The sequence below is a fragment of the Lissotriton vulgaris genome, unplaced genomic scaffold (genome assembly GCF_964263255.1).
Source record: "Lissotriton vulgaris unplaced genomic scaffold, aLisVul1.2 SCAFFOLD_2284, whole genome shotgun sequence".
Classification (NCBI taxonomy): Eukaryota; Metazoa; Chordata; class Amphibia; order Caudata; family Salamandridae; genus Lissotriton; species Lissotriton vulgaris.
In genome coordinates, this window is record NW_028245868.1 from 1 (window position 1) to 406,034 (window position 406,034).

Genomic DNA, 406,034 nt, shown 5'->3' on the forward strand with positions numbered 1-406,034 from the left:
ATTGCCTCAGAGCTATCTCTATATTGATTGACCCCATCTGGTTAAAAAATTAGACCAGATTATTTCATGGTTTCTCTGGGCTGGTAAACGTCCTAGACGGGCTTTGAAATATATGACTTTGCTCAGAGAAAGGGGGGGGGGGCTGGTCAGTACCGAATTTTCAGATGTACTACTGGTCTATAACACTTCGACATATAGTATCGCTGTTGGATATTGGCTCTGTAGACCACTCAGATATCTCGATTTATCATTTAATTTTGGGGGAGGAGGCACAGGGCTTTTATTTAGGCATATTGATTTTGCTTATTTCAAAACTATCCTAGCAGAATTTAAAGTTTGGACGTCGGTCCGAAAAATATTCAATATTGGTAGATGTATATACACCGTTTTCTATGAACCCTCTTTTTCCTGGAATTTTCAAAGATGCTTATTTTAATGAATGGCTAGCTCAGAGGGTTATTGCTGTTAGGGACATAATGGTTGATGATGGGCTTTTGTCCTTCGAAGTGATGAAACACAAATATGGGCTAGGGAATAGACAGTTCTTTAAATATTTACTAGTCAGAGATTTTTTTTTCGAAAAAGACTATTTCTTGGGAACGTATCCCATTAGTAGAAGCTATTAAACGGAATCAATCAACTATATCTTCAACCTATAAACGTATGAATGCTAGGAGACCCGATGATTTGATTAAGCATTTTACCTATTGGCAGATAGGGGTCCAAGCCGGTCAAAGGGCCTGTGAAGATTCACTTTTGTTTAGTTTATGTTTATGTTTATGTTTTTGGCAATTTTTATAGCGCACAAATAGCCGGAGGTGTCTCAGCGCTTAAGGAAGCAGACAATAGCTAATGTAGGTTTTTAAAGTGGGAAAAGCCAGGTTTTTAGTTTCTTCCTGAAACTGATGAGCGTATGGGCCATTTTGATGGAAAGGGGGAGTGCATTCCAGAGTCTGGCTGTGGAGATGCCAAAGCATCTATCACCCCAGTTTGTCCTCTTAGTTCGATGAACTTTGAGCAGATGGGCTGAAGAGGAGCGAAGAGTTCTCGAATTTTCCAGTGGACAGAGGGCGTCTTTGAGGAACTGTGGGCCTAAGTTGTTGACAGCTTGATAAGCAATACATAAAGCTTTAAATTTTATACGGCTCCTGACGGGGAGCCAGTGAAGCTGTTGGATAAACGGAGAACAGGAGGTAGACTTAGGTATGCCCAGTAGATATCTGGCTGCGGCATTCTGTTCCAACTAGAGTCTGTTAAGAACTTTCTACTGGGCATTAAGCAGGAGGGCATTGCAGTAGTCTGTTTTTGCAAAAACCAGAGTGCTGATAAGGGTTTTGCCTGCTGAGGTGGGTAAGTAAGGAAAAAGTTTCTTAATTTTCTTCATAGTGAAAAAGAAAGTGGAAACTACGGAGTTGGCATGATGGTGAAAAGTCAGTTTGTTACCAAAGATAACTCCAAGGTTACGAACCTTGGTGACAGGTTCTGGTGGAGGTCCCATCTCAGTTGGCCACCAGCGAGGGGACCATGTAGGTTCCAGTTTCCCGAATGTCATCACCTCTGTCTTATCAGAGTTTAATTTAAGACAGTTTGATGACATCCAGGAACTAATAGCAAGCATTCCTTTTTGAAAATTTGCAACTATTGTGTCTCCGTCATTGTGTACAGATAGGACCAGTTGGGTATCATCTGCATAGGTCGTGAGAGCAATGCCGAAGGACTTGATCACCCTCGCCAAGTCCGAAACATATATGTTGAACAAGGTCGGACTTAGCGAGGAGCCCTGTGGTACTCCACAAGGAAGAGAAAAAGTGGGAGAGGAAAAAGGGCCCATCTTTACAGCCTGTGATCGGTTGGATAAGAAGGAGGCAAGAAGTTCTTTGGCCTTGTTCTGAATGCCCATTGCTGCGACACGGTCGATCAAGATGGCATGATCGACCGTGTCGAAGGTTGCGGAAAGATCCAGCAGTACTAGTACAGCTGCTCCCCCCCTATCCGATGTCATTCTGATTTCGTCTGCCGCTTTTATTAAAGCAGTTTCGGTCCCATGTCCCTGCCTAAATCCAAATTGGGTTTCATCCAGTAGTTTGTTATCCTCTATGAATTTCGAAAGTTGTGTATTCATGGCTTTTTCGAATACTTTTGCTGGGTAGGGGAGACATGCGATGGGTCTGTAGCTGGATGGGAGGGAAGGGTCGAGGGTGGGTTTCTTCAGAAGAGGCTTAATGATAGCCTTTTTCCAGACAGTGGGGAAAGAACCGGTAGTGAACATAGTGTTACATATGTTCGTTAAAGCAGGGGAAATGGTTTCTGGAATAAGATTGAGAATAGCTGGTGGGCAGGGGTCTTGGGGGGGAGCCCGATTTTGTGCTGCAAATTAGACGGAGGATTTGTTCCTCAGTGACAGCTTTGAACACAGAGAAGGATGGTGTGTTGGAGGAAGATGATTGAATGCTGGTAGTAGTGGATGGAGATTTTTGAATGAAAGCAGAGAAGATAGCGGTGACTTTATCTTTAAAAAAAATTGCAAGGGAATTGCAGAGCGTTTGAGATTGTTCAGAAGGGGGGGCCGGGGGGTTTGAGAGATGGTTAACCACTTGAAACAGTTTTTTTGCGGAGTTATTTGCCTGTTCAATTTGGGAGGTGTAATACTTGTTTTTTTCTGAGGTAATGAGGTCTTTGTAGTTTGAGAGGGCGCTTTTGTATACGGTTTTATCTGTAGGATTGTAATAACGGCGGCAGTGTCTTTCTAAATTTCTACGGTGTTGTCTCTGAAGACGGAGAGATTTCGGAAAACCAAGGGGCAGAAGGAGACTTTCTATTTCGTTGTGAGGTTTTCAGAGGTGCTAGTTTAGAACACGCTATGTCTAGGCTGTTGAGGTAATTACTGGAAGCGAATGATGGATTAGGTTTGGTGGTAATGAGGCTCTTGGTTAGCATAGAGGCGAGATGAGAGGTGTTGAAAGAAGTAGGGGAGGATAATCCGGTTAGAGATGGTGGAGAATTGATTTTTATGGAGAAGCAGACTGCTGAGTGATCAGTCCAGATAAGGGGGTTTACGTCTAGAATCATAATGTGAGGATTATTGGTGAATATACCATCTAAGGTATGGCCTGCGATGTGAGTGGGCTGGACGACAGTTTCCTGGAGTCCGGCTGCTGATAAATCATTGATTATTGCAATGGTATCAGTGTCGCATGGGGATTCAAGGTGGAAATTGAAATCGCCAAGTATGGTATATTGTGGAGCTCCAGCCGTGACCTCAATTAAGTTGTTGAGATTGTTGAGGAATTTGGATCTGGACCCGGGCGGACGATAGATTAGCATACCTACAAATGACTGATTGCTTGAGAGGTTAATGGAAAAGGAAGAGGCTTCGCATTCCTTGTAGTTAAGATCTGTAAATTTGAATTTAAAGTGGCTCCTATAAATGATGGCTAGTCCGCCACCTTTCCTTTTTGGTCTGTCTAGTCTATGTGCGCAGTAGTCTTCGGGGTTGGCAGCTTTGAAATCCGGGCCAGAGGATTCGTCACCCCAAGTCTCGGTTATGAACAGAAGGTTGAGGTTATGTAGTACAATGAACTCTAGAATTTCCGTTTTATGTTTAGGGAGGGAGTGTACATTCATAAGTGCTGCTAGGACCTGTGAAGGAGGATTCGGGGCGGAGGTATGATTACGGCAAGTGGGACATTTATGGGGGCCTACCAAGGGATCATTGTGTAGCAAGTGCAGTACGAAATGAGAAAGGTTAGCCGGAGGATTGAGTTTTCGGAGTTGAGAAGAAGTTTAAGAAATCAAGATAGGGGTTGCAGAAGTGTGTGGTGAGAATTGGCCAGGGGGGGAGGCCCGTGTCCCGGTCTCGTTTTTATTTTTATTTCTGCTAATCTTCAGGTCCATTGCTACAAGACTTGGTTTAACCACAACGCTGCTTGAGAGATTCCTCTGCTGTGCTGGACAGCAATAAAAACGGGTGTGGTCATGACGAGCTCAGCTCGTCATGAGCACAGGAGCACTGTACTGCATGACAAGCTGAGCTCGTCATGAGCATGGAAGGGGTTAATTTGTATATAACCCCGTTTCGAATTCATAAATGGGGAGGGACTGTGGGGATTAATTGCTCTCACTGTGGTGAATTAGCTGCCGATAGTATGCACATGTTTGCCTTCTGCTCATTTTTTGATTCAACTTCTGCATAAAATCGAACAGCGTTTAAGCCAAATTTTTTGTTTCACAGTTGAAATGTCACCTCAGCTAATTATGCTTGGTGTGTCTGGGCAAAATATGTCAGAACCGGAGCGCAAACTCTTATTTGCTGCAATGACTGCGTGGAGATTGTGCTTAGCAACAGTTTGGTTAGATCCTGTACCACCAACGATTCATACATGGTTTAGTAAATTCTTAAATATTTACAAATGGGAAAAGTCTGTATGTAAGAGGAGAGGACTTAGGGCCCGGAGAGATGGTGAGCGGATGTGGGAACCTTTAAGGAATTTGTTATATTTTGAGCAATGAGAATTCTTTTTTTTTTTTCTCTTTTCATTTTTCTCTCAGGCATATATTTATATTTAAGGACAACCCTGTTTCTTCATTTTTGTTGGTTCCTCGGTTCCCCTGTTCGGACCCTGTGTAGGGGCGTGGGGGTGGGGAGGAGGGCTAATTAAAAAAAAAATTCTGAAATGTGGATATTTGACTGTTTTACATGCCATGTTTCCCAATAAAAAGATTTTTTTTAAAAAGGAAAACAGGCTTTTAGTAGAGTTTTTTCTATCACGTGTGCCCAGAGACCGAGTTAAGCCTCTGGTATTTTGCTTTGCCGTAATAGTTTAAACTTGGGAGCATTCTCTCCCTAACACAGACAAGTAATGATCAACTAACCCACTGCAGCACTAATCTAGGATTCCCACTATGACATTAAAATATAAATGTAATGCTAACACAGCATGAAAGGTCTCAAATACTATGACATTAACATCATAATCACCTCACTGAAAAATACATAAACTTTGCATAATGAGGTGGGAACACAGAGAACACCATTTCCCCCACAGGAGATTGTGCAGCAAGAGTGTGAATGCAGGAGGAGGAGCTACGACACCAACCAAGATGGCCGCATAGTCTCCGGGCTCCGCTGACCTCCGTCTTCCGACCTATTATCCTGTCGCCCATCCTGGTTACCCGCACCGGATCCGTGTGTGCGATCTGACCTGCTTTCCAGTGGTGCAATCCCGGAGTTTCTCCGCCGTTGTGGAGCGGAGTTACATCGATGGTCGTTTGAGGCCTAACCCAGCAGAGGCGCCGGGGTCTCGAGTGAGGGCTCCGCCGGGTCCGAGTTGAATAACAACGGACTGCTGAAGGTGGTCGAGTCCGCTCTCCGGAACATTTGGACTTTTAATTGGTTTGCTACCACCAACTGCCTTGTGCCCTACAGTAGGTGAGGCGACGAGTGACGCACGGCGATGTGTCGCGGGGGTCCCTGACTGGGGGTTCGACATTCACGTTGTCGATCCCCCCGGGTCGGTACCTCGCTGTGTACTATTGCTTGCTAACCATCAGTCCCTCATGGCTTACTCCTGCTCCGTCTAATTTTGCCCCGGAGAAGGCGTCACTCCGTGGGGACCACCATGTTGGAGGAAGAAAGGCAGCTTGCGGAGCAGGCTCGAACTGGCCCGTCACTGAGAACGGTGCTGGAGGCACTCATGGCACTTAAGGGAACCATTGCAGTCCAGACTTGCAGTTTGTTGTCTGCGACGGATGGACTCACAGACCTGAAACCAGCCTGCATTTCAACATATGTCTCGGAGACTTGTTTTGACCCGGCGCTGGAAACAGGGTCTACTCCTACTGTACTGGATCTACCTGACGGTACTGTGCCCGATTACCCGATGGAGCCGTTGGAACTCCCGATTGCGTATTCCTTGGAACATTTACATGACATCCCCATTCTGGAACTTTCTACTTTTTATCCTTTGCTGTTTTGGACCTTGTCGATTCCCCTCCCCTGTCGGTCTTTCAAGATGGCGGATGGGTTAAAGCTTGGCTTCGGGGACAGGGAGGGGCATCACTGGCACCAACCATCCACATTGAGATCTGCCGCACTTTTCTCATCTGTGTACTCCTGTTCTGTAGACTCTTGCAGGGATTTGTGGAAAGGGCTTTCTTTAATTAGCGACTTTAGTGACTTTGATAGATGTGGCCAGGGCTGAGCTTGTTATCTGGGTCTCTAATTGTGCACTAGGTTTTCCGGGATTGTTTTCTTGATCTAACGGAGTCCGGGGCGGGGTTGGTTATGACGGGGAAAGGAGACCGGGAGTCCGTAGAAATATGCCCTCCTCCGATTTCCCTCACTGAGTGGGGTTCTTTGCCTTTTCTTTCTTTCTCTTCTTCTATATTTCGGGTTCTGATTACTGGGCGACAGGCACGCTGCGAGGGGGGTGGCCCGTAGTCATCAGCAGGGGTGCAGGGTGGGGGGGTGCGGGGATGGGTGTTCGTTTTTATTTTTGTTCTATGGCCTCTTTTCTTCCTTCTCTTCCCTTGTCTTCTTCTCTTTTCCTTTTCCGGGTTAGTGTAGTGGGTTCGGCTTTCTTACATCCTTGACTCTATATCTGTACCTTGATTTTCTGAGGTTTTGGTGCTCTGGGGCGGACAATACTAAGGGAGTAGACGAACAAAAATGCGCTAGTTTATCCTGATGACTTACGTCTTAACTCCGTTGACTTAGTTGATAGCGAGTTTCTTTTGGACACGTTGTTTCTTTGCTCGCCCCCCTTTGTGATCCGAGACACTGTGCGACACCTCACTCTTTCTACTTATTATTTTAAAATGAAAACCTCCTATCCTGTGTCTAAATTGAATTACCTTTGCAACCGATGCGTTTTGTGAATTGAGATCCTATGCTTAGCGGCCAGCCCTGGGGGTTGTAGGCCCTTGTCTGTATTTGCTTGCAAATGTTAAATAAAGGTTTTAAAAAAAATTTTTTTTAAATGTGAATGCATTTTAACAGGTACAAGGCGAGTGTGCTGCGTGCAAAATATACCAATGGTTGAGAACTGTTGTTATTGGTAAGTCATTTTCTTCAGCACTAGATCTTCCATAGATTCATATGATTGAATCAGAATGGCAAGCACTTAATCACAGTCAGAGATACACAAACAGTGGATGGTAAAAAATATCACCTTATCGAAAAACATGCTAAAAGACTCCCTGTCCTTTTCTGCCACTCTCTATACCACATCTAGACAGTAGTGTTGTGTAAAGGTGTCTAATTCATCTTTCTGAAAAGAATATGTGCGCTATCAGCACTTCTACAAATAGGGCTAAAGAATTTGCGATATTACTTGATGAGTCCGCCTTCAATGGGCTTTGGAGATTTGGCTTTCTTTTGAGTGGCAGACGGAACTAGCCGCCACTACATCAAGAAGGCCCCCTGCTTCAACAAGTGTTGGACTCTTTGCAGATGGCCATACACAACTAGTCTTGCCAATGTCCTTGCTTTCGGTAATGTGAAACACTTGCCTACATCTAAGGTGAGTGGTGCTCTTTCCATTTTACTGACTGAACATTGATGAAAGTCTTTATAACTCTGTTAGCTGAGATAAAAATCAGTGAGTACCTTAAGAATGAAGTGAGGGTCCATTCATATAAAGGGATATTTTGTCAAGGAAGGCTTGGATTTCACTGACTCTCCTTTGTGAAGTGAGCACCAGCAGCAGTGCAAGACATATTTTTTGCACACTTTGTGTATTGGCTTCAATAGATTTTTCATCAACCATGCCCACACTGTATTAAGTTGCCACTAGACTGGTGGTCATCTCCAAAAGGAAAAGCCCTAATGAGGCTTGATAAACTTTATTACTCAGTTGGCCCACAGGGAAGAACTTTTAGCACTATGTTCAAAGATTCAAAGCGACAATAGTTGCAAGACATGTTTCTATTGATGCATGCTTCAAACCTGACTGCATGCATTGATGCATGCTTCAAAAGTTGCAAGTACAGCAGGATTTGGTGATGCAAACTAGACAGTGATTTAAGGACTTGACCAAAGCATCGTTCACAGTATACACTGGACTCCCTAGGTTTTTCATGTTCACACTGACCTGGCTTGCGATAATATCAACCAGCAGTCTTCAGGACTGTCCAAGTCGAAATACTGTATTCAGATGGCAATCCGATAAATTCATGGATGCAGGCCTGGGATGTAAGACCTGGCTGCTGTAGCGAGATACAAGGTTAGGGTTGCAACTATGTGGTATTACAGAAAGCTAAATGAGTTTTCTGAAGCAATACTGCCTAGGCCACAAAGTCTGTGGCTATGAGCTGGAACTGTCTTTCTTCATCTTGCTATACACTCTCCGCAAGAGACGAATTGAAGAAAAAAACATGCATTATGGATCTGACAATGCAATTAATTACTCATTGGACCACGATTCCAAGAGCGCTTTTCTGCAGGCACAAAACTGACCTTTATTATTGTCAATACTGGTGAGGTCTTCTACTGTCAGTGAAACTTGATGCTGGATGGCCTAGTCACACAGCATCGGGACTTCTTATGATTGAACAAGGAAACCCTGCTCCTACCAGTTTATGTAAAACAAGAAGGGTGTGCAGTGTTAGCCCATATGAGTGGTAAAAGGTCTTCATGTTTGGGAGGAAAAGACTGCAATCTTTGTCTGACAGCTCTCAACAATGGCACTTTTATGATCAGATTTGGTCTGGTGGCTAGCATATTCAGTGGGTGACCCAGTCCCATTTGTAGACTTTCACTGACATAACAGCACACACTGACTCTTGCTGGACACCCAGGTCTTGAGTCTATCAAAATAGGGTGGTCTATATTAATGGAGTTGCTCTCACTAAGTTTTTACATGAACCTGTATTCGGAGCACATCGTTCATCAAGTTCCTACTGCATCAGTCTTATGGATAGGAGGCAGAACGTAATTGTAAAGGGACACCAAAACTTACCATATTCTTTGTAGTCACTTAGCCAGGTCATGCAGTTAAATGATTCACTCCAGAGGGAAGAGCCCATCTCCTGGCTGTTGTCCCAGTTTGATGCCATGAACTGAATATGTCTTTGAGGGATAAGTTCCTCCTTGATGAGAGAAAGACCCAATTTGTGGAACTGCTTGAGAGTAGCTCTGTTGGAAGTTTTAGGGAGTGAAAAGACACCGCTTTTATCAACCATTTGTCTGGTTATGGAAAACCTGATTTTGGTTTCTCTTGAGATAGGCCACTTCCTTGCGCCATACATTTTGTAAAGATCCTTGGACTCAATCTGAGAGCAAACAGAAGTATCTGAAGCTGAGATTGGCAACCAGTAACAGAGAGTCCGATATATTTTCGCTGCTTAGTATGGACAGAGATATCATGAACTCTTTTTCCATCAGAAGTTAAACGCTTTCTTAAAAAAGAGCATGCAAAACAACTTATCTGAGGTATTAATTCAACTGTCTGGGATTCACGATTGGTCTCTTATATTGCAACATCTTATTGATGAGAAGAAACATGAATAAAAACCCTTGTTTCGCTGGACTTCATAGCTATTTTCCTTATCATAGATAGGATTTTGACTTCTAGCACTGCAAGGATGTTGATTTTTTGTATTGAGCGGTGGAATGGGTGTTTCTTTTTTAATCACAAAGAAGTCTGGAGATTAGCTCCTGGGTCTGTTACAGTGGGGAGAAACTTAAGATTGCATTTTGGGGGGTTGCTGAGGTGGCAATGGTGGAGGATATTGTGGCACAAGTAGGTCATTTGTCTCATCTGGAAAACTCCAGTAGTAACCTGCCATCATCAGACGAAGATCTCAAATCACAGCTATAGACACCTGTACAAAGGGCTGACCGGGATACTCCTGCTCTTCATAGGAAGGATGATACTTGCAATGACATTTTTCTTCATCCAGATGCTATAATCAAGAGTGTGTCAACCTCAAATAATCTAGGGTGGGCCCACTGTATATGAGGAAAAGCCCTTTTTCTTAAAGGTGCTTTCACTCACTGAATATTATCCAGTGACATGCTTCATCATCAAGTTCTGCCAAACCTTCTGAGGGTTGGGGCATTCTACAACCTCTTTCCTTACAAGGGATCTCTTTTTAAGGATAAGGGGCATGGGATCTATATGAAGTTATCTTTAAAATTACCTAGGTGGTGCCCTAGTCAGTATTTATTCACAGGTACGCCTGGCAAGGTTAAAAACTGAGGTAAATGGGCTAGTTGGAATTACTATCACTCCTTGGCCCTTAAAGTGTGATTAGCTTGTTTCTGCCACCTACCTCCAATCCAGTGGCTTTTGTCAGGATCAGTATGTCCCTATTAATACCCTTTTGGGAAAGAGTGGATGGCTATTGTTTTAATCATTCATACCATGCCACACACATACAAGGTACACTTCTGTAATAACCTTTCTTGGAAGTGGGTACACCTGAGGATAGGAAACACCTTTAGACACAGCAGTGGACCAAGAGTATGTACCAAAATATGGTTCTAGTATGACTTGTGCACGGAGTTCATGATGGAGATTGTGGCTGGAGTTGTGAGAGGGACCCAATGGGTGAGCAAGTGTTCTGAGGTTTGTGATAATAGGTGTGAGCAGCTTGATGCTGTTAGCAGCGGTGGTTGAAGTTTTCATAGATGACTGAGATCTTATTGTGGAAGAAGTTTGCCAGGTTGTCCCAAAGTCCTTGAGAGGGTGTGATGTCGTTCTCGGCGGCTTCAGGGTTGGAGAACTCCTTCAAGATGGCAAAGAGCTCCTTGCTGCAGTTTGTCCTAGCTTCTATGCGTTCTGCTAGGGTGCTCTTCTTTGTTTCTTTGAGGAGGCTTGGCATTGGTTTAGTGCAAACTGGAAAGCGGTTTGGTCTCCTTACTCGCTCCTCACTCGACGCTTGCCAGCTGAGTGGTCGCTCCCTTTCACTGCGGTATCGTTGATTAACGCTTCGTGCTTAAAACTGTACAATTTCAATTGCCTGCTGTGCGCTTTGGCTGTGGAATCGTTGATTAACGCTTCGTGCTTAAAACTGTACAATTTCAATTGCCTGCTGTGCGCTTTGGCTGTGGAATCGTTGATTAACGCTTCGTGCTTAAAACTGTACAATTTCAATTGCCTGCGGTGCGCTTTGGCTGTGGTATAGTTAATTAGCGCTTATTGCTTAGAACTGTGTCATTTCAATTGCCTGCCGTGCGCTTTGTGCTCCGCTTTGATTGTTTCACTGCTCTGATTCCCAGCGCGACTTTCTGACCTGTAAATTGTATTCCCCCCCAGCGCCCTCCATCTTGTTGTTGTTGTGCTCCTACCTAGCCCGCCCCGCCTCCCAGCTGAGACGCCCTCCCACAAACTACTTCAGCGCTCCGTTACCTTGAAGCGCTGTGACTCACTCGACGCTTGCCAGCTGAGTGGTCGCTCCCTTTCACTGCGGTATCGTTGATTAACGCTTCGTGCTTAAAACTGTACAATTTCAATTGCCTGCTGTGCGCTTTGGCTGTGGAATCGTTGATTAACGCTTCGTGCTTTAAACTGTACAATTTCAATTGCCTGCTGTGCGCTTTGGCTGTGGAATCGTTGATTAACGCTTCGTGCTTAAAACTGTACAATTTCAATTGCCTGCGGTGCGCTTTGGCTGTGGTATAGTTAATTAGCGCTTATTGCTTAGAACTGTGTCATTTCAATTGCCTGCCGTGCGATTTGTGCTCCGCTTTGATTGTTTCACTGCTCTGATTCCCAGCGCGACTTTCTGACCTGTAAATTGTATTCCCCCCAAGCGCCCTCCATCTTGTTGTTGTTGTGCTCCTACCTAGCCCGCCCCGCCTCCCAGCTGAGACGCCCTCCCACAAACTACTTCAGCGCTCCGTTACCTTGAAGCGCTGTGACTCACTCGACGCTTGCCAGCTGAGTGGTCGCTCCCTTTCACTGCGGTATCGTTGATTAACGCTTCGTGCTTAAAACTGTACAATTTCAATTGCCTGCTGTGCGCTTTGGCTGTGGAATCGTTGATTAACGCTTCGTGCTTAAAACTGTACAATTTCAATTGCCTGCTGTGCGCTTTGGCTGTGGAATCGTTGATTAACGCTTCGTGCTTAAAACTGTACAATTTCAATTGCCTGCGGTGCGCTTTGGCTGTGGTATAGTTAATTAGCGCTTATTGCTTAGAACTGTGTCATTTCAATTGCCTGCCGTGCGCTTTGTGCTCCGCTTTGATTGTTTCACTGCTCTGATTCCCAGCGCGACTTTCTGACCTGTAAATTGTATTCCCCCCAAGCGCCCTCCATCTTGTTGTTGTTGTGCTCCTACCTAGCCCGCTCCGCCTCCCAGCTGAGACGCCCTCGCCCCTCCCCCTCCACTATCCATATATGACAGTAGCTCCCGCGCGCAGCGTTCACGCGCAGCGTCCGCGCCCAATTTGCGCCGAAGGTGCGCCAAAGGTAAGCCCGTCTACGCCCGTCCGCGCCAAGTCCGCGCCCAGCGCCAGCCCCCCTGCCCCTCGCGCCACCCAGCCCCCCCGCGTTACCTACGATGCCGCCACCCTCCTAGCCCTTAACCCCGGGCGCGCCCCCAACTGCGTCCAAGCCGCTCCCGGACACACCCATGGACCTTTCTCCTGCTACTCCTGCAAATTCATCGGCACCGACAACCTCTCCGCTACGACCACAATACAGACCCCTGACCCCAACCACCTACAATGCATCCTTCTCAACACCCGATCAGTCCACAGACACGCCATTGAACTATGGAATCTACTAGACACCATCTCTCCGGACGTCGCCTTCCTAACAGAAACTTGGATGAACGCCTCTTCTGCCCCAGACATCACCATTGCCATCCCAGAAGATTATAAGATCATACGCAAGGACCGTACCGGCACAGGAGGAGGAATCGCTATCGTCCATAAGAAGTCAATCCGCATCTCAACCAGCTCTGACGCCAATCTCACCAACTCTGAACACCTTCACTTCCAGATCCACATTGACCCCAAGACCACACTCAGAGGCACCCTCCTCTACAGACCTCCAGGACCCCGCGCAAAATTCAGCGAAGACATCACGGACTTCATCACTCCACACGCGCTCCCCTCCAAAGACTACATCCTTCTGGGAGACCTCAATTTTCACCTTGAAAAGATCAACGACCGCAACACCTCCACCCTCTTGGACAATCTCGCCAACCTCGGACTTAACCAACTGGTCACATCCCCCACCCACATCGCAGGTCACACACTCGACCCCATCTTCACCTCCAGCAATCATGTCTCCTTCAGCCACACCACGGAGCTCCTCTGGACCGACCACAGCTGCGTTCACTTCACCTACAACAAACCAAAACCCACCAACCACCTCCAACCAACTCTGCAAAGAAACTGGAACAAAATCACCACGGACCAGATCTCCGCATCGCTCCTTCTCAGCACCCCAGCCCACTCTTCTAACGCAAACGAAGCCGCCGCCAACCTCACCCTATGGTTATCTAACACCGCCGACACCTTAGCACCACTGAAGAAACGTCAAAACAAACCTGCCAACAAAAAGGCCTCATGGTTTAACGATGACCTTAAGAAGTCCAAGAAACTCTGCCGCTCCCTCGAAAAGGCCTGGAAAAAAGACCCAACTACTAGCACCAAGGACGCCTTCAAAAACGCCACCCGCACTCACCACCAACTAATCCGAAAGGCCAAGAAAACAGCATTCAAAGATCGACTCGACAACAACGCCCACAACAGCAAGGAACTTTTCAACATCGTCAAGGAATTTTCCAATCCCTCGGCCAACTCCAACGACATCACCCCCTCTCAAGCCCTCTGCGACTCCCTAGCCTCTTTCTTCCACAACAAGATTGCAGACATCCACAACAGCTTCGACAACCATCCCGGAGACCAACCCACCCAACCATCTGCTGAACATTCTCCCCCCGTGAACACCCTTAACGACTGGAACCCAATCTCCACTGAGGACACAATCCGCCTGATGAATTCCATCCACTCAGGATCCCCCACAGACCCATGTCCTCACCACATCTTCAACAAAGCAGACTCCATCATAGCACCGCACCTCCGAGACGTCATCAACAGCTCCCTCAACTCCGCCACCTTCCCGGAAGACTGGAAACACGCTGAACTCACCGCCCTCCTGAAAAAACCCACAGCGGACCCCACCGAACTCAAAAATTACCGCCCCATCTCGCTCCTTCCATTCCCGGCCAAAGTCATCGAGAAAGCTGTCAACAACCAGCTCGCCGCCTTCCTCGAAGCCAACAAATCCCTCGACTCCTCACAATCTGGCTTCCGAGCAAAACACAGCACTGAGACCGCCCTCATAGCAGCAACAGACGACATTCGAACTTTACTAGACAATGGAGACACAGTCGCCCTCATCCTCCTCGACCTCTCGGCAGCATTTGACACAGTCTGCCACAACACCCTGTTACAACGCCTCAATAACATCGGAATCCAAGGAAAAGCACTTGAATGGATCACCTCATTCCTCACAGGAAGAACTCAGAAAGTCCGCCTCCCACCATTCAAGTCCGAAGCCACCGAAGTCATCTGTGGAGTACCTCAAGGTTCCTCACTCAGCCCCACCCTCTTCAACGTATACATGAGCCCCCTCGCGACCATCGCACGCCAACACAACCTCAACATCATCTCTTACGCGGATGACACTCAACTTATCCTCTCTCTTACCAATGACCCCAGCACCGCCAAAACTAACCTACACGAAGGAATGAAAGAAGTTGCCGAATGGATGAAACAAAGCCGTCTGAAACTGAACTCAGACAAAACAGAAGTCCTCATCTTAGGTACTTCCCCCTCTGCATGGGACGACTCATGGTGGCCGGAAGCCCTCGGAAAGGCACCCATCCCGACAGACCACGCACGAAACCTGGGCATCATCCTGGACTCCTCACTCTCAATGAAAAAACAAGTCAGCGCCGTATCCTCTTCCTGCTTCAACATTCTTCGCATGCTTAGAAAAACATTTCACTGGATCCCCACCGAAACAAGGAAAACGGTCACCCATGCTCTGGTCACGAGCCGACTGGACTACGGAAACACACTCTACGCAGGCACTACCGCTAAACTCCAGAAGAAACTCCAACGAATCCAAAACGCCTCAGCCAGGATCATATTAGACATCCCACGCAACGAACACATCTCCGGTCACCTTAAAGACCTCCACTGGCTACCCGTCAATAAGAGGATCACTTTCCGACTGCTAACCCACGCACACAAATCACTTTACGACATCGGACCAGAATGCCTCAACTCACGACTGTCCTTCTACACCCCGTCCCGCCAACTACGTTCTTCCAGCCAAGCCCTCGCCACTGTACCTCGCATCAACAAGACCACCATGGGAGGCAGATCCTTCTCATACCTGGCCGCTAAAACTTGGAACTCACTCCCCGCTTACCTTCGCCTCACCCAGAACCACCTAGCATTCAGAAAACAACTTAAAACGTGGATATTTGACAAATAATCCTCCTCTCCTCTTTAAGCGCCTTGGGACCCTCTGGGTATGTAGTGCGCTATATAAATTCTCTGACTTGACTTGACTTGACTCTTTGCTGATGCTCCACCTCCTTTTTAGTTTCCGGCAAATGCATTTGGTGGATTTCAGCTCCACAGGGAATAAGCTGTTGCAATTGGCAGGTCCCTTGGATTTGGCTGGCTTGGCGGGGAAAATTGTATCTGTACATTCAATAATCCACTGAGAGAAGTTCTTCGCAGCCTGTTCTGGGTAGGATATTGTGACTGGGAGGTGAGAGACGAGAGTGTTGTTCCATTGGCCTTTTGATATATTTTTCCACTTTCCGTGTGTGGTGCTAGGGGCATGGTGCAGTATTGGTTGATCCGGAGATGCTGAAGTGGATACCGCAGTGGTCGGTCCAGAAGAGCTATGAAACGTGGTTGTACTTGAGTCTGTCGCTGGATGTGAAAATGGGGTAGAGCCTGTGACAGGGTTCAGTCAGGTCTATGTGTGGAAGATGACGTCCAGGGTGAGGGATGAGATTGTGTCCGAGATCCCCATAGCATGTTTGCCGAATGATCATGTGATGAGCAGATTGCGCTGAAATTGTGCCGTGGCAGTCTTTGTCAGCGTGGTGGACACAGTCGTGTTTGCTTTTTCTCGGTCGATTGTTGGTTTTGCAGGTGAAGCAGCAGTACTGGCAGGAGAACTATCCTCTGGTAATGCATGAGATGTGCGGCAGCAGGGTTATTCTTGATCCTTCTGCGATCCAGAGCTTGGAGTTAGGCGGCAGTGTAGCTGTAAGGCATAGAAGAACCCGGGTTCCTGGCACCAAGCGCGGTCCAGGTACAGACAGGCAAAGACAGGCTTGCCTTTGACGTGCCAGATATGCTCCCGCTGTGCGTGGCCGCACATCAACCTTCATTAAGTAGGTCCTGGGAAGGGTGAAAGGGGCTGGGAGGCAGTGGACAGGGCTTGCGGCGGAGAGCAGTGGCAAAAAAATTGTGTGAAACAACAAGCAAAGAGAGACACAAGTGGGCAAACAGAAAATACGGCACAGATGGAAGAATAAGAGGGACAGCGGGAGGTCAATAAAAACAATAAAAGAACGAGTTACTCACCTTTGCTAACTATATATCTGTAAGAAACATAGGCTAGTTATAGATTCCTTACCTTAGAATTACCCCCCGGCATCAGACTGGATCTGGAAAGTTTTTTGTCAGCAGTACTCCAGCTATTAGAAAGTGGGCATCGGTCAGCTCCGCGTCCGCCATTGGTGTCGTGGTCGCAGTGATGACATTGTGGTAGCTACGTAGACGCCGCCCTCGCATGCTGATGTCAGTTCTGTACACAACTTTCCACGCCAGAAGCGCATATCCATGCAAGACACTGACCACTGGTGCACATAACTAGTAAGGAAGGAAGGAACGAACGAAAGAAGGAAGTACGAGTTCGAGGGACAATCATGTCCGGAAGGTCAGAAAAAGAGGTTCCGAAGAAAATGTTTGGAGCTCACTCACCCTGCGGGCAGAGTTGATGGCCACCAGAAAGACAGTTTTTAAGGTCAGAAGCCTGAGAGGACAGTTATGTAGCAGCTTAAAGGGAGCACACATAAGATATGTAAGACCCAAGTTCAAGTTCCACGGGGGCATTATGAAAGGAACAGGAAGAAAAAGATGAGAAATGCCCCTAAGTAAGCGATTTACAACAGGGGACTTGAAAAGAGTAGGCTGATCAGGAAGCCTAAGAAAGGATGAAATGGCAGAGAGGTAGCCCTTTAGAGTGCTCAGAGCAGAGCCCTGCTGGGCCAAAGAAAGGCGAAACAAAAGGACCTCAGAAAAAGGGCCAGAAAGGGGATGCACAACCTTTGCTGTGCACCATGTCACAAATTTGTTCCATCCGCAGGTGTATACCGTCTTAGTGGAGGGACGCTTGGCTTCCAAAATAACATCACATACTTTGGGAGGCAGGTCAAACGACGTCAACTGCCACCGCTCAATCTCCACGAAAGGAGGTGGAGGTTGGACAGGTTTGGGTTGAGGACCATCCCCAACTGCTACAACAGAAGATCCACCAGAAGTGGCAATCTGATCGGAGGATCGATGGCCAAGTGTAGCAGGTCAGGATACCAGACTCTTCGTGCCCAACCCGGAGCCACAACAATGACTTGGGCCAGGTCGCAATTGATCTTCTTAAGCACTCTGGGCAGAGTGGTATAGGCGGAAAGGCATTTAGAAGACCGCAACTCCACTTGCGACGAAACGAGTCGCCTAGCAAGTGCCGCCTTGATAATTCCAACGTACAGAATTGCTGACATTGTGCATTAGTGGCCGTTCTTTTAAAGTTTTGGCGGATAAACTCTGAAACTCCCTTCCGACTGCTAATAGAGGGCTCCAAGATCACCTAGCTTTTCGGAAAGCCATAAAGACCTTGCTTTTCCTGGCGTAACTTTCTCTCCTTTTCCCGGGCTGTCACTACTTACGGGCATTTTTGGTAGCGCTGGGACGACCCATCGCTGGGGCAGCTATGCTCTGTACAAATCCGCTAATAATAATAATTCTCTTCGGTGGCAAATAGATCTAACCAAGGCTCTCCCCACTGTTGAAAGAGAACTTGCACCACCTCCAAGTGAAGACACCATTCGTGATCCATCATGCCCACCCTGGCATTCAGCGAACGTGCCAGATGTTGAACCACCAGGAATATGCCCTGATGTTCCAGCCACGTCCAGAGGCAGAGGGCCTCTTAACATAGGGTCTATGACCTCACCTGCCTTGTTTGTTGCAGTACCACATGGCGGTGGTGTTGTCCATGAACACCTGCACTACTCTTCCTCGGACAGAGGGAAGGAAAGCTTTGAGTGCAAGGCGAATCACCCGAAGGTCCAGAAGGTTGATGTGGAGCCGGACTCCGCCGGAGACCAGAGGCCTCTGATCTCCGCCTACCCCATGTGCCCAACCCATTCCAGAAGTGATGCATCAGTCACCACTGTGAACTCTTATTGGAGCAGGGAGAGGGACCTGCCGTTGACCCAATCCTGGTTCGTTAGCCACCACTGCAATTGGTGTGCAGTGCCCTCTGAGATCTGGACTCAAGCGGACAGGTTTCCCTGATGTTGTGCCCACTGGAACTTCAGGTCCCACTGCAGAGCCGGCATATGCCATCTGGAATTGTCCACCAGCAGGATGGAGGCGGCCATCAGGCCCAGTAGCCTGAGGGTCATCCTGAACGAAACCCGGGATAGAGGCTAAAAGATCGGAATCATAGCCAGAATATCCCAGAGTAGCTGTTCGGGAAGATAGACCCGAAACTGTGTCGTGTCCAGAACTGCTCCGATGAAGAGGAGTTTCTGAGAGGGAGTCAGGTGTGTCTTTGGAACGCTGATGGAGAACCTTAGCGAATGCAGGAGGTCGGCCGTAGTCTGGAGGTGGGATACGACAGCCTGGGGCGATCCCACCTTCAACAGCCAGTCGTTGAGGTAGGGGGAAGACTGGAACCCCTGATCTAGACAGACCACCACCATCACTTTCATGAACACCCGGGGGCGCTGCTAAGGCCAAAGAGGAGAACGGTAAACTGAAGTTGCTAGTGGCCTACCGTGAATCGCAGGTAACACAGGTTTGGCCGGCCGGCCGGCCAGACGGGGATGTGAAAATAAGCGTCCTGCAATTCCAACGCTACCATCCAGTCTCGAGAGCAGACAGGCCCTGCGCTAACGTCAACATTTTGAACTTCTCCTTCCGGAAGAAGTGGTTGAAGGTCTCGAGATCCAAGATAGAACGCAGGCCTTTGTCCTTCTGGGCACCAGAAAGTAGTCGGAATAGCAACCAAGGCCTACTTCTGGGACAAGGACGCACTCAATGGCACCCTTGGCCAAGAGTGCCGAAACTTCCTGTTGGAGAAGGGCCAGATGATTCTCTGACATGAGATGGTACTGAGGTGGCTTGGATGGAGGGGTAGTCTTGAAGAGGTGGGAGTAGCCCCTTCAGACTATTTGCAAAACCCACCTGTCTGACGTGATAGTGTGCCTGTGGGGGAGGTGATGGCGAATCCTGCGGCCCACTGGCGTTTGGTGGCCCTGAAAGGTCAGACTAGGAGGGGTTGGAGGCTGCTGCAGAGGGGGCTGTGGTGGACTGGCCGCCCGCTGGCCCCAAGAACCACAGTGCTGGTTCCAACGTCCACGGCCGTGAAGGGGCTGAAAAGCTTGCGTTGGCCTATGGCTCTGGGCGGGGCACCCCTTCCGTAGCCACGAAAGGGGGGAAAGGCAGACTTCGCAGGGCGGGTGGTGGAGAGACCCAAGGACTTGTCCGTAACCCGAGAGTCTTTAAAGCGCTCCAGCGAGTTGTCTGCCTTGTCGCCAAATAGGCGACGGCCATCAAAGGGCATGCCTTTAAACAAGTGGAGGGAGAAAGAAGGGATTGTAATCAATTCAGCTTCCTTGCAGTAATACGAAATATCATGAGGGAATGGATCACTTGACCTGAGTAACCAGGATTTTCAATGTGTTGGTTGTCTTACTATCAAAAACCCTCATTCACGTACACAAGCCGTGTGGCGGCTTGTGTACGTGAATGAGGTTTTTTTTATAGTAAGACAACCAACACGTTGTAAACCCTCGTTACTCAGGTCAAATGATCCATTCCCTCTTAATATTTCGCATCAAAGGGCATGTCCATGGGGGCGTGGCTTGGCCGGCTGCAAGATGGCTGCACTCTGAGTGGGCTCTGCCGGCCAAGCTTTCAAATCAGCCATAATCCTGCTGCATCCTTACTCCTCTCCGCAACAAAACAAGATCTTCGGACACCCTGAGGCGCAGGTAGCCACTCGCCCCAACTCCCGCTCTCCTACCTGCCCTCCCTGCCGAGTTGAGGATCTCTTGGCCGGCGCTGAGTTTCTGCCTCGGCCTCTGGAGGGCCATTCCCGCTGCCTCCGGTGCTACGTGGGCCCCGGTTGCCTTGCTGATCTGCTGCTTCGCCCGTCGTTGGAGCTGCTGGTGTCCGGGCCGTCTGCTGTGCGATCGGGTCCAGGAGGCGCCGCAGCCTAACTCCACTCTCGTCTTCCTCCTGCATCCTGTGCGAGTGCCGTGGCGCCTGGGCCTGGTAGGGTAAGTGGCGGACCCCTCCCACCGAGTCCCCCTATCAGCTTTCTTCTCCCTGGGGCGCCCTCCTTCTCCGTCCCGTCTTGCTCCTGCCCAGCGAAGGCCTGCTTTCCGCCCGCCTTTGCGGCCTTGGGGACACGTGACTTACTGTGCCCGCCCTGCATTGAGGCCGGCCTGGGCGTCCCTGTATCTGATTCGGCAGCCTGCTGCTGGGAGTGCGGCGGGGTCGGCCTTACCTGATCACCGGTCTGCTGCTGCCCGGCCGCCGCGGACACCTCCGGTGGGCATTGCTGGGCCCTGGTGCGTGTCCCTGGAGCTGTGGGGGCCCCCCTCCTTGAGCCCACTGCTTTTGTCACGTTAGCTGGCCCTGTAGCGTCTTGGTGGCTTCCGGGCCTTGTGTGTTGAAGCCTGCTCTCCCAGAACCCATCTGCACCTCTGCCAAGTTTCTTCTGCAGTAATTTTATCTTGCTGATTCTCCCCAGGCCTCCTGTTGGGACATTTCTGCGCCAGCCTGGTGCTTCACACCTGATTTGCCCTGCTGCTTCTCTGCCACTGGGGTGGTCCCCTTCATCTTCCTCAGCTCCCCGGTCAGTTGTGCCGCCCAAGTGCCCAGCAGCCCTCCGTGACTCACCCCTGCTGCTATCCCTTCATTATTTTCACGCGGTTTGCACCCGGAACTTAGCACACGGTTTCGTTTGTCATCTGCGGGAAGCGGCTGGGGTAGACTCTGTGCCAGCTCCTACTCCACATTTCTGGCCGCTGCCCGTCCCCTGCTCTTCTCGTGGGGGGCGCAAATCCTGACTTGCTGTGCCCGCTCAGCCTCTGTATCCTGGCCTGGATCTCCTCCAGGCTCTACCGCACTTTTTGCTGGCTTTTAGTGGTCTCCACTCCTGGTCTGCTCCTCTCCTCCTTCACGCGGTCCGTGCTCGTCTGGCGTGTCCATCGTGATGGGGAAATCCGATCCTAAACAACACAAGATCGCCTTCGAACTCAGAAGATCCTCACACCAGGACAGTGCGGGTTCAGGCGGCGCAGATTCCGCTGGCACGATGGAACCCCCCCCCCCCCCCCCCCCCCCCCCGAGCCGGGACGACGAGCTCAAGGCGATTATGCTGGAAGTAAAGTCGACCGTCACCGGCATAGCGTCTCAGCTCGATCAACTGTCTGCGCATCTCGGTGAAGGCCTGTGTGGACTCTCACGACAACAGACTGCTCCATGTCGAATCCAGGGTGTCTGATGCGGAGGATGTGGCCACCCAAGACCGGCAAAAGTTGCTTCAGATGGATAAGATCCTGGCTGTAATCAGGGAGAAATATGAGGACTTAGAAGCCCGCTCCCGTCGGAGCAATCTTCGTATCACGGGCATTCCAGAGTCAACCAACATTGCTAAAATGGAGGACTTCATTGAGCAACTCATCCGGGAACTTTGGGGGGACGTCTTATCCCAGTTCTTCATCGTAGAACAAGCTCTCTGCTCTCTGGGCTCGCGTCCTGGCCCTGGTCTGCCACCCTGGCCCATCGTGGCGAAGATCCTAAATTTCCGCGACCGGGATGCCATCCTCCGAGCTGCACGTGATAAGGGCACTATTACGCACCAGGGCAATACTCTCTCCTTCTATCCAGACTACATCCTTACTGTTCAGGTTGCCAGGAGGGAGTTCCTGCCGGCCAAATGCATCCTCCATAAACATGATGTCATGTACTCCCTGGCCTACCCGGCGAAGTTGAGAGTCCGGCAGGGCTCCAAGACAATTGTATTTCCTGACCCGAGGGAGGCACTGGCCTTCGCCAAGAGGCTGGAGAAGGAAGCCCGTTCCTCCCCCTCCATGTCTCCCCTTGAGAATACTGGCTGGTTGAGCGACAACGATTGACTATGCGGACAATAGTTCTATGTTTAATACGTTGTCTGGTTTTGATGCTGCCTACCAACTCAAGCTTGGTCACCCTGCTTTTTTGCAGGGGTGTTCGCCGAGCCTCGACGTGCCCCCACCGGGATGATTTCCTCTGTTCTTGCTGTGTTATCCTTTCCAAGTTGTGGGTTCCTGGGGCGGGGTGGGTGGGCCTCTCAGCCTAATTGCGGGTTGGAGTGGGTGCAGGGTTAGTGGGGTTTTCTGTCTTTGGGTCAGGGGGACAGCTCTGGGTTTTTGGGTGGTTTGGGTGATGGGCTCGTCTTTTGCCTGTGGGTCTGTTTTTGCTGGCTTTTGCTGTTATGCTGTTTGGTACTGTTTTTTCATGTCAAGCTCCTGACAAGCACTGCGTTTGGCCTTTTCTGCTTACTGTAGCCTCCAGGACACAATACATTTTGTTAACGATGTTTCCCTAGCCTTGCGACTGGTACGCTCGCTGCCTCTATGGGATGCAGTTGAGTGGGGCACTTGGTCTACCTCCCTATGTGCCTTGTCCTCTAGCCCCAACTCCACTGTGTTGAGGGTTACTCAATCTTCTTCAGTGGTCTCCTTGATTGCCTTCTCACTCGTGCAGGCACCTAAACATTTCGGCGCTCCTTCCCTGCGCTGGGCCTTGCCACACTTACTGTTCTCTCATGTCTGATACGACTTGCTGGACCTGGAATGTCCGTGGCCTAAACGACCACCGCAAGGCACGGCTTATACACTCACACCTACAGAGGCATCAGGTTGACATTTGCATGGTACAGGAGACGCACCTTCTGCCCTCCTCCCTCTCCCGTCTCCAGGTGCGCTATTGGGGAGATACTCAATCTTCCATCTACTCTTCCTACGCTAGGTGAGTCTCCATTCTAATACGTCGTGGTCTTCCCCGGCATACCTCTCACACACACACCGACGCCGAGGGCAGGTATGTCATAATGCACGGTACTCTGCTGGCCCAACCTATTACACTTGCTGCTGTATATGGTCCCAACACTGATGACCCGATTTTTTTTCATCACGTCTGGCACCTCATCTCCTCCTGCGGTCCTGTTGCGGTTGTATGGGGCGGGGATTTTAATGTTGCTCTTTCTGCCGCGCTAGATAGGTCTGGTCTCCAGGCGTTCCACCTTCGTGCTACTTCGGCCCTCTCCTCCATTATCCTTCAGAACTCCCTCTATGACGCATGGCGCCTCCTCCGGCCCGATCGTGCATCGATTTTTGGCTTACCTCTCCGGACGTCCTGCTCTGGCTCACTGATGCTACACATATGGTGCGCACTTTTTCCGACCACTCACTGGTCCAGATCCGTCTTTGCCTTCCCCAATCTCCTAAGAGTGCCTTCTCTTGGCGTCCTCCACCAAATGCCTTACGAGACGCTGTATTTTGCAAAGAAATACAAACTGCTATAGTTAATTACTTCGAACTTAACTTGGGCTCCGTAGATTCTGCGTCCGTCCTTTGGGAGGGTTTTAAAACGGTAATATGGGCGAGTGTATGTCCAAACAATCTGGTGTGCTCCGATCTCTTTGCTCCACTCTTGCCGAGCTTGAAAAGGAGATCCGGGACCAGGACCCCAACCCAGCCTGCATCCCCCAGTCCTGTCAACCTGGCTCATATACGCCAAAAATACATAGAGTTTGTTGAGGCGGCGTATCGTGAGCTCTCCTTTTTAAGTCGTGAGAGCCAGGCGCGTCGTTTCGGTGAGGGGTGATCGTCCGGGCTGTACTCTTGCCAATCTTCTTCGCCCACCTCGCGCGTCCTCCTATGTAACAGCCCTGGAAGATGGGGGCTCTTCTAGAACCACTGCCCCGGAGGAGATCAGTTCCCACTTCTTGGAATTTTACACGCAGCTATACTCAGCAGGCGTTCCCCCATCGAGCGAGGCCTTTGATCAATACTTTGACTCCATCGCGCTGGTCTGGCTGGAGGACTACCACCAGGAATTCTTTGACACACCCTTCACTAGGGAGGAAATCCTTGCGGCCATTAGCAGCTTACCCGGGGACAAAGTCCTGGGGCTTGATGGTCTACCGGCATCCTCCTATAAAATGTATGCTGAGCTCCTGGAGCTACATTTGGCGGCCATGTCCAACAAGTCTTTCAACACTGGTCTCTTTCCGCAGTCACTCCGGGAAGCTTTGATCACCTTGCTCCTTAAACCGGACAAACACGCTGATCGTCGTGATTCCTATTGCCCCCTCTCCCTTATTAATACGGATAATAAAATCTTCACCAAACTCATTGCTTCTCGCCTTCTGCTTCTTATGCCAGTCATCGCTCTCCCGGATCAATCCGGCTTTATTCGCGGGAGGGCAACTTCACATAACCTCCGCACCATTTTTTCCATCCTCCACCAAACCAATCCTAACCTCCCCGCCATGGCTGCTCTGCTAGACGCAACGAAAGCGTTTGATACCCTCGAGGTGCACATTTTTTTATCTTTTACCCCGTATGGGCATCGGCAAAACTTTTATACGCAAAATCAGGCTCCTTTACACTGCCCCTTCGGCCCGTTTACGTGCCAACGGCCAAATCACCGACCCCATTAGCATCAGCCGTGGCACCCGGCAGGGGTGTCCTTTATCACCAATGCTTTTTGCGATCGCGATGGAGCCCCTTGCCGCCCGGCTCAGAAAGCATCATATGCATAGGGGAATTGGCTTCTCTTCTCGCTCCCTCCTTGTCTCCATGTATGCGGACAATGTGACTCTGTATGTCCCCCACACTCAGGACAACCTCAGCCCCTTGGTTACGGAGGTCATACGATTCAGCAGTCTCTCTGGCGAACAAAGAAATTGAAGTAAGTCGGTCCTGTTTCCTCTGACGGATGCCACTGCCTCTTTCACGCCTGATTTCCCATTTGTGTGGGTGGCTGGCCGAACGAGCTATTTGGTTGAGCAGAGACCTTGACGAATTGTGGAGGTCAAACTTTGGTTGCGCGGTGGATTGGCTGAAATACTGTTTGAACTCGCTACTGGGAAGAGGAAGAGAGTAGGTCAAGTTGATAGAGGGCGAGAGTCGACCGCGAAAGCATATGCGACCTTGCACCAGCCCACACGATCCTTATTGATGGTAGGTTTAAGAACAACCTTTATAAAAAGCTATCCTAGTGGTAGATGTGGAGAGCAGCCTTCAGGCTAAGTCTTGAAGGAATGCAAACCAGCTTGTTTTACCAGTCTATAATCTCATGAATGACCAAATGAAAGGAGAACCACACCAGGTCTATATAAAATATATATGTATTAATTCTAAACACATCCCTCTAGTCTCTTTATGAGGCTAGAGGCAAAAGTACAATACAGTAACTTAATTAGCACAGTATACATTTTGCCCTAGGGGCCTCACAAACCATATACTCAGAAAGTGGTATAAGAACCATGAGTGACATAGAAACAAGGCCTAGGGCCTGTAGAACCGCTGGGGCAACCAGGAACCACCCAAGGTAGGGACGCAGAAGACCCACGAGGGGCGGGTGCAGTGTCTAAACACATCCGCGAATCACCATTGACTTCTATGGAGAAAGTTGCGGTTAGAATTTTAAAGATTAGGGATATTTAGGAGTGGACTAGAAACAAACCCCTTCAGTACTGGACAGTTAGAGAGTCAATACCCACGGGAGCACCAAAGTACTCGTGTTACCTCACCCAGGGAAGCCAGGTGCATAGGTGTCTTTTTGTGTCGGGTTTCGTCGTCGTTTCCTATGGAGAGCTGCAAAGAAGTGCTGAAGGCGACCAGATGAAAAGTGTCTGGATGGATCCAAGGGTGGAACGAAGATCTGAAGAACCTGAAAGCAGAGGGGACAGAGTATGGGTCACTTGCCAGTGACCAGGGACGCAACAAGAAGATGCCAGCCGATGTCGGGTGATTTCAGGTGCAGGAGGTGAAGCTTAACTCTTCAGCCACGAGGACCAGGAGACGTCGACGACAACCAGGAGTTGGATTCGAGCTGTCCCACGTCAGATGTCGAGTGCTGCAAGGTCGGTATCCGGATTGGACCCAACAAGCCTTGGCAACAGCAACCCACGTAGAATGCAAAGATTGGCTTCGGAGCGGACCAGCAAGGTCTGAGGGACACACCCTTTGGAGGGGAGTCAGGGCACGTCTGGAGCAACCAGGGAATCCCAAGAAACAAAAGAGTTACCTTTGTGGAGACCCACCAGTTGACGGACCAGGGATCGCAAAGGGGCCTCGAGCAGAAATGCTAGAAGCGGGCCCTCAGAACACTCGTGGAGTGTAGGCCCAATAGCTTCGGTGCAAAAGGTGCTCAGGGCTTGGACTATAAGTAGCCCAATGCACAACTTCGGGAATGCTCGGGAAGTAGGTGCACTTGCAAAAATACCCGGTGTCCAGGAGTTCCGGCCCCACATCTCTCGTGACGGCTTTGGATCTCAGCTTTGTGGTGATCTCGTGTCCGCCTCAGAGATGTTTGGGAGTCCATGTCCTGTGTCCCAAATCCTTCGGGATCTGACGGGAGCCTCGAAATTGCAGACCGGCAAGATGCTTCTTTGGTGCCTGTTTGAACAGGGGAGTCACTCCTTGCCCCCAAAGGAGATTTCTTCCGTCTTCTAGTCGAAATAGAATGTCGAAGGTCCAAGATATATGTTGCAGAGTTTCATCCAGGGTAATCTGAAGTCCTAGGGACTGGGTTCCTATACTTATACTAAATTTAGGGGTTGGACTAACTCTAAGGTCCCACCTATGGGAGGACCTGGGGAGGGGTGGTTACACCCCTTCCCCTTTGTCCAGTTTTGCGCCAGAGCTGGGACTGAGTGCCCCAGCAACCGGTTTGAACTGGGGTAAGCACAGGGACACCTTTTGTGTCCCAGGCACTTTCTGAAAAGCATTCACTGAATGCACCCACCCAGCCCCAATACACTAAAGCCTGCCTGGGGAGGTGGTTACACCTCCCTGGACAGGAAACCTATTGTCAAGGCCTCCCCTGCCAGAGTTTCATCCAGCAGCAGGAGGTCAGACTCGTGACTATGGCAGCAGCATCCATTTTGTGATGCTGGGGTTCCTTTAAACTATTACCGGTCAGGTAAGTGTGTACATGTCTTCTCCCTCTAGAAGGGTAAAAATCTACTCCCGCCGCCAGAACTGGGGGAGGGGAGGGGGTAGGATTCCAAAGTGCTTGACACCAAACACGACATGTTTTGATGCAGCCACTCCAAAGTTAGCATTTACTGCGCGGTTATAATGCACTTAAGAGTATATGGTATGGCTGTATCACAGAAAAGCTACAATGAAGGGATTCCGAAAGCTGTAGAGGGGCTTATCTCATGCTTGTGCACCCTCTCACAGAAAACCAAGCACTCTGCCTTCAGGATTGTCAAGGCCTGCCATAGGAGTGACTTATAGGTTTATATGTGTCTGTATTTAAAGGTAGATATACACATGCTATATTTAAGTAAGGGGTACAAGTACCACCGTACCTAGGGCGCAGTAGCAGACGTGTGGTGCCATTTTGGAAGGCTTCCCAGGAGTGGCATAATACATGCTTCAGCCCCTGGTATGCCTCTGGGGTACCTATGCCCTTGGTACCGAAGGTACCATATACAAGGGACTCACAAGGGTAACCGAGTAAACAATCTGGAATGTATCTAATGTACATGCAATCAATTTAGAAAGGAAGCAGCTAGGCTGGCGTCCTGGTTAGCAGGGACCCAGCCAGAATAAAGACGATAAATCAGTGAAACACAGCAAAAAGTGGGGGTAACAAATAGTAAGTAAGCAGATCCTACTCTCTTACATAAATAAGTGAAAGAAATCATATAATGAATGAGTAATTACCTGTAGATGTACAATGAGGTCGGATCAAAAAAAATAAAGTCTAATTTCTTTAGTTTTTTGATAAGTGAAAGGAGGGTGCCTGGACACCCACTATCACACCTACGTCAGTATGTCATACACCAGAATGGCACTGCACAGATTCTAGGCAGTCCTAATCTGTAAACGCAGACAGTTGCAGCAATGAGTCCGCTATAGACGAGTCGATCATTCCATATTATCTGACTAGATATAAGGTAATAAAGTTCTGACGAACAAGTTACTTACCTTCGGTAACGATATATCTGTAAGAAACATTAGTTAGTGTTAGATTCCTTACCTTAGAATATCCCCAGGCGTCAGTCTGGATCCGGAAACTTTTGCGTAGCAGTACCCCTGCGCGTCGGTAGGCGTCGTCTGCAGGCGTCCCCTGCGGCTCCGCGTCCGTCGTCGGCGTCGTGCGCCGTGATGACGTCGCTGGAGTATATAGACGCCGCCTCCGCGCGCTGACGTCAGTTCTTTGCACACAGCTTTTCCGCGCCAGGAGACGCAGAGCCATGAGAGAACCAACACTGGTGCCATGTAAAACTAGGGCCCTGAAAGGGATGTCCTTAACCCTAGGTATCAGTTCGCAGAACGGGGAGGATGGGTGGGTTCGGTAAGGAATCTAACACTAACTAATGTTTCTTACAGATATATCGTTACCGAAGGTAAGTAACTTGTTCATCTGAAAGAAACACGTTAGTGTTAGATTCCTTACCTTAGAATACATACCCCAGCAATACCAACCCCGGTGGTGGGTCTGCGAACCAATACAAAACTACACCAGAAAGTCCTGGAGGACAGAACGGCCAAAGAAGCCATCCCTCCGGACTTGACTGTCCAGGCAGTAGTGCCTCGCAAAGGTGTGCAGCGAGGCCCACGTAGCCGCTTGGCAAATGTCCTGCAAGGGGACTCCCCGGCCCAGGGCAGTAGTAGCCGCCGTGGCCCGAGTGGAATGGGCCCTCAGCCCAACAGGAGGCTCCTTCCGAGCCAAAGAGTAGCACGCTTTGATGCAGAGAACGACCCATCGAGAGATGGTTCGTTTACAGACCGCCCGTCCCTTCTTCGCACCCACGTAGTTAACAAACAGCTGGTCATCCACCCGGAACTGGCGTGTGCGATCCATGTAAAATAAAAGCGCACGTTTTGGGTCCAGACGATGGAGCCGCTCCTCATCCATTAAAGGATGCGGAGGCGGGAAGAAGGAAGGGAGGGTGATGGACTGCCCGATGTGAAAGGCCGAAACAACCTTGGGCAGGAAAGAAGGTCTAGTCCTCAGAACCACCTTGTCAGGATGAATGGACAGGAAAGGGGGTTGGACAGAAAGAGCCTGGAGCTCACTCACTCTCCTGGCAGAGGTGATGGCAACCAGGAAAGCCGTCTTTAAAGTCAGGAGACGGAGAGGACAAGAATGAAGGGGCTCAAAGGGAGCACACATCAGAAAGGTTAGAACCAGGTTCAAATCCCACTGGGGCATCACAAACGGAACAGGTGGAAACATGTGAGTGATGCCCTTCAAGAATCGAGTGACAATCGGGGATTTGAACAAAGAAGGCTGATTAGGAAGCCTCAAGAAGGCTGAAAGGGCAGAAAGGTAGCCTTTGATAGTGCCCAGAGCAGAGCCCTGCTGGGCAAGAGAAAGAAGAAACAGAAGAACCTCCGAAAGAGGGGCAGAAAGAGGGTCCACAGCCTTTGCTGTGCACCATGCCACAAATCTGTTCCACCGACAGGCGTATACCGACTTAGTGGAGGGACGCCTGGCTGCCAGAATTACATCACAGACTTCAGGAGGCAAGTCAAATGGCCTCAACTGCCGCCGCTCAATCTCCAAGCACGGAGGTGGAGACTGGACAGGTTCGGGTGTAGGACCGTCCCCTGCTGCTGCGACAGAAGGTCCTCCTGAAGGGGCAGGCGGATCGGGGGACCGACTGACATGCTGAGTAGCTCGGGATACCAGTACCTTCGAGCCCAGTCCGGAGCCACAAGGATAACTTGGGCCCGGTCGCGCCTGATCTTCTTCAGCACTCTGGGCAGAAGTGGTATAGGCGGAAAGGCGTATAACAGACCGCAACTCCACTCGCGCCGAAAGGCGTCGCCTTGCGAGTGCCGTCTTGGAAACTCCAACGCGCAGAACTGATGACATTGCGCGTTCTCTTCTGTGGCGAATAGATCTAACCAAGGCTCTCCCCATTGCAGAAAGATGCCTTGCGCCACGTCCGAGTTCAGACGCCATTCGTGATCCATCGAGCACCGACGGCTGAGTTTGTCCGCCCTGGCGTTCAGGGAACCTGCCAGGTGTTGAACCGTCAGAGTCACGCCCTGACGTTCCAGCCATTGCCAGAGGCGCAGAGACTCCTGGCAAAGGGTCCACGACCCCACTCCGCCCTGTTTGTTGCAGTACCACATGGCGGTGGTGTTGTCGGTGAACACCTGCACTACACTCCCGTTGACAAAGGGGAGGAATGCCTTCAGTGCCAGACGAATCGCCCGCAGCTCCAACAGGTTGATATGGAGCCGGGACTCCGCCGGAGACCAGATGCCTCTGATCTCTGCCTCTCCCAAGTGGCCACCCCAGCCCTGGAGTGACACGTCCGTCACGACAACGTGCTCCGGTTGGGGAAGGGAGAGGGATCTGCCTCTGACCCAATCGCGGTCCGTAAGCCACCACTGCAGTTGTCTCGCAGCGCCCTCCGAGATCAAGACGTGGTCGGACAAGTTGCCCTGATGCTGGGCCCACTGAAACTTCAGGTCCCACTGCAGAGCCCGCATCCGCCACCGGGCGTGATGCACCAGAAGGATGCAGGAAGCCATCAGTCCCAGCAGCCGCAGCGTCAACCTGACCGAAACCCGGGATAGCGGCTGAAAGATGGGAATCAAAGCCTGAATATCCCGGACCCGCCGTTCCGGAGGATAAACCAGAAACTGCGCCGAGTCCAGAACCGCTCCGATGAAAAGGAGCTTTTGAGAGGGACACAGGTGTGATTTCGGCACATTGATGGAGAACCCCAGGTCGTGCAAGAGGTCTGCCGTCATCTGAAGGTGGTGGACGACTGTCTGGGGCGAGCCCGCCTTCAACAACCAGTCGTCTAGGTAGGGGAAGACTGAAACCCCCAACCTGCGCAGATGGGCTGCGACCACCGCCATCACCTTTGTGAACACCCGTGGGGCGCTGGTAAGGCCGAAGGGAAGCACGATAAACTGAAAGTGCTCCTGGCCTACCGTGAACCGCAGGTAACGCCGGTGGGCCGGCAGGACAGGGATGTGAAAATAGGCATCCTGCAAGTCCAACGCTACCATCCAGTCTTGTGGGTCTAGAGCAGCCAAGACCTGAGCTAACGTCAACATCTTGAACTTCTCCTTCCGGAGGAAGCCGTTGACGTTCCTTAGATCCAAGATAGGACGTAGGCCCCCCTTGTCCTTCTTGGGTACCAGAAAGTAGTGGGAATAGCAACCACGCCCTACTTCTGGCCCAGGAACGCGCTCGATGGCCCCCTTGGCCAAGAGGGCCGTAACTTCCTCCTGCAGAAGTGTCATGTGGTCCCCCGACACACGGTGGTTCTGCGGTGGCATGGGTGGAAGAGTGGTCTCGAAGGGGAGGGAGTAGCCCCTTCGGACGATTTGCAGCACCCACCTGTCCGAAGTGATCGTGCGCCAGTGAGCGTGGTGATGGCGAACCCTGCCACCCACTGGCGTCACATGGGGCCGAAAGCACGGACTAGGAGGATTTTGAGGCAGATGCTGCGGGGGGAGGTGTGGTCTGACCCCGCCGTTGTCCCCGACCGCCGCCACGGCGGTTTCCACGGCCGCCACCGCGTTGAAAGGATTGTTGCGGCGCGTGGCTGGCAGCACGTGTGGGGGCGCCCCTTCCTTGGCCACGAAAGGGACGAAACGAACCCGTTTGCTGACGCTGGGTCGAGAGACCCAAGGACTTGGCCGTGACCCTGGAGTCCTTGAAGCGTTCCAGCGCGTGGTCCGCCTTGTCACCGAACAGGTGACAGCCATCGAACGGCATGTCCATCAATGTATTCTGGACATCAGCCGAAAAGTTGGCGGATCTCAGCCAGGCGTGGCGACGAATCGCCACTGTCGTTGACATAGCTCTGCCCAGCGAGTCGGTCGTATCAAGACCACACCGTATCGAATATTTCGCTGCATCTCGGCCCTCAGCCACAGCCTGACCGAGTTTTGCCCGCACCTCCATGGGGCATTCTGGCAGCAGTTCCGCGACCGTATCCCACACAGAGTGGGTGTAGCGGCCCAAGAGGCAAGCGGTGTTGCAAGACCGCAGGCCCAAACTAATGAACGAGAAGACCTTCTTGCCAAACTGGTCATACCTCTTGGATTCCCGGTCGGGCGGGGCCGACGGGAATGCGGACTGGGAGGTCGAGGCCTGGATCACCAGACTCTCAGGAGTGGGGTGGGTAGACAGGAACTTGGGGTCGTCCGGACAAGGACGGTGGCGCCTGGCCACGTTCCGATCAACAGGCGCACCTGAAGCGGGCCTGGACCACGTGCCCAACAGAACGTCTGATAAGGCTTCATTAAACGGCAGCAGTGGCTCCTGTGGGCATGACTGCGGTTTGAAGACCTCAGTGAGGATGTTAGGCCTCACGGCCGCGACGGGGAGCTCAAGGTGTAAGGCCTTGGCAGCCCTCATCAGCACCACTGAATATGCAGCTCCCTCCACCGATGCCACGGTTGGAGGAGAGATCAAACCAGGGTTAGGAGAGTCGTCCAAACCACTGGCATCCCCCAAGTCACCTGTCCAGTCCGGGTCATACTGGCACTCGCGTGACAGAGGGTCCTCGGACCCCTCCCAACCTTCACCGAACTCCTCATCCTCTCCGTATTCGGAGTCAACGATGTAGACCGGCTCCTCGGGGTTCATGGGCCCCATCGGCGCCGGTACAGGCGTCGAGCGACGCCGGTCCGGCTCCGCGTCCGGCGTCGGGGAAGGTAGGGGAACGGCGCCGCCCGGAGCCGGCGTCGGAGCCCCGTTGCCGGCTGGCACCGGAGAACCGGCGCCGCGCGGGGGTGGCGTCGGGGGTAACCCCGATGGTAACGGCGCCGAGGAGGCCGGAAGACCAGCCGGCGCCGATCCCGAAGGCCCTTGCGGCGCCGGGGTCGGAGCCGTCGGCGGCGCCGGGGCCGGAGCACCCGACGGCGCCGAGGCAGGGACACCCGAACCGCCAGGGCCCCCAGACGGTAGCACTGGGCCCGAAGGCGCCGTAGGCCCCGTCGGAGAAGCGAGCGCCCTCATGGCCATGAGGAACGCCTCGATCTCCTCAGGCGTCGCGCCGTGCCCAGGGACCGGAGGGTATGAGGCAGGCCGCGCCGGCGACTCTCGCGGAGCCGCGGGGTTGAGGTCACCCGAGCCCCCGGCCGCATCGCGCGAGCGTCGGGGGGAGTCGGGGGTACGATGACGACGCCCCGACTTCTTGTGCTTCTTACCTGAGGAGCCTGACGAGTGGTGTCGACTTCCGGAACGCTCGGCGCGGCTCCGCGACCGCTCCCTCGAACGCTCTCTCGACCTCCGGCCGGACCGGGACCGCTCCCGGTCCCGACGTGGGGCCGACACCCGGAGCTCCAGTAGCTTGCGGGACCGCTCCCGCCTAGCCTTGTTGGTGAGGGCCCGGCAGTCGACACAGGAGTCCACGTCGTGGTCGGGGCCCAGACACCGGAGACAGAGGCGGTGATGGTCTGTGACCGACATCGTGCGCTCACAGTCATCACAGTGCTTGAACCCAGGCATCCTTTCAGGCACAAAGAGAGAAATAACTATCGAAAAACTTGGTCAAAAGACCGGAGTACTGCTCTTCAGATCTGCGTCCACTGGCACGGAAAAAAGAAGAACTGACGTCAGTGTGCGGAGGCGGCGTCTATATACTCCAGCGACGTCATCACGGCGCACGACGCCGACGACGGACGCGGAGCCGCAGGGGACGCCTGCAGACGACGCCTACCGACGCGCAGGGGTACTGCTACGCAAAAGTTTCCGGATCCAGACTGACGCCTGGGGATATTCTAAGGTAAGGAATCTAACACTAACGTGTTTCTTTCAGATTTATCTTTTGGAGGCGTTATATTAATTTCATATGATATTTTAAATGTCATTGAATTACTTATGTGTATAATCATGTATTTTGTTTTAGGTTTCTACAATGTGCACAATGATGCTCATATATTTTCCTACCTTATCCTTTGTCTCTTTGCAGAACAAACCACGGCTCACTCCTCCCCTCTCTCACATCAGATCTGGGATTTGATTTCACAGACCATTCCTAGATGTGTCGTACTGAAGTGGGTCTGTTTCAAGAGGCGCAAAGCTCCGAATTTGGACTGTTTTATCTATACTTCTTTATCTCCGACCCAGTACTACTAAAGCTAACTACTTTTCCTTCCTACCTCAAGACATCTGTTAATTAGTGAAAGTACTGTGCATGCACAAACAATTCTGGGTTTCCTTTGTTTAAACCTATGATTAAAATCACACCTTTTAGCCAGGTATGTCAGAGCTCAGCGAATCAAACACACTATATGGTGTTATGCTGATTGCTATTAAATATCCTATATCTATCTATTGGTGTCAATCTTTCATGTATGCAGCCGTCATAACTTTGTATACAGGCTAATAAGAATCTTTCTACTCAGAATGGGGTGTTCGCTGACCAGTCCCTTGAGTGCACCCTTTCTCAGAAGAGAAGAAAAGGCTCACCATTGTCCATTACAGTTCAGCCTACTGCAAAATATATCATCACAAACCACTACCTCACAGAACATACAAAAAAATCAAAATCCACATACGTCAACACTACACTGGATTTCATTGCAATATCATACACCACCAACCATAATCACACTATTAAAACTTTTCCGATGGCACATATGTAATGGATACCATTAATTCATAATGCAATTATCAGATTGTATAGCCTGCTGTTGAAAGAGCTATTTGTTATTCAAGGACAGCAGGATGTATCCTATAAAGTAGGACTAGGTGTGCTACAAGGTCAGAGTAATTTATGGCCTGGCCAATAAGGTCCATGGGGTCCAAGGAAAAATTACATCATGCACATCGGTACTGACAGAGCCGTATAGGACCAGTTGGGAAATAGGACTTGATCAGGTGGGAACAATGGAGGGAATTTCCAATGTCAGACTTGAGGAAACAAACACACATACACACTCAAATACCACAAAGACAGACATGAACTTCATTTAGCCGACAACAAAGCCGTGACACAACACACATCTTTGTCTCCAATTATTCCAATGAGTTGGAGAATGGTCACAAATTCTTCTGTGAAGATCTGCATGGTGGTAAGAAACTACCTTAAGTGAAAAGTGGGGGGCTAAGGAACACATAGAGAATGTACGTAAAACATGCGCTCATCAAAGTAGCCAAATTGAAACTAAGGATACAATCTGGTTAACAGAGAATGAGATCATCACATGGGCAACCTACATTTTGGTGCAATGCACAATCAAGTTCAAGCTCACCTTCATACACCCCCTACAGCACCAGATGACGTGCTATATAACAATTCAATATCATGACCTAAGAAAGTCATTGAAGGTGAGCGAAATACACCTGAATATACAAATTGGTCTCACCTCTTCATAGATCCGCTACAATTTTATTCACATTATTAAAATGCACATTGGCTTAACGAAATGTGCTTTTGTAACTAAACTGCAAACATAGAAGCAACTTACATTTCTCATTAATAGTCTCAGTTTATCAATGTCCTTTAACTGTTGCAAATCTTTCAAAGTCAGAACAACATCAACGCCAGCTTCATAAACCAGTGTCTCCAGAGTAACCAGGTCATCACTGAGAACTTGTAATCCAGGAATGGATCTTTCTTTTGCAAGACGGACAAGAGACAAGGCAACATCCACCTTTAAATTAAACATAAAATACAAATAGTAAAACTACTTTTCAAGGGGAACAACTACTGATAAAATGCTATACATATTTGCAAATCTGACGACATTGTTGTAACTTCCAAGGAAAATAAACATTACTTTACATTGTCAAAATTTAAGCTATCTTGAATAGAAGCACTATTTTCATTAATTTGAAAAAAAAAAAGTGTTAATTACAGCCTAATTTGGTCTAAAGTTTGCAGAAAAACTAAAATATATAAATTACAGATTCCCTATAATATGAATAGGCTACATGTGAGATATTATATGTCTCCTAAAAAATGCATAGGATGAAACAGCTAAGTGAATGAATGCATCAACTGCATAGGTCTGGCTGGCCGATAAGGTGATTGTTCTCTAGAGTCTCATGTTTTAATTGAGAATATTCTGGTACAAAAAATTACATAAAATAATTCAGACTTTACATATTTCCATACTAATATGTCCACAATAGCTAAGATATATCATGACTTCATATATTCATATAAAATAAGCATTCATTATAATGATAAAACTATTCTATAGTGCAATAGTTATACCTATGTACATACAGTAGTTAATATCAGCCCCGGGGATATACACCAAAATTAAAATTATAAAGTTAATTCAGCCATGTTTTTTAAACACCTATATTTTTTTTTATAAATTCAAATTCAAACCAATAGTTTTGTATTAAACCGTTTGATGGTTACCGGCTTGATGTCCCTACATTCCAATATCTGTCGAACCAGTGGATCTATATATAGCGCGAACAGTATGGGTGAACAGAGACACCCATGACGGGTCCCCCTTGTAATATATATCTTTTCCGAGCTTTCATCCATTAGCTGAACTCTAGCTGTTGGATCACAATACATGGCCTTGAGGGCATTCAGGATTTTTGGTTCAAAGCCCCTCCGGTCCATTACCCCTCACAAATACTTCCACCTTACACGGTCAAATGCCTTTTCCGCGTCGAGGAGGATCATGGCCATCCACCCCCCGTGGTAGCATGGGCATCTAAAAGAGTTATAGCACGTCTTCTATGATCAGTTGTCCCACGGCCTGGGATGAATCCATGGTCCCAAGGGGAGACAAGACTGCCAAGGGGAGACCAGACGGCCAATGACCCTCTCCAACCTCTTTGCTAGAATCTTGGCGTAAACATTGGTGTCTGCATTTATGAGGGATATTGGCCTGTATGACCTGGGGTTTTCTTTGGGTTTCCCTTTCTTGTGGAATACAACTATATTTGTCTCTTTCCATGTCTCAGGAATTCGGCCAGTACAAACTATTCCATTGAATAGATCTAGTAATATCGGGGCTAGTTCGTTTGACAAGCTCTTGTAAACTTCTAACGGAATACTATCTGGCCCTGCGGTCTTTACAGGTTGCTAGTTCTTGCTGTGCCTCAAGGACCTCGCTGATCCACAGGTCTTGATCTAAAGATTCCGGGTCGACATCGTCCAGCTTAGGGCCTTCCTTCCCAGATTTTCCGCTAATCGTTTCTGAGTCCCCCTCTTCCTGGTACAGTGCCTGATAAAAGTTTTTAAATACTTTCAGAATATCCGTCGGCTCCGCATTATCTTGGCTATTCTCCTGTATATTTACTATTACATTATTATTCGTTCTTGGTCTAGTCCGTAGCGCCAAAGCCCTTCCTGCCTGTTCTCCCGTTTCATATAGATTACACATATGGGCATGATATTCACTAGCGGCTTTCTTCACCATCTGTTTATTAATCTCTGCCTTAATAGAACAGATTTTCTGTAGACTCTCCTTCTCTTCCCTACCATGCAGAATATCCCGCCCATGTTGCTCTTCTGCCGCTACCAATAGACCTATCAACCTCTCATTTTCTGATGTTTCCTGTTTCCTAAGCCGAGTCGCGTAGCTTATTGTCTCGCCTCTCAAGGCCGCCTTAAAGGCACCCCATACATTATTTCTCGATGCACTAAAGCGATTAGCATCAAAAAATTCTAAGCTCCATATCCTTAAGTGTTTCAGGTATCCACTATCTACTAATAGCTTTCTATTGAAGGTCCATCTACCCTGTTTTGTCATAGCCGTGCCCCGGTCGTAACTCAGTATGAGCAGACTATGGTCCGAGATTATTTTGCGTAATTTCCTTATGCTGACTTTCCTCAGTTCTGGTAGAGAAATTAAAAAATAGTCTAGTTTTGTGTCTCTTTGATAAGGGCACGAGAAATAGGTAAACCCTGGGTTGTTAGGCACTTTGTTTCCCCAGACATCAACAAATCCATGTTAGCCGATCAAGGAACTCAGGGCTTGGAATACCCGGGGTTTCTGACCTACATAAGGGACTTTATTAGTAAGATATGCAGAGATATTTAGGTCCCCGCAAACGATGATAGGGGTAGGCCAGCTAGTTAATTCATTCTCTAGTAAGTCAAATACTTCAGGGTCGTCTTGATTAGAGCCATAGATTCCACAAATGGTAGCACCAACAGAAAGCTCAGCCAGTGCCCATCTTTCCAGTGTATTAGCCTTATTACCCTTTACACCTCCAAGTGAGGATTGCCTAAAATTGCTACCCCTCTAATTGTGGAGTCTGGGAAGAGCAGGCTAGAATATCAAAACATCTAAGATTCAACAGATGTTTCTTTTCCCACAGTAGGTGCGTATCCTGTAAACATAGGATAACTATACGCATTGATCTTACAAACTCGGACAAACTTTGCCTTTTTTTCCAATTATTTAAACCCCCGACGTTAAGAGAACGTATATTAAGTTGTGCCATATTTCTCTGCAGCATTTCCGAATCCCTTTCGATTTGACAACAAAAAGTATGCACATTTAGAAGACCCTACACTACATAGAATAAACAATAGATAGTACCAGGTATTCTCATTTTCTTCAAAGTTTTTCTTTTTCTTCCCCCCTTCCCCTGCCCACCTCCCTCTCCCACCCCTTCCCCTCCCCCTCCCCTCTAGCTCCCAACACCCTCAGCAAACGCTCAGACCTAGGTTTGTGCATGTGATGGGTGCAGCAGTACTAAACTGGGTCATAACACAATACACAAAAATTATTTCCTCCTTATCCCACATGTCTTATTGATTTAAAGAAACATAAATAGAGGTCAATGCTGATCCAGCATTCGTCTGTCCCTCCCGACACCTAGCACCCAAACTATCTAGAATCTAGTCAAAGCCTATAGCTGCTTATGTCAGAAAAGAGAAAAATATTTTTTTTTTGAATACATAGCATCCTCTTAAGCTTCTATAGTCCCCAAAAATTCATTGGCTTTTATCTCTGATGAAAAATATTGGGTCTGTCCATCATGTATCACTTTTAATTGTGCTGGGTTAATGAGATAGGCCTGAGCTTTTTTCTCCTAGAATGGCTTGATGAACTGCCTTAATCTCCAACGCCTCTCCACCGTTGCATGGCAAAAGTCGGGCGGACAAAAAATGTGACCCCCCGCACTTGACCTCTTGGACTCGGGTCTAGCCTTCTCTGCAATTACCTGTCTCAGTAGAAAATTGCCTAAAAACTCAGAATCGCCCAAGGTTTTCCATCTCCCCTTACAGCGTCTCGGATCTTGAACGGGGTACGATGTGCCCTTTGTAGCTAGACGATTCAGAAAAGGGGGTGGTGATGAACAGAGTGTCTGAATTAAGCAGACCACTCTTACCCTGTCCAAAGATCAGGGCTTGATCCATCACCGTTATTTATCTCACTGCACCATCCCAGCTCAGAACCTGGCTATATGCAAATCAGTCTGTCCCTGGCCCAGTGCATCATGGGAACAGGGCAGACTAAACTACCAAGCCAATTCTTCACCAGAAAGGAGACAAGCTACCGGGGACCGGTTTCTGGCATTTCAGCCGTCTTCGGCCCGGCTTGCTTGAATCCTGATGGTGCAGTGAGAAAGGGACTTATGTCTGAGTAGCTTGTTTCCTTCCCAGTGTAAGAATTGGCTTGGTAGTTTGGTTTGCCCTGTTCCCATCATGCACTGGGACAGGAACAGACTAATTTGCATATAGCCAGGTTCTGAGCTGGGATGATGCAGTGAGCTAAAAAACGGTGTTGGATCTAGCCCTGATCTCTTGACTGGGTGAGAGTATTCTGCTTAATTCAGAAACTCTGTCCATCACCACCCCTTGTTGTTAAATACTTTGTATCTAGACAGCCCAATTCCAATCAGATATCTCAGGGAAGGCAGATCTAAACAGTTCCGTGATAAACATTCTGATGTCTGATCCCTCTGCACCTCCTGGGATCCCCAGTACTCTGAGATTGTTCCTTCTCTGCCTGTTTTCAAAGTCTTCCAACTTCCACTGGATGTCTATGATTTGGGCACTTTGGGCCTCCGCTTGGATAGAAGCATTGGACGCCTCCGCCTCAGTTGAAACTATTCTTTCCTCCAAGTTGGTCACCCTTTCTCAGATATTAGTACAGGCCTTGGTTAGTTTCCTCACCACCCACTGCATCTTCCTCATTGCAGCCAGTGCCTTCCGGCTGTCCTGTCGTGTCTCCTGCCGATGTGAGTCCCTATGGGAGAGGATGGCCTGATGTATGACATCTAATGTAGTCGTGGGGGTAGTAGAATCTGATGGAGTTTAACCAGCTAGGGCTTGGTCGAGGAATAGTCCCATCTTAAATTCTTTCTGTTGCGGGTCTGTTGATTTGTAGGGTGGGTCAGATTTCTTGGTGGTATTGGGAGGGTCCGTGTCGCTCCCTTCTGGGTCTGAGTCCGATTCGCTGTTACCTGGAAATGAGCTCAGATCGTCGGACCATCCTGCCCCCTCCGAGACAGAGAGGAAACGATCACTGGGTTGATTTTCTTTATCCAGTCCTAAGCTTTCCATATCCCCGGGTGGAAGATCCAAGTCAACCAACAAATCAGAAGCCACTGCCTTGGCTAACATCTGAGGCACCCTCACCTCTGCGGATGCAGCTATATCAGGAATTTCTTCCCAACCAGTATTTTCCGTATTGCTTTCCCCTTTTTGAGTTTGCTGAGGGGGTGTCCATACCCCTGAAAATAGTATTTTGGGCCCCAGGCTCCACTACAATGACTTCCTCTGGGGGATTTCTTCTATCAGCGGGTTTAGCGCCTGTTAAGAGGGGGCCAGCTGCAGATACAGCAGATACAGCATCCAAAATCACAGAGACCATTTATTTTTTTTAACTAGCGGGGTTCTTGATCCAGCGCGGGGTTCAATTTTAAGACTTGATTTCCTTCTAGAACTTTTGCAGAGCTTTACACTGCCTCCTCACTCACAGTGGCTCTCATTGTGCCAGACTGCTGGTCTTTACCCCGCCTAAGCATGTCCACCACCGACTGGTCATTCACCCGACTTTTCCCGGTAGTGCCCCCCTTGCCTTTCCTCATCGGGTCTATAGCTGGTGTCCGCCGGGGTTCCACGGGCGTTTCCGCCAATCTCTGCTCCATAGTGGTCTCCCCCCGTAGTCTTCGCGCCTCTGCTGCTGTCACAACAGCCTTTGATCCAGCGCTCACTGCCGGCTTCTGAGCCATCCCGACTTCGATCAGGTGAGTCAACAGGCGAGATAGCCGATCTCCCCCGGAGTTTTTCCTTTTTTTACTCCAGTTTTCGGCACGCTTTAGTCTTAATCCATAAAAAAACGATGTGGGCCCTTTAGTCGCGAAAGCCCGACCCAGTTCCACTAGTGCTTTTCACGACCTCCGACATGGTCGCCATCTTGCTCCCCAATGCTCCAGATTCACCCCACCTGTTCTCTAGAGTCTCAAGTGAGCCAACAAACTGTTGAAGTATTTTGCTCCTCCAGCTCAAGCTTGCAGCTTTTCTACAACTGTCAAATATGTGGTTGTCTATGTACAAAGATCACAGAGCTCTTTCTGTACCTGTAGTGGTAGCATTATTGTGCATCTGGTAAGCAGGCCCTCTGGTCTTGAGGTGCTCAGCTTGGAGGTTGTGCAATGGTCCGAACAACCATTTGACATGGCATTAAAGGTTTTGTAACTCGTGGAGCATGAACCATGGCTGTGGTCCCAACAGACACGCAAAGCAAAATATTTCTTTCCTCTCTGAGCACTGGGAGCTTTTCTCCCAGAGGGGACACGAATATGCTGTATGGAAGCCTGCATTGACCAATCACAAGTGCTGTAAAAATGCTAAGTATTAGTACTGGACGTGGCAGACGTAGCTGAGCAGAAGCACAGAACCAGCTTTTAAGAATCTAAGAGACCTGCAGTGTGCTGTGACCCTTGACCAAGCCATGGGAATACTTAAGGCAAAGAAGTGCAGCAGGGCTGACACAGGAGCATGAGCGGAAGATTAGGGGCAACGTACAGCTGCACAACAGTGGGAAAAAAACGTAGGAGTTTAGAGGATGGAGAGCAACATCAGAGTAGTGCAGAGAGGAGAAATGAAAGAGAAACCATCAGTTCAGAGCATGGTGTCACCCTCTGACAGCTGCTGCATTGGATAAATTTCGGTAACTCCTGACTGATCACTAAGTTGAGGCATTTGAAGCAATTACAGGAAGCGAATACAACACAGTGAGATGCTAAGCTAACAAAAGACAGCAAAGATGTGCTGGAAAGATCAGTGACTTGTTTAGACCATCAAATGTGTGCAGAACAGGTGCAAGAAGAAAAATAAGATGATCTCCTTAATTGTAAATCAGATGCGATTAGCAAGATTCTCAGCAGGAGAGAAAAAAGAAAAGAAGGGTCCTGTGGTGTTAGCTGTTTGTAGGGAGTTGGAAGCAGGGCTTGGTTGGAAGACTAAAACCATGCCAGGTACAATCAAAGGTTGTGCGTGGCTTGGGGCTGTCTGCCTCTGGATGGCTGCTTGCGGGAAGTTAGACCCAGAGTCTGGTTGTAGGCCAGGCTCTGCAGCCAACCCCACGCTATGTGCAGTATGGGGTTGGGTGCCTGCAGCGGCGGGGGGTTGGGTGCCTGTAGGGGGTTGGCTGTCTCTGAGTGGGCTGGCTAAAGGCCAGGCCATGTTGCATACCCCCGCGGTGCCCTACCAACGGACATCTGTGGCAGGGGGTTAGCTTTATGTATGGTAAAAAAAATATATTACTTTATATTTTTTTTTAACTATAAATTCACTGAAAAGAAACAAAGGCTATTGAATCATTAGAGTAAGGTGCCATAAAAAGATCTGGTTTTGTTTAAAAAAATAATAACCTTAGAAATTCACTGAAAATACAAAGGTTAAAGTAATGTTATAAATAGATGAATATGTTAGTGATTACATCAATGTTTTGAACTAAAGAAATTAACCGGTTATAATTAGCAAGGCTAACTCTAACTTGTGGCTCCGTCATTCACTACTTTTGAGCTCATATGTAACGTCACTCAAGACATGATCTATGACATCATTTATGACATCACTTATGACATCATCCATGCTTCTTTTGCCCATATTGTTCTAAAAGCTACCATTGCATTAGAGGCTTTAAAGTAAGTACAAAATAGTTCAGAATAACTTGAAGAATCAGTAATGCTAACACAGTTACAACTCTCTTAGATGTGGCAAACATGCGTTATATACAACATTGACCCTATACCATACACTTCACGGGTAGCCTAGTTCAAATTAACAAATAACCACAGATAAATGGGAAACCCACATTACACACTGTTTTTCATCAGTATATAACTGTTCAGAGAAAGCCAAGTTCCTAAAGATTCTCAAAGTCTGTTCTAAAAGGAATGCCCAACTATGGACAGCTTTTGTCTGTATCAAATCCCTTACAGTCACCAAACCTACATTGAGAAATTAAATTGATGTTAGTAAAGAAGTGGGTACTGTAAACAGTGTTTACTCTATGGAGAAAGTTATTCTGTACCCCACTGTTTGCAGACAGTGAAACTCTCAAGAGAAATACACCACAGAGTGTGAAAAAGTATTTACTGAAGACCATGCACACTATGCAACACTTCTCAAAAAAGACATTATTCCCTTAAAATAACGAAGGTCTGAAAGTGCTAACGATCATACTACCTGCAGCCTTGATACTGTGGTGAAAACATTACAGATAGTCCAACTTCTGAAACAAAAGAAGCTAATGTACATAGGCTAGTACCTGCACACAGTCTTCTGTGTTATGTAGAAAATGTCATGCTGATACGATTCTGTCGCACAAGTTACTTACAGTAGTTAGTGTTGGATTCCTTACCTTAGAATATCCCCAGGCGTCAGACTGGATCCAGAAAGTTTTGCGTAGCAGTACCCCTGTGCGTAGGTAGGCATCGTCTGCAGCTCCGCGTCCGTCGTCTGTGCCGTGAACGCCGGGATGACGTCGTCAGAGTACTTAGACGCCACCCTCACACACTGACGTCAGTTCTTGTACATAGCTTTCCTCCTCAGGAACGAAGAGCCGTGCCAGAAACCGACACTGGTGCCATGAAACTAGGACCCTGAAAGGGATGTCCTTAACCCTAGATATCGGTTCACAGAATGGGAGGATGGGTGGGGTGGTAAGGAATATAATACTAACTACTGTTTCTTACAGATATATCGTTACCGAAGGTAAGTAACTTGTGCATCTGAAAGAAACAGGCTAGTGTTAGATTCCTTACCCTAGAATAGATACCCCAGCAATACCAGCCCCGGTGGTGGGTCTGCAAACCAAGGTCACACCAGAAAGTCCTGGAGAACGGAACGGTCGAAGAAGCCATCTCTCCGGACTTAGCTGTCCAGGCAGTAGTGTCTAGCGAACGTGTGCAGCGAGGCCCACGTAGCTGCCTGACAGATGTCCTGCAAGGGGACTCCTCGACCCAGGGCAGTAGCAGCCGCCGTGACCCGAGTGGAATGGCCCCTCAGCCCAACAGGGGGCTCCTTTCTAGCTAAGCAGTAACAGACCTTGATGCAAAACACGACCCACCGAGAGATGGTTTGTTTGTGCACCGCCCGTCCCTTCTTCACGCCCACGTAACCAACAAAGAGCTGATTGTCCACACGGAACTGGCGTGAGGTAGAAGGAGAGCGCATGTTTTGGGTCCAGATGGTGGAGCCTCTCTTCCTCCTTCGAAGGATGTGGAGGCGGAAAGAAGGTGGACAAGGTGATGGACTGCCCGATGTGAAAGGCCCTAACCACCTTGGGCAGGAAAGAAGGACGAGTTTTTAAAACAACTTTGTCCGGATGGACAGAAAGGAAAGGAGGCTTAGAAGATAGAGCCTGTATCTCACTCACTCTCCTGGCAGAGGTGATGGCAACCAGGAATGCAGTCTTGAGGGTCAGAAGACGAAGAGGGCAATTGTTCGCTCAGTCTCTGGATGGCATCGACCGGCAGGTGCGTGGGGAGCAGGCGCAGTCCAACAGTCTCGGACCCAGTCTTGACAGTACACTGCGGTCTCTCCCATCTGCACGGAAACCAACCCTGGAACAGGCCATGATGGAGTAGGACTTGGCGCTGAAAATATGGCCGCTGCCATGCTGGACCCTACACAGTTCTCTTCCTCTCCGAATCACTCAGAGGATGACGTGACGCCGTCGGACTCTGGCAGCAACGAACCTTTGTTCCCCACAATCACTCCCCAGATGGTCAAGGACCTGTTTGGCTGAGGTGGACGCCTGTCCTCTACGACACCTTCGTAACTATGACTTGGACTCAGCGAGATGTTGATATTACTTGTGTGGTGTGGAAACAGTTTTCCACGCAATTAACCTTTTTCCTCCCAGGTTCGGCATACCTCACAGTTCATCATCCTACACGGTCCCGGCGGGGAGGTGCTCTTAGGAGTGTTTATGCAGCAAGTGTTTGGTGCTGGGTCCGCCCGCCCTGCATCTGCATTCACTGCATGGTATAACCGTTTGAACTCAATGTTTGTTAATCAGATGCATGGCTGTTCTGGTTAAGTATAAAATACTGACATGGAATGTGCGGGGAATGGGATCTGTACATAAGCGACATTGCATCTATGCTCAACAGAACAGACGCAAGGCCCACATAGCCTTGCTCCTGGAAACGCACATGACTGACTCGGAGGTTGCTAAACTGCAGCCGAAATTGAAGGGGCAAATATATAATACATCCTATTCTGCCTATGCACGAGGGGCGCTTATTTGGGTGAGGAATGGGGTGCCATTTGAGCTGCTGGAACGGAGGGTGGACACTGCAGGGCGATACGTTCTCCTGCAGGGCAGGCTGGACGGAACCCCAATTGTTTTGGGCAGCCTGTAGGCACCGAACTATAAACAGACTGCTTATCTGACTGGCCTCAATGCGGTTTTAATGGACTGGGTACAGTGCCCCTGGGTTCTTGGGGGGGATTTTAATTCTGTTTTAGAGGTGCAATTAGACCGCTCTAACCCCCCGGTGCAGGGCGCGGTTCCTACTAGGGTAGCGGAGCTCCTACATGCCTGGGCGGTGGTTTGGGGGATCACTGACATATGGCGCACACAACACCCATCTGAGCGCGAATATTCGTTTTACCCCCCCCCCCCCCCCCTCCCCCCGGCACCAACTGCACACACGAATAAACAGGGTTTTCTGCTCCCTGCCCCTATCATCCCAGGTGCTTGAATCCACGTACCTCAGGAAAATGTTATCCGTCCACAATCCACTGGAGGTGCTGCTCGAATGGGGGAGGGCCCTCCCCCCGGTCCCGACTTGAAGACTATGGCCACTCACACTAGAAGATGGGGTGTTCAGGTACACTCTGGGTACCGCTATTGCCAATTAATTCACAGAAAATACAGGTTCGGCATCCTACTGTCTAGTTGAATGGGATGCGTTTAAGTCGGTTATTTGGGGGTTGGCCATAGGGACTACTGTTGGGGCCCGGCACGCGCTACATCAGAGGCTCGTCTCCGTCGAGGACTCCCTCAACACACTGGAAACTGAGGCTCTTGCTGACCCTACCCGGTAGGCGCCACTGCAGGACGCCAGGATTCAATATACAGAGCTCCTTGAACGACTCCGTCTGATAGATTACAGTACGTACACCCAATATAGTCATAAAGAGGCTGACAAGTCAGGGACTCTTCTGGCCTGTCTCATCCGCAATACCTCGCCCCCACACCCTGTATTGGAGGTATTCCTACCGGATGGCTCTGATATTAACAAGGCGTTCTGCACCTATTATAAGTCCCTCTAAGCTGTCCCGCCCGCTATGCCCCAGGATCTCTTGACTAATTTCCTGGACGATCTCACCTTCCCCGAACTGATGATAGATGCACAATCGGACTTGGAGGTCCCTATCACTAGAGCAGAAATAATGGGAGCCCTTAAGAACCTCCCTAAGAATAAGGGCTGGACGGACTCCCAGTGGCGTTTTATTTGACTTATGCTGAACAACTCACTCCACGCCTGTTGACTCTTTACAAGACAGCACTAGAAAAACGCACACTTCCTGTAACAACAATGCAAGCACTGTTTGTTTCCCTCCCCAAGCCCAACAGAGACCCTCGAGACATATTGGGATATCGCCCTCTCTCCATGTTAGCTCCAGAGTATAAAATACTCAGTAAAATACTAGCGCAGCGTCTGCTTCCTTATCTCCCGAAACGTATTCACATGGACCAGTGCGGTTTCATCCCGGGCCGTAGCACTTCCCTCAATATAAGGCGCCTCCACTACCTGATGCAACCCACTGCCACTCAAGCCGACACAGCCGGGTGCATCTCTCTAGATATGCAACAAACATTTGACACCCCGGACTGGACGTATATGTTGTCCTCACTTAAGAGATTTGGCATCCCAAGGGGGTATCAACGATGGGTCAAACTACTGTAATGTTCTCCCACGGCCCGGGCTCGGACAATAATGTCCACCTCGGCTGCTTACCCTGTAGCCAGGGGCACGCAACAGGACTGCCCCCTGTCACCAATATTATTTGTCCTGGCGATGGAACCCCTTCTTCTCAAGATCCGAAAGGAGGCCGTGGGATTGGGGATACCCGTGTGTAACACAACACATATTGTGTCTGCATATGCAGACGACATTATCCTCTATTTTAAAGACCTCACATCCAGTCTGGAACCCGTGCCAACTCTCCTTAAGAATTTTGGACTGATATCGGGTTTGACGATTAATGCCCAGAAATCCCATGCTTTCTTTATGCGACATGATCCGATACCCTTTTGCGATCTCCTGTTGACGACTGCCCCGGACACTTTCAAATACCTAGGTATTCATTTATCGAACTCCCCAGGATCTGACTGAGGGTAATCTACTAAAGACAATACGGTCTCTCCGGAGCCAGATCTCCTTCTGGACTTCATTGCTACCGTCTGTGATGGGCAGGATAGCCATCTCCAAAATGGTGATGCTCCCTCGCATTTTATATTTTTTTTACTAACATACCAGTTGTTATCCTGCCCAGCATATTTAAGACATTGGACTCCCTATTGTTAGACCTTATTTGGGGGAAGGGGCGCAGAAGAGTGGGACTGGCGAAGTTGCAGCTTAGACCTGCTGAGGGAGGCCTGGGAGCGCCAGACTTTCGGGCATACTGTATGGCCGGTGAACTACAGTGGTTGTCCTATTGGCTTGCGGGAAAGAACACTCATGAGATTGGATACACCGGTTACCTCCTTGCTCAGGGCACATTACATGCTTTACTTCTGCTGCGGGCTAAAATCACGCCAATGGCCCCCCCTTGCTTAGAACCGCGCTGGCGTACTGGAAAAAGTCCCTTAACTACACACGACGTACCCTCCCTTACTCTCCGAACATTCCCTTCCTTGGGATCCCTGGCACACATGGCTTAATAACGAAGCGGACTGTGTCCTCTTGGGAGCAGGAAGGGATATCCACAGTAGGAGCACTGTTTGTAGACGGCACTTTGGCGGACCACGACAATTTCACCCGTGCACAGGGGGTCCCTTCGACACTGTTCCTCCTTCACGCCACCATTACTCACTACATCAAGCTCCACTGGTCCCTGATGGAGTAGAACCCCCCAAAAATGAACTTGTGTACGCTACATACTTGATGGGTGCTGGTCGACATCTTACCCGATGGCTTTATAGGGGGATACGCGCTCACTCAGGGACGTCACTGGCCCCGCTCCGGGCGAAATGGGAGGCAGGACAGTGAAAAGAACTCACGGACAGGGACTGGGCGACTATATTGGGGTTCCCCGAGAAAGTCTCCTGGAACGCTAAATTTAAATATATACAACACATGATCTTACACAGGGCCTATCTGACCTCACACCGACTGAACTGTATCTACCCAGACGCCCAACTTTCCTGCCCTAGATGTCAAGAGGCGGATGCTGATCTCATCCACATGCTGTGGTCTTGTCCACGCTTGCAAATTTATTGGCAAACAATAGCTTACAGGGTCCAAGAGGTTACGGGCACGGCCGACAAGACGGCTGTGGATAGCTGTCTGCTAGGTCTGCATAAACGCCCCAAGACATTGAAAGTGCAATATAAATGTGAGGACCTAGCCATGCTGCTTGCGAAACGGGCCATCACCATGAGGTGGAAATCTACCCACCCCCCTACAGCAGCGGTTTGGCAGGTGGAGTTGATCAGGTGGGGGGGCCGAAGAAAGCGCTGTCATTAGACAGGAAGAATATCGAGGCCACCGCAAAACCCCCATTGCTATTGATTGGGACCAAATGCTAGAGGCGCATAAGGCCCTTGTTACACTCCCCCCACCCCTCCCCCCGATGTCGCTGCCTGAGCCCATAGCATCATCTGCACACCCCCTCCCCTGGGACTGAATCGCTTGACACGGCGTAGTAATTTATTATGATTTGTTGCGGATGCCCAGGATTGTATGTTATGGCCTGCTCCACCTGTTGGAACTTGATTCTCACTTTAAACTCCTTTTATAATTGGGACGGTGTACACATCCACCCCAGCTTTTCCTTTTCCTAAACCTTATTGTACTTTGTGGACTAATGGACCAGGGTGGGGAGTGGAGGTGTTTTTGTGTGGGATTTCTCTTTTTTGCCTCTATTATATTCTGTGGTTCACTTATGAAGAAAACCTGAGTTTCGGCTCTTGTTCTGATGGCCCTGTGCGGACAAAGACAGCCATATCTGTTTGCCAAGCTGTACCGAGATGTTACAATGCCATGTACTCGTTCACTTACTGAGTGTGTATGCATATTCACAAAATGGAACTCAATAAAAAATTGTGTTAAAAAAAAAAGGCAGTATTTAAGAGAGCCTGCGATCAGCGACACGGTGGGAGCAAGGCAGGAGGTACACAAGAACATAAAAATGGTTGAGGACACCATGGGAGTGCTTGAACAAGAAGCAGCAATAGACACTAACAAACAGACTGCATTACAGGAGGCACGCATACAACATGCGGAGCTCTTGGAAACCCTTAGAATATTCGATCACAGGGCATACACCCAGAAAAAAACACTCGAGGCAGACAAATCTGAGGCACTGTTGGCTAAGATTATCATGGATGATCCACCGGCCACTATCATCAGCCAGATTATCACGCCCTGGGGTGGGGTGGAGTACACGCAACATGATAATAATGAGGCCTTCAGCTCATACTATGAAACACTGTATAACAAGCCGCCGGTTCTGGACGAAGCCCTAATAAACATATTTCTTGAAAATCTAACTTACACATAAGCACCTGTGGACATGGAAGACACCTTGTCGGGCCCTGTCACCAGGGCCCAAATAAAGGCAGCTATTAATGGACTCCCGTGTAATAAAGCGCCGGGGCTGGATGGCTTGCTGTTGGAATTCTTCAACACTTACTCTGAGATTCTGCTGCCTCACACGGAGGAACTTTACAACAAGTCGCTGAAACCGGACCACCTCCCCTGTAGCACGGAGCAAGCCTTAGTAGTAACGCTAGGACACCAGTACGCACTACTAAGATACAAATTCTCCTTTAGTACATTCAGTTTATTTTTTATCAATATTTCAAATGATATGAACATCACACTTAATTTTTATATTCATACATGATTGCTTGCAACATCAGCAATTATTTCATCATTATAGCATTATGAATACAAACAAATTTACATTTCCCAAAACAAAATGATTAATCAAAACCCAATGCATTTCGGGGCTGTGGCCCCTTCGTCGGGGGTCTGTGTTGAGAAAAAAAGAACAAGGAAGTTTAATTACTCTTGATGCTTATGGAGGTTTTTTGTCTCTTCAAATTTATAAGTTCAGTTGAATCTTACCACAAATGTAGGGAAATAATACAGTCCAATGTTAAGTCGTTATAACCGATTGGCAGTGTTCTATCTGAAGAGAAATGTTACACGATTTAAAAAGGGGAAACCTATTTAAATTAGAACAAAACTATAAATTTGTTTCAGGAAGTGGGGTTACCTGAATATTTTTACGTAATTAAATCTCTGTCATAAAAGAAGGGAAGAACGTTGTTTAAGGTCATTTTTAAGAAGAGAAGAAAAAAAAAGCGGCATATTTTGCACGTATTTACGCTCATATTAAGAGCTCACCTGTGTTTTATGTGGGTCGCGTATACGTGGAGAAACCTGAATAGGACAAGAATTACAGTTGCCCATCAGAATTATATATTGTTTCATAATATCGGTGGATTGCCAAAAGTTTAAACAAAGACTTTTACCTGCGAGCCTCGAAAATTAAACTGCGGTCTCGCTGGAGTCTCAAATCACGGTATACTGCGGATACAGAAAAAAGTGTCCGTTAAGGAACTTGACGCCCAAAGCGAAGTCGGTTTATGACATACGAGCACATTTCCTCGAAAACAAGCTTACCGTTAACTTGAAATGCTGCCGTACGGAATAGCGTCCTGCTCCTAGTTTGCCGACTGGAAACTGGGTGACATACACGAGTCCTTTCTCTATTATTTCTACCTTGCTACCCAATGCGTAGCGATAAACGAAGGACTCAAAGTAGTTTCCATTGAACAGCGGTGAAGATTATTTCGTACCGCCCTATGCTAAAAGCTGTAGACTACGTTTATGTTATGGCGTGTATTAAAACCGCATGGAACATTCATTTTTTATTCAACGAAGGGGTTCCGCTCATAAACAAAATTTGTCCTGAACCGTAGGGGGTCTTTAATTTTTCTCTCATTATCGATGTTTGGTGCTGAAGGGGAAAGTTCATAATGGTTTTACATACTAGTTCGGTCGCCATTTCTAAATGGTGAAGAAGTTGGAATATGCATTACAGATGAAGTATTTTAAAGAATTTATATGTGTTCATTTGCCCCTTGTTGTATTTTGTTAATATACCTTAAAAAAAGGGGAAGTAATAAAAAAATCAACTAAATCAAACATAAGTCCATGACATATCAAACAAACATAACAATAAGCTATGCGAATTCCTGCCTATTTACATTATATTTAAATGGTAAATTACATTGTTATGAAAAAGCCCTGCCTATCGAGTTTACAACTCCGACTATCATGGTGTTGTGTGTGGTCGTGTGAACATAGATCTCACCGTGTGTTGGAGTCCCTAGAGGTTCAATTGTTTGTGACTCACCAAAAACATATCATCTCCATTTTGTCATAGAGACATGAGATTTTGGTGAAAGCTGACATGAATAAAATTCAGTACAAGAGAAAGCTTAACAACTTGACACGAGCAGAATATAGTGCCCTTCAAAGACTGGCAAGAAACAACACCATAATGATTCAGAAAGCAGACAAGGGTGGAGGATTAGTTATAATGGACTCTGACTTTTACAAACCAAAAGGTAATGAGCATGTCCAGGATACTAATACCTATGCTAAGCTTGAACACGATCCGACGACAAATATCTCTCAAAATTTGGACAACATTCTAAATAAAGCTGAAGAATTGAATTGGATTGACAACACCTTTAAGCGGTATCTGAAACAGATATATCCAAGAAGACCAAAAATTTACTTTTTACCAAAAGTGCACAAAAACCTTAACAATCCCCCATTCAGGCCTATAGTGTCTGGGTGCTCATCAATCTTTGAGAATCTTGGTGTCTTCATTGATGCTCACATGCAATCCTTCATTAAAAAATTGGCCAACATATCTAGAGGACACATCAGACTTTCTTAGAAGTCTTGCTACCATTACAACTGAAGGATGTACGGGTTGGACACTCTGTACTATTGATGTTTCTTCCTTGTATACGTCTATCCCTCATAAACAAGGACCAGAAGCCATGGAATGGGCTTTACTTAGATCAGACAAACCAGAAGAACTCAAATATCTGTTTCTACAGTTACTGGAATTTTGTCTTGAAAATAGTTATTTTCTTTGGCAAGATGAATACTATACCCAGCTTACAGGCACTGCAATGGGATTTCCGGGGGCATGTATCTATGCCAACATCTTTATGGCAAAATTTGAGCTTGATTACATACTTGAAGATCCCACTTGGAAACAGGGGACTGTATACTACAGGCGTTACATTGATGACATATTTATAATATGGAATCGCCCAACTTCAGAACTACTTCAAAATATTAACAGTTTGAATTTGGCTAATTCAAGAATACAGTTCACGCACAATGTAAGCATGACATCATGAATCAAAAATGGTTCTATCCAAACAAAACTATACAAGAAAACAACTGATAAAAATACAGCACTAGTATACAGAAGTTTTCACCCGGCAAACCTCATTAATAATCTTCCTGTATCTCAGTTCATGAGGATTAAAAGGATATCTTCAAATGAAGAACAATGTGAGAAAAGTCTGGATGAGCAGAAACAGAGATACCTCGATAGGGGCTACCCCAAAAAATTGCTGGAGGCGCATTTGGAAAAGATAAAAGCAATACCCAGGACAGAGCTATTGCAAAAGAAACCCAAGACGGCCAATAAAAGGATGGTTTTTGTATCCAAATATTCAACAGCTTCCAGGGATATAAAGAAAATAATTTTAAAAAGATGGGAGATTTTGTTAGCTGAGAAGGATTTTGGGACATTGTTTACTGACAGGCCATTATTTGCCTACAAAAGAGCCCAAAACTTGAAGGAGCTTTTAAGTAAACCAACAAAGGAGATTGCACAGCAGCCAGTGATCTATAAAGGCACAACTTGATGTTTCAACTGCAAAAATTGCAACAATGCTATACTAGGAAATGTTTTACTGCATCCACGCACTGGTGAAAAAATACAACTGAGGCACACAACTAACTGTAATTCTGAACATGTAGTTTACTCAATTAAATGTCCGTGCGGACTATTGTACATTGGGAAGAATGACAGGAAACTAAAGTTGAGACTCTCTGAACATAAAAGTCGGATTCGTAATAAAAATCATACTTCTCCGCTGGCTAAACATTGGACTGAAGCAGGTCACTCTATAGCTCAACTACGATTTTAAATCATTGAGCTGGTACCGCAGAGATTAGGAATGGACAATGCGAAAATCCTTCTTCAGAGAGAAGCTTTTTGGATCCGCAAATTACAAACGCTTATTCCAAACGGGCTAAATGACAAAATGGAGATGATATGTTTTTTGTGAGTCACAAACACTTGAACCTCTAGGGACTCCAACACACAGTGAGATCTATGTTCGCACGACCTCACACAACACCATGATAGTCGGAGTTGTAAACTCGATAGGCAGGGCTTTTTCATAACAATGTAATTTACCATTTAAATAGAATGTAAATAGGCAGGAATTCGCATAGCTTATTGTTATGTTTGTTTGATATGTCATGGACTTATGCTTGATTTAGTTGATTTTTTTATTACTTCCCCTTTTTTAAGGTATATTAACAAAATACAACAAGGGGCAAATGAACACATATAAACTCTTTAAAATACTTCATCTGTAATGCATATTCCAACTTCTTCACCATTTAGAAATGGCGACCGAACTAGTATGTAAAACCATAATGAACTTTCCCCTTCAGCACCAAACATTGATAATGAGAGAAAAATTAAAGACCCCCTATGGTTCAGGACAAATTTCGTTTATGAGCGGAACCCCTTCGTTGAATAAAAAATGAATGTTCCATGCCCTTTTAATACACGCCATAACATAAACGTAGTCTACAGCTTTTAGCATAGGGCGGTACGAAAAATTCTTCAACGCTGTTCAATGGAAACTACTTTGAGTCCTTCGTTTATCGCTACGCATTGGGTAGCAAGGTAGAAATAATAGAGAAAGGACTCGTGTATGTCACCCTGTTTCCAGTCGGCAAACTAGGAGCAGGACGCTATTCTGTACGGCAGCATTTCAAGTTAACGGTAGGCTTGTTTTCGAGAAAAAGTCCTCGTATGTCATAAACCGACTTCGCTTTGGGCGTCAAGTTCCTTAACGGACACTTTTTTCTGTATCCGCAGTATACCATGATTTGAGATTCCAGCGAGACCGCAGTTACATTTTCAAGGCTCGCAGGTAAAAGTTTTTGTTTAAACTTTTGGCAATCCACCGATATTATGAAACAATATATAATTCTGATGGGCAACTGTAATTCTTGTCCTATTCAGGTTTCTCCACGTATACGCGACCCACATAAAACACAGGTGAGCTCTTAATATGAGCGTAAATACGTGCAAAATATGCCGCTTTTTTTTTTCTCTTCTTAAAAATGACCGTAAACAACTTTCTTCCCTTCTTTTATTACAGAGATTTCATTACGTAAAAATATTCAGGTAACCCCACTTCCTGAAACAAATGTATAGTTTTGTTCTAATTTAAATAGGTTTCCTCTTTTTAAATCGTGTAACATTTCTCTTCAGATAGAACACTGCCAATCGGTCATAACTACTTAACATTGGACTGTATTATTTCCCTACATTTGTGGTAAGAATCAACTGAACTTATAAATTTGAAGAGACAAAAAACCTCCATAAGCATCAAGAGTAATTAAACTTCCTTGTTCTTTTTTTCTCAACACAGACCCCCGACGAAGGGGCCCCAGCCCCGAAATGCATTGGGTTTTGATTAATCATTTTGTTTTGGGAAATGTAAATTTGTTTGTATTTATAATGCTATAATGATGAAATAATTGCTGATGTTGCAAGCAATCATGTATGAATATAAAAATTAAGTGTGATGTTCATATCATTTGAAATATTGATAAAAAATAAACTGAATGTACTAAAGGAGAATTTGTATCTTAGTAGTGCGTACTGGAGTCCTGGTGACTCATAGCACCAGGCCACATACATTCTTGGTTTAGTGGGCAGGCACTAATCTAGTACAGCACACATATCGAACCAGCATTCCAAAACAGTTAAAGTTGAGTGCAGTACCCTTCTTCATTCATTTTAGTAGTAACGCTGCCAAAACCAGGGAGGGATATGCAAAACATGTCGGGTTACCGTCCATTATTGTTATTGGCAAACAAGTACAAAATATTGAGTAAAAGTTTGGTGAATAGATTACAAACTTACTTAAATAGGTTAATACATAATGAAGTGTGTGGTTTCTGCCAGCTCGCAGCACATCATTAACTATAAGAAGGTTACACCATATAGTGGCATCATACCTAGAGAGATTCCACCATGCTGGCTGTACTGCACTAGACCTGAGACAGGTGTTTGACACGCTATCATGGGATATGTTTAAGGCAATTGCAAAATTTGGGCTGCCCTCCGACTATATTAGATTGCTGCGCTTACTCTATGATACCCCAACAGCGAGGGTTAGGACTGGTAAGCACATTTCTCTGGAATATTCAATATACAGGGGCACGAGACAAGGATGCCCCCTGTCCCCACTCTAGTTCGTACTAGCGCTGGAGCCATTGGCTCTCCGTCTGTGGCGGGATGCCATACAATGTGGGATACCAAAAGGCACAACCACACATCTGATCTCCGCGTATGCGGATGATTTAATTATTTATGCGAGGGATCTTCTGGTGGGCCTAGACCCAAAACCGGGAATGTTTGCCGGCTTTGGATGGATCTCTGGCTTAGCCATAAATGAATCAAAATTGACCGTCTTCTTTTTTCAAGCCCATCCAGGCACTGACAGAGTTAATCTTGGGTTGCTCTCCCTACCCGTAACGCAGCACACGTTTAAATATCTGGGTATCAATGTATATCGCTCCCATGCGGACTAGCTGGAAGGAAATCTAAACAAGGCCATCAGGGGAATACGCTCACAGGTGGCTTTCTGGACCACGTTGCCTCTCTCAGCAATGGGTCGAGTAGCAGTGTCTAATGTGGTGGTGCTACCACGGCTCCTTTATTATTTTACTAATTTCCCAATTATTATACCCCCAATCATTATTAATACCTTCAACACCATACTAACAGACCTCATTTGGCGTACGAGTCGTCGCAGAGTGAGCCTTAGGAAATTACAAATAGACTCGAAAGGAAGGGGCCTGGGCAGTGGCTGTCCTACTGGACGACAGGGCGCAACTTGCATGAGATCGGCTTCACTAACAGAAACATTGAACAAGGACAGCTACACGCAATGTTATTGCCACAATGTAAAATCCCCATGACAGTACCGCCTTTATTACAGGCTGCACATGCATGCTGGAAGAAAGCTCTGAAATACACTTCTAGTTGCAGCCCTTACGCAGGTAACATCCCATTAGTGGGATTCCACTTTTGAGCGATAGACTCACAAAACACAAACTCCGAACGTGGCTAGATGCAGGGGTGAGTACAGTAGGAGCACTCTTTAGTGGGGAGTCCCTAATGGACCACAATAATTTTGTACAAGAAACGGGGGCACAAAAACATTGTATATGGTTCATGCTGCGCTACTGCAATATGTTAAGAAACACTGGACTCTACACTGCGAAGAACTCAAGACGCACAAATGAGTTACATCACTAATATGGGGCAGGGTAGCCACCTTATCAAATGGCTATATTTGAGCATCCGGGCACACGTTAAACTGCTCCTGGACGCCCTTGTGGCTCAATAGGTGGCGGATGCAGGCAGGGAACTCATGGATAAGGAATGGACGGGTATCCTGGAGCACCCACAGACGGTGTCCCATAATGGCAAGTTTAAGTTCATACAATATATGGTCTTGCACAGAGCTTTCTTAACACCACGCCACTTACAAAAGATGTACCCGGACACGACACATCACTGTCCCCGTTGAAAATTAAAGGAAGCGGACCGCATACATAGGCTATGGGCTTGACCGGGCCTTGAAGAGTTCTGGGGTAGGATTAAACGAATATTAGAAGAGACCACACACCTTTCAATAGAGGGCTCAATACTGGAGTGTTTTTTGGGCCTCCAGAAACATAAGAAATCGCAGAGTGTTCAGCTTTCCTTCCTGGATTTTTCATTAATAGTAGCCAAGATATTCATCACCATGCGCTGGAAATCAGCAAAACCTCCTGCAATACACTCCTGGTACAGCAAACTCACAAGATGAGGGGAAGCCGAAAGCATTACTCTGCGCCGGGAGGAGGACCGAGGGCTTAGGAAGAACCTGATTTCATTGGACTGAAACACACTGGTAAAAACCTTCAAAGGCACTAACCCGGACGACATCTCTGGCACCCAGAACATACAATAGGCAATGATAATGAGGAAGTGTACATAGTTCCTGTATAATAGGCAAGCAGAGGGTGGAAGTGAAAGTTTGTGCATAGCACTGGACGAACTACACGTATACAGGACGTAATAGTGGTCTATGATGCGGAAACGACTGCCAGGGCCTGGGAGGGAGGTAGTGGGATATGTAGAATGGGGTCACACGTTCAAAGTAAATGATCACTGTACATACTTGATGTTAATACTGCACACAAATATATTCGGATTAGATATCTGTTTTTTTGTTTTTTTTGTGGATCACGCAAAAGCTCATGAACGCAATGCCATGATGAAAATGCAATTGTACAACTGAACCAAGTTGATGGTATGTAAATGTATTAAATGAAAACCAATAAAGTAGGTTTAAAAAAAAACGTTAACCTTTGTTTTTTCAGTGAAAAAAAAAATATCTATAATTTCGGACTAAATATGTTTCTTTGGCTGCTTTTGATCTGTGGCTTACTGGAGCAGGGCACTGTACATTCAGAATGCCCAGTTATGTATTTATTCCAATAAAGAAAAAGTTATTAAAAAAACATAATGCAAAGCCAGCAAAAACTCCTTATCTAAGCAGCAATTTCAAAACACACATGTTGGTTCATCTTTGCAATGAAGTCAACAGCATGAACACATTTTTAAATAGATGTGTTAAAGCTGAAGATATCTATCATTGCAAGGAGTCAAACAACCAGGTGGGTTTTTCATGTAGTTGCAGATGTGCAAATGCTGCGAAGCGCTCGGATACCTCCTGGTCAAGTTTGTGCTATACAAAACTCAATATATCAATAAATAAATAAATAAAATGCTACTTAGATAAGGAGTTTTACGCAGAATTGCCAATGGTGATCGGCAGTATTCAAATATACATTATTTACTCTAAAACAAATGTCTCAAATGCTTTCAGGAGCTGCAGTCAGCATTATTTTGTACATACATTTATCATGTGCACACAACACATGTGAAGGTACCTATCTTTCTTACCTGCCTAGAGTAATGTTCAATCTCCTCCGCCCTGCTCCAGTACCAGCTGGACACCAGTTCTACTGACAGTGCAGGACTCCTGTATCGCAGCAGCTCAGGCTGTTCTTCATATAGGAATTCAGATTCGTCCTGCGGTCTGGGCTCCACATTGGTTCTAAGAAATAACAACAGGATATGAGCTAAAAAGAACAAGTTTAAAGTGCCTCAAAATCAATCGCTGCGCACATCCTTCCGTAGGTTTGGAAGCAGGGGCGACAGACTTACTAATGAATTTTCTCTTCAGATCCCTCTCCTAACTGGAACAGGAAGAAAGTGGTTTCTAAGGGCCACATATATTATAATAAAATTGTGCGATTTTTACCAAATGGCTATTTGGTCATTGCAAAATGCTAAGCATGTAAAGAATCTTCAAAGATTTTGCGATTCCTAAATATTACCTAAAAGAGATTCGGTAAATAGTGAATCCCTATTAGGTAATATTACTCTATTCATTCCAATGGGCCGAAAGACCCATAATTGCGAATGGTTTTGCATTAGAGAATTTGCGATCATCTAATTGGTAAACGCAAATTAGCAAATTAGCAAAATTAGTAAATTAGCCTAAGTCTCCCTCCTGCCCCGAAGCAACCCTAAAAATTAAAGTGTACATGTAAACGCACAAATTGTGCGCTACATGGCACTTTGAAAAATGCATTTTTGTGCATTTTTCCTAGCTTGCACATGGTTTCCATCGACTTAAAGCTGATGGTAATTGCATTTCTAAATGCACAGTTTCCATTCGGAAAATGCTTCATATATGTGCTTACAGAATCACAAATCGAGATTCCATATTTGTATTCGCAATTGTAGGTAATCTCAAAAACTTTTAATGAACTAAACTTGCGACTGCAAAGTCTTTCATACATCATGAAAGGCTATTTTGCATTCGGAAAAGGCAGAATTTTGAAATTCACACCGTTAGCAAATGCAAAATTGTTTCATACGTGTGGCCCAAAATCTTTATGAAATAATTAAATTTGAGAGACAGAGAATTGTCTCGCCAACGACTGAAAGACCCATTTGATTTTTCACCATTCTAGTAGAAAAGGAAGGTGTCTGTTACAAAGTGCTCACGTGCAAAAAGGAGGAAAGGGGCATACGTATATGGCCCCACAATTTCAATTGGAGCTCCCCGCTGCTGCTGAATGCTAAGGGTTGCCAAATACCAAGGATGCACATTTTAGATTACACCTCATGCTTCATTCGCAACCACCCTAGACATTTTTCCCTTTATGTCAGACCTGCAGGTTTTGATCCCTGCTTTCTGCCTCTGTTTTTAGGTCTCGCCTGCCAATGCGCTTGCGCATTCGAGCTGGCGAGAGATATGGGGCTTATCCAGAGTTTAACCAAACTGGCGATTTGATGCAGTGCACGTGAACACAAGTACGCGCATTCTCGCCACATGCCCTTTTGTAAAGTTCTTTCTTTGGCTCGTCACTTTAAGTCCTCCCACCCTCTCCCTCTCCATCTCGTGCCTCACGCTGATCACCCCCCCTTGCTCTCCAGCACGCTATCATGCATCCCACAGCGACCACACTCATTCCACAGCCTCTCTCTCATTGGCTCTTCACTTCACAGCCTCTCTCCCATTGGCTCTCCACTTAGTCCACGCTCTTTTCAGCTGACTCGCTCGCCTCGCGCTGATCACCCACCCTTGCTCTCCAGCACGCTGTCATGATCCTACAGCCACCACACTCATTCCACAGCCTCTCTCCCATTGGCTCTCCACTTAGTCCACGTTCTTTTCAGCTGTCTCGCGTGCCTCGCGCTGATCATCCCTCCTTGCTCTCCAGCACGCTATCATGCATTCTACAGCCACCACACTCATTCCACATCCTGTCTCCCATTGGCTCTCCACTTAGTCCACGCTCTTTTCAGCTGACTCTCGCGCCTCGCGCTGATCACCCCCCTTGCTCTCCAGCATGCTATCATGCATCCCTCAGCCACCCACACCCACTGCATCCATCCATTCATACAACAAACACACTACATCCATCTATCCTACTACATCCATCCATCCCACTGCATCCATTCATTCATCTAACCATCCATCAAACCATTCATCCCCCTACTCCATACATCCATCCACACACTCCAACCGTCCATCCAGCAACCCACTTAATCCATCCGTCACCCCACTCCAACCATACACCCATCCCCTCACTCCATCCATCCCCCCTCTCAATCATTTAATATATACATCCATCCATTAATCCCCCCACTCCATCCGTCCATCCCCCCACTCCATCCATCCATGTATACCCTGTCTCTCTATTGCCCTACCTCTATTTATCTTTCACACTCACTCACTCTATCTATCACCCTCACTATCCATTGCATCACCACAGCATCACTTATATCCACCACAACATTTCTATACGCTATATCGATCCTCTCAACTCATCCATCCATCGATCCTCTCACTACAACCATCCATCCATCTGCCTACAATATTCCATCCATCCAAACATCCATCCCACTGTATCCATACATCCATACATCAAATTTACAAAGAAATACATGCTTTATTGAGTCCCCTCACTCACCCAAGGTACCTACAATAATCCATCCATTCAAACATCCATCCCACTGTATCCATACATCCCTCCAGCACGCTATCATGCATCCCACAGCCACCCACCCCCACTGCATCCATCCATTCATCCATCCATACATTCTCAACCATCCATCCATCTACCTACAATATTCCATCCATCCAAACTTCCATCCCACTGTATCCATACATACATACATCAAATTTACAAATAAATAAATGCTTTATTGAGTAATGAGTAATGAGCACCACTACAAAAGTATGCACAACAAAATAATGCTAAGTTGTGCTGTTGTGCTGCTGTTCTGGGGCTAAATGATGCTGTAGTGATGTGCAGTGATGGTGTTGTGGTGCTAAGTGCAACACCACAAACAACACTCTGCACTAATACAACACCACTCAGTACCACTACAGCCCTACCACACCAACACTTATCGACACACCAGCATCACTCAACACAACTCCAGCATCACTAAGCACCACCACACACCACAACAACATTACTCTGCACCATCACATTATCAGTTAGCACAAACACATTCACATTATGCACCAACACAACAAAAAAATCAACTATCACAGTAACAAACAGCACAACAGCGTCAATCAGCACCACTACAAAAGTATGTGCAACAAAACAATGCTAAGTTGTGCTGTTGTGCTGCTGAGTGGTGCTGTTGTGGGCTAAATAATGCTGTAGTGATGTTCAATGATGGTGTTGTGGTGCTAAGTGTTCCTGTTGTGGTGCTGCATGATGCTGTGGTGATGCTAGCTGATCCTATGGTGTTAGTGAGTGATGCTAGTGTGTTGATGAGTGTTGCTCTGGTGGCGGTGAGTGATGCTAGATATGTTGCTGAGTTATGCTAGTGTTGCGCTGAGTGATGCTGGTGTTGCACTGTTGCTGTGGTGGGGCTAAGAACACCATCACATGGCTTGGCAGTTCGGGCTGGACTGTTCCCATGAGGCACAGGGTCAAGCCTGATTTGCATATGGTCATGTCTGAACTGGGGTGGTGTGGTGAGCATAAAAACAATGGATTTAGGCCCAGATCTCTATACTGGGGTGAACGTACGACATTGTTCTGCATTCTGTCCATCAACTGTTGTTTTTGCATCAGTGTCCGGAGGAGGCGTGGACAGTGGTGTTTCAGGCTATTGCTGAGGGGAGAGATGCTGCCAAGTTCACAATACGATGTGGCATTGACACCGCCGACTCACTGGGCATAGTGATTTCCACGACAGTGGCTCTCCGACGCCAGACCAGGCTGAAGACTACTGGTTTCTCGGGGGATGTCCAGAACACCCTGATGGACATGCCCTTTGATGGCATTCACCTTTTTGGCAACAAGGTAGATAGTGCATTGGAGCGTTTTAAGGACTCATGGGCTACGGCCAAGTCCTTGGGCCTTTTGGCCACTCGCCCCCCTCTGCCTTCTGCTTTTCGCTCATTTCGTGGCCACGGAAGGGGCGCCCCAGCACGTTCGCTGCAGACCCACATGCCACATCAGTCGCAGCGTGGACATGGGACCTGCAGAAGCAGGTCAGGGGGCCAGCAGGCTGGTCAGTCCACTTCCAACCCAGCCACCACTGCCCCAAAACCTTCCTAGTGCGGTCTTTCAGGCCCATCAAACGCCAGTGGGCAGCAGGATTCGCGTTCACCTCCCCCACTGGTGCACCATCACTTCGGACAGGTGGGTTTTACAAATAATCCGAAGGGGCTACTTCCTCCCCTTTGAGACTACCCCTTCAGCCAGGCCCCCCCAGTTCCACCGCTTGTCGGGGGATCATTTGGCACTTCTTCAAGAGGAAGTCACGGTCCTCTTGGCCAAGGGGGCCATTGAGAGCGTTCCTGCGACAGAAGTAGGACGTGGTTGTTATGCCAACTACTTTCTGGTTCCCAAGAAGGACAAGGGCCTGCGTCCTATCTTGGACCTCCGGGACGTCAATCGCTTCCTCCGGAAGGAGAAGTTCAAGATGTTAACTCTGGCTCATGTCTTGTCTGCTCGCGACCCTGGAGACTGGATGGTAGCGTTGGACTTGCAGGTTGCATATTTCCACATTCCTGTCCTGCCAGCCCACTGGCATTACCTGCTGTTTACTGTAGGCCATGAGCACTTTCAGTTTACTGTGCTCCCCTTTGGCCTTATCACTGCCCCTGTACGGTTCTTGATACGACCCAGTTTTGGGCCTATCCTCCCGAAAGGCGAGTCCAGGATATTCACGCTATCATTCTGATTTTTCGGCCTCTATCCTGAGTTTCGGTCAGGATTACCCTTAGGCTGTTAGGCTTCATGGCCTCCTGCATCCTCCTGGTTGCTAAAGCCGGATGGCATATGCGGGCTCTGCAGTGGGACCTGAAGTTCCAGTGGGCGCAGCATCAGGGGAACCTGTCCGATTACGTCCAGATCTTAAATGGGGCTGCAAAGCAGCTGCAGATGTGGCTCATGAACCAACATTGGCTCCTGGGCAAATCCCTCTCCCTTCTCCAACCGGAGCACACAGTGTTGACGGACACATCCCTCCTGGGATGGGAGGCCATGAGGAAAAGTATCCTTGTCGGCATTTATTTTGTGTCAGGACTCCATTATTGCTGCATTGCCATTTCGTGTCAAACACCTCTGATGAAACTCTAACTGTCACGACCACCCTGCCCTTCCTGCTCCTGGTGGTTGAGCCAATTACGAAGAAGGGAACAGAGAAATGGCCCCACCACCCTCAGACTGAACTCCTGCACACACCCACCCTGTTTCGCAAGACTTGGTCACACCACCGTCCCAGAACTTGTTTCTTTCACATATCCCGCTGTTCAAGATCTGTCTGTTCTCCCATGTACATGTCCTCTTTTGCAAGACCTGTCCGTAATCTTTTGTATCATCTGATGCAGCACCGTCCTGCCTGAACAAAGAATGGAGTAACTGCATTCTGACTCGGAGGCGCCAGGCCCCCATCCGAACTGGTTTCTTAAGGTGGGAAATGTGTATATAAGGCTTGTAAGCTGCGGAGTGAAACAGCAGCCTCCTCTGTCTTGTCTCCGACGAGCTTGGGACACTGTTCCATAGCTGGGCTATTTGAATAAAACTTGGTTCCTCCTTCAGACGAAGGCTCCTGTGTCTCCTTTTTCTATATAAAGAGGGTATGAAAGACTTGGGCGCTCCCCCACCACCAAGACCTAGTAAATGGGTACAAACCGTTCTTCAGCCACATGGGAGAGACAGAGTTCAGAGGCCTCTGGTCTTCGCCGGAGTCCAGGCTCCATATCAACCTTCTGGAGTTTCGGGCGACAGACTGGCACTGAAAGCATTCCTTCTCTCTGTCGTGGGGAGGGTAGTGCAGGTCTTCACAGACAACACCACCGCCATGTGGTACTGCAACAAACAGGGCTGGTGAGTCATGGACCCTATGTCAGGAGGCTCTGCGCCTCTGGACATGGCTGGAACAGCAGGGCATTTCCCTGGTGGTTCAACACCTGGCAGGTTCACTGAACGCCAGGGTGGACAAACTCGGAGCAGGTGCATGGTGGATCACGAATGGCGTCTTCACCTGGACGTGGCGCAAGGTCTCTTTCGACAGTGGGGAGAGCCTTGGTTAGATCTATTTGCCACTGAAGAGAACACGCAATGTCAGCGATTCTGCGCTTTTGAATTACCAATGCTGCACTCGCTAGGCGACGCTTTTCATCGCGAGTGGAGTTGCGGTCTGTTGTATGCCTGTCCGTTTCTACCACTTCTGCCCAGAGTGCAGAAGAAGATCAGGCACGACCGGCCCCAAGTCATTTCTTTGGGCACCGGACTGGGCTTGAAAAGTTTTGTATCCCGAGCTACTCAGTATGACGATCGATCCCCCCATCCGACTGCCTCTTTGGGAGGATCTTTGGTTGCAGCAGCAGGGGACAGTCCTCCTACCGAACCTGTCCAGCCTTCAACTACATGCATGGAGATTGAGCGACGACAGTTGACAACCTTCGATCTACCTCCCGCAGTCTGTGATGTCATTCTGGCAGCCAGGCGTCCCTCCACTAAAACAGTATACACCTGCAGGTGGAACAAGTGTGTGGCATGGTGCACAGCGAAGGCTGTGGATCCACTTTCTGCCCCTCTCTCAATCAATCAATCAATCACTGCATTTCTAAAGCGCGCTACATACCCGTGAGGGTCTCAAGGCGCTGGGGGGGGGAGGGGGGCTGCTACTGATCGAAGAGCCAGGTGAAGGCCAGCAGGTCCTGAGTCTGTCGTCAGCTGGTAGGGAGAGTGTTTCAGGTCTTGGCGGCGAGGTAGGAGAAGTATCTGCCGCCGGCGGTGGCTTTCCAGATACGAGGAACCGTGGCGAGGGCGAGGTTGGCTGAGTGGAGGCTTCGGGTGGGGGTGTGCAAGCTGAGTCAGTTGTTGAGGTATGTAGGTCCGGTGTTGTGTAGTGCTTTGTGTGCCTGGATGAGGAGTTTGAAGGTAATCCTCTTGTTGACGGGGAGCCAGTGCAGGCCTCTCAGGTGGTATGTGATGTGGCTGCGTAGGGGAACTTCGAGGATCAGTCGTGCCGAGGCGTTCTGGATTCGTTGTAGTCGTCTTAGGAGCTTGGTTGTTGTTTCTGAGTAGAGGGCGTTCCCGTAGTCGAGTCTACTGGTAATGAGGGCGTGGGTGATGGTTTTTCTCGTGTCAGGTCCATTTGAAGATCCTGCGGAGCTTTCGGAGGGTGTTGAAGCAGGACGCGGAGATGGCTTTGACTTGCCTGGTCATGGAGGGGGTGGAGTCGAGGATGACCCCCTGGCTGCGTGCGTGGTCTGTGGGTTCCGGGGCTGTTCCTAGCGATGTGGGCCACCAAGAGTCATCCCAGGCTGATGGGGTGGGTCCGAGAATGAGGACTTCCGTCTTGTCTGAGTTCAGTTTCAGTCTGCTGTCCTTCATCCAGTCGTCCACGGCCTTCATTCCTCTGTGGAGGTTGGCTTTGGTGGTGTGCGGGTCTTCAGTGAGGGATATGATCAGCTGGGTGTCGTCGGCGTAGGAGATGATGTTGAGGTTATGTTGTCGTGCGACGTGGGCGAGCGGTGCCATGTAGATATTAAACAGCGTCAGGCTGAGGGAGGATCCGTGTGAGACGCCGCAGATGATCTCGGTGGTTTTTGAGTGGAAGGGTGGGAGGCGGACGCTCTGGGTTCTGCCGGAGAGGAAGGATGTGGTCCAGGCCAGGTCCTTCTCATGAATTCCGGCGTCGTGGAGGCGTGGTGATAGGGTTCGGTGGCAGACTGTGTCAAAGGCTGCTGATAGGTCCAGGAGGATGAGGGCGGCTGTTTCTCCTTTGTCCATCAGGATCCTGATGTCATCAGTGGCGGCGATGAGGGTGGTCTCGGTGCTGTGGTTGCTGCGAAAACCCGATTGGGAAGGGTCCAGGATGTTGTTGTCTCCGAGGTAGCGGGTTAGCTGTTTGTTGACAACCTTCTCTGTCACTTTTGCCGGGAACGGGAGCAGGGAGATGGGCCGGAAGTTCTTGAGGTCATTGGGGTCCGCCTTGGGCTTCTTCAGAAGGGCGTTGATCTCGGCGTGCTTTCAGCTTTCTGGGAAGGTTGCTGTCTCGAAGGAGCTGTTGATTGTTTTCCGGAGGTGGGGTGCGATGGTTGTGCTGGCTTTGTGGAAGACGTGGTGAGGGCAGGGGTCGGATGGGGATCCGGAGTGGATGGAGTTCATGGTTTTGATGTTGTCTTTGTCGCTGACGTGGGACCCGGCGGTCAGGCGGCTGGTGCGGGTGGTGATCGCAGGGGTGGTGGACTCAGTGGTGGGTGCGGGGTGTCGGAGTTGAAGCTGTCGTGGATGTCGGCGATCTTGCGGTAAATAGAAAGTGGCCATGGAGTCTCACAAGTCTTGCGATGGTGGGATGTCGTTGGTGTTGGAGCTGGGGTTGGAGAGTTCTTTCACGATGCTGAAGAGCTCTTTGGTGTTGTGGACGTTGTTGTCTAAGCGGTCCTTGAAGGCGGTCCTCTTGGCGGTTCTGATGAGTTGGTGGTGTCTGCGGGTGGCGCTTTTGTGGGCTGTGTGCTGTGTGCTGTCTGGTTTTCGGTCGTGGAGCCATTTCTTCTCCAGCTTCCGACAGGTGCGCTTGGAGATCCGGAGGTCTTCGGTGAACCAGGCGGCTTTCTTGTTGGCGTGGTTGGTTGTGGAGGTCTTGAGGGGTGAGGGTGTTGGTGCAGTCGTTGATCCATTGTTTAAAGTTGGTCGCGGCAGCGTCTGGGTCGGCGGGTGGTCTCAGGGCGAGGGTGGTAGTCAGTTGGTCCTTAGTGACCTTGCCCCAGAAGTGGCGTGGTAGCTCTTGGGTGCGGTGGTGTGTGGTGGGTTTCCTGAAGGTGAAGTGGACGCATCTGTGGTCGGTCCAGTTGGGTTCGGTGGTGTGGTTGAAGGAGACGTGGGGGCTTGTGGGGAAGATGGGGTCCAGCGTGTGTCCAGCAGCGTGGGTGTGTGTCGTCACAAGCTGTTTGAGTCCGATGTTGTCGATCAGGGCGGTGGAGTTGGCGTTGTTCTCAAGGTGGAAATTCAGGTCCCAGAGGAGGATGTAGTCCGTGGAAGTGAGGGTGTGGGTGCTGACGAGGACGGCGATGGTGTCGCAGAACTGTGGTCGTGGTCCGGGGTGTCTGTAGACGAGTGTTCCTCTGAGGGTGGTGTTGGGGGTCGGTGTGAATGTGGAAGTGCATGTGCTCGGCGGTGGTGAGGGTGTCCTCGGTGTTGGTCGAGACTCTCAGGGTGTCCTTGTGGATGGTGGGGATTCCGCCTCCAACTTCGTTGGTGCGGTCTCTGCGGGAGATCTTACAGCCCTATGGGATGGCTATGGCGATGTCTGGTGCTGAGGTGGCGTTCAGCCAGGTCTCCGTCAGGAAGGCGACGTCGGGAGCGGTGGAGTCTAGGAGATCCCAGAGTTCGATGGCGTGCTTGCGAGCGGAGCGGGTGTTGAGGAGGATGCAGCGGAGGTGGTTGGGTTCTCTGGCTGGTAGTTTGGAGGGCTGGATGCTGGTGAATCTGCAGTTCGGACAGGCAAAGGGCCCTTGAGTGCGCTTTGGGGTGGCCCGGTAGCAGGGGTGGTCTCGTCCGGTGTTGAGTGCGTGGAGGGTGCTGGAGTCATAGTGCAGTCTGGCGTTGCGGGGGGCGCGGGATCCAGGGGTCCTGGCGCTGGGCGTGGTCCAGGCGCAGATGGGCTTGCCTTTGGCGCGCTAGCGGCATGCCCGCTGCGCACGTCCGCGCGGCAACCTCCATAAGAGGCGAAGTGGGAGGGAGGGGCAGCTGTGAGGAAGGAGCGGGCGGTCAATGGGCGAGGGGACGGATACAGAAGGCAAAAGGGGGCGGGCCGCAGGGGAGCAGCGGCGGGAAGCGGGGGTAGGGGGACACAGAGGGCGGTGGCGCAAAAAGGAGCGCCTAGGCTGGGAGACAAAATCTAAAAAGTAAAAACCAAACACAGGTGACAAAAGCCAAGTTACAAGATGCAAGTTACAGAAAGACAAGTATGGGAGGAAGAAAAAGAATTGCAGTACGCAGTACAAACAGTCACCAGGGGCAGCGAACCCTCAGCAGCAGCTGGGGGGAGACACGGGCACCCAGGAAAAGCTGTGCGGCGTCGGGAGCGACCCGAGGACAGGTCAACGAAGTCCTTCTGTTCCTTCTTTCTTTGGCCCAGCAGGGCTCTGCCCTGGGCACTATCAAAGGTTATCTTTCGGCTATCTCCACCTTTCTATGGCTTCCAGATCAGCCTTCTCGTTTTAAGTAGCCAGTTGTTAACTTTTTCCTGAAAGGCATTACGCACCTGTTTCCTCCCGTGCCGTTCATATTGCCTCAATGGGACTTAAACCTTGTCTTGCCGTATCTGATGTGCGCTCCCTTTGAGCCCCTTCATAACTGTCCTTTGCGTCTTCTCACTCTCAAGACGGCTTTCCTGGTAGCTATCACCTCTGCCAGAAGAGTGAGTGAGCTCCAGGCTCTGTCTTCTAAACCTCCTTTCCTTTCTGTTCATCCAGACAAGGTGGTTTTAAGGACCTGTCCTTCTTTCTTGCCAAAGGTTGTCACGCCCTTCCACATCAGGCAGACCATCACTTTGCACACCTTCTTTTGGCCTCCACATCCTTCGAAAGAGGAAGAGAGGCTCCACTGTCTGGCCCCAAAACGTGTGCTCTCGTTCAATCTGAAGCGCACACAGCAGTTCCGGGTGGATGACCAGCTCTTTATTGGCTATGTGGGCGCAAAATAAGGTCGAGCCTTGCACAAACGGACCATCTCTTGGTGGGTTGTTCTGTGCATCAAAGCATGTTACTCGTTGGCTAAGAAGCAGCCTCCTGTGGGGCTGCGTGCCCATGCTACCAGGGCGACAGCAGCCACTACTGCCTTGGGACGCGGCGTTCCCATGCAGGACATTTGTTAGGCAGCTACGTGGGCCTCTCTGCACATGTTTACCAAGCATTACTGCCTTGATAGTCAAGTCCAGAGAGACGGCTTCTTTGGCTGTTCTGTTCTCTGTGATTTTTTGTTGTAATCTTGTTCGCAGACCCACCACTGGGGTTGTTATTGCTGGGGTATCTATTCTACGGTAAGGAATCACTAACGTGTCTCTTTCAGATGCACAAGTTACTACTTGTGCAATGATATATCTGTAAGAGACATTAGTTAGTGATAGATTCCTTACCGCCACACCCATCCTCCCCGTTCTGTGAACTAATTTCTAGGTTACGGTCATCCCTTTCAGGGCCCTAGATTCATGGCACCAGTGGTCAGTTTCGTGGATGGCTCTGCATTCCTGGCGTGGAAAGTCATGTACAGAACTGACGTCAGCGGACATGGGTTGCCCCAAAGTAGTCTCTGTGACGTCATCTCAGCTTACGATGCCAGCGACAGACGCGGAACCAAATTACTCCACCTACCGACGTGCAAGGGTACTGCTGACGAAAAACTTTACAGATCCTGTGTGACGCCTGGGGATATTCTAGGGTAAGGAATCTATCACTAACTAATGTCTCTTACAGATATATTGTTACACAGGTAGTAACTTGTGCGTTTATGGCAAAAGAGGTGAGGGCAGGGTCGTTTTTTTTTTTAAAGTAGACTGTGATTGCCGTTTTAAGTCATCTCTGAGAAGTCTATCCCTGGTGAGAAAATTGGGAAAATACCATCTCCTATGTTTTGGGCACGGAGCTGGCCAGTTTAGTAATAACTCAAGGGAGGCATGATCTGAAAGGCAGATCGGGTGGAACCTTGCATCCGCTACTGTGCAGAGAAGGGATTGACTGAGGAAAATTTGATCTATTCTAGAGTGGGTTCTATGGGAATGGTAAAAAAAGGAGTAATCCCTTGACGTAGGATGGTCTTCCCTCCAGGCGTCCTTTAAGCCCAGGCGCTAAAGAGAGGTTTTGAGAGCCTTACTGAATGTCCCTCCCGCCCCTCTATGAGGGTGAGTCGTGTCCAGTGGGGGTCCCATATGAGGTTGAAGTCCCCATCAGTAAAATGTCTTCCGAGGCAAACCCTTCTAATGTAGTTAAAAAGGATTCCAGGTAGTCCAGTTGTCCTGTGTTAGGTCCATATATTGTGGCAAGGGTGCAAGCTCGCTCCCTGATCTCGCCCCATATTTCTAAAAAGCGCCCTGCCGCATAGGATTTACTAGATTGGTGATTAAAGGGGATCGAGGAATGGAAGAGAAGAGCCACTCCATTTGGTTTCGTAGGGACCGAGGAGGGAAAAATCTGGGGATATCGCTTGTGTTTCAGCCTGCCCTCATCGCATTTCTGTAGGTGGGTCTCTTGTATTGTGGCTACCAGGATCTGTGATCAGATAGGTACTTCTATAGGGCTTGCCTCTTGTTGGGGGCGTTAAGCCCCCTTACATTCCAGGAAAGGCAGTTTACTGCCATGTTTCATTGTAGGAACGCCCCCCACCCCCTTATTGGCCTAACCTATGGTACTGCACCTCCACCCCGCCCACCCTCTTCTCGACCCCGCCTGCCATATCAAAAGTTAAAAACACCATAATACACAACATATACAACAAATAAAAACTGTAACTGAGAGTTGTGGGGACTTCCATCCCAGAGGAAAGCCTCACTATGTCCAATTCTAGGAGCGAGCCCATTTCCGCTCAGAGAAACCCCTATTATCATTTTGTTAGGGTACTAACTCCTTTACCTCCGAAATTAGTTCGAACACCCTCTCACCTAGAATGTGTCATGCTCCAAGGATGCTAGATGTCTGGCTGACTGAGAGTCTCAGTTCCTGATATGTCTGTAGGGGCACGACATTCCTTCGTACCCCCTCTTTTATCCCCCGTTACCTTGATTTCTGTACCGGGCTATCTTTGGGTGAGCTGTCCGTGTGGGACTTAGCCAGAGATGCCAGGATTCCCCACCCTTAGTCCAGTGCTTTTTTGCTCCTGCGCCAAGTGACCACTATGGGCCCTTGCCTCTCCATTCCTTCAGCTTTTCTCCTTCACCGTTTTCCGAAGTGGACCCTCATGTTGGAGGGAGGGTCTGATTACCAGAAGAGCCGCTGCTCCTTCCATCTCTGTGAAGTAGAGCTGCTTGTAGTTCAATTGGAAGGCAGTACCATGGGATAAGTCCACCGGTACCTTATTTGTCGCTCACGCAGGACTTCTGTAATCGGTCGGAACCTGCTGCCGTTGCGCCAGGGTCGCCTGAGCCATGTCTTGGAACAGAGAACAAGTGGCATTTTGGAAGGTGATTTTACCAGTTCCATCGCTTTAAAGGAGCTAAATTTTGCTAGGACATCTCTTGGCCTCCTGTTGGTTCCGGGCAACTTAGGCCCCACTCTGAGTCCGCTCCAGTCTCACCTCTGGACCACCCTTCTCAATGACTGTGGAGAAGAGGCCCACCAGGAACGCCTTCAGATCAGGGCCCTTGCAGCCTTCTTCTAGGCCCCTGACCCTTATGTTTTCTCTACGGGAGCGATTCTCCAAATCTTCGCACTTGAGGGCGGATGCCCTTAGTTTGTCTCGAAGCTCCGTCGGGCACTCCTCCAATGGCCCCAGACGTTCTTCCAGATCCTGGCATTTTGCTTCCAAGTCCAGGATGCACGAGCCCACTGAATCTACGTCAGCTTGCAGGGCCACCATCTTCCCCTTTCTCTGCTCTGAAGGCTTCGAAGGAGGCATCCATGTCGGCCTTGATATCCTCCCTCAGCTCCTTCCTGAGGTCCCTGAGAGACACCAAAAGGACACCATGCGGCCCCTGGCTGTGTCTCTCCCTCCTTAGCAGGTCCTGTGCCAGGCTATGTTGGTGACTGCGTTTTTGGGTGGTATAAGGGTGTTGGAGGCTAATGGTCTGCACGTTGATCAAGTGGCTGCCATTTTCTAGCGCTTCGTCACCGGCCACTTGCTTTCCCGGTCTCCGATTGCAACTATCCGCTAGGGGAAGTCAAGCCAGGCCCCACCGATCGCTTCTGGGTGTTAGGCTCTTGCTTACTCCCTTTTGGAGTTGCTTTTACTGTTTTGTTATGGAGTTTAGTTAATGTTTCAAAATTATTACAACTATTTTGAACTTGTTGAATTAAAATGCGTATATATTTAAAGGTTGTTTTACTAGTTTTAAACTGTATTCCGTTTTTATTTTTCAATTTTTCTTGCACTTTAGTGTTTGACACTTATTATAGGATTATATAATTCGTTTGAATAGACTTGAAAAATGTTACGTTTATGTTGTATTATATATTAATAATTACGAAGATCTTTTAGATAAATAATATATTTAGTATATTATTTAAATGTATAATTTAAAAATGTAATTAATCATTTTACACTTATTTAATTTTTTTAGTTAAATTAATGTTATTATTTTTATGTAATAAGCTAATGAAATGCAGAGAATTACTTTGTCAATGTGTGCCAAAAATAGAACCATTGATTTTGGACATTCCTTTGTGTCCAGTACGGCTCAGCTCTGGCTAGGTAAAATAGTGCTGGTTTCTTTATAGAGTACCTGAGCATAGTTGCCCTTCAGAGCACTACATTTCCCACAAGCAAATAAAAGGAAATATTGGTTGTCTTGGCAAGTCAGGATATCAAAGGTGTGATGCTTGGGTGCAGTTGGGGCTATGGATAATTTCTGGCCTTTTTGGATACTGCTAAGCAAAATATTCTAGCTGATCTGTTGGTAAACGTTTACTTATTTTCTCGTAGGGGTACTCTTTTAAAACATTATTTTATGAGAACAACAAATTATTTGCATTCAAATCAAAGTAATTTCTAATGTGACTGCACTGATTCAAGACTCACTTGCATTCTGGCTTTTCACACCAATCCTGGTCCCTGTGGCTTTGCTCATTCCATGGAATAATCAGCAACTCACCAGATTCAGAGCTACAAGAAAGAAGAGAAGTAGCAAGTGTAAGAACAGCACCAAGAATCCATGGAAAAGATGAAGCACTTTGACGTTCAAAGAAATGCATGCAGAAAATTCTCATACAGAATGAAATTTATATAAATGAATGCGGAAATATTTCGCCAATGCAGACACTCAGTTCATAGGCTTGTTCACACTCGCAGTTACTTAACTTGAAAAAAAAAATCCTGTTGTCCTATTTACCTGACAGCCTAAAGGATGATGGGGCAAACCTTCCGGGTCTGGACCTAAACTATTGAGTTTCTGGGGGTGCAAAATGTTCGAAAGCACCTAGTACAAAGAGTCTAGAGTTTACAAAGCCAATTTTTCCGTATGGAAGCCATACTTATATTTTGGGGCTTTTGAAGGACTGATACTGGTGTCCTGAGGATGTGCAGTAACATTACTGGCTACTATATTTTTGAGCAAATCACTTCAGAAAAGTAGTGTCATAATGAAGAAACTGTGTAAAAACAAGTGTTCAATGGGTCCATTAATTTTCACAGGTGTCTGTACGATAGAGAACTAAGGGCCTTATTACGAGTTTGGCTGTCTCGCAGGGGGCTGCCACCCCAGCGTCCCGCTGCCAGACCACCAAACCCATAGTCAGACCGCCCACACGATTAAGAGTCTAATCCAGGTCCTGCTGTTGCAGTGCCTTTCTAAGGCTCAAAGGAGAGCCACAGAAAGGCAGGGCCGCAGCACTTTCCTGCACAGTGAGAAATGCACCTTATCATGCATTTCTTTCTGTGCAGGAAGTGGGGGTACGAACAAGCAGGTGGGGTGAACATGTTGTCCCTTGCATGCACAACTCTGCATAGAGGTGACAGGGGGCCCTGTAAGTGCCCCTTGAGTTGCCTCACCACCAGCCTTTCCATGGCAGGCTCACTGCAGTAGGTCGAGTCGATGTGAGGCTACTTCTAATATGCTTGGTAGTGCTACAATGGCATAGCCAGCATATTGCGGCCTCTGACCGCTGCGCCACTGCCATGGGATCCATGATCCCCAGCGGTTGTAGCGTCCTGTGGTGGTCCGTCCGCCAAACTCGAATTACGGCAGTCTCACCGCAGTGCAGCAGTGGCCGCACCACCACCATGGATCAGTGGGCCGATGGACCGCTGACTCGTAATAAAACTCCAACACAACTTAAATGCAACTGTGAACCGGGTCAAACTGGAGCATTGTAAGTTACCTAACATGGCTCCTAATCACCCAAAGATACAACACATTAAAGCTAAACTGTGATGAGGCCAGCAGATGTGGGGGGATTGTTGTCTTCTGCCTGGCTCCAATTGAGATTCACCAGCATCCACCTGTAACATCAAACATTGCTGTACCTTTACCCACCAGCTTGTCAGCCTGTAGAATGGGATGGCCTTGATTGCAGTCGTGAAACCTGATAATCTAAGCGGATGCCCAGATTTTTCGACGCTTGCTTGAGCACAAGCACCACCAGAATGGCTCATTCAATCTGGGTCCATCTCTTGAACCTGCACCTTGGTTACCTCAGCTTGGATACCCTCTTTAACACGGATCGACATCACGCATGTCTTGTTCTTGACAGGTAGTTTGTCCTTCGCCTGATCTCCAAAGGTCAGCTTATTGTCAAACATGTACGTATACTTGTACGTTCAATGTGTACGCTGCATCCCTTGCCAAGATGGTCAAAAATTGGGGATTCAAGATAAGCTCATATGTCGATGATACCCAACTGGTCATCTCAATAGCATGAAGAGATTTGAAAATAAAAACTTTCCAGCTAGCTGTCTCTCAGAGGTAGTTAGTTGGGTGATGGCTCACTGCTTAAAACTAAATGCTGAAAAAACTAAGATTCTACTATTCAGTGGCGCGCATCAGATTTGGGACTCATCATGGTGACCATTATCACTGGGACCTGAGCTAAAAAAGGTGGCAAAAAATATAGGAGTCTTCATTGATGAGTTTTTATCCAGGCAGGAGCAAGTCAACGACACTTGTGGTAAATGTTTTAGCCAGCTCAAACTCTTCAAGAAACTTTTTTGTTCGATTCCAGTCGACTGGTGAAGAACCGTAGTCCAATTACTAATTGGCAGTATATTGGACTAACAAAATGCCCTACAAATGGGGATCGCTGACTATCTTTTCACCTGCCTACAGGTCATAGAATATATGTCTGCAAAACTCATTTGCAATAAAGATAGATACAGCTCTGCCTGCCTAAAAACCCTTCTTTGGCTGCTCATCCAAAAGAGAGCAAAATGTAAGCTGGTCTCCAATTTTCACAAGGTTCTTAATGATTCCGGCTCTCTGATTCTTTGATCCAAGGTGGAGTTTCACAGGCCTGCTAGACCTCTGAGATTTGTAAATCTTCCCTTGATCAAAACCAAACGTGTCGAAAAAGTCAGAGCCAGAGGACGTTCTTTTACCCATCTTGCAGGGGCCCAGTGGAATCAACTACCCCATATCTCCATCTCACAAGTGACTAGGTCGGATTGAGAAAAACACTTAAAGTGTGGCTCTTCCCAAAGTAACTGACTCGATCTACTAAACTGCCCTTCCAAAGTATATTAGCAGATAGCCCGTATGGCAGTTTCAATGCTCTGATATCACTCTAGTGCTAAGTGTTTGTGCTTTACAAATACTGCATATAAAAAACAGTGTCGGGGAGTAGCATACTTTACATAGCATACAGTGGAGTGCAGTTAAGGGAATTGTTATAGAGTAGAGTGGCATAAAGTGGAGTGTGCAAAATAAAGGAAACATAGGGTTCAAGTGTATGGAAAAAAATTACATTTTATATCTGCAAAATGTATATTATATTTAGGGCTCCCAGTTTTATGGTATTTTTTATATTTTATTCCCATCAGTATTTATCAATATTTACTTTTTGCTATTTTTATCTGCAGAAAGCCACATTTATTTGGGGTTTTGTGAAAAAATGAAGCTAAAACGAGTGTATTTACCCATTTATTTAACAGATAAATATGCACTTATGCTTGAATGCTTGCCAGTATTCAATGATAGGAACATCCGCGGAAGATAAATCAATGCACTTACATGAAAATAAGTAAATTTCAAAATCAACCTTGTGCATATCTACTGCTGTTTAAGCCTCTTTGCTAGTATGTTTCGCATTTTTAACAACCTTAACCAACCAATTTACAGAGCTGTTGGCCTGGCAGTCTGTATTTAGAATCACTCAGAAAGCATCCCAATTTCGGTTTTTATCCACAATTAAAAATAAATACAGACAAGAAAAGAAATGGTTTTCTGTCTGTTTTTATCTGTAAAAATCAGTAAAAAAAGGAAAACAGGGAGCAGAGGGAGAGGATGGAACAAAGGAGACGAAGACTCACTTGAAGACAGTAACCGCATCTACCTCATATCAGACCAACCCTACCCTAGTGCTAACCGATTATCCACAGGACGGGGGAATTGAGAGACTAGAAACTCTGTATATCTGTATATCCTTTTGCTGATATGGGGGTAGACTTGGGAGGGGCAATTTGGGGGATCAAGGGTCAGGTGGATCGCAATATACAGTCGATGGAGAAGCAGAAATAGAAAGTGGGAGATACTAATATTATCAAGACTATCATACTAATATTATCAAGGATATCATAGTAACGTAAAAGCTCCCTGAGGGGCGGAATGGGGATCTTTTCGTCGCACGTCCAGTGTGTGAGGATTTGAGGCAGGGGTAGGAGGGAGGAGGGGGGTAGGGGGGATTCTCTTTTTTGTATATTTTGTCTGTCTTGTCTGTCTAGCGTCTACACTACAGCGCTATCTACTGTCCGTATCCCTATCTTAATCCATCTACCTACACACCGGCATACAAGTAGAAACTCTGATTCGAGATCTGGCTAGAGACAAAACGGAGTCAAGTGGGGGAAACCTAGGAGAGGTCCTAGGGGTCTCCCACAGATTAAATAAACAGTTAGAATCCACTCCTTGATATTAAGGGTGTCTCCTCCACAGTGGGGAACACCTTTATGTTTTTAGGTCCCCTCACACACCAACAGGCCCCTTGGTGTCATGCTTCATCATCGGGGTCATCGTACCCCTCTACGGGGTACGGCGTGCTGCGACCTACGGAGACGTGGGAGCACTTGTTAGACTATGTGTGGTGTTTGTGAGGGGGTATTTTGAATAAATGTGAGTGTATTGTGGTGTTTGGAAAATAGTGATAGTTAAAAAGAACCTGGCTCGTGGGGTGACTAAAAATTATTTAATAAGCCCCCGCGTTTGTGCTGTTAAAAATGAGGGTGGGAGGTCACTACGCTGACAATGTGCGTTACCTCCTTTTTGTGTGCGTCGACATGTTTCGGTGCCAGAAGCACCTTCTTCAGGATGGGGTGCACAAATCCCCACCTTACTCACGTTTCTCTAACTAATACCAGAATTTTCTAATAAAAGTGAGGAAAAATTACAGTGCAGGTAAAAGTAATGTACCTAGCAAAAAAAGACGTTGTCTATTGATCAACCTGTAAAGGAAAGAAGATAAAAAAAAAAATTCTGGTGGTCTCTCTCTCCATATCCATAGGTAAAATGTCCAGTGGTTACAGGTGACCTACTATAGCTGTATTCCAGTGCTTATAGTGGGATAAAAATATTTTACAAAAAACACACTAGACTCACTGACACACAACATAGAGCACACACACTTAATGAGGAAATTTTTGATCAGATGTTTTTAAATCATATCCTGGTCGTAACACTATTGCTGGTAAAGAGGGAAAGGACAAAGTTTGTGTTATATCCCTGTAAAGTGAGGAGGAAAAATGTCAATTTCATGCCATTACATATTTACAACATACTGTTTTGGAGTTGTAGATAAACCTCATGAGCCAAAACGTCAGGATCTGGTGCGCTAACTAGCACCTGTTTGAGAAAGAAAGGCATATTCAGGTCTTGGTTTAACTTACATTCATGTAGTGGTGGCAGTGCTCACAATCATCAGACCTTTCTACTCACGATTTCTACGAGGAAATACCTCCCGATCGATCCCTACGTGGCTCCGGTGATAATGCCAGAAGGAATTTTGAAACCGGGGTTTTATACCTTTTCCCGGGTTGGTGTTAATTAGTTAATTGCATGACTAAGGTTTCCTTATGGCCATATATGGTCATTGTCGGTTTTAGTTAGTAAATTGTATGACCACAATCATGCAAATAACTAACTAAAACCGACTACATGAATGTAAGTTAAACCAAGACCTGAATATGCCTTTCTTTCTCAAACAGAAACACTTGACTTGAGACATCTCAAACAGCGCCCCCTATATACCAGACCATGCTTCCTCAGTGAACTATCTTTGCCTCATTATTTAATCAGCCCTGTGCCCTTCAACTGCACATCATCCATTTATTTATTTATTTTCAAAGTTTTATATAGCGCTGGCTAGACCCAGAGGTATCAGAGCGCTTTACATGAGAATCAGCGAGTTACAGGATCCATACAGTTCTCCCCTGCTTTTCACTACCCAGTGCTTCAATTGGGGCCATCACCGCTGATCCAAGTATTGTTCACATCAGCACATTTAACTTTTCTCCTCAAGGAAAACAGTTTGCATTAATAAAAAAACCTCTTCCTTACACACCATGACAATATGGGGGTATTTGGTGTACTTTACTACCTTTTTTGCATATGTTCTAAAGCCTTTTTTCAGGACTCGATGTAGGTGCGCAAATATGTTGGGAAAGCCACTGTAGATGTTTGTGAATACCTAAAAAGTTACCTCTAACGCTCCCTTTTGGAACACCCATGTTTAAATCCTTTTCCCTGAATATATATCTGTGGAATATTCAACAGCCAGACAACATTTTAATCAGTGGGTAAAATCTATCTGCGAGAATAAATATTCACAGATCCTGATATTATAAATCTGGAAAGCTCATTTGCACTTGCCAATTTCACTTTCTAATACTTTAACTTAGCATTCCACTTGCTCGATGTAATTGACATTTATGTGCATAATCAGGGCGAGCAGTCTGGGCATTATTCCCCAAGCACCGCGCTCGTGCAGCAACATTTAGCTATACATTTTAACACAAGCCTGCACGGTTTACTAATGGACAGCAGGCTGCCACGGATGCCAGTAGATGCTGCGAGACACTGGATCTGCAGTGTGCTCTCCTAACTTGCAGGATATCTTTTTTTTTTTAAGTTAGAGAAAGGTCCCCATCCTATGTGGACCCCTTGAAGTCGTTGACCCGGGCCCCTTAAAAACGACTGGCAAACCTGTGCATAACGCAAAAGAAGAGCAGTTTCTAATCTTTTACCTTTTCCTTCAAGAACATTTTCCAACACTTTGAACAAAGCAGAGAGGCTAAAGGTGAGAGCACACATTCTTACCAGGCCTCGGGGAGCAGGCTTCTGTATTTATGAGGCGAGGTGGTCTCTGGGAAGTTGGAGAGAATTGCCAGGTGATGAGGCAGCAGCTCGGACCCGTGGTAGGTGAACAGAATCCCCAGCGCCTGCACATTGCTTTCCTGCAAATGTCAAAAAGTCAATGTAATGGCATGAATCCTCTTTTGGACAAGGATCACAAGTTGCATCAGGCTCCTCGCTGTTACTGTCATGCCCTTTTATTTAATAAGTGTCGCCAGGGAAACGTTAAATGTTTGTTATGTCAGGAAAAGGCAAGATCAAAGATTACAATATTCTACAGGGTGGTATAAAGCAATGAACTGTTTCTAACTCTGTTAAGAGCAACAACACGATTTACAGAGCGCGTCTCAATTGGGCTGCAGACCTTTAATTCACTATCCATTGCCCTTTTATAGTTTATTTAAACACAAACTAAATAATATCGGTAAAATGGCAGCCTAGCCATCCGTTCACAAAAGTAATGAGAAAGTAAGATTATTACTGCTCCCGCTGGCTGGGGTAATTTTCTGCAACAACACAACATGAATAACAATTTTTGCTGAATAAATTCTATCTGCTCTCTAAAAATAACCACCCAGTCTTTTCACTTTCTCTCTATAACTTTTTCAAATGATTTTTACATTTTCAGTTGAGACGCCAGGCATGGTATCTGTTATGTCATCAGGATATCTGAAAGGAGAGAACTTATGATACATAAATGGCATGATTTTGGAAAGGTAAGTCTTTCTGATCAGATACAGTGACATCACTGAAAAAAGATATGCTAAGAAACGACCAAACCATTATCCATGTAAATTTGCCGTGCGGGTGGATCTTGCGGTTTGTGCCCTTTATGTATTTCTCCCTGGCAAAACGGGGTCCAGCGAGGACCACAAGAGATACCTGAACTGTGCAAAAAGCTGTGGTTCACACTGGACCTCATTTCGCTGGTGAGAACCACACAAACTGCCGAAATAGGTTAGCGTGTGGGCCTTTTTAAGTCTTACAACACAGCTTTCACTATGTGGAGGTCATGGCATTAATTCTTCAGAAAGGTACAGAGAGAGACTATGCCTTAGATCAGCACTCTTCAGCCATTCGTTTTCATAGTTTGCCATGGCTTGGAAGGGCTATCACCATGCCCATGGCATTTCCTGGATGATAAATAACAATGTCTCATATGGGTTCCCATTAAGGATTGGCGACAGAAGCGTCAATCAAAACGTAGTACTTTTGTTAGACTGCAAGATGCAAACTCCCATGTAGCTTGTAACTGAGTCTCGGTGTGTTCTTTGGTGTATGCACTTTGTTTAACGACACAACATTTTAAATGTTGATTTTTGGCTTTTTTTAATTTAGGAAGTTTAAGTTTTTCAGATACAGTGCCATTTGCAAATGGCCTTCACATCTTCATTTGTTTTACTTTGCTGACATTATAACATGTTGAATGTAAAGCTTTATTGTACACAAAATAAAAACACAAATTTTCTTAAAGATACAAAGAAAAAAATACTGTTCCTTTATCAGAAAATAACTACTATGCATTATTTTCATGTGTATGCCTTTGAAGATCAACATTTACAATTAAACTTTTATCTTCTGACTCCTTTCACATAACAGTGTTCTGAAATGATACAACCTGTTATTTATGGGATTTAATTGACCACTCTGTCCCTCCATAGAAGTCTCTTGGCATTGGTGGCTTGACCTGAACAGTAAGGTGGCACAACTTAACTTGAAAATAACTATGTCTTGTGGAGTTTCCTGAAAATCAGGATTGATAATTGACATCGGATGTTAATTGGGACAGAGTTCCACAGTCTGGCTCCTTGGACCCTGCAAGCTCTCTCACCCCACTTCTTGTACTTGCATTGGAGAACAAGGAAGACACCATGTTTCTTTGATCTGAGATCACAAACAGGTGTATAGATATCAAAAACATCACGCAGGATGAAGCAGTTTCATGGAAAATATTGTGCATAATGCTGGCTGATTTGAAAAGGATTCTGTTTTTTGCAGGGACCCAGTTTAAATGTTCGCGGACAGATGAAACTGGCACAAAATTTTTCTTCGATTGAAGATGGTGTGAATTAGGGCGTTTTATATTTTCTGTAGGTCATTTATTGACACAGCAGGTAGGGAAAGACCGGCCAAGCTCCCATAATCTAGCCTTGTTGTACAGTGACATAGGCAATGGCAATGGTGATTTAATGTGGGAAAGCGGGCGGGGGAGCAAAATGCGTTGCAGTACATTTATTTGATGGAAGCAGACACTGGTGCGTTTACTGATTTGTGCCTCAGGCTGAAATCTGAGTCAAAAATGATACCAAGGTTTTTGATTTAATTCAGTAGTTTGAAGTAGCTGCCTAACTGGTTAAGCCAAAATACTGTATCTAAATGATTGCTCTTGTTGGTACTGGTTAAGAGGGATGACAAGATGGCCACCGAGGTAGGAGCTCTTACCTAGAGCTCCCGGTTTGGGGATCACCTTATTGGTATATATCCCTGCTATAACCATCCATCCATCCGCAGAATTCAACTATCTACCACATTCTACACTTGGAAAACTGAAACTGAGCTTTTGATGCCGCTTACCTACTGCTGAACTGAACTGGATCGTCAGAGGCCCGACTCCTTGGACCCAACGCTCTCAGCACGATTGTGCCCACTGGGATCGAAGACACTCGTCCCTTCTCCGGCCACTACAGAAGTGATCTCCCTCGATGGACGAGCCCTGATTACACGACCCGCGCCACCAATCTACACCCGATGCAGATCTGCCCTTACTCCACACATCCCGAGGCCACGGGTTGGGTCGATTACTGGGGAGGCAGATCCACAAGTTGAGATGGCACCAGCCTGCATGAAGCAGATTCGGCCCCCACGGCTGCTGCTGATCGTGTACAACTCTCGCCATCGAGAAGTCTGACTTTGCCAACCTGCCCTCCTGGGCATACCCCCCTTTGCTTTGCTGCTGAGGGCCTCCAACGACTCGAACCGGACACTCAAGCCTGCTGCCATCTTGGCCTTCTCCGTGATTCAGGGGACCGTCTTCTGGTGCTGGTCTGCCTGCCCACCCGCCTCACTAATCCATGCCAACCTACACCCGATGCTGTTGTGCCCTCTGCACATCCTTAGGCCACTGATGATACGACCTCGAGCTATTTGAGCTGCCTACCTGCCCTCCTGGTCATAACCCCTTCGCCTACCTGTTGTGGGCATCTGACGACTTGGATCTGACTCTCCGTGCTGAAGCCCTTAGCCCCTCTTGGCCCAAGCCGTGGATCAGGAGAACAGACGTCTGGTGCTGGTTTGCTTCCCCGCCACTCCTCACTAATCCACGCCAACCTGCACCCACAGCCGATGTGCCCTCCCCCAGCACATCCCTAGGCCAAGGGGTGAGTCGACACCAGTTGTAAAGGAAACCCAGGCTGTGAAGGCACCATCCGGCAAGGAGCCAATTCGCTCTCGATTCGGATGTGGGACCAAACGATTCGGCCATTACTCCAAGATGCAGTGACTATCCAGACGATTCGACCATTACTCCCCGAGGTGGAGGCTCGCTACCCGCTCTGCCCCACCGAGGATCGGGGGACCGGATGTCTGATGTCGGTCGGACCTCCTAACACTCATCACCAAGTCACTTTTTGTTACCATCTTGTATGTTCTCCTGTCGGTTCTCGCTCACTGGCTCCCTGCTTCTCTCTCCAGTCCCCGAGACTCCTCTCACTCACTATCTCCATGATGATCCAGGTAGTTCTGGAGACAGCCGCAGCCGACCAACTCCATACGAGTGGGGAGGCTTGCTTACTGGCACCCCACCTACACCGTGACTTCCACATTTGATTTCACCCGTCACTATTCCCCCTGGTTTTTAGCCATTTTGCCTCCCCCCCACCACGGGCTGGACCCACGAGGTCGACCTCATCGGACCGTTACTCTTCCTCCTGGTTCGTAGTCACTTAGCCTCCCCCCACCACGAGCCGAACCCGCGAGCTTGACCTCTTTTGAAATGGAACACTGATGTACACTATGGTGGTGCTAACCACCGGACGTACCTCCAGCTCTGTAACGTACTGTGACTATGTCACTGTGCTACGGTGGCTAACATAACTCTGTGTGCCTTTTGTTCTGCCAAGCCTTGTGTCATCTGAACCCATCACACCCCGGGCATGAACCGGCCTCCGCCGACTAGCCTCTGAAGCCCCCCCTAAACATTGCTCCCCCCACTCCCTCTGGCATCCAGCCCTGTCCAGGTCTTTATCCTCTGCCTAATACTCTCTCATTTAATCATCCCAATTTGTCTATCCCCCTCCTGAATCTATTTCTCTCTCACTGTCATCTTTCACTCACCCTTACACTCCCCGTCCTTTAACCGCTCCCTATCTTCTGCCTTGAGCACTCACCTCACCATCTTACGTCTATCCCATTACCCCTCAATCCTCGCTGTAGCCTAAATCCCTTTTATCACTCCACCCTCCCTTCTTTTCTCCTCCATCTCCCCCAACCAACTGTACCATTATGTCCCACCTCAATCCCGTTCTTACATCCCACCTCATACCCACCCTCACCTCCAAACACCCCTCCCTCACCAAACATGGCCCCAACTCTTCAATCATTTCTTAACCTCCCTATCTTTCTAAAAATTCCCCCAAAAAAGTAAGCATAAATTACTAATCCGGCATCCCGAAACCCTAATTGTTGACAACTACCACAGCCTCACGTCCCACTTAAAAACCAACTACATTTTCTACACCAAACGCCCCTCCAAATGGAAGAGCACCTTCTTGCGCCACCTCCCAGTATCTAAATCAAGCAATTTCTCTTATGGTTTCAAACTATCCACCACCATTTCCATTTTCAAAACAGGCAACATCCTGATACAAGCCTGCGAACACCACCTCACCATTTCATAGCACCATTTCAGCACCTTATCCCACCAGTTGTCCACACCTACTCCTCTCCCCTCACCTACGCAACCCCAAGACCCCCCTGGCTCTCCCACCGCCTCCCCGACCCTAACCCCTCTCCCTCCTGACATACCAAACCCCACTGGCACTCCCCTGTCTCTGACCTCTATTCTATCACCCTCTCTTGAACCCTTCCTTGAGTCAATTCCTACTCCTCTCCCCACACCTGCTCACCCCCAAAACCCTCCTGGCTCTCTCCGCCTCCCTGATGCTGCCCCCTCTCCCTCTAGACATACCAAACTTTTATGATATAACCCTTTCTTTGTCCACTATTCTATCTCCCTCTCTTGAATCCACCCCCACAACTCCTCTAATTCACACACCATACCCCAAACTACCATGCCCCCTATCTCCTACCTCTATAACTGTACCGTCCTGTGACACAGCCCTCCCTCCATCCCAATGGCGGATCAAACCTCCCGCCCTTCTCCTGACCTCCCCCACTCACACAGGCCCAGTACTAACCTCGTCCCCCCCCCCCCCCCCCCCCCCGGCCTCTCGCCCTCTCACTCTCTTAACCCAGACACTTCGCAACATAAATGCAATATCTCTACTTTGGTTACAGAAAAAAACAAGTTACTTACCTGTAACTTTTGGTTCCCCAGTATTGGTAACTTTCTTAGATTTGAAATAACAAAAGAGAGAGTAAGGGATTTACCACAATGTGGAGGGGAGTACTCCTGGTCCCCTAGACCTAAACATGTATCAACAAAAGGAGGAGTATCACCACTGGACCAGAAAGGTCCTAATGGGGTTGGGGAAATGGAGATGCTCAAAAGAAAATTGTTGTTTTGATAAAAGACCCCTCACTCACCAACCTGGCTGGTGACATGCTTCATCATCGGGGTCCCACCCGGACAGCCAATTGCCACCCGGGTGGGCTGCAACACCACTGTAATCAGGTGTCGCAGCACACTTGGATGGCACTCGGCTGTGCAACAGTAACCACATCTGCTGAAGGCTGAGCTTTCCCACGGGAGGAGGGTGGGCGCATGGGAATCTATGAAAGTTACCAATACTGGGGAACCAAAGTTACTGGTAAGCAACTTGTTTTCTTGCCCCAGTATTGGAACTTTCATAGATTTCCATAGCTTGCATCAGAGTAGCTAGCAGTAAGCAATAAAGCACATTTTGTGACTGAAATATTGAAATACCTTAGTATCCATACTTTCATAAGAAATAAATAAATATCTATTGAAACAGTAATCAGTATTATCATTAGATACAAAATGTGCAATCATAGGAAGGAGGGACAGTAGGGAAAGCTCACCGCTCAATGGAAGAGGTTCCTCTGGACTGCCTGGCCCACAGCCGTGTCCTCCTGTGCCAAGGATTCCAGGCAGTAATGCTTCGTGAAGGTGTGCGTGCTGCTCCAAGTCGCAGCTCTGCAAATGTCTTTGATCTGCAGTCCCACAAAGAGAGCAGTAGAGGAAGCCACAGATCTTGTGGAGTGTGTTCTAACTCTGCCTTCTAGAGGTTTGCCCACTGCAGAGTGACAGTACAGAATGGCACTGGAGATCCTGTTTTGACAGGGGAAGGCCCTTGCGAGGAGCACTAAATGCGATGAATAATTAAGAAGATTTACGAAATCTCTTGGTGCGGTCAATCGATCAATCAATCAAGGACATTTATAGAGCGCACTACTTACCCGTTGGGTCTCAAGGCGCTTACGGGGGGGGGGGGGGGGGGGGAGTGCCGTTACTGCTCGAACAGCCAGGTCTTGAGCTTCCAGATAAAATTTCAAACACCGCTGTATATCCTGTTAATGGAGTGACCTCTCCGCTGGCGTGGAAGGATGAGGAAAGAAAGACTTGAGAATCACTGGTTCATTGAGATGAAAGTCTGAAGGTACTTTTGGTATGAACCTTGGATTAGTCCTCAGAATCAGGTTCCTGTATTGTGAGAGCCTGCAATTCCCCAACGCGTCTTGCCGATGTGAGAGTAAGAAGAAGTGCCAGTTTCCACGAAAGAAATTTCATGTCTGCCCGATGAATCGGTTCAAAGGGATTCTTCATCAGCTGGTTGAGAACCAAATTCAAATGCCATGTGGGAGGCGGAGGCCTCACCGGAGGAAGGATAAGAAACAGGCCCTTGAGAAACTGCTTGACAATTCTGGCTGACCAGAGAGATGGACCAGATGCAGTGCGCCTGTAGCGAGAGATTGCTGCCAAGTGAACTTTTATGGATGAATGAGCCAATCCCGCCTTAGCCAAGGACAGGAGATAAGGAAGAACCTGATGAGGCTGAGAAGAGAAAGTGTCAACACTCTTCTTCTGGCACCAGACAAAATCTTTTCCATTTCAAACGGAAAGTCTTGTTAGTGGAAGGGGCTCTACCCTGAGACAGAACCTCTCTTATCTCATCCGAGAGGTGAAGGTTTATGAACTCACGCTGCTCAGGAGGCATGCTGTCAGGTGTAAGGAACGAGGATTCGGATGCCAAATCTGACTGTGGGACATTGTGAGAAGATCCGGAATTAACGGCAAAGGAAGTGGAGGAGCCAGAGAAAGGAGGTGCAGCTCCGTGAACCAGAACTTCCTCGGCCAAGCAGGAGCTATTAAGATCACTTGCACGGTTCCGCCTTGATCTTTTTGAGTAGCCTTGGTATCACTGGAATGAGGGGAAAGGAGTACACAAATGCTCTTGACCAAACTATCGGAAGCGCATTCCCCAGCGACCCAAGGCAGTGCACATGTCTACCTTCTCCGCTTCTTACTCCCCCCTATCCTGCGGAGTCCCACAGGGCTCCGCTCTTTCCCCTCTGTTATTTAATTTGTACATACCCCTAATAGCTTCCCTCCGCAAATCCACGGCTACAATTTTTAACTATGCGGATGACCTGCAGTTAATTTTCCCTATTGACACTTCCCTATCCTCCGGCACCAGCTTTCAAACTACCATGCTGGATATATCGGAATGGATGTATCACAGTCAGCTCAAATTAAATCCCACCAAGACCGAGCTTGTGCTGGTAGGCGGGTCAGCCAACCCATGGAATGACAGCTTTTGGCCTTCCTCACTAGGGCTTCCTCCTCGCCCCGTCAACTCTGTGAAGAGTCTTGGCGTAGTCACCTCGGGTGATCTATCCATGAGGCCCCAGATTAGTGCTGCCACGTCATCCTGCTTCTTCCATCTGCGCAGGATACGTAAAATCAGTAGATTCCTCACCAGAGACGCACTTATCCTTGTCATCATGGCCCTTGTCAGGTCCAGAATTGACTATGCCAACACTCTGTACGTAGGAATTCCTGCATACCATCTCCAAAGGCTGCAGCTGGTGCAAAATCAGGCAGCACGCTTAGTCTACCACCAGCCTAAGCACCAGCACGTTTCGCCGTTATTGCGGAGCCTGCACTGGCTTCCGGTGGCTAAGCGTTGCACCTTCAAACTTGGCTGTACGATATTCAAAGCTCTGTCTGATCAAGCTCCCGTCTTCATCTCTTCTAGTTTGAAGTGATATGTGCCCTCCAGAGATCTCCGCTCCCCCTCACACAACCTTTTAGTCATTCCTAAAATCAAACGCAAAAGACACGATGGTCTCTGTTTGTCTTTTTTGGCCCCCAAAACTTGGAATTCCCTTCCGTCTTCTTTCCGACACTCAACATTCGAGTAACCCCCGTCCCTGCCCCCTGCATTTGTTATGAGCGCCATGAAACCGTTCGGTGACCGTGCGCGGTACAAATAATTTTAACATAACATAACATGACCCTCGATGGTGTAACCTGCTTGCGTAAAACTGGCATTTTCTGTTGATCGGGGTGGCAAAGAGATCTATTGAGGGTTTGCCCCACCGATGAAAGATCCCCTCCAAGATCGTCTGGTTCAGTTCCCATTCGTGGCTTACTGGCGACAGCCTGCTGAGTCTGTCCGCTTTTTCGTTTAGCACTCCTGATAAGTGTTCTGCTTGTAGCGATATTCCGTGTAGGATTGCCCACTCCCAAATTTTTTGGGCTACCTGAGATAACGGAAGAGATCTGGTACCCCCTTCCTTGTTTATGTAGTGCATGGCCTCTGGTGTTGTCCATGCGGACGAGAACCGCCGACCCCTGCAGTCGTGGAAGAAACGCCTGCAGCGCCGGCCGGATTGCTCTGAGCTCCAGGAGGTTGATGTGAAAATGACGGTGCTGGAGCAACCAATGCCCGCTGACAGGAAGATCCTGAAGCACCACACCCTAGCCCTCCAGCGAGGCATCTGTCGTTACCACTTGAGTAGCTGTATTGCTTACGAAGTATAGACCTTGGGATAGGTTTTCTTCCTTCGTCCACCACAAGGCTGCCCTTCTCATTGTCGCAGTAATCACCACCTCGTCGTCGAATGAGCCGTGAACTTGTCGCCATTGCCTGTCTAGATGTTCCTGAAGAGATCGCATCCCTAATCTGAAGAGGGGTATCAGAGGAATGCATGAAGAAATCACTCCTAGAAGGGATTTGTAACGGCGTACTGAAGGACGCTTTCTTTTTCTCAAGAAATGCGCCATGGATTTCAGTTTTTCCTGCTTTTCGAGGGATGGAAAGGCTTTGCTGAGAGTCGTGTCCAATATGGCTCTCAGGAAACGTGCTGTCTTGGAAGGGAGGAGAGACAACTTCTCCCTGTTGAGTGTGAGACTCAGGTTTCTGAATAGGTTCGTACATGTCTTGACTGTTTCCTCCGCAGCCTCTCTGGACGGGGCCTTCAGCAACCAGTCGTCCAGGTATGGGAAGACCTGAAAATACTGTTTTCTTAGGAAATCTGCCACCGGTGCAGCACCTTGGTAAAGATCCTCGGGGCAGAGCGAAGCCCGAAGTGTAAAACCCTGAATTGGAAGTGGCTCTTGGCTACTGTGAATCGAAGAAACCTCCTGTGAGCTGGGTGAATGGGTATGTGAAAATAGGCATCTTCGAGATCGAGAGTGGCCATGAAATCTCCCGGATTGAGGAGATGTAAGATATCCTGGAGCGAAACCCTCCGAAAGGATTGGGAAAGGAGATAGGTGTTTAGCTCCCTGATATCTAAAAGGAGCACCACTTCTCCAGCGTCTTCTTTACCAGGAAGAACCTGGAATAGAAACCTTCCCCTCTTTGAGATAAGGGAACCAGCTCCATAGCTCCCTTGAGGAGCATCTGAGAAACTTCGAGCTACAAGAGACGCAGATGTTTGGAAGGAATGGCAGCAGGGGGCTTGGAAGGTGGTATTTGAGTAAACTCCACTGTATGGCCCTCTTGAATGATGTTGAGCACCCAACGGTCTGATGTTATCTGTTTCCAGTTGTGGAGGTATTGAGACACCCTGCCCCCCACAGATGTTGTTGGGGAGGTGGGTACAGCAGTCAGATCCAGAACGCCGCTATTGTCTCTTGGAAGAATCAAGTCCCTGGCGATTCTGCTTTCCTCTAGCATTGGACCTAGAGAAAGACTAGGTTTGGCCTTGTTTTTGCTGGTAAGGTTATCGATACGATTGAGACGTCGATCCATAAGAAGAGTACCGTTTTTGTTGGTACGACCTTCTGTATGAAGTAGTACTCCTTCCTCTACATCACCTGAAAGGAACCTTCCGATACTGAAGAGTACCGAGAGACCTAGGCGTCTCCGTATCCTTTTTTATCTCTTGGAGGGCATCATCGATGTGCTTGCCGAATAATGCCTCATTATCAAAAGGGAGGTCCAGGATCTTGTTTTGGACCTCAGGCCTGAACCATGTTGCCCCGAGTCATCCTTGGCGACGAAGAACTGCTGCGCCAGCCAGCGAACGGAAAGCCGTAGTGGCAATATCCATGGCACAGTCTATCACCTCTGCCGATGTCGCTTCCCCTTCCTGCAGTATCTTCTTGGCCTCCCCCTTGGACTCCTGAGGAAGTTGGTCCAAATATGGTGATAGATCACACCATATTTGGCGATCATACCTGCCAAGGATTGCCAATGCATTGGCCACTCGCACCAGAAGACTTGCCATAGAGGAGAATCTCTTCCCCGCATTATCAAGGAGCCTGCCCTCTTTATCAGGAGGAGTTGTCAGGGGTGCCGAAGGATTACGAGACTTCCTGTGTGCCGCTTGCGATATTACAGAGTTCGGTTTCGCTGACCAGTTAAAGACGCCGGACCATCCTCAGGGGCCTTGTACTTCTTATCCAGGCGTGGCAAAATTGCAATTACCGTAGCTGGGTTTTTCATTGCCTTTAGACCCTCCTCCCAGGCATGGCTAACAATGGGTATTGACCGGGTCACCTTCCAATAGGGTTCTTTAAAATCATAGAGGAAGCCCTCTGTTTGTACAGAAGGCATAGGTAGTTTGAACTACTAGATGCTCTCTCCATCAGTTTTTGAAAACCCCCAATATCCACTGGGGGAGAGTCCACTGGGTCCGGACTTGGAGACGCTGGGCCTGGCATCACATAACTATCCCATTCCAAACCTTGGTTAGGCCTGTTATCTTCATCCTGATCCCCATCCGAGGAATCACCAAGAACGTCCTGGATCACTGGAGGTATTACTTGGAACAGGTGTCTGTGGCTGAGAAAACACCTGGGATGGCATTTCCGGAGAAACCACTATTGAAGCCGTGGGAGCAAATATAGCCTGTACTGCCGGGACAGAGGGAACAGGAGGCGGAGCCTGATAAAACCTGGCCCTATAATCCTGTAACATGCCATGGAGATCTGCCAAGAGGGAAGAAGGAACTGATATCATCTCCTGGCCTGCGCTCTCTTGACGTCGATAAGACTGCTGGTAAGAGCATTCATGCAGATACTCGCCCTCAGAATCAGTCTCTTGGTACTTTAACAACAACTGAGAAGGACTATGTGCATAGCCAAAAGAGTCCTGATCATCCCCCTCATAATCCTCTTCTTCCTCAAGTAACAGTGCGGGAGGCAAAGGGGTAACCCTCCTTGAAGATGTCATGTCCAGTGTTATCCTTTTCAAGGAAATAGTAATCTTCTACGTCGACGAAGACATCGTCGACGGCACCATCGGGGATGATGTCAGAGAAAAACCCGCCGACTGAAGGTCCACTGTCGACGGTTGAATCGTCGACAACGAGCTGGGCGTCGTCGACACTACCGTAGACGAGACCGTCGACGCTCCTGCCGCCGTCGTCGTCATAGTCGTCAAAGCTCTCACCGTCGACATCCTCGTCGTCGTCCCTGTTGTCGTCGATACCTTCGTTGACATCCTCATTGACATCGCTGTAACTGTCGTCGACGCTCCCGTCGAAGGTGTAACTTTTCCCGCCTGCGATTTAGAAGCCTTCATCGACGGAGTCTTCTGCAGCGTCTTTGACGACTTGGAACCTTTCTCTGACTTCTCAGATGACAGAGAAGAGGGCTTCCTAAACGTCTTAACTACCTCCACCACTGCTGTAGCTGTAGATAGTCCTTCCCTCTCCTTTACACTGTGGTGAGATTTACTTTGACTCCGGCTCTCAGACTCACGGGGGTCTTTTTTGAGGCCTTAACTGGACGTTCTGGAGAAGGTGAAGGGGAAGCCCTACTCCTTTTGACTGACCTTCTAGATGAGGCTGCAGATGAAGAGTCCTCACTGTCACTTGACAGAGTTTCCTTCCTTGACTTTAATTTCCGGAGCCAATTGAGGAGGTGACCCTCGCGGTCCCGGGGGGTCTTCGAAGAGAAGGTGCGGCAGATCTTGAAGTCTGCAGCCTTATGATCTGGATACAGGAAATACATGCAGTCCTTATGCCTGTCTTCCACATACAGTTCAACAAGAATTGGTTCTGTTGGGTAAGTCAAGTTATTTGAACAATGCTCATAGATGCAAGTAAAAACAAATAAGCTCTCTGATACAGGGAATAGTGTTTAGTGAGAAAACAATTGGTCAAAACACGGAAGAACGAAGTTATATGTTCAAAGGTTTTGTATTGTACATATTAATACAAGTTTGATTCTTTACGGAACTGAATTACTTCATTCATAAATGAATTCATACATACATAGCAAGACCGTGATAACCAATTTTGTGACTTGTTGTGAATAAGTGCTCAGTGAACAGGATAATATATACAGTGCGGGAAATGAATCTATACAGATGTATATACAGGTATAATTAGGGTTTGGTCAGATGATGGTTTGGTCTCAACCAAGGATTCCTTTGGTTACTGTGGGAATCCTGGTGATTCTGAACCTATGGATTCGTCGACGTTTCGACCCTGGTGTGCCCCTGTAGGTGGTCATGGTGGGTCTGTGATAACAGGTGGAGGGTCTTCACTACAATTCCTTCTTGCCCTCAGAAATTCGCCATAGGGTATTGCATTGATTTGGTGTGAAGGATGTGAACTAGATGCATGCAGGATTGCATTGCATGCCGTCAACTTCCTGAAAAGCCTGCTATGTAGACAGTTAGAGGACACATAGAATTCTACGTCCAGGAATTCAATGTTAGTCCTACTCCAATTCATAGTGAATTGAATTTCCCATGTATTGTTATTCAGATGTTTGAAAAAATTATTCAGAAGTTCTTCTGAACCTGACCATATCAAGATGCAATCGTCAATATACCGACCCCAAAATATGATGGAGTCGATATATTGATTGCCTTTACTTCCCCAGATCAGGTCAGACTCTAGTGTACCCATAAACAGGTTCGCAAACGAGGGTGAAATTTTGGAGCCCATGGCAACCCCTCTCTTCTGGCGATACCAAGTTTTGTCAAACATAAAGAAGTTGTTCTTTAACACTAGTTCCATCATGGTGGACAGCATAAGTGTGTGTTGCCATAGTGATGCTGGTCTGTTGTGTAGGAATTTGTTTACCGCCTGCATGCCCAGGTCCATGTCCATGTTTATGCTAGTGTACAATGACACTACATCCATCGTAATAAGTAGTGAACCTGTTTGCCACTGGATGTCTGCCAGTGTGCTCAGAATGTGTTTTGTATCCTGTATGTAGGACGGTAAGTTCCTCACTAAGGGACCCAGAAAAAGATCAACATATTCAGCAATTCTTTCTGTCGGGCCCCCCCATGCCAGAAACTGTAGGTCTCCCTGGTGGGAAAGGGAGATTCTTGTGTACTTTAGGTAAAGTGTAGTTCGTAACAGGTGTTGTCTTGTAGTTGATCTAAGATCTCTTGTTGGTAGTCCACGCGGTCCATCACCACCACGTTGCCACCTTTGTCTGCCTCTCTAATAGTGATGGTTTCATTGTTCATAAGTGTGGTTAAAGCACGTCTTTCTCCATTTGTTAGATTATCCTTATATTTGAACATTCTGTCTTTCCGTAGACGATTCAGGTTGTCAAGATCTTAAATCACACGTTTGTGGAAATTATCTATAGCATTGCCACCAGGTAACGTAGGGATCCATCGGGATTTTGATTTGAGCCCACTGACAATGCTATAATCGGATTCAATGTCTAATTCTTCTAGTAGTCTGTCCATATCAAAAGGAGAGTCCTCCATATCAGTTAGAGACAAGAGAAGGTGAGTTGTTTGTATATCTTTTATTGAAAGTGAGTCAGTAGTACCCAGAGCAGGAATATTCTTAGCCCCTCTATCCCTTTTGTCCATCCCAAAGAAATGTTTTCTGAGTTTAAGATTTCTCACAAACTTAAAGAGATCTATCTTTAATTTGCAAATGTCTCCCGTTGCATAGGGATTGAAGTGAAGACCCTTGCTTAAGAGAGAGATCATATCTGTGGTGAGATGGAATGAAGAGAGGTTAATAACCTGAACTTCCCTGGCATTGGTGTTGCTTAGTTCTTGTTGGTCCCTGATCTCAGTTTTCTCCTGTAATCTTCTGAACTTGTTGCCCCTGCCCCTCCTGGTTTTGGATCTGATTGGTTTCTGTGAGGGATGTATCTGTTGCCCTTCCTGATACGTAATACCTCGCGAAAAAAAGCCGAGCTGCCTTGTTCGGCCCTATAGGGGTTATCAGAATCTCCACCATTCGTACTGACGGAGGTCAGTGAGGTGTTGCTATTGAATAAGTAATGACCACTTCAGTGCCAAATTCAAGGGCGAAAGACGGCCTGGTTATTGACTAGCAGCTTATTATTTTCAATAATAGTTTAAAGTTGTCTGGTGACCAAGCAGTTTGACGATATAAGGCAATAGAGATATAGGCCAGTACTTGATAGGATTATAGAGGCACAGCTTAGATTTTTTTTAAATGGGCTTTACTATGGCTCATTTTAGGATCGTAGGACCAATGCCCTGATCCAAAGAATACAAAAAAAGATAGATGGAATGCTTGAATTAATCTCAGCCAATGGTAATCACTCGAGGCCGCAGCCCAGTGCATAGTTATTTTGCACCCCATTCCACCTCAGTTTGGACCCAGCTATATGCAAATCAGGCTTGACACTGCTCCAACAGGTAAAGTCCAGCCTATACTGCCAAGACAAGTCCTCCCTGAATTGGAACACAAGCAATCCAGGACCATTTTTGCCCTCGTTATGGGCTCATTAGCCAGCTACAGCTTTGTTCCAGTGACACAGTGTGCATGGGACCCAGATCTGAGCATATCCGGCTCCACTGGGGCAACACACAAAAGTACACAAAAAATGGATGGATGGAATGCTTGAATTAATCTCAGCCACTGGTAATCACTTGGGACCGCATTCCAGTCCATCCTTATTTTGCACACCATGCCACCTCAGTCTGGCCCCAGCTATATACAAATCAGTCTTACACCTGGTCCAATAAGAACAGCTCATCTTGAACTGTCAAGGTAAGTCCTCCCTGAACTGGAACAAAGGCAACCCAGGACCGGTTTTGCTCTTGTTATGGGCTGATCAGCCGGGTATAGCTTGGTTCCAATGACAGTGAGCACGGGAATCACGTCTGGGCACAGCCATCCCACTTAGGGTGACACACAAATGTATACTATGTGGTATACACTCCTTGCTGATGAGATCATAATACCGACTGCCGGTACGCAACATGGCAGCCGAGAACTGTCAGTGGAGCTTTATCTTTGGATTAATCGGTTACAATTGTGACCATATAAAAATGTAACCCTTACCTTGCCCAAGAAATTTGGAGAAATGGGCACAAGGTCATTTGAAGTAATGTAAAAATTACCCATCTTCAGTAGTGTCCTCTTTAGCACACACAAACCCCACAATTTTTCCCTTAATTAAAAAAAAAGCTTCTTTTGTGTCAAATGAAAATACTCTTAAGATCTTGTAAGAGACCACTCTAGATGTCTAGGAAACCTCATGTCAAGAGTCATATAATATGAAATATATAACAAGTGTGGGATTTCATTCAGTACCCTTCAGCTCTTGGCATTCATGGGTTTGTTACTGCTTGACTGGTCTGTCCATCAACCTCATGGCATTTCGGGGAATATTACATTGCCTCATTACTGTTCATATTAGGTTTTGATAATGGGCTACAATTGGAAGCCTACACAACTAGTCTCTCACATTCCCAGTCTTCGCTCTTCATCGTGCCTTCCTGCCTCCCTCATTCCCTGCCCCCCTTCCAATCACTACCATCTCCTATTCAGCAGCTGCCTGTCCACCACCCTCACTCGGTGCCCCCCTTTGTTCACCGTAATTTCCCCGTCATCCACTCTGCTTATGGACGGCCCCATTGCTGTCAATTTCCACATCAGATTTTCTTTCCCTGCCCCATCCCCTGCCACTTGCGCCCTGGCCTCACTTGCTTCCTGGCACTACTCGCTGATGGCTGCTCTACTTGTGAATGACAGGCATGTAATGCACAAATACAGCTAAAGAACTGCTCTAGATATGAAGTACAGTGTTTATACATACATACGACTTCTAAAAACTATCTATATTAGGATGGCATCTTTGTGAACAAACATGACTTGCAGTCGGTGCATCGATAACAACTAAGGCCACTATAATCCAGCATTGGCATGTTTATTTAGGACATAGAAAACATGCAAAATGAATTGGCCCTGCGAATGTGAACATGCAAGTGGAAATGTTGAAGCCATGCACTCTCTATGATTTGGAATGCTCAAAACAAAAGCAGAGGTGAGTTTATGGACAGTTTCTTTCCACTTTCAGCAAAAGAAGACATTCAAGGGCATTTGCTGTATTCATAATTCTCTGGTAACCAGAGACTGAGAGGGCAGTGGGGGACCCCAGAAGTGCGTCTAGTGTTAGGCTAACATACCACAGTCTGCTCTGCTCACAGCAGGCACTTGCCTCTGACTGGAGGGACTCCCAGTATTGGCTTAAGGGCCTGATTATGACTTTGGTGGTGTGGCATTGGGCCGCCATAGCCGTCTGGCCGCCAGATTAGGAGTTTTCTCCTGTTCTTGCCGTCGCTGCTTTGGCGTTCCCAGGCGTTCAGCCTTAGAAAGGCGCCGCGATGGAAAAGCCAAAGCATGTTCCTGCATGAACCGAAATGCACAATGTTACGTATTTTGTTACATGCAGGAACATGGGGGTGCATATAGATGTGGGGCACACCATGTGCCCCCCTGCAAACATCCCTGTGCACAGAGGCACCAGGGGGCCCTTTTCATGGTGGACACACCACCATAAAAAGGAGAGCAGTGAGGAAACTCATAATATGCTGGCATATTGTAGCCTCTGACCACTGCCAACCCCCAAGGGATTACGGATACCGGCGGTAACAGCGGTGGTGTGACAGTCCCATCGACTTAGTCGTAATATGGTGGCTGGACCGCACCACAGGTTTGGAGGACTATGGACCACCAAAAGCATAATTAGGCCCTAAAGAACCTCTGGTAACTGTATAAGGTACTGCAGTCTGCATAAGGGAAGTGTTGACTGCAGAGCACAAAAACTGGTCACTAGTGCGGCTAAGAGTGCCCAAGAAGGACTGCCCAAGCAGGTAGGTCGTGCATGTTCAGGTACAAGCCGGGCATAGTAGCTTTGGTACTTTGTCTTGAACAATTTAGTATTTGGTGCATTCATTTGCTTCACAGAATATTGTTTCCCAGGGTGCTAGAGAATATCAAACATGACATTTAAACCCTCTCCCGCTTAACCTCTCTTCATTAGATCTTGACCTTTCCACGGTAAACCCCAAGATCAGAGCATCTCACAGCAATGTATAAACACAGAAAAAACTGCCTTCTTCTCGCAGACGTTTGATGGTTAAAGGTGTGCACTGAAAAGTTTTCGAACATTTCCAAACGCAAGAAAGTAAAATCAAGAAAAACAGATGTTTTCATACAGTACCCGAGCGTAGGTTCTTGCTGACAAGACGATATTCTGGCTTCGGAACGTCTTAAAGAACTCTGCGTTATATCTCTCTTCGGCGGCGTGAGGCCCTCCAAGGATTTCCTGACAGACAAATGAGGCATTTTTAGAACATTATTCAAACAGGCTGCTCATAGTGTCAGAACCGCGGTGACGACTAGATTAGGCACTGGGCAGGCTTAGGACAGAGAACACAGGGCTCCGCTTCAATGGGAAATTTAAGTAAGCACTGACGAATCCGGCCTACTGGCTTCGGAGCAGTGAGAGGGGTTCTCAAGCTTCAGTGAGATGCAGGGAACAGGGGCCACGTGGTCAGGGGAGGAGCTCTGTGTGCACATAACAGGCACAGCAGAGAAGCGGTGAGCTAACCCTCCAGCACTTGTGTTATTTACACATCAGGCAGTAGCTGTCTGTGTATGCATGGTGGAGATGTGGACGGATAGGTGGGGCTTGTTTGAGGGAATGAATGGGAGCATGTGAAAGGATAGTGGTGGGTGTGAGTATGTGTGTGTGGATATGTGTGTGTGTGTGTGAGCATGTGTGTGTGCAGATAAATGACCTGGGAGAGGGAGAGGTAGGGAGAGAGATAGTGAGAGAGAGTGTGTGTGTGGATGTATGTGTGTGTGTGTGAATGTATGTGTGTATGCGTGTGTGTGTGTGTGTGTGTGTGTGTGTGTGATTGTGGATGTATGTATGTATGTGTGTGTGTATATGTGTGTGTGTGTGTGTGTGTGTGTGTGTGTGTGTGTGTGTGTGTGTGTGTGTGTGTGATTGTGGATGAATAATGCGATGCAGGTGCATGGCTATAGATCAGATGAATGGTGATTGGTGTATGTGTGGCAGAGGTTAGGTGGAAGGGGATGTGAAGGTGTGTGAACGGTACTATGGGGCTATGATCAGGAAGATGTGTGCATGATACATTTTTTAATGTGTCTTTAAGTGTGAGGGAATGGATGGAATGGAATGTGTGGATGAGGGAGAGTGGGAGCCTGTAGGGATGGGAGGACAAGGATTTGGGCTGGGATGGAGAGGGCGTGCATGAGAAGGCTGTGGAGGATCTGTCTGCCTACCCAACCCAGATGTGTCTTATCCAATATCCGGCCACTTTTCCAGGCAGTGTGTGACTCAAAGACAATTGGGCAATGTCTGTGACAATCATTTCCGTGAACAGACGGGAAACAGCTACTACTTCAAGCCAGCACATGTACCACCCAGAAAAAATAAAATTAATATTTTAATTTAAAGTGGAAGATAAGGTTCTCAGTAACAATAGGTTTCATGCCATTAACATGAAACTGAATAAGGCTGTTCTTTATTCTCTGCATCTTTATCTCAAACTAGAGTCTGTGCATGGTTGGCAAGGATACCATGTCACTAGATTTGGGATCTAGCCAAGCACAGCACTGGGTTTACATGTCTTCAAGGCCCAGACTTTAGCCTTCAGTAGGTTGTTGTGTGTAGACAGGTGTCAAATGTGGGAAATGGGGAGACCAGTCAAACATTCCTCGAGGGCTTCTTAGAGTCCAGGGGTAGGGTTCATAGCGTGCTTTTGGAGTGCCAGAAAACCTTCAGCGACCAACTATGACACAGTGGAGAGGCCACCAGTGCCTGAAAACTCCAGTTTAAAGAGGGGCAGCTCTCAATTTTTCAGCACAGGGCGGGCCTTTGTTCTTTCAGAGGCTGGGTCTTAGAGTACATTAGCAGACAGTGATGCATGGTGCAGAAGGAGACCATGGCATACCAGGGCACCTCGGGCTCCGCCTGTCTTAAGGATCATTGGTCATACACTAGTCTGCACGGGAAGAAAAATAAGACTGGACAGCTCCAAAGTCACTTTTCTCACGGGAGCAGTAGCAGTCACAAATGCTAGTTGCATGTCACAGAGAGAACTTCACTTCTCTAAGTCTGGGGAATCTTTGGGTCAGGATTGGTCGTCTACTGCGGTCTCTGTTCTCCGCTGATTCACTCACCAAAGGTTCTCACAGTAGCATTTATACTCAGTGCTTGAAATAGAAAGATAGAAGTGCAGGTACTCTGCACCAGAGTACCTGCTTATTTCGAAGAAGTTCCGTACTCTCCAATTAAAGGTATTGCATTTCTCTCGAGAGGTGCCGGTACTCTACCTCTCAAAGTAAAAAAGTACCGGACAGTACCTCCCATTTAAAGCACTGTTTATACTGGACCACGAGCTCAAGGCTGAGTTAAGACAGCCTTCTTCCTCAGTTCCGAAATTGTAGTTCGTACCCCTCGAAGAATGAAGAGCAAGGATTCTGAATCTGGTCAATGTCTTCCTCTACATAACTACAAACCTTCTTCAAGTCAAATGTGAGCAGTGAATATGTTACAAGTAGCAGCTTGTATCCAGTACAGCGGCAGTGAGTACAAATCCAATCCAATTGCACAGTCAAATTCAAGGTTGGCCCCAGGTAATACTGGAAAGAGATTGCACAGGTCATGTCCGAGGTGGTGGATCAAGAGGTCATACTAGACAGGCTAGGTGGCATATACTGTGTTTGACTGAGGAAGGCCCATGGCCGAAATACTCAAGGATATGGCTAATGGTAGCAGAAATAGTGGCAAAAAAGAAATATTACAAAGGCATAGGGAGCAAACAAGCCTCTGAAGTGGGGTAAGGTATGGGGCCACTCGGTGGAATATAGAGGGTCCTGAAGACATTACAACAGTAGATGATATGATGGGAGGGGCTGTGCAACATGGAGGTTAAATTTATTACTACTATATTGCAATTAAATAATTGTACTGAATACTGGCGGCGACCCTAGAACCCTCATGGTGACTGTCCAGAAAATGTTCTACATATGAAGCATGCTCCTAATCTTTTGTTCAATAAAAATATTATTATTAAAAAAAAGATTAGCCCCAAATTATAAGAGAAAACTGATCCCAACAAAGTTAGAGCTAAAGCACATTTAAACTTGGTGGCGCTAAACCAGTATGCCAAAACCTAAAAAGAGTCAATGTATAATTCTTTCGAACAGTACATATATATATATTCCACATTGAAATATGCTATTTTTATACTTTTTTTTTATTCAGTTATGATTCTTAACCGACAGCAAAGGTCTACAACTGTTAATATTTGTTTTTTTCGATTTTGTTTAATCAATATAATTAAAACAGAGCACGCGTTGAGCATATTTTTTAGGTCTCGCTGAGTCATCGAGCATGTGCTGCTCTTGAGACATTTTGTAAGCAGGTTTTAAAAGTGCTGCTAGCAAAGCCTTGGCCACCAGCTAGCGATCACGCGCACAGCGCGTGCGCCTTGCTCTACCTCTCCTCGACCAGTTCCTGCCATCGGACAATTAAATGCTGCTTAGGGTAGCGTGCGCGTACACAGCTCCCTCTGCCTCTCTCTCTCTCTCCCGGTGCAGCCCCCACAACTCCCTCCGCCTCTCTCTCTCCCGCTGCAGCCCCCATCTGTGCATTACGCACAGCCAATGCTTGTTTTGTTAACATGCACTTTCCCATGCCTTATAAGAAAACAAGTATATTTAAGCGTCAAATAACCACATTTTCATAAGCACTAAACATTTCTGTCCAAACGGAGGATACCCTCCAGCGCCTAAAGCACTCGCATGTAAACACGGGCGCAGAAGTTATTCTAGTGTGATCAGGTTCTAGAAGTTCACGGCCATGAGTACATGTGCAACTGCAGATCCACTGATAAATGGTGCCCCCAACCTCTGCGGGTTTGCTTCGGATGGACAGCCAGGCAAGTTATTAGCTATCAACTGCTATCAGATCTGCTAGATGCAGCACAAGTGGGATTGTCGATGTGCCAAAATGAAAATAAATTTCATCCTCACCCCCACCACGGAGAGCTTTGACAAGAAATGGCCGCAAAAGAACAGACCATGGAAAAGAATCCTCCGAATCAAAGAGGTTACCAGCTCCGTGCAGGTCACAAACACCTGGCAGTTACCTAGACATGTCGAAAGCAATACAGCGCGGGCAAATGTTTTAGGACAGCGTACTCTTGCAGACTACCTTTTACAGGCTTCTGAACAGGAAGCACCGGAAATACATGCTTTATCTGCTGACAAAGAAAGTGACTGGAGCCCACGCAGGAGCGTATCATCTAGAAAGGCAAATAATTACACAGCCCAATCGGCAACAAAATAAGAAAATAACAACATAACCTGGCGATTGAGTAACTGCGTGAACGCATTGAAATAAGACCTTGGAATAGGTTAACTGTGAAGCTCCAGGCCAGTGCCTGCCACCGGCTATCTTTCTGCAATCATCTCAGTAGGAACAGAGCTCACATTGTATATTCCTAAGCTTCGACAACACGGCTAGATAAAACAGCAAAGGGAAAGAGGCTTGCTGTATACTTTCTCTTCAAATCAATGAAATAAAGGAAGTTATCAACACTATTCTATATCTTAGATTCATGAAGCGCGTGGGCCAGTCTCTTAACGTTGCCTATATCTCAAAACTTGGTGACCCTTTCTACCTATATGCCTACTATCAACTCTCTCTGCAAACCAGGGATGTACAGGTTAACGTATTAAATAATGAAAGTAAGTAATAAAGTCTCACATACATTTGACCAGCAGATCGCAGTGACCCAGAATTTCTTTCTGTGTACAAGGCATTGATGAGAAAGAACTGAATATGTGGTAACGGGGTGTATTTTCAGATGGAAAATAGCCCCCCAATGCATTACAATCCAAGCTCTCCATAGAAAGAAGAATAACACACCTAACAGCAGATACCGTGAGGCAGAAAGTAACACTATTTTAGGCGGAGCCAAGACCAACGCTATAGATATTTTAAAGAACTGGTAACAATAGGTCCTATAGAGAGCTGTACTGTCTAACCAAACCTAAAACCGAGGGGGAAAATGTGAGGAAGAAGCCAGTGATAAAGAAAAGGTGGTATTACAATTATTTGATTAACAACAAAAAATGGTGCCTTATTAAGGTTAAGGAAAAAACTAATTAAAAACGGAAACAAAAGCAAAAAACAAGGTGATTGAGGGAAAAGTTATGCCAAATACATGCAAAATATTGAACGTACACGTGGCAAAAAGAGTACATTATAACGTGCTCGCTTAGGCTCACCTCATATGTTGAGAGTCGATCTAAGTAATTCAATAGTTTTAGTCTGCAACGGCAAAGTTCCTTTTGTTCTAGAGTCAAACTAGGAAAAACAAGGAACACAGAAGAATATACACTATTATTCTTTGTTTAACGAGTGGTTAAATAGTATGTAAACAAGAGCGATACACATGACAGCATTAAAATGTTTTAAAAAGTGGAACAATTCTAATTTGACTTCTTTAAGTCGGCAGGCCGATGCATGTCTTATGACTTTGAAATCTAACAAAAAAGAATTACCTTTGTGTTGTGTCTGTCTGGGAAATAAAGAAAGCAAACTACAGAAACATGGCGGGAACAAGAACAAAGTAATTTATCAAGGATGGGCCAAACCTGGAGTCACAGCCTGTTTGCACCAGTTTTGTTTTCTTACCCATTCACTTCCATTCGAGTTATAGCCATGATTTATCAAAATAATGAGGCTCAGGCAACATGAACAACCTCAAAAAAATGTAACCACAAATTCTGAAGGCGTCTGACATAGGTAATTACAGACATAGGGCAGGGTCTGTAATCTCAATCAGGACATTACAGCCTCATTCCTTCCGAGGTTTTAGTCGTTACCTGCATCAATGAAATGTGCTTGCTTACCACAAATAAACTTTGCACCCCATTGATGGACTTGGCCCTTAAGGCAGGTTCACCCCTAATCTTTTTGCTTCAGATCTGTGATCTGTGTGGATGATTTTCTGGTCTGTGCGCACTTTTTCCCTGTGTCCCAGAGTAAAGTGCTTGCATGTAGTTAGGCTGGCCTGCTCTCCCATAGGAATGCATGGGGAATGTCTGTGTCCCTGGTAGTTCCTGATGCGTGGGGAGTGCATGCTCGAATTAGGTATGTGCGAGCTCGTGAGAATGAATGCTTCGCAATGGTGTATGTGGCATGTGTGTGTCATGTGTAGAAATGCCACTTCTAGGACTTGGCATATTAATGTAAAATATGCCTGCCGTGTGATTGGCTGGAGCTGGCTGGTGAGCCTGGCTCCAGGAAGGCTGGATGGGTCTGCCCGGTGGTGAGTGTGAGATTAGCATATTGATGGCCTGGGAGGAGTGCACCTGGTCCCTGATGGGCCTGGACTTTCCCCACACAATGCTGGCTCCACCCCCTGTAGTGCGACTGATGTCCCTAGCCCTGCCAGTGAATGAAATGGGTGGTTGAGCTATCAAGGGTACTTCAAAACCAGCTGCAACTGGTTTCTCCCCACCCTGCACCATGAGACAATGGGATTTTACAGTATAAGAAGGGGCTGTGTCCCCATACAATTTGGTTCTGTTCTCTTCCAGGATCCTTGCCAGAGGGGGCTGCTGCTGCTGCTGGGGCCAGGAGGACCGCCACTTGGCTTGTCTCCCTGCCTGGAGACCCAGTGAGCTGGCTCTGGCCCTGCCTTGCCCCCCCTGCCTGCTTCCAGTCTCTGCTGGAGCTTGACTTTTGCCAGAGCGCCTGGAAGCGCTTTCATTTGACTTATAGCGCTAGGAGCGCTTTATTTTCCTTATAGCGCTGGGGAGCGCTTTACTTTTGCTCTTGGCGCTTGAGAGCGCTTTACTTTGTCCCTGAGCGCTGGGGAGCTCTCTTTGTGCAGCCGGTGCCCATCCGGCATTTGCCCGCTTCAATTGCCGATTTTCGGCAGAGCGAGTGCCCACCTCGCTTTATATTTTATTTGGAAGCCGGTGCCCACCCGGCATTGCCTCGTGATCACCGCCGCAGCCCAGGAGCCTTGAAAACTGTTGCCGGGCCGCTGCCTAGTGCGACCCGGAAGTCCCGCCTCCCGGGACTGCCATTGGCGGCCCCAGCGGAAGTCAGGCGGAGTGCAGCGAGACAAGGCCAGGCGGGAGACGAAGGAAGCAGCCGGCCGTGTCCGAAGCTCCCTCGAGGACGAGGAGCCCCGCGCTGCCCAGAGAAGGTGAGCCAGCAGTGTTCCTGCCCTCGCAGCTCCAGCAAGGACCCGGTGAGTGCGAGGCTGATTCATTGTGTACAGAGCGGCCCCGGTTGGCAGCGGGCCGCTCCGCAGGAGAGAAGGGGCATTCCTTGGACATTGTAGCCACGAGGCTCCGTGGGGCATTATTTGAGTCTGAGTCCCCCGTGAGGGACTCCAACGTTTCGCCCCCAATTGCGAGGGAGCCCAGAGAGGCTTCAGGGGCACATCTGCGTCTTCGAGCCCACGAGGCTCCGAGCCCCCATTGTTCTTTGAGCCCGAGAGGCTCCAGCCCCAGTCCTTTTTACGAGCCTGCGAGGCTCGAGTGCCAGTACCTTGATTGAGAGCCCTGAGAGAGGCTCTGGGGGAATCTTCATTGTTTTAGAGCGCAGGAGCTCTAAAAGTGCCAGCAGATTTGTTTTGCGAGCCCTGAGAGGCTCTAGGGGGACACAGGCAGTTAGTTGGTCAGAGTCCCGTGGCTCCCACGCTGTGTTCCCTCACCATTGTTCTTGAGCCCACGTGGCTCCAACGTTGGCTATCTGTGATTTACAACTGTCCAGCACTTAGTGGACAGTTGCTACGTTTAGGTTAGATTCCTTGCTGCCTGCGCAGCCTTCCCTGACATTGAGACTCAGGGCATTTCAGCCCCTTGCGAGGCCAGTTGGCCTGAGGGACAAGTTCTAGTGTTGTGCTACATGCACCCTGCGCATTGTAAGTTACTTGCTAATGTGATTCTTGCACAAATGTTCTATCCTGCACCTCTGAATGTGTTTTAATGCCTCATGTGCAATGTGTTTATGTTATTACCTTTGCTAAAAGTGACCTGCTTAGGTATTTTATGTTTATCCCCTTTGCTAAATGTGACCTGCTTAGAGGATTGTTGATGTCCCATTACCTTTGCTAAAAGTGACCTGCTTAGGTATTTTATGTTTATCTCCTTTGCTAAATGTGACCTGCTTAGGTGATTGTTTAGGTTTCCTTCCCTTTGCTAAAAGTGACCTGCTTAGGTGATGGTTTTCCTTCCTTAGGTCCTGATGATAAGGTCCTAGTTCCCTGCGTGATTTTCCTACAGTGTTTAGGGTTACGTAGGAGGTATTTACTCTTTACCAGTGATTACTGGTTGTGTGCTGCATGTACAATTTTGGTGCTAGTCATTATATGTTTATGTGCTAAGTGTATACCTACAAGTATTATTTCTAACAAGTGCCTACCCCTGACAGTGGTCCATGTGGCCCTGTCCTGTACATAATCCCTTGTAAATTCTGCCCGTGCCTGTTGGCACATTGTAAAGTTTGTGCGTTATCTAATGTGTTTTTACTATAATACAAAGGCTATTTTTTATATAACCTTGTGTGGAGTTTCCTTTGTGGTGGGCCTTGGGTGTTGTTACTGGGGTGCGTGCGCAAATACTTAACTCATATCGCCTCCAAGTTTAGCATTGCTGCTCGCGCCACGTTACCTAGAGGGTGAGCAGGGGTTATCTTGGCGTGTAACTCCCTTGCCCTGACTTAGGAGTGGTGGTCTCTGACTGACTTAGGCGCAAGCCCTGGCCAGCCAGGGATCCCATTTCTAACACCCATGTCATTACACCTCTCCTTCTGCCCAGCTGGTTTTTCTGCATACACTCAATCTGTCTTTCTCTGCCCTGAAAAGACGCTTTACTGATCCTTGGTACTTTGATCAGGGTCATCTACAGTTGTTTTTTAGATGGTGCTGCCAAATGAAATTTTAAATGGAAAGGATCTTAAGTACAGAATTACTTTTAGTGGAATAAATGAGGTTATGACCTATCTATAGAATCCTTAAAGATTCAGTTACGCCCACAAAATGATGGTGTCTGACTGAATAGGAAAGGGTACTGTGGGTTACTCTGGTTAAGGGGGGCTTTTGAGGATATTTGGATCTGCATCGAGGAGTTCCGCACGCACACAAGGTTCTGAAGCAACCCGAAGAGGCGGTGTCGGGCCACACTGGGGCGTTTCTTCTTGAATTTCTTTGCTAAAGCTAGCGAGCAGGATAACTGTTGGGTTTCGGGGAACGGATGAGAGAGGGACGGGTGGAAAACTTGCTTCCCCTCTGTTACTACTATTTAATGCCCGAAATTTTAAACACATTTATTGAACCCTAATAGCTTTGACTTTTTGCTTCTGTTCTACTTTGTCCTCAGTTAACCAATAATGAGATGCTTTCTGACAAAAAGTGTACTGAGTGGGGAAACCAGGGCTGCTAAGTTTGATTGTAATCCTTCCTTTTCTGTAGCAAAATCCAACGGAATTTGCTGTGGAAAGCAGTGGTCTCTGCAACAAAGGGCTGAAAGCCACCTCACGCAGGATGCGTGAAAATAACCCACTGGAGAGTTGAGCAGGCAGCTGATAGCTTCAAGCTGACATGTATATGCAAAAGGTAACAAAATGTATATGTTTGTGTTCTGTCCATTACCCTTACTCCTCCATCAACACCTCCACTTTGCTCGGAGCAATCATGTACACATATGGGATAATTTATACACCCATGTAATTTGAATATAGTGTTTTTCTTCAAATATTGTAGGTCTGTAATGAGAATAATAATCTGCCTAGTCACATGCTACTCTGGGGAAACATATTTGCTAGGTAACTATTTTCACGCCTTCAAACTTTGTTTTAAGTCACTCGGCTCTTGGGGTCTTATACCATGAGATAGAGATTGTTGAAACATACAGTACTATAATATTTGCTCTGTAGATCTTGATCTACTACACCTGGTAGTGAGGGCGGGAAACAGAGCACGAAGCAAGTCCGAGCGTCACTTTGCACAGTATGATAAACAACCGACTGCTGTCGGACAGCATGTAAGCAAGACTAAATTCCCATTCAGCTTCAATAAACTGCCACAAGTTAACAATGGTACATCACTGAGTAACTGCACAATGAGGTGTCATGCACCAAAACAGACCACTCTCGTGGGGTTCTTAAAAGAAATTCTATGCCATTTCCTCATGATTTAACACAAATTACAATTCCCATGAGCCAAAGGGAATTTAGTTAAAAACAAAAACGGGCAACTCTGTATGCACAGTCCAGCCTCATCCAATCAGTGGTCAGCCCTTTTTAGGTCTCGTGACCTACAAAGCGCGCAAGCGCATTGAGGGAGCGAGAATTCAAGTCGGCAAAATCCTTGTAAAACCAAGGGCTTTCAATCGCGGTTTTCTTGAAGTTCACGTCAATCACGTGAGCAAACAAGCACGCGCATTCCCCTCCCCTAATTATTCATGGCCGGCCGCAGGCCGGCCGTACTTTCAATTTCACTGCCGCTCACAGCACATCAAAGGGCTTCGCCCAGCGTGCGCTCTGCGGCTTCTCCTCCCCTATGCCTGTTTATCGGCACTTCTCCTCCCTCTCCCCGCACACAGCCTTCCTTGGATTTCTCCTCCCCCTCCCCAGCCAGCCAGCTGCTGCTCTCGTGTGAGACAGTAAACACGGCACCTTTTCTACCGTGAGCTTAGAGCAGATGCACACATACAGAAAATAAGCACTGTTACGTCTGAAAACTTCCCGGTATGTGAAATGCGGGCTTCCGGGACTTCCTGTCACGTGACCCGGAGCCCTTCCTGCAACTTCCCTTCTTATTACCACACCATTAGCCTCTATGAATGAACGAGAAGCTACACCTAACCAGACCCAAAAATGTCACTCACACTCTGCCCCCGATGCCACAACGAACTAGAAAAACATAGCTGCATCCTCCAGCGTTTATCTGGCTGCTTTAGGAAGCAACAATCCGCGGTTATGTTCACTCCTACGAGCCTCCACCCGCAGCCAGCAATCACATGGACGGGGGCTGTGTGTGATTCAGAGACAACAATACTAAAATCAGATGAGCCACATTTATTACATCCAGCCACCAGAGAGAACGCGCCGGCTTCCCTTCACGCAAACCGTCGATCAACCAGTAGCATGCTAAGTACAGCTGTGAAGGCGAATCACTGCACAACCAGCTGACATCACCGGCGTTACCGTAAACCTCCTAGCACGGAGCTGGGGTTTTGAAATTCTGGGCCAGCCTCTGCATATTTGCAAATGCAGATGTGGTTGAGGAGAGGAGCCTGGTTGCGTTCGACACGGAAGGAAATATACCATCCGATAATACTAAAGAAAATACAGGCCATGCAGCGTGGTGATTGCAGCGTCGGAAAACACTCGGAGGCCGCATCACTCCGCCCGGATAGATTACACAGTGACCCGCTGCAGTCCGAGGCAGGAAGCCATCCGATCGCAGGAGCTGCAGCTAATGCCCGCACCTCTGTGCCTGCCGTAATAGGAGCACGTGCATCCACTGTGTAGACTGACAGACAGACATACACAGACGATGGTCACAGCATCTGGCCCACATTATATCCACAGACGGCCAGGCCACACTCGCACAGCTACAGTGGAATTTTCAGGCCACATTCACCAGCTCTCACGCAGGTGTACATGAACGTTCAGGGCACTTAATCCCGCGGACATGCAGCGAGATGTTCTGACCTCCTAATTTTCCGCATAGCTGGATGCTCACACCACCTCTTCCGACACACAGCTGGATGTCCAGCCTTCCCCATCCCACTCACAAAGCTACATCTGGATGCTCCTGCCACCACATCCTACGCACATACAGCTGGGTATTCAGGCTACTGCATTCCACTCACACAGCTGGATGGTCAGAACATACCTTGTTTGACACACATAGTTGGATGGTGAGAGCACCTCATTTCTCACACAAAAACACAGGCGTGCACGCACACACAGCACTATCAAAGACACACATTTGGTTAGTCAGCTTACCTCATTTCAATCAAAGCTAGCTGTTCAGGCCACATGGTTTCACTCTCACTTACAGCTGATGCACAGGCCACCTCATTCTCCTGACACACAAATGAATGATGTTTCAACTCCATTACACACACACCTGCATGCAAAGTCCTGTTCCACTAACACATAGTTGAATACTCAGGCCACAGCTCATTCTATACACACACAAAAGGATGTTCAGACCATCTAGTTTCATACAAACACAGCTGGATGTTCAGACCTCCTCATTCATCTCACAAACAGCTGAATGTTCAGGCCTCTTTGTTCCACCTAAGACAAAGATGATGCCAATACGACTTATTTTCCCACACAGATTGAAGTTCAGAGGACCTACAGGTGCCCACATGCAACTGGATTTTAAGACTACCTGGTTCTATTCACATGCAGCCAGATTTTCAGACCACTTCATATATCACACAGAAAAATGATGCGTGGCTCAAAGCGAAGTGCAGAGCACCATCTTCACACAGCACAGTACCAGAAAATATACACATGCATGGGGGATTCTCATGACACCTTTACTCACACATAGAAGGATCCCAAAGTACCCAAGTAGTGCATTTCTAATCGGCCACCTGCAAAATTCACCCACATAGGTGCATCCCTGATCTCACAAAGAGAGGGTTCACATCACCCCCACTCCCACAAAAGGAGTTGAGAATTCCCATAGAGGGTCTGCTCCCAAAACTTCCACTTACACACCAAGGATCTCAACTCACCGTCATTCTTTGCACAATGATGGAGGTGCCTAGCTCCTGAACTCATACATGGGGATACAAACCACCTTCAACCACATACAGTCAGGCCTCCAATCAACATGAGGAATCTCTAGAGTTAACATTTACAGACTGTCCCACCTCAGAGGTAACATCAGAAATACACGTTTCGAAAGAATGACACTCAACTCAACATTTACCTTTGCTGTAAAAAGTCTCATTTCGTTTGAAAGATCCTCAATAGAGAGAAGTAATTGTCAGCTCTGAGACACTCACCTACACACCTCTTAACTGTCAGCAGAACACAAACACCAAGGCTCAGCTCAACAAGCACTGGCGTTGCCAATAGGTCTCGCAGTAGGAAAGTTGGAGCTATTGGTTTTGTAAATGACAAAGCCATTTATGTTTTTAAAATGAAAACGAAAATAAAAGGCATTGTTATTTGCAATTGTAATAGCTCCAACTTTCCTACTACGAGACCTATTGGCAACGCCAGTGCTTGTTATCTAATTCCCTGTCTGCAATTTCTCAGCCTCTTTCTTGGCTGCTCGCAGTCAAAGATACATCTTTTTTTGTTGTTGCTTATAATGGCCTTTCTTTGTGGCTCATGTATATGTTTAACTTTATTTCAGTGTGCATATATTTGTGTGCTTGTCTGCTACCAGCGCTCCTTCCGCAGCGGTCACTCATCTTTTGAAAGATCACAAAAAGGGGATCAACTGTTCTTGGCGCTCGTGTCAGGATAAACAAGTTGACATTCTTGGCCCTCAGCTTGTTGTAAGCGGGTGGCATGAGTGGAAGAGTGTCCAAGAAGGGGCTAAAATAACCTCTTTGGACTTGGCTGGGGCAGCTGAGCGCTATACAAGCCCATATAACATTAACATTAACATCTGTAAAAACCACATGTTGGAGGTCACTGAGTTCCAGTGGCGCAGCGTTTGGCATGTCCTGCCCCCCACTGGATGCCCATGATAGTTTGAGGGCAAATTAAAGGGGGTTGAAGGCTGCTGAGGTAGTGGTGGTTAGCTCCGACCTCTGGCTCATGATGGCACATGGTCTCTGAGAATAGGGTCCTCTGCTACAAAAAGTCTGGGAAGCCTTTTGGTTTTGGGGATTGGATGGGAATAAACGTAGCTGGGAGCCCCTCGATAGCCACAAAACGGACTAGGGTTGGCGAGGGGCCATGGATACTCCAAGGACCTGCCGTAGGTCCGCTCTCCATAAAGTGCTGCATCGATGAGTCCGCCTTCTCACCAAAAAGGTGAGAGCCATCAAAGAGCATGTCCATAAGCGAAACTTGAACATCTCCTGAAAAACCAGCTGTTCTCAGCCAGGCATGGCGCCCAAGGACCATGGTCGATTAAAACATGCTGCGCAGTGAGCCAGTCGTATCCAGTTCACATATGATGGTGAACTTTGCTGTGTCCCTGCAATCTGCAATTGCCTGTGACAGTATGGCTTGGGCCTCCTCTGAGACCATTGGCAGCACTTGCACAACCGAATCCCAGGTTGTATGGGTAAATCAGGCACAAGAGGCATGCGGTATTCACCGACCACAGTTGTTGGCTGGCAGAAGAGAACACCTTCTTACCGAAGGTATCCAGTCTCGTGGATTTCCTATCCGGTGGAGAGGTAGAGAAGGCGCCACAATGGACTTGGGAAGTGGAGGCTTGGACCACCAAGCCCTCCAGAGTGGTGTGATGTGAGGAAACAGGGGTCACCAAGAGCAGGGCAAAGATGGCACACAATTGTCCCGTGCACAGGAGCCCCTGTGCAGGGCTTAGAGCTGGTCCCAAGTAGTACATCAGTAAGGGCTTTATTAAATGCGAGTAAGGATTTTGAGGGGAAAACTCCCAGCTGAAGCACTTATGTTAATACATTTGTCTTCATTGCCATCGAGGGCAACTGAAGGTCCAAGACCTGGGCTATCCTCTGCACCCCCACTGTGAATGAGGCACACCTCTGCAGTCATTGTATGGGGTGAGACCAGGCCAGTGTCCTACAGAATGTTTAACCCACTGGGGTCCGCCAGTTTCTCACACTAGTTGTCCTCTGTGTCCTCTAGAGAATAAGAATTCAGAAAAGGGGGTGGTGATGAACAGAGTGTCTGAATTAAGCAGACCACTCTTACCCAGTCCAAAGATCAGGGCTTGATCCATCACCGTTTTTTAGCTCACTGCACCATCCCAGCTTAGAACCTGGCTACATGCAAATTAGTCTGACCCTGGCCCAGTGCATCATGGGAACAGGGCAGACCAAACTACCAAGCCAATTCTTATACTGGGAAGGAAACAAGCTTCCGGGGACCGGTTTCTAGCATTTCAGCCGTCTTCGGCCCGGCTTGCTTGAATCCTGATGGTGCAATGAGCAAGGGACTCACATCTGAGTATACCCTTCCACGCTTATGGTTGAAAAAATCGATTCAGAAAAGGGGGTGGTGATGAACAGAGTGTCTGAATTAAGCAGACCACTCTTACCCAGTCCAAAGATCAGGGCTTGATCCATCACCGTTTTTTAGCTCACTGCACCATCCCAGCTTAGAACCTGGCTACATGCAAATTAGTCTGACCCTGGCCCAGTGCATCATGGGAACAGGGCAGACCAAAGTACCAAGCCAATTCTTATACTGGGAAGGAAACAAGCTTCCGGGGACCGGTTTCTGGCATTTCAGCCGTCTTCGGCCCGGCTTGCTTGAATCCTGATGGTGCAATGAGCAAGGGACTCGCATCTGAGTATACCCTTCCACGCTTATGGCCAGGTTCTGAGCTGGGATGGTGCAGTGAGCTAAATAACGGTGATGGATCAAGCTCTGATCTTTAGACTGGGTAAGAGTGGTTTGCTTAATTCAGACACTCTGTTCATCACCACCCCCTTTTCTGAATCGTTTTTGGCCACTATAGGTGTGGCAGGGTATACTCAGACATGAGTCCCTTGCTCACTGCACCATCAGGATTCAAGCAAGCCGGGCCGACGACGGCTGAAATGCCAGAAACCGGTCCCCGGAAGCTTGTCTCCTTTCTGGTGAAGAATTGGCTTGGTAGTTTGGTCTGCCCTGTTCCCATGATGCACTGGGCCAGGGACAGACTAATTTGCATATAGCCAGGTTCTGAGCTGGGATGGTGCAGTGAGCTAAATAACGGTGATGGATCAAGCTCTGATCTTTAGACTGGGTAAGAGTGGTCTGCTTAATTCAGACACTCTGTTCATCACCACCCATTTTTCTGAATCCTCTGGAGAATAAGGGTCATCAGTCCTCTTCTATTCGGCACACTCTCCAAGTATGTCAAATGAAAAAGCCACTGGCTCAAACTCGGATGACATGATCTCGGTCGTCGCGGAATCAGACGAAGGAGTTGTGTATGAAAAGGGGGCCTGCACCGCCATGGAGCGTCGGCGGCACAGTGAGCATTGGTACTGGAGCCAGCACCATGGGAGGTTGAGGTCTCTCAGGCACCGCTGCTCTAGATCCAGCACCGGATCCATGGTGGCGGGAATCCAGTGGACACACTTCCCGTAACTATGGGGTCCAAAGGCACTCCGGGGGTAGGGATGCCCAAATATGATGTGCATGGCCACATAAAATTCTTGGACTTGGGCAGGGTCGCTCCAGCAAATCAGGGAGGCGCGGAGCAGGCACGGGCTCTATGGAGGAACACGGCCTAGAGTGCCGATGCTCCCACACCTTGTCTGAGGACTTGGACGGGCATGGTGAAGTCGAAGACCTCTTCGACTTCTTCCTATGTGACTTATCTAACAACTTGGATTGAGAAAACGATAATCGGGAGTTGCTCTGCGAGTGGTCTTGGGACCTTCTGTGTGACCGGGAACGTAACCATTGCAAGTCTGTCTGACATCAGATAGCCAGGAGCTCCATCAGGTGCATGGCATGGCAGCCTTCATAGGTTCCCACTCCAAGCACCACAGGCAAACCAAGTATGGGTCTGTCACAGACATCTGCCTGTGACAGGCACTACATGGTTTGAAATCCATAGTTTTCTTAGAGGACATACCTAACACACCAAAAGGTTAAAAATCTGTAAAAGGTATTGACAAAGAGTTGAGAAAAGGTCAGTTCAAACTTGACTGGGTAGTTTTCTCAGATCTGCGCTGACTGGGAAGGAAAGAATAGAACTAACGTCAGCGCCCTAGGGTGGTGCCTATTTAGTCACTGCACACGTCACTTCCGGTGCAGATGCAAAGCAGAACAATGCAAACTGCCGGTGCAAAGGGGTACTGCTAGAAAGTGTCTGGATCCAGTGTGACCCCTGGGGATTATTCAAAGGTAAGGAATTTGAGACTAGAAGTCTCTATAAAATATAAGTTGCATAAGGGTCCACGCAGGCCAAAGGGATAGAACGGCGATCTGTTACTGAAAGTTCCCTTTTTTATGTACTCATTTGCTTTCTGTACTTTAGGTACGGTTTCTCTTTTGCCTGGATTCTAGGTGAACCGCACAATCACCCAATAAGGATGAACTGTATTCTATAAAACAAAATTATAAAGTGCATATGGGCTGCTTTAAATGTAAACTAATTAAAAAAAATATTTTGTGAACAGGCCCTTCTTTCTAGCATCATAGCACTGATGCTCACTTACTTAGTATATTCAAAAGAGTAGATATAAGTCTTGGAAAATTCTTACTAGCTTCATAACATGGCAGCTTACCTACTTAGTACCTTCAAAAAAGTAGATGGAAGTCTTGAAGCTAGACGTCTTCGGAAATGTCCCAAATTATATATTTTTCCATCTTAATTTTTTTTAATGACGAAGAAAACTGAAAATGTATGCTAGTAAAAAAAAAAAAACGTGATGCGTGGCCTACATAATATTTCGCTTATCTTCAAAATAGTACCCGAGACCTTGAAGCCATTGCTAATTTGTGCAGTGAATTATTTAAAACAATATTTCTGGATGATTTCCCATATGTAGAAATAATTTTAAGGTACAACGTCACAGATGGAGAAACGCGAAATGAGGAATGTTCACTGCTAACAAATGATCCGGGTACCATTTATCAAAAATGGGTCTCATAAAATTTATAGTAACTACAATCTTTTTTCTTGCTTACTTGGAAAAGTTAACATGCTTTAGCAAATCTTGCCGCTTCCTAGATTCTCGCTCTTCTCTATTGCTTGCTTCTTCAGCAGGTGACAAGATCTCTTCATAAGGGATATCTTCTATGTCTACTTCTCCAGGAAGGATGAATCTGTAAGACAAAGAAAGTTTATCTGATAGGTGAGCAGTTTCACAACAGTTACACCATAACTTCTAATGACGAAAATGCAATTTTATCTCAAACAATAATGCATAATTCCAATAATGCATAATTCTTATCCATAACTCTACAGCCATTTAAATCTTACTGAGTTGTGCATCTTTGAAAGGCATGCTGACATCGACAACTCCTCTATTGGTGAGTAACCAACCAGGAGGACATTATTAACGGCTGTACTATAAATTTAAAGAGTAAAAAAAACTATAGACGTGAGTACTTGGATCCTTTCACGTTTTGCCTCATTGGGGTTTGCATTGCAGTGCCATGAGGCAAATCTGTTGTGATTATTATCAAACTACCTCATTGCTATGCAGGCGGAAGACAGCTTCCACTTGGTTTACAAAAGGCTAAAAATGATGAATGACCCCGGGCTAGTCTAACCAGCAAAGGGGCAAGGGGGAGCACACCAAGGACATCCCACCTTCGCAAGACCTGTGCGACTCCCTCGCCACTGTCTTCCTTCGCAAGATCGCAGACACCCACGACAGCCTCACCGCCACGACCACGCCAACTACCACTGAGACCTTCGCCCCCACAACCAACATCCGCACCAACCGCCTGCTCTCCTGGACCAACGTCAACAAGGCCGACACCATCAAGATCATGAACATCATCCACTCCGGATCGCCGTCAGACCCATGCCCACAGCACATCTTCAACAAAGCCAGCACAGCCATCGAACCCCATCTCCAGAAAGTCATTAACATCTCCTTCGAGACAGCAACCTTCCTGGAGAGCTGAAAGCACGCAGAGATCAATGCCATACTCAAGAAACCCAAGGCGGACCCCACGGATCTCAAGAACATCCGGCCCATCTCCCTGCTCCCGTTCCCGGCGGAGATCATCGAGAAAACCGTCAACTAAGAACTGATCTGCTACCTTGAAGAGAAAGTAATCCTGGACCTCTCACAGTTCGGGTTCCGCAGCAACCACAGCACTGAAACGAACCTCATCGCCACCACCAATGACATCAGGACTCTGCTAGACAACAGAGAAACAGCGGCCCTCATCCTACTTGACCTGTCAGTCGCCGACGGCACGGTCTGCCACCGCACACTACGAACACGCCTCCACAACGCCGGGATCCAAGAGAAGGCCCTGGACTGGACCACCTCCTTCCTCTCCGGCAGAACAGAGCGCTCGCCTTTTCCCCTTCCGCTCCAAAGCCACCGAGATAATCTGCGGCGTACCCCAAGGCTCATCCCTCAGCCCAACGCTGTTCAACATCTACATGGCATTGCTCGCCCACGTCGCGCAACTGCATAACCTCAACATCATTTACTATGCAGACAACACCCAGCTGATCCTCTCCCTCACCAAGGACCCCCCACACCGCCAAAACCACCAAAACCAACCTCCACGAAGGAATGAAGGCCGTCGCCGAATGGATGAGGAACAGCCGACTGAAGCTGAAATTGGACAAGACAGCGGTCCTCATCCTTGGATCCACCCCTTCGGCCTGGGATGACTCCTGGTGGCTGACCGCACTGAGAGCAGCTCCAACACCCACCGACCACGCTCGCAACCTAGGGGTCATCCTCGACTCCACCTTCGCCATAACCAAGCAGGTCAACGCTGTCTCTTCCTCCTGCTTCAACACCCTCCGCATGCTCCGCAGGATCTACAAGTGGATCCCCACCGAAACAAGGAGAACAGTCACCCAGGCCCTAGTCAGCAGCAGGTTGGACGACGGAAACGCCTTCTACGGAGGAGCCTCAGCCAAACTCCTGAGCCGGCTTCAACGCATCCAGAACACCTCTGCACGCCTGATCCTCTACATACCTTGCCACGGCCACATCACATCCCACCTGAGAGAGCTGCACTGGCTCCCCATCAACAATACAATAACATTCAAACTCCTCACCCACGCACACAAGGCACTCCATGACATTGGACGAGCGTACCTCAACAGACGACTCAGCTTCCACACCCCCACCCGTCAGCTACGCTCCGCTGACATCACCCTCGCCACAGTCCCCTGCATCCGTTGAGTGACCTCAGGCGGTAGATCGTTATCCCACCTCGCCGTCAAGACCTGGAACACCCTCTCCATCCACCTACGGCAGACCCAAGACCTATTGACCTTCAGACGACTTCTCAAGACCTGGCTGTTCGAGCAGTAGCAGCATTCCCAAATCCCTCCCCCCAGTGCTTTGATACTATCACAGCTAAGTAGTGCACTTTACAAATGATATGACTGATTGATTAGTAACAAAGCTACTTGTAGAAAACATTCCATTCCAGCAGCTGCTCAAGCACACCTAATGGCCCTCATGCTTGCTACCATGACACTCTTCAACCATGAGCCCTGTCTTGCTTTCTCCTTCAACCTCATGCCACCCCGTTTTACTACCTCGTGAGTGCAGGAGGCAAAACCAAAAATTGAGATGTAACACCGAGGAGAAGATAAAAGATGCTTCTACTGTACGTTTGTGCCAGTGTGTCTTTCTGTATTTGTGCATGCATATTGGATGAGCTTATAAGTGTTGTGCCCAATGCCCACCCTAGTGCCACAGGCACAATGGGGGCACAATGGGATAATGCTTACAAGCTTGCGGGCATCTACTAAGTGATTAGCATTCCAACACTAGTAAAATGTTGGCCCTCGTGTATTGGTGGTAATTCTTGGCAACTTGTGGCCACACGCAGCACAGAACCAAAAAATGAACTCTCAAGAAAGAAATAACAACACTCGTCTACCATTATTTATGATTTACCAAGAAAGCCTACTTACTTGGATCCAGTTTTATTCTCAACTATCATTGGCCATAGTACCCAGGACGTATGTTACACTCATTCTATGTCTGCCTGTTTCCCTCCCTCCTCCGCCCTACCCACGCTCTTTCGCTTTCCCTTCCCTCAGGCTTTCTCTCTTAGATGTTTTCATTTATTTCTTCTTCTTAAAATGTGAATCAGACTTGAAAAATCCAAGTAGATAAATGGTATGCCCTACCAACATGTTTATAAAGAATATCAAGCACTTCCTTCCTTACGATGGAGTAAGGTTAACCAGAGTCTACCATGCTCGTAAGGCCTGGAAGTCAGCCTTCCTTTTTAATGATGAAGAAAAAATCCCTCAAGTGCATCTAGCACTTTTTGTAGCAAGTTCAAGACTTTATTTAGGAATCGGCTAAGTACAGTTTCAGAAATATATTGAAGACCTATTGACATACGTAGAATGGACTTTGGGTCATCCCCTTGCTCATGACTGAATCGCTTTGTTGTCTATCTCACTTCCCTACTTCTTATTCAATTGCTTTCTTTCCTATTCTTACGTTTGTTCTGCCCAGGAGCATTTCAGTCTTATGTCTTCAATGGTTGAGTTATCCTTCGCTGCTGTCAGACTCTGCATTGCAGAGCATACAAGGGACTATTTTGCCTCCTTCTTTCTCTCCATACAGCTCACTCCTGCTCTCTGTTTTTATGTCCCCCATAAGTCGCTAATTATTGGCCCTCTACCCTTTCTGGTCGTCTATGCAAAGTTCTCTTGATCCCTCAGCCTCCTTGCTCACGTTTGGTGACCCGCCGCACTTTTGGCAGATGGCCAGCTTCAATTTTTTTTTAACCATTTCAAGTTGGTCTTTCATGGTGGCATCCTTCAATATCTTTATTATTAGCAATCCTGTTCAAAGATGTTCACCACAGAGGCACGTGCATACATAGCTATCTTTTAACAGGATTTGTAAAGAATAAAATAAAATGGTTTCAAAGATGACTACAGGGGATGCGTTCACATCTGCAGAAGCAATCTTTGAACACAGGCACAATTGTGTCAATCATCTATCATAAAACAAAAAGCATTGTCTAAAACACTAGGTTTCACAGCCAATGATTGTTAAACATGCTACTTCAATAGTTGGGTATTAAGTCCACAACGGACCAGATGGCTAGCCTTCTACCTGTTCACAGTACATGGTTCATTTTAGTCTGTTAAGCGAGAAAACTTGTTGCTTATCAAAGCAAAAAAATAAATAATAATTAACAAATTATATTTAACCAAAGTTTTCATGTTTTACCTTTCTTATCAAAATTACCTTTTTTTCATCAAAAAAGTTAGGCATAGGGGCAGAAAAATGAAGAAAGTTTTCCTTTACAAATAGAAAGTAAAATAATCTCTGTTTCAGCAAAATTTAATAGGAGCCATCGTTCCTGGATTCAAGTGTCAGTGAAACTGAGGACCAATAATATGGCGTGGGACTGATCATTACACCCTTCTACACTTACATGATGTTGGACATCATCAATATAGTCCTGCAAAACGGTCTTTACTCAGTCTGATAAATCCTAAGAGGATGTTGATATTAAAATCGGCACATGGGAAGACACATGGGAATCCTTGAATTTCAGTGAGGAAAGACAGGAAAAGAAGACTTTTATTGTTCTGTGGAGATGAAAAGATTGAAACAATGTCATTGCCTTGAGCAAGACTCCTCTAGAATAGGGTACGTCAAAGTGTGAGAGGAGAAGAGAGATCAAGTTAAAAGGATGGACAAAGCATATTCTAAATCTTTGAACACGGTGACCCCTGGGCCAAGATACATGGTGATTAGATATCATATCTAAAATATAAGAATGTACTGGCCGAAACATGAATGAATAACTTTATAATTTACAGGATACTCATGCGCATTATGTCAGAGTGTTGTGAATGACAGGCACTGGTGACGTGCAGATTACAGGCAAAGCAAGAGGCCTTCAATACTGAAAAACCTTCTCTTTGCCATATTCCTTCTTTACAGAAAAATTAACTGGAACACCACATATTAGATGCATACTGCAACAACATTAGAGATAAAACTGCCTGAGAAGAAAAGCAGACGCGAAAGACAGCACAAGTCCAACAGGAGGAGAAGGAATACCAAAGCGCAAGACTGCATAGGTTATCTGTCAGTGCGAATAGAGCGGAGGAAGGCATACTTAAACATTTAATGTATATTATTTTTCAGGACATGGTACCAAAAAAATTGAGTATTCAACTTCTTTTAATAGTGGCCCTTTTAATATTAGGTAGGGAGAAATGGAGAAGACATGGGCAGACCTGAGAGAGCCATAAGACACTTACCACAAGTTACATTTGCCTTACAGGCTGGAGGAAATAAAGTGAGGATATTTTTGATCGCTTTTCTGAGGTAATACTTTTTGCATCCTGCCTACTGGAACAAAACACCAAATGGTGAAGTAACTGACCCCCCTCTCCCAATAAGAAGACAAAAACTTGAAAGTATTTAGGAGAGGAAAAGGCTGATTTAATTAATATTCAGGCTGTACATTTAATGGGCAAAGACACTGCCAGGTTTTTAAATAAGAAAACCAATTGATCTGTCAAGCAAGCAATGACACGAAACACAAAAGGACAGCAACCGCCATTCACAAAGATGCCTTCCTTTACTTTGGTAGCCTAGAACAAAAAGATAAGTGGCAGATTAGTAATGGTGAATGATAGTAGGAAGAATAACAGGGTTATTCTTGTATCATTCTACTACTCAAAGGGACAATTTCTTGAATTTATTTCTAGAGAACCTCATGGAGTTTGCTGAGAGTTGTACCATCCAACCACGCACTAAGAACTTCGTATAGGACAGTAGGGTTGAACAGCTCGGGACAGAATACAGCCCATGCAAAAGCAGCTTTTCAATCTATGGAATAATATTAACTAAGATGGCTTTACAAGATGTGTGCAAAAGGGCCAATTTGTGCCCATGCCATGCACTGCTTATGATCTCACATATTACATCGCTCATTACCAGTTAAATGACATCAATGAGGACATCGCTAACGACTTCATCAGTGATACTGTAACTAAAATTACTGCGTAATCCATTACATCATTAAAATAAAAAATTGGTAGTAAAGGGCCTGTAGTGATGAACAGATCAAAATTACAAAACGTGTGACTTGGAGACAAGTCTGGATTTGCATTTTAAAAGTTATAGGATACATGATTTACATATTAGTAAACATTCGAATGCAAGCAGTATCTGCTTCTTAAACAAGATAAAGGCTGAACACACCTGGTTTGGTTGCAAAGGCACGTTTCTAAGCAGGTTCCAGCTTAATAGCAAAGCTTGCTGCCAAAAGTCTGTGAGAAAAGCTAACGTTACTGTTCACAATAGATTATCCACCTGTGGAAGTCTGGGCCATTAACTAGGCTAAATATAGGTAACATAGTTCGGTCTACAAATAATATGTAAAGGGCAGGTTTATGAGCTGTGAATGTATGTTTCACTGCAGAATGTCTGTGAAAGTTTTGAGACATTGGCACATACTTGAAGAATGACAAATGTAGGGATGAACCACTTACAGATGTCTGAAGTCACAGTGTCATTGAAAGCATGGCTCCTAACGTTGTATGCCATTGTGCTCATCTAAGCAACTTGTGTAGTGTACTATACTAACCAACTGAGAGTTGTCTTCGGGGGCTAGCTGAAGGTGCCTTGACGGTGGCCAGTGGACACCGGTCAAACCTTTGTCTCAAAATTGTGGGTCCTTGTGAAATGGTTAAGAAGGTGACCACCATTAACCCGATTATAAAATGAAAACTTCTTTGGAGGATGTTTAAGTGGGCGACATCTCTAAAGCCTACTGAGGAGCTTTGCTTCTTAGACTAGTGAATAGCACTAAAAAGAGGGAGACATCCACCAACTGTGGGTAAAGTGACTTATATGAAACCTGGATGACAACATCAGTAATGTCATCAATTATGTAATTTAACATGTCATGAGTGATGTAATGTGAGGTCACAAGCAGTGCAGACGAGTATGAAAGTTATACTTAGTTCACCAAACTATGACTGGTGAATGCCAGTGTTTTTTCTTTTTTTAAGAGCAAGTTCTTAGCTCATTTCAACACCTAACTATACCGTCACTTTACCCTTCGTTTTTAGTGGCTAATTTCTATATCTTTTTTTTCAACAGACATCTAGATTGTTTTTTTTAATCATACCCAACTAGAGCGTCACTTTAACCTTTTCTGCACCACCTTGCCTTTCACTGCCACGAAGGGATAAAATTGATCCACTCCAGTCAGTGCAACAGTAGGGAAAGTGTTAGATAGCGGAGGGGTACAAATGACTATTGCCACCCCAGTCAGTGCACCAACAGGGAAAGTTCTGGATTGCGGAGGGGTAAAATGTACTATTATCACTCAAATTAAAAACTAACAAAATAAAAATATATATTTTTAAACTTAAATAAAAAATATATATAAATGTTAAAAATACATTTATTATTAAATATAAAAACATATTATAATGTTAAATACATATCACAAATACCTAGAAATACATTAAATAAAAATAAATTCAAACAAATATATATTATTTAGAAATGATTTATTAACTAAAACATTACATAAATGCAGTCTATTTACTTCCTACCCTATAACACCACACAACTCACATCGATGTTTTTTTTCTTCATAATTCACAAATTTAATTATCAATTAATTAATAAATTAAAAAGAAATTAAAACACATAAAATTGAATTAACTTCCCACCCTTTACACCTATAATCCCCACAACCAACACCTAACATTAAACTGTACAAAAAAATTAATTATACAATAAAAAAACAACTAAATAACTAATAGTACTTAACTAATTATAAATTGACATTAATTTGCTTCCCGCTCTTCACCCCTTTAAACCCGAAACCCGCACACAAATAATGAAGCAATTACCCTAATTATCAAGAAGAAGTGTGGCTCAATGATTAGAGCGGCAGACCCTGATGCAGAGGTCTAGCCCGGGACCAGGGTTCAATTCCCCGCCTTGGCGGGTCTTGGGCTCAAAATTCCACGGACCTGATAATTCTCGCCTTGGTGCCTATTTCAATCATGGAGTCCCACTCTGCAACTCTGGGCAATAGCTTGCTTAATCTCCACAACGGCCCCCACAACGCTAAGGATGCCTGGCCTCCACCTAGGGGGTGCCCAGGAGTGGACGCCTCACAGGGAAAGCCAGGATGGGTTCCACAGCGGTATTCGTACAAGCGCCTTGAGACCCTTGCGGGTGAGTAGTGCGCTATACAAGTATCAATTTACATTTACAATTAATGTATATTAATTATCAACTAATTATTCATTTAAAAAAATTACTTCTCACCCTTTATCCCTATAAACCCCACAACCCGCGCCTAAAATTAATCACACAATTACCACAATTAATTGTCAATTAATATTAACTAATTAATTAATTACAAATAAATTACTCCCCACTCTTTACCCCTATAAACCCCACAACCCACACCTAAACTTTACCCCAAAAAATAAAAAACACATAATTAAATAAATATTATTAAATAAAAAATATTCATTAATTTATTATAATTAAATTACTACCCACCCTATTCCTCTATAAACCCACAACGGAACTACAGAACACATTAAATTAAATTAAAATTAATAACCAGTAAAAATGTAATACTTATTAAAAAACATCAACAATACTTATACAAAAAAATACATCACATACATTTAAAATATATACCAAAATACATAACACTAATTATAAAATCGATATTTTAAACTATATTTTTGCCAACAATATTAATGACTTCCATATTTTTTAAATCGATATTTCTTACCTTAAAGTCGATATTCTTGACCACGATATTCTTGCTGTCGATATTTCTGCGTTACAATATTTAAAACTCGATATTAGTTTAAGACAACATTACCATCTCGATACTTTGACTGAATACTAACGGCCACACTTCCCAATAAAGTTTGAACCGATCCAGAGATTGGGTCCCCAGATCTTCCAAGTGACTCAGAAAGAGGGGGTGGGGATCACATCCCTCCTCTATTTTAAATAACATATATCGGCCCCGGGTTCTTCATGGCTTTAAGAAGGCTCTGCTGAGGCAGCTGCATGCCCCTCCCCTTATAAAATACATTGTGGCAAACCCTTGGCCCACCCTTTGCAAATCTGCAGTAATTCTTTTAAACAACATTGTTTCTGGCCCGTGGAGGACCTCCAGCAGTCCTAGGGGGGCTGGGTATCCCTTCTCTTGTCCCTTATATGTGTTTTTAACACCTATTTTCAGGACATGGGTTTGAGACCCTGAGACCTAAAGCAGCTGGCATCAGATCTTTGTTGATGTGGCAGCAGTCAATCAAATCTTATCACGAGATCTGTTGGCTCCGCGGATCCTCAGAGGCCTGAAATATCTATTTTTTTTACCTTCGTTTCTCAAAAACTACTTAAGGGAAGTACACCAAATCTCAAAAGAAAGGCTTTCTGGGTAAAGATATTGCTTTCAGCCAAATTTGTCAGCATATTTATTAATTCAGTGCACTCCATACTTACTCAATAGGTAAGGTTTTTAGGGTGCAAGACGGTATCACCCTCTGATCCAGGGTGTAAACTAATATCAATGATTGCACTTTGAGGTGGTTTTGACGCATCCTTGAAAATTGTTTCATATCTTGCATTGTAGAAATTATGTATGTTATCTTCGTGTGCGTTTTGAATGAGAAACATAAATGAATGTATAAGCTTTTGTATCATAATACATGTGAACAGGTAATCACAATGTGAAAGACAGATCAGTGGCATGGAGTTTTACTGATCATATGAATTTATTTAGAGGAAAATTTCATAACACATTTTTTACTTTTATTTTCGCCACTCATTTACACCGCATAATATTCAGCTTTGTGATACAAATCTCACCATTTTTAAACATGATTTAATTTAGTAGCATTTTTAGTCCCGTTTTGAGAGCTTAATTTAGATAGACTCACGTCATAATTGACCCATTATAAGATGGCGACAAGCAAGCTAACATGGAATACACTAACAAAGGACAGTCTTTCCTTTACGCTAATCACTCAACATTGTGCTTATAAGGAGTGGAAAAAGCATGACACGTATTGGGACTTCCGGGTACGTAACCCTTCACTATTTCCTTCCTAGTAGGTAAGCCCCGTACATTCTTTGGAACTGTGAGGTGTTGTTGCCTTTAAACAGGGTACTCAATGGTAGTTTGGAGTTTGTTTATATTTTTTTAAGTGCATGTAACAGTAGTCAGAGCAGGTCCATTAGCAGAAATTCCTCTGCATATTTTGGAAACCTAATTGGGCACAAAGTACACTCACACCACTGATTTGTCACAGATAAAGAAGCCCACACTTTCACTGTTATTTGTTTTTATACTGGCATAACAGGGTTTACAGCAGATGACGGCATGTTACGTGCCTCAAGTTCACCCCATTGGATTGTCACATGGCAGCATGCTATTGACTTAACTACCTAAAGTGGGGAAGATGTTCTTTTATAATAATACATAGTATCGTCTTGATAAAAGCTTTAACTTTGTGCACGATTGTAAGCACCAGTGGTGGGTGTACTTTTTAGAGAATGTAAATGCTTTAACATTTACTAATTGGTATAACCCATGTTTTTTGCAATATTTTAGGCACTTCTTGAAATGCATTTTCGCAGGTTCATTTCAGCGATTAACCACATTGAAGAGCTGAAACATTTATTTATGCTTCGGACATCTAGAGGAGTGAAGGCCCTGCTTTCAGTGATTTACCTCTAATTCAAGGACATGCGATAGAGGACCTCTCGTCTGATTAGACTTCAGTGCAATCCAGGCTTTCTATTATAGATACAAAGTTAAAAACTTTGGAATCCAAGCAGAGAATGCTGAAAATAGAGCTTGTCGTAATTAAATCAGAATCATTAGACTTCAGGAGCACATGGAGGGCACTGCCGCAAATATGACCAGTTTCCTTGAGGTTTAGATTAAAGAAAATGTGGCCCTGCTCTGCAATTTGCTTTGGACCGAGCTCATTGGGTTCCTTCCTGATCTCCTCTGCTCCGGTGTGGCTACCCGTCCAAACATGGCAAAGCTCTTTCAATATAGGGATTGTGATCATATCCTGGCACAGGTCGGCTTGGCGGTGACATTAAGGCTGAGAATCATAGAATTATGCTTTTCCCCAACATCACGCGTGGTGTACTGAAGCCCAAAAGCCCCTTCGTCTACCTGGTATCTCATACGTCATGTTATAACCTGCCAGGCTGTGGGTGAACAGTGATGAGGAGTTCCATATCATATTATCGGGGGGATTTTAACTTTGTTGCGGATACTGCACTGGATCGTTCACATTGGCATCGTTCACATAGGCCCTTGGGAGACTCCCAGGTGTCCTTGTCGGCTCGTATGCCTAGACGTGGGTTCCGTGCTCTCCACGCCACAAGAGTCAAGCTATCCTGGCTGATGAGGGCTGAAAGCCCAAAACCGGTCCTACGATGCTTGTCTCCAGTCCAGGGAGGACCTGGCCTAGCAGTTCGGGCAGGACGGTTCCCATTAGGCGCAGGATCAAGACTGATTTGCATATGGCTGGGTCCAAACTGAAATGGCATGGTGAGCAAAGAAAACGATGGATTTAGGCCCAGATCTCTGTACTGGGGTGAATATATGACATTGTTCTGCATTCTGTCCATCAATTGTTCTTTTCGTATTTGTCAACCCGAGTGGGACGGTTATGCCCAGACGTGGGTCCTGTGCTCTCCATGACACTGGAGTCAAGCTATTGTGGCTGATGAGGGCTGAAAGCCTGAAACCGGTCCTAGGATACTTGTTTCCAGTCCCGGGAGGACCTGGCCTAGCAGTTTGTGCTGGACTGTTCCCATTGGGTGCAGGGTGAAGACTGATTTGCATATGGCTGTGTCCAACCTGGAATGGCAGGGTGAGCAAACAAAACGATGGATTTAGGCCCAGGTCTCTGTACTGGGGTGAAGGTATAACATTGTTCTGCATTCTGTCCATCAATTATTCTTTTTGCAATCTGCTCGTATTTCCTCCACATGGCAGCAGCTGTGGGATCTGGAGAACTCTTGGAGGCAACTGCACCCTTTGGCATGCAACTTCTCAAGAGAGAGAGCATAGAGGAAGACGTAGAGTGACCGGCAGCCCAGGACTAGTCCTGTATCTTGTGTGGAGGAGCTGGAGAACTGCTGCTAACCATAAGCCTGCAGTAGGAAGAAGAAAACGACAACGCCAAGGCTAATAGCTCGAGGAGCAACGCCCACGAGTCTGGTACTCCGGCAAGTGAAGCAGAGGCCGTGACTCCCGTCCCCGCGGCCCAGGAGAGTAGTGGGTGCAGACAAGATCCAGGGTTCTTCTCCTTTAGGGGGTGGTGGGCGGGTGCACGGGCCACATGTTGAGGCACCACACTCCCCATCTCACCTAGGTCCATCGCGGGAGTAGCGTATGGGTGACGGTTGCACTTTCCCTATCCCTTATTACCACAAGGACAGTGGTTCTGACGTCTTGTTTTTCTTTGTTGTTTTCCTTTTTTGGTTTGCTCCTTCCGGCCCATACCCGAGGAGAAGCACAGAGTCTTCCCCGAAGAGGCAACTGGATCCTGGGACTAGGAGAAGCAGAGAACCCTTCTATCCCTACCCCTACTGAAGCCCTATTTTTTTTACTATACCTCATATTACCCTATGCTGCTGGAGGCCCAATTTGAGAGACTCCATTGTTTTGATTACAGGGAATATCTTGCTCTTGTGCATGGTGAGCCTGACAAGGCAGGTACCCTTTTAGCTTGGCTTATTAAACTGAATGTTAGGGACTCCATAGTCTTGGAGCTTGACTTGGATGCTGGTGAACCCTTATACATCCAAGCTACCATAAATGCAAGGCTTTGGGAGTACTACACTTCTCTCTATGCTCCTGCGTCCCAGTTACCTACTCAGGCCATTAAAGATTTCATGGCCCTTGACTGCCTGCGGGTGCTTTTGCCAGAAGATGCAGATTTGAGGGGTGATATCACTGTTCATGAAGTGAGAATTGCAATTAAAAGTATGGCACACAGGAAGGTTTCTGGAGCTGAAGGTCTTCCATTGGAGATTTTTGCAGATTATGGGGACAATTTGGACTCTAAGCTTGTAGAACTTTACTCTAGATGGGGTGGAAGATCTTTTTCACACCTAGCCCCCAAACTCTGGAATAGCCTGGACCTAGAACTAAGGCTAACCAAGAATAAACAGTGTTTCAGAAATAAACTCAAAACATGGCTGTTCCCCTAAGACCTCACATATTATTTGCTCCTCTTTGCAGCACTGGGATGCCTGCGGGTAGCCATGCGCTTTAAACTCCCTGAAACTTAAACTCTGTAGCACGGAAATTTGGTTGTCTGCCAGTGTCTACATGTGAGGCTCTGGTCATCCCTTTCCTAAAGCCTGGGCGCACTCCCACTGATGCAAATGCCTATCGGCCATTGTCCATGCTCAATGTAGACTATAAATATCTTAGTCAAATCCTTGTAAGCCAACTACAGCCTCACGTGCCCTTTCCGATTCATTCAGATCAAGCGTTTTTTATTCCTAGGTGGAATGCAGGGCAAAATATCCAGAGACTTGTCTTACTCCTAAATAATAGATTCATAGGTAAACGGATGGCAGCTGTTACGGTAATAGATATTGAGAAAGCCTTTGACAGTCTGAATTGGGACTTCCTGAATCAAGTAATGGCTCGAATGGGACTGGGTTCTGGGTTTATTCGATAGATCAAGCTTCTTTACAGGAGTCCCACGGCACGGGTTTGCTCTGGTAGAACAATAACAATATCTGAACCTTATAATGTGGGGTGTGGTACCAGGCAGGGTTGTCCGATTCCCCTTTTAATATTAGCCTTTGCAATGGACCTCCTGGCCTGCTGTGCTCGCACTGGAGAGGTTTTATCGTGGATTAGAGGTCTGCGGCCCAGCTGCAGTGGTTAAACCAGTGGATTTATAGTAGAATTAATTCAGGAGAGGGTCTAGTTGTCTCACCGCCTGTCGTATGGGAGTTACTGCAAGTCCTCTGTGTTCCCCGCCAGCAGCTGTTTGCGGCCTCTCAGGAGTCCCAGGTAATACAGCAGTACAGGCGGCACTGCCTTCAGTGGAACCCTGTGCCAGTGCCTCATTCTCCTGATCTCGCACTTAAATGGATGAAGACAGTGGATAGCGTAGGTGTATTCAGGGGCATAGAGGGGTGGGCTGCCTATGGGTTTAATCGTGTGGGTGATTTATACTGGGATGGAGTAGTGCTCCAGTTTGAAGAATATGCAAAAGTGTATGGTGTACCAATTGTTGTTGCACAGAGCAGGAGTTGCCATGATTAGAAGTAATTGAGGGATTGGAGGAACTGAGCCAATAACACATCTTGTGTGTCAGCTGCTCTGTACAGTGACGGGCTGTGTAAAAACATTTTCAGTCTACATCACGCTAGGCGTGCTAGTGTTCTTACTCCCCTCGCTGAAGTGAAAGTTAAACGGGAAGCAGACTTGTAACTCCATGTAGAAGAGTAGTATCTGCTCTTATGGTTACCCCCACTTTTTGCTGATGTTTCACTGTTTTTCGACTTTAGTCTGGCTGGGGCCCTGCTATCAAGGACCCCAGCCTAGCTGCTTCCTCTCTAAAGTGATTTCATGTACTTAGGTACACTCCAGTTTGGTCACTGGGGTACCCTTGTGAGTCCCTGGTATATGGTACACCAAGTACTAAGGGCATAGGTACCCCAGAGGTCCACCAGGGGTGGCAGCATGTATTATGCCACCCCTGGGAAGCCTTCCTGAATGACACCACAGGACTGCTACTGCAGCCTGGGTAAGGTGGTGCATGCACCCCTTACTTTGATATAGGCTACCTATATCTACCTTAAATCACTCCACATATAGCCCTATTGGTCATCCATTTGGCAGGTCTTATCAATCCTGAAGGCAGGGTGCATTGGTTTTGTGTGAGAGGGTGCTCATGCATGAGCAGACCCCTTTGCAGCCTTCGGAATCTATTCTTTGGGGCTGTTCTGTGATGCCACCAGACCATATACTCTTAAGTGCATTATAACCCTGTGGAAATGCTTACTTTGGAATGGCTGCAAGGAAACATGTCCTGTTTGGTGTCAAACACTTTAGAATCCTACCCCCCCCCCCCCACCCCCCAATTCTGGCTGCAGGTGTAGAATTCCACCCTTGTAAAGGGAGAGACATGTATACACCGGTATACCCGGTACCAGTTTAAAAGAGCCCTGGCATCACAAAATGGATGCTGCAGCCTCAGACACGAGTCTGGCCTCCTGCTGCTGGACGAAACTCCGGCAGGGGAGGCCTGGACAATAGGTTTACTGTCACAGGGAGGTGTAACACCTCTCAGACATGCCTTAGTGGATTGGGGCTGGGTGGGAGCACTCAGATTGCTTTGATGTTTGCACTGGGGGCACATTTGGTGTCCCTGTTCATAGCCCAGTTTGGACCGGTTGCAGGGACTACCAGCCCCTGTCCTGGCGCGAAACTGGACAAACAAAATGGGTGTAGCCACCCCTCTTTCCAAACCCCCCCCATAGGTGGGTCCCCAGAGTTAGTCCAACCCCTTAAGAAAGGAACCCCTGACTACAGAGCTTTAGATTACACCTGGGCGAAACTCTGCTTTAGAAATCCCGGAACTTCGAAGATCTACACGACTAGATGACTGAACAATCTTCCTTGCAGTAAAGAAGTTACTCCCCAGCTTGGCAGGCCCCAACAAAGCATTTACCGGTCTGCATCTCCGAAGCTCCCGCCGGACTCCGAAGTATTTGCAGCCCAGGAGGTGGATTTCCAGACTTCTCAGAGGCCGACCCAAGTCCCCAGCAATGTTGAGACTCGCAGCCCTCGAGAGTGACGTGGAACCAGAACTCCTGGACATCGTGCACATTTGCAAGTGCATCTGCTTCTCAACGTTCTTTGAGGCTGTGCTTTGGGTTCTTGTAGCCCAGGCCCGGAGCACCCTTTGTACCGAAGATTGCGGGCCTACACTCCACGAGTGCTCCGTGAGCCAGTTCTGTGTGTTTCCGCTCAAGGCCCCTTGCCGATAACTGGTCAGTCGCCTGGTGGGTCCCTGAGAAGGCTTCCCTGGTTGCTCCAGACGAGCCCTAACTCCCCACCGGGTGGTGAGTCCCTCGGACCTTGCTGGTCCACACCAAAGCATCTTTTGTCATCCTGCATGGGTTGCTGTTGCCAAGGCTTGTTGGGTCCAATCTGGGCACCGACACCGCAGCACTCGACATCCTTCATGGGACAGCTCGATTCCAGATCCTGTTCATCGTGGACGCCTCCTGGTCCTCGTGGCTGAAGAGTCAAGCGTCACCTACTCAACCTGAAATCACCCGACATCGGTGGGCATTCGCCTATTGTGCCTCTGGTCACTGTCTAGTGACCCAGACTCTGTCCATTCTGCTTTCAGGTTCTTCTCATCTTCGATCCAGCCTTGGATCACCCTGGACACTTTCCACTTCGACGGCAGCAGCACTTTCCAGCAGATCGTCATTGAAATAAACGACAATTTCGGACACCAAAAGACACATATGCACCCGGCTTCCCTGGGTGAGGTACCACGAGTACTCCTGTGCTCCTGTGGGTGTTGGCCCTAGAACCCCTCAAGTCTAAAGAGGTTAATCAAAGTCCTCTTCAAAGTGTCCTTTATCTTTAAATTTCCAACAGCAACTTTCTCCATTTAAGTTAACGGCAATTCGCGGATCCCTGTGTCACTACCTTGGGTGGTTCCTTGTGGCCCCAGCACTTCTACAGGCTCTAGGCCTTGTGTCTAGCTAAGTCGTGGTCCTTATACCACTTTATTGTTATATGGTCTGGTACGCCCCTAGGGCTCCATGTACATTGTGCTAATTTACTGTGTGATAAAAAGAGTAACAAGGCACCTCATTACCCGTGTCCCCGACCCCCCCCCCCCCGGTCCACCGCAGTAAGGAGCGGACTGTTTGTGTGGAGGGAGGTCACAGGGAAACTCTGCACGCATAATTACAACCCACTTCCGGGTTGTACCACACGCCGCCACCATCTCGAAGTGAATGAACGCTCTAGTTGTTGCGTTCCCTTCCCCATGGCGGGCCCTTCAAAGGGAGGCTGAGGGACTCGCGCTCTCGAAACCATCACAGAACAGCGTAGCGTAGTGAGCTTCCTATTGTTGCTGCCTTGATTTTTTATTTGATCTGTACTTTAAAAAAAATAACAACCAGAGTGAATGAATGTTGATTTTCAAATCTATTGTGAAGTTGCATCCTTAGTTCTAGCTCCTAGAACGTTTCTGCCAGTATTTGTTTAATTTTACCTTGCACTTTGCACCCGTGTGGTCGCGCCTTGATAACTGTTTACGTTGTAGGAGATCTCAATCTCCACCTAGAGGACTCCAACTGTACCATCAGCAACACTTTTATTTCCGACTTGGCGGCCATGAACATTTTACTCCATAATAGTGGACCTACTCATAAAGCAGGACACTTTCTTGACCCCATTTTTTCCAATCTACCCTCCTTACACTGCCCAGCAGCCATCCCGCTGTGCTGGACTGATCACTTCTTAGTGGGTTTCAGTTTTGAAGCCCCACGTCTCGCTCATGCGATGAGCAACTGTGCTGCCTAATCCTCCAGGAACTGGAAAAATCTTGACATTGTTAAGTTTAGTCTCTTCCTCTCCACTAACGCCCCTATTTTTCAAAACTATGTTGTCCTGGACCTCGTGGCTTTTCAAGACTGTATTCAGTCCGCTCTTGACACGAGCCTTCCTATTGCAGACAGGAAGTTTAATAGTCACCGCCCCCGCCCCTTGGTTCTCCGAAGAGTTAAAGAAGAAGAAAACCAAATGTAAAAATTCGGAGCGACTGTGGCGAAAGATTTATGCGCCCGAAGCTAAAACCGCCTACCTTACTATCAAACGGGCTTATCATTCCCATTGCTGGTCCGCACGCGCAAACTTTCGTCTCTACATGCATTACTCAGGCTAAAAACTGCCCTAAAACTCTATTCAACATGGTTAAAGATCTATCCGGCTCAGCTGCCATGCAGTCATCCCCCAACCTGAATGCAACACAATGCGAGGATGTTGCCCAATTTTTCTTAAATAAAGTGGAAACTATTTACTCTGCGTTGGTTAAAACCGTCCCCTCTCCCTCTCCCACTGTGACCTTTGACCATCCTGTTCCTGTGCACAGCGTCTCCTTTGGCCCAGATGCATATGAGTACACTTGACACCTGGCCACCTTTGGACATGGTGACATTTACACAACATCTTAGTCAAATTAAATCGGGATCCCCCTGTGACTTATTGCCCATTATGGTCCTACAGCAAATCGAACAACCCTCACGTCATTACAACCTCGAGCTTCTCAATGCATCCCTAACGGACTCCATTGTCCCTCCAGATTGGAAACTTACAATGGTTGTCCCATTATAAAGAAAAACTAACTCTGACCCCGGGCACCCCTAAAATTATCGTCCAATATAGCTGCTTTCTTCTCTCTCAAAAATCCTTGAGAGACACATTAATGGCCACCTATCTAAGTTCATTGAAACCAATGGGATGTTGCATCCTTCCCAGTCCGGTTTTAGGACTGGTTCTTATACTGAGTCCACACTCTTAGGTGTTACAGAATGCTGGCGAAAACATGGCCCTGGTATTGCTTGACCTGAGCGCGGCCTTTGATACGGTTTCACACACCATACTCATAAAGGCCCTCCAATCTTCTTGTATCACCGGGGCGGCCCTGAATTGGCTTATGTCTTTTCTTTCTGACCGCACCTTTCAGGTTTTCTCATCCACTGCCAAATCCAAGCCACATTTTTCACCTTATGGGGTCCCTCAGGGTCCAATTCTCAGCCCCCTGCTGTTTAACATTTATGTTAGACACCTGGCAGTTATGGTAGAGGAATCTGGGCTGTAGCTTTTTTAATAAGCTGACGATACCCAGATCCTCTTTTTTTTCTCAACGGGCAAAACCTCAGGGCCTTCTGCACTCAGATCAGGCCTCAGCAAAGTTTATGCTCCGTCCATCGCCACCCACTTTTGTATCAGCAAAGTTGTGGCCTGGATGAACAACTAATTTATAAAAACGTAATGGCGATAAAACGGAGGTCCTGGTCCTGAGAAAAGATAGAGGTCTCTGGGGCCCTCAACACTGGCCCCCGGAAATGGGTATGCTTCTACAACCCTCCACCCAGGTATGCAACCTTGGTTTTATCAGAGACGATTCCCTATCCATGCATCAACAAGTTACCAAGGTTACTGCTTCCTGCTTCACCATTTTGAAATGGTTGAGGAAGATTGTGTGGATGCTACCTGTTCTTACCCAGTGTACCGTAGTCCAGGCCCTTGTTACATCTAGGCTGGACTACGGGAACATCCTCTACCTAGGAGTCAACAAAGAGGTAACGCGTAAGCTGCAGTGAGTGCAAAACTCTGCTGCCAGATTACTTTCCGAGCGTCCAAAACTGCATCGACGTCCGGGCTGCTGGGGAACCTCTACTGGCTTCCAGTGGAGAAACGTGTCAAGTTCAAGGCCCTCACATATATGTTCCGTATCTCCCCGCTACTTGCATCATCTAGCCTGTCCTTATGTTCCCTCTCGCACTCTTTGGTCTTCCACACAAGAGAAATTCCATATCCTTAAGGTTAGACTTTCTTGAATGGGAAGGCGCTCTTTTGCATACTTGGGTCCTGTTTTATGGAACGCTCTGCCCCTGCCCCTCTTCATGCAATCTAATCTCCTGCTGTTCCGAAGATCTCTCAAGACTTGGCTTTTCAGCCAATAGGTCTCTCCATTCTCTCTGCTGTTCCTTCACGGTGCCGGGAAACCCTTTTTGGGTAGCTGTTGCGCTCACATATACATCTAATTAAATAAATAAATAAACAAACATATGTGCTTTGACCTCTAGCTTCATAAAGAGACTAGTAGGGTGTGTTTAGAATAAATGTATATATTTATATATATATATATATATATATAGCTGGTGTGGTTCTCCTTTCATTCGGTCATTCACGAGATTCAAGACTGGTAAAACAAGCTGCTTTACATTCCTTCAAGACTTAGCCTGAAGGCTGCTCTTCCTAGCTATCACTAGGATAGCTTTCAAATAAGGTTGTCTGTAACCTATCACCTCTAAGGGGCTGTTTGGACTGGTGAAAGGTGCCCACTATAACTAGTGGACAGCATATGCCAGGCCAACTTCTCACACTCCAGGTCGCATATATGACTGAAAGAGTATTTTAGTGCCTATACCCGCTGTCTCAAAACGCAAGGTTCAAATTAATTTTTTCATTCTTCATAGAACCTATATTACACCTGGGAGGATCAACAATTTCTATGAGACTGCATCTGCGAAATGTCCGAGATGTGGGGAGATGGAGGCAGAATTATTTCATATGATATGGTCCAGCCTGTCCTTAGCGGAGTTTTGGGAAGAAGTAATTGACTGTGTAAATGAAATAACTTTACAGGAGATCCCTTGTACACCCTTGGCCTGCCTCCTAGGGGAATTTCCTGTCCCCAAAAAGAGGAACATTACTTCTAGATTTACTGACTTAATATTGATTCCTGCAAAATGTGAAGTCACTATGCACTGGAACTCTGCGCATGGTACTCTGATGATTAACGGGTTAAAATAACTGGTTAAATTGGCAGGAGAATGATTGAAAGAGCGCATGCATGGGAACACTTTGTGGATTGCTTATTGACTCGGAATGCTGACTCTGATATGCCGAATGTCTCTCTGGTATCTCCGGAAGTTCTAGAGGACAGTAATAAGTGACCTTGCATGGATTGGTTAGTGTGGGATTTGGATCAACTGCGGTGGCTATTATGACATTCAATATTTGGTAGTTTGACAAGCGGTAACTACAGGAGGGGGAGTAATTGCGGTTTGCTTGTTGGAAGCAGTAAAAATCTAGTGGTTTATTGCAATGAGGTACTCAATTTCAATTTCAAAGACTTTATTCGGTTATATTACATAAAAAACCATAAAAGTACATATAATCACAGCAAATAAAAGCATTCATATTAGTAACACAAGTAAGAACAAAGTGCAAACAGTTGGGCATCATAGGCTCAGTTAGTTAAAAACTTAAATAACTATTGTTTTCTGTAGATAAAAGACATTATTTAAGAACGCCGAGACAGACGCTACCGTAAATATATAATCAAGCTTCTGAATTAATAAAAAGGCAGGTCGACACTGTCTTAGATTCATACACCCTAATATGGGAATAATCCATCTTTTCAGTGGTGATGAATAAAATTTGCAAAAGAATAAAATGTGTATGTCAGATTGAGTGGATATGTCATCACAGGGACATTTGGTAATACATTGTGACCAGTCATTAGTAGCAGGAAAGCTCAATAACCTAAATAAGATCCCAAATCTAAATCGAATCAGTAGGAACCTTGCATTGTCTCTCATTTGCAAAGTTAGGTAAGGTTGGATAACCTGAGGTGTTAATATCAGCTGATGTGAGGTCACTGATTTTTTGGTGAATTCAATTTTCTCTCTACAGTTCTCAAAATAAGTAAAGCATAGTTTTTTAAGAGCTTTTCTCGGGACCTCAGTCATTAATATGGGGTCATCATAGTAGTCAAGATGATCTATGTTAATAAGGAATGACTTAACGTTTCTCAACCTTACGTGAGGGAGCAGATAAGGGAAAGACAATGGCCCTCATCATGCTTGATCTCAGTGCCGCTTTTGACACTGTAGCACACTCCATCTTGCTACAGTGTCTAAATAAAGCGGGAGTTACCAACAAGGCACTGGGGTGGCTGAAATCTTTCTTGATTAACAGGACCTTCCAAGTTCAAAGAGGGACTTTCCTCTCTGACAGGGTGATGCTGGAACAGGGGGTTCCTCAGGGCTCTGCCCTGAGTCCCACCCTGTTCAATCTCTACATGGCCCCTCTGGCAGAAGTGGTGCAGTCGTTCGGCGTAGAGCTTGTCTCCTACGCCGACGACACGCAACTCCTCATATCTCTGACCCATGCCCCTTCTAAGGAAGCTGATAATTTCAACGCCTGTATGTCCAAACTGGCTATGTGGATGAATGAACACTGTTTGAAACTTAATGGGACAAAAACAGAGGTCCTCATTATGGGAGGCAATGAGGTCAAATGGACGACAGAGTGGTGGCCCAGTTGTCTGGGTCCTCTGCCCTCGCCTGCACGAGAGGCGAAGAACTTAGGTGTATGGGTGGACAATAAACTGTCCTTTGACAGCCACGTAAAGAAGACTGTTGGCAAATGTTTTGGGGTGATGAAAACCCTCAACCGCACCCTCGACCTGTTACCCATTAACTCCAGACGTACCATGACGCAGGCACTAATAACGTCCCGTATTGATTACGGCAACATGCTACTCATGGGGACATCAGTGAAAAACATAAAAAAGCTACAGGTTCTACAAAACTCTGCAGCTCGCCTGGTGCTAAGGCTTCCCCGCCGAGCTCCTTCACGTCCCTCTCTAGCAGCCCTCCACTGGCTACCGATCGGTAAGAGGATTGTTTTTAAAGCTATGCTCTGGTGCCATAAAATAATTCATCACAGAGCTCCGGCATATATGTCTGATTTGGTGTCTGTGTATGAACCTAACAGATCTCTTAGATCCAAAGGAATGGGTCTACTCAAAACTACCTGCCCCAAAAAAGCTAAAATGGGTGGCAGATCATTCCGCACCTTAGCTGCCAAGCAATGGAACCTCCTGCCTCTAGATATCAGGTTGGAGAGTAATGAAATCGTTTTCAGGAAGAAGCTGAAAACTTGCCTCTTTGCTGTGTGAACTGGTTCTTTCTTTTTTTTTTTCCTCTGCTGCTGCACTCTCTCTCCATAGCGCGGGGATACGCCGGGAGGTGTTACCAAGCGCTCTACAAAATCCTTTAAACTAAACTAAACCCGATTAACAGAGTCTAGTTTCAGAGCGTCCATTAGGATTAAACGGTTCAAGTGGCATTCATCCGTTGTCAATACCCTTTGCCACAAAAGAACCAACTGTACCTTAATGATGTCTTCCAAGTATGCCAAGCTGAGTTCAGTGTGGCAAATATGGGTGGATATACTATCTGGGATGGATAAAAGATATCTCAAAAAACCATTCTCCGTAAGCTGTAAGGTTGAGACATTAGCATCCCCCCAGATTCCCGCCCCGTTGGTTGCGACCGCAACACAACTTGCTTTATATATGCACAGAAGCTCCTTGACTGGTTTCTTCCCCATCTTTTTACTAAATAATTTGAGGGCCATTATTGATTTAACGAATAACAAATTTCTACTTTTCACTGCGCTACCCAACTGGCCTGTACTATCAAACAATATTCCCAAATATGGGAAGGTTGAAGTATAGTCCAATGATTTGGAACCAATAAACATAGATCTTCTTTTCAGATTAGCTCCTCTACCGCAGTTCATACAGAAAGTTTTGGCACTGTTAACCTTCAGGTCCAAGTTAGTCATAAAGGTGGCGAATGATAGAATCATTTTTTGCATGGCTAAGGGGGTCCTTGCCATCAGGACGGCATCATCCGCATAAATAGGTGCAGGAATATGACGATTTGATGCCGTAGGCATATCATGGCACTCCTGTAGCAAGGTTTTCTCTAAGTCATTAATATAGATGTTAAATAAGAAAGGGGCAAGGACACAGCCTTGCCTCACTCCCCTTGCAATGTTGAACATTCTGGTACATTCCCCTCCTTTGCCATATCTAATCGTGGCCCTGGCGCCATTATAAAGCTCTCCGAGAAATTGAATAATGTTATCCTCGACACCCAACCGGGCTAATATTAGCCACAATTTGCTATGAGTTACACAGTCAAAGGCGGATGTCAAGTCCACAAAAGTAAAAAACAACCTGCCTCCCTTGGCCTTAGTGTATTTCTCAAGGAGGTTAGAAATATTAAGACATTAGTCTATAGTCCCAACTCCCTCCCTGAAGCCATATTGTAGGTCGCTAATAACCTTGTATTCCTCTGCACATAGGTGCAATCTATTTCAGATTACCCTTCCAATAATTTTAATGGTTGAATCAAGCAAAGATAATGGGCGGGAGCACACACAACTAGCCCTGTTGCCCTTTTTAAAAATGGGTACTATAATCGACTCGTACCAAGAACTGACAAGTCCCACCGAGCTGGCAGCGTTAAAAATTCTAGTAAGCAGTGGCGCCCAAAAAGATATGTTATGTTTGAAAATATCCACCGGGACGCCATCCGGGCCAGCTGCCTTACCCCCTGGCTTAAGTTAATGGCCTTGATTACCTCTTCTATGGTGAAGTTCAACACCTCTTTGCTTCTAGGCACACTTGGCGTGTCCATCTCAATCGACTCATTTTGTAAATCCACAGAGACTATCGGAGTGCTATAAAGGGTTTCAAAATGGCACACCCAGTCAATAAAGGGTTTCAAAATGGCACACCCCAGGTACTCAGATTGTATCTAGTGTATCCTGCATATCTGAACCGCCGCCTCTCATTCCACGTACCCACAAGACACCTTCGCTCCACCTAACTGGTTTTGGCCACCTTCCCATGATCCACAAGACTAGAGCCCGAGGAAGATCCTACCTCGCTGCCAAGACCTAGAACATTCTGCCTCTCCACCTCAGGCAATTCCCATCGCTAACCCAATTCAGGAAGGATCTCAAAACCTGGCACTACGACAGACCCCGCCGCCCAGACAGATCTGCAGCCCCTCACACCCCCCTCAGTGACTTGAGACCCTCACGGGTGAGTAGCCATGCTACACAAACCACTGATTTATTGATGGTGTATGTTTCTTGCTTTCAAAACATTTAAAAACAATTCAATAGATGTTTTCAGTATCTATTGTACGTACCTGCTTGCAAAGCATTTTTAAACTATCTAATAAATGTTCTTGCTTGTCATATTTAACCTTTATGTTATATCTTTTTGCTGACTGGTCTATTAGCTGTATTTGCTTACTTGACATTTTCAACCTTTCTAATGTATGCATTTGCTGGCTTGTCATTTTTAATCTATTTAGTATGTGTGTTTGCTCGCTTGTCAATTGTACTCTATTTATTGTATGTTCTTGCTTCTTAGTCCTTTTTAATTACTTGCTTGACTTTGTAAAACATTTTATGTGCACTATTTATTCTCTGTATCAAATCCATGCAATGTTTTAATTTGAAATGAATACAATTTGTTAAAACATGTTTACAATAGCTGAGATACGTTCAGCTCCAGTGGCTGCTCCTCCGCTAAGGCGGAGGAGCGTTGTCCCACTGCGCAAAAAGGAAAGGAAACGTATTGTTATTATCATTTTATTTTTCCTACTGCATGCAGTCACTGACCTTTTTCAATGTGTGGCGGGGCTGGCTAGAGCAGGGGAGGAGTGGTTTCCACTCTCTAAGTGTGCATGAACTGTTTAGCCGGCCCTCTTGGGCAGACCTAACAGTTCATGTGGACTTTCCATGTTTCCCACTTGTTCACTTTGCTTGTTCCCCACCAGGCTGCATTACACAGCCTGGTGAGGAACATGCACAGGCTCCCTGATCCCATCTGCGCACTTTGCATGTTTCCCACCAGGCTGCATTACACAGCCGGGTGAGGAACATGCACATGCTCCCTGTTCCCGTCTGAGCACCGAACCACTGTGCTCAGACCAATCACAATGCTGCAGCGTTGTGATTGGCTCAGGGGAGCCTATGTGACGGGCGCTTCCTGCTGTCAGCTGGACTGAAAAAAGAAGACGCAGGGGAGTGTGAGGATCACCTGGGGTTTCCGCAGCGGCGAAACGGAAGGAAACAGATGCTAGATCCCAACTTACCTCACCCACCTCCTTCGCCCAACAAAGTCAAAGCAAAAGAGAGAAAAGGTGGGGAAGCGGAGAAAACAAAACAAGGAAAGGGAGAAGAAGTAGAATCCAATGGTTCGTCCGATGTGAAGTCACATGTGTTCCTAATGGGTAAAAATACGAAAGATAAGTATGCCCCTAGAACTACAAGAGTACTTATATTGAAAATGTGACCAATATGAGGAATACCTGTTGAATGTTCTGCTGATAGTACAGGGAAGATATAAATATCTAGAACTTGAAACCGATACAGTGTTATCTAAAAGGTAGAAGTATGCAATTTAGACATTAGGACTGCAGATTTTAAGCATTAAACAATGATAAGTGTGAAACATACCAACCTTAAAGGAGACCACCATCTGGATTTAATTGACCCAGAATAAAATGTAAACAATCCTGAGAACTAGAAAAAAAAACGTTTTTTCCTAGACAGGACAAAGAAGAGAAAAAATGTTGCACAAAAAGGTGCAGGGTCAGGGTATGATAACCAAGTAAATCCAAAAATAAGTAACTAATATCATTCTCTTATTTATTTGGCAGCATAAGAGAAGAGGCAGTAAATAAGTGAAGGTAGAGAACGAGCTTTACACTGCTGGAGAAGTAAAGAATCAGATAAGTATATGAGTTACAATCTAAGGCTTAGATATATATTTCATCCTACCATAGACTGATAATTAGGATTCTTTAAATACTTCTCTTTGTAGTTGTCTTTCTTTTGTAGGAGCAGAAAATACAGCATAAGGTAAACGATGCTCATGAGGAAAGGAGCAAGGCTGGTCAGCGAGGGAATGTCGACTCTGCAACATGACACTGAAGAGCAGCTGTGACCCGGAAGAAAAGAAAGCTGACGACGCCGGGAGAAGAACGCCAATAACGTTCCAGCTCACCGACGCAAACTCAATGATGCAGGTAAGTGCAGGGAGAATCAGGGAACATAGAGGCATGCCAGGTGGGTGTACGTGACGTAACGCAAACAGTGTTCCCGTCATAGACCACCCATTTTTAAAGACTCAAGTGCCGCCATCATAAGCTAACACGCGTCGGCATGCCGGCTCAGGCAGGGGGGGGGGGGGGGAGAGGGGTGGGGGGGGACAAGTGAGACTGCGGGAATGGGCACCCGCAGAAATTTTTCCAGGGGGGGTGGGCTAACCTGGTAAACGAAGGGGCAGGGATAATGTTGATCAATAGGGGCGGGGCTAAAATGGGAGACAATCAGGAATGGGTAATGCTCAGGCCAAGCGGAGAAAAAAAAAAGTGGTGAATTCTGCATTTGAAACTGGACAATTATTGCACACTTATGAACCCTAATATTACTCCCTGGCCCCTTAAAACTCATACATTCCCTGATCCCTAAAATAAGTCGCCTGGCACCCCAAAACCCATAACCCATACCCGCCCTGACCCTTAAAATTGTCCCCCTGGCACCCCAAAACCCGTACCCGCCCTGAACCCTAAAATGTCCCCCCTTGCAACCCAAAACCCATACCCACCCTGAATACTAAAATTACCCCTGGCACCCCAAAACTCATACCCACCTTGAACCCTAAAATTATCACTGCCACCCCAAAATCCATACCCACCCTGAACCCTAAAATTACCCCACTGGCATCCCAAAAGCTGAACGTTACGGGGCAGATTTACAAGCCAACTGACATGGGTGCAAATTCAGGACAGTGAGTGTAAAAATTCAGAACAAAGGGTCAAAATTCGGGACAAAAATTCAGGACAGCGGGTCAAAATTCAGGACGAAAGGTAAGTTTTACAGACATATACTATTGCACAACCTTCTCTGATGTAAGTAAGTAAATAAATAGACAACCACTAAAGTAGAATTGAAAATAAGTTTATATTAGGTTGAGACAATTGTGCACTTCATGGTTTGTCAGTATACGCACAGCTTTAAGCAAATGTGCAGGTCTTTTTGTGGTAACAAAACCGCCCCCACCTTTACAGCTTCCAGAGAAAACACCTGATGCCCGGTCCGGCCAGTCTGGCCTTGATACCACCCTCCAATGGTGCCTCTCATGTGTATTTAATTTCTTCTATAGTGCTACTCATCCCAAATAAGTGGGGCAGAGTTTTGGAGTGCGTTACAACACACGCAGATTATAAAGACACAATCACTCATATAAATGGGAAAGTCAATGTACAGGAAATGTTGCTTAAGATAATGGGGCTTACAATGTGTAATCATACTTTCATCCATCATTCAGTCTTTCGCCTTTCATTCTGTCCTTCCATCTGTGTGTCCAACAATGTCCATATTTATCCATTTACAAACCTATCCATCACGTTTCCTTCCATCCATCATTTCACTCATCCATCCCTCAATCCACCCTTTTGCTCATCCATCATCCATGCATCTACCCTTTCACCCTATCCATCCATACACCCATCCATCCACTAATTGATCCAGCCATTCACCTGTGCAGTCATACACTTAGCCATCCCCCTTCCTCTTTCAATTCCCCTTTCACCCAGCCATCCATAATTCCATCCACCCACCCACCCACCCATCCATCTACTCATCCACTCATGAATCCATCTATTGAACCTATCATTCATCCATCCTTTCACTCATCCATCCACCCTTTCACTCTTTCACTCATTGATCCATCCTTTTGCCCATCTACCCGCCCTTTCACTCGCTCATCCAGCCTTACATCCACCATTTCTCTCATCCGTCCACCCATTCACCCTTTCACTTATCAATTCATCAATTCACCCTTTCACTTATCAATTCATCGATCCATCAATCATTTCACTCATCCATCCACCCATTCACTCGCCAGTCATCCACCCTTTCACTCATCTATCCATCCATCCACTCATCTATCCAACCATCCATTCACCCATCCCTTCACTTACTTACTCACTCACCTTTTCACATTAATTATGAGACCTATCAAGAACTCCACCCTTGCTGTAGTTCCTAAAGCAAGGGGTGGGGTGGAGCAGGGTTCACTATGCCCCTGCACATAGGCAATCTGAAAAAGTGGAAGGCATGAGTCATGCAAGTATGGTTACACGGAACAAGTATCGTTACACCTACAACAAGCCAGAACTATTGGCTTTGTCTATGGTTGTTAGTTGCATAAAATAAAAAAGCAGCAACCATGGCTGCTATACTGTAACTATAATCCTTTCAACTTCTTGCACCGCCTTCCTTTGGCTAACTGGATTCTCACCTAGCAGCAGCATGGGCGTTTTTGCACTTCCATGTGACAGAATGCTCTGCCCTGGACTGAGGCTGTAGGAGGCCACCACATGGTGAGCCAGCCCAGACTGACCCATTGTCATTCTGTATGTTGCAATCAGCCCCACATAGAATGATAATGGGCGGGATGGGGCTGCTCTTGTGCAGAGGGGAGTGCGAGGCCTTTTGCAGGGAACAGCTCTGTTTCCTGCAATGCCTAAAATTAAGGCGGGCGGTTGGATGATCACCTGCCGGAGGATGAGCCCCGGCGTCAGGCCTCCCTCCGGGATGCATTTATGCACATGTGCGTGCGCAGGGGGGGCAAGGAGATGCACTCCGGGAGGGGGTTCGGGGGCAAGCGCCCCTACTTGCCCCCCCTGCGGACTCCCATGACTGCGGGCGGGCGGTGAGCGAGGCAGCGGCACGACAGGGAGGCAGCGGCCAGACGGTTATTCCAAAGTAATTGTTTTTCTTCTCTTAATTAACCCAAGCCCGCCATATGCCCGCCCCTCCACACCATCCAGTCCCAACCACGGCTATCACTCGACCAACAAAATCAATAAATTTGAAGGGGACGATAGTTCATTCAATATGGAATAGTTGGCATAGGTATATTTGCCCAACCTTGCAAGTCAAGTTCAGAAACTAACACATTAAATAAAGCCATTAAATAAATTATGAATGAAAGAGGGTGTCGAAGACGATTTGAAGCTGCACACTTCAGGCTAACACTTTTCTATAGATGTTGGCATGGCTATGGAAGGTAATGCCGCATGAGGTCAAAAGTTAAGTTTATCAGGACACAGTGCGAAACTTGAAAGCTGTCTGCGGAAAGTTTAGGAAGTGGCCACAAGATCACAGTCCAGTGTTTAACAGCATGGGTTTCCTTCTACACATCGGCCATGACATTTGCTTTCAATTAACTGGGAAGGATGAGTCTCCAAAAAGAACACTATGGTGCCCTTCTGCCAAACAAGACAGCTATCTAATAATATTGATCTTGCAAGCTCAAGCAAATTCAATAGACTGTCTAATAATGAACAGATGTACCAGACTTAAACCAGTGACAGAAGCACAGTCTCATTTATATATTTATTTATTTTTTTAAATTAACATTAGCACTTTATTTTGTTTAGGTAGTCAGCCCAGTGGAACAGACATAAAACAAACTGGCTGAGAAAGAGGGGTCCCAGTTAACACACACAAAATTATTTACAAAGCACAAAAATTAGTCAAATATGAAGACGGAACAGTCAATCTGCTAACATTGTTTTTAATTACAATGAAGCTGAGCCAACTATTACGGCAACCATTCTTGATACAACACTTAAAAATTTCATATAGTGCCCTGGAAAAGGGGGAAGGGGAATTGTGCAGTGAGTGTAGGAGAGGGTAAGTGACATAAAGACAAAGCCACAAGGCCACACAATAATGGATTGACACATACACTAATTTAGATATCACCGAGCATAGGTTCAAATATAACACTACAGAGTAACATGCTTCATGAGTATAATTAATAACACAATTATTGGAATGAAGCTGAAAATACACTGTGTTTTCAGCTTCATTCCAAAACACACTGTGTTTTCAGCTTCATTCCAATGATTGTGTTATTAATTATACTTATGAAGCACGTTACTCTGTAGTGTTATATTTGAACCTATGGTCGGTGATATCTAAATTTGTGTATGTGTCAATCCATTATTGTGTGGCCTTGTGGCTTTGTCTTTATGTCACTTACCCTCTCCTACACTCACTGCACAATTCCCTTTCCCCCTTTTCCAGGGCACTATATTAAATTTTTAAGTGTTGTATCAAGAATGGTTACTCTGTAGTGTTATATTTGAACCTATGGTCGGTGATATCTAAATTAGTGTATGTGTCAATCCATTATTGTGTGGCCTTGTGGCTTTGTCTTTATGTCACTTACCCTCTCCTACACTCACTGCACAATTCCCCTTCCCCTTTTCCAGGGCACTATATAAAATGTTTAAGTGTTGTATCAAGAACGGTTGCCCTAATAGTTGGCTCAGCTTCATTGTTATTAAAAACAATGTTAGCAGATTGACTGTTCCGTCTTCATATTTGACTAATTTTTGTGTTTTGTAAATAATTTTGTGTGTGTTAACTGGGACCCCTCTTTCTCAGCAATATACATACCCAGGTCCCAGTGACGATATTGGGTGAACCCTTTTGTTGTAACATAAAACAAACTGGCAGCAGATCGGCTGCTTAAGGCAGCCATTGCATGTTACGTGTGACCTTTGAATGACAAGTTCAAATAATGCAACCATTGCCTTTTATTATTTTTGTATTAAGTAAATTAGTAATATTTTTGGTTAAATAAGGATCTTGTTGAGTAAAGGTAGGTAATAGAGACCAACATTACACAGGAGCCATAAACATAAACTTTGCAAATAGTACATCAGCGTAATATCGTCAACTAAACAGACGGACAGTAAAGTCCATATGTAGCACAAGTTCTGAAGAAACATAATAAAGGCCAGACATACAGATATTCTAACTAAAAAACATAGCAGTGCCGACCAAGATTACAGAAGAGCACACCCACATATTGGTCCCAGTTCATCAAGAAACGCTGTGCCCATGACCCTCCCACTGTCGCTGGGTATTAGTAAACAAACATGACCATGTCCATCAGGAAACAAAGTGCAAAAGGTAAAACAATCGCAATGGGAAAAACTTCAATCCATGGATGCAAATACTGGGAAAGGAAATACATAAATACTCTCTACAGCGGCTGACCACAGGTTCAGCACATCAATCCTTATCTGTGCGATTTAGGAGTCCTGTGCAAAACGCTTCCAGAACCTGCGGCAGTTGGGCTCCACTGGAATCCAGAAAAGACCAATTTTTTTTAATGTGGAAAGTGTACCAGGAATGAAGTCTAGTTTTTTAATTTCTCTTTTTTTTTATTCACACCCAGAGTAAATATATTTACAAAAGTACAAATATAATACATGATTTCATAGTATAAGAATGCAAAAATACAAATATAATACACGATTTCATAGTATGAGAATTAACAAGAAAAGAAGGTATATATACAATCTAATACATTTGATACACAGAGTTTCAAAGGATTCGGAAATATAAACATCACTTACATGAAAATACAAAAAAATTATCTCCTAAAAAAAATGTCATTCGGGTGTATAGCATAGATGATAGAAGCAGACAGCTAAATACATAATTCATGTCAAGGACCCATTCTGCCCCTTATATACCCTTTGCCATTATTGACTCCCCTCCCCGCCCCCCCACCCAGCTTCCCCACTCCACTTTGCAATGCAAGCCCATATTTTTATCACCCAACTTCTAGCTTTCCTACCACTACATGCATAGTGGGCTGCTTCCTGTTTCCAGACTCCCAGAAGTCTGGCTAATCACATCTGAAAAGTGGGTGGTTCCCTGTCCTTCCATCGTGCTGCTAGCATTATTCGATACATAGCTGTGCCTAAAAACAGGCAGTATTATTGTTCCTTATTGCATCTCAGAGAGCTGTCATACCCAAAGACTGCCAGTGTAGCAGTTAGATCGTAATTGATACCAAATAAGGATTTCCAAAAGCCCAGGATCCCAGATTTTAGGAGGGTCAATTTGTCACAATCGAAAAACATATGTATCAGTGTGGAAGGGCCCACCCCACACCTAGGACACCTGTCATCCTTTCTTTTCCCCCATGTGAAAAGCTTCGTAGGTGTAAAATACAAATTAAATATGGTCTTGCATAGTTGTGCTTTTAGATTGGAAGCTAAAAAGATTTCCGCAGATAACTCCAGGCTCCTGTAAATGTCTATGTCCGGATTATTCAGTTTCACTGCCCATGATGTCTCGTTCTTTTCTAGATCATTCAGCATTGCTGCCAATAAGAGATTGTATAAGCCCCCAATTCTTTACCCTGGGTCTATATGCCATAAGGATACTCTGATTAGGGAGTATCCCAAACCCCTGTTGCAATTCCAAGAATTGCGGCTGCTGTTTTCCACCATAAAACTCTCCAATGGTGGTTATACCCTTATTCTCCCACTCCTGTCCCATAATATCGTAGGCATCCTTCGGAAAGAGTGACCCATGCCATAGGGGAGTATATTGTGTGACTCTAGGAATTTCCATGAATTTTGATATGTTTCCAAATACGCCTTGCACTCTTTATGTTTTTAAACCGAACGTTATTATAATAGCTGTGCTCCAATTGTTTTAAAAGAAACCTCAAGGCTTCTTTTCCAACTGCTAATTCAAATATTATAGAAATGTCCTCACTCAAACTCATTCCATCACTTCTATCTATCTTCAGTAAGAAGGCTATTTGATGTAACAAAGCGGCCCAGTGATATAATGTAATGTTTGGAATTGCCAACCCCCCTCGATCTTGTGGCAGAGTCAGCAATTTCATAGACTTCCTTACCTTACCGTACTGCCACATAAAATTCAAAAGCATAGATTTGATGTTTTTAAGTATAAGATCATCCAAAGCAAGTGGGATTGACCTGAACAGGTATAGAAATGTCGGTAGGATACTCATTTTCAGAAAATGTCCCGTCCCTATGATTGTCAAATGAAGCCCATTGACCCTATTTAATTCTATAGCTATGGTTTTAATTAGTGGGTCAAAGTTTGCTTTAATTATATTGTCCACTTTTGCTTTGACACGCACTTCTAGATAGACTGCTGACTCTGCTCGCCTTGCGTCTTCGAAATCCACGTTCTGTGTGCAAACAACAATAGTTTTCTCCCTATTCAGGCTATATCCATCATAGCATGCGAACCTCCCAGTTATAAAAGTAATCTCATCTAGGGCCTCCTAGGGATCTGATGTTATAATTGCCACGTCGTCGGCTTAGGCCAGTATTGTAGTCTGATACTACCTGGTGCATATAAGTTTAATTTTAACTGACTGCAACAGCTTCTCCGGGAGTGGGTTAATATATAGAGCGAAGAAAATGTGTGACCAGGGGCACCCCTGCCGGGTTCCCCTGGATATTGAGACCTCCGCTGAGTCTCTGCCCATTACTTGTATCCGAGCTTTTGGATCACAATACATTGCTCTAATCGCTCTTATAAATCCCTGGCCAAACCCCTTTAGCTCCAGGATCCCCCACAAAAATTCCCATGTTACGCGATCAAACACCTTCTCGGCGTCCAGAAGAATCATCACCATCTGGCCCCCGTTTCAGACACAATATCGAACAATGAAATTACTCTTCAGATATGGTTCGTTGTTTGTCTCCCTGGTATAAAACCATGTTGCCACAGGGAGACCAGGCGACCAATGACCCTTCCTAACCGAGCAGCCAAAATCTTAGAGTATATTTTGATATCGTAATAATTAGAGAAATTGGTCTTTAGGACCCTGGGTTGTCTGGAGGTTTCCCCTTATTTGGAAAGATGACAATACTGGTTTCTTTCCATGACTCCGGAGTGTTCCCATTATATTGAATTCCTTTAAACAGACCTGACAAGAGTGTTATTATTGTCATGCCCAGTACTTTGTATACCTCAAGGGGTATTTGATCAGGGCCTGTGGCCTTTCCTGAAGCCAGGCTCAGTACTGCTATTTGGGTCTCCTCTTGTGAGATCTCTAATTCCAATTCTTCCTTTAAATCTTCATTTAGAGCATCTCCCAGCTCCTCTATTGTCACCATTTGTCTAATATCATTTAATTTGATACTTTCCTTCCTATCGCCTTCTTCAGAATACAGCACTCGATAGTAGTCTTGGAAAGTTTTAACTAGGTCGTCCGGGTAAGAATATTCCGCTCCCCCCGTTTATAACTCAGATTTGATTCTGCACTGATTTTTGCCTAGTGCGAAGAGCTAGTCTCTTCCCAACTGACTCTCCGCTTTCATATAAGTTGTTCCACCGGGACTGAAACTCCTCTACTGACTAAAGTGCAAGCCACCCATTAATCTCTGCCTTAAGGGTTTGACTCTGACTTCCTGCGTATAGCTCGTGTTTTAGCCACATACCTAATAGTTTCTCCCCTCATACCTGCCTTAAACATGTCCCAAACTACTATTCTGGGAGTGCTGTACCTGGTGACATCAAAATAATCGATTGTGCATTTTCTAATATGCTCAATATATTCCCTGTTGACTAATAACTTTTTATCGAAGGTCCATTTTCCCCTTTTTTTAATACAGCCTGGAGCTTCCATACCCAGAGCTAACAGATTGTGATCCGATATGACCTTAGGTAAGAGTGTGTATTAGCTTTATTGAGGAGATCTAATGTGCCAAAAAATAATCAATGGTAACATATTTCCTATGTGGGAACAAATAATAGGTGCTACCCGTATTCTGAAGTGTGTTTTTGGCCTGCCACATATCCACTAATCATGACTCTTAATAAGTGATGTAACTGCCCTATATACCCTTGGTTTCCGCCCTTGATAGTTCCCTTGACTATTAGCACCAGGTTGTGGATCTAGGGCAACGTTCAAATCCCCACATAGCATGAGGGGTGTAGGCCACGTTGTCAATTCTACCTCCAGATCCTCGAAGATTTGGGGATCGTCATAATTTGAGCCATAGATTGCACACATAGTGAAACCCAGCCCTAGCTCAACTATAGCCCAGCTCCCAAGCTTGTCTGCAGCTTTACACTTGACTGGGCCCAATGAAGTTTTGGCCAGAATGGCTACCCCTCGGATATTCGATGTTTGAAGTGTGGCTACCAATAAATTATAACCCTGAATCGTCATCAGATGTCTTGTATCCCAACGGAGATGGGTCTCTTGAAAACAAATGATGTCAAATGAATTTAATTTTACCAGCTCCCCCAATTTGCCCCTTTTAGTTATATCATTAAGTCCTGCAACCGTTTATTGAGCAAATATTTATTCTCCCCATCTTAATTTAATTCTGACAGTTCCAGCAATTCCTAGCACTCGTAATAATCCTCTTTTCTCAATCATTTTCTGCAACATTTTCCCACTTAAACAACTGAATTTCTGAATCATATATATATCTTTTAATTCTCTACATTTTTCAACTTCTTCTCCGAGTGTGCTTTTTCCACCTTTGACCCCCACCTCCCCTGCTCCCCCCCCACCCCAAACCCCTCCGAGAGACAATCAGACATATGTCTGTGTGATGAGCGCATCACACTTACCCAATTGCCTTTGAACAAACCATATTTTTATTTAATATATGCTGTGCAACTACAGTAACCGGCCTTCCTTCGATACCTTGAATGTGCTACCTTCAGAAAAAAAGAAAGACAGAACAGAGGACGAGGAGGAAGAAAGAAAGCCCCCAAAAACAAAGGGATAAAGAAGGCATCCATTTTCTATTTTAAATCTTATCCAACCCTTCTCATGCTTTAACCCATTCGGTGCTCATGACGAGCTCAGCTCTGACACTGCCAACAGGCTGATCCGGGAGCGCTGAAGCAGAGGCCACCAAATGAAATGGGGACGCCAGGAATATCCTCCAAAGGTTCTGGGAGTACCTGAGCAGCGTCAGCCCGAAGCAAACCGCCACCAGCTGCACGTACCGCCCTTGCGGAGTCTGCGGAGTAAACACGCCACAGGTATGCTCTGGTTGCATGATTCCTTCCTTATACTGCCGTTGCCAGTCAAATTAGCATATTCACTAACAAATATCTCAGCATATGCCTAATCGCCATCAGGCTCTTGGTGCGGTGCGATCGACGGCCTCATTCGACCGCCATCTTGCCGTCTCATTTATTTCACTGTGTTACAACAAAGCTATCTCCATTGCTGTGATCTAGTCGACTCCCACAAGTTACAGACCAACAATTTCAGCGTGGAGTCAGCAATGAGTTAATATTAGAAACTACATTTCCTAAGGTAAAAATCTATAGTTTCATTTAGTTTCTGGTCCATCAGTTTTGTTTTCACCCGTTATTGGCCTGCTGACCTTGCTTAGCCGCCCCCACCAGCCAAATATACTTTGTTCACACAAAAGAACATCCGGCTGCAGCAAGGCTGCTCTGAAAAGCAGCAACAATACTAATCCGACAGTGGAACTGGAAGGTATATAACATGTAATGCCTTTCTTCCTATAAAGCGATAATTGTAAATGTACATATTTCATGATTTGAAAGTCCGAAATAAATCTCTTAGTTATTTTTTTAACAATAACTTTTGGCCTGATTTAGATATTGGCGGACAGGTTACTCCTCCACAGTGACGGATATCCCAGCCACCAAAATATAAATTTTATAGGATATAATAGAATTCATATTAAGGAGGACAGGATCTAAATTACAACTTTTATTTAATAAAATAGGACAAAATGCACATGGTTTAAAAGCACATCATATGTGTCTCAAACAGTAAAGCTCAGTAATCACAACTGTAATCAATAGGGGTAGCATTTTAGGATATAAAAGCTCAAAGTCTCAGATATAACCAATTTTCCTTTCTTAGTCTATTACCCTTTGCCAATATGAAATGCTTCTACGGTTCATTTGTAACCCTCCCCCTTACACACATTTCATTTCAAGCTTTCTCATATTTTAGTGCGGGCCCTACCCTCTTACACACATTTTTCACAAGTGTGAATCAATCCATGCTCATACACCACTTCCCCACTGTAGGACTTCAGGGCTTGCACCTTGCGATGTCTTGACGAGGCTTCAGTAGCCCCGGGCCACAGAGCATTTTGGCATTATCTTGCAGGTAGATCATTACTCCATAGTTCCCAAAACAGAAGGCTAGCACTTTAGTCTTTGTGATCTCCAATATTCAGGTCAGGCAGCTACACAACCTTTCCCAGAACCCCCTTAGCGTGGGAGAAAGCCCTACAGGTTTGAAGAAATCAAAGCTTCGAATCCAAGCTTCTAAGGCAGAGGTCATCACTCGCCTTTCCAATGTCTTTTAACATCCTTCTGGAATAATTTTTCCTATCTAAAAGCATCATCTGTAGAAATCTGAAGCCTGTCCTAACAGACAATTTATGTAGAAACAGCAAGGCCTCTTCCTAGTCTGTACCTCCCATCTCCACCACGGCTGCTCCCCAACGGGGTTTCAATCTATTTAAGGTGCCCGGAGTCTTGTTGATAAGGTGAACTTCTCATCTTGTTAAAATCTCTGAAAGCCCAAAATATGATTTTCGCTCCCTTAACGTAGTCTTATTTTGAGCAAACAATGCATAAAACAAATTTCAAATATCGGTTTTAATTGATGAATAAGTATTTAATATAATTTTTCTCCAGGGATGGATTCAATATATAATTAGCTGGAAGTAAATCAAAACATCATCTGCTAATTGGCCTTTTGGGAGGAGAGTCAACACATGGTGCATACAAGGTTCCATAGGGCAACGGACAGGCAAGGGAGCAGTTAGTGTATTATCGTGTCGCTCCCTCTTAGGCGTAAGTCACTCTACTGGCAGGTATTACTGATCTGCACAGTCATAAGGGCATGCCCACAACTAGATCAACTAAGCTACCACTTAGAAAAGCTGCAAATCTGCCTTTTCACCATCTTCAAGAACTTCACAGCACAGTCTGCGTATGAAGAAGGTCGCAAAGTATGCATGTAATTCCTCTGGGTGACAGTACATGTACATGTAAATGTACATGTATTTATATAGCGCAAATCGCCCACATCGCAGGCATCTATGCGCTTGCTTAGGGAACCCATCCTGGTAGTCCCCTGTGAGATACCCCGGCAGGGTATCCACAAGGTGAAAGCCAGGCGAGGGGCCGTTGTGGAGATTAAGCAAGCTATTGCCCAGAGTCGCAGAGTGTGAACCCGTGAGTCGAGTAGGCACCGGAGCGAGAATTATCGAGTCCGTGGAATTATTGAGCCCAACCCCCGTCGGGGCGGGGAATTGAACCCTGGTCCATGGCCGATCTCAGCTTCCGGGTCTGCCGCCTCTAACCCCCTGAGCCACACTTCTCCCTTCTTACTTTACAGTAAGTAAAGGTAAACAGCACAGGACTCTTCTCTATCTCGCAGACATTTTTAGGGTCGATGCTCCTTCATAAATTGAGGATGGCACTGCAATAATCCGCTTTCTGGACTAATCTGGGAATCCTTGGCCTATTATTGGCATTCAGGCTCGACAGATGTCCTCCTTTGCATACCTGTGACACATTAGGGATTAATATGATCATGGGAGAAGTTAGCCATTAATGTGATATTGTGGGCATTCTTATATTATGAGGCTCTTTGGGAGTACAACCAAAGTATCTCATGTTATATCAATTCCACTAATGCCATAGGGTGCTTCTTCAGTGTCATTATATGATCCTTCTTTTCCAGACACATACGCGGAGCGGGAGAAACATTTGGTAAGACTTCCTAGTGTCCTTGTACTCTCCAAATCTGATGCTCAATCTCATACAGATGTATAATGTTTTCTGGGAGCCTACGACAACTGGCCTCAGCCTCATCCACACATATCAAAAATGATATTGCCAAATCACCTACATACAAACGCACACATTCAAAGAATGCTTATGTAAGCGATTGCTTTGAGATTCAGATTGGTTTATTCATTGAGCCAGGTTGGATTACATGAAATCACTTTAAGCCTACACAAGTCAGGACCGGAGAACCGCTTTCAGGGGCCGTACCTGGGTTATGGGTCTGCGACCCTAGTCACTTTGAATGGTGCAGAGTTTTGTCACTGTTCTCACCAACCTGGGTGGCCATCACCTGTGGCCAAGATTCAAAAGGAGGGCATCTCCCTGTTAATGATTTATTTTAGTGGGCGGTGTGGTCTTGAACATAATGGCCGCAGAGAAAAAACGTAAACACAGTAATTCTATGAGACCTGGGTTGCCAACTTGGGTCCAATTTCCTCCCACAAGATCAGTTTCAACTTGGGCAGATCTCAACTTGGGCAGTAGAAGGCTATAAAGGGAAGGCACGCCCAGAATAAACTGCCAATTGTTGAACTTTCCGGTGGAAGCAGCAGTGCGTTGCAGCACGTGAGGATGCTTCAGTGTCAACTGCTGAGAAAGGAGTTAGCCTCCAGATTCTGGGAGGTAAGCTTCCTTTTTGGTACTTCCTATAAGATTTCAAGATTTTAGAGAGACATTGTGACTTTCGGAAAAAGGTTGCTTTGGAGAGAGATTTCTTTCATAAAAAGAATGCAATAGTAATCTGTCTTATGGATGTTCGACAAAAAGTAGAAAGCCAAACACCTTTGTTGTTGGGACTTTATTTTTGCAAGAAAAAGAGCAAAAGAGACAAACTGTGGAATCCCTTAAAGGGAAAAAGATACACGAATGCAAATGGCTATCACAAGTTTGAACTTCGAGAGTGAGGGACTACTGAAAGAACCCAAAAGGTAAATTCTGAGTAGTGCATTTAATAAGGATTTTGTAGGTGAGATCTGACAAAAGATCCCAGTGCTAACTTACTTAAACTCGTCTATGAACTTCTTGCACTGACACTGCTTTTTAGGTATCTACTGTGCGAATGCCATATGGTTTAAATCACTGGTAATTAAGATTGGGGCTTTTTGAGATAGTTGTTAGCGATAGTTGTTAGATTCACCTTCAAATTTGCATGAACACGCTGACATGGTGCTATTACATTTGGAACGAATTTGCTATATCTTGTCAAAATGTGTTTTACTGGCTTATGTTAATTAGGCCTCAATGTAGGCCTAGACACCGTCTTGTCAAAAATGGATGCCTCTTCTTGCATGTTGGTTGGTAATTACTTCTGCAGCAAGCAGTCACGCAGATCATTGTTTTTAATTTCAATTAATGTTGTTCTTGTGTTTCTAGAAGTAAACTTTCCAACACAGACACAGTAAGGTTGCATTTTACCAAGGATCTTCCGCTAGCTCGCTGTACTGTAATCATTCGCAATAGTCTGTTCTTCTTGTAACCAGTTTAGCCTGCCATCTCCAGGTGACATTAGCGTAGAGTAGGCAGAATCAAGATTAATGTTGCGGAATAGTGCTAAAATGGTAAGGCAATATGACATTTCATAGAACTGTGCTCTCATTTGCTGAGAGTATAATTCTTTTGCTCACAACATGATGATTTCGTAGAAATGTATTTCCGAGGCAAGAAAAATGTATAAAAACCCCAGATTTTGCAAGGGGAGCCAGAGCTTTCCCGCGATGCTACTTGGGATGAGGTCCGCCTTTTTATTGATTTTGCTGCTCACTTGAGACTTGGATGGTTTTGATTTGCACATTTTTCTGCACTGTCCTATTTACTGAAAGTCTTCCTTGGCATTAATTCTTTATGCATCTGCACCTAATCATTTCTGTGTGTATCATTTCTGTAATATGAATTTGTGGAATACATTTTTACATTTCCCATTCCTGCTCGAGAACTCAATTATTGAGCCTGTCCTTAACTAATTGACTGCATTTAGACAAGAGATAAGGTGTTTTATCTTGAGGACACATTGTGTCATGAAACTGAGGTTTAACACCATCTCTGATTCTTCCACCCATGGCCGGGTGCACAATGTTATCGGTTTCCCAGGCCCACATCGTACTTCTATGCTGTGTATATTAAAGAAGATAACCTTCATGCATCATTTCTCAGAGATTTGCAGGGGCAATTGCAAACATTGCAGTGCTCGTTGATTCCTTCTCATCATCCTACCGTCATGGAGGGAAAGTAGAGGGCTCAATCTCCGCTGCAGGCCAGTGGGCTCCCGAGCTACAGGTAGGAAGACTATTTGTTATTAAAAGATGTGAAAGAGAAATTCCTATTGTGGTGAGAAGACAGCTCACTAATCGGACCCCTGCCTTCAACACAATCTACTCCCCGGTGTCCCCTTCGTAACTCCTTCATCCACACTTTGAATCAGTACACAACTTGTTATCTACCCATTGCTGCTGTAACAAGGTGAGGGCACAGAGTGGCTGCATTCTACGCAACAAAGACTACTGCTAATCATCAAGGAGTGTAAACCATGCAGCTTGTCTTGTTTTTGGCCTGTTAAGATGCAAACAAACTAGAGAACTACCACGCTGGTTGCACGCTATGAACATATCAGATACCCACAGTCAGCCTACTAAACAAGAAGTGCCTCAACCTAGAAAAGTGACAATGCTGTAGGTGTAGACCCCTCCACATTCAGGACTCCATTCTCTGGAATTCCCTCCCAATACACAATATCATGGAAAAAAGCTTTACACTAAGGTTAAGGATTGCTTTCCCATGTAGCCCCTAACCATAGGAACAGACAGGTTGAGTTTCCTGCCCTGTCTAACAATGATTATGACTGTTAGGGTTCACTCGCCACTTGATACCTCCTATATGCTTTCCCACCCGTTCCACCTGCTGAAAGCATGTGAAGAGGTGTTAAGGCAGTAGAGGAAGAATAATAACATATTAATAAAGAAATGAGATGTGGCTTATGGGCTAATATATTAAGTGTGAAGTGCTTAAAACTACAGAACCTGATCATATTCAATGTATCTCCCACTGAATGCATGCTAACTTTCTCCTGCCTGGACAGGAACCTGTGACCAACTTGTTTCTAGGATCATAAACAATAGTAGTTTAACATTATTTCGAGTCAATACCATTACTCTCTTCTCTAAAGGAACCTGATGTCATGTATCAGCGACCAAGAGTTATCATTAAAGACAGAATTAGAAATGTTCTTTTCTAGACAAACCTGCCATCATCTTCTCGTTTTCCAATTGCAATCAGAGCCTCAATATCTGTGCCCTTCAGACCATACTGGAGCAATTCCTTTGCAGCGTCCACGTTCTCTGGAACCCTCTCGATGCACTCATGAAGAACCCAGGATCTCTTCTTTATTTTACTCTGCATAAAATAGTTAATAATAATTACAACAAAGTGCACAGACTTACAACAGCATGAAGCATGATCTTGACAAATAATCTGGAGATTACTGCAGAACTTTCACTCATGTGTACAGACAAAAGTATATCATATTATATATATATATACACAGCACATACGCTGCAATCCTCAACCTGACACGACTCAAAGCCAGCCTTCAAACTGGAAGCACTACAAGCAGCTGGCTAACAGGATCACTTACTGCGACAACGCAAAATGAACAAACTGCATTCTGGGAGTTGCAGTCTTCCCACTCTGAATCACCAAAGTGATTCCTGCTGAACGATGCTCAGGTTTGCAACATTCTACTTTAGATGAGCCAGCGTAAAATACACTCTGGATTCCAGCGTCAGTGGCATTTGGAAAGGTAGTGCATCTGATGAAGGCGAAAGCTGAAACGCGTTATGCCACATCCTTTCAATAAATGAAATTTTAAATCCCGCCGTGCCCCCTTGAAGTCAAAATAAGGAATATGCTACTTACCAGTATGCATCTGTTCTTGGCATGTAAGGCTGCTGACATTCATATCTGTGCATAGATTGCCGCCTAGTGTTGGGTCCAGATGATTGCACATTTTTGTCCTGGAAGAGTCTTCGAAGTATCACAAGATAGGTGGCTCCTCCCCCGGACTACAGTGCGCATGGGCATCCTCTCCATCCTCAGATTGTTTTTCGCCATTGTAGCAGAGATGGAGTATGACACAGTAAGTGATGTCCATGCTAGAGATAAATTCTGAGTGCTACAGCTGCGACAGGCACCGGGGAGGAGGGCGGGCGATATGAATGTCAGCAGCCCTACATGCCAAGAACAGATGCATACTGGTAAGTAGCATATTCCGTTCGAGGCATGTGGGCTGCTGAATTCATATCTGTGTATAGAATGTATAGCAGTCTCCCCCTTAGCAGTGGCTACCTGTGCCAGCTGCAGCAGTCTGAAATAGAGTCTTTAGAACAGCCTGTCCTACAGCAGCTTGCTGTTTGGAGTGTACATCTACACAGTAGTGTTTGGTAAATGTATGTATGGTTGTCCATGTGGCTGCTCTACATATGTCTTCTAGAGGAATGTTTCCTAGGAAAGCCATGGATGCCCCTAACTTGCGTGTTGAATGCGCTCGTGGGGGAACTGTTAACGTGTGTTTAGCTTTCTGATAACAAATCTGTATGCACTTAACAATCCATCTAGCAATACCTGATTTGGAAATGGGGTTGCCTTTGAGCTGTGGATGAAAAGGCAACAAACAGTTGCTTAGTTTTCCTGAAATGTTTTGTCCTGTCTATATAGTGCAGGAGAGCTATTTTAACGTCTAGTGTATGTAGAGCTCTTTCTGCCACTGAATCGGGATTTGGGAAGAACACTGGCAGTTCTATTGTTTGATTGATGTGAAACTGGGATACCACCTTTGGCATACATTTAGGGTTTGTACGTAGCACTACCCTATTTGCATGAATTTGGAAGTATGGCTCCTGAATAGTTAGGGCTTGCAGCTCACTAACTCTTCTAAGTGATGTAATCGCCACTAAAAAAGCCACTTTCCACGTTAGGAATTGTATTTCGCACGAGTGTAGTGGTTCAAAAGGTGGTCCCATCAGTCTGGTTAGAACCACGTTTAGGTTCCAGACAGGTGAAGGTGGGTGTCGCGGAGGAATCACTCGTTTGAGTCCCTCCATGAAAGCCTTAATAGCAGGCACTCTGAAGAGTGAAAGGTGTTGCCTGTTCTGAAGATAAGCTGCCACCGCAGCTAAATGAATACATATGGAACTGTAGGCTAGATTGCATCTGTGTAAATGTAACAGATAACATATGATGTTTTGAGTTGAGGCATCTAGTGGATTTATGTCATTATTGTTACAATAAATGACAAATCGTTTCCACTTTGCCGCATAGCATGCTCTGGTGGTAGGTCTTCTGGCCTCCTTGATAATATTCATACAGTCAGGAGGCAAGTTTAGGTAACCAATCTCTATGACTTCAGGAGCCAGATCGCAAGGTTCAACTGTTGCGGATCTGGGTGCTGAATGTCTCCATGGCTCTGCGTTAAAAGACTGGGTGTTAGTCGCAGCCTTTGATGAGGCACCACGGAAAGTTCTAGGAACGTGGTGTACCATGGTTGCCTCGCCCACGTTGGAGCAACTAGGATGAGTGTCATCGAGTGTTGTCACAGTTTGCGTGCCACTAGTGGTATGAGCGGGGCTGGGGGAAAAGTGTACGCAAACCTGCCTGACCAGTTCATCCATATCGCATTGCCCTGAGACAGCGGATGTGGAAACCTGGCGGCGAAGCTTTGGCATTTTGCGTTTTCCCTGGTGGCGAACAGGTCTATCTCTGGGTGACCCCACTGCTGGAAGTACGGTTGTAGCACTGAGGGATGTATCTCCCACTCGTGCATCTGGTGGCTGTGTCTGCTGAGCAGATCCGCCATCTGGTTGTCCCTGCCTGGGAGGTGTTCCGCCATGAGGAATATGTTTCTCTGAATGGCCCACTTCCACATGCTTTGCGCTAGATGTGACAACTGTGGAGAGTGTGTCCCTCCCTGCTTTTGTATGTAGTACATGGCAGTCATGTTGTCCATCCGGATCAACACGACTTTGTTGCACCAATGTACTTTGTACGCCTTCATTGCCATGAAGAGTGCCATCAGTTCCAGCAGGTTGATGTGCATCTTCTTTTGCAGTGTCGTCCATAGTCCCTGCACTGTGTAATGGAGGACACGCGCTCCCCATCCCAGGAGAGATGCGTCCGTCGTAAGCACTATTTGTGGTACAGGCTCTTGGAACGGTCGTCCCTTGCAAAGGTTTTGTGGGTTCCACCAATGCACAGAGTTGTATGCACCAACACTAGGTCTTTCAATTGTCCTGGAGCCTGGTTCCACTGCCGTGCTAAGCACTCCTGAAGCGGACGCATGTGTAGCCTTGCGTGAGGGACTATGAAGATGCAGGAGGCCATCATGCCTATCAACTGCATAAACACCCGTGCTGGGAGCGAGTGTTGAGGTCTGAATTTCTTAATCAGTAATTGAATGCTGTTGATTCTTGCTGAGTTTGGCTGTGCCTTTGCTGCCAGAGTGTCTATTGTCGCTCCCAGGTACTGTTGTACGTGGGAGGGTTGAAGATGAGACTTTGGGTAGTTTAATGAGAATCCGAGGCTGTGTAGGAGGTGAATAGTGCGGGACATGTGGCTGGCACATTGCTGGGCTGACTTTGCTTGGATAAGCTAGTCGTCCAGATATGGGTAGACGTGAATATGCTGTCTTCGTAGGTGTGCAGCTACTGTCGCAAGGCACTTGTAAAACACCCTGGGGGCTGTTGTCATCCCGAAAGGCAGGACCATGGACTGGTAGTGCTGATTCTGTATGGTAAACCGGAGATATTTCCTGTGTGCCGGATGTATCGGTATGTGGAAATAGGCGTCTTTTAGGTCTAGTGTTGCGAGGAAATCTCCCTGACTGAGTAATGGTAGAACCTGCTGTAATGTGAGCATGTGAAAATGTTCTGACAAGATGTATTGGTTTAGGGGCCTGAGGTCCAGTATTGGCGTGAGAGACCAGTCTTTTTTGGGAATTAAGAAGTACAGCGAGTATACCCCTGTTGTTCTACAGGTACGAGTTCTATGGCCCCTTTTTGCAGCATGCTGTTGACCTCTTGCTGCAATAAGTGCATGTGCTCTGCAGACATAGGACGGTGTCTTGGGGGTATGTTGGGTGGAGTGGAGGTTAGCTCTAGACAATAGCCGTACTGGATAAGTTGTCTCACCCACCTGTCTGTGGTAATGCTTTCCCAGAATGGCAGGAACTGCTGTAATCGTCCCCCGACCGCTGTTACATGGTCCGGGGGCAATGACAAGACGTCACTGTTTAGTATTGGCGGAGGATCTGGTGTTGGTATTCCCTCGTCCTCTGCCTTTGTTGCTGTTGCCACGGTATCCACCTCTATTGTTTTTATTATAGGTGGTTTGCGTGCTCCCTTTATTGTATGGAGTCTGCTGAGATGCCTGGCCTTGTGTAGCTCCTCTGTTACCGGAGCGACAAAAGGAGCCTCCTCTGAATTGTTGGGACTGCAAGGCACCCATAGACTTGGCTGTTTCCGTGTCCTTTTTAATCTTTTCTAATATTGTGTCCACATCAGGACCAAATAAATAATCAGGGTTCACGGGTTGATTTAATAATGTGGTTTGAATCTCAGGTTTGAACCCAGAGATGCGTAACCACACATGTCTCCTAAGCATGACACTTGTATTGATGGCCCTGGCTGCTGTGTCTGCTGCGTCTAACGCACATTTAATGGATGCGTTGGATATGAGTTTTCCCTCTTGTATCAGTGTTTCTGCTCCCTCCTTGTAGACATCAGGCAAGTGTTCTAGCAGTTGCTCTAGTGTGTCATAATGAGCCCTATCGTATCTGGCTAATAGGACTTGTGTATTAGAAATCCTCCATATATTAGCTGCTTGAGCAGCCACCCTTTTTCCAGAAGCTTCTAATATCTTAGACTCTTTGTCTGGAGGAGGAGCATCACCAGTGGTTTGTGAGTTGGCACGCTTACGAGCATTTGATACCACCAAAGAGTCTAATGGCAGCTGTCCCTTAATATATGTAGGGTCCACAGGTGCTGGTCTGTATTTTCTTTCGATTCTGGGGTTGACAACCCTTGCTCTTGTGGTTTCCTTAAAATGTCTCCTGCGTGTTTAAGGACACCCTTCAACATTGGCAATGTTTTGACTGATTTCTCGGAAGTGGAGAAAGTGTCAAATAGGAAGTCTTATTCAATTGGGTCAGCATGCATTTCCACATCATGATTGTGTGCTGCCCTTTCTATTAATGTGTTAAACGCAGCTGTATCCTCTGTTGGTGAAGTCTTGACAGGATAAGAAGGAGTGTCAGGAATAGTCTGTGACTCCCCCGGATCAACAGGGTCTGCCCAGGCTTGAGTCTGGTCATCCTGATCCGTGTCCACAGGGTAACTAAATTCTTCATTGTAGTCATACTCCATATCCTCATTAGTGCGTGTGGGTGAGTATGCAGAAGTGTCCTGGCCATGGTACCTTACAGTCTCAAAAAGGACAGGTGATGTGGAAGAATCCCTTTTCTTTTTGAGTGGAATTTTATATGTTTCAAGAGGATTTTCTGACCTGATCTTCCTCTGATAAATAGTAAGCCTGCCGGAGTCGATATGTAGCTTGGACTGCTCATCATAGGAGGGCTCTTGGTACATAATGTCCTCTTCTAGAGAATGACTCTTTTTCCCCATGGACACCTTCTTGGACGGTGCGATCCCAGTTTTCGGATCGAATGCCTTAGGCCGTGCAGTTGGGGGCAGTCCGAATTTTATCGGTGGCATAGGCTTTGTAGACAGACTGACCTTCTTCAGGGCCGGTGTCGTTACTGGTCCGACCGACTTTGTCTTTACGCCAATATGTTTTTGGCTCGACTTAGGCGCCTGTTGCGTTGGAGGCGCGCTCTTCTGCCTCGACTCGACGTGCACCTTCGAGCCACTCTTTTTTTTTGTAAATTTCTTTTTATTGTTGCATCATACGGATCATCAAGAAAAGCAGTGTGGCATTCCGGGGGGAGCGTCAACATTCCGCAACCCCCGTTTATAGGCAACTTTTGAACACAGTAGTATACGGTAGTTATCATGACAAGACCATTACGTGTTCCATCTTTTCACCCCAAACCCCTCCCTCCCAACTTCCACAAAGAACATCCCCGGGCAACTGAGAGACCTCTATCCGAGGTCCCCCTTCCCGCCCTCCACCTCCCCCCCCCTCCCCCCAAGCAGCTCGTCCCCCATACCTCACCCCACCCCCGGATCCCAGTGTCTTCCACACCCCACATGGCAGAAGCCGCAAACATTAGTTCGACTCATCCTCCAGGCCCTCCAGGTTCAACAGGTGCAAATCGTTCGTACATGAGACCACCTCCGTGGGCAATATCGTAACCCTCACTCCCCCCCCCCCCCCTCCACTGTTCACCCCCCTACTCGAGTCCGTGATAGTGCCGCCACTTGGCCCATATTTTTCGAAATTTCCTCGGGCACCCCCTCGCTTTATACGTAACCCTCTCAGCTGCCATGTACATGTCTAGGCCTCGCCTCCAGTCATCCAGATTGGGCCTTCCTGGCGCCCCCCACATTCTAGCTATATCTCTCTTGGCGACTACCAGCGCCAACAACAGAAAGATAAGTGAGTGCCGTGTGACATCCACCTCAGTTGACATGCCCAGGAGTGCCAGCCTAGGGTCCCTGGGAACGTCAACCTCCAGAACTGCTGATAATTCAGTGAAGACCTCATTCCAAAACCCCTGAATCACGGAACAACCCCAAATAATGTGGTAAAAAGCACCCTGAGGATGTTGGCACCGCAGGCAGGAGGCATTAGCGGCCCTCCCCATCCGGAAGAGTCGTGTCCTATCAAAGTAGGCCCTGTGGAGAACCTTGAACTGGATGAGGCGAAGCCGTGATTTGATGGCCACTTCCAGAGGGTGCATGAGGATGAGTTCCCAATCCAGGTTTTCAAACGTGCCCACATCACCCTCCCATCTCTCCCTCAAAGCCTGTAGGTCTCCCAGCGTATTGTTTGTCAGTGTTTTGTAGATCATGGATACCGCCCCTCTGTGTATCTGCTCCTGGAGAAGGCGTCCCTCAAGTGGTGCATATTGGGGAATGTCAGTAAGGGAGATGTTCTGTGCCCCCCACGCATGTCGTAATTGCAAGTATCGGAAGTATTGTGTGTTATGAAGACCAAAGTCCTGTTGCAGCGCCTGGAAGGTTTTTAGCTCCCCTCTCGCCACGACATCCCCGATCGTAGAGATGCCAATGTCATCCCACTTTTTGAATCCCCTCAGTTTGTGGAGTTCGGTCAGCCAGCTACAGGACCAGAGGGGGGTTTGCCGGGTGGGTCTATTTTGCCATCCCATTTTCATCGTAGCTCTACGCCACGCCGTTAGGGTGATTCTAGTTGCCGGGAGAAGCCTACGTCCTCCCTTACCTCCGTAGAGGAAGTGTAGCACCGTCTTTGCGCCCCATTTGGATTTTTCCAGCGCATAGGTCGGGTGATCTGCGGGGGCATGTATCCATTCGTTGACTGGGGCCAGGTGTTCAGCCCAGTAGTATGCCCCTAAGTTGGGTAGCGAGATGCCCCCGCTGTACTGGTGCCGCTGCAAAGTCGTTAGTGCCACTCGTGGTTGTTTCCCCAGCCACAGGAAGGAGCGGAGGTCAGCGTGTATTTTCGGTATAGTTGCAACTGGCAGCGGGTAATATTCGTTTTGGAGGGCGTATAAGAACTTCGGTAAAAGGATCATTTTATACAGGGCGGCCCTGCCCAGGATGGTGAGTGGGAGTTGTCGCCATCGATCCATTTCCGCCTTCGCGGCCACCAGTATCCTGTCAATGTTAGCAGTATAGGAACGACGGGTGTCTCGGGTGATGAAGACCCCCAGATATCGGAAGCCCTCTGTGGTGTGCAGGAGCTGTTCGGGCAGGCACTCCCCCCTAGGGGCCCCCTGCGGGTCGTATATGACCGATTTGTGCCAGTTAATGGTATGACCAGCCACTGCCCCGAAGTCTCCCAACTCCTTAAATAGGGCAGGGATAGTCCTAGTCGGATCCGTGATGTACAATAAAACGTCGTCGGCGTAGAGGGAGATTTTCTCCTGGTCCGCGTCCGACTCCCCCCAATGAAACCCCATCACGTCCCGGTTACGCCGAATGCGAATCGCCAGGATTTCAATCGTGAGGGTGAAAAGTAGTGGGGATAGCGGGCACCCCTGTCGTGTCCCCCGCTCTATCGCAAACTCTCTGGATAGCCTTCCATTGACCCTCACCTTCGCTCTGGGGTTCGAATATAGCAGCTTTACCCAGCCTAAAAACTTGGGCCCTATCCCAAAGCGTTCGAGCGTGCCCATCAAGAAGGGCCAATGCACCGCGTCAAACGCTTTCTCCGCGTCCAGGGAGAGGAACCAGTGGGGTTCATCCCTGTCACAGACCTCCTGGAGCCAATTGTGGGTACGCCGTAGGTTGAGTTTGGTGGCCCTATCCGGGAGAAACCCAGATTGGTCCGGGTGCACTAGATCTGGGATGACCTGTCGTAGGCGTCGCGCCAAAATAGTGGCCAACAGTTTGGTCTCGATATTAAGGAGAGAGATTGGGCGATAGGAGGAGCACTCCTCCCTGGCTTTATCCTCCTTATAGATTGGGACTATGGTGGCTAGGGTCAAATCTGGCGGGAGCCGCCCGGCGTCAAACGCCTCGACGAACAATCCCTGCAGGTGGCGCGAGAGGAGGTCTCCCGTCCGTTTGAAAAACTCCGCCGGAAAACCGTTGGGGCCCGGCACCTTCCCGGGCTTCAAAAGCGCCAATGCCTCCGTAATTTCGTCAAGTGATAAGTCTGCCTCCAGGGTCTCACAATCCTCGAGGGGGCAACTGTGGGACTTCCATATCTCCCAGAAAGGCCTGCACTACCTCCGCTCCCCCTAGGTCTCTAGCCCGATAAAAATTTTCAAAGTAGGCCGCGAAGGCCTCCGCCACGGAGTCATCTGTGGACGCCCGCGCGCCCCCATGGAGCCTGATCTCGTCCACCCACCTAGCAGCTCTCTCCCGCCTACTCAGCCAGGCCATAAGTTTCCCTGATTTGTCACCCACATCGTAAAGACGGTGTAGGGTGGCCAATGCCTGCGTGCGTGCCTCGTTCGTGGCCAATTCCCTGTGAAGCTTTTGGGCGTCTAGCAGTTTCCTAAGGTCTATCTCCCTCCCCGATCTATGGTATTCGGTCTCTAGAGTCAGTATGTTCGCCTCCCCAGTTGCAATTGCCTCATCACGCTTCCTCCGAGCCTCACCCACCCTAGACTGGAAGCGATCCCTCAGGACTGTTTTCATGGCCTCCCACAATGTAACCCTGGACTGTACTGAGCCCTCATTCTCCGCCACATACACTCGGATATCCGCCCTAATACCTCCCAGAATTTCAGGTGTCTGTATGTCCCATGCCGACATGTGCCAGTGGGCCCGTCTGCCACCCCCACCACGCCCTATGTGTGCAAACAGAGGGGAGTGATCTGAAATGCCCCTCGCCCTATACTCAGCCTGGTCCTCCAACGATAGCTCCTGCCTCGAGGTGAAGATGTAATCTAATCTTGAAAAGACTTTGTGTGCCCCGGAGAAGAAAGAGTATTCGGTCTGTGTGGGGTGGAGCCATCTCCAGACATCAGTGAGGCCAAGCGTGTTCATCTGACGTGCAAGTGCCGTGTCTGTTGTTACTGCATGGGTGTTGCCGGACCTATCTCGTGCCGTGCACATCACATCGTTGAAATCCCCCCCTATGATTTGCACCGTATCAGCCGTGTCCAGTAGTATGTTAGTGATCTCCTGCATTGTGCGCGCCTGAAGTTTGGGTGGGGCGTAAACCGACAGTAGCGTATACCTGCGCCTCCTCCAGGTCCCCTGCACCCCCGCAAACGTCCCCTGGGGATCTAACCATGTGCGCGTGGAGGTGAAAGGGGTCGTTTTCCTAATGAGTATGGCCGTGCCCCGTGAGTCTGTGGTGTACCCCGCATGTGCTAGCACTACGTATTGGCCCCGTGCCAGAAAAGCGCACCTGTTCCCTCTCAAATGCGTTTCCTGTAGGAAGATAATGTCTGGCGCTGCTCGTTTAATGTAGGCCGTGACCAGGCCTCTCTTGATTTTGGAGCCCAGGCCGTTCACGTTCCACGTGAGCGCCTTCACCCCGGGCCCGTCTCGGGACGGCTCAGTTAGTGTACCTGCCATTGTGTTGCTCGATGTGAGAAGTGTGGCCCTCCCAGACTCCGCTGCTTGGTGTAGAGCTGTCCCCCCCCCTTCAACAAACCAACACCCCAACATGAGGTAATAACAGACCCAACGTATCCCCCCCACCCCCACACCACCTCCCTCCCCTTCTAGCTGCGCCCCAACATGAGGCCATACTATCAATGGGAGCAGGTCAGTCGCCCTCCCGCACATCCCTCCCAAACTCAAACAACAACCAGAGCGAACTCTGGGGAAAGAAGAGTAAAGTACTTGAGGGGTTTCGTGTCAACTTGCGTGCTCCTAGTGCGCCGAGTTGCCGTCTCCATCGAGTCTCAAGAGTAACATTGTTCACGAGTGGGAGTCCTGCGTGTCCGTTGACGGGCCGTGGCCCGACAGTTCCAATTCCATGTGTCGGATCTCCTTGACCAGCGGATGTAGGGATTCTTGCAAAAGTTCCATGTCCTCAGCTCCGGATGAAAGGTCCTCTGACTTCTCCATGTCGTCCCCTTCCGATCTAGCGCCCCTCCGAGGTGCGCTGGCTCTCGCACCCGTTACCGGGTTGGGGGACTCCGATCCACCAGCCCTTCTGTTCTCCGCTCCTCTGGTTCTATACGGAGTCGCCGTGGTCATATTGTGGGTCCGCCGGGAGCGTATTCTCTGGGGCCTGGGTAGTTCCCACCGCGGCTTGCTGCGGGCGGTTTTGTCCATGGCCTCCCGGCTGGCCACCTCCCTACTGTTCAGGATGGGGCGCTCCTCCAGCCACTGCCATGCCTCCTCCGGAGTAGCGAAAAAGAATGCCTTGTCTTTGTAGATCACTTTCAGCTTGGCGGGGAATAGGAGCATGTACCTGATTTGGAGGGATCTCAACTTTGCCTTAACCGCATCGTACGAGCGGCGCTGCTTCGACACCTCTTGGCTATAGTCGGGGAAGATCATGATCGTGGCGTTCTCCAGGCGGATCTCCCCCAAGACTCTGGCTTCTCGCAGGATCAGGTCTCTATCAGCAAAGTTCAAAAAACGGGCAATGACTGGCCGGGGTCGGGCCCCCTCCGGGGGTTTAGCCAAGAGCGCCCTATGCGCCCGTTCGATAACAAAGCAGGAAGAAAATGGCGCCGCCGGGAGGGTGGTCTTGAGCCAATTCAGCAAGAAGGCCGCCATGTCCTTGCCCTCGATTCCTTCCCTAAACCCCACAAAACGGAGGTTGTTGCGCCTGGACCTATTTTCCGCATCGTCCACCTTCCATTGAAGGTTGCGGTGGGAAGCTTGGAGTTCCGCCATGTCTCTCCTAAGTGCTGTGATGGCCTCACCATCCTCCTTCAGCCTTTCCTCCGCAGTCGTCACCCTCTCGGACAGGTTTCGAAAGTCCTGGCGGAGCAGAGTCACCTCCGCGCCCACCTCGCCGATCTTGGTCTCCAGCGCAGAGCGCGACGCTTGTATATCCGTCCTGGACGCCTGGATGGTCTCCAGCAGCACCGTCATGTCGGGACGGGAGCCCGGTGGGTCGGCCACTGCCCTCGGGGCTGCAAAGTTGTCCATGGCCACCTGTTTCAGCGACCTGGAGGCCATGTCTTTCTTCCCCCTCATGGTCCCCACGTGGACAGAGGGGGGATAGATACTGCAAGAGCCGGATCCCGGGACCCGAGGGGGGCAGACGGGGAGCAAGTGATGGGTGGCTCGACCCGCGCTCAGCCCGCGCTCTCCGCTGGTGCGTCGCACCGGTGGGTGGAGGTCGGGGAGGTGTCCCGGTCAGGGCGGTCTGGGCGCGTCTGGATGTCCGGCCGCTCCCTCGACGTGCCTCTCCCTTCAGCTCTCAGCTCTCCACCGTGGCCCGGCTGGGCGGGATTCCGTCGTAGCACTCACCGCCCGCCACCATCTTGGTCCAACGGCTCCCTCGGCCAAATGTCCAGCGCGGGTCCGGAATGTCTCCCCGGGTCAGCGCTCCAGGCGTGGACCAGCCAGGGTGCGGCACAGCATGGTCTGTCTCTTGGTCTGACCCCCGTCAGTTGAGCTGTGGGTAGCGATCTCGCCGTTCTCCGCACCTCGCCGCCGCCATCTTGGCCGCCCTGTCCGCGGCGCAGTCACTCCACGCTCGAAAATCCGAAAGAAGCTCACACAACCACCCGGGTCACCAGTGCGATGTGAAACGGAGAGGTTTTCCCGCAGGGTGGTGTGATTTTCAGGCTCGATGGCAAGGATTAAAGTCGGATTCTGGGGCAACTCGGCCGGAGCTCCGGCGAGGCACGTCTAGTCAGCCATGCCGTTCACCTTCGAGCCACTCTTGGACTTCGGCTCGAGGCCTTTGATGAACTGTGGCCTGTCGACTCGTTGCTTCGGATAGAGAACCTTCCGAGACTCGAGTCCCTTATTTGTGTCGCTGTCAGTCGACGTCGACCTCGTCGGTTCGACGTGCTTGACTTTAGTCATGGACTTTAGCATACCGATCTTCGGTTCGACACCCCTTGTTTGTAACCCCGCAGGGTCGTCAACTCTTTTCTTCTTTGTTGAATCAGATGGATTCGAACCCTTCGATCCGAAGACTGTCTCCAGCAGTTTTGGTTTCGTTTTCGACTCCATGGCTTTCGGTTTCGATTTAAGCAGTGACTGGTAATGTTCAACCGATGGCTCGTGTGATATATATTATTAGCCGGGCCGAGACGCGGGGCTATAAAATGTTCGACATGATCTTGGCTAAGGCCTTCCGGCGATGCCTCGACCTGAGCTCTTGGAAGTCTTTCAGTGTCTGTTTCGGGCCCTGTACTCACAGTTGGGCCTGGTTCATCGCTCGAGTCGTCATCAACGGCTCCGATGGCTGCTGCGTCGTCCCTTACCTCTACGACGTTTTCATCCTCGAAGTTTTCTTCGTCGTCTTCATAATAGTTGGAGTTCCGAACCAGGATCCAACTGCTGTTCTGGATCCTCAGTCTCGACGACCTCATCGTCTTCTTCACCGAAGATATTCACCGGGTCGGGCGCTGGCTTCGTCATCATTTGCCTCGCGTCGAAGTCGAATCGTCTTCTTTAACCGGAATTGAGCACAAGCTAGACAGTTGGCCTCATTGTGCTCCGGAGATAGGCACTTGTTGCACACCGGGTGTACATCGATATGTGGGTACTTAGATTTGCAAAGGGGGCATCGTTTCAACGGGCTACGTTCCATTGATGATTGGGCCTTTGGTGTCGAAAAGGCCACGCGGCTCTCTTTGACGTCCTCCTGGAAAAGAACTGGAACAAAGTACTCGGCACCGATCGAAATAACAATACCGACGACCCCGAAGGCCTTTTGGCCCTTAGAAAAGTTTCCGAACTTGAGTAAGAAAAAGACATCCGAACCCAATGGCAGAAAAAAACAATCTGAGGATGGAGAGGATGCCCATGCGCACTGTAGTCCAGGGGAGGAGCCACCTATCTCGTGATACTTCGAAGACTCTTCCAGGACAACAATGTGCAATCATCCGGACCCAACACTAGGCGGCGATCTATGCACAGATATGAATTCAGCAGCCCACATGCCTCGAACATCTATTTACACCAATTCCAAATATGTGAGCTGCCCATTCAGTGATAACCATACTATATATGCCCTTACAGTTGGTTCTCCTACTTGAAGGTGTGCTGATGCTATCTAGTGGCGAAGCACTGTAGGAAAATATTCTTGCCTGTAATTGTACATTGAAATGAGAAATGTAATATTAGATAAGAACCACAAGACCTTTTTTGCCTACCCATTTCCTTCTTGTTATTGACTTATAACCTTAAATAAGTTGTTACGGGATGCTTATGATGAAGACATGGCATTTATCTTTCGTTCCACCACACTAGTCCAGGGGTAAGGGACGCAGATACTTAGAAGCCTGGTTTCAGCAGTAAGATCTGGGGCCGAAGAAGCATAGGCAAGATGCAAAGAACAGTAAAAGAGAACCTAAGAAAATCTAAGTGATAGACAAAATAAGCTAGCTCTGTCCAGATGGCCAAGAAATTGATCTGAATGTTCCTTTTTTGTCATTACAGACCCAGAAGTATGAAATATCTATTTTAAATGGAATGTAGTTGAGGGAACTGAAGGAACACAAAACAATACAGAGAGAAATTGAGAAGGGGTATAGAGGAGTACAGGAATACGATTTACCTACAGACGGAAAAAGAGGAAGATACTAGTGTTGTCATGAGGTTTGATTGGGACCGATTGCTAGATTGTAAGTATGTCAGAAACAGGGGTATCGTCTACACGCAAAAGGGAAAGTGCAAAAACGTAGTATCTAGTTGGTATGTTATAGGATGCATTATGAGGTGGGAACTGATGTTGGAGTCATTGAATAACACAACGTGCAACCATGCAAAGGCAAAAAAAATAATTCTAGCGCATGTTTAGCTATTGTTTAGACAGTACACTTTTTCTTTATAAATATAGATTTCGTGAATATGCATTTCATGCATGCCAACCAATACAAACACCTCAAATAAAACACCAAGAAATAAGAACTCACTGCCCCACACCTTTTGGAAAGCATTCAATGCTTTTGTATCCACCCAAGTCAATTCCATTCTTTATCTCTATTATCCCCAGAACCAAGCTGGGTTCCACACCTTTTAACCATATGGTCGCCATCTGTGAAAGATAACATCTCTAAAATAGTTAATCTTCTGTTACTTGTAGTCAGTATCATTGATAATGAACCCCTAAGAATCCCACACCATAAACCATATAGCCAAGGCATAACTTTAACACACACCGTTTTCTCTGTCCACAATGTATTTTTAACATAGAAGATCAATTCTACTGCAGCATGGCAGGCATATTGTGCCTCGCAATCACTACCTTGATGAAGGAGCAGCACCTTCACCAAGGAGAGAAGGTACAAATGAGAATAAATAAAAACATATACAGAAAATGGCCTATAGGACTGCTGCCCAAATCTGATATCAGTCTGATAATACTGAGCTAAAAGCCCTTAAGTTAGATCTTAGACGATCTGAGCGTCAGTGGAGACGTAAATATTGTCCTACTCTTCGGGCCAAATATAAACGCCTCTCACATGAATATAAAAGAGCGATTCTCTCGGCCAAAACTACATACTTTCCGAGAAAGTCGCCCTTCGGCTAACAAATCGAGGGAGATCTTTTCCCTAGTTCATAATTTAGCCTCTTCTGATCGCGCCAGCCCTAGCCCTATCCCTTCTCAGATCCTTTGTTCTTCACTTAACGACTATTTCATCGATAAGATCGTTAAGATCAAATCCAATATTCCCACTGTCTCTTTGCCTGGTCCGCCTTCCACTGTTCCTTTGCCCTCTTCTTTTCTAGACCAGTTCCCGCCTATATCTTTGGACTCATTCCATGCCCTACTCACCAAAGTCAAGTCCGGATCGCCGGTGGATTGTGCTCCTGCACGTACTCTTAGAACACTTTTTTCTAGCTGCCCAGCGCCCCCCCTCTCCCTTCTTAATGCTTCCCTCGCCCAGGGCTTAGTTCCTGCTTCCCTTAAATCTGCTATCGTCTTACCTATTCTTAAAAAACCCGACCTGGACCTATCACTCCCCTCTAACTTTCAGGCTATTTCTCTTCTTCCCTATTTGGGTAAGATCCTCGAAAGCCATGTAACATCTTGTCTGTCCACCTATATCGAGGCGAACCATCTTTTGGCCTCTCATCAGGTGGGCTTCCGCCCAGCCACTCTACGGAGTCAGTGGTCCTTGCTGTGTTTGATGAGTTGAAGGGGAAAGTCGACTCCAATCTCCCTCAGGCTCTGGTCCTCCTCGATCTGTCCGCTGCGTTTGACACGGTCGATCACTCCATCCTTCTCGGCCGTGTTGGCGCAGCGGGCATTCGGGGTTCTGCTTTTTCTTGGCTTGCGTCCTTTCTTATGGGACGGTCTCAAGCAGTTCACCTTTCTGGTTTCTCTGCCCCTCCTCGCCCGGTTTCTTGTGGGGTTCCCCAAGGCTCTTCTCTTTCCCCGCTACTCTTTAATCTCTATATCTACCCTCTTATCTTGTCCCTTCTCGATATGGGAGTCTCTGTGTATAACTACGCAGACGACCTCCAGCTCGTTTTCGATCTCTCTTCTTCCTCTGACTCCCTTCACAAATTTCGCTCTACTTTGGTTTTTATTTCTGAGTGGATGAGTTTCAATCATTTGAAACTCAACCCGGATAAGACGGAGCTGGTTTTGACGGGTGGCTTTTCTAACCCCTGGTCTTCCTCCTTTTGGCCCCTCACTTTTGGTCCTCCCCCAGAACCTGTTGCTTCTGTTCGCACCCTGGGGATTAGAGTCAGTCAGGATCTTTCTATGCATGCACAAATCAGTTCTGTTGTTTCTTCCTGCTTTATGTCACTTTGTCTTATTCGAAAAATTTCCCGTTTCTTTTCTTCTGATGCCCTTAAAAATATTATGGCTTTTATCACTTCCCGTCTTGATTATGGAAATGGCCTCTACGTGGGCATCCCTGCCTACGAAACTCGTTGCCTACAGGCAAATCAAAATCAGGCTGCCTGTCTCATTCTTCACCTTCCTAAAACCTCTCACATCACCCCGGCACTCAAGTCTCTCCACTGGCTCCCTGTCCTCCAGAGATCCCTTTTTAAACTGGGCTGCCTAGTTTTCCGAGCTCAGGTCCGCTCTGCTCCTTTGTTCATTAGTTCCCTCATTTCTTCTCACGCTCCCACCCGCACTCTCCGCTCCTCCACTCTTTCCCTTCTTCATCTCCCCCGCTTTCCCAAGTCCAGAACGGGTGGCACCAGGTTCTCTGTTTTGGCCCTCCGTTTCTGGAACGGCCTCCCCCTGTCCATACGTTCCATTCCCATCTATTCTCACTTCCGTAAAGCCTTAAAAACCTTTTTGTTTTCTCAAACGTTCTCCTGTTAAATTTTAGTGGCCTCTTCTGTGATTGGTGGCTCTAGTCCCCAGCGCCAGGAAGCCGCTTGGCCACAGTGCGCTTTATTAAATATTTTATTCATTCATTCATTCATTAATTCATTCATTCATAATCCGAACACACATGAGTTTGTGAGTTAAGACATGAACAGTTGAACGTGTATATCAGTAAGGGCAATAAGAACTAGTTATTTACCTTCTGTAAGGCCTTATCTGGTAGAGATTCTATCTAACTGGAGATTCTTTACCTTAGAATTATCCCCAGGCGTTAAACTGGATCCGGAACATTTTCGTGAGTAGTACTCCTGTGTGCCGTTAAGTGGCTTTGTGTGGCATCGCCCATGCGGAATGGGACATTCGCTGTGCTTATAGAGGTGCCACCCAGGCACACTGATGTAAGTTACTTTTTGCGACTTTCACACTAGAAGTGCAGAGTCACAAAGTACACTGAACACTGGTGTGGAAAACTAAGGCCCTGAATAGAGAAACATCCTGTGCCAAGAAATCCATTCACAGATCGTAAGAAATCTGCGGCTAGATAGCGTCTCTACCAGATAAAACATTACTGAAGGTTAGCAACTTGTACATCTGATAAAGACCTCTAACAGCAGATTTATTAGCTTAGAATAGATACCCAAGCAACCTCTCCCCAGAGGTGGGTCTGCTGACCAATTTCACACGAGGAAGTCCTGCAGGACCAAAACGGGACAATACCCATCCCTATGGACCTGACTGCCCAGGCAGTAGTGCTTGGTGGATGTGTGCAATGAGGCTCATGTTGCTGCCTGGCAGATGTCCAGAAATGGAACTCCATGTGCTAACTCAATGTTGTAGCTTTAGCTCTGGTGGAATGAGCACGCAAACTCTCAGGAGGTTAATTCTGAAAGAATGCTTAGCAGATTTTAATGCAAAGCACGCTCCATCTGCAGAAGGTCTGCCTTCCTTTCTTCACTACAACATACCCCACAAATAGTTGGTCATCCACCCTGAACTCTTATGTGTGGTCAAGGTAGAAAGACAACACACTTAATGGGTCCAGACAGTGGAGTCATTCCTCTTCTTTGGAGGGATGTGAAAGAGCGTACAATGTAGGCAAGTTGATGGATTGGCCTACATGAAATGGAGTGACCACTTTTGGAAGAAAGGAGACTCTTGTGCGAATCACCAGTTTGTCACGATAAATATTGAGATAGTGAGGCTTAGATGATAAGGCCTGAAGTTCACTGCCGGGAGGAAGGCTGTCTTGATGGTAAAGAGTCTGATAGGGCAATTATGAAGCTGCTCAAAGGGAGCGCAAATGAGAAAAATCAAGACAATATTTGGATCCCAATGAGCCATAATAAAGGGCGAAGGAAGAAACATGTGTTGAAGTCCTTTAAACAATCTAGGGCCACATGCATCAAACAATTTTGCATTTGTAAACAGTGCAAATCGGTAATTTAGCTTCTTTGCGAATGCAAAATAGCCTTTCAAAATGTATGAAAGGCTTTGTAGTTGCAATTTTAAGTAATTGCACAAATTGCGATTACCTAAAATTGTGACTACAAAAACAATGTGTGATACACTTAGCACATGTACCAAGCATTTTCTAAATGCAAACTGTGCATTTAGGAAATACTATTACCATTGATGTGCACATTTTGAAAAATGCACAAAAATGCATTTTTTAAAGTGCCATGTAGCGCATACATGCCCCTAGGGCATGTGCACACTTTACATATGAACTATAGATCTGAGGCACGTGCACTGATGTATGTTTCTTGAACAATTTTTAATCCATTAAAGGTGCTCCATAGCTGCGACCGGCATCCCTGGACGCCAAAACTTGTCAATGAACACGTGTCTCTAAGGAAGCATTAAAGGCATCCCTGTGGGCACACTGTTTTTCCTCAGTGTAAAATGAGGATTCCAAACACCATTTCCTTTGAAAATTATTTCTTTCTTTATTCCATATTTGTTTCCATTATTTCTTGTTTCTCACATATTACCATTTCATGGTTATGCATATGTTCATACAAGCGACAAAGTTATTTTTGAATCCAATGCATTTCGGGCGTAACTCAAACGCCCTTCATCAGGGAATAACACTACAAATAAAACAGGTACAAAAAATATCATGAGCAAATGTCATATGAGTGTATATTGCTACATACATTGAGCTAATGTGAGGTGTTTAAAATCAGATAGAAACGACGTGTTTGATATAATCTAGTGCGGTTTATCGAAATCACCTTAAAACCCCGTGAGAGTGTATTCAACAACAAACATGTCTGAACCACTTGCGTGTCGCGTTCTGTCAAATTAACATTGACTTCAGAAAACAAAACTGTTGGGGAAACATAGAAACGAACGTACTATTATTGCCAATTCCCGGTACCAGCTTTTAACTACAATGCCATCACGGAAAGTTAAACCAGTTCAAATAACACTAACCTGCTCTCGTGAGTTCCGGAGCAAGTTTCTTCTCTTAACGAGGCATTCCGCCGTGTACAAAACACCAGATACGCTGGTTGCCCTCCATTTTAAAAGCCTAAACGTCACGTGGTGTATAAAACGAAAAGTGTTACTACGTGCCTAACGAATTAAAAATATTGGGATTCGAACTCGTGTCAAAAAGTGTCCTAACCCGCGACGCTCTCGGGGTGCTATCTGCCTGTGAACATGATGTGACTATTGTGTGGTGCTGATGGTGTAGTTGTGTATTACATTATGTAATAATGCAAATCGGACATTCGCTCCTTTACTCTAATGTTAAGCAAAACAATAAATGAAACGTAAGATCCACTCCCCCGATCAAAATTTAGTAATCGCTATTAGGTAATCACTATTTTCTTACATACCGTTTTGTTTTGCTTAAATAGCGATTACTTAAAATGCGCTAATTTAGGAATGTAAAATGGATTTTTGATACAAGTGGATCCTATTTACAACATGGGATTTGAAAAGAGATGGCTGGTCAGGAAACTGCAAAATGGCAGCGATAGCAGAAAGGTAGCCCTTAAGAGTGCCGAGAGGCGAGCCCTGCTGAGTAAGTGAAATAATAAAAAGAAGAACTTGTGAAATGGGGGCAGAAAGGGGTTTAATGTGACTTAGTGAACACCATGCCGCAAATTGTTTCCAATGCAAGGTATATACCGTCTAGAGCGGTAGAGTGACGCCTGGCTGCCGAGATAACATCACACACTTCACGAGGAATGTCGAAAGCTGTCAACTGCCACCACTCAATCTCCACGCAAGAAAGTGAAGCATTGACAGGGTCTGGTGGTGAACCCTCCCCTCCTGTTGCAACCAAAGATCCTCTCAAAAGGGCAGCCTAATCGGAGAACCGATGGCCATGCTCAACAGCTCGGGATACCGGACTCTGCATGCCCAAGACGGAGCCACAAGGATGTCTTGGGCTTGCTCGTTTCTGATCGTTTTGAGAACACTGGGCAGGAGTGGTTATTGGCGGAAAGGCATGCAGGCGGCCTGAGCTCCACTCGAGACAAAAAGCATCTCTGAGCAGGAACCGCCTTGGAAACCCCAGCGAGCAGAACTCCTGACATTTTGCGTTCTCGTCGATGGAAAACACATCTAACCAAGGTTCTCCCCACTGATGAAGGAGACTTTGCACTACCTCTGGGTGAAAATGCCATCTGTGGTCCGCGAGGCATCTTTGGCTGGGTTAGTCCACTCTAGCATTCAGAGAAACTTCCAGATGTTGAACCACCAGAGATATGTCTTGCTGTTCCAACCACATCCAGAGACACTGGGCCTCTTGACAAAGGGTCCAAAACCCCACCCCGGAATTGTTGCAGTACCACATGGCGGTGTTGTCAGTGAACACCTGCACCAGCCTTCCCTTCTTGGAGGGTAGAAAGGCTTTCGATGCCAGCCGGATCACTCTGAGCTCCAGAAGGTTGAGGTGGAGACCAGATTCCGCCAAAGACCAGAGGCCTCATCTCCACCAATCCCAGATGGCCGCCCGTCACTACTGTCTGAACTGGTTGGGGAAGGAAAAGGTGTCCCACTCGTTAGCTACCCCTTAAAGTGGAGTGGTGTGGCTCACTGGTTAGAGGCGGCAGACCCGGAAGCAGAGAACAGCCCGGGACCAGGGTTCAATTCCCGACGCGGCAGGGTCGTGGACTAGGGTCAGCGGACTCGATAATTCTCGCCTCGGTGCCTACTCTAACCAGGGAACACACTCTGCAACTCTGGGCATTAGCTTGCCTCATCTCTACAAAGGACCCCACATTCGCCGGGGATGCCTGGTTTCACCTTGGAGATACCCAGTAGGGACCATCTCACAGTGATAGCCAGGACGGGTTCCCCAGCGGTCTACAGCGCCACGACGCCTCAGGGCAGCAGTGCGCTTTACAAGACACTTACAAGACACATACATTACATAGATCTTTTGCAGTTCCCTCTGAGATTTGAACCATGTCAGAAAGATTCCCCTGATGCTACGCCTATTAGAACTTTAGGTCCCACTTCATAGCCCGCATATGCCAGCGGGCCTGTGCCACCAGCAGGATGTAAGGGCCATGAGCTAGCTCGACCTGAGCAAGTAATTGAGAGGGAGTAAGTCTAGGATAGGACAAAGGCCTCTGTCCTTTTTCAGCACAAGAAGTATCAGGAATAGCAAACATGACTTACTTCTGGCATAGGAAATAATCCTACGTGTCAGGATCTACTGGTTCAATGTCCAGTTTTAATACTTTCTGGTAAGTGGGTTACAGGGACACAGATTTCGGGACACAAGATACTTGTCAGAGGAACAGCTGACTGTTCCTCGATCTGCACACAGCTGGTTTTACCAATTCCTCGATCAAGGGAGCAGTGAAGACTGGGCCGCTGGGAGCTCACAGGTTGAAACACTAGCACATACATTGTGTCTAGTATAGAGTAGTATTTTAAAGAAAATACATAGTCTGTATTGTCCGGAACAGTGGTCTGGGAAACTTTAATAGGAGTCAGTTCATCTCCCACATTAGAGGAGGAAAAGGGACAGTTCACTGGAGGTGATGACACTGGAGGAAAGACTGAGCAGACAGGAAGTATACAATGCACAGAACGACCCACTGACTAATTCCTGCATCAGAGAGAATTAGCATTAGACAAGTACAGGTTGGAGGATGCAGCCAGGACACAGTACAGAGCACAACAAAGGCAGTACGACATGGGGAATAAAGGAGGGAAACCTATTAATGGCTGGCAAAACAAAAAGAGGAGCAAAGGTTGATCAGGAGGGTAGAAACCATAGGATTGCTGGACAGTGTGCTGCAGATATAGCCTACACTTTTGCGACGCACCTGAATGAGCTGCATCAGTCTCGGGTAGTAACAGCCTGGGAGGAGCTGGAGAGCTTTGTCACCGATATACCCACACCCTCCCTAGGTGTGGACGACAGGGAGGTGCTGGATCGTGAACTTGGGGAGGAGAAGCTTGGGGAGGCGATTCAGCAACTCAAGAGAGGGAAGTCCCCAGGACCAAATGGGTTCCTCCAAAATACTTCAAATGTGATGTTGGGGTGAACTGGGGAGAGGAGTTAGCCTAACGGCTAGGGTTGTCGTCCTCGAATCTGGGGAACGGGGTTCGAGTCTCGGCAATGACGCTGAACATCCTGCGATTCTGGGCAAATCACTTAATCTCCCTGTGCATAATAAAAATGAATGTGTGTCCTCATGTAACGTAACTGGTGCTATGTAAAGCGCTCTGATACCCGATTCAGGTCAAGTTCGCTCTATATAAAACTCTGCAAAAAAAAAAACCAACTAGTTGGACCACTTTGACCCATTTTGTATGAGGCCACGGACGAGGATGTCTCCAGGGGATCTCAGATTGCCAACTTTGGTTCTCATACATAAGCAAAGCAAGCTCTACAAGGCATGTCTTAACCACGCATATGAAGACAGAAGCAGTAAGGCCTAGCAGGAAGCAGTGAGGTAAGTGGGGCTGGGTGTAGTTGTAGGTTGTTTTGTTGTAGTTTAGTAGGCTGGGGGGGGGGGGGGTCGGTAGTTTTATGAGCTGGGGTGAGTCGGGTTTGGTTTATTGGCTGGGGATGGGTCGGAGGTTGTTTTGTGGGCTGGGGGTGGGTCAGGGTTGTTTTGTTGGCTGGGGGGGATTGTTTTGTAGACTGGGGTGGGTCGTGTGTAGGTTTGTGTGCTGGGGTGGGTCGGGGTAGTTTTGTGGGCTGTGTGTGGGTCGCGTAGTTTTCTGGGCTGGGATGGGCTGGGCTGGGCTGGGCTGGGTCGCCGGGGTAGTTTTCTGGGCGAGGGGGTGGGCCAGGCTAGTCTTGTGGGCAGAGAATGGGTCAGGTTGCTTTGTGGGCTGGGGGTTAGTCGGGAATTGCTTTGTTGGCTGGGTGGGGGTTGTTTTGTAGACTGGGGTGGGTCGGTGTAGGTTTGTGGGCTGTGGGGGTGGGTCAGGGGTAGTTTTGTGGGCTGAGGGGTTGGGTCGGGTAGTTTTGTGGGGTGGGCCAGGGTTTGTTTTGTGGGTTGGGGGTGGGTCAGGGTAGATTTTAGCGCTGGGGGGGGGGGGGGGGGGGGGGGGGGTGGTCGGCAAATTTTTAGGGATGGGGTTCGGGACTAGTTTTCAGGGTTGGGGCTTTGGGTTGTTTTCAGGGTTGGGGGTTTGGGTTGTTTTCAGGGCTAGGGGGTCGGGTAGTTTTTAGGTCTGGGGGGACGGGTACTTTTTAGGGCTGGGTTAGGGGTGGGCCAGGTTAAGGGACAGAGTTCAGGGATAGGGTTTTCGGCCTCAGGGAGGAGAATGAGTAGTCGGGGTAGTTTTTAGGGCTTAGGGGAAGGTGGGGTAGTTTTTAGGGCTGGGTCAGAGCTGGGCTGGGTCATGTTAAGGGATAGGGTTAAGGGACAGGGTTTTAGGCTTCAGGGAGGGGAATGGGTAGTCGGGTAGTGCTTAGGAGAGGGTGGGGTAGTTTTTAGGACTAGGGGAGGGGTCAGGTAGTTTTTTAAAATAAGGGTTTGCCTCAGGGCAGTGGAAGGGACTGGGGTAGTTGTAGGGACAGCACAAGGGGATTGGAGGGGGCTATGGTAGTGTGTAAGGGTTAGGGACAGAAAGGGGGTTGGGAGGGGGTAGGGTATTTGGATCTCAGGGCGGGGAGAGGGTGTGGGGGGAGGGAGTTTGTAGCTTAGGACAGGGGAGGAGGGGTCGTAACCTTAGCCACGCACACCCCTTTACCATTCATGCATTTACTGCAAATGTACGTGGTAAAGGCATGTGTGGTAAAGAAATGTGTGGTTAAGACGCATTCATTGTTTAGGTTGCGTGGTAGAAACAAGCACAGTTTATCCCCTCGTGGTTCTATCATACAACCGCAAGGTAAGCCTGCGGAGCAGTGCTCTTCGCACAGACCTACCCCTTTGCTTAAGATGGAGGTCAACGTCTTGGCGGAAGTCCTCGCAAACTGCCTCTAACAAGTCATTTTGCCTCTGATCAATGTGGCTTCATGCCACTAAGGTCTACACATCATAACCTCAAACGACTATATGGCTGCTTAACTAAAATACAAGAGCCTGCAATCATGTTGTCCTTAGATGCCGAAAAGGCATTCCACCCCATGGATTGGCCACATTTCTTCACAATGCTGTTGGACATGGGGGTTGGCACAGAGTTCTTGTCATGGGTGCACCTACGGTATAGTAGTTCCATGGCCAGAGAACAGATTAAAGGTGCACTGTAGCGAGAGTTTAAGTCGGGAGGAGGACTAGGCCGGGTTGGCCGCTGACCTGCCTATTATTTGCCCTGGTGTTGGAGCCACTGGCATGGTGGGTGAGGATGGATACTCAGATCAGTGATCTGCTTTGGCACTCGAGAGATATGCTGCTCTAGCTGACTGACCCGCAGCAATTGATACCCCAAGTTAAGAACATCTTGGATATATTCAGAAAATACTGCAGAGTCCGAATGACCCTGCATAAATTGGTGGTATTGTTGGTCTTCCCATGGCAACTGCTGATGAGTTGGGAGATGCTATGATCTGGTCCCAGATGGGATTCGAGTATCTGGGCATTTAGATCACACTCCACCTGGTTTGATTTCACCAGCGGAACTTGGGGCAGATCCTGGAAGAATATAGGAGGGGCGTGGAGCACTGGCAGAGCCTCCCCCTTTCGCTGTTGGGCAGACCTGCTCTATAAAAATATGGGGATGCTGCTTAAGTTCCTTTAAGGGTTACAAAACAGAAGGGGGAGTGAAGGGGCCCGGTAAGGAGCACTAGTTACCAGGCGTGCTGCAGTATTCTGGACCACCTGAAGCCCTTGCAATGCTGATTCCTTAGCAGCGATCAGTAGAGCGTTGCTGAAGTCCAGGTGGCTGAATACCTTCCGAAGGAGGCTGAGTGCATAGAAGCATGCTCTTTTTGTTGTAGCTATGTTTTCATCCATGTTAAGATCTTTATCAATTAGAACCCCTAAGTTTTTAACAAGGATAAGTGGGAGAGAGATTTGGGGACCATAGAGAAGGGGGGTTGGGACAAAGCTTGCTACTATCCCCGAAAGGTGGCCATTAAGGGCAGGTTTCACCTGGTGGAATTTAAGATACTGCACCAAGCATATTATAACATGAATAAGGTGACCCACATGGCGAAGACTGATAATGACAAGTGCCTGAGAGGATGAGGGCAGATAGGTATACTGATTCACAACACATGGTCCAAGCCTGCGACCCTTCTAGGTGCAAGTTAGAAGTGGGATTTCACAGATGTCAGAAGAGTTTATCGATCTTACCCAGGCTCTGGTAATCCTGGGGATATTGGCGAGCAGACCTTGGCAAGATACACATTACTATTCTGCAAAGTATCACTAATTGTGTCAAAGAGAGATATTATTAGAGTGTGGAATAGTCCAGTGGTGCCGTGTAGGAACAAATGAGTCCAGAATATGGAATAAGGGCAGAGGAGACAGTATATGCAACTCACGGATGCCCACGTAAAGTCGATAAAGTCTAGGCACATTGAAAGGAGTAGTGTAGAATCGACTGAAGTCACAGGGGTTCGTGGCCAGATTACAATTTAATAGGCATATAAACTCAGTATAGAGGAAACAACGAGGCACCCAGGGGCCGGATGATCACAGTTCCCACTATCCAAACTGATTGATTATGTCAAATGCTACTGTCTGGGGCTGCTAGAACTGTGTCGGACCATAGGTACTCTTTTTATGCAAGGTTTTGCCATATGGTATGTTATGTTACCTTAATTTATTATGTACTCGAATCAACCCCGAAGGGTTATCTTGGCATGAGACAAGGGCAGAGGACAGGCTAGGGTTGACTTAAATAGGTGAGAAAATAGGTGAGTCTTAAGTGCCTTCCTAAAAAGAAAATGGTTTTCACAGAGACAAAGCTGTGCAGGAAGATTACTCCAAAGATGAGGGGCAAGGGACGAGTTAGATCTGTGGCCTGCCCTGGCCTTCATAAATGTAGGGACTTTAAGTAAAGCTTTGTCACTGGAGTGTAGGGCAGAATCTTAGCAGCTAGAAAGGAAGGGCCTTGGCCGTGAAAGTCACGGTGGGGGTTAGGCAACATCATTTAAAAAAAAGATTATTTTTATCACCGAAAGCCAATGTAGGGACTGTAGAAGAGGGGCTGAGGTCAAGCGCAGAGGGAGGTTCCAGACAAAGCGTGCCGCGGAGTTTTGGACCACCTGCAGTTTGGACAGTAGATTCTCGCTGATGGACGCCGGAAGTGAGCTGCCATAGTCAAGGTGGCTGATTAACAAGGCTTAAACTAAAGTTTTCCTTGAGGAAAAAGGTAACAGAGGGAAAACTCTTCTCAACAGGCGTAGAATATGGAAGCAGGACTCTGTGGTGGCAGTGATGTGTTCTTTCATAGAAAGATATTGATCTAAGTGGACACCAAGATTTTTTACTACCAATCTGGGTGAAAGGCTGGGGCCCCGTTCAGCTGGCCACCATTCTGGGGCCCAAAGAAGTTGGGCTTATTCGAATAGCATAATTTTAGTTTTTGTAGGATTAAGATCCAGTAGGTTATCCAGCATCCAGGTGTCTATGGCCTTCATCCCGGAGGAGAACAGGGCTTTAGATTTGGACAGATTAGAGTCAAAAGAGAAAAGTAACTGCATATTATCAGCGTATGAGATAATCTCAAATCCAAAACCTCTGGCTATCTTAGCAAGAGGGGCCATGTAATTATTAAAAAGCGTGGGGCTCAAAAAGAAACCCTGGGGAACTCCATAGGTCAGTGGCATTGTTCTGGACCTATAATTGCAGAGGATGATTGTTTGGGATCTTTGGGACAGCAAATCCGCTAACCATTTAAGGGCCATTCCTTGATTCTCTAGATCACGGTGTCTGTCTAGAAGTTGGGGGTGATACACCATATTGATGCAAACATTTCAATAAAAAAGATTTGGAAAAAAATAGATCATATCTGCATGAATGAAATTGAGGAGGTATACAAATTCAGTTTACCTAAGAACTATGCCAGTTGATTTGGGCCCAAAAAAAACAAAAATTCGACATGAACAGGCGAAGAAGAAGTTCCAAGTGAATAGAAGGATGTAGATAATTGTTGAATAAAATTGTTAATGAGGCTTTGGTAGTTTTAAACTAAACTGTGACTATGTAGGCAGGACACATATTTGGTCGGTGTGGAGCACAAATCTTCTGAAATGATTTTTTAGCACATGTTTGATGTAATGTTGTAGCCAAATGTAAGTATACAAATGCTTGAAAATAGTGTTATAATGTGGGTGACAGGAAAAAACGAAACTCATAAAATACCAAAGTCTGCCGAAACAATATCACAGCAGGTATGTATCCGTTAATTCCCCCAAACCTCGTGAACATACCACCGAAGGACACCACTGTTTCGTCTTTGTTGCTCGCGTCCCACAACATGTTACAAACTCACTTTTTATACCTGGTAGATACTACTGAGCTAATGTTACTGACTTCTAATAATAATCTTCCTGCTTTCCACTCAGCACTCTCCCAGTTGTTGCACTCCCTTGTGATATTCCTGCAGCTTTCAGTTGTCTTGCTGTAAGGTCACACTCAGACGCAGTATTGCTGTAGCTGCACTTTTCCGTTATTTTAATGAATTATTTTACGACTTGGTTATTAACATTGTTAAGAACACATTTTAATAAATAAAGGGGTAATACTGCATTAAAACCTACCAGATAGTCCTGAATGGATGCAATGTTTACTGCTGACTTTCTCCACTGCCTCTGATATACCAAATCAGAGTCAAGGCCATATGCTTGTGCCAAGGACAATGCTTCACCATATTCTTCATTATCGATCTAGAACCAGACAAGCAAAGACCTTTATAAAAACAACGTACTGTATCGCTGCATAGGATGTGGATATCTTGATTTAATAGGGGCTTCATTAAAAATACATCTTTTATTCAAAAATGCAACAGAAAGCCAACAAAAATACTTTGTGGTGGCTTTGTTTGTATCTTTTATGCAACCAGCGGAAATGTTATAAACTTTTGAGTACAATAAGGACGTCTAAATGGATGAGCTACACAGATTGGTCATATTAATAAATGTTGTGTTCAGAATTTAAAAAAAGGCTCAAAATGAATACAGAAAACTAAAATTGGGAAAAATACTAGCAGTTTGTGCTGAAACTGGGAATCGTACCTCTAGTACCCATTTCTAGAGCCAAAACTAATCCAGAAATCAAGTGTAGCAGTATTTTCCTGGGGAACACGTGGAACCAGTTTCCCTGGAAAACGCAAAGCTTTAGAGTTCATTTTTTTCTACTGTACCATATTAGGAAAGACTTTCATTTGTGCAACTACAAGCTTAGTTAAATTGGTACACTATTGATCCTACATGTATGCTATTTAAACAACACATGGCAATTTAAGCATACAGTTTCACAGTACATATCATAACATTTGATACCTTTATTTTCAGCCATTTTTTAAAACACAAACTAACCTTTCTCTGGTAAAGTTCCTCCGGAGTTGTGGATCTCAAGCTTACAAGGCGGTAGTTTTTTGTAATAGTTCGTGGACGTTTCCGAGGGGGTGAGAAGCGCTCCATTTCTGTCACAAAGTACAAGCCTTGCTTTATGTAACTGAAATATCTGGCCTTGGCAGAGGTTTCATCTTCAAAGTCTGAATCCTCCTCTCCCTCTTCATCCTCACCAGGCCTGCTCTCTAGACGAGACCTCTTTGGAGCCAACTTTATCTCACACTAAATGGGACACAAACATTAAGAACAACGTTTGTGTCATTCAATGTAGGTGCTGGAACACATTAAAACATTACCATGGTATTCAAGTTTATGTACATATCTTTACCTTTTATTAACATGGCTTGTAAGAGCTGTAACAATCTCAGAATATAGCACTCTCTATTACTCAATCCTTTGGAGCTATAAAGCCAAGGGGAACAATTTCAACCACACAGTAACAACAATGAAATGTCATTCTCTTTGGGAATAACTGGGCATACAACCTTGTAGCAAAGAATTTTTGAAAAGTTTAAACAGGGTATCTAAAGTTTGTAAAAAAAACAAAAAATAAGGGGTAGACTTAAAAACACTTAAGGCTATGTTAATCAATTGGCTAAAGATTTTTCTTGAACCACTTTCTCAGTTATCAAAATCATCTTTATACAGAGCTTAAAGGGGAGTTTCCGGAGATCACGTCCAGTGCTTACTCACGGGCAGATTTTTAAATGTCAGTATTTTTATTAATTACATATCCATTTTTATTCAGTGAAACAAGATCCTCAATCTTGCATTACATTTTTTAGGCTGAACAAAATACATGTTTTGCGGCAATAATGTGGCTACCTTGCAGCTGAATATTAGAGATATACAGTTTTCAGATATCTTTCATACATACATTCATTCATTACTTGTAGGCAAGTTAATAAACGCTATATCTTCAAGTTTCTGAAGCAATATTCCAATAATATAATTTCCTGTCAATGCTTATACACTGGTTTTATGTTCTACTTATTTGTGAAATGTAATCTTCTTCATTTCACTCCAAACTTGTAAAGTAATTTAAAATGTTCTAGAACCACCGCCTTGCTAACAGATATATATCTAATAAACTCTAGGTTCGCTGTCAAAGTTAACAATACTAGTTAGATCATATTAATATGTAATCGATAGGCAGAGTAGAGAAGTAGCTACATTTCACAGGCTTGTAGATCCTCTACATTGAACAAATGAAAAAACTTCTGCTAGTTGTATATTAACGGTCCATCCGAAAAAACTTAGTATAGACTAATTATTACATGTAAAATTAAACCAACACTAATTCGCAAAAAATGCGTTAGTGTTGCATCACTTCAGCATCCAATGGACGAGAGAGATTTAAATTTGATTTCTTCAGTGTAAAAGATCCTGTGAAATTTAGCTAAAACCGGGTGGACAAAGATGCTGTTTTAGTTAATCTAAATGCGTACCACGCGGTCGTGCTGCACACCGGATTTTCAAAACTCACTTTAAAAAAAGACAAGCACATGTGAGTGGTGTAGTGAGGGGTAGGAGCTTCTAATTACAATATTTAGAATAGAGTTCCTTCTGCTTTTATATTTTAAGTCCCAGCTTATTTTTTGTGATTACTACACAGTTGTGTTGAGAAGAGGAGGGAGGAGCATGTACTAATATGTAGCAGTGAAACAATGACTGTATTTTGATTATTTAAAGTCTTCAATAGATAAATATCACAATGTTACATAAGTAACATGATAATATTTACAACTTTGTTGATACAAGTGCAATGGTTGAACTGAATTAAAGAACTAAAACCAGATTAGTCATATCACTGCGGTTACTCAATAAAAAAGTACCTACACATTTGAAAAAACAATTATAAATATTCTCAATATGTTGACAACGACTTCTCGGTTTGGCATGCTCTTTGCTGCGGGTTTAATCTTTGAACATAAAGGCGCTTCTACGGCACATTTCAGCGCTCCTCGCTCATGATGCTGCCTGTTATACGTGACCCCTATAACCGTGTGATCTGGGGCAAATTGACAATTAAGATTTCCCCTTGCTGACGCCTACGGCCAGGGTTGGACTGGGGGCAAAAATCGGCCAGGGCACACCCAAAAAAAAGTGGCACACATTTGCATATGGCCTTTCCGCAAAACACTGCTTCGTTAGTTAAGAAGAAAGGGAGTGGGGGCATGCTTTATTTACTTCACTTAGATAAAAAAAATGCACAGATTAGTTCACACTGCTGAGCCACACATGAATGCAAGTGAGACCACTTCTGCTTAGGCCCCCTATCCCCGCTCAATCACCATACATTAATGGGCAGGCCCAGCAAGAGAAAGGGAGTGATACCTCTGTCCATCTGTCCCCAGAAAGGCCATTCAGGCACCCACTTGGCCGCTGGCAGCATCCTAAGAGCACAGACAGCCCCCAGGCTGCCCAAAAAAGCAGCCCACAGTGAGAACTTGGCTACCGGCCCTTCGGCCATTTCCTGAGTGCCTGCGTTACCAATTTGACACTGGCTACGGACGGTTGTGGGGTACAGTGAAGGCCCTGTTGTGTGACAGCAGACGCGGGTGAGCAGTGGTAGGGCTCGAGACTGTTGATCCCCTGTGATTAATGGCTTCCCTGGCACACCTTAATCCACGTGGTGGGTGATAACTAGGGAGACCAACCGTTGTAAATTTCACGGACCTTCTGTAATTTTGTTCTCACGTCCATTGTCCGTGACAATCCCTTTTACGGACCCCTTTTGTGTGTAATTTTGGGCATTGGTGAACATCAATGTTCCCCTGCCAGAAGTCCCAGCTCTCTGATGGGGCTACCTCGGACTCCTCTGAGCACAAGAGTAGCCCCATCCTGCCCATTGTCATTCTGTATGCTATCGGATTGCCCACATTTGCAAATGGCCTTTCCAAAAAAAAACACTGCTCAGCAAAGTTTTATGAAAATAAAGGGTGAGGTGTGCATGTTTTATTAACTTCACTTAGATAAAAGAAAATGCACAGATTAGTTCACACTGCTGAGCCACACATGAATACAAGTGAGACCACTTCTACTCAGGCCTCTTGCCCCCGCTCAATCAGCACACACTACTGGGCCGGCCTAGCGAGAGAAAGGGAGTGATACCTCCTCTAGATGGCAGCATCCTAACAGCACAGACAGCCCCTAGCCTGCCCAAAAAAGCAGCCCACAGCTAGAACTTGGCTACCGGCCCTTCGGCCATTTCCCGAGTGCCTGTGTTACCAATCTGACCCTGGCTACGGCCGGTTGTGCGGTACGGTGAAGGCCCTGTTGTGTGATGGCAGACGCGGATGTGCAGTGGCAGTGTTTGAGTCTGTTGATCCCTTGTGATTAATGGCTTCCCTGGCACACCTTAACCCACGCGGTGGGTGATAACTAGGGTGACCATAAATTTCACGGACCATTCGTAATTTGGATCTCATATCCATTGATCCCTTTTACGGACGCCTTTTGTCCGTAATTTTGGGCATTAAGGAACATCACTGTTCCCCTGGCAGAAGCCCCAGCTCACTGATAGGGCCACCTCGCACTGCTTTGAGCACAAGAGCAGCCCACCCTGCCCATTGTCATTATGTATGCCATCGGATTGCCATATACAGAATGACAATGGGCCAGCCTGTGCTCTTACTGCATGTGGTGGGTCTCCTCCTGCCACAGTGTAGGGCAGGACATTCAGTCAGGTGGAAGAAATGAACAAAAACGCCCATGCTGCTAGGTGAGAATCCAGATCATGAAAGGAAGCTGGTGAAAGAAGTTAAAACAAAAAAAAGGGTTATGGATCTTTTACTGTCTCATCATTTTAAAACTGACGCATTTTCAATGTTATATTCAACAAATCCACGGTTGCTGCTTTTTTTTATGCAACTAGCAACCATTGACAAAGCCAATAGTACTTGCTTGTAGATGTAAGACTACTTTTTGTGTTATATATCTGGATGCAATGACAGAAGCATCAAATTACCAGTCGGGCGGCACACTATGCGAAGCACAGATTTTTAAGTGTTTTAAGCCATGCCCTTAATTACATCGAAAACCCCCTTTGGAGAGATCCCCCAGTTTTTTCACCTCACTTAAAGCCCTGGAAACAACACTATGGCACAGTGGCACTATGCATCAAGCATGACTCATGACTTCCACATTTTCGGACTGCTGCCTATGTAAAGGAGCATAGTGAGCCCTCCCCTGCCCCACCCCTTGCTTTACGAACTACAGCTGGGGTGAAGTCCTTGATGGGCCTCTTTGTAAAGACCACAGGATAATGTAGAGGTAAGTTATGCAGTCTTTATTGAAGTGTATGCCCTGACACTGAAAGGCGTCTATTCCAAACAGCAGTCCACCTCCAACTGCCCACCAACCGCCACCCTCACCCAAGGTTCTATGATGGAACCAAAGGACGTCAAAGAACCATGGGCGAGGGCTCGCAACCAGGGCCAGCGTGAGGCCGGTAACGAGACCAGTGCATAGTGACAGTGCGCGTGCCAATAAACTAGTAGAATAAAAACACAACACTCTTCTGTCTGCAACTCAGCAGTTAAAGGTTCAACTCATAATTAATGTGAAAAGGAGTGTAAGTGAGGGGATGGATGGATTAGTGAAAGGGTGAATGAATGAAAGGGTGAATGGATGGATAATGAGAGAAAGGATGGACGGATGAGTGAGTGGAAGGATGGGTGAGAGAAAAGGTAAATAGATGGATGTATGGGTGGAAGGGTAGATGGACGGGTAAAATAATGTATGGCTGAGTGAAAGGGTGGATGACAGGTGAGTGAATGGGTGGATGGTTGAGTGAACTGATGGATGGGTTGATGAATTGATAGGTGAAAGGATGGATGGATGAGTGAAAGAGTGGATTTAAGGCTGGATGAGAGTGAAAGGGAGAGTGGGTGGACAGAAGGGTGGATGATGAGAGGATGAATGGATGAGTAAGGGAGTGAAAGGGTGGATGGATGAGTGAAAGGGTGGATATATGAGAGAAAGGATGAAAGTGATCGGGTCACAGGATGGATTCATGAATGCATGGATGAGTAGATGGAAGGGTGGATGGAAGGATGGATGGAAGGATGGATGGTTAAATGAAAGGGGGATCGAGAGAAAAACGGAGGATGGATGGATGACTGAAATGATGAATGGGTGGAAGGATGAGTGACTGGGTGGATGAATGAGTAAGTGAAAGGATGGGTGAACGAGTAGATGGCTGGATAGATGAGTGAATGGATGGAAGAGTGGATGGATGAGCGTAAGGATGGATAAGGTGAAAGGGTGAATGGAGGGATGGAGGGATGGATGAGTGAAAGGGTGGATGGATGAGTGGAACGATGGATGGATGGATAGACTTGCAAATGGTTGCATATTTATATGGATGGGCACACAGATGGAAGGACAGAATGAATGGGGAAAGACTGAATGATGGATGAAAGAATGATTACACCTTGTAAACCCCATTATCTTAAGTACATTTCCTATAGATTTACTTTCACATTTATAGGAGTCATTGTATCTATATAATAAGTGTGTGATGTAACGCATTCCGACACCCTGTCCTACTTACTTGGAATGAGCAGCACTATAAAAAGAAATTAAATACACATGAGAGAGGGTCTATGTGAAGAGGAGGGTCACCATTGGAGGGTGGTAGCAAGGCCGGACTGGACGGACCGGGCATTGGGCTTTCCCTGGTAAGCTGGAAAGGTCCGCCTCAGCAGCATTTAGATAGTGGTTTTGTTACCACAAAAAGGTCTTCACATTTGCGCAAACGTGTGCACATACTGAAGAACCAAGAAGTACACAATTGTCTCAACCCAATATAAACTTCTTTTTACTGGTACTTAAGTGCTTGTCTATTCACTTACTTATATACTATTGCTCGACCTCTTCTGATGCGCCTGTAAAACTTACCCTTTTGTCCTGAATTTTGACCTCCAATCCTGAATTTAGACCCTTTCTCTTGAATTTTTACACTCACCGTCCTGAATTTGCACCATTGCCAGTTGGTCACCCTAGTCATAACATAGGCGTTCAGTCACTGGGGGTTAATTGGTGAAGTCTGGGGTTATGCTGGCCTCTCTATCCCAGGGGTCACAAGGCGCTTTCCAGGGTTTCCCTGCCAGCAACCTGTGCTGACATTGCTGGTGTCTGGGGTGGAACTACGTCCCCCACACCCCACGGCAGCTAGGCGGAGCTGGACCTTCAACGCGCTGGATGCACCATACTTGGTTCTACGGTACTGTAACTCCCCAAGGTCCTGTTTATAAATACTCTTCTTATAACTGCGTCTTTGGCTTAACTCATAATGGTAAAGCCTTAGGAATCCGCAACTATTAAGGCCAGAACAAATTCCACAACATTAGATGGATATATTAAGAAGTCAGTGGGGACACTAAAGAAGAAACTAGAACATGCAGAAAGGCAGTTTTTACTGCTACTATTTCACAGACAACTGGGTTAATATCTGAAAAAGCACCTGAGGCATTACCTACAGATTGGGATGTTACCTATTACGAGATGATGTTGGACACACAAACAGGGTTTGCCCCATAAGCCCTGCACATAGTGCCCCTACAGCAACAATTTCTGATTGCTGTCTACAGAAAGGATAACAGCTTGCTGTCCGTGTATCCACACAAAAATGCCCTCCCCCCCGGGGCAAATGGAAGAAACGCCATGTACCAAACAAAAAAGAAAATGGCGCTATATGCCAATGTGACAAAGTGGTTAGCTGGGGATCACCACAAGAAATACTTTTGGTGGAATAAAAGGTCCATTGGACAAACTATTAACTCCAATTACCAAACGGCTTAGGGCGATTGAGGACTCCCTGAAGCATCATAGGAGTTTGTACCCTGCAGGATCTGGCACTAATCCACCTCAAACATGGACCACACACCCGGGCTATGTATCATCAATAAATAGCCATCATCTGCCCAAGAGTGGCGTAAAAGACCATGCTGTTTGTAGTAGCCAGGATAAGCAACTTCAACAACGCCCAACGCACCCCGACCTCAGACTATGTAACACAGAGGGTGATGCGATACAGGCCGACCAGCTACAGACACAATTTACCTTCCCGGAAAACGAGCTGCAGAAATCAGCTGATGCTGCTGTTCAATCATTCAAGACCAGAGTTGGTGGCACCAGGAAAGGGAGGTAAAAACAGCAATGAGGGGATGCCCGATATGACGATTATAGACTTACCCCCGACCTGAAGCCCTTACATTGCAGTTATGACTAACATACTGCCTTTGATGCCTGGCACAACCAAATCCCCTGTACAGCTAAAAAACAAAGTATTACACTGGCTCCATTCAAAGTTTATTTTCCCTATTGCAAAAGCAGACCAAATCCGGATTACATGAAGGACTGGTTGGATTGGCCCCATGAAAAAGGTGTTCAAGGGGTACTGTATTATTATCAATTTTTAACAACCAAAGTTCACGGCGGAGATCCTGGCAAAATCGGCGTCGCTCATTCAGACTGCTTAAAGCGTTTTCCTTTGGGCTATTTTTACCAACATCTACGACATGATTTGGAGACTCCCACTGCTTGACCATACGCTCAATATCCATCTGCTATCCCAAGTACCAATGCTTATACACCCTTCATGAGATCGGTTGACTCTGTGCTATTGATGACTTTGTTCCTATCGATCATGAGGATGAATGGGTGGACAAAGCTGACAACCAAATTGTAGGTCCACTAAACTAATCTTGGGGGTTTGACCAATGTGTGGTCCCTCCCTCCAACCATTGCCCATCATTAATTAGCCTGAAAACCACTATCCATTCTGCCTTACTAGTGGCATCCAACTGCTGGGGTATCAGGGAGAATTGGTGTTTTACTACCTGGAACATGTGCTGTCTCCGTAGTAAACTCAATTCCCCAGATTGGTGCCGTCTTACCTCAGATTCTGATGTAATCTATATACAGGAAAGCTGGTGTGTGGAACCTATATGTGTGGAAGCGTGTCCATCTTTCTTTTTGGGAGCCGCTCCATCCCCAGCAGGGAGGGCAAAGGGGGCTTGCAGATTCTGGTATCCAATCTGTTATTGGTTACCACCAGGAGGGTTGTGACAATTTTGTCCTTTGCCTAACTACTTTGGATATCACTTAGAGGGCTTGGTTCGGTGCAAGTCAAGGTTATGTTTCTTTAACACATTTTATTGAGCGATATATATGAAATCCAACAAGGCCCATAGGGTCCAGCAAGGCAGTGATCAAGTACAAAAAAACTATAATCCAATTAACATGTGAACTTTCCGAATGTCATCGTCCAGAAGCTGGTGACCTTGACGAACTGGCTCTTGTACAATTCCCCTATGGTCTGCCCAGTTCTTCCATATCTTGGGTAATTTTTGGGTGCATCCCCTAGCTTTGTATACTGCAATCTCCATTCCCATAAAGTGGTCCATAGCCTTTTTCCAGACCGACAGGGACGGAGGGGCTACTGATTTCCACTCTTTTGCAATGTTGCGTACCAGGAGAGAAACCGTATATCTATCCCGGGGTTAAATGGGATCTGCCAGGACAGGACTCGGCCCAGTCATGTGCGGACCCCCTGAGAGAATCACTCTAGTAGGGGACAGTTCCACACAGTATGAAGAAATGTACTCTCCTCAGATCCCCAGCGGAGGCAGACTGGGTGGCCATCTCCCCCATACGCCACAGCAGGTAATGTTTCAGATAGACCCTATCGAGGTATTAACATTGAAAAAGCCGGAGTCTCGCTGCAATAGCTGTTCCTCGGGGAGAACCCAGTTCTCCGGTCCAGTCCTTATTGTCCAATTCGCCTACATCAGCCTCCCACGCTGTGCGCAGAGCCCGAAAGGTGTCTGGCTGGTTAGATAGCCGGCTCTGGTAAATCTTGGTGATTTTATGGTCACCCAAATCTCCCATAAGCAATTTACTTTCTAGGGTGTTAAATTCCAGTGAGGTCTGATAAGGTCTTAATATAGGGACTCAGCATGTAGGAGCTGAAGGAACTTAGGAAATTGAGCAATGCAGCTGAAACTTGGTCTGGAGCATCTGATAGGACTTCAGTGTTCTGCCCTGCATGACGTCTTCCAATCTTGAGATCCCGATGAGGTCCCATTTCTGGAATCCCTCCAATGCCGACACCAGGGGGAGCACATGTCCATACCACAGTGACGTCTGATGCGTTAACCTGCCCCACCATTTAATTTGTCGAAGGGTCAATCACCGCAAGTCAAGGACAACTTTCATTGCTGGGGGGAGAGTGACGCCCAATCTTCCCTAATATATGTATGTCCAAAGCAGAATCGCACCCATCAGCCTCTTATCAAGAGCATTAGCAGGGCTCCCTTATGTATCCAACCACCACTCAATTATTATTTGGAGGTAGGCTGCCCGGTAATAAGACTCTGCATCTGCTGCCGCAATGCCCCCACAGTAAGTGGACTTGAAGCATTTGCCTAGGGCCATTCATGGAGTCCCCCTATCCCAAAGAACATATCGAGAATAGATTTCAGTTTTTGAAACCACGCCTGTGGAATGTAAAATAAGAAATTTTGAAGCTGATAAAGGAACCTGGGCAACAAGACCATTTTGTCTGGGACAGTGGAAGGCCAGTCTAAGTGTTTATGTCCTCTTTCAAACGAACAAGTGGCTCTACATTGAAACCCTATGCCACGGGGTAAACATAAACCCTCAGGGTCCCGGACACAGTCTGTGGCCAGTTGTACATCCGCCGCCCAGCCAAGGCTAGGTGGGCCTGACCAAGCCATGTAGAGTGTAGATTTGGAGGAGTTACATAGAGGCCCAAAGTCTCCCCAAATATCTGCATTATCTGCAACAGTCTAGGTCCTGTCACATCGGGCCTTGTGATTGAAAATAATGGCATCTGCGTACAAGGCAATTTCATCCGACTGTCTCCCCCTCCCCGAACTCAAATCTCCGAATCTGCACATCAATCCTCACCCCTACTGCCTGAAGCTCCAAGGGAATATCAAACACAAGAGGGTGACAGAGGACAACTGTGTCTTGTCCCCTGCCGTATGGGGAAAATGCACGACCCAGCTCCCCCCATCCATACTGACACTGTCAATGCCGTATATAATAGGTGGATGATGGAGATGAACAGTGGCCAAAAATTGAGCTGCTGTAAGAGAAGAAACAAGTACATCTAATTAACAGAGTCAAAGAACTTATCTATGTCAGGTAGAAGAAGCATTACTGGTTTTCTAAGCCTATCTGCCATTACCAATGCATTGCATGCTCGTCATCAATTTTGAAATGTAGCGCTGCAGGCTATGAACCCAGTCTGATCGTGGTGGACCAAATCAGGGATATAAGTGATCAGTCTATTTGCCACAGTCTTGAGCAGAATTTTAACCTCCAGCCGTAAGAGGGAGATCGGACAATACAATGCAGGATCGTCCTTCGGATGCCCCGGCTTTGGGAGGACCACAATCTCAGCATGGCGCCAATCCAGTGGTGTGGCTCCTGCCTCCACCACGGACAGTATGGCTTTGAGGAGGTGGGTTTGAAGTTTGAGCATGTATAGTTTAAATAATTCACTGGGGAAGCCATTAGGGCCAGGCGCCTTGCCAGAGTTCATATCTGACAATGCTGAGAAGAGTTCCTCCCCGGTAAGCGTAGAATCTAGCAGATGCCGGGGACAAGGATCAGAGTGGTAATGCCCACACAAATTTCTCCATTTGTGCCTCCTTCAGTACCTCCTGCTCGGCATAAACCCCCTTCAGGAGGGACGCAAAAACATTAGCGATGATATCAGGATCTGTACGTGGAGAACCTGCGTCACCACCCAGCAGAGGGAATGGGGAGCTTTAGGGGCCCCCTGGCACAATCTAATGGGCAGTTGACTCGATTTGTCCCTCCAATGGTATATCAGACTCTGTGAAGCCTAGGCTAGCTGTGCCCCACAGATCAAGGCCTGTTGGTATCGCTGCTGCGCCAAGCAGAGTTGTCAGCATGCGTGGCTGCCTCCTGGCTGGTGACACAGACCTACTAGCTCCAGGATCTCTGACTCCAGATTGACTATATCCTACGCTCTGTGCTTATGCTCCCCTGTGGAGTAACTAATTTCTGCTCCCCAAACGGCGGGTTTCATGGTCTCCCATAGGATCTGGGGAGATTGTACTGGACCCGCGTTTAGCACGAAATATCGATATATACTATTTTCCATGTATTTGCGATATTCTGGACTCTGCAGCTGCCATGTTAAGGGATTGATTACTTCATTTCATTGTCCCCCCAGCACCACAAATCCATCCGGCCACTCCCCACAAAGCCTCATCAGCAGTTCAACAAAGGAGGGCCCAAGTGTGGGAGGAGAATATACATTAAACAAAGTGATAGGTTTCCCATATGGCGTCCCAGTTACCACTACGTATCTGCCATGTATGTCCGCCCATGTCTTGGTAAGTTTGAAAGAGATGGTGCGGTTGATCAGGATCCCCATTCCCCTGAACCCCTGTATGAATCCTGAGTGATACATTTGTGTATATCCCCAATGGGCAAGGCATTGGACCTTGTTACTCATGAGGTGGGTTTCCTGTATAAACAAGACATTTGCCCCCATTCTCTTAGGCTGTTTCAGGACCACCCCGCTTCACCCCGTCTAGTAGGCCATTGATATCCCATGTCACCAGACAAAGTAAGCCTACTGTACCCCTCCCAGACTATGTAGACATGATTGTATCTTGTTACCATAACTACACTGTTGCCTAGGGGTGGAGCGAACATCTAATTGGTGCCAGTTACAATGAATAAGAAAAACATTCAAACATGTATTTAAAAGTTTTCTTTATTAAACTTTTCAGTAGAGTAATTGAAAAAACAATGGCTTCATACATACAGTTGAGCAATTTCTCAGTGGGTATTTGCAGGTAGTCCAAGATAAAACATTGAAACATTACCATAAAGGCAGCAGGTGCAAACAATTATCATCTTGATACAGACTTTGCTGCAGCAACCTCCCATAAGTTACTCCCCCACTCCACAATCCAAAACCCTTAAGTATCTATCACAGGGTATGTAAGCTGCGGACTTTAACGAAGGACCCGCCCTGGTCTACCCCAAAGGATCCCCTTCCCCAACATTGCCTAACTAGTGGAGGGCATAGATTCTTGAGTACCGCCTCAGATGCCCACTCTGGTGCCATATATAATGTAAATCCATAATGTTACTAACAATAAGGCACCACCTTGTATCACTTGGGAGATCGTGCCACTGATTTTTGGGAAGATGGAGAGCCCTCTCCGATGTCCCCACCTCTTTCCTGGTGGTGTATGTGGCTTGATATGAACCCGCTCACCCGTCCATTGAAATACTTCCTCTGCAGAATAGAAGAACTGTGCTTGGGGCTGATACATCAATTTAAGTTTGGCCGGGCATATATTTTATATTTAACTTACAGAGTTGTTGCTTCACTGCTTGGAATGACTGATGTTGTACACACCTTGTGTAGTTTGGAAATATCATAATGGCATTTAATTATCATACTGGCATTTGATTGGTACATCAGCTTTTCCTGCGAGGGAGCATGTCTTAGGATAGTGTCTCTGTCCATATAGTTTAAGAGTGTTGCGATCACCATGAGTGGCCGGGCACTGGGGGTGGGGGCTATAAACCAATTCTTTGAGGGCCATCTCAACCACAAAGCACAGGGAAAGGGCACCCTCAGGTGCCACTTGCCCAGGAAGTGTCCCATTGACATCTCCTCGCAACGCTCTGGAAATATGACAAAACTTAAAATATTGTGGCACGCTCTACCTTCAGCGCCCTCCAAGCGCGCCACCAGTTCCCTGGTCACAGAGCGAAGTATGATTACGGTGGCCTGCAAGGATACAACGGAATCCTCCACCCAAAGACGCTGTGTCTCCGTGATCCTCTCCACTGCATTTCAGAGGTTGTAACAACGCCATTCGGAGCAGACCACCCCAAATTTGGTATTCAGTGAGTCTTGTGATTGAGTGATGGCAGCCAGCAGGGCAGCGTCTTCTGGGATAGCACCCTGTGGAGTCCCAGGAGCCGTCTGCGCTACGGGCCACTGGGCTGGGTATATTAGTCAATGGTGCTTTGCTTTAGAACCAGTGGGCCCTTGTTCTTGGTCATAATAAACAGATCAAGTGAGGCCCAGTCACTGGTTGTTGACGTGAATGGTACTCGTCTGACCCTCGAGTCCACCAGTCCGACTCCCGGGAATAGCACGAGCAGTCAAGTTTCCTATGTACTGCAGCCGTAAGCTCCTATGATCGCCAGAGACCAACACCAGACGCACAAGTTACTTACCTTCGGTAACGATATATCTGTAAGAAACAGTAGTTAGTGTTAGATTCCTTACCTTAGAATATCCCCAGGCGTCAGACTGGATCCGGAAAGTTTTGCGTAGCAGTAACCCTGCCCGTCGGTAGGCGTCGCCTGGGGCTCCGCCCGCTGATGTCAGTTCTTGTACATAGCTTTCCGTGCCAGGAACGCAGAGCCATGCCAGAGACCGACACTGTTGCCATAAAAACTAGGGCCCTCTAAGGGAAAATACCTTAACCCTAGGTATTGGTTTGCAGAACGGGGAGGATGGGTGGGGCGGTAAGGAATCTAACACTAACTACTGTTTCTTACAGATATATTGTTACCGAAGGTAAGTAACTTGTGCATCTGAAAGATACAGGTTAGTGTTAGATTCCTTACCTTAGAATAGATACCCCAGCAGTACCAACCCCGGTGGTGGGTCTGCGAACCAAGATCACACCAGAAATTTTGTGGAGAACGGAACGGCGGAAAAAGCCATCTCTCCGGACTGGGCTGTCCAGGCAGTAGTGTCTAGCAAACGTGTGCAGCGATGCCCACGTAGCTGCCTGACAGATGTCCTGCAAGGGGACTCCCTGACCAAGGGCAGTAGTATCCGCTGTGGCCCGAGTGGAATGGGCCCTCAGCCCGACAAGAGGCTCCTTTCTAGCCAAGGAGTAACAGACCTTGATGCACAACAAGACCCACCAAGAGATGGTTCCTTTGTGCACAGCCCATCCCTACTTCGCGCCCATGTAACCAAGAAAGAGCTGGTCGTCCACCCAGAACTGGAGTGTGCGATCGAGGTAGAAGGAGAGCGCACGTTTTGGGTCCAGACGGTGGAGCCTCTCTTCCTCCTTCGAAGGATGCGGAGGCGGAAAGAAGGTGGGAAAGGTGATAAGACTGCCCAATGTGAAAGGCTGTAACCACCTTGGGCAGGAAAAAAGGACGAGTTTTTAAAACAACTTTGTCCAGATGGACAGAAAGGAAAGGAGGCTTAGAAGAGAGCCTGGAGCTCACTCACACTCCTGGCAGAGGTGATGGCAACCAGGAAAGCAGTCTTCAGGGTAAGAAGACGGAAAGGACAGTTGTGAAGTGGCAAAAAAGGAGCGCACATCAGATAGGTTAGAACAAGGTTCAAGTCCCACTGAGGCATCACGAAAGGAACAGGAGGAAACATGTGTGTGATGCTTTTCAAGAATCTATTTACAATAGGGGACTTGAAAAGAGAAGGCTGATCAGGAAGCCTCAAGAAGGCTGAAATGGCAGAGAGGTAGCCCTTAAGAGTGCCAAGAATAGAGCCCTGCTGGGCAAGAGAAAGGAGGAAGAAGAGAACCTCAGAAAGGGGGGGTAGAGAGCCGATCCACAGCCTTTGCTGTGCACCATGACACAAATTTGTTCCACCTGCAGGCGTATACCGATTTTGTGGAGGGACACCTGGCTGCCAGAATCACATCACAGACTTCAGGATGTAAGACAAATGGCCTCAACTGCCGCCGCTCAATCTCCATGCATGGAGGTGGAGGCTGGACAGGTTCGGGTGGAGGACCTGTCCCCTGCTTCTGCGAAAGAAGGTCCTCCTGAGGAGGCAGACAAATCGGGGGATCGACTGACAGGCTGAGTAGCTCGGGATACCAGTATCTTCGTGCCCAGTCCGGAGCCACAAGGATGACTTGGGCCCGGTCGCGCCTGATCTTCAGCACTCCGGGTAGAAGTGGTATAGCAGGAAAGGCGTACAACAGACCGCAGCGCCACTCGCGACAAAAAGCATCTCCGAGCGAGTGCCGCCTTGGAAATTCCAACGCATAGAATTGATGATATTGCACGTTCTCTTAGGTGGCGAATAGATCTAACCAGGGCTCTCCCCACTGCTGAAAGAGGCCTTGCGCCACGTCCGAGTTCAGACGCCATTCGTGATCCATCATACACCGGCGGCTGAGTTTATCCGCCCTGGCGTTCAGGGAACCTGCCAGGTGTTGAACCACCAGGGAAACGCCCTGGTGTTCGAGCCATTGCCAGAGGCGCAGAGCCTCCTGACAAAGGGTCCATGACCCCACCCCGCCCTGTTTGTTGCAGTACCACATGGAGGTGGTGTCCGTGAACACCTGCACTATACTTCCCCGGACAGAGGGTAGGAATGCCTTCAGTGCAAGCCTGATCGCCAAAATGTTGATGTGGACCTGGGACTCCACCGGAGACCAAAGTCCTCTGATCTCCCTCTCTCCCATGTGGCCCCCCATCCCAGGAGGGACACATCCGTCCCCACTACGTGCTCCGGTTGGGGTAGGAAGAGAAATCTGCCGCTGACCCAATCGCGGTTTGTGAGCCACCACTGCAACTGTTTTGCAGTGCCCTCCGAGATCTGGACGTGGTCCGACAGGTTGTCCTGATGCTGTGCCCACTGAAACTTCAGGTCCCACTGCAGAGCCCGCATCCGCCACCGGGAGTAATGCACCAGAAGGATGCAGAAGGCCATCAGCCCCAGGAGCCGCAGCGTCAACCTGACCGAGACTCAGGATAAAGGCTGAAAGACCGAAATCAGAGCCTGAATATCCCGAACCCGCTGTTCGGGGGGATAAACCCCAAACTGCGCTAGTCCAGAACTGCTGCGATGAAAAGGAGCTTCTGAGAGGGGCACAGGTGTGACTTTGGCACATTGATGGAGAACCCCAGCGAGTGCAGGAGGTCGGCCGTAGTCTGGAGGTGGGAGACGACCGTCTAGGGCCAGCCTGCCTTCAACAACCAATCGTCGAGATAGGGGAAGACTGAAACCCCTAATCTGCGCAGATGAGCTGCGACCACTGCCATCACTTTCGTGAACACACGTGGGGCGCTGGTAAGGCCGAAGGGGAGCACGGTGAACTGAAAGTGCTTGTGGCCTACCGTGAACTGCAGGTAACGCCGGTGGGCCGGCAGGACGGGGATGTGGAAATACGCGTCTTGCAAGTCTAACGCCACCATCCAGTCTTCTAGGCCCAGGGCAGCTAGGACCTGAGCCAAAGTCAGCATCTTGAACGTCTCTTTCCGGAGGAATCCCTTGACACTCCGTAGGTCCAAGATAGGGCGTAGGCCTCCTGTGCCCTTCTTGGATACCAGAAAGTAGTGGGAATAGCAACCACGTCCTACTTCTGGCCCAGGAACGCGCTTGACGGCCCCCTTGGCCAAGAGGGCCGTAACTTCCTCCTGCAGAAGTTGCAAGTGATCCCCCGACATGCGGTGGTACTGCGGTGGCATGGCTAGAGGAGTCGCCCGAAAGGGAGGGAGTAGCCCCTTCGGAGGATTTGCTGCACCCACCTGTCCGACGTGATGGAGCGCCAGTGGAGGAGGTGATGGCGAACCCTGCCCCCCAATGGCGTCGAATGGGCCTGAAAACTCTGAGGATTTTGAGGCAGATGCTGCGGGGGCGGTGTGGACTGGCCTTGCCGGTGTCCCCCGGCACCGCCACAGCGATTACCACTTAAGCGACTGCGTTGAAGTTGGTTCTGCGGCCTGTGGCTAGCTGGACGTGAGGGGGCGCCCCTTCCTTGGCCACGAAAGGGACGAAAGACGTAAGTTTGCTGGCATTGGCCGAGGCCCAAGGACTTGGCCGTAGCCTTGGAGTCCGTTTTGTCGCCAAAGAGGCGACGGCCATCAAAGGGCATGTCCATAAGGGAGGCTTGGACATCCCCCGAAAAATTGGTGGACCTCAGCCAGGCGTGGTGGCGAACCGCCTAGCGAGACCTTGGTATCCAGTCCACACCGAATGGAATAGAGTGCTGCATCCAGTCCCTCTGCTAGGGCTTGGGTAAGCTTTGCCTGGACCTCCGCCGGGCACTGCAGCAGCACTTCCGCAACCGTATCTCACAGAGAGTGGGAGTAAAGGCCCAAAAGGCAGGCGGTGTTGACAGACCGCAACCCCAAACTCAGTGAGGAGAACAGTTTCTTCTCTAACAGATCGTACCTTTTGGATTCGCGATCCGGAGGGGCGGTCGGGAATGTGGTCTGGGAGTTTGAGGCCTGGATCACCAGTCTCTCCGGGGTGGGGTGAACAGACAGGAAACTGGGGTCGCCCGGAGCATGGCAGTTGCGTCGAGCCACGTTCCGATCTACAAGGAGGCCTATAGAGGGCTTGGACCAGGTGCCCAACAGAACGTCAATGAAGGCTTCCTTGAACGGCAGGAGAGGCTCCGAGGAGCTTGCCTGCAGTTTGAGCACCTCAGTGAGGAGGTTAGTCCTCACGGCCGCGACTGGGAGCTCAAGAGCCAAGACCTTGGCTGCCCTAGTCAACACCACGCTGTAAGCAGCCCCCTCCTCCGTAGCCACAGTAGGAGGGGAGACAAATCCAGTGTCGGGCAAAGTGTCCAGATCACTGGCCTCCCCCAGTTCGTCTGCCCAGTCCTGGCTCAACTGGCACTGCAGTGCCAGAGGGTCCTCAGACCCCTCCCAATCCCCCTCGACATCCATCTCCTGAAAGTCAGGAATAAATTATGGAGCCGGGTCGTCGGTGAAGGGCTCACCAATCGGCGTCGAAGACGGCACCGGGCGGCACCGGTCCAACGCCAGATCCGGACCGGGGTGGGGGATCGGGGACGACACCCTTGATGACGGCGCAAGCGGAAGGGTCGTAAGGTCGACCGGCATTGTCACGGATCCAGGCCTGGATCCTGAGGAACCCTGCAGCGTCTGAACTGGAGTCGTCGACGGCGCTGAAGCACCCAACGGCGCCAGGGCCGGAGCCGCCGGCCGGCTTGGGTTCCCAGACGGACCCGCGGGGCCCGAATGCGCCTTGGCGGGTTCAGACGGAGGGAAGAGCAACCTCATGGCCTTGAGGAAGGCGCTGATATCCTCCGGCGTTGCGTGCAGCCCAGGGACCGGCGGGTGTGGAGCTGGACAAGGCGCTTGTGGCTCCGGCGGAGTCGCGTGGGCGGTGTCGCCCGAACCCCCGGCAGCGTCGCACGAGCGTCGGGGGAGTCAGAAGAGCAATGTGGCTTCTTTGACTTCCTGTGCCTCGACTTAACTGAGGACTTGGAGCCCGACGAGTGGTATCGACTCACCGAGCTGTGATGACTGTGGCTACGCGAACAGTCCCTCGACCGCCTTCTGGACCGGGACCTCGAGCCGTGCGGGCCGACTGCCGGAGCTCGAGGCGCTTACGGGACCGCTCCCGCCTAGCCTACGACGTCAAGGACCGGTAGTCGGTGCACAACTTGCATCATGGTCGGCCCGAGGCAGTAAAGGCACCGACGGTGAGGGTCGGTAACCGACATCATGTGGTTACAGTAGTCGCAGGGTTGAATCCAGGCATCCCTATCGGCACCGAGAGTCAAGATCGACTCGAGAAGATCCAAAAAAGATCGAAAAAGTTTAGTCAAAAAATGAAGAAGAACTGACGTCAGTGCGCGAGGGCGGCGTCTAAGTACTCTGATGACGTCATCCCGGCGATCACGACGCCGACGACGGACGCGGAGCCGCAGATGACGCCACCGATGCGCAGGGGTACTGCTACGCAAAACTTTCCGGATCCAGTCTAGGCGCCTGGGGATATTCTAAGGTAAGGAATCTAACACTAACCTGTTTCTTTCAGATCGGCCCTGCACTCCACATCAATAAGTGGGGCACACCACGTCACAAACCGCACCAGGTCCTAACCTGGCAGTCTCCGCAACACAGTGAGCTACCGCAATGCTGCTCCCTAATGGGGTCAAGTCACTGGAAGTTCTGTGGGCTGCACGCATTGTCACTACGGGCTGGGGGAGGGTCACGTCTGCCAACACAATAGTCAATCTGTCTGCTCCTGGCTTTTGTACGTACCCCCATGGATTGAGCCGCCCCCGGTGTTATCCAGACCATGGGCCTCAGCAATGGGGTTTATAGCAGTGTAGGTGGGGTATCTTCAAAGGCACCAAATCCCCAGTAAGGACTCTTCTGGGGCCGCGGAGGGGGCCTGTGCTTCCAGGCTGAACGTACAGCTGCCTCAGCTGACCCAAAGCTCCAGCCGGAGCTCAATGCACATGATATTGCTGCCCTGTGTTGTGCTCCTGAAATCCCTGCTCTCCTCACTGCATCCACCGGTGGCTGAAGCTCAAGACTGCCCTGCCGAGCCCTACCTCCACTCTGAAGGGCTGAAACACTGCTTCACCCAGTGGTCATGTCGCTGAGGCCCATGCGTCTCAGCTGCACCACTAAATCCAATGTTCCTCACAGGGCCTGAGTCGGAAAACCCCTACCAATCGGGACCACCAGGGTGCAAGCCCAAGGATTCCCCAGCCACACACACCTTGGCTCTTGTCGCAGTAGAATGCGACCTCTGTACCGCCTTATTCTCGTTCTGGACCGCGGCCAGCGGGCGGGTGGGCCCGGCACTATATGTCCTGGTGCCCAATCACCAAAACACACAATTTTGCCCAGCAAGGTAATGGGGGGCCTCATCCGGACCAGTGGCAGCAAGAATGAGGTTAGCTTTCCCTTATATTGTATTGAAATGTATTGTAATTGCATTTACATGGCGCTTACTACCCCTGACGAGGCGTCGAAGGGAATGAATCGGGATTGTGCAGGATTGCGGGTGGCCTTGAGGAGCTGAAAACCTGATTGTTCTCTCAAACTTAAAGTTTGAATCTCACGCTAGTTATTCATGTGTTACAGTCAGCGCCAAGACGCCATGGCAATCGTGCGCTTAATAATTAATATTTCAAATCAAATTAAACTGCGGTGTCATGTTCGGCGTCCAAGCCATGACCCTGTGATAGTTAACTTTTACAGCTCCTTATACAGGGCCTAATCCTAGCGAGATTAGACTACTGTAACGCCATCTACCTGGGAGCTCCTGAAGCCACCCTTAATGCGCTGCAGAAAGCCCAAAACGCTGCCGCCCGCCTTCTCACGGGCACACCTTCAAGATCCTCCGCGAAGCCAGCTCTCAGGTCTCTGCACTGGCTGCCAATCAGAGAAAGAGTCATCTTTAAGGCCCTCTGCCTGGCCCATAAGACCCTCAACAATAACGCCCCCCCCCTTCTCAAAGAAATCTTAATCCCCTACAAAGTGAAAAGAGACCTCCGGTCCAATGGAGAAAATCTTATTTCAGTTCCCAGAGTTAAAAAAGCCAAAACCGGTGGCCGCCGTTTTTCGGTCCACATGGCCAAACACTGGAACTGTTTACCACGAAGTCTGAGGACAGAATCAAACCATCTTCGGTTCAGGAAATCCTTAAAGACCCTCCTTTTCCCCCAAACATAACTTCAATCAGATGGCCGGAAGCCTCAGGAGAAACAGCTCAGCGCTGGGATGCTCATCGAGTTACTACGCGCTTTATAAAACCATTAAATAAATAAATAAAATAACTTTTATAATGATATCTTCGACTCATTCATAGTTCTGTTGTGCATGCACTAGGTGCAGGAATGGAGAATTTACTAAAAGCTATACATTCTAAGAGTGTCATTCTTTGGTTAGGTGACTATAACATTCAGAAATCTCCTCTTCCTGCAAGAAGGGTGTGTGGCATGCTTAATGTTGTGGGGGATGGAACCCCGCATTTCCTTCATAATGACTACGGCAAAGCCTTGAACACTCTGATCTTTAAGTATGATCTTATTCTCTTGGAAAGTAGTGGTACGGCCACCAGTAAACAGATCCACACTTTTACTGGCAGAGACACCCACACTATAATTAACCATGCCCTGATTTCGGCAGCTGCTAGAGATATGGTTTGCTCCATTAATACCATTCCAACAGCAGCAAGTGATCATAACCCAATATAAAAGTATATAAGTATGCAGGAGTCTAAACTCTTAAGGGAGGCCTTCCTCAGATCTCCTAAGGATCCTTCGGCAATTAAGCACCTACATTAAGAACTTTAAAGAGGCTTTAACAGCTAGAAAGAGGCTATTACAGGAGGAGGCCCGGTTAAACCTGGTCCAGGATGCAGAGATGAAGGAGTCAGCACTATTGTGGCGCAGTGTATGCCACTTTCTCATAGGAAGAGTCACGCCCTGAACTTACTTCCTTGGTTTCCTGCGATCAATGGGTCACCCATTTTATGAATATCTTTGATTTTTATATAGAGGGAACATCATCAGTAGGGGGTTTGGGTAGCTGTCAAGTTAAACTCTATATTTCCTTGGAGGAGGTCCCTTTGGCTATAAATCCGAGTGCTGGAGGGAAGGCGCCTGGTCTAGACAGGGTACCAGTGGATGCATTTAAAGCCACAGGTGAGCTATGGGGTCCTAACTTGACTAGAGTTCTTAACGCAGCTGTTAAGGGTTCAACTCCAACTTCATGGGTCATTTCGATTACAGTCCAGATTTTCATGAAGGTGAATAAGTCTGACCCAAAATGTTATCATCCTTTTTCCCTCCTAGATTACTCAGCCAAATTGATGGGCAAGGTCCTGTTGCAGAGATTGGAGGACTGGGCTGTGAATATCTCCATCATATAGGAGCACAATTTGGGTTTAGGAAAAACAAGGGACAATGGAGCAATGTTTAAACTTAGATCTGCTCATAGGAAACTCCAGCAAAGCCAAACTCGGATGCCTATATTTATGTTTTGCCTTTCTGAGTAGTGCCTTTGATTTGTTTGACCACTCATTACTTTAGTCTACCTTGTCCCCTCATGGGGCCCCTAGGTCTATGATTAGTTTCCTGGCAAGTCTATATGAAAGCATGTCAGCTTTGGTGGGGTACTGTCCTAATGGAGAATGTTCTCCTTTATTTAAGACCAAGAGAAGAATTAGACAGAGGTGTGTGCTCAAACCACACCTTTTTTCTCCATTTACTAATGGTGTAGGGTACATCCTCCAGACTCTGCAGACTGACGCACCTATCGTTCGTGGCCGCCCAGTTCCAATATTATTGTATCCTGACGATGCTTTCCTTTTATCAAGGACACCTGTTGCCCTACAAAAATTGATGGACACCTTGGGAATTTATGGCATCCCGCAAGATGAAGATTAATAAGGCAAAAATGTTCACAATGATATGCGGGGGAAAAGGGACAGCGAGTAGACCTTCTTTATTGAGGGATCGCCAATTGTAAATGCTACCACCTTTTGCTATTTAAGGATTTTGGATCTTGGGCACAACTGGGTCTAAACACACAGTTAAAATTGAGGTGAATGTGTGAAGGAGTATTTAGGTTCACCCAAAAAATTGGTAGCCGCCCAGTTATGGAAATGACCGAATATACAAAGCAAGAGGTAGATCATCTGCTACTTATTGGGGGGAGGGGGAGAAGGGGGGGGGGGGGGTTGATAGCTATGGGGCTATACGTCTAGAAAACCCATTAAAAAAGAGGAGATCTGCTTTTGAGAGCATTTGCTGTGTGTAACTAGATATGCTTCGTCTTGTATAGTGCATAAGGAAACTGAGGTGTACTTTCTGGAAGACACATTAGCGCTAAAACCCCTGCTTCCCTGACGGTCTAAACGGGCGAAAATGGAAAACATTTTTACTAAGTCCATTATCACAGACTGCCTAGACAATGTTTTTAAAAATCTGTGGCTGTCATATATTAACACATCTTTAAGCTTATTGTTTGACTTACCTCTCACGAGAGAACCAGAAGGTAGCCTTTCTATTGAGAAGAGCGTAATAAAGGCTTCTTTTATGAGTAACAGGCACAAGCATAGAATAGAGAAGAAACTAGAAAGCATACAGTTAACTCATATATATCAAATAACTTATTGGAGGGTTGCCAACCCTGGGTAAGCAATATACAGCATCAATTTGTACTAACCAGGTTGCGGCTCGGAACCATCCATTATTTAGTGGCCTTCCCCAACATGAAAAAATGTCCGACAGCTTCAACTCTAAGCTCCTATGAAGATGTATTGATTCAAACCATACAGCACTTTAATTTATTCTGTCGTTTTTTGAAGACTTGAGTTGTTATCTAAAACCCATTTTTCTCGCACGTAATATTAGAGATTATAAAGCAGCTATATGCAATATATATGTTCTTGAGAATACTTTTGTTTGTTTTAATACTGCACTGTATATGGGGAGCTTTACATTTGAGGAAAATGTTGTACTGTAGTGCTTTTAAATACATACGGACATCCTGACTGTTTTGAAATCCTTTAATGCTGCTGAATTTGTTGTACTCTGTAGTTATTGATGAAGTGTTTTTTAATGTACTTTAATGGCCATTGTAACTGTGCCGAAAAACATTTTGAATCGAATCGACTTCTCTGTGTATACAAATTGCATAAATTCTAAACTGTCAGAAATGTGAATATTAATGAATATTTCTCTTAACAGTCTGTCATCTTACTTCGCAAGTCATCAGCAAAGGTAATCAGGCCTCAGGCTCAGATAAATTGACAATTTACATTTGTGAAACAGGCAACCATCTCATTAACTGCTGCGATTGGCAGCTTTTGAAACAAGGTCTCAAACACCCTTAGCATCCAGAGAGTGAATCTTCACAGACACAGAAAGGCGCAGGGTGTCTTTCAACCCCGGGATTCAGGTACTTCAGCTCATTCTAACTTGTAGAATAAGACACAATGTAGGTCACAAGAGTCAAAATACCCATCAGTATGTTGTTCTAAGGGTTCTGAGAGGTACTTTCGGGCTGGTGATTTATTGCATGAGTAGTGTATTGTATTTTCTATGTGACGCAAACTGAAACCTTTCGTTTTTGTTTGAGGCCGGTCATATTTGTCCTTTAATCCCAATTCGAGAAATAGAAGAGGGCTTTGACTTTGACCACATGAGACACACACTGTCCAAACCGTTATTCAAAAATCAAAATTCAGAGTGAATCTCGGACATCTTTTTTGACAATTTCTTGCTAAATGAGCACATTTTGGAGGAACCCAAATTCTAGGCACAGCTGGGACAGTGGGTACGGCTGAGGTAATGAGAACACGGATTGTAAACATTGCCCAAGTGTCTGGTCTAACCAGCAGCCCTGCTCGTCATAAAACAATATAGCACCATGTAGTAAAGTCAGCCCAAATTTGGCTTTAAGACGACTCAGAGATAGCAAAATGGATATAGGTGCTGTACGTCTTGTTTTTTAAGGCAAACAACTGCTGATGCTTTAGATTTTAAACGGTGATTGTGCTTTTTGTGACATCTCCTTTTTCCCTACCCAGCCCAAAGGTAACTGTATGTTGTGATGTTTCTAGTCACTAACAGTGCCAATTTTCATTGGGAGGTAGTTATTTTCCGTCCAGACAACAATACCTTTACTTTTCTAAAATGTACCCTAAAATGTTTTTTCCTCGCATTTATCTCAGATGGTGGTGTCGTCCGCATTCTGAACCAGGGAAATAAATATTGTTGAACAGCATGTCAGTTTTTTCCCCCCACTAAGGAGTAGAGCGCAAAACCAAAAGACAAGTTTTTACTTGTGGAGAGGCAAAGAACGAGCAATTCCATGCTCTATATATACGAGTGCAGAATATTAAATACCCTGTCTTTCAATTCAAACCGCAGGTGTGCATTCATTTTGTTCACCCTGAAAGGGTGGAAGGCTGAGGTGCTACTGCATGGATTCACAAATGTGAATAAACTGCACTGAGTGAAGTGGCGTGGTGGGCAAAAAAAAGAATAGAAAACGATGGACTAGAATGTTGTTACAAGTGGTTAATTCATCACTTTTTATTATTCTCATGTGGTAATGCCAGCTGAGTAAATGACAACCATGAATACCTCAATGATGCTGAAAGTGGATGCAACTCGGTCAGCAACACAGACTGCTTTTTTTAAAGCAAAATGAAGTCTCCAAAACAGTGCTTTCTGGCTTACACACAAAAGACTCTGGACTCAGGCGGGGGGTTTGGGGAACAGATGGCGCCCTGGCAGATACATACAGTATTACAGCAAGCCTTCTTTCATTTGTTTAAAGGGCTTAGCAAGATGGGAATCCGCTATTCACGAGGCTTCCAATTCCACTTACATGCACTAAAAACAACCACAGAAATCAGATGGCGTCCAGCAGTGGTTCATGGACTGTTGTGAGATGCCGGCTTGTAAGTGAGTCACAGGTGGTTTATGCTACAGCCGTTCTGATTCGCTGGTACCAGACAGTGGCTGCTGCTAGGTATGGGATGGCGGGGGTTAAAAAAAAAAGAAAAAGAAAATAAGTGTTACCTACCGAACACCGTCTACCGCCTCTCCTTCGTACGCCCTCAGTTCCTGGCTCCCCGCAGCCCCAAGGCTCACAGACTCCCCTAGCCAATCACCAGCAGTGCCGTGATTGGTCTGAGTGCCGTGGTTCGGAGACTGGGAGACTATACACCTTCACAGCCAGGTGGAGAACATGCTAAGTGCGTATGACTGTTTCGCTGGCCGATGTTTGGCAGGCCCAAGATGACCTGCCAAACAGTCATGCTCACTTAAGAGCCCACCCCCCTGCTGGCTGTGATAACAGCCCCGGCCCACCCCATAAAACTGCCTCAGTACGGCAAATTAAATGATAATATTGAGTTATCTTTTTTTTCCCCCTTATTCTACTGCCAAAGAGCAGTAACGCGGTGCTCCTCCGCCTTACCGGCAGAGCCGCTGCTGGTATGTTCTAAGGAACGTAAATCAGATCGCTGCAGCATTCACAATGGTTCCCTTTCTTAGGGATGTTTTCATTAACTGATGTGGACTCAACGGAAGCAGGAGGAGTTGGGAGTGTGAGTATCGGGCAGGTGCCGCAGTCGGTGAACCAGTGAACCGGCGGCCTGCAGCCCCTGCACTCCCACCACCTCACCTCGCCTGTTGTCACGGAGTACAGAGGTCCCTTCCCGGTCCCGGAGACTAAGAGGCTCGGTCGGGTCGGTAGCAGACCGGAAACAGCAGAGGCAGCTTAACAGCGGGGGCAGCGGCTGCATTGTAAATGTAAATGTAAATGTATAGGCATTTATATAGCGCACTACTTACCCGGAGGGTCCCAAGACGCTTCGACCGCTGCGAAACCCTTCCTGGCTTCCCTGAGAGATGGTCCCTTAATGGGTATCTCCAGGGTGAGACCAGGCATCCCCGGCGGTCTGGTGGGGCCGTTAGTGAAGATGAGGCAAGCTAATGCCTAGAGTTGCCGAGTGTGAACGCTGATCAGAGTGGGCACCGAGGCGAGAGAATTATCGAGTCCGCTGACCCTGGTCCAGAAACCTGCCGCGCCGGGAATCGAACCCTGGTCCCGGGCCGTCCTCTGCTCTCGGGTCTGCCGCCTCTAACCAGTGAGCCACTAGAGGCCAGAGCCGCGGCTCCGCCCGATTGTGCGATTCAGAGCGACAGTTCTCACCCCGCTGCTCTGGATGCCTGCTCCTCCTTGTGTTGCTCAGCAGGGGCCAGCCAAGGGCCTCAAAGGCCTCAACATGTCGCTTTTCCCTGAGGCGGAGCCTGCTCGTGCTTGTGCCGTTGCTGTGCCCTTGGCTCTGGATTGGCGACCCGCCGCATCCCTCAGGCTCCCGGTTCACATCTGGTGGTGGTGAGGGGCGGTAGATTGCACGAGTTGTACAGCGCCACAGCAAGGAGTCCAGCACAAAGCAAAGAAAGCAAAAGCGAGGAGGCACGGAGTCACACAAGCTGATAGTGAGCAGGGCAGAAGGTTCGGGAGATAAATGGTGAGGAGTTGGTGCGGGGTTGGTTGTGAGGGGCTTTGACTCGGACCTGGTTGCGCCACCCCCCATCCCTGCTGCCCGCACTCTTTAGCTTGTCCTTAAAGGAAGGTCAGGCCAAATTACACTCATTACCTTTTTACACAGCCTGATTGACTCAACGTTTGAATTATTATTCGAAAACTGCAACCAAGATAAAAAAAAACAAAAAAAAACAAAGGCTAATCTTAATTTTATCTCTCAATCCTCATCCATCATATCTCAATTCACAGTTTCAATACTTCAGTTGCCCATTCAGGTAGGGCAATTGTTTGTAATGGAGGCTCCAATCAGCCGCCACCTGCGGAGATGGCCAAAGAGGGCGCACCTTGTGGTATACCTCCACGAATTGCCACAAGGTCGGCACCCAAACCTTTAATTCCAACTGTGGACCTAACTCCGGAGCTGGCTACAAATAGGAAGAGGGGAGGGGGCCCTCGAAGGCAGAAAATCGCAAAAATGCAAAAGACTAACAGGAATGGTGGGATCGTATCCCCATTGCCATCAGTGCCTCCGCCCGTAACCTCTACCTCTGTTGCTTCAAATGGAGATTTACTAGGTGCTCCCCCGTCTGATGCCTATGAGGTTTTGTTGGTTACAATGGGGGATCTTATCTCGTCATCCTTATCCCCAATCCTTGATAGACTGATATTGATAGAGGAAAGACTAACCAACTTTGAAATGCTTGTTGTATCTAATTTTAGCACTATTGAGGATACTTTGAGAAAAATCAGTTGGCCACCCGGAATTTTAAACGTTTTGTGTAATCCTGCAATCCCTAACAGACCAAATGTAATTACTAATCGTGTGGGTAGACATGTCTGACGCCAATAAATGGGGCCTCCTGTAGCTCTTCCAGACTACACAGGATACTCTCAGAATGTTGAGCCCCAATGTACACAAAAATAATGGTAGGACACAGACACAGACAGTGGCACAAGGTAGCCTCGAAAATACTGGTTGTTTAAGGCCACAAGGTGAATCACAGACATCTATTAGTTTGACAGCTCCTCGCCCACATATAATCCCATCTGTTCCTTTAATATGTCTGGAGGAAAAGTCAAATCCATCGTGCTCAGAAGCTAAAGTCTCTCAGCGCCAAGATGATAGTGGCAACACCAAGTCAAGATTAGATCTCCCTCCAGCTGCTTGTCCAAATGTTATAGTGCTGGCTAATATCCCAAAACTGAAACCAAATGTGACAGAAAACACAGAGCAGCTAATAAATAAATGCAAGCATTGGTTATCTAATTCCCTAGGGGAAAATGTTCATGCCCTCCATAACATCATTATGGCTAGGAGGGTCTCCTGGGTAGGAAAAGCTCCTAAAAGTATCAAAGGAGACTGTATTGTAGTAAACTATGATAACCATCATATAGTGGGTGAACTTTTATCTGTCTTACCTAATACGCCTTCATTTCATTCGCAAATCTTTGCTCTACCTCTGGGTTTATTCTATAAACCCCATTCTTCACAACAGCTGTCTACTGTTAGATCTAATGTTCTTTGGAGGCCTTCACACCTCCCGTTAAATCCGTAATTTCCCTCTTCACTCCCATCGTTTCCCTTAAGGAATAGATTTGCTGCCTTAGAAGGCATGTCCGCCTGTGATTGACTGGAATCTGAGGCTATATTACCTAGTGGAGATGGTGTCTTAGATCTACAAAAACTGTCTCTCTCGCACACTCTCTCTCCTATATATTCTAGTGTGACAGTAGCCCGTCATCAAGACAGTTTAAACCTGCCAAAGATCCCACTATCTCGAGAGAATCTTTCAGGATCTATAGCAACTATGTCATGGAACATTGCTGGTTACAAAAAAGGACTAATACTGACTGGTTGTCTCTGTTGACATCTATTGACAGTGTGCCTTCAGGAGACCTGGGAAATAGATCCAATATTCTTGAATGGGTATCGTTCCTTTTATACTCCAGCTATACCGTCACCTGCTGATCGGGCCAAAGGTGGTTTGTTGACACTGTTGTCTAATGCCTTTTCTTTTAAAGTGAAGTCATTTTTGAACAAGTCACCTTATTATCATATTATTTTAACTGATCATTGTGTGGATTACTGCTGTCTCTTTATCAACTTCTATAATAACAAATTTGGAAGTAATCAAGCAGATGTGCGGCTCCCTTTGGAAAAGGATATTAATGAGCTACAAGATAAGTGTACCCAACCTTGCAATATAATTTGGCTTGGGGATTTCAACACTCACCCATGTGATAAGATAAATGTGTTAGCTTGTGGAAATACAGGATGATGATGGGGGGAGCGTTTTTCACTTTTGTCACATGGAGTATGGTAATACGTTGAATAGATTATTAAGAATAAATAATCTTGTATTTTTAAATAAGTCTGAAAATGTAACTGGTCAGTTAGAATCTACTTTTTAAAAATAATTTTTCTACTTCTACCCTTGACTATGTATTAGTCTCTGACTCTATAAAAGGCCTTTTTTCTCGTTTTGAGATTGTGTTCTACCCATTTAGTGATCAAGCTGCAATAACCTTTTTCATGCAATCCGTAAAGAAAGCCGATTGTGCTTTTAAACTTCCTATAAACCCTGTAATTGCAAGAGAAACCGGGATTGTCCTAAAATGGGAAAAAATAGACACAGAGTTTCTTAACCAACCTAGTGTCCAACAGCCTTGCGGAGATAATGCTTTGCTTGGATTCAGTTTTACACAAGAGAATTATATTGGATTTTGAGCTAATTCTATCGGATGTTAAAAATAATTTAACTTGCGTTGTTTCGTAATGGCAGACGTAAAAAATATAGTTGGTTTGATGACGATCGTGATAAAACTCTGAAAAGTTTACATGTAGCTTTGAAGACCAAACCCAGAGGCACAATATTAGTTAAACGTCTACGTACAGCCTATATAAAAGCAAGAATTACCAGGCTTAAAACCTTAAAAGAAGAATGGTGGGAAAACCTGCAGAAGGCAGCAAAACTAAAAAGCTCCCAAGCATTTTGGTCTTTGATCAATACTCCGTTCTTAAAAGACGAACAGGCTATGACCACAGACACCAACGTAGATCAGGAAGAATGGGTGACCCACTTTGAAGGACTTTTCGGAGCGGGTGATATGCCAACTCTACAATCTGATTCCCAATCTATAGAAAGTAATGAGACTCCTGCTGTTTTTACACTTGCTGAAACTAAGCATGCCCTAAACCAATGTAAATGAGCAAAAGCACCAGGACCAGATGGAGCCCCTATTGATCTGTTTTTAGACAATCAAGACCTGTGGGGGCCCCACTTCTTACAAATGTTTTTAATAAAATTGCGCAAACATGTGCACCACCATCGTAGAAGACAACTGTAATTGTCCCAATATATAAAAAGGGGGACAGGTCAATTGCGAAAAACTATAGACCAATCTCTCTGATTGATTCTACTGCAAAGTTAATGGGCCATTTGATTTTAAATAGATTAGAGGATTGGACCCTGGAAAAAATATTATTATTCCTTGCCTGTTTGGCTTTAGAAAAGGGAAAGGCACTGTGGATCAGTGTCTGAACTTGAGCCTAATTATAGCAAAATACACTGCTGCAAAAAAAGGTAATCTCCACCTGGCCTTCAGGGATCTGTTCGCAGCCTTTGACTGTGTGGCACAGCCTAGGCTGTGGCAGATCATGTCGGCCATGGGAATCGACCTGAATATTATTAATATTATTCGTGACCTGTATTCAGGTGCCACAGCATGTATTCGCTATGGACGGGACGGTGAGTGTACTAGATCCTTCAAAATTACAAGAGGCATAAGGCAGGGGTGCGTCCTTCCCCCCCTTCTTATTTGCTATTTATACCAACGGTGTACAATCTGCTCTGACAGGTACCATCCCGGATGTCCCTTATATAAACTCAGCACAGGTGCCAATTTTATTGTATGCGGACAACGCAGTGCTTTTAGCTCGTACGGGCAACACATTGCGCCGTCTGGTTCTGGGGTATACCCAATTCATGAATAACCTAGATATGAAGGTCAATTATTCTACATCTTTTATTTTTGTGGCAGGTACTAAACAGCAAAGTTATTCACAAGTCATTACTGAAGGGGGCAAACTGGGAGTTGTTGACACTTAATTATTTAGGGATTACATTTGATGCCCAAACTAATTGGCAGAAGATCATTGCTAACAGAGGGTCCTAGATGGAGAAGAACATTGGGGCACTAACAACATTTATTTAAAGAAAACTGGCCGATGTATCAAGCAAAGACTGTGTCTGCTGCCACCTATGGGGCAGCTCTTTGGGGAACAAGGGATTGTGCAAAACTGCAGATAATTGAAGATAATTTCTTAAAAAGGGTTCGATCTTTACCAAACTCATGTGCCAACTTTAAGTGTCGCATGGAACTCAGAGAGCCTTACATTACTGACACCATTGCAGTGGCGCCGATTCTTATATGGCATTCAGTTTGGCGAAAAGAGACTCTTGCCTTAACAAGAGCCAGTATAAAGGATGTTCTGAAATTAGATGGGGTGGGTAACATCACTTGGTTAACCTATGTTGAATCCATATTGAAAGTGGTTGGGCTACATCGCCTTTTTTGGGACCCTACTACTTGTTGTTCAATCTAAAAAAATTACCTAAAAATGCAATTGCTTTCTTATCGGCAGATAAAAAGGGAGGCTAAAAATATTAATCTGTCGACAGTAAAGACATACTTGACTTCTCCTAGCACAATGCTAAAGGATATAAATACCATATATTTACCCTTCGTCACTAATCTACAGCATAGGAACATTCTGGTGAGATTTCGTCTGAATTATATATCTTTAATGCTGGGCTTTCCCCGTAATGTTTATGTAGCTTCTGACCTCCCATTCTGTCCATGTGATCAGCAATCTGCTCAGAATTACATACACGTTTTGTTGTTCTACAAAGTTTATTGTGATGAAAGGAAGCGATTTATTAGCCCCATTATGCATAAAATGAAGTTCAGACTGTGTCGTGTAGCCCTTTATTACCTCCAATCATTACCTGACCATTTTGTTTGTTGTTCTCTGGCGTCCTTTTTGCTATCTGCATTAAAAAAGAGACATACAATCTTCTGAAATTATACACCGAAGATTGAACTGATTTTATTGTATTGTGTAAATAATTATGAATCTGTATTTTTATATTACCATTTTTATATATTTTAACTATACTGTAATGTTGTGAAACACTGCAATTGTTTCTTTTTACTGTAGTATACTTTTTATGCCTACACTGTGTTGGCGAAATAAAGTGATTCTGACTGACTGACTGACGTTAACTGATAGCAGTCAATGAGAATACAGGTGGGAATCGAGGGAGCCAAAGGCAGTCTGTGCACAAGTGAGTTCTTGAGTCCGGGTGCAAAATCACAAAAAGCACTGATTTTGGCTGGAAGGATTTCACCAATATAACATTTTGGTGAAATATTTCCCCTCAGCCCATTTATTTATTCTGTTTAGAAAGAATAAGCATCTCTGCAAATGAGGTCGGAGACATGACGTTCATAAAGCTAACTCCTCTAATTTAAATCAGCTATATAATTTAAACAAAAATAAAGAATATGAGGAATGAAGTTACCGACTCCACATTTCCATAAAGCAATACAAAGCCGCTGTGTGCTGAGAGAGCAGTCAGGACGAGACCTGAATTAGCTGCTAACCTAAAAATAATATGTTTTGCTAATTCTGTCAAAAATAAAGGTCAAGCATCCACAGAAGAATTGATTTGCTTGTTTTGCTCTCCCTTTCCAGCTGAGCAGAGAAAATCACGTGTCAAAGGCTTGAGAAAAATAATCAAGTTCATTTTGCATTAAAAAACAGTTTCAATTGCACTTTCTCAAGGAAAAGATAAAAAAATAATTCGAAAAATAATTAATGTTATGCAAGGATGCTTGCCTCTATTTGGTACATAAAGGCTCTTGGGCTGCTGCACATCAATATATTATAACGCGTGCAAAATAACATTATTTCGTGATGTGTTACTCGTGCGCCAAACTAAGAGTTGTGAGCTTCTTCTTCAGTCTCTAAAATAGCAATTGAAAAAATAGAAAGTATATTTAATAGATAACAATCGTTCTTTAAATCGTTATGTTGATCTCCTCTGGAGGACAAGAAAAATTATTTTAATTTCAAGGTTATTTTTGCAGTCTTCCTTTTTATCTTCTATTTGGCTTCTGTAATTACAGGAACTATGTGGCTGCATGTAGTTAATGCAGAAAGAAAATAAAAATTACACTCGCCTGTAAAGTGGAGTCTCCAAAATGTTATTGTTACTGGTCACCACCATCTTGAATCTATTAAACTTCATTAGATCGTTACCCAGTTAAACATTCCAAAATAAGGCAGAATTGCGTTACCTTGTTGAATTCAAGCTCAGTACTTCGATTGAAATCGCTTTACTGCCTTCAGCTTTAAACTAAAGTGGGAAAATAAGTTCTCCCACAAGAGCAGTTAGAAATAGTCTGATGTTTTTCGACCTTCATCTATGTCCTACTTCTTCTACTAAATATATGTTCTCCATTACTCGTGCCTCTTTTTCCCATTTTCTCTTTCCTTGTGATATCTTCTAGCCTCGTCTCTCTACTCATTTGATTTTGTTGAACTGCCCACACATTTAGTTCTACATAAGCTCTTGGACTTAGAGAACCAACAAGAAAGTATCAAGCACATGAACAGGGAACTGATAACTTAAGTATCTTTTAGTCATATAGACAACAGCCACTGGCAGAGACCCCACAGATGAAGAATGGGACATAACCTGGTCTCAAGCTACAGAGCTACAATGACCTCTTTAAATTGATGAAATAAAAATAACTACTCGGCACTCACCAGAAACCAGATTAACCGCACAAAATGAGTGTATCAACACATGATTTGTGCCTTATGCTGCATTCTATGTAATCTGTTCCTGTCCAAAGATCCAACCATTCTTTTTTTTATTTTTTTTATTTCAAAATATTTTATTGAAAGTAAATTTTCCATATACAAAAGCAAAACATTCGTAATACTTGTACTGTTCTTGCAATGTTGCGGCCTGGTGGGGCCTAGAGAGAGAGAAGAAGATCCAACCATTCTTGACCCGGGTCACACCTACAGGAGATACCTTGAGGGGCGTATCAGGGACATGTAATCCAGGGGCCTCCCCCAACAACCAAGTCTTAGTCCCCTGGTCTTAATCCTACAGCTCTGGAAATCAAATTAATTATCAGAATTGTTAGACTTCACATTGCTACTAGTAGAAATCAAAATCTCCATCATGTGTAAGCTATCAAAGGCCTCACAGTATCTTGGAGGAGTGGCGAGTAGGCATCCACCGTATGTGCCACACTACTAGCTACTCTACTTAATACTCTTGGCAATGTAGGACCCTGAGATCAGACAATATTCTGGGCTCAATAAAGACCAATCAAATCAGGAGCTCAGTTGACAAACTTCGCTACATTATCTCCAGTGTTTGGTATGTCCAAGATAAAACTCTTTGCGGAAGATATTATTCTAGATCTAGAAACTGATCAAGCTAATATCCCAAAAACTCTTGACAGAATTAATGAGTTTGCACTAATCGGGGCTATAGGATCAACCACAACAAATCAGATACCTTGTCGTTCAATGCTTCTGCTGAAGATCTCCCTATTGTACTTAGAGCAGTGGGAACCTACTCTGCCTATTCGGTATCTGGGTGTCTTTGTTATCTCAAACATCCTTGATCTGTATGAATTAAATTATCACAGAATGTTGGCAAACTTAGGAGAATGTTGAAGGCTTTTGCCTTTGTCCTTGATAAACCGAGTTGCTTTAATTAAAATGTCGATCCAGCCTCTTCTGTTTTCTAATGTAACTATTAGACTTAGCAAGAAGTTTTTTAAGGAAGTGGATAGCTTATCAGGAGGTTTATATTGAGACAGCAGCGCCTACGTATTGATACTGAAATCAGCTGCAGCAGAAGTTTGCTACTCTAGCTGATTGGGGTTGCTCCTCTAGATCATTTCAGTATTAATGGCAGATGGAAGACCTGGCAGTAATTAGGTCAGCTAGCATACAAAAATCCATCCCTACGGTTCGGTTATACTCAAATTTCCAACTGTCTGGGGAATGTTAATCCTGATTTTGATCAATCTCTTATGAATTGCTTGAATTATTTCATAAGCATAAGAGGATTGGAGTTGGTTCAAATTGTTGTGTCTGCAATTTCAGCAGTCGTATATCCCAAAGCATCTCCAAAATGTTGCAACAGTCATTGGAGGTGTTATTTCTCAAAACCAGTGGAAGGACATTTCTATCTTTGGGCATACATTGTTTAGGGCAGCAAATTTTAAATGTATGAATGTTTTTGCTATATGGGCTCTTTTGTATACGTCCCAATTTTTAAATAAATGCCTCCAGTAACTGCTTCAAATGTATCACAATGGAATAAGGGAATTGGCCACATATATTTTTTTACTTCTTTTGCCCTGTATTTGTTTTGGCACCAGATATTCACTTTTCTATCTCAAAGAATACCTAAAAGGGTGGAGCCTGGTTTATTAGGAGCACTATATGGAGCATTGATAGATAATGAAGGTTTTATGCGATTTGAACTTAAGTTTATGTTTAAGGCAGCCTCGATTGCTAGATCACTTATTTTTTATAGGGCTGGAAACCATCTAAAAGTGAATTTTTAGATCAACGGCAAACCAAAATGAGTAGGATACAACACCTAGAATATATGTATGCCAAGAGGAATAACCAAACGGACACATTTGAGCAGTTGTCGGGTATTCATCACTAAGCACAGGAGGGGATAATAATATATAAGGCCATCCGGAAATATGTATTTGTTAGGACGGAGAGCTTCTCTTCTGCAGTTGGGTCAAGCTATTTCAGTCGTACTTTATAAGTATTTTTGCACATTCTATATTTCACAGAAAAGCTAATGTCTAGCATGAACACTCTGGGACTTGATCAGAAGATCATAGTCCCTACACACCAAGCTGGCCATACATGGGTGACTGAGTTCCCTGTTACCTGTTACATCAGAGCCAGACCATGGCAACGGCTGAGCGGCCTACATCTAGCCAACATACAGCTGGAGCAAGGGATTGGAGAGAGGGTTTTATTTAAATCTGTAAGCAATGATCACTCCTGCTGACCTTCCTTCTCTTATAAAGGGTCTGGCATGTAAGAAGGTAGAATGGGATAGGCAAGATTCCCCTCCATCCATTAGAGAAAAAGCTGTGGCTGCGAGGTGGAGGATAAATGCAGAGGAACTCAGAGAAATGATCATCTTATGCTTCTGCGAGCAGGATAGCTAGACCACTTACCTGAAAACAAAGGCAATTCCACATAGATAATGCCTTGTGTGCTTTAGAACAGTTCAAAGGCAGTGAAAGCTAGCTCAATGCCTATGTGCTAGCTTGCCTGATCTCTGGACGCAATCAGGCATATTTTCCCTTCCCCTCATCCATAACCTCCATCTCCCTTCACATATGAAATGGCATGAGACATGTAATTCGAAAAACAACTCTGTGCACACCTACAACCCCAAATGCCCACTTATTGCATAACTTAATAATACAAGATAAAGTAATGAATAGGATAAATATGCCAAACTTCCCACTTAAAAATAGAAGCAGCCCCAGCACTGAATTGCCCATAAATTAGATGCACAAATATTTGTAAATACATTTTAAAAACAAATTCCCATCATGTCCTTTGCACCAGTTGACCCGCCCTCTTGTTGTAACACCTAGATACCAGTCCCTCACTTCCAAGAGCATCTCAATGTTGTCCTTTCCTGATGTCAGAGTGTAGGCTCAGTGACCCACCAGCCAGGGGCTATACACCCAAATGCTAAAGTGAGGGTGAACACTACTGGTTGGCTCTGTTCCTCATCCCACCACCCACATATGTAAATGAGGCTTCTCAGGCATGGACCAGCCCAATCACAGATCCCACAAATTCCGACGACCCGCCCTCCAACTCAAATTCGTTGTGCTTCAAGAAACCGTTTAGTGAACATGGAAATGCAGGGACCACTAGAATACCCCTGAGTAATCTTTTGATAGAATGATAGAAATGCTTTCAGAGAAGAGCGAATTTAGGTTCTCATTACTAATAATTGGAAAAACATATCTTTCTTGGATGGATGCACGTTTTGTGAGATCAACACTTCTAACAAAATATTGAAAAGGTGGCACAACACTAGCGCAAGCTCTTAAATTTCACAAATCTATTTCCAAAAGTAACATTCATTCAATCCGTTTAAATTTTTAATCTGTGAAGTCACAGCCTGTGAGTGAAGGGTAAACAGAGCAAACTAAAGTTATATTAGGATATAAGATGTGGATAGTGTGAAAACACTCCCCAGGCTTTTCATTCACATTTCCCTGTTTCGGAGTTAAATCACACTTTTTAGATGAACTGAACATTAATTAAAATAAAAACTATATTGCTTCCACATTGCAACAAAAAGTGTCAATTTGACTGCATATCAACTATTTATTTGCTAAATGCAGTGGTAAAATGTGATTACCTCCAAGCTCAGAAATCCGCCATCGTGGGCAGCAGTAACCTGTGGGGCGGGCTCAAACCATTCACAGGACTTCCCCAGCAAGTTTTTCAGGGTTTTCACCGACGAGACGGTCAAAGCACCGGAGCAGCGCGCCAGGATTACAGCATTATCTGCCCACCAGTTCACATCAATGAGTGGGTACAAGGATTCCTTTTCTGTGGAGACACAGGTAGAATGTGTTAAGCTGAGCTTAAGAAATAAAATATATAGCATCCTTAAAGGAAATCTGGGAGCCGGGCACCGACCAGAATACTCCTGTTTTTGTGGCAATAACTACAATTTAAGGCCCGATGAGGGAGCCTTCCTGGTGGCACAAGAACCCTGCCCAATCGGTGTGTGCTGGTGTCCCGGTGGGAAGCACTGGAGACCTCCAGCAACTCACCTCCCAGCCTGATGGAAGATAGGGAGCAGGAGGGTAGTCGCACCTGGAGAAAAGCAAAAAAATTCTCCTTTCGCATGGGGGAGCTTCTCTGCTCCCTACACAGAAGCTGTTGTTACAGATAAGGGTGTCAGGGTTCTACGCCTTATTACTCTAGTATTGTCCTTACAATGCGAAAATGTAAATTGACCTTAGAGTACCTACCTTTCATTTTCTTTCTTTTTTCGATTGAGGTTCTCCAATTTGGGTTGATCTCATCAAATCTTGGCTATTGGAAGTGAGCAAAAATGATATATCAATTTTTGGTTATAGAAAGTGAAAAAAGTATACAATTTATTTAACAGTTGACATGGTGGACAATGATTACATCTGCATATAGCAGGGCTGTCCATCAAATCTGTAAACAATTCCCATTCGATTCAGTGACAAAGTATTTATTTCAATGTATATTCTGAAATCCTTTCCTCTGGCACTCGTGGCCATCATTTGGAAGCCCTCAGCATTCAGCCCACTCACTGCCTTAGCCAACAGTGCTTCCTCAGAGACAAATCTATATTAGCAGCCCAGATGTCTGGGCTGCTAATATAGATTTGCAAGATGTCCTTCCAATCTGCTAACTCTTTTCAACCTGTGACTGTGGCATAGAAAGAAAAGCGGTGTATAATGGCTCTTTCACCAGCACACAAGTTAAAACAGCCCAAGAGGGCCATAGAGCATGTTTAAAATAAAAGTCTGCCACAAAGACTCATAAATATTAACGCCAATGTTACCCATGGGACACTTTCAAAGCAGATCCCACATCACGCTCTTCACAGACCCTTTATGGAACAAGCTCAAGTCATACCTGAGCAATGATGACAGGAAAAGGGGCCATTTATTCGCAGTGTAATAAGCTTACCAACTAAAGTGTAAATAGGTTTCGTGTAACTATCAGGGCACAATAGGAAATTAACAGTGCCGTCTATCCTGATTACCAACTTACGAAATGTAAAATAACATTTTCTAAACAAACAGTGAAGGTTCAGTTGTTTTAAATTCCATTTGGAGACGTAGCAGCATTTCCTGGCAGACACCCTCTTCTCTGGAAGCATCTGGCCAGACAAAATACAACCAGGGGAAAAAAGGGGGCAGTTGTTGCCTACACACCAGCTACTCTGGTGAAGTCTCAAGTTTTTAACAGGTCAATCAACATACAAGTGTGGGGTTTTGTGCCTGGTTCCTTATTCCAACCGGCCTCAAAAAGATTTGACAGCAATGAGTAGCTATCAATTGTAGGGCGGGTGCAGTGGCACTATGGTCCGGGGCTGTGAGGTGCCCACGTCACCCCAATTATCAGCAGTTTTTTTTTAACTATCAAGCTTGGGGACTGGGTCCAATTTCCTTGGTTGCATTAGATCCCACGAGGGCCCTATCACACCACTGCTGACATCTACAGCAAAATGCTTAGCAGGAAAAAATACAGTTACTGTGAATTGCTTACTGGGATAACAAGACGCATTTAAATAGAATAGAGAAAAACTTGCTAGTTGAAGATTTCCAGCTCTTTGATGGCAATCTCAGACAACAAAGTATCAAAAGTGCTTTATGTTTGACTTTCATTCTGATAGGACAGAGAACTGAAGTGGTGTTTACATACTCATAAAAAACACACACAAATCAGTTTAGGAACCCTTAAGCCCCTGTGTAATTTATGGCTCTCAAGGCTCACTGGGAAAACAAGCATTGGCAAAGAAAATATGTCTAGCTTACATTTTAAGACTTGACAAAAATATTAAATGCATGAAACAGTGAAAAACATAAGAAATAAGATTCCTTTCTGCACCAAACAGCCAATAGCATGTGGTAAGACAGAATTACTGCTCTTGACAAGGGAAAGGTAGGGAGGGACAAAGCTCAGGTTATGTATATTGTAAATAACTAATAGCAATAGGACTGTGACATCTCCGCCTTCAAGTCAGAACTAAAAGGCTTTATCCACTACACCGAAGTCAGCTGGTGTTAGAGTGGGCGGGAATCGTAGATTCCCTGCGTTCCAGTGACCAGAAGGAGGAAGTTGAATAACAGATGCTTCTTTAAAGGTCACAAAAGACCTCAAGGTAGGTGAGGGGTAACTCTCCAGCGTTGCTACTCATCACCTCCATGGTCGTAAGTTGATGCAGATTTCTGGCAGGCAGGAATATACTCACTGCGGCGGCAGTAGCTCTTTCAGAGCCTAAGTTAGCATAGCACTTGCCTTAAACTCAACCTTAGCTCGTAAGGGAAGGAGAAGCCAAGAGCACTTGTTGCTGTTGAGGACTTGGAGTAAGGATATCCTTTCTGCGATGGCTATAGATTCTGTAGAATTAGGAGAGGAAGGGGAGAAGTATAAGTATTCTTGTTTGACCCCTTTTTGTACTCACTGTCCTTGTACTCACTGTCCTGGTGATGATGTTAAGATGAGGAGGACCTTTGGCATGGTGCTGGAGTCAAACGCCTTCGGAGTAAGTCCTAAAGAGGGGCTAGTTATTGAAGGAATAAAGGTTGTCCCTGGAAATAATCGTGGAGTTCGATATCTCCCTGTGTAGGACATAAAAGGTTTGGCTTGCTAACATACATACAACATGATGCACAGTGTGCGTTGTGGATGCTTGCACGTGGGTGGGGTATGACTGTACTATACTCCCTAGCCGTGCGACTTGCTACAATCCCATGTCACCCCCAGCGCTGGAGCAGGGAGTGGTTACCTCATTACACCGGTGTGTGGATGGGACATCCTTTTCCCTGGGGACAATTCATTAAATCAAATATAATACAGCTGGAAAAGCTCTCTTTTCCCCAGGGCATGATCACATATGGATGTCTTACACGCCCTGCTGAAGTAGGATGTCTGACTTTACAAAATGTGTGGAAACCTTGGAGATATCCCTGACCTTCCCTCTAAACGATTATGGAAATGTGACCATGCACAAGAGATCCCAAAAAACAAAAGCTTGTACTGTTGTGCGCAGGTTAACTTGATTTCTTCAAACTACAGTCAAGCTTTTACACTTCAGGGTCCTCAAGTGATCGTACTACACTCCTGAACTGGTGTGTAAATTTGACACAACTGCAAGTGTGCAGTGCCGAAGATGCCTAATCAAAACAGTGGACTTCCTTCTCTTGGCCTGGCAATGCCCTGTGGTATACAGCTTCTGCCTTAAAGTAGAAGTCAAATTGACAGATATCTTGTGTCACCCTATGCAATTAACCCTCTTAATAGTCCGGAACATAGGCTAGCGTCCCTGCTGCTCTTGTTGGCTAAACAGAGAATCACTACGGCTTGGTTAAGAGGTGCTTCCCACACAACTAAGGATTGGTTTCTTGATGCAGCCTTTGTATTGGCTTGGAAGACTGTTATGCCCAAATGTAGTCCGTCTGCACCCGACATACAAACATCTAGGGCCCACTATGACATTACTTTGAGAGTCAAATACTAGCTGATTGGTTGCTGCCTTTGTTAGAAGGTCTACATTTCTAATTGAATATTAAATAGGTGAGACTCGATTATCCTAAAACATGATTATTGTGGTAAACTCTGACGTGCAGTATGTGTAACAGAAATATGGAGTAATGTCTGAATGCAAATATTGGTCCTAAGCAGGGCTTTAAGTGGGCCGGGTCTCAAGGGGTCTGAGCACCGGCAGTTTTTTAAAGGGGGCCTCTAAACGGGTCTCTATCGGGCTCTGTTTTGAGCCCTGGCACAGGCGGTCTGTTTTTTTCTTTCCGGACTGCAGCGACAGCCGTTTGCTGTTACTGCAGTCCGGAAAAAAGTGCCAGGGCGATAGAGACCCATTTCGAGACAGCAAGCACATCGATGTGCACTACCCACACTGCTCACTACTCACTAGTGGAGGTTACGGCATGACGTAATGCCGTTTTGGGGGAAGGAAAATCCTTTAAAGAGTCATTTTCTTTCTGGATTTCCCTTCTCTTTCTGAAACAACAACATTGTGGTACGGTCACCAGGGCTTTAATGACAAAACCAATAGTCCTTACTTGAATTGAATTGAATTGAAAAGCAATTTGTATTGCGCGACTAAAACCCAAAGGTATCAAGGCGCCTACCAAAACAGATCAGAAAAGGCAAAGCACAACTACAAATATGTCCGCACAAAGAGATGGGTTTTCAGGGCATTTCTAAATAACTGAAGGGTGGGAAGGGACCTTAGTCGTTGTAGGTATGATGTTACTTGTTGTCTTACATATCTGGATGCAATGACTGAAACAGCAAAATACAAATCGGGCGGCACACTATGCTAAACACAGATTTTTAGTGTAAGTTTGTTAAAGCCACGCCCCTAATTGGACTGGCCACGCCCCTTTGAGAACCCCACCCCAGTTTTTTCATACAACTTAGAGCCCTGGTCCTAGGAGTATAACAAAATGATTAAGAAAAAAAAATCAAGAAAAAAAAATCAAGTTAAAAAAAGCCTTCCCCTCCACAGTCAATAGGCCACAAAAATGTTTTAGGTTTAAATGAGCAAAATGGCAGAGAAAAGTGATGTCTAATGGTGTCTACAGAACAAAAGAACAAGCACAAAAGTTAAAATCGATTGTATGAACATGCTTGGACATCTACAGACTTCTCATCACAAGATTTCCATTTGTTGCTGACGGAAAGATATAGCTGAAAATGGTGAGATCCAGTCACTACCCTGAGAAGAGCCATAATAAGAGCAATTAGTGGGAAGGAGTATCCCATAATGTTGTAGGGTCTCACAGTTGAGTTAAACTGCCCTGGTAATAAGCATTGTTGCTACTTCAAGCATGTATTGGTAACTGCTGTCTCTGCAATTATTTACTGATATCAGTTGTGTCAATCATATCTTCTAGTCCCTACTCCGACCATCTTGGTTTAACTAGTCCTCCATCCATTGTGGCTTTTTACTGTATATATACTTTCAATATCACACACATGTATACATGTTCAAAAATTCAACATATATACAGATATTTACATCAAATCAATAAACACGACTGTCAAAATCAGAGCACATACGTCAGCATTATAAGCAGGCTTGTGAAGCCGTTCTCATGAAGGCAAAATGAAGGAAGCAAGCACCTGACATACAGCGTAAGGTAAGGATCATAAAAAAAGAGAAACAAGTTCTTGAATGGAACGTAACAAAATACATAGAATGCAACTGGAAAAGTAGCATTCGGAAGATTTTACTGTTAGTAGGGACCAAAAAATAACGATATGTGGTTGGTGCCAATATGTCTCTACATACCTGATCAACTTGATCCCAACAAGCTTCAAGCTTTAGAGAGGGAACTCTCCAGACTGTTAGCTTTCCTGAAAAATGAATGACTGCCAAAAGAGAGCCATTCGGCGAAAGGCTCATCTTAAATACTCCATCCTAGATAAAAAAAACAGAATATTTGTGGTTAGAAGCAAAAAAAGCAAAATACAAGATAATTAAACAAACATTGGCAAAGCCAATAGGTTTCGCCTATTCAAGATCTATTAGCTTTCTCAGTGGTTAGGTCTCACCTAGCGAACGCAGCACAGCTGCATCGCCTTGGCGAGCCTCTATTGTTGTTGACTTGGGTTCGGAAGGGAGACAAACCATGTGCGCTCACGGACAGGCCATGTGCTCGCGCATGGTGTCTCCTCTGCCTCACACGCTCCCACGGCGCGCTTGTTAGGTCTCGCAGACTCTGCGTGCTTTCCTCCTGTTTTTGCATCGCGCTTTCACTTTAAAGCGCAGTGCAACTGCGAGATGTCTGGGGTTAAAGTTAAACTCACTTCCTAGAGAGAGCAGTGGCTCTGGGCTAAACAAAGAGAAGGGTTCAGGTAGAAAGGTCACGTTTGTGCTGCACTGAAGGTCAGACCCTGCCACAGCGTTGTGCTCGAGATACTGTAGATGTCTGTTGGGTCGACCCTCTCCCGTGAACAGGTTTGTGGTAGTGGTAGTGGTATTTAAACGTGTAAGTGGGGGAAGCTGATGTCGGTATTGCAATGTGTCAGCAATGAATTGGATAGTGCTTGATTTTACAACCATATTGCACATTGTACTGTCGTTTCTATTGTTCCAGTGGTGTTTCAATAAATACAATTTTATACAACACATTAACCTGCCACCCAGAGTTTTTACTGCGGGCAAAATACAAACCGCCTTACCACAGACCTCTTTACTCTTGATATATTATGTCAGAGGCGTATTTGTAAAGCAGTCATGCGTATAAGCTTCTAGGCGCTGTAGGACTAACACAGCCCAGTAACAGCACCTGGGGTGATTGAATTCTATTGATGAGACGTCCAGGTTTTCAAGTGTTTTCTGAAACTTGGAAGACGGATTTCAGATCCTAGGGACACAGATAGTGTATCCCAGATTCTTGCAGTAGCTGTCGCGAGCCATTGTTACCACAGGATGGCCTTTCAGATCGGGGAGCAGTGAGAAGAAATGTTTCAGCAATGCAAGTTTCTAGTGGGATTGCCCCAGGGAATTGTGGGTCTGTGCCATGATACAGTCAAAGCGAGTAACACAGAACTGCTCACGTCAGAGAGCTGCAGTAGTTTAATGGTACACACAAAATCACTTGTGAATCTGTACTGCCTCAGCATGCTCCAGAGGCTATTTGATGAATACCAGTAGAAAGAACATTTCCACTACTATTGTTGTGTGTTTGGTGCGTGAGGGGAGACAAACCATGTGCGCGCACGGACACGCCATGTGCACGTGCATGGTGTCTCCTCTGCCTCATACGCTCCCACCGCACGCTTGTTAGGTCTTGCAGACTCTGTGTGCTTTCCTCCTGTTTTTGCATCACGCTTTCACTTTAAAGCGCGATGCAACTGCAAGATGTCTCCAGATTAAACCAAGCATACTCGATGGCTGGAGAAGTTCAGCTTGACAGACGCTGTGGGCAGTAAGGAAGCTGCGTGGTAAGTTTCATGTGGCCAGGCGTGCCTGCAGACGCCTCGAGAAAAGGTGGAGGAACCAGAAGACCACTGAAGTCCACACTGCCCACAAGATCGCCATTAAGAACCACCAGCTGATAAGGGACACCAAAAGAACCTTCATCAGGGAAAAAATCAACACCAACTCATCCAACACAAGGGAAATTATCACCACCACCATGAAGAAACCTCACTCAGGAGCCCCTACGGAACCGTGCCCCCCGCACACATTCCACAGAGCCTCCACAGCCATCGCCCCGAGCTAGCCCGCACCATCAACTCCTCCCTGGCCTCCGGCACCTGCCCCATGGACTGGAAATGCGTGGAAGTGAAGCCCCTCCTCAAAAAACCATCAGCTGACCCAACTGACCTCAAGAACTACTGGCCCATCTCCCTCCTCCCCTTCGCTGCCATAGTCACAGAAAGGCTCGTGAACACCCAACTGACCACCTTCATCGAAGATAACTGCATCCTGGACCCCTCCCAATCCGGTTTTCGCAGCAACCACAGCACCGAGACAGCCCTGCTCGCCGCCACCGACGACATCCGCATGCTGCTCGACCAGGGCCACACCACAGCCCTCATCCTCCTGGACCTTTCCGCAGCCTTCGACACTGTCTCACACCGCACACTAACCACCAGGCTCCACTAAGCGGAAATTCAGGGGGACGCCCTCAACTGGATCTGATCCTTCCTCTCTGGCAGAACACAGAGGGTCATGCTCCCCCCCTTTCCTCTCCGAACCCACCGACATTATCTGCAGAGTTCCCCAGGGATCTTCTCTGAGCCGGACTCTAGTCAACATCTACATGGCCCCCATCGCCACGATTGTCAGGCAGCACGGGCTCAGCATCATATCCTACGCCGGCGAAACTCAGCTCATCCTCTCCCTCACCAAGAACCCGGAAGACACTAGACTCAGCATCCAGGAAGGAATGAGAAACGTAGCCGCCTGGATGAAGGACAGCTCCCTCAAACTCAGCCCCTTGAGACCCTCACAGGTGAGTAGTGCGCTTCACCAACTCCTGAATGATTGATTGGTTTATTCATGTGGTGTGTCAATGTTTTTGATTTTTTATTTCTTTGGAACTTTTCAAAACCCGGGGCGGCCGGCCCAGTTCTAGCAATAGTGTCTGTGGTTGGGATGTAGGCATACCCTGCGTCACCGGGCACCCTTACGCGACAGCAGGCTCTGTTATGTGTGGCAATGGGTTAAGTGGCAACTGCAGGCTGGGAGACTGGAAGAAGCCCCGATGCCTGTAAATCAGGCATGTCACAGGACAGGCGGCTCTGTAGCTGGGGTGTGCGGTTAAAAGTCCCAGCTGACGGTGAGGCTGGGTAGGTTAAATTACAGCAGGTCAGCTGCTGGGGGAATGTCAGCGTGTGGAGATGCCCCACATTCTGCAGGAGGGAAGAGGCTCCACGGGGATGGCAAAAAGTGAAGGGGCAGAGGGGGCAGGGCCTGCGGGTCTACCCCCAAAATGTGTACCTCCGACTTTGGAGACAATTGAGGAAATTGTCATTTTAAAGTGGACGAGATCTCACATGGGAGGGAAATAAAATTGCATTACTCGTGGTTTGCAAAAGAGGGTCTTGCACCGAAATAGGCAGTGCTGGCATTTATGTTCTGCAAAAAGTAGAAGTCAATGTGAGTTTATGCTGCTGCCTTTGTGTGCTAGCATTTTGGGCCAGGTGTGTTAATTGCGCTGGATAATTATTAAATAAATGTCGTGGTGTTCCTTGGTAACAAAAGCTACTTGTGTGACCCAGTTCCGATCTGAAAACCTTTTAAACCGTGCAAAAGCACAAACGAGCCGGCTCTGCTGTCTGGGAAACGCGGGCTCCTTTGATACTAGACACCATTTGTTTGGTTGAACAAGCTTGTTTTCACCTCCTGCCCTCGTGTCTAACTTGCTTCTGGCCAATCTGCTTGCGTAAAGCTACTTGATGACCTGCAACAGAAGCAGGCTTCCCGGCACTATGAAAAGCCATTTTTAGGTCTCGTCTATTCCATCCCGTAGTGATGGTAGGCGAGATTTATAGTAAGCGTTTCGAAAAGTCTACCCACTGCGGATCGCGTACAGTTCATGTGAGCCAATCGCGTGCATAGGAATTCGCTCCCCCTACCCCTCCCACAAAGCAAGACAAGAACATCAAAGCGGCCGCTCTGATTCCATTTGCCACCAGCCACTTCACGCGCTCCACAGGTCATAAACACGACCATCTGCTCGTGAATCGGAATGCTGGCATGGTTGCTCTCACTTGCTGTCCCTCTTCCCCACTGCCTCGCCCCAAATCCTGCATTCAATACCCTAATCACTTCTGTCCCTCATGCAGAATTCTCCGTTCTATCCAGCTCTGCTAACTTTATTTATTTAGTTTCAAAGTTTTATATAGCGCTGGCTAGACCCAGAGGTATCAGAGCGCTTTACATGAGGATCAGAGAGTTATAGGATACAAAGTTATATCAGTTGAATCAGCAAGTTACATTTTACATAGTTACATCAATTCGAATCAAAGAATCACAGGGGGAGGAGGGGGGAGGGAAGGAGACACGAACAGGGAGACGAGGAAAAACAATGTCAGATAACCGGCTGGGTAGGTGACGGCCAAGGGGCCAGACTTCTCTATAGCTGTATAGGACAGCTCCACCGGGCATTGGCCAAGGTTGCTCAGGCTCTGCGGTAGGTAAAAACAGTTTAGGGGTCCACCCAGGGGGCGTGGTCATAGTTCCATCAAAGGGGGAGGGAAAGAGACACAAAAAAGTGGAGACAAGGAAAAAACAATGGCAGATGACTGGCTGGGTAGGTGACGGCCAAGGGGCCAGACTCCTCTATTGCTGCATAGGACACCTCCACCGGGCATCGGCCAAGGTTGCTCAGGCTCCGTGGTAGGTAAAAACAGTTTTGTTATCTACATCAATTGAATCAGCGAGTTACCGGTTACATAGTAATATCAGTATGAATCAAAGAATCACAGAGGGAGAAGGAGGGCGAGAGCTGCTATGCTTCATTTTCTCTAACCACGCTTATGTCTGTTCAACCACACCATGTATCTCTTAGTCCTCGCCTATCTGCGCCCCCCATCACGGCATCCGCTCCCTCCCTTTCTTTCACTCTTTGGCCTCCTTCTCTCTCACCCCCTCTTCATGTCATATCTTCTGGCTTTGCGTTCTCTCTACCACCATGTCTTCTCTCCCTCTCGCCATCTCTCTCACACACTTTTCTGTCTCTCGCTCTGTCTCACACAGTCTCTTCTGTCTCTCGCTCTCTCTCACACACTCTCTTCCGTCTCTAGCTCTGTTTCGCACTCTCTTCTGTCTCTCACTCTCTCACACACTCTCTTCTGTCTCTCGCTCTCTCACACACTCTCTACTGTCTCTCGCTCTCTCTCACACACTTCCATTTTCTTGTTTCCGCTTTGCTTACATTCGTTCACTTGTTTTCATGCGTGAGTAGTGGGCAATTATTACCAGACAGTTTTTTACCCCTCGATTTTAACATAATTTCAGGGTAACACCACCTCAAAACAACCGACACACACACCAACTATTGCTTGGCGAGTACAAAACCTCAGAGTCAGTAGTTACGCTATGCACAGACACAAACAGAGCCAAGCTATTCCTCGGTGTGTACTTAACCTCTCAGTCACGCTCTGCACAGCACAGCACAGGCATTCAGAGGGAGCATGCCTTCTGGGCTCTGGGAGTTTAAAGGCTGGGCCCAGGAGGTGGGCGTGGATTAGTGGACCTGCTAGCTCTCATCAGTTTTAGAGTAATCCAGTGTTTTTTTACCTAAGGTTTCCATTTAGCCTATTTAATTTAATACACGCTCCAACTTGTATTAAATACATTTCTTTAAAACGCTTTTTTTTCGCTGCATGACCTTAAGTTGCTTTTATGTATGTGTACTTTTTTAAGCTATAATCTAACACACTGGATACTATGTTCATAACTCTGATACATGCAGCCAAGATTTACTCTGATAATGGGTAACTGGGGATTTCCACAAGCGACTAGAAACCCGGCCCCCTCCATTGGTCAGTCACATGAGCTAGTCAAGGAAGCAGGACAGCTTAAATGAACATGGCAGCAAGTAATCTGCCAGTAGAAAATACCCCAAATTTGGTTGAATAACACCCCTCCTGCTTCCCAACTCCATCTCCCCTGATATACTTACATTTGGTATCTTACTTGCTCGCATCACATCCTGGTCTTACAATTGTCATGCACATGTAGTTGCATTAGCAAACTAAAAGATATCTTTCAAGTGATTAACTGAAGGGTAATTTTGCAATTCAATATTAAACGTATAGTGAGCCCCTAGAAGGCATCCAATTCTGCATATTGTCTGAGGGAATGCAACACATCTTAATGAAGTGATATCAGAAGGATGGAAAAAAGGTGCAATATGGGAAAATAAATTACATAAAAACTATGGAAGCCTGGCAGAAGGGAATACCAAAAATAAAAGCAAGTACAGGGACGTATTTCAAAGGAAAGATTATCCCACTGCTGATGGAACCACTGTTGTAAGGTTTTTTTCCCCACTTATTTTTTTCTAAAACACTGTCTATTTTTCAGACATTCTGAGAACAGTTACTCAGACGAGGGCCTCAAATTCCAATTAAACCAGGACCCATGCATCTTTCAACTAGACCCTCACAGGCACACAGCACTCGACTGGGAAACTCCTTTTCCACAGTGAACCCTGATTCAACTTACACCTCAACAATGTCTCTTTAAACTCCCTGTCAGCCAAATAAGTTGGGGCGCTCTGGCTCCCCTTCATGTCTTCCTGGATGGTTAACACCACACTCTTCTTACCCTTCTGTACTCCACCAGTTTCCCACTTGAAAGATCACTGTTTTCTATTCTTGCACATGCTCACAAACACCAGGTTTGTCATATTTTATCCCCAGCTCAACAATTCTTGGCACTAGACACATGCCCTTGTGACCCTTGGCTAAACCTGCCCTTTCTGTTTAAACCCTCTGGTCTACCAAGGATTTCTCCCAGCTCTTGTTGTTGTTTTTTTTGTCCTCTGAGACATTCCTGCAGCTGTTACTTCTCCAATGAGACAAAGTCACTTCCTCCTTTTCTGTCCTCCCTGTTTCTTTCCCTGTGTCCACCCTCTGTTGTGCTCCCTTCCTCCGCCCTCTCCTTCTTACCCTCCCTCCCTAATCTAAACCCCCTCTTTTCCGTCACTTCATTCTCTCTTCCATTCTACTCTTCCCTCCAAAGTCTCTTTCCTCTATATACCAATTTATTTCATACGTAGCTGTGTTCTCTTTTCCCCTTCCCCTCTTCATTCCCTCCACTGGTCTCCCCTCTTTTCCACCTGTTATTCTTCCTTTAAATCATTTCTTTTCCAGATTCCTCACTCCCTCCCTCACACTTCTCATCTCCCTCTAAGACTGCCCTGATCTACACCGCATTCCCTTCCCTGCTTCTCTCCATCACAACACTCCATCCCCCCCTGCCCTCCCTCTCTCTCTCTCTCTCTCCTCTCACACTGCCAAACTCCTGGCCACCGGTGCACTAAGATGCTCCCAGCCGAGCACTGGACCCAGTGGAGCCAGCCACAGCCCATCCATCACTCTTATCAGTGGCCATGTGGCAGCTCGGTGGGCCCTGACACCAAGGGGAGGGGGACCTGCGGGGGGCGGGCGGGAGGGGGCTGGTGGAGAGTTATTAAGGTGATAAGCAGCCATTACAAACAACAACAACTGTCCGGACTGGTAACTTCAAAGAAATGTTGCATAATGTATGTAGGCCAGGAATGTAAACAGTCAACGATACAATGCAATGCTATGCAGTAATGCTTTATTGGCATTACCGAAGGTCCAAGGATTGCCAAAGCTATACATTAGAAAACTGCACCTAGCCGGGCGGTACGTGTGCGCGCGAGCGGCATCCATGTCACACGCCTTGTGTCTGTTATTAATGGCTTCGCGCAAGCATTGCTTGAGGGCTGGAAACCCAGCCTGGAGCTTTGCATCACTTCTCGAGGTCCTTATTTGGAGCACAGTCTCCTGTTCCAGGGGGCACCTCTATGGGGGAAGCGCTTTCAGTCTGGAGCAACACATACACAACCCCCCACACATACACACAACCCCACACACAGACAACCCCACACACACACACTGCCTACTCACTCTGCCCACTCACACACTGCCAACTCACACACTGCCCCCTCACATCCCCCCCACACACACAACCCCCCACACACAAACAGAAAACCCCACACACAACCCCATACACACAACCCCACACACACACACCAGGATAGCAAAACATAGCATAGAAAAATAAAACATAGCATAACAAAACATAGCATAGCACAACAAAACATAGCATAGCATAACAAAACATAACATAGCATAGCATAACAAAACAGAACAAAACATAGCATAGGCTTTCAATCGAGAAGTAATAGCGGATTGCCAAAAATTGGAGGGGGCAAAACATATAAAATGGATGTTTTTCGTTAAAAGGATGTGTCTTGAAATTGGCCGCCCGGAGTTTTTTACTGACCCATTGAGTTTGGAGCAAATATCGAGGAAAGCCTTGAGAAGGCTCTTAATGGATCATTTAGAAGCCAAAAGATGGTCTACCCAAAAGGACAATAAAACTGTTTTGGCTTTTCAAAGGATCACTATGGTTCAGGGTCTTCAACTATATCTGGCTACTGATATCACTTGCTTTTCGAGAATGCTCCTCTCCAGATTCCGATTGGGCTCCTTTTTTCGGCAAATTACTTTTCCCTCCTGCAGTGATTGGTCCCGAAACTTGCCCCCTTGCCCATGTAATGATATTGCATCCCAATCCAACATACATTCCATACTTTTCTGTAAATACTATCTAGTACCTAGAAAATCCCTACTGAAACCTCTACTGAAGACCTGGGGTTTGCGGTCTTGTAAAGACGCTTTTGCCCGCTTACAACAACTGGAGAATAGGGACGTGATATTTATTGTGGAAAAGTTCTTAAAATTGCTGCTAAGGTTCAGGAACTCGATATGTTGTGATATATGAATTTTTATAATTATTTATTGTCTTTTAAACTTTTTAATACTTCTTTTACTGATAATGTTAACTCCTCTGTTTACTGTGAAGCTACTTTTATTCTGGCACTTTATAGACTTATATGTGGTTTTTAATTGTAATTTGATTATTGTAATGTGTGCTTTTATGATATCCTTGTGATTATCGAATAAAGCTTAATTTGTTGTTGTTGTTTAGCATAGGGTCACAAAACATAGCATAACAAAACAAAGCAAAGCATAACAACACATAGCATAAGAAAGCATAGCATAACAAAACACAGCATAGTAAAACATAGCATAGCAAAACATAGCATAATAAAACACAACAAAACATAACATAGCATAGCAAAACAAAGCATAGCATACCAAACACAACAAAACATAGCATAACAAAACATAGCATAGCAAAACAAAGCATAGCATAGCAAAACAAAGCATAGCATAGCATAGCATAGCCAAACATAGCATAGCATAAAAAACATAGCATAGCACAACAAAACACAGCATAGCATAGCATAACAAATCAAAGCATAGGATAGCAAAACAAAACATATCATAGCATACAGCATCACTCAGCACCACGACAGCATCACTCATGGGCACAACAACATCACTATGCGCTACCACAGCATCACTTGTTCGCCACCAGACCATCACTCAGTGCCACCACAGCATCAATCTGTGAAACCATTCAACAACAACTGGTTCAAATATGTTCTCTCAATGTTTCAAGCTTTATTACTAATGTCACAAAAAGATATTAATATTTCACTTCTGTTCTTGGATTTTTGTCACAATAAAATACACTGAACATAATTTTCACAAAATGTATTTACAAAAGTTTAAGCTATTGCCATTATAAATTACAATAACTTAAGTATTAATTATTAACAAAAAATAAAAGCCATTGTTATTTGTAATATCAATACATCTAAGTCACGTAAATACAACACATATTGCATTACAAATGCTATAGGTGTCACATTTACTAAAGTTAAAACTATTGGCATTGTAAATGACAAAGCTATTAATTTAGCTATTTTCAAAACCAACACATAAATACAAAATTTGCCATTTACAATACCAATAGCTCAAACGTTCCTAATGCGAGACCTATTGCATTGCAAATGCTTGTTTTAGCAGCTAGGGTCATATAATTATCAGCCTGATTCATCAAGCTGAATTGCGCTCACAAAGGGCCAGATTCTGAGAATCTGGCCCTTTGCGAGTGCGATTTTTGCATTTGGGATTCATCATCCCAAATGCAAAAATCGGTAATAGCGATTTCGCTATTTTGCGAGGAATTACATTTAAGGAATCCCTATTTGAGATTCCTTAAATGCAATTCATCATCCAGTTTTAAATAGCGAATTCGCAATTTCGGCCCGCTATTTACCGCGAGGTCAAACCTCGTGGTAAATAGCGAAAACTTAGGAAAATGCTTTTAAAAGCATTTTTCTAAGTTGCATGTTGCACACACACATGTCCTTTGGACATGTGTGTGCGCAACACCTGTTTAAATGTGCATTTAAGGGGTGCTACAGGGTGTCCTTTGGACACCCCTGGCACCCTTTAAATCGCTATCTTATTTGCGATTAGCAAATTGCTAATCGCAAATACAGAATACTCGCCATTCATTCCCATGGGCCTTTTGGCATATAGAAATGAATGGGGAGTTATTCCTTATTTGCGATTAGCAATTTGCTAATCGCAAATAAGGAATATGTAGGAATCGCATTTTATTTTGCGATTCCTACATGAATCCCGTTTTGCGAGTCTGTGATAGCGATTCATTATGAATCACTATTATAGACTCGCAAAACCGGTCTTTGATGAATCAGGCTGTTAATCCTGGTTCCTGGGGGAGAAAAAAGGTGGGGACAGGAAGGTGAAAGGAGTACCACTGACTCGAGCAGCGGGTTTTTGACCCCAACCTCCCTGCCGTGGACTTTGGACATAAACCCCCCGGGTGGGGGGGTTGGCCTTATCTGGAGCACCGGTTCACGCCAGGCACAATATCCAACCCCAGTGTTTTGGGGTCCACAGTCGCCGCAGGATGGAGTGAAAAATCTTCGTGGTCTCTTTGACACTGTGTATTTTGGCTTTCGGCGGCACCAGTGACAGTGAAAGTGAGTATAAGATTGTTTACGTTTTTTACATTCATTTGACCACTTGTTTACTATTTTCTTTAATTGTTTCCTAGGAATTGAATGTATATATTTTTGCTCTATTGCTGGTTTTTTGTTGTTGTTGTAGAGAGGCCACAGGGCCAGGGCAAATACGCGTTTACAAACTATGGCTCACGTCGTTTCAGTTTAAAATCTGAAGAATTCAAGGGCTCAACCATAAACGCCCCCATCCCTAAAAAATAAAAACTTCCATTTGCAGCTGCAAGACGCCTTCACTCTAATCTCTGTGCCTCACTCGCACGCAGTTAATGAAGGAGTGGTTTTGATATGTTCTGCTCCAGTGCAGGAACATGTGGTTATATTTAGCAGTGAGCACTGACAATGCGGATCATAACAAGGGTTTACGCGGGGAGTGGGGATTTTTTTCATCTGGTGTGCGTTTTTTCTCTGTGCTTTCTCACATTCTGTGGCCTTCGGGTTTGGTTTAGCCAAGTGTTTTTTGTTTTTTGTGCCTTTTGTTGGACACATTTGAGTGCATCCTCCTTTGTGTTCTGCCCTCAGCCGCCTTGAATCCTATCGACCGCGTCTTGCACTTGCCAGATGTTAGTCATACAGTACTGCAGTTCCAGAATAACAGCCCCCATGACCACCCTGAAAAATTTGAGGTGCCATAAAAACGGACTGCGGGTTTATAACTCCGGTTTAAAAAGAACATGTTTTCGGTTAACTTCTGTGGGCACCTCGCAACCCATTTACAACATTTGTAGTACCCATGTGAAGGTATCATTTATGTCACGAAATATACCCCTGAATTCATAATGCGTTCGATAATCAGGCCCTCATTCTGTTCTTGTTTCCCTTCAAGTGGATGTTACAGTGAGGCTTTCACCAGCATCAGGAGGGGGGCAGGGGTAGGAGGGCGGGGGGGGGGGGGGGGCATAGCTCCCCTGGGATCATAGCGCGATCCAGGGTCGGATTGGGATCACAATTCGGCCCGGGCACGGACGAAAAAAGTGGCCCACATTCAAGAGGCGTGGCCCATATTTAAGGGGCGGGGCCCACATTCAAGGGGCGTGCCCTTTCATGAAACACTATTTGCACAGACAAGGAATGAAAGTGGGAGGATACTGTTCTTGCACAGGACACAGGGCAAAGGTGCCAATGGCCTACATGCTGAGCAACTAAAAAAAATAGCAAGGCCCCTTTCTGTCACAAAATTATTCCAGCCCTCCAGCACAGGAGCACCTGAAAAGCAGCAAAGCCCCTGCTATTACTAACCTACTTAGCCCTCCCCAGATCTTCAGCTCAGGAGCACATGAACAGAGGTAAGGCCCCTGCAATTAGTAAATTAATCAGCCCTCCAGGCCTCGGGAAAATGTCCTGGCAGGGGAGCACAAAACACAGCTTTCTGGGTCATCCAAGGTAGCCAGGTAGCCAGGGAGGAGGCTGAGGTGAAGCTGGTGCATGGGAAGTGCCTTCCCGGTGTGTTCTGGCAGTTTGAGTATTTACCATTTACTGTAGTATTACCCTTGTACCTGTGTATGGTACCCTTTTGTAACTTGCACACGTCACTTTTCTCTGGTATCACACTGTATGCTACCTCTCACTTTTGTTTGCTTTAGATACTTGCACAAGTGCCACCATTGCCTATGTAACGTTTGCTCTTGTGCTGGAGTGTCTGCCATTTATTGCAGTATTATACCTCTACATGTACTTCGTACGCTTTTGTAACCTGCACACATATCACTTTTTCCTCCTGTAATGTACCGATTGCTACCTCATGTATTTTGGTTGCTCACTATTGTCACTTTTGATTCATGTAACTTAACGTTTGCTTTTGTAATTTGTCCACTTGTAATTTTTCTTCCCATGTATCATTACTGTTCCTTGTGTGAAGCGCTCTGACACCTTCGGGTAAAGTCCGCGCTATATAAAATCGCATAAATAAATAAATAAAATAAAAAAATTCCAAACATCACCTGGCCCCCACAGCAAGACCCATTCTTCCTCGCCCACTATGCCCTGAATGTGAAGGGCTGTGGGCGAGGTGCTAAGACTAACACCGTTTCTGGGCTGCATGGCCCCAGGGGGGCCGAGGTGAAAATGGCTCAAAGGCCTGAGAAACACCTGGCCCCCAGGGAGGCTGATTCTTGAAACAATCACCCCTCCCCAGCCCAGCCTCAGCTTGATTACTTGGCAGGGCAGGGGTGAAGGAGGCCACAGCTGACAATCACTGTCCAGCCGAGGCTGCTTTCATTTTCTCTGTCTGTCTCGTGCCCTCCGTGGGCCGTTTTTTTTCTCTCCCCTTTCCTAGTCCACTCTCTCTGTGGACAGGTACAGGGGAGAAAAAAACGGCCCACAGAGGGCACTGAGGCACCGGCCCTTCGGCCCATTCCCGAATGCCCGCCTTGCCAATCCGCCCCTGGCGCGATCTCATCCCTTCAATAAGCGGGGGAATATTGTCTTCACAGGGTCGGGTGTGATCCACACAGGAACGGAGGCAAACTTTGCAATACTCCAAAAATGCCTTTTAATTTTTTAACGGCATTGCCATTTATAGTGCCTAAGCGCCAAAACTTGCAGTTGCGAGACCTATTGCATTGTAAATGCTTGTTTTTTAAATGTTGCACTGCGATAGAACGTGGCCAGATCGTGTCATAGCGCTTGTGTTTTTACTTAAAGCTATGCACGTACAAACAAGATAAAAATGTTATTTTCCATGTACTTAACATGCAGTTTATATTCTTGAACAAATGCTCATTGCAGTTACCAGTGTGTCAAAGTGTAGCTCACTGGAACACTGAGCATAGAGAGGATGTGGCGTTACAGTCAGAGCTTCTGACTTTGGAGTTGGGGAACCAGTTCGAGTCTCAGCTCAGCTCAGCTGTGATTGTAGGCAAATCACGGAGGGCCACTGTACGACCATTTTTGCATGTGCAAACTGGTTTGCAAACCTGTTTGCGCTTGCAAAAACAGCATGGGGAATAAACAAACTATTTTGAGTGTCGCAATTCTTTTCTACTCAAAATAGGGTTTCGCGACTCGCTTTTAGGACAGGGCTTTCCCTTCCTAATAGTGAGCGCAACCTTATGTAAGAAAGTTTTGCGTTCGCAATTGCGGGGGCAAAACACTCGCAAATTACCACCCTCTTAAAGAGGGTGGACATGCATTCGCAAAAGGCAAGGGGTCCCCAGGGAAACCCTAGCCCTTTCCAAATGCAGGGGGAAATGTGTAAAGGGCAGGCAGTGGTCCTAGGGACCACAGCCTGCCCTTAAAAAATTCAACGAAAACGTTAAAAAAAAATTTTTGTTCAATGAATCCCGTTTTCGCAGGCCACCATCCGTTATGTTATGTTGTGTTATTTGGGTTCTTCTATAGCGCAACGGCTACTCCAGTAGGAGTGTCCCGGCGCTTTGGCGAAGAAGTCCTTTAAGGAAAGGAAACATAACTGCAGAAAAAAGGAACAGCAAAATTAACTAGTAAAAAGCCAGGTTTTTAATGCCTTTCTGAAAGACATCAGACTGGGGGCCTGTCTAAGAGAAATAGGAAGTTCATTCCAAGCGCGCGGGGCCAGGTAATGAAAAGAACGCCCCCCTTGTCTGGTTCGCTTGATGGATGGAACAACCATTTTAGACAAGGAGGCAGATCGCAGAGCTCTGCTCGGCTTGTAGAGAGCAAGGCGCTTCCTAATATACCTAGGGCCTGAGTCATGAAGGGCCTTGTAGGTCAGCGTCAGGCTTTTGAAGAGAACCCTCTTGGCTATAGGAAGCCAGTGCAGTTCCTTCAACAAGTTAGAGGCACTAGCTCGTCTAGGGAGTCCATAAATAGCCCTGGCAGCTGAATTTTGGACTACCTGAAGTCTCCTCACGAGATATTTAGGGAGTCCTAGATAGAGGGCATTTGCCTGCCAGCCATTCCCAATGGGGTCGCAAATTGCGAGAGGCTCATTAATATTCATGAGCCTCTCAATTCGCGACCCTATTGGGAATCGCTAACAGTGTGAAATACACTGTTTACATTGGAAATAGCGCCTCACAAATTGCGAGTCGCAAAAAACTTGCAATTTGCAAGGCGCTATTTCCATCGTCTTACATCTGGCCCTTAATCTCCCACTGTCTGTAAACATTAACAAATCCAAGTGTAAAAGGCGCTCATTAAAGCGCTCCAAATCCTTCCAGTCCAATTTGCGCAATATAAAACTAGCTATGCAGGGTGATGAATGGGAATGCAGTGACGGAAAGGAGGTGGTGAGACGGACAGGCCAGGAGCAAACAGAAAAATGTCATGCTGGGAAGGGACATGTACCGATGGAAGTGAGGTGGTGGGTAGGGACGGACAAGAAATTGACAGAATGCACACATTGGAAAACAAGCATTTGCAATGCAATAGGTCTCGCATTACTCAATCAATCAATCAATCAATCAGAGCATTTATATAGCGCACTACTCACCCAGAGGGTCTCAAGGCGCTCGGGGAGGGGGAACCGCTACTGCTCGAACAGCCAGGTCTTGAGCTGCTTCCTGACGGCGAGGTGGTCTTGGGTCAGGCGGAGGTGGGTCGGGAGGGAGTTCCATGTCTTGGCGGCGAGGTAGGAGAAGGACCGCCCCCCTGTGGTGGCTCTTCGGATGCGGGGGACGGCGGCGAGGGCATGGCCGGTCGATCGAAGCTGGCGTTTGGGAGCGTAGAAGTTGAGGCGGCTGTTGAGGTATCCTGGTCCTTGGTTGTGTAGGGCTTTGTGAGCGTGGGTGAGGAGACGGAAGGTGATTCTCATGTTGACCGGGAGCCAGTGCAGGTCTCTCAGGTGTTCGGAGATGTGGCTGCGATGGGGGATGTCCAGAATGAGTCGTGCTGAGGCGTTCTGGATCCGTTGAAGTCTCTTCTGGAGTTTGGCGGTGGTTCCTGCATAGAGGGAGTTGCCGTAGTCAAGACGGCTGGTGACGAGGGCCTGGGTGACCGTCTTCCTGGTCTCGGTGGGGATCCACCGGAAGATCTTACGTAGCATGCGCAGGATGTTGAAGCACGACGAGGAGACGGCGTTGACTTGTCTGGTCATGGAGAGGGAGGAGTCCAGGATGAAGCCTAGGTTGCGTGCGTGGTCTGTTGGTTTGGGTGCGCTGCCTAGGGCGGGGGGCCACCAGGAGGAGTCCCAGGCGGAGGGTGAGGATCCCAGGATGAGGACTTCCGTCTTGTCAGAGTTCAGTTTCAGGCGATTGTTCTTCATCCATTCGGCTACCTCTTTCATCCCTTCGTGAAGGTTGGCTCTGGCGGTGGCGGGGTCGTTGGTGAGGGAGAGGATCAGCTGGGTGTCGTCGGCGTAGAAGATGATGTTGAGGTTGTGCTGGCGTGCGATGTCTGCGAGGGGGCTCATGTAGACGTTGAAGAGGGTTGGACTGAGCGAGGAGCCTTGAGGAACGTCGCAGATGACTTCGGTAGCTTCAGATCTGAACGGAGGGAGGCGAACTCTCTGTGTCCTTCCGGCAAGGAAGGAGATGATCCACTCCAGTGCCTTCTCCTGGATTCCGACGTTGCTGAGTCGCTGCACTAGTGTACGGTGGCAGACAGTGTCGAAGGCCGCAGAAAGGTCTAGGAGGATGAGGGCTGCTGTTTCTCCGTTGTCAAGCAGTGCTCGGATGTCATCGGTGGCTGCGATCAGGGCGGTCTCGGTGCTGTGGTTGGCTCGGAAGCCAGACTGCGAGGGGTCGAGGGATCCGTTCGTCTTGAGGAAGGCGGCCAGCTGGTTGTTGACGGTCTTCTCGATGACTTTTGCAGGGAACGGGAGCAGCGAGATGGGGCGGTAGTTCTTGAGGTCGGTGGGGTCGGCTGATGGCTTCTTTAGTAGAGCGCTAAGTTCGGCTTGCTTCCAGCTCTCCGGGAAGGTAGCAGTGTCGAAGGAGGTGTTGATGATGTCCCGCAGGTGGGGTGCGATGACAGCATCGGCCTTGTTGAAGACGTGGTGAGGGCAGGGGTCAGTCGGAGATCCGGAGTGGATGGAGTTCATCGTGCGGACGGTGTCTTCGGTGCTGATCGGGGTCCAGGCGGGGAGGGTGGTGGGGGGGGGCGGTGGTTCGGTCGTGGCGTGCGTCTGTTGAGTGCTGAAGCTGTTGTGTATGTCCGCGATCTTGTTGTGGAAGTAGGAGGCGAGGGAGTTGCAGAGGTCTTGAGAAAGGGGTGAGGTCATTGTTTCCGGCGTTGGGGTTGGAGAGCTCTTTAACGATGTTGAAGAGTTCCTTGCTGTTGTGTGCGTTGTTGTCCAGTCGTTCCTTGAATGCAGTTTTCTTGGTTGCGTGGATGAGTTGGTGGTGTTTTCGGGTGGCGAGCTTGAGGGCAGTCATGTTGTCCGGTGTTGGATCTCTGCGCCAGGTTCTCTCGAGGGCTCGGCAGTTCTTCTTGGAGCTCTTGAGTTTGTCGGTGAACCATGGGGCTTTCTTGCTGCCGGGTCTGCTAGGCGGGGTCCTCAGGGGGGCGAGGTCGTCAGCGCAGTCGCTGATCCACTTCGTGAGGTTGGTGGCCGCTTGGCTGGGGTTCGTTGCGCTGGTGGGTGGGTTCTTGCTCAGGGAAGTCGCGAGCTGGTCGGCTGTGATCTTGTTCCAGCTTCTGCGTGCAACTTGTTGGTGGTGGTGGTGGATCGTGGTCCTTCTGAAGCTGAAGTGGACGCAGCTGTGGTCCGTCCAGTGGAGTCCGGTGGCGTGGCTGAAGGCAATGTCCTTGCTGGATGAGAAGACGGGGTCGAGTGTGTGTCCGGCGTAGTGGGTGGGGGTGGTCACCAGCTGCTTGAGTCCGAGGTTAGCGAGGCTGTCCAGCAGGGTGGTGGTGTTGCGGTCGTTGTTGTTCTCCAGGTGGAAGTTGAGGTCCCCGAGGAGGATGTAGTCAGCGGAGAGGAGGGCGTGCGGGCTGATGAAGTCGGCGATGTCTTCGCTGAATTGTGTGCGTGGTCCTGGGGGTCTGTAGATGAGGGTGCCTCTGAGGGTGGTCTTGGGGTTGATGTGGACCTGGAAGTGAAGGTGTTCGGCGGTTGTCAGGGTGTCGTCGGTGTTGGTCGTGATGCGGATGGTGTTCCTGTGGATGATGGCGATGCCTCCTCCAGTCTGGTTGATGCGGTCCCTTCGGATGATCTTGTAGCCGTCTGGGATGGCGATGGCGGGCGCTGAAGAGGCGTTCATCCAGGTTTCCGTGAGGAAGGCGACGTCTGGCGAAGTAGTGTCGAGCAGGTTGCAGAGCTCGACGGCGTGTCTGTGGACGGAGCGGGTGTTGAGCAGGATGCACTTCAGGTGGCTGCTGCTGTTGCTCACCTTGGTCTTGGTGGGTGCGGATGTAGTGCAGGTCCGGATGCAGGTGAACTCGCAGGAGCGGCAGCTGAAGGGTCCGTGGGTGCGTCGCGGGGTGGCTTGGTAGCATCCCGGGAATCGGCCGGTGTTGAGTGCGTTGAGGGTGGCGGCGTCGTACGTCCGGCGGGTGGGCTGGGGTCTGCGGGGGCCAGGGGTCCTGGCGCTGGGCGCGGACGGGCACAGACGGGCTTACCTTTGGCGCGCCCGCTGCGCGTGACCGCTGCGCGTCATCCACTCTGCCATAAGTGGAGAGTGGGGGGGGGGGGCGGAGCGAGGGAGGGGCAGCTGGGAGGCGGGGGCGGGGAGGGCACAGAAAGGAAGAGGGCGTGGCCGCGAGAACGGCGGCGGGGCGGGGAGGGCACAGGGGGAACAAGCACGAGGGAAACGTGAGAAATAAACAAACAATAACAATAAACAATAATGCGTACAGCAGTCACAAATACTAACAATAGTGCTGAAAGAAAAACCGGGCAGCAGGGTGCTACCTGATCTGGCGGAGCCGAGATAGAGGGGGAGAGCGCTCACAGAGTGCGAGCGTTGCCTAGCAGCAGAGCACGCCGCAGGGGGAGGCGGGTCAGCTGGGCAGAGGTCTGATCGAGGCTGAGCAGCAGCGAGGGGATAGGGCACCGGCACAGCTGGTGGCCGTGCGGCGCTGGAGTGTCCTGCGAGCATTACTAAAGTTAGACCTATTGGCATTGTAAATGGCAATGCCTTTTATTTATGTTTTTGCTTTTAAAACATAAATAAAAGGCATTGTCATTTACAATGCGAATAGCTTAAACTTTCGCAAAAGTGAGACCTATTGCATTGCAACAGAATATAACATTAGGTGTAGTAAAGAGCACAGTAGATTTCAAGGGGTAGAGGGAAGTGAGTGGGACGGACAGGCGAGAACACGACTGGAGGGAGGGGAAGGTTTGCAGTCACAAATTAAACTCCAAAGAGATACTAAATGAGAGCAGGAATAATGACACGGGAAATATCAAAATAACTGAAGAAAGAGCTCATAGGGAGATACAGGAGAGAGGGGAATTTCTAGCGTGAGAGAGAAAGAAAGGAAAAGAGAAGGGAAAAGAGAACATGAGTAGAATAAGACACAAAGGAGAGGAAAACAAGTAGGGAGTGAGAGAGAGAAAGAACTAGACAGGAAAATTGAGAATGAGGGGTGTTTACAGCCAGAAAGAAAGGGTATAGAGATGGAGAAAGGAAGACAGAGATGGAAACAAAGAAAGGGAAGATGGTGTTATAGATGTATAGACAGAAATACAAAGAGCTAGAGAATAGGACAAATAGTTGCACTTGGTGATATGGGAGGTGAAATGAGGGACTAGAGAAAGGAGTGACAGAATGGAAATGAATTATATATGTTCCTGTTAGGGAAGGCAAGAGGACAGATAATATTTATGAGAAGAATTTAAAAGTTTAATAAGAGTGATTTAATGTAGCTTTTTCAGATTCAAATCATGTCTCTACCCACAATACAAAAGCATTGAAGTACCATTCTGTATGCAATCAAAGACATTGCTTGCAGATAAGCTCCTTGAGTGACAGCCGAAAGAGGAAGCCTTGTCCAATTCTGATGCGTCCAACCGTGGGTGCCTGCTACAACTTTCCAGGGAGTTTGCCAGTCACCTAAGGATGGGTGGCAGCTACACAGGATCCGAAGGTGAGCAAGAAAATCAGCAGATCAAGGCAAGGCAGGAACTTCAGGGACATGAAAGTGAAGAGAGGAGGCACTTCGGTGACTGGAGGATTAACAGTAGTTTCTGTTGCCTACTGTGAGCAGGGGCTTCAAGGACGTATGTCCAATGCTGAAGCCTCGGAGAGACTAAGTGGTCAAGAGCCTCAAGGAAACAAACGAGAGTAGGTACGTCACACACTTGAGGGTGACCAGAGGAACTGAGCAGAGGTCTGGGGACAAGCAGGACCATTAGGGACATGAGTGGCAAATAGTGTCAGGGAAATGAAAATTAACTGCAGCCTCAGGTATCTAAAGCAAGCAATACTCTTGAACTCCTGCTCACCCTACTATTCTCTGTGGGAACTAGGAAGGAATACAAGCCTCAGGCCCTTAGGGTGAGAAAATCAGCTGGTGATTATACCTCAGGGTAAATATAGGAAGAAGAGCATTTCAGGTGAACATGGTTCTCAGTAACCCGAGAGTGAACTAGAGTTTGAGTGAAAGTGAACAAGAGCTACAGTAGGGAAGGATTATTAGGGAAGTCATGTGTGAGCTGAATTCCACAGGTAGCCGAGAGTGAGAAGGAGCCCTCTTGTCCTCAGTGTGAGCAGGAGCATTCATTTTCCTGTTGGTGTGGCGGGAGCTTCAGAGCAAACTAGTGATGAGCAAATGTCTCAACCACTTAGAATAAGCAGGTATCCTTGAGCTTAAGGTTGAACAGAAGCCTCCAAACAGGAAAGGTGCGCATGGTTCTCTGACTCATGGCCTGATTACATACCGGACTTTGAGGGATCTGAGGGGGAGCACAGACTAAGGGGCCCAAGGTGGAGCAGCAATGTATATACTAGAGACAAAGTGAGCAGAACTGTGGGCGAGTTGCAGTGGAATAATGGAGTGACTACTGACCCTACAGGCCTAGAAAGCTTAATTTAATGAGAGATTTTTCACAAAATCACTCCCCTAATACTAACAAAGCAACGTTTCAAGAATGATCATTAGCGACAAATGTAGACCATTGTTTTCTTTGTGTGTCCTGGCCTAATTTTAGGCAATCCAACCCTGTTCACACCAATATGCAGCCCAGAGTACCTTCCACGTTTGCTATTCACATTGTGAAATATCAGTACCGTCACAGAAACTTTAGCTTGCCTCCGTGGAGTAGCTAGTAGTGTCGCGGTATTCGCTATTCACACTGCACTGCAAATATCAAGGCTAATCATGTTCGGTCTTTCACACTTTTCTGCACAGTGTGATTCAAGACTGCTCCCTCCGTGCCTGCATATAATAACATCAGATGCTCTGCCACTCAAGCTCTCCCACTGACACCCCAAAACTCTGCACCTCATACCTTCGTTCGGACAGAGTCCTACTGAGACACTGACCTGTATGTATCATTGACATTACTGCCTCCATATCATAAATGATAGTGAACTCGAAAATATGACTCTCACAGCAAGCAGTGACCCAACAGACCCTGTGAGTTACTCTGTATTGCATTGCAAGCCAAACACCGCTCTGCCACTTCATGCTCCTGGCCAGCATTATCGCCTCACTGCAGACAACAGTCCCCCTTATCCTGATTCTTTGGGCTGTCACACAAGACATGCACTCTTCGCCATAGATAATAATCTCACACACAGTTCATTTGATGTTTCTCCCTCCCATGCGCCCCAAATATTCCCCTCAGTACCCGTCACGCAGCCGTTGACGGCGGTCGGTTTCTGCGCGGTCACCACATAATTGTAGGACATGGCGGCGCCGTAGTGTCTTTGAGCTCCAGCAGGTCGTGCACTGTCCCGTTAACTCAGCCTGGAGGCCTCTCAAACTACAGCCCGCGCCAAAGACTCGCTGCTCCAGAGGCCAGAGAGACCGCGCGTGGACTGACGGAACACAAACAGGGATGCGGCGCATGCGCCTGGATGGGAGCTGCATTGAAAATGTCTGCGCACTGACAAGTCTGCGCACAAGAAGCTTGAAGCCGAGACACTGGTACAGTGAACAAGGATTGCCGGCGGGGGCGAAACCAGGAAGTCAGGCATCCTTGCCCTTGACCTGGGCGGGGCCTGTGACGCGGCCGGAAGAGGCCGGTGTTGCGCGTTGATGCAGGGCTCCCATCATGGAGGGAGAGCCCCGAGGTAGCGTGAAGATCCAGAGAAGTGCCCCACGTGTGGAGAAAAGGAGCTCAGCGAGGCGATTCAACAAAAGAGCACGGTGAGTGGAGGGGGGGATATGTGTGTCTGTTTGTGTGCGTGTGTGTGAGCCCCGTGAGTGGTGGGGGGGAGGGGGGTGCGTGCGTGCGTGTGTGTGCGCGTGTGAGTGCCTGCCTGTGTGTATGCCTGGGGGGGGAGGGGAGGGGGGGGAGTGTGTGCGCGAGGGAATGTGTGTGCGCATGCGTGACTGTGTGTGATTGAGAGAGAATGCGAGGCAGGGGATATGCACGGCGACGTGCGCGCCCTCGAGGAGGAATCTGAGACAGCGAGGCGCGTGGGCGATCGCTGTCTCACATTCCCCCAGACACTCCATCAAAAGATGTCTTCGCAGACAAAGCATGCTTCGCATGCTTTTTAGGTCTGCTCGACCTAAAAATGAAAATAAGTATGTTACAAGTGCGCGGCCAGTGGAAGGACACTGGCTGCCGGAAGCAATACTTGGTCCATTCCTACAGTGAGAGGGCTACACCAGGGTTCACCATGTTGGCTATACTGCCACATCCTGAGGCACGGTCATCCTACCGCACAAACAGCTCCCCCTGCTGGTCAAGAGGTCCCATTGTGATGCCATGGGCCACTTTGTCCTTGTGGAGGGTGATATGGGGCCATTTACTGAGTGATTGTTTCAGTCTACGCCCCTCCCACGATTATGTCCCCAACACTGCAGGCACTCACCCCCTTCCGGCTTCATGTCCTTCCAGGTCCCATCCTCCTGGGAGGAGACTTTAATTCTGTGCTGGACCCCCTGATGGACTCCAGCAACCCTTCTGCAAGTCGTACACTTGACATGGCGGCGGTCGCCTCCTCCCTGGGCCTGCCCGAGACGTGGCACGTATGCCACTCCCAGGCAAAGGAATACATTTTCTACTCCCACTCTCATAGCTCCTTTACTCTGCTTTATTAACTCTTTATAAGCTTCATAGATACGGCTGGGTTGATTGACTCCTAACATCCTCCCCCACAGACTGACGTACACACGCTCCAAACATCCTGGCTCTCAGGTCCTGCAGGCGTCAGTAAATACCCCATTGGCGCCTTGGTACATGTTGGCTAACAGATGCGGATTTTACAGAATTCCTCTGTGAACAAATCTCTGACTACCAATACACACTCTGTCGAGTCCCCTACCACACTGTGGGAGGCCCGGAAGGCAATTATCTGTAGCCATATAATATCTTATCAGACAGCTGTCCGGACTCGCAGATTCAAGGAGGTTGAGTACCTCAAACAGGAATTGTGCTCGGCAGAGGAGGTCCATGATGCAAATCTTACCACCCAGCTGAGACACGCGGTGGACCTGAGGAAGCTGGCGCTTTGCAGAAAATAGTGGACATGGCAACCTTAAAAAACCTTGACTCACAAGAAAGGCTCTAGGAGAAAGGGGGACAAGGATGGAAAACTCCTATACTGGCTGGCGAGCAGGGACTTAGCCCTCCGCCTGGTTCCTGTCCTAATGCTGGAGGTGGGCCGGGAGGTGTTGGACCCTCAACTGATTGCCCAGGAATTTGCATGCTACTTCACACACCTCTACACCAGCCGCCCGGTGTCCAAGGCCGAACACCTCAATCCCATTGTGGAGGACAGGGACTTGAGGAACTCATAACGACAACGGAAACTGCGGAGGCCATTGGGGCATTCTCCATGGGGAAGTCGCCGGGACCTAACGGCTTCCCCCTAGAAGTCTACAAAAAATATGCCTTCCTCTTAACCACCCCTTTGACCACATTGTACGAGGAATCACTAAAGGTCGGTGAGCACCATTACGGCCTCTGGGGGCCCATAATCTCTGTCCTTCTGAAACAACAGAAACCCACAGAAGAGTGCTGGTCGTACAGACCTATATCCATTTTAAACATAGAATCTAAAACTCTAGCCAAAGTTTTGGGAAACTGACTGGTGAAAGTCATCCCCTCACTAATTCACCCGTAAAAGTATAGATTCATGACAGAATGCACCAAGTAAGAATGCCTCCGAGGGTACATAATGTCACCCCAAGAGACCAGTGTGGACCATTGAGCACTCTTCCTTTTTTGGGGGGTCAACCCGAAGGTATCAGAGCACTTTACATGAACACCTCATTGACTCCAGAAGGCCTTCGACTCGGTTTGATGGCAGTTCATGTTCCGCTTTTTGGAACTCAAAAAGATTGACCCCTCTTCAGCCGCTCAGTCAGGGCGCTCTACTCCGGGCCCTTGGCTAAACTTCGCGTGAACGGGATAACCTTCCAGGTTCTCCCCGTGACATGAGGCACAATGCAGGGCTGCACCCTGTAGCCCCGCTTATTATGCTTGCCATTGAGCTTCTGGCGGAATTGATCCAGTAAGACGGTGAATTCTGTGGATTCCATAGGCCGATGGGTACGAAGATAGTGTCTTGCTGACGTGAAGATAGAGACTCCCTGTACGCGGACAACCTACATAAGCTAGCCAGAGACCTCCATCCCAGGCCTCTTAAACATACTACAGATTTATGCAGAGGCCTCACAGTGAACTGGCCTAAATCCACCTATATACCCCCTCCGAGGCTCACACAGGGACATCAAGGCCACGACCCCTCTCCAAAGGTCCTCTGGACACTTAAGATATTTAGGTGCAGGTCACCTTCTGTGACTCCTCTGGTTGTAGGGCCAGAAGGGATAGGGCCCAGTGGGCAACATTCCCGCTAAACGTGACAGGTAGGGTGATGCTGTTCAAAATCGTTGCGTTATCGCAGTTTTTCTAAAACTTACAGAACTACTCTTACCCCATCCCACCCACCTTCTTCCGCACACTACAATCCAACGTTTTGGACTTCATTCGGGCTGGGACCCAGCCATACATCTCCTTTTGTAAATGTGTGCTGAACCCATAGGACGGTGGACTGGGGTTCTCAGATCTCCAGCTATACTTCGGGCCAGGCATCTCCTACCTATCCCTGACTCTATTTTTTCAGACTGAGACGACTACTCCATAGAGGCGGAACTTGTAGGAGCGCTATGGCACACTCAGACTTTTCTATGGACGCAATGTCCCTGCAAATCTGCAGCCAGCTACCCAGTCAACTCTGCTTGGTTGGCACCAGGTGCTTTGATGGACTGGGTGGCACGGGGTGCCGACCGCTATGACTCAGCAATGGAACGGGTCCCGACTTAGCCAAACAGCCGCCTTGGAGCGCTTCCGGGCATGGGACTCTATAGGCATCTTAACGGGGGACATCTGGAAGGACACATCTATGTGCACCTTTCAACACCTTGTGGACACTTAAATTATGCACAAGACATAGTTTTACTGCTTTTCACAGTTGCGACATGACCTTGAAGCCTCCCTCGACTCCTCAGAATCCCTTCCCCCTTATAACCCCTCTGGAGGCACACTTGCTGGGATCATGACTAGTCATAAATGGCATCTCTTGTCTCTAGCGCTCATTAGTCTATAACACTCCGGACCCCATGACCACACAGAGGGAAAGATGAGAGGGGAATGTTGGCCGCTTGGATGAGGATGACTGAGTGGTGGCCAAAATTGCCCCAGGGACATTGTCAATTTCAATGAAACTTTGCTTCCTCCAGTTGAAATACTTACATTGTGTATACTACAGTCCCTCATAGCTACAAAGTATAAGGGGGGCCCTACCACCGCAATGCAGGCAGTGCCAACACCCAGCAGGAACCTTTTTCTACATGGCCTGGGAATGCTCGATTATTCAAGCATACTGGGAACGAATCTGACCTACCTTTTCCCAGACTGTAAGCAAAACAGTCCCTCTGGATCCGAAGTTTGTCTTCCCAGGACTGCTGGACGCATGGGAGGGGAATCATCATACCAGATGCTGGTTGGGCTGGACCTCATCATTGCAAAAAGGGTTAGACACTGGTGCTCAGGACTAGCCTTGCCATTTATTGAATGGGCCCAGGGGATGGATTTTGCTGCTGCAGCAGAGAGATTTGTGTATAAATCCAGGAGGTACCCAGAAAAGCACCATAAGATATGGTGATTGGTTGACATACTCAGAGGCATTCTGGGATTCAGGGTTGTTGCTGCAAAGTTATTAGTACGGTTGTCGTTGTTCTCTTAAAATGTAACTTGAAAACTAATTTAAAAAGTTTAAAAACAAATTGGAATGTCCTCTGCATCTAGACCTAAAGGACATTGCAGGTTCCTGCTTTCCAAATGCGCTCATCACACATGGAAATTGTCTCTGCTTCCATTCAATCTCTCCTTTGGCTCTTAGTCTTTCACAAAGCATCTCAAACTGATAGCAGATGCAGAGAGGGGTTGAGAGGTCCACATTATCAAAGATCTCCACAACATGATTTCCATGTTACAGATGAAAGAGACACTAAGGAAACATGCTCAAATGATAACAAACCTTCTGAAAGATAAGTTTAGTTTTTTTCAATGTTATGTTGGTATTCAGGTGATTTTTAATATTGGGGTTACTTTGAAAGAAACTGGGATACTGGTTGAGTGGAGTTAAACCCTACTTAAGCAGCAACCACAATTCTTTCACAGGGTGACGTTTGAAGCAAGCCCAAATTCACCTGTGACTAACCCTCTGGTAGTTTGGCAAAAAAATCTGTCAGGCTTAACTTACATGCATTGTGTAAAGCAGTTATGCAGTACTTCAAACAATAATAAATAGAAACATCTCAAGAAAAATCCCACACCAACTTTGAAAAATAGAGTAAGACTCAATAAATAATTTAAGACCAAACCCCAATCAGTAGAATAGAAGGTATGCAATTTCAAAAATGTAAGTGAAAATACTGCCAAAAGCACACAACCTCGACCCCTGGGTATCTAGATGCACAGAGCCGGGACAAGGTCATGAGGTCAGGCCGACTGTGATGGAACTCAGGCCTGCTGCAGGTACCCAGTTAGGACTGCTGATCAAGGGTACTTTAAATTCTCGTTGTGGAGCACTGCGGACTCCTGCTTTGAGTATGCATCATGCAGCAGTAATTCTGAGGAGCTGCAAAGCTGAGACACAAGGTCCTGCTTCATTGTCGAGGATGCCGTCGACGAGAGGCTTGCTATGGGAAGTGCTGCATCAAGAAGTGTCATGCAACAGATGTGTCCGAAGTAGCTGCGGAGCTTGCGGTGCGTATTTCTGCATCCTCGCGAGGATCCTGTTGGCAAGGGTCTTGCGATGTGAAGGCCTGTGCTAAGAATGCGTCACAAAGTGGCGGTTCCTGAAGGATGTGGGCGGTGATGCTAAGTCATGAGCTGAAGACGAACTACGCAGCAGTCCTGATGCAGAGTCTGGTGAGGCAATGTGTTGTGCAGTAGCTCTGATGTGGAGTTTCTGGTTGGAAATGCCTCTGGCTGCGGCTCCGAAATGTCAGTTCTGCTGGGACCAAATTTGGGCTTGCATGGCATCTTCAGGGCCACTTCCAAGGCTCCAGGGCTAGGGTGGCACCACTTGGGAGGGTAGGACTCACAGAAGACAGAACAGGTTCTGGGATCAAGGTGGTTGGAGCCTTCTGTCCCTAAGGCTCCGGTCTGGAGGAAAGCCAACTAGCCCTTGAAGTCACTCTTGTGGTCCCGAGTTGAAGAAGCAGGTCCAGGCCTTCACTTAGGCAGCAGGGCAGCAGAGTGCCAGTCCTCCTTGCAGAGCAGCACAGCAGTCCTTCTGAGTTTCCCCACATATCCAGATGTGTATTGAAGAGCTGGATCGAAGAGTCCAAACTTTATACCTGGTACCTACTTTGATGTAGAAGAAACGTCTAGAGGTTTCTACGCCCCCCCCTGCCCCCACACCCCCTTCCTCCCTACCTGGCCCCAGCTGGTTTGGGGGCCACAAAATACCCTGATGAAAGTGCTCAGGCAGATCCTCTGTGGTGTCTAAGTGTGGTAGGTGATGGCTCCTCCCCGTCATAAACCCAGACTGGGCCATCCTGCCAACTCATATCTTTCCTATGTTTCACTGTCTGGGAGCAATACACAAAGACCAACTGTCAGCTACACCTAGTCATGTGACCCAGGGTCAAGCTACAGGAACCAAATGGTAAGGGCAAGAAAATACTAACTTTCTGAAATTTGTATTTTCAGAATTGTAATTAAATATCCGTCATTACCATTAAAGAGGGCTTTTAATGACAGTTCTTGGCACAATCAGTGCTGCCACTAGTAGCATTTAACTTACAGGCCCTGTGTACATGCAGTGCCACTGTACTAGGGACTTAACAGCAAATTAAATGTGACAATTTTGTGTAAGCCAATTGCACCATGTTTAAAGGAGAGAGAATAAGCAGTTTAGCACTGGTGGAAGTGGTAATGTGCAAAGAGTCATAAAGCCAGCAAAACAATGAAGTCAGCAAAACAGGAGGATGAAAGGCAAAAACTTGGGGGGAAATCCTGCCAAGGATGTCAGGTCCACTACAGGGTAATTTTCTAAAAGAAATCAAACTCCAATTTGCTTGGCAAAAAATGATGATCCACCAATACTGATAAGAGACTGGCTTTGGAAAGCCAACAGATTCCATCACGGAAATAGAGTCAATTTTCCTTGGACTATTACGCTACAGACCACAGCAGAGATCAGAAATTTAACATCTGACGGAGTGGCAAAAACAAGCACAATACTGTTAAAAGCGGAAGCTTGGAAGTTACACCATTAGTGGTTGGAATACATGGACACTTTAAATGCAGGTTCCATGTTTGAGCTCACTTCTGTTCTCATTATACAGCCAGACGCTAGGCAGTCAGGTTGAGGTGCCAGGTGCAGCTAAGTATTAAAGGGATCAACTGGTCTTCCGATGAATTATGCATTGACCATATACTGGAGATTTTGTCAGGGTATTTTTCCATAAAATTCTTGGTCAAGGATAAGTCAGTGTTACATTTTACAAGGATGGACTACATATTGGCAGTTAAGCCCTTTGGCATCTCAAGTGAACTTTCAATTTTTTATTTCTTTTGCTTGAGGTCATTCCCAGCAACAGCCATGACGGATGATTTCATGACACCCTGCAGCAAAAGTTTAACTAAGCTTTCAGTGGCGTGGAATTCCTATAGACTTATGCCCAGGACAAACTGTTTATGATGACCGAAAACAAACCCTCTTGTCAATTTTTCCCACTGGACAAGTAAACTCTTGTCCCATAGCTCCCTGAAGCACAAAACTCTTCCCAGTTCACATTGCTGCAGTGCAGTGGAGTTAATGAAGAGTTCACTGCTGCAAAGGCCAGATCATTTCTACCTAAATGGACAAGGTGTCCACCTTCATATATATGTTAGTGCAAGTCCTCTAATGTGTAAAGTTCAATATGCAATTACTGACAGTGATTCCACGGTAGAAGTGTGTAGCACATTTGCTAAATGCAACACTTTGTGGTTTTATCAAACATCTCCGAGAATGTCCCTTGGTTGCCAGTGGCTACGTGCAGTCCTTCTGGAGATGCATCACTATCTCTCCTTCTACTTAAAAAAAACCTGAAGGTAGACAGAGCCAATATGGAGATTAAACATGTCAGCCAGTACTATGTCGTTAAAGAGATGACCACTGAGGCCTGTTTTCTGCTAGATGTTTAATTAGCACAGTGTTCTTAAAATGACTTGCTGCTGCTGCTGGACAGACATTGTCACAAAAGCCATCGGTTTCTTATGAATCGCTGTAGTAGTTTCTGAGTGCTGAGAGCAGCCAATAGACATTGCCTATCTAGCTAATCTGATGCTGGAGATCCCAAAGAGAACATCATATTCTCTGAAAACTTCACTTATTCAGTATGTAATGAAAACATCTCGACTAGAAGCAATATCAAAATGAATGTACATCGTAACAGTAATGATTTGCTTTTTTAAATAAAATGTATCCGACCAAGATTGTCAACTTGGGGAAAATGTACAAAGGTTGGAGACAGTTTTGCTGCCATTTATTAAAACTGTTGTAAATTGCATTACTCGGAGGCATCATCCAATAAAATGTGCATTTGATTACAAAAACGAAACATACTTCATCTACTTGCAATAAAATGTAAATGCTCAGGTTATTATGGAGTTCTCTGTAAATGCTCACATTTTAGCAAACAAGGGAAAAGAGGCACAGTGAGAGGAAGGGGTTTGCTGAAGATCACACCGTGAGTAAAGTGGAAGCGGCCACTCTTCATGATCGTGAGTATACTCTGAGTTTATTTACATTAACACGTTGTCAAATCAATTGAATGTTATAGAAAAATTGTAATCCCTCTGACAGAGCAGGTCAAAAAACCTTTCCTTAGCAAGTAAGGTAAAAAACAGAAAGCGATGCCATTTCTTGAACCCTGGCAAATGTGGAGTGCTGGCACATTCGGAGCCCCACAAATTAAGGTAAAAGTCGGGGTCTAAAAAGCGTTGTACACTTAATATAAGAAAACAGAACACACACACAATAATCCTAGAAGCACTAACCAAGGTTTGATGGATTCCATGTGTAGAAATCTTTGAGATCACCAAATGCAGCAAACCTCTGACTTTTCTTAAACAATTATGCAGACAGATGTTTATTTACTTTACACGATTTAAACATACCCGGTTAAATCAACTAAAGAATACAACTAACACAATGTGTGCTAAGTGTCAGATTCAAAATAAAGAATAACCCGCTTTCTCTGTGACTGTTCGACAGAAGTAAATCCCAGGAAGAGGTAAATCCAAGGTACCTGGACAACATAGAAGTGTTTCTGTATTTATAATGTGTTGATATTCATGACCGCAAATACATTTGAAGCAATAACAAGGGTTTGTGTTACTCAGAGGAGCTTAAATGTTAATTAAGATACACAAAATAAACCAGTAATTAAAAAACCCAAATGGCTTTTGTATATTGAGCATGAGCGGGTGAATGCGCGCCCATGTACACACAGAAGCACCAATGCGGACACAGGCAAGGGATAGAGCTACACCCATATTAGGCATTGTAGGTGTACATCAAATACTTACCTGAGGCAATGAAGACCATCATCAAGAAGTTTAAGTATAACCCTATTAAGCTGTATGGGCTTTAAAATCCCCTTAGGAGGCAGGAGAAGTAGGACCTTTGGATAGTATCGAAAATGAAGACCCATTTTTATACACTACACTTAAAACCCTATTAGGCAGTGGAGAAAATAGCAGTCTCTATTAATTAAGTTAGATATTGCTTCAAGGACATGGCAAAAAAGTATAAGAAATAATGACCACCATGAAAAAGTTTAGGGATGGACTAGCTACTACTGAGCACCATCTTTCCAAGTTACAACATCCTGTTCACAGGCATTTCACTAGAAAGGCGGTATCACATGACACCGCTGTAATACCGGTAGCTCCTTACACTCCGACTGTTGGAGCTGTACCTAGAGGCAGAAGCCTCAGGTACGTTCAGAACGGAACTGGACCTCGCCACCATAATAGCCCTGCATTAACTATTGAGTTACCCCAGAATGATGTGTCTCCTACAGGCCCATTTCTCTACTCAACATTGAACTTAAAATATCTGCAAAGTCTTTTGCCCGCAGACTCCTCTGAGTTATTTTACACCTGATCCAACCTAATCAGTGAGGCTTTATGCTGTGCCGCAGCAGAAGGCACTGTATTAGGTGTAGGAAGGTGGAATCTTACTGCATGGGTGCCCCCACTTCTTTCCTGGTGTTTTGATGTTTTTTGACTTAGTTTGGGTGGGATCCCTGCTAATTAATCAATCAATCAATCAGAGTACTTGTAAAGCACGCTACTTACCCGTGAGGGTCCCAAGGCGCTGAGGGGAGGGGTTGGGGGGGTGCTGCTACTGCTCGAAGAGCCAGGTCTAGCTGGCGGTTGGGGGTGTGGAAGTTGAGTCTGCTGTTCAGGTAGGCTGGTCCGGCGTTGTGGAGTGCTTTGTGTGCGTGGGTGAGGAGCTTGAAGGTGATCCTCTTGTCAACGGGGAGCCAGTGTAGGTCTCTCAGGTGGGGGGTGATGTGGCTGCGGCGGACGTTGACGATCAGTCGGGCGGAGGCGTTTTGGATGCGTTGTAGTCGTCGTAGGTGTTTGGCTGGGATTCCTGCGTAGAGTGCGTTGCCGTAGTCCAGTCTGCTGCTGACGAGGGCCTATGTCACCATTCTTCTTGTTTCGGTCGGGATCCACTTGTAGATCCTGCGGAGCATGCGGAGGGTGTTGTAGAAGGAGGACATGGAGAGGGAGGAGTTGAGGATGAATCCTAGATTGTGTGCATGGTCGGGGGGTGTTGGTGCTGTTCCCAGTGTGGCCGGCCACTAGGAGCCGTCCCAGGCTGAGGGGGTGGGTCCGAGGATGAGGACCTCCGTCTTGTCCGAGTTCAGCTTCAGACGGCTGCTCCTCATCCAATCGGCGACGGCCTTCATTGCCTCGTGGAGGTCGGTCTTGGCGGTGTGTGGGTCCTTGGTGAGGGAGAGGATGAGCTGGGTGTCGTCAGCGTAGGAGATGATGTTGAGGTCGTGATGGCGGGCCACTTGTGCGAGGGGGGCCATGTAGACGTTGAACAGCGTTGGGCTGACGGATGAGCCCTGGGGGACGCCACAGATGATGTCAGTGGCTTCGTATCGGAAGGGTGGGAGGCGGACGCTCTGGGTTCTGCCAGAGAGGAAGGAGGTGGTCCAGTCAAGAGCCTTCTCTTGGATTCCGGCTTCTAGGAGGCGTATCTTTAGAGTGCGATGGCAGACCGTGTCGAAGGCGGCTGACAGGTCCAGGAGAATGAGGGCTGATGTTTCGCCGTTGTCTAGTTGGCGCCTGATGTTGTCTGTGGTGGCGATGAGGGCTGTCTCGCTGCTGTGGTTTTGTCTGAATCGGGACTGAGATGGGGCCAAGATGTTGTTGTCTTCGAGGTGGCGGGCCAGTTGCATGTTGACGATTTACTCGATGACCTTTGCCGGGAACGGGAGCAGGGAGATGGGCCGGAAGTTCTTGAGGTCCTTGGGGTCCGCTTTGGGCTTCTTGAGGAGGGCGTTGATTTCGGCATGCTTCCAGCTTTCCAGGAATGTCGCTGTTTCGAAGGAGATGTTGATGACCTTCCGTAGTTGGGGTGCGATGGCTGCGTCTGCTTTGTTGAATACGTGGTGTGGGCACGGGTCAGACGGAGATCCCGAGTGAATGGAGTTCATGACCTTGCATGTCTCGTCGTTGTTGACGTTGGACCAGGAGGTCAGGCGATTGGCGCTGGTGGTGTTCACAGGGGAGGTGGAGTCTGGCGTAGTCAGGGCGGTCGTGGTGTTGAAGCTGTCGTGGATGTCAGCGATCTTGCCGTGGAAGAAGATGGCTAGTGAGTCGCAGAGTTCTTGTGATGGTGGGATGTCGTTGGCGTTGGCGCTGGGGTTGGAAAGTTCCTTTACGATGCTGAAGAGCTCTTTGCTGTTGTGTGCGTTGTTATCCAAGCGATCTTTGAAGGAGGATCACTTGGCTAATCTGATGAGGTGGTGGTGTCTGCGGGTGGCGTCCTTGTGGGTGCGTTCGTGGAGCCACGTCTTCTCCAGTTTCCGGCATGCCCGTTTAGAGGTCTGGAGCCAGTCGGTGAACAAGGTGGCTCTCTTGTTGGCGTGGCTGTTGGAGGGTTTCTTGAGCGGGGCGAGGGTGTTGACGCAGTCGTCGATCCACTGTCTGAGGTTTCAGCTGCTGCGTCTGGGTTGGTGGGGTCGGTGGGTGGGTTCTTGGCGAGGGAGGTGATCAGCTGGTCTTAGGTGACTTTGCTCCAGCAGCAGCGAGGCAGCTGTTGGGTGCGGTGGTGCGTGGTTGGTTTCTTGAAGGTGAAATGGATGCAGCGGTGGTCGGTCCAGTGGAGTTCGGTGGGGTGGTCGAAGGCGACGTGGGAACCTGTGGAGAAGACGGGATCCAGCGTGTGGACGGCGGCGTGGGTGGGTGCGGTGACGAGTTGTCTGAGGCCCAGGTTGGCGAGGTTGTCGATCAGGGTGGCAGAGTTGGCGTTGTTGTTGTTCTCGAAGTGGAAGTTCAGGTCCCTGAGGAGGATGTAGTCCATGGAGGCGAGTGCGTGGGTGCTGGCGAGGTCGGCGATGGAGTCGCTGAACTGAGCCTGGGGTCCGGGGGGTCTGTAGATGGCTGTTCCTCTGAGGGTGGTGTTGGGGTCGGTGTGGATCCGGAAGTGCAGGTGTTCAAAGTTTTCGAGGGGGTCATCTGCATGGGTGGCGACCTTGAGGGTGGACTTGTGGACGATGGCTATTCCTGCTCCGATTCCGTTGGCGCCATCCCTGCGGGTGATCTTGTTGCCGTCTGGGATGGCTATGGCGATGTCGGGTGCCGAGGAGTCATTCCACCAGGTCTCGGTCAGGAAGGCCACGTCTGGGGCGGAGGTGTCGAGCAGATCCCAGAGCTCGACGGCGTGTTTACGTGCGGAGTGGGTGTTGAGGAGTATGCAGCGGAGATGGTTGGGTCCAGACCTTGGAGGTTTGGTGGTTCTGTCGCAGGTGAAGCTGCAGGTGTGGCAGGAGAAGGGTCCGTGGGTCCGTTTTGGGGCGGCCTGGAAGTAGGTGTTGTTTCGGCCGGCGTTGAGTGCGTGGAGGGTGCTGGTGTCGTAGTGGATTCTGGTGTCGTGGCGTTCGCAGGGTCCAGGGGTTCTGCCGCTGGGCGTTGTCCAGGCGAGGATAGGCGCAGTGCGCCAGAGGCGCGTCCGCTGCGCGGCTGATTCTCGGCCTACATATGAGGTGGCTTGGGAGGGAGAAGCAGCTGGGAGACAGGAGCAGGGAGGTGAATGGGAGTGCAGGGGGGGCGGGGCCGCAGGGATGCAGGGGCGGGAAAGGGTCAGATCGGAAGCGGCGGGGGGCAGGGGGAACTGTGCACAGGGCAGAGGGGAGGGAAAAACCGAGGCAGCAAGGAGGCAGGAACCAGGCAGTCAGGTGACGAGCAGCGGCGTGGGGGCGACCTGCCTGCAAGCAGGTTCAAAGGTCACAAAAAAGCACAGAAAGGTCACAAAAAACGGGGGGAAACGAGTGGCACAGAGGCACAAAGGTCACAATGAAGGACAGAAAAGATCACAAAAAACGGGGGGAAACGAGTGGCACAGAGGCAGAAAGGTCACAAGAAAGGGCAGAAAGGTCACAAAAATGGGGGGAAACGAGTGGCACAGAGGCAGAAAGTTCACAAGAAAGGGCAGAAAAGGTCACAAAAAACGGGGGGAAACGAGTGGCATAGAGGCATAAAGGGAGTAGAGGCAAGAAAAACGAGTGCAATCAGGGAAGCAGAAGGCACGAAAAACGGGTACAATCAGGGGAGCAGAAGGCAAGAAAAACGAGTGCAATCAGTGGAGCAGAAGGCAAGAAAAACGAGTGCAATCAGGGGAGCAGAAGGCACGAAAAACGGGTACAATCAGGGGAGCAGAGGCAAGAAAAAAGAGTGCAATCAGGGGAGCAGAAGGCAAGAAAAACTAGTGCAATCATGGGAGCAGAAGGCAAGAAAACGAGCACAATCAGGGAACAGAAGGCAAGAGAATGGGCACAGATAAGAATGCAGGCACAGGGGGTAGACAGGCAACAGCGGTCACAGACACCAGAAGACAGTATGGGCAGCACAGGGAAGACAGACATACAGCAGCAGTTATACAAACCTAAGGCCTACCACTGGCCACCAGGGATGAGGCGCAGGTGGTAGCCTGCGGGTGGAGGAGGGCCTCAACTTCTACAGCAGCGGCAGCTGGGGCAGGGTCAGGACACACAGGCGGAGCTGTGTGGTGGGGGAGCGACCTACCAGCAAGGTCAAAGGTCAGGGCCCCTGCCTATCTGCTTTCCTCTTTAAATTGATTGCATGTACATTAGGTACACTCCAGATTGGTTACTGGGTTACCCTTGTGAGTCCCTAGTATATGGAACCTTAGGTACCCCAGAGGCCTACCATGGGCTGAAGCATGTAATATGCCACCCCTGGGAAGCCTTCCAAAATGGCACCACAGGTCTGCTACTGCAGCCTGGGTAAGGTGGTAAATGCGCCCCTTACTAAGATATAGGTTACCTATATCTACCTTTATCACCGACACATATAAACCTATAAGTCACTCCTATGGCAGGCCTTATCAATCCTGAAGGCTGAAGGTAGAGAGCTTGGTTTTGTGTGAGAGGGTGCCCATGCATGAGCAGGACCCCTCTGGCGCTTACGGAATCAATTCTCTGTAGCTGTTCTGTGATACTGCCAGACCATATACTCTTAAGTGCATTATAACCTTGCGGTAAATGCTAACTTTGGAATAGCTGCATGGAAACCGGTCGTGTTTGGTGTCAAACACTTTGGAATCCTACCCCCCCCCCCCGCCAATCCTGGCGGACGGGGTACAATTCCACCCTTCTAGAGGGAGAAGACATGCACATACTTACCTAACCAGTAATAGTTTAAAAGAGCCCCAGCATCACAAAATGGATGCTGCAGCCACATACACGAGTCTGACCTCCTAATGCTGGACGAAACTCCGGCAGGGGAGGCCTGGACAATAGGTTACCTGTCCCAGACAGGGTTTAGTGTATTGGGGTTGGGTGGGTGCATTCAGAGAATGCTTTTCAATCAGTGCTGGGGGCACACTTGGTGTCCCTGTGCATATCCCAGTTCAAATTGTCCAGTTTCACGCAGAGCAGGGGCTGAGTGCCCCTGCAACCAAAGGGAAAGGGGTGTAAACACCCCCCTCCCTGGATCCTCCCATAGGTGGGTCCCCAGAGTATGTCCAACCCCCTATCTTAGTATAAGTATAGGAACACAGTCCTTAGGACTTCAGATTACACTTGGACGAAACTCTGCAACATATATTCTGGAACTTCGATATTCTATTTCGACTAGAAGATGGAAGAATCTCCCTTGGGGTCAAGGAGTGACTCCCCTGTTCAAACAGGAACTAACGAAGCAATTGCCGGTCTGCATCTTCGCCGCTCCCGCCGGAAACCGAAGTACCTGCAGCCCAGGAAGAGGATTTCCAAACTTCTCTAAGGCCGAACCGAGTCCCCAGCAAAGCTGAGACCCGCAGCCCGAACAAGTGACATGGAACCGAACTCCAGATACTGTGCACATTTGCTAAGTGCATTGACTTCTCGATCTTTCCTGAGGTTGTGCTCTGGGTTACATGTAGCCCAAACCCAGAGCATCATGTGGGCCTACCCTCCATGAGTGTTCCGTGGCCCTGCTTCTTGCATTTCCGCTTGAGGCTCCTTTGCGATCCCTGGTGTTGACTGGTGGGTGTCCACGAAGGTAACTCTTCTGTTTCTTGGGCTTCCATGGTTGCTCCAGACGTGCCCTGGCTCCCCTCCAAAGGGTAAGTCCCTCAGACCTTGCTGGTCTGCACCGAAGCCAATCTCTGCTTTCTGCGTGGGTTGCTGTTGCCATCCGGAATCCGACACTGCAGCACTCGACATTCTTCGTGGGACAGCTCGAATCCAGCTCCTGGTTGTCGTCGACTCCTCCTGATCCTCGTGGCTGAAGAGTCAAGCTTCGCCTTCTTCACCTACAAGCACCCGACATCGGTGGGCATCTGCTCATCGCCTTCCTCGTCACTGACTAGTGACCCAGACTCGGTCCCTTCTGCTTTCAGGTTCTTCAGATCTTCGATCCACCCTTGGATGCCTCCGGACACTTTCGACTTGGTCGCCAGCCGCACTTTGCAGCAGATTGCCATTGAAAACGACAACGAAACCTGACACCAAAAGACACCTATGCACCCAGCTTCCATGGGTGAGGTAACTCGAGTACTCCGGTGCTCCCGTGGGTATTGACTCTAGAACTGCCTAGTTCTAAAGGGGTTTACTTCCAGTCCTCTTTTAAGTGTCCTTTATCTGTAATTTTCCAACCGCGACTTTCCCCATAGAAGTTAATGTTGATTCGCGGCTGTGTTTAGATACTGCACGCGTCCCCCGTGGGTCCTCTGTGTCACTACCTTGGGTGGTTCCTGGTGGCCCCAGCCGTTCTAAAGGCTCTAGGCCTTGTATCTATGCATGTCGTGGTTCTTATACCACTTTCTTAGTATATGGTTTGTGACGCCCCTAGCGCTATTCATATATTGTGCTAATTTACTGTGTGCTAAATAAGTTTACTGAATGTACTTTTGCCTCTAGCCTCATAAAGAGACTAGAGGGATGTGTTTAGAATAAATACAGATATTTTATACATATACCAGGTGTGGTTCTCCTTTCATTTGGTCATTCACGAGATTATAGACTGGTTAAACAAGCTGCTTTACATTCCTTCAAGACTTAGCCTGAAGGCTGCTCTCCACAGCTACCACTAGGATAGCTTTCTATATAGGTTGTCTTTAAACCTACCATCAATAAGGGTCGTTTGGACTGGTGCAAGGTGCCCACTAGAATAGTGGGCAACATATTCCAGGCCAACTTCTTACATTAGGTGCTTACACGTGGCACTGGTACGATGCGCCGAGATCCAGGAGCTGTTGCTTATCGACTTCAAGAAGGCCTGTGACTTCGTTGGCTGGGCATTTTTCAATCAGGTATTGATACGTATGGGTTTTGATCTGAGATTTACCAGTTACATAAAGTTATGTATTCTTCACGTATGGTTGCCACTACCGCCCTTGTCCTTTGTCCTAGTAACTGAGCTGCTAGCTTACTCGTTAGGTGTGATGCACAGGTGCAGGGCTGGCAATCGAAAGGAGGGGAGGAAGATAGAATTGAACTCTATGCCGATGATATTCTCCTTTACTTAAGGAACCCACATGAGTTGGGTCCTTGTGTGATGCGGATACTGTTCTTTTATGGAGAGGTATTGGGACTCTGCACTAACTGGGCCAAGTCTCTCCTGATCCTAGAGGCTCAGAAGCCACTAATTTGCAAACAAAGATCTCAATCGACCAACTCAGCCTTCTTTACCTAGGTGTACATGTCTCAATGGAACCTGCCCTGACCTGGTCCCTCAATATCCCCAGACGCCTGTCCAAAATGAAATAAGCCTTCAATTCCTGGGCAAACCTGCCATTTCAGATTATCAGCAGAGTGACCCTATTAAAAATGATCATCTTGCCGAGGTTTTTATCTATCCTTCAAAATTCCCCACTGCACATCCCTGCATCCTGGTTCAGAGACCCAACAGCCTTGATCTGACCCTTCTTCTGGGCTGGTCAGGTATTGGCTGGGACAAATGGTGCCAATCGATGTATGACGGAGGTATGGGTATGGCAGATATTCGCCTCCACTACAGGGCCTCCCAATTATTAGTTATCAACGATTGGCTGAGTGGAGAATGGGGTGGACTCGGGCCTACAGGATGGAGCTCTCTTTTGGGCCTTGACAATATCCTTCCCATGCTATATGGGGGCCTTTCTCCTCCGCCACAGACCACCAAAGTGTGGCACATTGCGCTAAAATGACTTGGTCGTAAGAAACTAATCACCTAACAGACCCCACTGTGCTTGACCAGGTATCATGCCTACAGGGATTTCATAGATGGAAAAAGATAGGAATTACCTAACTAGGAGATCTGTGGTAATGATCATCAATGGAATCCTCCTATGAATCGCAAATCCAGCTCACGCTTTCCACCACATAGTTTCACAAATACCTGCAACTGAGACACACACTCTTCTCCCACAGAAAGGATCTTACAGGCTTACCCAAATACAGCCCGCTTGAGGCACAACTGTTCAAGGAGATCTTGGGTAAAGGAGAGATTTCACAAATATATGAATTGTTAATAATTAATTCCCCCCAATAAATTTGTCCCTCGGAAACAGAAATGGGAAGCCTTGGTGGGCCCAATAGACGAGGCAGACTGGAGGGATGCACAAATAGCCCACAGGTGCTAGTTTGCGAACTATTCAACTTCACTACTGACAAGTCATATACCTCACCACCAAATGTTTGTGGAAAGAAGGCAGTTGGACCATGTCGGACTGTGATCGATGTGCCTTCCCAGATGAAGACTGGTCATGTGGTGTGTCCTGCCCAATTATAGCAAACTACTGGTCAGTAATTGGAAAGGTGTTGACGGCAGGGCTGGAACATCTAGTAGAGCTCTCAACTTGACTGGTACTACTAGGTATCTTAGAGGATCTGGAGGGAGCTTGGGGTGACCACACATTAGTGGAAAAGGGCATGTTACTTGTCAAATGGGACATAGTGTGCCATTGGAATGCCACACATCCTCCCAGGTTCTCATAATGCCATTCGGCAACAGACTGATGCTCCAAGCTGGAAGAGCCCATTTATCTGGCATGCGGCTGCCCACAAACACGCCAATATGTGGGGATGATAGTGTTCCGTCTTAGCAATGACTTTCACACTAACTGCCCATCCTCACCTGGGAAAACTGCATGGGGAATTTGGGCGGGGTGTTGTCAGTTTGTGAAGTTGTCATCTTAAAACAAATAAAATTTGATTATAAAATAATGTACTCCATTTTTCAAAATTGGTTTGGGACTTTTCTTGGGTTGTGTTTTCACTTTATTACTGGTTGAGAGCTGCACAAATACTTTACACATTGTCTTTAAGTTAAGCCTGGCTGCTTTTGTTACAAGCTACCAGAGGGTTAAGCAAAGGGTTTATTTCGTGATTTTTTTGATTCAGCCCGACAAGGACTGTGGTTATTGGCTGAGTGGGGTTTTCACCCTACTCAATCAATTACCAAATTTCTTACAAACCCCCATTGGGCTCTCAATTTGATTTGGGATAAATCTCCATAGCTCACACAAGTGAAGCCTAATAATCACACAATTTGCTAACAGATGAACACAATAATTTACAAATCATAACTACAAGTGAGCAATTACAACATACACACTTGAACTCCCTTAACATACGTAACTTGATTCATTAACATTTGGCAGTCCAGACCACACGCAATCTGATCGCAGCTGAACCCCCAGGACATACTCAGTGTGAATATTTAAATCTCTTGTCCTCCCGTATTTGTTTATTTTCACGCTACTCTATTTCACTATTAACTACTTGCTTTCTCTCATTCACTCTTCATCTGCACTCTTTACCAATACTTCTCTTTCGTGCTCTCTCCTATTTCTTGCATATTTTTGCTAATTGCCTTCTCATGCTTTTCTATATGCTTTTCTGCTGGTCTCCTTTGACTTGACTTAACTAGCTCTCATTTCATCAATATTGTCTCTTCTGAAATCTCTTGCAGTCTCTTCTTTGCTATTTCTTCTCTCAAGCTTTTGTATTCTTTATTATTTCCAAAGTCCTTCATTGCCTTCTTTTTTCTCTCCCCTTCCTTGCTTTAAGCAATCTTTCTGGTGTTAGCTTTTTTTGAGCGCTCGCCTTTATTTGTTCCTTGTTTGACTCTCAGTATACACTGTGTTGATTGCTTATATATGCTACTTATTTTCTGATTTCCAGTTCTTCCATTTGCTCCAGGGTCTCCCTTTTGTTCCCTACTTTTTGCTCCTTATGCTGTTAGCATTGCCACGACTCTTGCCCTCTCCCTTTCATCCTAATTTTATTTCCTAACTTCATCTCTAGCGCTCGCCCATTTAATCTATATTTTCTCTTCTTGTATCATAGATTTAGGTCTCTTATTTTCCGCTATAATATCTTATTACTCTTTCCCGCTCACTTAATGGCATCTATTTCCATTTGTACTTTGTTACTTTCTCCAATTTGCTCCACTGTCTTGTTCCTTCTCGTCTCTATGTCTCGCGGCCTTCTATTTGCTTGCTATTTCCTTCCTTGAACCCTTTTTTATTAAGCCTAATGCTCCATGTTGTTCTTTTTTATTTAGCTTCTCTTGTTCTTTTCTTCTGCTTCGGATGCTGTTGTTAATCAAGACAGAAATGACTAAGGTTGACACACATGAAAGAAAGACACCTGGAAACCAACCGTGCCACTCGTCATCAGTGACTAAACAGGAGTAAACTTGAGTGGGAGCCTTCCCAGTGAAGACCAAGGGATGCTCATGAACAGAAAATGACCCTGAGTGAACTGTACCAACTGAAGCATAACAAACTCCTGATAACTCTCACAGCCACGGTTAGTTTCACGAATCACAATGCACAGTAAACATAATGAGAATGTGTCTGGAAAAAGAAAAATGTGGCATTATGGGTATATCAGTGGGGATCAAGTCACCTGTATGTCCGTAGATCCTCAAGTAAAGAAAACATTAAATGTTCTTACTTACTGGAACCATTTCAAAACATTACAAAACCGGAAAAATGCTGCATTTTACTCATCACCAGGGGACAAAAAATAGATAGAGTAACACCAACTAGAGCCCTGTGGTGTATATCTCAAAGTGAAGAGTTATTAAACAAGGTGAAAAGGTCAGGCTACCTTTCCTGCTCGGCAGACAAAAAACAAGGTAAAAATTGAATTCAAAGTAACAAGAAAATAGGCTGAACAAAAATAAATAGATGTCAAACAGCAAAGAACAACACGGGAGGCCTTTCTGACCTCTATCGGCTAAACCAAGGTAACAATCTGCTTTGCTTTAATCGCTTTTATGAAGTGCAGAGCCCAAAATGCCGTCCTGTCACCGCGAGGACCAGATCTGAGGACGCACGGATTTCCACTCTGCCGGGTTTTCTACAGGATTTTTACTGCATTTCTAATAACATACTAACGCTGCAAAGCAAGTCTTGGCCACAAGAAAGCGCTCTACAAAATATGAAATGAGTCAATAAATTATCATAAATAATCAAAGAGAATGTTGGGAGCTAAGAAAAGCATCAAAAAGAGACAACTTTATGCCATGTGAAAGTACTGCCAGGAGTGTTTGGTGCTCATTTTTTACACTTGCCATTTTAGTTACCCTTGTCAAAGATCGTGTACACAGATGCACACCTTTTAGAAACACTGTAAATTGAGCAAACTCACAGCGGACAATAACCCATTTGGATCAAAACTTCAGAACCCTTAGAAAAGGAGAGACACCAATTTAAGAAGCATCGCTATGAGACAGAAAGTTAATCTGAAACGACCCAAGATCCCCCAAAAAGAATCCCAAACATAAGAGCAGGATAAGCTGAGTGGCAAAGCTAGAACAAAAATCAATGTCATAACTCTCAGGGGTGTCACCTCCCAAAATTCCATCATGGACCTATGTGACGTGGGGGACCCCGACGAGGGCCCCCCTGGTATGCCTAGTAATGTGTCTACTTTTTCTTCACAGAATACCGAGGCGTGGAATACCCCCGACGTCGTCCGGAGACATCCTGCAGCGGTGCACCTACAGGACTACACCTTTAAGGGGGCGGAGACGGATTGGCGCCACGCCCGTCCCGACGACGTAAAACCCATTCCGGAGTCCAGCCAGGTGTGCGAGACACCCGGAGGTGGAGTGGGAGGTTGGTGGAGCGAGTGGAGAGACAGCGGAGCAGAGTGGACGGAGGAGGAGGAAGAAGAGCAAGAGCGGAGGTCGGAGGAAGAGCAAGAGCGGAGGTCGGAGGAAGATCAAGAGCGGAGGTCGGAGGAAGATCAAGAGCGGAGGACGGAGGAAGATCAAGAGCGGAGGTCGGAGGAAGATCAAGATCGGAGGTCGGGGGACAAGGAAAGCGGAGAGAGAGCAGGAAGGTGGAGCCGGACGGAATCGGAGACGAGTCGGAGTTGCAGGTCGATTCCAAGGAGGAAGCCGGCGGCGGGACCAGACAGCAGACCTGAGGTGGATTACCGCGGGAAGCCAGGGGGCTCTGCGGGACGCGCATCGCGGAGCCACACTAACACGGAAGTGTGGCTCACCCAGGTACGGTCCGACAACATAGCGTGGGGAGGTGGTAGACGAGGGAAACCCGCCTAAAAGCAAGCACCCCTGCACACCCTTGGTGGTTTCTCAAGGGTTCACTTCCCACAGTCAGACTTGGAACTTGCACGTGTGATTCCCCTCACTCCCTTACCCGTGAGACGTTTATCCCAGCACTAGTACTGAGACGTACATTTTTCTTTCTTTCCTTCTTTTCTGGGACACCGGAGCCTAAAGACCAGCAGGACGGCCGGGAAAAGGCCTACGACGCCCAGAAGACCTTGGGACTGGCGAGGAACAGGAAGACGGGCCAGAACGGAGGAGGCAGACTCACCCCTACCCTTTTACAGAGTGCCTGTTCGCAAACGACGCTTGTACAAAGCAATAAAACCTGCACTACCCAGTACCCCAGTGTGTGCGAATCTTTTTGAGAACCCCGCAATAGCGTCACAACCCCGGTCCGAACTCCCACAAGTGGTGGAGAATGCAGGCATTGTAACCGGGAGTAACATCGAGGACACAACGATGGATGCGATCCTGCAAGCCCTCGTGAAGGGCCAAGAACAATTGGCATGGGCAGTGGAGCAACAGCTAGCCGCAGCCCAATTGGACCGGGATACATTCCGAAGTTCAGTGGTACAACAATTGGAAGGAATGAGAGTTACGGGAGACCCCGCCACAGTCACCGTACGTGAAACCAGGGCTAACCCCACGCCGGCAGGCATTTCCCTGCAAAAATATGTCCCGGGGGAGGACCCAGACGCTTTTCTAACAAACTTTGAAAGGGTGGCCCTTGCTTGTGGATGGACTGTGGACAAGTGGCCGTTTTTCCTGGCACCGTTGTTGAGCGGAGAGGCACAAGCAGCCTATCAGGTAGCAAACAACAACGGTACTACCCCGTACGCCCAAATCAAAACTGTGATTTTGGATCACCTAGGCTTAGATGCTGAAGCCTATAGGGTCCGATTCCGCAAGGAGAGGGGACAAGCTGGAGACAACCCCAAAACCTTATTTTTTAGATTAAAAACTGCGGCGGACAAGTGGCTCACCCCATCCACAAGCACCAAAGAGCAAATCATGGACAGAATCTACCTTGAACAGTATTTGGAAGCCCTTCCATATGGGACACAGCGCTGGCTACGCCAGCACTCTAATCTGAACACGGCTCAAGCCATGGAGATGGCAACCACCTACGCCTGGGCCCAACCACGTCTACATAGTGCGGAACCAGAGAAGCCAAGCAAAGGACCAACAAGACCCGAGCGACGACTGAGGGCACCCTCGGGACCCCTCACTCCTCCACCCCGACCCCCGGCTGGCGATCATCCCCCATTTCGGGGCCCACAGTGTTTCGATTGTGGCCAGTGGGGCCACATAGCCCGTTTGTGCCCCCTGAAAAGAGCGCACGAAGAACCAATGGACGTTAACTATCTTCCAAAGTCAGTGTTGTACTCGGCTGAACTAGGAGGCTCCTTCCATGTGAGTGTTACTGTTAATGGTGTGACGGTTAGGGCCCTCCTTGATTCTGGCTGTAAGCAATCGGTCATACAAGGGATATATGTGTCTCCAAAACAGGTAGTACCAGAAAACAGTGTGTACATTAAATGCGTACATGGGGACGTAAAGGAGTATCCAGTGGCTAACATTCCCCTAGGTCTAGAGGGTATGGAAAAGATGGTAGTGAAAGTGGGAGTCATGGATACCCTACCCGAACCGTTGATCCTGGGCACCGATAACCCGAACTTCCTGAACCTCTTCAAAGGCCAGTTGGGCCGAGACAAAGAACAGGGAGAGTCTCTAACCAACTTGCTGTCCACGGGTCCTTGGGAAGGAGATAGGTCCTTCCGATTTGCCCAGGCCAATGACGAGACACTCATCAATGCTTGGGAACAGGCCCATGTTAATTTAACTAGTCCTAGTCTCTCATACCCCCGCTTTTTGATAAAGGAAGATCTTTTGTACAGAGTACCCTCTAGGGAGGACCCGATGCAACTGCTGGTACCGGTCTGTTTTCGCGACCAAATAATGTACTATGCCCATACCCACCTACTGGCGGGACACATCGGGAGTGAGAAAACGACCCAGAATGTCCTCAGGAACTTCTACTGGCCTGGTATCTACAGCGACATAAAAAAACATTGTCAAACCTGTGACCTCTGTCAACGGAAGAATGCCCAACGTCCGGCGGCGGTGCCCTTACAACCTCTGCCAGTCATCGGGACCCCATTCGAGAGAGTGGGGATGGACCTGATAGGCCCCTTGACAACCACAAAAAAAGGGTTTAGATACGCCCTCGTTATCGTGGACTACGCCACTAGATTTCCTGAGGCGTTTCCTCTAAAATCCCCCACCTCCAGGAACATTGCTGACAAATTTCTCGAGTTGTTTTCTCGAGTGGGGTTCCCTAAAGAAATCCTCACGGACCAGGGGACCCCATTCATGTCCAAGGTTATGCAGGAGGTTTGCCAATTGTTGGGCTTACACCAGATCAAGACGTCCGTGTACCACCCTCAAACGGATGGGTTGGTTGAACGTTACAACAGGACCTTGAAAACGGTCCTGAAGAAAATGGTCGAGGTAAACCAGTCCGACTGGGACTCCTTGTTGCCCTTAGCCCTATATGTGATAAGGGGCCAGCGACAAAGCAGCCTGGGGTGTTCCTCTTTCGAGATGCTTTATGGGAGACAGCCGCGGAGCTTGCTGGATATGACGAAGGATATGTGGGAAAAGGAACAAGGCGGTGAAACCAGAAGTCTTCTCGAATACAGCTCGAATTTGAGGAACAAATTAGGAAAGATCAGGGAACTCGCGTTCACACACTTGGAGGACAGCCAGAAACACCAACAGACCCACTATAACAGGGGAAAAAAATGGAGGTCGCTAAAAGTAGGTGACTGGGCCCTGGTGTTGCTGCCATCAATGGCCAAAAAGTTCAGTAATGAGTGGCAAGGCCCCTATGAGGTCATTGAGACGATAGGTAAAACGACCTATCGTCTCCGACTTACCACCCGAAAGACCCAGATTTTTCACATAAATCTCTTAAAAAAATGGCTTGGAACCCCACCCGTGGCGGCTCATCTGGTCCTAAATCCCGCCAAGTCCCTCAACTCCACGATAGATGACTTGGTTGTCAGCGAGGAATTGTTTGAGGCTGAACAGAAGGGCCTCCGTCAGGTACTGAGGAAACACGCATCCATCTTCTCGGACCTTCCGGGAAAAACCACCTTGGCTGAGCACCGAATTGAGACGCCGCCTGGCACCGTGGTCAAGCAACGACCGTATAGAATCCCAGAGGCTAAACGGGAGGCCATAGCAAAAGAGGTGGCAGAAATGCTCAGGTTAGGGGTGATACGGCCTTCCCGGAGTGAGTGGTCGTCGCCTATAGTCATGGTGCCCAAACCCGACGGCAGCAGCCGTTTTTGTATGGACTTCCGGGCATTAAACGAAGTGTCGGCTTGTGATTCCTACCCCATACCCCGGATCGATGAGCTCATCGAGAAACTTGGGGAGGCAAAATATATCAGTACCTTGGACCTGACGAAGGGGTACTGGCAGGTGCCCCTGCGCGAAGAAGACAGGAGAAAGACAGCCTTTTCCACCTCGGAGGGGCTGTTCGAATTTACGGTTTTGCCCTTCGGTCTACATGGGGCTCCCGCCACATTCCAGAGACTCATGAACACGGTTCTGCGGGGGCATCATCAATATTGCTCCGCTTATCTTGATGACATCATCATATTTAGTCCCTCCTGGGAGACTCACTTGCAACATCTGGATGCCGTGTTCAGTTTGCTCGAATCGGCGGGTCTACATGTCAATTCCAAGAAGTCCAGGATCGGGTACCATAAAGTCAAATATTTAGGGTACCTTCTAGGTCATGGCCTCATTGAACCTCAGGTGGAAAAGGTACGGGCTATCGCAGAAACCCCGTTTCCGAAGTCTCTAAAGGACATGCGTGCCTTTTTGGGTTTGGTAGGGTACTACCGGCGTTTTATACCCTCCTTCTCTGAGGTCGCGGCACCCCTGACCGATACCCTCAGAGTCACTAAGGCCCGCCCGGACTTCCACAACCCGACGCCGGCCATGTGGGCTGCCTTCCAGACCCTTAAGAAAGCCATCACCACCAGGCCGGTTCTTACTTCACCCAACTTTAACAAAACTTTTGTATTACATACGGATGCCTCTGACTTTGGTATCGGGGCGGTGTTGTCCCAGGACTCCGGGGAGGGGGGTCTCCGCCCCATTCTCTTCATCAGTCGGAAGCTGTTCCCGAGGGAGGTTAGGTACCCGACTATTGAAAAGGAGTGCCTGGCCATCAGGTGGGCGGTGGACAAGCTACGCTACTACCTTGAAGGGCGGTCTTTCCTGCTGTACACGGACCATGCCCCTCTCATATGGATGGCACGGAACATTTCGAACAACCCTCGCGTCATGCGGTGGTTCCTGGCCTTGCAGCCCTTTCGGTTTCAGGTCCGGCACCAGAAGGGGGCCGAAAACGTCCAGGCGGACTTTCTGTCACGATACCCTCTCCCCGATCGGGAGATTCCTAGGGGGGGGATGTGTGACGTGGGGGACCCCGACGAGGGCCCCCCTGGTATGCCTAGTAATGTGTCTACTTTTTCTTCACAGAATACCGAGGCGTGGAATACCCCCGACGTCGTCCGGAGACATCCTGCAGCGGTGCACCTACAGGACTACACCTTTAAGGGGGCGGAGACGGATTGGCGCCACGCCCGTCCCGACGACGTAAAACCCATTCCGGAGTCCAGCCAGGTGTGCGAGACACCCGGAGGTGGAGTGGGAGGTTGGTGGAGCGAGTGGAGAGACAGCGGAGCAGAGTGGACGGAGGAGGAGGAAGAAGAGCAAGAGCGGAGGTCGGAGGAAGAGCAAGAGCGGAGGTCGGAGGAAGATCAAGAGCGGAGGTCGGAGGAAGATCAAGAGCGGAGGACGGAGGAAGATCAAGAGCGGAGGTCGGAGGAAGATCAAGATCGGAGGTCGGGGGACAAGGAAAGCGGAGAGAGAGCAGGAAGGTGGAGCCGGACGGAATCGGAGACGAGTCGGAGTTGCAGGTCGATTCCAAGGAGGAAGCCGGCGGCGGGACCAGACAGCAGACCTGAGGTGGATTACCGCGGGAAGCCAGGGGGCTCTGCGGGACGCGCATCGCCCAGCCACACTAACACGGAAGTGTGGCTCACCCAGGTACGGTCCGACAACATAGCGTGGGGAGGTGGTAGACGAGGGAAACCCGCCTAAAAGCAAGCACCCCTGCACACCCTTGGTGGTTTCTCAAGGGTTCACTTCCCACAGTCAGACTTGGAACTTGCACGTGTGATTCCCCTCACTCCCTTACCCGTGAGACGTTTATCCCAGCACTAGTACTGAGACGTACATTTTTCTTTCTTTCCTTCTTTTCTGGGACACCGGAGCCTAAAGACCAGCAGGACGGCCGGGAAAAGGCCTACGACGCCCAGAAGACCTTGGGACTGGCGAGGAACAGGAAGACGGGCCAGAACGGAGGAGGCAGACTCACCCCTACCCTTTTACAGAGTGCCTGTTCGCAAACGACGCTTGTACAAAGCAATAAAACCTGCACTACCCAGTACCCCAGTGTGTGCGAATCTTTTTGAGAACGCCGCAATAGCGTCACAACCCCGGTCCGAACTCCCACAACCTACTTCTAGTAGGCGACTCTGAGGTCTGGAACAAACAGCACAACCTGTCACCCCTAGCAACTTCACTTTGAGGCACCATCACAGACCAGCCCTCTTCACCCGTCAGCCTAGGGGTTAATGGCACACTCTCAACTACCCTTACCAAATCCTCCGAAGAAATCAAGCTGCAAGACTCAGTCTACACACGAGGGTTCTCCTCGCATCCAGCCTTAAAGATGTTCTCCACCACAGAGTTCCTAAAATCTCCAGACAAGGCCTCCTTTTCCATGCCTTGAAAACACTACAGCAAACCAGTATAAGAGTCCTCTGTTGTCGATGTCTATTCCAGTGTTCAGCTTCCATGAGCGGCTAGATGACCTCCATCGATTATGTTCTGGCCTCCGATTGAACAGTCATGTCAGCATGGAGAATATTAATTGACCTGAGAACCTCTTCTTACGCTCCCAGAGTGAGCCTTCCAAAGGACTTTATTCTTTAAGATCCCGCTTCTGCAACTTCCACACAAAGAGAGAGCGTATCTGGAAGAAATTTGCAGCATTTCCTCTCAATCTTCTCACATCCATGTCTTGGATTCAGTGTGAAGCAAAGCACTTGAGTTCCCATTAATAGGCGCCTCCCACAGTCTTTAGATCTCACCTGAGGTGGATTCGCAGCAGGGAGTCAGTGAGAGACTGCTGCAGGCCAGAGACAGGATGTCCATGGTTTTAGCTAAGTCCAGAGTTCACACTACCCAATTAGACGGGTGGGGGCAGGAGAGAGAGACATTCACTTTTCTCTAAGGGAGAAAAAAGACACCCGCACAGCTTCATTTCCAAAAAGCGGGAGTAGGCTGCCTATACGTCTTACAGGCCATAGAATGCTTACCCAACTCCATGACATGCACTCAGAAAAGCCAGACTCAAATCTGTGTCAACAATTTGAGTTTTCCCATTATCTAGTGCTGAAAGGAGAAGCCAGGTAATCGTGACACCAGGTTAAAGAAATGCTTTACTAAATGGTTACAATGATATATTTTTTAAGAAAATTTCATACAAATATAACTGTGAAAGCGGGAAACAAATAAACTTTCTCATCAGGCTTTGAAGGATCCAATCCCAGCTTGGAAGCAGTGATCCCAGTAGAGGTATGTAACAGAATTTGTATTACTATCTGTTCTTTTTATGGCAAAAGCATATTAAACATCTAATCATTCCCAGTGCTCTGTGGATACCAAACACCAAAAAGGTAATATGTGCTGAATAAATATGATCACCTTTTACCATTAAGAGAAACTCTAAGCAATCAAATAGCACGCAAGCAAGATATCACATAGATAAACTGAATATGATAATGTCTTCCATGTAAAAATACTAAACAAAACAACATTAATCCTCAAAGGAACACTAACCACTGTAGAGGACATGTAAAAATAGAGAACATAATGCCACCATTGCCTATGTAATGCAACTCTAAGTTATTTTCATCAATAAACAATTTACAGGCACAAATACACCATCTGCACTGCCCGGCAGCACTACTGTGGATTTCTCCATCACAAGCGTGGAGAAATTTGGAGTATTAAATCACACGTAAGGGGCAGAAAGTGGGAGTTACGAGGCGTGGCTAGGTTTTAATTTTGGGAACGCCCACAGCATTTTAACATTTGTGAGCATTCACAAAACGACATCCAACACCTGTCTCCCTGGAAATGGCTGGGAAGTTACTCCACCAAAGGGTAGCAGTAACTCCCGACCCAGGGTAGGAAAGGGACAGATTAGAAGAGAACGGCTTTTTCACCTGAAACCTTTCCTTTCACAGACAAAAAAACGTGTATTTTCACAGCAGGCTCCACAGTCCCCGTGCCCAGTACTGCACTATGTAGAACTAAGCACTGTGAGAAACCGGATCCTGGAACAACTTTCCAAGCATACCTTTGGGAATGTTTGTTAATTAAAAAATAAATTGGAAAAGTATGTCCAGGTAGAGATGCAAATCTCTGCCCAAACTGTTAAGTGTTTTTAATGAATAGGATCTTAAGAGTTCAATTGCTGTGCAAGTTGACCGCATTGCCACAGTGAGGGTGGCCAGTGAGGGGAGGGGGTAATCAGGGTTGATGACCTGGCGCCAGCCTTGGCCTCTGTGACACATGGCATAAATGGAATCTGATGGCTCTGGAGTACACCCACACTTTGTGGGCCCATGGAACGCGGTCACAGATTGATCTCCTCTTCCTACCGGTTGCGGATATACTTGCCACAATGGGACCTACAACCTTCCCAGGGGCACTTCAGACCATTTACCATTAGCAGTACAGGTGGGGTCTTAAAGTGAAGGATGTCCCCAGATTTGACCACTGAACGCATGGTGCCTCGCCGGCAGGAAGGTTACTCACTTCCTAGCAGAGAAACTGAAGGCATTCCTGGAACTGAATGAGAGGCCAGTGAAATCCCTAAGGGTGCTGTGGAAGGCAGGAAAAGCTTGAATGCGAGGGACCAGCTGATCCCACCTCAGGAAACAGGATAGACAGAAACAGCAGCAAATACATTGGAGACCTGTATTGTTTGCTTGCAGTGAGGGTCGCAATGGCCAAGGTCAAAAGTCATCAAGTGGAGGTTGATAGGGTGAAACTGCTGCCACTATGTATTGATGAGACTTGTCAGTACTGGTTGGCATCCACTAGCAGGGTTTACGGATGAGGGACAAGTTGAGCAAACTACTCTACTAGTTGGCGTTCTAGGGGCAGTCAAAAAGGTGATCCTGGGGATTGTGGGACCATCATTGTCTAGAGTTGCGGAGGCGATCGCAAATGCATTTGTGGAATATTACCAAGCCCTGCACACAAACCAGGAGAGACCCTCCCAGGAGGAGTCCAAGCCACTGATGGTGGACTTGTACTTGAGGACCATATCCACTCTGGAGTGCGAAGACCTGGAACGACCCATCGTACTAGAGGAGCTCGAACAAGCTCTCTGAAACATGAACACGGGTAAGACTACGGGACCGGGCGGTTTCTCGATTGAGTACTATAAAAAGTTCTGATCATCCCTCATGCCAACCAACACTGCTGCCGAGGTCTAGCGAGGTTATTGTGAAAAGCCGATTTCTGGGAGTGGGGTACAGATTTAGCCACCATTGTGGCTCTTCCTGAGGAGTGCGCTCTTCATATCGACCCATTTCCCTGAACTACATTGCGGTCAAACTTTATGCCAAAACATTGGCCAAAAAGCTTCTCAAAGTTCTGCCAGACCTGGCCCACTTGGATCAGTATGGCTTCATGCCTCAGCGTAGTACTAGACACTGTATAAGCAGATCACACATGGCTTTAACATGTCCACACTGTACGACTGTGCCCGATGCTCTTCCTATTAATGACTTTGAGAAGGCCTTCGATTCTCTTGAATGCTGCTTCCTTTGGACATGCTTCGGCAACTGGGTTTTGGACCCGATTTATATCATATGTGCGGGTGCTGTACACTCTCCTTAAGGCACAGGACCGCATGAATAGAGTGCTATCCCAGGTCTTTCCGATCCAGAGGGGCACCAGGCAGGGTTACCCGCTGTCACTCCTGCTCTTTGCTATAGCAATGGAGCCACTAACGATGTGAGTCAGGTGCTATGTGAAGGTGTGTGGAATTAGTTGGGGCAAGGGGTTAGAAGAACATATTGCCTTATATGTGGATGATGTTGTGCTTTTTCTATCTCGCATGGAGGTCACAGGCCCAAGGCTTTTCCAAATGCTAAAACTCTATGAACAGACATCAGGACTTTAATTAATTCGTCCAAGTACTTATTATTTCCCATCTATGGAGGCCTGGGGCAAGGATCCATAGTAATTAATTTGCTGGAGCTCTTTGCACATTTGAAGTCTAAATGGTATGCATGGTTGGGACCTCTGGTGGACAGCAGACTGGGAAAGGAATTAATGGTTTCACACGAGTTGGCCATATTCTTAAAACTCTGGCTGATTCAATTGAAATAGTTACAGATTACTCCACTGCGGTTGTGCAGGGCTTGCAAAAGCCCGTCCTCCATACGCACTATATGCGCCAAAGAGGGTGCAGATTTCTTTCATATGGTTTGGTGTTGTACCTTGATTGCAAGCTAATGGGTAGTCTTGCCCCCACTCTCTAGTGTGGATCTTGGAGAGGTCCTTTGATCTCTGCTCCTTATAGCGCTCTTGGGACATAGGAGAGAGAGCTGAGGAGAGAGATCACTTGTGGGATTAGGTACACCCATTGCTATAAGGGATGTTGCCTGTGCTTGGAACTGGGCTAACCCGCCATTGATAAAGACCTGGCACAAGGAGATGGACTTGAGCGCAAAACAGGGTTGCCCCCAGAAGTATAAGAACATTTGAGATTAATGGTGGGCACATTATAAACTGGAATAAATGGCGTGCTGTCAAGTAGAATTTGCCTGGTATTAAAGCTGTACCTGATCACTTACATTGTTTGGTGTCTTGATTTCTTAATAAGAAAAAAAAAAATCAACATTTTGGTTATGAAACAATGTTTAATTGCTGTGAAGAGGACAGGGCTCCTTGATAAGACATTGTTACCTAGCTTCAACATTCTCTTCAATCCGCCATGTCTACCACCGTCCGCTTTCAGTCCTACATAATCAAATTATCAATTTCTTCCTAACTACTAAACAACAGGCAAAGCTTAGCCCAACTTACTGCTCTCCCATTTAGTAATATTGAACTTCAACATAAGTCCTACCCTATTATTTCAGCACACTTTCTACACACACTTCCCCGTCATCAGACTCTTCCATTGACACTTAAAACTCCTCAACCTAAGAACCGAACAAAAATAACCTTATAAACCTCAAATGCAGCCACGTCTTCCTTACCACAATACTAGTCTACCTTTAAACTTTATACTTGTAAATGTCAGATCCGGAAACTATAATTAATCTGAAATTCACAACCTCATTGTTGAGCGCAACATATATATATATATTATTTTTTTTTAAGTCACTGAATTTTGACTAAATACTATTCACAAGGAATTCTTGGCAGTCACGTTCTTTGGCCATAGTTACATTTTATACATGCAGAGAAACAACTCAAACTGGGGAAGTCATAACCACATTTAAAGACATGGCCGGTGCTGCAACATGGTGGATGTGAACGCTTGAGCTCCGCACACATGGGACAAGTATCAATGGAGACGGTACATCTGCCAAGAGGAACTGGTTCTCCGTGAGATCTGAAAATATTGTTGTGGATCCAGGGCCAACAAAAAGGGGCAACAGGCAGACAAAAGAAGATAAACAGTGGCAGTGAGAATGCCACCAGCTCTACCAAGACGGCGCGGGCCACACAGAGGAAGAGTTTAGTGGAGGCCCACCTTCTGGTGCTGTTGGTGCCGCAGGGTCTGGGCAGGACATATCGATGGGCTGCCACGTTTGGAGCCTGGAGTCACAGTGCAAGGAGTCAGTCACACACCAGCAAAGAAGTGGATGCAGGCTGGTATGCAGCACAATAAATAGCACTCCTACCCCCAAAGACAGTTACACACTTTTAACCAGGACTGACAGAGGTACGGGGGCAGAGCAGAGAAACTGTGCCAGTACAGGCAGTGTTTAATAAAGATCCCAATGTTCAATACAGTAACTGTCAGTCAGGATGCAGGGCCAGAAAGTGAGACTGATTAATGAGGGAAGACACAGAAAGTGCCCCACATAGACTTCCAGGGGACAAGAGATCCTTGAGTGTGCTCCATGCAGGTGCTGTGTTGGGTGCTTGTGCGTTCTTCAAGTAGACAGATAATATGTGTTTGTGTGGTGGCTGGGTTGTATTTTTTCCTTTTCTTCCTATTTGGTACATTTTTGGGGATTTAACCTCACATGCCATCTTCATGACAAATAATAAAGCATTCAAAGGCAGATATATCAATTCGCAGGAGGAGCAGGTATAAGGTTTATGAGTTTCATGATGCGACTGTTGTCATTAATATGCACAAATGAATACAATGATGCCATAAATAAGCACAGAATGAATAGATAATCGGGCATGGCATGGAAGTAAGGAACCTGGCATGACCTGAACTCGTAACTGCGCAACAAAGCTCAGCACAAGCACGGAAAATCTTGACAACAAGGGCAATGGGGCAATAAAAGCTTCTGGAACAGATTTTTTAATGCATTTTTAAATTAGCACAAACGCGATCTCAAAGGCATTGGAGCACTTTACATGAGAACCAGTTACATTACACAAGGTCACAGGGAGATTACATGATTTGCCCAGAATCACAGGATGTTGTGCTGACACGAGACTTGAACCTGGTTCCTCAGCTCCTAAGTCAGCAGCTCTGGCTGTAATGCATCATTATCTCCTCAGATATCAAGGGAAATATGGCATGACATATTAGACATACTGGGCTAAGCAGTCGACCATGGCATCTAGAAAAGAAGCTATAGGTCTGACAAAAGACGACCTACAATAGTGTCTAAAAGAACTGAGCAAGGAATGGGGGGTGGACCTCCAAAAGGAGATAGACAAAGTTAAAACAAGCATAGACTAAGCTATCACTTCATTTCATCTAGATGTGGATCAAGTGGGCAAAAGAATAATGGACATGGAAAAATCTGTCCAGGAATCTGGAAAAATTACGAAAGATGCATCAAATAAGACAACTCACCTGGAAACACAAATAAATATCCTACAACTGAAATGTGAAGATTTGGAGAACAGGGCGAGGAGAAACAACGTCAGAATAAGGAATAAGAAGGAAGGTGCAGAAGGAGAATACATGGTTGCGTAAGTCCAACGAATATTTGGCCAGGAGAGCTGGTGGTAGTAGAGAGGTAACATAGGGTTGGGCCCAGGAAAGGAGGACACATGGATAGACCAAGAAACATTGTGATCAATCTCTCATCATTCCCTCAAAAGGTAGTGATACTAAGAGAAGCACAGAAGCAATTGCCAATATTTTTAGAAAAGAGCAGTCTGATCCCGCTACAAGATCACGCCCAACCTACACTTCAAAAACACAAGGCCATTAAAGCACTCAAAAACACTCTAAACAAGGAGTACGATTCACATGGACATTCGAATGTGGTGTGTTCTTTCAACTTGACTCTGAGATGCATTGTGTTCATATCACTCAGGGGGCTCTCAGAAAGCTAGGTCTCACCAAGGACCAAAAGGACAATGAAAATAAACATGGCTCCAATGGGCTCTGAATACTGGGGTGCGGTTATCAAGGCCTGAAGACAAAGAAAAATAAATGCTTAACATCAATTTGTATGGCTTGATTTACAGAGGTTTAAGGACACACAAACTACCAAACCAGAATCCGGGCCCTATCCATTAATATCAACCAGCTTGATTCATGGTCAAGAGAAAATAGGTACACACTTTCCTAGCAGCACAAGGAAATGACACAGTAGCGCTTCAGGAAACACACATAAAAATATAAGAATGTATTTGATTCTAATATCTAAATTAGACAAGTCTACCAGACTGCACACACCAAGACTTGCGTAGGTGCCCCCTATTTTCCGAGTCCTTCCAAATAGTCATGACGGAAACAGAGGCAGATAGAGAAGGCTGGTATGAAATGAAACTGTCTCCCATCGCACACTAGCCACCAGACCTCACAATGCCAACATCCGAGCAAAGGCCCTAGACTGGTTTCGCTCATTCCTCACAGGCAGGACACAGAGAATAAGACTACCGCCCTTCCTTTCAGAACCAACAGTGATCGGATGTGGAGTACCCCAAGGATCCTCCATCAACCCCACCCTCTTCAACATCTACATGGCTCCCCTCACAACCATCTTCAGAAACCATGGGCTCAACATCGTATCCTATGCCGATGACATCCAGCTCCTCCTCTCCCTCACCAAGGAACCTGACATCACTAGGCACAACTTCCAAGAAGAATGAAAGCCTTTTCAAACTGGATGAAGCACAGCTGCCTGAAACTCAACTCTGAGAAAACAGAAGTCCTCATCCTCGGCTCCAAACCCTCCGCATGGGACGACACCTGATGGCCCCCGCCCTCGGAAACCCACCCATCCCGACGGACCATGCATGTAACCATTGCATCATATTAGACTCTACGTTCCCCATGAATCGCCAGATCAACAAAGTCTCCTCCAACTGCTTCAACACCCTAGTGCAGGGTAATCAGGATAAATTTGCGGGAGGTTGCACACTGGCAAAGTAAGCTATCCCAGGAGGTCAAGGACTGGTTGCAGAAGTTGGGGCTTACAGATGTGTGGACAGCCACATGCCATGGTAGAAGGGATTATTCATTTGTTTTCTGATGGCATGCCTCACATACTCAAGGATCAACATGAGCTTTCACTCTAGACATAGCAAAAGCTGCTTTACATAGACAAATATAGGCACCATATCTGTCTCTGAAAATGCTCTGGTATGGATTATATTAAAAGGTTTAACAGAATTTCATAAACATTGAAGACTGGGTAAATATATATTATAGGGGATAATCTATAGAGAAAAGATCTCAAAAGCCATTGGTGAACACTGGGCAACTAATAACAAAAAGGATGTCCTGCCACCATGTGGGACACTTTTAAAGCCGTCATCGGGGATGGCTGATGTCTATGTTTGAAGCTATGAAAAGGGAGAGAAGCCTATTGACAAAATGCTCTGAGGCAGAGTTAGTAAATGCAGACGAAAACCACAAATGAGACACTAACCAGTACTAGGGGCACCTCAGTACTCTGCAAATCAACAAAGCTGAAAAGGCCTTTTTAACACGGAAGAGAACATTTTATGGAACAACGGATAAGACTCATCAACTTTTGACAGGTGTTCTCAAGCAAACAAGAAGAGTGCCATGGTTCTTAAGACCAAAAATCGCAACATAACCTACTATAATAAAGAGGAGGCAATTTTTTTTATTCATACGCAAAATACAATTGTGATGTATAGTCGTATCTAGAGGATCTAATGTTTTTTTATCTCTCGCAGGACTAAACAGAGGAGTTAAGGGACTCAACTGAAGAAGACGAGAACATGCTAGAGATCAAGAGCCTAAAGGTCAACCAGGCGTCAGGGCCAGATGGCTTCAGTGCTTAGTTATATATGATTTATGCTAATAAATTGCCGTCCCATATTAGCAAACTACTCTTCTGCTTCAGATACAAAGGTAGGGTTACCCTGACCATGGAAGAAGCCAACATTGTAGTGATTCCCAAAATGGATAAAGATCACACAGAATGATAAATATGCAAACCAATCATACTTCTTGACCTTGATGTTAAGATATATATGAAGGATTGTGCATTTCAACTGGTGCCTCTTCTCTCAGGCTCACGAGGACCAACCGGGTTTTATTTCAAGATGGGAGACTTTTGATAATGTCCGAAGAGTGGACCACATTGTCAAAAAGGTGAAAAGGAAAAAAATGAAAGCCATGATAATCGTTTTAGATGCAGAGAAAGCCTTCGACAAGGTGAACTGGGCATTCATGAAGGCAGTTAAAACAAATTCGGACTGGGAAAGCAGTGCATTAAAATGGCACTTGCAAGTTATCTAGCCTCTAAGGTAAGAGTGACAATAGATGCAGCAGGCTCGGGGTCCTAGAAAGGAAATAAAGATTAATATGATACAGAGACTGCAATAAATCTTCCAGGCACTTTGCTTCGGAAAGGGAGGGAGATGCTCATAGACATGCAAACCACCATAGCGAAATGTATGCTGCAGAAGAAACACCCTTGAGTTTCAGCCAAAATCTTGAGTGAAAAAGAAGAGTTTGGATCTCTCTGTGTACTTGCCTATTACTGAGCAGCTCACTTGTGGATACTGGAGGGAATAGTTATGGAAGGAAATAAAAAAGCTCTGGGACCATGTGGACGTAGCAGCGTGGGCGGGCGCTCTGGGACCTTTTATGGCTACCACAGAAATCTAGGCCACATAAAGTGTTTTGTAGCCACATTACATACATATGTGGGACACAATAACAGTCACTTACCATATCACATCCTTACCCTAGCCCCCACCCCGATTTGGCGCCAGGATAGGAACATAACAATTTCCTTAAATGGAGGGGAAATGAATGTTGGATGATTGCCGGAGAGTTTCACATGGGGCAAATCTATCCTTTGATGATTAAAAAAAAAAAGGCCTTTGGGAAACAGAAAGATGCATGTACCAACCAATTAGACACTGGGGGTTGCAGTGTGGCATCATGGAGGCTGCAACAAAAACGTTCCTCAGTGGGAGAAGACATCTCAAATCATGGGAAAAAGTGATGGGTATTTAACCTCTATAGATTTCTTAGCTCCCTTAGATTGGCAGGCTGTTGGAATTCCATGATGAAATGGGAAAGGGATCTTCGATCCGAAATATCAGGAGATAGGTGGGTAACACCATCGAGACATATATAAAAATAACTTATCCACACAAAAGAGGGAGCCAGCACTGAAAATCACTACATGACTCCAGAGAAAATAAACAAAATGTATCCAGGGACAACCAGTATGTATTGAAGGGATGAGACAATGTAGGTACATGTGGCGTCGAGCTGCCTGACAATGTCAACTTATTGAAAGGAAGTGCTAGCCACTAATAGAGAAATTGTGGGTTTCTCTATACCTGCTGACCCTGCAATCATGACTTTGGGCATTAGCCTGTGGGGCTGGAGGAGGTAGGAAGATGACAACGGAAACTGATTTGCCAACTCTTCCTAATTGCCCGCCTTATGTTATCTGGGCATTGGAAACAAACTGCTAGTTCGACATGGCATATATGAAGCTGGAGCATGCAGGAGGCGATGGAAAGATTGCCAGCATATAGCAATAATGTGAAAGAGACCGTCACATGGACATGGCAGCCAGTCCTGGATTACATGGGGAAGGAGCAGACAGAGATAACATGTCCTTCAAGGCTCAGACCGCCTGACTGAGGGGCTGCGGTACATGAAAGAGGGAGGGGGAGTCACATTTGAGGGCGGAAGCAGTGGTGGGTGTATGAGGGTTCTTCGACCAGACTGAACCTGTCTTCGTGTGGTGGCTGGGGGTATCTTGTTTTAATTTCTACGTGCTTAATTGATTGTACTTTGACCTCACATGCTATGTTCAATACAAATAATATGGCATTCAAAGGTCAATATATGAATTGTCAGAATGTGCCGGTAGAAGGTTGAGGATTTTTATAATGAGACTGCTACACCAATGCTAAGAAAAATGATTGTTTTCAAAAGGTATTTTAAGGTAAATAAACGTTCTCGCATCTTATGCTAGGATACATTTAAACGACTCAAAATCAGGATCCTGGTTTCCCAAACAAACACCACCCACCTACACGCCATTTATCATCCTAAGAGGTTCAAAGCAAATGTTACCGCCCACTTCACTGCATATGTGAGCTTTAACCTCATTTAGTCTCTGAAATATGTAGTTCTACTGATTTTAGCATCGATTAGGGCAGGTGATGCTGCTCCTCTATGGTTCTTCTTTCTTAGTGCCGTGACATGCCGTTAGGCGTAACCATGCGCTTTAAAAATGTGCTTATTATTAATATTACTATTACCGATTTTTGATTCTTGAGAACCTAACTCGATTGCACAAACTCACTCGGCACACTTCCCAGTCCACACACAAGAATGAAATAGTAGCTCCCACCTTCTCTGAGCGCAGTGACATCAAATGTAAATGACCACACAAATCAGTTCAAATCATTTTCTCTATTCACATTCTTATCCCCATCCATATTAAAAATTAAAAGGCCACAAACAATCCTCACCCTTAGTACATATGACAAGTGCACGAACAATGAAAGATGGATTTCATCACTGAACAAGCCATCTAATGTAAAACAACTAGATGACTACGCGGACATGAACCAGGTGGTGAATAGCTACATCATCATACAGTGGTAAACAAAAGGGCCCCTCTCAAATGGCAGAAATCTAAACTAGAGACAAATAAGCCCTGGTTGTATGACAATGTGTGCAATCTTAGCTGATGCTTCACAGTAAACTCTGGCACCAATCCAAGCAAACCTACTCTCAGGTGCCAATTTACTATTGGTCAAAAAGTGACCAACTGACCCTTTTCTCTGTGAGCGCCACTGGCTACCAGGAAACTCGAGGATCGCCTTCAAACTGTCTTAGATGTTTTCACTTGCAATACAAAATATAAAGCTGAGATGTGTGAAAAGTGCCTTTAGCTCACTCCTGGATGAAAATTCTCTAAGAACCTCATAATGCCGCCTTTCCCAAATACATCAGGGTGCTGCTGCGTTACATTAGAACGTTATTAACATAACTAAATATGATAAAGCAATTGATGAGGAAAAGACAAGGTAAAAACGTGGGTTCATGCAGGTACAGAGGTTTCACACTTCAGACGGTGACAAAAGACATGTATGCACTATATACTGAAACATAAGCAGCTCAGAAATACTTGTCTTTATTGTATGTGAACGTCCTAACATCTTTACATAGGACTCACTACAAAAAAAACGTTATATTGAATGGAAAGCAATATACCAGCATCTTTAGAAGTAAACCTTTCATGAAAACTTGAAATGTTTCTAGAGGATGCAGGCATCTTAAAAATCAATTAACACCTTCTTCAGATCGTGTGCAGTATTCACAGAAACGATCGGAAATGCGGGCAGGCTGCAGCAACAATAATCCATTACTTAAGGAAAGCGCCAATACCTGCTCTTTTCCACGTCCGCTGAATAAACGGAAGTCCATAATCCTCATTAATCCTCTTCTTTTCGCCGCCTGTTGAACAAAAGGATATCATGCATCGCAGTGTTAGCAAAAAAATTAAAATACATCACAATTCTTGATTCTTTTTCTACCTCGGGAGGGAGCGGACGTCAAAGAATCCAGAAAACATCGAAAGTCATTCAAGTGTCAATGATTAAACTTCAGGTTGTATGGAGCTCCCCCGGGGACAACATAAGCTTCATTACAAATATTTAAATGTATCAATGCTTACCAGAAAACGTTAAGCTGATGAATTAAACCATACACATTTTTTAAAGTTCAGCACAACATGTATCTACAGTATCATTTTCATGCATGTCACAAGAAACCTTTTGAATCACACTATATTTATCAGTGAGGAACCACTGCATTTCATTTTTAGGTCGAGCCTGGGCAGCGCGTGCGCTGCTCTGTGAGGCATGCTGTATACAGGTATGGACATAAACTCCGTCCACTCTCCGTCCATATTTTTCATTGGCATGTGTCATTGTCCTTTGTAAAATGTAGCTTTTCATTGGTTAATAAAAGACACTCAATTGATGGACAGAATGCAGAACAAATCAAAACATTCACCCCCAGTCAAGAGATCTGGGTTAAATCCATCATTCTTTAGCTCACTCTGCCACCCCAGTTCAGACATGGCCATATGCAAACCAGTCTTGACCCTGTGCCTCATGGGAACAGTCCACCCCGAACTGCCAAGCCAGGTCCTCCCTGGACCAGAAACAGCATCCTAGGACCAGTTTTCAGCCAAGATAGCTAGAATCCAGTGGCACAGTGAGCAAGGGACCCACGTCTGGCCATACCCAGCGCACTTAGGGCGAGGAAGCAAAAGACACACAATTGATGGACGGAATGCAGAATAAATCAAAACATTCACCCCAGTCAAGAGATCTGGGTTAAATCCATCATTATTTTGCTCACCATGCCACCCCAGTTTAGACTCGGCCATATGCAAATCAGTCTTGACCCTGTGCCTCATGGGAACAGTCCAGCCCGAACTGGAGACTATTGTACGCCCCAGTGGTTCATTCGGTCTCTTGTGGATTTTAGGCAGGAAGTATATAACTGGAACCCTTGGAAATTTCTTAGATAAAAATTCAAATTCCTTAGGTCCCAGCATTCCTTTATCTAGACCTCATTTCAAAAGTGACAGAACTTGTTCTTGTATTGCCTTAGTGGGATCTTCACTAATGACTATATAGCACTCTTTATTTTCCACTTGTGATGTTCCTTCTTTCAAGTACATTTCTCTAGGCCAAATGACAAGGGCTCCCCCCCTTATCTGCCTGATTGATCACCACAGTGCTATCATTTATCAAAGCAGAAATGGCCTTTTGTTGGTCTGAATAATAATTCTTTGGAAAAACTTCCCTCTCTTCTCTAGCTGTGTCAATAAAGACATTACTGCTTGTTCATACGCAATCACAGCCTTGGGGATGCCATGAGAAGGTGGAACAAACTTAGATTTGTTGGCTAGCCCTGTTGTCTCCAGGTTCCCTTTATACTCCTCATCTGAAAAAAATGCCTCTAATCGTATCTTTCTGCAAAACTCCAGAGTTTCCAGTTTTAATTTTGTATAGTCTGTAACCCTGTTCGGGACAAACTTTAATCCTAATTCTAGGAGTGATCTTTCACTATCACTTAAAACTTTTTGAGACAGATTCACTATGGGGCTTTTACTCACGATTTGTAATATTGCCTCTTTGTCCGCATCTCCCACGGCTGCTGTTTGATTCTGACTTTGTCTTTTGGTAGGCCTTTGTCTAAAAAAGGACCCTGTTTATTTTGTTGGCCAGATCTTGGGTCTGAGTCAGAAGATGATTCAGACGATGAAGTCTCGGAGAAAGTCGTGAAATCTGTTCCTTGACCGCCCCTGATAATTTACAAGAGCTTTACGTGATTCCCCTGTTGTATATTAATCCTCTTTAAGATAGGGGTAAGCCTGTTCCAAACTGAATGCTTTACTGTCTTTATCAAATTTCGCAGATTTATAATTAATCGTGTGGTCTTTAAAGGTCACTATTTCCTTTTCAATTTTTTTCAAGCAATGACTTCGCTTCAGCTTCCGAATGATTGTCTTTTAATTCCTGTGTGAGTTTATCTAATTCTTCTAATTCTTTTTTACGTAACCTCGCTGCGGTCTCAATGGTATGGACCATAAGGTCACGACTACATTTAGTGCTTATACCACTGAATCCTTTTTTGTACTCAGGATCGTCAATTAAACTAAACGGAGTATTTTTTATTTGCAGCCCCCACGGGATTGTTCCAGCCTTTAAGTGCTGCAGTAAAAAGTGCCCATGTAATTCGGTTCTGATGTGCTTTTTGCTCAACCTGGTTAGGCTGTCAACCTCACTTTGCTGTTTGGCTTGAGTGCTTAATGAAACTGCCGAGAAAGGAGAAGGTGCTGAAACTAAATGTTGAATGTGTTCCTCTGTAAAAGAGAGAGTATCCTTTTCTGACATATTTATGAAGGTCGTTGAAAACAAGACTTTCAACCAGACAGATGAGTACCTATTTATTGGCTCACTTTCTCTGTCATGATCACCCTCGCGAGTAAAAACTCACACAATAAATGGACTGAAAAAGAGGGTTCGGCCCAATCGACAGGACCCAGGAAGGGCCTTTTAACATTAAGTTTAACAAAAAAACCTGGAGTCCTATTCATTTATTTGAAAGAAACCACACTATATGCTTTTAGTGGTTTGGGTTATTTATTTTACCCTTCATTTACTAGTTAAACATTTTTTTTTCTAGAAATTCTATTTTTTCAGAGAAACACATATTTCAACAAAAGAAAAAAATCAACGTTCAACATTTATGACATTATTGTATTCAGAAGGCATACAACATTGATACTTTCACATAAACTCAAGGTCCACAACATGTAGAAAAAATTAAAGACAAATTAGACCCATATATATCACATATATATGTATATCAAAACTGCACATCAATCTTTCTTAGTGCATGAGCAAATATTTAATGTTAAAATATTCGTTAAATCCTGATCTATTTGTATTCCTTCAAAGGCATAAATTGATTATGTCTGCCGACGCGTTTCTAGCCTCGAGTTTAGGTCTCGCCTGTCAATGCGCATGCACATTGAGCTTGCGAGACTATAGGGGCTTAAACAGACTTTAACTAGACTGGCGATTTGATGCTGTGCCCGTGCGCTTTTAGGTCAATGCGCAAGCGCATTGAGCTAAAATGCGCGTGCACAGCATCAAATCGCCAGCCACCTGTTCCCCAGGTTGGCGCCTCCGCTCCTGCTCTCTCCTGGCTGCTCCTCCCCTAATTATTCACCGCCGGTCGGCCGTACTTTAACTTTCACGGCCGGCAGGCCGTGTCTCGTTTTATTTTCTCAATATTCTTGTCTCTCTGGCTGTTCACTGTGTTTTTTTGTTTTGAACTGCCACAGACACCGCGCTCCCCAGCCACCAGCACCTCCCCTCTCTCTCCCTGCAGAAAAAAATAATGGTACTTCATCTGATTTGTTCACTCTTACACATCTTTTCTCCCTTCTACTCCTTAACCATGTACTCCGCTACATTCCTTTCTCATTTTAAAATGTTCGTGTGCAATTCAACATTTTCTTTTCTGCCTCTATCCGTTGTACCATTACTTGTCCCCTTTCCTCCATTTCATAGCCCGGATCTGTGAACTAACCTCACCTCACACCATTCCTCCATATTGATTGTATTCTTAGTCTACCTCCATCCACTCCCATGTATCTCATCCTCATGCGTACTTCGTTCTCCCGTGTATCTCAAACTACATCCTCACCCTCCATCCTAATAACGTGTAGTTGCATGTCCTATCTCTCTCTCCCTCCCCCCAACCCCAATCCTGGGCCCACTTCAAGTCCCTGGCCACAATGGTTTGTCTTGTGTAATGCTTCCGGTCAGTGTTCTTGCGAACCCTGCTTTTAAATCTTCCTCCTCCCTGATGAAAACCAGCTCAGTAAGGCAGGCGGCTGCTTGGATGGTTGAAAAATTTACTCTGTGAGGGCAGAACGCGGACATAGACAAGCGGGATCCCCGTAGGACACTAAATGCCCATTCTAGGGCTGGGAACATCGAGCCCTCTAGGGGAGTGCCCTTCTTTGAAGTGAATCCCATCTCCATTGGAAAGTCAACCCCTTACACGCAAAAGTCCCACCCCTATGTAATTAGCATTTGTTCAAGGACCCTTTACCGTTTTGAAAAGAGGTTTGCCCATCCCAATTTAGAGAGCCCCCACCCTTTTGATGATTGCCCTGTCCTCAGAGACGTCTGCTTTGTTAAAATTCTTAAGAGAGAAGCCTTCCTCGTTTGGGTTAGTTCTGACTATTTGGCATGAGTTGTGTCTACTTCAATGTAGCCTGGCACTTTATAAGCTTAATAATTCCATACAGTCGCAGAGGTTTCCTTTGAATCCGTATTTTCTTTCAGAATGCCTTCCCTCCAGTGATTTAGCATCAGTCAGAAACGTTGTATACCCTAGACCAAATCAAGGCATTTCTGTCGGCTTGAGGACTGCCTGCAAAAGGAACATCGAATTGAAACCACAGTTACGAATTCGTCCAGTCTCTGAAACAATGTAAAAGGAATATGTTTGGGGAAAACTCTGCCTCCTCCCCCTCCCCAGCCAGCTTGGTGCCGCCAGCACCTCCCCTCTCTCTCCCCGCACACAGCCTTGCTCGCATTTCTCCTCCCCCTCCCCAGCTGCCAGCACCTCACCTCTCTCTCCCTGCAGTTTCACAGCTGCCAGGCCGTGTCTCCCTTTATTTTTTCAGCCTCCCCTTTTTGCAGCCCCTGTTGTGCCGCCCGACTTGTTTCTGTTTGTTTTCTTCCTGTTGTGCAGGATGTGGCCCCTCTCTCAGCCGTTTAGCTTCTGCCTTTGCCAGTGCTTGTTGAATTGTGTCGTAAGCACAGTCCATTGCAACCGCGGAGCCCGGCCATTTGAGGTGTTATTTTTTTTCATACAGGCATACAGCCAAAGGGACCTAGATGTTGCTTCACACAGTACCAAGGCCATTTCACCCCCTCACCCACTCATCCTCACACACCCTCACTCACCCTCACACCCTCAACGCCCCTCACAACCTTCTCACCCTCTCTCACCCTCATACCCCCTCACCCTGACACACCCTGTCACCCTCACCCCCCTCATCCCTCACCCCTCACTCACCCTCACACCCCCTCACTCACCCTCACACCCCTCACCCACCTTCACACCCCCTCACACACCCACTCACCCTCACACACCCTTACCCTCACCCCCTCACCCTTACACACCCTCAGTTACCCTCACACTCACACTTCCTCACCATCACACACCCTCACATCCTCTCACCCTCACAAACCCTCACCCTCACCCACCCTCACACCCCCTCACCCTCCCTCTCCCTCACACCCTCACTCATCCTCACCCCTTCATCCTCACACACCCTCACTCACCCTCACCCCCCTTCACAAACCCTCTCACCCTCACTCGGCCTCACACCCTCACCCTCACACACCCTCACCCTCACCCTCACACACTCACACACCCACTCACCCTCACCCTCACACCCCCTCACCCCCCCACCCTCACACCCCTCAGTGCAACAACACATATTGTGTTACAATAGGTGTCACATTTGCGAAAGATAAAACTTTTGGCATTGTAAATAACAAAGCTATTAATTTTGCTATTTTCAAAACAAGCACATAAATAAAAAATGTGTCCTTTACAATACCAATAGCTCAAACTTTCCTAATGCGAGACCTATTGCATTGCTGTTCCTCTCTCCCCTGCTGCACTCTCCTGCTCTCTAGAGATGTGGCCTAACCACCAGAGCTGCCATCTAAGTCTCGTAAATACAAAACATGTTGCATTCCCAATGCTATAGGTGTCCCATTCGCGAAAGTTATAACTATTGGCAATGTAAATGACAAAGCTATCAATTTAGCTATTTTAAAAACCAACAAATAAATAAAATATTAGTCATTTACAAGACCAATAGCTCCAACTTTTCTAATGTGAGACCTATTGGATTTCCCCTCTTCCGTTTTTTTCTTCATCGGCAAGGCTGCAGCCGCCAGCCTGGGTTCGGAGCTGCACCATCCTGCAGCCCACATCTGCGATAACACAGAAAGAGTTCTTTGTTAAGCTGTACCCGAGATCAACCACTATAATTACCGAGTTTGGAACGGCAGAGCAGCACTATCTTGCTGTCGGAATTTGACCTTTTAATTGAAGCCTACTTAATGCTTATGGCATTTTTTAACTCGTAAATACATCAAAATATCCGTATGAATTATAATTCAAATACCTGGAAATCGTCTACCTAAAGTGACGGATACTGTTTCTGACGCCACTATGAGGACCAACAATTGGAAATAATAACCTGCAGCTTTTGAGCTGCCAGCAAAATAGATATTAATCCCATCAAGTGGGTTTTGATTCATCTACCCTTTTATCAACGTTAATGAAGTTGTCATCGATTTTCCTCCACCATATGAAGTAATATATACAAAATAGCCTTACCAACGACTCCTGAAGAAGGCAGTTCCCCTACTGCCGAAACGCGCGTCGAGTCTCTTTTTGTACTAACTTCCAATTATTTGCACTATTATTATGATGCATTTCGTTTTTATTGAATATGTATGATTTTTGCTGTCAAGAAGTACTTGTTTGACTATTTTAATGTATCATATAGTTTTGACTATTGTTCTTGAGTCTCTATATGATTTTTAATTACCGTTAATTAAATATATATTTTTACATATACACTAGCTTCTTTGACAATTCCTTTTCTCCACTGGTCCCAGCCTTCCATAGTCACTTACCTTGTAGATGGCCTAGGATTTTTTTACTCAAACTAACCACCAGAGCTGCCATCTAAGTCTCGTAAATACAAAACATGTTGCATTCCCAATGCTATAGGTGTCCCATTCGCGAAAGTTATAACTATTGGCAATGTAAATGACAAAGCTATCAATTTAGCCATTTTAAAAACCAACAAATAAATAAAATATTAGTCATTTACAAGACCAATAGCTCCAACTTTTCTAATGTGAGACCTATTGCATTTCCAATGCTTGTTTCAGTTACGGGCTTTCATCAGGGCTTCTTACTGTGAATCATATTGGTCATATCTACAAGAACAAAAAAACAATAAATTGTCGCTTTATTTCCTCACGACTTTCTAATTAATTTAGGGCAATTCCATCTGGTAGTGGAACCTATCTATTGTCTTGGCTTTTATCTTCTCTCAACCCAACTGCTGCCAGCAAGGTGTTGATATGTACTCTCTCAAATAATTTTTCTGCCAGACCGTGGGCTTCTTTTAAATCTCTTTAATCCACGGCTCTACCTCTTATATGCAGCGCCGAACGCGGGCGCATGTTTTTTCTTTACTATATATTCATTTTTTGTTGTTGTTTACAAGCGCCCCATGGCTTTTGGGTGTGCTCTAGAACTATTTTATGAATGTTCTTCAGACTTAAAAGAGCGAAATCAGGAACAGATCACTGCACTCACCTGGAAGAGAAAGGAAAGGCCCTGTATTACATTTTGGGATGTTAAAAGATGCCACTCCAAAAAAGAGGGAGGTGGCAGGCAGTGAGGAATCTGTGGTTAGATAGAGTATCCACCAGAAAGAAAGTAAAGGAAGGCAAGTAACTTGTTCTTTAGATAGATAATCCTAACATAGATTTCTCAACTCAGAATAGACAACAAAGCAGTACCTCCCCAAAGTGGAGGGGACTGTGGAGGGAGATCAGATCAAAATGTTTTGCAAAACCAAGCAGGCGAAGTGTCCTTCATACCAGACCTGGTTGTCAAGGAAGTAGTGCTCCAACGATGGAACCAATGGCCATTAGACTCCGAGCCACCATGAAAGACTGGGGATTTAAGGTGGGTCCTACAATCAAATAGTTTATATATATAACACAAGGGAACCCAAAGGTGCAATGAGCTAGGGACCTTGGGTAGTTACGTATCAACAGAGACAATGGTCCCTAGACAAGAAACAATGAATCCAAATAAATATAGGATTGTGAGGTTTTTCCCACGGCTCACAAGGACCACCATTGAGGACCTGTGCCCAGAGATGATATGAACTGCCTGACATCTTGATACCGTAGCAGCGGTTCCCGGGAAGTCTATAGCTCCATAGTGCATTATTGTAACTACTGCATCATATTTGGCTTACCCGTGTGGGCACTAGTTAGAATTGTGTTCATTAGGCAATTTATTGTTGTCCTGAGGATGAACCTTGTATTTTAATTGGGTTCGAAACGTTGTCGACCTGAATACACTAAATGCATAACTACTTTGTGATTTACTACTTGCATATGTGTATAATTTGTATTGTCTGTGTATGATTAATGATATTCAGACGGTCACAACTAGCCTAAAAATCCCCCTGTTCGTTTTCCCTTGAGTATGTTAGTCGGGCACCGGCTGGTGTCCCACTTGTATCACACTGATTTTTATATGTATTCTATTCATTGGAAATTAAACTGTCCGGCTGGACATAATATATAGAACTATTTAGTCTATATTTATTTGGACTCATTGTTTCTTGTCTAGGGACCATTGTCTCTGTTGCTACAATCAAATAGTGTCAATGTTATCAGAGTACACTTTTCTATATTTATCCCACCCTGTGGCAGCACCAATCTTAATGACTGAGCTGCGTCGCTTTGGAAGTATGTCTGGACTGCAGCTCAACAAACACAAGTGTTCTATTCCTCCTGCTGGCATATGCCAGAGTGCCCAGAGAAGACATGCTGAATGTGGGCCTGCAGTGGGAAACGGGCAAGTTTTGATATGTGGGTATGTGCCTGAGTAGCAGTATGTCTACAAGTGCAGGGTACTCAAAGGCTTAGAGGCATCTGTTAAATTTTGGAACAAACTACCAATCTCAATCATGGGCAGGATGGCTTTGGCAAACATGGTTTTCCTCCATCGTGGTTTATATACTCTACAAAACTCGACAGACTATATCTCACCCTTGACCTTGAAGACGCTTGATACAATACACATTTCCCGAGTGGGCCAGTAGACACAGAATGGTGCCCCTCCAACATATAAGGAGACAGGCTGGAGGATGGCTTGGACATGCCAGACTTGGAATTATATTACTTGGTGTCACAGCTATGCAAGATTTAATTCAATGTTATTGTACTACTTTTTGTAACATGGGAAATAACACTGTGGAGGAATCTACTGTGGTGGCTCCAAATTACCCTAGGCTAACTTGTGGGGGCATACAGTGCCTGACATGAGGTTCCAAAGCTAAAATGAATAATGTATAGAAATAAAAAGTACTTACAGTGGCAACATCATCTTCAGAACTAGTGACCTGCTTATAGTAGGGGGCGCCTGACAGTACTCTCCAGGCTGATATTCCACACTGTGCAGCTTTCGACACGTCTTGACTCGTCTCACAACCACCTACAAGCAAAAGTCTATATGGAATACAAAATACATAACAGTTAAAATTGTTACTGGCTTTTAATCAAGCTCAACAAAAACACAAGTTTTTGTACTGCGTTAAATTATCAACATTATAAATATAATACCATTGTTTTAAATTGTACAAAACATATGTTGAGTCTTACTATAGGTTATAACACAACTGTTCGCTATGTGTACTTTCTCATTGCATAGTCTTCATTTGAATAACTGCTTCCAGATGACATTTTACAGAAGCATTTGAACGAAAGGTTCGGAAAAGAGGTCGCACAACATCTTGCATCGCACCAGTGGCATTAGCCAAACCCCAGCTTCTTCACTGAAAGAGGACAGTGTTGCTGTTTTATTTAACACAGGCATAAGTGGTGGCTCCTCTGCTAAGGCGGAGGAGCGTATCCCCACTGCTCTCCGAGCAGTGTAAACGGGGAAATAAATTGATAATAACAGAAGTTATTATCCTTTTATTTTTAGAATCCGCCAGGTTAGGGCGGGCGGGGCGGGGCTTGGCTTCTGTGACGTCGGGGAGGAGAAGTGGTTGCTGAACTCTAAAGAGCGCATGAATGTTTGACCGGCCGTCTTGGCCTGGCCAAACAGTCATACACATTTTGCAATTTTCTCCACCTAGGCTGCATTACAGCCTGGGTGGAGAACATGCCCAAGCTCCCATTTCCCATCTGAGCGCGGAACCACAAACCCTCAGACCAATCACAATGCTGCTTTGCAGCGATGTGATAGGGTTAGGGGAGCCTGGGTGCTTGCTGGTTGAAGAGCTGAGGAGAGAACACGTGGGTTAGACAGTTGCTCAGGTAATTTTTATATTTTCTTTATTATTTTTTCCCCTCCCCTTTCCCACCACCCCCGTACCGGCCGCCACTGACTGTCATGCTTAAGGATTAAAAAGTGTAATTAGATTTCTGAATAGTAATGGCTCCTTAGAATCTGGTGTAGGCAAATAATGACTTGCAAATGTGGATTCAGTTAACCCTCTATATTGGACTTCTGGGACAAAGTGTGCGATTCAAAGGTTTACCTCTAAGGGACAATGCGATCACTGCATTAGTGACAGATTGTTTTGCGCACTTATAAAGAAAAGGATATATTTGAATTTTGAACACAAACTGTCAATGACTACTACAGTTCAAGGTACAAAAGTTGTTCACCGAAGTCTACTGTCAATGTACTGTGGAACATTGATGATAAACTATGGTGAAATTATAGGTAAACCACAAAAACCAACTTCAACTAACTCTAGCAGTGCGAGATAATCTTGACAACGGTGTGATCAGAAGGATCAAATGAAGAGATGAAAGATACCAGGCTGAGACACTGCCATTATTTCTAAATTAAGGCTTCATGTCTACTTCTGCATGCACATAGGTTAGTCGGCCCAAGCCATGATGAGAAGGATTTCTGTTTGATGTAATATTAGTGAACAAGTGCCAGAGTCATGGTTTACATGGTTCAATGTTGATCCATATGGGTGTGCTGTTTGGCGTGCATCTACTTCCTTCTTTGTCTTCGCCCTAGCAAAACTGAAGGGCATGGCCCTTTGTGGCCGAGTGGATGAGGTACACAATCCGAAATCTTACTGGAATACTTTCCTGAAGAACTTTAGATCTTTCTTGAATCTCCGTTCGTCTGAATTGAACGTGTAGTCAAGTCTGTTCCAGGACAGTCCTTCAGTTCCTTTCAATTAAGTTCTCTCATGTTTTGTATTAGTGCCACTGTTACTTAACTCAAGGTGGGAAGGTTAAAAAAAAGGGGTACTAGCAAAGAAAATATGAGGTTACATTCTGAAGGTACTTGGGTTCAGACCTCAGGAAGGCCTGATTTGGATGTTGAAATTAATGCTGTTCTCTATACTGGGAACCAGTGCAGGGCTTTCAAAGCTGTTGTTATATGACCATGTCTTTCAAGTCCTGCTGAGATGACCACACAATGGTCCGACTAGAGAAGGAGTAGTATCTTCTTGAGCTTGTTTAACTGATGGAGTGAGCCTTTCAACATTGCACTGATTTGTGGACTGACGAAAGAGCGGAGATTTCAGAGGGTCCCTAGGTTTATGTATTCAACTTATAAGAAGGTGATGAACGTTTAGGAATAGAGGAATACTAGGCCATGAGGCGAAGTGGATGGAAGCCAGTTTGTTTCTAATATCCAAACAATAGGATCTCCAACTTGGAATCATTAAGGAATAGGAGGATCTCCCTAATCCAAAATTAACCATACCTCTGCGATTCTCTACTCCTCTTTCTAGTCACAGAGGTTGCCTAGTTGGTGATGTTGGGTGGTCTAAGCCAGGGATTTATCATTTTCCCACACTGACCAGAAAAGAGAAGAAATGATCCTTGAGGTGTGCCACATGTAATTTTAGAACTAGACTTGGCTGTAACTATGTGGACCTGTTGGATCTGTGAGTGAGAAAAACTCAGATCCTTTTATTAATGCATTTGAAGTTCCCACCAAATCTTGCAACCCTCTTAGCAATATTTAGAGATCCATCATTCAATAAGCGGCTAATATGTCATCTTGGGATTACAAGCCGATTCTCATCTAGGCCAGAAGGTAACCTTCTCTGACATCAGTGTGTCAGAGGCTACAGGCATGGTCTTCAGCACCTGAACATTCATTCTACTCTGGTGCATGTAATACTATTTAGATGTCAAGATGAGAACATCCGCGAGCTATGTTACTACAGTACAGTTTCTTCATCTTTTTGCCAGCATGATGGTATCCTCTCATATAAATTCTGTATTGACTTTTGTCATAGTCACATTTGGTCTTTCACCATTTTCGTTCAAGTTTTCTTTTGAGGATTGCTATTATATGCTTTAAATCAGGTTTCTTTACCTTCTATTATTCAGTGACTATGATATCGCGTGTTGCTGTGATGTTAGAATAGAGGGATGGAGGACTTGTATCCGGGTCTGTTCTTGTCAATAGCTATCAAGAGAGGATGAAGCAGAAACTTAAGCTATGTGGCTCATGGGAACGGAGCTTCAGCCTCCACTGTGCAGCCTTTTCTGGAGGTGCACTAGCACAGACTGAGTTCGAGATAAGCCTTTGCTCGGCCCATGAATAGTGTGTATCAGCTTCTTTCTATTCACCTTCTGGGTGTATAAAAGGTCCAGTATGTACCCTGCTTGGTGAGAAGCAAGTGCATTAACTGGTTGAAACCAAGGTGGGCATATTCCATAGGAAACATGTTACCTGTTTGCTATTTTCATCCTCTGCCCACATGTTGAAACTTCCTACCACTGTGATTCCCTTGGTTCTGGGTTGGTGTTATTGGACCAGGGTGAGAAATTCTTCAGAGAAAGAAGAGCTGCAGCCATTATTCAGTAATTATCGAACAGATTTACCAAATCTTTAACATTTATTAAGGAACAGAAGATGGAATGTTCAAATGGTGTGATGGGAGGTTTTATGTCATCAGTGCATGGAAATTGCTTGGGGATGTAATGTCCAAAACACTTCCTCTGCAGAGACATCTCTTCTTGGCTGAGATCTTCAAATTTATGGTACTAGCTTACCCATGATTGTAGAGAAATCTACATTGAAATGTAGTTATGTGGTAGCGTGAAGGTAGAACTTGTGCATTTCAGTTAAGTCTTACATTTCGAAAAAGTGTTTTACTGTGGGAAATGCATTTATCAGGCCATTTTAGTTGGTTGCTTAATTTTCAGCTGGCCATGTAAACATGTGCTTAAAAAACCTTTTTGGATTTTAGAAATAGAGCTCTGCTTCCATGTCACTCTGTTTCGCTCTGGTGTTGAGGTTCAGTTGTAGAAAACCAAGGGACAGTAGCCGGACTGGTTAAGTATGAGCATGTTGTGTGGTCTTTGAAGGAAATTTTGATTGGGGGAGATCTCTGGGTGTTTTAGATGTATCTGAATGGATGCCCATGTTGGCACAGTGAGATTTTCGGCTTGAATAAATATCTGTACCTGAGCCAGAGCTACGTGACATGGCCTTGGCATGCTCAGCCCAGTAAACATCCCAGCTAGGGTATAATACAGGGTCATGAATTCAGCCAACCAATAAAATTCCCTGTCGGATAGATTACAAAACAAACTTTTCAATACTATATAAAAATATCAACCTCAACATGGTTACCTCTAGTTTAACATCATCTTTACTTTTATGTTACTTCTGTTCTGTTAAGGCAAATACTGAAATCTATATAAAGTACTAGAGAATGTGTTGGAAAGTGGATAATTAGTAGTGGTAAATGTGCCTCTACTACTGGCAATAAGGCAACTAACACAGTCAAGGGCTCTGGATAGGTCTCAGAGAAATATTCCTATGCTCAACCTTTGGTAGCTTGTCTGCGAGCATGCAGGATGAACTTCAGAAAAATGTATGTAAAGCATTTAAAAACATCAATTCAGTAAATAATTAAGACTCAACACACAATATAAATACAACACCAATTTATAAAAGTAGGAAATATGTTTATCTTTAAAATGACACCAAAACAAAAAGAAAAACAATGTAGGAAACTGGCGGTATTAGTTTTTAAAGATGTAGTACTATATAGCACATAGAAACCTAGAGTGCCTATTCAGACATCTGGTCGCACTCAACAAGGACCAAGTCAAAGTTTGAGGTCGACCGAGATAGAGCCCTGCGCTGCTACCCCTTGCAATAGGCCTTAGTCAAAGTTTTTACCTCTGACATACATTTTTCTGAAGCTTTTTCTGCTGGGGTCCCTTGAAGCTCTCCACCAGTCCGGATTCGGTGAGGGCTTGCCTTGCGACTAGCTCCTGGTCAAACCTATTGAAGTCAGACCTCTGGAGCTTTCCAGCGGGATGAACCAGTGATCCAGACTATCTCGCAGTTGAAGGTGGGCGGCCTGACTCTCGCAGTTGGGGCTGGTCAAGTCTGTTACCTTCGACTTCGAAACTTTTATGGAGCTTTTTCTCCTGGGGTCCTTCAATGCTCTTCACCAGGCAGGATGTGGTGAGGGTTTGCTGGCTCGGGGTTCGACAAGCTCCCGGCCAAACTCTGGAAGTCGGACCTCCAGAGATTTCCAACAGGACGAACCTGAAGGGTAGGCCTGCCGGCGTTGTGCGTGCTTCACTGAGGGCCTGATCTTGGTTGTTAGGTACAGCGGGGTGCAAGGGTTTCTTGCTTTTTAGACAATACCACTGGTCATGAATGTGATGCAGGTAGAAAGTAGGGTTAATTTGAGTTCTCTAAAAGACTTTTATAACACTGTCAGCTCTGCAATTCCCTTAATAAAGGTGCCTTCAGGTGCTGACACACCTCACGCACCAAAAACCCTTCCAATTCCAATGGCTGTGGACCAAGCACTATATACTTCAACTTCACTTTCAACGAAAATGGTGGAATTCCTCTCCCAAACACAGCTAGACATTTTTTCCCTATCCTCGCCAGTATTTAAGAAGAGCAGATATTTTTTCCAGATTTTAAGAACAAACATCTACATTTTTAGGACAGATGTCAACTATTGGATGCAGAAACAATGAGAGGTCATCCTTCAACCATGTAGACATTTTTTAAATTATAGGCAGGTCACTCTCAAGTAATAGACTGAAAATACCAAGTCAAGATGTTAGCCAAATATTTCTATTAAAAAACCTAATGTCTGTAGAGCAAATTCACCCGCACCAGAAAGAGGTCCGATGATCTTGAGCAAATCAAAAACTTAAAGAATGTGTGAACGCTTATTAAACCCAATGTACGCTGGAAGCTTAGGCCAGTAAGGAGCAGCTATCTGGTGCTCGGCTAACAGTAGTACAACATAAGTAACTTCCCAAGGAACGATTCTTGGAACCTCACAATCTTCTCAAACACAATCTCCAAAAGCTTGGCAGCCCATGTTAAAGTAATGTGATCGTCTTGCAGTAAACTTATATAGAAGCTAATGGACTGCTTCAAAGAACAGTCTCTGATGTAGGCCCGAGTTGCGTTGCGAAACTGACTCAATACTTAATAAAACATACGAGAGACCGAATACAGACCTAACCAGTTTTCTAAACGACACAAAACTGCATTTTTAGCTTTTTGAACATATTTTTATTGGGATTTATCATATGCAACTGTTGGATAAGTACATTTATAACAGTTAGTACATCACTTTTCCAGTAGTTTCATAATCGACAAAGAAGACATCTCTTGCATTGATGTAAATTCAACAATATTTGACGATAAAGGGGTTATCCAGCAATGCAAACAATCTCATCACATTTATTATCCTTTAAGTCCAATTTTGCATAATTATAGTGATGGGCATATACAGTTACCGTACATCAACTGATTGCACTATTTCCGCATCATATAGCGACACCAGCCTCAGCAGTAAAGTATATCTGAGGGGGTAGCTATAACCTACTTCTCAACTATGTGAACCCAATAAAACCAGTGCAGGGAGCCCAATGTAATAATGATAAAGAAATGTGTGGATTAGGACCAGTTCGGAAAGGGGTAGGAGTTCCTAGAGTCTCTTCATCATTTAAATTACCTAATGCTCTTATCCCTACTTTACTGGGGCGGGGGCACACAAGGCTTATGGTGGGAGTCCACCCCACACTGCTTTCCAAAACGGCACTGTGTTCGTGAGGGGTGCATTTCGAGCCTAATCAAGATACATCGACCTGGTGTCGCCCTGGGGACCTCGTGTCCACCTACCCACCTGATTCTCCCCCATCCTACATGTTATCCGCCAGCTCCCTCCCCGGATGCTCCCAAGCATCACAGGCCTCCTTCCATAAACCCACAGGCTCCAGTGTTGGATGACCATACTCTTGCTATCTGTCTTTTCGCTAGTGCGAGGGCCAGGCCAATGAATTTGGTTCCAACTTTTCGTTTGTGTCGGCGTGGGTAAAGCCCCAACAGGCATATCTCCACTCTTGTGTCAAGGGTGCGTCCCAATGTATTCTTCAGGGTCGTCATGACCCCGTCCCAGTAGGGTCGTAGCACTGTGCATTCCCACGTCATATGTATAATATCAGCATCCAGGTGGTGGCACCTAGGGAAGCCGTGTAGGTGTCTGCTGTAAGCTATATGCAATCTATGGGGTGTTGTGTATGTCATGTGTAAATGATTAAGTTGTGTATATTTCAATCTCCTATTTTTTGCGACCTTCTTTGAATACGCCAGCATTTAATTCCAGTTTGAGTCTGCGATGTCCCTACCCAAAATCCCTCCCCACTTCAGACGCAGTTTATGATCCAAAACTGCATTTAGCTAAGTTTTGCAGTTAAAGTTCCATGTTACGGTCATGACCTACCTTGAAAACGTAAGAGCAGTGATTTGAGTCTACCATCCTGCAAAAATATAGCTCCACAGATATCAGCAGCAGGGGGTAGATGTTGTCATTCCATCCTTTTTTTAACCAGTTCGAGACTGGAAAAGGAATTTTCAACACAGGCATTAGGGATGGGCAAAAGAAAAAAAGGAACCAGCACTGAATGGAAGATGCCACAGAGAGCAGAGGAAAGTCTGTTCAAGCATTTAATATTGTGCCCATCATTACAATCCTGCTAGTTTATCAGGAGAGACATTACAAAATAGTGCAATCAGCAAGATATCCTCCCATTAAGTGCAGTACACCACTTTAAAAGCACATTTGAAAACCTTCAAATGTGACTCTACTTTGCGAGAATCCATCACTATCGCAGCATTCAGATCTGCTCGGCCACTTTTTCATGTGTGAAGCAAATTATATTTAAAATTGCAATGCTTTGGTGCTATCGCTCTTGATTTAATAGTAAGAAAGGATTTTCTGCTGCAGCCTGTCTCACCAGCATCATTCAGCCATGCTCATCAACCTATTTAACTAAAGCCCTTGCAAATTCTCTTAGAATGCAGGCAGTGCCTGGCCATAGTGGATGCAGTCAGACATGGCTTCCTCAACATTCCAGTACATGGCCCTGTCCTCTCTGGCTCACAAAGCAGGGAATTACTATTAACTTTACCTTCTCCCTCATGCCCAACAAGTAAAACCACCAATAACGATCCAAGACTTGAAATATTGCTAGGGCATATGATCTCACAAATGAAATGCACCAGGAACACAGAGTAAAGACAAGTAGGGGGAGCCGGCATGTGGTGCCCTGGAAGACACATCAATACACAATTGAGCACTTTGTATTTAGTATTGAGTAGGTACAGTCATTTACCATGTTAACTTAGTATTTGCCTTTGGAAGCTAGATCTTTACAAGCCACAAGCATATGTTTTAAAGGCTCGGGTATGGAAGCTATTTCATGTTTTAGCTTCCATGTGCATGTGTTAACAGGGTCTATTTTGGCGACATATGTTGCCTCTTTTGATGCATTTTTGATCGGAAGACGAAACCAAGCTGACCAACTACACACCCATCTCCCACTTACCAAACCCAGCCAGGGTTTTAGAGAAAATCATCAACAGATGCCTCACTGACCACCTTGTCAACCATCAGAACCTAGAAGAAAGACAGTCCAGATCTAGAAAAAAGCATAACTTGACGCAACAGACAACATCTGTGTGATCCTGGACAGATGAGAGAGAACAGCTTTCATCCATCTGGACCTCTTGGTGGCCTCCAACACAGTATTGCACCCCACCCCACCCACATCAGAAGCCTACACAAGATTAGCATTCAAGGATCTGCCGTATGCTAGAATTGCTTCATTTTCAACTGAAAGAACTCAAATGGTCAGCCTAACACTGTATACCTCAGAAGCCCATAAACTCATTTGCAGAGTGCGAAAGGTTTATCCCTCAGCCCTATGCTCTTCAACACATATATGACTCAAAAAGTCAACGTCATACACGCCCATGACACCAACATCCTCTCATACAACAACACACAACACATACGTTCCCTCTCAGATAAAACCTTGGATGCACCACTAACCCCACCTGACACGCCAGGAACCTCTGCATCATCGAAAACAAGCTGGACATGTGTGCACTTCAATGCTGGTACATCTTCCTGCTTCCACACCTTGAGGAGGCTGAGGAAGATCTTAAAATGGCTCCCGAGCAACCCCAGAAAAACCGTCACTGTGCCCTCCTTAATAGCAGACTGGACTACGGGAATGCCTTTTACGCCGGAATCACCAAGTAACTAACCAGAAGACTACAAACCATCCAGAATGCGGCAGCCAGACTAATCCTCTACCTTCCAAGCAAGACTCACATCACATCCCAACTCATGGGGTTCCACTGGCTGCCACTACACAAGCCCACTCACTTTAAACTCCTCACCCACACATTCAAATAACTACGCAACACAGGCCTAGACTACTTAAACAATCTTATCTGCTTCCATCAGCAACTAGAGCCACATTTCGGGAGGGGGGGTGGGGTGGGGGACTAACAAAAAATTTCGTGGGGGGCTGAAACTTTAAGCAATAGGCAGAGTGGAGCTGCAGGAGCTCTTAGAAGGGGTGAAACAACAACAAAGCATCATTAACATGCAAATGGTCTTTTAAAGACCTGTGAAGTGCTCGGGTGCGGCTGTGTGTGTGTGCCCAGGAATCTATCTCATCCCAGGCTGCCACACACGACTGGGGAGGGAGGAGAGGGGGTGGGGAGGGAGAAGGGGGTATGGCGGGGGGGAGGGAGGGGTTGCTGAAGCCCTTTGACTCCAATGGGTGTTGCGCGCCTGGCTTCCATTAACCAGCTGACACCTCAGCTCAGTTGGACTCCTACTAGCACGCATCCACGAAAACAGAGCCAGATGTCTGCCCTTCTCATAGGTCGCTTCTAAAGCGTGGAAAGACCTGCAACAAGGTGAAGAGCTGGCTGTTCGACTAACCCCTCCCCTCGAGACGACGCCATACCTGCCAACTCGCACGGTGCCACTATGTGACACACAATATCTGCTTCCATCACACAGTCTTCTGGTAAGGAGCCGATATCACATGGTGGCAAGCAAAACGAGCTGAAAACCAGTGTAAATAGTGGGTTTTCAACTCGTTTTTTTTCCGAAGCTTTAAACTGCCAACGTCTATTAAGAGGTGTGACAACACCCCAGTCCTCGACACCAGCCTCAGCAATTATTTTTTCTAGGTGGGAGGGGAGGTTTGGAGTTCAAAATTGCCTCATGGGTACTTCTCGGCACGAGGCCCCCTCCCCTCCTCACACGGTGAAATTGTTCTTCAAGTTGGCAAGTACGAAATACACATATTATCTGTCAGAAGCGACGTTTAGGTTTTGTCTAAATTTAAGTTTGTATTTTGCCCGTAGCGCACCTTGAAGTTTTACTTTTTTGAGGCAGTTTTCACTCTATATACAATAAACTAAACATCCAAATAAAAAGAGGTATGATTCTAGCATAAAACCAATCTCTGTCAAACCAACGTAAATGAAAATCCACCTCTGAATGACGGATAAACAACAGAGCATGTCGGTGTTATTCGTGTATTCGAAATTTAAAACGTATTAGTGCAAATGTTGCAGTTATAGCACTTCACATTTTGAAATCTCACATCATATGCAACGTTCTCTGCAAGATCTACTTGCACTTCACTTAGAAACCATTGTGTCATAGTCCTTAAATAAACTTTTTTCCCTAAAAAAAAAAAAAGTGGGCCGCCCATGATCTTTGAACGCCACCACGAACACCGAGAATAATGCTAGAGGCCTACTATAGGATGATAGGTCCACTCCAGGGCACAAGTCAGGGGTACACGCAGGTGGACAGCATCCACCCACTATTTTCACAGGGTGAACGCCGTCCACCCTGCCAAGTTGGGCCCCACTAAATAACGTGATGAACTCGTCCCGGTGTAATTTCCAAACACCGGAATCCTTTCAGCAGCGCCTGCACGTTGTCTGCTTTCCATCTACAACAAGCAACAACGTGCAGGCGGGGAGGGGGCTTTCTTAGTTCAGACTCCTGCTGCGCCCATAACAAAGGCTGAATTTGAGGGGTCATCAGGCCTCTTTTTAGGTCTCGGCCTGCCAATGCGCTTGCGCATTGCTGGCGGATATTATAGTAAGGGCAAAAGAACAGTCTTAATACCAAAGTGAACACCTACAGTCTCAAACATGTGTGTATAAGCGAAATATGCAAAATTGCACTGTCTCTCTCGAAAATTAACAACAAGTGATAATCACTGGGGAAGACATCCCTTAAGGATAAGAACCCTCACTCACCCGAAGATGACATGCTTCATCATATGGGTCCTCCTTACCAGTGTGGAAAACCTAGTCAACACTGGGAGCTGCTACTTCGGAATTTAAGGAAGGAGCTTAGAGATGTTTTGTTTGGTAAGGGGCAAGATGGTAATCCCATATGTGAGATGATGGATGTAGTGAGGTATGCAGCGCTGTGTGAAAGAATAGAATCGTGAAATTAAAACTACCTAGGTAGAATCAGTGATTAACTTTATTGGTATGTTCTACCTGACAGGATTAAAATGAAACAGCACAGTGGTATGGATATAGAACCACTGTCACTTAATGGTCAACATGTTTCAGCCTGTTGATCAATACCCATGTATCAGCGGCTTTCTTCAGGACCAGATTTAAACGTTCTATTGCTGCTGCAACTGTGTGAAAAAGTAATAAAGTTTTTATTCAACACCGGTATTCCTGCTTTTCTTTTGTTTGTCAGGTCATACCCAGGTATCTATGGATAAAACACAAGTAGCAGGAAAAAGGGGGGTGGTTGTAAGAGAGAGACAGAAACAACATGCTAAATTATCAATAACATGAACAATTGAGCATTTTGTGCATTGTCACTATATCACAAGTATACTTATGCTTGTGGCTAGGTAGTTTTAAGCATTTCTACTCGAGGGCGACGGATTATTTTAAGGAGGTCCGTTTTTCGTGCGATGTATACCACGAGTCTGGCTTTTCAACTAAGAATTCCAGAAGAATTATACAAATCCTTGTAGTACTAAACGAGTGTAGAAGTGATTACAGATCCTCCTGTTTTGAAATATATTCAAGTTGGCGATCAGCTTCACGTTCGCCCATTTCTTCCAAGGGGCTTTCTTTGTGAGAAACACTAGTCCTGATGATGGTCTTATAGATGCCAACAAACAAGACCGAAACGTCGACCAAAACATCATCTCCACAGCATTTCTGCACTGAAAGAAATCTTTATATATCTGTGAATTTGGTTTTCTTCGCTTACTAATGGAGTTGATTATATGTTGTGAATTGAACAGTTAATTTACATGTACAGCTATTCATGACTTTTACTTGAAGATTGCTTCTTTTTTAACCCCACGATTCAGATATTTTGATTTGCTCAAATACAAGATTTGTCAGATATAATTAGTTTGCTGTTTGCTTATTCTATTCTTCTCTCTTTGATTTTCATTGAATGTCGTTTGGAACAACTTAAGAATGTACAAGTTATCCTAGGGATACAAATCGATCTTATCTGGACATTTGTTGCCATGGTACACTTTAGTTTTCTAACTCTCACAATAGAAAATCTTTACAACTATAAATCACAATACAAAGTATTTACAAATATATCTATGGCTTTATCTATTACACAGGCTCTATGCCTTAAATTTAGTTATGGTATAGGTCTTATACCACTTTTAAAAAATAACTTCAATAGACCTCTAAAGGTTCATGTATATTATGCGATTTTGCAGTGTGCTAATAAGTGAAACTTATGTTATTTAACCTACAACCTCATTAAGAGACTAGTAGGGTACGTGTTATAAAAATAAATGTTTTTAATACATACATGGTGTGGTACTCTTTTAATTCGGTTATTAACAAAGTTATATACTGGTAAAACAAGTTACTTTAGATTCACTCAAAAGAATTCAGAAGGATCCTCTCCATAGCTATCAATAGGATAATTTACAAGAAAGGTTGTCTTTAAACTATCACCTAGATTGTTTACTCAATTGCACACACACAACCACACAACTACACACACAACCACACACACAACACACACAACCACACACACACACCCAACCACACACAACCACAAACACACACACAACCACACACACAGCCCCACACACAGCCACACATACAACCATACACACAACCACACACACACACAACCACAGCCACAACCACACACAACCATTGGTTATTAATAAAGCTATATACTGGTAAAACAAGTTACTTTAGATTCACTCAAAAGAATTCAGAAGGATCGTTTCCATAGCTATCAATAGGATAATTTACTAGAAAGGTTGTCTTTAAACTATCACCTAGATTGTTAACTTAACTGCACACACACAACCACACAATTACAGACACAACCACAACCACACACACAACCACAACCACACACACAGAACCACAACCACACACACACAACCACACACCCAACCACACACACAACCACAGCCACAACCACACGCAACCATTGGTTATTAATAAAGCTATATACTGGTAAAACAAGTTACTTTAGATTCACTTAAAAGAATTCAGAAGGATCGTTTCCATAGCTATCAATAGGATAATTTACTAGAAAGGTTGTCTTTAAACTATCACCTAGATTGTTAACTTAACTGCACACACACAACCACACACAACCACACACAACCACACAATTACAGACACAACCACAACCACACACACAACCACAACCACACACACAGAACCACAACCACCCACACACAACCACACACCCAACCACACACACACACACAACCACAAGCACACACACAACCACCCACACAACCAACCACACAACCACCCACACATAATCACCCACACATAATCACCCACACACACAACACAACCACACACATAACCACACACACAACCACAATCACACACACAACCACACACACAACCACAATCACACACACAACCACACACACACAAATACACACACACAACCACACCATCAGTACACACTTTCACCAGACACAGACACCATCAGTCGTCAGTGCACGCTTTCACCGGGCACAAACACCACCGTCAGTGCACGCTTTCACCGGGCACAAACACAACCAGCCGTTAGTGCACGCTTCCACCAGGCACACACCACCAGACGTCAGTGCACGCTTTCACCTGGCACACACACACAGACCACCAGCCATCAGTGCATGCTTTCACCAGGCACACACAGACCACTAGCCGCCAGTGCACGCTTTCACCAGGCACACACACACACCACCAGCCGTCAGTGCACGCTTTCACCAGGCACACACACCACCAGCGGTCAGTGCACACTTCCACCAGGCACACACACAACCAGCCGGCAGTGCAAACTTCCACCAGGCACACACACCACCAGCCGGCAGTGCACACTTCCACCAGGCACACACACCACTAGACATCAGTGCAAAATTTCTACAGGCACACACACCACCAGCCATCAGTGCACACATTAATTGTTAACGCATCCACAATTAACTATTGTAGCAATCGCAGCATGGCGCACTTTACTTTTAAACATATTCATCTAAAGCGCAGCATGCCACCATTGCGACAAAAATAAAAACACATTTTTTTGGCCTACAATTTATAGACTTTTGTTGCAATTGGTGTTGCAATATTTAGCAATGCCAATAGCTCAAACTTAATTAATGCGAGACCTATTGCATTGCAAATGCTTGTTGTTCCAGTCTCCTGGCTAGGAGAAGTCAGAAGCCTCACACCTAGAAGTAAATGCAGCAGAGGGGAAACAGAGGTTAGCACTTCACACATACTGAAAAGAGTCATCTTTTCACTTTGTTCAGGCTCGGTTTACTAGAGATGCATGCACTGTACGAAGGTCAGATGTGTTGGTTTCTCACAGTATTTACACAAAATAAATGTAATTTATATAGTGCTTACTACCCCATGAGGAGGCGTTGAAATAATTTAAGAACTATTATTTTTCTTGTGTAGCGCTACTCCTCCCAATGCAGTGTCAGAGCACATCACACGTACATATCAAAGTCGTGGCTTTTGATTCCACTTCCTATGCTGTCAATTCTTGTGATGCCACATGTAATGTCATGCGCAGTGATTTCATGTGCCGTGAGGTCACGCGTCGTGATGTCACGCGCAGTGATGTCACTTGCATACTGCCTAGTTTAGTGCCCCCATTTCTTTCTTTAGGACTTGTGCCGTGGTCCACTCTATATCCAATGTATATATTCACAGGCCTGCAGTTTTACACACAAATATCAAATTATGCATTCAATTACAGTTCTAATTGTACAAATCTAATAGCAGGTCACCCGCAACGAGTACGAATTTCTATTCAGTTGAACAAAAGCAGTTGGGAGAACCTGCCACCAAGTGGCCAAATCGAGTAATAAAAATGTCAACATAAATCGAGCAGTGCTCTTTTTAGGCTTACTCGAAGAGTGCTTTCAAATTAATTAATATACGGCTAGGGCTAGGCAAACATAATCAAAATCAGCAGCACACAAAAATATTTTTGAAAAACCACAGTGAAAGTCACTGAGCAGTTCGTTTTGTATCACTGCGCGCCTTGTTTTACGAGAAAATAGGGGCACAAACGAGCCACTGAAAGGTTGACTAAACTAAACTACTTCTATTTCCTCATCAGACTTCTAGTGCCGGCCACCCCGCTTTTGGACTCCTCTTTTACAAATCAAGCACTAAAGACAGGTGAATGTTTTCCATGTTAGAGTTTATACGGAAACCCCTTTAACATCAAGAAGTATTTTATTTTTAAAAAAATGCGTTGTTTTGAAGTCCCCACTTTGATGCGGGCTAAAAAGTGCTATAAATTGAGCAAATAAGTGAGTAGGGGCCCAAAAAGAAGCACAACTTAGTACTCTTTCTATATAGTATGAAGCATAGCAACGTGGCAACTGTCAGCAGCATCTCACTCTGGTGATGAGAGCTACCCAGCTGCTGCAGTCTGAGACATCAGTGGGGAGGGAGGGGGCACTGTCCGAACATTTCAGCCCCCATCTTTAGTAACATGCCGCGGTTGAAAAATACTTGATGGCCCCACACAGTAAAAGTAAGTTCCCTGCCACTCCATGACCTATTTTTTACAGGAAGGCGGCACTGGCAACACCAGCTCGTGAGGTGGGATTTATTGCGGCCTTTGTATCACACGCTGTGTATTTCTGCTTCTCCTCGTCCCTTTCCTTACACCATAGAGGGCATCATATGCACCAGACAGGTTTTATGGCCTGCTATTTTTGTTTTTTTTATTCCTGCAACAGTTCTCTCATGTAACGTAACTGGTTCTATTGTACAGCGCTCTGACACCTTCGGGTAAAGTCTGCGCTTTATAAAAATGCATTAAATAAATAAATTAATTAAAACTAGACCTGAGAGTAACTTTAATTATGCCGGAGTAATCAGGGTCATTTTGGCAACTCAGAGTTAGTCTTTGACACAGATTTACGAATAATAATAGGAATATGCCCGCTTGCAAAAATAAGAGAAATCGGGGGAAGGGGAATCCGACAGCACGTTTAGTCAGCGGTTGTTCATGCTGCTGTTTATTTCCTTTGCATTTAGCGTTATTTACTTAGCTCGAAATGCAGTCCCACTTTTATTTTGGACACAAGGGTGCATTTTGGACTAAAACTAGCAATAGATGCTGGGATTAAGTTTTAGGAAAATCTTATCCCTAGTGAACACTTGGTGAGTGCGAGCGGCCGCTCACGCTCCTATTCATATTCTGTTGCATTTAGTGCTATTTCTTAGACCAAAATGCATTGTCACATCCATTTTGGATACAAGGGGCACTTTTGCGCTAAGAAAATAGCATTAAATGCAGAATTACTCTTCTCACGTAATTATGTGGAATTTCGCTGAATTTTTCATCTTTCTCTTTTTTTCCTCGTTTTCTGTTTTTCCCTCGCTTGCTTCGGCCGGATGAGGAAAAACAAGTGCCAGTCACAAAACCATGAATGCCGGTAGGCTTCACCGGCTCAAATTAAGCACTAGAGCTGTGAATGAATCACTAAAGTGCTTTATGCCACCCAAGGGTTGCTTCCAGGATAAAGGAAGAAGAAAAGAAGGAGGTTATGGAAAATCAAAAGCAGGGATGAAACAGGGAAAATAATAAGAGAAGAGGTGTAGGGGAGATGGAGAAGAGAAGATGAAGTAGTCATGTTGATTAGCAGTTGACAACTCATACTGCTGTGAACGGCAAAACAAAGCGGCAATAGTAGATCAGACGCCCAGGTATGGAGCAAGCTTATCATGGACGAAGAGAAAGTGCAAGCAATCGGGGCACTTTTAGACACAGCTCAGTCCAAATTGGATTTGTTGACTCCTCTGTCAGGGGAAGTCACAGCGCTTTCTGTGACACAACCAAGGCCCTGAGCAATCTTTTCACTCTCCCACACAAGGCCTCACGAACTAGCAAGAGCAAAAAGTTGCTGAACCCGCCGGGTTGGTATACTCAAAAATGTAGGGGGAAGAAAAATGCCCTGATTAGTGCTGTTAAAAGCAAATCCCAGGCTGCAATTAGACTGGCTAGGAAAGAGTACTCTCGGACTACTTCGGCAGCTAAGAGAGAATGGGAGGATAGGTTCTGGGGTGATCTTATGGATGCAAGCACGGGCAGGGACGCTAGAAGCTTCTGGAACCTTATAAGATCTAGGGATAGGCCAGACAAACCCTGCCCAGAAATGGTTCGACCACTTCTCATCTCTCTATACCCCTACTGGGGTGGCGTCTAATACCACCTTCTCAACGGCCGACTGTACAGGGGGCAGTGAGGGTGTTTCTTTTACCGCCAGAGAGGTGGAAGATGTAATTAAATCATTGGTACCTCTTAAAGCAGCAGGGCCTGATGGCATACCAGGCGATTTGCTACGGGCTAGCCCTAAGGAGTGGGGGAAGTTGGTTTCCTCCTTGCTCAATGCCATTACCGGAGGTGCGCCTGTACCAGATTCCTGGAAGGGGGCCAAGGTTGTCCCGATATTCAAAAAGGGGTGTCAGGACAACCCAGCTAATTATAGGCCAATAAGTCTCATAGACTCCTCCCAAAAAGTGGCAGGGAAGGTGATTCTGAGAAGGGTGCTCCAGTGGGTGGACGACAACAGTATTCTGTCGGACCTTCAAGCCAGTTTTCGTTCTGGAACCAGGACTATTGAACAGGCCTTTAGACTGGCTCTCTTGTATTGGAAGGTGGTGGTGCTGGGCAAAGGCAGTCTGTATTTGGCCTTTATAGACCTTAAGACTGCCTTTGACCTGGTACCTAGAGAGGAGCTGTGGAAGGTCTTATCAGAACTGGGGCTGCCTTCGTATATTCTATCCCTCCTTGTGAGACTACACAATGGACATTTTGCACATTTGCAATGGGGCACGAACGGTGAAAAAATCGACAGGATTCCTGTGGGAAGGGGTGTCCGTCAGGGATGTGTGCTAGCTCCCACTCTGTTCTCTCTCTATGTGAATGGAGTGGTTGAGCATTTGTTAAGACATCCCTCTGATGCTCCTTCCCTGGCGGGTAAAAGGATTCCTACACTGCTTTTCGCAGATGACACTCTTCTTATTTCAAAGTCCCCCATGGGCCTTCAGAGCCTCCTGAATAGTTTTCAGGAGTTTTGTTAGCTGAGGGGCTTGGTAATTAACACCGACAAAACCAAGTATTTGATTATGAATCCCCTAAAAATCCTGGGCGTCTTCCAACTTTAAATTCTGCTCCATTGGAGAGGGTATCTGAGTTTGATTATTTGGGTATCTGCCTTAACGATTCTTTTAGTTGGAATCCACACATCAATAAAATGCTCCTTGGCCACAAAAGGGTGGGCGGAACATTACTCAAGGAACAACGCTCCTCCACAAGTAAACCTATAGCCCCAGTGGTGGAGATTTACAAAGCTAGAGGGGTTAGCGCTGCCCTTTACGGGGCTGAGCTGTGGGGTACCTGTAACTTGGATGTACTAGTAAAATCGGAGAGCAAATTTTTGAAAGATCTGAAGGCTCTCCCGCTGAGTACTACAACCCTCCCAGTCTCTCTAGACTTAGGCTGCAAATCGATCAAGGCTCACGCGCAACTTCGCCCTCTGCTTCTCTGGGCTCGGTTGTGGCGGGTGCCGGAACTAGCCTCCTACGCAGAAGCGCTATCAGAGGTAATGGCAATGGTAGGCTAGTCTAGGATTAAATGGCTGAGGGACGTAAAACGGCTGCTAGTGGAGATAGGGCTAGGCGAGGCTTGGGCATTGAGATCTTCCCCTCCTAAAGCTATGATTAAGAAATTGTACTGGGATTGGGTCTCTTCTAAACTACTCTCAGATCCAAGTCATTGCAACTCCACTGTAGCCTTTTTGGGGATCAAAGATGCAGTGGCCTATGAACCCTACTTAGACATGATCTCCATCTCTTTTGACCGTACCCTGTACTTTAAGTTCAGAGTGGGGTCATAACCAGTAGGTGAATTAGTTGCCCGTTGGAAATCCTCCTACCACTTCTCTCCCTATTGTGCGCGCTGTCCCACTCGTGTTGAGTCGGTAGCCCACATTCTTTTTGAATGCCCGGATTATTGTGCACCCAGGAGGCGATGGCTTAAACCCTTATGTAGACTTTTAGGCACCCGTTAACATAAAGTGGCGTTACGTATTTTAATTTCTGACACATCAACTTTGATTGTTTGTACTGTGTCAACATTTTTGAAGTGGTGTTGGTTGATTCGTGCAAGAAGGCTTTCATTATCAATTTACTTCTGTTTTAACTGTTTTTAACACTTTTTCTTCCTGTTCTCTCCCTTTGTGTAACTGGAAATTGATAGTTTTAAATACTGTGTCTTATATTTTTTGTACATGCTTTTATGATATTTTTGTATCGAAATAAAGCCTATCAATCAATCAGTAGATCAGACGCCCAGGTACTATAGCAAGCAGGCTCTTCACCAGGAGACAATGGATTACAGTCCCAAAATATTTGTGGTATTATAGGATGCAGAAAACTACTGAAATAAGTACAAAAACTGCGTATGACGAATTTGTTTTTACCTTGAATGCATTTAAGTCTTAACTTATTTTGGAACTCTGTTCTGTTAAATTAGCCTACGATCTTGACTGATACAAATTCCCGCTCCTGCAGGCCAAAAAGTGAATGGTTATTGAAAGAGAGCTCCACTTCCTCACTAAATATTAGACGCTCTGTCCTGCAACTGTAGTCTGACATTTCGCTCCACGGGGATTCAGATTTTTGCACCATTGTTTGGACAGTAATGTCCCCTGTATGGTGGGCTGCCGTGTCCTCTATCTAGCATCCTGATTTTTGCCTCCAGCATCACGCTTTTCTAGTGGATGCTCTACAACCTAGGTCTGGCTTTGACAGGAGTCTTATCCTTGAATTTCCTTGGGCCTGGAATGGCTCACCATGTGATCTCTCAATAGTTACAGAAGACTACTGACCCTGCCACGCCTGTAGCACGGTGCTGACGGCATACCATATTTTGTAGTGATGTTTGTGTTGCCATTCAGGTGTTTTTCCTGACTCACAGCGGTGGGTGCCTACTGGCCCGCTCATGTCAATTTCTGCTGCTAAGGATGGATCCAGAATCAAAGCAAAGTGACACTAAGCAAATGGCTGAGTGTGGTAAGTATGTTACCCACTGTATGAGCGAGCCAGAGTGGCACAGTCCTGCAAGCTCCATTTTGGACGCACTGACCTGTCCTTGCTCACAAGATTGAGACAAGGTTACTTTTTCAGACAGTAAACATGTATTGCTGACAATCATGAAACTTAAGGGAGGACACCTAGGCAGTCAATCGGGAAAAATCGACAAGATCTTTTGAAACAGAAGGGATACTGGTTAGACTGCCATTTGGTGGATGGTAGAAGTTGAGGGTGGGATCACAGTTCCCATTGCCAAGGAGAGAATTGTCTTTAGAAAAGGGACATCCTTTTGGGTTCCTTCCTGATCACTGTCAGGTGTGGCTCGGATAGTCAAGTGCAGACTACTTGCACCTCTTTATGCCTTTCTTCTGCATGCTGCAGCCCGAAGGTGGTTATGCTAAGAGCGTCACTCAAGACAAGGGCAGAGTCTGGAAGACAACCTAAGAAATACACATGAAAGGAGAAAAGATTCAAATTGGTTCTCAAAGTGCAGACGGGGAATGCACATCCCGTTTGCTGTACTTGCGTAAGAGTTGGAGCTGTTGACCCACTTGTAGCTCCAGTTTCAAATTCTTTCTAACCATGGAGTTGGTGCTCTGTAGAGTACCCAGAGGACTGCAGTGTAACCAGATTTAATATCTGCCTGACAGCAGCTTACCAGAGGTGAGGGAACATCAACTTGAGTCTGATTTGCAAGAAAAAATGACTTTCTTGACCTAGAATCCCTGTAGAGTTCTGCCTGATCAATGAAGGTGTGAGCCAAGCATGCAGGAGGAGTTGACTGCCGATGTGGACTGAATCTAGTAATGCTGGTGCTGAGGTTCACACACCAGACTCTAGATAAGAGTGTGACTGGTGCTCCCAAATCAGAAACGGTCACTGAAACTCAGTAGAGGATGCGGAGCACTGCCAAGACGTGTCAGAGCAGATCCCGTCATCCCCACCATCGCAGCCTTTGCTTTTGCCTAAGTGTACTCAAACTGCCTGTGCCACTCAAGGAGGTATTGATGTTACCCAATGCACCTGGTTGGGAGCCCCAAGTGACTCTTGCTGGTGAGATCACAGCACTGGTTGAGCTGTGATCGAATTACCTAGCGCTAAATAACTTTGTGTGCCCTTGAAGCACACTCCAGCGTGCCTTAATGACCTCAACAAGCAGCTAGCCACAGATCTTTTCAAGTGTATGCCAAAGGAACTGAGCCACCAAGAAGGAGCTGCTGCATCGAGGCATCTTGTCCCTGCGTGTCAAAGACTTGACTGGTAGCCCGTGGAGCTGACTTTATGCTTTCCAGATCAGATGCAGCCGTCCAGACCAAAGCAGCTTCAAGCTGCCAAGAAGCCGCCCTGGGACATGTTCCTGGAAGGAGGACTGACATTGGCTCACCCAAGGGAGGACCCAGTGACCATCACCACGACTCACCAGATGGAGGAAGCAGGCTTGCTGCTGCTGCTAAGGCCCACCTGCTGCCTCGGCTGTCAACCCAGGAAGATGGCCAGTGTCCCAAGACAGCTGCCCCAGCCTCCTCACACTGCCGAGCAGCCAGCACCTTTGTGACGGCTCGAGTCGGGGGGGACACGCAGGTACACAGTGTCACCCCACTCTTTTCACAGGGTGGACGCCCCCCCTTCCCCCCTTGCAAAGAAGCTGGGCCCCACAGAAATATGCGGAACGTGTCCCAGTGTAATTTTCAGATACCGGGACACGTTCAGCATGTGACGTCATGAGGTAATTTGCATATCGTCAGTCCCCCCACTTCTTTTTATAGGACTTGTGCCCTGAGGAGGGCAAGTTCATGACTCGACCAAGGCTGATACCACTCCAGTGAGCATAAACTGTAAGAAGAGAGCCAAACCACAGGCGACTGCGACCCAGAGTACGGGTGATAGTACAGGCACAAATACAACCAAAAGATACTAAGAGCTAAAAAGGGGAAGTGCAGCACCAGCTCTGATAAATACACCCACTCGACCCAAGACTACAAAGGGGTAGGAAAGGGAGGGGTTAGAGTGAAAGGGGGTGGCAATCCTAGCCACACACATATCATGTGTTTAGTGCTTTTTTTGTCTTTGTGTAGTATTGTTTTTTATACTGTACTAGACACTTTTCTTTATGAAGGAGAAGCAGTAGGCTGGCCATTCACGCTATTGCACTGCTGGGTGTTCATTGAGCTCTGAGCTTGTTGGATCATTCTCCCCGTTTCCAATAACCTCACTGAGAAGCTTGCGACTGCGCGCGATCATTAAAACGGACAGTTAAGGGCTGAAAAGTTTGTACCTGGTTCAGTTTGCAGAGCTATAGTAGGATGGACTCTGGGACAATAAAATAAACCATCTTCAGCCCACAAGGCTCTTGCTTTTTCCAATAGCACCCCAAGTTGAGTCTGACAACCCTAAATACATTTGGTCCCACTTGTCCAATGTGAACCAGACTTGGGATAAGTCACCCTGACCCTCCATACTTCAAACTTTCAAAATCCCAAACTTAATGCAGATTGGTCGGAGAGGTTTCAAGTTAAAAGGGAATCGTAAATCTAGTGATATTTCCGAGTCAAATGGAAATCGCTGAACCCAAAATCCTGTGTAAAAAATGCCCTTCCTCGGCGAATATTAATGTGCTTGGTTTGTAAGCAAAAACAGAGTGTCCAGGATGTACGCAGTAGGCAGAAGATGTTTGCAAACAGAAGACAATCCTTCTCTTCCAACAGAAGTTGGGGATGCTGTATACACGTTGCTTTGTAACTTACTGAGAACGTTTGCAGACATCGCTGTTTGCAAACATTACAATCAAAACAACACAGAACGCTCATGCTATGGTTGGCCGAAATCACACACCGCCCAAAACACACATATAGGCCACAAGTCATGGGGGTTGAACAATTGATAAACTCCAATATTTACAAGCATCAAACACAGCACAACTTAGAATTGACGAATCCTACATCTTGGCAAGCCCAACTTTCACACCTACAGCAAACACATAGCAGACAAAAGTTATATTCGCTCCAAAAATAAAGTATACTAAAATGTGATTAACATAAACCATATTGACAAAGTTGGCGTGGTCGAAGTTCACACAGCGGTGGGCACAACTATCCCACCTACCTCAGACACATACACCCCACAAGTTATGATGGGCTAAAAAACACAAGCCATGCTGTAAGGTTCTTGAACATCCAACAAAACATATCATGGAAGTTGGGTGTAGAAGAACCACATGCTGTGGATGTCCCAACTTCATATCTGCCACATACACACACACGGCAGTCAAGCTGCTGTGCGTTAATAACAAAAAAGAAAACAGAAAAAGTAAATGTAGGGCAGCCCTATGCTCTAAGGGTCCAACTGTCACACCTACAGGTCGCAGGTTATGATAGGTTCAGGGCTATCAACGTACTCTAACTTAAAACCAAAAACATCTAACAAAGATGTTGGGAGTGAATCCCACACTATGGCAGCCACACCCTCATACTCACCACACACACAGGCCACAAGTTAGGTTGTGTTCAAACATAATACATACTTCTGTGTCCACAAACATCTAACAGAACCCATCAACAATTAATGGTGTGTTTAAAAAAAACCTCCTAAAACAATATTTTATGCCAATAGTATGCGCTAGCTTCGGAAAGTAATATCACTCAAGAAGTCCGCTGACAATATAAAAACAAAATAATATTCGAAAAAAGCCATAGACATGCTCCGTTATGTTTGCCAACACCTATGTGAGTAAAACAAGAAAGACGAGGAAAATGAAAAATCAATATGATGCTCGCTATAATAAGAGCTCTGAAAGTATAAAAACAAATGCAAGTCCCTGAAAAGGGTTAGGAGAAAGTGCAGATTTATCAACTATAAATACTGGGTACAACAACAAAAAAGGAAAACAGATATTATATTCCTTCCAAGTAGAATTGTAATAATTTGCTATGACTCAGGATCTACCTGGGAAAGTGCAACATTCACAAGTGATACAGGTCTTACGCCGACAAGCCAAAACAAACAGAGCTAGAAAAATGTATGTTCAATATGGGTTCACACAGTGGGACTAATGCTCATTTTACAAAGACTTGCATAATCACTGATCTTACACACTCAGGGCTCAGAGAGTAATACGGGTAATATCATAAAAAAGTTTATAACTACAGAAGATGAAAAACCTCCGCACAAGTCATGAAAGAACAACCATAGTAGTAATTTTCCTCTGGCAACAAGGAACCAAAATCAGCAACAAACTTGCCAGATCCATTAGGCATTTTCGTTCAATACTGAGCTTTAAATATATTTCTGGAATGCTATCATTTTTTGTCCAAAATCATCTAGCCAGTTTCTGAAAATACAAACTGTTACTAAATATAACATTTTCATTTTGGTTTATCAAGCTCAATTCCCTAAGACAAACATGTCAAATTTCCATAAAACATGATATAATTGTATCCCTAAATAACAGTTTTAATTTCTAGTTAATATGAGCTTGGCCTCCATAAATTGCATAGTAATTTTGATTGAGTACTCACATGAGCTACTGCTACATGTGGGCATTTTCTGGGTTTCATGCCACTAATTGAAATGATAAAACAAACATTGTATGCAAAAAGTCTTCACCACCATCACGCCAGAGATAATCAGAAGAAGACCAATAATTCCCACGATATGCCAAGGGTGAGTAACATAAAATTAGGACCATCATTACGCTGGAGGAGCCATGGTTAAATCAAGCATGCTCACAATATGTCATTGTATCTTTGTTAAGTGAAGGTGACAGCATTAAATAATTGAGAACTTGATGGGTGAGACTGAAAACTGTGCTAAATTACTCTCATGGCTTCCCGGTCAGTAAGCATGAAAGCTGCGTGGCGGATCATAGTGTGTGCTGGGGGGCCGGTTGAAGATGTGCTGCTGGAACCTGGCAGCCAGTTAATTACATATTTTGGAAGTGCTGCACTGTACTGTTGGATGTGTGCTAGTGTTTGTTGTGTTTTGATCAAAGGGCAACAGTATGTCAAGGGTACGAAAAATCAGGATAGACCCATCACTAGGCCAGGGACAGACATAATTATATCAAGAATGTCCCCAACATACCAAGGATGCATGCCATTAAACTAGGAATGCCATAACTAAAAACAGAGTCATTAATAAACTCATAGAAACCTAATGCAGGGGCAGTTTATGCTAAGGGCCCTATGTTGCCACGTGACATCACCAACACACAGTTCTGCTCTCAGACATCCATTCAAGCAAGCATAACCATGCTCATATGCAACACCCACAGCCTCTTTACCACCATTTACTTTTCAATTCTTTTTATTGGTGCGTTTTACAAATGGTGGACAATCAGGCAGTGCAGCTTGTACGAAAACTACTCAAACAGTAACCTCCCTGTCCCCTCCACCCAAGATCCCACCCCACACCAGACCAGCCTCTCAATAAGCAGCAATACATTACACATCAGAATCAAGAGTTTGAGGATCCAAAGCGCGGCACCAATGCAGGATCGAGCAAACCCAGCGCTCATGATGTTTGTGGGTGCTTAGTACCTTAGTAATTCACGTTCAAGTATGAAATGACGGAGACCCATAGTTTATGAAAGGTCTGAGGATTGTCCATCAATTCATATGCAAATTCATCATGCCCCAACAGGTGCAAGAGCTTGGGATCCAATGTTGGTATGTAAGGGTAAGCGGTTACGCCCTGAGAAAAAGAAAGGTGTGCTTGGCAATGAGGAGGGGGTAGGATATTCATTTGCGTGTTATTGACCACCATTTAACCAGAAATGTTCCTCGTCATATGAGCAGCACTGCCGGCTGTTCTCTGCTTATACCCATGTTGAGATCCTGCCTATGACGTGCATAAACAGCACAGGAGCAGAGACAGGTCATGAATGCATTTTGACATGTCCCACCCAGGGACTGCACCATGGGCGGCCAGCAACGCTCGTGGGTGTGGGGGGAGGGGGGGGGGGGGCAATCGCACGGGAGGGTTGCGGGCTGCATTAACGAAAATAAAAATTAAAAACTTAACTGCAGCAGCCGGGTACCGCGTCTTCTCTCCTGCTCGCCTGTGTCCGACTCCAGATCAGAACAGGAAGCAGGCAACCAGGCTCCCGCCCCTAAGCCAACCACAGCGCTACAATGCAACATTGGGATTGGTCTGACCGCAGTGACACGCCGCTCAGCCAGGGGCTGGATGGGGTGGGCATGTTCTCCATGCAGGCTGTAATGCAGCCTGCATCGAGAACAGGGAAGTGTGTATGACTGTTTTGGGCGGCCGGAGAGGGCCAATCAAACAGTTATTTCGCACAGGAGTGTTCTACCACTGCTCCCCTGCTCTGCAGCCCCGCCCCGTCCCCTCACGCACCCTGCCGCAGCAGGAGGACAAAATAAAATGATAATAACATTCCAGTATTATCATTTTATTTTCTTCTTTCTTTTGCTGCTTCCTGGCAGAGGGGCGACGCTCCTCTGCCTTAGTGGATGAGCCGCCGCTGGGATGGAGGGCGCTGTAAATGACTTTGCCCCATGCGAGGACAGCTACATGCACCGCCCTTCAGGAAGGTAAATATCCAGGCCTATTTTTCACATGTACAGCATGTTGTAGGAGGGAGAGGGTTCATATGCTTTACTGGCACCTGTTGTGCACATGTACAAGGCTGCCATTAGCTAAGCTAATGACCTCAAATATGCTGATGTTTACACCCGAGTGATGGCTGGAAATTGGTGAGGCTCCATCACAACTGCCACAACGGGCCACCCGCCACCATGCAGGAACAAGGGAGATGCACATCCTCCATGAGACGCTTATGATGCCATGATGAGATCGATAGGTTTAAAGCTCTTACAATGGCATCTGAACACATAATGGAAGTGGAGTTTGTAAAAAAAATAAAAAAACAAAAAGCTAGAATAAGAATGAAAATGTCTTCACTGTGCGTACTTGCATCACTTGTAGCTTCAGGCGAATTGTACTGGAGTTCCCAAAGGCGGGGAAAGCAAAGACAAGACACAAGCCTCTTCCAGCATACTCCCGCCCAATGGAACGATTCCGCGGCCTCATGGGCCAAATAAAATGTAATACATCTTTGAGAACAGTGGTGAGCAGGAAAGTCTTTGAGGATAGCAATGGCATGTAACACCCTAAAGGTAGAGTTGCCAACAGAGTAAATGTGTTTCCTTCTAATTTAATTTAATTTCAGACTAGTTATTCACTTTCGACATAATGATTCTGCTGGGTTGTGATGTTTTGATGTCAACTCATTCCAGCTCCCCTTTGGTAGCATAGCAACTCAAAATACAGCTGTCTCCAGCAGACTTGAAAAGTATTAGGGCGGAAAGCTTGCAAACTGTTACGAATTTTAATTCCGGTAGGGACAACTCGACCTTTAGACATTATGCTGTCGACAGATCAGTGCCACTGACTTTGCATCAGTAATGCCTGGCATTTAAAGGGTCACCAAACGATAAAGCACGTCATCGTTATTATTATCAGAACATATTTAGAAAGCAGTGATTTGAAATATGCTTCAATTAGTTTCCAACTGTGCGGAACAGGAAGGGAATCCGCACGCTGACATAGGCACTAAATAATAGTATGTATATGGTATTAATCAATGCTTGCATTTCCTCTATAATAGGCCTATTGCGGTTAATAATGCATTCCTAACACATGTTAAGTTTGCCACTACATGCTTACACGTTCTGCAGGTTTTCCACATCGCCCAGGGCTGGCGCGGCGCGAGCGTGTAATTTAAATAGGCAGGATCAGGGTCTGGAATTAAATTACGAATGATCGCCCCGTGTTGCTGAATTCTGACATCAATACCAGCTCAAGAGATGTCAATGTCGCTTACAAAATCGCACACACTGGCTGGCATACCTTAAAAAAATGCTTCCAAGTAAATGTCTTTTTCGGGGCTCTGGGAACGCAACCACATCAGAGCAGCACGCCTAATTTAAGGAGAGGCTCTCCAAGGGGCAGATGAGATTTTCTGACAGCTCGAATGGAGCTGCCACACCAAGTTAAACAAAAACAAACCTCTCCAAGTTTAAGAAAAATTCACTTTGGCAGCAGATACTTAAATTTTAAAAGGCTCTTCACAGCCCCAGCAAAGCGCTCCGACAGCAGCCGAGGCTATTAAGATGAATAGAGTTGCATCAGCCACAAGAAGTCAGGGCGCGCGGAGGGCAGGCGGGAAGGTTACTGTCCATTTAGAAATGATTAAAGCCTTCTGATGTCTGGGCAGATGAATCAAAACAATATAGGAGAAGAAAGATGACCGCTCCGCCCGAGGTCGCACATGATCAGGAGCCCTCTTTTGAGGGAGGCCTGGTTACATTTTCACTTCTTCACTTCATACGGGAAAAAAAGGCAATTATTGCGTTTATAATTCTGTCAATATGGCGATACTTTACTTAAAACGTTAAAAAGTTTCATCCCTAAAAATGTACGTTAAAAAAAAAATCATATAAAAAAAATCGTCTACCTGATGGAATAATCATCGTTAAAGATGTGCATTCATGAACAGTAAAGAAAAACAAGCCTTGGAAAACTCATTAGAATTGCCGCGGACTGTCAGCTTTTTGGTTTTATGGATGATTGTTTTTTTGTGGTTTTTGTAAAACGTTATTACAAGTGAAGCTGTATGGCCCGAGTCAATATAAAAAAAAAATGCTAAAAGCATAAATATATTTTGGTCTCAAAAAGAAACTCATTAACATAGGAATGCCTAGCACTGAAAGGAACTCTTTATGTGTGGTTGTGACACTTGTGAAAGAGCAAAATACTGTCACTAGCACTGAAGATAGCCAATGGCTGAAATGGCCTGACCTAGAGCACCATGCTATATGCTGCAGTGAACAGAAGTAAAATGTGAATGACCACTGGATGAAGAGGGCTGGCATAAAGCCCATGGAAGTATGCGATGCATATCAATTCAGTGAACACAAAAGGTCTTGGCTAACGCCAGACCTAACCAAAGACTATCTTACATTTCTCAGATATTGAGAAACAATACTGATTGAAAGTGAACGAGGAAGGAGTTTTCAGATTCAGAGTGGCAGCGAAAAAAGAAGTTGCGTCTGCAAGACCCACTGAGAAGGAAGCTTCGCGTGGAAGAAAAGAGTCAACAGCGTAACCTTCAGGTGGAACTAGGACACAACGGTGAAGATCGTGGAGCACCCCGCTCACGGCCCGAAGGCTATGGTGGAGCAACATGACCGACAACACCAGTCCAGTGGAAGCCTGGCAAAGAGGTCCTCCCGGGCATCTTGTGAGAGAGGAATACCGGCGGAGAGGGGCATCCTAGTGAGAGGGATGTATGCACCTACTCCTTTCATCTGCCCAGAAACACTTTGAAGCCTGCCCAGAGACATCACCAAGGACCAGGACTGAAGAGGAGAACCGAGAAGAAAACAATACTCGGATCACGTCACCCTTCTATCTAACTACCAATTGTCACCAGTGGTGCCAAGCAAAGGCAAGACCAAGAACAACGTCCAGGCGGCGCAGACAGAAGATAGGACCCGCCAAACAACGGCAAACCATGCCACAGTGACTCATGAGTCCTGGATGCAGCAACTACACCATCTGCGGCCTGCAATCCACCAAAGAGACTCTCTCCAAATCATAGAGTCCAGTGCTACATTTATATGTACATTTTCAATCCCACAGGTTGAACTTTATCGTGGGGTTTGCGAATTGTACTTTTCTCCCACAGTTTGGACTTTCTTTTGTTTTCAATTTTCCCCGAAGTTTGGGAGGGATGTAGTGATCCAGAATCTCGGTCAGCAGTCTAGTGCTCTGTAAGCCAGCACACTGAACACCCACCCTCCACTGATGTCACTGGTCAGGTGACACAGCTTTAATAAAAGGGGCCGAGCGCACGTGCTCTGGGCCAGTTGCACTATGTAAAAAAAAAGAAAAAAAAAAAAAAGAAATACATAATACTCTGGAGGTTTTCAATATCTTCATGCAGGCACAGTAACATTTAGGAGCACTCTGCATGTCTAAGTTATGAAGGTTCCCTTTAGATGAGGATTTGGTACAGAAAAAAATGGCAAGTCAAACCACATGATAGAAGTGAAACGCTTGTAAACGTTTGGAGAGCTATACAGTTCACAAAACTACAATTTTCAGAAGTATTTAGTGTAAGGTTCACAAGAGGATATTGATGACAAACGTCAGGACATACACTCGCGTTCCACGTCAGAAATCAGAAAGGCATCAGTTGCTTCAGGGTCTGGTTTTGCCCTGTGGGAACTGACAGTGAATCCAAATTAGAAGGCTAGGGAGTCAAAGAATCTACTAAACAGGTCTGGGCTAGCAGTGGGGCAGGTGTTTGGTGGGGTTGTGTGAATGGATTATATTGCATGTCTTAACAATGCAGTCTTTACCACAACCAAGTCTTTACCACACATGCCTTTACAATGAATTTCGTTGTAAAGTTATGATTGGTAAAGGCATAAGCGCGGTAAAGAATACACCCCAGCGCCGCACCCTGAAACCGCCCCATAGCCCTAAAAACAACTCTCATCCCAGCCCTAAAAACATCTCAGCCCCCCACCCTGAGCCCTAAAACAGGCCCCAGCCCTACAAACTACCCTAGCCCCGCCCTGTGACCTAACACCAGCCCCAGCCCTAAAAACGACCTTTACTCCCCCAGCCCAGAGCGCTAAAGCCCAGCCCCCAGCCAAAAAACAACCCGACCCCAGACATACTCACCAAGCCACAGCTAGATTATTCCGTGTTCCTTCCATTCTCCCCGCCCGTCTGCTCTGAATCCAGAGTGCTGACTGCCTTTACCACGCATATGCGTGGTAATGCTTGTGTGTTAACGGAACATATAGTTCTGTCCGCGTTCTAAATACTGTTTCGTAGTTGCACTCACTAAGAGCTCATTCCAAAACGGTGGACTTTACAAAGTTAGGCCATAGAAGGGTCCCAAATCCAATAGGGCGTCTATGAAGATGGGTCTGACCTTCCTGATCTTGGTCATCACAATCAGTGACTGTGCAAATGCCCGTGTATATAGAAGCTCACTGGCTGTCAACATATGAACCCACCCTAAAACAAGATATTACAAAGTCTTCCTTGTAGAAACGTGAATGTATACATACTTAAGACATATTTACAAGCCAAGACTTTGTAATGTTGGCATGACTCACTAGTATTGGGACACTCTGATAGGAGGACAGCAGACTTGGTAGGTGGCCCCCTATGCAACAAGACAGATCAGCTTATGTCTGATCATATGCCATTTGTACTCAACCTATATCATTGCACACAAAACTATGGGGATATTACAACCACTTCCTACAGGCATACACCAATGGTCTATTATTTCCATGGATTTTACAGTGAGCCTCACTTTATTACAAACCTGTTACGTCATCCTAGTGGTTACGGATTCACTTATGAAGATTGGCCATTTCCTTGCTGAGCATACCCACAGCCACTAATGCTTTCTTAGAAGAATGTGCAAAAACTCACTTTTTGAAATCTCCTCTAAGAATCCTTCTACATTAAGTTCTATCCTCTCTTGCATTGCAGCTAATGAAACATTAGAAACAGAGGCTTAAACTTAACCTGTCGCACCTGGAAACCGTATCTGAAATTTAAGATGCATTTCAGCAAGGCTTGGAAGAGAGCATGGTCAGGAATAGCACAGCAACGTCTCCGGCTATAAAAATGGCGAGAGGAGCTCCTTGTCTGTGGATGATGCATTTCAGCAAGGCTTGGAAGAGAGCATGGTCAGGAATAGCACAGCAACGTCTCCGGCTATAAAAATGGCGAGAGGAGCTCCTTGTCTGTGGATGCCATGAAGCGTGCCTTACCCTTCTATGTGAGGAAAGCCAAGACCAACTTCCCATTGGGGGTATTTTAAGTGTACCCAAGGGTACAAGCTGAAACTAGTCTCTTCGAGCACATCCTCTTGGGTAATAATGGCTAAACTCTGGATAGCATGGAAGGACAGCAGTCCAGCTCTGACAATAACACGATTGCTAGTGAAAAGGCTATTTACAGACTGCAGCTCCATGCACACCACGTCCTCCATTATGATGAGAACATTATTTTCCTAGAAAAGATCTCTTTCATGGAGCCTGCTCCTATGATAAAATGATAGACATGGTTAATCCAAGAGAGAAGACAACTGTAAACTTTTTAACTTAACAAGTCCAGCGGACATTAGGCAATTGAAACAGTTAGGTAGGGTTCAGGAACTGGATCAACTAATTATGGCGGAATCCAATTTTTGTTTGTTATAAGGGCAAAGAGCATCAAATATCGTTAGCCTAACATTGAACGGGTATTCATATTAAGCACCAACTCAGAGGGACAGAGGTACATCTGAGTGCAGCAGGGGATTCCTTTCTAGCACTCTGAAGGTGCCGGACTGATGATTCTGGGCACCAGGCAATCCCCCGGTAGGCTGGCTGGGGTGGGGGCCGGTTTTTACACTGGGGGCTGGTTTTGTTTTGGTCTGGTCTCTTCTGTTTCTCCGCTCCACGTTGTGAGAAAAACAAGCACTGGCGTTGCCAATAGGTTTCACAATTGGAAAGTTGGAGCTATTGGTTTTGTAAATGACATTTTATATTTATATGTTGTTATTGACAATGCCAATAACGATATATAAATATAAAATGTCATTTACAAAACCAATAGCTCCAACTTTCCAAATGCGAAACCTATTGGCAACGCCAGTGCTTGTTCTTGTGACATCTGTTCCATTTTGCAAACGTTTGTTGTGAAATTAACGTTGTTCTGCACCTGTGTGGATCAGCGCCTTGTAATATCTGTGCCACCCAGCAACCGCCTATTGAGAAATCATTTCCAATGAGCATCTGTCCCTTGTGGTATTGGTTTCACTTTTCACCTGCCCGTGTCTACCTGGTGTGACGTCAGTGCCGCTGCTCTCCCGTGGATTGTGAATGATCTCAGTTCATGCTACATCTTTCTGCGTCTAGGTATGGTGACGTCAGAGCCACTTCCCACCAGTGTCTTGTGACATTAGTGTTACCCTGCACGTGTTTTGCATCCGATTCGTGGTTTTAGAGGCATCCTCCAATCTTCTGGATTAGTATGTTGTGAGATCAGTGATACTTTACACATCTCTTGTGACAATAGTGTCAATCTGCACGAGTTTGTGATACAATGACGCGCTTCAATCGTCTGCATTTGCATCTTGTGAGATCAGGGATACCTTGCACAAATCTCTTGTGAAAACAGTGTCATTTAGCACGAGTTTACATCTGTCTCTTGTGATACAATGACAGGCTTCAATCGTCTGCATTTGTATCTTGTGAGATCAGTGATAACTTGCATACATCTCTTGTGAAAACATTGTCAATCTGTACGAATGACGCTGCAATTGTCTGCATTTGCATCTTGTAAAATCCGTGACAATTCGCACACATGTCTTGTGAAAATAGTGTCAATCTGTACGAATGACGCTGCAATTGTCCGCATTACCATCTTGTAAAATCCGTGACAATTTGCACACATCTCTTGTGAAAATAGTGTCAATCTGTACGAATGACGCTGCAATTGTCCGCATTACCGACGTAATGCTGGCAAATGGCCGGAGGGAAGCCGGATGGGGGCGGGAGAGCCTGGTGGGGGGGCGGGAATGCGAGCGAGGGGAGGAGAAGTGTGGCAGGCGGAATAGGGAGATGCGCGGAGGGAAGCCGGATGGGGGCGGGAGAGCCTGGTGGGGGGGGCGGGAATGCAAGCGAGGGGAGGAGAAGTGTGGCAGGTGGATTAGGGAGATGCGCGTGCTTGTGTGGTCACGTGACCCGCTTTTGTGGTCACGTGCCTCACATGCACTGTGAGAAAACCGCAGTGGTTTGACGAGTCGATTGAGCACTTGAATTTTCGCCTATTACATTTGCAAGCGAATGATAATAGGCGATTTCATCTGTTAGGCTGCGATGCAAGCGGGTTTGTGGAACAGCAACACTGAGTGGCAGGCGCAATTAAAGCGCCTCTCTTCTCAATTAAGAGAAAGCTCCAGCAATAGAGACTTCTTTAAGACGTTCCCAAAGAAAAGAGTCTTGGGCAAATGAGGTTGCAACTTATACAGGTGTTCCAGATATTGGTAGTGATGTTAAAAGTAAAATGCATAGTATATGAATACACATATACACTAAAACAACGTAATGGTTAATTTATGATTTCGTCTACTTATAGCATTTTAACACAGTTAAAACAAATCTTAGATATTGAAATAAAACACGAGGTGAAGAAAACTATTATGAAATAAAACTGAAATCTCGCTGAAATTGACCGGTTAAGGGTAGCCACAAAAAAACAAAGCTTCCGCCCAACTGTAAAAAAAAGTTACTTTCTACTCAAAATGGACAGCTTATTACCTCACAATATATATATATCAATATATATCAGGACTTAACAACATATAGTTACATAACGCATACAAATAAATTCTAATGTATCCGTATTGATGCCACCAGCAGTGTCAATAGCAAAGAAATAAATAAGGTCACCGGCGAGGTCACATAAGGCAGCATCTGTTGCTTCAGTTTGATTGAGGGAGGTTATAGGCACAACCTGCGTTACTGCTTCCAAATCTAAGGATAGCACAGTTAATTGTCCTTGGCCGGGCGTGTTTCTGTTATATTTGCCAACTGACATTTTTCCAATACAGTGCAAACCGGTATTATGTTGTTCAGTGAGCATGTGATGCCAGCAGATCCGGGTTCAATCCCTGCTCAGTTCTGACAACATTTCCTGCAAGTAGTTTGAAATAAGCAGAGAGACAAATAAACAACACGGAGTGAGTACCTTTTACCGAAATCAGAGTACAATGAGGGAAAAACAGAACTATATACGCCCATGCAGCTGAAACGCAGTCTAATTTATTGTCATTATATTTTATGTTCTGAAGACAGTTTTATTCAATTGAAATATTGTGGTAAAATGTTCTTCAAGTGTGCAGTAGTATCGAAAAAGTGCTGCAATACCAAGGCTCGCCGACAGGGGTCCCACACAGGACCGTGGTTGTAAACAAGAATAGGCATTTTCCGTGCTTTGTTCTCAGTCTTGCTCGACGAACAGAGCTTTTGGCTGTGGCGCAGAAGGTCAACTCGACTATTCTGGCAAGTCCTCTGCGAGTTCAGTCATGCGTAACAAAATATACATCTACACATATGTAAGAAATTCATTGTAAGTAAAGTAAGAATATCCACGTATTCGAGCACGCAACAAAGTCCCAGGCACGGTATTTTCAATGAAACGCCTTTAAAGTGGAGAGCGCCTTACAAAACGTGTTTATTGTAAATTATGTCAGTCGACTAAACACGTTGATATTTTAGTGCGCTTGAACCGATCACCAATCCCAACAAAGTGATGTTGGCCCACTGCGCGAGAGGCATGTGACCAGGGCCAGTGCGGAGACCTCAGAGTCCACGACCCACCTGGGGCTAGTAACACCTTCTTCAAAACGGCGCCGCCTTTTGTCTACACTGCTTAGAAAAGACAGAAGTGCTTACGAAGCGCTATATAAAATTATATTATCTATCTATGTTGGCAAAAGAATGGATAGCAATGCAGTATGGCTGTACATTCCCGCCAAAGGTTTTGGTGGCTTTATAAATGCTTGTCTTGAAAACGCTGTTGTTATTGAAAATATTTGTTTTTCTGTAGTACAAAGGAGAGAAGAAGAATTAAGAATTGAGAATAAAAAAACAACTGGTTTTGTTAAAAAACATATTTTACTGTCTGTAGAATGGAGCGCTCGTTGAAGCTGACCTGACAATGTGAACTAAACACCGGCGCTGCCTGCATTACAATTCTGGTGTTTTGCTAACCTTAAATGGTAAAACTCCGTAGAACGGCCTGTAGCTTTCATCCTCTAAAAAGAGTGTTATGCTCAGAGGCTAACGCACCGGAGGGATGCAAATCATGCAGAGAATAGGTCCGGCACTGATGACATTGTATTTAACAGGCAGCTGTGAAACAATGTCCTCGGCCTGTGAAATGAGGTTGATATCATTTCATTTAAGAGCACGCCCCACACATGTGCACGCACGCAGAGACAGACACAAATATAATGTAAATCTCTCCATACATATTTGGTTTTCTTCCTGAGAGTCTTACTTACAAAAACATCAGCAGCCTGGTGGGGGGGGGGCGGGAATGCGAGCGAGGGGAGGAGAAGTGTGGCAGGCGGAATACGGAGATGCACGGATGGAAGCCGGATGGGGGCGGGAGAGCCTGGTGGGGGGGCGGGAATGCGAGCGAGGGGAGGAGAAGTGTGGGAGGCGGATTAGGGAGATGCACGTGCTTGTGTGGTCACGTGACCCGCTTTTGTGGTCACGTGACTCACATGCACTGTGAGAAAACTGCAGTGGTTTGACGAGTCGATTGAGCACTTGAATTTTCGCCCATTACATTCGCAAGCGAATGATAATAGGCGAAACCTAAAAAGCACAACTGCTGTGGTGCACACCATCCGTGACCGGTGAAGCAGCCTTGTGAATTCAACAATGAGGAGCAGAGGAGGTGCCGGTGCGCAGCACACAGATGAATCCTCCACCGCTGCGTCTGCGTGCCACCCTTCAGAGTGCTTAGGGTGGGGCTGGTGGTTAACTGCATGCCACATGCGCATTGGGGCTGAGGCTAGCGCATGTGCGTGTGACTGGCCTATGATCCCAGAGACTGAGATGCCTCATCTACCGCCAGCAGCAGGTGAGTTTGTCCGTCCACTCGACAACGTATCATCATGGGCTGTGGGCACTGGGCGGGTGTCGCTCCCGGGCCAGGATGACATTTAAGACAATGCTTAAAGGTATAGGCCCCGGCCCTGTTTTAATCTGCAGTGTGAATTTGATTGTGAGCAGGACGGAGTGAGGACGAGGTCAGGTGGCTTGAGTTGCGCACCATCGTGGCAATCAATCAAAAAATGTAATCATGATGATTGTCACCGTCAGGGACCGTAACAATCATCATGAATAACATTTTTGATTTGGTGCACGCAGTGCAACTGCATTTTGCGGGCGGCCGGGCGCGATTAAAGTTGATGTTGAGAACGAAGGTAATGCAGGCTGCTTCAAACTGGTACTCGTTACTGTGGCCCTGACGCATTTCAGGGAGGGGTGTTATTATTTGGTACTTGGTGTCTCCCCATAGCACGTGGTACTTACGTAGGGAAGAAAGCTATTGCTCGGCACTGGCTGTGTTAAGCCATTTCCATCTGAATTAAAACGTATTTTATTTGTCAAAAGCTGAAACACTTTTGCTGTGTGTTGACTCTTGCTTCTTGCTAGAGAGCGGTCAAGCCTGACAAAAAAAGCTCCATTGTGTCACGTAGGTGCTTTAAAAACTGCCTTGAAGGCATTTGAGTGCAATTAGGGGTCAAAAAGAAAGCTTGCAAAAGGGTTTGGTCTGCGGCTGTGCTCGGATCTGGAAGGCGAAACACTGGCAGGCTAGCATCAAAGGACCGCGACCCTTTGGAAAGTGTACATATGTGCATTCGATGTAATGTGTGAAAAATGTGTAACAGCAGAAGATTAAAGGGTTGCTCTTGGAAAGGTGATTTAAGCAAAAGTCTGAGAACAATAGAGTAAGCATAGATGCAAAGCATGCTCTTGGGGATTTGATTGCTACACATATGAAGTTTTGCAACAGTCTAGAAAAGTGTGACATGATGACAAAGAAGAGGGGTGGGCGTAATCACCTACATTTAATATGTGCCATGATTGTGAAATTTACGAGTTTTGTGCGTCATGTGAGATGCTGGTGCGGGAGCCTGGTCATAAACATGAAAATCAGGACTTTTTCGATGCATGTTTATTGCAAGGGCATAATTTTTTCCATCCGAATTCCAGGTACATTGTGTGCAACCAGTATCTATAATTGTGCAATGAACATCGCAGCATGTGTAGCCATGGCACGCATCTAATTTATTCATAGCGGGTGGTAGTTTGACAGTTTCCTCAAGACATTTTTTTCCTAAACCACATCTCACTAGAATCGAAGTTACAAAGTCACAGTAATGTAAAAAAAAAACCAAAAAGAAGGCCTACTCGTACAACGAGTAGCTAAAAAAAATCAGGCTTGCACAAAAAGGTGAGTTTTTTGCTTGCTGGGCTGGAGAAAGTCCCCTGCATGGCTCCGGAGAACGCACAACCCTGTCTCGAAGTCCCATAGGAAGCTGTAATGTTTTTGTCCCTCAACTCAGCATATATAATGATCATGCGTGTGCACTAAGGGCTATCCATTATCTGGATTGAGACCCAGAGCGGGGTTTTGTAGCTGAATATGTAATGAAAAATGTGCTGCAAAATTCCCCATTTTGGTCTTTTTTTCAAAAAATTTCTTGGGGGAGGGGGGGGGGGGGGTAGTAGTGATCAGGCTCACTTGATGCGCTTGCTCGCAATGCGCCGTGGGGGGCTGGTCTGGCGAAATTTGCCAGGGCTGCTTTCAGTTCCCAGTCCAGCCCTGGCGGGGGGGGGGGGGGCGTGAGTAGGAGACTGACATTACGGAAAAACAAAGGGCCATATGTATGAAGCTAATATTTGGTCGCAAACGCTGCAAATCGCTAAAAAGAGCGTTTGCGACCAAAAATTCGCATTTTCCAATGTATTTAGCAAAAATACATCACAATTAAAGGAATCGCAATAATAGCGATTCCATAAATTGCGTGAGCCAGAATTCTGCGAATTCCCTTGCGATTCCTTATTCTGCGATTATGCAGTTAGCGAAAATCGCAAATAATGAAATCGCAAATAAGGAATCGCAATGGAATGTATCAAAAAATAGCAATTAGCGAATTAAGCAAAATCGCAATTTAAGAAATCGCTATTACCACCAAGTGGGAGCAGGTGGTAATCAGGTGCAAAGTATATAAGGAATCCCACAATGCAACAGACTCTTTTCCACAATGGCTGGGCTGTACGTCATTGCGAGGAGGCAAAGACTGAGAGCTGCTGCGCAGAGGAGGAGGCGCCAGGAGAGGATGTTCCGTGAGCGCATCACCATCTACCAGCGCACAGAGGAGGACATCTACACCCATTAGACTGGAGGAAAACAGTATACTGGATTTAATTGAAGAGCTCAGACCCTATCTAGAACACCCCACACGCAGGACACAAGCCATCCCCACTCACATCCAGGTCCTGTGTTCATTACACCTGCTGGCCTCAGGTAGTTTTCAGGGGGTGATAGCCTCAGTAGGAGGGGTGTCACAAAGTGTCCTGTCGCGCTTTTTCCATGCGTTCCTCGATTTCATGGTACAGAGAATGCAACACCACATACACTTCCCCAGCACCCCACATGAACTAGCCCAGACCAAGCTGGACTTCTACAACATTGCCCAATTCCCCCAAGTCATAGGATGTATCGATGGAACACATATCGCTATTTCACCCCCTCACACAATGAGTACATATACAGGAACGGGAAATGCTACCATTCACTTAACATACAGGTGGTGTGTGATGTGAAAAACATCATAGCTGGCATAGTAGCACAGTATCCTGGCAGCACACATTACGCGTTTATTTTCCGACATAGTGGGCTATACCGTAGACCAGGGGTCCCCAAACCGGTCCTGGAGGGCCGGATCCATGCTAGATTTTTAAAATAACTACATGTATCTCAATGGGGATATCCAAAAAATCTGCCATGGATCCGGCCCTCCAGGACCGGTTTGGAGATCCCTGCCGTAGACTCTCCAGAGGTGAATTTGGCGAGGGATACTTACTAGGTAAATGCTTTTAGACATAGGGCACATTACTACGGACTACCATGTGCATTGCAGTGACTAACCATTTACATTTCTAACCACAGGTGACAGTGCCTATGCAGTCCGGGACTTCATCTTGACACCCTACCTCAATCCTGCAACTGCTGGTGAGCGGAGATTTAATCGGGCACACATTAGCACAAGAGGCACCATTGAAAGAACATTTGGCATACTGAAGAGCAGATTTCGCTGCATCCATAAAATCGGAGGAGCGCTCCAATACAGCCCAGAAACATGCTGCAAAATGGTGGTAGCATGTGCCATGCTGCACAACATCACCACAAGGAAAGGCACGGCAGTGGAATTGAGCGAAACAGAATCCTCTGACGTGGAGGGGCCTGGACCTGGACGCATGGCAGCTGGTGTCGCTGGTGCTGCAGCTGGCCGGCAGAGGCGTGATGAGATCATGCGCAACTACTTCTAGGTAAGAAAAAATGACACAATGACAACTCTAATGGGTGTAACTGTGTTTAATTAGCATGATGAACAATGCCACATATCCTCTGTGGCAACTACTCACACTCCAAATGAAATGCACATGTTACAGTCACAGTGCAAAATATAAACTTGGGTGACGGCAAAGTCATCCTAATTGTGCGTAGCAGGCCTATTGCTCCTGCCACTACGGCGCCTCTCCTGGATGGGTGGTGGGGTGTTGTTGCTCTGCAAGGACTGGGCGTCCTCCTCACTGGGAGTCAGTACTCCAGGGCCAGCAGTTCGGAGGGCCCGCAGCTCGTCCAGAGCAGATGTTGCCTGCACGACTGCAGTGGCGATGTCTTGCATGTCATGTGAGAATTCACGCTGCATGAGAATGCTGTGCCTGGATGAGACGTTGTTGGCAGAGGCCAATCTATTGATGGCCCGTGTATAACGGTCCATGCGGTCCTGTCCCCTGCGCCGTGCAGCACGTTTTGTACGCAGCTCCCCACATAGCTCTTGCATGGCGCCCCTCACCTCTCCTTGTATGCCCCTGAGCCCTGCCCTCATCTCTCGCTGTAACGACTTCATGTTTTTCGCTTGCAGGCGCTGCACCTGGAGCATGTTTAATTCCAAGCTTGCAAAGACTGACTCCTCTTCCTGTTCCGCAAAGCTGCTGGCTCTGCGTTGTCTGCGCCTGCATGTGCCCTGTAGACGTTAGGTGTTCTGAGGCCTGGACTCCTGCTGTGGCTGTGTATCTTGGGACTGTACATTGGTATTTGTGTCCTCTGCCTCGTCCTCCATTGGTGGCAGTGGCCTCACTATGTGCCGCCTCTGTCTCTTGGGAGGATTGACAGGGCTGTACTCCCCATCTGTATCTGGCTCCTGCCCTGCATCCCCGGAGTCTGGATGATCCCTCACTGTTCCACTGCCTGTGGGCTGTGTGGTTGCTGTTGCTGTGGACAGAACAGCACACATTAATTTTCTTTACTCATTTGCTATTCTACAATAAATTGTCTAAACGTTTGGGTATACATTACTCATTCTTGTCCCTTTCCTGACCTGCATGCGCCAATTTTGTCTAGCGTGGCTGCTTACCACAGCTTAGATTTACTTTTGACTACATCTTCCATAATGCATTGCTGTAACTTCCTTTGTAACTGCTTTGGCTTTGAATGTGCTTCCCCTACCCTCTGGGTTGCTGCAGGGGGTCTGAGGGGTGGGGTTTGGGTTATGATGGCATGATTCTTACCTGGTGTGGATGCTTGTTGGTCTGAGCTGTCTAGGTCAGCCACGCCCGTCACGCTCTCTGGTACCAGAGTAACCTCCACAAGTTCCTCCAGTGGTGTTGATTCTGGCACAGTTGATGTCCATCCACCGTTGAGCTGTGACTGCTCCATCCTGGCAGCTAGCTTTTCTTTGGAGCGCTGGCGCAGGTCGTACCAGCGCTTGCGTAGTACCTCCACACTCCTGTGTGTGACTCCCAGGGCATTTACTTTTGCCTGTATGTCAGCCCAAATCCTTCTTTTCCTGGTATCTGGCACCCTCAGGGAACTTTTTCCAAAGAGCAAATCGTGGTTAGGCACCATTTCATGTATGAGGGTCTCTATTTCAGCCTCAGAAAACTTTATTTTCCTTTTCCTGGCACATTCTCCTTCCTGCTGCTGTGTCCCAGCCATCTCCTTGTTGCCACTTTCAGCCATGGTGTGCCTGGAGCAGTCTTCAGTCTCCCACTCTCCCTCTCTGTGAGTCTCCCCCAGCAAACACTGTTGCAGCATGGGTAGTCTGTTACTTTCTGGTGGTGATGTCATCAGACTGCACCAGTATTCCAATTGGCTGTTTAGGGAAAATCGCAAATTTGCGATTTTTCCCATTAAGGAATCGCAAGTTTACGATTTTTCCCGTTAAGGAATCGCTTTTCACTTTCTCGCAGATAAATAGCGATTTTTACCGAATCGCTAATTATTTGCGATTTATTTGATACATATCGATTTGCGATTCGGTAAAAATCGCTAATTCTGAATCGCAAATCTTGTCATACATACATATGGCCCTAAGTCAGTAACATTCAGATTACTTGTAAAAAGGGTAATGGGCCCAAACCAGAGTCTTTAGAGGTCCAGATACTGCACTCTGGAACCTTCTGCAACATATGCTAATGTGATCCCCTCTGTAACAGAGGTTTCAGGTGACTGAGACAATGAAAGCCAAAGTGAAAAGTCAGAGAAATAGAAAAAGACCTTCCGGTCTCTGTCTTCTGAGAGACTCAGAGACTAGGATCCAAAAGTCATATCCTCTTGTGAAGGTGAAACCATGTGCTTCACATCTGACCACTGAGGATTGTGCGAGAATCTGTGGTATAACGGATGTGATGGCCAATGCTATTGGTCCCCGTGGATGTTAAGGCACCAAGCCAGTCTTGCTATTTCACTTGTGCCAGAAGGTGGATCCATAAAGCTGAATCTTCAAGAAGTCTTTCATGAAACTAAACTCAATGGTGGAACTGCACAATTGTCTGTCACAGACAACTTCTGATCACACCCGACTTCAGAACAAGCACTGCCAAAGCCAATAGGCCTTGTCTTTGAGCAGTGTTAGCTGGCCTTTTGTCTTTGCCAATGCTTTTTGCTAATTCTGAACGGAATTTACAAAAACTATTAAGCCAATAAATTCAGACAGATCGGTCAGACCTGAATAGGGGGGGATGTATCACCATGCAGGCACACATATGTGTCACGATACTGGGGCAGCCTTTTAGGTCTTGCCTAAGCAGAGCATGTGCTGCATGCGCTGTCTCAATGGTTTTAATGGGACATGTTGTATCTAGATATGGGCTTAAAAACACCCATCTTTTTCATTGGTTCCTCTTACAGCCCTTTAGAAATGCTGGATTTTCATTTGTGAATACACTTATTAGTCCCTCATTTTGTTCAGCCCTGGAGACTGTCCCTGCTACATACATAATTTCACTATGGGCCATATGTTTTCCTACAGTGCACAGTAAAACACACAAGATGATGGACGGAATGTTGCACAATGGCAAAACATTCACCCCCAGTCACAGATCTGTATTTAATCCATCGTTATTTTGCTCACCAAGCAAGCCCAGTTCAGACATGGCCATATGCAAATCAGTCTTGACCCTGTGCCTCATGGGAACAGTCCAGCCCGAACTGCCAAGCCATGTCTTCCCTGGACCGGAATCAAGCATCCTAGGACCGGTTTCTGGCTATCAGCCGTCTTCAGCCAGGATAGCTTGACTCCAGTGGCTTAGTGAGCAAGGGACCCACGTCTGGGCATACCCTTCCCACATAGGGTGAACAGCAAAACACACAAGATGATGGATGGAATGTTGCACAATGGCAAAACATTCACCCCCAGTCACTGATCTGGGTTTAATCCATCGTTATTTTGCTCACCAAGCCATCCCCAGTTCAGACATGGCCATATGCAAATCAGTCTTGACCCTGTGCCTCATGGGAACAGTCCAGTCCAAACTGCCAAGCCATGTCTTTCCTGGACCGGAATCGAGCATCCTAGGACCGGTTTCTGGCTATCAGCCGTCTTCAGCCAGGATAGCTTGACTCCAGTGGCTTAGTGCGCTAGGGACCCACGTCTGGGCATACCCTTCCCACATAGGGTGAACAGCAAAACACACAAGATGATGGACAGAATGTTGCACAATGGCAAAACATTCACCCCCAGTCACAGATCTGGGTTTAATCCATCGTTATTTTGCTCACCAAGCCACCCCAGTTCAGACATCATCTTGTTTGTGACATTGCTTGCCCTAATTTCAGGACCCTAAAATATAGAGGGCTAGAAGCACCCCCATTTCAAGCAGGTAACAGAGTAGGGAAACATGCGTAGAAATATCTGCCTGTTACTTATGCTTAGGGAATGCCTCTACCCGTTAGTGTATGTACTATTTTACACTGCATTTCATTGAAGCAAGACAAAATGTTGCAAATGGATTAAAGTACTTATGAATTACTTAATCACCCCCCACTGGACTCAAAATAGGAATGTACATAAAAATATGAAAAACTTTTTTTTAATATTTGTTTTTTGCTTAGAGTTCGTGAATATAAAAATTACCGGAGGTCAAGGTCACCTTGCGTCTATACATTGGAAGGGCATTTTGCTAATTGCTTAGGACAGTATACATAACTGTTCCTAGATCTGGATTCTGTGACACTGAATGTCTTCTCTGTGTTTAGGAAGAGATTATACTCTAACCAGCATCACACGATTCCAACTAAGGGAGCAATATCCAGGTAAAGCTGCCTTCTCTCTCCATGTCCAAAGGTGGAATGACCACCTGACTCAAGATCATTATGGATACTGTTTCCAGTTCTAAAATCCTCGCCTATAAATCCCTGATTTCAGGTGTGGCAATTTAATTTGCTCAATGCAAGAAAGAATATAACATTCACAATTCATTAGCCCGTCACAAAAAAGTACAGAACAGAAACCTAATCAGTAGAAGGACAACCTGACACCAGGCCATTATGTCACAATTCCCAGCCCTGAAATTTTCACCTACAAATCATTGATTTCAGATGTGTTTGTGTAATTTGTTGAATGGAAACAACCTCAGACTAGCATACATTAGGTTATCACAGGTACGTCCAGAATGGAAAAGAGTCTGTAATGGAGGGAGATGATCACAATATCATAAGAACATTCAGGATAAGGTTTTATTTGGCAGCCTAATACATTCTTAAACTTGCAGTCTTGATTCGCTTCCGTTGAACTAGTTCAACTAAATCTGCAAGAAATCATTTGTTAGCAAAAGTCCCAGCATTGGAAATGTGGTGTTCTGATGATCTTGATCAAAGATGTAACCACATAAGAACATAAGTTACTTACCTGTAAACTGTGGTTCTCCAGTATTGGTGTCTTTCATAGATTCACATGCTTGAATATTCCCCGTCGTCGAAGTGGGAGTCCCACGGTACATAAAATAGCAGTAATATATGCATATATAGATGAAAAAATTACATAATCATACCTATATACATATAGAGCAATAAGATATAAAGATATCATAAAGTTAAGAAAGTACCATAGAACAGAATAGGCCCATAGCAGCCTAAGGGAGAATTCACTTTAGTAACATATTAGAGTAATTTTAATGGTCCACATTCCAGCCAATCAGGCTACAGCACCCTCTAGAACCTTCTCCTCAGAAGCCCAAGTCCTCAGATTTTAATAGCACAAAGTGTTCAAGAGTGCATGAGGAGAAGAGAGCCTCTGAGGGGAGGAAGGGTGGGTAGCATGTGAATCTATGATAGACACCAATACTGGAGAACCACAGTTTACAGGTAAGTAACTTATGTTCTTCTCCAGTATTAGGGGTGTCATTCATAGATTCACATGCTTGAATAAGAATAGAAAGCAGTAACGCACAACATGAGTCATAAAGGTGATAGGTTTCACTTTTCGATGCCCCACCCATCACTATTTACATATGCAAGTTAGCATCATGTGTCTAACTGATTACGTATACACTTATGCTTTTGCGTTATATTCACTCCTTATGTGATTATTCATTTCCATGTGTGATGATATTTGGTTTCCTTAGCTTAGCTCGTGTGCCTCCATTTTGTTTATTCCTCTGTGTCTGCGAGTCGCACTCGCTCATTCACCCCTCCCGTAGGAATAGGAAAATCACTAATGCAGCAGTTTTCGTTTCTCGGCTAACTGTGGCCGAAACTAACAAGTTTCTTATCGGTAATGTTCTCATGCCCCAGAGACGCTGAGGCCCGGCTCCGCGGCCTTGGGCAGAGATAGCAAATGTATCCCTCGCAGGTGCAGATGCCTCTTGTATGATGCCATTGTTCCTCTGTCTGGGGTTCAGTAATTTTCCAGAAGGGGCGTATCCTAATTCACTGTACCATGTTATAATGTATTGCTGTGATGATATGAGTTAGTCCTCTCGGCACACTCTTAGGGGTGAGGTCGGACAAGGCCCTCTCATATGGGAGTTTGTGGCCTAATACATCTACCTTGTTTATTCTTCTCCACTGTCCGGCTGACTTATTACTGAGTATCTATAGGTGAGTGTGGTAAGTCACTCGGGTGGATTTGAGCCACTCTTATCAAAGGTAACATAAGCAAATTACATAACACAACTGTGCATACTATGATTAGTTTGAGAAAAAACCTTTATGCCTGGAGGCGGGAAGCAACAGAGGCTCACCTTATTGGAAAAGATTCCGTAGGACCACTTGTCCCACAGCCGCGTCTGCGGCGTCGGCTGATCCGAGACAGTAGTGATCGTAAACGTGTGTCTGCTCGACCACGTTGCAGCTCTGCAGATGTGGCGTAGAGGCACTCCCGCAAAGAGGGCTGTGGAAGTGGACACCGCCCTTGTGGAGTGGGCTCTTACAGGAGTAGAGAGGGGCTTTCCAGCCCGTTGGTGGCAAAAAGCAATGGCAGAGGAAATCCACCTAGTGATGGTTTGTTTGGTAACTGGCTGTCCTTTGCAGATTGGGCCATAGGCCACGAAGAGCTGATCTGATTTTCGAAAAGGCGCAGTGCGCTGAATGTAGAATTTTAAACAATGGTTTAAGTCCAATGAATGCAGTGAACGTTCTGCAGGAGACTGAGGATTAGGGAAAAATGTCCTAAGAATGACAGGTTCATTAAGGTGGAAATCGCTTGGAACCTTAGGAATAAATTTTGGGTTGGTGCGTAGTGTAACCGCTTCTTTAGAAAACTGAAGAAAAGGAGGTTGGATCGTAAATGCTTGAATGGCACTTACTCGCCTGGAGGATGTTAGTGCGAGTAGAAGAGCAACCTTCCACGTGAGGAATTTTAAGCCCGCTGAATGGATGGGCTCGAAAGGAGATAGGAGGAGCTGAGATAGGACCAAATTTAAGCGCCAAGCAGGCGGAGGGCGACGAATGGGCGGAAACATCCGAAAAAGGCCCTTGAAAAACTGTTGGATAATTCGAGAGGAATATAATGACGTGGAACCATCATGACGGTAGCGGGTGAGTGCCGCCAAGAAGACTTTAAGGGTGGAATGATAAAGTTCTGATTTTGCAAGGGACAGGAAAAAAGGCAGAATTTGTTCAGGCTTGGCGGTCATTGGATCCAAGGCTTTAGTGTGACACCAGACACAGAAACGCTTCCACTTTAGTTGATAGGTTTTAATGGTGGATGGAGCACGAGCATGAGCCAGCACTTCTCTGCAATCTGCGTCGATGTTTAGACGCGCAAACTCATTGTGTTCAGGTTCCAGGCACGTAGCTGGAGATATGCCGGATCTGGATGGCAGATTTGCCCTTGCTTCATTGTCAGGAGGTGAGGCAAAGGATGAAGCGGAATTGGATCGCTCTACGAAAGCAGGAGGAGATCCATGAACCATGGGCGCCGTGGCCACCTGGGTGCTACTAGGATGACATGACGGGGTTGAAGCCTCATCCTGTGTAACAGGCGCGGGACTAGAGGGAGCGGAGGGAAAGCGTAGATGAATTCGTTCAACCAATTGATCGAAAATGCATTCCCGCTTGACTCTCTGTGGGGATGACTACTTGCAAAGCGTTGGCATTTCCTGTTGGAGGCAGTCGCAAAAAGATCCATCTATGGCTGGCCCCACTGACGGAAGATGAATTCTAGAGTTGGTTGATTGAGTTCCCACTCGTGATTGTCTGTGAGAGACCTGCTGAGTGAGTCCGCTAGGACATTGGAGACACCCGGCACATGGATCGCTGAGAGATGGACTTGATGGTGAATCGCCCAGTCCCATATTTCTTGTGCTTGCCTGGAGAGCAGAAGAGACCTTGTGCCGCCCTGTTTGTTGAGGTAGTGCATACTGGTGGTGTTGTCTGTCCGCACCAGCAGCGATTGGCCCTGCACTACCCTCTGAAACGATTTTAGGGCAAGGAAAATTGTCAGAAGTTCTAGGCGATTTATGTGCCACATGCGTTGGAGCGAAGTCCACTTTCCTTTGACGGACAAACCTTCGAGGTGTGCTCCCCAACCCTCCAATGACGAGTCTGTCGTGAGCGTCAGTGTCGGAGTCGTCTCTTGAAAAGGCCCTCCAATGGAGATGTTTGGAGGGTGAGCCCACCATTCCAGTGCAGATTGAATGCGGGGTGTGAGGTGAATCTTGTCGTTGAACGACCCAGAGATCTTTTTCCACTGCTTGTCTAGTTCCTCTTGCACGACTCTCATATGTAGTCTGCAATGTGGAATCAGATGTATACAAGAGGAGGCCATGCCCAGGAATGATTTTAACATCCGGACAGAAACGTACTGTTTTGACGGCAGGGAAAGGACCATTTTTAGAATGCGGTCCTGTCGTTCCTGTGATACAAACACCTTTGCCAGTTGAGAATCTAGCAAGGCTCCTAGAAAATCTTGCTGCTGTGATGGGCGAAAGTGTGACTTTTGGCGATTGACTGAAAGGCCCAAGGTGCGAAAAAGCGAGATGCAGACCGGAGTGTGCTGATTCGCCACCTGATATGACGGAGCCTTTATAAGACAGTCGTCTAGGTAAGGGTAAAATTGGATGCCCTGAAGGCGCAGAAAAGCAGCTACCGGAGCCATGATCTTTGTAAAGACCCTCGGTGCTGAGCGAAGGCCGAACGGCAGGACTTTGAACTGGAAGTGCAGATGTCCGACTGAAATGAAGATATTTTCTGTGTTTGTGGTGGATCGGCACATGAAAATATGCGTCCTGAAGGTCGATAGTGCAGAAGAATTCTCCGGGATTGAGGTAATTTAAAATTTGGAGTAGTGTTAACATTTGAAATTTTTTTGCTGTGATGAATTTGTTCAGGGCCCGCAAGTCCAAAATAGGGCGCCACTCTCCCGACTTTTTCTGGATTAAAAAGAAGCAGGAGTAAAAGCCCTTGCCCTGCTGCCCCTGCGGTACCACTTCGACAGCCCCTTTTTTGATCATCAATTTGACTTGAGCCAATAATTCTTTGTAATGAGGTGGGGGCGGACCATTAGGTGGGCGGGTGGGAGGAAATTTTATAAATTCTAGGGTATGTCCCTTTGAGATCACATCCAGGGCCCAATGATCGGAGGTGATGTTTGACCAATTTAAGATGGACTTGGAGATCCGACCTCCAATTTTCACTGACGGTGTGTACTTTACGCTGGGGTTGTCACTGTTTCTTAGCGTTGGAACCACCTCTGTACGTGGTTTTCCTCTGGTATGGTCTTGAATTGGTCTGGCGACTTTGAGACTGGTTGTTGTTTTGTTGTCTATTGTCGCTATAGGAACGATATTGGCTGGAGCCACGAAAAGTGGAAGAGCAGCCACCCCTACCACGTGCTCCTCGAAACGGCTGTTTCTTATACTGGAGGGTTGCTAAAGCTTTGGCCTTATCCATATCCTTTTTAATGGATTTGAGTGCGTCATCGACATGTTTGTCAAAGAGCGAATCGCCATTGTAGGGTAGAGCAAGAACTCGTGCTTGGACCACTGGACGAAAAGCAGTTGATTTCAACCATCCCTGGCATCGCAACACAGCGGCCCCCGCCAATTGCCGAAATCCCGTAGATGAGATGTCGACAGCACAGTCGATGATCTCTGAAGAGATCTTCTCTCCCTCCTGCACAATGGCTTGAGCTTCCGCGCGGATGGCCTCCGGAAATTGTGGAATGAACGCTGCAATTTCGGACCACATCTGGCGGTCATACCGTCCAAGAATTGCTAGGGAATTAGCCGCCCTAACTGTTGTGGCCGCCATAGTGGTAAACTTTTTCCCGATGGAATCCAATTTGCGGCCCTCTTGATCATGGGGAGATGTGAGTGGTGTTGCAGGATTGCGAGATCTTTTCTGAGCCGCCTGTGTTATGATGGATTCCGCCTTTGGCTGAGAAACGAGGTATGCTGGAGAGTTCGCCAGCGCTTTATATTTTTTATCAAGTCTAGGTAAAACGGCCGGGATCGAATTAGGCCGCTCCATTAGTTTGAGACCTTCCTTCCAAATGAGATCGATGATCGGAATGGTGTGGCCTTGCCTCTCAGGAAGGTCTTTGAAATCATATAAAAAACTGTCTATCTGTTGGACTTCTAAAGTGAGGTGAAACCTTTTGGCAGCACGGATCATCAAGTTGTGAAAGGTGCCAATGTCCACTGGAGGCGAAGCTCTTGACGATGTAGGCGGAGTAGAAGGTGTTTGGGCCCTGTAGTCGTCCCAATCAGCGAGGACGTTGTCGTCGTCATCTTGATCCGTGTTTTGAGGGTCCTGGTCCTCATTATCAGTATCCTGCTGAAGGCGTACTGGTGATTTTTGTGTTACTGTAGGTACAGAAACTTGTGTTTGTGGAGGAGGATGCGGAGCTGGAGAAGCAGGTCTGGATGGCGGAAACATGCGATTATAATCATCCAGCATGTGCTGCAAATTAGACACTAAAGACAGTGGTATTGTGTCATCTGTTCCGTTATGGGTGTTTCAGAATGATCTATGGGGAAAAGATGTACCTCATCTTTGGTTTCCTCTTCATACTCCTCGTCATAATCCTGGCACTTAATGTTAAGTTCAGAGGGGCTAGACGCGGGTCGAAATGCATCATCCACATATGAGCCGTCATTAAAGTCCTCCTCCGTGGACTGCAACAATTGTTCAGGAAGAGCAGAGCCACTCTTTACAGGATTTAAATGCAGAAGAGGTACTCGTCTTTTGACCATTGAAGCGGTGACCACTGTGAAAGTGGTGGCTGTGGCCAGTGGATGGTGTGAGGTTAACGAGCTAGTCAACAAAGCGGCAGAAGATTCTGAAGGAGGCTGAATTGTCAGCGCTGGTTCTGCTGATGAAGAATCCGTAGCCGGATGTGACTTTCCTTTATTCTTCGTTGACGAAGATTTTTTTCGCCGTCGACGAAGAGGGTAGCGTCAACGAAGAGGGTAGCGTCGACGCAGATGTCACCGTCGACGAGGATGCTGTCGTCGGAATGTTACTCGTCGACGAAGGTGTAGCTTTCGTCGACGGAGATGCACACGTCGACGGAGGCTTTTTCGTCGACGAGGAGGTCTTGCCAGTCGTCGACGAGATTTTAATGATGGAAGCAATGGGTCTCACCTTATGGGTCGTCGTCGACAAGGTGGACATTGTCGACATAGTTCCAGAAGACATTGAACATGTCGTCGTTGACGTAGAGACTGCATCAACTGATTTGGTCGTCGTCTATGTCGTCGACGGCCGCGTCGACGAGCCCGTCGACGAACCAGTGCCCGTTTTACAAGATGATGGCATGGCTTTGGACTGACGCCAGAGAACCAGGTCCCGTAGGCGTTGGTGGCAAGTCCTGTGGGTAGACATTCTTAGAGACTTAAGCAAGTCTTCTTTTCTTGAGGAATGGAGAGGGCTTCTCTGTCTCTGACCCACGCTTCTGAGAGGTCCTAGAATGAAAAGAAGAGACACTCTCAACCTCCGAGACCACCGAGTCAGATGTCTTCAACCTCTGTAGCCACAGAAGGAGACAGGCCTCTCTGTCTCTTAAAGTCTTATTAGAAAAAGTACTGCAGTTCTTACAGTTCTTACAGTTCTTGACTTCATGGTCCGGATAGAGACAGTAAATGCATTTACTGTGTGGATCTTCATGAAACAGTCTCAGTTTGCCACAGGATGAATGTTGGACCTGGGCCTCTTGGCAGGGTCATCCCTAAACTTTTTGCCTTCCTCCAATACTCTCTCTGACCTATTTTGTTTGGTTTAATGACTCTGGGCACTTTACCACTGCTGACCAGTGCTAAAGTGCATATGCTCTCCCTACTGTTAATTGTACCTGTGATTGGTATCCATGATTGGTTCATTGGATTTACTGTTAGTCCCTAGTAAAGTGCACTAGGAGTGCCAGGGCTTGTAGATGCTAATACTGCTAGTGGGCCTGCAGCGCTGGTTGCGCCACCCACAGAAGCAGCCGTAAGATGTGTCTGGGGACTGCCACCGCAGAACCCGCGTGCAGTCTCGTACTGTCAGGCCGGCTGGGCGAGTGCACCCACTCGCCAGCCCCTGAACCTTCCCTTGACTGCATATTAGTCACCCCTATGGTAGGCCTGCGGGCAGGGTGCATTGTAGGTGTAAGGTAGGACAAGCCCTGATGTGTGTGGCATGCCCTAGTAGTGACTTACAACTAAATTCGTATTTCACTATTGAAGGCTACCTGCTTCCTTTAGGCCAGGATGGGATGCTGGAATTATTACACCCTATAATCCCAGCAGGCCCAAGGAGCATGGTAGAGAGTCATGTTTAGTATGCCTGAACTCAGGATGATAAAGTATTTCTTTTAGTAAAGTTTATTTTAATATCCTGTGTTTGCAAATGCTACTTTAGAAAGTTAGCATTTGCTTGCCTAACCATTTCAGCCCGCCTCTGCTGGTATGTGTATCTGACTGTCTGGGACGTGTGAGTGACAGAGCTGGGGGAATGACAGGTGGTGAATGCGCAGATTACACCTTAGTGGGAGGTAGGAGTGGCTCTTGACTCAGAATCTTGCTGTGCTCTGCCACCACAATGCTGGCTCCACCCTCCTGGGGAGCGACTGATGACTCAGCCGACACCTGGCCCAGGAAGGGCGAAGCCCCATCAACAAGGTACTCTGGCTGCCCCTGTCCGCACAATGCTGGCTCCACCTCCTGTGGGGCGTCTGATGCGCCTGCCCCTCACCCTGAAAGCAGAAGCCGGATTACACCCACCAGAGCACTCAAGGACTGAAAGTGGCTATGCAAAGGCCCCCCTGGCCTGCGAGAACAAAAGAAATGCAGTATAAAAGAAGGAGCCTTGCTCCTTGTAAATTAGATCCTGTTTGGGCTACAGAAGGAACTCTACCCGACGAGAAGGACCGGGAAGGACAAGGAAGAGTGCTGGCTCTTGCCTGTGTCTGGTGCCTTGCTGCAGAAGGAGAGGAAAAGGAAAGACTACAAGAAGACTTTTGCTTTGAGAAACTTTGTGCCAAACTCTGCTGAGAGATCTCCAAGGGCTTGCTGTTGAACTTGCCCCCTGACCAGCGCCCCAGGACCAGTGGGCGCTACATCCTGAAGAAAGCGACTGTGTGTGCTGCTTATCGCTGCAGTACTGACAGAGGGGTCTGGGAGCACTGGGCAAACCTGCCACGCTCCCCGTAACCAAGGCATCGACATCCCCCTGAGCACCGTGACCGGGGCCCAAAGCAACAGCGAGAACAACGTGAGGTCCAGCCGCCGCTGGCCCGAGCACCGCGACCGCAACTGCACTGGGAGCCCGAGAGCAAAGTGAAGGAGGACCCGTCCGGTCCAAGCTCCCGAATTGACTGCGCTTCGAGCCGTCAATCCACCTTCGAAGACGGACAGCTGCCCTGTGATAACCCCCTCTGGTCGGTAGCCTGCCCGACAGCCCAGCTGTGAGCGCACAGCTGCAACCGGTACTTTGGCTGGGTACGTCCTGCACTTGGGGACCGTACTACCACTTGCCGTCACCACACAGCCGCCGCCTCCAGGGTCGGAGCGAACGACGAGGAAAGGACCCTGCCGCCACAGAGCACGGCCGCCCCGGATGACCCGTGACCTGCCCGGCTGAGAGCCGCAGCGAACAGCGACCCCGGAAAAGCAACGCGACGTGGGACAGCTCCCCTGGAAGCCGCCCGCTCCACAAGAATTTGAAAGGTACTGTGTTGTATCCTCACGGTGCGAGCGCCCTGCAACTCGAGCTCGCACCGCGCTATCTGCCTCCAACGCGAGCCGCCTCTGAAACCGAGGCTCGCACAGCTCCTGGCCCTCGAGGCCCACGCAGAGAGCGCATTGAGGCGCTACGAGACACTGAACCTTGTCAAACCTGGGCACAAGGCCCAAAAGACTGCTTATTGCTAAAAGAGAACTGTGGCAACTTGAACTTAAGTAAACTGGAACCGCTATTGAAAGTTTGACAACTGTATTTACAAGCCTGCTTGAAATTTATATAAAGATATATATTTTTACGAATACAGTTTGGTGTCATTGTGTGGTGGGTTGGTTGTGACGGTGTGATATTGCAAATGTTTAACCCTATGTGCCCCAAAGATTAGCCTAAGACTGCTTAAGCCACACTACCTAGAGGGTAAGCAGAGGTTGTCTGGAAGGTAGCCCTCAGCCCTGACGAGGAAGAGAGAGTCCCTGCTTGTCGCTAGTGCTACACTGCGCCAACTAGAGCCTCCCCCTTCCTACAATGAACATTGTCTAAATAAAGATTTCTTTGAGGAAGATATTTGTCAAGTGGAAATGAGCTATGAAGTAGAAAAAACTGAGCAGAGCTCAGGCAGACTCCCTTCACACGACGTGCGGTAGAAAATCTGAGGACTTGGGGCTTCTGAGGAGAAGGTTCTAGAGGGTGCTGTAGCCTGATTGGCTGGAATGTGGTCCTCCTGTTTTCTCAGAGCGATCCAATTCCGCTTCATCCTTTGCCTCACCTCCTGACAATGAAGCAAGGGCAAATCTGCCATCCAGATCCGGCGTATCTCCAGCTACGTGCCTGGAACCTGAACACAATGAGTTTGCGTGTCTAAACATCGACGCAGATTGCAGAGAAGTGCTGGCTCATGCTCGTGCTCCATCCACCATTAAAACCTATCAACTAAAGTGGAAGCGTTTCTGTGTCTGGTGTCACACTAAAGCCTTGGATCCAATGACCGCCAAGCCTGAACAAATTCTCCCTTTTTTCCTGTCCCTTGCAAAATCAGGACTTTCTCATTCCACCCTTAAAGTCTTCTTGGCGGCACTCACCCGCTACCGTCATGATGGTTCCACGTCATTATATTCCTCTCGAATTATCCAACAATTTTTCAAGGGCCTTTTTGGATGTTTCAGCCCATTCGTCGCCCTCCGCCTGCTTGGCACTTAAATTTGGTCCTATCTCTGCTCCTCCTACCTCCTTTCGAGCCCATCCATTCAGCGGGCTTAAAATTCCTCACGTGGAAGGTTGCTCTTCTACTCACACTAACATCCTCCAGGCGAGTAAGTGCCATTCAAGCATTTACGATCCAACCTCCTTTTCTTCAGTTTTCTAAAGAAGCGGTTACACTACGCACCAACCCAAAATGTATTCCTAAGGTTCCAAGCGATTTCCACCTTAATGAACCTGTCATCCTTAGGACATTTTTCACTAATCCTCAGTCTCCTGCAGAACGTTCCCTGCATTCATTGGACTTAAACCATTGTTTAAAATTCTACATTCAGCGCTCTGCGCCTTTTCAAAAATCAGATCAGCTCTTCGTGGCCTATGGCCCAATCTGCAAAGGACAGCCAGTTACCAAACAATCCATCACTAGGTGGATTTCCTCTGCCATTGCTTTTTGCCACCAACGGGCTGGAAAGCCCCTCTCTACTCCTGTAAGAGCCCACTCCACAAGGGCGGTGTCCACTTCCACAGCCCTCTTTGCGGGAGTACCTCTACACCACATCTGCAGAGCTGCAACGTGGTCGAGCAGACACACGTTTACGATCACTACTGTCTCGGATCAGCAGACGCCGCAGACGCAGCTGTGGGACAAGTGGTCTTACGGAATCTTTTCCAATAAGGTGAGCCTCTGTTGCTTCCCGCCTCCAGGCATAAAGGTTTTTTCTCAAACTAATCATAGTATGCACAGTTGTGTTATGCACTTTGCTTATGTTACCTTTATGACTCATGTTGTGTGTTACTGCTTTCTATTCTGTTTCAAGCATGTGAATCTATGAAAGACACCCCTAATACTGGAGAAGAACATAAGTTACTTACCTGTAAACTGTGGTTCTCCAGTATTGGTGTCTATCATAGATTCACATGCTACCCACCCTTCCTCCCCTCAGAGGCTCTCTTCTCCTCATGCACTCTTGAACACTTTGTGCTATGAAAATCTGAGTACTTGGGCTCCTGAGGAGAAGGTTCTAGAGGGTGCTGTAGCCTGATTGGCTGGAATGTGGACCATTAAAATGACTCTAATATGTTACTAAAGTGAATTCTCCCTTAGGCTGCTATGGGCCTATTCTGTTCTATGGTACTTTCTTAACTTTATGATATCTTTATATCTTATTGCTCTATTTGTATATAGGTATGATTATGTAATTTGTTCATCTATATATGCATATATTACTGCTATTTTATGTACCGTGGGACTCCCACTTCGACGACGGGGAATATTCAAGCATGTGAATCTATGAAAGATACCCCTAAAACTGGAGAATCCAGTTTAATGCATATAAGCATCCAAGTAGAAAACGCAAGGCAGTGACGTAGGTGGAGAGATTAGTGAGCTGTTTTAAAAAGTGTAATTCATCAGACCATTTTTAGGTCTCGCCATGCAGCGCGTGCAATGTCTCGAAGAGACATGTTGAATCTAGATACGAGCTTAAGAAAACACCCATCTTTTTCACTGGTTCCTCGTACTGTTCTTTAGAAATGCTGGCTTTTCATTGGTGAATACACTCAATAGTCCTTGTTATTCCGCCCTGGAAACTGCCCCTGCTACATGAATCCTTTCACTATGGGCCATATATTTCCTCTCAGTGCACTACTTTGTCTTTCGCTCGGTCCTCACTGCTGCTCCTAGTTCACTTAATCTCCTATGCCTCCCAGAATAACACCTCCAAACTATCGCAGTTTGTTTGCAGTTTCTTTGTATTCTGAACAGCTGCTCTCCACTACCTCTCATGGGCTGCAGCTGCCTCCTCCTCCCTATGCCACCCCCTCATTAATGACGTGAGGAGGAAGCTGGAAATTTGTTTTAATAAAATACTGCCTCGTTGTAGGTGTTACAGTAGTTCACATTTGCTGGATGATTGTTTGTTTTAGAGCTTTACAAACATCCTTGAACTTTGAGCTAGGCAGCAGTGATATCAAAACGGTTCGTATTATGGAGGCTTCGGTTTTACTGGAGTCGCTTTTTTTTTTACCGAGACATGGACCACAGAATCAGCTACCAACTTCCAATACAGATGCTAGAAGTTACCTGCCAAGTACCTTGCATACAAATCAAATGGTTTCTGTCAATTGTGCATTCTGATGTGATGTAAAGGTCTTAACTTGCCCTAGAATTGTTTCCGTTGGCATTTTCAGCCAGAAATACTAAAGGGCAATTGGTGGGGGGAGAGAGGCTTTAAACACCACTCCCACCCCCCGTTAGCCTCCATGGGGTGGGATGAACCAGGATGCAGGTATCGTTGCATGTATGGTACTGCTCTCCTCCAAGACCGTCTGCAGTTAATCAAGCCTTTCCTGTGAAAGTGGCATTGTTTGGTTTTCTGCCTCGCATTTTCCTTGTCAAACATAAACACACTACAAAATTCTGCCTTCTGCTTCCCTGTAAGTGTGGCTTCAGTAGCCTAGTTTGCAGGAAAATAAACAAGCTGAACACTCCAGATTTCACATATAATATATTTTGTACATTCTGTTTAGTTAATTTATTTGTGCTGCTTACCATTTTTATACTTGAGGAAGAGTTGGTATGTGTTTGAGGCTTTTAACAATAATATACCTTTAGAAAAGCTGCTTATTGCAACATATGTACAAAATATTATAACCAAACGCTTTATTACCAATTAAAAAGGGTACTTAAGACAAAAGAACGTACGTGGATTGTGATCTAAACATAAAACATCTGAAGCTCATCTGGACATTAATGCATCCTTAAAAAGCATTTGTTATTCTTTTATGGCAGCTCCCCATTAGTCAGTATGTAGCAGCAGGGTGCGCAGAGCCAAACACTTCAAAGCCATTTTTCTTCTTCAAAGCCATGGTGCTTATCTTTGGCATGTATTTAGTTACGCTGGAAAGTGACTGTGAATCTTGCTGCTTTAAGCTTTCCACAAAGTGCTCATGTTTGCGTTTACACTCCCTCTGTCCTCTATTGCCTCTCCCCCCAAAATGAACCCCACCCAGACCGCTCTAATATATATAAACATGCTTTATTAATCACTCTACAGAATGCATTTTTTTTTTCGCCCTCCCACTTAAAAAACCTGCAAGCACTTCTCCTTTCAGTCCTTTTTATTTTTTGCAATTTTATATAGAGCAATTAAAGGTATCAAAGCGTTTTACCCAAATCGGCTTAGCACTTTCAAGTTTTGTCACCACTGTTGGATCAGCACTCCTTTGTTAACGGAACTGCTTATAATATGTGCTACAAAATATAGTGTCCTAAAAATGGAGTAGTGAAGTTTATGACTACCTCGAATTCTCCGAATAAAGCAGCACCTTTTGTTTGGATCGTTTACTTGTAAAGGGCACAGTGGGCCTCGTGCTTGAGGCATTTTGCTTTTATATTAAATGTAAAGATGCTTAATATGTAAAAGTAAAAAAATAAAAGAGCTGCATGCCTAAATACTTATAGCTTATAGGTATATTTGTAGCTGCTTCTCTGGTGTCATCGGTAATTCTTCATTCTAAGTCCTCTAGGCAGTGCTGCAGATGTGTGTCTGTTCATACATCCACTTCACTCCAAACCAAAACACAGATAAAAGACATTGTCATTTACAATGCCAAAAGCTCTAACTCTAAAATATAGGAGACCTATTGTATATGTGTCACAGTACTGGGGCAGCCTTTTTTTTCTCTTACTGTACGGCCTGCCACCAGGTGTTGATGTATATACATCCATGCATCCCAACACATGCACATTTGATGTTATGTTGCTGTAGTGGGCGTTTTATTTTTATTTTATTACACTTCTAAGATGGACAACACCCACCCAGAGCTGTAAATTAAAAAATAAAAGCACGTGCAAGCACATTCGTAAGAAAGGAGTAAGCAGGTGGCAAACTGCAGTTGCCAGGCCCTCGTAACATTTTTTTTTTTAAACAGAAAAGACAGGGAAGGCTGCTTCGCAATAAAGAAGAGAGGGCTGGACAGAGGGAGGATTAAAGCAAATAATCATCACAAAGTGGAGTTCTGAAGCAACAGCGAGGAGGGAGGGTTGCAGGAGCAATGTAGATCGGATTAAATTAAAAAAAGCTGAGTGGGACACAACAAGACTTGGAAGCAATTAGACAAGCTGGTGGCATGCCATAAAAAGCACATGATGGAGAGAGAAAAAAACTCTTGCATTCCCATGGAGTGCTGAAAGCAAAAGAGAAAAGTAGTTCTCTGAATGCAAGAAGGGGAAGGATACAAGTCATGCAATCAAAATAATAGTAAATATGCTGTACTGCAGGAGAGGGACAAACAGAAGAAGAGGAAGGTAAATTTTGGGTTCTTCAGAGCAGTGAAATAAGAGGCAGCCAAACGTAGCGTTGAAAGGTTACTTTATTCTGTTACAACCAGACAGCAAAACAAGACTCCCACAGTTCCAGGAGTCAGCAGTCAACTAAAAAGCCTGGAACTTAACGTAAGAATCCCTAATGCATTCTAACCCCAACACATTCTATAAGGAACGTGATCTGAACCCTCTATCATTACGTAAACACATCTTTACCCCACGCCACAAATACAGAAACCATCGTACACAAAGAAACAAAATACCCCCATAAAACACACATCGACCCATAACCACTAACCACAACATCACACAAACAAACCTAACAAAATAACCAACACAGACCGATAGACCACTAAGACAAAACAAAATCTAACTGTGTAACCAAAAATATGTGCCCTGGAAAGTCCCTCTCATTCCAACACATAATCTTTCAAATATTCAGGGGGACGCACCCTTTACGGGTTCTTCCTTGAAATGACAGAGCCTCCCACATAGGAACCTACCTGGCCCTTATCTTATTCTTCAATCAACGCTTTCCCAGACATGTCAACTTCATCCAAATTCAGCCTATGGTTCTCACCCAAAAGAACCTCACCTGCCAGTTCAGGCACATTCTGTTCAAACAAGCACCATCCCTCTGTGACCAAACCCTCAATACTATCCACCTCATCCACAAGACCTTTGTCTCCCTCAAAACCACACTTCTTTTGCTCCATCATTTCCCATTCTTTAACAAGACTGCATGTTTAGAGACCTTAACTACGCACTTAGGGAAAAAGTTGGAATTGCTTTTCTTGACTCCCATTGGTCTTTTCACTTTAATACCCTTACCCACCTGAAACTGAACCTCTTTCCCCTTTTTATCTTTGTCATAATTCAGTTTAGTTTTTAGTTGAGCATTCTCCACTTTGTCGTGCACTTGACCCAGATCTGGCAATCTGTCCACACTTCGTGTATGTCCCAATATCAAACTGGGACATAAATTGCAAGATCCATATCGACCCTTTAACAGTACAAAAGGTAAGACTCCTGTAAGGGAGTACGGGTTATTGCAACAGCTCCACAATCGCTCTTGCACAGCTTCAGACACAGCCACACCTGCTGTTTCAGCCATCTGAATCGTCTCCTTCAACATCTTGTTTACTCTATCCACCATATTTAAATTTAAATTTGCGGGTTTCTCACAAGCTAGAATCGACTCCCGGAGGAGTATCTCTGCGCAATAGACCGCTGGGGAACTCGTCCTGGCTTTCCCTGTGAGATGGTCCCTACTGGGTATCTCCAAGGTGAAACCAGGCATCCCCCGCGTATGTGGGGGGGCCGTTGTGGAGATGAGGCAAGCCGGGCTGTCCTCTGCTCCCCGGTCTGCCGCCTCTAACCAGTGAGCCACACCACTCCATTGCCTTGTGGACTATACAAGGCTACAGTCAGGTGCCTGACTACAAACATCTCCTGTGACTTAAACTAAACATCATTGTTCCAAAATAAAGCTGGAGGAACTCCTTCCCTGCAAAACATATCTTTCAACAGTTATACCACTGCAATGGTTGTAGGTTCTCTCAAAAATCTGCACTCAACCCATTTCGAGCAATAATCTACTAGCACCAATGCAAACTTCATATCCGAATTAAGGTTATAAATTGGGCCAATGAAATCCATACCCAATTTCTCCCAAGGACCATGGGAAAAACTCACTTGGCGAAGAGGAGTGTTGCGCACACTTACAGTTTTATCTGCTTCTTGACAACTCATACACCGGCCCACGTGTCTCTACTTCAACATTCAGTCTTGGCCACCAATAATACGGACGCATCTGTTTTTTTGTACCAGTCATGCCAAGGTCTCCCCGATGAGCAAAAGTAATCAATCTAGATCTTAGTTTGAACGGACGAACCAGCAAATTTTCTCTCAATGGCATTTTCCTCAATGGTGAACTCGTCTTTAACTTTATGATGGGACTGCAATCCATGTCGCACATTTCTCTCCTCAGTCCAACCCTATTTTTATTTATTTTTTTCTTTTGTAAGGTTTATTTGACAAACATAAAAAGAATACAAATAATTATAATAATATCATAATCTGAAAAACAAGTGAACATAAATCAATAAGGACTACATACAAAAGACCATCTTCAATATACATTAGGATACAAGAGGGTATGCGGGGGGAGGTTCCCTACATGTAACGGTTAACATTCATTTACTTAAACCAGATGTAGTGAAATGGTAGACATGTATGTGTTTCTGGGGTAGTTGGCGTAATACTGTATCATGTGGGGGGGGGGGTGTCGGTGTCACCAAAGTCAGGCTTCACACCACTCCGGGGGTAGGCGTAGCTTCTACGTTTCCGGGGGCTGCAGCAGAAGGTGTACAGGAGGCCTCGGACGTAGCAAGGGACTTCTGTAGGTATGTGCGGTAACCCCACCATATGTCTTTAGCCCTCGACATTGGAGGTTGAAGCGTGGCATAAATATCAGTCTGTAGGTTACAACAGGCTAAGCTACGTGTCCAAGCCGCTATTCTGGGTTTGGTCTTAGCTCCCCAATTGACAGCTATTTCTCTTTTAGCTAACATTAATGCAATTGCTACAAATCTTCGGTAACACAGTTAAATATGGATGACCAAGCCTAGCAGGCCAAGCCGAGGAGAAGGGATGATAGGAGCCTCAATTATAGTCGCTATAATTCGAAATATTTCCACCCAGTAGGGCTGGATCTATGGCCATGTCCAGGACATATTAGCAAAGTCTGCATCCTGCGCCTTGCACTTAGGGCAATTGGATGGTTTAGAGGGGTCAAATTTGCCCAATTGGAGCGGGGTAACCTTAAAATGGAGGAGTTTGTGCCTATGGTTGGGTGATATTTTCTGGATTTAGTCAAGGCAGAAAGCCAACTCCTTATCCGTCAGTTAGTGTCCTAGGTCTTCCTCCCATCGCTGCCGAACCCCCCCTATCCCATAACTGCTTGAGCGCTAAACAAGCTTTGTATAATTTAGTGACTAAGTGTGTTCCCTCTTTGTCAGTAATGAGCAAAGTAAGCTGGGTGAAATCTGTAGGGGGGGCCAAGGAGGAGGTGACAGCGGAGCGAAGTGATTCTGTTACTCTGGCAGCTATAAAATTATCCATGGGAGTCATCCCTGGGCGAGCAGATAGGTCTGTCAGCTTACATGCCTGTTCCTCGGGAAATAGGGAGCCAAGTGTCTAGGCCAAATTTAGTTAGGGTGAGCTGTTCCACCTTCTCGGAAGTAAGTGGGAAGAATGGATTACTTGGTAAGGGAATGGCTGGAGAATATAGGGGGCCGTCACCTAGTATAGCGTTTTAAGTTTACGCCAGCCTTGACAGGGGCTGTTTGTCCTGGGAGTCTAGTGGTATGCCATTGGAGAGGAGAGCACCTAATGGAGTGGGGGCTGCTAATTCTCGAGCGGATTTCGTATACGGAATGCGGGCGTCCAGGTGGTACCAATGGCGGGCATATTGAGCTTGTGCCACTACATAATAAAGTTGGGGGTCTGGGACTGAGAACCCTCCACAAGTATATGGGAGCGTCAAGGTATCTCACGAAAATCTCAGCCTGCGTCCTGCCCATATAAGTTTTATGAGTAGGCCCCGTAGATCGCAAAAGAATGCGTTATTAAGTGGGATGGGTATAGTGGTAAACAAATATAAAAAACAAGGTAGTACTTTCATTTTAATTAGAGCTATCCTCAGGCTAATCCTTCACAATGAGTTTCTTGATTATCTTTTGAGAATCGTCACATTTAGAGCACTCCATCCATTCATGTTTGTTTATCGCTCCAGGTGGGGGGTGACTACAGGTAAGACCAGTTGGGAGGCCGCCGCCCCAAAACTTGTGCTGTCTGGGGTGGACCGCCCCCGCCCCCTTGCTATGCCATTGCGCTCCCTCCTGTATCACTAACCCATCAACTACACCAACCACACATTCAACTTCCTCTTCGGATTGATTATAGTGAAACTCATCAATGGGACACCTGGATAGGAAGTCTGCATGGGAATTCTTTCCTCCAGGAATCTGCTTGACTGTAAAATTGAATTCAAACATTCTGGGTAACAACCTCACTAATCTTGGGCTGACCTTGTCATGAGCATTCTTTGACATTAAGTAATCAGTAACAAGGACAAATTTCCTTCACTACAAAATGGGTCTCAAAGTGTTGGTTGCCCAAATGCAGGCTAACCCCTCCCTTTCTATTGTACTGTACTTGTGCTCTGTTAGGGACAGGGACATCGAAGCAAAACCAACAGTGTGTTCTTTGCCCTCTACTATTTGTGTAAGAACAGCCCAGAGGCCCATCCCACTTGCATCTACTGTTACTATGGATTTCACATTGTCCCTAAATGCATGCAACGCAGGTGCTTTCAGAATGAGTTCTTTCAAATGCTGACATATCGGACCTTTCCACATAAACTGAGCAAGATCAGCTTTAGACTCAATCCCTGCTCCTGAAATGTGGTGTTCCAAACAATTTAGATTACGAATTAAAAATGTAGATTTAGAAGCAAGCAAATGAGACGGATATATGATGTTAGCACGCATACTTTTAGCACGCATACCATTACCACGCATTTTTTACAACGCAGGACCTTTTACAACGAATACCTTTACAACGCATTACACTACAACGCAGATACTATTACAGCGCATACCATTACAACGTAAGTATAGGTAAGTATATAATATTTTTAAATAATGTTATTAATAATTATTTAAATATTTTAATTATTAAATATTTTATTATTAAATATTTTAATTCATATTAATTTTTATATAATAATTTGTAAATATTCATGTTAAAAATACCCCTGTACCCCAAAACCCAAACCCAACCCTGAACCCTAAAAATACCCCTGTACCCCAAAACCCAAACCCAACCCTGAAACCTAAAAATACCCCTGTACCCCAAAACCCAAACCCAGCCCTGAACCCTAAAAATACCCCTGTACCCCAAAACCCAAACCCAACCCTGAAACCTAAAAATACCCCTGTACCCCAAAACCCAAACCCAGCCCTGAAACCTAAAAATACCCCTGTACCCCAAAACCCAAACCCAGCCCCGAAACCTAAAAATACCCCTGTACCCCAAAACCCAAACCCAGCCCCGAAACCTAAAAAATACCCCTGTACCCCAAAACCCAAACCCAACCCTGAAACCTAAAAAAACCCCTGTACCCCAAAACCCAAACCCAACCCTGAAACCTAAAAATACCCCTGTACCCCAAAACCCAAACCCAACCCTGAAACCTAAAAATACCCCTATACCCCAAAACCCAAACCTGAAACCTAAAAATACCCCTGTACCCCAAAACCCAAACCCAGCCCTGAACCCTAAAAATACCCCTGTACCCCAAAACCCAAAGCCAACCCTGAAACCTAAAAATACACCTGTACCCCAAAACCCAAACCCAGCCCTGAAACCTAAAAATACCCCTGTACCCCAAAACCCAAACCCAACCCTGAAACCTAAAAATACCCCTGTACCCCAAAACCCAACCCAACCCTGAAACCTAAAAATACCCCTGTACCCCAAAACCCAAACCCAATACCCCTAATAAATGTTTTTAACCCCTTCGAAGCTAATGACGAGCTGGGCTCGTCATGGCGCTTACCTGCCGTGCGCGGATGACAAGGCCAGCTCGTCATGATTAATGGTTATTTTGGTACTTCAGCGCAGGACGGGAAAACGCCTAGCAGCCATGTGGTTAAAAAAAGATAAACTTACCTATACTTACGTTGTAATGGTATGCGTTGTAATAGTATCTGCGTTGTAGTGTAATGCGTTGTAAAGGTATTCGTTGTAAAGGGTCCTGCGTGGTAATAGTTTCGTTGTAACAGTATTTCGTGCTAAAAGATGCATGGTAACAGTTACATACCAAATGGGACTGTCAAGCTACCCAACCAATGATAAGCAATGGAAAGACCCTCATCCACTATCAGAATTTGTACTGTACAAAACAGGTGATGCAGCGCAATAGATGATCATGCTTTACACGACACATTAAAATAATCTTGACAACGGAAAAATAAATGTGCACTATGCACACATCTAGAAAAATCGCCCTGACAAAAATGGCATCATAGTGTGTGCTTGCCTTGGTAGAAACAGTAGTATTAATCAAATAGTGAATCATGAAATCTTTAGTAACTGATTACCTTATATTCTTAACAAAATTCGTCATGAAAATTAATAATGAAACTTAGTATTTTTATTGACTTAATTGTAGAGTGCCATAGTATACTGACAATGGTGCAATCAATGTAAGCAATGTGCTATATGATTGAACCTTTCAGTATAAGTACCTAACTTTATACAGATCCAATAACAATTTTATTTGAATGATTTTTAGAAATAATTTGCATGTTGCTACTTTTTGAAATGTTGGTAGTAGGCCACAATGAGAGTTGAACACATGTGTGAATCACTGACAACCTTACAAAATGCTTATATATAGGTTTGATTTATCTTGTTATGTTTGAACTTAATTAGGAGTTTATTTTACTAAATAGAAAATGCCAACTTTAAATGCATATGAATTGATTTTCTCCTTTGGCTGCTTTATTTCAGAGCCTTGTGTGATGGATTTTGATATGTTTTCTCAAGAGACACTCTTACATCATTTCTTTGTGTATGAATGGTGAGAACCTGACCTTTGGACTATATCCACGAAGAGCAACAATTTAAATAAGCTCTTTGTCAACTAACCTGTGAGGATGCAATGGAGGTGTTTCTCATGACCAACACAGGAAAGTATGCTGGAGTATCAATTTGTACCTGAAAAACTGAAGAATGATCACATTCTGATCAAACCATTGTGGGTTGAATATTGATGTCACAACAACAAACGAACTATTAAAAGTGACTTTCCCAGGAGAAGGGAGGCTTACCCCTTTAGCTTCCTTGCCTCCAGCCTGCTGGACTGCCTTTCTTTTTCATGCCCCTCGCCCTTGCTGATGAACTTGCCTGTTGGACAATTTGGAGGAGCTTGGTAAGAGACCAAACAAAAATTTCCTGATTTATGCTCCATTCCCATTGTTCATGGGCTTTTTCCTAGTGGAGGTCAACTTGATCCCTCTGCCCAAGTTAAGAGAACCCTTGTGAAGCATCCTCCTGCCTTAGTTGGTGGAAGGAATTTCTAACGATTGGAACTATCCTCTTATGGATGCCTGTATTTTTAAATAGATTTACTTTGGCTACTTATGTGATCTATATTTAGAGCAATAAGACTCGTGATTGAGCTCCTTAAAATGTTACTTATATGCACTGTTTTTGATTCTTTAATACAATAACAAAATTATCTAAATGTATTAATTTCTTTTCGTGTCTTAATGTTCTTTCGACAGAAACCGTGTCTAAAATTATTGGATTTCTAAATGCATGATAGGTAAAGTCATATTTTCTGAAAATCAGGTTCTTTTGCTCCTGTTCGGTGTAGCCACAGCAGAGCTATTGGTTTGTTTGATTCTGGTAAGACTAAACTTCTTTAGGAGATTGGGTCATCCAATTGCAATACTCTATTTTTTCGGCATGGTTCTAACAGTAATATATTTGAACCTGATCTCCAGTTTGTGACTGGCTACCAATTATTGTTCCTCATTGGATAGCCCACAGTGGGACATCCTGATTTCTCACCCCTTACTACGATGAAGAAAGGTCCATCTGAGGACTATCACCTCTGAGGAGAAGTATAGAATCTGGGTAAAAAGCCTATATGTATGGGGCCAGTACTATAAAACCCAGGAATAAGCTTTCGCTGAACTTGCTGAAGGTGTATATATACGCAGGAAAGTAGGTGTGTAATATGCTACCATGTGCACACACACACTAACACGTAAAAATCCGATTTTATAACTTTTGAAACACTTTCCAGTCCTGCCACTGGGTGGGTGGCTTTCTACAAAATTGAAAATGACAGGAAGCCAAGGTGTAAAAATATATTAAAAAACTTTTTGGCATTGCAGTTATGGTGTATGTGGTGTGTAACACCCCAATGCATAATAGAAGGTGAATGCACGTTTCATCAAATACCATGACCATTACCTCAGAAAACAATGAGGACATGTATTTTTGTGAGCAATGACATTTTACTTAAAAGACGGAGAAAGGGCTGACAACATTTTGTGCCCAGCTTTAATAAATAAAGCCTTCAGGTCCATTTTCCGTGCACCAGGGGCTGTATTATGCATATGCCACAAAAACGCTGCAGATGTGGCTTGGACAAAGATGCAGCCATCTAGTTATCACTGGTACAGGAAGCGCAGTGGTACAAAGCGCTACGGCTAGGTGACAATTCCACCAGCTGTATTTTTTACCAGGCCATCTGAATCCATGGGGGCAATTTTCCTTGCTCGCATTACTGCCCAATGCACTCTTGCAAGACTATTATGAAAGTGTTTCTGCAGTATATTTTCAGGAACAACACCCATGCTTCTATTGTGACGGTAGTGCAAATATGACTAGTTGCACAACATTGCACTTCGCATGCATACTTCCCAATCAAATGATACCCACTCCTCTCCTGGTGGGTGTCTGGTCCAGAGAGAGGCACCTATGGTCTACCGTCTGGTGTGCTCGCTCAGAGTAAAACCAAAAACAGGTAACCTTTTCCAAATAACAATTCTGATGTAAATGCCAGTGCAGATGACCAAGCACGGAGCTCCTGTGTGTGTAGCAGGTGCCTTACTTTTGAATTTTGAGGCCAATACTATGCATGGAACAGTGATTGCATGTCTTTCTCACAGTGGGATAGAGAACCCCAGTAACTACTCGTGACACAGCCAATTCATTCCATAACCTTAGCCGCTACCTCAGGTTAAAGTGGGCAGGAACTACCTTTGTGCTATTAATTTGACTACAACGGTATTCACAAACCTACACGTTTCCTTTTTCTCATTCAGTGCATACTATCTACAATCGGTTGCAGAGCACGCCTAGTTCAGTTTTACATGGCCAAGTTGTAAAGTGTTTTCTCTTTGAATCTAACAGCACTACTCAACTGGAAAGCAGAAAAGTATTGCCTAGAAGCCTGTCAATCATGGAGCTTCATAACTCCTTATGTGCACGAGGGGTTCAAAGGAGAGATTAACCTGCTTAAAGAGAATGTACTTATCACAAAGTATCTTCTTCATTTGCTCAATGTCCAGATATATTTTCTCAAAGTCAGGTCAGAAGTGAAGTCTATTCTCAGACTAAGATATTATCACTTTCCTAGAAGTAAAACAGCATTTAACTTTTTATTTCTAGATTGTGAAAGGAGATTACTGTAGTTCATTTCTTACAAGTCGAAGATGTATAAAGACATATTATGGATGATTTTCTATTTATGGAATGGACATAAGGGATTATTGGTGTTGCAAAAATCATTAAAAAGCAATTATGGAGCTCTTTAAAAAAAGACCTCTCTAACTACTGTTCTCAAGCAATGGATCTTTTGTTACAGATTCATATTCCACATTGTCTTAATGCCTTTAAAGTCTGTTTCTGTTTGTAGTAATTAATACAAACAGAAACAGACTTTAACGGCATTTTTCAGACTCCACTCATATTTGCTTATCAACGCACCAAAAATCTCAAACAAATCCTGAACGAGAAACCTCAATCACGTGGAACAACCTGTAAGGGGACATTACCTTGTCATAACTGTGGAAATTGCAACAGTATAATCAGGGGTAACACTCTAGCTCACCCTACCCAAGGTACCCCCATCAAAATAAAAGTGAGTGCCACATGTGACTCTACCAACGTTGTATATTTACTCAAATGCCCAGGCGGCCTCACCTAAGTAGGCAAGACAGAACGCAAAATTAAAACAAGATTGACAGAACAGAGTAGCAATATCCGGACAAAAAAATTCAAATCACTTCACTGAACATAATCACAATGTTAGCCAAATGCGATTTATGATACTTGAACAGATCACTGAAATTGAAGGTCGTGACAACAGTAAATTCCAGCTTCAACAAGAACTTCACTGGATACATCGATTAAATTCTCTTCACCCTAAAGGGCTCAACGAATGACTGGAATTTAGTTGTTTCCTTTAAACCGTGCCTTGTTTTCCTTTGTAATTGAATTTCTCTCTTGACTGTGTCTAGCAATTTTACCTTTACATATCCCTTTCTTCCCTTTTTGACTTTTTCACCTTGTCTGTGCCTATTATTCTTCCTTTTTCGTCTTTATTGTTGTTATAGTTTTGCATTTCAATTTTTCTCTCTTGACTGTGTCTGGTAATGTTAGCTTCTAAATACCCCCCTTTTTTTCCTCTTCCACCCTATCTGCGTTCTTTGTTTTTTCTTCACTTCTATAATCCTTGACCATTTACTTTTTGTCCTTAATCTCTCTCTAGTGTCCTCTTCGACTTGTTTTTTTTTATAGTGCTTCATTGTTTCACCTTGTCATTGTTACAATATCGGTACACTAGCCCTGGTTTCACTGGCGCCACCTCCGAAGGTCGCATTCAGTTCTTCTTATTTACTTTCTTCACTTTCTCACAGTTGGGTCCTTCTTTATCTTGGAGTAGTCTGTTTTTTACCTCTACGCACGTGAACCACTTCCTGGTCACCGCATATAATTTCCAGAGCACGCTTACAATCACTAACTTGTCTCGGCGTTCACCGGATGTCACATTGTTTGCCGAATTATTGAGTTACTGCATTCAGGTACGGGGATTGACCACTTCCATTTTTGCACTGGGTGTTTTAATCTTCTTTACGCGGTTTCGATGCGCTTTCATTTAATTTTTTTGTGTCTTCACGTTTCTTTAGCACACGTTCGTGTTTCACCCGCTCCACTTTGCAGCTGAGCGTTTCACGATCACAACATAACTCAGGAGCTTTTTAGCGAGTTCCTGGTTTCTGCCCAATCATTAGGAATCTTTGTTTTGTTCACATTTAATTTTTGGAATAGAAGGCAGGATTGTACATGTTCACATTTGGGATATAAGGTAGGACCTACTTTTTTCACATACACCGCGCATGCTTTATGTTTTCTCAACTTTCAGATTTGTAACTTTCTCTCTTTCATACGCGTTCTGGACTCCTTGGTCCTTGAACAACTTTTTTCATTTTCATTTTCAGATATTCCCCTTGAAAAAGGGGTTTCGCCCGAAATGCATCGGGAGAAAACTTGAATGTTGTGACATATCAGCATATTTGAATACTTCTCAAGATTCTTTTTTGGAGTATATAAAGTGAATTACAATACATACTGAAATTACCTAGTATGTTTTGAACTTTCGTAAAATAAAATATTGTTCATTTGAAAATACAAATTCTTGCTACATACTTTGATTGAAGCGACTTGTTCGTTTAAGGAGTGCTCTTGATTTAGACCTCCCAGCGGAAGGAATTACCTTCTATTCCATCAAAAAACAAACATTTTCAAAAGTTCTTAAACGTACTTGATCTTTCACAAAAAAAAAACGTAAAATCCATATATATCTCCAATTACATCCTGCTTCCAATAACAGGTGTCGACACTCGGGTCCATACTGGAACCCAAAGCAGCCCTAGCAAATTTTAGCATAGTGAGTGCAGCGAGCGAACCTGACCACTACAAGGAGGGTTTGGGTGATTCTCCCCCCCAAGAAAATTTGGGCAAAAATGGTGCATTTTTAATTATATTCAATTGTATTAGGTTTTAAAGCATAGTAAATATGAGTGCACCAGGATTCAACAATCTTTAATGGGTCTCTTCAATAATTACCTCACTACAGCCCTCCAACAGAACCCCTCATCGCTCTGAAGCCCCTCTCTTATATGTATTTCATTTGTTTTATAGAGCGCATCATACCAGTGTAGGGTGTCGGAGCACTTTACATCACACACAATTACAGAGACAATGAATCATACATGTGTAAATCAGTGTATAGAAAATGTTACATAAGACAAAGAGGACTACAAGGTGTAGGATTCATGTCATACACACTGGTAGGCACATTTTAAGAGTGGAAAAACACAAACTCAGGATTCAGAACATAACAAAAAGGTTAGGAGTGGGTTTACTAATAAGAATTGATTTCTACCCAAACAAACCCTTTTAAACAACATTAGTATAATGAAAGACTCGAGGGCGGGGAAACATAACTTTCTAATCTACATTGGGTAGTTTGTTTGTTGCCTGAAAATTACTGGATGTACAAGAAACTCTGCAGATAGTGCTTTCAAAACTGCTGCACTGCTACAAAATTGGTCCCCACCCTTCCAGCCTCCTGGGGAAAGGCCACACATTGGGACGCCATTTATTTTCCTTCCTTATATACAATCAGGTGATTTAAGAGATCGTAGAAATGGAAAACATTTCAACACATAAGGCATGCTCAGCACTCAAGTAAAATAAAGTACTTACTGCAGTGAATAATACAACCTATGACACTCTGATAACGTAAACAGTTCAAACCATGGAACTGGTTCTCACATTTTATCTCATTAAATCAGTTTGTTAAGTATATCTATATAGCACAATTCCAAGTGGTGAATTTCTATTAAAAGCTGTATATATCACTTTGTTAATATATGTATTGCGCTTCAGTCATGCCATTCAACAAATATATTTACCCTTGTTCTCCTTAGTCTTATAACTTCTAAAAGTGCCTAGGGAATCTCTCCCAATTGGAAAATCCACAATTAATTATCTACTATATAGTGTCCATTATTTCACTAAAGAAACTAATAAATGTCCCTCTCTCAATTCTCATCTGAAGGAAACAAATCTTTAGAACTAAGTGTATAGATCCTCTGTAGTGTTAAGCTCCCTGGGGGTCATACTATTAAGCTCGAAGATTAATTTTGACTCAAGTTGCCTTAATATGTTTTCCCCATTGTCTCCTCTACAGGGTGTTGGTATAGAATATATTACGAAGTACTTTAGGAGTATATTATTGCTAGCATGTATTTCATCAAAGTGACGTGCCACTTGGCATGTTTTTTCTTTATTTTCTTTATTTTATTTTAAAGGTTTTATATAGCGCTGGCTAGACCCGGAGGTATCAGAGCGCTTTACATGAGTATCAGACCATAGTAGCAGGTTACATCGTTACAAAGGTTACACAGTTATTAGAGGTCGAGACAAACAAAAATGACATATACGTAAGGGAAAAAGCAGGCAAGAGGAGAGATTCAGGGGAGGGGGTTAGGAGCAGTAGAAGTAGACAGAGAATGGAGGAGGGAAAGAGGAGGGGAGGGTGAGAGACACAGCATGGAAAGAGGAAGGGGAGGGTAAAAGGGACACAAACCAGTAGACGAGTCAAAGCTGCGTCCAAAGTCCAGTAAGCTGTGATCCCAGGGGAAGTGGTATCTTTTCCCTATCTCTATTGTGAGAGGCTCCCTATACGCAGTTGACTCTCTCAGAGGGGTCTCTGAGACTCCAAGGCCTACATACTGGATCCTTCCCCAAAAGGGGGGAGGGAGTGCTTTGGCAAGATGTGCCATACCATACCTCGACTATGAGTGGCTCCCTTGGCGCTATGGACTCTCTCAGCGGGTTCGCTGAGACTTCCGAGTATAAATATTGAATCTTTCCCCAACAAGGGGAGAAAGAGTGCTTAGTCAAAGGCAGGGGGACAGGCGGTGTAGCAGGCAAGTGGAGAGATTCAGATGAAAGGGGATAGGATTAAAGGAAGTAGACAAAGAAAGAGAGATTACTAAATAGGAACAGGCAGCATCAGTTAGGGGCACAGACTGTTTTCTCGCTGAGGCCAGGAGTTTGCCCCATATCTAAGGTAACAACCTAGCACAGGCCATTCCAGAAGCTTTGCCATCCAGGACATGAAGCACACAGTTTGTAATTCTAATTATTTTTGACAATGCCTCGGCACGTGTGCTTTGCCCACACCGCTCAGATAAACACCTCCAGTGCCTCTATGAGGGTCCTGTCAATTCTGTGTGCCAAAGTCCGACCACAGTGGTCCCCGTGGGCAACACCCAGGTGTCGACTCTGCTGTCCCAGTCAGACTTATCTCCTCTAGCACGATGCAGGGAGGCGGACGCCCCAATGCAAAGCTGTTCTGGTCTGCTCAGCGCCGTCCCACAGTAGTTACCTGGCCCGGCCACGGCCCACTATGACAAACCGGTTATCTATGTAGAATAGCCAGATTACTATATGAAGTGTCCACTCCACATTGAACTGGTTCTGGAGCACCTGCTCCTCCCACCAGCCTATTTACAGATTAGCATAGCTGGAGGCGAAGCAGGTGCCCATCGCTGTGCCTATAGATGGTGAAACAACTCCTTATTGAACATAAAAAAGTTCTTTGTTAAACACCATTGTATCATGCTCAACAACATCTGTGTATGTTTAAGTAGAGATACCGGTCTTGCATTTAGGCAGTGCTTGACAGCTCTTAAACCATCATCATGACATATGCTGGTGCAAGGAGATATTTTATTTAATGACATCAATTGTCGTTATTCTATTTCTGGAAACAGTAAATCACCGCAGGCGTCGTAGGTTTTACAAGCACTCCAGTTTCTCATGTACTAATTGCTGTAACACCAGGAACGCACCAGTGAGCACAAAGAAAAGCGTATCACTACATCATCCAAAATTTCCTTCAATTCAGTATTAATTCAGACACATCTGACTAATCCCCCATATCCTTACCAATACCATTATAAACTAGCAGCAAATACCAATTAATTCTGCACCATCATATAAATTGGAGCTTATACGTATCGGCTTAAAGCGTATATGCCTGTGTTAATTCAAGGCTCTTCTCCATTGACAGCAGTTAAACTTTCTTGTCGCATTATTTCGGTTACCGGGAGCAATTTCGCCCCATCATAAAATATTCACTGTCGACCGGTCAGTGTTTTACTGAGTGTTGCTCCTCCTTTGGTCCTAATGAAGACCCCATTGTAAGGAAATAATCCCCCTCTTCGAGTGTTTGGGGTCGAAAGGTCAACTTTACTTACAAATTGGACCTGCACTTAATCAATTAACCCAGCAGCGGAGCAGCTATGATGCATACATGGCATTGCACTACTTGGGTTGTTTAGTCAGCTCTGATACTTTGTAAGTCAGGTCCCATTCATCCTTGTAATATATTGTAAATATTTTTTATATAATACCACATCCCCATTCCTCCACAAGCGCTACCTTGAGCACCTTATTTACCTTGTCATTCTGGAGTAACAATTGAAATTGTGAATTTGTGATTAATTGATTATCCAAAACAGTTTATGTTGTGAATTAATCAAGTTAACCTAGTCATTGTTCAATTTAATAATTGTGGGGTGCCTGTTAACCTTGTTTTACGCTTCGAGAAAGTTCATCGGTCAGTTGGACCAATTGTTGTATGTACCTGTATAACCTATGGCTCATCAGTCAATTCATGTGGAAAAATGTACCGCAAACTGCAACACTTAGCTCTATTGCTTTAATACCTTTGTTGGCAATGGCAATAGTCCCATCTCCTGTGGACACTTGAGCTCACTCATTTATTACAAAATGGGAAAGGGATTTAAGAACCAAACAATTAAAAGGCATCCAGAATAAGCCAGGGTCCAAATCAAAGACTTTAGTGAGGATGACATAGTGGGGCAGAAGAAACCATGGCCAGATTTAGCCTTTTGCTTGAGTTAAGAAATGCATGTGTTGAGAAGACAACATATTGAGAGCCTTTAGTCAGTCAACGTGAACACAGAACATTTAATGTGCACAAGAAAAGAGTGTATTACATCACCTCAGTAAACATATACTGAGTCACATGGATTTAAGTGTTCATAAACAGAATTGCTCAGTTATAGTATTCAAAGTTTGTTTTCATCATTAGATTGAAAATATTTTTGGTGGCAAAACATTAATATTTAACAAAAAATAAACAAATAATACATTGTAAAAAAAGAAATACAACATAAATGTATTTTCAGGATACTTCTCGTGAATGATTTTTATTTTGGCTATACTTCATGTGTTAGATCCGACACCCTAGGCTGGTAGTGTCTCAACCCCTTCTGTTTTGCTGAATTTTATTTTTGTTTTCTTAAGGACGGTGCACTTTACCACTTCTAAAGTGCTAATGCTAAAACATGGTAAAATTGGCCTGCACCTTAATAGCACATTTAAGTTACTTGCAAGTCCCTTATAAATGGTGCTTCATGTACCCAGGGTCTGTAAATGAAATGCTACTAGTGGGCCTGTAGCACTCATTGTGCTACCCACCAAAGTGGCCTTGGAAAACATGTCTTAGACCTATCACCGCAGCATGTACTGGAGTTTTAAAACTGCCATTTCAACCTGGAAAAATAAACCCTTTGCCAGGTCTAAACCTCCCTTTTTAATACATACAAGTCACCCCTACGGTAGGCCCTAAAAGACTTGTATGGCAGGATGCACTGTATTTAAAAAGTAGGACATGTGGGTTTAAGCTTTATATATCCTGGTAGTGAAAAACTCTTTACGTTATTTTTCATTATTATAAGACCTATGTCTCCACAGGTTGACATTGGGTTACCTTACTACACTTAATAAGTAATGACTTAATGTTTGGAGCAAATAGGAAAATTGTGTGTACACTTAAATGAATTGTAGTTTACAACTCTCTTAAATGGTAAAGTCACAACTCTGACAATGCCACTTTTAGAAAGTTAACATTTTCTTGCCCTAGCCATTTGTGCCTGCTGCCTGTGTCCTGGGTCACATGACTGTGTATAGCTTGGCAGTTGGCCTTTGTGTATTCCTCCCAAATAGAGAAAAAAAGTGGGGCAGGGTGTTGTCAGGATGGTCCACACTGCAAGGATTGTCCACACTGCCAGGATGGTCCACACTGCCAGGATGGTGGGGTGGAGTTGTTCCCTGCACCACTTTCATTTCAAATGGATGCTTCCAGCACACACACAAAGGAACTTGACACCAGTCTTTTGTCACCCAGGACTACTTGGAACCTTGACAGGGGAAGGAACATTCCCGAACCAGAGGGGAGGTACTATAAGGGCTGTGGTTACTGCTTGAGAAGGGTGTTCGCATTGGATCAATGTATAGAAAGGTCCCACTCTTAGGAGTGCAACACACTACCACAGAACAACTGTTGCCTGCACTACCCAAATTCACCATTTAACACTTGTTACCGTTTCAGAGTTAGTCTTTATCAGGTGAACGTAACACAGCTGCCCTCTGTTCACCCCTGCAAAAACAACAATTGATGGACAGAATGCAGAACAACGTCATACATTCACCCCAGTACAGAGATCTGGGCCTAAATCCATCGTTTTTTTGCACTCCACACCACCCCAGTTCAGACATGGCCATATGCAAATCAGCCTTGACATTGCGCCTCATGGGAACAGTCCAGCCCGAACTGCCAAGACATGTCTTTCCTGGACCGGAATCAAGCATCTTAGGATCGGTTTCTGGCTATCAGCCGTCTTCAGCCAGGATAGCTTGACTCTAGTGGTGTGGAGAGCATGGGACTCACGTCTGAGCATACCCATCCCACTCGGGGTGACAAATGCAAAAACAACAGATGATGGACAGAAACCGGTCCTAGGACGCTTGATTCCAGTCCATGAGTCATCACTTATGGAACAAGCCTCAAACACACCTGGAAGATTGCAGCAGTACAATGGTCCCAAGTTGTAATACCTAAAGACACGAGTCAGATACACACACTCAAACACAAATGAATGCACTGTAAAGGGCATGCATCCAGCCCAAGGAAACAAGGCCAGAGCAGCTGGTCAGTTGTGTTCATCAGTTAAAGCCCAAACAATGCCTAGTAGTAAGTGTCACCCCAGATAACACAAATGACACACCCGGCCACCTGGACCACCACAGAATGTGACCTCCAGTTAGTATTTACGGGCCCTTCTATCAGAGTGGGATCAAGCATCTAAACACCCAAATTATGGCCCACTGTACCAGTATTTCCTGCCCAAGGGGGGGGTCGAGCTTCACTTCATTGGACCCACTGTACACTGGACAGTATAAAGCATACCATGTAACTAATGCAAATTGAATTCCAGCGCGCAACTGTAGGAGATGTGGCTACTATTCCTGGCCGTTATTGTTTAATTAAACTTAATCCACTGGTGTACCTAAGCCCTCCCCCAATATTATCACTTAAGAGGGGTTCCTTATCAATGCAAGGTCTTTAATAAAAAAACAACATTGCTTTTAGGGACTTTGTCTCAGTTAGAAAACCTACGTGGGTGTTTATTACAGAGACCTGGGCTTCAGATGCCTCGGACCTGACTTGGTAGATGCAATTCCTACTGGTTATGCCCTGGCGAGGATGGATAGAACTGGCCGCCAAGGAGGAGGAGGAATAGGAATACTATATAAGGATTCTCTTATATGTCGTACTTAATTTCTTTCTACTCCCTCAGACTCTTTCCAGGCTCTGTACTTTTCCATCAACTCTACTCCCTCCGTCTCTTTCTCTGGCCTCCTGTTTGATAGGCAGCCAGGCCCTAGATCTGCTTTTTGCCAGGATTTGATCAAATTGTTAGAGCCATTTATTGAGAGGCCTAATATTACTCTCTTGGGAGACTTTAATTTCCATTTGGAAAATATGGGATCTAGAGATACCCTTACACTTCTGGAAACTCTGGATTCCTGTGGTTTGACTCAGCTGGTGGTAGGCCCCACCCACCTGGCTGGTTATACCCTTGATGGAGTCTTCACCAATGACCCTAGGCTGAACCCGCTAGCTTGGTCCGAACACTTGGCCGTCCCTTTAGAATTGAAATATCAGCACGCAGTTCTTTCTCTTTGGATGATAGGAAGTGGGAACTCAGAAGGAACTTTAAAGCTAATAACAATGAGGCTCTCTCTCCCTTTTTGAACAAACTGATGTCCGAGGAAATGCAGGACGTCAATTCTGCTGCTCTTGAACTCGCAGGTACCATTTCTGGGGATTTGGATATCTTGCCCCCCCCCCCCAAACAGCACTACTCTGCGAGAAAGAGCCCTTCGGCTCCATGGTTCTCAGGCAGCTCAGGCTGCTGAGGCAAGGATGTGTTACAAAAGCCTCTATAATAATAAACAGGAGAGGCTCTGGCGGGCTCGGTTGGATCCCTTGGAAAAGGAACAACATAAACTTCTCTTAAAAGAATATAAGCTAGCCATTGTGGAGGAAAAGAGGGCCCATTTTGCCAATATTACTGCTTCTCTCAATTCTCCTAGAGACCTTTTTAAAATCATAGGCACTCTTTCCTCTCCTCAGGCAGCTGACACCATGGTGGAATCCCAGGAACTGTGCGACAGTATCTCTGTCTTTTTCCATTCAAAGATTGTGGATATTTATGACACCCTTGAATCCTTGAATCTTGGGTTGGCACTTCCTATTACTTCTGCCCCTCCTATAGTGGGGAGTCTGCCTGATGGACCTTCTCCTAGTCTCCTGTCCTTTTCCCTTCTTACTCATGAGCTGATGATTCAGCTTATTGATAACACCAAATCGGGCTCCCCTTTAGATCCTTGCCCAGTCAAGGTCCTGAAGGCCTGCCGGGAAGTGGTTATTCCCCCTCTCATGAATGTCATGAACCGTGCGATCACGGAGGGAGTCTTTCCTTCTTTATGGAAGATGGCGGTTGTTAAACCTCTTCTAAAGAAGTCCACTCTGGACCCAGTGGTTCTGAAAAACTTTCGCCCCATTTCACTTCTTCCTGCCCCTGCAAAGATGCTGGAATTTCACCTTAATCGGCACCTTAGTTCTTTCCTTGGTGACTCTGCCCTCCTGGATGTCTTCCAGCATGGCTTTAGAAGAGCTCATTGCACCGAAACCACCCTCACTGTAGTTGTTAATAACATCCGCTACCAGGTCGATAAGGCCATACTGTTCTCTTGGTCCTGTTAGACCTTACGGTGGCCTTTGATACCCTGTCTCCATCTATTCTGGTCGCTTGTCTCAGGGAGATAGGGGTCGAAGGCCCTGCACTGAGCCTTCTGGCTTCCTTTCTCAATAAAATGGAGCAGAAAGTGAAGTTGGGCCAGTTTCTATCTGCCCCTAAGCATGTGCATTGTGGGGTCACCCAGGGCTCTTCATTGAGCCCTACATTGTTTAACATCTATGTGGGCCTACTTGCCAGGGTTATCAGATCCTTTGGGCTGGAGTTGCTGTTGTATGCCGATGACACCCAAATAATGGTTTCTCTCACGCAGCCCGGGAGGGATTCTGACCTGAATTTCAGAAATTGTATGGAGGCTGTGTCTCAGTGGATGATACAGAACTTCCTGAAGCTAAACGGGGAGAAAACGGAGGTGCTGATCTTTGGGGGCAATCAGATATCTGGTCAAATGACTGGTGGCCGCCCTCACTTGGGGATTGCCCTCCTCCCCGCCAGTTTGCTAAGAACCTAGGGGTGCTAATGGACACCACGCTTTCCTTTGACCGTCAGGTCAGCAGGACCGTTTCCACCTGCTGTGGCATCATCAGGGTTCTTAGAAAGATTGCTCATTATCTCTCCCCTGACGCCCGGAAACAGGCCACTGTGACATTAGTTTCCTCAAGACTGGACTACTGCAATGCCCTCTATGTGGGCATGAATAAGAGCCGTATTCATCGTCTGCAAATGGTCCAGAACGCGGCGGCGAAGATGGTCCTTAATCTCCCGAGACTTGCCTCGGCCTCGTCAGCCAGGAGAAGCCTACATTGGCTCCCCATTCAGTCCAGGGTCTCTTTTAAGATTCTTTGTCTTGCCCATGGGGCTCTTCATGGTACCGGACCAGAGGGGATCAGGTCACTAGTTAACTCTTTCTCCCCTAGTCTATCTCTTCGCTCTTCTAATAAAAATCTTCTTGAGGTTTCTAGGTTTGCTAGAGTGAGATGGGGGGGCAGAGCTTTTTCCTCGGTTGTACCTAGGTTATGGAACTCTCTCCCCCCCGACCTTTAGGACAACCCTCGCTTGCTCTGTTTCGCAAAGCATTAAAAACCTGGCTCTTCTCTCAAGTATACCTGTAATAGCATACACCAGTGGATTACATATTGGACGACCTGCTTGGCGCCTTGATGCCCTTGGGCTAAGTTGCGCGGTAAAAGACTCCCTTCAATCTGTTCCTGATTGCCAAGCCTTACTGCTCTCATTTATGATAATCAAAACCTACTTTAACAAGGGTTTAACCACCCTCAAGCAAGAACCCAATTTCTCTACATCATGGAACATGCACAGATACATAAAGAGGCACCAAGGTTCTTATAGACATTAGTACTGAATTACAGGGGATATTACCTGTGTCTAGGATGATACACTATTGAGGTTATTCCATAAGAATAATGGCTGCTGAAATTGAAATTATGACTCTCCTGGTAGCTTTGGTTTGTTCCGACACTGTAAAAAATAAAAAATGAATAAGACACAACTTTATGCATAGTAATATTGGAGCAGACCATGTATGTATTTCTGCCCTGCTAATGCCTCTACAAGGAGAATCTGAAATTATAGAATACAAGATTAAGACATCCATTAGCTTCCCATGAGAGTAAAACGGACATAAACTTTGATCAATCACAGTGAGAACCTGAAGAAGCTGCATGAACACAATCAGGGGGGTTATAAAGAAAACTACTCCCCCATGAGGGTCTCAAAGCGCTGGGGGGAGGGGGGGGGGCGGGTGGGGGGGGGGGGGGTTGGGGGAGTTAGGAAGACGTGTCCGGATCAGTCGAAGAGCCAGGTCTTGAGGTCCTTCCTGAACGTGTGCAGGGTCGGGGAGCATATATAGATTTCAGGCTTCAAGCTCCTTGCTTTGCTGGTCTGTCCGATATGGACAACTTGCATAAAGATACTGAGAACCACTATCCCACAAACAGAAATTACCCATGCAGTAAAACATGTATATTGTTCCCCTTTCAGTATACTAGGAAAGAGAGACATGAATTTACTGGACCCAAAACTATCTGCCTTAAAAGCCAATACAGATTCAGCAGGCAGAGCAGATCAAGCATGTTTAATTTAAATATTACCTGACAAGGTAGCTTTTTAGTTGTCCTCTGTAGTTAATTACTAAGAGCTCCGCAGACCACTGGGCGCTTGCTTTATACTCCAGAAATATCAAGCCAGCAACGGCATAGCTCAAATCGCCAGGGAAACTTGTTGCCTGCAAAAGTGAAAAATTCAACTTGTTATCAACCATGACGAAGTCAGCACATTTTGTCTAAAAAGGAAGAAGTTAAAAGCAATTGGGGCTAAACCCACATACCTATAGCAAGTCAGGCACAATGAATTGTAATTTCAATGTAGATCAAAATTAGCAGACGCCATGGTTTGGTCAGTATAGTACTAATTCTTCAAGTTTTCCAAAGGAGTTAAATTCACACTCATAAAAAAGCATAACAAGGGTGCCAACAACCCTAAAACAAACATGAGAAATGGTTTTCTTTTCCCTTGGGTGGTTATGGAAAAGAAATATATTTGGGTGCACTCGCTCTCTGGGGCCTTAATATTTACAGAAACCTCAACACTGAAAACAACTAAGCCCCAGCAACAAACCAAGCCAACCCAAGTTGTTAGAACCTATGCAGGGGCAGATAATTTATGTGCAATTCCCAGATGCACAAATAAAACAATTCCTAATTTTAACCTCTACTAGGAGCCCCTTGGGACTCCACTCACATATAACAGCACCAAAACTCACTCCTATGCCAACTCTGCTTGAAGATCTTCTAAATTCCTGACAACCTATGCCTCAAACACTACTTACACCGCATCCAGACATAGATGTGCAGGACCTACATCAAACTCACTCTCACCAAGAAAGAATTCCTTCTGCTGACCAAGAACAACAAGCAACAACTTGCCCAAACCCGACTCAATGATATGGATCTGGCCATCAACCTCATCTTCAAGGAATAGATCACCAAAAAAACAGACAGACTGACACCAGCTCTCTCTACTGAAGAAAGTGAAACTATTCCTCTCAGAAAGTGACTTCAGAATGGTTGGTAGTAATCAGAGCTTAGTTTGAGCCGGTGGTTGCAGGTGGTATCTATTTTAAACAACAAGGGGACCCCAATTGGTATCAGCGAGGGACCTCGGGGAGCTTAATCATATAAACACAACAATGGTCCCTGGCAAGGAGATGAATGAAAAAATTAATATAGACTCAGTCGGTTCTATATTAATGAGGACATACCCAGCCGGGCAGAGGTCTTCAAAGTTTATATTTAAATCAAGGTTTGCAAAACAAAATAACACCTTCAACAAATCACGTGTGTGGGGCACAAGCCTGTACCCAACCACGACCATACACAGACAAAGACATACACAAAGGGCTTGTAAGGCAAAATCAACAGTCTCTGCAAGGTTCCAATTTTGGACAGAGAATTACTTATGGGTACCATTACATAGTTTTGTATTGAAAATTCCACAGGTATAGGTACACAGTAGGTCGACGACGTTTCGGACCCCCTTACTAAATTATGGGGTCCATCATCAGGACAAAGCAATGGTCGCCTTTTTAATTATTAGCCTCTTTAGCCAGAACAGCAGTATGAGGGCTCATATAAGAGCGCGCAGGCATTTGGCTAGATCAGGAACAATTTAATAATTCGGCCCGAGAATTTTCGATTTTTCAGTAATTCAGTTGGAATTGTTTCGAAGGTCCAGAACCGGGGGAAGATAATTATCCCGTGTCCGCTTGTACCTTGGGAGCCGGGTAATACCGGTAGCGCCGTGTCGCGCTGGGGTCCTGGAACCAGGGGGGCCGGATCAGTCGGCAAAAGTTGACTTCCTGGTTCCACTCCTGGGGCACACCAGCAATCTCTTTTTGGGACAGAGACTCATTTTTCATCATGAGTCTTTGTCTCAGAACAAGAGCGAGAAAGGCAGCAAAGGGGGAAAATGGAGGAAGACATAAATGGGAAAAATAATTACAAAGGAATAAAGCATCGATGAAAAAGAACCTGAAAGAATGAGCTAAAAGGGAGGGCAGAGTATGGTACTGGAAGAAAGGGGAATGAGGTGAAATCAAGATTGGACAACCTTGGTCTTGTATAGAGCCCTGTATTGGCGCTGGTGGGCTGACTGTCTTGCTGCTACGCCCGCTGCCTCTTTTTAAAAAAAGAAAGAATTACCGAATTACCCAAATCGCTGCTATTGCTACTTTGCACAGTGTGTTTAATTGCTTTTAAACGGAGTTAATAGTTTTTAAAAGTAACCGCTGCTATTGCCACTTTGCACAGTGTGTTTTACTGCTTTTAAACTGATTTAATAGTTATTAAAAGTAAAGTATTCCCTTACATTGGTGGCGCTTTGGTAGAATCTCCCCACCTCACGACGCACCCCGATAGAAGCACTTCCGGTCGGTTACCAGTCTAGTGCTGGGGATTGACAGCCGCTGCACAGCAGGGCTGATTGGTGGGTGGGGGCTGACTCTGCCTATATCTTTCATACTGGATCAAGCGCGCAGCGGGCGGCGCCAAAGGCAAGCCCGTCTGCGCCCGTCCACCCCCTTCCGGGCCCAGGGCATACTGTACAGTTTCTCTGACCTGCACCAGCTCAAAAGTCCTCCGGCACCTCTCGATAACAATGTCGCCACCATCCTCAAAGCTGAGGGTCTACTAAGGCCCCCCCTTAGAAGGCCTCTGATCGACCGTGGAGGGCAGCCACCCTCCAAAATCCCTCCCCGACCCTTACCTTTGCCTCTCTAAACACCCGCTCACTCCAAAAACATCATCTAGAGGTTTTCACCCTGCTACAAGATGAAACAATCGATCTCTTGGGTCTCTCTGAGACCTGGCTGGAAGACTCATCCACCCCCGACCTGGTGGCCGCCATCCCGCCTAACTACACGGCCGCCTATCATAACAGGCCAGGCAGTCACGTGGTGGTGGGGTGGCCATGCTATACAAAAATACATTGAAAGCCGAGACCCTGCTCGCGGAAAGCATCGAAGGGGCGGAAGTACTTGGGGTCAAACTCCACTCTCCCTCACGGTGTGTCATCGCCATAGCCGTGTACCGTCCCCCTAAAACTCCACCCAAGTTTGTTAAGTGGTTACTGGAACTGGCACACGATCTATGCTCCCGTTACCAATGCCTAATTATATTGGGCGATTTTAACTTCCATTGGGAAGCATCCCCCAAGGAGAGCCAAGCCACCCTCCTAGATGAAGCTCTGACCGCTCTCGGACTGAGACAATCTGTCACTGGCCCCACTCATGCTAAAGGTCACACTTTGGACCTAGTCTGGACCTCACTGCCACTCACCAGCCCTCCTGTCATCCATCCCTGTGCCTGGTCCGATCACTCAATCATCTACGGCACCATTCAACCCCCCAAACTAGGACCCCAACCTTCTCCTAGATGGAGAGTAATCAGAAGCTGGAACAAATTTAGTGCAGTCAACCTCGCCCCTGCCCTCAGACTGTCTGGCCCGCCAGACCATCAATCTGGAGATATCAATGCAAAAAATTATGCACTGGCAAAAAGAATTAACAAGGCCATTGATAGCCTTGCACCCGCTCGTAGGGAAAGGATTAAAGATAAGGGGAAAGGAGCCCCGTGGTTTAACGACAAACTACGCACTCTGAAACAACAGCTTCGCCAAGGGGAAAGAGCCTGGCGAAAAGCATACGACCCTCCCACCCTCTCACACTATCTTGAAACCTTCTCAGCATATAAACACGCAATACAGACTGAGAAGGCGGCTTATTATGAAAACAAGATTGTGTCTGCCCCCAACACTCAGAAAAAAATGTTTAAAGTTCTAAAAGAACTCTGACAGGTCAAAGAACAGAAACCTGCCTTTAACAAAGAGGATTGTGAGAAGTTCCAAACCTTCTTCACCTCCAAAGTGATTACCATCGAGAATACCTCTAAGCTGACATGCTCGCTAAACCCAGTCCCCACTGGCCATTCCCTAGAACTCTCCCTCACGTCCTTCCCTCTGCTCACACACGAGGCCTTGGGGCCACTCTTCGGACGTGTGAAATCAGGTTCCCCAGCTGACCCCTGCCCACCCAGGATCTACAAGATGGCCCTCCCCGAAATCGAAGGCGAGACTCTTTCACTCCTGAACATGTCTTTGGAAACAGGAGTGGTCCCGAACGATTTTAAGGAGGCGCGCGTATCCCTCTTCTGAAAAAACCTAGGGCCGACACTAAAAACTTGAAACATTTTCGGCCCATATCCCAGCTCCCTTTCCTCGCCAAAGTCCTTGAGCAACACGTGCTCGCCTCCCTTGTGCACCATCTAGAGGCCAACGACCTCCTGCAATTCAACCAGGCGGGCTTCCGACCCCATCACAGTACCAAATTAGTGATGCTGGCAGTCCTAGATGATCTGAGACTGAGAGCTGATTCGAAGGACCCCTGCGCCCCTAGACCTATCCGCGGCCTTTGATATCGTGAACTACGAGTTACTTCTGTCGCGGATGTCCAATTTCGGGGTGCAGGGCATTGCAATGACATGGCTCACATCCTTCCTAAAAGGTCGCTCCCAGAGAGTGCAGCTGGGGGAAGCCGTATCCAGGTCAGGTACTCTTCCATGCGGAGTCCCTCAGGGATCCGCACTGTCTCCCCTTTTATTCAATGCTTACCTTCAGCTCTTGATAGCTGCGCTCAATCAGTTGGCGTGCCAGATATACAACTACGCAGATGACACTCAAATTATCATTCGGATAGACAACTCCTTACCAGCGCACCAGAAAGTTCAGAACATCCTAAAATTTACAATAAACTGGATGTCGGCCAACTATCTTAAGATCAATCCAGATAAGACGGAGGTGTTGGCAGTCACTAATTACGCCAACCCCTGGAATTGTCTCTTTTGGCCATCCGAGTTGGGCAAATACCCTGAGCCAGCCAAGGCAGTCAAAAGCTTGGGAATAAAAATTGACAGCAAACTTACCTTGGCTCCACAGGTATCCACCACAGTCGGGGTATGTTCTAACATAATCAGGCAGCTGCGAAAACTGGCCCAGCTACTCACCTTTGAGACCCTCAAACGTGTGGTAGTAGCACTCTTCCTATCCCGTCTGGACTACGGTAACTCACTTTACCTAGGACTCCCAGACTACCAACTGACCAGACTCCAGACCACCATGAACTACGCGGCTCGGCTTGTGTTTAAAGTCCCACGCCGCACTCATGCCTCCCCCTTCTACGCCAGCTACACAGGTTCCCCATCAGACAGAGGATCAAGTTCAAGGGCTTGTGCATGGCACACAAAGCCATCTACGACAATGCACCAACCTACATAAAGAATAGCCTTACGAATTACGCCCCAACTAGAGCACTTCGATCCTCGGAAGCCAGGATGCTAGTCTGCCCCCGCACCCGCCTGTCCTCCATGGGAGCAGAGCCTTCTCGTCTATCATTCCACAGATCTGGAATAGACTGCCTGACAACCTCCGTAAGGAACATTTCCTGTTACCTTTTAGGAAACATCTCAAAACCCTCCTGTTTAAAGAAGCCTGGGGCGCGCAGTAAAGTACCTTCTCCCCACCCTCAACCCTAAGCAGGCCCCTCTATCAAAGCGCTTAGAGACCGTTGGTGATAACGCGCTATATAAATATAAATTACAATTAGAATTACAATTTGGCAACTAGGGGGCTTCAGAGAAAAACTTTGGGCACCAGCACTAATTTATTAATTCTTCGTTTTACAATTTGAGCATTGATGGCAACGTCATTCTCCAAAGCCTCCCAGACTCCAAAAATCTCACCATTAAGATCATACTGTACGCCGCAGCAGGGCTTTAAAAAGGGCCTGAAGAAAGACGATCTGTGATAGAATTCCACTCGCTCCCCTTTCCTGCCTAAACCATCTTCATATTCAGCTGCAACATCCACAAAGCCATCACAACCAGCACACCTGCCTATTTTGTTGGCAAGCTCAACACCTCCTGTGGGTCTTAGCCTATCCTCAACCAGGACACCATCACATTGGGAACAAAGAAGTACAAAAATGACAAGAAAAAAAGACAACAGGACTTCTCTATTTACCTATTGAAGATCTGGCAAGACATTCCCGTAGGACTACTTCAACCCTACTCCCATTTAGTAAAGAGATGAAGACACACCTCTTTAAAGATTATTATTTGAGGAGGAAGAAACTTTACTCTCCGAACTCGCTTCTACTCCAATCACCTTCTGAATGAACAGCTGACCTAGACCCTGTGCAGCACACCACCACCTTCTGAGTAAGTTTGTGGCATTTAATATATATATATATATATATATATATATATATATATATATATATATATATATATATATATATATATAATAAAGTGACAACTAAGAACCATTTTAAATGCTCATATTAACACTTATTATTGGCTTAACAGGTCCGGTCTGCATTCACTCTTTGCACTCGGATTACACACTTCAAGAATACTCGCTGCACGCCAGCTCTAGCAGGCAGCGACCAGTTCTGACTACATTCACCAGGCACCTGAGAATCAACCGTACACTCCTCTGTCTGTTGCATACCACATCCCAGGGATGTACACTGAAAAGGGGTGAGGTTTGCACCGTGTGCTAAAATAATGTGAGAAGAGGCCTGCATACTCTGCATCAGATATGCCCATTACTGCCTCCCGCCCAAGACCTCACGCCTGCTCAGAAGCCTACGAGACTGGCCTAGCCAGGCTTGGAATCATTGGCCTGAAGGAAATGGGGAAAGGGAAACAGAAAATTATATCATCCAACATAAATGAGAAACCCGACTATGCAAATTGTTTTTGAAACTTGTTGCATTTTTTGGTGACCGGAAAATATGAAATACAGCGCTAACCTATCCCACTCAAAAGTAAGCGTCACTGTGCAAGAATTGTGGCGAGGAAACGAGGATACTCAGAAGGAGAGAGGGCTAATCCACCTGTCAGCATGCAAAGCCTTCAAAAAACACTCGAGAACCAAGGCCTTCCTCGACACGGGCTTCCGTTTCAAGTCTCGAGCGGGTTTTGCCTTTTTTTGTGTCACACGAACCAATGTTTACTGCCTCCTAAAAGACCAAACGCACTGCTTTACCTTTCTACTAAAGAAGCCGGCTCTGAACACGCAATATGAATCCAGACATTGTCTTGGGACTGTCACATACGAGAAGAATTGTGCTGTCACGCTCAAAGCAGGAAGGTAAGAGCATTTCAAGCACCCAATGAAATCTCAAAGGCATAAAACAACTTGCGAATGAACACGCTTCTCTGGACAGTTTCAAAACGCCTTTGTAACTGTCTTTTTTAAAAACAACCATGTGCTTGGAGAAGCTCAGCAAATTAGCAACCTTATCATCCAGTACAGAAATGCAATATTTCAGAGTAGAAGAAAATGCGTTTAACTCGGTTTCCACTACCCTATAATCCTTGATGCAGAAGGTCTCATATCCCACCGCATTGCATCCTTTTTATCTTTGTTTGGATTTTAGTAAAATTATATACACACTTGTAGGGGCTTTCAAGCAACTCTCTTCATCCACCGCTGTGTTGTTTCAAATATGTGAGTACAGACTATCAGTTGTAAATAAAACTATTGTGTTTGATAATAAACTGGCCGGCCACGTACAGAGTTTACATGACAATTATCTTGCCTCTTAGTTCACTAAGGGTTTATGTTTAAAAACTATCACTTTTAATAAGTCCGTCTCAGTGCAGTGTATTAACGTGACATATAAATTGTAAAAAAGCATGCACATGTTAAAGGAAGACATTTTTTGAATTTTGAAGAGACTTTATCAAATTGTCCGTGATTTTTGTTGACTGTTTACACAGCATTCTCAGGGCTTGGCTCATGCACAGGCTCTAAGATCCAAGCCAGACCCTTGGCTGGGCTCAGCTCTCCTTGTTACTCTCTGGACACTTCTACTAAGTACTATAGGTTCTTGGATATCACTTGGCTGTATAAGGGTATTCACAAACCTATGGCTGCTCCTGTCAACATGCTGAGGAGCAGATGAGAGGAAGACTTCGGGGGCACTCCACAACAAGGAAGCGGACCATGCACTAGGATACCCCAGCAGGTCACTCAGAACTCCAGATTAAAAAATATGCTGTACTTCATGTTGCACAAGGGCGAACCTTGCCCCCGCCAGACAACCACTATTATACCGAAGCGCACATTAGTTGCCCCCGCTGTCACGCCCCAGGCGCAGACCTCAAGCATATACTATGGTCTTGCACAGCTCTACGTAGTTACTGGCACACAGTACATACTACCCTGCAGGAGTTCACAGAACTTACTGACTTGCACATGTGGGAGCCATGGGCCTTGGGTATCTTTAGGGTCAGGAAGAAACACAAAGTGCCAACTCGTTTTGAGGATCGGCCCCTCCCTGCTAAACGCGCATTCACACTCCAATGGCGCTGGCTAGAGCCCCGCCACTGGCAGCTTGGCACGGAGGGATGGGGAAATAGGGGAACGTAGAAGAAAAAGCCCTCTGTTTTGAAGAGATTCAACACATCCGGAGGTGCCCTATCTCCCCTCAATGTACCACCCTTCATACAGAATTCCTACAGGGAATAGGTAAAGATGATCTCCCTCCATAAGCTAACTCCATAATTTATCTGTTAGTTAGTGCTTCTCTGCTCCCAACACATGAGATATGAGACTTCCCCTAGGATTCCTTTACCCTGCGTAGCTCCCTCACCTCCCCCTGCGGCCGGCTCCCCACAACCGGCACCTCATAACATCTTATGCCGTTGTCTTTATGTACAGAACTACCCACACCCCCTCACTACATTTCAAGGATCTCCACCTGCCGCCATCCCTTTGGTAGTCTGTCCACTCCCCTTCCCAGTTTAGAATTGCACCCCAGTTAGCGACTTAGTGATAGGGCATGGGCAGAACCCATCAGCCTCCAAAACCTCATATCGCACCCCATTTATAAAACTTCTGCCACACTTTGGGAAACACTGACTTTTGTTGGTATGCCTAGGTTTACCTCCATGAGGTGTCTCTTGTCAATGTACCTGTGAAAGATATGCCCTATCGCAACTGTTATACATTTACAAAACCAAATGGTTTTTTTAAAGTCCTATATAGCTTCTTAGAGAAGTTGCTGTAATCTCGTCAGCGGCTGACAAAGGAAATCGAGAGCTCTTCTAGACAGCAAGAGACCCACAAAAGAGGGCACAAATAGATAAACGCCACTGAATAGATATCAGGCAAGTTATCCATAAAAATTGAACGTTTGAGTGCCTTACTTAACATTTTCTAGTGACTTCAAAATATATAATTCTCATAAATTACATCATAGAAAGCTTTTCATCTAAAAAGAACATTTCAGGACCAGGTCTAACAAAAATATAGATCACGGATAACACAAAGGTAAGGAGCATACAGTGCATGATAAAGTGTCATCTGCTTAATAAGACAGAGTTGTCCAGCTTCCTTGGGAACAGGAGAATCATGGCTCCGTTCCGAAGGGTGGCACTAATCTTAGTTTGACCCGCACTTTAATCATTTTTTCTGTAATGTTTGTAAGAAGCTGCAGATAGGTGCGGGTTCCTGTGTTCCAAAGAGAATAATATAACAAGATCACAAGTCGATCGCCTGTTCCATAGTTTGATGTGTTCAATGTACATTCAAATGTGAAGGTTAATTATAACATTTGCCGGCGCCACAATTTCCCTCACTCAAAATGTAGGCGCAAAAACTTGTGTACATAAAATGGGAGATTATAGACTCTGATATTATACAAATTTAAATAAATAGCTTTTCTGACTAGGAGTCTCCATGTTGTGCTGTAGGTCTTATTCTGGATCATACCTATGGCCATACTGTGTCTTGAGATGGCTCTACTGTTCTTACAAAACCCAAATGAGCCAAAAATGAAAGCACTGGATTACTCTACACCATGGTCTGCTAGCGACATGGTCCGCCATATGTAGGCATGACTGGACGGAATAGTAGGGGCAAGCTCAGACCTCGACAAGAGGCTTCAGGACTCTCGGAGCAAGTACATTGGCAGTTCTTTAGGACATAGTAACTACTGAGAAAACACTGAAACATTTGCTGTCTCTGCTCATGCGACCTGCTCAGCTCTGAGCCTTCGTCAATCTGACAGAATCTAGACGCAGAAGAACAAGAGCATTATCTTGCTTATACCCAGGAGCTACTTCAAAGGCATAAGAAGTTTCCCCCTTTCCTCATAAATCCTATCCACCAAACTACGCCTGATGTTCTTTTTATGCAAATAATCTTAACTTTGGTTAGACATGAGACAAAAAGTAATTACCGGTGGGATGACAAACAGCTCGCTTCCCATCAGATCAAATAACCTGACCGTTCCAGTGCTTTCCGCGTAGGCGAGGAGTGTGCAATCATGGCTCCAAGCCACTCTCCGCCACTGGGGGTTCGGGTCCTTTGGTACTAGAGATGGAAAGATTGAGCAGACACAAAGTCACTCTCAAGAACAACGAAGAGCACCAAACCAGGCATACATCATTCTTAGATAAGTGCACCACAAGGTTCATTTTTTTGTTTCAAACATTTTATTTAGCCATTTTCCAAAGAGCAACACATATTCCACTCGTACATTGCATTTGATAACGTTCGAAATCAAATAATGTTTTATTTTAAACATTTTGTTTTACAATAGCCATGCTCTTCCAACCTTTCAAACTTCAGAGACGGTTAGGTGACGAGGAGAGTAACTGGAAACAGTAAGGAGTAATGTATATTATACGCAGAGAGAATTTTGGAACATCTATACATCCTTCCTCCCACAAATAGCCAAATCCGAGAAGAGAAGGGCTTTATTTTTCTTCTAATAAATGCCCATGTGGATAAATGTGGCTTGCAGAAACCTATCCTTGGCTTCCAAGAGCGATTATTAATTTGCCACCTACACTTGACTGAACCTGCAGGGCCCATTGTTAGCAGCCTGAATACTCTCGTAGTCTTTATGAAAGAGTGATTGCTTCTGAAGTGAACTTCTAAGCATTATTCTCAATGGTGGTTTTCAAATCCACCCCCCAGTTTCTAACGGGCGAACCCCGTATGCTTAGGTGACCCAACCCAGACTCCTGCTCAGTAACCATGCCCTTTCATCTAGTCCCTGAAGATGAAAGATCTTGCACACCGCACAAACTTGATAAACTATTAAAGAGGGCTGAACATGAATTGCTGCTAGCAAAATACACTCCATTTGAAAGATTCTTGCTTCCATGACGATGGAATATTGCCCAACATTTCTTACACTCAATCGAAAACCCTCCCATCTTTCCTTCCACGGCACTGAAAAGAATTACACTCTACATTTGAGCTTGTTCCTATTCAGTGACGAGCGAGTACAACCTATACTGAACATCCACTATCACCCGGTATACAAGTGAAGGACCCTTGGGCTGTCCCACGTAGCCAAGACCATCAATCTAAGACAGGGACTCTCACCTCAGGGTGGAAAGATATTGTAATCACTTATCTGCCCTATATGGCATTTTATCATCCGTCTTCTTGCAAAAGAATCTGTAGATTACGCAAGCAATTCTGGTTGAAGTGCAGCTCCCAGTCTGCCTCTGCCTAACCAGTTCGGATTTCTGAGCTACATCCGATGATCAGTAGGTGCAATTTTCGTGCAGCCCTCTGTTTTCAACATTGTACTGCCTGGGGTCACCACGAGGTCTAAAACCGATGCCAGGGTGAGGTAAGCTCATCGCATTCTTAGTGTTGGTTCTGGGTCGCTCCAGTTCTGAATACCCACAGGTGCCATCTTATATCTAGACTGTAAAGGTGGGAGCAGAGAACTGTTGCGGTCTATGTCCCCTCATGTGGTCTGTGTCCCCTCATATGGTCTGTGTCCCCTCATGTGGTCTATGCCCCCTCATGTGGTCTGTGTCCCTTCATGTGGTCTAGGCCCCCTCATGTGGTCTATGCCCCCTCATGTGGTCTGTCACCCCAGGCGGTCTATGTCACCTCAGGAAGTCTATGTCCCCTCATGTGGTCTGTGTCTCCTCATGTGGTCTATGTCCCCTCATGTGGTCTATGTCCCCTCATGTGGTCTATGTCCCCTCATGTTGTCTGTCCCCTCATTGGGTCTATCCCCTCATGTTGTCTATGTCCCCTCATGCGGTCTATGTCCCCTCATGCGGTCTATGTCCCCTCATGCGGTCTGTGTCCCCTCATAAGGTCTGTGTCTCCTCATGCGGTCTATGTCCCCTCGAGTGGTCTATGTCCCCTCTTGTGGTCTATGTCCCCTCGAGTGGTCCATGTCCCCTCGAGTGGTCCATGTCCCCTCGAGTGGTCCATGTCCCCACATGTGGTCTATGTCCCCACATGTGGTCTATGTCCCCACATGTGGTCTATGTCCCCACATGTGGTCTATGTCCCCACATGTGGTTTATGTCCCCACATGTGGTTGTCCCCACATGGGGTTACTGTGCAAAGTTTCAAAGTTGTTGGAATGGGGGTTCACCAGAACATAGATTTTTGGATTCATTTTTGAGGAAGGGGAGGGGAGGTTAGGGGGAATCAAGGCCTTTGAAAGTATTTTATAATAATGAGGATGTTTATGAAGAACTGTAAGGTGGGAGGGCATTATGAAGTTCTATTGTCCACAACTGATCAAAATGTGTTCTAGCATCACCACAGCAATAATGCTAGAAAGCAGGGAATAGCGTGTCACCTATAAAGGACAGTAGGAAAGGAAGTGTAAAATCATTTGTAAAATTTTGACCTTTTTATCTCATTTATTAAAAACATGAGCCGAGGCTGTAAATTAATTTCTACTCCTTCTCCATGTTACTAACCTTTATAAATTCAAGATACAAATTTAAAACCTTCTCTCATCCACGAATTAATGTGTTTAATCGGCAAATGCCCTTTTTCTCAACAAACATTAACCTTTCCCTTTTTTTAGGAGAACAAGGAAAACAAGTCTTGGCAAAGCCAATAATCCTGATCCGTATTTGGTGTATGTGTTCTTTTTTTTGTAATTTGAGTATGTAGTTTTGTTTTATATTTGGATGCATACACAAAAACTAAACAGAACGATTAAATCTCTTATCAATGGACTGTACTTTACTGTACTGTAAGACATAACCGCGGACATTTGCACTAAAGATGTAAATACAATGCACGGATGTTTTATGAAATTATATTATTGAGAAGTTTTAAATCATAAACCTTGCTGCTGTCATTTTTGCCACTTTCTTTTAAATGTGAAATTGTAAAGGTTTTAATTGACCGGACAATAAACTATTATTAACTTACTAAACAAAAACTATGCACACAGGGACCCAAATGCACACAAACGCCACATGCAAATACACACACACACAGACAGACAAACAGCACACATATAGACACATATGCAGTCAGACAGTACATAAGGGGCGCATGCAGCTAGAGATGAATGTTGGCTAAATGCATGGATCTACACATTGAGTACTGCATGGATAAATACAAGGATGAATAGATGGTTGATGGGAGCTGGCACTTACAATGGTGGGGGTAGATGCAGATGTGTAACTGAATGGATCCAATTGTAGATGAATGAAGCCAGATTTATATTGCGCAACTTAGCCCAAGGTCGTCAAGGCGTCAAGATGCAGATTTATGGATGAAGACATAGGTGGGGATTGACGGATATGTGCGAGTGGATGATGGATGCATGGGGATCAGTCAATTGATGCATAAGTGTGGGGCAGAAGAGTGCCCAGAGTTTGAATGTCCATGGACAGAAAGATCAATAGCTAAGTGCATAGTGTGCGAAAAATAGTGTCTCAGAGAGAACTACGAGTGGATAGATTCATAGGTGAGGGATAGACGGTGCATGAATATTGTTGCAAGGAATAAGTAATCTATGATTGAGATTTTCTGCTAGTAAATAACAGATATTTTATGAACAAGAAATCAAAATGTACTCTTTTGGGGAGCTTGACAAACAGCAGCTTACCATATGATTTCCTAAGCCCGCTTGGGGAGCATACGTAGCTTTATCGCCTATGGACTGACTACACAGACTGTTAATCCTACCCTTAACACCTAGAAGAAGAAGAAGATTGTCATATTTTTAAAAGCACGAGAATTTGCTTTGTGACCTAACAAGACTCCATGTTATAAGTTGCCAAGAATTATCATTGTATCATTGTGGGCTTATTTTCTTCAGATAGCCAGTGAATCATTGTAAAATAAACTGCTTCTTCTCAAGGTCAATTCAGGTACATGAGCCAAATCATCTTCAGAACGCAGTGCCACACTTTGTCCTGGACAAAGCTTGATGCGATAGTAATTCTACCACAGTATGTCAACAAAAGCAGCATCATAGTGGAGGACCTTTCAGAACCCGGAGAAATCACCTATGGAACAAAATGAAACACACTGTCTGAATCCAAACACACCAATACAGATTCAAGGAAGAGCTAAAGGCTGAGGAAAGCCTTGAACCAGGAGAGCTGATTTCAGACCATCCAATTCCTATACACAAAGGATCAATCCCACTTTGAGAGCAGAGCACAAACAGGACCAAAACATTAAGCCTTAGCACTGTCTCACTACCCATCATCCAAAATTATCACCACTCAAAGCTGTCAACAAATACACTGGCCAGCAATGCAGCACTGATCTGCAGAGCTGACTATGTGCCAAAGTAAGTGTAGCACAGCCGAGCTGAAAAGGGAAATGTACAAAGATGTCATGGTTTCAAGGAGATTTACAAAACTCCTCAATTCAAATACTTCTTAAATACTTCGCTTAAAAAGATGGTGGTTCTTTACAAAAGTCAGATTCAGTGTAGATGCATTATTGAGGGTAGAAAGGATACAATGTTGTAGCAGTGTTTAGTTTAATAGGACGGATTTAGGGAAGATATGTGTGTACCTTCGTCATTTGTCATTGGAGGTTGAAATCTCCCAGAAAATCGGTTTCCAGAGGAGATGAGTTAATCAAGAAAACCAATACAATTATTTTTGCTGCCGGGTGGGGGTACAAGATGCTCTGCATCAGTGACTTCAGTGTTGAGTTTGTAGTCTCCTCAGTAAGGCATTGAAACAAGGATCCGTTTTTTTCTGCCCTGTTGATGTGGAAGATGTATGCAAGTGCTACGATAACATGAAATAATATTTGAAGCATGAGAAGAACAAGATTTGTATTCCAGTGCAATAATGCGAATGTCACTGTCTTGGATAAGGAAATGCGTTGTGATACGCAAGAGGTCGAAAGGAAGAGAGTCATCTGAGGGTGCCTGGACAGATTGATCGTTATGCTTAGGACATCTAAAGCAGGAGAATATGGTAAAGATGTCTGGTGGGTTCTGAGACAAAAAAATATTAGGTGTATGGTGGAGCACTAAAGGGAAGGTAAAGGGAAAAATGCTCCTAAATTCTGGAGTCTGTGTTCAGCTCCCTGGGAACAGATGTGTCTAGTGAAGTGTCTCATCAGAGTGAGGAGAGACATGTCTGGAAGGAGTGTGTTTGTGGGAATCAGAAAGGCAAAGTGCGGTTATCAGTCTTCACATCATCTCATTCAGGTGATCCAGTTTCAGACTGAGGACAAGCAGTTTATTTTGGGGTGCGGATAACAGATCTGAGGTCCAGTCATTTGTGAAGGGCTGTAATTAAGTATGAGGTAATCGTAACATCTCTTGTGTGAGTCCTGCCTATTGGTGGGTGAGTCCTTTTGAGGAGAGTTAGTCTAGATGCTGCTGTTTTGCTGCAGCTGGACTGGTAGGACATTGGTTGGCAGAGGGAGGCTGCATCAAAGGGCAGGAGAGCTGATGGCTTGGTTCTGGACAGTTCAGTCTGTGTCAGTGTATGAATAGCTTCCTTCCAGGGTATAGTCCTACCTTGAGTTACACTGCTATGATGTCATCTGGTTTAATTCCAGAAGAGAGTGTGGCTTATAATAGGAATGTGAGTAAGTGAAAACGTGAGAGCTGCAGGTGCTGACGTCCATGGAAATAGACAGATATAGGCATGCGATCAGCGCTGATGTCAGTTGCCAAGATAGAAGTTTTAAGACCACCAGGGTATCAAACAAGAGGTGAGACAAGCATTTACAATGCAATGGTTTTGCCTTTGTTAAAGTTAGAGCTATTGGCATTGCTCTTGACATAATTTTTATTTATGTTTTTTTTAACATAAATAAATGGCATTGTCATTTACAATGCCACTAGCTTTATCTCGCAAATGACACACACAAACACCCACAGAGAGCCCCCCCAAACACACACAGAGCCCCCCCAAACACACACCCACACAGAGCCCCCCACACACACAGCCACACAGAGCCCCCCACACACACAGCCACACAAAGCCCCCCACACACACAGCCACACAAAGCCCCCCAAGTATAAGGTACTTAAAATGAGTAATTTTGTCAAAATGACACGTCATGTGTAAGATGCCCTGGTGTGTAATGTTCACTAGCATGGTGCCAGGGTGCCATCTGTGTCATATACCTCTGTGCATAGAATCTTGAGATCCCTGAATAGCAGCCCCCGGAGCTCTTAACAAATGAGATCACAAGAAAGATGAAGAGTTTCTCAAGGACCACAGGACCAAAGAAACATTAGACAATGTTCTAGGAGGCAAACCTGGGGCAACACAACCAGCTGCAATACTACCGTTCACTGAGAAGAAACTTCTGAAAAACTCACTATGGCGAGAAGCAAAACACAGGCAACACCAGCCAAATACAAAATGAGTGACTACGGACTGACTGACACCCACCAAACAACCCAGATAGGTCACAATCTACCAGCAGTGTGGTCTGGGAGAAATCCATGCAGAGATCACTTTCTCCACCCCTACCTGCAGTAGCTCTCTGGACACTGACAGCACCACATCCCACCAGAAAAGGAAGCGTCTACTAGTGAAAGTGAAGGAGAAAAGCAGTTCATCATTCTAGTGCACAGGCCAGAAACAGGGGCGAGAGCAACAATAAGCACCCATGCATGAGACCAAAACATACCGTGTATGAAACAACCGCTGGGGAGCCAGTGGCATTGAATCAGCATTTACATTTCATGGAGTTACTTGGCCAAAAATGTAGCTTGAATTACTTAACCATAATAGGCAAATCCCCTCTCGCCCCCATCAGCTCCTCCGCTTATGACGAGAGAATACTAGCCTCCTTTCACCTTAGAGGCACCAGAACAACCTTCGGGGAAGAAGAGTCACCCCCCCCCCCCCCACCACCACCCCCCCTCAGATTTTTCTCCAATGATGATCAAGCATCCTACTCCTCTGATCTTACCATTCCCACTGAGGAAAAACCCCTCCTAGATTTCAACCTGTGAGGAAGAGGGGAAACCCTTACCGCCTCAATTCTGCAACTTTGAGGTTCCTCATACCCAGTGACTGACATACAGTGGACTGCGGTCCACACATACACGATCCATGCCTAGGCGACCTCTCTCGGAGTCCATCATCCCGCCCCGAGTCCCTTCAGCCTCCTTGTCACTCGTCCAACACTCACCCCAGCTCTGCGCCTCCTATTCACCCTCCTCTCCGCCTGCAGCACCCAGCCTATTACTCCCGGCTCGCAGCAATTCTCTTGCCCATCCCCGAATTACCATAATCCTTCACCCTATACATTTTCCCAAATCCCCACTTTAGCCACTAAACTTGGACATTCACTCCCTGCCTGCTCTTCAGCACACTCACTCACCCCTGTACCGTTCAGCACTCAACCCCTTTCCGCTGCCCCCATCCTTTCAAACTTCCCCCTCCCAGCCCCCAAACGCGGCCTCTAATCACCTCCACAGATGCCATCCCATACACTCACTCCGCGGCCCCCGGTGTCGGACACTCACTCCGTGCTTGGCCTCCTCCTCCGCCTTCTTCCTCTGCAGGCCCCGGTCCGCCAGGGTCATCAGGTAGGCCAACACCTCGCTCCTCGCCGGGGGACACGAGCGGCCCCTGAGGGGCCTGGAGCGGCCCGGGAGAGGTCCAGGCGGAGCCGCTGTGTCCCGGCCGCCTCCGTGGAGCTGTGTCCAGGCTCAGCCTCTGCCGGCCCTTGCAGGCGACAGCTGTGCCCCCTCCTCCTGGGGGTTGGGGGGTAGTTGGGGGAGGAGCGAAAGAGCTTGGATCACGCTCGCCAGCTGACCAGGGGGAAGGAAGGGAGGGCCCTCGGTGGCAAGGAATGCCCCCTAGGAATGAGGGATCCGACTCCGGGAGCAGGCCAGGGCCAGTGTCTAGCCGGGGGCATAGTTCAGTCGGTTGACGCGTCAGCTGCAGAGATATCTATGTATGTAACCTGCACGTCGTAGGTTTCAGTCTGACCAACATAGCTTAGCGGGTTGATCGTCGCGATCCGGAGTTCTGTGTGAACCTTGAGGGCTCCCCCCCAGTAGGTAGTCCCACGATCCGCACTTCCCTGGGGTACGGGCCCGCACACCACCAGTCACCCTCCCAGCCCCTCTCGTCACCGTCCATCTGCCACACACCCACGCCTGCTGGTGACCGGGCTATAAAATGTGTTCTCCACTTTGAACCCTGTGATGTTACGCGCTCAAACAGGGGGCCACATCAGAGGAGCCAGCACCAGGGAGGCCTTCTGTCATCCCCCGCTGAACCTCGAATCCTGCGAGAACGGAGAGTAGACAAAAAAAATGTCGCAAGAATCAATGAAGAGAGTTAAAATGACAAAACGGATTTTAGAGAGGAGGCACGCCGTTCCAGGCATGGGGTCTTCTCTTACCCACAGGTGAGCTGGAAGTCAGTCGGAGTCTAAAACCCGGGAGGGTCCATGCGGCCTCGAGAACAAACACCAACGTTTCTCTTCTGAAGGTCCCTAATCCGACCAGACTGACTTTTCAAACATTAGTCCCAGTTCCAACATGGATCCAGTAAAACGTCCACAACTAGTGATGTAGAACGCCCAACCACCTGCAAACACACCACACGCACCGCACCCAGGGATACCGAGTGTGTCACAGCCTTTCTGGACAACCTTAGAAGAGGTTTCGTCAACAAGGTTAGCGTGGCCTGGATTGAGAGGTTTTTGACAGTTCCCACAACAGTAATGCCAGCGGCTATCCAGAGTATAGGTCAAACTAGGATGAGGCCTTGACACGGAGGGAAATAAGTTCTGTTCAGAACTGCTAACAAGCGGGAGGGGGCGGGAAAGGGGGAGGAGAGGCGCAGAAGACGGCCGGAGCAGGAAGGCGGGTGCCGGCAATGCCGGAACAGATTCGGGGGCGTTCCCGGCTTTTGGCTGACGTCGCGTGACGTAGCCAAAAGCCAAAAATTCTCGGGAACGCCCCCGAATCTGGCCCGGCATTGACGGACAGGCCCGTCTTCCAATGGCTAGCCTCCATTTATGGAGCTAGCCAATGAAAGACGGAGGCCGTTCCTGTCTCCCGTATACATCTCAAGAGGTTTTCGCCTGCACGAAAAAGATGCGCATCTTTTCGCCAGGCAAAACCTAAAAAGGAGGTTAATATGTGAGGATTAGATCTTGATCCTCCCTTTTTTATGCAGGCTGATGCATAGTTCATACTTCAGGTTATGGTAACCTGAGATAGTACGTTTTGTCCCCACATGGATTTTGTTTTCTTCTGAAATCAAGGAGAAAAAGCATAGTGTACATATTCCAGGATACACACCTCATAGGCAAGGTGCAAACCTTTTTTATATATAAAAAAGAATTCACGTTTTAATGGAGGCCAGAGGGTCATCAGGCCCGGGTTAATTTTATTTCATGGCAGCTTTATTTAGGTTAAGGGACAATAGGATCTGTGAGGTGTTACATGCAACCTGAAGTATAATGTTATATGAAGCTATCTTTGTTTTAGGTTCTTCTGCCATAATAAACTCAGAGGACAAACATGTGGGTTGTTGATATTGAGAGATAGCTTTAATATGGAGCAGCCCTAATGAGAAAATGAGATAGAAAGATGTCATGTGACTTACTGGAGTAAAATGTGTGCTTTAGTATAGCATCACACTTCATTGATAGCACATTGAGGGGCTTAATTACTATTGGTGCAACATCAGCATGATTGTGGAAAACCTTTAAGAGTACATTTCCCATGTGTAAAATCACATTTAGGCTGAAAATCATTCGTGGGTGAAGCAACCCAAATAAGGAGTACTTTGGTAGATTATGCCCCAACTACAGTCTCCTGCTATAGATACTAGAGGCCATGAGTTCAGCCCACAGCGGAACACAGACAAGACTTAAGTACTGATCTTTGGCGAAAGTAGCGACAGATGGAACGACTTCTGGATGCTAACAGACCTTGGACCTGCACCCTCTCATCCAACCACCCCAGAAACCTAGGAATTATCATCGACAACAAACTCAGTATGAAATCACAGATCAGCTCCATCTACACCGCCTGCTTCCTCACTCTGCGCATGCTACATAAGATCTTCAAGTGGCTACACACGAGATGCACCGTGACACAAGCCCTCATCACCAGCCGACTGGACTATGGCAATGCACTCTAAGTAGGAATTGCAAAACACCTTCTACAGGGCCTTCAGGCCATACAGAACGCTGCAGCAAGAGGCATCCTTGGCCTTCCCGGACAAACCCATATCCCACTCCACCTCAGAAAACTCCACTGGCTCCGTATACATAAGAGATGCTAATTCAAACTGCTGACTCACATGAACAAGGCTCTGTACAACTAAAGTCCCTCCTACATTAACCAAGGCCTGAACTGACACCAACCATTGAAAAGACTACACTCTGCCTCCTATTCTCCCAGCATCTACCTAAGCAGAAGTGGAAGACCCTTCTGCTTCCACATTTCAGTAAAGACCTGGAACAGCCTCCTCATGCACCTCCGGACCATCACCTCACTACCGGAATTCCGAATGGCCCTCAAAATCTGGCTGTTCGAATAAGTCTCTGGGGCCCGCAAGTGCCTGGATACCCTATCTGGTGATTAGCCGCGCTTTATAAATCCTGATTAGTTTATTTATGGACAGATGGCAATTGTTGTAAATGCTGCATTCCTTGGACGTACCTGGCCTGTTAGAGGGCTCAAGCACACACTCCCACAAGAAGAGTCGAGAATCCAAAAAAGCCATAAATAGCAACTTTGACTTTACATTAGGAAACCACCAAAACCCCTGAAGGAATGTGGTAGCGTGACAGGGAAGACAAGCTGTGGGTAGAGGGTTGCCATGGGTCAGGAGGAGGTGTCCAGGGCAGGGGAATACAGCCTCATCCACATCCAAGAGGATATTGAAAGGAGCCTCTTGCAGGTTCTCAAGGAAGCCTAGTGAGGCAAAGTTCCTAGTCCTAGGGCCCTGCACTGCACCAAGCTAACCAAGGGAAGAAAAGGAACAGGGAGCGAAAAGCCTTCAGGCACAGAAATCGACAACACAAAGGATGAATCTGACAAAGGCAATATCATAAATATAGAAAGTGAAAGGGCACCGGAGGACACAATGACGAAGACCTAGTAAAAGTTGAAGACCACAGCGAATGAGGCTGAGTGGAAGATACCCAGGAAAAGGAAGAAACCTCTATGGCCTGTGAGTGGGTGACCTTGGGAGAGACTGGTGGATGGACCCGAGGTAGTGTTGAGGCTACTTCCTATGAGACCGATGGAAGGCCGGTAAATAATCGAACATACAGGGGGGTGAGACAAAAAACCTGGAGTCAAGTTCAGACCACTTCATAAAATCATGCACAACAATATGCATATAGGCAAAGTCAGAGGCAAATGAACAGTGCCTAAGAGACCGTTTAGTGTTGATCGTTGAGGGGTGGGTGTCTCAGGTATGAACTGGGAACAAAGCCTAGATGCATAAAAATGGCCTAAAATGGTACCGGTGAAGCTGGACATTTTTTTTTTTTTTTAAAACAGTAGTGAGTTAACATTGAATTTACAACCACAGATAAATGTCGTCACCTTGCTCTGAGGTATAATTTAAGCGATGTCACAAACAGTAGATGTTTAAAATAAAAAGGGAATCAGAACATTTGGCATACGAGTCCATTTTATGAATTTGATTACAGTCTCCAGTTCCATCAATGAAAATAAACTGTCTTGGTATAAATATGATGGTTCCAAAAGGTTTGGCATTACATTTATTTCTATAAATCGCTCATTCCATGGTTATA

The 406,034-nt window shown here is 46.2% G+C and overlaps 1 protein-coding gene across 1 annotated transcript; it reads right to left on the reverse strand.

Annotated features, from left to right (window-relative positions):
• Positions 1-35,467: 35,467 nt before the first annotated feature.
• LOC147666261 (NBAS subunit of NRZ tethering complex-like) lies at positions 35,468-395,094 on the reverse strand. The gene is made up of 19 exons (XM_086949183.1): positions 394,246-395,094; positions 384,035-384,168; positions 383,304-383,402; positions 302,212-302,347; positions 292,845-292,913; positions 230,922-231,050; positions 225,877-225,940; positions 225,255-225,448; positions 187,876-188,133; positions 187,099-187,224; positions 159,151-159,302; positions 116,532-116,669; positions 103,973-104,051; positions 98,865-98,969; positions 80,768-80,904; positions 74,329-74,412; positions 59,501-59,654; positions 35,970-36,155; positions 35,468-35,563 (listed from the first exon to the last, which is right to left on the reverse strand). The coding sequence occupies exons 1-19, from the start codon at positions 394,273-394,275 to the stop codon at positions 35,468-35,470; spliced, it is 2,370 nt and encodes a 789-aa protein (XP_086805309.1). The 5' UTR covers positions 394,276-395,094.
• Between the last annotated feature and the right edge of the window lie 10,940 nt (positions 395,095-406,034).

Coding starts and splice junctions, on each gene's coding strand:
- LOC147666261 (XM_086949183.1), bottom strand. CDS start 394,275: ATGGGAAGCGAGCTGTTTGTCATCCCACCG. Junction 225,941..230,921: donor GTTGGGATCAAGTTGATCAG/GTATGTAGAGAC, acceptor CACTTCCAATAG/CCAAGATTTGATGAGATCAA. Junction 104,052..116,531: donor AAGCATGTTAACTTTTCCAA/GTAAGCAAGAAA, acceptor TGTTTTTCCTAG/TTTGACTCTAGAACAAAAGG.